At 45.3% G+C, this 576,716-nt stretch overlaps 1 long non-coding RNA gene across 1 annotated transcript; it reads right to left on the reverse strand.

Annotated features, from left to right (window-relative positions):
* Nucleotides 1–169,470: 169,470 nt before the first annotated feature.
* On the reverse strand, nucleotides 169,471–469,651 carry LOC138521357 (uncharacterized). The gene is made up of 4 exons (XR_011283024.1): nucleotides 469,446–469,651; nucleotides 469,201–469,293; nucleotides 183,938–183,987; nucleotides 169,471–169,689 (listed from the first exon to the last, which is right to left on the reverse strand). It is a non-coding gene; the product is annotated as an uncharacterized lncRNA (long non-coding RNA).
* Nucleotides 469,652–576,716: the final 107,065 nt, after the last annotated feature.

Genomic DNA, 576,716 nt, shown 5'->3' on the forward strand with positions numbered 1-576,716 from the left:
AAATCTGCAGCCACTTGTTATTTGTGGCAGCCTGAATTCCTGGGGTCATAAGTGATGGGAAAATACTTCTGTTTTAGTGTACAATCAACATTTATCTGAGATTGCTTTAAGCAGCTTGGATAATTCTTCCAACAAATAGTTTGAATTCTTTCTTCTCGACTTTGACAATTGCCTATTCTTCTTCACCTGGGGGGTTGCATGGACCGTGAAACAGATTGCAACACTTCACACTCGTATGCTATTGTCAAGTGTACCTCTGGCCCCACAAGGATAGCTGAGTGCAGGGTTGTCAATGCACAGGTGCCTCGCCAAAAGGTTGGAAGATGCAGGTATGCTTGTTGACTGTATACCCAGTAAATGTCCATCAATGCGCTGATCCTTTTGCAAGATCTGCAATGAAACATTTCTTATTGCACTTAATGTCAGTGCGTACTGGAGCAGTTCCATGTCCTCAAAAACAAAACTGGGATTCATCCCCTGATTGCACTTTTACTGGTGTTTCACATGCTTCAATCCATGTTAGTTTAGATATGTGTGCAGACCATATTTTGAAACAGTTCTTATTAATGTTGCATATGATTTCTTCTCCGAACCCTGCCAACTCCACTGTCGCACAGCTCACCACCGCCTTCTCTCATCTGTTTGATATGAACAATACTCCATTCAATTTCAACATAAGCCTGGACTTGGATTGAAGGGCACTGTGTCCTTTGCACACTTCTCTTCATCTTTGGCCATTAAATGTGTAGTTTGTGCCCCTGGAATAGACCTCGAACCTGACACAACGCTAAGTGCACCAGACACTGGGCCTCCAAGGGCAATATCTCCTCGGGTACTAATATTTTGGGTGCTCCCGAAGCGTGGGGGAAGAGGGAACAGACATAATAACTCCTGTTCTACCTCTATTTCCCCACTGAGTTCATATAACCATACCACATATTGTTAAACTCTGGGTGGTGTACATTGGACATTTTATCAAAAACTACTCCTTCGTACTGGTCATACTCCTTTTCACTCATATTTCTAAATCCCATAATAAAGTATCCTGTATCTTTATTCCCTTAACATTTAACACTGTGGTTAAATATTCATAATTTAGTGTTGTAGCATCAATAAAATTGTCATAAAATCAAATGTATAGTCATTTGAGGTAGTACTACTACAATCACACACCCCCTTTACATGGCAGACCCATATAACAGCACTAAATAAATATATGAACAACCCAAAGGCAAACCCACACATAAGTGGATACAGCATGGCACTGCAATTATGTACAGAACATGCATTTTTAATATTGTTCCATAATCTAGTCATTTGAATAAATAAAACCAAAAATGTGCTTTATTCCTAAAAAAGAGGCACTCTCTTTAACAATTCATTAAAGAGGTGTGTGCTATTGTTGCTCCCAAGGTTATCACAAACACCCCAACGGGAAAACACTTCTCTCACCAATTACTTGGCGACCAATTTGACATCAGTATGTGCACACAGATAAGCCTCAATCCGGCAGGAAAAAGGACAAACAACCACTATCAAGTAACGAAAAGAGTTACACCTCTCTCCTATATCAGCAAAATCTATGTGTAAATCACCAAACTGACCATTTAGGCATGGCAAAGTACCTTTTTAATGTCTTCAAAGTGTGACCCGTCCGATAGGTCTGGCATACTACACAGTTGGATGTGAACAGGTATAATAATTCCTGAATATTAGGCACAATCCAAGCTTCCTGAATATATGCTGCAATATGTTGTTTAGATACATGGGTGGGGTAGTGAAGCTGGTCGAACACCACCAAAGTTAATGCTTGAGGCATCACAACCTTCCCTGTGCTTATCAGTCTCCACACTAAGTCAGTTGGGGATTGTGCACACTCTCTTTTGCCATACTAACTTTTCATACATTTTTGGGGCCTGGCCTTGAATCTCAATAACTTCTCTAACAGGGAGGGTCGTGTATGGAACCCGCAACTGTTACTGCATGTTCACAAACACTAGATGCTCAGGTATGTCTGCTACTGGCAAATAAGTGGCCTGCTTCACATGAGTGTCTGCTGCTTTGTTCCTCGAGGGAGACAAAGTCCACGCCACTTGTGTGGGCAGCGCTCTTTACTACTAGTGCAGCAAGCGTATGTTGTGCAAGCGCAGCAATCAGTCTGTCTAACTAAGCTGGATGCTGTATGGGGACCTCGACAACCCTGAATGAACAATTGGCATGATGTACGCCGAGCCCGAATATATTGTTACTCGGCACCCCTGTGCTGCCTCAAGCGCTTCAATAAGGGCGAGCATGTCTGGCCTCTGCTGCAAAACAACCTCATATCCTCCATCAACCAGATGCACCACTGCTTCCCCAGTATGTCTCTGACCTGTCTCCTGGTCAATAGTTGAAGACCCGTCATTTGAAGTATACATCTCCTTCATATAGAGCATCGTCACGTGCCTTACAAATATCATCCTCTGGACCTTCATATGAAACACAGTCATGCACTTCGCCATCATCAGTAATAGGTTCAGTAAAGAAGGTAGCTGGGTTCACTGCCTTACAACAAACAATGTGAATGGAAGGGCTTGAAAGTACTACTTCATATGCAGAAGCCCTTCGTGTAGTCAGGGTGGATTTGGACCTCTCTAGTATCTCGAAAACTGCATGCTCCACGTACAATGTTAATGAACATCCCATGACAATTGTCGCAGACTTCTCAATAGCGAGGGCAGCAGCAGCCAACGCTTGTTCGCATGGGAACTGCCCTTGCAGGACAGAATCTTACATGCCACTGTAGTAGGCCAATGGCTTATGCCCCATTGTGCTGCGTTGTATCAGCACGGCAGTCATCATCTGACCATCAGAATGTCAAAACAGATAAAACGTGTGTGTATAGTCGGGAGTAGCCAATACTGGGCGGTAGAAATAACACCTTGAAGCTCCTGGAACTTAGTCATCATTTCATCAATCCAAGTAATATTATTTTTTGTCGGCTGATCTTATTTGAGGGCCTAGATCAATGGTTTAGTGTATGACGTGTAATCAAAAATCCATGCTCTACAGTAATTAAATCCAAGCCATTTCTGCATATCCTTGACTGTCACTGGCTGTGCTGTGGTACACATTGCTGCCGCTCATTCTGGAGGGACGCTTTTACCATTCACTGAAGTCAACTGTCCCAAATACAACACTTCCTGTTGACAATATTGTAATTTTGTTCGGTCCATGTTGTACCCTTTGTTAGCCAAAAATTGCAACAACGCTATGGACTCTTCCCTGCATTGGTGTTCCATGCTACATATCAAGAAGTCATCCACATATTGAATTAATGTATTAGGGACAGCGATGTTACCTAAATCTTCATGTAGTACCCTATTAAAAATACTCAGGGACACACAGTAACCTTGATGAAGCCTATTATGTTGGAATCGGCTCCCGGCAAACGTAAACGCTGTGAGATACTGCGAGTCAGAATGTAAAAACATATACATTTCTTGCGTATATTCATGAGTAGCCTATACTGGGGTGGTAGAAATAACATCTTTAAGCTCCCAGAACTTAGTAATCATTTCATCAATCCAAGTAATAGTATTTTCTGTCCCCTGAGCTTCTTTGAGGGCCTGGGGCAGTGTTTTAATGTATGACGTGTAATCAAAAATCCATGTTCTACAGTAATGACATAATCCAAGACATTTCTGCATATCCTGGACTGTAACTGGCTGTGGTTTGGCAAACATTGATGCTGCTCTTTCTGGAGTTACTCTTTTACCATTCACTGAAATCAACTGTCCCAAATACAACACCTCCTGTTGACAATATTGTAATTTTGTTCAGTCTATCTTGTACCCTTTGTCAGCCAACAATAGCAACAGCGCTATGGACTCTTAACTGTATAGGTGTTCCGTATGCTACATACCAGCAAATGGGGGTGCCCTAAATGAAAAAGTAACAATGTTTATATTGTATTGTAATGATAACCAAAGTTACATTCACAAAAGGAATCAAAATGTATGATTTCATAGTGTATTAAGGTACACATCAATACATTTTTCATACTGTGTTGTGCTCAATTTGTTGACATGGATTAAATTCATACAGCAAACAATTGAATTATCATATGGTGATAGAAATCGATTCTTCATGATATTCTGGCCCCAACGGTAGCAATACACATTTCAAATGTAATTCTGTGATATCATATTCAATAAAATGTAATCACCTGGGTGGTATTCCTTGTTCCTGTAGTAGAACAGACTAACATGCTCTGTTAATTTTCTACTCATTCGTTGTGGTGATAGTTCCACTGCTGTCTATAGTTGAAGAAGCTGTATCAGCTGTAAAAATAAGGAAAGGAATGTATGTTCCTATTCTATGAAGAGGGTATCTAATCAAAAACTACATTAAAATTCATCTGGCTTCTGGCATTTGGAATTAAAACCCAAGAGCAAGTTTGATCTGCAAGTGAACAATACAGCCATCAAAATGTTTGAAAAAAATGTTAAAAGACCTCAAAGCCATACATATTACAAAAAACAAAGGATATAACATCAGACGCCATCAAAGTAAAATAATAAGGTAACTATCAGAAGATATCCCCCTAACACTGATGCTGGCAGACAAAGGCAGAGCCATAATTATAATGGACACTGCATTTTATGAACAGCAAATCAATGAACTTCTACAAGATGAGAACACATATGTGAAGATCAACGGAGACCCCACACAAGAAGTGGCGAGCATTATAAAAGAAACTTTGGAGAAAGCAGTTGGATTAGACTGGATCTCCGAAAAAACTGAAAAACGTTTAATAAACAACGATCGAATTACACTAATCTTTTATGGTTTACCTAAAATCCATAAGGATACCAAAAAACCTCCAATCTGCCTGATCGTGGCAGGTGCAGAGAGTATTTATAACCCCCTAGCAATCTATATGGACAAGGCCTTGCAACCCATAGCACAGAGAACAGATACGTATCTGAGAGATACTACTGATTTCTTAAATTCATTGAAAAATCTGATTGGAATTCAGGAGACAGATTTATTAGTTTCCTTTGATGTCCAATCACTCTACACATCTATTCCACATCAAGATGGCCTAGAAGCTCTGGAATGGGCATTATTAAGGAGCGGAGAGTGTTCAACCAACAAACCATTCATCCTAGAGCTCAGCAAAATAATTCTGATAAACAACTATTTCAGATATAAGACGCAATTCTATTTGCAACTCTCATGCCCCTCGATGGGGTCCTCAATGGCACCTGTCTACGCAAACCTATTTATGTTCCACCTGGAAAGCACGTCTATATTGAACAATGAGAAATGGAAGAAAAACACAATCTCTTGGAAGAGATATATAGACAATGGGCCTCATTACGAGTTTGGCGGTAGCCATGCCGCTATTGGCGGCATGGCTGCCGCCGAAATCACGTCCGTGTCTGGGTCCTCGGAATGAGGACTTACCGGGCCATTCCGATTTCGGAAGGCCCGGTAATTCCTCCCTCCAAGGACCCGGACATGGTCCTTCCCCATTCCCATTCAGCCCCCATAGGGCTGAATGGGAATGGGAGAGGGAGCAAACAACGGAACATTACGAGATGGCCCGTTGTTTGCTCCCTTTTCCCCTCGTGGTACCCGCTCTGCACGTCTGGTAAAACCAGACGTGCAGAATGGGTCCAGCGAGGGGAACTCGTAATCGGGCGGTACGGGGTTGACGGCACCGGCACCTTTACCTGTGCCATTAACCCCATACCGCCCTACTCGTAATGAGGGCCAATGTCTTTGTATTATGGAAAGGGAACAGAAATACTTTGGATGAATTCTTAATTTACATTAATTCAGTCCGTGAGAGAATTACATTCACTATGAAAGTAGGCTCTCCGAAACTACATTTTTTGGATGTGGATTTGGAGATTAAAGGTCCAGACATAATAACAACCATTTACCACAAATAAACAGATGTGATCAACTCACTTCACTATCTGAGTCACCATCCACAACATCTCAAAAATAATTTGCTATACAGCCAATTTATCCGTCTCAAGAGAGTTATATCATCGGAAGATACATTAGAAGAAGAAAATGAATGACAGAGAAATACTTGCAAAGGGGCTACACAAAAGAGGTGATTGACAGGGCAAGAACAAAAACTGCTGGTGTGGAAAGGGCAGAACCTCTGTCACCCAAAACACAATCCAAAGAGACACCATTCTTATATGCACTAAGATACTCTGGACAGAGCCTCAAAGTGACCAGACTCATCAAAAAGAACTGCCGTTTGATACAACTAGATCCGCAATTGCAACAACTATTCCCCAGCCCCCCGATAATTGCTTATAAAAGAGGACGGAACCTAAAAGTTCAATTAGTGAAAGCGGAAAGACCTCCAAGAGAAACAATCAGTGTTAAGCAAGAGGAAAACAGGCACTTATCCGTGCCTAAATTATTGTAATTGCAACAATATAATGAAGGGAGGATATGTGCGACATCCCATGAAAGGAAACAAAATTAAACTTAGGGATTTCTCAACCTGCGACTCGAAATCAGTAATTTATGGACTGTGGCAATTATTATGTAGGCCAAACAATGAGCAAGGCCAAAGAGCATTGGAATGACCACAAAAGAGGGATAAGAACACACAACTTCTAATCTCCGGTGCCTTGCCATTTTAATGAAAAGAACACACCGTAGCCCAACTGAAAGTGATAATTCTGGAAGTGGTTAAAAAGGCACCCATAGGAGGCAACCATGCAAAGCGTATGGACCTAAGGGGGTGTTACTGGATTGAAATTCTGAACAGTATGACCCCAGACGGTATGAATGAGGACTTTAGTTTGATTTGTTTCCTATAGGCAGAGGTCCATACTCAATCAGTTATGAACCAAATAACCAAGAAACTCAGGGTTGATCAAACTTCAATATTACAATTGGTCTATCATTACATGACACAACAATATGTCCGTGATGTAGGTGCATTGTAACAGCAGTTTGACATCATGGGTTGCCAAGAAAAGAAACCTTTTGGCTCAATGGAATTAAACTAAGTGAGTAATCCTACCTGGTCAGATCTGAGCCATTCGTTGGGACTCCTATTATTTTGTTTACAATTTCCCTGACGCTTGCACATGTGACCGCTTCGTCTTCTTTAAAAACAGGCTGAATACGTATGAGGAGTTTCTTGCATGCTTTGAAGGATAGAGTCCGAGAACAGCATATACAGCATTCACTAGGTAAGTAGCAACCTGTTTGAGTACACCTTGCAGGTGTGATAGACTGTTATTTGAGTGTAATCACTGCCATATGCTGATGACATTTGGCATTTTTTGGGACCTGCAGAGAATGATGAAGTGCGAATGCGGGATGCATTTCTTTTGGGCTCCCGCAATGTGCTTAGTATTCTGTGGGTCACTAACTGCCCCATGTGGGTTTGCAATAGACTCTAAATGCTGACTAAGGTCGGTGTGCTGTATGCGTTTTGCTAGAGCCCGTGACGGATATATACAGGGGATTACTGGCCGCACTGTGTGGGAGTGCAATATAAATGAAATGCTGATAAATGTTGACGCGTTGCATGCGTTTTGTTATATTGAGAGGCAGATATGACTTGGGCGTGACTAATAGAGACCACATCTGCGACAGAGCATTAATATAGTACCCCAATCGGGTGTAATATCTCCAGTTATATGTGGCTTTGACAATACGTTGTTGGTTTTTCTAGTGTAACAGCTGTTAGAGATCATTGATTGACCTGTAGATTGAAGTGGATGCATATAGAAGAATTAAACGTCCACCATTTCCGAGCTTCATGTAAACACTACATGGGTGAGCATAGTAACTTTTCACTGTTATAGCATTAAGCATTAACGAGTAGATCACTGCAGTCACACTCTAGCAGAGCTATTTGCTGTCTAATTAATGGAGATTTCAACTTTCCCCTTTGTCCTTCTTTTCCTGTTTGTTTATAGTTCTGGGAAAATGGCTCAGAACTGAGTGAAGCTGTATGTGACAACGGTGACTCGGATTTTGTCCATATTAATGGACAAGCACATTCTGGCTAGACCCCTCTCTTTATTGAGGGTAAGTAGGATTTTGTCCTTTGGGTAGGGAATCGCATGAAGTAATTGACCCGCCAGGGTGACGACAAAACAGTTGGCGTAGTTTTGCACCAGCAAGAGTAACAGCAAGTTATTTGAATTTGGAACTTAGATATATATATATATTTATGTATACTCGTTATTTTCAGTTGAATGGAAGCTCTGACTTTGCAACTGGTCTGAAAGTGCACGATATGTTATATCAGCTATACATCCGTGAAGCAGAATTCTTTCTGAATGCAATATATTGTTCAATTGCACAGTAAGTTCACCTTAATAATGTTCTTGTGGTTTTTGGAAAGATGGATACTGGTCCTATGGGCGTTGTGCTGCATGATGTTGTTGGGACCTTTCCCACATCACACAAGACTGTTTGGTTTTATTTAGGTGATTTTTCTTGGTTTGGTTTCCATTAGATGTTCAATACTTTTTCACGCATTGGCGGTCAGTACAGGACTACGACTGGGCATTTAAGAATTGGATTGACCTAGATCTTCAGCCTCCTGCGTGTTTGTAATACCTCACTCTCACCTACCCATAACAGATGGGATTTGATTTCCTGTTTTCTGACATCTTGTTTACAAATATGCATAAATGTTCATGATTGCATTTCTTTCTGTTAATGTACAATTTTGGGTTATAGGTCACAAGTGTGAATTCATGGTTTTTGATAACACTTTTACCTATATTAGTGTTTGTTTTATTTGTATAATTAAAAACAGATCAAATATATGTTGTAGGACTCATGGGCCTACTGAATAAATAACTGAGCCTTTTACATTTATTTGTGTGCCGTTCTTTAGACTAATTGGAAGTCTGTTTACCGTGGCCAGGTCTCAGTGTGGACTAGGCCTTTGAATCATTAATTTAAGTGGTTCAGTTAGGGGAACCCCCTTTGTGTGTTAATTGCTATACTCATTTGTCCCCTGGATGTCTTTTGATTTTTTCCCCTTTTCCCTTTTGTGGTACAGATACATACCAACAAGTCATCCACATATCAAATTATGGTAATAGGGACAAGGATGTTACCTAAATCTTCAAGTAGCATTTTATTAAAAATTCTCAGGGACTCACAGTACCCTTGAAGGAAGCCCAGTGTGGACTCGGCTTTGAATCAATCATTTAAGTGGTTCATTTAGGGGACCCCTTTGTGTGTTAATTGCTCTACTCATTTGTCCCTTGGATGCCATTTGAGTTTTTCCCTTTTGTGGTACAGCTACATACCAAGAAGTCATCCACATATCAAAATATGGTACTAGGGGCAGCGATGTTACCTAAATCTTCATGTAGCATCCTATTAAAAATGTTCAGGGACTCAGTTTCCTTGAGGAAGCCTAGTATGTAAACACAGTGAGATGCTGCGAGTCAGGATGCAAGTGTACTGAGAAAAAAACATTTTTCAAGTCCACTACAGTGAAATAGGTGGCATCAGCAGGTATATTGCACAATATTGTAGCAGGGTTCCCGACCACTGGGAACTCTGCCCGTACAATGTCATTAAGAGGGTGTCGATTTTGAATCATCTTCCAACTAGCACCTTTTGATCTCTTCACCGGATAAATAGCTGTGTTACAGAGTGAGTTTGAGGGTACTAGGATGCCCTGATGTAAAAGGGTCATAATAGTGTCGTAAATCCCCTCCTCTGCGGCCTTCGAAAGATGATACTGCTTTACTCATGGCAACCCAGCACCGGGTTTCAGGGTGATGCATATAAACGTGACACTTTTTAAAAGTCCCCACATCGTGTGGATTGTTCGTCCACAACTTGTTGGGAACTTTAGCCAAATTTGCAGAGATAAATGAAGGAATCGTCCCTACTAGCAGTATGGGACAAACTACATGTCTGTACTGCATCATTATTTCACAAGGCACACACACTTCCAATATTCTTTCCCCCTCCTTTTCTCTGTTCTCATACAACTCCTCGCCTGAGACATTTTTCATTGGTATTGTGGGGTCAATGCACAGGACGGTGCACCATTCCACTTTGTTGGAATCACCTGCTGTCAAAATAATCCAGTGTTCTGCCACTAGAACTCCTTCTATATCCAGTTCAATGATAGTACCTGCTACTATCTCCCGAGGCTGGGTGGGCCTGAACAGAAACTCAGAGGGTAGTCGCCAGTACTTGTTTGCCACCTGTGGCACTGCACTGAGTAACATGGTGATGCCATATAAAATAAATTGGGGGCCACTGGTATTCCTCTTGCCACAGACTCAAGGCGTAATGCATGCAAGGCCAACATTACCCTAACGGCACACATACTGGGCGTGGTACACACCACACCTCTTTCTGTGAATGAGATGGTCATGTTGAGCTTACTCAAAATATCTGTTCCCAACAGATTCATTGGAGTTGCAGTGGAATATAACAAGAGGGCCCACAACTCTCTGCCCCCTATTTTGATAGGTAATTTATTTGTGAAAGGAACAGATTGAACTCTCCCATAGAAGCCCTGAGTTTCCATAACCTCACCTGATGAGGGTAATCCCCCTCACTAATACATGATTTACTTGCACCTCTATCGACAATAAAAATGAATGGTATGTTTGCTATCTCCATGCCTACCAAGGGCTGTCCTAATGCGGGTACGTCTTCGTCCCTGGAAAAACAGAAGTTTTTCCTCCAACCACAGTGGCTCCCTGATATTGGGTCACTGAACCATTCAGAACAGTGTTATTGCTTAGGATGTAGTGGCCCTGTTGCTGCCCCTGATGTACAGCATACAGCAGCACATTACTATATCCCAGGATTGGTAACTGCAGAAAAGTTGTTAGGCCATGGGCATTGGTGAACCATAAGGAGCTGCCAGGGGCATCTGTGCGTATGACTGAGGGTATGAAACTGGACCTCCCTGAGAATAAGGGTATATCTGATTTTGGGGATATACATATGTCTGTCTACTCTGCATTCTCTTTAAAAGTGGCCCATGCGTCCACATGTCCTACACTGGCATGTTCCTCCAATTCCTCGCGGTCCCATGCCCCTCAATCTCCCCAGGCACCGAAACTCCCCCTCTCTCTTTTGAAAGCCCCCCCTGGAAACCCCCCTTGATATTGAGGTTGGTACCCACATATCCACCCGTTTTCTCCTCCCCACCTGGGTGCTGTGTGCACGTCCGTCTGGATCGCCCTAAGGTCTGCCAACTCTTCTGTCTCCATTGCTTCTGCAGCCCCCTCCAGTGCAACCTTTGCTAACTTCTTTTGAAGCAGTTTCGCTTCCTCTGCTTGTGTGCACTGCACCATTTTCCTCTCCTTTTCTTTCAACCGTTTACAGTGCTGAATAATCATAGACTGAATTTCCACCCAACATTTTGCCTCAGTCCCCACTAGTTTTTTGAGTGCCTGCCGCACCTCTTTCGGGAGACCTCTTTTAACCACAAAATAGAATAATTGAGTCGCTTGATCCCATTAATCCCCTATTTCTGCTCGCCACATCTTGTGTATATGTGATACGTATTGGGCAGGATCCTCATCATCGGGCATTATTTGTTACATAATTGACTGGAGATAAGATGTATCCAGATACGCCCGCCATAATCCCACCCATACTTGGGGCCTAATGTCGTTAAAATGCACTCCATCATGACTGTCATCACCCATCTTCACACCCGGGTACCCTGCTTTAATTCATATGTTGTCAGCCTGATCTACCAGTATCCACAAAATCAGACTTTTCAAATCCCCTACAGTCAAAGTAGTCCCAGCTGTGTGCTTCTCAAATGTGTATATTCACTTGCTGTGAGGGACGGGAGTGTCTTTATAAGGTTATTTTTGTCCATGTGTCCCCACGGGATATACTGCGCTCTCCCTGGGCCCTTGTGTAACCACGGGAACTGTGCCCCTACCGTCTTCCCAACTTTCTTCTTTTTGAACACCGACCTCTTAGCTACTGCCATTCGTTCAAACCGGTTATGTGACCTCGGTCCCCACAAGCATCCTACTCATGGGAATATTACAGGTGGCTACTCTGCTCCTTACAATTTCTCTACCATATTCCACTCCTCTTACCCTTTGTGTGTATAATCGTATTCCTCCTCTAATCTTGCCATCACATAATCCACCCCATCTCGCCTCCTTCTATCTACATGTTCCTTTTCTATATGCACATCTCTGATAAATGTGTTCTCTATACGAAACAAAATGTCCACCGCCCTCCATTCATCCACCCCTATAAGCGCTCACTGTCCATCCCGTCGTTTAAATTTTAGTCACGCCAAAACATGGGGAAACTCACAGCGATCGGACCAAGAAAATACAACCTGCTAGGGAAAAAGGCCTGGTGCACTCTCTTTCGAGTTAGACAACAACTTCAATTTGTTTATAAAAGAATAAGGTGACAGGGTATTACAAATCCACTGCCAAAAAGCTCTCTGATGTCTTTCGTACAAGATTCATGTTATAAACGCACAAATCGCCACTCATGACGCACTCGATATACAGTGTTAATACCCCACCTTCATTGGCTGCCACCTGTATACTTATTATATATTGCACAACCTCCAATTTGTTCCACTGTCTTCTCGCTCCTCTCTACCACACGTGAGTAACGTCCTCATTCATCATGGAATGCTGCAAAGCAATTGGTTAACATCAACTGGTACCACCGTAACCATGTGACATGCACCTGGTTATCGACGTGAACTCAGTAGGCAACTTCGAGGTCAGCCTGGTCCTTGTGAACAAAGCAGCCCTTTTCTCATCCCAGACACATGGCGCCCACAGCATGCCTTCCCAACCATATGGGCATCAATCTTAGCTCTCCCTGGCACAAAACATAGATCATGTCATTGGGCCTCATTACACGGACGGCGGTAAGGGTTAACGGTCACCGTTAATGGCAACGGTGACCGTTAACCCTTACCGCCGTACTACGAGGTCCCTTTGCGGGTTGGAGGAATTAACGCCTGCTTCTTGCAGGCGTTAAAATCCAACCCGCTAAGGGACCTCGGAGCTAATTACGGCACCGCAAAATTGCGGTGCCGTAATTAGCGCCTTCCCCATTTCCATAGAGCCCTATGGGGCAGAAATGGGAATGGGGAAGGGCAATGGCGGAAAGGGGATTTACCGCCCCTCCAACCTTGGAATGGGGCGGTAAATCCCCTTTCCGCCAAGGCGGTGCCGGTATTTTACCGGCATGAGCCATGGCGCTAATAGCGCCATGGCTCACCGCCTACCGTGTAATGAGGCCCATTCTCTGCTCCCCCATTTATCAGCTCCCCTCCCCCAGAGTGATCCTTGCGTCTCACTAATCAATCTAGTTCACAAAGGATTAAGAGCCCATTTCCCTGCACATCTGGTAGTTGAAAAAGAGTGACCATCATTCTGGGGGGCGCAGGTGTCTTAAATCTTAGTTTGTGTTTTGGCATCCCAAGACCTCTGCCTTTACTTCTTCAGCTGCACACATTCCTACCATATTAGTTCAAAGGCCCAACTGATGTGGGGGCATATATGTGTTCTTTGCCACGCCCGGGAATCGGGAGGCAATGGTGAAGTGAGGATTAGGCCTTGTTTTTCTGTGTTTCTGTGAAAACACAGCCTGCAAGGATTCAGGCCTACTCATAGACGCAGTGTTAGTTGGTGTTTTGAGTGTCATGTATATATGTATTCTACATCCTACATAGTTCAATTGCAACACTACTGGTTAACTTCCCCCTCTATGATTTCCCACTCCCGCCAAACACACTCTCCTCCCCATACACTGCCCCATGCTCATTTACATATTTTAATATATTTTCACAATCTAAATCGTCTAGGAGGGGCGGTTGTCTATGCATGCATCCCAACAGCATCCAGACCCCAACTGAAGTGCCTAACAAGGTGCACATTGAGCCCTGAAGTCAAAAAGGTCTCTCTAAAAATGGCCTCATAGCTCCTGGCAAAGAAGACTATTATGAGGAGACACCATTTGCAGGGGTCTGTCCAGTGCTGGGAGCACCAATCTGCAACCAGGTTCCATAAAAACAGTAGGTACTATACCCGCCCTTTGATGTGATTCAGGGGAAGAAAGCGGAAGATTCTTACCACCATATCTGAGAGACTCTTGGACTTTGTACCCTGTAGCTTGTTCATATATTAAACTTATGACATGTTGTCCATCAAAAAGAAAAACATGTAGTGAACTCAGCCCTTTGCAAAACTGCAGACCGCAAAGGAGCATGCAAGAATTGCCAAACAATTTGTAAGCCAAAAAGTCCCCTCTACAAACCATAGACCTCTAGTCCAGACAGAACTTCACATTGCCACCCACCGGTTTGGGCTTGCATCTGACTCAAAGTGTACATGTGGAACATAATACATATTCTTCTCCTCTTCAAGGCCTCTAGGTTTTTTAGACACCCAATGCAACGTCTTTGCTTCTATGAAAAACAGGACTCAAGTCTTTTTTGAGGTTGAGAATGCTCAGCTCATCAATGAATATGATCCAGGAAGACCACCAGGATGGGGGATGATAGGATTCTTATAATGCTTGCCAGGTGTTGGATCTTGATTACCGGCATCCACATTACCCTTCTTAGTCCCCTTGTGCTTTATTGCACCTTGCTCCCTGGTGACCTCAGAGTTCAGTTCAAGCAGTCTATGACAAAACCCTGGAATGCCATCCTGGGCCATTTGGATAGACCAGCTGTCTCACATGTTTTAATTGATTGTGAATCCCAACCCACTAGAGCAGACAAACTGTCATGGACAGATGGTAAGATGCTTTCCTCTGGGACATAGACATAATCATGGTGTCATCTAGGCAAAAGGGGCACCAAATACACCATGGATTGCAGAAAGGATGCCACCTGCATCAACAACTTTGTGAAGCACAAAAGAGGCTGAATCTAGACTTAATGACAGAGTAGAAAACTGGGAGCCCATCCCCTTTTCTGAAAACATTGAACATATTTTTTGTACTAGGAAACCTATCACTTCAATTTCAAAACTAGTTAAACTAGTTTAGTTCTTCCATGGGAAAGCTTAGAAGACATAGCTTGCACACACACCTCAAGCATGACAGAGGGAATATGTATGCAGGGGGTTGCACACACGCTTGGCAGGCAAATGGTGAATGCACACAAAGATCTGGTTGTTGTGAAAATCATGAATAGTCTGGCAGCAGAACATACATCAGCCTGGCTATTAGCAGAAAGAGCGTCTCATCATGGGTCCGGCGGTAACCCTTCCGGTGCTACCGGTGGGTTGCCGCCGGACTCATTAAAATTTTCCGCCGCCTGACTTCCCAGTGCCACTGGGCTATTCCAAGTCCGGCGGTCGTCGTTAGTCCCTATTCCCATGAAGTCTCATAGGACTCTATGGGAATGGGCAAACGGGAGCACCGGAACCGTTAATAACGGTGCCAGTGCTCCTGTGAAAACTCTGTGGGTGGGTGCCGAAGGAGAGAAGCCTAGATCATCAGGCAGGACAAAAATGCATTTTACATGTCTTGCCATAGTGAAGATATCAACATGCCCGAATTTTATGGCGGAATACAAAAAATTACATTCAGTGGCTATAACGGAGTGTTATGTTATGTTTCTGGGATTCATACCATGCAGCGTTGCCATTTACATAGTATACAGAAGCTGTGGTGGATCTGAAGTAGTGTGATTGGTTAAGTTTGTTGGCAGACAGGGAAAATGAAAAGATAGCTTTCCTACTGTGCAGTTTGAAGTACATTGGTACTGTGTGCAGGTCTGTTTCTATGTGGTCTTTGTCAAGGGCATTGGCGTTTGTGTCCGGGTGGGAGCCTCATGTGCCTGTGATGCTAAGGCACAATGGCAGGAGCAATAGCATGTAAGTTGGTTATAGACGTGTAGATTTCTATTGTTTGAGGACAGAAGGTACCCGTTTCACCTTCCTTACTATGGTGGTTGGCAGGCTGAAAGAGATGCCTCCAACCTCACTCTAACATTGTTAGGTCCTGTGCTAGGTTGACTGCTAGGTTGACTGCTGGGACTTGTGCCCATTAGGGCAAGACTTCTCTGGGGAACCGCAATGTGGATTGTCAGTTGTTTATCTAGCGATACAATTCCTGCTTGTTTCATTCCCATGGGTTTACCCTGCAGTCTCCCACAAACCCCAAACCTCTCTCACATAGGGTACATAGCCATGGGTCAAAATGAAATTTCCTCTGACCCCAACAGTCACAACTTACCCGTTGTTGGGTCCACACCAGATCTTGGGTTTCAAAATGATGCTGCAACCCTGCTCGGGGCATTTCACAATGAAACGAGGAACAGAAAGGTGGAGTGTGGATTACTCGAAGTACACCACAAAGTTGGGTGCACACTCTAGTGGCCTAAAGGGGGTCCCATTGGCTACAGGAAGGTGAAGCGAAGCATGCTGGCAGTGAACGAAAGACTGCTTTTGTGTGGGGGAATAGGATGGACTGCAGGGTTAGAAATTGAGATAGCGGGGAGCTATTTAGCTCCTGCTTCTAGCATAGTAGAGCCTTTTAGCTTGAAACCAACAGCTACCAGGCGCTACATTTTGAACGTAGGGCCAACTGGTCCCTTTCAAACATGTAAATGTGTCATTCACTTTGAGTATTTGAGAATGTTAATAAAGAAGTATTGGAACAGATCTATTACACATTTAAATACAATGGTTCATACAACATGGATAAAAAGTTAAAGGAGCATCTCTGGTAGCACACGCAGGAGCTGGTTTTAGCTCCAGCTCATCGAATCTCAATTTCATACCCTGGGACAGTCCAATAACACTGCAATCCTGAGCTTGCAATCCTTCTGACCCTTTCCTACATAAGGATCTCTGTACAAGTTTATACAAAGCATTTTGCAACAGCTACATGAAGAAACTAGCACATAACAGGCAGGTTTTGTTAATCTAGATATTATGACTCTCCTTCCACATGTACAAAGGGGTTGTCAGGGATTAGTATATGCACAAGGTGTGAGTGATCCTCAGAGTGGGACTCATGGAGATACGAACATATCTAAACTGGAACACAAGTGGAAAACTCAGGAGTTGATAGATGATACAAGGTGAAAGAAACCTTTTAGCAAATGACAGTGCAGGATGGAAATATTACAGATTGGCCTTCTGACAAACGGCCACCTTTACTCCTACACTGCTGCACATGGTTGTTCATTTCAGTCTTATGTTATGTTGAGAAGCCTTTATAGATTTCGTATCCTGCAGGACTGTTCTGGTTGGACTATCTTCCTGATCACCCTTTTCAGACAACTGCATGTATGTTTTAACCTTGTTGTTGATCGTCAGTGCAATGTAGTCTGCATCCTCATGGTTGGAGCATTGGGGCACGTTGAGCAAACAGCAGAAAAGTTATGGTGAGACTAAAAGGTTGAGAAGAAACCCTTGACCTGAAATTAGAAAGCAGAATGAGGGCCTCATTACGACCCTGGCGGTAAGGGGTTAGCGCCAGCGTTAGCTGCGCCGACCCCTTACCGCCAATCACGAGTTCCCTTTCCGCCATGGCGGATTTTACACCTGCTTCTAGCGGGTGTAAAAAACCATGGCGGTAAGGGAACTTGATGTTAATTACGCCACCGTAATTTACGGTGGCGTAATTAACGCCTTCCCCACTCCCATTATGCCCTATGGGGCAAAAATGGGAATGGGGAAGGGTAAATGGGGATTGGGGACTTACCGCCCCGCCGACCTCGGAATGGGGCGGTAAGTCCGCCAACCACCATGGCGTAAACGTAGTTTACGCCATGGTGGTAAAGTCACGGCCCAGGCGGTAACTTACCGCCTGGGTCGTAATGAGGCCCTGAGTCATTTTTACCAAGACACAAAAAGCACAGAGCCTCGCAGTATCAATGACTGAAAGTGCACCTCAGGAACAGAGCAATATCAGCAATGCATTGTGCTTATGCAAATTATCTCAGATGTCCTGAACAGTCCTATTTTATGCAGAAAATGTTTCAACCCAATACATTAAGTGTAAAATAGCACTGGGTAGCACTGTGCTTTGACTTAGTTTCTAAGTCTGCGTTCATATTTCAAGTGGATGTTTTTTTAGGATATTGCCGCACTTGAAATGTAAAGTGACCTTCACGGCTGATCATGCATGGGGCAAGGCTGAGAGCACCTGCCAAGTGGCTGTGATTATTTCTTTATTGATTTATAAGGTACCAGCAGCAGTGTGAAGAATGTTTTTTTGGCATCCTAAGACCAACGAGGGGGCACACACAAGACAAAGGAGGATTACAAATATAAGGTTATTCAGATTGTGTCTATGTAAAGTACAGTATGTGTGTGCCCAAGCTGTGTAGTGACTTTCAAGTGGTGGCGTGCAATACTAATGTGTTTTCCACTTGGGATTCACCATTGAGTTGCCATTAGAGACTTCCTTCTATCACCAGTGCAGCTTTAGCTTTGACACACTTCCCTAACCCCTCTTGAAATGTAAGTTCAGGCAACACCTGGATAAAGACAGATCTCAAGCGCCAAGTGACTCCTCCTATGAAAGACCATGCAGGAGTACATTTAACAAAGCCAGGTCTTATACTATAACCTCGTGGTTACAGCAATAAAGTAAAAAAATGCTATTTCACAAAAGTGGCTGCGCTTTTCCAAAACAATGTCTAGACACTCATCAAATAATCAATATTGCATAAAATGTGTGCCCACATTAATGCTATTATTCAGTTGCATTTTAAAACAGAAGATCATTGGTAGGGAGGATCAAACCCGCATCTCCTGGGGAATTTTACTCCCAAGTATAATGTTTTCACCTTTGATCCCCAACAAACCCACTCCTACTCATGGCTGTGTATATATGAATGCACTTTAAGAAAAGTCTGCCACTCGTTCAGTCCTCTTAACATGGAAATGTTCCTGACTGTCATGAAAAAGTGGACATGTCTTCTATATTTTGTAACCTAAAGCCCTTCGGAAACCTCCCTCCACTTTGATGGGTGCATTCAGAGCAGGGATGTTTTTGTGGGTGGGGGAGTAGAAGACCAGCATCTGACCATGCTAAGGCCAAGCATCTACTTGCAGGAGGCTGGTTGAGTCATTGACATAGTAGCCACGTAAATACACAATTTAATAACTATGGCTCAATCTGCATCCTAGCTGTTGCATACACCGAATTGGATATTAAGAAATGAATTCAGAAGATGAGGTAAGAAGGATTGAAAATACCGTCAAGCCAGCTCTAATACAAACTAATTGTGTTATTAGATGGAGTAAAAATATGATATTTGTTAAATATTGTTTATCAACAGGAGGACACCCAGTCTTGCAAGATCCAGTTGGGGTGAGCAAAACAGGTTGTTACTGAAGACAGCTTTTATAAAGCAGTCTTAAGCCATCCTGTCTTTTCAATTGAAGTCAACCAAGACTACAACTCCTAGAATGGAGTGATGGAGAAGTAAACTCCTAGGACTGCGACATGCGACAATGATTATCCAAGCCAGCAGACTACTTTGTTTTTCTTCACAATGTGGTGGAAGATAGAGATGAGCCACCGCGAGCCACACTCTAGCCGCTTTAGCTGGGTTGATGATTAGGTAGGAGTCTGGGTGGAATAGAAGATCAGCTTCTGCACACACTATTTCAGTACAACTGTTGAAAGTAGATAGCAGAAAGTTAATTATCTAAGCAATAATTAAAGGAACATAAGCAAAGAGCAGTGGTGGTTAAACTGCAGTGAAAATTTCAAAACAACAACTGGGTGTGGTGTGCACTGAGAAAGGGTTTCCATAAATTGTCTCTCTTGGATGCCCACTCCTTCCAGACCAGAAATTAGAAATGTAAGCACAAAGTGGTCTAGCTGGCAAGACATTTGGAACTGCTCTGCATCACTGAAGTTTGCCAAAGGTAGATAACAGCCGAGTGACTATGATTATGCGTAGCCATCCAACAATTGGAGAAACACTTAAAAAAGGGCCCTGAGGCACGCTCCTACATTGGCGGCTCCAAAATGTGTCTGCAAGTGTTAGCAGGGGAAGCCAGTGAAGCCAGCCGTCAACAGACACCAACAAAAAATGTGAGTGTGGCATGGCTGGGGAGTAGCAAGTGTCACACTTAGATAGAATTGTCACCTTTAGCCTGCGTTGCATCTAGATAGGATTGTGAATGTTAGCATGTACCACACTTAGAAAGAATTGTGACCATTAGCCTGTGTCGCATCTTGATAGGATTGTGAATGTTAGCATGTGCCACACCTAGATGGAATTATGAATGTTAGCATGTACCACACTTAGAAAGATTTGTGAGCATTAGCCTGTGTCGCATCTAGATAGGATTGTGAATGTTAGCATGTCTCACACTTAGAAAGATTTATGAACATTGGCCTGAGTAGCATCTAGCTAGATCTGTGAAGGTTAGCAAGTGCCACATTGGGACGGAGTTGTGAATATTAGCATGTGCCACACTTCGGTGGAATTATAAATGTTAGCATCTGCCACACTTAGATAGAATTGTGAACACTAGGCTGCGTCGCATCTAGATAGGATTGTGAATGTTAGCATGTGCCACACGTACATGGAATTATGAATGATAGCATCTGCCACACTTAGATACAATTGTGAACATTAGCCTGTGTCACATCTAGATAGGAATGTGAATGTTAGCATGTGTCACACTTATAAAGAATTGTGAACATTAGGATGCGTCGCATCTATATAGTATTGTGAATGTTGGCCTGCGCCACAAATAGAAAGAATTGTGAACAATAGCCTACATCGCATTTAGATAGGATTGTGAATGTTAGCATGTCCCTCACTTAGAAAGATTTGTGATCATTGGCCTGAGTCACACCTAGATAGATCTGTGAAGGTTAGCATGTGCCACACTATGATGGAGTTGTGAATGTTAGTATGTTAAATGTTATATATCCCACTAACCAAAAAGCTCAAACTTTCTGCATACTTAACTCACTCAAAAACTCACACAAACATCTCTCGCACAACAAGCCGCACACACTTCACCATCCCGCAACAACACATACCAGCCCACGAGGACTGACATCGATCCGATACTCACACCAAAGCTCAGAGCATGGTGTATACCGAGTTGAAGCTGCCAACAGAACACCACTCCTCTCACTATCCTACCCCCTCTTCACCTTACTAACCCATCCCCCCTTCTCGTTTACAGTTCTGCCAGAGCTCCTGGGGACCAACTCTGTTGGTGATGGTGCGCGGTACAAATACCTTTACATTTAACACACCAAATATTGGTTGAAATCTGTAATACTGTTTATTACGATATTGGTAATCTGCACCTAATAAAAGCAAAAGATCAAGATAAAAGTGCATTGGTCATTGCAGGGTATGATTTCCACCTGATTCCTGTGTCTGGCTATTTCTCGCATCAATTTTGTAGTCTTTTGATGTCTGAAATACAGGTTAATGGTAACATTGTCTATCATCAAACATTTCTCCTGCAAGGGTTTCTCTTCTCCTGGGTATCAAAATGTGGAAAGCTATGAACTCTGGTTAATGATGATACTCATCTGCCTTAGCGAGTTTACAAAGACTACCGATGCCAACCCCAAATGTGAGCATCAGCTTCTGGATATTGTAGTTCCCTTGTAAAGACACTTTCTTTTCGATCTCCTTAAATTGTTGAAGTAAAATAAATAAATGTTAACAAAAATGTAAGGAGAGCTTCTTTGATGAGACCCTAACCCTGCACTTACAGATGTTCATGTCCATGGACTGCTGTTCCAACGTCTAGTCCACCAAAGTGAAGGCTACAACATGCACCTAACACTTATGTGCCTTCGTACAGTGCACCGGCGCGCATTGTGCTAAGGAAGTCTGCGTTTGGGCATGATGACCACTGTTAAATGACATGGATACAGGGCCTGATTATGAGATTGACGGTACCACAAAACTCATTTAGCATTACTGAATCCAGTAATTACTGGGTGCTTGGAAAAGTCTGCATGATTCCAAGTCATGTGCACCTTTCTGTTATTTCCCATTTTGGACTCTGTGGGATTCTGTAATTACGGAATGTGGTATTTTCCACATATGCTCCTGCTTTTGTGTGGTGGTAATTACCGCCACAAAAAATCAGGCAGAAATAAGGGTTTTTACAATTACCAGTTGTTTTCCACTTTTGTCAAACTCGAAATCAGGCACTTAGTGGTGAAACGATAGACAGCAATACAGGTATCTCAAGGAGATTTTGGAGCAAAAATAGTGACGATACATTTCAATGAAATGCCTACTGTTGGCAAAAAGAATTGGCAGTATTTTCAAATAAAGCATATGTTTTTACCAACGAAAAATATTTTTTTGAACTCTTTTACTGCAAAATGTAATGCACTCTCAATTTTGCCAAAAGATCATTTAAATTGATTACTGGTCTTAAAATGTATACCATTAGCGTTCGCTATATTCAGTCAAGATGTCTTTCGGTTGCAGGCAAAGCAGGGTTTTTATTAAATAAGAAACATTTTTGAAACAGCAAACATAGCAGGACAGAAGCAGTATGAAGATTTGTGTGGTTGAAATGGGAAGTGGAGAATCGTGGCACTGTAGTGGGCTCTAGTGAAGGCAGCAGTTCTTGGGGCTTTTTGGATATAGCTGAAGAATTTAAGCTGATAAAGGTGGAAGTTGACAGAAAGTTGGTGGCGGCAGGTAGAACAGAACAAAAGGTTCCTATATAGTACTTTTATTAGAATTCGATGATTTGCTGTTTTTCGTCATTCGACCAATTTCGAACTGCAAACAACTCAATCTAATCCCATAGCGGCCATTTTAAATCACATGTTAATTGCATGCAGGGGACCACTGACATTAGAACTTAAAAACTGTTGGGTCCTCTGCATGCAATTTTCATCATTTACAAAGCAGAGAGTAATTGTGAAGCGCAAATGAAGGCTAAATGACCATCACACTACACTTTTATGCTTTTTTGTAAATAATTTAAAAGCAGCCAGCACATTTTTCTTTAGAGGCAGTATTTTATAATTAATTCCAATGGAATATGACTGCTCTTTGCCAGATATGAATGAGAGACGTATTCCATTGGTATCCACTAGTTTTACGCCTTAATGAAAATCTCATGGAGGATCAAGTGACTCTAGGAAAGTTCAAGCAGGTACGGCGGCTCTGTAATAGTCCTATGCTTGTAACAATGACGCAGTTCATTTACATTTAAATGTCCTACTCCATCAGGTGTCTCAACAATTTCCCACACCCAATAAATGGCCGGTGTAAAGTTAAGCACAGGTCCGCGCACGCGCGTATACACACACACACAAACACACACATACACACTCTCCCCCACCCTCCATGTGCTTTGTACAGGAAAACATGAACAAAACCATTTAAAATCAGAGCAACATTAGAGAATGGTGCAAGAAAATAACATTGTACACGAGAGTACTTTGAGGGCAGATGAGCAACACCCTCATTATTCATCTTCCTTTGACGCCTTTTTGGAAATACAGCAGACTCTTCATCAGCTGTTCCTCCAGGCTGGTGAGCCACTATGTCTGCTTGCTTATTTTGAACCTCGGTGGACACAGTTCCTGAAGTACACTGAGTTAAAGTGTCTAGAGAGGTTTAAACTGTAGATTGGTGTGCTAAAGCTGTACATGAATAGTATGTGGTCAGCAGCAGTATCGGCACTTAGAGGTAGTCCCCTTAACCCCTAATTACAAAGCATATATTTAGACTGGTTGTGCCGGTGACTTGTGCTACACTATTTGGGTCTTGCGACGTTAAAATCTGGTCCGCGGTATTCCTCCTGCGAAAAACGGAATCTTTTCAATGGATTTACAGTTGCCTAACAAGGAACGTGAACAGACAATGCAAACAACTTTTTCGGAAGTAATACCGCAGACCACATTTGAACCCAAATAGTGTACCACATTGGTAACATGAAAAAAGGAAGTATACTGGCAAAGACTGAAAAAAGCAGAATATAGGAGAACCACTTAAGGGGACCTTTTTCAAATTACAAAATTTGCAAGTGTCAAAACATGTGTCGGTTGTTATTGAGTACAACGATAAATAGCATCAATATATTGGATCGTGTAAATCTTTGAATGACTTATGAATACACTGCTTAACTCTTAGGGTGTAGCGCAAGTCACCGGCACAACCAGTCTAAATACCTGAAGTGCACTGCTTGGTTGATTTGACCAGAATTAGTCCATGCCCAATTTGTACTAGCACAATAAAATACACCCATTGTCAGTAATACAGATTTGTGTTTTGGGATATTTGTCGGTACAACTTCTCCTGTTGGCGACCAAGATGGGTTTAATTTGGCCTCTCAGCCGTGTCGCATCCTATGTGGCACTCGTTGGAGGAACCAATCCCCTACCTCCTTGGTTACTAATATGAATAGATAATCTGCCACTTAAGAATTGCGCCACACTTGTTAGTTCAATATTTTCAAAAGAACATTTCTTTTTATTCCTTATTTGCCCTTTAAATTCTTGTTAACACCGTGTTTCGGCTACTCAAGAGCCTTTCTCAAAACAAAACAGGGCTTGATTAGGTACATGTCATATTCTATTAGCACAATTATTATGTAATGTTCAAAAAATTTTTGTATTCAAAAAGGTTCAGGCAAGAAAAAAAAAAGGAAAAGAAGAAAAGAAAGAAATAGGAAAAAGGGGGTTATGCAATATTAAGTCACATGTATTTTGAAAAATAAAATAAATAATGAATAATAAATAATTCACAAATGCAATACATCGCAATACAAATAGTTAAATCAAAATGTGCATCCAAATCATAATAAATACAAAACAATATAAGTGATAAAAGAACAGTAAAAGATAAAAAATAATAATGGATAATAAATAAAATAACAAACAGAGAAACAGAAAAAATATATTGTTTTAGAATAATTCCTCATACATAAATCCACATTTTATATTTATGGTTTCAATATTAAACACAAATTCTCATTTGTATTATTTCTATAATAATGATTCTATCATATATTATAGTCTACAGTATCGTTCCCTCTATAACAAACAGAGAAACAGAAAAAATATATTGTTTTAGAATAATTCCTCATACATAAATCCACATTTTATATTTATGGTTTCAATATTAAACACAAATTCTCATTTGTATTATTTCTATAATGATTCTATCATGTATTATAGTCTACAGTATCGTTCCCTCTAATGGGTTGCAGTAAATCTACATTCGACACACAGTGATAAATCCATATTTGAGCGCAATACATAGAACAGTAAAGATTTCTTACCCGTTAATTCCATAAGTCCCGGGTAAATCCCTATAGTAAAAATAATGCAGAAAGAAATATTTCCAATCCAATTGTTATTGGCACACAGAAATCGAATCTATTAATTCTCCAAAGGTTTTGGTTAGACTCAACCTTTCGTATGACCATGAATTCTAACCTTCCACTTGAAAGTCCATCACATCTACCTCGCCACTCCACACCTTAATTTATCAACAATTTCGGTTTGTCTTATTCGGTTTCACAGTCTCCCCGTTAGCAAAAAGCCCCCGGTCAGAATGAACTCCCATATGGGTATTTGGATCGCCCGACTGCGGGCGTGCAAAAACGTCTCTTTTCCCTTTCGTTCGGGGACCCACCCCTGATGGCTTACCTGCAGCTTAGTAACAATCCGTCTCCTCGCGTCGGCCTCGAACAGAAATGAGCCGCCGCGGGGATCCACCATGCAATGTATAGCATCACCAAAGTTACGCGAATCCTCCTTCTTCTCTTTCTAACATCGTTTTACAGAACGGCCATATTGGAAAGGTTAAGAATGCACATATCATCCATTCACTTAATCATTGTTTGTATCATGATGGTGTGTCATATTCCCCATCTCCCATTCACATATTGAAATAAATGAATATATTTCTGAACGGACATCTACCCTTTATTATAGGCCAATTTGGAAATATATATATGAAACAAATTTTTGTTAGCCCCTAGAAATTAAATTCTTGTTATTATCCAAATGGTGTTCCGACTCAGTTTGTGTCGAATGTGATTAGCCACTAACCACCCTTACATAACATTATTTCTCAATTAATCTTGATACAAATAAATGTTATTGAAAGGACTCGGCATTACAAACTACCTTTGCATATCAAATTGTTTATCATTTTTATACATTTTACATGTAAAATCAAGGTTTCAAACCATAAAGAATAACATCCATTTCAGTATCCATTTGTTTCCTTCTACCAGAAATAAAATATCATGCCCTAACAGTGTCCTTTCATTTCATGACATGTATGAGCATTATCAAATCGGAGGAAATGTCCCATCTCATTATCATGATTGAGACCAAACTCAATCGATCTAAATTTAGATATCAATCTGGCTTCCATCTGTCTTAGTTTCTCCTCTATGTTTCCACCTCTTTTCCCCATTCGTATCTTCTGCAGTCCAATAAACCTCAGAGTTTTTTTGTTTTCCATTTGATGTTGGAGCTGCCAATTTTGTGCCAGCGGTAATGTTGCATCCTGGCTTCCAATGGATGAGAAATGTTCTCTTATACGAAACCTCGTTTCCCTAATCGTGCTTCCAATATAGATCATCTTGCATGGACATATTATTGCATATATTGTATATTTTGAGCGACAATTTATATTTTCTTTGATTTTCATTTTCGTCCCTCTTGAGTCCACAAATTCCATCGTCATGTCATGTGCAAAATCACACATAGTACAGGTACCACATTTTCGGAAACCTGACGTCTTTGGGTCCAACCATGTTCTGCTAGGTTCAGGTTTTACATCTGGTAGAAGAGAAGGGCTCAAGGTCATTTTCAAAGTTTTAGCCTTACGATATGTTATTTTTGGTCTTTCTCCAATATACTCTGTTAGGTGAGGATCAAGTTGTAAAAGATGCCAATTTTTGTTTAACGTTTTCTTGAGTACTCCAATATTGGAGCTATATGTTGTAATGAAATTAATCATCCTGTGCTCAGTATTTGTCCTTCTTTCTTTAGGCATCAGAGTCTGCTCCCAGGTTACTTTAGCTACCTTTTGTTTTGCTGCTTCAATGCATTTCTTTGAATAACCTCTCTGTTCAAAACGATCCTGCAGTAGCTCACATTCTGTCTTAAAATCAATAGTGTTTGTACAGTTTCTCCGCGCTCTAATAAATTCCCCTTTCGGGACATTCCATTTTACCGGTTTGTGGTGGCAGCTACCGGCATGGAGGGTTGAATTCACCTCCGTTTCCTTGCGAAAAGTTTGTGTTACCAATCTATTGTTCTGTACAAAGATGGTCAAATCAAGAAAATTTATGTTATGGACCACTTGTCATCATAGCCTACAAATTCAATGCCCAGATCATTGTCATTTAATTTGATTTTAAATTCATTCAAATCCAAGCTTGTTCCATCCCAGATTATAAGGACATCATCAATAAACCGGACCCATAGAATCATATGTTGTTTGAATGCCTCCTCCGTGTATACTGATTTCTCCTCAAACATACCCATAAAAAGGTTAGCCAATGCTGGTGCATACTTAGTGCCCATAGCAATCCCTTTCTTCTGCTGATAATATTTGTTATCAAACAAGAAAATATTATTCTCTAATGTTACTGCCAACATCTCCTTCAACATTTGTATGTATTGGTAGTGCGATGCCGAGTCTTGTCTGAATTCAAAATCTATGGTTTGTATAGGCGCTGGATGTTCAATGATAGTATATAGTGCGCGGACATCCCAGGTTGCAAGTCGATATGATGGTTTCCAAGTTATTCTACTGATTGCCTTGATAGTATCTGTAGTATCTTTAATAAACGCCTTTAGTTTTGGTACACGTGGTCTTAATATGTTATCAATATACTCAGAAATTCTCTCCGTTAGCCATCCAATACCACTAAGTATTGGCCTACCCTCAGGAATCTTGTCAAACAGTTTATGTATTTTAGGTAAAAAATACATGGTTGGGATCACTGGAGTTTTATTTGATAATGCCGATTTTTCATCATCCGTAATCAGACCTTTCCTATGCCATTCATGTATCTGTTCCTCCACTCGAGTTATAATGTCCACTGTGGGATTGCCTGGTAGTTCCAGATAACAGTTTGGTATTGTCAAGTGATTCTGAGCCATAATGATGTAGTCCTCTCTATTCATCAATACAATATTCCCGCCTTTATCGGCCTCCTTTATAACAATTGTTTTGTCATTCTCCAAATCCTTCAATGCTTGTCTTTCCCCCTTTGTTAGGTTCTGTTTGTCCACGTTCATTCTGATTTCATCATACATATTATATAAATCACGTGATGTTGCTTTGTAGAATACTTCAGTCATATTTTCATTTGAGAGTTGCGGTGAAAATTTAGATTTAGGTTTAAGTTCCTTCTCTATAAGGCAACTCGGTCTGATTTTCAAGTCATAAAGAGTGTTGTGAATTTCACTGTCTTCTCCATCTCCCAATGTTTTTAGAATATGAATGTTCTCAATATCCTCCATGGTAAAGTCCGATTTTATCAGTTCTTGCTCAGTCCGTGTAAAGCATTACATAATAATTGTGCTAATAGAATATGACATGTACCTAATCAAGCCCTGTTTTGTTTTGAGAAAGGCTCTTGAGTAGCCGAAACACGTGTTAACAAGAATTTAAAGGACAAATAAGGAATAAAAAGAAATGTTCTTTTGAAAATATTGAACTAACAAGTGTGGCGCAATTCTTGAGTGGCAGATTATCTATTCATTGTCAGTAATAGACACACAATAGAAGCGAGTGATGGGTTCAACCAAATATGTTTATTTTGGATTAATATGGATTGACATCAACTTAATAACAATAAAAAAATGTTTTTTTCCACGGTGTTGCAACAAAGTTAAAAGTCTCTGTGATCAATAAACAGTCTTCCAATCAATGTTTGCTCCTTGCAATCCCGGATAGGTTTCAGTTGCTTGCAGTCCAGGTTGCTTGCATGTCGCTGCACTTCTCTCTTTGGCTTTCTGTATCTCATCTTATTGCCTCTTGTATTTTTTGTGAAAAGCCCTCTTCCAAGGACCTCAGGTCACTGCATTCCAAATCTTGGCAGAAATAGGAAGGAAGTTTCATGCCACCGTCCAAGCAAGCATCCCCGAACTTACAGCAGGTTGTGGGTCACTTAGACTGGTCGATAGGCTGGGTAGATATGGTCCTCCAAATCCCAGCCTTCCTTCTTGATGACTCGTAACAGTTTAGTTCTTTGTGAAGATTATTATTTCCTCTGTCGTCCTCCAAGCACGCTGGTCCTCACTCCCACTCTCTTTCAATTCCTCTGTGTTTTGCCATGTTTTCATTCCTTCTCTCCATCTCCCCTGCAATCCATCAGGTTATGGATGTACCTGGGGGTCTTCCGTACTCTGTCTAAGCCTTCCTGTGCTGTTTCTTATCTACTCCTCTACTTCCTTTGATGATCTTCTACACTCCTCTTTCTTTCACTCCATAGCTCACTCAGCCAGTCAAGTGGCACAGCAAGTAGAGCGCTTGCTTTGACATCCGTGCAGAGCCTTCTAATGCAGGTTCGAAATCCGGCAGGGCCAATCTCTGCCTTTTATCCTTCTGAGGTTGATAAATGAGCACCACACACCGTGGGTAATAATAAGAGGCGCTCAGATACCTCAGGGTTCGTAGCACTATATAAATGCAAAATTGTTATTAATTATAGCTCTCTTGTGTTCCCCCTGCACCAGCTGTCTGTGCTCTTTCTTCTTTGATCTCTACTCATAATTGTGTCCTCACCCACTCGTTTGCCTCCTTCTCAGCCGCCTCCTTCTTAGGTTTTACTTCCTCTACACCCTACACCACCCCTCCAGTTTTTCTTCACTCTCCGCATCAACCTCTTCATTCCTCCAAATTAACCTCTACCTAAATGCCCACGTACTTCTGCTCTCCTAATGCCCACTTCCATCAGAGTTCTACACCTCCTCTTCTCTCCTACCTTTTCATATCCTCCACTCTCTGGGCTTTTCAACACCAGATTCCTAGTCTTGTCTACAGTTCTTCCTGCCTCCAAACTAGTTCTGCTCTGCATCGCAACTCTCTTCACACTCCCACAGCACTCTTCTATTGTGTTCAGGTGTGGCTCTTTTTGGATTTGAATACTGGATTGGTTGCTTTATCTCCAGATGTCGAATTCCAGGCTAACTGGGGGCTCTACAACTGCTTCTGTTCCATTTTAGAGGTGGTCATGCATCTCAGATTGTCACAGTTCATGCATGCAATAAAAGATTGTACTGCTGGCTCTGCCCACTTGCAAATATTTTGCAGTAAGTGAGTGCCAATATTTTCAAAAATTACATGTTTACAAATTGCAGCAACTTATTTGTTTACTCAGAGTACTTGAATTGCTTCATGGACGACTCCGGCAGCATTTGCTTAGTTGTACTAAATCCAATGAACCTTTACACCTTGTACTGTTTCCTCAGCTGCTACATTCTTGAGGCCTACGTGAAGCACAACAAATAAGCTTTATTGCCAAAATTCTCATCGGTTTGATCAGTAGATCGAATGATTACAGGGGATACTACCCCCATGGCCCCATCCTTCTGAATCATTAGTAAGTGGTCACTCACCCGCTCTTCTTCTATTTTGAGGGTAGTGTTAGAGCCCTCTTCCACAGACACACTAACATTTCCTGTGGCAACTTCAGTTGGCACTTTAAAAAGAGAACGGGCCATTGTGGGTTGTCTGCTCATCATCTTTAGTTGTATGTTTGTTGGCATCTAGTTAAAAGAACAACCCCCCCCCCCCCCCAAAAAATATTTCATTTTCGGACATTTCACAACGTTATAGGGATTATATGTATGCCATTGTTAAGCAAAATCTAGACATTAGAAACACCTACTGTCCACTACTTAAACACCTATGATACTCCCAACATTCACGGTGGCCAATGCACTAAGCGATAGCTGAATGAACATGTTTTCAGGAGGAGGTGGTCAATACACTGCACTAAAGCTGATTATCTTATGTTATTTAGCTTTTATACTGCGCACCTCACCACTGTAGTGGTCTTAGAGCACAAAAACCTTGTCCGTGTGGGTGAACTGTGACCCCACCCAGTGTGCAAAGTAGACCATGGTCTGTGGCATGAGACGGAAATGAGGAAAAAGATAAGCAGGCATTGGCAACAATGGGAAAAGATGGAGAGCAGAAGACAAAAGGCGATGAGGAGAGGGGAAGATAACACAAGGATTGAGTGGTAGCGTTAGTTGGGATGCATGTACCGTAGTATGTGTTTAGACCAAATGGTCATGAAAAGGATCAGGAGCTGTCCACAATGAGAAAATCAATTATCTTGTCAGTTAGGAGTGCAATGTGTTGTAATTTTACTTATAAGTAAGGTTATGGATGTGTGATGGCCTTGAGTTGTGTTTAAGAGTTCCTTGATGTTGTGGGGGCTTATAGACCAGGTATTCGCATAGTGTCCCTTGTGAGGGACCCTTGAGGGACCTGGTATACTAAACCAGCTATCAGAGGTGTCAGCGCCAAGAGTTGGCTGTGTGCTAAAAAGAAAATTTGCAGAACACAAAAGGGCGAAATGACAAACAAATCTCCCTCCTCAGAAGCCATACTCTGATAGCATCCCATGGCGTAGAGAGAGAGTGCACAATTCTGTAACCGAAAGGCCTGACATTAGCCTATGCGAGGGACCATAGGAAAATATAATGAAAGGTGTTTTACTGTGCTGTGTTCTGGCTGGATACATTGGATAATTACAAGGGATAGCCTGTGCTTCCAATCGCTACGGGAGCTTGCTCACTGGTAGGCCATGTTACAATATCCTTATTAGTAAACCTTGCAATGGCCATGACATAACCATCTGTTCAGTCATAGTGTAGACCTTTACTGTGTCCCAGCTTTAGCAGAAGGAAGTTAGGCTAACCTAAGCTAGGAGGGGCCATGAAGCCTTGTCTCGCATGCAACATCTCGAAAAGGCACTTAATATCATTGGCCTGGAGAGGGGCCAGAGAGGAACATGGAATAACGTGTAACTAAGGTATTAAGGAAGGACAACTATGAAAGACTATGGAAGCTAGTTTATGAATGTAATAAAAAACGTGTGCAAACTCCTATCCAACTGAAAGAATAAGGATTACTCATATGTGAAAGTGAAGGAGCATGAACAGATGTGACTTCAAGTGAAAATGAGTTTATCCATGGCAAATCCTACCAATGTGCAGCATGGTTAAGGTGTCATGTGATAGATACGTAAACAATAGGAAACAAACTTAGAATCAGCTGTCAGTTCAAACCCTGAAATTAACTTACTACAAGCCTTAAGTTACCAATTGCAATATTTACGCTAGAAGGGTAAACTCCTCCCACCACCGATCGAGAAAGGAGTTAAGCAAACCAGGCCAGTGAGAATGAAAGGAGAAACATCCCCTCCACCATCATCCGAGTAGCGGCGAGAAACGCTATGGAAAAGCGTGCAAATCCAAATGTAGGAAGTTAACTCAAGCCAGGCACAATGACCTGAAAGAGCTAGGCTGTATGTCAAATAAATGCATGCAGTTGTCCCCCCTTGATAAGGTGGTGTAATCCAGAAAAATACACGGATAAGATATGCCTGAATGTGTGAGTATTCCTCAGATAGTAGTTTGTGAGGGTAATACAGTTGGTGTGCTTAACTGCGTCTTTCGCTTTCAATCTTTTCTCTGCCTTTCTCTTAGTCTCTCATTGTCTTTCTCTTTACTCTTGTTCTACATTTTGAGTGAACATGTGGTCAAGAGGAGGTGGCCACTACCCTGACATATAGCTGAGTGAACATCTATTCAAGAGGAGGTGGCCAATACACTGAGCTATAGCTGTGTGGACATGTGTACAAGAGGACATGGCCAATACAATGAGCTATAGCTGTATGGACATGTGGTTAAGAGGAAGTGGGTAATACACTGACAACAACATTTCAGGATTATGTAAAAGATAACAATTTCCCGAAACGAGTGGGAATCGCCTTTAAATGGTATCTGTAAGGGATTTCAATCAGGCACACACCCAAGTCTCGCCTAGTATGTAGTGGGCAAATTAAACCCTTATTTTATTTTTGTTTATAAGTTTAATATTCTGAATGATATACCACTCATATCACACCCTTCTCAAAATCCCCCCCCCAGGTCACACTGAACCAGGAATTGTAAAGGTAAGGATTTATTTATTTATTTAATATCCAATCACACATAGGTTTAATATAGATATATATGGGCCAGCAATCACCCAAAGGGTGACAATACAATTCAGAAAGATAAGCAAAGCAATTGAATTCACTTATAAGGGTGCAAAATAGAAAACACCAGGAAAAAGAACAGTTTGTTTTGCACACAGATAGCGTTTGGGTTAATGTTCCCCTGCAAAGTTTTGTTTAAATACAATTGAGCAGTCCTACACAAATGTGAGTAATCATCAGGTTTTCAGGAATGAAACACAATGTCTAGAGTTATAGGCAATCTTCCCTCCCAAACAAGAGAGAAAACCTTATTTTGGCAAATGACACTTGGCTTTTGAAATACTGAAAAAGGTCAAAAATGATTAAATGGAGAAAAATCCTAAGGAAAGCAACACTAAACAGGTTCTAACACGCATGAGCTATAATATAAACAACAACACACACTTTAGATCAGTATGGGATGGAAGTTTCAGATGTATCCCTACTAAGTTTCAGATGTATCCCTCTGTAGGTTGCTCAGTTAAAGAGTTTTAAACTTTAATCAAAACTATGAATTTCACACCAAAGTCCTTCTGGGTAACCTCCCCTTTTCAGGCAGCAGCTGTCCAGTCCTTTGAAGTTCACTGAGAAACCTCCTTCACATCCTGCCCCTCCTTGCAGAGGCCAATGCTCAGCCTGTCCTTTGTTCTTTGGTCAGCCTGCAGACGAATGTCTAATGTGGCCCCATTGTGTGCTTGCGGGCATTATGCGGGAACCATTAACAGCCATTAGCCTCCCTGTTCTCAAGGAAGTGTCCAGCAGAGATGTCAGTTTTCCCAGGCCAAGCTATCAGATCAGATATATCAGATGTATGCACCATGCACAATTGTTCAGATTTGGCACGCACAGTGTTATTTCCTCAATTTTTGACAGTTTTCTTTCCCCATTGGCAAAGGGGTGCAGTGTGGCGAAGTGGTCTGGATAAAACTATTCCACATATCTGAACCAAATTAGGTTGGAAGCAGTAAATATCTTTAATTATTTAGGCTTCAACCTGAGTGGACTCATACTAAAGCTTATTTGATTACTAGTTTGTCGCAAAAAATGAGGAGCTTAGCTTGCCAAGCCTGCGTGGTTAGCAATAAATGTGGGCGTTTTTCTGGTCTCCCGGTGCTGAGATTTTATAAAGCTAAGTTTGTTCCCATTATTACTTATGAGGCGGATATCCTACTAGAGACAGAGCCAATACTCTGGGCCAAGCTAGAAGGCCTATTTTCAAGAAGGGTATTGCACTTACCAAATGGCATTCCAATTTCTGGTATTCTTTGTGAATTGGGTCTTCTATTTTTGAGGGCGGTGTTATTATGGAAAAGCGTTGTCCCTATTCAGAAAGGTCCTGGTAGCGCAGGACAGTTCCCTTATAGACATGTTAAAATATATTTTGACCAGTAAGGAAGATATGACTTTTGATAAATGTGCACATTACCGTATTAATTTATTGGATACGCTAGAAGCAAGTCTGGAAATGTTGACGTCGAGGGCTGACACCATAAAATAGAAACTCTGGGATAATAATTGGATGCTGAGTGTTGATTCTTGTAAAAAACATTATTCTCATATGTTGCTTTAGAGGAAAAGCCCCTACACTCCCAATTATCTTTAAAAAATCCCTGATGCTCAATGGAGGGTCTATTTAATGAGGATTTGCTTTAATTTGCTACCGACAAATTAAATTCTAGGGGCATGCAGTGAACTTGAGTGTGCCCTCCGAATTTGTCATTTTTGTAATGCTTCAAATAAGACTGAAACTTTAGAGCACCATCTGGTAGAGTGAGTCTTCGGCAACCCCATTTTGGACATGCTCTGAGTATTTTAAAAATATTTCTCCTAAGGAATGGTGGTCAAAGATAATGGCCCTTATTACAAGTTTGCCGGCAGATTACAAGTGCCAGTTCAAATGGTAAATCCCCATTACAGGACTCCATGGGGGGATGTTGCAGGTATTACCATCAAATGTATTACCGTGCGGTAATACCCGCAGTTTCTTGCCGGTAGGGGTCAGATTTTGCTCCAGCCCTACTAGCAAAGTCGTACTTGGCCGGTCCAGTAGAAGTGCCAGTAAATGTTATTACTGGCACCTTTACCACGTACCGGCCAATTTATACCGAGGCCCAATGTTTGGTACCCAAGTTTCATGGAAGTTAGCAATGATGACAAAGCTGTCTTTCCAAAAAACTTAATAATGCTATTTAATGTAATTTTATTAAATATCTTTTGAATTGTAATTTTATTTACGATACTATATGAAAAATAAATTATTACTCAGATGAGGGTCTGTATGGTTAATACTTTGTATCTTGTTTTAATTCATTGATATGTTGATAACGTTTGTATTTATCTATTTTGTAATTTATGAAAGTTTCACTTGTTGAACCATAACACAATAACAAAACATAAAAATGAAAATATGCTGAGCTATAGGTGTGCTAACATGTGTTTCAGAGGAGGTGGTCAACACACTGAGCTAAAGCTGAGTGAACATGTGAGCAAGAGGAGGTGGCCCGTACACTGAGCTAAAGGTGAATGAACTTGTGTTCAAGAGAAGGTGACCAATAGACTGAGCTAAAGGTGAGTGAACTTGTGTTCGAGACGAGGTGGCCAATACACTGAGCTAAAGGTGAGTGAACTTGTGTTCGAGACAATGTGGCCAATACACTGAGCTAAAGGTGAGTTAACTTGTGTTACAGAGGAGGTGGCCAATAGACAGAGCTATAGCTGAGTGAACATGTGAGCAAGAGGAGGTGGCCCATACACTGAGCTAAAGGTGAATTATCTTGTGTTTAAGCATCGGTGGACAGAACATTGACATATAGTTGAATGAATATGTGTGCAAGCGGAGGTGGCCAATATGCTGAACTGTAGCTGAGTAAACATGTGTTTAAGAAGAAGGGGCCAATACACTGAGCTATTGCTGAGAGAACGCGTGTTTAAGAGGAGGTCCACCAACAGAAACACGGTTCTTGAGATTTAGGTTTGTCTCTCGTACTCGACATTTACAGGGTAATTCATAGATTATTTGCGCCGAAAAAAACAGGATTTGTGCACCATTCTGCCCGCAAATCCTCATTTGTTAAACAGGGATTTGCGGGCAGAATGGCGCACAAATCCCATTTTTTTTCCGGCACAAATAATCCATGAATTACCCACTTAATGTCAACCTTCCAACGCTTCCAGTTTTCCACATCACACTTTGTAATGGCGAGACAGTTGATCCTTTTCAGTATTGGAGTACAGGCGCATTAGAAACTACATATCACATCATATTTTCTTCCAAATTGCATTTTTAACTGACAAGTTTCTTTTGGCTCTGGCACCAACCAGGTCTTTATGGCTGTTAATTATTTCATCCTGAAGAATATCAAGTTCTTCATCAAAGAACATGTGTTTTGGCTTACACACATCCATGGTATGCAAACCCAGTGGCCAGTATGAGCAATAGAAAAAATAATACTTGCTAAAAATCACCATGCCCAGTCTTCAAAAGAATCACACAAAAATGTGTTAAAGAACTGTTTCAACTATTCTTTGGTATGGACTGATATAAAGTGATAAGTGAGAAATGCTAAATGTTGCATTCCTAGGAGAGACTCAGCATGGAGTGAGTTGGGTGGTATCCCGGCGGTAATTACACCAGGCCCAACGCTATAAGCATTACCACAACTCGGTGCGGCACAATTTGTGCCATTTCCAGAGTTGCGATGGGGAGGTAAATCCCCATTCTCATTGGATCCATTGGACCCAATGGGGGTTTCTTGGTGCTAGTAGCACCGGCGCAATTTGTGCCACACTAATAGAGCTGAAATTGGGCGGAAAGGGTAGATTTATACCTGCAACAAAAAGATGGAGGTAAAACTCCCTCTTTAAGCTCAACTCAAGACTGGGTGTAGCAGTAAATGCAGCGGTAATTGTGTTACCGCTGCATTTTACTGCTCCGACCAACTCAGGATGAGGCCCTATACATGTTGGGCACCGGCAAGTGCTTTTCTGAGTGTGTGTTACATAAACTTTGCACCAGTGCAAGCGCACATTTTCATGGTATTAGCACTAGGAATATAGGTTTGCATTAGCACTAGGGCAAACCCTGCCCATGAGCAAAATGCATTGAAAAATGTTTTTTCACTTGGGTAATTTTTGCCCTAGTGGTAATACCATGCAAAATTGCCCTTTCACCACAAAATGAGGTTAAAACAGATAAAAAGGGTTAAAAATAATTAGAAAGGCAAGCAATGAAAGGAAGATCACTAATGATAGCCCTAATGTCCTTATTCTGAACTGATTAAGTAAATCATTACATATTATAATACATCTATAAATCGATAGTCCAAGAGTGTTAACAATACAGATTCTTCTCGTGGTTCAATGGGTGAAATTGCAGGGCAATAGCAAATAATAACAAGTAAATAAGAAAAATACAGTAATATACAATAGGTAAATAAATCTTAAAATATTTTTATAAGGGTAATGTACATTACAACTCATCATGCTAGGACAATATTGGACCTTATTTCAAAGGATATTTTTGCAGTGTTCTCGCATATGTCGCTCTCAAAATGCATTCTTTTTCTTGTGCAGGTATGCATTGATTCAAATGTCCATCTCAAACCATACACAGTATACAAATTACAAATGATAGAAATGTCCATATTTCATGTGCATGTACAATTTTATAAAGATCTTCTCAATTCATAAGAAACGAGATAGATTAAATTAATAGTTCATTCCATTCAGTATAAATTAATTACGATGATCTATCTAATAAGCTTCACGTTGTTCTGATTCTTTTCTGATGCTCATATGCAGATTTTTTGGATCAACGACTTCCAATATTTGGAATTTCATTTGGGATATTCAATGCCTATTGTCACTGAAATGTTTAGCAACAGATGAGTTCAGATTATGAATTCTAATATTAGAACAGTGTTCATTTCATCTAGTTTTTGCTTTTCTAGATGTTTGCCCCCACAAAATACAGACCACATGGGCATTTAATGGCAGGGATTATGTTTTTTATTGTCACATGTGGTGTAATGTGTCTGAGTGATTTTTTCACCTGTGATCGGGTGTGATACTTTATCTCCTTTAATTATATTGTTAAGGTTACAACAATGAAGACAAGGATAAGTGTCAAGTATCGGCAGAGATCATCTGTGTTGGGACGCCGTAGTTATCCGGCTTCCACGAGAACTAATACTTGTGGCTCTCGTATTCGTCAACGAATGGTGGTTACGGTCCCTTTAAGATCTCGTCTGCCGGGATCTTGGAAGTTGGCATGGAGACGATGGCGTCCTCTCACGTCTGTCACTTTTCCCTCTACACGTTAAGTTTACGTATAGTGATCATGTGACGGTTATATAAGCCACGTCTGTTCGTTTTGCCGGCGCTTCTGAATCTTGTATTCTAGCGGCTTGCTTTCTCTTGTATTCCAGATTCTTGTCCCCCCTTGCCTTGTCTTCCTGCTGTTCGACCTCGGATCATCCACGGACCTGCTTTGATTACTCCTTTGTACTTTTGCTGCCAGCCCTGCTCTTCGACCTCGGATCGTCCACGGACCTGCTTTGATTACTCCTTTGTACTTTTGCTGCCAGCCCTGCTCTTCGACCTCGGATCGTCCACGGACCTGCTTTGTTTACTCCTGTGTACTTTTGCTGCCAGCCCTGCTCTTCGACCTCGGATCGTCCACGGTCCTACCCTGCTAGGATTGTCCACCTACATTGGAACTCGTAACTTTTGGTACACGGACTAGAGACTGCCTTATTGTACCTTTTAGGCGTCCTCGTGCCGTCGGGTTAGGTTTTGCTCTTTGGACAGTCATCTTGGATTTTCTCCTGCTTCTTGCTTTGCCTTCATTTCTGGATCTTGGGTTGGCCTCTACCTTCCTTCTTATTCCTTCCTTGGGAATATTCGGAGAGTCGGAGATTCTGAAGAACTACACAGGTTAGTGGTGGATTCTATTCTGATTTCTGCGTTTATTTTGCATACATCGCATCTATGTGATATTTGCTCGTAGTGCAGTTGTCTGGGGGTCTTGCCTGTACACCTTGAGAAGACATCCCGTTCCAGTATCCTGTTCCATCGGGTTCTGGATTCTTCGTTGACATTCCATCTTTCCGCCAATCAACTGTTCTGTTTGTTGATTGTACGGACTAGTTCGGTAAATTGGCGAGAAGAACTCCTCGGCTATACTACGAGGGCAAGAGCGCTACTGACAATAAGTACCTTTCCTAGTGATGTAAGTTGTCACCTTTTTCTCTGGGTCAGCACACACTAATCGATCTCATAAATTAAAATGATTACTTCTTTGGTGTGAAAATGCAAGTGGAGTCTGGAACAAACCACTTATCTTGGTATAACACCTTAAGATATGCCAACTGTTTAAGAATGCTTTTCCTAATCCTAGAAATGTGTGCACAATATTTAGATACAAAGATTATTGGGGGATGTAACCTAGTCTCATCATATATTTGAGAATCCCTTGTTTTCAATTGTACTCTTCTCTCTGCTACTCCCAATTCTGCAATGAGATATCCTGTTTCCAGACATTTCGGTGCCATTTTGGCAAATTCCTCATGACATTTATTCTCATAATTGACCATCCTCTTCACCCTTAGCAATTGACTATAGGGAAGATTCTTGATGGCCCTAGATGGATGTAAACTGAGCCGCTGTAGTGTATTATTTCTGTCAGTTGGTTTATGAAAGATATTGGTACGTTTGGTTCAATCTGTACATCTAGAAATGTACTCCTGGATTGCCAATGTTGGAGGTACATTGTATACGCTCATCTACCTCATTCAAAATTAACCAGGATGTCTTGTGGACATGTCAGATAGTGAGAACATCGTCAATTTAATAACCACAATATTTGATGTATTTATACCAGACCGGGTGACAGATGATGTGATCAGTCTCAAATTTCAGTATGAAGCTATTAGCATATGATGGGAGCAAATATGCGGGGCCATTTGGCTCCCATTGCTGTTTCTGAAATCTGTAGGTAGTATTTCTCTTTATGAACATGTGGATTAATGCATTCTTTAGTGGCACCCACAGTGTTTTCTTGCAGTAAAATCCACTCTATTGCTTCTATATCCAACAAGTGAGGAATCAGTGGCAATAGACTATGTTATGAAAGATTTCCCTGAGGTGCAATTTTCCCTCCATTTATAGAGCCCCCCCAAACCTTTTGATTTTGTTAGGGCTTACCTAACCTAACTTTTTCCAGTGGAGCACAGCCTTGAGCTTCACTCCTCTGGGCGTTGGCTCACTTGTTATGGGGAAACTGACATGTCCTCCGGGTTGTCAGTACTGGGAAACTATATATCCCTTCGTCTTTGACTTTGTTGCCATTTCTTGGAAACTGCTTATCTATGTGCCAAGTACCTGCATAGGTGCATAGGGGTCCTTTTGTTTTATGGCCCTAGCCACCCTCTAAGGATTTTTGGGTGTTTGTACAAGTGTCCCTAGGATGAACTGCTGGCAGCAGTTTACTTTTAAAGTATTTTTACTTCGTTTTTATGGACAATATCACGTTTACCTTGTGTGCCCCAAGACTGCGGCCAGTGTCGAAAATGGCTATGCCACAAAGTATTTGAGCATGCAGCCTCCAGCAAAAACCTCATCTTTTGCGTACTCCTGCATGTCACATGTGCTAGTGCTCAGGAAGAGGGTTGGGACTGTCTGCTCGCAATCCAAACTACTGGTGCCAGTATGTCTGGTAGGCCTGAATGACTGGAACCAGTGTGGGCCACGATTGGCCCATTCCTGTCGTGCATGCAAGAGAGCAGATCTTCCATTGGCTATCCCAGATTTCAGCCGAATCGAATCTTGGATAAGAGAAGGGGTTCTGCATCCATTCCAGGTCGATCACCTGAAGTTCACACCGAACTACAGAAGGAGCCAAGTATCCTGAAACAAAAGAGCAGACCCATGGAACTGCCAGAGACGTGCTGGAAGATTTGGCACCCTGACCCAGCTGTTGTCCCATCAGACCTCTGCTTTTGTATCGTACCAAGAAGGCCTGCAAGCTCACTTTGACCCTTTGGAGTATTGGAACCAACTACTCTTGGTAACTCCTGCTTACCCTCAAAAAGAGTCTCTTCGGAAGAGTTCCCGGGTGATCCAGTGAACTGACCAGCTCGAAACTGGGGTATCGTATAGAAGCACCGCCGTCCCGAGTTGAGACTTGAGACTCAAGACTTTGGAAATCGCTTACTTGTGGTGCTGGGCCCTCTATCGCCAAAAGTCATTGTCCTAGCTCTTCTGGGTTGTGATTTATTTGGTGCACCACAATGCAAGCATTTGCAGTGCCTGTGTTGCCCCCGTGCCCTGAAATGGGCTGCATTGGAACTAGCTTTCTTTCTTCTTCGAGAGCAGAGAAAAGGCTATTGTCCCACCACGGACAATCATCCCATCCCGCAGCCGCTGAGAGCCAGAGTGACCTGTAACTGCAGGGAACCTACCAGCGACCTGGACTAGACTGGCAAAGTTTAGCCCGGACAGTGTCGGTGAGTACTTGCATCACTTACCCGAGGCTCCTTGGCACATACACTTGTTTTTATACACGAGAATCCCTGAAAAGATACTCAGCTTGTCTGGGCTAGCCTGAGCTCCCCAGCTATTCCCGAACTCCGAAAGTCACACTAGCTGCAAGGGTGGACCCTCCTCAAGGATTAGGGTGAACGTGTATTTGGGGGGTGCACAGGGAGTCCTACATGTGAATTGGCAGTGTGGGTCTTCCCAGGTGTTCCCTCTACACCCTCCACGGCCTCTGCAGGCAGCCCACACCACAGGGGACTACCCTGCACCCCTGGTCATGTCCCGCAGGCAGCCCATCCACCATGGGCATGCCCCCCAGCCAAGCCACATGTCACCTTGCACTACTGATCACTAACTCATGTCCCCCAGCACCCCCACCCCTCAGCAGGCAGGGGCACCTGCCAGCAGGCCCCCACTCATGTCCCCCAGCACCCCCAGCAGTCAGGGGCACCTGCCAGCAGGCCCCCACTCATGTCCCACACATGTCCCCCAGCACCCCCAACCCCCAGCAGTCAGGGGCACCTGCCAGCAGGCCCCCACACATGTCCCCCATCAACCCCATGCCCCAGCAGTCAGGGGCACCTGCCAGCAGGCCCCTACTCATGTCCCCCAGCACCCCCACTCCCCTGCAGTCAGGGGCACCTGCCAGCAGGCCCCCAGACATGTCCCCCAGCACCCCCACCCCCCAGCAGTCCGGGGCACCTGCCAGCAGGCCCCCACTTATGTCCCACTCATGTCCACCAGCACCCCCACCCCCCAGCAGTCAGGGGCACCTGCCAGCAGGCCCCCAATCATGTCCCCCAGCACCCCCACCCTACAGCAGTCAGGGGAACCTGCCAGCAGGCCCCCACTCATGTCTCACACATGTCCCCCAGCACCCCCACCCCCCAGCAGTCAGGGGCACCTACCAGCAGGCCCCCACACATGTCCCCCTCCCTGCCCCCACGTCATGACGATCCTCAATCATGAGCCTAATGGCCAGCCACATCACACCCCACGCCACCCCAGCCCAAAGACCAAACCAAGTATTGCATCCACCCACAAAGAAATGCCCATTACATGATACAACCCGAATGGCAAGTATGTAAATGAACACATGTCCGTCACACACACACACAATGGGTGCAAGTGAATGTGAAAACCCACATCATGACATGCATGAAATCAATGAGAGAATACCACACATCAAAGTATGAAACAAAAATGTATTGAACCCAAAATGAATGTAATGAAAAGAAAACACACAATAATGTGAAGAAGAAATAAAACGCAGCATGTCCAGAAAATAATCCAAAATATGAAATCAGAGTCCAAAGAAATCCAAATGGAAATGTGTCCGAAATCTCAGTCCAACAAAGCAAATCCAAGGGAAAAAAATAAGTGAAATCCATTGCTACATGGTGAAATGAAAAAAATAAATAATAAATCCACTGTTCAACTATATACAAATCACCAATGCAGGGTCCATGAGCCCAACAAATGAAATGAAACCTACAAAAAAGTCTACCTAATAAAGAACTATATACAAAAACGTGGTGCATTGTCCAAGCACCCCAAAATAAACAAAAACATAAAGGAAACCTAACACTATCTAACTATATACAATGGCGACGGGCAAGTCCTGCGGCTCACTCTGTGCTGTCCCGGGCCAGGGCATCATCGAACTCCATGTCGATGTCCCGGGGGCGGGCCTCGGCCCTGGCCCTGAGGTCTCGCAGGGAGGCACTCATGGCCTGTTCCAACTCCCTGCGAGTTGCCTCAAGGCACTCTGCCTGCCTCAACGCCCGACGCATGGAGAACTCTGCCCTGACCATGGTGAGCCGTGGCTCTTCCGCCCGCCGCTCCGCATCTATCCGCTGTCCCAACTGCTGCCACACAGAAGACACTCCCATTCCTGGGTCCTCCTGCCCTCTGGCCGATGTCTGCCCCTCTGATGTTGATGGCCCCGAGCCATCATTGCTCCCACCTACAGCCTGCTCCTGCTGCTGCTGCTGTCCATGTGCCCTATCCGATGGTGCCTGCAGATCCTCCCATCAGCTGTTCTCCAGTTGTGGTGTCCACCCCTGCTGGACCGCCGACTCCCGACTGTGGCCGGGATGTGAGCTCCACCAAGCTGGCTGTGTTGGTCGGGCCAGGTCCACAGGGGGCCCTGGTGGAATTTGGGCCGGAAGACGGCAGGGAGAATGACTGGCACATAGTCTCCACAGAGGAGGAGAGGTCCACCAGAGTGCGTGACACATGTAGGAACCCACCGACCAGGGCCCCTCCCAACAGTGCCACATTGTGACGCTGCTGTTCGTGATGGTGTGCGTTCTCCGTCCAGGATGAACGCACGTCATCACGAATGTCACGCGTGCTCAACGCGACACCAATCAGGACGGAGCCCATACGGTCATGGGACCCCTCGTCCGCAGGTAGTGGAGAGGCAGATGACATGGCACTCTCCCCTACCTGCGGACGGGCCTGGGACGGGGCATCCCTGCTGGTGCATCGTGATACAGTCACAGAGTTAAGGATGGGGACATGCACAGGCCCCTCCGCGGTGACCTGTGCTGCCTCCTGACGCTGGCCCTGGACTGCACCACTTGCACCAGTGGTACTACCCCCACCAGGCCCCATATGCGGCTCAGTAGCGGGCTCTTCCTCCTGTGTGGAGACCACCAACCTGGATGTCTCCGTACCGTCTTCCGCCATTGCAAGCCCTTGTGGGGGCTCATCCGGCCCTTCCGCCACAGCCGTAGTGGCAGACGCTGCACCAGCCCCCTTGCTCCCGGATAGTAGCAAGTCCTGGGAGGGTGGCTGGGCCTTGCGTCGCCGCCCGGTGGAGGCATCGCCGCCGCTTGGCTCCACAGCGCCGTCTCCGCCCTCTTCTTCACTTGACGCTGCATAGAGGGAGACATAGAACACAAGCATCAGGGTACAGTACAACATTCCCCTAGACAGGAAGCAATAACACATGAGTTGCAGTGTCTAACGTCACTTCCATCTTGTCCCTCCACAACACATGGGTGAATGCACGCAACACACATGCATGAACAGGCACGGCGCCTGCAATCACACTGATCCCATGCACACACATCACCAGAGGGTCATGCATCATGCCTTGCACACCACAGACACAGTGGATAGACACAGTGCATACAACGGTGACCACACTGCATGAGTGAATGTACACATCATCACAGACATGTGTCATGAATACATGGCGTACCTAAGTCACACACACACTTCTCAGACACACACACACGTGCACCATACATGTACATGACAGCAGCACCCATCCCTCACACCCCCACCATGTGCAAGAACAGACACTGGCATGCTTTCATGTGTGCATTTGCCGTACAGCTACCCATGTTGCATTGTAACTCATGCACCAACCATGTGGTTCACACATTACTGGTCTCACATGCATGACCATGATGTCCCTGCACACACAAATCAATACATGGTCTATGTCACACATACAGGCAAGTATCAGACTACCAGCACACTGCAACATGCCCTGTCTCACACACCAATGCTTGGCCACTTACCGCTGAACTCCAGAAGGGTCTTCCTCTGGAGGATCTGCGCGTGGAGCGCTGGGCCTACACGTTCCAGGACCCTCATCTGGATGTCACTCGTGCTGACCCAGCCCCCCTCCGCGAGGCGCCGGGCCTTGTAGAGGGGCCTGGACCTCAAATCCTCCCAGTGCTCTTGACGTGCTTGATGTCGTGGGTTGCCACCCCCTCCGCGTTGATTGCAACCACTATGTCGTCCCAGATTCTCTCCCGTCCTTCCTTGTTGGCGCGTGATGTTCAGAAGAGGGCATCAAAATGCCCCAGGACATGCTCCACCAGGACACCAACTTCCTTCACACTGAAGCTGGTGGCCCTCTGCCTCTCTGGCTGGGGGTCGCCAGTGGTCTCAGATGGTGTTTGCCCCGACATGGCGACCCCCGAGGCAGGCGTGGGTGGGCAACTGGGTCCTGGGGCTGGGCTGTGGAGCGATGGTATCCCAGTCGGGAGTCTTCTGTTCCAGCAGGGGTGGACACAGCAACTGGAACCCTGCCTGATGTGCAGGCACCAAATATCAGGGCACGTGGGCAGCAGGCAGGCAGCAGCAGATAGCAGGTGGGAGCGTGCTCAGGGCTCTGGGGGGCAGTCATTCGGCCTTCTGGGCAGGAGCGTGGTCTTCCGTGTGGCCAGCTTGATACAGAGTGATTTGGCACGTGAAAATCTTACATCAGCGTGTAATTCGAGGAAAGGCCCTTCGCGCGTAAGCGTGTCAGCACACGTACGCGGTTTCATTGGACCAAAGGCCCTTAGTGCGTAAGCGCTTCTGTGATGTGACTTGCGCGGGCGTTTCCCTCGTGACGTGGGCATAGTGGTTCAGCGCGTGTGAAAAAACTGCACGTCTGCTTGTGGATGCGTGTAATCCGAGGAAAGGGCCTATGCGCGTAAGTGACGTGACGCGCGTGGCCGTTTCCATCAACACGGGTGCATGTTCATCGTACACGTCCAAAAACTGCACGTCCGAGTGTCAGCTCGTGTAATTGGAGGAAAGGGCCTTAGCGCGTATACGCGTAAGTGACGCTGTACGTGTGGGCCGCTTTAAAAGATACGTGTAGGACCCCATTCCCTTGTACGTGCTTTTCGTGGAGAGCGAGTGGGTGAGTTCTGTACTTCTTGTCGGTTCACACGCGATTATTTCACAGCGTTTCAAGTTCGTACTCTCTGTTACCTCTGACAGCGTTCTTTATTTTTTTTGGGCCTGTTTCCTCAAACAGCGTTCACTTTTTCTTTTGTCCTGTCTCCTCAGACAGCATACAGTTCTTCTTTTGGCGGGGGTGTTGCCTACGCACACACGCGTGTTTTTTTCACGTTCTTTTTCCAGGCAGACGGTGAGTCGCGCACGCATTCACCAACTGTGCTTGCTGCATGTGTCGCATACCCCTTCAGAGGTCATTGTAGGCTGCGTGTAACACGCGTACGCTTGTTTTTGTGTTTCTGGGTGCCACAGCGTAGTGCGGGTTCATTTTTCCACGCACGTGGTCTACGAGGGGTTGCGTGCACATTACTTTTTGTTTTTGGGGTGACTGCGCGTTGCATGACCCGTCATCTTCCCCCAGGGGTCACAGACAGTGCTAGAGCACTAGGGTACGAATTTCATCTAGTACCCTACTCCTTTCACCCCCAAATGCCCAGGACAATTTTTTACTGCAACTCCCATACGCACAACATCAGTGCCATGGTTGGGAGGTAAAGGTGGCCGACCTCCAAAAGGTGGGCGTGGTGGGTGCGGTAGGGGACGTGGCCAGGATTTGCAGGGTGCCCCTAGACCCCCATGTGTGGAGGACCATTCAGGGACACCCATGCCCCCCCACCCCTGTTTGAGGGAAACGTGACTGACTCCATCCCAGCTCAGCCCTTGTTGGACCAGCCCATTGTGGCACCTGAGCCGGCACAGGATGACTCCCAGGCTTACTTCAGGGTCAGCAAGTCTAAGCCACGTGTCTCGGTGCAAGTTGGTGTCACCAGGCCACGTGGATCTGGGGCAGCAATGTCATCTGCTGCCCCAAGTAGGCAGTGTGGGGAGGCAGCAGGGGCAGCTGCAGCTCTATCCACCCCAGCTCTGAGTCTCCCAGCCGGGACAGTGTCGGTCCTGGTCCATCAAACTGACGTTGCCCTTGCCAACATCACACTTCAGCCAATGCCTGCACCAAGACCTATGGTCATTGTGCCTTCGCACACTCCCAGTACCCAGTCCACCTGCGCTTCTGCCCCTACTGACCAGAGTGGCGCAAGCCACTCAGGCTCAGCTCCACCTTTGAAGAAGAGGAAGAAGGGTGCTCTGGCACTACAGGCTGAAACCCCAGACACGGCTACACAGTCCAGCATGTCAAGGAAGCCTAGCTTTAATGACCCCGAATTTGATGCACTTGTGAGCTATGTGTCGGCACATAGCCGCAAAATGTTGGTGACTGCAGGGTGCAAGATCACACCTGGTCAACGTAGGGCACACTGGCAGACCATCGTGGACCGCATAAGTGCCCTTGGATTCGTGAGGCGCACAGCTGATGATTGCTACAAGCGGTGCAATGACCTGAAACGCAGAGCAAAGAACAAGCTGGCCTCAAATCATGCCGCTACTCTGGTGACTGGCGGTGGGTCTCCACAAGAGGACAACGAACTCACTGAACATGAGTCTGTTGCTGGGACCTTCGTCACAGAGGAACAGATCCAAGGTGTGGGAGAACTACCTGATTACGACGCATTATCAGGTGAGTGCCCATGCGTGTGTGTGTAATCCATGTGTATGTTGTTTGGGTGACGGGTTCTGATTGAGTGCCAGGTAAGGGTGTGTACTCCTGAGTGTTATGGGTCACCCATTTGCTTCCTCCCATACATTCACGTGCCTTGGATTTGGGCATGACTGTATCCCTTCTGCCCACAGTTGCCAATTAGGCCCACATTAGTGCACTTTACCTTGAACTGTCATTGTTCAGATTTTGTAAGTGTTCATTCAGGCTGATTGTTTCCACTCTCCCATTTTTGCTACGCATTATTCTGCCCTATTGCAACATATGTGATATGCTTCGGTCATTGTTTACAGCCCACACTGGGCCACTATGTTTACCTGGTTATGTTAATGATTACACCATTCAGGCCAATGGAGTATTGGGCTGCAGACATTTTCTAATAGGGCCTGTTTGCATGTGGAAGATGACAGATGTTTCCTGTAATGTTAAAGTGACCAACCATTGATCAGCCCACAATGACTGTGTTATTGGACACTGGATGTGTTTCAGTGTGTGGCACATGCATATTTTGCAACACTATTCAGCATCAATCTTCGCATCATGTTGATGTGACATGGATGTGTAACAGTACTCATTCACTGACATATGGCTATAGTTTGGTAATTTACTGTGGCTATGCTACATGACATCTGTGTGGTGGCATGTGTCATGTATGTGTATTGGACATGCCACTCACAGCCTGATGTGTGATGCCAGTGCTACCAAACATGCTGCAAATGTGTTGCATTTCCATCTTGCTCTCCCCAGTGTCTGCCTTTTTGACTCCACTTCCAACTCTTTGACAGTGCATGCATGGCAGGGTTATAGGCATGTGGGACATGTGTAAATCATGTACTGGATCTCTGGCTTGTCACGGCCTATGTGTGTGCTATGGTGCTCATGCCTGTTTCCATTTGTTGTCTTTCATGTTTTTGCAGGTGATGATGCACTTGGTGCTGTTGAGGTTGAGGAGATGGTGCAGACCCAGGAGGAATCTCAGGCACGACCGGGCACCAGTGGGGGACGTGGTATGGTGGTGGGTGAAAACCCAATGTTACTGCAGACCATACTGTGCAGGGGTGTCTCTGGGTGCACCTCCCCAGACCTCTATTCAAGTGCTGAATAGGATGATGAGACTTATGTGCAGTCGCAGGTAAGTGTTTCTGGCAGGGATTCTGTTCTATCCAGCCCACCTGCACCAGGGGTAGAACCCTCTATGGGGATGTCAGTGTTGGTAGGTCCTCCTTTGGTGGTTACGGATGCAGGGTCACACTCCACAGCATCTGATCCTGTTCCAGGGCCAGCAGTTCAGAGGGGGAATGCAGTCCTGCAGCCTCAGGCAGCGCCAGCACAGCAAGGTGCAGATCGCCTTACCCCAAACAGGTGTGGTGCCCGTCGACGCGGTGGCCATGTGCCACTAGGCAATACTGTATGGGAAAACTCCATGTACGGTATGGCAACCCAACAGGCAGCATCAGTAGAAATGATGGCTCAGGCAATAGAGAGGGTGGCCACTTTCATTATCCCCCCTGAAAGGCAGATGGAGCAACAACAGCAGGCAACAGACTCCATTTTCCAATCACACAGGGAAGACATGTTGGCGTCCAACAGGGACAGACGGGCGGCACTGGAGACTCTGCACGAATCCATATCAATAGGGTCCCAGGGCCACAGGGAAGCCCTGAGGGTAGAACTACATAACCTCAGACAGACTCTGGTTGCACTTGAGGCTCCCAGTAATTTAAGGGCAGAACAGCAGCTGGAGCAGCTCACACGTTCGTTCTCAGCTCAGCTGCATGCAACACGTGAGTAGATCCGGGCAACACGCGAGACCATGCGTGCAGAAATGCAGGCAACCCGTGATGTGCTGCATGGGGATCTCCGCACTTTAATCCTCCAGAATCAGACCTTCCAGACCTGCATGCTTGCTGCCATGGAGGACCATACCAGGGCTTTGCGGGGGCTGCCTCCCATAGTGCCACCGCCTCCTGATGCAGCAGCAGAGGATGAGCAGAGCGACAGCAGTTCTCCCACAATGGCATAGCCGTGCAGGCCATGAGCCCAAGGAGGTGGGTGTTGGTGTGCACCCTGTCCTCGAACCTCCTGGGTGGCCTCCCCCATGTCCCCTGACCCCCACATGGCCATTTTTGATTTTTTTTTTACAGTGTGTTGCCTTGTGTGGCTCCCGTGGGCATCCACTGTATTCTGTCTGGGCACATGCAGGCTTGTCCTGAGTTTGGGTTAGATGCTTCGTGAGACACACACCCCTCCTACTTTCCATTTCCTTGGGCTTGCAAAGGGTGTGACCAAGTGACAGTGAATTACACAGTGACGTTGGGCTCCCCTGAGCTGTGTGGGCAGTCTGTAGTCAATACTGTGTAGACATCCCTAGTGGATATTGTTGTTGTATTGTACACTGCATGGTGTATTGATATGTGCTTGTGCATCCATGTCTTCCTCCTAATCTGCAGTTTCCTTCCTCATGTCTTCACAAGGTCGTCTACTTTGCAGATGCAGTTCAAGTTGTATGCAGTACACTGAGACATTTGCGTGGCAGCAACACTCTACAGTTGTAATGGGTCGATGTGCTGGCGTATTTAGGTTGTAAGACTACCACTACTTGAACTTAGTACTGTCATGTTTTTGCATTTTTCCATGGTGTGTTGCAGCATTGTGTTGGTGGTAAGTATTTGGTAATGTCTGCTGTTAGTTATACATTACTGGGAGCATATTGTGTGTGGGCAGTTTCCATTAGGAACAGTGTACTTTGTGACACTTGTGTCAGGTCTTGTGCATTGCTTCTTTTGCTTTCACATTGCATGACATGCCATGGTGTGTTTGGTGGTGGAGCTGGGGAGGGGTTGGGTGACATGGCGCTGTTCTCATGTTGTATTTAGCAAGGGGGTAATGAATTTAGCAGCATATATGTATGTCTTTTGATGACACAGCATTGGTGGTGTTTGGGTAGGTAGGGATGCACACAATGTAACACTTCCAGGTGACCAATCTCAGGATGGTATGGTTGTGACAGTTGAGTGTCCCTTATGTCATCATCATTGATTGTCAGCTGGTATGTGCCAGGGCTGTGTGCACTCCACAGGGGTGTGATTTTATGTGAAGTAATTAGCCACCAGCTGCGTACGGGCTGCCTCACCACGTGCCCTTTCCCCTCCCATGCGCAGCAGGCGTGCATGTGGTTGGGGATGTGGGGGCACCACCATGTCCACCGGCAGGCCCCGGCGTGTTGCAACGTTGTGCAGGACACATGCTGCCACTATGGTCCTGCACACTACTGGGGGAGCATATAACAGCTGCCCACCAGAGCGGTCAAGGGAGCGAAAGCGTGACTTTAGCATTCCGAATGTGCGCTCCACTATGCCCCGAGTTGCAATATGGGCTGTGTTGTATCTTACCTCGGGTGGCGTGGTGGGGTTCTGAATTGGCGTCATCATGTGGGTGCTCAATGGGTAGGCAACATCCCCTGGGGAGGGGGTGATGGGTATCATTAGTGGGGTTGTGGCATTACTCAGTATCTGACATGCATGCATGTGCAGTGGCATTTATACTCACCAAGCAGCCATGTATCGCCATGCCACCCAGCTTCTAGGTCCCGGTTTAGGGTTGGCATTCTGTAAATGAAACTGTCGTGGGTGGACCCTGGATAGTTGGCATATACTGAGGTGATGATTCCCTTGGCATCACATACTGCCTGCACGTTGATGGAATGCCAGTGCCTGCGGTTTCTATAGATGTGCTCAGATGCTCTGGGGGGATGTAGAGCCACATGGTTGCAATCAATGGCACCTAGCACTTTGGGGAATTGTGCCACCCCATAGAAATCCTGGACGGCAGCCTGCCTTTCTGCAGGTGTTCTGGGCAGGTATATGTGCCTGCAGACTGATGGGCGTGCAGTCATGATGGCCAACACCTGGTGTAGGCAGCGTGACTGTGTGGCCTGTGACACCCCCCCCCCACTATAGCACTTGTCCGCTGAAATGATCCAGTGGCCAAGAAGTGCAGTACATTGAGGACCTTCTCCAGGGGGCTGAGTGCTTGGGAGCATAGGGTGGGTGATGTGAGTTCATCCTCCCATTCACTCACCAGGTCGAGTATTATGTGAGGTGGAAACATGTACCTCCCATACTCCTGGTCATCTGGCATCCCAAAAAGGCTGGTGCTGGGTGTAAACATTCTGGGCCTGACTATCCTCCTCCTCCTCCTGCAGTATCCCACGACCACTGCTGCTAGGAACGGCATATTCATCTTGGCGTCTGAGCTTGTTTGTTGTTTGCGTGCACTTTTATGCTGAGCGGGTCCACGTATGCCTGCTTCCTGCTGGCGTAAGTGTTTCTGGATTAGCGCATCTTTTTTGGCGCACGCATTAGCCCCGTCCGATTCCATGAATATGTGTTGTAGACGCGCGTGTGGGCGTTCCGCACATTTGCCTCCTGTACTTCCCCCGTGACGCCCACATTTTCACACGTTGTTCCCCATTCCGCGTGTTACGCCCCCTGTTCCGCCTACTTTTGTTGTGTGCGCTGCGCTATATGCGCTTTCGCTGTGTGCTTAGCGCACGCTGTTTGGAGACGTGTGCGCCAGCATGCGCCACTCAGAATTTTAGTGCACATCGAGGGATCTACACGCGCACGGACTTCCATGAATCGCTGTGTGCGGGTTTTGCTGTGATTTTCGCACTTGCACTGCGATTCGCACGCTTTCGCACGCTTGCGCCGAAAATTTCAGCGCACATTAATTCCATGAATCGGCCTCTTTGTTGTTCCACATGATCCAGTACGGGATTCTATTATGGGCAAAATACATGTTGACGTTTGGCTAATACTCTTCTTTATTCACGAGGTAGCTCAGTGGGTTAAACACGTGCTACTAAGTTCTCTGTGGCGCTACCTGTAGTTACAGTTTTCGATCAGCATGAGCTTGTACCTATACATGTATGTAAAGGGTTTTATATAGTGGGAACCCACCCAGGAAGCAACAAAGCGCTATACAATTAAGCGGAATACAACAATAGAACGGGCTGGGAGAGGGGAAAGATTGGACTATATGTACCAAAATCAGCCTGTCATCCTTCCTAGGTCCATAAACTGATCACACCGAGGTGCCATAATGCACATTTTGTACATCACGTTGCCAGGTCACTTCTAGTGCAGGTAAATAGGTTGTAGAGTTTAATGGTCACCTTGCACATCTGTGGGCAGCATGTAATCAAAGGCTTAGATCGACCTGGCCATTCACCCTTCCAAGGGGCATGATTGGAGTACCATTAAACTGGTTACATTTAATGCCTGGTATTGCAGCCCTCAGTAGAAATAGGAATCCTGCATAAAGGACCATATAATCACTAAGTTATTATGAGTATGTGTGTTGATTGCCTCCATGTGCCATAGTATTTCTTGTAGAGCACAGCATCTGTGTGGTTTGGGTTCTTGCCTTGTTTCACTCTTTATTTGTAGCCTGGCTCCAGCACAGCTGAGACTTGTCTGGATCTCTTTCGATCAGACACCCTTTGATCTTGTTCTTTCGGCTGCAGATAATACCTTCGCAGCTCGTCCACCAGGAATCTGCAGGGTGGCCATGCCCTGTTTTATGAGCCTTTCTTGATACAACAACAACCTAGCTGTTATTACACTCTGTAATCGTGTAGTTTATTACTATAAAATGCTCTGAAATTGGTGCATTTATAGCTGGAATTCAGCGTCTCGTGCATCTGGTCTGCAGTTGGATAACCTCGGTTTCAGCTCCAGATATTTTCTTTAACACATGGAAGACATTACTTTAAATGTTAAATGTTAAATGTTAAAGGTATTTGTACTGCGCACCGTCACCAATGGAATTGGTCCCCAGGCGCTCTGGTGGATCTGCAAATGATAAGGTGGGATGGGTTAGTAAGGTGAAGAGGGGGTAGGATAGTGAGAGGAGTGGTGTTCTGTTGGCAGCTTCAGCTCGGTATACACCAGATGCTGAGCTTTAGTGCGGGTGTTGTATCGGTGTCAGTCCGCGTGTGCTGTTGCTCCGGATTATGTGTTGTTGCAGTGTTGTGAAGTGCGTGCGGCTTGTTGTGCTAGAAATGGTTGTGTGAGTTTTTTGAGTGCGAAAAGAATGCAGAGTTTGAGCTTATATTGGTTAGTGGGCTACTTGACCTTTAGCATGCTAACGTTCTATGCTATCGTTCATGCTAACACATCATGGAAAGAGAAGAGATACTGCATTACAGAAACATTGCCAAAGGCAAGTGAAATATTGCACAGTATTAGCACTATGGCAAATATTGCCATAGTACAGGCCTGATCATATACCTGATCTTCCACAGTGCAACAGTAAAGGGCAATTTAGCACGGGTGACGGGCAATTTTGCGTGTACTAAATTTCTATTTAGAGCAATCTTTAAAAAAAGTCCCATAAAAGAACAAATAACAGTAAAGTAAACAAAGTTCCTGAACACCTTGAACAATGAACACAGAATTATTTTAACAAAGTAAAAATACAAAAATACTATGACATTTATTATTACATTTATTATTATTGAGAGTATATCCTAACAATTAGAAAAAGCCTAAACAAGAGATAAAGCAAGACGTATGTTCCACATTCACATAACCACATGAGCATTCATATCACGTGCATCTTATTCATGCAACCCTCAAACAAATCAGACATGCATGAAGCAATCAATATCACCGATACCACCTAATGTATACATTAATTATACAATCATTTGATAATGTGATCTGCTCAAAGTGTGGCGCAACTTTTAATATCACAGCACAAATTTGCTAAATGATATTATGTTTGCCCTGCTGCAAAAATGAATGGCAAATGTATGGGCAGGGTTACAAACACTAGTGCTAAAAACACATTCTTTCAATGCTTTTTGATCCAGATGAAAAGAGCGGGTTAAGGGCAAACATTACCCTAGTGCATAAACACATCAAAAGAGCATATTTCTTGCACTAGTGCACATTTTGTCCTAGCAATTAATGCCATACAAAATTGCCCTTGCACTGGTTCAAAATCTTTGTAATAAGGTCGATGCAGCCCACCCTTTGGAAGTCGCTCGGTTTGGTGTGGTTGTCAGGCCAGAGGGTAGGGGTGGGTCAAAATGACAGGCAGCTAGTGTCCCATCTGGGTGAAATGTATTTTAGACCCCCAGCTTGTCACCACCATTTGAGTACTGACACTTCTCACAAGGGCTGCTTTACTGTTGATCTCTCTCCCTACAACTTTGGTGTGTAGATAGATTCAGATTTCACATCCACCTTGTAGGTGAGTGGAAGTATGCCATGAACTCAAATACTGTAATGCAGTGCTATGGTTGCATTGAGCAAGTGTACTTGGGAGGGTTCCATGTGTTAATATCCCCGCAGAAATATCGCCATACAAACATATCGCCATATTTTTGAAGCGATATTAAGGCATGGAACCTGTGGGGGACATCCCCGAAACCGCTGCATTAATTTTAAAGGAGCGGGGGACACCCCTGCTCACAAAAAACCCCAAATTATCACCCCCCCAAAATATCGCCTATGGCCATTCCAGATATTATACAGTGATATTTTTGGTGGGGATAATATGTAATGATACCCTTGGGAGGTATTCGCTTTGAGTTTGGCTGTAGTTTCAGAGGCTATGCAGGAAAAAAAGGAACAAGCACTGGCAAAGCCAGCAATTTGGGCTTTTGTCTAGCTATGGGATAGGCATTTGCCAGGTACTGATTGAATAGTGCTACCTGCACATTGGATTGCACCAGCTGGAAAATAGAGTGATTACCCTGAGTATAGATGGAAGAAGCCAGCAAATGCCTGTACCATACCGACACAAAAACCCAAAGGGCTGGCTTTGTTGATGCTTTTTTCTACCAGAGTTTCAGTGCAAGGAAGAAAGCTGGCTAAAGGCACACTTAGTGAAGACATTTGTGTTATAAAAATAGCTATTTACAGGTGCAATTAAGCCATTCACACTACACACACAAGTGTGCCAGTCTGGAAGTAATATCCCAGTAATTCTGTTTACCGGCACGTTTCCAGACCAGCAAACCGGTGTGACCTGAATTACCTCCAGCCAAGAGTTGAGGTAAATCAGGCACCCCACCACCAAAAAACAGCTGGTGTTACCATTACCAATAATACCAGTGGTGGTAATACCAGCAATCCCCCCATGGAGTTCCATGGTCATGGAATGGGGAATAACCTACCCTTACTGGCACTCAGAATCTGCCATTAATACAGAGAGACTGAGTGCCAGTAACAGTAATTCCATGTGCTGGTATCCTGCCAGATTTACTGGCGGGATACCGCCAAACCCATAATGAGGCCCAATGAAAGGCCAAAGCTTGATATTACTGCTTGATGGAGCTAGCTCAAATTGATCCCAGAAGGATGTGTTTTGGGCGGGCAGTTAGTGGGTGCAAATGAGGATAAGGATTAGCATGGCCATGGCAGTCGCAGGGTGCAGAAATAACTCAACAAAACCCAGAAGCTCTGTGTCCCTCCTCACTGCCTGTACTCCAATACAATAGTTACACTTACTAGTCTAAACTAATAATTGGGGAATTGCGTAGCCTATTGCTTGCAAAGTTCTCACCACCAGCAAAATTGAGCGCATTTTTGTTCTAGCTTAAGCCGTGCACTTTACAAGAAGAATATAGAGAATGCAGTGCAGACCAACGTGACATCTCTAACGTGCAGTGCGATTTTTGCTTTGAAACATGTGTAGCATCCAGAGCTATACTCATAGGTTTATAATGTTGTACTGGAACGTTTTTTCTCAAACTGTTTTTGCTTACGGCTACACAGATGTTTATTTACCTTGGCAGCACTTCGCAGAGGCTCCAGAAACCACGCATTTTTTGTTCCATTATGTTTGACAAATTGTTCCGGTATTCTATTAAGGGGGAAGTGGTCAAAAGTTTGTTAACTGTGTTCCATTAGTAGGGCAGCCCAACTGTCGTTAAATAAACAGCAAGGTATCACTTGAACAGTGTTTGCTGTAACATATCAGTGTAAGGTTTATTTTCATTTTTGTCTTGGCACACACAAGGATAGTGGCAAATCTACACATAAACGCGGCAACTAAGAAAATAATGTCATCATGTGCATGTATTGCTACACTTTGGATGAATACATGTGTCTTCTGCCTTCAAAGAGAGATACTGCAGACTCGGTGGATGTTGCAAGCTGACTCTTGACTTGCCTTGAAATGCCTGTCATCAATGGTGTAATTCATATGCCCCTTAGGCCCTAATGCATAGTTATTCAAACATTCCTTGGGGGGTTTGAGGGGAGGCCTATAATGAAGCACTTGAGAACACTAGAAAGGAACTTTTGTGGGTGGCCAAACAGGTTCATTTGGAGGCTCTCAATTATTATACAATGCATCTCAGATTGAGGAGCTTTGTCAAAGCACTGGTAAAGAGAGATGTGACCCAAAACCCGTGCGATAAAAATAAGCCAAAGGCCAAATAACCACTGCACCGGTTTGCAAGGGAATTCAAGGTTTATTACACGCAAAAGTCTCAAACGGTCCTTCGAACCAAACTGACATGGAGCTCTTCATGCCCCAAGAGGTTACAGGTTATATTGCAGAAAACTGAACATGTCCATATATATGTTACAAATGTCATCCCACCACGCTCATTGGCTACTACCTATCTAATATGCTAATACCCCCATAGTCCCTGGATCAATTGGCATCTTATCTAAACCCATTCCCCGATGCACGTGGTTCATATAGGATGACCGCTCATTTGGTGGGGGCAGTAGTGCTCTAAATCTTCGCCTGGCCTGTTGGCATCGCAACCCCTTGTGCCCTGTTCTCATTAATTTATCCTTCATAAGGCACACCCCTACCTTTCCTCCCCACATCTAACATTCCATTCCCATCACCTTCGAACTCTACAGCTGGATACATATTAGCATTTATCTACGCAGCACGGATATAATGCACTGTCCTATCTATAACCTCTACAACCACAACATTGATACATGTGTTACTCTTTCTGTGATGCTATATGATATATCTAATGTGTGTCACAACTAATTACAAGTGGTACATGCACCTTCTGCCACACCAAACTCAGACTACTCACACTGTGGCACTTACTAATATTTCTTTCTCTGCCTGAACATTTTTGCCTGGCTGCGATGCTATACGTGCATCCCAGCGCACTCTCTGGTGTTAATTTATTCGCAAATAGAAAAGACATATTTTAGTTTGTACTTTAATGAAGAAAAAACGGTTTGACTTTCATTTTCGGGACTTTCAGTTGTCCTAGGTATGAGTGTCAAATGTTCAAAAGCTTTTCCTGATAGCAAAATACAGTGAGGGGTCTTTACGACTGAGCAGAAGAAACATTGCAGTGTTGCACAGATATTACTACCATTTCCTCTTTTGCTCTTGTACAGTGCACTGCAGAGTGCATCGTTGCACTTCTCACAATGCAGTGGAACAATTGACACTCTTACAGAATCGGACCTACCTTATTACAGAAAATGTTGTATCTATCATTATTTTGTGAGGAATTGATAGATGAAAATGGATATATAATACAAGCATATCTGTGCGCTCTTTGCCTGTATAGTGGGTCGTGACAGCATTGTGTACTGACAGTCTTGAACTCCAGCAGATTCCTGTTTACAATTTACATGCTTATCATGGCTGTTTCATAGTCATTCCGTGCATCCATAGTGTTGGACTACAACTATGTTTCAGCAGTAAGTTATATTTATACCACAAAGAAATGTTTTGGGGGTATTTTGTGATTCATTGATTTACTATCATAATCTGTTTTTTACAAATGTGGTCCCATTATTCTTTACCCATTGTTTATATCCCCCCAGTTGCTGAATGACACATATGGGGGCTTATTGAATTGTGAATAGAAGGTACCTATTTTTGTTTTTTCACTGTACTTAATTGAATGGTGTGTAAATGAGTTTAGTACTTGTGTTGTTGCTAAACTTTAGCATGCTCTCGATTACGAATATACCTTATGTTGTTTGTAGGGATCTCCCTGATGAAGGACGGTGGTCTGAAATGCATTGGCTACCGTCTCTGCCACCTATTGGGAAGCTAAGCTAATAAATATGCTTTACATATCTAGGAAGACTGAAGAATATCTATGAGCTTTGTCTAAACTTTATTTGAATTTATTGTAGTGTTTATTACCAGTGTGGAGCCAATATGGGTTTAGATTGCCCCAGTTTTTCTTTTTTTTATGTTTAAGGATTTTTATTATATGAGAAAGATATACATGGCAATTAATAATCATTACAGATACATAAGTATATGAGACATGCATAGCTTAATCAATTTATGAGTATATGTTTGGAATAAATAAGAGCCAAGGATATTAGAATAACTGGGTAGAAAAATGTAAACTTTTTTAAATAGTGGCATGGGGGAGGACAATACAAATGACATTGAGTGACTAACAAGACAAGGATAAGACATAACATCCATGAAAGGATAGGAGGGAGGGGATAATAGAATGCATAATAATAAAGTGAGATAATGGACAATTTGATATTAATGTTAATATTAAGGGGTGTCGCTGTTGGATAAGTAGTCAAGAAATGGTTGCCATTTCAGTTGGTGTGTGCATAACAAATTGGGAGAGGACGCAATACAACTTTCTAATCTATGAATATTGCAAATCCTGTTCCACCAGATTTTATAATGGATATGGTTTAGGTTCTTCAAATTACTAGTAATGGTTTGGATTGCAACTATTAAGCATACGTCAAAAAGAAAAAGTATATGTGTGTTAGCTCGATTAGCCTGTAAAATGGAGTAGGAAGTCAAAACAGAAATCTTGACGAAATGTAAAAATTAATTCAATAGTACACCATACAAAATTCCACAAGGGTTTAACATATTGGCATTGTACAAACATATGTCTAAAAGAGCCTTGAGCATGTGAAAAGCTCAAACGCAGATCATTTGGTAAAGGTCCATATTTAAATAAGGAGGTAGGGGTAGTAAAGGCTCTGTGATGAAAGGAAAAGAGAGTTTGGGTTAAGCTTGCTGAGGAAGTAATTTTAGATATACATTTCCACTGCACTGGCCAGTATAGTTGAAGATTCAATGCCGAGCAATCATTATTATAATCAACATGAAGCTGGTCCAGATTCGATGTAAGCGATGTTGATATTAGAATTTTGTAATACGCAGAGGCTATAGTGCTAGAGTTCAGCATGTGTAGAAGTCTCTGTGCATCTGGAACATTGGAGTTATGCATGAATAGTTTGTAGAGTTCAAAAAGGGCAGCAATGATGACCAAATATTGTTTCTGAAAAGAAGCTGGCATATGGTATTTGATGGCCCAATCATTGGAAGTAATAGGAGCATTTTGCACAAAAATCTGACTGCAAAATCTTATACCCCTAGAGAGCTATTGTCTCCAAAAAAACAATTTGCCTTTAATTTTAATAAGAGGGTTGAGCCAAATGTAAGGAGAGATGAATAGGGACCTTTTAGTTAAGAATGGGAACATGTAATGTCTTAGATACAGCATAGATTGACGAATACAGGAGTAATTAATCAATTTACTATAAGGTAAATATCTGCAAGGGAGATGGGGGAGACCATGACTCTCTCCAGACAGACCAAATTAGGTAAATACAGCAATTATTCCTGGATAAACCACATCTGTGTTTGTTTAATGACCAAGGCCGTGTGATAATAAAATCTGGAAAGTTAACACCTCCTAAATAGTGGGGCTTTTTTTATTTACTTAGTGCAATTCTATACTTTTTCTTTCCCCACAGAAATTTTATTAGACAAGAGTCAATGGATTTGAAAAATGATAGGGGGAAAGAGATAGGGAGCATGTAAAGGAAGTAAAGGATAATGGGGGAGATCATCATTTTTATTGCTTCTAGGAGACCCCACCAAGAGAGAAAAAGGGATGACCATGAGGTTGTTAGTTCTTTAATTCTGGTTAGTATTTTTTCTGAGTTTTTTTTGTGAACATCATTAATGGAGGCTGAGATATGAACCCCGAGATATGTGAAACCTTTGGGGCACCATTTAATTCCAAGGGTTGATATATGATATGATCTACAATGGACATTAAGGGGAAGAATTTCAGATTTTTCTATATTAAGCTTCTAGCCAGATGCTTTGGGGAGGTCTGCAATGATGTCAAGTGCATGCTGGGAACTGTGTTCTGGATTTCTGAGAAAGAGGAGAACATCGTCTGCATAGGCTGCAGCTTTGATATGGAGATGCTTATGATATATTCCTATAATATTTTCATTTTGTCTAATGGTTTCAAGGAAGGGTTGAAGTGCTAATATGAACGAAATTAGGGAAATGGGACAGCCTTGGCATGTTCCTCTTGAAAGAGGGAGAAAGGAGGACATCTGTCCATTAAAAAAAAATCGCAGTCCTAGGCATAGAGTAGAGGATTTCTATCATAGAGAGAAAAGCGGAACTAAAACCATGTCATCTAAGGGTTTTAAATAAAAAATCCCATTCCACTCTTTCAAATGCCTTTTCCGTATCTAGAGCTATCACAGCATGGGGATCTTTGGAATTGAAAATTAAGTCTATGACATCTAAGAAGAGTCTGATATTTGAAGAGGAAACCCTACCTTTGACATATCCAAATTGATCTTGTTTTAGGAGATTAGGTAAGAAAGGAAGGAGTCTATTAGCCAAAATCTTTGCTCGATCTTGCAATTGGTGATGATTAGGGAGATGGGACGATCATTTTAGGGGAGTTCAGGGTCCTTGTTGTTAGGAAAAACAATAAGTATGGCCTCTAGATATGAGCCATGGGCCTACCCTTTTAATATAAATTGAGAATAAAGTTCACTAAATTTAGGAAGTAACAGGTTGGAAAAGTGGGCAAAAAAATCAGTAGAGAAGCCATCAGGGCCTGGAGTCTTACCTTTCTTAAGATGTTCAATAGCTAATAGTATTTCAGAGGGGGTAATAGGAGCATTAATTTCCTAAACATCTAATGGGGAGTATGAGTTCCTGGGTATTTTGTCTAGAAATGTGTCAACCTGAGCATTATTAAGAGGAGGTTCGGATGTATATAGTTTAGAGTAGAACTTGGAAAAAATATTAATAATATCTTTATCCCAGACTTTCCTGTTACCCAAATGATCCTTAAGGACAACTATCCTAGACCTTTCCCTTTTGCATTTGAGATAAGTTGCTAAAGATGTATTGGCCTTATTAGAAAGTTGATATATCTTTGATTTATATCTAAGCATATTAGCTCAAGTGTATTTTGTGATAATTGTATTATATTGGAATCTTAGTTTAAGAATATCTTTAGGAGTGGAAGGAGAATTACTATTAGCAAACTGGGTTTCCAAAGGCTTCAGCCGCTTAAGAATGGATTCAGACTACTGTTTAAGTTTGCTTCTCTTCTTAGCAACAAATGAAATTATATGGCCTCTAAGAACAGCTTTGTAGCAGTCCCAATTATTTGTAATAGATGTATCTTCATTCTTATTATCATCAAAGTAGTTATTATGAGGTTGGGCTATAAAAGGCAAGAAGGATTCGCCACTAAGTAAGTTAGCGTTGAATCTCCATCTATGTGAACTTCTGGAGTTAGCCGAGGATGCAAGTTGGATATATATTGGGGCATGATGGGAGATTGTAATGGATTGTATATGAGGAGGGAGGAGGAGGCTGGCCATATAATTGGTTATAAAAATATAATCAAGTCGTGAGAAGGAATTGTGGGGTGTAGAGTAGAAGGTTAAGTGAGAATCAGTAGGATGAGTTAAACGCCAAGTATCAGCAAGACCTAGATCGGTTATAAAATTAATAAAATGTTTGTGAGAAGAGTTGTTAATAAATCATACACTAGAATTCCTATCTAAAAAAGGATCTATGATTTGGTTGCAGTCCCCACAGACAATCAGATTTTGGGGGTCGCATTGGAGCATGTGATTTCTAAGTAACTGCCAAAAATTAGGGTCTGGGGATGTTGAGCCATAAATGTTTAGTATAGAGTATTCTTTGGAATCAATCAATAACTTGAGTAAAACCCATCTTCCCACATCGTCTGATTCATTAGATAAAACGTTACATTTAAGAGCTTTATTAATTACCGTGATAACTCCATTTATCTTCCCATTGGCAGCACTAGAGAAAACTTGACCAACCCAATGCCTCTGAAGTTTTGCTGCTTCTTCGTTAGAAAGGTGTGTTTCTTGAATGCAGGCAATAGATGGTTTGAATCTGTTAAAATGAGATAACACTTTTTGTCTCTTGATTGGATTATGTAACCCTTTAATATTCCATGAAACTATATCAAGTGGCATGAGTATGGGGAGTAAAATGATAGGTCAAATTTGAAATCTCTAAGAAAAAATAACAGTGTAAATGGGCCATTTTGTACATTAATACGGAGTATAACCATCCATCTAGTATAACTCATAAGGATTCAAAAGGATCATATATAGTGTATAACATAATTTTCATTTTCATATATGCATTCCTTAAAGACACATAAAGAAGGAAACAAAAGGGAGAGGGGAAGACAAACAGAGCCAACGAAGAGTATAAGTCGGGGGAGGAGGAGCCTCAAGGGAAGATAGCCAGTCTCGCATCCCGCTCCTAGACGAAGAGTGGTAACAGGTGATTAGCATTAGGCAAAAGAGAAAAGGATCTTGATAAGGTATTTCAGGTAGGGGCCTTTGATGTATCCATATCTTCTTTTCTTTGATTTTGAATAAACTGTCTGAAGGTGTTAGGATCTTGAAAAGAAAAGGTATGACCATTTAGAGTTACTTTGTGGATAGCTGGGTGTATAATGTGCAAGGAGATCTTTCCTTCTTGTAGCTGTGGTGTTAGAAACATCGTGGGTAATAAACATCTTTTTGCCATTCCTTGTTAGGTGTTTTTTTCATTTTGGCTTTCTCTAGGATCATACGTACATGGGTGTAGTCTAACAATGCAATATCATAGTTCTTGATGAGTTATTGGTAGCAGTGCTAGATGATTGCACCAGTATGTGAGGACCAATGCGATGTGCCCTTTGAATGCTTAACTTGATTGAGGGAGGAAGTTTGGGAAGCTTGGTCAGAAGATCATTTGTGAACAAAATAGGGTTATCACCTTCGACTCCTTCTAGTAACCCAATCATTCACAAGTTGTTTCTTCTGTTGCGATTTTCTAAATTTTCAGTATGCTTCTGTAGTGCTTTAACTGTGTTTTCAAGTCTTGAAACTCTGTCTGTCATATCCTCAGCATTACTAATCCGTTGTTCGACCTCAGATATTCTACTTTCAAAATTAGACAATTTTTCATCTATTTGCTGCAGTTTAACATTTGTAGCTTCCATGAAGGGTTTTAGCGCTTTTACTTCCGCAAGTATGGCTTGCATGGTATCGTTATATACTTCTTAATTTGGTATTGGTGATTCACTTTTAGACCTTTAATTGGAAGTAGAAATGGGTGTTTCCTTAGTTAGAACTTTCTTAGATGCCATATTGAGTTTTATCAGTATGGTGTATGACTACACACTTGGCAAGTAATTTCTATGTTTGTAAGCTTGGTCAAAAGTACAGCCCAAGGGTCTACTTCTTATCTAGTAGTTTTTAGCACCAACGTATTGAGTTTTCTAATGTGAAATGTGGAAAGGCAGTTATTGGTATTGACAAGAAAAAGATAGTACTATTCATAGAAGTTTTCTGTAGATTTTAGAGTGAACCAAAACGCTTTGCAGGCAAGTTCAAAATAATTCAGTTCACCACTTTAAAAGAGTTCCAGAAAACATTTAGTTTGCAGCTGCTGAACCTCAAGATTTACTTCACTCTGTGAGGAATATTATTATTTGGCAAACACAATTATGTGCGGTATCCACCATTGCTTTGTTCCATGTAAGGTAGTCATAGGACATTTAATTATTGGAGTTTATTATAAAAATGACAGTCAATGAGTATATAGAAATATGTGTTAAGAGAGGAGGCATTATATTTCCAGCATAAAAATAAATAAATAAATAAAAAGATGTTTGTTCCTTTTAAATGCTAAATTTTATGTTCAGAATGGTGCCGGGTCCATGTTGTCCTCCAAACAGCACCCCGCATGATTAGCAAGTGCTTCGTTCGATGCGTCCCCGAACAGCTGACAGGTATGTCAGTTTGCAAGTCACAGGACTTCCAGGCTCGCAGGCCTCGTTCTTCCATCACAGAGTTGTTCCTGCTCTTGAGCTGCAAAGGGCACAATACACCCCATGGACCACCAGGGATCTTTTAGTAAGTTTGCCAAGGCATTTGTAGCAAAAGGTAAGTCACCATTTATGAAAATAAGAGGTCAACGAAATTCCGGAGCGGGAGCAAGTGTGCTAAGCTTCCATTCAGTACGGCACCTGGCCATGCCTCCCCCCTGAGATTGCCCCAGTTTTTTTATATTCATTTGCACTAAGCGTGGTGATCCATCTCTCTCCGGAGCCTTGCATTTGACATTGCAATATTCTCAGTTGCAAAACCTGCCACAGCCCCAGGAGGGCATTTTGATGGGGTGGATATTAGGGTCTGACAAGTGAGGTCTTATTAAACTCATCACAGTTGGTGCCCAGTATGGGTGTTTTCTTTAATGTCACTATTTGCTCACCGAGATGGACTGAACAGGATGTTAAATTTAACAACATGAATATATACATTAGAAAATGGCACAAAAACAACAGCATATTTTTGCTCCAATGCCTGCTGAATGCCTTCTAACAGTCAACAGATGGTTAAACGATAGAAATGTCACAAAACCACTTTTTACTGAGCCTGTGTTACAACCCGCAGTTCTGCCTTGAGAAACTTTTTTCCGCCTACATGAGAACTCCTGTTGCTAGGGTGTGTGCTCCATTTGAAACCATTCAGATAAGAAAGAATGTAGAGTAAAGCTATCCTTCATTAGCTGTACGTAATCTAGACCATCACATTTGGTTTGGGGGTAATTTGACATATCCACTCTACTTTTATATGTATTTTGAATTTTGATTAATAAGCATTACATATATACAATTCATCTCACACTATAAAAATAGTTTAATATTAGTAGCAAGGACTTTCAAAAATAAAATTCCAATAAATACATTTCAACAATTCTCATAATCCAATTAATGCCATAGTAAATCAATATACTTTGTTGCTACTCATAGTAACTGTAAGCTATTGTATACAATTCCTATCTATTGTGTCTGTCTCACTGTACAAAATACTGTTCTCTAATTCTTTATGTTCTTACCATGAGGCCTGCATCCTCAAATGTGGCCGCTGCTCATCACTGGTGATGAATAGAGCAAGGGGCTTGCATGCATTTCAAACATTATATGACCAGGGGTTCCTATCCATGTTCTAATCTGTTCCCTGTATAATGACCTCAGGAAATTGTTTCTTGTGGGCATACTTTGGGAATCAGGGCTCAGACATCACTGACCGGTTATGTTACTTCTACTAACATCAACCAATCTGTCTGTCAATTTTGTCTAGGTCATTTTTTAAAGAAAGTATTGGTAAGAAGAGGTAATTTACTGTAGGGTAAAGGTTGAGCCATGAAAGTTCTGTTTACACATAAAAATTTGGGAGGTATTTTGTTTTTACCAATTTGTGTAAATTGCGATTTGCTTTTTAATATATTGTCATTGTTTGCCATTGTATGCTGTATTGTATGATTGAATTGCAATCCAAAGTAAACTCTGACTGACATTCAAACAACTCCAATAATCCAATTACTGCCATAAATTAATCAATATACTTCATCACTGGTCATAATAACTGTAATTTAATCTATTGTGTCTGTCTCACTGTACAAAATACTTTTCTCTATTTATGCTCTTACCATGAAGCTTGCATCGCCAAATGTGGCCACTGTTCAGTACTGGTGCAGAATAGAGCAAGGGCCTTGCATACATTTCCAACATTATATGACCAGAAAAGCAGTGTGAGACAGTTATTCCCTAGTTTTTGATAACAGGAACCGAAGAGAAGAAAATGATTAAGGCCTTCTGTTGCAGTCTGGAACAGTTGACAATGATCAGAGTTAGCAGATGTTCTATTCTACTTACAGACAAGACTAGCCAGGGGTAGTATATCAAGTCGCATCCTGAGATAAAGTGTTTTAAATAATAAGGTTCAATCATATATAGGTATGATGTGGGTCTATCACATTCTTTATGCACAAATAATTGCTTAACATGCTACTTCCATAACTGGCCTCTGTTATATTAGAGGTGGCCTATTCTGTATATGCTTGTTTGGAGACAAGCTTGGAGAATCCCATAGAAAGGCAGGGCCTACTTTAGCATACGTAAATCTTATGTACCTCAGTCATGTGGGGCCACCTGCAATGGGTAAATACATGAAGTCATAAAGCTTTTCTATATTGTACAAGAATGGCTGAGGAACATACTTGACCGAGTAGAGTAACAGTGTCAATGGTGCCACATGTTTGATTGCCTTAACCCCCAGCTCTAAGATAAACAGGATAGTAGGTGTACTGTAAGATAATAAGAATAGTCATCTTAACACACCATTTAGTATAGTTCCAGAGTTGAACTAAGGGCACACAACCTGCCTCATAACACTTCTAACCTCATTGCCTTATTTGGAAAGGGTAAGCACATTCTTTGAAAGCGGTGTTTACCAATTACCTGTGTTACTGATATGGACACCTACGTAAGTAAACATAAACGTGCTCTATCCTGGCCCCCGTGTGCATTGCAGAAAAAGGATGGTGCACATAATCCACTGTGAAATGTCCTTATTGCAATATGTCCTGAGTGTAGGTGGAAAGCCTGAATCAGCACAGCTAGGAAGAGGCGCTGGATGTGGAGAAATGGAATAGGGAGGTGGGCAAATGGACAGGAGAGCGGTTGGGAATTAGGCAGGGCAAGGGAGTGGTGAGAGTTCTGGGTATGTATGCTGGATTAGGCATACAGAGCATCAACGGTGAGGTGCAAAGGTAAGGGTAGTGATTTTCAAAAGCCATGAGGGTGGGTGGGGGACTTACAAACAAATTAGAGACAAGAGGGGATATTTACATGGAACTCTACAATCAATCACTGCTCAAAACTGATACATTTGGTACATACAATCTGTTTGGACGGTCCTTTGTCCTTTCAGACTTCCACTGTGTAACTGTTAGAGTTTTTGTAGTATATATCTATCCTCCTTATCTGTCTTCAATAAGCCACCAACAATTTCTTTGCATTTATCCAAAAATATACTTTTTACTTGTCTTAAAAACATAATCTATTTAGAACAGTCATTTTTGCTTCATTTGATTGATCAATTGTTGAAAATATATCATTAGTTTTTTTTATCTCAACTACTCATTAATATTACAAAGATCATGTAGTATTTTTCATTCTTTGAGAGAACCTAACAACATTGACAAAGATTCAAAAATCACCAATTGCGTAGGTTTCAGTGTTTCTACTCACTCATCCTCTTTGTTTTCAAACCGTTCGTCCCAACATGTTTCATTCCACATCATTCATTCTTTCCCTTTCTCTATACTGGAAACTCTTCAGGTGGATACAATTCAATACTGATCAAACAACTTCTTCCTTTTCTCTCTCGTTTTTTGTCAGGGAAGGAGTTCACATGGTTAAATTCTGCTGTATTTCTAATTATTCAACAGTCACAGGGCCTGATTCATGAACGTGCTTTATAATGGCCCAATCCCATAGGAAAACGTTCCATGAATCGGGCCCTATGTCTTCCTGAAAAGACACACATTTAGCCTGGTTTAGTTTTAGCCATGCTCATTACATCTTACTTGTCTTTTCAATTTTTTAATAATTATAAGAATGGGATATTAATTCCCTTTACTTCTTTTACAGCATGATTCTCTTAGTGCTTCGTTTCTGACATGACACTGACCTTAGTTTTAACTATTTCCACTCTATATAGAGTAATTAGTATGAAGGTCTATGTTAAGATTTATTCCTATTCACAAAACAGCAAAGCTAGAGGGATAGACCATATTCCCTTTATACTGTTTGTTAAGGTGATAGCCACAGATTGCAGTTCGTCTAATTGCTCAGCAGAAAAGCTCACCTTCTGAGTTGGTACCACGCTGCCTGCAATACTGGATTAGTAGGTTTCAGGATCTATGGCTGTACTGACCATTTACTTCTTCCAGATTGATCTACGTGCTCTAGTGAAAGTATGAGACATAAATCACATCAATTTTATAATATTTTCTCAGCCTTGCCTTTCTGTTCCAAGGAATTACTTTCACTCATGTTTTCTAGGGATCACCTTTGCAAATATTAGAGGCCAACCCCAATGTTTTCAGCTTTCCAATTTTTTATGCAAATCTTTAGCGTTGCTTCAAGCTCTTTAAATGCCCATGTTAGCACGCAATTTCTGTTAATTGATAAAAGACAAAAACATCCTTACTTTTGAGAATTCAGGCTAATCTTCCTCCCTTGTGCAATGTCTTTTACTTTAATTATGTTGCATTTACCTTCAAATAACCTACAGCTTCAGTCCACACTACTTCATGCTTTCTTCATTACGCATGTGCGTGCTTTGGCTTGATCCGCGCTTGAATGTTAGACCTCATTCTGCAAATGCACAATGTTTCCTATTTACAACATGGTCTACGGCCACCATCGACTTTCACATTTGTTTAGCTTTTTGAGCAATGTTCTAAATGAGTCAGCTGTCTCCTTACCTTGGGATTGTCTGTGTACCGCGTCCGCATGTAGTCTGTGTCACCGGTGATTTCCTTTATTTCGCAGGGATTGTCTCGAACGTCTGAACCACAGTATTTACTTTCCTCGCTTCATCCTGAGTGAATCTTAACACTTTTCTACCCAGAACAACTCCGGCTTACATTTTGCACGTTTGTGGGGACATTATCCTCATTCTAGTTTCCGTTCTAAGGGTGCCTTTCTCTAATAGGCTTCAAAGCTTAGCGTTTCTATGGTTGCTCTCACTCTGATGTATTACATTGTATCTTATCCATGACATTCCCTTTTGTGTCCGAGAAAATGATACAAATGTGAGTCTATGGATTTACATTTAATGTTTCAAAGAAAGTACATGGCCGCGGATACCTTTTATTTTATCAGCATTCCTTCCACATTTCAGTGTTTCTGTGACTAGTCTGTAAATAGACAGCCTTCTGCTTATCTCTCTCGATGCAACCTGATCAATCCTTATCGTTAGACTCTGGCTCAGCTTTCTTTTTTGGCTTTTGTTGTAATCCATTACAGTTCTTTCTGTTACTTCTCGATTCATTTTTTTAAATTGGTGTTTCATGGCAAGGAGTTCGGTTAATTGCAGGTACCAAGGACCTACACTTTCAGTCATTCGGGTGTTATTCTGCTCTTTCATTTAATCCTATTTCCATGCTTTTCGTCAGGAAGATTAGTTATTTTTCTTTTTTTAATAGTCTCTTCTGATCTATATTTACATCTTTCCCCGGTTTTAATTGGTAAATTACGGACCACGTCACATCCTCTGCTTTATGTAATATTTATGTAAAAGTGGTCCACCAGCAGCTCAGTATGGATTTTATTTTTTATGCAGCTCTTGTGCTCTTTGATACGTGTTTTTAGAAAGGCAGGGCCTACCTTAGCATACATAAGACTTATGTACCTCAGTCATGTGGTGCAACCTGCAATGGGTAAATACATGAAGTCAAAAAGCTTTTCTATAATGTAAATGAATGGCTGAGGAACAACTGAGTAGAGTAACAGTGTCGATAATGCCACATGTTTGTTTGCCTTAACCCCCAGCTCTAACATAAACGGGATAGTAGGTGTACTGTAAAATAATATGAACAGTCATCTTAACAGACCATTCCCCATCTTCATCAGTTGTGATAAATCCTCTGTACCCCAGAGCTTAGACTGAGATAGGGCAGCAGAAAGAGTCTGGATTCAGTATAGTTCCAGAGTTGAAGTAAGAGCACACAACCTGCCTCATAACACTTCTAATCTCATTGCCTTATTTGGAAAGGGTAAGGACATTCTTTGAAAGCAGTGTTTACCAAGTTCCTGTGTTACTAATATGAACACCTAAGTAAGCAAACATACACGTTCTCTATCCTGGCCCCCGTGTGCATTTTGGAAAATGGATGGTGCACATAATGCACTGTGAAATGTCCTTACTGCAACATGTCCTGAGTTTAGGTGGACAGCCTGAATCAGCACAGCTAGGAAGAGACGCTGGATGTGGAGAAATGGGATAAGGACGTGGGCAAATGGACAGGGGAGCAGTTGGGAATTAGGCAGGGCAAGGCAGTGGGGCGAGTTTTGGGTATGTGCCCTGGATTAGGGATAGAGAACATCAGTGGTGGGTGCCAAAGGTAAGGTAAGTGATTTCCAAGAACCATGAGGGTGGGTGGGGGGCAATGAGATTAACAAAGGATCAAAGAGTCCTGGTACAACTGGAGTTGAGGAATGGATACATTTAGGAAAGGCCACATAGGACCCTCTATCCTAGCTCCTGATAACAACATGTCAAACACAGTCTTTCTCCTCTTGTGGCAAACCCTACAATTGGTTTTGGACACATTGATTAAAAGCTCTGTGTGCAACCACATTGGCATCTATGAAATAAAGACTACGGTCTTACTACGGTCTTACACATCCGCAAACATAATATCCCCAGTTTGACCCCCCACCCCAAAAGTAGGGCATTGGATGCTTATCTGTTCACTTCCAAATGTTTGGAATTGGCATATAATGAGAACAGCAGGGGCCAAATACGCATTCCTGTCTAAACATGCGTACTACAGGAAAGGAGTGGAAAGTCTCTCAAACTGGGCCATATATGCTTCTTGCTGCAATCTGCCTTAGTTCAGTGATGTGGTGAGATCTAGGGTAGTTGGTTGCAGCTCTGAGTGCGTTCGTTTGGAAGATTTGAAGCTTTTTTAGGTTATGATGGTTAGTGCCGAGTTAGAGAACATTACAATAGTCTATCTTAGATAGGGATAGGGCTGTGGCTAGGGTGATGCAGTTACCTGTGGTCTGAAATGGTCTGCAGGCGTTGATTAGCTTGCACGTATATGCAGTAGTAGAGGCAGATCCAAAAGGAGACTCTTAATTGGATGCAGAATCTCAGGGGAACTTCTAGCTACTGCAGCATTGCCCACAATTGATAATGCAGAACGGTATTAATGTATGTTGTTAAGTTAACAAAATGTAAGCAGAGACCTTTTTGAATAAAAACAAAATCATGTGTATCAATAAATACATTCTGAATAATTGTGCTACTATTTCTATTCTCTGGCTAAGTCTGGCTTGCATGTCTGATACTATGCCCCTCTTCTCAGACCAGCCTTCGTGGCAGTTTAATAATACCTTCCCATAGATCTTTGCCAGACTATCTAGGAACACAACATGACAGTAGTTAAAGGGAACCATACAGCTTCCTTTCTTGAAATTGGGTATTATCTTTGTCAGACGCCAACTCATCGTAAATCCACCAGATGTATCCATACTCTTGGGCATTATCCCAGGGAAGGAATACAAATGGATGGCTTATTTCTAAATAAGCCTACAAGGGTCCTGTCCTTACCCAGAGCTTTGCACACCTTTTGTCGTTGAACAGCTATTTGAATTTCAAACTATGAAATGGCAAGTGGATCGGCAATAGCTCTAAAACCTACCTTCAGATCTTCGGGGATGACAACGAATTGAGTGGTGATACACTGTATAATGAACGGAAGTGAGGATACCAAGCATCTTCTACCATATTTATGTACAAGGGCACATATTCCTTAACTTGTCCCAAAGAGATTGTTTGCCAAAATTCTCTGGAGTTAATTTGTGAAACAGATAATTCTAATATCTTGCATTTCTATTCCAGGCCTTTGATCTTATTGAGTTTGGCTCATTAAATGCTCTCCAAAGCAGGATTTGCTATGCTCATTCACAACTTTCCTTATTTCGTGTGACTCATTAACTGTAAGGAAACCATGATATCAACAGTAAGACAACAGACACAAGTGATCACAGTTCAAGGGTGCTTATTGAACTTCAATTGGGTTGTAAAAACGGCTATCTAATCCTAAATCTAAAGATGGGAGCAAGCTTCGACCATCAAATAATAATAACGCAGTCCTAGTAGAGTCTTGTAAAAAATAAAAGGGCCTATACTAATAAACCTATTGCCAATCCTTAGTGCTAAATAGAAGTAGTTTGGGAAATAATTTTATGCAAAAGAAAGGTGTTTAAGAAATTATATGTCAGGATATTCAAGCCGTTGTCTTCCCTTTCCCACGTTTTCAGCACAGGAGAAGACGGCACACTCGAGCTTAGGACACTCTGTTGCTTCTGTGGCATGAGGATGCAGTTCAAAATCTCAACATCAGGGCCTTCTGTGACAAAGTCTGTTTGCCAGTCCAAGTTTCTTATTTCAGAGGGCCTGATGCAATACAACAAACATTAAAGTTCCTTTCTTCTTAGGATTTCATATGTACAACTTCTCGGGTGATTAACTGATTCATCCTGGGTCCACTTCTGCCGGATTCAGACCCACTTTAACTATGCAACTTCTTCCAGAGCTCTCTTGGACTTTAGGCCTTTAGGCATTCAGCTATCAGTTCAGGAGGCTTGACATTTTGGGTTTTCCTTCCCTCAATTCCAGATCAACCTTTCTGGGTTTTACACAGTTTACACACACAAGTTCCTTAGTAAATGTGTGTTCTTCACTTAAAGGTTCCCCTCGATCAGGCTCAAACCTTCCTCAGTTCACTTCCGGGGTTCCCTTCCCCTCACCTTCTTTACCTTTTATTCGACTTCCCTCCGTAGTGTTTGAGTCCCTCTCTCTGCATCAAAAATCAAATTCGACTCTGCGCAGGATTTTGCTTGACCCATCGCAGGACTACTTCGATTCACCATTTGATGTCAGAGTCAAAGGCTGTTACTCTTTCAGCATCAGCGCTTCCATAACTTTGCTGTTCACCCAGGAGGGCCCACTGGTCATCTTGTAGCACTGTATGCTGTCTTTCTCCTTCTATGCTGGGCTGGTTTACATATCCCCCTTGGCTTCTAGGCAGTAATGGTCTCTCGCCAAAGCGGCTTTCACTGTCCAGCCTCCTGGATTCAGACACCTGTTCTCTCACTCTCCTTTGCCTTTTCTGTCTGTGCCCTGGAAGTAAATCTTTCTCTCATGCACACCCTCACTCTTAGCTCCTCTGGGGTCTCCCTCAGTCAGGCACAGATTACTCTTTCCCTGCTCTCAAAATAAAGTTTTTTTTGGACTTCAAAACCCAGAGTGCATCAGTGTTCAAATGGGATTACTCCTGAGGCCAGGGTCTCAACACCTGCCACTGAAGAGCCTGGGTCTTTCAGTCTGACCCAGGGGAGGAGTTCTGGGTTGGTCAGGGTCAGGCAGCCTCAACTGCCCTTGGGTTAGCCTTCTATATATATAGGTTACCCGCCACAATACAGCCTTCCCACTCCAAGCCATCCAGGCTGGCTTATGCTCTGGCTGCTTCCTCCTGGCTCTGTGCTTCCTTCAACATCCCCAGCTCACTCAGAGTGTGCTTGGGTGTCCGACCTTTTATACTCTTTGAAAGAGTTGATTGGAGTCAGGTTGTCAAAAGAGAAATTATATCGTGCCTCCTATTGCAATAAATATATGTATATTGGCCTACGCCAAGCTGCTCGAAAGTCGCTTGCGAAAGAATCCGTGTTGTAAAGTCCTGACCTTAAATCAATGTAAGCCGCCATTTTAGGCCAATCCGCCATTTTAGGATTCGCTTTGTAAAAGTCACCCTGGGAGTTAGAATGGTGGACAATGTCATTCCAAAATTCAACATGGCCTTCTTGACCTCTGTACATAGCTAATATGTAACTTGCCTGCAGGCCACTTGTTGAGGTTGTGAACTGAGACCTTGTCCTTCGTTGACATGTGTGTAAAAGGATTACTCGTGCAATGAAACTAAACCACAAGCATGTGTTGAAACAATGTATTCAAATACTGAACGTAGAACACTTGTTTAACTACATTGTATTAATGTTTGAGCAGGCCTGCATGGAAAATCCTAGATTACGAAGTTGCTGTATAGGCTTGTTGACACATGTATTAAAGGCAAACCAGTTATATGCGGTTGTCCGAAACTTGGCACGAACCCTAGATCGGTGATGTATTAAGTGGAATATTAACCCGAAGTGGGGCTGGACATCGTGCCCACCAAGTGTATAAAAGGCGAATGCATTCTAATGTACAGCGTCTCTCACTGAACACACTGAACCACGTTGGAGTTCGTTGTGTTGTACTGAGGGCCGATAGCTATCTGATTTTGCTCTGTTTTTGTAACTGGATTCAGTATAAAATAAAGTACTTTGTATGTTCTTTTGTAACCCGTGTTAGGTGTATTTCCTTTTGGGGTATTCAGCCTCGATATTTTGATTTTGTTTTCACAGTTGGCACCCGAATATGGACCCTCAAGATTGATGCCGGACTGTTGAAGGTTGACACATGCTATCGGACCAGGATTGGACGGTGTGACAAAAAGGGGCCCCACTGAACGAGACGCGACACCTCAGCAGCGCTGCATGACCCGATCCCTTGACGATTAGCTTGTAGTCTGAGATGGCATCTTGACAAGGGTCCACTTATCGAGGTGGCCAGATTTGCCGAAATCACCATACACGAGGTAAGAGTAGTTAGGTAAGATTCTTTGAAATCCGATCGGACCTCCTTAGGTTTGTTCAGGTGAGTTGTGACCCGACTCTTAATCCAACCCTTAAAATTTGAATTTGGCGCATTGTATCTGCAGACACAATTATTGACCAGGTGACACCAATAATTTGATATGCCTGGGAAATTGTCTACCTGCTTCAGGGCATTGTTCCGCAGCGATAGACAATCTTTGGAATTTAGCCGTCCAGCACCACAGGAGGGGTCGCCGGCATGTACTATGTACTGTAAGCATGGCATTGGAAGTATAGTATTTAATGATATTTGCCACAGACAAACAAGACATGCCTCCGAACTTCAGTGGCCAATCAATGGTAGTTTTGAAATCCCTCGTATTGAGTATTTAGAGTCAATTTTATTAAAGAAAAAGGCTAGACCTGCAGCATTTGATGTTTTGCAGAATTGGAAAAAAGAAGCGTTGCAACAACTTAAAAGTAGATAAGACGAACGCCGAAAAAGCATTATTGTATGACCAAGATAAACATTCTGAATCAACTAGGAATATGGATAGGGCTTTCTCACTTGGAATTCAAAAAATATATCCGTCCAAAGACCTCCATGCTTCCGATGAATTTATAGATAAATTGTTAAATGAACGAAGGCCTGGTGCCTCTGCGCCACCTCCGTATGTTCCTCTTCCTGCTGCTTTGCCTCTTCCTCCTGTTATTCCTGCTCTACCTGCTGTTCCCGTTGTTCCTGCTGCTCCTAATGTTTCCCTTCCTCCAGCTCCTCCACCTCTTCTTATCGCACCAGTTACAGTACCTCCATTGAATTCGCCTGCTCTCTCTCTTCCAAGTGGTCCTGAGCGGCTTGTAATCGATCGGGGTGCAGGGTCAAAGGTTGTCACTCGCAATACTGTACCACCGGAGAAGAAACGTGAGTTAATTGCATGGGCTAAGCAGTGTATGGAGAAGGATGATAAAACTAGTGTTTTTGCCACACTTTGTAATATGGATAATTTTCCTCAGAAAAATGTTTTTATTGAAGGTTTAGGGATTCAGTTATGTGTGATGTGGGGAAAATTAAATAATGCAGATCTCCTGCAAGGGTTAAGGGATCTAAATACTGTAGCGTTTTCTAGAGACACTGCGGAGACGGTAAATGAGCATGTCGAGAGGTTATTTGGGTATAGAAAGGAGTTAGAAAAATTACAGAATGAGGATGACGAGGAGGAAAATATGTATGTACAGAAACAGTTCCTTCCTTGTCGTAAATCGATATCTGAGGAAGCACGAATTTGTACGAAGGACGCACTAGATGGATTTCGGATATGTCGATAACTCCAGTTGAAGTATATGACACGTATAGTGCCAGAAATGCAGAGGAAAGTGATACAGGTAAAGATAGAGTACCTACAGGATGATTGTGTAAAAAGAAAGATTAGTTGTCCCACAGAGTTATTGAGTATTTATAAGAGAGCTTTTTCACTTGACACTTCTTCGACTGCTTTAGCACTCGACTTGGCTTTGTTGCTTAGTAAGCGTTTGGAGTTGCCTACATCTCATTTGCCTATGAGAGAGGTTCCTCCGACATTTGTCCAGAAGATTGAGATTGCGGCTGATCCTGCACATAATATAGTCGCTGTGAACATTCCTGCGCATTATGTATCGCAGTTCGTTCACGTCCCGTTCTCAAGAAAGGAAGTGAATAATACTATTAGGCAATCTATTCCTGATATTAGGACAAATCCGACAGGATTCTATAAAGAAATAGAGTCCGTCTTGCAATCCTCAGTATTCACCTTGGGTGATATTGATTTGTTATTCCCTGTACTCCGGCCCGTAGACTTGTGGAAACAAGTTAGAACTATTGACGACGTACCAGGGTTGGGAGATACATGGGTGAATATAACTAGACTCGATGGAGAAAGGCCAGCTGGTGAAAGACCGCCTCAGGTGATACTAACTTTGCCTGATAGAATTAGTGCAAAATTAAAAACTATAATTCCAGAAAATAGAATTATATGGGACAAACTTACGGCCTGTGTCCAAGGAAAGTCTGAGGGTGCTACCAAGTTCTTTAATCGGTTCGAGCTGGTATTCTCGGATTTCAGTGGACAAGACCTATGCACAGAGTCTGGGAAAAGGGTGTTCGTGGACAAATTTGGGCGTCGATTGCTGCCTGACATCCAGTCACAAATTATGTCTTCTGAGAGCACTTGGCAGGCGAAATCACAATCAAAAGTACTGCACATGGCTCAGTACTACGAGAACTGTGTCAATAATGAAAAAGATAGGGTTGAAAAACGAAAAGGCGATTTGAAAACTAAAGTGCTATTGCGGCAAATTGTTAGAGGCCCCAGAGGGGGTAGTTCTCAGATTAGAGGTCAGTATGTCCCAGAGGGGAATGTGCCCTTGGGTCCTGTGAACATTAACCAGTGACCTTATTGTCGCCGAGACGGTAATTGGCGAGCACAATGCCCCGTCCTTCAACAAAGGTCAAATAATACATTTGGAAATATGGGGAGACGGTCCAGAGGTCGCCCAGGTGTAGGGGGCCCTGGTAGAGGTCAGTTTGCACAGGACCCACAGCAACCTTTCTCGCAGGATAATCAGATTTCAAGTGTGGACACCAGGAACATATTTGATCATCCTTCCGCTGGATATTTATCTGAAGAACTTACCTTTGATGACATTCTGTTTCGTTAGGATTGCCCGAAGCAGGGTTTGGAACCTACACCTATTCCCCTCAATCAGAAAGGTCCCTACGTTGAAATGGTGGTGGGAAATAGGAAACATACGTTTTTTATAGACACTGGAGCACAGAAGTGTTCCATTGATCATTCTCGGGTTCCAAACATTCCACTGTCAGGGCAAACCAATGTTTCTGTAGGGTTTTCTGGCACACCAGTTGTTTGTCCAGTTTCTTTGCCGGTACCTATTTCTTTGGGTCCCTTTACGGACCACTGTCCATTTCTGTTGACTTTGAATTGTGGAGAGAACTTGCTGGGGTTGAATCTGTTAAAAGAATTAAATGCAGTGATTTATTGTTCTTCTGATTGAGTACGCTTGATAATTTCACCACAGCAATTTTCTGTCTCGCAATTCTTAACTAGACCTTTGCCTCCAGAATTCATTAATCTACCAGAGAGCTTGTGGGCTGTTGACGACAATGATGTCGGTGTTTTACAGATTGAACCTGTCAAGATAGTTTTGAAACATGGAATTGAGCTGCCACACATTCCCCAGTATAAGATTTCAGTTGAGGGCGAGCGAGCTTTGAAATGCATTGTTTCCGATTTTGTGCATCGCGGGGTGATAGAAGAAATTTCAGGAAGTTTGTGTAATAGTCCGATTTTACCCATGTACAAGAAAGGCGATAATGCAATTCCATTCCGTTTCATAATTGATTTACGTGCCATTAATAAAGTTGTGGCTCCACAATTTCCAATTGTGCCTGATGTAACGACAATTCTAACCACGATTCCAGCTACAGCTACTTACTTTAGTGTGGTGGATCTAAAGAATGCTTTCTTTAGTATTCCTATACACAAGGATAGTAGATACTTGTTCATGTTCACCTTAGGGGGACGCTCGTTCACATTTACTCGTGCACCTCAAGGGTACACAGAGAGTCCTAGCATTTATAGTAGGGCTTTGAAAGAACAACTTGATACCCTTGAATTGCCCTCTACCTGTACATTGCTTCAGTACGTTGATGACTTGCTTTTAGCTGCTGACCCTGAGAGTGCCTGTAAGGAGGGCACTGTGTTATTGCTTATCCATCTAGCTAAGCATGGTCACAAAGCTTTGCTTAAAAAATTTCAATATTGTTGTCAGGAGGTCGCCTATTTAGGCTATCTCGGAAGAAGATTGACACCTGAAAGAATAAAACACATTTCTGGCATGTCTGTCCCAAATACACAGAAGGAAGTTAGAGCCTTGATAGGTATGACTTCTTACTGTAGGTTGTGGTTCCCAAATGTTTAACTAGTGATCAAACCAATGTTGGTTTTGACAAAGAAGGGCATTTCTTCGCCATTGCCATGGAACGTGGAACACCAGCAATCGTTTGACTTGCTTAAGACTGCATTATGCTCTGGACCAGTTTTGGGCACACCAAACTATGAAAAGGCCTTTGTGTTGTTTGTGCTTTGGCTGTATTAACGCAGGAACATGGAGCGAAGAATAGGCCGTGCGGTTACTTTTCTTCCGCCCTTGATCCTGTAGCACGGGCTTTGCCAAGATGTTTGCGAACTGTCGCTGCTGCTGCTGCGTCTGTAAAACAGAGTGAGGGAATGGTCCTAGGCCATGATCTAACCCTGATGGTGCCTCACTCTGTAGACGTTCTACTGAACCAAACTCAAATGCAACACCTCACTTCTGCACGGTTGACAAGATATGAATTGATCTTGTTTGCTCCTCACATTCAAATTAAGAGGTGTTGTGTTCTTAATCCGGCTGAACTCCTACCTTTCCCGCAAGATACTACTTGCGGCGATGAAGTGCCACATGATTGTTTGTATACGACCGAACAAGAGACAAAGGGTAGAATTGATTTGAAAGATACTCCTTTGGATAATCCGCAAGGAGAGCTGTTTTGTGATGGCTCCTGCTTCAAACTTCCGGATGGTACATCCACAGCTGCTTATGCGATCACTACATTAAGCACGGTTGTGGAAACTAAGAGAATCACACATAATTCTGCGCAAGCCGCAGAGATTATAGCATTAACCCGAGCTTGTGAACTTTCTGAAGGGCTTGCAGTAGATATATATACTGATAGTCAGTATGCCTTTGGGGTGGTTCACAACTTTGGGAGACTTTGGTCAGAGAGAGGGTTCCTAACTTCACATGGCACCAAAATCCAAAATGGCTCCCTAATAGTACAACTACTCTCAGCGCTTGCGCTCCCTACTCAGTTAGCAGTTATGAAATGTGCAGCACATCAAAAGATTACAGGTGATATAGGGAAAGGGAATGCCTTCGCTGATCAGATAGCTAGACAAACTGCTACCGATTTCCTTACAGAGATGTATGTTTCAAGGGAGACTGTAAATGCTTATGCAGTGGATGAGGGTGTTGGGTCTGTACGGGATATCCAAGCTGATGCCACGTTAGAAGAATCCAAAAGGTGGGCTGAAGGCTTGGGGAAACTTGATGAAGACGGGTGTTGGGTGGATATAGTGGAAGGGAAATGGCTACTCCCTGACGCGTATGTAATGATGATGGTCATCATGGCCCATGGTCCTACGCATGTATGTGCCCAGAAGATGACAAAAATGTTAGAGAAAGTTTGGGTAAATTACAAGATTTCGAAAATTGCCCAGCGCTACGTCCAGGATTGCATGATTTGCCTACAACACAATGTGGGAAAGGGGACAGTAACTCCAAGAGGAAGTTTTCCGCCACCCTCTGTCCCCTTCGAAGTGATCCACTTTGACTTTATTGAAATGGAACGATGTGATAATAAAAATATGTGCTCGTGGTTATCTGCACTTTTAGTAAATGGTTTGAGGCTTTCCCTGTTAAAGATGCTACAGCTATGACTACTGCAAAAATCATTTTAAGGGAATACTTCCCGCGGTTTGGGCTACCACGAGTTATCTGGTCGGACAATGGTCCACATTTTGTCGCTGCTGTAATTCTGCAGAATTGGACGGCATTACAAATTGACAAACGGTTCCATTCGGCCAGTCATGCTCAGAGCGCCGGACTAGTAGATAGACACAACGGTATCATCAAGAACAAGCTCGCTAAGACATGTGCCGGCACCAAACTAAAATGGCCTGACGCCTTTACTGATCGTGTTATTATCCATGCATACAACCCCTCAAAATAAGACTGGGCTCTCTCCTTTTGAGGTGGTAATGGGGAGACCTGCCAATATTGGGAACCTTCCTTAATGCAATTCATTGAGAAATGTTGAAAATGTATTACTTTCAGATTATTGTAGCCAGTTCACTGAAAACCTTTATTTGATTTATCACCAGGTACGAGAAGCTTTACCTGTGCGATACGAGGGCCCGGGCCACAGCATACGGCCTGGAATCTGGGTGCTCGTCAAAGCATTCGAGTGCTCCTCTTGCCTCGCGCCTCGCTGGCGTGGGCTGTTCCAATTCCTGTTGGTCACCCAGACAGCGGTGCAGGTCGCTGGGAGAAAGAACTGGATCCACGCGTACCACGTCAAGAAATGTCCTCACCCTGTGCCACACGTTACAGAAGAAACAGAACCCCTCGCTGATACTGCAACCAACGATCCCAAAGCAGTAAGTAGCACTGAGAGTGTGCCAGAGAATCTCTCTGAGCCCATGAGGCTTGGGGAAGCTGCCATTGTGTCTCCACACTCTCCAAAAGTTTTGTATCCGGAAACTGCTATTTCAAATTCGGCATCTTCACTTGCTTCCGACACGTTGCTTCCAGCAGGAAGTGATGACATATTGTTCCCTGATCAATCAGTACCGGGAAAAGTAAGGTACAATCTGCGTCCAAGAAAATAGACTTACGGCACGGTTTTGCTGTGCATCTGATAGACATACAGCACAGTTCGGCTGTGCATTTGAAGAAGAAAAGGATCATCGAGGGCTTGTTTTTGCCCAAATTTGAGAAAGGGGATTCTGTTGGCTAGGGTTGTGGAAGGACTAAGAAGTCGCTCAACCGGGAGGTCGCCAGCAACTAACATTGGGATATCCATTTGAAGACTACAATGCCTTCTACCGCTACCGCTCGTATGGGACTCGTAAATAAGGGGGTGACCAACCGGGACAATGGACAAAATGCCTGGGCCCTGAAAATGTATTGCTGTAGTTTTATAATGATATTTGGGTTTTTAATAGTCGCTGCCTTAGGTTTGTGGTACCTTGAGGAAACTCATTCTTTAGAACTTTTGTTACCTACTGAAAGTATATCTATTGTTCCTACTCCCTTTGTACATTTGCATACTCTATCCCCTAGGGACTCTCAGCATAGACAGAGGTACCACAATAACACTCTACTGCTTATCATGAATGCTACGCATGCCATTTTTAATAAGTCTAAGGGCCTCATTACACGGATGGCGGTAGGGATTTACCGGTACCGGTAAAATACCGGTACCGGTAAATCCCTACCGCCTTACTACGAGGTCCCTTTGCGGGTTGGGGGATTTAACACCTGCTTTTTGCAAAATTGCGGTGCCGTAATTAGCGCCTTCCCCATTCCCATAGAGCCCTATGGGGCAGAAATGGGAATGGGGAAGGGCAATGGCGGAAGGGGGATTTACCGCCCCTCCAACCGTGTAATGAGGCCCTAACTGTTGGGTCTGCTCACATTTACCGCAACACAGGGATAAGGGGCTAGGTTGGTATACTCATCCTTTACCTTTGACAACTGCTTGCTATGCTTCTCTTAGAGCATTGTTCTTTGGCCGATAGAATGATAGCATCTCAGGGAACTTTGATGGCACCAATTTGAATAGTTTTGAGAAACGTGTTTTAACTACCCTGGGATGCTCACTTTTCGCAAACAGGAGTAAACCAAATGTTGCTTCTATTAGGCCTTCTGATAAACTGTCTCGTCCTTTCCAATCTTTGATTTCCTTTAAAATGGCTGCAATAGGCAATAAGGATGCCATGCCTCCTTCTTACACTGTTAATCATAGCCCCGATTCATTTTCTTTTTGCATACAGAGAAATGGAACTCAGTCAATGGGAGATTTTCTAGGTTGTGCCAACGTTGCAAATTTGACTGGGGAAAACAGACCTTTGTATGTAGGCGAACCTGTCTGCTTTGTCTTCGGTAATGTAGCATTCCCATGGTTGCCCAGGGATTGGCAGGGAACCTGTTATTTAGGGATCCTGTTACATGGGGTGTTTATAGCTAATACAAGAGAAGTTTCAAAGGCTTGTCCATGGCGGGACGAGAATGGTGACACCTCAGCACAAATCTTGGGAGATGTAGCAAAATCAGTTGTGCCATTTTGGGGGCAGATAGTGAATTTGGAAGACATTAGAAAGCTAGCAAGAGTACTGGAGAGAACCATCAACCGGACATACTCTATAATATGACCTTAGAACAAAAGGCGATAAGACTAGTAGCACTTCAAAACCGAATGGCATTAGATGTCATTCTGGCTGAGCGTGGTGGAGTGTGTAAATTAGTTGGGTCAGCTTAATGTTTTTTCGTACCAGATTCCTCCCCAACTATCTTCAAGGCAATACAGAATCTGCACGTCCTTAGTTCCGAAGTGCATGTTCCAGAGGGAAACTGGGATCTAAGCGCTTGGTTCTGGGACTTCTTGCGATCTTGGGGTTGGAAGGTACTTTCGGTCTTGCTAATTATTTTGGGAATCCTGTTGTTTCTTTGTTGCTGTATTCAGTGTCTACCTGGTATATGTTCGATGCTAGGGGGATGTTGCGCACAAGAGATAGGTTCGATAGGACATAAAGTCTATGCCCCGGATAAAACTTCCAAAGAATATGTGTTGAAAGAAATTTTAGCGAATGACCTAATGGCAATAAATATTTCCGACAGTGATTCAGGGTGCATAGACGATTATGCATGGAGTTATTTGCAAGGAGATCCAAAGTAGTTTTAGCACTTGGCATAGGCCAAAAGGAGGGTTTGTCAAAAAAGAAATTATATTGTGCCTCCTATTGCAATAAATATATGTATATTGGCCTACGCCAAGATGCTCGAAAGTCGCTTGAGAAAGAATCCGTGTTGCAAGGTCCTGACCTTAAATCAATTAAGCCACCATTTTAGGCCAATCCGCCATTTTAGGATTCGTTTTGTAGAAGTCACCCTGTGAGTTAAAATGGTGGACGATGTCATTCCAAAATACAACATGGCCGTCTTGACCTCTGTACATAGCTAATATGTAACTTGCCTGCAGGCCACTTGTTGAGGTCGTGAACTGAGACCTTGTCCTTCGTTGACCTGTGTGTAAAAGGATTACTCGTGCAATGAAACTAAACCACAAGCATATGTTGAAACAATTTATTCAATACTGAACGTAGAACACTTGTTTAACTACATTGTATTAATGTTTGAGCAGGCCTGTATGGAAAATCCTAGAATACACAGTTGCTGTATAGGCTTGTTGATACATGTATTAAAGGCAAACCAGTTATATGCGGTTGTCCGAGACTTGGCACGAACCATAGATCGGTGATGTATTAAGTGGAATATTAACCCGAAGTGGGGCTGGACATCGTGCCCACCAAGTGTATAAAAAGAGAATGCATTCTAATGTACAGCGTCTCTCACTGAACACACTGAACCACGTTGGAGTTCATTGTGTTGTACTGAGGGCCGATAGCTATCTGATTTTGCTCTGTTTTTGTAACTGGATTCAGTATAAAATAAAGTACTTTGTATGTTCCTTTGTAACCCATGTTCGGTGTATTTCCTTTTGGGGTATTCAGCCTCGATATTTTGATTTTGTTTTCACAAGGTGTGAGTAGTTGTCCCTCCCTGCCTGACTCTGCCTGACCTCATTATCGGGACAACATGGAGACTGCCCATAGGAATCCATTGCCCATGGATTCCTATGGGCAATCCCCATGACTTCCATCTGCCTCCTCTTCGTCCCAGTAGTTGGACTTCTAGAATGGGAGTTGTAGGTTTTCCTGGAAATCATGGAAAAACCATGAAGGGAGTAAATATATTGTGATGGGTGAATGGATTTTCTATTGGGTTTTACTTTCTTTTCCCTGGTCATTTTCTCTGTTTCCTTACAGAGAGGTACTGGGTATGATGGGACACTGCTGACAAAATTCCATGACAACTCAGGGTATGTTGGGTAGAGGTGTATCAGAACGGGAAGAATACCATGTCTCACCCGAGAGTGTGTTTCCCAAAGACCCCAAGGACCCCCTGTCCAGGTGATCCGCCCTCGCTTGTCTGGCCCAAGGGTTGGGATCCAAGAGTGATGGCCCTTCCCTGGCCACCTGAACAAAGGATCCCTGGGAAAGGCCAGGAGAAACACCACAGGTTTCACACATATCATTCCCCTATGATACTGGCCTTCTGCACAAGGAACTCTGGTTGATGGTTCTCCTATTGCATTGAGAGAACAATTTCTTGTCCGATGACCCATCTCACTGTAAGAGTAACATTGTTTGTCTTGCAAGATCCTGTGTCTGGCCCCTTAGTGTTTCCTGCAGATGTACTTCCTTCTCCTCACAGAGGTTCCCCATGGTGATATTGGGTACAGATTTTGTAGGATTAGAAGAAAGGGGAGGCTCAGTGGTAGAAGCAGACACGATCGATGAGTTTTTAGAGACAGGAGAGCTACCAGGATGTTAACATTCCCTTTTCTCTTTCTTCGACCTCCCATTCCTCTTCTTCTCTATTTATGGGGCATGCCTCTAGGGTGTGGTTCCAATCTCCACAGTAATCATATCTCCCTATTGCAGAGGCTCCTGGTGAAACTAAGGAGGTCGTGCAATTCACATTTGTCAGGTGGGTAAAAAATATTCCGGAGGGTTGTGGTTCTCAGTGGTTCTCAGATTCTGGCCTAACTTTCTCCATATTTACCTCAGTGGTCACCTCGGATGGGGTTAAATTCTCAGGAGGTTTTAGGATTGCAGTGGGGAGGACATGATTGTGTATTCACGTTGGTTTAAGTAATGCAACAGTGTCTGTAAGGTACATGGGGATGAGGGGAGTGAAGGAAGTTCAGGTTTTTGTTTTGCTCCATGAGATCGAGCGCAGGGGGCATCTGTCTTGTTAATTAAAATGTTTGTCAAACATTGTAGTTTTCTGTAAACTCAGGGATTACCAGGTTGGGCAGTGAGTTTGTGTAATGTTTGGCTGTTGTAAAGAGAGCTGTACTTGTATTGGTGGCCGCTGCAATTTGTTTTTCAGCAGTATGCACTTTTAGGTTTGTTGATAAGAGGCCGGCAGATGCTGCGTGATGTTTTGAGGTTGAGATGTCTTGTAGGGTCTTCATTCCTCTGCATTTTATGCCAGCATTTTCGAGGGACCAGATGGTGTGTTTATTGTGCCATGTACCAGGGGTAGAGAGTTTAACCCTTATTTGATTTAGTTTTAAGGAGGCATTTGCATCAACCAACTTATTTGTATTTATTAAGAATTGATAAGACCGCATCAGTGTTGGACGTGGTGGAGTTGGTTAGATTTGCTATTTTGTGTTCTAGCACTTCCAAGGGAAAGTCTTTAAAGCAGCGACTAAAGGATATGGGAGGATTACCGTATCTCTTGCTGTCTGGGACGATATGTCTAAGAAGGATGGGAATAGCAGCATGGTCTGTCCAGTCAAGTGGGATTGAGTTAAGACATTATATCCAGGCAGTGTCCGAGAAGCTCAGGCCGAGTAGATTTTATTTTGACGTGAGTGGGGGTAAGTATGTGTTGTTTTATATCCAGGTGATCCATTAAATAGAGCACAACACCCCTGGTGATTTTAGTGACATGCGTCCATTGCAGCTTGAAGTCAACATGTAAGTCATTTGTGGAATTTGGATTAATGCTGAGGTGATGAGGTAAGTAATGCCATTGAGAAGGACCCACAGCTATGAGGTGGGTGGTAGATCAGAGGGATAGTGGTGTCCTGTTTACGTGGGAATAAACAACGGCATGAGGTGATAGAAGCCCTAAGGAGTTTATGGCTGTTTAGCCGTGCATGATAAAGTCCAGTCTTATTTCTGGAGAAATGCCATGTCACATGCTGTACCCATGAGGGTTGAAGATGTTAACAATGTGTGTAGAGGTTTGAGAAGAAGCAGTTTTCCATGATAAAACCAGCATCAAGTTTTTTGTGTGATGATGAGATTGGTGATGTTGGTAGCATTGTGGATGGCCGAGCATGCACTAATGAGCAGTGGGATGTAAGAAAGGTGGGGTGTTGGAGATGACATATTAATGAGGGAGATGTGAGTGAAATGGAGTGGATTTGTGGCAGCGTTTGTGAACCTGTGTCCACATAAGAGTGGGAATGGACTGTCGAAGTAGGAGACCTATTCATTGACATTGCAGAGGCCAGGGTTCTGGCCCTGTCCTGGCTTAAACACGCATAGACAGGTGATATCCTTGTCTATGTCCTTAGCAGAGTACGCTGGAAATGAGGATGCCTAGGGAAGGCTGGATATAAAGAAGAGCAGGTGGCACATGATCAGTCAGTGGCCCGGAAGAGAAAGAGCTGGTCATGTGATCGGGGTTAGTCCTCTGAGCTTGGTGGAGGATCACTGCAAGGGAACAAAAAAACAAGCCCTGACATATCATTGTTTGGCAGGAAAAGGTGATGGAGGCAGAGATAGGGAACCTTTTGAACAAAAGGCTTGAGGAGGCATAGCTGGTCATGTGACCATGGAGACTCCTCTGAGCCTGGTGGCAGGGCCCAGCAGGAGAAGGGAAAAATCCTTAAAGTCCTTAAGTAGTCAAAATGAGAAGAGGCTGAGCTGGTCATATCACCCTTCTAAGACTAGTGGAAGAGCACAGCAAGGGAAGGACAATGTCAAGCTCACGGTTTTGTGGCACAAGCTGGTGAAGGTGGATCTAGACATTGTTTGGCATGAACGCTGGAGGAAATGGACTGGTGGAAGAACACTGTAGGAAAGGGTAAAACCAGATGCTAAAGTAGTCAGCCCTCATCAGGAAAAGGTAGAGGAGGTGAAAATGACGTCATTCAGGACACTACACTGAGCCTGGTGAAAGAGCACCACAAGGGAAGGAAAGAAACAAGCTCTTAATCAGTCACTGTTTGGTGGGAAAAGCTAAAGGAGACTGTCATGAACCATAGGACGTGTCCCTTTTGGACTTCCTGGTCCCTGACACATCGGGGCTTGCACTCTGTAGCACTTCCAACATGGCCGTCTAACATAGAACGCTGTCCACCAGCCTCCATGTCAGATGTAGCACGTTCTATAAAGAAACCACGCCCACGCGGCCCCGCCTGTCTCAACGCTACAGCTTGCAGTGGCTAAACGTGTGCTCCGTAGTTCGCCTTTGCTGTACTCATTTGATTCCTGGTTCCTGGACCCTACCTTTCCTTCCTCTATCATTCCCTTCCTCTTTATCCTATCTTGAATCCCGGACTTAGTGTACCCGTCTCCGAGTACAGCATCCCTCATTTCCTGGATTTCCCGGACATTCTAAGCCTTCCTGGATTCGAACACTGAACGCACGCTGGAACCCGAAGACGCTCGCACAGGGCAGAATGGGGTTGGGGAGCATGGCTGCGCCGGCACCGTTAATAACGGTGCTGGCGGCATTATGAGTTCTGCTCGCGAGTGCCGCACAGCCTGCCAGGTAAGATCTGGCTGGCTGTCAGGGACACGCGAGCAGAACTTGTAATGTGGCGTCCGGTATGAATGGTGCCGGTACCTTACCGGCACCGTTCATACCATGACTGCCACTATTATAATGAGGCCCAATATCGCTGCTAGTGCTTCTAGTGAATGAAGAGTTTGTTCAATATAAATATTCACAAGCAACAATCACAAATACGTCCCAAAGCTGATTTGTAGGGACATCTCTTTTTTGTATAACTTTCTTGCCCCGGACAATTTGCAGAGACAGCGATGACCATATAGTTGAACCCCCCAGGCCCCCACTGGGCGGACTCCTTGTGCCTTTCTCCACTAGGATGCAATAAGTAGTGTAGCCTGCATGAACATTGGCTCAAGTGTCCAAGCGTCCTGAAAGCAGTTTCATTTTCTCTCGCACCCATGCATAGTTGAAGAACCCTCACCATAAATTCTGTTCTGTCTGCTGCTTCCTCTTTTGATAAAATAGGTGCCCGTGGGGCCGTTTCAATACCTCGTAGGAATCAATAGGTAATGTTCCTCTCATTTAGATATAGCAGGGCTCTAAATCTACCAGACTGGAGGCAGGTTGTTAATAGCATGCTTCTTAATAACTTTGGATACACTGGAGTGCAAGGTATTTGTTTTGATAATATTGTTATTATGTAAATTACTTCTGCATATAAATTGGCTCAGATGTATCAATCAAAAGAGATTTCCTTAGTGAACAGATTCAACTGGGGATCCAGCGTTAATTATACTGTTGTGGTTGTTGTGTGCCCCACTTATTCTTTGCAGATTGCAGCTCTTTCACAAGCTGCCTTCATTTTCTCTCGCACCCATGCACAGTTTAAGAACCCCCACAATAAATATTGTTACCTATGCTGCTTCTTTTGATAAAATAGGTTCCTGTGGTATTGTGCATTCTAGTGTTGATCACTTGGGTGTATGGGCTGTCAGCTGCTATCGGAATACTTTTTAGAATGTGGACAGGAGGAAGCTGGAGATGCTGAGCTGGACGGTTGATTGAAACTTCAGAAGGGGAGCATGGACTTGAAGGATGCATACTCTCGTTGAACCTCTACTTTTAACCTGAAACCATACATTACATTCTGTTTGTAAATTGAAAAAAGCGGGAATAAGACAATAACCCGCAATAAGTACCAGGAAAGTAGCCCGTTTGGAGTCACTGTTGAGACTGATGGAGATGTTTCCCAAACATTACCTGAAAAATAATCAGTACAGTGCACACACTAATGCTTGCCGCAGCCAGCTCTGGCCAGCATTTCCAAATATCAGGAATGAATACCTAGACATTGGCTGATGTAATGTTATATGTTTTATGTTATTATGTTATGAACTATTCAAGCATAGCTCTGAAGAAGAGCCAAGCTCGAAACACGTGTTGGCTAATTTCTTGCAAACAGTTAATGTTGTCATGTTCTACTTGCTCAATACACTACTCAGTGTTAATTCTAACGAGTGCATGAGCACTTATTGTTTGTTGGGGGTGCACTTTGAGACTTGGTGTGTGCACTGCACCTTATGTTTGTACTTACCTGGAAAAGGGACATTCAACTCCTAATGCCGAGCCTAGTTGGGCATAGACATCGGCAAGCCCAGGATGTGTTTCATGCACATATTTTCCATGGTAATTTAAGATGATATATTACCATAAGCACAAATACTAGCACCGTATTTTGCAACTGCTGTGGGTTTGGCCTTGTAAACTCTGAGCATCATTGGGACAGGCTGAGCTTTGAAAAGCTTAGCAAATCTCTTTACAGCCCCCTCCACCCACCCCCCATGGCTTGTGCCATCCTTCATGTCTGCCTTTCAGTATGAGACCATTAAAATGAGATGAAAATAAAATCCCCAAATGATCAAAAGAACCAACAATTTGCAACCAATTGCTCTCTTCTGTCCAAGAAGAATGTGCTTTGCCCTTCGTGGACTTTCCAACAGGATTGCATATTAAAACAGCTCATTTGGCTGCATTTGTTTTTAGATCCTAATGCTCCATGAATACTATATAAGCATCAATGGGTTTTTGCAAAAAGCGTGGCGTTCTTGCAAGTATAACGGCGCCAGCATACGCTAAGACAGGAAGGTTTTTGGACCAAAATGAGGGACGTCTGCTTTGACATTAATCAGTCGGACCATTAATATGCAATGAAAAAAGCAGCGAAGCGAGCACACAGCCTGTCGAACTCCTGTTTCTTTCTGGAGCAAGGGGGCACAGTGGCCGTGGGGGCCATAGCGATTGCATGCCGAGTTGTTTTTGTGGAGGGCTGAAAGGATATGGATCAAATCCGAAGAGCATTTCATTTAGCTGAGACGGCGCCTTAACTTGGGCCTACAAACTTTATCGAATGCAGTGCTCAGATCATACATGCCAAGCACATCCCCTATTTACGGACACGAATGGAGTTCAATATGATCAAATAAAGATTTAAAGCTCGCTCATTCCTTCCCAACCCTTCACGAAAGCCCAATTGGTTGTCAACAAGAATCTGTTCATTATCAACTGACTTATGTAAGCGGGCCAGTGCGGCCCTACCAAAAATCTTGAATTGAGAGACAAGGAAGAAATTGGTCTATAAGCCCCTGGTGACTCTACTGCCCTTTATTTTATTTATTTTTTTTATAAATGGGTGCCTTTAATGCTTGACCCCGGGATTGTGGAAAAGAACATTGTTGCAGCATACTATTAAAAAATTACCCCACAACTGGCACCCAAAAATCCTCAAAAGAGCAGAAAAGGTCTGAGGGAAGAGCAGCTAATATTTCAGAATAAGAGAAATGTAAACCAAACTTCTTACAAAGTGGGGGCACTGTATTTAAAGTTAAATCCTCTCTGCCATGAATTGGCAGAGTTTCGCTTCCATAAAGAGAGGAGAAATGTTTCACCCAGACGTGGTCTGGGACACTACTAATAGGTACAGTATTGCGCTGTCATTAACCAGTTCTCCTGAAGATCTCCAATTGGGCGATATTGCTGCTACTGTCAAATCCACCCAGGCCTGTTTGTCTCAAGCCGATTTTCTTTCTCTCATTACCTTTTTGTAGGCAGTATTTATACAAAATCCGGGTTCCCAGCGCACCAAACCCTCCTGGAACCCTCTGAAGCCAGCACTCACCAGACTATGGGCCTCATCACGACTTGGGCGGTAACGGTAACGCTATTAGCGCGGGCGGTATTAGCCCTACCGCCGAACTCCCCGGTGCTAATAGCGCCAGATCACGAGTTCGGCGGTAATGTAAGTCCCCATTCCCCACTGAGCCCATTCGGGAATGCCCCATTCCCCATTGGGCTCAATGGGGAATATTCGCGCTAATACCGCCGGCGGATTTCCCGCCGGCGGTAATAGCGTGAATTTTCGGCGGATTTCCCCACAGCTCAGAGCTGGTTTGAAATCCGCCGAAGCCCTGATTCGGCGGACCCTTAAATCCGGCGGTAATAGCGCTACCGCCAGATGTAAGGGTTACCGCCGAGGTCGTGATGAAGCCCTCTGATTGGTAAATCAATGGGCCACGTGACCGACAACACCAAAAGGCCCCCATCCACACTGGTAGCATCTTCCTTTGAACTCTGGACATCTCCAGGCCTTGATTTGGACCCCCAAAATGTTGACTAAGTTACTGAACATCCAGTGAAAGTCATCTTTCCTTTTAGCAGATCTGTGCTCTTTTCTTCTGGCCCCACCCTTGAAGTCCCAATTTGTTTGAACCCATTGGCTGTTCGTCTACCTACAGCCCACCCTCCCCAACCCACAATTGGCAGTTAAACAAGTCACGTTACGGAGAACATCCTTCATACATGAGCACAGGCCCAGGCGGCCTTCCTATGGATGCCTCTTGTTTGACTGGTCAGCTAGCACCCAGGCCTGTCGTCAGCCACTGCTCTCATCAGAGCTATATACAGGTAGGAAACAACATCATACTTTCCCACACCGTAAACAACTGCTCCATTTAAGACACTACCAGATTTAATACCTATATTACCTAGAGAACTGCATAAATGAGCACTATTTCATATGGTACTATATGCAAACCTCTGCCTTGCACCTGTGCTGTTCAGGCAGCACCTTAAGACACAGCATGTTACCTATCTATCATCCTCTATTAAGTCCTACATTATATATCTACCTCTACGCGCCCGCTGATATAAGTGCATTGTACTGTTATATTGTGTATCCTGCTTTTAGGTCTTCTCAAACATAAACTTATTGCACTAGTCAATATTGCGTTCTCTGTGGTGGTGCTCTCGTGCATAAGCATATGGCTCACGCTGTGGTGTATATGGTGTCTTCCTTCTGGGTGATGTCAGACGTAAGCGCATTGCACTGTTTATACTGTGTCTTACTTGTAGGTGATTTTGGGCTAATGCTCATTGCAGTGTTGCCACTGTGACTTGCTTCTAGGCACGCTAAGGCATGAGCATATCCCACTGCTCTATATATTGTGACTTGCTTATAGGTCTTCTCAGATATCATCTCCCTGTTCTATATTGTATGTTGATTTTGGGTGTTCTCAGATATAAGTTTGTTAGACTACTCTATACTGTGTCTTTCTTGTAGGTGTTGTCAGGCATAAGCACATTGCATTGTGCTGTGCTGTGGCATGTTCTAAGTATCTTCCCAGACAGAAGCACAATCTAGTGCCGAGCACATAGGTGACCAAGACAGAGTACCTTGCACTGTTAATATATTGGGTCCTCCACCATACATTAGGACACAGTATTATTCTATACCACACTCTACAACTGGGTGCCCCAGAGAAAGCACACTGAATCCTTCTGTCTTGCACTATCTCGGGAGGATAGCCCAGCGGCAACATGCTCGCCTTGGAAGCAAGATGACACGGAGCAACACAGGTTTGATCCCCAGGTCCGCGCTTAGTAACCTCTGGGTATTAAGCGCATTATAAATAAATAATCATATCTGACATATAGATTCACAGGCACCCACTGGCCCATTTTTGTCTTTCCAACTGGAAAAAAGACCTGAAGGCAGAAAGATAAGACTCGGATGATCGAGCACAGGAGCTGTTTAAAACATCATATTGATAAAGCTCCTCTAGTCAAACACTTCGAAGATAAAAGACATACTTTCTCTGATTTTGAATGGTGTATCTTAAAAAAGATTAAGGGTAGATCCCAAGACGAAATTAATAGGAAACTGATTAATCTGGAACAAAAGCTTATCTTTCTTACCAACAGTCATGTCACAGGATTGAATGAGAATATTGAGTGGCATAACATCAGATAAGCAAGTTACTTGTTTCCTTGAGGAGACTCTGGAGTTGATAGGAGTGTTGCACTATTTGTTGGTACCCATTGAGGGAGAATCTCTATTTCTATGCTGATGGATAGTTATGCAATTTGTTGCCATACAGGCCATAAACAATTTGCCTCAAGGGGTTGTTGCCTCTGTGGTTGTCTCTGTATTTAGAGAATTTCCACCGTGAGTGATGTCCTGCTGTGGTTTCCTTTTGACCTTGGACATGATCAGGGTTAGCAGGTTTCTTTTCCCGTGTCCTGGGTCAGTTAATGCCCTTTTTTTAGTACTGGTGGAGAAGGCCTACACCTTTTTTATCCCCTGTCTTGCATACTTTGCTATTATATCCGATCTGTTGGGGTCTTTTTGGGTTTGTCAGGGGTTGTTGCCCTTTAGCTTGGTGCTGTGGGAGTCACACCCCCTTTTTTCCATCGGAGGTCTTGTGGCCTTGGTTGCTTAGCAACTCAGGCATTTTTGCCTGATCCGAATGGGTGTCTCTACGTGCGTTGCACGGAGCATGGTGACGTCATTGCGAGGATTTCAGTACGGTTTGTGGCCGTGGTCTCAGTGTGGTGTTCCACTATTTTCCCGGGCGTGAGATGTAGTACTCTGCCTGATTGCAGGATATGAGCTGGCATAGATAAGGTAAGAACTAGGGGGATGCCTTTTGAGGTAACTTTAATTCTATCACTCTGTAGAATATGCCCCTACTCTTTGCTGTGCATTCACTTAGCAATTTACTCTTTCAGCGCAAGAGGAATTCTAGAAGGAAGAGGCTCTATCTATACAGGCTTCCACTGTAGTGTTTTTCGGAGTATTGAAAACCGCCTAAATAGGTAAGACCATTTTGGCTGTTTCTAATTAGAGAAGCAGATGCTTACTTGACGTCTGGGGCCAGGCATCTCACCCTCAACTTTTTGTATTTTAGGCACTGATAGTTCGTTTAGGAAATCGGAAAGAAATATGATGGATGACAATGCCACTGAGTTGTGACTGTAGCCAACTAAAGAACAGCGTTAACACACCGAGGGTGAGCCGGTTTCTGTTGTTGTGACATGCTCTAATGTGGGTGGACATTCCCTAAACTCCTTGTGTTCGGGATTAGGAGGTGAATAAAAATACTACCACTGGTAGATTTCCTCTAGGTACTCATTTATGAATTTCACTTGCTACTGTAATAGTGAAGAGCCAGTACTGACTTGGCTTATACGGTCGAAGACATATATTTCTTCCGACCCTAGATCCAGTACATGATGTAGTGTGTACTAGATACCCTATTGGTGATTAGGGTTTGGCTATGGTGATTGATTACACTGATTATGCCCGTGTTAGTGATACGTGTTTGTCTTTTTATCCTTAGAGATAGCAACCTGGTGTATATATAGGAAGAATTGACCTGGAGCACAGGATTACTTCTGCCCCTGATGAATGTCCGGTTATTTTGAAACACAAAGGACTGAAACTTATATAAGTTGGGCTGGTTCACACAATGGGGAATGAGAAAAATTGAGTTGCCATTGTTGTGTTGTGCTAATGATATTTTTGGCATATAATTCTTTACACTGTGAGGTGGCATGATTTTAAGATGTATATGACTATGTTATGTGTATATGTTTTTTAAACAAATGAGTGTATTACTTGTGCTGAAGAGAGATTATTATATTAAAAATGATATTTTTTGGTAATACTGCTTTTTGATGATTATTGAGAACACATAATGCAGCCCATATTTGTTTCGTGGTTGCTACAAGAAATTGCTGTCTGAGGATATATACTGTTTTGATGTAGTTTGTTATATGTTCCTTCCTTTTGATTAAATACATATTATTTATCCTCACTTAGTAGGAGGGAATATCACCAGAGCGTGGGGGTTACCCCTGTAGAAAAACTATCCGGCAGAACATATTGCAACAACTTCTACCACACAGTGCTGGCAAAAGGATACAGCCAACTCAAGCCAATGAACAAAAGCCATAAGGACACCCATGAAGCGCAATGTGGACACCCCATAGCAATCAGGTTCTAGCTTTGTGACAAATGTTCCCACAATTCCTTGGTAAAAGAAACAAAAATGGGCAAGAACGGGAACAAGAAACGCACATCAAATAAAAACAAGGCAAACACAGAGAAAAAGCCAAATTATCCGCAAAACCACAGAACTCCAAACACCGTTTGCTCAATGGGGAATGCCCTTTCACAAGAATGAGACTGAAAACCCTTTACATCAGACGTTGCCTCTCAAACACACATTAGCTACAAATACTCCAAACCTACATCTCCTCGGGCTCGAGCAGGAACTAATCGAGGGAAAGATCACTGGAGCATATAACAGGGCACCCACAACAAATGGGGCCCACCAACCAACTACATAATCTAATATAACACAAACACGCAGCAGAAAGTGCTATACAGGAAAATAGAAGAGCAAGAGAACATTTCCAACTCAGCACACCCTTCATAACAAGACCTCACAGACAATGACACGATACAGACTAAACATACACGCAAAGTGCTGGAACACTTTAGAAATCTCCCAACAGGCAATATCCAGATCATGGGACAATACACCATGAACCTCGTCACAGTGCACTGAACAGAGCTGAACATCCAGACGTGACCAAAAGAGAACAAGATACATTGCAACCTGATCAATGTACACTCAATGGACTGAAAGAGGCACTAACATGACATTTCTCAAAACACATAGCTATGAGCTGTCTGAAAAGTAGTTACTCATGAAAGCCTCCACGACAACTTCATATTCATACAAGCGAATTGATGAAGGAGAGGGGAAGGCATTTCTGTGTCCCACAAAAATTACCTGATCATCTCATCAGCACCATTGACACACATACAAGTATGTGAACCACTTCCCATTCAGCCACCGAGTTAAATTTACTTTTCTACTTATACACAGACCATCCACTTACAATCCCAGCTTTGAGGAAAAACAATCAGGCACTGCAGCCATCCTATTGGTGGAAAATCTAAATATCAGCCAGTTCCCTCAGTGCTTACTTAACAAACCTTCCTCTCAAACAAATAGCAAACAGAGCCACTCATCTGGTGGGACATGCACTGGACACGCTATACTGCACGAAAGGACTTATGACTACTGTCCTCCTCCTGATTCATGATCACCTCATGATCCCCTCTTGAAATCAACACCCCAAAACAACTACCCACAACACACAGAAGCCTAAAAGCCACAGCCAAATGAAACCAGAAAAATTGTAATCTTGAGAAATTAACACAATTAGGGAAAACTATCGAGCCCATTATCCTCTATGTGGACCAAAAGATGCATCAAACTTTTCAAAAGGGTTCCATAATTGGACGACAGGTTGCCTGGATACACTATCACCCCTACAACAGTTCACGTCCTCTCACTAAACAATACACTAAACAATAACATCAAGTCCCGGGAGGATAGCACAGCGGCAACGTGCGCGCCTTGGAAGCAAGACGACACGAAGCAACACAGGTTCGATCCCGGGTCTGCGCTTAGAAACACCTGGGTGTTTAAGCCGTTATAAATATGCAACTAATAGAAAAACAATTACGCAACTACAAAACAAACAATTCCTGTAACAGCGCCTCGATGCCTGTGGGCTGTGTGAGCGCTTTAGAAATATTACAAAAAAAAAGATGATTCACCTCACAACCCCAGGCAATCAAACAAGCTAACCAGAAGCTGGAGCAAGCCTGACGAAAACCCGACAACTAGGCTGACAAATTCCAAATAAAAATAACAACTTTGCAAAGCCTCTGTCTTAAAAGCCAAGAAAATGCACTACATCATAAGGATCAGAAGAGCGGCCAACTCACAAAAGAAAATGTTAAAAATCAACAACGAGATGAAAAACCCTGCCTCGTGCAATAACAAATAACAGCTGTAGAATGTCCCAGAAGCTCTGCGACGACAACTCAGAACATATCAGAAATAAAATAAATGACATCTAGGAAGCCATCAACTCAGATTCCTCGAATGTAATCATACAGAAAACCTAACGTAACCAATGAAGATTCCCCCTGCTAATAGCGCAGGGAGCTCTTGATTCTATTAAAGACAAGGAGGCGAGCATTATGCTTCATCTTCTTATTTATTTGCTCTCCAGCAGTTTCAACACAACAAATAAAATGTCCATCTATACGATGGCACAAACACATTTTTTTTTTTTTTTTTCTTTTTCAAAAACTTCATTTCCCATCAGCCTAGGCCCTGAACCCAGTGTCCTGGTCATGTGACCTAGTCCTTCCTCTTCCTGTAAACCTCCTCTTCTTTGACTGTATTCCAACCAACATTGTAAACATCTCCTGAACTGGCAACTTGATCCGGGAGGTCTTTGAACTGTAGAACTGTGAAACGAAATCTCGCCTCCAACTTGCGATCACGATCGATGCTTCCCGATCAGCTCACGTGCTTACTCAGCCGTTCTTCTGATCTTCTCCTAAGACGGGAAAACAACAGTACAAATTAGGGCGGCGGATACACACCCTATTTCTGAGGAAAAAATGCACTTGTTATTTACTCCGTACATATCTTTTATTCTTCCCTCGTGTATCTCGGGTGGGAAATTAATGCTCGCCTCCTTGTCTTTAATAGAATCAAGAGCTCCCTGCGCTATTAGCAGGGGGAATCTTCATTCTATGTCAAGACGGAGGCGAGCATTATGCTTGTTCAAAGCTTCTTACCATAGCTTCTGCCAGTGCATTAATTGGCTTAAAATAAAACGTTCTGAACGTGCTATCACTCGCCCAATCGGCTGCTTTCAAAATATCCTGCAATGTCGCTCCCTGACGGAGTGCTTTGGATGCCCCCGCTCCTCTTCCAGAGTGTGCTCCAAACGTTGCCATGTCTATCCCTGCTAGACTCATGACTTCTCTAACCCACCTTGCTATGGTGGCTGTCGCTACGCCTTTATGCGGTTTCCTGCGCGCTATCAACAATTGCGTTGTCCCCGCTGATCTCCGCTCAGCTGTTCTATTTACATATTCTCTTATGCATGCGGCTACGCACCATTTAGGATGATCTTGCATATATGGATACGTTATTGACGAGGAGTCTGTCTTTGTCCTCCTGGCCAGATGAAAAGTCACTCCGTCTGGCCCGTATATCAATCTGTCTACCTCTAAAGCTCTGACGTCTGCCACTCTCCTGCAGGAGATCATGCATAGAAGCATCGCTAATTTCTCCGACAGTCTTCCCAGTGTTAGATACCTATTACTGGGCCAGTCGGCTAATAGTCGAAGCACTACTGTAACGTCCCATAGCGATTTATACCTCGGTTGCGGAGGCTTTCTATATTTTATCCCCTTCAGGAGTCTAATTACTGCCACGTTCTCACCCACTGGTACTCCTTCAATAGGCATATGGCCTGTCGATATTGCGGATCGATATACCCCTATCGTACGGTAGGCTTTACCGTCCTGCAGGAGTTCTGCCAGGAAATTCACGATCTCTACTAGAGGGGCCGAAATGGGATGAAAACCTCTCGCCTTGCACCATCTTGACCACTTGTACCAAGCTGCATCGTAGCTCCTTCTAGTCGATGGAGCCCATGACTCTGCGATGAGGCTCGCCGCCTGAGACGAAATTCCCGGGAGATTCCAACGTCTCCTGCTATCTTGCACGCCATTAGCGGCATCGTCCCCTTCACTCTCAGAGGGTGATACGACCCAGCTGGGTCCGTGAGGAGATCTTCCTCTTGCGGCAACACTCGGGGATAGTCCGACAACAGTTCCATTAACGCCGGAAACCAGACTTGGGACTTCCATATCGGTACTACTATGATCAGGTTGGCTTCCTCCTTGCGGACTTTTGTTAGAACTCTGCTTATCATTATAAATGGGGGGAAAGCATATAGCGTTTGCCCTCTCCAATCTTGCGGAAAAGCATCTGTCCCTGCTGCTACCGGGTCCGGCCTCCAGCTGAAAAACCTGCCCATTTGAGCGTTCAGTCTGGACGCGAATAGATCTACGTGAAACGGTCCCCAGAGCTTCTCTATTCGCTGGAATGTCGCTCTGTGCAGCATCCAGTCGCTGGTGTCTGTGAGATGTCTGGAGTTCCAGTCTGCCACCACGTTCTGGGCTCCTGGTAGATATTCTGCCGTCACTGCTGTTCCCGACTCCAGACAAGAGTGCCAGAAGTCCTTGGCTATCTCTGCTAGCAATCTGGACTTCGTCCCACCTAAGTGATTTATGTATTTGACTGCTGAGATGTTGTCCATCTTCAGAAGTATACAAGAGTTCACTCTGTCCTTGGTGAAGGCTCTGATAGCAAAAGAGCCGGCCAGGAGCTCCAGGCAGTTTATGTGAAGCTTGAGCTCCTCCGAGCTCCATCTGCCTCCCGTTTGCAGTTCTCCGCATCGGGCAGCCTGCTCTGCTGGCGTCCGATTCTATTACCATGTCCGGGCGGTCGCCAAAAATGGCTCTGCCGTTCCATGCCTCCATGTTCTGGAGCCACCACTCCAGCTTCGTTCGGGCTTCTTGATCTAGCTGGACTAGCTGGTGATAGCCGAGCCCTTGCTGTAGGTGTCTTATTTTCAACCTCTGGAGCGCTCGGTAATGAAGAGGCCCTGGGAATATCGCTTGGATTGACGCCGCCAGCAGGCCCACAATTCTTGCGATTGTTTGCAGCGATGTGGTCGGTCTGGCGAGGCAGGTCCTTATCTCCCTTCGAATATCTCTGATCTTCCTGTTTGGCAGCTCCAGGGTCGCCGACCTGGTATCTATAATGAAACCTAGGAATTCTATCCTCCTGGCTGGCACAGTTTCTGATTTCTCTTGGTTCACTAAGAATCCCAAAGAGGTTAATAGATTCGCTACCCATCTGGTCTGATATCGCAGCGCTTCTTCGCTGCTTGCCATTATTAGGATATCGTCTAGGTAGATGATGATCCGAATGCCCTTCTCTCTGATTGCTGCTGCTACTGGTCTCATCATTTTCGTAAAAGCCCAGGGAGCGGACGCTAGTCCGAAAGGCATCGTGGCGAACTGCCATAATCGCCCGTCCCAGTTGAAGGCCAGGAAGGGTCGGTATTCTTGATCTACTGGGATCGTGAGATACGCGTCCTTCAGGTCTATCCTCGTGAGCCAGTCGCCCTGTCTGAGCGTGTCTCGCAGTTGGTGGGTCCCTTCCATCTTGAAGTGGTTGTAAACTACCCACTCGTTCAAGTCCTTCAGATTTATTACTGGCCTCACTTTCTCTTTCCTGTGGACCAGGAACATATTGCTTATAAATTTCGGAGCTACGCAAGGCTCGATTGCCCGTTTCTCCGCTAAACTCTGAAGTTCTGTTCGCAACAGGGCTGCTTCTGTTCGCGCTGTCACTATCAACCTGGGGGTTCTGTATTGGACTGGGGTCTGAGTGAATTGTATGTGTAGGCCTCTGACTGACTGAAGCACCCAAGCGTCGCAGGAAAGCGCGCGCCAGTTCTCCCAGTACATCGCTGTCCTCCCCCCTACTGCAGGGTAAGCGGATACTCTCACCTGTGGGAACGTATTGACCTCTTCCCTGTCCTCTGCCTCGTCTTCCTCTGGGGAAACGGCCTCTGGGTTGGAAGAAGGTGTCTGGCTTCTTATCTTCCCAATATTGCGCTCTGTTCGATTGAGGCCTTCTGGCTGACTGATAACGACCGGACGCTCGGCCTCTGTAGCGACCGGTCCCTCCAAAAACCCTTCCGGGGAAGTTCTTTCGAATGGAGGCTTGCGCCTTCTCCAATGAGGTGTAGGTCCCTACGAACCTCCCCATCTCCTTTCCGAAGGTTTCGCCGAACAGCAGTCCTTGCGCGGCCTCTCCTGCTTCGTAGGAGGACAGGTCTCCTAGCTTTTGATCTATCTTCATAAGCAGTCCCCTCCTACGCTCTGAGGATATGGCGCAGTTCGCGTTACCCAATAGGCATACGGCTCTTTGGGCCCAGTTCGCTAATACATCCGGGTCAATTTCTTCGCCTGTGTCTTTCGCTCTCTCTGCCAGGTCCATGATCTTGGCTAATGGGCCTGCTAGATCCAGGACTTTCTCCTGGCAACTCCTCCAGGAGCGGTCGATCCCTTTCCTAGGGTCTCTATTCGATTTTGCCACAAACGCTAGCATTTTAGGGTCTAATTCTGGCGCTTCTGCTACCTTCCCTGGGAGTTCCGGTCTGGGGCATTCCGCCCTCATTCTTTGCCTCACTTCCTTGTCTAAGGCATTGCGCAGCCTCTGCGTCATGTATCGTGCCACTCTCGGGGAGGGCACCCATTCCGAAGATCTCGGGTTCCTAATCTCCTCGGGTTGGAACATGTCTGAGGTTTCCACTTCTAGGTGATTCAGTTTTCTCAGTCTCTTTTTCGGAGGCGGCAGGCTCCCTTCGTCTCCGTCTTTATCTTCCTCCTCCTGCGAGGATGTCGGAGATTCTGCGAATTCCTCTTCTCGAGGGGCCTCCTCTCCTGTGTCTCCCATATTCTCTTCCCCTGGGTAGGGGGTCATGAGGCTCGGCACCTCCGACTTGGCCATAAAGGCTTCTCTGAGCCTATTGAAAGCGTCGGATGCCTCCGGGGCCTTTGGATTCGCCCCTTCAGGTTGGCCCGGGGGGTCAGAAGAGTTTGCGCTCTTCCGGGCCTTCGTACACCCCTGAGGGCTCTCTGGCGTGGCCCTGGTGGACGTGCTTGTCGATGGTACGGTGCTTCTGTCCTTTTGGCTTAGGACAGTCTCGATAGTTAGCAGGCGGTCCTGCAGGGGTCTGACTCCTAGAGCCACTGCCTCTATGAGTGAATTACCCAGCACGTCCTTGAAGCTCTGAGCCAGGTCTTCCGAGTACGTGGCTTCTTGCTCCTCCTCACTCCACTCAAAATCGGCCATGATACGTGCTGGTAGGTGCCTGATAGTACCTGAAAAAGGTGTAGGGGCACGTCCACTTCTCACTCCTTTATCTAGAGGCTGCACCTGACTGCAAAGCAGCTTCTTTACTTTTTTCAGTGTAGGCACTGAGTTCACCAATTCGCTCGAATGGGCGCTCTCCGGTAAAGATCACCGGTCTGTTCCTCGGCGAAGCCCCGCCTCCGCGGGGGAGCTGGGGAAAAGACGTATCTCCTCCGGCGTCGCCCGCGATGGGCGTTAACTCTGTTTCTCGCGCCTCCCTCACGAAGGTGGGGGTCTCGCTCCCTCACTGTCGGCGTGAGTGTGGTGTCCTAGGCCGGCCCCTGAGGTGCTGATACTGCAGCACGGGGCCAGGCTAAAAACTAATTAAAGTAAAGGATTGTCGAATCCTCCCTACGCTGCGCGACTCCTGCGCGCTGCCCTAATGATAGGTCATGACAAAAACGCTATATATCATCGCTACAACTGATAACCCAAGACAAAAAGCTGACAGAAATGCGCAGCTAAGTGAAAGGGTACTTATCTCTTTGGAGAGCAGGAAAAGAAGAGAAGGTTTACAGGAAGAGGAAGGACTAGGTCACATGACCAGGACACTGGGTTCAGGGCCTAGGCTGATGGGAAATGAAGTTTTTGAAAAAGAAAAAAAAAAAAATGTGTTTGTGCCATCGTATAGATGGACATTTTATTTGTTGTGTTGAAACTGCTGGAGAGCAAATAAATAAGAAGATGAAGCATAATGCTCGCCTCCGTCTTGACATAGAATGAAGAACTGCCATTTCAGACCCATCATCACAGATTATTTCCCAAACTCATTAAAGAGAGCAATAAAGCTAGTATACTCAATGACCCCTGCCCGCCAGACATCTTCAAAAGCTTACTCAACATGGCCTAGATTATTTTTCCCAAAATTGTTGAACTAGATTTTTTTTCCCAAAATTGTTGAACCGCTCATTGGAAACCAGAAAAATAGAAAAAAATGTTCAAAGCCACCTGCAATAAACCCATATCCACAGTACCTTACACAACCATAAACCAGGAAGGTAACATTTACAAAGACATACTCGAATATGTAGAAACAAACAGTGCAGTGGACACATCCCAAATACTATTCAGGCCAAGAGGGGAACCGAATCAGCATTTCTATTTTTCTTGGATTACCCATAACGCTGATAATACCATACATACAGCTATCAAACTACTGGGCATAGCAGCTTTCAACACCCTTAACAGCTCAGCCATAATCAAAAGAATGCAAGAATCTGACGTTCATGGCACCACTCTGCAATGTATAAAATCCTTACTGATGGGCAGTACCAAAATTACCTATCTGCTAGCTTTCATCTCCAATACCCAAACCATCAAATGTGCAGTCCGACAAGATCAAGACGACACCCAATTCATTTTCAAGATGACAATGACTTTGACTAAATAAAATCCCTTGCAAGCTGCTTTAGCAAGATAAATGTACGAGTGATCAATAATAACTTGAAACTAAACCCCCAAATGGTAATCATGGTAGCCCCCCCCTCCACAACCTTGGAGGAGATACAAATGCTTTCCTGACTTGTAGAAATGGGAGAGTGACCGGAAGTCCCGACAGTGATAACAAACCTTGGAATTATCATGAACACTTTGCTCACAATAAAACCACAAGTCCACACCACCATTAAAAAAATGCTTCTACCATCTAAGTACAGATGATTCATGCCACATCTAGCATCCCATACTGGACACTTGCAATCATCTTACTGATACTCTCAAGAATGGGCTACACAAACAGCATTCGCCTAGGAGTTCCAGACTACCTCACCAAGAAATTGCAACACATCTAAAATACTGAAGCAAGATTTCTACTAAGACTACACAGGGAGGTACATATCACTCCACTCTTGAGAAGCTGCCGCCGTCTACCGGTGAAGAAAAGGGTGCACTTTAAATCACTATGCATTGGACATAAAGCATTGCAGGGTCACAGAGTGCAATTCCTTCAATCTGAAATGTCCCCATGCCAGCCACAAAGGACCCTCCAATCTATCTGCTAAATGGTAATCAAGTCCAAGCACCATGAGAAGAGCAAATACGGAGGTTCAGCTTTCTAAACTCTCATAACAAAATTGCGGAACTCCTTCCCTAAAAGATTTAGGAGAGCAGAAAACAACCTAGTGTTTAGACAAATGCTGACATCCTGGCTTTATTATGCACCATCGTGGAGGACAACTCTCAATTGATTAAGAAGAAAAACAAATCGCAGCATGCAGCCACAAAAGCATCACAATCAGATGATATGGGGACTGCCAAACAAAGGTCAAAATGACCTTGAAGAACAAATACCTAACAGGGATTATACTTACAAAAATCAAAATCGCATCAGCTTTAATTTCTTTGGGCTAGCATGCCATACAGGTGTGGGCCAGTAAACATCACCACCAGACAATCTGGCACACACCCAACAACCAAATAAATACCCCACCAGCAACAAGGAAAAACAAACAGGAAACCCAAATTGCTTTTACGAAAAAACACTGTTGAACTAGGATAAGGCAGGTACTGGATAGAGTTCACACCTGAGTAAGAGACAAAATAAATTACATCATGCAGTGATAAAATGTCATCATTGTTTGACCTGACTCCCCCACAGTGAACATCTCACCAGAAAGAACATAAGGAATAAGCACCTGACAAGGATCGCTAACCACTTTCAACTAGCATCAAATATGATTGTCATCACCGTTGGCCAACCTCACGTTCACCCAAGAAGCATAAATGCCACCAGGAACAACACATGGAACAAATCGATGACAAGGATCAAACTGACACAAAATACAAAAAAGAATTTACTTCAAACAGTTACTCGACCAGCAGGCCATATAGGTACGACCCATCAAGCCATTCAACCAACATTACTGCAAAGCCACCCAAAACCTAAAATAAAGGTAAACAAACTCAGTCTAACTTCTCTGTAGCCAAAACCAGTGAGAAACATCTTAGCACATCAAAATAAAGTTTGCAACCTGCAAGAAAGAACACAACTCACTGACAATATCACGCTCAAGCACCCTCACTCACCACATGCTCTTCAACCATGTCAACGCAAATGGCTAGACAGAACTCTCATCTCACACTAAAAACAGTCACAACTGCACTTCTCTCAAACCGACTTGCAAACCCCACTCAACTGCCAAAACATCCTGGCATGTCAGAACCCTAAGGTCTACCATCTTGAAACAAATGCCTCTGGTGTTCAAATCTCTATCCATCAAATAAATATATCATCACAGATGCTGTTTGCTCCTGGTTCTGCACACACCAACTATGTCTTTCCTTCTGCTCTCCTAACCAATCCTCATGCACTTTGAGATCCACGTGAGCACTTGAATCACAAAGTGCATGGTATAAACCCCAATAACGAAACATAACATAACTTAACGCCAGCCTAAAAAAGGCAAAAGCTGATAATAAATTTGTAGCATCAGCAAAGTATTGAAGATTTTGAGCTGCTGAGTAGTTCATGAATATCAAGTGACCCAAGACCCACTTAGTGGAAGGCCTCTGTGCAACACACATCTACATACAAATGATCTGCCAGGCTCAATGTCACTCAGTCACCTGATGTTAATAGTCTGGGTAAAGGTGTTTTATGGAAAAATAAAAACAGTTCTACTATAGATGAAACTTCTAGAATATCAATGTACTAGCGTGCCACACAGTGTTGCCCGGGTCTGTAGCTATATATGTTAATGATGGATACTTCCCAATTTTTTGTTTACGGGGGGACAGTTACGATTGGCGACTGGATCCTTCCTCGCTTTGAAATTAAGCAGGGTCTGTCCCAGTTACTCCATAGTGGCAGACAGACCAAAGTCCTGAATGCTGTATGTTTTCTTAATAATAAATATCCCATAGCACACAGCTTCCATATTATTTGTTTTGAAACTGTGCTACTGTCAGTTCTTGAAAGTTTTGCATTGATAGACCATTTGTTTGCCTTTTGCTGAATTGCATTCTGTTATTTGTACTCTCACAGTGAATCTGGGGGGAATAATGCTACATTTGTAACACTTTTGCCTAACGTAGTTCTATAAGGATTTTATATATTTGAGTGACACTATGGGATGTGTACTTTTCAAGTAAGCTTCATAAAGCAGAGTATTTTTGAAAGCCAGCCATGGCGGTGAGGCGGGGCAAATAATGAGAGAGCAAGTAAGTCATAAGTATGCCCAATATGTGCCAAGAGAGTTTGCAATCATGCACAATGGTGCAGTTATTTTCCCCTGATTGTGCTGTTTTTCAGGGCACCAGTAAAGGTCACATATGGGTGGACAGTGTAACTTTTTTTCAGAGGGCAGACGCAACCCCTATGGTTTTATTTGAGGTTGGTAGGCTTGCTCAAGTATTTGGATACCAGGATTTTACTCAGGTTGTCATGTTCCCAGTGCAGAAGCTTACCCACAAGACCATCCCAAAATCGGCTATACTGATAGGACAGGGCCAGACCACGCTCCACACCTGTGCAGGGAGAATGGGTGGGGTTGGTAAAAATTCACTATCACCAGTATGCTCCATATGGGTATGCTGACCTTGTGTCCTAACTTTCTATTTTTGGAAAAGTCTCAAAATGGGCAATCTCCCGAAATCGCCTATACTGATAACACAGGGCCGGACCCCGCCCTCTGCAGAGCGAATGGGTGGGGTTGGTCAGATTTCACTATTGCAAGTACACCCCAGACTGATATGCCAACCTCGGCCCAAAATTTCAGCCCACCAACTGTTATGGTGCTGGAGCCAACCCCAAACATAGAAACACACTTTCACAAATTATAGGGCAGCAATAGCCACCCTGTAGTTAAGGTGAGTTGGACTCCCATAGGAACTCTTCAAAATTCTATAGTTAATAACTTTTGATTGGAGGAACGGATTTGACTGAAACTTTGAAAGTTATTAAAAACCCACAGGTCCACCCCAGACTGCAAAGTTCCATAAACAATCATTAAAAAATACAAAAGTTAAGCATATAAAACAAAATGTTTTCCAAAAATGCGGCCTACTTCCCATTCATTTTTCCATACACAAACATGCCAAATTTCTTCCAAAGCACACAGCCCAAACCGCTGGACGGATTTGGACCAGGCTCAAAGCAACTTTGCCAGGAAGCAGTGGCTCCTGATCCATGCGTGGATTGGGATTATTCGTGCAGTAGTTTTTAAAATATTTGATGGACACCGGGGTGCCCTCTTCCCATATATAGATGGAGATATTTAGGGGATTTACCCAAAACCAGTGGTTTTTAGAAGTGAAATGACCACCATCTTGTTTTTCCCTCGATGCGAGCGATGTCCGACCCTGTAGTCGAGGAAATGGGAAAATGAAACGCAAGTAAAAAGCTATTTGTTGGTCAAAAAACATACAAATGCCATCAGCTAGAGGTGGGGGGGGGGGGCTACAGCACACCAAGTGACATTTGGGAAATGGAGGGGGTCTAGGGACTGAGTTTGCAGCACAAATCTTCCTGTAGCCTCAGCAATAGCAGCCATCTGAAAGCAAACTGCGTCACAGAAACTGTGTGTGCTGTGGGGGGAAAGGTAGAGGGCAGAGGAGATGAGGAGGTCATCTGGGGAGTGGGAGGATCTGGCACAGATGATGGGGCATTTGGTGAGCAGCCTGGGGGCCGTATTGCTGATATTTGAGGCTACAAAGGAATACCAATAGGCAAGGGTATGTGTAGTTTGGTACCTGCGGTTACAGTTTTATTTTAAAGATATTTTGACAGATATAGTACAGATATTTTTACAGCTATAGTTACATTATGGGTGAACAATCACTGGCCATGGCCCTGATGGTCATCCAGGTCTCCCATCCATGCAGTAACCAGGACAGACTCTGTTTAGCTTCAAAGTGAGTAAAGGCCAGCCTCCTCAGGCCATGTTATCTGATAAATGGGCCAAAATTACAAGACCACTGAGAGGAACAGGCCGGCCCTGTCCTTTCTCTGAAGCTAGGCAGGGTCAATCCCGGTTACTGCAAGGATGGGCGACCGAGTGGGCATCTGTATTATTATAATATTTTGAACTGTGCTACTGTCAGTCCTTGAAAGTTTTGCACCCAGAGACAATTTTTTGCCTTTTGCTGAATTGCATTCTGGCATTTGTAGTCTCCCAGTCAATAATATTTTAAAAAATATATATTTTTGCAGAAACAGTGGGTTTCCCATCCCTGCAGTAACTGGAACAAACCCTGCTTAGCTTCAAAGTGAGGAATGGGTCAGCCCCCTAAGGCCACGTTGCTTAATATATGAGCCCACTTTACAAGAACACTTAGAGAATCATGGCTTAAGGGGGCTGGATCCTTCCTCGCTTTGAAACTTAGCATGGTCTGTCCCAGTTACTGCATAGATGGCAGACAGACCAAAGTCCTGAATGCCGTGTGTTTTCTTAATAATAAATGTCCCATAGCACACTGCTTCCATATTATTTCTTTTGGAACCGTGCTACTGTCAGTCCTTGAAATTTTTGCATTGATAGACCATTTTCTTGCCTTTTGCTGAATTGAATTCTGTTATTTGTAGTCTCACAGTGAAGCTGAGGGGAAAAATGCCACATTTGTACACTTTTGCCTAACGTAGTTCTATAAGGATTTATATATTTGAGTGACACTATGGTACGTGTACTTTTCAAGTAAGCTTTATAAAGCAGAGTATTGTTGAAATCCAGACATGGCGGTGAGGAGGGGAAAATGATGAGAGGGCAAGTAAGTCATAAGTATTTGCCCAAGATGTGCCAAGAGAGTTTACAATTCTGGACACTGGATTTTCAAGGCACCAGTTAAGGTCACATGTGGGTGGATAGTGTAACTTTTTTTCATAGGGCAGATGCAACCCCTATGGTTTTATTTTGATGTTGGTAGGCTTGCTCAAGTATTTAGATACTAGGACTTTACTCAGGTTGTCATGTTCCCAGTGCAGAAGCTTACCCACAAGACCATAAGCACTTGTTTCATATCGGGATTTTATTTTCCATTGAATATTTCAATTCAGATTGCTGGGTTTAAAGGGTGAGCACATTTTATACTTTGCCAGCATATTTATTGGAAGATTTCCTCTCTCAGGTAATTTTTCTGGTATTCATCACTTTTTTAAAAGGTCCAATGCTATTTTGTATTCCACACTTTCTTGTAAGGAGAAGGTCAATTGAACTACATTTGTATATTTCACTTTAAAACATATGGCCACCCTGTGTGTATTCATGGGTGCCAGCTGATTTTCACTATGGGTGAAAAGGTACCTGGGCATTTGTTATTCTTGCAGCTGATAATTTTGTTACCATTTTCGATGCTTCGAAAATGTGGTTAGTTGGGGATGTGCAATGTATCACAAGTCACCAAGAGACCAGCCATAAAACAAGGGGCTTGTAGCATGCTGCTTAACCAAAGTATGTGATCCTCTGCAAATAATGTAACCTCAATGCGCATTGAGTAAAAACATTGTGAGTTCTCAAAGCCTGCAATCTTTTATACATAATTAAAAAAATAGATATTTCCCTTCCATGCAGTAACTGGGGCCAATCCTGTAAAGCTGCAAAGAGAGGAAGGGGCCAGCCCCATCAGACCATGTTGCCTAATAAATAAGCCCACCTTACAAGACCACTTAGAGCAGCATTGCCTAAAGGGCTGGATCCTTCCTCACTTTGAAGCTGGGCATATGTTATTTTTGCAGTTGGCTTTACCACAATTGGGTATTTTCCCTATTTTTTTGTTTTAGGGGGATAGAGGGATCAATTCTCAAATGGGAAACAGTTCAAAAGTATACCTAGAAAAATAGAGAAATTGATGACCCCTCTCTCCGCTAATATCACATAGATTGGTGATGCTTTTACAAGAACATTACTATTTGTACATATCAAAACACAATTAGTTCATTTTGATAGCCATATAGGGAGAACATTTCCCACCACGAAACCACACACATGTATTAAGAAAAACTATTTTATTAAATTTTCACAATAAATGAAAAATGGTAAACTAGACAACCTGACTTCTTTTTAGTCATAGTTAACAATTACTAAAAAGTTGCAATTTGAACATTCACAAACATAGTGACAACAACAACAAATTACATTGGGGTAGATATCAAATATCATGAAAAATTCATTTGTATGGGAAGACTTCTATTATTTACAGTCTTACAGATCGTCGACATGTTTCGGCCTCAGCTTAAACGAGACACTATCTCTAGAGTCCATTTCAAAATGATTATAGGGGCCTTCTTCAGGACAAAATATTTCTTCTACTCAGTGGTTTAGTCTTGTATACCCCATTTTTTGATGATCGCCAAAGATTGCGCTATAAACAATGACATAAAAACAGAGAATTGACATAATGTGGTGGTTCGTGGTAAGTCAGAAAGCATAAAACATAACAAATCCCAGGCTTTTGCAAGATGGCTTCCGTCCAAAAAACTATAGGCATATTAATCTAAAAACCATTTTCTAGAGATAACCAAGCAGCATCAATACTGTTAACAATGAATAAGCAATTATAGTACTAAAAAGTCTTACATTAATAAATGTGTTTTGCATTATAGAAGAAATGTTTCTTCTCTGAAAAGGTGACTGTATTGAAGGACATGAAAAGCCATCACCAACATATATGGGTGCCTTGTCCAAAGAAATGTGATTCCCCGATTTACAGGGTTGGGAGTAGATGTTTTCACGCTCATATCATATGTAAGTAACAGATTTATGCTGCTTGGTTATCTCTAGAAAATGTTTTTTAGATTAATATGCCTATAGTTTGTTGGATGGAAGCCATCTTGCCAAAAGACCAAAAGACTGGGATTTGTTATGTTTTATGCTTTCTGACTTGGAAGTGTTAGTAAACTTACCATGAACCACCACATTATTTAATTTCTCTGTTTTTATGTCATTGTTTAAAGCGCAATCTTTGGCGATCATCAAAAAGTGTGTTTTGATACGTACAAATAGTAATGCTCTTGTAAAAGTATCACCAATCTATGTGATATTAGCGGAGAGAGGGGTAATCAATTTCTCAATTTTTCTATGTGTATTCTTGCAGCTGGTCATTTTATTTGCTTTTATGTGCAGTTTAAATGCAGTTTGTTGATGTTGTGCAATTTATCACAACAGTCACCAAGAGACCGACCATAAAACAAGGGGCTTGTAGCACACTGCTTAACCAGAATGTGTGATACTCGGCAAATAATTTTATTGCACAGAGCATGAACTAAAAACATTGGGAGTCCTCAACGCCTGCAATCTTTTATACATAATTAAAAAAATAGATATTTGTATGGCTACAGTGAGATCGGGGGTGAAAAATCACTAGTGACCCGTGTCTCCCATCCATTTGCAACATCGGCCTGAGGGGGCCGGCCCCTTAATTACTTTGAAGTTAAGCAGTACTCTGCATATATTCATGGGTGCCAGGTTTTGATTTTTGCTATGGGTGCAGAAAGTTCATGGACATATGTTATTCTTGCAACCTAGCTAAGTTACATGTCTTGTATATATTGTTATAGACCACACATCCCTTGTTATTTAGAAGATGATCATTCAGATTTCCTTTTTACTTTGCATTTTGGGACTTGTAGTACAGGACACTTGATGGACAAATCAAAACTACAAGTCACACAATGCACACAAAAAACAAGAACTGGTTGGGCATCTTCTGAATTACATGGAGACATGCACACACACACACACACACACACACACACACACACACACACACACACACACATACACACACACGCATACACACACACACGCACACACACGCACACACACATACCCACCCAAACACACACGGACATTAAAAACTCACACTCAACATGTCACAATGCTCCCGTACACACGGTTGCACAGGAGTGTGCACACACTAACACTCACTATCATGGAGCAAATGCACTCTGCACGCACACAATCCCTCACACACACCCTCACACCATGTACAGACACACATGTTGTGATATGTGATATCATCATTGTGGTCATAGTCTGCACAACAGGAGTGCAAAAATTACGGTGGCTTTAGCTGAATTTCAGTGGTTTTGTTGCATTAAGTTCTCACCTTAACATCATTGCAACTAAAGTTTTTTCCTTGAACATAGTGTAGAAGTGGAGTCAAGTATCCCTGCCAAAAGCTCTGCCCCAGTGCTGCCTATATGTTGGGAGCCGGAAATTGCAACATGTGCAGTACCAGTAAGGATGCCTGTACCACAGAAAATCATGGAAACAAGGTATCCATTAAGAATACCTTATGTGCATTCACAAAGATATAATGGCCTTTGGACAAAGTCCCAGAAGAAGTGTGAAAATGAGTGAAAGAGGAGACTGGTGATGTCATGCGGATCAGATGATGACGCACCTGGAAAAGATGCATGAGGCAGATAAACCTAGACATTCTATAAGCTCTGAAGAGGAGGTGGTAAAGATGAGCAACATTTTGGGCTCGAGATGAAGATGATCATGCTACAGAAACACTGAAGAATATGTGAATCAGTTTACACTTGTACAGATGCAGTAACACAAGTAGACAAAGTGATCGTAAGGCTGGCTACGTTTTGAATAGTTTTGCGGTGATGCGCCAATGTATAATACATAGGAATGTATACAACCTGGATAATCCACAGTGCACTTTAAGCAAGGCTGAAACCCCGTAATTGAAAAGAGTTTTCAGTGTGGCGCAGTTGGAAAATAACTAAAGGCGATGGTGAAATACAAGAAAGGCTTGGCTGCCCCAGCACCAGGAAGACAAGGCCACTGTGAGCCTGGGTGTCCATTCAGTAGTAACATGAACGTAAGAACGAAACAAACTTCTGTTTGAAATGAAATGGAAAAACACTGAAGGCGTCAAGAGTTCACCATTTAATAGAAATAAATGCTGCAAAAGGCTTGAAAATGCGGTTTCTCAGTCACAAGGTCAGATCAAAATAGACATTGGGTCGAGCTACACCAAAACCAAGAAGATACTCCCTTTATTTCACAGGCACAGAGAGCTTCTACAATGCCAAGTTCAAAGCCTAATTGACTGGCAGACTGCAAGAGTCATGATAGATGTGGGGCTAATTGGAAGTGGAGGCATGATCACGCCGACCTTCCATGCACCTGGTATGGTAGCCTGCGTGCTGATAGTGTGTGGAATATTCCAGAAGGGTGTACAGGTGCCAAACCAATGTTAGAGGGCCATGTATCTAAGAGCCCTATAGTTTGTATAACCAATGAAGTATTGAGTATTAGAGTGACACGAAAGTTGATTTGCACTAGGATGGGCTTAGCTGCCCACCTGACAGTAGAAACCCAATCACTTCCACTGTCAGTATGGAACATATTCTTAGATGTTCCCTGTAATCCATTACATCCCCAAGTAGGTTTTTGTAGTTTGCCAGATAGTGTGACATCACTTATAAGGAATTTTGATTATAAAAGTTGTGTTTTTTATGAGATGCGCCGAGAGAAATTGAGCAAACGTCCGCTGATATTCGTTGTAACTCCCTATTTTAGACAACAGCAAATAAAACAGCATTGAGTTTTGCCAACTTCCTGAGTCGGTTTGATTATTGATGTTTGAGTAAGTTCTGCATCCCCATTCATCTCAAAGTATTGCTACCTCATCTTAAAGGGCCCTTGGTCTTGGTAGCAGAGGATGGTTTGAGGTCCGGCGACCCAGTAGGTTTCTAAGGGTCTCTGAAATATTGGATGTCCTTCACCATTTAGCTCGAGGATCGCAAGGCTTCCTGTGGATACCAGCCACAACAAAATGTTGCAAGAAAACGAAGCAGATGGGACGGGTCCCTCTTTCACGGAATTCCCCTCCCGGTTTCAACAGGCAGCTGAGCGGACCGAAGGCTAAGGTGATAGGTTGAGGAGGAGACGATCCCGAGGGCCAGGAGCTGAAAAGTGAGTGGAGTAGATTAAGAGAGCTGGCAAAGCATAACTGTGTATTAAATGGGGAAAGTGATAATGGGGAAAGAGTAATAGAGGGTTGGAGGGTTATTTGAGGTAATGACAAAGAGCATCAAGTAGAAGTATTTAGTTGTGGATGAGGAGCGATCCATACAGATAAGCCTAGAATCCTACATCCAGGGACGTCTAGAAGGAATTTGTCTTAAAACCCGAGCGTGTGAAACTAGGCTGCGCACAAATAGACTTGTTGAGGAGACAATTCACACTCCGATCAGAGTCATTATTAGGGGTGAGGGAAGCCACAAAGAGCGTTCGAGGAAGTATATGTGGGCTGGCCAGTCTGTCTGTCTGTCTGTGTAATTGTATACATTACATGTGATAAAGAAATGATGAAATGTCAAAGAGCGACAACCCATAATGTGTGGTAAAAGGCTGAGAGTAGATTATTTATTTATTTAGTTGATAAAGGTATTGACCAAAACGGGTAAACTGAAGTAAAGGGAGACATAGAGGTTGGAGCTGCGCCGATTGGTGCACGCTCACATTGTGTTCGTTTTCAGAAAAAGTATTTTCTGTGTAAAAATATGTTAATTATTGACAGTCAATTGTGACTTGTAATGATGGAAGATGTTACTCCACTTATGCACCTGTGCAAAGCTGCCAAAACACACACCCAAGCTTAAACAATATAGTGCAGAATGGGTTAAAGACACGGCAGATAAGATGTTCATGCCACGCCGACAAGGGGGATCACTGGCAAAAGCAGTTTTGCAACACATGTCCACATACTTGCACACAGCGTACACAGGAAATTAGTTAGAAAAAAAGGTTAGCTAGTTTAGAGCTTTGGAAGATGTACCAGGAGGAAAGGAAAGACCCGCCTCTTGAAGACTGGATGCTTATCCAGTTTAAAGAGAGGGGTGACAAGAATTTTGTTCCCCCGTTCACGCCTGAAGACAGTGATGACAGTACAAAAGATGAAGGAATATATCCATTAAGAGAGCTTAAGGCAGCGGCAGCATATAGTAATCCGACTCATGAGCCGCCTGCATATAGAAGTGATGAAAGTCCAGAAAAAAACTCCAGAAAGGGATGTGATCTCTAAAATCCCACGGGACAAAGAGAGAAGTGAACAACTGGCTTTGACTCTAGATATAGAATGGGAAATAAAGAGATGGAAAGGAGAAAAAGATAAAGCTGATGAGATAATGCTCATACAGAATGAACGGATGGGTGATCAGATATTGCTCAAACTTGATGGGAAGAGCATTGAGGAAGTACGGCAAGGGGAAGATCAAAATGAGCAAGATAGAAAAGACAGGGAATGAGAGAAACGATTAAAGGAAGACAAGGCTAAAAGGAAGAGTAGACAGAAGCGAGAGCAACTGTATCAGGAAGAGCAGTTAAGAAAGGAAGATAGGGCAGAGGAACAATGAAAATATGATAACAGGCAGAGTGCAATTGAAGAACGAGACAGGCTAGAAAAGAAGAGAGAAGAAGAGGAAAAACAGAAATTGAGAGAGAAAAGAATGCAAAGACGAAGAGACGAAGAGGTGCTTAGGGAAAATGAGAGGAGAGACGCTAAGAGACAGGAGGAAGAGAGGGTTAAGAACCAAAAGGCATTTGATGAGGAGGTGGAACAAAAGAGAAGACAGAGAGTGCGTTACATTGATTGCATTGAAAAAGAGCTAATGGAACCAAATAAAGTAGTAGTATGGGAGGACATAAAGGAGTTCTTCCCATTGCAAGAACCGATGCCAGGGCCAGGGCCCTCCAGGGTAAACCTAGAGGAGGATTTTGAGATGCAAGATATAAGAGATGTAATTGACAAGGTTTATCGAGAGATGAGGACAAAAGGTGAATTAAAAAATAAAGTGAAAGATGATGGATTTGAGATTTCCCAGTCATGAGGTAAGGAAGGAAGCTTGTTTAGCTTCGAACACAGAGCTTTGTCTTTTGACGGGCTAACTCTAAACAGAGACGAGAAAGAGGGCAGCCACATGAGGTGGGGACAAGACATGTCAGACAAAGACAGGTAAACTTTACGTGGGGAAGAGGGAGCTGGTGCATGCAGTTCCGAAGGATGTTTTACAACAGATAAAGAGGTTAGATGGTCTGATCTGGACCTAGCTAAGCCAAGGATGCCAGAATTTATGGTGCAGCCAGATCGACCTCAAGGGCGATCCCATTGTGTAAGGGGGGATTCACCACCATATGTGAGTAGACTAAGGTCATTGCCAGGAATAAGGCGATCAGGAACCATTGTCCCTACTATGGATATGAAAATTATATAGATTGGACCAGCAGTAATGGGATGACACAAGCTTCTAAACTCATTCAATAGATATTACAAATTTTATTAAATGATTCAAATATATCAATACGCATACATTTGTATTTCACACCAAATGATACTAAAAAGCATTAATGCTTACTTAAAACATCATAATTCACAAAGTTTCATACCTCATATCCAAACATTCTCATCCTTCATTCATACATGCATACATAAAACCTTCACAGCTTCCTATTTCCTAGTGTAACTATTATTCAGTGTTACACTTTATATTACATTAGTCACTGATTCACACATATCTGACCCTGTCCATAATCATAGTGTCATATACAGTTGATTAAAATGTTTACAACAGTTCATAGGGCCTCATTACGAGGTAGGTGGTAAGGGTTTACCGGCACCAGTAAGGACACCGGTGCTGGTAATCCCTTACCACCCTATTCTGAGGTCCCTTAGCGGGTGCCTTCCTTAACGCCTGGTTTTACCAGGCGTTATGGAAGGGACCCATTAAGGGACTTCAGAGCTAATAATTAGCTCCATCCCCATTCCCATTGAGCCCTATAGTGGCTCGAATGGGAATGGGGAATAGTTCCCGGAATGGGGACTTACCGGGTCCTCCAAGGTTGGAATAACCCAGTAAGTCCCTATTTCGGGAACCCGGACCCGGAATGCGGTAAGGGGGTAGCCATGGTGCTAATAACACCATGGCTTCCTCCTACCTCGTAATGAGGCCTTTAGAGGCTACACGTGTTTCGGTCAATGGACAACAACACTGTCCTTTTCTTCTCAAGACCTTCTTCAGGACGTTCGGCAAAAATGTAAATGTATTGCCCCTCAAGGACTGGAATAAGCCAATCACATCCTCGTATATCAACTCCGGAGATGCAGCAAGAGATGCTGGTCTGAATCCCTTAAAAATACCTAACAACTTATTTTGGTAGGTCAATCCACATTCCAAGTGCAGGAATCAGCCACACACTCTTATGTACACCATAATCAATAACCGTTTTCCTTTGTTTTTCACCTCTGTGTCCACCCTCTAGTTCCAACTCAAGTGGGTGGTTCTTGTCTAAAAAAGTATAATTACTCCACTATATCTTGCTTATGGAGTCAGACATTTCCTGGCATTCTTCTTGCAAGATGTTAAAGCCTGCCAAAGTTCTTTTTACTGATGATCAACAAAGCACAAACATTCTACTGCGAGTTCAATCCACTATGGCTAGGCAGACGATGGAAGCCGATTGCCATTTTGGGATTTTCGTAGTTTCCCTTGTTAGAAAAAGGAGGGGCTGGACTGCAGTATATTCCATGGCCCCAAATGGACAAGGATAATCTAAGGTGCAAACTCCCGAGTGTGACTTCGGCTATTGGAAAATGGATCTATGAATTAAAAAAAATTACAGATGGAAACACTAAGGGTGTTCTAGCAGCTATTATTGGGGAATGGGCTGATGACATTTGGACAAGAGCAGGGTATGCAAGTGTTACAGCACAGAACACAGCGCATGACGATGCACTGTTCAATAATTGTAGAGCGGCAGTCTGGAAAGCGCTCAGATTACAATATCCTGATATGTCGGATATGGGCGCTATAATGGCACGGAAAATGCAGGAAGGGAAAGATCCACTTGCTTACATTCAAGATTTTCAAGAGCAACAGTCTTTGGGAACTCGAGAGCCCTGGGGAAAATCTATATCTGTATTCTATCATATTTTATGTCAGGAGTTGCCAGACCAATGACAGAGACAGCTCAATAATCTGGTGGATATGGAAGCAAAACCTTGGCCAGAAATAGAGCTGACCATCGCACATCATTGCCGATTGTTGCAAGAGAAAAATCAAAAGAGTGAGGATGCTAGGAAGCTCGAGGAAGCTAAGTTAGTGGAAACTGTCGAAGTATGCTATAATAAGGGTTAAGCTGACTAGTGGAGAAGGGGCAGGATCACAGCAAGTATCAGGTACGCCACAGGTGAATAACCAACGGCAGTTTGATCGAGGAAGGAACACATTTATACCAAGAGGTAGGGGACGCTTCTGCAGAAGAGGAGGCTTTCAAAATAATCAGGGAAACTTTCAGAGTAATCAAGAAAGTTTTCAAAATAACCAAGGCAGTAATCAAGGCATGCACTAGGGCAAGTTGTAAGATTCCCTCCTGTATGTTGGACATGTGGAATGACAGGACACATCACGTGAACATGTGTGAGTTAAGGGTATGTACAGAATGGGCAATTCTCAAGAGGGGGGAAAGCTTACCCTCCAGCATATAGCCCACAAAGCAGGGATGGGTTCACCCAAGATCCGACAGTGAATCAAACACAGGACAGGCATCGCCAGCACAGCAGGCTTTGCAACCATAGCAAGCACCATTATCTGCTGCAAGGGCAGTCACAGCATGCACCCATGCAGATACAGGAGTGCGCAAACACAGGACAGGTGTTGACTCCTAGGAAATGGGGTGTCACTGTCGCGGGTGGAAATCCTTTTACAGGTACAGGAATAAGTATGTAACCACAATAGGACAACTCACTGGGTGACTTGATGTGTTCAGTACTATTGTTGATGCCTAATCCTCAAGAGGAACCAAGGGTTGACGTCACGATAGGAGGCAAATCCTTTTCTTTTTTAGTAGACACTGGGGCAACTCGCTCATGTATACGAGAGGGAAAATATTCATTATCGGGTAATGCCATGAATGCTCAAGGGTTCTCAGGAGCTACAAGTAGAGTTCCTTTTACTGAGAAATTGCCAGTCTCTATGGGAGGATGTGATATGTCTGTTCCGTTATTGTAGTCTAAACAGATACCGGTAAATATTCTTGGTAGAGATTTGATGACAAAGCTAAATATGACAATTTCCTTCACTTATGAGGCATAGTTTGTTCAACACCAGGAATACATTATTTAAACGTGGGCACATTTATCATGGCATTTACAGGACAAATAGCTATGTGTAGAGCTCCACTAGAGCCAGAAGTCTTTCACTATGGGGTACACATTTTGTTAAAATGGCTCCCGGGTTTAGTGGGCAAGGTTATGAGAATACCTGATGAATTTTTGTTCAGGCCTCAGATTCCCATGGATGAAGAGGGGGCACATATTTTTCCCTTAGAGTTACAGGCAGCTGTAATGTGAGAGGAGTTGGCCATGCTTGAAGGGTTTGATGATGGTAGACCATGGAGAACAGTGATTGCTATTGGGGAAGGGTATAAATTGACCGACGTCAATGACGAGGATATGTTTGCAGATGACCCGTTAGATGACAAAGTAGTGTTTGAAATGAGCATTACATATTGGATCAGGACAGAGAGACGAGAGATCCCTCAGAAAATGATGATAGTGCGGCAGCGTCCCGTATTTTTTGATCAAGATATGGAAAAAGAGCCAACTTCTTTATGGACTACAGGCCCTTATGAAGTAGGCCTATTAAAAAGGGTGGGAGAAGTCAAGATTAAGCTGAAGCCAGGAGCAATTTTACCTCTAGCAAGACAGTACCCTATGTCTCCAGAAACAGATGAGGGAATTTTTAAAAGTATATCAGCCATGATGGATCATGGCATCTTAGTGACATCAGAGTCACCATGCAATGCCGCAGTGTACCCTATCAAAAAATCAAAGGAGGGTCATCACATTTAATTCAGGACATGAGGCCGATTAACCAGATTGTAGAGGCAGAGTTGTCTCTACTTCCAAATCCATCAACAATTCTATGTAGTATCCAGGTTGAGGTGTGATATTTCATGGTGATTGACTTGAAAAATGTGTTTCTCTCAATCCCGTTACATAAGGTTTCTCAAGATCTGACGTAATTTACGTTCCATCAGACTAAGCTGAAAAGTACAAGATTGCCCCAGGGGTATTGTGAGTCTCGATCGATTTTCAATAGGATCCTGCAGATGGACATAAGCAATATTGATTTGCCAATTGTCTTGTTGAAATACGTAGGTGAAATTTTAGTCTGCAGCACGTTGGAAGAGGAGTGCTGACGGGATTCAATTCAGCTAATGATTATTTTAGCAGAGAAAGGATATAAAGTGGACAAAGAGAAATTGCAGTATTGCCAGGAAGAGGTGTTGTCAGTTAATCTCACATGAAGGAAAGAAGGTTACTCCTAAAGGAACTGCAGCAATTTTGAAAACAGCAAAACCACACACAATAAAGCAAATGCAACAGTTTTTAGGACTGTGCAAATATGTTAGGGCATGGGTATTCGATTATAGTTCTTACACAAGACCATTGTTTCAAGCCCTGAAAAAGACACAAGTGAATCAGGAAAAAAATGAATGGACTGAGGAAATGGAGGAGGGGTTTGATGAACTAAAAAAGGAGATATGCACAGTGCCAGTTTTGTGAATTCCCAATTATTCTGAGGAGTTTTTGTTATTCTCGCATACAAATGAAACAGTTATGACAGCAGGACTTACACAGAGAACCACATTGGGGTACAAGCATTTGGTATATTACAGTGGGATTTTGGACCCAGCAATGAGGTGTCACTTCCCTTGCAAACAATCATTGACAGCCGCCGCGTTCACATTGAAAAGTCTGCAACCATATTAATGGGGTGCTAAATGATGTTATTTGTCAAGCATGCTTTGTATGGTGTTTTGGAGAAACCTAAAGGTACACTTACATCTCAAAGAGCTTCTGCTTATGAAGTATCATACCCAGCGATCAAAATATTAAGGTGTAAAATGGTGAACCCTGCCACGTTTGTAGCCGAACCACTGGCAGAGGACGAACAAGTGCATGATTGCTCGAACTATGAGGAATTCTATGATGACATCCTGAGAGTTAAAGAAAATGCTCTTGCTGCAGGAGAGATTCTCTTCATTGACAGTTCTTCAAGGATCGATCAAACTGATGAAGAAAGGCATTCAGGTGCCGCTGTAATAAAGTACAAGGCTAATGGGGAATTTGAAGTAATGGCCAGTGCAAGTCTACGTCTCACTTTTCAGCAAAGGCTGCAGAATTAGTGTTGCTGATTGTTGCACTTGAAAAACATGCAGACCAGGAAGTAACAGTGTCCAGTGACTCCGCCTATGTGACGTCGACCGTACACGCAGGGCTAGCATGTTGGAAAATTAGGGGCTACCTCTGAGTGGACGGCACTCTAGTGCAACACGCTGCTTTATTGGACAGGCTTATTAAGGCACTACAACTCCCAGTAGCCATTGCAATAGTTAAATGCACAGCAAACACTAAAAGAACAGACTTTGGGCCTCATTACACAGTAGGCAGTAACCATGGCGCTATTAGCGCCATGGTTGCCGCCAGTATTTTACCGTGTCTGCCTTGGTGGATGGCGGAATTACAGCCCTACTCCAAGGTGAGCGGGGGCGGTAATTCCCCATTCACCAAGGCACTTCCCCATTCCCATTTTTGCCCCCATAGGGCATAATGGGAATGGGGAAGGCGCTAAATACGGTACCGCAAAATGTGGTACCGTAATTAGCTCCAAGGTCCCTTTGCGGCACCCTACTTTAATGGCTGGTAAAACCAGCCGTTAAGGTCGGATCCCGCAAAGGGAATTTGTAGTAAGGCGGTAAGGGTTTACCGGTACCGGTGCCCTTACCGATACCGGTAAACCCTTACCGCCTAACGTGTAACAAGGCCCTTTATCTCATGCAGGAATCAAGCCGTGGACGAAGAGGAAAAAAAGGTTGCATATTCATCTGACATAATGTGTTTTGACACGGCTGATGTGAAAGAGAAAATGGTTGTGTTGATGGTTGTGAATGAAAGGTTTAATCACTTATCTAGGACGCAATTTATGGAACTTCAGGGTGAAGCCCCACAGGAAGAGAAAGATGTGTGAACATGGAAGGGGTGTTCTTTATCTACTTCCGAGGCACTATGGCGAGTAAGACCGCACTGGTAAACCGGTGATGCCTGTAGCCTTAATAAGGGCGGCATTAGAACAGCTACACTACCCTGCGCATGTCACTAGGGGGAGGCTTGCAGAAACCATTGCAGAGGACTGGTTCGTACCAAACCTGTTAAAAAATGTTGCTTTTTATGTAGTAAATTGCATAGTATGTAAAAATGTACTGCTGGGCACATGTTGCGAACAGTCAGAGGAGTAATTCCTTGACCAAATGGTCCTTTTCAGCATTTACATATTGACTATGTTGACATGCTGCAGGTTTGTAATGGATATAGGTATATGATAGTGGTGGTGTGCCCCTTCTCTATGTGGATCAAGGCCGGTCCATCCACACACTCTGACGTCACTTGTGCTGCAATGTTTTTAGTTTGAGAAGTATTTCCTAGATGGGGAATATGTGAGGTGCTGAGATCAGATAATGGCCCCCATTTTGAGAATGAGGTGTTAGAACAAATTAACTTCTTGCTTGGTATAAAGCACACATTTTCTTCTGCTTATCACCTGCAAGTGAACGGGATACGTGAGAGACTCAACGGGTTGCTTAAAGAGAGAATAACCAAACTAAAACTGACACTGAAAAGGGGTGGCTGCATAATCTGCCCCTTGCATTATATGCATTAAGAAATCACCGTAGCTCAGACCACCACCTCACACCCCATTAACTAGTTACAGAGAGGTGAATGAAAACGCCTCTAACTCCTCCATCTAGGACTGGGATTGGTGTCCAGACAACTGCACAATTGTTAGGTGATGAGCTACATATGTACTTAACATGTATTGTAAAACGGCTAGTATCTCTGTCATTTCAGATCAAGTCAAGCGGTCAGGGTGTCGGTCTCGGAACACAGATAAAGACCATAAACCAACCACAAATCAAGAATTACCTGTACCTAGACTTTTTCTTGGAGATCAAGTAATGACCAGAAACTTTACACGAAAGTGGCATGAGCCTGGTTTCTACGGCCCTTTCATAGTAGAGGACATGACTCTATCAGCAATTAAGGTCCAAGAGCGATGAGCTTGGATACACCAAGGGGACTTGAAAGTCTATGCTGGAGAGGCTGCATCCCCCCATCCCTTTCGGAAGCTGGTCAAGGTGAAGAAGTTCAGCATGCGCAGACTTGATCGATGACGAGAAAGAAGGACGCAGAGACTGTCCAGCAGAAAGATAAACAGGTACAATTGGATTGTGGCTCCCCCGGAACACTCGTTTATCTTATAAGCAAGGAGTGAAAAGCCATTTTTTCTTGAGCCATCGAAACTTTGCTGGCATTGGAATGTAGAGTGCAAAAGAAAAATAGAACATGCCAGATCTGGACTTTATTTTTGACGATTGGAAGAGGGAGCAGATCCTGGATTCACTTCTTACGGAATTTCTGTTTGGAGGAGCCTATGGTTCTGTCTGGTGCTGATATATACAGACTACTTCTTGCTGTCTTCATATTTATACTCAGAACTTACCCCACTCTTGCTGGGAGGAGCACTGACATGCATGCTTTTCTCTAGGATCCTAAGAATGACCCGGTTATTAGACGCTTATTGGCAGCAATAATGGAGCAGATAAGACTATTACCTGAGCATCTTACTGGAGGTACGTATGGTCCTGTCTAACAATGATGCCCACAAACTACTTGCTATGAGCTTTTACTATTTGCTTCAAGTTCATCCTTACCTTGTTTGCCGTGAAAGCAACACTTTTGTGTTCATGCGAGAGCCTATAAATCATCCAGCATTCAGCCAGTTACTTGTGGAAATCGTTGAACAGATTCAACAATTACTGGAGCATTTGATAAGTTTGCCTGAATACAATTATTTTTTTCCTTCCTTAAAAAGTAATCACAGGCAAACATGTTTTCCAAAGAGCATATTGTAGGTCCTAAAAGTGAACAGAGTCAACGACGAGTGGAAAGGCGTTGATGGAGGAGCATCATGTATTGGTGTATAATATATGCCTGTTCTATGTTTATCATTATTCTATATTTCTTTGGTCCTAAGAAAGAATTGGTCCATTTGGTTCTCCCACTCTAGTTACCTTGGCAGAACTAGACATTGTGAGACAGCCAAGGCCTTAAGTAATTGTCCCTACTCCAGTGGCTCATGCAGAGGTATTATTGCATTGAATTAAATGGGAAATAAACAGAAGACTCAATTGTCAAGGTAAAACTGATGAAGAGGTCCGAAGCTGCAAAGAAAGAGGCCAGATGCAGATCTGGGGAACAGTGCTTTCTCCAGATGGGTGACAAATGGCTCAAGGCTTCCCTTTGGAGGGAGGTCCGTTTTTTATTTACTTTATAGTCATTATAGGGAGAATCATTTGGCAAGAATGAAACAGAGACCTAAGAGAAGTGCAAGGGAGGAAGATCATGAATTGAATGATTATTTGGACAGTACTGCACATTTGGGTAGAAACATGTGGTAAAGAGAACCTCTGAGGAGGATTGCTATGTATGTGCACTCCTGCCGTATGCTATGGGGAAGTCTAAGGTATTCATAGCTATTGAAATAGATGTTCAGACTGCACATTGCCTCACTCACCTTGCACTCTGCCTCACAAAAGGTCAATTTCAGGGCCACACAGCATCTTTGATATGGGTAACTGTAACGCTCACCTGATTCTCGCAGAGGCGCCGTTCTTGACTGGGCGACTACCGTATCTTCAAAGGTGATGTGCAGCACCCGGTTGGCTCTTTGGGCTGGACCTCTGTGCCCTGTATGCCTGACGTGCAGAGAAGATGTCTGCAGATAGAAAATACGGGGTTAATGAACTGGGGTTATTGGGGTGTCCCTATCTCTTTCCTCTTCTCCTCTCCTGTAGACCCCCACAGGTTAACGCTCTCACCTTAGGTAAGTGAATGCCGAGCTCTCCATCTGCCTCGGGGCAGGGTGCTGTAACCAGTTTCTTCACTGGATAGGTAGCGCAGGCCTCTTGACTTCAGAGGACTGCTGTCCGTCGTTTACTGCACGAACGGTAAGTTTCGAGTAACTCAAATGTCTTTAAAGTCTTTAATAATGATGTCTCTTGTTTTGCAGGGTTCCGGCGATGGCGGATGACGGGCTGAAGTGAGTTGAAGATGGAGCCCGTGTGATGAATAGAAGCGCCTGGAAGCACGTAAGTAAGCGCTTGTTGCCAGCTTCACGATGCGCTCTAACTGTCTTTTATTTTGCAGGTACAAGTTCGGAGCGGCTGCAGGGTGCCGGGAAACCCACTGGGTTAGATGTGGAAAGGAGTAATGGCACGTGAGTATTAAAGTTCCCCAATGTCTTTAAACGCACCTTGTTTTGTCTTTCAGATGCGGGATGCATCGCCGACGGCCTCCGGAGCGTGCGAAGAGTTGGTAAGCTTTTGTCTTTCAGATGCCGGAATGCAGTGTGAAGACCTCCTGAGCGCACGAAGAGTAGGTAAGCCTTTGCCTTTCAGATGCCGGAATGCTAACCTGTTCTTTCTTGTCTTTATAGGAGTTGCTGAAGGCTGGATTCAGGATGGTAAGCCTTTTTCCTTAGGCCCAGGACCGGATGCAGAAGACACGATGAGCGTTCTGCTGCAGAGGGTGCAGAATAACGCAAAGCAAGATTCATCCACCGGGTGTGGTTTAAATAGCCTCTTGTAGTGCTTAGGTCTCCTTCCACAGCCACGCCTAAGTAAGAAAAGAGTTCCTGGTAAGAAAAGAGTTCCTGCCTTCCAGAAGAGTTCCAGTGTTCTGAATCTAGGGAGTGGCTCCAGCCCCACCCAACAGGAAAAGTAGTTCCAAACAGAAGAGGATCAGAGACTCAACTGGCAGGCAAGTAAGCAGCATGGTCTGCTGCAGGTAAGTCCACCCAAACATTATGAGCCCGGCGCTTCCAGCGCTGGGACTGGGCATATTTATGAGCCTGGTGCCACTGGCGCCAGGACTGGGTCCAAAAGGTCCCAATTGGGACTGGTTGGCACTCGGAACCTGGGTTATGGATCTGCTTCCAAGGGAGTTGGGAAAACCCTGACCTTTTGGAAGCAGAGACCATGACAGTACCCCCCCTCAAGGCCCCTCCCAAACCGGGCTTCTCCGGGGGTTTTGGCTTGTCAGGAAATGTTCGGTGAAATCTTTTGATTAGGCGAGGAGCGTGGACATATTCAGCAGGTTCCCAGGATCTCTCTTGGGGGCCGTAACCTTTCCAGTCAATTAGGTAGAATAGTTTAGATTTGGAGATCTTGGAGTCCAGAATGCTTTTGACTTCAAACTCGAGTTCTCCATCAACTAGGATAGGTTTTGGAGATTTGGTTAGTCGGGTTTGAGGTTGTACGGGTTTTAATAGAGAGACGTGGAAGACCGGATGTATCTTCATGTGCGGGGGCAAGTCCAACTTGACCGCTACTGGGTTTACTATGGTAGTGATGGAATAGGGACCAAGGTATCTTGGGTTGAATGTGCGTGGCCCTTTTAGAGATAGATATTTGGTGGATAACCAGACTTGATCCCCTACTTGGTAGTGAGGGGCTTCCTTCCGATGTTGATCTGCTCCTTTCTTGTATTGTTCTTTAGCCCTTTGAAGGTGAGAAACAGCTTCCTTAAAGGCTTGGGTGATTGTAGAATGCAGGTAGTCTACTGCTGGTGTTTCAAGATCTTGGAGGGGATCCAACTCCGAGGTTCGAGGGTGACTGCCGTACAAAAGAAAAAACGGGGTTTTCCCAGTTCCCGAATGGACAGAGTTATTGTAGGCATACTCGGCTATCCAAAGGATATCTTTCCAAGTGTTTTCAGTTTGTTGCAGCATGCAGCGTAAATACTGTTCCAGAGTTTGATTGGTCCTCTCGGTTTGTCCGTCGGTCTGAGGGTGGTGACTGGTCGATAGTCTCACATCAATTTGAGCCGACCGACAGCAACTTCGCCAAAAATGAGAAATAAATTGACTACCTCGATCCGAAATTAGAACCGAAGGAAAACCGTGCAGTCGGACGATGTTTTCGAGAAATTCTCGGACCAGAGTTGCTGCTGTTGGCAAGCCTTTGAGCGGAATGAAATGCGCCATCTTGGAGAATAAGTCCACGATTACTAGAATCGTATTGTATCCGGAGCATGGAGGTAGATCGGTGATGAAGTCCATAGAAAGCGTATGCCAAGGGTGAGGTGGGATGTCAATAGGGCGTAAGAGGCCTGCTGGTCTTTCCTTTTGACTCTTGTTTTGGGTGCATACTCCACAGGACATTATAAAGTCTCTGATATCTTTTTTCCAAGACGGCCACCAGAAGTAGCGCTTGATCTTTTCTGAGGTCTTGGCTATACCGGGATGACCTTCCATTAAAGAGTCGTGATAACAAGAGATTACTTTTTTCTGTAAATCTGTGCTGGGTAGGTATAATCGTTCTTGGAAATACAATAAATTGTCCTTTACTGCAAAGTCCTTTCCCTGCAGATGCCAATTCTGTATGTCTGCTGGAGTTACAAGTTGCCTGGCTTTATCCTTAACTTCCTCTATGGATTCTGTGGCGATTACACCCAGAATTCTTTGTTCGGGAATGATTGGTACAGGTTTAGGGTTGATCAAGTGTTCTTCCACTCCCATCCGAGAAAGGGCATCGGCTTTACCGTTCTTTGTACCAGGTCGATAGGTAATTATGAAGTCAAACTCGGCAAAGAATAATGCCCAACGGAGTTGTCTAGAGGATTGGGCTTTTGCGGTTTTCAAATATTGCAGGTTTCGGTGATCCGTAATCACAGTAACGGTGTGTCGGGCCCCCAGCAGATAATGCCGCCAAGCCTTAAAGGCAGACTTGATAGCCAGAAGTTCCTTGTCAGTAATCGTGTAATTGACTTCAGGAGGCGAGAATTTGCGGGACCAAAATGCCACGGGATGCAACTGATTGGTTACCGGGTCCTTTTGTGATAGAACTGCCCCCATGGCAAGGCTTGAAGCATCAGTTTCCACGATGTAGGGGAGTTCGGGGCGAGGGTGTTTTAAGATTGGTGCAGAGATAAATTTAGTCTTCAAATCCTGGAAAGCTTGTTCCGCCTCGGTAGACCATTCAAAACGTTTGTTTTTCTTTAACAAGGCAGTGATGGGCTGGACTATTCGAGAGAACTCGGGGATAAACCTGCGGTAAAAGTTAGCGAAGCCTAACATGCTTTGCACACCTTTTACGGAGGATGGTGATGGCCATTTGAGAACTGCATCGACCTTCTTTGAATCCATACGCACTCCGCCAGGTGATAATATGAATCCCAAGAATTCAACTTCAGTCACGTTGAAAACACATTTTTCCAACTTAGCGAAAAGTTTGTGTTGACGCAATCTTTCGAGGACCATTTTCACGTGTTTCCGATGTTCAGATTCCGATGAAGAATAAACGAGAATGTCGTCGATATAAACAACAACACACACATCTATGAGCTCTCTGAGGACATCGTTCATAAAATATTGAAAGGCGGCTGGTGCATTGCAAAGTCCGAAGGGCATGACCTGATATTCAAATAGCCCATACTTGGTGCGGAAGGCCGTCTTCCATTCATCGCCCTCTTTTACTCGTACCAAGTGGTAAGCTCCTCTAAGATCCAGCTTTGTATATATGCATGCTTTTCTGACTTGGTCCAGGAGTTCAGGGATCAAAGGTAACGGATATCTATTCTTAACGGTGATCTGGTTCAGGGAGCGATAATCGATACAAGTTCTAAGGTCTCCTTCCTTTTTTGGAACGAAGAACAAAGCTGAAGAGGCAGGGGACTTGGAAGGACGAATAAACCCATTTGCCAGGTATTGATCCAGGTATTGTCGAAGGTGAAGGTTCTCAGGCTCGGTGAGGGCATAAATTCTACTACAAGGAGGAGTAGATCCAGGTATCAGGTCTATCTGGCAGTCATAAGACCTATGAGGAGGTAGAGAGTTAGCCTGCTCCTTCCAGAAAACATCTTGGTATTCTAGGTATTCGGGAGGTAACTGGGGAGTCTCTGAAGAAATTGCTGCCAGTGCAACATCAGGTGGAGGGTGACAAGTAGAGACACATTCTGGAAACTGGACCGTTCTTGCTCGCCAATCGATCAGAGGATTGTGTTTCTCTAACCAAGGTATTCCTAGAATAATCTGGAACTGAGGGGCCTTGATCACATCGAACACGATCTTCTCATGGTGTCCATCTTGACTTACTAGCGTCACCTCTTGAGTGGTATGCGTTACTGGCCCGGAGGCTATCTCCGTACCATCCACCGTAGTAATGACGTCCTTTACAGCCTTGGGACAAAGAGTTAGATTCATCCTCAAAACCATTTCATGATCCACATAATTGCCGATGGCACCGCTGTCGACGTAAGCTTCAATTGCATGTAATCGATCCGGATTATCAGGGCTAATGAGGACCATAGGTATCACGAAATGCGAGGTCACGGAACTGGTTTTCACGCTCGGCAAGAGGACCTCTATTCTTGTCGGGCGAGGTCGTTTCCCTGCTCAGAGTTTGTAACTGTGGTAACTGCAGCTCCTACTGACTTCTTGGCAGGTTTCACCGGACAGTCTCGAAGAAATTGCCCTGAGTTTCCGCAATATAGGCATAATTGCAACTGTTTTCTCCTTTCCCGCTCCCTTTGTGTTAGAGGACCTTTCAGACCCCCTATTTGCATGGGTTCCCCGGAGTCTACTCCTTTGGATGGAGTTGGCGGTTTGGAAAATACTCGAGCATCAAACTTGGAACGATCGGCCTTCCTGTTCTGCAGTCTGTGATCTATTTGAACGACCAAGTCTATATAATCCGAACAGTCTTGTGGGGGATTCACTACTTGGGCTAAAACGTCTTTGAGCTCTCCACGTAGACCTCTATAAAACAGCGTAATCCTTTTGTCCTCAGGCCATTGAGTTTCCACTATTAGTCTATTGAAAGATGCAATATAAGCCAAAAGGTCTTGATTACCCTGTCGCAACGAAAGAAGCTCATTGTCCAAGGCCTGCCCCTGTGCATGTCTTGCGAACAGTTTTTCCATACTAAGCTGAAAGGCTTGAAAATCATGGAGAACCGGATCATCTTGATTAACTAGAGGGATCGACCAGTCTGCCGCATTGCCACTAAGGTACGAAAGTACAAAAGCTACTTTAGCTTGATCAGTTGGAAAGGCTGCTGGCCGGCATAAGAAGTGCAACCGGCACTGATTGATAAATACAGCAAACCTCTTTGGGTCACCAGAAAATCGTTCGGGCGGAGCCAGAGGTACATTCCCAGGTAGGTTGATCTGTACTGGATTCATAGAGGATGTTGAAGGAAGATTTGCCCCTGATGCGGGTAGCGGGGTCTGTCCGGCTTGTGACTGAAGCAATTGTCTAGCAAGATCATCTGTTCTCTCCTTGGAAATAATTAGTTCCCTTCTTAGAGTGTTCGTTTCCTGACGAGCTGCATGCACTTCTGCCCTTAGTTCCCCAAGTAACCGGGCTAGGTGGTCAGTATCCGAGGTTTCCATAGCGCCTGGGCGAGAGTTTTGCGGTAGGCTTTGCGTTCTGTAACGCTCACCTGATTCTCGCAGAGGCGCCGGTCTTGACTGGGCGACTACCGTATCTTCAAAGGTGATGTGCAGCACCCGGTTGGCTCTTTGGGCTGGACCTCTGTGCCCTGTATGCCTGACGTGCAGAGAAGATGTCTGCAGATAGAAAATACGGGGTTAATGAACTGGGGTTATTGGGGTGTCCCTATCTCTTTCCTCTTCTCCTCTCCTGTAGACCCCCACAGGTTAACGCTCTCACCTTAGGTAAGTGAATGCCGAGCTCTCCATCTGCCTCGGGGCAGGGTGCTGTAACCAGTTTCTTCACTGGATAGGTAGCGCAGGCCTCTTGACTTCAGAGGACTGCTGTCCGTCGTTTACTGCACGAACGGTAAGTTTCGAGTAACTCAAATGTCTTTAAAGTCTTTAATAATGATGTCTCTTGTTTTGCAGGGTTCCGGCGATGGCGGATGACGGGCTGAAGTGAGTTGAAGATGGAGCCCGTGTGATGAATAGAAGCGCCTGGAAGCACGTAAGTAAGCGCTTGTTGCCAGCTTCACGATGCGCTCTAACTGTCTTTTATTTTGCAGGTACAAGTTCGGAGCGGCTGCAGGGTGCCGGGAAACCCACTGGGTTAGATGTGGAAAGGAGTAATGGCACGTGAGTATTTAAGTTCCCCAATGTCTTTAAACGCACCTTGTTTTGTCTTTCAGATGCGGGATGCATCGCCGACGGCCTCCGGAGCGTGCGAAGAGTTGGTAAGCTTTTGTCTTTCAGATGCCGGAATGCAGTGTGAAGACCTCCGGAGCGCACGAAGAGTAGGTAAGCCTTTGCCTTTCAGATGCCGGAATGCTAACCTGTTCTTTCTTGTCTTTATAGGAGTTGCTGAAGACTGGATTCAGGATGGTAAGCCTTTTTCCTTAGGCCCAGGACCGGATGCAGAAGACACGATGAGCGTTCTGCTGCAGAGGGTGCAGAATAACGCAAAGCAAGATTCATCCACCGGGTGTGGTTTAAATAGCCTCCTGTAGTGCTTAGGTATCTCCTTCCACAGCCACGCCTAAGTAAGAAAAGAGTTCCTGGTAAGAAAAGAGTTCCTGCCTTCCAGAAGTGTTCCAGTGTTCTGAATCTAGGGAGTGGCTCCAGCCCCACCCAACAGGAAAAGTAGTTCCAAACAGAAGAGGATCAGAGACTCAACTGGCAGGCAAGTAAGCAGCATGGTCTGCTGCAGGTAAGTCCACCCAAGCATTATGAGCCCGGCGCTTCCAGCGCTGGGACTGGGCATATTTATGAGCCTGGTGCCACTGGCGCCAGGACTGGGTCCAAAAGGTCCCAATTGGGACTGGTTGGCACTCGGAACCTGGGTTATGGATCTGCTTCCAAGGGAGTTGGGAAAACCCTGACCTTTTGGAAGCAGAGACCATGACAGTAACAAAATGGTCAGCACCTGATGAAGATTACTATGTGCAAGACATAAAGACAAGAGCAAGAGCACAGACCAGTAATGTGGTAAGACACAAACAGACTGTTATGAAGGGAGGAGGAATCAAATGGGAAATCAACAGAAGAACCAATTGTCAAGGAAAAACTGATGAAGAGGTTCAAAGATGCAAAGAAAGAGGTCAGATGAAGATCTGGGGAACAGTGCTTTCTCCAGACGGATGGGAAGAAAGTGTGGTTACATGTAAAGCACATGCAACACAGGGATCACACCAAGCAGCTGTAGGAAACACAGAACAATTGTGCAAACCTTGATGGCCAAAGATTGCAAAACCTCTGACATGGGTCAAAGACAGAGGAGGTCCATTGCAGATTTGGCTAGGGCAGAACTATGCTTCAGAAACAATGGCATGAGAAAAGTTGGAGAAAATCAGCATTGCAGAAAAATCTTTGATGTAACAGGAATGAAAGACGGGACAGCAGTGATAATGGATCACTACTGGGCTTGTGGATCTAGAGCTTATATGAAGCTGCCCAGACATTGGGGAGGACTATGTTCTATAGTGATTGTTCATGTTCCAACCTTAGTGATCCTGAAGAGCGACTTGAACATTGGTGAATTTCGTAAAGCAGATACTCACCTGAGAAAGAACTCCTGAATCGGATGAAGAGGGAGAATTATTTCTCAGCCAAGACAATAGAAGTCTTTGATTGCATTCAATATGAACACAGATTGTTTAGCAGAACTTCATCAATATTCACGATAATCTTCATACCTAGAATCCAGATGGGAGAAAATTCATAATGGTTACAAATAACCAGATGGGAGCTTTTGCAGATGATCAATACCACCATAAAAGGATTCAATGCTATCAAAGAGGAGCTGAGAGGCATAATATTGATGACTCTTCAAAACAGATATGTCCTGGACATGATCACAGCTATGGATGGAGGTGTTTGTGCCAAAATTGGAGAATCATATTGCACATTCATATCTTTCAACGACAATGAGAATGGCACCTTGACAGAGGCCATAAGGTTTCTGACAAACCTACACATCAAGATGGAAGCGCAAGTAGAAGGCATTGGTGATGACAGCTGCTTTGGGTCAATCTTCTTGTGGGTTCCACAATGGATGGCGAATATTTTCAAGTTACTTGGAGCCCTGCTGGTGATTATCATGTTTGGATTCTGGGTGATCAGGATAATAATCTCACAATGCAAGAAGACTACAACGAAGGCAGTAGGAATGAAGATTGTGATTGATGTCGAATCGGGATTAGACCTTAAGGAGTTGACAAATGAACAAATCAGGGACTACGTAAAGGCCAGCATCCACACACCTGAGGGAACAAAGTTCCTGTATCCTTAGAACCACAAGAAGTATGTGGGGAGATGGATCTACTGCAGTCCAAATGGACAATGCATGCTTATGACCTGGATTGTTGAGGAGCATGTGAAATCAGCAGGAGGCCTGAAATGAGTCGTAAAGATATGGGTACCAAAGAAGAATTTTTTTAGACAAGGATGTCTTGATATGAAGAGTGATATGAGAGTGGTTGATGAATCACCCAGTGGGGTGAGTGTAGAGGTGGAGTCAAGTAACCCTGCCAAAAGATCTGCCCCCATGATGCATATATGTTGGGAGCCAGTAATTGCAACACGTACAGTACCAGTAAGGATGCCTGTGCCGCAGAAGATCATGGAAACAAGGTATCCATTAAGAAAACCTTATATGCATTCACGAAGAAGTAATGGCCTTTTGGACAAAGTCCCAGAAGAAGTGTGAAAATGAGTGAAAGAGGAGACTGGTGACGTCATGCGGAGCAGACGATGATGCACCTGGAAAGATGCACAAGGCAGATGAATATAGACGTTCTATAAGCTTTGAAGAGGAGGTGGTAAAGATGAGCAACATTTCAGGCTCGAGATGAAGATGCTCATGCCAGATTACATTTGTACAGACGCAGTAACGCAAGTAGACAAAGTGATCTTAAGGCTGGCTACATAGTGAATAGTTTTGCAGCGATGCACCAATGTGTAATACATAGGAATGTATAGAACCTGGATATTCCACGATGCACTTTAAGCAAGGCTGATACCCTGTGATTGAAAAGAGTTTTCAGTGTGGCGGAGTTGGAAAATAACTAAAGGCGATGGAGAAATACAAGAAAGGCTTGGCTGGCCCATCATCAAGTAGACAAGGCCATTGCGTGCCTGGGTGTCCATCCAGTAGTTACAAGAACGTGAGAAAAGAAACAAACTTCTGTTTGAAATGAAATGGAAAAACAATGAAGGCGTCAAGAGTTCACCATTTAATAGAATTAAATGCTGCAAAAAGCTTGAAAATGTGGTCTCCCAGTCACATGGTCAGATCAAAATAGACATTGGGTCGAGCTACATCGAAACCAAGAAGATACTCCCTTTATTTCCCAGGCACAGAGAGCTTCTACAAGGCCAAGTTCAAAGCCTAATTGACTGGCAGACTGCAAGAGTGATGATAGATGTGGGGCTAATTGGAAGGGGAGGCATGATCACGCCGACCTTCCATGCACCTGGTATGGTAGCCTGCGTGCTGATAGTGTGTGGAATATTCCAGAAGGGTGTAAAGGTACCAAACCAATGTTAGAGGGCCATGTATCAAAGAGCCCTATTGTTTGTATAACCAATGAAGTGTCGAGTACTAGAGTGACACGAAAGATGATTTGCACTAGGGCTTAGTTGCTCACCTGATACTAGAAACCCAATCAGTGCCCCCAGCAGTATGGAACGTATACTTAGATGTTCCCTCTAATACTATCACATCCCCAAATAGTTTTTTGTAGCCTGCCACATACTATGACGTCACTTATGATGAATTTTTATTATTAAAGTTGTGTTTTTTATGAGATGCTCTAAGAGAAATCGAGCGAACATCCTTTGATGTTCGTTTTAACTCCCTGTTTTAGACAATTGCAAATAAAAGAGCATCACATTTTGCCAGCTTCCTGAGTCAGTTTGATTATTGATGTTTGAGTAACTTCTGCATCCCCATTCATCTCAAAGTATTGCTACCTCGTCTTAAAGGGCCCTAGGTCTATGGGTTCAATATATAGATATGTCGACTCGGAAGTCCTGTAAGTGCAGAAGGGGAAATAGGAATAAAGTGCTCATATGCACATTTCAACCTTCACATAAAATTCAAACCAACACAAACAAGTCGATGGCAGCATGGGGGAGACATACCCCAGCAACAGTAATCCACTGGAAACCAAAGTATTCTTTCTGGAATCTACTACATGATGTATTCTGGGAAGGCTTAACCAGTTTGCCGCCATAAACAAGCACTAGTCTTCATGTGCAGACTGCTGCACTGTCTGACCTTTCTGTCCCTTAGTGGCCACTCCGTGAGGGAGTTGAGCATTTTGAAGATGGATTGACCCACTGAGGATTACCGTTAGCTGCCACAGAGTACTAAGGAATGACCCTTTACTCCCACACAGTAACATCTCACTGCCTTGCTATCTGCCATTTTCAGCCCTTCGTGCCCACTTCACAGAGGAGCTAATTTTTTTAAGGTGTCACCACCCAGTGAGGAGTCCTGTTGGCTGCCTCATGGTCCGAGGGAAGCAATATCTACTCCCACATAACAGCTCCTTGCTGCCTCCATGCTTGTCCCTTCTGGCCCTTCACATGGGAGTTAAGTATTTCAAGATGCCTCCACCTACTTAGGCTTCTCATTGGCTGCAGCAGGGTCCTAAAGTGTGCAGCTTTTCATCCACACAGCTGACTCTTATTGTCATGCTGTTTGCCCTTCCCTGCCCTTTGCCAAAATATCCTGCATCTGTTGCCGAACATGGACCTTTCACATTAGAAGGGATGCCACTAGAACACATAGGCAAATTACACCTGCAGTAAACCACATTATTAATTCTTAAGGAGACCATCTGATACATTCAGAACACTGACTATGCTCTGGGAGCTGCACCCGCACCAAATCCAGGTCTAGCCAGAGAGCAAGTGGGACTCCCTTTCCACACTCTAAAAGTCCTTCTCGGTACATGCTCAGCAAAGCAAGAGAAGATACAAAAATAACACGTCACTAAATTGAGTTCACTTGAGGCAGTATTTCTCAAGTTACCCTGCAGCGGACACATAGACCACTAGCCATAATCATGTCAGCACGGTGTAATCCACCGATTGTAAACTATCATTAGCTGGGTTTCAGTTTATTGTTGGCTATACCTAGAGTTAATGTGCACTCGATCAACCAAGGCATTAACCAATATCAGGAGGAAATAATAAACACTCAATGAAGAACTGCAGCAATGCTTTTGGGAATAGCCATAGCTGGGGAGAACTGTGTTATGGTGTACTAAAAAGAGAACATGGCAGACTAGAAGTCACTAGGACAATGGCTTTATTACCTAATGAAAAACAAAAAACAAATTTGGAGACATACTGCCAGCTATAGTTAGAAATCACACTGGTAGCTGTCTATGAGAATGAACTATGATAGAAGCAAAGGAGAATAAGCAGGATAAAGTTACTCTGGGAAATCTGATAGAGTCAGAACCGCCTTCTCAACTTAAAGGAAAGGGGGGAAAAGCGGCCTATCCAATAAAGCAGAGGACGAATATAGGGCTCACGCACCAACTGTGATAGACTAACCACCCCTGAAAGAGAGATTATCCATCCTAAACAAGAAGCATGTTGGAATAAGGGAACAAGGGGCAAAGATAAAGGAATAGATATAATCACCTATAATCTCAGAGAAGGAACACAGCTTAAGATCTCTCCTTAAGTTCCGGAAGCTCCTCAAGACCTTCCTTTTCCCCACCTCCTTCTCTCTACCCCTTCCCTGCTAGTCTCCTCCTGCCTCTATGACTGGATGCCTGTTGTCCCTTATGAGTACCGCCAGGGCCATGCCATCCTTCGTCCAGTCTCGCCTTCTCACGCCTTCCTACCAGCACTTGCCCTAGGGCTCCTTTCCCTGATTAGCCTTCAGAGGCTGTTCCTCCCCCCTCACACTATCACCCTACTTCTTGCCTCCCCAGGCACTAGCCCTCCTGGGCACCCCTTAGCCTTGCCCAGCCCCCTGGGCCCCCTTCCTCCAGCACTTTCCCCTTCTCCCTTCCACTAGCCCTCCCTTCCCTGACCTGCCCCCTCCCTCAGCACTTCTTGATATTGCACCTGCACGATCCAGATGTCACAAATACTAGTAGGACCATTATTATTGTTTTCTCCTATGTCCCCCGCCCCACACTTTTGTCTTGTGGCGCCTGGAAACATTTTCTGCTGTATAGGCGCCATACAAATGTCCAATAAATAAAACATAAATAAAATAAAGAAACACATAGGTACATATAATTCACAAACCCTTGCATGTCAGTCTTGTTTTTTCATTGCAGACATCCTTAAGACACAGAGACCCAGGCAGATCATCCACATAAATGTAACCCATCTAGACCGCAAATGGTCTAAGCAGCAGAATGCTGCGTGCACCAGAAAGAGAGAGAATATGTGAGTGCAGAGCCAGAAGAGCCATGCAGCCACAGGAAATGCCCTACACCGCCAAGAGTCAGCAGCGTGAACCACCTCCGAGCAACGGAGTAAAAGGACTCACTGAGAGACTCATAGGGCCTCATTACACGGTAGGCGGCAAGGGTTTACCGGTACCGGTAAGGGCACCGGTACCAGTAAACCCTCACCGCCTTACTACGAGGTTCTTTTGCGGGACCCAACCTTAACGGCTGGTGTAGACCAGTCGTTAAAGTTGGGACCCGCAAAGGGACCTTGGTGCTAATTACGGTACCGCAATTTCCGGTACCGTAATTAGCTCCTTCCCCATTCCCATTGAGCCCTATGGGGCAAAAATGGGAATGGGGAAGGGCCATGGAGAAAGGGGGAATTACCACCCCGCCAACCTTGGAATGGGGTGGTAATTCCCCTTTTCTCCATGGTGGTACCGGTATGGTACCGGTGGCAACCATGGTGCTAACAGCACCATGGTTTACCGCATTACGTGTAATGAGGCCCATAGAGTGGCTTAACCCCAAAATTAATTCCCCAACACTTACCAGGGAGTTGCCACAGAGTGACCACTGGGGCATTCATCGATGCAGACTGCCACTGTTTCAATACGGCACCCCTCCGCAAAGACTAGGGGCATCATTACACGGAAGGCGGTGGTCCAGGGTGCTATTAGCACCCTGGACCATGCCGGTAAAATACCGGCACCGCCTTGGCGGAAAGGGGATTTACCGCCCCATTCCAAGGTTGGAGGGGCGGTAAATCCCCTTTCCGCCATTGCCCTTCCCCATTCCCATTTCTGCCCCATAGGGCTCTATGGGACTGGGGAAGGCGCTAATTACGGCACCGCAATTTTGCGGTGCCGTAATTAGCTCCGAGGTCCCTTAGCGGGTTGGTATTTAACGCCTGCAAAAAGCTGGCGTTAAAACTCCAACCCGCTAAGGGACCCCGTAGTTCGGCGGTAAGGGTTAACGGTCACCGTTGCCATTAACGGTGACCGTTAACCCTTACCGCCGTCCGTGTAATGAGGCCCTAGGTGTGGGTTTAGCCTCCTTTTTCTAACCCTTGTAACACCTCCTGGGAGAGGAAGACAGCACTAGATTGATCCGGGAGAGATATACAATGGGAGAAGGAGGGAGGGAGGATAGAAGGCCAACGGTTAATACAGGAAGATGCTGGCTTTTTCGGGAGATGCCTGAAGAGAAGGAGGTGGTGGACCAAGAGACTAGCAGGAGGAAGGACAATGGGTTGGAGTGTGGAGTGATTTAGATTTAGAGATTTTGAGAAAATGTGAGGTATTGGTTGGTGAGAGCAAGTGGTACTGTATGGTGAGTGGATGTGAAACATGAGTGAGAGAGAGTGTTAGAGCAAGTGTAGAGAGTGAGTGGGAAGAGAGTGCGAGAGTGAAAGGACAGTGACTAAGTAGGAGGTACAGTGGAGTAGTAGCCTGGAGGAGAAGTAGGAGTATGGCAGATGCAGCATAGTGTGGAGTAGGGAGTCGAAGGAGAGAGACATTGGAGAGTCACAGGAGAAAGAAGTTGGAAGAGAGACAAGAAAAGGTGGGTGGAGTTGGATGGAGAAGAGTAGCGAGGGGAAGATATTAGCAGCAGGCAGGGAAAGGAACATCAGGGCATCAGAGAAAGGAGACTGAGTCAGGATAGAGTGTCTGCAAGGCACACCGTACAAAACTCATTAGAACTAAAAATTCAATTAGTAGGGGTCAATACACTCTAGATACTAACCTGGTGAATAAGGATGCCTGAGCTACGATGAACAATACTTCATCAAGAGGATAGAGTGAGGGATGGTTCTGGCACTCAAAAACCCTTGAACTATCTTTGGGAGTTGGAGTGTTCTTTGGGCCATCTGTGACACATGGCTGCAAGATGCCAAAACAGAGGTTCACCCCAGGATAGAATATCTTAATACCAGCGCAGGTTACGATATAAAAAGAAAGGTCTCTAGCCAAAACAATTATACAACTGAATACAGCAATCCAATAGTTCAGTTGTAAGCTGCAACACACTCAAGCACTGGTCACTCAAGAACTACTCCCAAGATGGAACCAATGGTCTACTAAGCAGGCCGCTCCTGATGTGCAGCATTTTAATTACCAAATAGAATCAAAGAAGATGTGTGATACTAAATGGAGCACCGGATCATAAGCAGAAATAGTGGTGTCAGACATACCATTGTGGATGTGTGCAGAGGTATACTATCCTGATAGTTCAATAATTCCAGTCATTGGGGAACAGTCTAAATACTCATCAAAACGTTTTCTCTAAATTTTCTTTGAAAGTCAGGACACAAAACAAAGAGCTTCATTTAGAGTTTTGCAGTAATGCTAAACCATTCAGGACCCGGTTCATGGAATATTTTGCATGGTGCATATTCCATAAATCAGGCCCACAGTATTTTCAAATACTACATTTTTAATGCACCACCAAAATCAGAGTGTACAAATTAAATTGAAACTCTCCACGACCACCCGGCTTTTTGTCAAGGAAACGTCCTCTGTAAAGAAACGATTGCTGTATTCAATGGTAACGCATGGGGAAATAGTCCAAAGTGACTCTGAAATGGGGAATAACTGATGGGCCTGGATGACTCTAAATCATGCTTTTCCTATGTATGTAGTAATGATGTTTTAGTTCAACAGTGTTTCCAAAGGAAATTCTTCCAAACTCTAAATGATGTCCAATGCATGTATGAGGCACAGCAACACAAACAGCAGAGTTGCATGATCTTCTACTGGCTTTCCAACAAGTTGCTTCACACAAGCCCACAGATTTTGGCGCCAATTCAAAGTACACAGTCAGGGAAGAAATACAATTTGAACCTGCAATGGTGAGTCCAAATTAATGTAACGCTCCAAATTGAACTCAGTAGTATGTAGCCTGCTTGGAAGGAGGCTTGGAACATCAAAGAGGTCAATCCTCTTGTTTGGTTTACACAGACTAAAGCACACAGAACTGGCTCTGTGGCTGGCAATACAGAAATGTCAAGTAGACAGCAGACTACACAATCCGTAGTCACTGCTTTGACAGGATCCTCAGCACACACTGATGCGGATATAAAGGCCTGCCTAGCAGCAAGATGTCCTAACTCCAAAAGGTTCCCCAACACTTATATGTGTAGACTAAAGTAAAAGTCACAAACATCAACACGGTTGCAGACCCTATCCGAAGGTTACCTCCAAAAATGAATATCTGATGTGCATGCATGAATGGCTTTGCCCACTTTGGGAGTTCTGCTTTTGTTGGACAGATATTGGTAGATGGAGCTCAGCTAAAATGTAAAGCGGTATATTGTTATTTATTCAATACTTTTGCAGACCACAGTGATTCATACAAGTAATCTAACAGGAACTCCAAATGCAGAGCTCCAGCCCTCCTTTTCTCCTGGTCTCTATTGCCCCTGAATGAAAAGCAATCTGCCCAATTCCAATGCTTGGACGAAGGCTCAGAGACAAAAGAAGGGACGGTAGGGATCAGGCTATTCAATGGACACAAGATGTCAGCATAGAGCTCTGCCAGATCACTATGATACAAGTTCCTTTCCCTTTTCTCCATGCGTGTTCTGCCACGTTTGTTGTTGACTTCCTTCATCCCTCAGTTATTGTGGACTTCCTTCTGTGTCGTGACATCATTGGGAGTGTTTTCATCCTGCAGACAGGAATCCTCATGCTGTAGGGTTGTGACCTTTGCCTTCTTTGGGCCTCATCCTTGGTTGGGCGGTATGCCCGCACTAATTGCGCCAGGATACCGCCCAACGTTATTAGCGTTATCGCAACTCTGTCCGGTGCATTTTACGCCGGATCCTGGGTTGCGGTGGGGAGGTAAATCACCATTCCTGTTGGGTCCATTTGACCCAATAGGGGGTTCTTGGCACTATTAGTGCCAGTGCAATTAGTGCTGCACTAATATCACCAAAAACAGGCAGAAAGGGAAGATTTTTACCTTCAGCAAAACGCTGGAGGTAAAACTCCCACTTTCCGCCCAACTCAAGATTGGGTGAAGCGGTAAATGTGGCGGTAAAAGCATTAGCAACACATTTCACCCCTCCGCCCAACTCATGATGAGGCCCTTTGACTCCAGCCTCGCCACACGGTCTACAGCAGTTTTGCTTGAACCCTGCTACCAAAGGTCAAAGTAGGTACCCTGACTGACCTAAGCTACTTACAGCTAATTACTTGTCCCTCCCAGGGACGTCATTTGGGGGTTGCCAGGGTAGCAATTCCTCCCCCTTTGCTACCCCTAGACCTGTCCTTGTGGTCCATGGACCCCTGGACAAAGAGGCAGTGCCAAGAGCAGATATCTGTGTTGTACCTGATAAAGGTGGTTGTGAATGCAGCTAAATGTGCCACAGCTTTTTCCCCCTGAATCTAAATCTCATTAGCTGGAGAAATAACAGAGATGTAAGAAAAAACATGAAGCCACCATCACTAACAGGTTATCAGTTCATTAGTGAAGAATGCCTGAATAGTCGGGTTCAGAGGAGGGGCTGTCTGTGCAGCTCATACCCAGTACTGTAGCAACAGGAAGGGTATGGCGGCTTGGTCTAGCTAGCTGGGAGTGGGTAAGAGCAGCCTGTAGTACTCATCAGTGTTTCTCGTTGTCCGCTTTGCACATCCAGTGCGCAACTGGGCCTGTGATGAGAGGGATGTACCCCAGTGGCCTCTTCCACCAGTCCTGCCTGGGCACTGTGTGACCTGACCCAGATCTGCCAGACCTGCATCCCAGGAACACTGTAGATCGATGCAAGGTGAGCTAATTAATTAAAAATGAAGTTGCACTCCGCCTTTGAAGTAAACCATCTGTTGCTCCCTCAAGCAACACATATTTTGGAAGGCTAGCTCAGAGGCAACGCACTTGCTTTGCGAACAAGAGGATGCAGTGAAACATGGTTTCGGTTCCTGTTCTAGTGCTTAGAAGCTGGAGGAGGCTGGCATTAAGCAAGATGTAAAGGTCCAAAGAAAATAATAAAATTGTCCTTTTCTAGCGGTGATGTCAAGGAGCTGCTGCTGCAGTTTCCTGCAATTACTGTGACCTGCAACACATCCTTCCTCTCTATCTCCCATCTAACAAAAACAACTGTGGGTTACTTACCAAATATGCCAAACAGAAAGGTGATGGCTTGAAGGTTTCCAATCATTCATAACCAATAGCACAGCTCTGGACAACCCTCCAGACCTCTAAGTTCCAGTTGGACTCATGTTGGTCAGTTGTTGTGTCCAGTCTGTGGCCAGACAACTTGGCAGGCGCTGGATGTCTGTGCTTTGGGGTTTAGGCCTTTTCAAGATGCACTGTCTGTTTACAGTTTAGTCTGAGAGATGTACAATAGTCCAAGTTGTTGTGTTCGACATCTGCTTACGTTCAAGGTAATTTGGTAATATGGACCTAATCACACTGATATTAACGCTACATATGGTGATGTATTCTTGTATGAAATGTGTATCATATTACAGTCATATCGTAACCATATTTTTCTTAGTTTACTGAGGAACAATGCTATGTGATGCCACTTCCTGTTTTGTCAAGGGGTGAAAGGTTGTATGCCATCACTTTCCATATTTGATTGATGACATTTTTCCTGCCCCTGTTATTTTGGTGAAATTACGTCCCTGATACCTCCCATCTCATAATCCATGCTGGTTGTGAAATGCTCATACCATCTCTCTCTTTCGTACTCTCTCTCCCCCTCTTTCTATCCCTTTTACTTTATTATTATTTTATTATTATTATTGTATTTATTGAGTGCTGACCTAACTTTGAAAAGCAACAGAGCACTTTACTGAGGTATACAACAATACAGAGTTACTCAATGGAGGGCTTTACAAAGGTAATGACAGAACAGATATCCAGAGGGGGGTAGGATACAAAGGGGCACAGAGGAGGGAAACAGCTGTACCAGGTGGCAGGGAGGAGAGGGGCAGATGGCGCCTAGCTAGTCAGGTGGTTCTGGCGAACAATGTGATGGTGTCTCTCTCTCTTCCTTTTTCTCTATAGAAATTGGTGCTTCGGAAATCTAGTATTTTCAACCTTACCATTCAGCCAAGTGAGTGATTGAGTGATTTTGTCAGTCTCAACGAACGGAGGATGGATAAGGTACAACTAATTAATACATTGTGTGAGTATGAAATGGTGAATGATCGAAGTAAGGAATTAGATGAGAGGGTGCTTGGTTCCACGATAATGTATTAAAATGGAATGTTCTGCCTTTGTTCAGTTGCAATGTAAACAAATACACATGATTACAAGGACATGCAATTGGGCTTATCTTTTCCTGGTCCATCGGCTGAGCATTGAGGTACAGGTTGGTGGTGAATCCTTGATTTCCTGATGAGTTAGGAACATTGGGAAGGTGTAAAAAGGAAGATTTTGCCTTTGTCAAGATAATGGTCAATAGAACGGCCAGAGTGGATGTGAACTAGAGAATAATCATTCTATGATGTTGCATTTATGTGCACTGTGTGTACTCCAGCAGTCAGACTCCTAACACCATGCATGGCGTATCAAACAATGTCCACAACTAATCTGCAAGTCTCTAAAAAAATAATATGTGGTGTAATGCAGAGCGCATGCATCCATGTGCAGGTACTGATAGTATAGGCACTCTGAGATGCTGGAACATCAGATGAGGGACATAGTGTTACAGTATTGTATAGTGTGCAAGTACACCCACTAGCACCTAATCCAAAATGAAATGGGAAAGCGAAAAAGGAAGATTAGGCAAAAAAAGAGGTACAAATGTGGGTTTTACATGAGGACGAGAAGTGGCATCTTGATCCAAGGAATAAAGCTGTAGGAAAGGTGATTCCATTCACAAGAGACCAGGACAAAAAAAGAGCAGCCTCTGATGTGACAACAGGGGAAGTGGATAATTTGACAAAAAGATGGAGGACTAAGGGAACAAGTTGGATGGTATGTCACAATACAAAAGCGCAAGGACATATTTGTAGTAACAACGGGGATGACAGCATAGAGTCCTTAAAAAAAAGAACTCTTTAGCAAATAGGAAGCAAATTAAGAGGAGGAAGAAGAAGAGGAATAATGTGATGGATTTCAGGGGAATTGGGAGCCTCAATTTGAATATGTTGGAAATGTTGAAGATTATCGGGGGATGGGGTGGGCAGGTTAGAATGTTATGCTGTACCCTAGAGAAGATTGGATTAGGGTATCAATAGCAGATATACTAGCAGAAGGTGTGAGAAAATGGGGAGTATGGTGGAGAAAGCAAAACTGATGGAAACAGGAGGAAAACATTTGGCTAACTTGGGGAACAAGTGAGAGAGCAAAGGCTATTATGAAGCCATGGTTCTCAACAACAGAAACAGAGGGAGGCAATGGGAGGGAAAGGCGGAGTGTGAAAGGCCACATGTGCTGTTGCCAGAGGGAGAAAGCATGACCTCCTTTAGTTTAAGGGACTTTGAGCCTCATTAAAAGTATGGCGGTGCGAAAAGAAATTGCATTTATGCAGTGATAATTTAATTACCAGTGCATTATCACCGATTTACTGCACCACCGTACTATCATTTTGGCAGTAAGGTGGTGGAAAAACCTCCAACTAAATGCTGGAGGTAAGTCAGCCACGTTACTGCCAAACATTTGCCAAATCGGTAGAATTCCTGCTAGTGGAATTCTGCCCAAATCCAAAGGACTCCATGAATGCAGACTAACACCACCATAGCACCACTTGTAATCTGGTAGAACAAGTGGCGGTAACGCTAATTCCATTTGGCAGTATTCTGTTAAGGGCATGTCGGAGTGTAAAAAGCCACATGTACTGTGCTCAGAGGGAGGAGGGGCCACCTGCCAGCATGACCTCCTTCTTGTTGGAGTTTAGTTTAAGGGACTTAAAGGGCCTCATTACCGCATTACTGCACCGTCACACTATAACTTTAGTGGTAAGGTGGAGGAAAAACCTCCAGAAAAAGGCTGGTGGTTATTCTACCACCTTACTGCCATAAAATTGTCAAATCTGCATAATTACTGCCAGCAGAATTACCACCAGTGGTATTTCTGCCGAAATCCCCATGGAGTCCATGAGTGGGGACTAACAATACCATACCACCACTTGTAATCCGGCAGACCAAGTGACGGTAATGGTACTTCCATTTGGTGGTATTTCAGCAGATTTACCACAAGACTACCACCAAACTTGTAATGAGTCCCTTTGCATTCAGCCAAGTGGATATGCCAACATTCAATGTTGAAAGCAGTTAGAAAGGAGAGCGTAGTCCTCATTCCATAGGTTGTAAAAGAAAAAAGTGCATGTGAATTAAAGGCGGGTGGCTAAGCATAAAGGCTGAATATTCAGGAGAGAATTGAAAGGGTTCGAACCAGCGAACATTCTGCAGCAGCCTTGAGAGTAAGACAACATAGGGATGCACGTGTGTGGAGATTAATGTATGCATGTTGAATCTGCAGAATTTCGAGAGAAACCACTGAGATACAGGTCACAACACATGGACACACCACTGTTTAGTCTCAGAAAGTGAACGACCAACCATGGGTGAGAGTGTACAATGCAATGAGAGGCATCTTACTCGGGCAAAGAGTTGTACATACTTGGTTTAAACCATATCGTTTTTGCAGCCAGAGTGGATACCATTATTCATAAACTGCCTCAACCCAGCCAGCCCATTGTGATGCTTGAGCTAAAACATGGCACTGATGCGCAGTGCATTCTGGGGGCACACAGAGCTATAATGGAGGCTCAGGAAGACGATTTGGAGGGTTTGGCCAAGTGGGCTCACCAGAAATGTGGGCACCTTGGAGAAAAGGCTACTACCAGGTGGGCACAAGCTCGAGGAATCAGTATTCCTTTAGAGGTAGTGAAAACAATCATTTTGCAATGTCCAGTGTGCCAACACCAACAGCACAGGCCTATCCTTCAGATTGTCCAGGGTAAGTTGTGAAGAGGAAAATGACCAGGTCAAATTTGGCAGATTGATTACATCGGTCCCCTGCCAATCAGTAAAGTCTGTCAGTATGCATGCACTATTGTGGATACATACTCTGGGTATATGTTGGTTTTACCGTGCAAACGTGCCACACAACTGAACACCATTAAGTTGTTGGATCAGATCACGTTGCACTACGGGGCGCCTTTGCAGATTCAAAGTGACAATGGGTCACACTTCAAAGGCAAATTAATTCAGGAATATTGTCAGGAAAAAAGTATTGAATGGCTCTACCACGTGCCCTATCACCCTGCAGCTTCAGGATTAATTTGAACGAATCAATGGTTTGTTGAAAGAACAGCTGTGCAAATCTGGAGATGGCCGTTTAGCAGGCTGGCGTGATCGTGTGTTTGATGCGGTGCAAGTGTTAAACAATAGGCCTGTGAATAATCATGAAACTCCTTTGATGCGGCTAATGACTCCTGCTTTACAGATTCAACCCAACTCAGTCAGAGAGACCCTATTGTACTGGGAAATTACCCCAGGTTCTTTAGCTTCTCTATCGGGCGACTCCAGAGTCAGCAGGGGTAGACTTGCATTCTCATGAGGAAATCAGATCAGACCCGAGAGGGATTGTTGTGATTGGAACAGGGATTGAGGTACAAATTCCTCCAGAGCATATGGGATGGATTTCCCCTAGATCTGGCCTAGAATTGAAGGGAGCTCAAGTGCTGGGAGGGGTCATTGATGCCGATTACCAAGGCGAGATCAAAGTCATCTTGATGAATAGTGGGGACCAATTGTTACCGATCCATAAGGCTGATCGGGTGGCCCAGTTGATTATTGTTCCTGTTAAGTTGTCCATGATTAGAAAGGGGGAGCCCCCCACAGTGTTAACTACCCGTGGGGATCATGGTTTTGGCTCTTCGGACAGTATGGTACCGGGTGCAAAGGTGTGGGTTGAAAGACCAAGTGGCCCACCAGTGCACGTAGATGTTATTGCATCAGGCAAAGACCAGGTAGTCTTAGTGATGGAGCCCGGTAGAAAGAAATGTCAGTATGTGCCCGGAGGCAAATGTTACCTAAGAGAGTGATTTTCAGCACTGATATCTCTTTTCTGGGTTTGCCTTGTAGATCCTGTGTCTGGCTGGTGGAATTGTGGGACTAAATGGTCTCCTTTTGGGAGAGTCAAACGGCATGCTGCTTCCCACGAAACATGTCGCATCTGTGCCAGCGATCCATGGGAAACTGATGATGTTGAACAATGATGTCCAAAAGCAGCCCTATGCCGATGCCGAAAAGCCAGCCAGACCGAAGAAATGGATTTGTGGAATGCGAAAATCACGTCAGGTACAAACGCAAACAACGTTGATGCCAGCTATACAACAGATGTCTTTAGGACGGCGAAAATATTCCCCCGATTATTACCCAAACAGAGAATATGTGGACATATTTGGCACAGCAAGTAATCAACATTACGCACTTTTGCTTTACTGACGTGAAACATGCAGATACTTTGCTGACTACATGTTTAGTAGCGGTACCGACGCCAGTTCCGGTTCTAAAGCACATTTTCTGCGTCACGCACAATGATTCTTTGGTTCAGGATTCCGATATCAGACAATCCTTTTCAGTCTATGAGTACTGCAGGTTTTGCCAGGAAACAGATCGCAAGTGGAGAAACTTGACAGGTATTATAACATACAATATAACTCAAGGCGATGTGTGTTACTTTATGACCTGCAATGTAAAAGAAATTGGCAAATGCCAACAGCTGAATTTAACCAAACAGAAAAATCAAACTGCGTTTGAGAAAAGGTTGTGTTCACGAGTTCCAAGCACATGTACAAGTATGAATAATACTATGTCTTGCAATCATACAGTGATAGCTGCCAGTCATATGAATCAGGTAAAACTTCCAACAGGATGGCTCTTCTCATGTGGCAACATCACATACACTTACATTCCAGCTAACATTTCCGGAGGTCCATGTGCCTTAACTCGATTAGGGCTTATGATGTTCCCCTTACACCTAGCAATGTCTCGAAGCAAAAGGTCAACTTTTGAATCTGTGGGTTTATCCACAGATTGTGATTCACATGTGCATTTGTTATCAGAGGCTGAAGTTCTAGCATTAGCCCTTTCATTAGTGGGAGTCTGGGGTTTAGCTGCTGGGGGTTACAAATCTTTAATTAAACCAGCATGTTTAGTGGTAAAAGAACTTAATCATACTTCTCAAGCATTAGAAGAGTTACTCCTTGTTAGCAAAGTTATTAGAAAAGCAACTTTGCAAAACAGGGCTGCCGTTGATTATCTCTTGCTGAAACATATTTTGGGCTGTAACGCAGTTGAAGGTATGTGTTGTTTCAATCTAAGTGACCATTCACAATCCATTGAAAGTCATATTGGAGGTTCAAGGGACCTCATTTCCCAAGTGTCTCAAGATCATACTGGGAATTGGTGGGATTGGTTATTTTCATGGATTCCTGACATTGGGGGTACACTGTGTTACACCTTTGCTTGCATTTATATTATTTTGGCTATTATAATAATTGATTGTTGTTGTATTCAATGTATTCCCAACTTGGTTCTGATGTTTTGTGGGTTTCAGAGACCGGCACCTCTACCACTGGGCTACGGAAGATAAATATCCAAGGGTGGATTGTGATGCTTGAGCTAAAACATGGCGCTGATGCGCAGGGCATTCTGGGGGCACTCAGAGCTATAATGGATATTTATTCCATGCCTCAGTGAAAACTGCACTTGCTTTGCTAAAAAACATGCTTTCAATGTTATTAATTGCTGAGCCTGGTATGCAGGCCTCACTCAGTCAAGGACACTGTGCTAGGAAAGCTGCTGGGATCCACAGGTGCCGGCTGGCACCAGATATAAAAAAAGGGTTTTGTTATGTCTTGCTCAGGGTGAGTTATGGAATTGTTTTCTGTGGTGCTTTAGAAGAGGGAAGCTTTGTTCCTTGGGGTTACTGTCGGTTGACCCGGCCGGCAACCAACGGTTACTCAGCAATGCGCAAGCGCTAATGCCAGGAGATTCGAGAAATTGCCACCCATTTTTGAGGAGGGCATATATGCGGAGCTCTGGAAAGGTCAGGGGGAAAAAACACAAAGACCTCAGTCGGAGGGGGGACGCCTTGTTCCAACCTTCCTGTGGGCTGTTGTGCTCTCTGCCTGGCTGTTACCGGGGTCTTCAAGCCGCTTCTGGCGAGATGAGGGATTCAGTTACGCCTATAGTGATGTATTTTCTCTTGAATTCTCTATCCTTTCTGTGATTTATTTCTGTTTTATCACTTATTGCTTCTTAGCTATGAATAAATAGCTGTATAAGTGCTCATTATTTTGCTAACTGCGTGTCTGGTTGGGAGTTATTGCTCCGTCTACCTGCGTTCAAAGTATTTGCTCTGCTCTGCAAAAGTACTGGTGATAAATAACTGTCCGTGCACTCTTGGTGAGCAATACACCCATAGAACCATCACATCCGCTCTACCAGTGGGGTATGTGTTGTCATCAGTAAATACAAAGTTGAGATCAGCATGTAAAAACTACTAGTTAGTTTCATATTATGTTTAAGTTGATTGCACAAGGATTCTCCCAATGGTGGGATTGATGGAACCATGCATCCCATGGAAGATGATGAGTGTCATTAGCTCTACCTTTCAGCGTTGGAACATAGGAGCACACAGCCAACATGAGAAGAGCAACACTAGGGACTAGGACTATCTACTGGTGTGTAGGCAGTGAACATGTAGAATGGAATTCCGGTCCTCTTTCCACATAAATGACCCATGCTTGGATTAGATTACCGAGCGATTGAGGAGGATCCTTGAAGGTTTAACAGATTGTATTTGCATTTATTTGGTATTTATATAGAGCTTTAAGCCAAAGCGCTTCACATAGCAAAAATATAAAATGGTACAAAAACGAACAAATGAGAATTGACATTAGGTACACAGAGTCAGCCTTGCTGGATTAGATGTGGTTTCAGTGATTTGTGAAAATGAAGAATAACAAGTGATAGAACGTAGAGAAAGAGGAAGAAGATTCCAGTGCAGGGGGCCAAGGTGCGCAAGTGTGCAAAAACGTGATTCAGCCCAGGGAGGGGGTGGAACTAATAGTCAAAACTGAGAATTGGAGCGAAGAGAGTGAGAGGGAATGCAGAATGAGACCAGTGAGGAAAGACCATATAGTGATTTAAATACCAAACAAAGAAAATAAATTAAATTTCAGCTGTGTATGAAAGGGGAGCAAGCCCAGAGTAACAAGAGCAGATGATATTGATTCACCTGGAGTCAAACGAAAGAGTACCTGAATAGCAGTATTAAAAACAGATTTTAAAGGAGCAAGTCGAGAAATAGGAAGACCAAAGAGTGCAGTGGAGCAATTGAAAAGATGTGAGAAGATTAGAGAAGATATGAGTAGTTTAGTTACATCAAAAGTTAGGAAAGAGCAAACTTTTTTGATATTAAAGTGTGCAGTCATAATGTCGACTGCAAAAGGTCGAATTACAAAAATGTCGAAAACAAATAGTCGACATTTTTTTTCTCCGAATATGTCATTTTTTATTTTACATGTTTTTTTTGTCGGCTTTCGTGCATTTAAAAAAGGGTTTTTTTTTTTTAAAAAGGGGGGTTTGGGAGGTAACCCCCCCATTTCGAACAGAAAATAAAAAAAAGGAGATTCAAATTTATTTTTTTAGACTATTTGTTTTCGAGATTTTGACTTTCGACTTTTTTACATTCGAGAGTATGACTATGAACCATTAAATAGATGATAGTGGCAGGCTCGAGAGGAAATAGAGATATGATGTGTAATTGATAAGCAGAATCAAAGTAAAGTCCCAGATAACGAGCAGTGGATACAAAGAAATGTTGTGAAGGAGGAAATGTGACAAATGGAGGAGATATAGGAGAGGGAATAGTAGTAGATGGAAAAAAGAGTACTTCTGTTTTTTGTGGTATTAAGTGAAAGATAATAAGAGGACATCCATGATTTGATGGCCATTCAACATGAAGAAAGCTGGGCATGAACTTCAGAAGAAAAGGAGAAAAAAGACAGAAAAAGTTGGGTGTTGTCAGCACAGAAATGGTGAGAAGAATAAATAACTTTAGCAAGAGGAGAAGTATAGAGGGAAAAAAGAAAAGGCCCTAAAACCAACCCTTGTGGGACACCATGAGCAAGTGGATGAGAGTCAGAGGTTATCCCGCCTCAAGAGACGAAGAACGTCTGATTGTATAGATACAATGTAAACCAGGAAAGTGCAGAAACAGAGAGGCCGAAAGAAGATAGAGAGGCTAGCGAGAGTGAGTGATCAACAGTAGCAAGAGAAATAGGATGAAAGTTAGAAACTAAAGAGGAATAAGCAGAGGGTTTCTTCAGGATAGGAATAATGGAAGCAACCGAGGGAGAAGTGGGTAAAGAGGGTAATGTTGAAGAAGAAGATGGAGAAGAGTCAATAGCAAAGCAAAGAGAAGTCACCTTAGAGGAGAAAAAAGAAGCAATATCAGAAGCAGATAGAGAAGGGTTAACTGAAGGATCTAAAGTTGGAGAAGAAAGAAGATAGCAAAGAGTGTGAAAAAGACGTTGTGGATGGGCTGACTGGGCATGAGGAATATCCTAAGAAATAAGAGCGCTTAGCAGCTAGACGACACTCATCATAGAAAATATGATATGATGAATAGGATTTAAAGTCGTTGTCATGCTTGTAGTGTAGCCATCGCCTTTCCAGCTGACGCAAAGCACGCCACCTTGACTGGAGGTGGCTGGTAAGCCAGGGTTGAGAAAGTCTACGAGATGGATTAAAAGGAGAGGCAGGATAGAGAGTGTCGAGGGATGAAGAAAGTGAGGTAAAGAGAGTAGAGGCTGCATCATCAGCAGTCAACACCGAGAAGGCTTTTGTATTTGTATTCATTGACTTAAAAATGAATCGATTCTATGTGACTTTATTAGTTGGTGTATCTCATGACTTTGTTGAAATGCTGTCCTAGTTTTATGACATACACAGCTATTGATAATCATGTTCCTTTAATTGTCTAAAATGTTTCACAATGAACGTCAGCTGTTGGAGTACATAAATAATGATATTTAATTAATGTTTGTGTAAATTGAAATATCAATGTCAATGAATAAATGAATCAATGGTTGTGCTTATACATTATCTTCGTTAAATACATATGATTGTGGTGACATAGCGAATGTGATTACTTTCGATGCTGTGTTTGTAATAGTTCCACCTGAACCTCGGCTCCCCTAATTTAAACTTCAGGCCTGTCCATGCCGGGTGCAGCTGCAGTAAGATCAAGATGATGGGCCTCATTACGACCCAGGCGGTAAGTTACCGCCTGGGTCGTACCTTTACCACCATGGCGTAAACTACGTTTACGCCATGGTGGTTGGCGGACTTACCGCCCCATTCCGAGGTTGGCGGGGCGGTAAGTCCCCAATCCCCATTTACCCTTCCCCATTCCCATTTTTGCCCCATAGGGCATAATGGGAGTGGGGAAGGCGTTAATTACGCCACCGTAAATTACGGTGGCGTAATTAACATCAAGGTCCCTTAGCGCCATGGATTTTAACACCAGGTGTTAAAACCTCCATGGCGCTAAGGGACCTCGGAATCAGGCGGTAAGGGTCGGCGCTGTTTACGCCGCCGTAAACCCCTTACTGCCTGGGTCGTAATGAGGCCCGATGTGTACTACAGGTAAAGAGTAGTTGAGTGAACACATTTCACTTGTACTCGAGCCAACCATGTATTCTGTAACAGGGAACCCTAGTCCAGCTGGAAGAGATGTCATAAGGTGGCTCAGTGGGTTGGTAGCAGCCTGCTTAACGATGGGAACCGAGAGTGCTTTGCTAATAATGTTGTGTACCCTGAGTGTATCCGGATTATTCATGTAACTTTAGCACATGGTGAGAGGGAAAGGCGAGGATGAACACAAATCCAATGGGTTTTGGAAGAAAATACATTGATCCTGATTTGGGCATAACGTATTTGTCAGTGGGGGTTTGTAGGGAGCAGGAATCATGTGAATGCCTTAAACATTATAACAGCCTGTGTTTTGGGGATTTTGTTCCATCAGAAGGACACAGAAGTTTTGTTTTGAGCACAAATGAGATGTGATTTCTGCTAGTTGGAGAAGACAACTGCAGCCAGCGATAGAAATGGTTTAAGGTAGAAGGTCCATTTTAGGGAAGCAGCCCTTCCAGACATATCCATCCATAGACAGGTTTCCTCGTGGTTTGAGGGGAGAGGATGCACTCATTTCCTTTTTGCTGTGCACACTGTTTAGGCACACTATCCTGGTACGTTCAGAGGAGATTAGAGTCCAAGATACACCCCCAGTGTATATCCTCCTGGGGGGAAACTACCGCACACTTTGGGGATTGCTGCGCTCCCCTTCCCTCACACGTTTTAAAGTAACTCAGGAAACATTTAAAACATTTCAAAGGTTTGGTGGGTGTTGTTCAAAAGATGTGTTACTTTAAAGAGGAAAACATTTAATGAATGCAGAGACATTTTCAGCCATGAAATGGATACCTGCCATCTCACAGCAGTGGGATTTTGAAATCTCTAAGTTACAGCCTGCAGTGTAGTTGACCTAATGGCACCATAGCTGTGGGTCATTGATAGTTGCCATTCCTTTGCAAACTCCAGGCAATTCATATTACCAATGTGTATGCCAGGTTTGTCCTTTCAAGGGTTAACTTGTATGGTCAGTCGGAGGAGACATAGGGAGGCACGGATATGGAACACAACACAGATCCTGGCTCTGTGTCTAAAGTATATTTCATCGTGGTTTGTTTTACAGGAAGTAACACCTTCTGTTGGCACAGGAGAAACAGGAGGAAAGTAAAATGAAAGGCGACCAACTCCCAGGCAGAAGCTATATCCAAGCAGACCTCCTGATCACACTGAGAACTTCACACACAGCCAGCTAGTGACCAAGTGCTAGGTCAGTGACCAAAGTTAGAAATAGAAACAGTACAGACATACCTGGAAAGTGGGGCGAAACAGGGTGTGCCAGCAATATGACCTCGACCTTGCAGAAAACTAGATCTGCTTCCTTCAACACTACAGTGCCTCAAAGATGAAACAAACAAGGCACTACTACAAAGAACTGGTCTGCTAGATCGTCTGCTTACCAGAGCTTGAAGGTGGACAGAAGATCTGACTATTGTAGGCAGAAAACCCAGACACTGCATAAAAGGCAGCAGCATACCCAGCAAACTAAAACACTGTCAGAAATTCAAGAACCTAACATAAATAATTATAGTACTGCACTCGTAAATCTGCAGTTTTAGCAATACGTATAAATCGACGAATCATCTAATTAAGCATTACTGCATTGTGTTTTGTTGTACTGCATTGTATTTGAATATTGTGATGGCCTTCTACGTGCACTAGCATTTGTGTGCATAAATTAAAAAATGGCAATCAGCTTTATGCATCTCATTCAAGAACCTGGACACTTGCCCTGTGAGTTGTCTCTTGCACCTACGGCAGATGTCACGACCTGTCTACATCTCGCCGATGATGCCCAGTGAGGCCGACATATTTATGGGGTTGCTTGCATTGCAGAAGGGCGTCTGGGCTTCTCATGCAGAAGGGCTGAGACCTAGCAGTCCGGCTGGACTGCCCCTTTTGGGGTAGAACCACGGCTGATTTGCATATGGGCTTTCCCATTCTGTAAAAGGTTGGCGGGCAGAACAGCAAAGGTCTGGAGGGTTGCCCAGGGATATAGCTGTGCTTATGATTGAATCAAAACCTTCCAGACATCGCCTTTTGGTTTTCTACGTCAACATCATGCTTCACCTTTAAGTGCAAGAGCTCCTAAAGGTTTTGTACTTGTTGGGATGCAGTCGTAGGGCCATTTGTATACACAGATGTATGTTCAAATGATGATTGTATTGCCTTTCCATGTTTAATGTCTTGCATATCAACTACTAGCTAGTTTGTATTTCTGTTTAATTTTTCTATTCTCTGTTCATTTTGTATTTACTTGTAACCAATAGGGGTCTGCGAAATGTAAATTGCTCCCATGAAAATGTGCAGCGACATTAGAATGCTCTGTCTACAGAGAGCAACAGGTGACTTGGCCATCTATCTGCCTTATAAAAAAAACCTTTAAGACATGGTGGGTTTATTGTCCTCCCAGTGTTGATGCCTTCTTTTCAAATTATTGTGCACAGCCAAAAATAAATTACTGAGTACACAAGTAAGGTGAGTGTGGTCGTGGAAAATAGACAATTGTGAAATGCTTGATTGACTGGTCCGAAACAGTGACAGTGCACATATGTGGCTTTCTGTGTACGTGTGGCTTCTCCTCCTAGCAGTGTGCAAACGTGTGCTGCATTAACTTGGTAACTGCTCGTGTGACAGAAAGGAGAATCGGAAAGTACAGTTGTACAAATAGTCACTTGTGATAGGTTACACCTTGGGCAGACCCATCCAACCATTTAAGGAGCTGCACACAGTGTGCTTGCATGAGGCGCCATAAACCAACTGGCTTGGATATGCTTTTGGGGTTGCATGCAATTAGAGAAGGAAAGGGGTTTGTGGGTTCCTCAAACAAGGATAAATGGGTCCCATAGCACTCATTATGACAACAGCCAAGAGTATAAACATTCAATAAAAACAAGTTTAAACGTCTTACAGATGAACATATTAATGACTACATACATCTGCTGCATTTCTTGCCCCTGGAGAGGTCTCCTTTGGGCAATGATAATTTGTTCTGGAACTTACATTGTAAACGGACAATGCTCATAAATTAAGTAGAATACATTTCAAATACTATACTAGCCTTTATTTGGAATCCCACTTGTCCTAGACATGTGCTTCCAAGGATGTGGTCAATGCGTAACAACGGGATGTGACCAGGTTCAGGAACAATGCACTGTGGCTATTTCCAGGCATCCCAGCTGCCACATGTGCCGTTACAACATCACGGAAACATCTTGCTGTGCGCCATCCTCAAATGATTAAAATATCAAAACAATGGATTTTCACACGGATGGCAACACAAACTGAAAAAGTACACAACATCACGCAAATAACAATGTGTTCTGGAAGGCCGATCATTTGAGAGCCAAGGAAGAGCTCCACAGACAACTCGATTATATTTCTTCAGAAGCTTATTGCATGATTCCATTTCCGGTTTATAGTAACAGGCAACGCTTTGTCACTCTCCTGGATGTGCTTAAAGTGCTGGATAATTTAAAAAAAAGCAAATATGAGAATTGCTAGCTAGAGTTAACCATAAATCGTTCAACATGGATGTGTGGATCCAAGCGTTTAATATTGAGTTACTTTGCAAACAGATGCCGCCTGAAATGGCTCCCGTGCGCCATATTGTCCTCTTATCCTTCTGTGGGAGCTCTGCTGGATCCTGTCTGTAGGCCACAGAGCGTATGGATGAACCATGGGAAAAAGAAGAAATGTATAGGATCCTCCCACACTCCAAATATTTTTGTTATATAAATTAAGGGGTGGTGGCCTTTGAGATACTATGGTGACAAATGAGTCTTTCCTGAAGACACGCATAGAACAAAAGATGTTCACTTCTCAAACGTATTTTGAGTTTCGGCACATACTGTTTATTGTCATTTCGCTTTTACAGGTTGGGATTATTTTGCCAGTACACCTCTTTAATGAGCAGCAGTTTTCAACTCTTTACCACCATTCACGCTCCTCATCTCAATATTTGTCTAGGATTACGTTTGACCTGTCAGATTGGGTAAAGCGTAAATTTTCCACAGCCGAGAATCTGTACACTAACATTCTTTAGCCTTGACATTGCAATGCAGCACACTGTTCAGCCACGAAGCATGACCGGTACCCAGTACATGGGAAACCAAAAGTGGAACAGGCATGGAGGGGTCAGAAATGTTTCCAGGCACAAGGTTGCCCGGCTGTTCGTAAAGTCTCAACGGAAAAGACAAAAAAAATAGGGTCAAGGGGCTCGCCCCCATGTTTAGGCACAAAAGGAAGGAGAAAACAAAATTGGGTTGCAAAAACAAAGGAAGAAACCCCCATATTCCTCTTTAATGCATGTTTCAAGCCCAAGCACGATATGTTGCTTGCTCAATCAGAGCACACTCTTTCAAAACTACTCGATGACAACCAACTGGCATTTGACTTAAAAAGACAGCCAAAACACAACCTAGATAAGATTAATTTAATTTTTCATTAAAAAAGAAATGGATGCAAGATAATTGGATTTGACTAAAACTCTCGAAAACCATATCCCTTCTAGTCTCTCTTCGATTAACATCGCACGATGCTTCAACCCTCTTTAAAAACCTCAAAATCCAAGGGAATAAAATTGTGGCACAAGACAAAGTAAGAACATTGTGAGTGATCTTTGACTCTACTTTGTCTATGTCCAAATATGCGTATCAAATAACCACTTAACATTTCCTGCTAAAACAACTGCTAACACAAGATCATTTAAGTAATTAATGTTGCTCAAGAGTCGACTATCGCAACCACGTTGCTAGAAGCACCAGATTATGTGACTAGGCACCTTCTGACAATGCAAGACCTATAACACTTTGAAATCCGACGAACGTTGCACTGACTACCTTTTATGTTCAGGGCCAAGTTTAAATCGTTGTACCTAGTGAATAAAGGAATCTCTGGGCACGCAAAACCTATCTTAAACAACAACTTAAAAAGTCTACCTCTGGTAGACCCGTGAGTTCTCAGGACAAACAACTGTCACTGTACCACAAGTAAAATACTCTTGGCCATGAGGTATTCTTTTACTATTCAAGTAGTGATTCCCCCCCCCCTCCCGACCCACCCCACACCACCCTAAGACATGCCCTTCACTGTGATCTTTTAAAATTGAAGGTATGGGTATGAGCTTGTTCAAAGTATTGCATTTCTGCTTGTCTCGATTACTGTTACTTATAAATAAAAAGTTTTATTAGGAGTAAAAGGATACAGTAATAGTTAATAATTTAAAATTAACGTTAACCCATAACCTGTAGAAAATGTCATGTTTACCTGCTTACACTGTTTAGAGCCCATCCAGTTCTGATGTAATGTAATCACCATATGTTTGGCTATGCTTGTGATTGTGTGTTTTAGTGTTAGGGATGGCTCCAGGGTAACACTAAAAAAATGTGATCTTAATAAGAGATCTGCCTGTCATATCTATAGTATGTTATTTAATTTGCTGGGACAGTTTGATCAAAGATTTCTAGTTATTAATATAATATATTGTTTGGATATTTGTTTCAGGTGTGAATCTAGTGCTGTTTTTTTTTTTATTATTCAAAGCATTGTCTAGTTAAGCCCTAATGCTCCAACAGCCAATAAGGATTGCCAATCAAAGGTCAAGTACTGTCCTGCCCCGACCTGCCCCATCCTGCCCGGCCAGCAACCGGTTTCCTCCACCCCACCCCCTACTTGGACGCAGCCAGAGTACAACTAGCTCCCTTTCTCCACTTCCCCCACTAGTTCATTGCAACTAGCACTTTGGCATTTGCTCGGCCTGCCACTTGTGTCATGCAGGGTTTGCAAATGCAACAGCCGTCCGCACATTCGGTCCCTGCTTTTTTTTTAACTAATTGTCCTTTTCTGTGTTGGACGCTTTAAACAACGATGATATCTTGATTAAGATGAAGCTTAATGTGGTATGATGGGAGGGCTTAGAAAATGTTTCAGAAAGGCAGGCTCAGAATGTTTGAATTACAGGTATGGGAAGTGGTTGGGAGGATCCAATGCCACCACTCGTAATAGAAAAAGGAAGGGGGAGTGTAGCAGAGAGAGGGACTGGAGGGCAACATTGCATACAGGAAAAGGGGAGAGAAGTAATAGGGGAGAGTGGATCCTTCATGGTGGAATGGTTGGGTACTGAGCACATTCATATGCAATAGTTGACCCTTAACCCCCGATCCCCAACCTCCATCCCCAATGACCTGTCATTAAGCTGAGTTGGGATCAATGAGATACATAGACTTAGGTGATGTTTTATAGGGGTGACATTTATAATCGATGAATGGAAATAGCTAAACACAGGTACGTAATAGGATGCCTCTTAGATTGGGAAACAGTCAAGAAGAGTTTTTGATGGCTTCTAATTAGGTAGAAAAATATGTAATGAGTCACATTCTTTAGCCCTAAATCGTCACAATGACCCAATCTCCCAGCCTGGATATATATGGAAAATGGGGGTATTTTCACAGACAGAGGTGATTTTACCACTCCTTCTCATGAGTCCTATTGTTGTCATCTTCTTCCTTACTGACTCCAGATGAGAGAGATCCAAAGGCTGATCCCAGCTACTCCCAGATTGGGGTTGGGTGAATACTGGAAGGCGTTCTATGATTTCTAAGGCAATCATACCGGCTTCTGCCCTGATATGTGCATGCTGGCAGCAGTGTTGGAGGGGATGACTATCATTGCTGGTTTGCTGGCGACTCTCTAGCCATCCCTATTGGCTACTCTCCTTCCTGTCCCTGCCAGTCCCACTTCCTGGGTTTCTTTTCTTGAATCTCACTACTATCTCCTTCCTTGTGCATATTCCTGGCCCCTCCTCGACACACCATGGTATGCTTGTACCTACTCTTGCCATCCCTGGGCCGCCAGATGTGTGCTTGGGTTTCTCCCATCACCAACTCTTTCTGCAACCTCTGTGGTTTCCCTCTCCTTCTTTACCTACCCACCTTCTAGGGGCTTGATTTTCCTAATCACTGGGGAATCTCCATCCCAACATTTGGATTATGTCTCTTCCCAATCTCTGGGGTATCTCTCTCCCCAACCTTTGGGGTACCTCTGTTCCCAAACTTTGGAATGTCTTTTTCTTTATCCTCTGGAATATCTCTGAGAGTTTGGTCACTCCTCTTGACTTTGCTACGCCTGCTGGTTTAAACAGAAACCCTGCAATATTCTCTCACTCTTCCACCTACTCTAAAAGAGGGGATGGGGATGGCCTGATGATCAAGAAAATCCATCCCTCTGTCCCCTTCGACCCTCTGACATTCTAGCACTATGTGTTGTATTCACTGCCATCCAACTCTTCCTGCCCACTGCTCTCACCATGCTTCTAATGTATCATCCACCAGACCCTTTCAACTCCTCCTTCTATGACATGGACCTCCTTCTTGACTGCAGTCCTGGCGAATCCCCAAAAGTACTCATGGGTATCTTTGACCTCTCCAAAATCTCTCACACCCAGCAATGTATGCTTAATTCTCTCGTTTTGGGTCACTCACCCACTTATCTCACTTCACAATCCACCCACTCACTCTCAAAGAAAATCTCCAGACTTTGTTATCCTGCCCTCCTCAATCCCCACATATAACCCCCCACTCCGACAACTTCATCTTCAACATCAGAAAATCTCCCAAACCACTCCCCATCCCATCCCCACCATCTTGAGAAGCAAATTCAAAATCTTGACTCCATGGCCCACTACGTAGCATTAGTCACGCCCAGCTCATTTCTCTGGCTCCTCCAGTCCTCCACTATGGAAAAGACTTTTTCAGATTTTAACATGGCTCTTTAATTTTTGTTTGATCCCCACTAGCATGCTTGTATAATCAAACCCTCTTCAACTCACTCCCAAACCTCCATCACCTCAAATTTGACTCCTCAAATTGGCATGCAGTGTCAACTATGCAGGTGGTCCAGTGACCGTACTCCCACTCTTCTTCTAACCTGTAACGATGATCCCATCCATTCATCTGAGCTCTTCATTTAGCCAAATCTACCTACTTCAAAAACCTCATTACTACTCTTCACTCTAAAAACCCCAAAACTCTCCCCTACCCTCCAAATCATGCTGGCTTCTCCTCATCTTCATGCTATTGCCACTTCCCAAACTGAAAATGCTTCTCTGCTACAATTGAAAACATTTGTGACACCCATGCTTCTTGCCTATCCCTGCCTGCAGCCACTTCTTTCTCCCAAACACCTGTCTCCACCACCTCCTTCTTAATCTCATCCCCCAATCTGTCCGAGTGAATTGTTCCTATCCATAGGCAATCCAATCCCGTCCTATGCCCCGCTGACCCACGTGCCCCTCCAATTGTCAAAGAGCTGCCATGTTTCATTTGCTGTTATATCTCATCCCTCTTCAACCTCTCGCTCTCCTGAGGAAACCTTCCTGCCTGCTTCAATTCAGCAACTGTCCTACCAATTTTAAAGACGCTCTCCGCTGACCCCAAAAATACTGCCAACTAGATGCCTCTCCCTCTCTATTCTGAAATCCGTGAACCTCTCATCTACTGAATTCACCCTCACCTATGCCTCAAACCTTGGAGTATACAAAGAAGAAATTGAGCTATTACAGCAGAAATGTGCAGACTTAAAGACTGAACAGCCTCTGTCTGTCCAACCAACCTTCAGCCCTCACTCGAGAGGAATCCCATTCCACCTTTGCAAGAAAGTGGAAATTGGGTTCACCAAACCACAAAAAGAAGGCATAATAGAAAAAGCGGATAGCCTGGCCACTTGGATGTCTCCCATAGTATTTGACAGTGAAATTCAGACAACCAAATGCGTCCCAATTGCAATCTACATGAGGCTGTCCATCCAGGCAAAAAAAGAGAAAGTGACTCCACACAAACAGTGGAGAACATCATAGCAAGATTACAAGGCACATCTATGTTCTCAAGGGTAGATTTGAAAGCAGTACAATGGCCGATAGCATTCGTTAGCAAGGTATTCCAAGATTCAAAGATTTCTGCTTGCCTGAAAACGGTCACTGTGGACACCGACACTCCTTCCAATCACTGAAATAAAGTGATTTCTAGGCATGGTAAACAGCTGTGGCAAGTTTATAATGGGCCTGGCAACGTTGGCAGAGCCCCTATGCCATTTTACAAAAAGAAAAAAACAGCACATGGGCTTGGTGTAAAAAAAGAGCAAGCAGCAGTCCAGCCAATGAAAGTGACATTAAAGGTGAACAGTGCCATGTCTTTCTCTGATCCTGCATGGGGCACTGAAATACCTGCTGATAACAGCCCTTGTTGCTTAGGGGCAGTGCTGGCTCCAAGAGATGGGAGATGAACCTACCTCCACCTTGCATATGCCAGCCGTACACTGACCTAGAAGGAACAGCAACACTCCCATATCAAAAGATATGATTTTTTATTTATATTGCGCAAATACACAAGTGTTGCAGAGCGCGACAAGGCAAGGTAGGGGAACAGGGGACAACAAAAACAGCGATCTTACTAGGCCCAGTGACATTGAGAACGTGTAAGTGCATGGGAAGAGAAGAGATTGCTGTCCTCTTGGAATACACACATTTCCATCTGTGCACCTTTGGCCACCCAGTGGCAATAAGTGTGTATAACTGGGGGGGTTGGTAACCGGCGAAAAAATTCAAACCATTCTCAAATTGTGGAATGTTATGTTGTATACAGGGAACTGTAGAGGTGTTGAGAATAATCACCCTATTCCCAACATGCAAGTATTTGAAATTATACTCACATTTTAAGAAAGCAACAGAAGATATTAGAATCAATCATAAAAACTGTTATAAACCCCTTAATTTAGGGGACATATGTTAATTTACATGTATTATCAATGAAAATCAAATAAACAACTTATCTACACAGGAAATAATCATTGTCATTGTAAAATCAAATAAACATCATATACACACAAGAAAAAATCTTTGTCATTGTATGTAATCCAGGAAAGTAGACAATATTTAGAACCAGGTTTACCCACATCTGAGACAAAACATAGGTTCTGAAATAAGAATGAAAGACAATATTAAATTTACTAGGAGATTGCTTTCTGCATGGAAATCTTTCTGAAAAACAATTGGTCCTTAGTATTTAAACCGAAGACGGAAGGTGAGCATAGCGATTTTTACTGATGCTGTAGTCTTCTAACAGAACTTAACTGGTTTGTAGTAAGACCAGCGTTAGCACAACGGATTGTAATACAATCAAACCAAACAAAAATTGTAACCAAGATTCAATGCATTTTGTTCTGTAAATGCCGTTTGGTAACTGTAAACAAAATCATTGTAGTTAGGCAAGAAGACATCTCAAATGCTTTAAAGAGTACAAAGCCTAACTCTTTTGGTTTAATTAGTAAAGCAAAGTTCTGTTGTTTGTGGTGAAATCTTGCACATTAGTGGGGTGATGGCCAATCCTTGGTCTACGTCGGGAAATAGAATTCCCTGATGTTTGACTGGTGGCACGATGAAACCTGCTGCAGTGACGTTTCGGCTTTAGAATGAACAGCCTTCTTCTGGGCCAGAAGGATTGTGATAGCCTAAAATAATGTGTAAGAAAAGAAAACAGAAATGGCCTGTTTTAGATAGATAACATGCTTGTATTTTTGCATTCACTGCAAGTAATGCTGGGTCAACAGTTAAAAGAGAGGACGCAAAAACACATATGGATGTGTATTCTGGTATGGGGGGGATTAAAATCAAACTGACCTTGGATGTGTCCGGGCTGGGAGGGGAAGGGTAGGAATCAAACTTGGACTGGAACGTAGTAGTTGAGATCCAGTAGCAGTATGTGTAACCGGCACTAGTTTGACATTCTAGATAGCGTCTGGTGTAGGCGGGAGGGGGGTCTGCTGGAAGGGCTGGAGATCTAGCACACCACCAGAAAAAGAAGAAAGGGAGAGAAGAGTAAGGATACTGTGTGGTGTATAATGTGACAAGTAGTCTAACACAATACTGTCGGTGTAATTATAAAGTGTACCTCCAGTTTTAGCCCAGCATAGGAGCGGGCTGTAGTAGGGCTGCGCCGTAGTTGAATCTGTGTGGCTGTGTGGACCGGAGTCAATCCAAGGCAAATTGAACTGGTACGTGTAACGCTCACCTGATTCCCGCAGAGGCGCCGGTCTTGACTGGGTGAATGCCGTATCTTCAAAGGTGATGTGTAACACACGGTTGGCTCTTTGGGCTGGACCTCTGTGCACTGTATGTCTGACTCGAAGAGTAAGATGTCTGCAGATAGAAAATATGGGATTAATGAACTGGGGTTATTGGGTGCCTCTCTCCTCTTCCCTTTCTCTTCTCCTGTAGAACCCCAAAGGTTAACACCCTCACCTTAGGCAAGAGAATGCCGAGCTCTCCATCTGCCTCGGGGCAGGGTGCCGTAACCAGTTTCTTCACTGGATAAGGGTGCAGGCCTCTTGACCTCAGAGGACTGCTGTCCGTTGTTAACTGCACGAACGGTAAGTTCTGGGCACTTCAAATGTCTTAAAAGTCTTTTGTAATGATATCTCTTGTTTTGCAGGGTTCCGGCGATGGCGGATGGCGGGCTGATGAGAGTTGAGGATCGAACCCGCGTGAGGAATAGAAGCGCCTGGAAGCACGTAAGTAAGCGCTTGTAGCCTGCTTCACGATGCGCACTAACTGTCCCTTTTATCTTGCAGGTACAAGTTCGGAGCTTTAGAGAAGCTGAAGGGTGCTGGAATACCCACTGGATTCGGCGTGGGAAGGAGTAATGGCACGTGAGTAATAAAGTTGCCCAATGTCTTTAAACGCACCTTCTTTTGTCTTTCAGATGCGGGATGCAGCGCCGAAGGCCTCTGGAGCGTGCGAAGAGCTGGTAAGCTTTTGTCTTTCAGATGCCGGAATGCAGTGCGAAGACCTCCGGAGCATGCGAAGAGTAGGTAAGCCTTTGTCTTTCAGATGCCGGAATGCAGCGCGAGGCGTTGGTGACAGCCGATGGACCAGGTAAGAGATGCGCTGCCACTGAAGACCGTAGTGCTAACCTGTTCTTTCTTTGTCTTTACAGGTGCTGCTGAAGACTGGATTCCAGGATGGTAAGCCTTTGTTCCCTTAGGCCCAGGATCAGAAGCAGAAGACACGATGAGCGTTCTGCTGCAGAGAATGCAGAATAACGCAAAGCAAGATTCATCCATCGGGTGTGGTTTAAATAGCCTCCTGTAGTGCTTAGGTGTCTCCTTCCACAGCCACGCCTAAGAAAAGAGTACCTGCTTTCCAGAAGAGTTCCAGTGTTCTGAACCTAGGGAGTGGCCCCTGCCCCACCCAACAGGAAAAGTAGTCCCAAACAGAAGAGGATCAGGGGTTCAACTGGCAGGTAAGTAAGCAGCATGGTCTGCTGCAGGTAAGTCCACCCAAGCATTATGAGCCCGGCGCTTCCAGCGCTGGGACTGGGCATCTTTATGAGCCTGGTGCCACTGGCGCCAGGACAGGGTCCAAAAGGTCCCAATTGGGACTGGCTGGCACTCGGAACCGGGATTATGGGTCTGCTTCCAAGGGAGTCGGGCAAGTCCTGATCTTTTGGAAGCAGAGATCATGACAGTACGATCGTTCGATAGTGACACCCAGTGGCAATAATCATTAACTGCAAACTGGTAATACCCATCATGAAAGGCACAGCCACCTGCCTCCTTCGGGGTTCAAGCTTTGGTTGCTTCAACTTCAAATGTATCTAGCCACACTACAATTCAAAGCAGGATTGGACAACCCCGCTGATTTTCTATCTCGTCACCCATGCAAACTGGAAGATACAATAGGCATAGAGGAAACGTGGGCTGAGGACTCAATGAACTTCATCATGTGGACAGCCAGTCTAATTTCCATGTCCAATGAGGACACACATGCTTCCACGCTGGAAGATACGTCAGTTCAGACGTTTCAGGACAGTGAACGTTTGACACAGACAACTGGAAAGACCTATTTGCACAGCACTGTCAAAAATGAATTGTCATTCTAGGGTGACAGACCTCTGCTAAGAGGAAGACAGGCTGCCATTTCAGCAGCTGTTGTCAACAACCTAGTGGAGGAAGCTCATATAGTTCATCAGGGAACAAAGAAAACTAAAGTAAACGTCTGAGAGCAGTTCTGGTTCTAGAGTGTAAAGGACAGTGAATGACATGGTTCAAGGCAATGAGTGTCAGGCAATGTGAGTCAGGCAATGAGCAACAAAAATGCACAGCCCCCAGCGGAGTAACCAGTGAAATGTGAGGTGCCATGCAAGGCCATCAGCATAGACTTTGGGACCGTTCTGAATGGTCAGAACTTTGTAGTAAAACATGATGAAATCTCATGATATCCTGAAGAAGAGTTTGTAACTTCTACAGCTGTGGAAATGGCCAGGCCTGTGCTCAGCAAAGGATTTGCTGCATATGAACCAACATAGCAAAGGTCAGACAATGGACCTAACACCTTTTCATAGAATACAGTCTGGAAAGTTACATAGAGCGCAAGGCATAACACATAAATGGATAACTCCATGGTTGCATTGCGCAAACAACATTTCATGCCATCGCTCAACAAGACTTTCATGGTAGCGTGTGCCTAAGGTGAACCGCTCAACGTTGCTCTCACTTAGCTCCGGCCAGCATATAGAATGACTCGCCACTACTCCACAGGAGTGTCTCGAGTGGAGGTGTTCCTAGGCAGGAGGAGTAGGGCACTCGTCACAGCACATACATTTCAAATTTTGCCAGAGGTGGACCCCCCCCAGTCAGTTCGCCGGACACAACCAGACACAACCATTGGTGAATATCCAAGAATCTAAGCAATGTAGAACGAAGAATAAAAGACTGTTCATAAGAGGCACAACAAAAGCTGTTTCAAGAGACGAGGAGGCCCATGTAGACAGGAAGATCTGGAGCAATCAGAAGACAAGAAAGGCACAATGATCAAGAGCATGAGTGTGCAGCACCTGAAGTGATGGACATACCTCAGATACATGACGTGGCGGTGGCTAGTTCTGCATTTGACCTAGTAACCCTACCAGTGGTTTCTCAAGAGGCAGACAAAGACAGGGCAAAAAAGATACATCCAAATATTCTATTCATTCAACAAAACTCTTTTACTCAAATGGTACATGCTTGTGGCCTATCAAGCGTTTACCTGGTGGATTTATGGAAGAGTGGGATTCCGCGTTCAGTGTGCCTTACCTGCATGTGTCGTTCGAGACATCCTTGAACAGTTTCCCAGTGCCTCCGGACAATGCCCTGGATTTCTACAGACAGTAGCACTACCAGATCAGCATATTTTGAAGTTTGTATATGCCTTCAAAAATGTTTTCAAAAATGCAGTTTTTAGTGAAATATGTTACTTTCAATAGCATATGTGTCTCTAATAAATACAACAAGGCACAAACACAAAAGTCCCATTACCAAATACTCAGTGCTTGCATTACAAGGGGGATTTCATGTTTTATTCTTATTAGTTCTTCCCATGTTACTTCTTTGTTTAAAGTACTCTACATTTCATTCAATTGTATTTAGGAATACACAATTCTTTTATTAAATGTTAACAATCTTCACACTTTTGACAAGCATACAAACTAAAAGCAACGAAGTAACATGATGACAAGTGAATGGAAGTGTTTGTCCAAGTAACCAACACCATCAAGTCTACTAATAGGAATGGTATGCTATACCAGTAAGATCAACAAAGGTTATTGCGATGGCCCTGAATACGTTTCCAATATTAATCACATTCATAATCTATCCAAACACTTCTCCCTTATCAATGCACTGTTATCACTTTGCCTGCCATTCCCCTTACAGTGACAGATTCAAGATCTGCCTTTGCACCCGGCTTGCAGCAATCCCACCCCTCAGACAGGTCCAGTCTCCAGACTTCAGCCACATCAAATGTTATTATGAAGGAATTGGCCGGGCCACCTGCTTTACCAAACCTGGTGTGACCCCACATGGCTGGCCTCAAAAATTCGCTGCACTCTAAAATTACAGCCTATTTTTCTAAATCTACCCTGACCGTGCCTATATGCACGACAATAGGGGCAGGGTCTTCTACCTGTCCGCCTGAAATCTCGGACGATGATTTTTTGATCTGTGTTAGGATTGTGTCTCCTCCCCCGAGTTGGCCATTTTTGGTGGGGACGCTTTACTGATTCACATGCCGGACGCCCACTTTGCTGCTGCAGTGGGGAATATTAACTCTAGCACACCTGTGACCCGGGAAGAGCCCTTTCCACGAGAACCGCGTTCATCATTACCATTATCTTCTTCCCCTCTGCTGATTGCAGAACCTCAGGAGAATTCTAATTGCTCAGCAACTTCGGCTTTGGACTTGTCATTCTTGTCTTCAGCTAAGAAACCTTGCACGCTGGTCTCCCCTTTAGGGACCACTATCATCTCAGCGCTGAACTTTGTGTTAACGTCTTTATTGAAAATGTATAGCAACATCAATACACCACCTTCAATTTAAATTATGTTAGAGCAACACTTCAAGTTTGTTAAATAATGTTTCGGTGCAGAGGCAGTAACTCAAGCTTGGCACGAGGTTGGAAATACAAATTAGTATGAAGAGGGTATCCAAAGGTATCGGATACTCCCGTCTCCTGCACATCTTGATGCTGAAAAGTCAGCTGAAATAAATGGAGAAAGTGTGAACTTTTACAAATATGTTATAATCATAATTATAATACAATATTATCTGACAGTCCATCAGTATATATATGATTGTATTTACTAGTTCCAAAACGAAAAGAGAAAGACTTCCTAATTTCACAACCTCTTTGTATTACATTGTGTTAAGAAAGTCTGTATTCCCATGGGCAGTGTTGAAAAATTACTATATCATATACATATAATATATATATCAGCAAAGACATTAGACATCTGAAGGTGCCAGATTCTTTAATATAGAATGAGGTGGTCGCTCCAGGGGATTTGCATTGGAGATGCGGTTGTGACAAGGGTTTTGTTGCAGAAGATTACGTCTAGTGTGTGACATGCAGCATGTGTTGCTATTTCACCAGTTGTTGTAGGGGCATTGTCGCTAGCTGAGTAGAGTTTGGGGCAAATTGATGTTCTCTCCTTCGAATCAGATGTTGAAGTCTTCAAGTAGGATCAAGTGATATTATGTAATGGTGGTGTTGGTGATGATGTCCACAAAGGTGTCTATGAAGGTAGGGTTGTAAGTCAGTGGCCTGCAGATAAGCAGGAATGTGTGGTTGGTTTGCTCATCTCAGGCTAGGTGTAGGAGGAGTGATTCACAGTCTGGGATGTTTAGCAGTGGTGCTGCTGTTATTTTAGGCTGATCTTTGGCGGTTGGGGATTCACCCTGGTGGTCGGGGGCAGACTCAAATGGTCTGTATTATGGTTCCTAATACCTTGTTTCGATGAGTGACTTAGCTTGGTTAAGTTCTCCTTATGGATTGGCCTTCCCTTGAGAGGCCCTGTATAGTTAACTGCTTCGCAGTGGGGACAGTTTCTCTGTGATTGTTGTCTTTCAGTCTCAGAGACTTTTGGAGCTTGGGTGCTTCCGTTTGCTGGGGTTTCATTTCTGTTTGGAGATCACAGTGGCGAGAGCGTTCGTGTGGTGGTTTGTGGTTTGATCTTCCCTTGTGAGGTTCTGTATAGTTTTCTCCCCTAGTGGGGTCCCGTTTAGTTATCTACTTCACAGTGGTTAGGACTTCTCTGTGGTGGTTGTATTTCAGTTTCAGAGTCTTGTGAAGTTTGGGAGCTTCAGGTTGCTGGTGTTTTGTAGTTGTTGTAGTAGCTGGTCCACAGTTGTGAAAGCCTCCCTGGGTTTTCCAGATGATTAGTAGCTGCAAAGGAAGAAGTGGAGCTTGTGGAGCTCTGTAAAGTCGTCTCCCCTTGTGGGTTCCCATCTAGCTATCTGCTTCACAGTGGCGAGGACTTCTCATTGGTGGTTTTACTTCAGTTCCAGAGTCTTGTGGGGCCTGTGAGCTTCAGGTTGCTGTTGGTTTGTGGCTGTTGTTGTATCTGCTCCACAGTTGCAACAGCCTCCATCTGGTTGCCAGATGCTTGGTAGCTGGACAACAATATGGCTCCTGGGGATTTATAATTGTGTCTATATCATGCTCTCAGTGGCAAAGCTTCCCTGTGTTTATTTGTGGTTTAATCTTTCCTTGTGGGGTTTTGTATGTTTTTCTCCCTTGTGAGCTTCACAGTGGCGTGGACTTCTCAGCGGTGGATGTATTCCAATTTCAGAGTCTGGTTGCGCCAGGGAGCTTCAGGTTGCTGGTGTTTCGTAGTTGTTGTATCTGGTCCATGGTTGAGAAAGCCTCCATGTGGGTGCCAGATGCTTAGTATCTGCAAAAAGAACTGGCAGCTGGGGTTTTGTAGTTATGTCTGCATCAGGCTCACAGCACCAGAGGCTTCCCTGTGGTGATTTGTCTTGTGGGATCCTGTAAAAATGTCTCCCCTTTTGGTGTCCCGTTTAGACTCAGAATTCAACCTTACCTCTATGGTGAAAGAGAGAGCCTTACCTGTGTGTCACTGCAGGTGGTTACCATTGCAGTGGTGGGAGTGTGGCAAGCTCCTGAGTGGTAGATTGCCTCAGATGATACCTGGGTTCAGCACAGGTCTAGTCTAAATTTACAGCGCAGCAAGGGTTTGGGTGAGCGTCACACTATTTAGCTTCCGAGCACAGCAGGGTTTGAGGAAGCAGCAATCACAGTGTCTGACTTCGGAAAGCAGTGAGATTTGAAGCAGGGTGCATGAGGTATAAGACAGTGACACAGTTTTATGCAATAAGGTTCTGTTCAGTAGTGAAACCTCTGAGCACTGCTGGGTTTAAGTTGGTGGCAGAGTCGCTGATGTCGGGGGGGCTCAATACCGTGACAACCTCAGGGCGCATTTAAAACAATGGCAGGCCTCCTGTGTGGCAGGTGTCAACACAGTGTCAACGTCACTGTAACGCTCACCTGATTCCCACGGAGGCGCAGGTCTGGCTTCGAGTGCTGATGCTTCTTCAATGGTGAAGCGCAGGACTCTGAAGATGGACAGGAAGGGCCCTCTACTCTGGCTTCTCCGGCTCGCAGGAATATTCCCCTGTGCGTGAAAAGGGAGTATTACCTACTGACTGAGTTATGATCAAGCCTCCCACTCTCTTCCAACCCTCCACGATACCCTGCCACGATTCCCCGTGAAGTCTCACCTTAGGGTCAGGAAGGATGAGCTCTCCATCCTGCTTCAGATGCAGGGGCGCGTTGAAACCCAGTTACTTCACTGGATTGAGGATTGATGGGAGTTCAGGTAAGCTTGACTATTCAGGTAAAGCTCTGTAAAAGTTCTCTTGCAAGTTCAAAAGTCCAAGCTTAATAATAATGTTCATTGTCTTTTTGCAGCAAACGCTAATGTTTATGTCTTTTTTCCCCTTAGGGGCCGGGGTTCGGAATGCCAGAGATATGGCACCGACCTGAAGTGAAACGTGCAGTTCCAGTTCCAGTAAATGGCAGGTTAGTTCTGGATGAGCGCTCGGGAACTGACTTTGCATACGCTCATTCAATGTCTTTGTCTTTTTTCCCCATAGGGGCCGGGGTCCGGAAAATGCTTGGAAGCGGCAAGACCCGAAATGAAATGAGGTAAGTCTTATTCCCTTCCTTCTCTCACCTCTTATTCTTGTCTTTTTCTCTAGGCTCTGGGAAGTGGCTGTGTATCCGGATGATCGCTGCTGAAGATGGAGGAACCCAGGAAAGGCGAGTGAAATGCAGCGCTGCAGTGATCGTAACAAAATGCTTTTAAAAATAATGTCTTCCCTTTCAGGATCGTCGGTGATGTCTCCGTGGTGCAGATTTAGCTGGTAAGGTCTCTTGTCTCCCTTTGCAGGTGACCCAGGATGCTGACAGGCGTGGCTGAAGTCCAGAAGCAGGAGCTGACACGGTGAGCATCCAGCTGCGAGGAGCAGAACAACGCGAAGCGTGAGTTGTTGATCGGGTGTGGTTTAAATAGCTTTGGAAGAAGTCCCAAGTGTGTATCCTTCCTCCAATCAGGTATGTATCCTTCCCCGACCACACCCGGGTGGAAAGTAGTCCCACAGGTAAAGTAGTTCCATTCAGGCCTCAAGAGGGCCTGGATGTGGCAGCATGGTCTGCATCAGGTAAGTGCACATGAAAACACTTGCACACATGTCTAGCTTTATGAGCCTGGTGCCTAAGGCGCCAGGACAGAGGTCCAACATGATCCTGGCGCCTAAGGCGCCAGGACTGCGTCCAAAGGGCCCCAGCTTGGGCTCGCTGGCACTCCGCTGGGGTAAATGATGCCTGCCTCTGGGGTCGCTGGGTCGGACCTGGCTCCTTGGAGGTAGGCATCATGACAGTCACTGGGTGGCGCAGGATTTAAAGCAGTGGCTGAAGTCAGCAGAAGTTTAACTTCTGAGTGCAGCAAGATTTAGAAAGTGGCAGGAATCCACAGAGTGGACAAAACTCTGAGTATGGCAGGATTTTAAGACAGTGGTAAGAATTAACAGTAGCAGAGCCTCGGAGTGGAAACAAGGTTTAGAGTAATCACTATGTCTCTAGGCTAGATGGCATTTTTTATTTATAAAGCGCCTATACACAGGCATGTGTTTCAAAGTGCTCAAGGAGGGTGGGAACATGGCAGAAAAACAACAGTCACTCAGAGCCTTTGATATTCTGACACAATAATAGTCTGCACAGGCAGAGTAAGTGTGAGACACTGCAAATAGACCTGACAGGGATTCTGCAGATTTTACCAGTGCAATTAAGGGGTGGAGACAAGGGAGGACAGACAGACAATCTTCGACATGGTTTGTACGGATCATGCAAGTGCACAAACAGTAAGAGGGATGGGTAAGTCCAAGTGCACCCGGCCGGTGGAGACTGGGGTAAGTGCACAGAGAGCCACTCTCTAGGGTTCATTCTCAAGTACAGTGAGTGTGGGTGGGATATAGGGCCCTGAGAAAAGTGCGAAAGAGGACTGGCGGGGTGCCAGGGACCTGTGAGACTCTGAGGTACACCAGGCAGCCAGTCAGCAAGCTGTAAAGGACAAGGAGGGAAAGCAGTTAGCAGGGTAGAGAGAGAGAGAAGGGTGAGGAAAAGAAGAAAGGACTTGAGGAGTTTCCAGAACTTAAGAAGAGCAGGCTCAAGACGGAGGGTGGCAGGGAGGCTATTCCAGAGGGAGGCACCTGCTGAGGATAAGGATCTCCCTCCAAATATCTGCTTGGAAAACCAGAACACTCGCAGAAGGTTGGAGGTAGATGAGCAGAGGGCTCGAGGGGGACCGTATTTCGGTAGGCAGCATTGCAGGTAGGTAGATCCCAAGCCCCAGAAAGCCTTGTGAATAATGCAGAGGCTCTTTAACTTGATCCTTGCAGCCACGGGGAGCCAGTGAAGGGATTTCAGCGCTGGAGATATGTGGTCCATGGGCTTGAGGCCAAGGATAATTCTTGCAGTTCTGTTCTGGATGAGTTGTAGAGGGTGCAGGGCCGAAGAAAGGGGGGTTGAGGAAGAGGCTGTTGCAGTAGTACAGCCTAGAGACAACCAGGGCTCTGGAGACAGTGAGCCACATGGGGAAGGTGAGAAAGGGTACAGTACCTCTGAGGAGGTGTAGCTGATAGTTTAGACTTTTTAGAGATGTCTGAAATGTGAGAGGAGAAGGAGAGATTGGAGTCAAAAATGACCCCAAGGTTTCTTGCCTCACATGTAAGTGAGGGGGTAGGGCCAAGGGAGGCCGGCCAGAGTGAAAGTGGGAAAGCGGGAACAGGGGTGCATGTGTAACTTATGTGTGCAGCTGGATTTAAACAGTGGTAGCCCTCCTATGTGACAGGAATCAACAGTAACTAGACCTCTCAATGCAGTAGTATTTAAAACTGTGGTGGGAATGAGCAGCAGCTAAGCCCCTGGGACGCAGCAAGGTTTAAACTAGACCTCTGAATGCAGTAGTATTTAAAACTTTGGTGGGAATCAGCAGCAGCTAAGCCTCTGGGCCGCAGCAAGGTTTAAACAGTGGCAGCTCTCCTGTGTGGTGGAAATCAGCAGTAGCTAAATCTCTTAGCACAGCAAGATTTAAGACAGTGTCAGGAAATAGCAGCTAAACCTCTGAGCATGGCAGGCTTTACACAGTGGCAGCCCTCTGTAGAGAGGTATTAGGAGGATTTAAAACAGTTGCAGGAATCAACACAATAGTAGAACCTCTGTGTGTAGAAAGATTTAACAGTGGCAAAACCTCCACTCGCAGCAAGATTTAACAGAATGGCAACTTCTGAGCAAAGTGGGATTCAACACAGTGGTTAACTAGGAAGTGCAGCAAGTTTCAACACAATGTTAGAATCAAGTGGTATTAATGTAATAGTGGCAGGGTTTCAAGGGCCCGGTCAGGGCTGAACTCCCAACTCTTACTACCTTAACAGGTTTTCAGCAGCAGGAAGCTTTATTCAGCAACCAGGCCAAACAGGTGCAAACAGACAGTGTGAGCTGCCCAAGGGAGCCGCCCTTTGCCTCTAGCCCTTAGCCGGCTGCCAGGGCATGGCTGCCCTGGGAGGTCCTCAGATGAGGAGTGCTTCTGGTTCCATGGAGAGCAGGTAAGTGGGGAGAGGGGAGGAAGGTCTGGGAAGGGATGTGAGCAAGAGGGAGTGGGGTAGAAAGGAAGTCCTTGGCCTGGGATCCCAGCAGAGGGCCTGGATGCAAGCACTCACTGAGTATTCCAATAACCATGCTGACATAGTCATGCTGGAGGATTTTAATGCCAAACAGCTCAGCCCAATGAATCTATCTCCCTCGGCATCCTGTCCTACTCAGAAACAAATACAAGACTAAGAGGTCTTCCAAAAAGACCATTAAATAGGCTCATGTGCTTGCTGTTTAGATAACACCAATCTATCCAGAGAATGTCTAACCTTAAAAGGCTAGTATTATCCATGCAGGTAGATATGGGGACTTGAAAGAATGGTTGTGACAGTGGAGAAAAAATAAGGCTTAGGCAGAGATCAATTCTGGCTATAATAGGAAGTATAAACTGTCCAAAGACAATGGAAGCCATCTTATTGCTAAGTAAATCTACCACGATAAATCCCAAAATTAATCTATAGTTCCATTGGTACAGATGCGTTTGCTGGAGATGGCAGATCAATAGTCGAAATTACAGAAATCTGGCTGTATATACCAATAAGAAGCCAGGTTTGGATTATAATAGAAGCTACCAAGGTTTTAGTAGCAGATGCCATGCCACTTCACAATCTTTGAGTCCTGAAGACCAGCCAAATGTACCTCCTTTGGATGTCAATGGTACTGATACTATCTTGTTATATTTGCAAGCAGGAAGTTATGTTTATGAACAAAGTTATTTATTGAATACACCACATTATGGTTGCCTTTCCATAATCGAGAATGATATCATTTTTGTGTCCAGATATCCAGAGCTATATAATGTTTCATTTGATTTAATAAGTGTTGCGCTAGAAGACTAGTTGCTTTTTGCAAGCCTGTATTCCTTGATCTTAGGACATATCCTACCGAGGGATCCAGCATTGATTTAAAGAACTCAAGGCAGGAGATTGAATTTTGTAGAAAGCAGCCAAATGCTTATGTGGTTCAATGCCAAGGTGGAAATCCATCAGCAAGAGAAGTAGCATTGATGTGCAATCAACCTAATAGACCACATGATTATGAGCTAAATGTGATAGATTAATGTTGTACCCCTCCCCACTTGTCTTAAGATCTGGTGCCCTGGGGAGTTAAATGCAGAATTGTTGTAGAACATCTCTTGTCTCTTGGGACATAGCTGGTCTTGCATCTAAAAACCAGGATCAAGATTGGCAAATGGTATAGAGAATAATCACATAGGCCCTCATTACGACCCTGGCGGAAAGTGACTGACCGGACCGCCACAGCGTAAATAGCGTTTCCGCCATTGCACGATGGAGCAAAGTGCGGCCCATTCCGACCCATCGGGCACGAGCACCACGCCATGGCGGAAGTGCAAAGTCCGCGATGGCGGAAATGACCCCAAAACGGCCCACACCGCCGCCGTACGGCGCCCTAGGTGCAATACCGCCACCCATCATAGCGGACACCGCAGTGAGCGCCAACCGGAAAGTACGGTGACCGTAAATATACGGAAACGGAAGTAAAAACATGGGCCCTGAACGGGAAACAACACCCCGTACACCTATAAAACCACAAAATACACACAACCACTAAAAACACCACCCTGAGACACATCCCAACCCGTCATCCACCCCAGTGAAACCAAGAAAAATGGGAAAAGTAGCGAAGAAAGCGTGCGACCGCAAGCGGCAGGTCCACTTCTCCCGTGAGGAACTCACCGTGCTTACAGAGACCCTCCAGGAGAATGCCGCCGCCGTCTTCTCCACGCAAATGACCAGGACGGCACTTGCGAACAAGAAGGCCATATGGGCCCTGGTGGCACAGCGGGTAAGTGCGGTGGGGACCGCACCCCGCAACCCACAGCAATGCAGGAAGCGGTGGGACGACCTGCGGATACGCGTCCGTAGCATACTTTCTGCCAACCGCAACATTGCCACAGCCACCGGGGGAGGGTCGGAATCACCCATCAAGTTGACCCCCTGGGAAGAAATCTGTGCCTCCACCATTGGAATGGAGAGCATGGAGGGAGTCGGAGGGATGGAGAAAGGAGTGCAGACATCCGGAGAATCAGGTAGGTGGCCCAAATAAAACCATGCCAAATCCACAATGACTCACATGTGTCCACATAGCGCAACAGCAACACATGGCCAGGAGAACGTCCACACACATTGGCCTGATAGCGCACTTTAAAACTCACAATAAATACATAAATAAGTAAAAACCCCAAAAACACCCACTACACGTGCAGCAGGCACACCCTAACTGCAGGCTGCCAAACAACTGCACCCTCACTCCACACACAAATGAAAGCACCTCCAAGGCCCCGACCCAAATCACCCTCAGGTACCACCCCAATGCATGTGATACATTGCCATTCCAATTCCCACAGACCCATTAATAACGCTCGCCCTCCTTTACTCCACCAAAGGGTCCGATCCAAACGACGAGCTCCAGGACACCCCTACCAGCACACCTGCAAAGAGGGCCAAGACCGACGGCCAAAGACCCTCCACCTCAGCTGCACGCATCAAGACACGGCAGCAGCACATATCAAGTGGCAGCACACAGGAGGGAACATCAACAGGCACCCCAGCAGCCAGCATGCCCACAACAGCACCACCACAGGTCCCCCCAATGGATGCCACAGAAGGTACTGCCTCTGGTGGCAGCAGCACCATAGGTGACACCCCATTAATGGCAGCATGCTCCGACACAGAAGACGGGGATGTCGAAGTCAGATCCATCCATGACCTGTCCCAATCCCCCTGTCTGTTCCATCCCGTACACCATGAGGATACCACGCAGGGGCACCGACAAGACGACGACTGGCCATCCCCCACAAGCCCTGTGGCAGGGCAACATGAGGCGAACAGCCCCTCTGTGACACCACCGCAAATGGCCATGGCCCAGCAGAGGCAACAGTCCCTCGACCAGTTAATCGTGCAACAGCAGCAACTGGCCACGCTCCTCAAGGACCATGCCGATGGATGTGGGGGCACCAAGGCAGACATAGAAACATCAACTGAGACACTTAGGGCACAAATGGAGAGTAGCACCGAGAGCCTGAGAGTCCAAATGGAGAGTAGCACCGAGAGCCTGAGAGTCCAAATGGAGAGTAGCACCGAGAGCCTGAGAGTCCAAATGGAGAGAAGCACCGAGAGCCTGAGGGGGGAACTGCATGCGACGTCCAAAGACGTATGTGCCGAACTTGCCGCAGTGCGCCGTGTGCTCACTGAGCTCTCACAAACCCTTAGGGACATGCATGGACGTGAGCAGGCAGAGACATCATCCGTTGCAAGTTCCGTCCAGGGCAGCCCCCAACGCAGATCTGGGAGGAACCTGCGCTCCACAGGCAGGGGTGCCCCTGATACCCGCAGAGGGGGCTTGCAATAGCGACTGCCCACTGACAATGAGCATCTTTGGACACTGGTGTTCGGGGGGGAGGTAGGAGGGTGGAGGGGGTGTGTTGGGCTCACTTGGGTGGCGGGTCGATAGGGTGTTCAACATGATATCACATATGCCATAAACAATGCACGATCAAACAATGAGATGTGTGGACAATGATCTTTGTGTACTAGGCCATCATAGGCGTACAGTCCATATTGTGCATGTACCAGACACACACAGTGCCACGAGTCCCGTGTCCATGTATCAGCCACCAGGCGTGAGTGCTAGAAGCATGCATCTATGAGATGCTGATGAATTTCACGGCCCTCCTGTGCCTCGCAGACTCCTTGAGGTGCTGCCACATCCCCACCCTCATCATGACCATCTTCAAGTGCTTGCAGTTCTGCGTCAGGGGGCATGGGCACATTTCTACGTACGCACATGTTGTGGAGCATGACACATGCCATCACCATCTTTGCAACCTTCTCATGGCGGTACAGGAGTGCCCCGCCAGACCTGCTGAGGCACCGGAAACGGGTCTTCAGTAGGCCGAATGCCTGTTCAATGACTACACGGGTACGTGAGTGGGCATGGTTGTAGTCCTCCTCATGCTGGTCCCGTGGGTTCCGGACTGGTGTGAGGAGCCATCTCTTCAGTGGATATCCGGCATCACCTGTATGTGGACGATAAACGAATTATGTGGAATGCCATTGCTACGTACGCACCCCCCAACCCCCTTCCTGCCAGGTCATTGGCGCATCACATACCCCACATCATCATGCATGAAATGAGACTCACCGAGTAGCCAGGATCTGTTCCCTGCGTGTCGCTCCATGTAGCGTGGTATTGTAGAGTTCCTCAAGACCATAGAATCATGGGTTGATCCAGGGAATCGGGCACAACAATGTGCAATGATCCTTTTGGAGTCACACACCATTTGTACATTCAGTGAATGAAATTGTTTTCGGTTGCGGTACTGGGCCTCCATGGCATGTGGGACGACCAATTCCACATGGGTGCAGTCGATGGCAACAATGCAACCCGGTATGCCGCCAAGTGCATGGAATCCCACTTTTGTGTTGGTTATTTCCTGCTCCGAGCGTGGTAGAGAGATGTAGTCGTCTGCGTGCTGCAGGAGGGCATCGAGCACTTGCAATAGTGTCCGTGAGAACAGTGGCTGAGAAATGCCATGCAACTGTCCGACTGTGTGCTGGTAGGTGCCTGTGGCCAGGAAGTGGAGTACAGACAACACCTTCAGTAGGGGTGGGATGGCGGTTGGGCTATCTATCATGCTGACAAGGTCAGCCTGTGTCATGTCCACAATGGCGGCTATGGTGTCCCGGTCCAAACGGTAGAGGGTGTGGATCTGCTCATCAGTGAGGTTGAACGGATGTGCTCGGAGGCGTGGGATTGCGGGCTGCCTGCGTGGTGGTAGTGGCTGTGCTGGCAGCCCTTGCTGGCCCTGCCTTGCCCTCCTCCTCCTCCTGCGTCTCCTCCGTGCGGCCGGTTGTAGTTGGTGTTCGTCTTCTTCTTGGAGTTGGAGTACTTGCAGTGCTATCAGGTCCCCCAGGGCCAACATCGCGAGTCCTGCCGGTAGCATTTCGGAGTGGGTGTGGTTGTGGGAGGAGACTGGGTGTGCAATTTATGTGTTTTCAGGCTGTATGGCCTCCATCTGTGGTGATTCATTCCACCTGTGCAAGCTGCTCTCCCCTTTGGGCGAGCACGTCCCGCACACAACGCTGCAATTCGAGGAATGGCATCTTGCTATTACAATCATGTATTAGTACCCGATGGCCGTGTAACATTGGTTGATATGTTCATTCGGCTATGGTCCCATTGTTTCACATGCATTCTTTGCAGTCGCGAACAGACTTGTGAAGGGTCAGTGGAACGTAGTACTCGAGTAACGGTGGACCCTCATGCATCACTGTACCGAGGTTCACCGACGGGCGGGGCCTCCCATTTGTGAGTGAAGGCAGTTGCCATTTTCACACACAGCCGCACTAGATGGATTAATTTGTCATTTCAAGCGGCCACAGATGCCTTTTCGACGTGATGTTGCAAATGAGGAATTCGAAGGGCGGCGCTTTCGGTCTTCAGCTAGCGGCGAGGAGATGCCCACAGGTCTGACTGCAAATATAACGTTCTATTGTTCAGTGTCCTTGGGACAGGGGCCATGGCGAGGATGCAATGATTGATATGAATAGTTTGGGATGCGCAATAGCGAAGTGGATGATGAGGCCGGACGTTCCCAAATACATGTTACTTCACAACACTGGAATTACGGGCTGGGGCACAGTGGATTTTGCAGGCTGCATGACGCACAGACTCAATGGAGTTCTCACATGTTATGTGAGTATGGAAACAGGCGTTATCATTACGGGATGAGGGAATGATGAATGGATGCATGGACAGATGATTTGATACAGTGTTTGCCATGTACAGGGCTTCTTGGAATCTGTCCGCCTCCCCTGCGCTATGTGATGCAGGGCTGCCATAGTGGGACCATCGTCTATCTGGCCTTGTTGAGCCCTCCCTGTCTCGACGCGCCTTCAGACACTTGTGTCCATGCACGTTACCAATCCCATCTGATGGATTCTGTTTTCACAGACGCATACACAGGTACACTCGTTTGTGATGGTGTTTTCACCTCGAAATGGATAGTTATGAGTCGCAAGTGGTTTTGGGGTGGTGATGATCCTTTGGAGTGGGCTAGCATGCATATGGCTGTGGATCTAGTGTGATCATTGAAGTGAGTTGTTCGAATGTAGTTCTGATGGCCATTCTATTCTTTTTCTTTTCTTTTGGTTGACAGGTATCTCCTCCCCTTTTGCCACTGCCATCTGTATGCCACTCCTGCAGATGGGTTTTACTCCCGACACCTGCTGCTTCGTGTTAATCAGTGGAGCAGCATTACGATCTTATGGGACGATCGCCAATGGGCCACATGCCCTTACGCAGTACTAGTGGCTCGGAGCAACATTTCGGCCTTTCAGCTGGACTAGTGCCTCCCTATTGGGACGGCCCTGCGGTTCTAGGCGCTTCCATGTTGCCTTTTCGTACGAGAATGTAGCCCCTGTGTACCATGAAGGAACAGGGCGTCACACAAGAAGTAGCTGGTCATTTTTTGCGGATGCAGCCCACAATGGTGAAATGTGTTTTGGAGTTCATGGCCTAATGGCTGTATGGGCTTGGTGAATTTGTTGTGCATTAAATTTCTATTCTGATATGGGCCGTGTAGCGTTCTTCTTTGCAAGTGATGTGGCATATTCCTATTTGGGGAGCGATGTATTGTGAGGAGATCTGCATTGGGTTCCAGCTTCGGAGTATAGTTGCGTGGTACTGTGCTGGGCGCGTTTGCCTACGAAGCCCAGTGAGGTCAGGGGTGAGGGCTGCCAATATGACTGTTTGAATGATGTCATGCTCAGGGGCGGGGGATTAGGTTTTGTGTAACAGATGCCGGTCAGCCAGGTGGATTGGTGGAATGATGTGATTATCGGAATATTGCTGGTCACAGGTGCCTGTGTTTGCGTGCGTTTCTTGGTGAGAGACTGAGGTCATGTCCATTGGTATAGCTTCTGTATTCGTGCCATCTGTGCCCTGCAGCTCCCATTGGCCCCTCTTGTGATTCTTTTGTTCGTTGGCATGCATGGGTGACTTGTACATTTCACTGGTTGCATTGTGACTTCGTTGCACCTACGGGGAGTTGTACTATGTGGCCAGGGAGCGGTGTACAGGCACTCAGTGGGGCCGTTTACGGTTGATTCGCGATGCCGTACTTCTCACCATGGCGGAATGGTACTTTCCGCCGTGCTTGATGGCGTTAAGTACATGTCCGCTAGGGTCGGAATTCGCGTACCCTTGCGCCATGGTGCTAATTACGGTTTGGCATGGCGCGCGCGCGCGTACTTGGTGCAGTTAGCGTTGGCGTTCACTACGGTGTCGCTAATGGCATCGTACTTTACGGTGACGGGTCATAGTCGCACCGAGCGCTATTCGATGGCGGTATTGCATTTCCGCCATCGTTTTTCGATTTCCGCCAGGGTCGTAATGAGGGCCATAATGTATTAACAAGACACCCGGGCAACTGTACCAGTTTTAAAATCTGGATATCAAAATGTCTTTATACCAACTAATAAGGGCCCCAAAGTTAGTCCACGTGGAGGGGTAGTCTTACATTCTGGGTGCATATCAAGCTGTGGCTCTCAATGTCAAATATTGAAACAACCAAATCTGATATAATAATGGCAAGACACCCTGCTGAACACTTTACTCACGCAGATACACGCTTTTATATCCCTGAGTGAGCGAAATGTTCTGGCGGGTGTCATGTGAATTATTGAGAGAGACTGTATGGGTGTGTGAATGCACATGTTTATGTGTATATGAATGTATGGGCTCGGCTTGGACAGGTAATTGGTGCAGAGCAATACCAAAGTAAAAAAACATGTTCTTTCTGGCTGCATGCAGGGCACACTTTCAGTAAGAACATTTTTCTGACTATGTCATTGTATTTTTTACTGGACATTTATGATAAAGTAAGCATATTTTGGTGTAGCCAGTCCAGCTATGATTTCCTATTGCGGCATGACACTTTTTATTAGACGTCAGCATTGTACGTGTTATTGCGTGAATAGAGTGGCTTACATTGTTGAAGCCAATTTAAACTTTTTTTATTTTTTATTTTAGCATGGGATTTTTAATGCCACACCAACCAGAGTAGGTTCTTCCAAGGGGATTCTGGCATTATGCACAAAGCAATACTGGCATTATGCGCAAGGCAAATATATGAGAACACTGGCATATATTGGTGCAGCATGCATGGAAATGTATCAGCACAGCCATCATGAAAATGTTTGTATACAGGCATATATTGTGGGGGAAAACATCATGAAAATGCATTGTGAAATACCTCCATGCACTGTTGGTGACTTGCTTCTATTGGATTTTCCCATGAGTTACCTACAAAACAAATTGATAGTTGAGTTGTTGGGTTGCTGTAAAATGCAACATTTTAACCCATTATTCAACAAAATGTCTCAGTGAGAGAACCCGCCCGAACCCATTCGAACCCCCCTTTGGTTGGTTCAGGCTCGCCCCTGCAGATTTGTGGGAAATATTGACACCCCTCCAATCAAAATTTTCACCAGCCGCCACTGTTCAGCTAAAAAATGCATTGTACTCAATATTGATCGTTTTCTTCTTTTTATTTTACTGTGATTTCATGGTTTTATGACAACTCATTCAGTGCTTTTGTATTTAATTGATATTGTACAATTTTGATGGGCCTTGTCAGAAATAAACTTATATTGATTATTGAGTTTGAGCAGGGTTGTTGTGAAGTGACACACATGTTGTATGTGACTTCACCAAAGCAGTTCAATATGGTCTTCATGCCCTGGTGGGGGTGGGGGGTTGAGATTGGACATGGGCGATAACTGCCCTCCAGCTTGAGTAATGGTAGGCCAAGCAAAGAGGGGGGCTTCAGCGAGGGCTGTGGGCCATTACCAGCCATGTCCGCCCCACTGCCGGGTGTGAAAGCCATTTGCACCCTGGGGTTCATCCAGGGTGCAAATGGCTTTATTTTCTTTCTCTGTCGGAAAAAAATGAATCCAAGATAGCCACCACCATAGGGAATAGCTACTAGGTCCCTTTTCCATTTCTATTCCAGGGACCAGAGCGGGAGGTGCGGTGGACCAGAGCATAAATCTCTGGTCGGGCAGGTAAGTGGGGAGGGAGGGGGGAGGAAGGGTTTTGGATTTTTTTGGGGGGTGGGGGTATAGGTAGGCAACAGGGAGAGGCTCTCTGTGTCCTCCCCACATTACAAACAAAGAAAGATGCTACCAGCGGAAGGGCCTTGGGTGGTTGGAAAGGCGGGTGGGGAATGGAATGTGTATTCTTGCCCGCTGTTCCAGACACATGATTGGCTGAGAACACTTGATGAATGAAGCATACACCAACACTGCAGATTGAGAAGCCGTACATACCAGCAAGCTATTTGAGAACCCCACCTTTATTCAGCCTCCCACAAAGCGCTGTGGCCTTGGGCTAACCAGCTCCACCTGCAGAAACATGGAAAATGCCCCACAGCAGTGTCTGAGGGTAAAATAATGTGTTAAGTTTTACTCATGGGGTCATTACGAGTTGGGGGTATTCTGGCCGTAAATCCGCTGGAATACCACCCAACGGAATTACTGTTACCGCCACTTGGTCCAGCGATATTACCACCAGATTACACGTGGCGGTGTAAGTCCCAAAAATGGGCAGAAAGCTCATAGCTTGAGGTGAATCCTCCAACTTTCCGCCTAATTTATAGTAGGGCAGTGCGGTAATGCAGCGTTATATGTTAATACCGCTGCATTTAACCTGCACCGCCCCTTGGAGTTACTTGCAATCGCGACAGCTGACATCCATTTGATGTCATTTGGCATACACCTAATACCAAAGTGATAATATCTGATATTTAGAAAAGAACACAACACAATTCATGCCGCACATAAATCACAATACAAATGTAGAAGAGCCTTGTTTAGATCTACACTTGCTGCAGCCCATTTGATAGCTGTAGACCCAGAAGCCGAATTGCCACAAAGAAGCTTTCTTTGCTATCACCGGATCCAAATCCTCCTTTGATCTGTTAATCCCACATGCGGAAGGTTAGGAGATAAGCAAGCGTAACCAAATGGCTGCATGCGCCTCTTGACAGCATCTTAATAAGCAGATTTATGGCTTTTAAGCCTCTTCTTGTTGAATCGTTTTTAAAAAGTACATTAGATATTTTACAAGGCGTACAAAGCACCATGGCTTGTCAACACGACTGAATGTCGTACGTCTGGATGCTTCATATTTTGCTGCTGTGTCTGAGATGTCCAGGCATCCCTCTTCCCCGCCCCCCACGACTTCCCGCCGGGCCTTTGATGCGCGATGTAGGAGAAGGCCCCTTTTGTCTCCACTCGCCTCAGGGCGGGTCTCGCTCACCAGGAAAGTCAGAGGTTCCAGGCTTGTTAAATGTCACTGCAATGGTTGTCTTGACTCATTGAAATAGCAGCCTTCCCTTCGTCTTTATGGGGCCGTGAATCACACAACTACGAGGGAGGGAAGCAAAGCCTGACCGGTGGAGCCTAGCAGTCTACTGCTTAAGGAGATTAGTTCATTTCCAGCCCCCCAAGGCTCTACGGCCATACCCCTCTCCATACCCCCCACCCTCAATGCAGAACGTGAAAGATGGCAAATAACTGGAGCAATTGGTAATTAGCCATGCACATGTTTTCGGGCATGCTCTGCAATTAGTACATGTTTTCCTCCAAAGCAGATGGTTCAATACACGGACATGAAAAATGACTTGTGTAAATATTAATGAAGAGCTTGGATTAGAAGAATCTGCAAATATTTGTGGGCTGGAATCACGTTGTGTCTTTGCATCCTTTGAAAGACTTCTAAGAAGGTCTGTTCATAAATAATTAAGAGAAGGAACGCATTTAGCTCAGAGGGGTAGAAAAATGGGCCAGTTCTCCTACACAGAGCACGAATTTGCCTAATAAAAATACCGCGCAAACACATGTTTAAGTTTCTATTTCTAAGGAATGTAGTCCCAGACTGTTTAACTGCTAATTCTACCGAGCTGGATATTTCCATTATGTAGAGAAGATCATACATCATTTGGACCTAAAATGGTATGTTTTGTTGTGAAAATTCTTGAAATAATGTGTAAAGTTAAGGGGATCCTGAGACATGTGTAAATGTTCTTTTTTTTTTACCAAAGCTTTATTAGCTCATGAGTTTCACAAGTACAATCACATAACATTTGCATAGATCTCTGTAGATAAGGTCTGTAGCGTCAAACATTTCCAACAATAACAACTTCAAACCCCCCTCCCTGACCCAATCGTAAATGTTCTTTTAATACAATGCTTACATCACTAAGATGATATTTGCTGCTTTTATTTGCTATCCAATATAGCTTGAGAAAGTGCTTTAGAAAAAGCCCTGTGAGGCTTGTATCCTGGCGGTCCAACCAAAGTCAAAGGCAGCCCCGCCACCATCCATGCTGAAAGTAATATGGACCCCCTTTGGCGTCAAACTGACTATCATCAAAAGTATGTTGACGAACTTCCAGAGTCATATTCTCCGCTGGTGGAAGAGACATTGCCCTTCTTCCGCAGTCAACTTGACTGCTGTTGGAAGTGACAATGCGACATCCTGCCCACGTGCCATGGGTCATTTTCTTCCTACAAGTGCACAAGGGGCCACAGTCAGAAGGCATCAAAACTGCATAAAATACAGGCAGTAAACAATCAGGTAGGTTGTCCCCACACATTTGAGGTATAGACAGATGTTATGTGCCAGGCCCCTGTACCCCACTGACACCGAATTGGAAGTGCTGGTGGACAAGATGATGTCAGTGTCTACTGTGTGCAGAGGCGTATCCACCCAATGGAAATGAGAACAGAGAGATGTGGACAAAACTAGTAGATGCTGTTCACACTTTGCCCACTGCGCAATTCACAAAAGATGATGTTCACAAGAGGTGGATGTGCAAGAAGGTAGCACAAGATCAACAAGCCAAAGACTGCACGGGTGTGGGTACCCCAAAAGTGATAACCTAGAGCACATGGGATCAGAGGCTACCCCTCCAAATTGAACTTGAAATTGTCACCAGTCTGGAAGAGGGACATGACACAGATGAGTGAGACACCCATACATGTCTACAACATGTACATCAAAACAAAATTAAATGTGCACGTAAACAAGTGCCAAATATGTGCATCCAGGGGACGCACCCCAAATGCATCACTGCATTCACTCACTCTGGTCAACCAGTCACCCACAAACAACGCCACTTCTCCCTGTCAACCACAGTGGAATCCATCCGATGAGCAGGAGCTCATCTCACGAGGCCCCGACACTGCAGGAGCAGCGGGCCTGGCCAGGAAACCATCCGGGATCAGCTGCTGCTACCCGGTAAGCGCTGCCACATTGTGCTCATCTTTTTTGGTCATCCAAGTTCGAATTTGCAAAATTGCTGCTTAAATGCACACAAGTGCTCCGAGTTGCGCCATTAAGGACCCAGGCAACCTGCACCTGCCCCGCACCCGCAAGAGCACGCTTTGCCCCGTATCCTGCACTGAGGTACACGAGGTACCCCCTTCCAAGATGGCCGCCGCATTTAGGCTTGGTTCTCTCTGTGCCCTACCAGGCACACAGCAGTAGCCTTTGCCTCGCCTGATTGGCTACAGCGACCATAACCCCTGCCATTGGGCGCCGGCAGGCAAAGCCGGCCCTCTCCTTCCAAGGGCCACGGGAACAAGGCTGGAGCCTGTTCTCTGCCTGTTTACTGCCGACTCTGCCGTCTGCCAGACCCCCTGGACCACCACATTCACCTGTTAAGGTAACACTGCGCCTGCAATATCAACGCTCCGCTGAGCCCATAACCCATCTGCCCCTCACATATCACATTGGAACATTATCTCCTTCTGACATGTGTTGTGCATCATCATCTTGCCCCTAACCTAAAGACACACTACTCTCCCAACCCATTGGCAGCGTCTACACATGACCTCGGTCCCGGCGCCCTGATGCACCCCACTCAATGTACGAACTCAATACATGTCGGACCTGTACTGTAACTTCAGGGGTAATCTCGAACCTAGGCGCCCTAATGCACCCTTTCTCAGTACATGTGTGCCCCCATTGTGATCTCGTACCTAGGTGCTTTGATGTTCTACAGTCAATGTGTGATCTTAGTGCATGTTAGGTGTGTTGTGCCTTATGGTCACTTCCAGACCACACTTGATCTTGCGTTGCGCCTTATGGTCACCTCTAGACCACATTTGATTTTGTGTTGCGCCCTATGGTCACCTCTAGACCACATCTGCATTGTGTTGTGCCCTATGGTCACCTCCAGACCACATTTGCATTGTGTTGTGCCCCATTGTCGCCTCCAGACCACATTTGCATTGTGTTGTGCCCTATGGTAAACTCCCGACCACATTTGCATTGTGTTGTGCTCTATGGTAAACTCCCGACCACATTTGCATTGTGTTATGCCCTATGGTCGCCTCCAGACCACACTCGCATTGTGTTGTGCCTTATGGTCACCTCTAGACCATATTTGATTTTGTGTTGCGCCCTATGGTCGCCTCCAGACCACACTCGCATTGTGTTGTGCCCTATGGTCACCTCTAGACCACATCTGCATTGCGTTGTGCCCTATGGTCACTTCCAGACCACACTTGATCTTGTGTTGCGCCTTATGGTCACCTCCAGACCACATTTGATTTTGTGTTGCGCCCTATGGTCACCTCCAGACCACATTTGCATTGTGTTGTGCCCCATGGTCACCTCCAGACCACATTTGCACTGTGTTGTGCCCCATTGTCGCCTCCAGACCACATTTGCACTGTGTTGTGCCCTATGGTAAACTCCCGACCACATTTGCATTGTGTTGTGCCCTATGGTCGCTTCCAGACCACATCTGATTTTGTGTTGTGCCCCATGGTCGCTTCCTGTCCACACTTGAATTGTATTGTGCCTACCTTATGTCACCAATGCCCCCTACGCACCATTCCTCTGCACGTCACCCTAGCCTTAGCATGCTACTCTGCCTTACCGCGATTATGTTCCCCTTTTGTGTCATGCAAAGTTACATACCCTGCACTGGCAATAGTTACATAGCCTACAACAATGGTCTAGTCAGACCTGCCTGCCCAAGACATTACCCTATCACCTGCCCCACACCATTCCTGCCTACCACACCGGCCTTCCTCCCGGTATCACAATCCGCCTATCCCACCCTTAGCCATGCACATTCTTCTGATGCCCTAGCTATTATGCACTCAGCTGTCTCCAAGTGGAACCCCAATGACACGAGAGTATCATGCCCCACCCTCGACCACAGCACCTCCATAACTGCTAACCCAACTGTTTCTCGAACCATTACCCTCATCCCTACCGATCGGAACATTAGACTTGGTGCCAGAACCCACCACAGATCCAGCAAATGCCCAGCCAAAACACCTAATAAGACTAACACTCATACTGTAACACCCATCAACTCCACCCCTCCTATTCCTAAAGGAGCTCTTCTAAATGTTAGATCATTAGTCGCCCACTCCATAGAAGTCGCAGACATTATTCTAACCAGCAACCTGGACTTCCTTGCTGTAACCGAAACTTGGTTGCATGATGCTGCAGGACCATCTCTCACCCTAGCCATACCTGATAACTACACCATCCTCAGAGCAGATAGACCTAACGCTCGAGGAGGTGGTGTAGCTATTATTTTTAAGTCCTCGCTTGATATCAGACTAGCCTCCTCTCCTCCACTTAAATCATGTGAGCATCTCACAGTCAAATTACAAACGTCCCCTAAAAGCACTATCACACTGCATTTAATTTACAGACCCCCGGGCCCACCTGGCTCATTTGAGGAAGACATCACCTCACTAATTGCCGAAAGCTCCAAACCATCAGCACAAATGATTATACTTGGAGACTTCAACCTTGGGTTTAATGACCCTCTCGACACCCCAGCCATTGCCCTGGCCACGGCATTAGAGGAGTATGGCCTCCAACAACTCTGCTCCAAACCCACCCACTCGAAGGGCAGAATCCTTGACTGGATTACCACCCTTAACTGCAATATTACCTTGAAAGATCCCACACAGCTCATTTGGACCCACCACTACTTCCTCCCATTTGACATTAATACCAGCAACTTAGCGCATAAAAGACCTATTATTGCACCTGCCTGTTCAACTAGGAAAAAGAGCAACATCACAGCGGAAGGAAGCCTTAATACCCTTGGTGATCCCTACTCTGAACGCATTACCAGCCACAACTGACTTGAACCAATTGGTCAACGTCTACAACGATTCCATGGCCAAAGCCATCGACATCATTGCCCCACTGAAATTGCACAAAGGGAAACCTAAAGCGCACCTGAATACATGGTACACCCCGGAGCTTAAAACTCTCTGTAAACAAAAAAGTAAACTCGAAGCACTATGGAAATCAGTGCCGTCAGTAAATAACAGAACTAATCTCACCAATATCTCCACTCTCTACAAAAATGAGATCACACGCGCTAAGAAAGAATCTCTCAACTCCAGGATTTCCCAGGCAAGCTCCAGCACAAAGGAGCTCTTTAACATACTAAAGGAATTAGAAAACCCCACTCCTCCCACTGACTTTTGCACTAAGGATACACCTTGGTGCACAGGGATCCAGAATGCCCTTGCTAACAAAATTTCAGGGCTCCAAACTAAAATTGACAACAAACGACAACAACTCACTCCTGGTCCTACTTCCAGTCCCACCCCTCTTCCACCTACCGCCATTAGCTCAGGCTTTACCTTCAAAAAGGTATTCATACCGGAGGTACAGAAAATTATAGCATCCTTGAAACCCTCGAACTGCAAGGGGGATAGTTGCCCCGCACAGATCATAAAAGATGCAGCTAGGGATCTCTCCCCCTTCATTACTAAATTAATAAACCTTCTTTCTCCAATAACTTGGTCCCCAGTAATCTGAAACAATCCTGGGTCCTACCACTACTAAAAAAAAACACTCTCGACCCTGACATACCCACGAATTATAGACCCATTACCTCCTTCCCATTCTTACTAAAAATTCTTGATAGAGTGGCCTATTTACAAATCCAGGATTACCTCGAGACAAATCATTTACTAGGAACTCGCCAATCTGGCTTTCGGCCACAACACGGGACAGAAACGGCCCTTGTTGATCTCAAATGCCAGATAGACGAACTCAAAGATAAAGGTAAGGCTGCCATCCTTCTTCTCCTCGACCTCTCCACTGCCTTTGACCTGGTCGACCACAAAATCCTGTGCAACCATTTGTCATCGGCAGCACACTTCTCTCACTTTGCGATCACATGGATCCAATCCTTCCTGGACAATAGGACCATGCGGGTCTTCTCACCCCTAGCAGCGGCTGACCCTATCCCCATTACCTGCGGTGTCCCACAAGGATCCTGTGTCTCACCTACTTTGTACAATATATTTACAAAGTCCCTATTTGACAAGCTGGACAATCTGGGTGTCACCTACACGAACTACGCAGATGACACCCAGATACTCCTCACTCTATCCGGTAATTACAACGTGGACGCCAAATGGATCAATGAAGTCTTCTCCATCATTCAGGCATGGATGGCCACACATGGCCTCTGCCTGAATGATGATAAGACCGAACTGCTACTTGTCGGCTCACCCAACACCATCCGTAAACTCTGTCCCGGTTACACCAGCTTTACCATTGATGGTAACACCATACCCATCGGCAAAAGTGTAAAAACCCTCGGTTTCTATTTAGATACGAATACCAACCTAGCCAAACAAATTAATATGACTGCCTCAGCCACTGCCTACACTGGTAAATTAATTAGGGCCTGCAGACCATTGATCTCCCCCAACAACTGCCTCACTTTAGCCAGAGCACTCATTCAATCCAAACTGGACTACTGTAATAGCCTCTATGTAGGTGCCAATAAAACAGTAATCAATAAATTGCAAATCTTTCAAAATAACGCACTCCGTGCAGCCCTAAATCTTCCCAGAAGGGAACATATCTCCGCTACAAGAATGGCATGCAAATGGCTCTCCATCCAACAAAAAATGGACTTAAAAACCATATGCCTTACATACAAAGCTCTTAACCACCTAGCCCCGCCCTATCTCACTAACAGATTTACATTAAGACAGAACACTAGAACCACTAGATCGTCTAACACACTACAACTGACGGTGCCCAAATACTCCCTCAAAAGAGCTGGTGGATCCAGCTTCCCAGCTCTGGCCTCACAACTTTGGAACACCATTCCACTGGATATCAAATCCACACCTACCTTCCAACCCTTCAGAACTAAGGTCATCACCTGGTTACTCAACAAATAACCAACCATGTATGTATGCATTTCCAATGTTCAAATGTTTCTTATTGTGTTTGCCTATTATTATCTATGCACTAACTGCCTTCTTGTCAACCTTTATATGCCAGATTACTGTTGTGCTATTGTTCCCTACTGTTGCCTGTAACCAGATGCTCAAAGCGCACATATACCCCTGGGTCAAGAGCGCTATACAAATAAATAAACAAACAAACAAAACACCTGTGAAACTGTCCCATAGTCACAGACTATCCCAGAGAAACGATATCCACAATGCAACCGAGGACTTTGCGTCCATGTAACACAAATAGGAAGCATGTCATGATCCCAGTCGTGGAACTCCATATCTTTCTGCAAAACTCAAAGCATGCAAAAGTGGCACAGCGTGATAACAAATGCCCACTTGTCCAAATGCAAAATTCACTTATGTGTGAATAGATACCCGCAGGCTGCACATCTAAGCAATCCACCAGCCCGGATGCTGCAGAAATACCCACTGAAAAGAGTCATTGAGCAGTAGAAACAGCATGCTTCATAAGGAACAGCCCTGCTAGATGTTCTGCAGGCAACACCCATGAAAAGAGTCATGGAGCAGTAGAAACAGCATGCTTCATAAGGAGCAGCCCTGCTAGATGTTCTGCAAGCAACACCCATGATACACAAACTGGCACAGGCCTAGAGGCAGAAGTAAAGTATGCTCCTCCCATCCACACCACAGGCAATTTCCAGCACATTTGTGAAGTCAGTAGTCTCAATTACAGGATTGTGTGAATAGAGAACCTCATCTGGACCCCCTCCAGAACGGATTCCCACCGGGTTTCAGAACTGAGACTGCACTGATGGCAGTATGGGATGACCCTTCTTGAAGTGGCAGATCAGGGAGAGTTATCCCTATTAGTCATGTCGGATCTCTCCACGGCATTTGATACAGTGGATCACTATATTCTGCTTGGACACCTTGGGGAGATCAGAAACATCTCTGACCAGGCACTTAGTTGATTCTAGTCCTTTTTGTCAGACCAGGAACAACGGGTCAGACTGGGCGGGTTTCTTTCAAACTCCCTCGCATAGAATTATGGAGTCCCATAGGGATCATTATGCTGCCCCCTTCTCTTCAATTTATTTCTTAGGTCATTGATGGACATATTGAGGAATCACAAAGCGAAATTACTTTCTTATGCAGATGATACCCAAGTGTTCCTCAAAATAGGGAAGGTGGAGGAAATATTTCAGATAGTCGAACGATGCCTGGAAGAAGTTAAAGGGTGGATGTCCTCCGGTGTGCAGTCATTTTTTCTGAAACATAATGTCGAAAGACAATAATGTCGAAAAAGAAATATTGAAAAAAAAAAAGCCGAATTCTTTTTTTTTAAATTATATGTTTATTTTGGGGTCCGGGAATAAAAAAAAGGGGGTAAAATAAAAAGAAAAATAGAAAAAAAGGGGGGTTGGGTGGGAACCCCCCCATTTCTAATAAAAAAAACGTACTGAAAAAGAAATTCGACTTTTTTTTTCGACATTTTTTTTCTCGAAAAAATGACTTTTGACATTTTTGTTTTCGAAAAAATGACTATGAACCTATGTCCTCCAATTGGCTCATCCTGAATACTGGACAAACAGAGGCAGCATTGTTTAGCCCAAAATACCTCTTGGAGGCCAGTAGGGGCCCAGGGTTGCATTGCTTTTTAGGATCATACCTATCATGTGCCCTAAAAATGAAATAAATTGGGATGTATTTGGCAGGAGGATGTGGGGAGCAAAGCTCAGGTAGGTGCTAAGGTGCAGACAGTTTTCAGCACGTTGCGCCTCCTGAGACAGGCTCTCCTGTTTAACACGGCCAAGGACAATGCAGTCGTGGTGAGCGCCCTGGTGCACTTGCACTTGGATTATTGTAATGGGTTTGCTGGCTGGCATCCGATCCACACAAATCCAGAGACTGCAAAAAGCCAAAAATGGCAGACTGATTTTTCGAATAACTAAATCTTCCCCGATTGGAACGCTCTATACACTGGGTTGTGGTGAAGGATCGTATTGATTTTAAAATACTTTGTCTGGTTGTTAAATGAGCGAATATGCTTTCTACCGGCTATCTTTCAGAGAACAATACCACAGTACCATCCAACTCGTCAGTTGCAGTCTTGCAATAAACTGTTGTCGCAAATCCCCCCAATAAATTGTGTATTTAGAGGTGATCATAGGTTTTCAATATATGGCTCAAAGATATGGAATAAGCTTCCATTGGAAATGTGTGCTATTAAAACCTTCAGTTCTTTCTTCAAAGTTTTAAAGACCCATCTGCTCAAGTAACTGTGGTAGGATGGGGTCAATGTAGGAGCTCCTCCAGGATTAATGTTTGGAATCTGGTAGAAATGTATTTTTTTGCATTGTTGGCTTGAGTGTTATTTAAATTCAATCTGCACCCAGATAGGATTTGGTTTGCTAGGTGCACTATATAAATGACTCAAAATCAAGTAGTGCACGAGGAAGCGCAGCCAGATGCAGAGCTTAACATTCATAGATGCGCAGGACATAGACTTTGCAAGTCATCAGGTGGCTATGCCTGTCAATGATGACCAGCCCTACCCTTGGCCCAAAACACCACAGTTCATGCAAAACTCCAGCATATATCACCGGTGCTGGATGATGGTAGCCTTCAGGAACACTCAGCCATGTTGGTGGAGGGCCAAGGTGAGCTCATCACAGAGGCATTAAGACAAGCAGATCCAGATAAACACCAACTCCAAATAAAAGAACGGATCCTCATCCAAAGTCAGCAGGACAAGCAGCTCCTGACCCACCTCAGTGAATTTCTACATCATTGGGCGGGGGGGGGGGGGAAATCTGAGCAAAAACTCAGCCACTCCCATGAGGCTGTATGAGCTGCCAAGCCAGGACTACAGGTAGAAAGAGGTTGCACTGGCAGAATGATGCCCTCACTTCCCTTATTAGAGTGCTCCTTTATTAGAGTCCTCTGCAGTTGACAGCCTGCAGTGGGAGATGCGCCAAGACATGGGGCTCTGTATTAAAGAAAGAATGGGGTTGAGGATTGTCGCACGTGTGCTGGACTACATCGACCATTTAGTCCAACAGGCTCTATTAGAGCAGTAGCAGTGGCAAGTGTCTTCCCCGCATTACATGTGTCAAACATGAGAAACCTCCCTGCCATGGGACCAGAACCGATTCACTCTTACACTAGCAGAGATTGCATCAGAGGTCCCAAAACAGCCAGACAGAGAAGCAGAAAAAAGTGCAGCATTGCAATGGCATAGTGCCATTGCTTGCAATGTTTGTAGTTAAGTACACTGGGAATGCCTGCGTGTTATTTAACATGCAAAGGATTGGGCACTCTAAAAGCACCAGTTGTCCTTTTAGCAGGAACACAGATAGTGCAGCATGTGATGCAGTGCCATTGCTTGCAATGTTTGTAGTTAAGTACACTGGGAATGCCTGCGTGTTATTTAACATGCAAAGGATTGGGCACTCTAAAAGCACCAGTTGGTCTTTTAGCAGGAACACAGATGGTGCAGCATGTGATGCAGTGCCATTCCTTGCAATGTTTGTAGTTAAGTACACTGGGAATGCCTGTGTGTTATGTAACATTGAAAGGATTGGGCACTCTAAAAGCACCAGTTGGTCTTTTAGCAGGAACACAGATGGTGCTGCATGTGATGTAACCTGCTTATGACTGGACACTCAGAAGGCTCTGGTGCTGTACTGGACATAACATGCATAGGAATGGACGCTCTGAAGCCCTTTTGGGCTATTGACATTGCACAGGTGGTGCAGAATGTGCAATAACATACATACGATTGGACACTTTGCAGTCCCTTTTGTGCTGTGGGTATGGCACATGTGGAGTTTGCCCTCTGCCACGCTCTGTGCAGGAAGAATGTATGGAGGTTAGCATGCACCTTGAAGAGGCACCTTTTCATTCTTGTCACTATTGCCTTGTATTGGGGTGCAGTGCAATTTTTCTTAGCAATGTCACATGTTTATTTTCCCGAAAATGTGTGGGTGGAAGGTTTTGAATAAATCAGACCCACTGGCACGGCTCTGTGCAACCTTCCACACCACCATTTTCAAGCCTGTCTCTGCCATTGTAGAAGATGGCCAGCCATATGCAAATCAATCAGGTACTTCCGCCAATGGGAGCAGCCCAGCCCAAACTCCTAGTACATGCACCTTCTGCGCGAAAACACAAGCAAACCCAGACATGTGTCAGCCTTGTTCTGCCTCATCAGTGACGTGGAGCTCTGTTCCCTGTGGCACAGCAAGCAAGGGACCCATGTCTGGACATACCCTTGCTCACACAGACAAACTATAGCCAAAAAAGGGATGGGTCGAAAGTTTTCAATAAATATGAACCACTGGCACTACACTGGGCAACCTTCCACACTACTGTTTTTTAGCCCATCTGCGCCATTGCAAGGGGGTCCAGCCATATGCAAATCCTTTAAGGTACTGGTGCCAATGGGAGCAGCCAAACCTGAACTACTAGACCATGCCCCCACCCCTGCACGAAAACACAGAGTCGTTGTTAGGTCTGGAAAAACCTGAGGCTATGCTAATGTCAGGACTGTCAAGACTGAGGGCTAGCTCGCCTTTTGGTTGTAGCTCCTGAACTTCTATCCGGGTCTACAACCAAAAGACCCAGGGCTATATGATATGATATGATATGATATGGCATTTATAACGCGCTTATACACTAGTGTTTCATGGCGCGACGAGGCAAGGGAAGGGGAACAGAGGGAAGACAGAGACAACAATATTACTAGGCCAGGTGACATTGAGATCACGCAAGTGCAGGGGAGGGGGAAAGGAAAAGTGCGGGGGGAAAGGGGAGGGGGCAGTGCAGTATATAGGATCAAAAGTAATAAAAAAAATAGAATAAATAAAAACAATAGGTAAAAGTGCGGCCAGCTTGTGCAGGGGTAAGTGGACTGTTAGGATACAGAAACAGCCCCCAAGTGCAAGGGTTTCTCGGGAGGCAGTGCAGGTGTGCAGCTGGTGGGGGAGGGGACCTGGGCCTGAGATCAGAGGGTAGCCAGGTGACCAGTGCAGTTCAGTCAGGAATTCAGCAGGGGAGAGGAGGAGAGAAAGCAGAAGCAAAGAGGAAGGACTTGAGGTGCTTCCGGAACCAGAGATGGTTCTCCTCAAGTTTCAGGGAGGCAGGGATACTGTTCCAGAGGGAGGCCCCAGTTGAATAAAGAGATCTGCTACCAACTCGTTGCTTGGAGAAGCAACTGACCCTGAGGGTGTTGGATGCAGAGAAGGAAGATATATAGGAAGAGAGAGCTGAAGGTATTGAGGCCCCACGCCCCAGAAGGCCTTGTGGACAATGCAGAGGGTTTTGGACTTAAACCTCGCTGCCACTGGGAGCCAGTGCAGAGATTTCAGTCCTGGACAGATACGATCCCTGGGCTTGAGGCCAAGGACAAATCTTGCAGTCCTGTTTTGGATAAGTTTCAGAGGGTGGAGAGTAGAGGCAGGCAGATTTAGAAAGAGGCTGTTGCAGTAGTCCAGCCTAGAGAGCACCAGAGCTCTAGAGACAGTGAGCTTCTGGGGGAAGGAGAGGAAAGGGAGAATACCTCTGAGGAGGTGCAGCTGGTAGTGTGACTTCTTGGAGACGTCAGAGATGTGAGGGGAGAAGGAGAGTGTGGAGTCGAAGATGACCCTGAGGTTTTTAGCCTCACAGATGGGAGAAGGAAGAGGGCCAAGAGAGCCCGGCCAGAGAGTGATAGGAAAGGAGGGAGCAGGTGTGCCGATGAGGATAATCTCAGTCTTACTGGCATTAAGGCAGAGATCATTGGCGGCACACCACCCCTAGCTAGCGGACAGGCAGTCAGAGATGAGAGAAGGAGACGGGGTGGTGGAAGGGAGCCTGAAAATGAGCTGAGTGTGGTGCGCATAGCACTGAAAGTTGGGGCAGAGAGCGTCAATGCGGTGGGCAAGAAGTGGCAGGTATTGGTTGAACAGGGTTAGAGGCTAGACCCCTGGGTAACACCACAGGTAGAGACAGAGATAGAGGAGAGGAAGGACCCATGTTGGACCTGGAAGGGTCGATCGGAGAGGAAAGAGGTCAGCCAAGCCAGGTCCTGATCGGTGATACCAAGGTTATCACGGAGAAAGTTGAGTAGGATGGCATTGTTGACTGTGTCAAAAGCAGAGGAGAGATCAAGTAAGATGATGACACCGGGGGATTGGAGTCAAGGTTTGAGAGCAGGTCTTCATGGATGTCCAGGAGAGCAGTTTCCGTGCTTCTGGCAGCTCTGAAGCCAGACTAATGGTCATGGAGACAACCAACCAATCAGTGTGAACATTAAGCTGGGAAATGGCTCAGGAAAGGAGTGGTGGAGATTGGGTGATAGCAGAGCAGGAGGGGTCGGCTGAGGGCTTCTTAAGAAGAGAGTGCACAAGGGAGTGCTTCAGGGGGGAAGGGAAGACTCCAGTGGCAAAGGAGTGGTTGTAGAAGTCGGCCAAAGCAGGAGCCAGGGTGTCAATGTGGTCCTTGATGGATTTAGAGGTACAGGGGAGAGCCTGTTTTGATGGGACTTTCATAGATCGGACTTGTCTAGTAACCTTATCTGGAGAGAACAGTGGAAAGGCAGAGAAGGAGGGAGTAGGGGTTGCCACAGAAGGGCCAGAGGAATAGCGGTGTGTAGATGGAGGAGGAGGAGAATAAGAGAGAGAGGCCATGATGTCCTGAGTTTTAGAGATGAAATGAGAAGCCAGGACTGTGCAGAGGACATGGGAGGGGACAGGAGAGGTAGAGACTGAAGCAGGATTTGCTAGCTCCTTGCAGATTTTAAAGAGTTCGGCCAACTTTTTGGATGCCGCAGAGACGCAGACTTGGATGAGGGCTCCCTTCTTGGTACGGACAGAGAGCCGGTATAGCCGCCTTAGCCCCCCGTAGCAAGGCTTCTGTGAAAACACAAGCAACCCCAGAAATGTTTCTGCCTTGTTAGGCCTCATCAGTGAGGTGCAGCTTGGCTCCCTATGGCGCAGTGATCAAGTGATCCATGTCTGGGCATACACTCTCTCACCCAGGGAGACAATCTATAACCAAAAAAGGGATGGGTGGAAGGTTTAGAATACATCTGAACCACAGGCACTGCTCTCGGCAACCTTCCACACCACCATTGTGTAGCCTGTCTGCGTCATTGCAAAAAGAGTCCAGCCATATGCAAATCAGTCAGGTTCTGTCATCAATGAGAGCAGTCCAGCCCAAAATGCTAGGCCAGGCCGTCTCCGCATGGAAATATAAGCAACCCCAGCCATGCTTCTGCCTTGATGGGCCTCATCATAGATGTGACTGAGCAGCTCAGGCAGGTCGACCCCTTTGGGGTTGGGACGAAGCCTGATTTGCATATGGTCTTTCCCTATTCTGTAATGTCTTGGCAGGTGAAGAACTATGGCCTGGAGGGTTGCCCAGAGCAATTGCCAGAGGTTGACGCGTAATTCTAAACCTTCCAGCCATCATCTCTTTGTTTTCACATGTTTATTTTCCCACATACACACATATTGACCATCATTTGGAAGATTAGCTCAGCATGGCCATTGCCCCCTTACCATTTTCAAATGTGTGTTTTGGATTGTGTGATCTGGAAGTTGACCACCCGATGAACATGCCCCTGATTGATGACATGTTTGGGCCTGCAGTCAACTTTAAAGGTATTCACATTATCTGTGCCTATCTCATGTGTGAGGGGTCCTGTGATTGTGTGAGAGATCTGTTCTCTGCTGTGACCTCTGTGCTAGCTTCATCTGGTGGTGATGGCACACCGGTTTGCAGGGGAGTGTTATGTAAGACATAGAACATATGGATTATACTTCACATTTTGCTTGGTGCGTACAAGAGTGTGAATCCAGTATGGTGCAGGCAGCGCCAATGGTTCTTTCACATTCTGAATGCACTTCCAATCACATTGCATGTCTTTATGTGTGCCCAGTTTTACCTATGGTCAGCTTATGTTTGTGGACGGCACGTATGAGTCAGAAGCATCGGTCTGCTGGCGAAGCTGGATCACCTATGGATGTAAAGGGACACATATGTGGAGTCATCAGTAGTGATGTTTCACGTGTTTATCAGTATAATATGCTATCCTGTTCTGACAGCTATCAAGCAGCCATGTCCTCCTGTTGCTCAAATGTTGTATCAAGCGTGGAATACTGCTGTTCTGTAATCCTTTTTGGTTTTTAAACGTTTTCACGTGCCTTACAGAATATGAGGACCACATGTGGTCTATCAATCACACCGAAGAAAATTAGGTACGCATGCAACACTATAAAACTCTGAACGGAGGAGTGCTGGTCTTGGAAGAAAGGCTACAGAGAGCAACAGAAGTTCGAATCCCGGATCTGCGTTTAGAAACTGAACTCCTACGGTATTAGGCGTTATAAATACATTTCAAGGCATTGTGGGTGTTGGCCTCAGTTGGGAAGCTTATTTAAGTGTCAACATGGGAGATGATGGAACCCATCACTTGTGTGAGTACCCTACTGAATGCTGGTTGGGTGATGCCAGCAACATGACTCATTGTGGTCAGGAATACCCACTTGCACAGAAATGCAGAACACTCAGCTCATTCAGTATTGGTGGGGATGCAGTAATGGTGATCTGATTGCATTGGTTGACTTATTGATGGTGTCCTGGTTGTGGTGTTATTAAGTATTATCTGCTCTGCAGTCATCCCCTGTAGACATGCTCTTGGTGTAGATGCATTGTCTGCATATTTGGCGGGTCCTGGCCTGCAGCAGGAGAAATACATTATCCACCCTTATATGTACACATGCACGTGCAGTGCCTACACCAGCATGACACCCTGCAACCTCGTTTTGTCTTGATGTACACCCGTCGCGCAGGTCAACATGGATGGTCAGTGTGTCATGTGAAGGGCCTTCCCTATGGTTCCATATACTACTGACCCATATGTTGCGCATAACCTGGCCTAAATTCTGACACACCGGGCCCCTTTAGCTTTCACCCACACACGTCACATGTGGCGGTGTAGGCTCATCTTGGTCAGCTCTATCGTCAGATGTTCCTTCCACATCTGGTGCAGCCAATCCCACATGTAGTCTTGGTTGTTGAGGTCTGTGTGTGCACATGTGTATGGCCCCTTCTACTGTCATTTTGGATTAGTTGAATGTTGAGTGCCATCGCATGGCAGTTGGTTTATTTGTATACTGTTTCCACCGGATCCCTTGTGGCAGTGATTTCCAGTGGTTTATCCAATGTTTTCATGGCATATTTGCCGCTCCTTTTTCAGCGAATGCTGGTCTGCCCATGGAATACTTTTCTACCCGTGTTCTGCCAGTTGTCTGCTGGTGTAGTAGAGTTCAGAAGGGTGATACGTGTGTTTACCATTGGTGTACAATCTGCTTTTGTTTGGAAAGACCATGGCAGAATGAAATCTGATGCATTTCTGATGTATCTCGGCAGATTTGTGGCATTAATGCTTTTTATAAAACACTCCTAATTGGCTTCCCTGTGTGGCCTACCTGTGTAGCAGATGAACAGATCAAACATTTCGGCCTCATCACAAGTTTGGTGTTACCTTGGTGGTAATTTGAAGGAGATACTACCAAACAGAATTACTGTTACAACCAATTTGTCCGGCGGTATTACCACCGTATTACAAGGGGCAGTTTGACATACTTTGCAAATGGCAGTTACATTTGTCATAAAAAGAGTGAGTAAAGGCGGTTTGCCTGGTTTTACTTTTTTATTTAACACTCCCTTTTGCAAACGTATACAACTGTATACAGGGGACCCAACAGCACATAAGTATTAATATTGGCCATGCCCGTGCCCTACAAGCAATTTACACTTTTAATAAAATGATCTCCATTTACTTTACAAAAGTAACCTACCACTCTTAGACCTCATTATAAGTTGGGCGGTGTGGTCAAAATGGGGCAGTAATGCCTTTACCACTGCATTACTGCACCACCAAACTACGAGTTTGGTGGTGAGGTGGATGCTGGAGGGTGGTATTACCACCAGCAGTAATACTGCCAAAATCCCCCATGGAGGCCTATGGTCTCCATCAATTTATTTTATTTTATTTTATTTTATTCATTTGTTACATGCCCAGACCCACGGGTATCACGGCGTAGTTTCAAGACAGTTTAGGCAGTGGTCATACATAGTTACAAGGTACAGGCATTATTAACAGGAGACAAGAAAGTACATTACAGTAACAGACAAGATTTACAATTTCCACTGGAATATTAACACATGAGGGGCGGCGCAGCTCACTATGTTAGTATTGGTTGAATAACCATGTTTTTAACCATTTCTTATACCCAGGGAAAGAAGATTCTTTTTCGATATCGATGGGGAGGGTGTTCCAATGTTTGGGAGCTAAAACAATGAAACTGCTACCCCCCGCTGTAGTGGTGTTGTACCGTGGGGATGCAAGTAGGAGGTTGTCATTGGATCTTAGTGATCTAGAGGATTCTTTTAGCTGTAATGTGTTGTTGAGGTATATTGGGGCTTTTTTTGCAATACATTTATGCGCAAAGCAGAGTGTTTTAAAGATAATTCTGGCTTTGATGGGGAGCCAGTGGGCATCCCTCCTTGTCTAAGAGATATGGACAAATTTTTTTTTATCCCTAGTGCTGCCCTTAGAACTTTATTTTGCAGTAATTGTAGTTTGGTAATGTTGGAGCTAGAGGTCCTAGTAGTAACACATTGCAATAATCCAACTTAGATAATACTAGGGCCCTGGCCAGGGTAAGGCAGTTGGTTGGGGCCAGGAATTGTCGGCTTAGAGCAATAATTTTGTAAGTGGAGGCCATGGAAGAAGCGAGCGTGTTGATATGTTTAGTCATGGTGAGACTGGCGTCGAGGTAGATGCCTAATGTTTTCACTTGCTTCAGCGCTGGAATGAGGGTACCATCAATATTGATGGAAGAGTAGTCTGGATTGAGAGACGCTATTTTAGCTGGGGATCCTACGACAAGAACTTCTGTCTTCTCATCGTTGAGACAGAGACTATTTAGTGCCATCCAGTTTTGGATGAGGACATATATTTTGTTAATGGTCACAGTGTCCTGATTATAGTTACCTGTGAGTGGTATGAGGATCTGGGTGTCATCTGCAAAATTGGTGTAGATGACACCCATGTCGTCTAATCCTGAGAAGAGGAGTTTAGTATAGGTGTTGTACAGTGTGGGAGAGAGGCATGATCCTTGGGGAACTCCGATGGGAACTGGGATGGGGTCAGCGGGTTCTTTACCTATGGAAACTCTGAAAGTACGGTTGGCTAGGAATGATTTTACCCATGCAGTGGCATTGCTGGAAAAATTGAAGTCCATAGCAAGTGAGGAGCATAGTTTATCATGGTCTACGAGGACACATTTTATGGAGAGGTCTAGCAGCAGGAGAGTGCAGAGTTTCCCTGAATCTCTGATAGCATCCATCTGGATTTTGAGGTCCAGGAGTGCTGTTTCTATGCTATGGTTGGGCCTGAAACCTGATTATCTGGTACCGAGGAGCTGGTGCTGTTCCAAATGTGCTTGGATTTGATTATAAGCTAATTTGTCAATGATTTTAAGAAGGAATGGGACCATGGTTATAGGTCGATAGTTTGTTGGTATGGTGGGGTCCACAGTTGTTTTTTTTTAGAAGTGGGGTGACCCAGGCTTCTTTGATACTGACTGGTACTGTATTGGAATTAAAAGAGGCGTTGACAAAGTTGGTGATAGTAGGGGTCAGGGTGGAGGCACATGCTTTCACTAGTTTGGCTGGGATGGAGTCTCCTTTGCAATTAGAGGCTTTTAATTTAGAGATAGTGTCGAACACAAGTTCTTGGGTGACAGGGGTGAAATGGAATAGGGAGTTTGAGTTATCGTTGATGGTGGGGAGGGGATTGTGGATAGAAGTATTTTTGTCAGCTAATAACAGTCTTTTAGTAATTATTTTATTCTGGAGCAAAGCAATTTTGGAGGCAAGCACATCTTGTATGATGGTACATCATTCGTTGCTGGAGTTGGTGGATGTTGCAGTTGGTATGGGGTTTTCTAATTCTCTAAGGATAGAGAAGAGTTCTTTGGAATCTGATGCTGCATTACTGATACAAATGTTGTAGGAGTTGGCTTTGAGGGAGATGATGGCTGTTTCATGGATGTTATTGGCATCCTAAAAGGCTTTGGCCGAGTCAGGGGTGGGGTGCTTACTATGGGCATGTTCCAGAGAGCGTTTAGACCTTCTTAGGGTGACTAGTTCTACATTGAACCAGAAATTAGTTTTTTTGTTGGCACGTCGCGTTTTGGTTGTGATAGGGGCTACTTTGTCAATAGTAAGGGAGAGGCATTTGTGGTAGTATTCGGCAATGGCAATGGGATCATTACTGATGACTGAGAGAGATTCTAGTGTTTTGTTCAGGGTGGGGTCAAAGTTCTCTACAGTGAACTTCCAGGGGTTTCTACTTTCAAAGGTATCCATTACTTTGGCCTTAGGAGGGCAGGGGTCATCACTCAAAAGAGTGAATTCTACGCAGAAGTGGTCTGTCCAGCTAAGTGGAGTAATTGGGCCTATAATGAGTTTGGTATTGAGAGTGAGGATCCAATCCAGGGTTCTGCCCTTGATGTGTGTGGGGGAATTAACAAGTTGGCTGAAGTTCATATCTTTGAGTGCTTGGTAAACGGCTGTCGCTTTCAGATCTTAGTCATCATTGAATCCTAGATTCAGGTCCCCAAGGATAATGCATTTTGTATTAGGTTTTAGGATGGGCGCAAGTAGTAATGGGATGTCTATTTCTGGGTGACTATATGAGCTGGGGGTTCTTTAAATTACCACTAAGTTAACAGTGGTATTTTCATTAATGGCGAGATTGGCAAGCAGTAATTCATATCCTGCAATTGTTTCCATGGAGCTTGATCTAATTTTTAAGTTGTTTTTAGCTATGATGGCAATACCGCCTCCTGTGGAATTGGTTCTGTCGGTTCTGAGGAAGGAGTAGTCCGGTGGGATAGCCAGAGATAACAGCGGCCCTGAAGCTTGGTGCAGCCAGGATTCTATGATTACTAGTAGCTCCAGGTTTAGATCAATAATTAGGTCATGTATTTTGATAGCGTGGGCTCCTAAAGATTGGGCGTTAATGGGGGCATTTTTGAGACTAATGGGCAGCTTGGGTTCCACTATAGGAGCAAGCTTAATCCTCTGAGAGGGGGGAGCATTAGAAGTTCTTCTGGTGTTTGCAGAAGTAGGTGGATTGTGCTTTTTGTTTTTCCATTGAACCGAGGGTTTAGATGGTTTGGAGGCTGCGAAGGTGGGTGTAGTGCTGTGGCGGATTACCTTGGTGCATGCTCTTAAGTGAGGCATTCTATCAATCTCTTTGATGGGGTAAGTTTTGACACTGACTGAGTGTTTAGGGCTTGACGGAGGGTCGTTCGTGAGAGCTGATGGAGAAGGCTCTCCACCAAGTATTGTATTGTGGGCGATGAGACTGAAAGTGTGGTTTGGATGAAAATGGTGAAGTGAGTGGGAGGAATGGAATCGGACATGGAATGGGATAATGTCTAGGGCAGGCTAGTTTTGCGAGTCCATTAGTAAGAGTAACAAAATAATTACTTGTACAGGGTATATCATCACGAACGAGGCAGAATGGGAACATGATGAGAAGTATGCGGCCTAGCATAGCTATTTTAAGTATGGTGAGGCATGGAGGGACTAAGTACTAAGCTCAGTGCCTAAGAGTCAGAGCGTGGGATGGGCAGATTGCGGTGTGATATAAGGTGTCCGATGGGCTGAGCACGACACAATATAGAGGCAAAAAGGCTGAATGCAATATGCTACAATAAACAGGATCTAGCCCTAGAAATTAAGTGCAATGTGTGATAAACAGACTGGCATATGAAGTAGCATAGGTCCATTTGGTAACAATGCAGGCTAAAATCGAGAACATAGATAGTAATGCAGGCTCAATACAAGGTATTGGCAGTGAGGGTGTTAAGAATGATAGGAGGGTTAACATTAAAAATACAGAAAGCATTAATTTATAGGGGAATTTCACAACATTTGGCTAGTAAGACACTAATACGTATGAGCAAGTAAGTGTAACATGCCAATCATGGAAGTTTCGAAAGAGGGCGGGAGTTCCACACACCGTAGTACAGAGTCAAGCAAGCCTGGGCAGTAATATGCTTGTGCACTAGGGGAGGATGCAGCACAGTGCCAACTATAATGGTCCCCACATTGTGATATAAACGTAGGGTCTCATCTGTTGGGAGAGGGACACTTGGTTGTATGTACTTACGGAGAGCCGTGTCCGTGAGATCCGACAAGGACAGACGCAGAGAGGCCCTTTTCCACGGCCCTTCGCCTGAAGGCCGGCTTCCGCCTCCCGGTTCGGGTGGAGGCCGGGTATAGCAGGGTGCAGCCGATCAGATGCTGCAGGGCGCCAAATTTGAATGAAGCTTCCTGGAGAGAGTGCGAATGCCTATTGCGGCCATTACGCACCCTGCAAGTAATGGCACCTTGTGGAACGGATGTCGGGTTGTAGAATGTGCGGTGTGTTTGAGCAGTAAGATGCTCCGTTTGCACTATACAGTGCTTTTCCTCATTGTAATAACAACTGCAGAAATACAATGGTTCCGAGCTTCCAAGTCAGGTTGAAGCTCGTTATCTCACCTGATTGAGACGGCGGGTGATACTTCTCCGTCGAGGTGAAGGTGGTGGCAGAGGGGTTAGGGAGAGACGACTCCTGCCCTCTCCTCCCAGGCTGCTGGGCTGTGTCTGATGAATAGGGCGCAGGCAGGCGCTTTTCCGCGGCCTTTCGCCTGAAGGCCGGCTTCCGCCTCCCGGTTCGGGTGGAGGGCGAGTATATCAGGGTGCAGCCAATCAGATGCTGCAGGGTGCCAAATGTGAACGAAGCTTCCTGGAGAGAGTGCGAATGCCTATCGCAGCCATTACGCACGTTGCAAGTAATGGTACCTTGTGGAATGGATGTCGGGCTGCAGAATGTGTGGCGTGTTTGAGCAGTAAGACGCTCCATTTGCACTATACAGTGCTTTTCCTGCTCATAATAACAATTGCAGAAATAAAATGGTCTGAGCTTCGGATGAAGCTCGTTATCTCACCCGATTGAGACGGCGGGTGATGCTTCTCTGTCGAGGTGAAGGTGGTGGCAGAGGGGTTAGGGAGAGACGGCTCCTGCCCTCTCCTCTCAGGCTGCTGGGCTGTGTCTGATGAATAGGGCGCAGACATGCCCTTTTCTGTGGCCTTTCGCCTGAAGGCCGGCTTCCGCCTCCCGGTTCAGGTGGAGGGCGGGTATAGCAGTGTGCAGCCAATCAGATGCTGCAAGGCGCCAAATTCGAACAAAGCTTCCTGAAGAGAGTGCAAATGCCTATCTCTGCCATTACGCACATTGCAAGTAATGGCACCTTGTGGAACGGATATCGGATTGCAGAATGTGTGGCGTGTTTGAGCGGTAAGACGCTCCGTTTGCACTATACAGTGCTTTTCCTGCTCGTAATGACAATTGCAGAAATAAAATGCTTCCGAGCTTCCATGTCAGGGTGAAGCTTGTTATCTCACCCGATTGAGAAGGCGGGTGATACTTCTCCATTGAGGTGAAGGTGGTGGCGGAGGGGTTAGGGAGAGACGGCTCCTGCCCTCTCCTCCCAGGCTACTGGGCTGTGTCAATGGGGACTAACACCAGCAAACTGCCACTTGTAATACAGTGATAATTATTCATGTTATCTGAACTCTTAATATCATGCCTGAGCCGACACTTGTTTCGACCAAATCTCTTTAGCAATGCCATTGAATGTTTCATAACATGGAATGTGTGAATGACACAAACAAAATTGGTGTCACTAAGAAAGTTGAAAACTTTATAAAACAAAACAAGATTAAAAAAAGGAGTGCTCCACAAGAACTATGTAAACCATCCAATAGCAAGATAAATGTAGATGTAGACACCTACCAGAACATCCAAATGGTCATGTGGCAATGCAGATGGTGGGTGAGAGGGGGTAGAAAGAAAAGAATACCAATAAATAAGTGATTCCTTTGTGAACTATAGCATGAGTTGGCACAGATTTGCGTTGGAAATGATCTTAACCATTCTATATCGTTGTCAAGATGTATGAGTCCTTATTCCAAACGATGCATTCTATGTTCTCAGAATGAATCCTCTTATCCCTTGCGAGAAGTCTAAGGACAATATAGAGTATGAGAAGTGATTTGTATGATAGGCTACTTAAACAACGAGATGTTAATGTGCCCAATGGCACTCACCTGGACATGCAGGTAACTTCAATCGAGAGTATGCTTGCTCTTCTGTTCTGTTGGGTAATATATATAAAATATAAAAACAATTGCATAGATATGCTATGTTAGAACTGTGTTACTCGAGTTACATTACTCTCTGGGTGCTCTTGTGCAATTGTCCCAGTGCTTTGGTGATAAAAGGAAGTGTGTTAACAACTATAGGATATTGACCTGTGATAGTGAAGTTAAAAATTCCATCCATACGCACCATCCAGAGTATCAACTGTATGTTTTTGGGTGACATAGGGCATAGTCACACCAGTTACCTTCCACGCGGCACTCCTGGAACAACTGAACTAGCTATCGGACAAGACAAGGGAAGGTCATTGACCAGTGCAGAATCGTAAGTGTCCATATGCGCATCTTTTTCTGTTGAGATATGTGTAGTACGAGCACGGTGATGCCCGTCTGGGTGGTTGTGTCTCATAGAACCAAATTCAAAAACAAGCGTTCAATAGTGCCAGGGTGCCATTGTGAGCCCGGGCATGTTAGAAGGCAAGTAATAAAAAAGAAAGGACCAAGGAAACCATCTCCAGCCCCGTTTGTGCCCCTGTGGATCCAACCGCTGCTAATTAATTTCTATTCTCATAATACAAATACTCGGTCCTCAAATGCCCACATTTTTAAAATAATGATACAATTAAAAAACGTAATATTCTGCAGCACTACTCCTCCACATTAATCAGCTTGGCGAATAATAATGTATTTATATGAATACAGAGATTTAACGAAAGCTAATTCACCTCTACTTTGTACCGACATACAGCACAAATACATTTGTGGAAAAAGTAGATTTATCCAAGTTTACATGTGAACTTAGATCAAAGGCATTCTTCGCAGAACTAGAAAGTGAGAACTCATTACAACTAATCAGTAACATAAAATGTAAACCAAAAAGTAAATATGCATCACCTGTCTTTAATACAATTGACATCATCCACAAGAAAGTATTAGAGGACTATCTTTCAAAAAGCTATCTTACAAAAAAACTTTAGCATGTGACTTTTAGTAGAGGTGAATTAGCTTTGGTTAAATCTTTGCATTGAGATCAAGAAATTATTCACCCAGCTGATAAAGATGAAGGATTAGTGCTACAGAACACAAAAGATTATGCAATGGATTGCTCTAGAGAACTATCGGACATGAACACCTATTTCTTATTAGACAAAGATCATACAAGAGAAATTCAAGAGGCTCTTAATCATATTCGAGAAAAAGCTGAAGAGAAGGCTTTGATAAATAAGAAAACAAGAGCATCTCTGTACACCATATACTCTAAGGTACCAACGTTTTATCTATTACCTATTATTCACAAAGACATGCAAAAACCTCCAAGGAGACAATTAGTCTTAGCCATTGAGGGTATTTTGCAACCGCTGGGCAAATACATAGACCACATTTTGCAACCATAAATAAGGAATACATCAATTTACATTAAAGATCACATGCAATTTTTGAAAAGTGAGAAAGAATTGCACTGAATTATGATGACATTCTATTCATTATTGATGTAAAAATCCTATATAACACAATACCACATCGTTTTGGTTTAGATCCGGTTGAATGGCAATTGTTACAGGAAGATGAAATTGGGGCGTCAAAGGAATTTAAGATGTTACTATTGACATTTATTTCTGAAAACACATACTTTAGATACTAACATTTTTTTCTACAAATTTCTGGCTCTTCAAGAGGGGCAATTATAGCTCTCTAGAATGCAGAGGGGCAATTATAGCTCTCTAGAATGCAGATTGTTTTATGTTAAAGGTTAAACAGATCACATCATTGCACATCCTATCTGGCATAAATACATAACCTTTTTGAAAGCTATATAGACAATGTTTTCGGTGTGTGGACAGGTTCCCAAAAAACATTTCAGAACCTTTTTTGTCTACCTTTTTTAGAAAGATGACCACATGCAGTTTACTATGGTAGTCGGTTTCTCTGACATACAGATTTTGGATGTAAATATCTCTCCTGAGGGTGGCAAATTTACTACTAATATTTTCAGAAACCAACAGATAAGAACAATTTATGACGGAGGTTAGGTTTTCATTTACCTGCCACAATAAGAAGTTTATCTTACAGTTAGTTACTAAGTTTAAAACAAATAGCAATGAACACAAAAGTCACAAACAACTAGAGTAAGTTATTAACACATTCAATGGGGATGTACAACTAAGAGTTGCAAACAGCTATGAACAGAGTTGCCTTACAGACCAGAAATACATTATTCAATCATGCAGAATCGTGAGAAACACCATACATATATTGTGTGTCAAAATTCTCAATTCAAAGTAGAAAGATGAAAAGGTTTACAATGAAACAAGCATAGTAACATAAATCATCTGTTTAAGGAGTAGCCCTTATGTGCATATCAGATGAGAAGTGAAGTGAGAGATTTACTAGTGAAATATGATGTCACAAAGAACATTAACGTAAGAGCAATTACACAAGTTGGAACTTTTCTTTGTCTGAATTGCATCAACTGCAATTATGTAACATAGGGAAGCACAGTGTTTCACCCTAGGAATGATAAAAAATAAATTATGAAACATGATGCCACTTGTGACTACAAGAATGTTGTGTATTCCATCAGATGTCTGTGTGTCATTTGCTATGTCAGACAAACAAGCAGAAAGGCGAACACAAGATGGTACAAACATCGCTAGAATGTGAGCACTGCCAATAGTAGATCACCTGTTGCAAGATGTTATAATGAGAAAACACATAATGTTGTCCAAATGAAATTTCAGATCTTTGATGTTGTCAAAACAGGTTCACAGTTTGCCAATGTTGAATGTATCTTAAATCAGAAGGAAACACTTAGGAACAATATGTTGGATTCCATTATTCTCAGGAGGAATGAAGGAGGAACAAGATTGTACATGTGTTTTGTAACATGTTGATATCATGTAGAGAACAGGTCATGATACTTCATTTGCAGTATGTATTGTCTGAATATGACTCAATATTCCAAACCCTCATTATTCTGACCTCCGTTAGATTGTAACCGCCATGACTCTTGGCGTTAAATCTCAATTGTTCATTCGATGGATAGACAACCCCATATGATATAGTCTAGGAGTATTGTATCGTATGCTACCTCCGGGACAAACCCAATGGCCAGCTTTAAATGAAAAATGTATCTATGTCAAACTTAGAAACCAAAAACTGTTCTTTCTACAAAACCGTGTAACAGTTATTTAGCTGACAATATGGGAACCTGTCAGCAGTCCTCGTCTACCTTGTTTATTACTACCCCTAGGGCCTCTCCATATCAAAGTGACTCATCTCAGTAAAGATCCACTCTATCTTAGTCATGGATCTCATTCTTCCCTATCCTGCTGCATGGCCATCTTGGAGTGTTTACTCATCAAAGTTGAGCTAAAGGTAATCACAGAGAATCTCCCTTTTCTTTATACTTGCCTTTGCACAGGATGGTCTGTTAGTATTAACAGAGCATTTCTTATATGTTAATAGACTGCTGCTTAAATGTTTCCTGTATTCTGCTTATAAGGGCTTTAGGAAGGCAGAGAGGAGGGTGGAGGCTCACCTTGGCGATGTCACTCAGCAGCCTCATTCAGTCCCAAAGCATCACTTTTGGTAGGGAAAAGTAGCTCTTGTTCGCTCCTAAATAATGTATTGTCCTTATCCTGCTTATTATTACCTGATATTTTTTGAACCACGATCCATTGAAATTCTTCCCACCCATGCTGTTTCTCAAGAAAATGTTTAACCAGGTGGGCCTGTTTAATTCTCTTCTTTATGCAGCTTCTATGCTCAAAGATTCAAGTCTTTGGTTCTCATTCTGAGTTTGGAGCCATGGCATATTCGAGTAATAGCGCCATGGCTACCCCCATGCTGCATACCGGGTCCGGGTTCCCTGAATTTGGAATTACCGGGCCATTCCAACCTTGGAGGACCCGGTATTTCCCCATTCAGGGAACCCATCCCCATTCCCATTCGAGCCCCCATAGGGCTCAATGGGAATGGGGGCCATGCTAACAACTGGCCCGTTGATAACGGGCCAGTTGTTAGCATGCTGGTCCTTTAGCGGCTCCCACTAAGGGTGCCTGGTAAAACCAGCCACCCTTAGCGGGACCCGCTAAAGGACCTCGTAATGCAGTGGTAAGGGGTTAACGGCACCGGCACCCTTACCGGCGCCGTTAACCCCTTAACGCCCACCTCGGAATGAGGCCCTTTATCTTTCGATTGGTTTTTTATCTAGACCAATGTCGATTTCCTTGGATTCAGTAGTCAGTTTACATACCCCACAGTTCCCTCATGCGCAATGGCGCAGCACAGGAATTAACCCCTTGCATTATGGAGTGTGGACTGTCTATTATTTTCTTTCCTCAGTCTGCTCCTTCTCATATTTTCCCAATTGTAGTGCTTTTCATATAAGCAAAGATCTGCCTTTCTACTCTTCCTTCTATTTTATGGAAAATTTTCCAAGATTTAGACATCACATTCTGCATTTTCAAGCTCAAATCGGTAAAGATCATGACACACAGTAATTGATTATCCTTATTGGGTCTTGGCTGATTCTCAAGGAGGGCTTCTCCATGGTTGTTATAGTCCCTGCTGACTGCGTTTTTCATCCACTTTTCAGGTATCCTCTATTCTTTAATCAAGCAGAAAGCACAGCTGCTTCAGTTTCACAAGAGTCCTTCGTGCTGCTGCTTACTTTCAGCCTTAAAAACTGCCCAAATGGCAAATTATCAAAGAGATGTTTAACATGGTGCTGGTTTAGTGAAGGAGTGGATTTCTGTTTGTAGACTTATGAAAAGGCTTCACAAGTAATTTCCCTTCATGGTGGTAAATATTAATATCCAAGAACATAATCACCCTATTGCTCCTGTTATGTGTGAACTAGAAAATGTGTATTTTGTATGTTAAGCCACTCAACAAGGGCTGCAGAAGCTTCTTCTGAGCCTTCCCAAATAACTAGTACATTGTCAATGTATCAGGTCCATATATTAATCTGATCGCTTAATGGGTTGCTATCTGAATAAATGTTGGCCTTTTCTAAGCTTTCCACATACAGTTTGCCAGGCTTGGGGCCATGGTGGCCCTCATAGCCGTTCCCTCAACTTGGTGGTATATTTGCCCCATGAATTCGAAATAATTCTGAGTTCGGGTCAGCTCGGTACACCACATCAAAAACAAATTCAAAACCCGGTCAGAATATGTCCGATTACAAAGTACCTCTTCTACCACCTCCTTGGTTGCGCTCTGGGGTATATTTGTATATAAAGACACAATGGGGGTCATTACAAGTTTGGAGGTAGCCATGCCGCTATTAGCGGCATGGCTACCCCCTTACCGGGTACCAGGTCTGGGTTCCTCGAATGGGGAATTACCAGGCTATTCCGACCTGGGAGAACCCGTAATTCCTCCTTCGAGGAACCCTTCCCCATTCCCATTCGAGCTCCCACAGGGCTCAATGGGAATGGGGAGGGTGCTAACAACGGGCCCGTTAAAAACGGGCCCGTTGTTAGCACCCTGGTCTGCTCGCAGGGCCCGCTAAGGGCGCCTGGTAAAACCAGGCATCCTTAGCGGGTTCCCGCAAGCAGACTTGTAAAGAGGCGGTAAGGGGTTGACGGCTCTGGCACCTTTACTGGCACCGTTAACCCTTTACCGCCTCACTTATAATGACCCCCAATATCTAAACCAATCATTAGATGTTTACTAGGATCGAATTCAAGATTTTCATATCTTTTAATGGTTTCTCTAGTGTCTTTAATGTAGGTCTGCATAATCTTGACAAAGCCTTTCAAATAATGGTCGACAAATTGTGAAAGAGGCTCCAAGAGAGAATCTACTCCCAGACTATGGGGTGACCAGGGGGTCTTTGTAGATTCTTATGGATCTTCGGAGGGCAATAGAAAATATGCATTGTAGGTTCTTCACTGACAAGAAAAAATTCCTCTTACTTACTAATTCACTGTCTCTCTTTGGCTCTCTCTTTGGCTTTGGTAGCCTTATTCCTATTTAAATCTTTAACGGGATCTGGGGGGTCAGTGGCAATCCTGGTCACCTAGTTGTGTTAGGCATTCTGCTATCTCTTCTGTTTTATTCTGGATTGTGATCCCTCCTCCCTTGTCAGCTTTCTTGATGATTATTTCCTATTTCCGTGACAGGGATGCTAAAGTTTCTCTATCTCCCTTATTCAAATTTCATAACCCTTTCTTTGATTTCTGTTCTAGCTTAGTACCTCCGCCAGAACTTTTTTCTCAAAAACTGTGATTCTGGAGAATGGGTATGGAAAGGATGCATCAATGTAGAGGGCTTTCTAAGATATGTGGCATTATTTAACTGTAGGGATTCTGTGGTTTCAAAATATTCTTTAATATGTATTTTCTCAGGAATTCTTGGAATTAACTCCAGAATTCAAAGGGATCATGTTGTTTAGTTAACACAAATCCCAACCCTTTATTTAACACTGTTTCCTCCACCGCAGTCAGACTTTAATCAGAAATATTCACTACAAGAGTACTCCCAGGCCCTTCTGTTTTGGCCTTGTTGTAAAACAGATTGGTGTGCTAGCTTTAGAACAACAAATGTACAGTGGAGTTACATTGCCAATAGATGTGGAAGGGATTGGCTAATTTAAATAATTGATACGGCTATAGAGACATTGCAGAAAATAGAGCTAGACTTAAAAAAAATGGAGGAAGACATAAAGAAAATCGTGTCCCTGGACAGTTATAAGAAAAGAGTGGAAGAAATAGAACAAGAAATTAGAGAATTTAAGCAGACAACTACCATGGAGAAAATCAAGAGGTTGCATAAATATCTCTCCAATTATAATCATGAGACATATTTTCCTTATATGCAGGAAGGATATCAAAATTATTCTCTACAACAAGCTCAGGGGTTAAATAAAACCTGTAGGGTGGGGTTTCGTGACACCACATAAAACACTAGTGAGGATAGTAGGGAGGTGGAGGAGACAGGGGAGGTCCCCTCGACTTCTAGACAATCCAACATGAGAGCTAGAGGATCCTCAAATACACGAAGAGGGAGAGGCAATAGGAATAGAGGAAAACAAGGCCAAATCAGAGGCGACTGGGAGTATGAGCGGAGTCAACCGAGGGGTGCGTTTTTCTTGTAGTGAATATATCTGATTACAGCCTGACTACTTGAAATATTCATTACCCACCCACTAAGCTCTCCTATTATAACCATCCTCAATTTTCATTGCTTATCTCTTTTTTAACGCTCTTTCTATTATGTTTGTAAAACATCGAGATATCCCAACGCAATGTTGGAAAAGGCCTTGGGGGAAAATGATTTCTCAAGCATACACCAACTCCAAACCTTCATTAATACACCTCCCTAGCACGCCACACATTCACACTACCTCAAACATAGCTTATGAACTCCATTATACCATTTTCAGCACCGCTTTAGGTAGCATTAAGATTTTATTTCGGCTCGCATTGAGGAATGAATCATGATCATTAGATGGAAGATTTTCAAAACTACAAAGCCTCTACTACAGCAATGCATCATGGGAAACATCTCCATGTTCACCAAAAGAGTCAAAAATTATCTCTGAACAAACACTACCAATATACCTCAAACCTAAACAATTAAGACCCTTGGTCCCTTCTTAATTCTCCCCTTTGACCCAAAAACTCAAAGTTAGCTCTCTATTTCTTTCTAACATTGCATATATTTTAACATTTGAGTGTCACATCAAGATGTTTACAGCACAGAGGTCACTCAGAGGTTTTCTCAAGCCACCACAAAACTTGTGCCTCTGTGATACTTAATGTAAATAGAATAGCAACCCAAACCCCTTGCATTAAAAATAATCCAAGATTCAAAAAAATCACTGCACCATTTTGCAAAGGAAAACATGGTTTATTACATATAAAAAGGTCTCACACGTTCTGTGGAACCGAACTGACATGGAGCTCGTCCCGCCCCAAGATGTCACAGGTTATATAATGGAAAACTACAATCAGCATACATAGGTTACAATGTTATCCCACCACCTTAATTGGCAATGACCTACAGAACATGCTAATGCCGCCATAAAGTCACTGGACCAATTGCCCACTGTGAAGGCATCAGGAAGCAAGGCAAAGACAAGAGATTAAAAAATGAACCAAAAATGGTTTATTAACGAAAATTTCAGGATGGTTGAAGACCTAACTTTCCAAATACTAAGGAGAGATTTTCCTACCTAAAGAAACTAAAGAAAGTCTGAGTCAGGAGGATCAACTTAAAAATATGTTTGTTTCCAAAAACCATACTTGCCTTCATAACTAAAGATAAACATGGTGCAGGGATGTCAGTAACAAAAGAAATAGTGTTCCAAACAAAGTTCTGAGGTTCTTCCAGCTATTTTCATACTTTCAGCTCCCTGTCAGGACTCACACTTCGAGGGCTGATTCAAAGATTTCACAAACCGTCAGTCAGCGCCCCTTCTCCGTCACTAGGAGGCTTGCATTCCGCCAGCATGCTGCCCTGTTCCTACAACACTAGCAGTTACCATGGCATTGTATGTCAACACCAAAGGCTGGTTGTTATGGACGCATTCCGCGTCACGTCACTTCACATCACATTCAGACGCGCACTACCGCAAACAAAGCCAGCTCATCAGTACGCTGCAGCGCTTCTGATTAAGCTTTGGTTGCATTTCGTTTCGGCATCATTCCCTGGATATTTGTTTTCCCATGTACTGACCCTGCCTGTCCCTGGATTGCCTCGTCTTGCCCTCGGTTACCTGCTTGCTGCTACTGTGATTCCTGTGTACTGAACCCTGCCTGTCCCTGGATTGCCTCGCCTTGCCCTCAGTTACCTGCTTGCTGCTATTTCGACTATAGTGTTCTGAACTTTCTTACCCTTGGACTGCTTTGTGTTTCCTCCTGGAATTGCCTTGTGACTTTGTCCCCGGATTGCCTCCCGCTACGGACCTCAGTTCGCTATTGGATTTCTCCTACTTCATATATTGGCTGCCAAGCTTTCATCGGGAACTCCCTTCGATACTGGTGCAGACTAGGACTAGAGACGCTTACCAGTGTGCTGCACATTAGGCGTCCTTGTGCCGGCGGGATAGGGTTCCATCTTTTCTACAGCAGCCCGGAACTAGAGACACTTACCTGTTGGCTGCAATAGGCGTCCTCGTGCCGGCGGGATAGGTTTGACCATCTGACTCTCTATTCTTGCTGTGGGATTATGCATATTGGTTCTCAGATGCCTCCAGAACAACTCTGATTCACCTTTCCCAGAAATTCTGGTAAGAAATCTTAGTTTTCTCAGTGGGGTTCTAATATGTTTTGATCACAGTACCCTCTTCAGATAACTCTTGGATTGTTCCTATGTTTCCTTAGACTTCTCTGGGGGTTCTCAGGACACCACGATTGTCATCCTTTCCCATTTTTACAAAACACCTTAGGAAGCAAAGGTTTACATCAGGTGGGCTATCTTCTAGTGTTTTGCTAAGAAGTCATAGTTGTATTCTGTCTGTTGTTAATATTGTCCTTCTTCTTCTACAGCTGGTGTTCCGTGGGGAGGTGTCCTAACTTCCGACTACTGGATCCCTCCGATTGTCTATTAGCACAACAGATGGTTACAGTTGTAGGAAGAATTCATCGTCAACTAATTTCCTGATACAAGGTTGGGCTAGTACTATACAGAGCACGGTTGATTCATGACACTCCCCTTCCCCAAGTTCAAGACAGTTCCACAAAGTCTCTGGGTTCCCTTCCCCAAGTTCAAGACAACATAATTTTAAAAAGAGTGTCGAGGTTCCCTTCATCAAGACAGCACTAAAGTTCATAAAATCTCAGGTTTCCCTTCCCTAAGACTTCAGCTTGCCAACTTGTACTTAGTCTCAATGTCTCAAAATTTAAAAAAAACAGTCCCAAGCCTACTGTACACTCCTTTTGGTCTTGTGACAGTTCATTCAGATTGCTTTCCTCTGCTTCACTTCAGCAACCTCTTTTGCCATTCACAAATAGGGTACCCCGGGCCAGGTGCAGTTGACGGACCACAAGGTCCACCCATTGCAGGTCACACAACCAGGAACCGTAGACTTTCTAGTCCACACAGGTTCTTCTGTATCTGTACCTGTGTGATGATTCACACTCGCTTGGCTTTACCTTGCCAGCCTCTTGGCATTACCACAATGTGCTCTTTTCTTTGCCAGTCTCTTGACCTTGCCACAATGTGTTTTCTCATACAGTTCACTTTGTGGTGCCCTTGTTCCTTCACCACATTGATTTCATACTTTCCAGCAATATTCAATGCTTGCTTGCCACTGTATGTCATACCATTCATGCTTTGCTTTCCATATACGGTACGTGTATTTGACACAAGCTTATCATCTGTTCATATCTTTGCCAAAGGCCTTCATTTAGTTCGATATTCAATGATTTGGATCTTTTACTTTGCTGCTCACGCTTTATCTTGTCCTTATTGTTCCTTACAACCTGTTGCCTTGGACTTATTGCATCTTGCACATACTTTTTCATTCATTCAACATCTATTTTGGCTTCCCAACAGCCCCCAGGAGTGCCCCAGTACGAGTGCTCCTCCCTTTTCCCTCACCGGTCCCTGGTGTCTCCTCTGGGCAGCTGTTCTCTCTCTTTCTGGTCTGCTGAAACATATTCCTCTGACTGCGAGCCCCGCTCACACTTTCTCTTCTTTCTGTGTGTTGCCAGCAGCTGAGCTTTCTCCATGTGGACGCTGCCAGTGACTCGCAGCTTGCAGATCTCTTCTGTGTCTGCAGCTCTGGCTGCTGACATCCAACCAATGAGACTCCCACCTCTGTGACCCACTTGCGGCCCACCTGGACCTTGGTTCCACATCTTTTTGGGGTTGCCTGCAGGCATCCTGGCTGTGCTGCAAGACCTACCTTGGCTGCCTCCTGGTATGCAGGATTCTCCCTTCAAGCCTGCAACAATCAGCCCGGGTTCTCGCCTGCTGGTCGCCCTCTTGTTGGTCTCCCCACCTTTTATACACCTGCAACCACTTGACAGGTTGTAGGTGTGAGTCCACAGTTTCAATTGCCTGGCCATAATTTGTGGAGCAATCAGGAGATGCCTGACCCTTGTAACAGTCTGCAGGCCTCTTCCTCTTCTCAGTGCTACAGTGGCAAAATTACTTACTAGTGTTCACTAATATCCTAGTCGCCTCTTCCTCGTCCCAGTACTATAATGGTTTGAATGAGGGGCGATAGTTTGCAACAGCTTATAAAGGTAGGGATAGGGTGAGGTTAATTTTCATAAGGAAAAGGAGGATACCATGTCTCGCCTGCAGATATTCTCTCCCCAAACCCCATGCACCCTCCATCCAGGTGATCCTCTGTTGCATCTCCACCCCCAGGGTCAGGATCCAAAAGTGATGGTCTTTCCCTGGTCACACCACCCCTTATCTAAAGTCACTACCCTTTTCATGTGGCTTCCTACACCCTCACAGTTAAATCCAGGTATGGGATTGTCACCCCTCCGATTCAGACACGTTCAAAGTAAACTGGAGAGACCAATTCTGCTTCGATATGACAATAAGCCTTATTATTAACCAGAAAACCACAGCGGATACAAGCTGCACCCCCGACCTTGTATTGAGTTTATTGGCATCACCTCTGCTCCTCTATCCCAAATGATGGAAAGTTCCAGACAATCCTCCTCCCTTATCCCCTCCAGATCCCAAGTGCCCAGTAATGAAGTGACCAGTGAACCACTCTTGAATCTGAATTTCATGGATTTATTTGCTTTAGTTATGCACTTACTTGTAATGGGATGATTGCTTCTTGGGTCAGGGCAGTCGTGCTCTAAATCTTTGCCTGGCCTATAGGCATCATAAACCCTTATGCCCCATTCCCACTGCATTCAAGCCCTGCATCTGGATACAATTAGCTGTTGTATGTGCACCGTGGGTACATCTGACCTCGGCTTCTCTCCTGGAGGATAGAGATGGGATTTGTCTTGGGACTACGCTAAACAGAGCCGCAGCTCCACATTAAGGCATGCGTTCATTGTGTACCAGGCCTTCGAATCCAATATTACGACACATGCTGACCTTGTTCCTTGACCTTGTTCCTGCCACATTACCTTTCTAACTCCATCTTCTATCTGCTTCAGCTCTTTCCTCGCACTTCACTAAGAAACATAACTTTGTCTACAACTCCTAAACACAAAGCCACTGCCCTATTTATAACCTCTGCAACTGCAACATTGATATATTTGTTGCTCCTTCTGTGTTGCTATATGTAGGCATCTAATATGTGCCAGAACTAACAAGTGATACAGGCGCCTTCTGCCGTGCAAAACTCGCCCTGAGCCCAATGTGGTATGTGCTAATAGGTTTTTCTCAGCCTAAACTGTTTTGCCTGGCTGGGATGCTGTAAGCGCATCAAAACATTAATCTATTCCACAAACCAAACACATTATTTTAATTTTATTTAGAAATCAATTCCTATGATTTTCAAAACATGAGAGTACTTTTGAAATGTTATTAAAATATCATCATTCACTCATTCATTTCACAAGCCCAAAACATTGTTTCAATTATATACATAATGCAATTTATCTTATTTTTTTTCTAAATGAGGATTTCTTTTTAAATGTATTCAAAATGTATGTTACCCTCCCACTAAGCTCTCCCTTTATAACCATTTTTCAATTGTTATTCTATATCTGTTTTTTAATGATTTTTCTAGTACGTTCATTAAACATTGAGATGTTTCATCGTAATGTTTGAAAGTTGCTAAAAAAAACGATTCCGGGGGCATCCTCAACCTATGGACTTTCACTAATCTATCTCCCTAGCACGACCCACATCCACGCTACCTTTAAACATACCTCAGGTCCCCCTATATGCCATTTTAAGCACGTTGTTAGAAAAAAAAAACATTGAGATGGTTTTTCTCTTGCTTTGAAGAAAAACACAGAGATTTTGAAGGGTGGATAATCAAAACAAAAAAAAACTACATTTCAGCAATGCATCGCGAAACATATAGCTATTTGTATGTTCTAAGGGCACCTCACACTCTTCACTGACTTTTAAAGAAACTACTAGATGAATTTTCAGCTGACCCACAGAGGAATGCACTTCTGTGTTGTGGCGCTTTAGAAACATGCCTGACAAAAATACATCCAGCGACTTGGCTGGGGGATGTCTGAAAATTGTTAATTGTCCTAATGGAAAACCAATTCAAAAGGTAAAAACACGTACATTTTTTAACTCTTCTGTTAACAGTTTAATGGATTTGCACTAATCTTTCCAGTTTTTTGGGCTCTGGATAAACAGTTTTCTTAGACAGTTGCACTATGATGCATCAAATAAGTCAAAGGTTATTAGCGATCGAATTTTGGCAAATCCAGCGGCTCATAGGTTTCACGTTAACTATAATATATATTAGATGTGGGGGAACCAGGGATTTCATGGGTAGGGCCCAGCCTGGGGGTCAGGCCTGTGGCGTTGCCCCTTTAAGGGTACGCACGCGATGGAGTGACGTCAACTCCGTCGCGTGCCAGTTTAAATAAACGGGGCGGCTCCTGGTGACGTCAGTTCACCGGGGAGCCCACACCGACAACATCTCCGTCTCTGTGTCTCATTACCACAGGGGGTGGGGGGCTCACGGAGGCGGCCCATCGGAGACCGCTAACAGTGGCGACGAGACCGGGATCGCTTCCTGGGACACGCGGGGGAGTTCCGCCGCAGCGCAGATGATCGTATGTGAGCGCGCGACGAACTCCGACCGCAGAGAAGGAAGCGACGCACGCGGCCGGCGGCCATTTTGATGAACAGGCCTCGGAGACTCACGGCTTCATAACGAAGCGTCGGTGAGCCATCCGGGCTTAATTTTTGGAAATTTCAGCGGCGGATGGTCGCTGAACACAGCACATGTCAATTTCGTGAGGAAATTTTGACAATTTTCACGATTATTGTCGAGCAGAGGCAGGGAGACTCCATGGGGAGCCTGCTGTTGCAATAGGAGTCTGTCTCTTCCTCTACTCAATTTTTGGACACATCATTGTCTGCATGCTGGCTGGAGTGACACCTTCACGAAGATCACGGCTGGTGGTGAGTTGCGGCCCCTTTCTTGCCAATCTTGTGGGGTGCCTGTGCGCTTTCCACCATGAACCAGGATGCTGCTGCTGCTGCTGCTCCTGCTGTTGTGGGTCCGGCACCGCCTGTGCTTCCACCTGCCCCTCCGCCGAAACCACCGGGGTCCCTACAGCCAATGCCTGAGTTTGATATCTCGGGTGCTCCATCGGGCCTGGGACAGAGGTGGAAGATGTGGATGGATAGGCTGGAGATGTACTTCAGGGCCACAATGGAAACAACGGACGACGGCAAGCTGGCCACCCTCCTGTACTCTGCTGGTCCGGCGGTGCATGAGGTATTTATGTCCCTGCAGCCGGTGGACGGATCGTTTGCTGCGGCAAAGGAGGCACTCCATAATCATTTTCTGCCAATGGCCAATGCGGACTATGAACGTTTTCTTATGGGAACGGCTCGCCAAAAAGATGATGAGACTCTGGATGTATTCTTTGGGCGGCTGCGGCGTCTGGCAGCACCGTGTGCCTGGAATGACCCCGAGGTCATGATTAGGAACCAACTCATTCAGGGGTGCAGCTCTGGGAAACTGAGACGCCAGATCCTGCGAGAGCCGGGCATCACCCTCCCTCGCATCCTAGAACTGGGGAGGTGCCACGAGGTCTCTGAACTGCGGGCAACCAGGATGGAAGCGGGTATTCGCCCAGCCAAGGTGGAAGAGATCTGTGCGGTCGGAAGAGGCCGCGGGTTAAGGCGCCCCATGAACAATCAGAGCCAGCGCGCGCAGGGGTCGAATGTCTCCTGCCCGAAGTGTGGCTATGATCTCCCGCACCCCGCGGAGTGCCCGGCAACGGGAGTCAAGTGTGGCAGATGCGGAGGCCCTGACCATTTCGCCAGAATGTGTAAGTCTGCCGCCCCCAAAATTGTGCCGAGGGGACCAGTTCGAGCCGGCTTCTTCCGGCCCCAGAGGGCCTCCAACGTTGCCCAGGTGGACCAAGGTGACGAAGGAGCCCCTCAGGAGGAGGAGGAGGAGGACGAGGATGAGGAGAACGTGTTTTTCGTGTCCAGTGTGAGCGTACTCAAGTCCCGCTCCAAAAGACAACCCAGGTGTAACGTGTTGGTTAATGGAGACTCTGTGCCGATGCTAGTGGACACTGGCGCATCTGTAAATGTAATGGCCCGCCAGCATTACAAGACCATGCTGGCCCCGCCTGCGCTGGCTGCGCCGAGGGCACGCATATTCACCTTCGGCGGGGACCGGCCTTTGCCTCTAGACGGTGTATTCGTGGCCCGTGTGCAGTATGGGGACTCACACATACGGGCTCGATTCTACGTTACACCGGTGAGCGACAACACCCTGCTCTGCTGTGCCGCGGCGGAGGCACTGGGTATTGTCACGTTCGCATACGCAGTATACTTAGAGGACATCCAGGTCCTCCTGGCCAAACATGGATCCCTGTTTGAGGGCATTGGACAGCTGGTGGGTGAGCCGGTCCGGCTCCATATCGATGAATCCATACAACCAGTGGCGCTGAAGCACCGATGGGTCCCTTTCCATCTCAGGGATCTGGTGGATCGTGAACTTGACAACCTCGTGGGGTTGGACATAATCGAAAAGGTTGAAGGACCCACCCCCTGGGTGTCCCCCATTGTCATCGCCCGCAAGCCCAAGCAACCCGATGCTGTGAGAATTTGTGTGGACATGCGGCTGCCTAATAAGGCCATAAAGAGGGAGCAACACCGTGGACATGCGGCTGCCTAATAAGGCCATAAAGAGGGAGCGACACCTCACCCCCACCATCGATGACATTATTGCAGAGCTGCAGGGTGCAAGGTTTTTCTCTAAGCTCGACCTGAGATCGGGCTATCATCAGGTGGTCTTGCACCCCGAGTCCAGGTACATTACTACCTTTACCACACATCGGGGTCTCTATCGATATAAAAGACTAATCTTTGGGGTGTCCTCGGCAGCGGAGGTCTTTCAAAACATAATAAGAGGTGCACTGGCGGATCTGGAGGGCGTCCTTAATATCAGCGATGATATCCTAGTGTACGCCAAATCGGAAACGGAGCATCTGTCACGCCTGTCCAAGACTTTTGAACGGCTACGTCTGCTGGGCCTCACTTTACACAAGGACAAGTGCGAATTTCTGAAGACGGAGATCGAATTCTTTGGGTTCGTATTCAAGGCGGATGGGGTGTCACCAGATCCCCGCAAAGTGAGAGACATCAAGGAGGCGCGCCCGCCCGAAAATGTCGCGGAGGTGAGGAGTTTTCTGGGGATGGTTACTTACTGCGGCCGTTTCATCAGAAATCTCGCATCCCGCTCTGAGCCCCTGAGGTCGCTCACCAAGAAGGACACCACCTGGCAGTGGGGCCCTCTGGAACAGGCGGCATTTGACGATATTCGAGGGGCGTTAGCGGCGCATGACACCATGGCATTCTTTGACCCGAGCCTGCAGACGGAGATCGTGGTGGACGCCAGCCCATATGGGCTAGGGGCAGTGCTCACGCAAGTGGGAAAAGACCAGGAGGTCCGGCCAATAGCATACGCCAGCAAGGCCCTGTCTGACACTGAGCAACGTTACTCTCAAATCGAGAGGGAGGCCCTGGCAGTGCTGTGGGGCTGTCGGCACTTCCGCCTCTACATTCTGGGGCGTCCCGTGACCGTGGTCACTGACCACAAGCCGCTGTTGCCGATCATGGCGGGCTCGTCATCTCGCCCGCCAGTGAGAATTGAGCGTTGGATGCTCGCCCTGCTGGAGTATGGGGTGTCATTGACCTATCGTCCCGGTGCCAACAATGCGGCGGACTACCTATCTTGACACCCCAGGAACGACTCGCAGGTGTCGGCGTCGGCGGAGGAAGCCGACGAACACGTCTGCCTGGTCATAGAGACTGCGACACCCAACTCCATGCAGGTGGAGGAACTTGAGGCGGCTTCGAAAGGCGACGAGTGTTTCTCCATCCTGAAGGAGGCCATGCAGAAGGGTGCCTGGAAGACAGTGCTGGAGGCGGTGGAGCGAAGAACATGTGAGGCCAGGGTCACTCTCGAGCAGTTGTGGAGAGTGAGAGAGGAACTAACATTCTCCGAGTCGGGGCTACTGCTAAGAGGGGAAAGGATCGTAGTGCCCCAGGCCAAAGTGGCACAGGTCATCGCGCTGGCGCACCAAGGTCATCAAGGGGCCCCCAAAACCAAAGCTCGCCTCCGTCAGAAGGTGTGGTTTCCTGAGTTGGAGCGGAAGGTGGAGGCGTTCATGGCCTCTTGTGTGTGGTGTCAGGCGGCGGCCCCGGCCCAGAAGGAACCGTCCATTGAAGCAATGCCCCGCGGGACTCGACCATGGGAAGTGGTGCACGCCGACTCTGGGTCTACATCCAGAGGCACGCATTTTCTAGTGGTGGTAGACGAGTGGTCGAGGTACCCGGAAGTTGAGTTTATAGACTCAGTGGCGTTTGAGAACGTGGTGGTGGCGCTGGAGAAGATCTTTGCCACTCATGGCCTCCCCTCTGTGCTGTGCTCGGACAACGGAGCCCCATTCCAGGGGGAGAGTTTCGCAGAGCTCATGAAAGAGTATGGAATTCAACACCGGCGGGTCACCCCGCTGTGGCCCCGCGCCAACGGGGAGGCCGAGCGAATGATGCGCACCCTCAACAAGGTGTTCCGCATTGCCCATGGAAAAGGGGAGTGTTTGCAGAGGGCTCTGTACGTATTCCTACGAGGGTACCGCACCACCCCTCATTCGTCTACGGGGGTGGCTCCGGCAGAAGCACTATTCCAGCGGTGCCCGAGAGATGTCATACCGGAGGTGGGGGACAGAGACCCCGCCGTCATCGACAATGAGCAGGTGGAAGAGGACAGACAGGTCAGGACACAGATGGAGAACATCCGGAGGGGGCTCAGACCCCCACACATCGCGCTGGGGGATGAGGTGCTGGTAAGAAATCGTCACCCTCATGGAAAACTGTCTCTCACGTATGAACCCGCCCCCCTGGACGTGGTAGCTGTCAAGGGGTCAATGGTGACTGCATCGGATGGAACTTCATCGGTAACCAGGAATGCGTCGTTCTTCAGGAAGATTGGTGACCCCAGAGTGGACAACCCGGACAACCGAGAAAGTGAAGGCGCTCTGGATGAAGGTGGGGGAGAACGCGCCGTAGTGGAATCGCCGGCTCGAGGCGGACCCAGTCCAGGAACACCAGCCAGGGACGGTGGCAGGAGGTACCCCCTGAGATCAGGGCGTGGGAAACCTGCCCGTCTCAGTGACTATGTTACGGACTGAGCTGGGAGGCTGACCGGGGACTAATGGTCAGGCCATGACAGGTACACATGGGGGATCCGGGGTGGCTGTCAATAAATGGGGGTTTTTGTTGAAACTTATAGAGTGATATGTGTCATAGATGTGTGCTAGTTAAGTACTCCTATTTCCAATTTGTTGTTATGGAAAAGGAGGAGTGTGGCGTTGCCCCTTTAAGGGTACGCACGCGACGGAGTGACGTCAACTCCGTCGCGTGCCAGTTTAAATAAACGGGGCGGCTCCTGGTGACGTCAGTTCACCGGGGAGCCCACACCGACAACATCTCCGTCTCTGTGTCTCATTACCACAGGGGGTGGGGGGCTCACGGAGGCGGCCCATCGGAGACCGCTAACAAGGCCTAGCTCTAGGAGCCCAGCACAGGCCGAGCCTATGACATTTCTGACTCCCCAGAAAAAAACAAATAAATGCGTCCCTGGAAAGCCACCATCAGGGCCGCAGTCATTTTTTTTGCGTTTTGCACATTTCTTTCCATATTGGCTATCTCGCGGGTAAAATGGAAAGAAATGCAGAAAAATGAAAAAAATAAAGGCGGCGTTGGTGCCTTGTCGGCACCGAGACGCCATGAGGGAGATTTTTTTTCCTTCATATTTGGGTATTATTTTCCATTTGGCCCGCAATGGCAAGAAATGGCAAAATATGAAAAAATAAATAAAGTGTCCCTGGTGTCCTCTCGGCACCCGAGCCGGCATCAGGGACAGAGTTTTTTTTCTTCACATTTGGGCATTTCTTTCCATTTTACCCACGTAGCGCTGGCAAAATGTAGAGGCAATGCCCAAAAGGGAAGATAGCGTGGGGAGTTGGGCCTACCTTAATCCATAGTTGCTGGCCTGCTGCACGCATGTCTCCCGCAACGAGGGACTCCTTGTTCTGCCCACAGCCAATTGTGTTGTCTGGGGGCAGGACAGGAAGTCATGGAATGGAGGGTGGTGCGTGGGTGGGTCTGCAGCATGCAGCATGCAGCATAGGCTACCGTGCTTTTATTTTTTTCATCACTGATCGTGTACACAGTCACACCCACTGGATACTGGGCAGCCATGGGGAGCCTGTGGCGTCTGGGGGTACCGGCCCAAGACGAGGGTTGGGCTGGAGCTCCTATTTGAGGCCAGGCCAGCCATGGTCTCGCCAGGCTCGGCCACCTCTACTATATATATATTATGCTATACTATTCTATACTATATACTACAATTGTCGCCCTAATAAATATATACTTTATTAATTATAACATATTATTTAATTTATATACATTTTATTTATAGAATTGATTGAAAAATATAAATCAAAATAAGAAAATAATATAGGAAATAGAAATGTAACACACATGATATATTATTATTATTTATGTATATAATGAATGGGGCATAATATATGCATATTCTTCCTTTTACAGTGCCTCTTCCGTGACCCAGTATGTATATGTATATATATATATATATATATATATATATATATATATATATATATATATATATATATATATATATTACATGTTGTAGGAGAACACTGATAATATCACACATTGCATCACTGATGACATCACTGGTGACAACACATTACATTGTATGTAACAGATAACATCAATAATGGCATTGGACAGAACATGATGAATAAGTTATCTCATAAAGCGTTTGATTTTCTTAATAACAATTTATGCCATGGGCTTGGCCATGACGAAGGCTGTGGCCACTGGCCATCACCAAACACAATAGCTAGTGGTCAGTTAGTGTTGCAAAATACTAATGTGCATGGTTAAAAGCCATGCTTAGTGGCCCATTACTGTTTTAAAATATACAGCGGGCAACACTGAAAGCTGTATTCATGAGCCATAGCTAAAAGCCATAGCTAGCGCCCATAAATATGTTGGAATATACAGTAATACAGTCAACACAGCCAAAGGCCATGGCCATTGGCTAGTATTGTGTTGAAGACCAGGTCTAGTGGCTGATTAGTGTATATAATATACAGTAGACACAGCTGAAAGCTGTAGCCACTGCTGAAAGCAAAAGTCAGTATACAGTGGGCACGGCTGAAGGACATAGATATGGGCTGTTTATTGTTGTATAATACACAGTGGGAACGTCCAAAGTCCATCACTAATGGCATGTTAGTATTTTCAAATATACAGTGGACATGGCCAGAAGATGTACAAACTGCTCATGGTCAAAAGCCATGGCTAGTGGCCCATTTATATGTTAGAATACCTAGTGGGCACAGCCAAAGATTGTGGCCATTGGCCAGTATTGTGCTAAAGCCCATGGCTAGTGGCTGATTAGTGTATATAATATACAGTAGACACAGCTGAAAGCTGTAGCCACTGCTGAAAGCAAAAGTCAATGGTTGGTGGCCTTTTAGTTTTTTTAAATATACAGTGCACATTGGTGAAGACCAGTGTCCATGACGGAAGGCCTTGATTAGTACTCATTATTGTGTTAAAATATACTTGCCATGCACACTGACCATGACTGAAGGCCATCCTTAAGGCTGGTTACTATTGTAATGTAATTAGTAATGTCATCAGTAATGTGATCTGTGATGTCATCATTGTGGTCATAGGCTATGCAACAGGGGGCACGAAGTTAAGGTGGCTCGCTGAATTTCAGGTTTATTTTGCATTAAGTTCTCACCTTAATGTCCAAGCCACTAAGATGGATATCCTCCTCGTCGGCACACCTGCACCCTCCTTTCCTGTCACTCTCTGGCCGGCCTCCCTTGGCCCTATTCCTGCTCCCACCTGTGAGGCTAAGAACCTCAGGATCACCTTCGACTCCACACTCTCATTTTCTCCTCACATCTCTGACGTCTCTAAGAAGTAAAACTGCCAACTGCCCCTCTTCAGAGGTATTCTTCCTTTCCTCTCCTCTCCTTCCCCCAGAAGCTCACTGTCTCTAGAGCTCTGGTTCTCTCTAGGCTGGACTACTGCAACATCCTCTTTCCTAAATCGGCCTGCTTCTACTCTCCGCCCTCTGCAACTCATCCAAAACAGTACTGCAAAAGTTGTCCTTGGCCTCAAGCCCAGGGATCGTATCTCCCCAGCACTGAAATCTCTGCATTGGCTCCCAGTGGCTGCACGGATTAAGTTCAAGACCCTCTACATTGTCCACAATGCCTTCTGGGGCCTGCGCCCTCAATACCTCCAACTCACTCTTTGTAAATACCTTGCTACTCAAGCTCTTCGTTCCGCCACCTCCAACTCCCTCAGGGTCAGTTGCTTCACCTAGGAATAAGTTGGCGGTAGATCTCTTTCTTCGGATGGGGCCTCCCTCTGGAACAGCCTCCCTGCCTCTCTGAAACTCGAGGAGAACCATCTCCGGTTCCGGAAGCACCTCAAGACCTTCCTCATTGCTTCTGCCTTCTGTCTTCCTCTCTCCTGCTGATTTCCTGTCTGATACTGCACTGGTCGCCTGGCTACCCTCTGATTTCGGGCTCAGGCCCCTACCCGCCCAGTTGCACACTGCCCTGCCTCCTGGGAACCCTTGCACTTCGGTCTGTATGTTTAACCCTACAATCCCCCCAACTGCACTTCTGGACACCTGCTGTCTGCACTTACCCTTGCACCTGCCACCTAGTTCAATAGACCTACTCCTTAGAAGAAAGTGTGCAAGACAAAACAGAATTGGACTCCTAAAAAAAGTAATGAACACCAGAAATATAACATGAGTGAGGAAATGAGGAAATGTTCCAATAAATATGCTGGCAAAGTATAAAAGGTACTCACCTTTTAAACCCAGCAATCTGCTGTAAAAATATTCCTAGGAAAACAAAATCGCAATACGAAACAAGTGCTTGTGGTCTTGTGAGTAAGCGTCTGCACTGGGAACATGACAACCTGAGTAACATTCTGATAGCCAAATATTTGAGCAAGCTTGCCAACCTCAAATAACCCAAGGGGTTGCTTCTGTCCTCTGAAAAAAGTTACGCTGCCCACCGGCATGTGTCCTTTACTTGTGCCCTGAAAAGCAGCCACCATCAGGGGAAAATGAATGCACCAGTGTCCAGGATTGCAAACTCTCTTGTCACATCGTGGGCAAAAACTCATGACTTACTTGCCCTCTCATCATTTCCTATCCTCACCCCCATGTCTGGCTTTCAACAATACTCTGCTTTATAACTTGGAAAGTGCACATACCATAGTGTCAAGGCAAAAAGTGTACAAATGTGGCATTATTCCCCCCATCTTGAATCTGAGACTACTGAAGAATGCAATTCAGCAAAAATAAAAATAAATGGTCTCTGATTGCAAAACTTTCAAGTAGTGACAGTAGCACGGTTTACAAAAATAATGAGGATGCTGTGTGTTATGAGATATTTAAAATTAAGAAAACACATGGCATGTGGACTGTGGACTGTCTCCCATCAATGCAGTAACCAGGACCGGCCCAGTTTAGTTTCAAAGTGAGGAAGGATCGAGCCCCCTTAGGCCATGTTTCTCTAAGTGGTCTTGTAAGGTGGGCTTGTTTATTAGGCAACATGGCCTTAGAGGGCTCACCTTTGAAGTTAAGCAGGGTTTGTCCCATTTACTGCAGGGTTGGGAAACTCACTGCTGTTGTAAAAATATCTTTTCTTTTATTATTATTGACTGGGAGACTACAAATACCCAAATGCAATCCAGCATAAGGCCGAAAATGGTCTCTTAGTGCAAAACTTTCGAGGAGTGACAGTAGCACAATTTAAAAAAAAGAAATACAAATAATTTGGATGCCCAGTCAGTCACCCATCCATGCAGTAACCGGGATGACCCTGCTTAGCTTCAAAGCGGGACTGACCCTGCTTAACTTCAACGCAAGGAAAGGGCCTGCCCATTTCTCTAAGTGGTCTTGTAAGTTCAGTTCATTTATTGGGCAGCATTGCTTGAGGAGGCTGGTCTCTTCTTCACTTTGAAGCTAAGCAGGTTCTGCCCTGGTTACTGCATGGTTGGGAGACATGGATGGCAAATGTGTCCCTAGCCATGGCCAGTGATTTTTCACCCCCAATGTCACTGTAGCTGTAAGAATACATTTTAAAAAAAAGAGAACTGTAACCATGGGTACTGAACTACACTTACCCGTGGCTATCCGTAGTACTTTATAGCCTCCAACATACCCACGAATATAAAAGAAATGGCTGAAAGAAAATGCTTTCCTGCCCCCCCAAGGCCCTCACCAAGTGCCCCCTTCATCTGTGCCAGTTCCCCACCCACTCCCCTGATGGCCTCGTCACCTCCCCTGCCCTTTCCCTTTCCCCCCACAACGAATGTTGTTTCTGTGACGTAGTTTCCTTTGAGACATCAGCTATTTGAGGCTACAGAAAGGTTTGTATTGTAAACTCAGTCCCTAGACTCCCACATTTCACTTGTTGCCCTCTATCCACCATGCCCACCTCTAGTATGATGGCATTTGCATATTTTTTTACCTACAAAAAGCTTTTTTTCCTACGTTTCATTTTCCCATATCCTCGTCTATAAACTCAAATATCTTTCGCATTGAGAGAAACACAAGATGGTGGCTTTTTCATTTCTGAAAACCATGCTCCTGCAATGCACCATGGAAGATATAACTATACATTTTTGAGAAAGCGCGCCACCATCACCGTCAAATACTTAAATAAGTACTGAACGGAATAACCGCAAGCAATGCATGGATCGCTTGTCAACGTTTCGTGCCCAAGTTGTTTCAGACATGATCCAAATCCGTCCAGCAGTTTGGGCTGTGCGCTTTGGCAAAAATATACCTTGTTTGTCCATGGGAAAATGAATGGGAAGTAGGCTGCAACTTTGGAAAAATATTTTTTTTCTCTTTTTAATAACTTTCAAATTTTTTAACGTATCTTTGCCAAACTTTGCAGTCTGGGGAGTATGTAATCACTTTCGGAATAAATACGTTACTCAAATCAAAAGTTATTAACAATAGAATTTTGAGGAGCTCCAATGGGAGTCCGACACACTTTGACTATAGGGTGGCTGTTGCAGATAAAAATAGCTGCAGTACCTTGTGTTTCTCAGCCCTCCGGCTGCTTGTTCACATATAAAATTCAGGGAAAAATCTTTAGTTGCAGGGATGTTGAGGTGAAAATCTAATGCAACAAAACCCCTGAAATTCAAGCAAAGCCATCTTTACTTTGTGCACCCTGTTGTGCAGCATATGACCCCAATGATCATATCACCAAAAAAATGTCTTCAACTCTACTTACTCAACTGAAATATTTGATGAATTGTTAGTTTTACTTCTAATCTGTTTTAAATTTTTACGATAGTAATAAATAAATCATCATTAATACTCATTATTTCATTGTACATTTTCTAATAAACATCAGTATTATTTACAGAAATGACTACTAATAAATCAATTTCCTATACGTGATTTTCCTCAGTAAAATAATATGTACACACAAATTAGTTTCTGTCTGTGTTTGCAGGAATCTCATTGGTTCCCACACCCTGTGAGGATGTTAATGTTGAAATAAAACCACATTATATGGGCTACCTCAACCAGTATCAACCTGGGACACAAAAGATATAGGCCCAAGCAAAGTGGGTATCATAGCTACAGTTCTTGCTGATGTTTCTGGATCAATGTAGCCCACAGGATGTGGAATTATTGGTATTAGCACCCTAAGGCAATCTCTGAAAATGCTCATACCTCTCTGCAGCACTACTATGTTTGCAACAGTGACTGGAGACAGTCAGGATTGCCATGGAAATGGAATGTAGGACTTTCATAGTACCTCCTCTTCTATTTGTATGGCAATGTACTTGGAAACTGTGCACCCCGGATTTAACTGTTCTTAAGGTAAGGGATGTGAGATTGAGATTGGAGAATGGTGTGGAGGGCCTTTCTTCAAGGGCAAGAGCGAGCAAAGGCAGGAAAACACACTGCAGAGTTAGGGCGGGAGCACTAAGCCCTTAGGCTAATTCAAACCTGGGCTTGCATCAGCAAATTTCATATGGGTTTGCAGAAATTTCATTGCTTTGTGCACCTGTGAAAGGTATTAATGTACATTAACATTGCAACATGTTTTCCCAAACATAATGTTTCACTTTAGCAACAAAACATGTTATTTACACAAACATGTACAATAACAACATTATAGTTGTGAGTAATTATACACAAAACCAAAGTTTAATGTCGGTACAAAATTACTTTTGTTTTAAAGTAATGAAAATTTGCTGAGTAGTTTATGCAACCTTAGCAAGGAAACCGAGACATACGGCCTAACTGTGTCATTAGTCTTACAAATAAAAATAGCCATGCCAACATTGTACAAATATTTTGAGTGTAAACCTTTTATTGAATACTTCTACTATTATGTAAAATAGGCTGACAGAAGAAACCCTTAATTAAACACATGCATATTTAGTAGAAACTATATTGATTATATCTTAATTATCATTTGAACGCTTCATGTAAAATCAGTGTGCCTCCTTTTTTGGCAACCTATACACATAAGAAGTTAATGACACAATGCGACATTATACACTTCTAATTTCACACTACTGTTTTAAACTCTTTTCTACTTTACCAGCTTACATTAGATAGGGGTTTCAAACTTACATTCTTAGGCTTGTAAACCAAGTGGCAAACTGCAGTTTTAAGTACCTCAGAAGCTCTTCTGACTGGTGATTACCCCCTTAAGTTCCAAGGAAGAATATACTAATCCTTTTTGGATAGACCTGCAAAATAGCTTGGCGCTTAAGGGGTCAAACCACACAGTTTTCCTCAAGCTGATGCAGCCCAAGAAGCTGTGTAAAACAGACATCTTTTCATCCAATATGAACTACCGATTAGGTTGGTTGTTCAGCTGGAAAGAAGACATGGAGACAGAAACCACATACATGTTTCTGCAGCACTAGGAACCCAAGGTAGAGTATATCTACCCCTTTTATGATTAGCAGTTACTTAGTTAGACGCATAGTGATTAGCTCTAAATTGTCATTAAAATACTTCTTCTGAAATCTGTGTCCTTTTTCTGGCCACCTACACACATAAGAAGTTAATGACAATATTTTATGAGTTATGCTTCAAATTTGAAATTTACATATGTTTTCATTACTTTATTTTGGACAAACTCCTGAGTTTAACCACTGTGACGAATCCCGGGATGTCGTCATTGCTTCTATGGGGGAGACCCCTTCACATGAGGCCAGGGAGGTGAGATTGCTACCCGATAGTCCCCCTGCGGGTGGAACTCAGCGGGTGGATCTCATGGGGAGGGAAACCCCCTATGGGACGAAGGACACCTTGGGAGATATGCAGAATTATTCCCATACACCCCAACCTCCTTCACCTTGTTACCCTGCACAAGACATAACCCTACAGCCTTCTATGTATATGTTTACCAATTTATAGAACGCTTAAGACCGTAGGCATCAAAGTGCGAACATGGACACAGCAGACAACAATAAGGTCACAGGACAGGCAAGAAAAGGGTGTTGTATGAAAGGAGAGGGATATATTAAGTAAAGAGCAATGTCTTCAGCCTTTTATGAACACAGAAAGACTCTGTTCCATGCAGAGATTGGCTGGGAGTAACGTCCATGCTCTAGCTGCGCGCACATGGAACGAGCGACTCCCACCTCTTGTTCCTTTAACTCTGGGAAAGATCAGTCTGGGAATTCCTGCAGATCTATTTGAACATGAGGATTGTTGCAGCTTTAAGCACTCTTTCAGGTAGCGCGAGCCAGAGCGAAAATAAAACTTGTGTACTAAAGTGTTCAATTTGAATGTGATTCTGGCTGAAATAGGGAGCCAGTGAACACTCTTTCTGTAGCATGAAACATGTTCTCTTTTAGGGACATTCCTTACGATACGAACAGCATCATTTTGTAGAAACTGAAGTTTTTGCAAATTCCTTTTGCTGATACCACAGAGAAGAGCATTGCAGTTATCTAATCTAGGCACGATGACTACCCTTACAGGAAATTCGCAATTTTTAGGGGAGACGTAAGGCCTTACTATCCTCAACAGCCGCAGGTGATATTGAAACTTTTTAACAACACTGTCTACCTGAGCGCCAGCTCCCAATGATGCCTCGAAGAAGACATCAAGAGTTTTCACCTTTTCTTGCACTTTAATCTAATTTTCCTCGATGCAAAAGCAGTAGAAATGAGGATCTAACATTTCTCGGGTATGGGGAGATCCAAAGATTGGAAACTCTGTCTTTGAGCTATTCAAACATAGCCAGTGGTAGTCATCCAATTTGTAATCACGCTGTAAACATTCTGTACCTTATCTAGATCAAGCACATTGTTGCCTGTTAGTTCTATTAGGAGCTGAGTGTCGTTGGCTTAGTTTGCAAACGCAATCCCTGAATCTTCCAGTAGTTTGCATAAAAAATGAATATATACATTAGACAAGGAGGGGGACAAACAGGTACCCTTTGGTACACCACACGTGATCCTGGATTGAAGGGATGATGCTTTGTCCATGACTACACCGACATACGGTCACCTAACAATTATCTAAACCATGTGATGGCATTATTAGAGAATGAAAAATTGACTTTCAAGTCTGATATAAGTCTATTGTGATCTACAAGGTCAAAAGCTGAGAACAGGTCTAGAAGCACAAGAAGACCGGATTTGCCTCGTTCCACCATGCATTTGTGATTGCAGATCGACCAATGCACTTTCCATGCCATGATTGGCATGAAATCTGTATTGCCTGGAATGTAGAGTGTTGGATGCTTCAAGGTATTTTTGAAATTGACCAGTGGTTACTTTGTCTAGGGTTTTTAACAAAAAGGGAACATTAGGGATTGATCAAAGGTTCCCAATATTAGACGGGTCCGCACCAATCTTCTTTATCAGTGGTGTGACTACCACCTGTTTAATAGAGTCTGGTACTATGCAGTGGGAAAAAGATGCATTAACGAAACAAGTGAAAAATGGTACAAAGATACTGAGATCATACGAAACAAACTTGAGGGAGATAGTATCATTGGGGCATGATGTAGGATGCATCTTATTTAATACCATCTCCATTTCCTCAACAGAAATAGGTTTCAAATTAAACATACCACCTGTTTCAGGAACTGATTCTGAAGCTGGAACCGAGGTAGAATATACAACATCAGGATGAGGGTTATCAACAATTTTATCCCTTGCCACATTCATTTTTATCAAAATATGACTCTTGAATAATCATTGTTTGTACGACAGATCAAATTAGGTTGCATGTGGGGTTTTTCCAGATATTTGAAAATATGTCAGCAGAGTAGACAAGGACACTACCCCATTAAATACTGGGAGGAGGAAGAGCAGCAACCACCTAGTGAGGAGTGAAGACCTCACTACTAGGACAAGGATGAACAACAACAACAACATAGAGAGGAATACGGACCTCACTACTGTGACGAGGAAGAGCAACAACAACATAGTGAGGAATACATACCCCACTACTGGGATGTGGCAGAGGCATGGCTCCATATGGCAGCCTCTGCAGGACCAAGAAGCATGAACTAGGTGCCATAAAATGGCTAATACTGTTTGTCAAATAAAAAGGGAAGAGGGACTGCCTAAAGAGAGAGAGGCTCTCCCAGGAGGAAGCGGAAGATTTGAATGCTGACCACTGTGCGGGAGACAGGATGCAGAGAGTACCGAGAACGGGACGCTTACCCACTGGTGAAGGCATCCCTAGAGGCTCCGTCGCAGATGAACGATGGCGAATGCAGAAGCCTGAACTCCCATCCAGTCACGAAGCAGGGGACATGCAAAGAAGCTGAGATGCTCAGCTCACATGCCCGGAGTCAGCACGGAGCTTCCGTTAGCCATGGAATCAGCAAAGAGAATCCATGGAAGCCCCAAGCACCCTCAAGCAATGGAGAAAAAATGTAAACTCTCCAGAGAGACCGGGGAGACCGGGACAGTTGTCCGGAAAGGCTAGAAGAAGGTAGGATCACAAATGCAAGTCTGGGACCCGCAATAATTTTCCAAATCACGGTCTCCTGGGGAAGGTCCGGGCCCGGGTTCCCTGTAGGGGGAATAACCGGGCCCTCCAAACTTGGAATGGCCCGGTAATTCCCCATTCAGGGAACCCGGACCCGGTTTTGGTGACAGCTATGCCCTTATTAAGGGCAATGCTAGCACCAAAGCCGTAATAAGGCCCATTGTTTTCCACTGGTTTTATGTTGCAATCTTCTAAATATCAGCCCAGTAGGAATTTAACATTTTAAAATCTTCATATTGCATGTTTATTTTGAAAATGAATATATAACACATTAAAATGTAGGTCCTACTTACATTAAGTAAACATTCTTTAAACCCTTTGGCAATCTAGCTGTGTGTGATACTATAGAGTCATTGCACACAAGCCAATCTACTTCTGTATACACCCCATTGTGAACCGTCCACAGTGAATGGATGCATCATCATGAAAAACTGATTGCATGCATTTTAAAGGTTTTCTTACAAATGGATACCTGACTATGTACACAGTTTAAAATTGGAATGTTCATTTTCCAACCATCCATGATACATCTTTTAAACATTACCAAAAGGTGCTTATTATAAACTAGATTGTGCAGTGTTGATTGAAAATTACAACCACAGTCACTGCATCTCATATCTTGGTAAGTATTTGTAATCAGATTAGTGAAAATTCACACATCTGATCTGGTACTGGAAGATATAAAAACACTGTGGACACTCATGGTTCCACTCATAAGACATTTCTATACACGCATCTACGCTAACTGTCTTCTGCACTAACAGCCCAAAAATACCCATTAGAATCTCTTGAGTATATTCTTGAGAATTGTCTGAAAAATGTCTCTTCCACTTTCTGCGGCTACTACATTTTGGATTGACCTTGCTGAATGTATATAATGTGGTCTTTCATCTATCAACACTTTAAGAATGGAAAGTTCAGCCGATAGTTTTTTGTCTATTGTTGAAGCTATTTCTTGCATCAGTGGTGTCATTTGAAACAACATGCACAAAGCTGCATTTGCATAGCATTCAACACCGGTTTCACAACTAAATCTACAGTGGGAATATGTCATATCTATTTCACTTTCCAACACTGATAGATTTCCTTCTTTTACAGACTGAAGGGGAGCAACTTTCTTTGAATGTACCTTCACCTGCTGCTTATTTTTTCTTGCTGTAAGGTTTGCACAAGTAGGTTATAGGCCAAGGTAAGGAGCATACACGTAACCTATTATACTCTTCAATAAAGGAAATGCTGTCGCTTTTGAGTCATCCAAGTTTATTAGAAATAAACCTTCAATTTATTTTACTTGTGACAGTGCTACATAGGACATTCCTTCTTTAAACACGGTGTGACCTTTGTCAGTGCTGCTTGTAAAGTCCACCCTTGTGATATATGCACATGAATTGCATGGGCAGCACACAAAATCAGAAATCAAATCAGGTTCATGTACACAATCAAACTTCCCCAAAATGTGTTCTATGTTGTCACTATGAGGAAAAGTGACAAATGCAAACACTCTTCCCATTGCTGTTTTCACCAGACAAATTTAAACATTCAAGTTTCTCTTTAACATTACTCATACATTGATACCGAGTTTTAACACTGACTCTAGACATGCTGTTTTCAAAATAGACTTCTCCAATTGAATTAATCCATTGAATTAGTCATGCTTTTGCATTATTGTCTAATTCTAGAGGCATAAACTGGCCATCTAATACATTGCATGATTTTATCTCTATAATTTCATTCTTCTCAGAGAACCGCATTATAGAGCATGAACTTGTCACACTCTGTGAGAGGAAACATCGAAGCAACACAAGGAATATTATTTTCTTGAAGATTAAACATGATATCAGGTCCAGTGCAACCTGCATTAAACATGTTGGAAATGAGTCTACCTTTTAAAGCTGTTTTCATGTTGCCTCAGGGATACCTAAATGAATGTTTATTTTTAGCATTTCTGCAAGGTTCTAGATCTACAGTCTGCCTCATATTAATGGTACATTCCTTGAATTCAAAACAATTCCAAAGGTTGACTATTGATTTTTGACTATCCTTAGATTGAAGAATCTTGAACACTGGTTGAACATTTAGAAGAGTGGGCTGTAACAAATGTCCAAATATAATGAGTTGTTTACCACCAAACAAAACATCATTGTCAGTCCTCAAGACCTCTTGCATTCACAAGTGAATAAAAGCTAGCATCAAGACACCATGCTCACTTCATCCACAATCAAGGCATTTACTTTTTTTTAAACTCTCCCTACTTCTTGTGCTTCATTTAATGCAAGTTTTCGATATTCAAGTTTATTATCTGGCTCCACTGGTAGTATCAACAATTGATGTAAAGTAAAGCCACCTATGTTAAAGGCTGCTAATCCTGTGGGAGCAGTTACAATACATGACAGAGAGCAATCAGTAACAAACTGTATCATTGCTCTCAACGCATGTATTAGAAAAGATGTTCCTGTTCTAGCTTGTCCACTAACATACATCAATGGCGGTTTGTACTGGGTACAGGAACATTCATGCTTATTGTGTTTTAAACCATGTAATAACCTGTCTTTGATTTTATCATAAATTTCCTTCGGCTCTTCATATAGACTACTCACTAATGTATCATGCAACTTTATTTAGTTGCATTGTGCTCTCGACTTCTTCCATGGCATGTTCAACATCAGTTTGAATAATTGGCAATTTGGGGTTCCCATTGGGAGACCTGTCAGCCTTTTTATAATTTTATTTTGGGCAACCTCTAACTTCTCACAGTTATAACTCCCCCAAATTTCACTGCCATACAGTAGCATATTCCACACCTTAGACTTATAGACCTCTATCGGCTTACCCAGCATGCACCCACCAGATTTACGGTAGATTCTAACTAGCCCATTTAACCTGGTCTGGCCTTTAAACATACCAAGTCCAAATGCTTTCCCCACTTCCCATTACTGTCAAAGGTCAGCCCCAGATAGCAAAATGAGTCCACAACCTCAATTTTCTCACCATTGAGATACCATGAATAGTCTACCTTCTTCCTGCTATTACTAAAAACTACAATCTTTCTTTTATCCCTATTCTGGTTTAACTTGTTAGCCTTAAAATACTCGGCGGCATAGTCAAGACCAGCTTGTAGCTCCACGGGGGTCAGATCAATCAGAGCTGTGTCTCATCAGCAAATAACAGTGTCTCGAATAGCCTGCCTCCCAAACAGGGCAGATTGGAAAGTAGAACTAGCTGCTGTAGGGTTAAAGTCAGCTAAAAATAGGAGGAACAGCAACGGAGCCAGGGAGCAACCCTGTTTAACTCCTTGGTTTGTAGGGAATTCCTCTGTTAGCCTACCCTCGTTTTATAACCTTACGCGGCAATAGTATCTTCGTAACTGCATAGAATCAACTGCAGTAGGTTTAGAGGTCTATTCAGGTCCCTAAGTTTCTGCCATAGAATTCCCTTGTTAATTTTGTCAAACGCCTTCTCAAGGTCCAACAAAGCCACATGCAGCCTACACCCTATTTATTGAACAATACTTTTCAAATAGGATATGTAAAACCAACCAAACACTGCAAGACTCTCCTCTTTATACATGTATTAAAGATCTTACTGAGGATATCCAGAAGCGAGATTGGGCATTAACAGTGGGGGTTGTTAGTAGATGTGCCCTTCTTAAAAATTGGGACAATTATAGCTTTATTCCAATCTTAGACCAGCAATACACTGCAGGATCTCCCCCTATGTAAATACTATAGGCTCCTCCACATCGCCCAGGTCACACTGCAGGAGAACACACTCCCCTCATACTTCCCATAATACGTTAGTGTAGTGGGACACCCACTACCTTAGGGTTCACAATGGCATTACAAAGTTTTCCTAAAATAGTGGCCCACCAAACAGGACTCCACTTCAAGAGGTCTGACTGAAGACTGTCAGAACCTGCCACCTTCCCCAATCTGAGACCAGCAATACACTCCAGGATCTCCCCCTGTGTAAATACTATAGGCTGCTCCACATCGCCCAGGTCACACTGCAGGAGAACACACTCCCCTCATACTTCCCATAATACGTTAGTGTAGTGGGACACCCACTTGTCACCTGAGATGCAGCAAGGATCATCCTTTTATGGAGTGTTAAACCCTCTGCTAACTAAGCTCCAAAGGATCTTGTAGTTATTATTTAAAACCACTTGCTCTAACCTTTCCCACTGTTTCACTGTGTGTTCCCTCCTCTTAAGGTTGAACAGCTTTCTATAGTCAGATTTAAGAGCATATAATTGACCAGAGTTCATGTCTCCATGTTTCGTTGCCCCATTATTCTTCCATTTCAGAGCCCTACAATCTTCATCGAACCAAACTGCACCCCCACAGTTGGACATCTCAGGCTGATTCCTACTCAGGAGCAGTTTCCTACATTCGCCACCTAGTAGCTCTAGTAATTCATCCAATTGGGCGTCATAGAACTCTAGCAACTTGTCTACAACCCCAGGTACCGTCTTAGTCATCTCCCAGTGATCCTGACTTAAACGCAGTAGGCACTGGCATGCGCTCCTACCATTTTCCTCCCCCAAAGCAAGGGCCTGTCCAGAAAACTGAATAGCCATAACCAGAGGGAAGATGTCACTGTCCAGGCAGGCTGCCACCTCAAATCTGATAATACTTGCAAAGGAATAGCCATCTACCAAACAGTAGTCTATAACAGACCCATGTTTGCCCCAACTACAGGTACACGCTGGGGGCGATCGCCTTTGCATCTCCCATTTAACTAAACCACGTGGTATTCCTTCATAAAAGCATGTAACTGATTACACCGGGTATCTTCTCTTTTGTTCAACTGACGTCTGGCCAGTATCCCATGCTCTAACTTCAGTTGGCATCAGTCAACCCTGTCGCTCGCTGGTAATCCCAGTTTGGCATAGAAATTGCCCACAATAAGAACATTACATGGGATTTCATGCTCCAGAAGTCCCCCAAACACCTTTCTCCAACAAACATTCCCTGATTGACAGTTTTTTGGTGGTATGTACACATTCACCACTAGCAGGTCCATTATACCTGGCCTGGTTTTCAACAGAACAACCACCCTTTCAGCTGGCCAGGGTGTGCACATCCTAATGTAGGTAAGCACCACCTGCTTCTCCTCCCTCTACCTGCACCTTTTTCCTCTAGTGCTAAACTAACATAATTTATGAGTATCAGAGCAGCCTTAACACACGTTTCTTGTAGGCAGATTATATCATAACCAGAGATAAAAGTGACCCATTCCTCATGGATAATTTAGCAGTTTAACCCAGCCACATTCCAGGAAATCAGCTTAAAGTCATTGCTCTAGGGTTAACAGCACAGGTCAATGCTGTTAACCCTAGAGGCAAGTCTGCCTACCCCCTGTATGGTGGAAATTGGCTGGGGCACAGCCGTACACAATGTCCTTAGCTTTCCTAGAGATCATCATAACAGGACTTGTGTTAGTCGGGAGCCCCATGTCAAACTGTGGGTTTGAGGGAGGTGCAGCATTCACTACTATCTGATTTAGCTCAGTGTTCCTCCCAAAATCCCTGACCTCCCCATCTCCCTCTCCATCTCTGTTCCAGACCACCCCTGGTAAAATGGCCTCATGCCAGATGTTGTGTCGATGGCATATTTTGGCAGAGGAGTCCAGAAACATCTCAAATCCCCATGTCGACCAGCAAATCTCTGCACTGGATCACGCAAGCTCCAATGCCTGTCAACCTGGATGCCTCCCCACTTTCTTACGCAGTGTCTTGCCCCTGTGTGGGCTCACCTGTCCCTCCCACTGCTGAGGAGTCCTCCACTACCTTCACCCTCTTGCACCTACCCTCAGCAGCTGTGGCCATTGACTCAGATGCGGCACCAGTATCCTCGCTCCCAGAAGATGACAGTGCCTGGGAGGATGACTGGGCCTTGCGTTTACGCCCGGTGGAGGCATCCCTGCTACCGGGCTCCACAGCGCCTTCTCCGCCCTTTTCTTCCATCGTTGCTGTGGATAGGGAAACATAGAACACATACATCAGGGTACTGGACATATGTGTTTTTGTCACAATGCAAAAGTACATCATTCCCACTGTCAAAGGTCACCACCATCATCACCCGCCACTACACACAGGGAAGTGTCATTCACACACATGCACAATCATGTCCGTCATTCATACCAGACACATCCTTGGACAAGGCATATCCAAATTGTGTATGCACCTCACACGCATCATGGCACATACACATCTCACGCACACACATCACCTGAAAGTCATGAAGCAGGCCATGGATCCATCATGTCAGAGAGCACCTGAGGTCAAATTGGCAGCATGAGGCAATCATACATGCAAAAGCAAAGGGTCACAGACATCCTGGAATGTTTGCCATTCACACACTTACTTCTCATACAAATGCACATGTACACCATGCATGTCCATGATGTTGCCGAATGCACACATGTGTCACACCTCTGACATGAAACAGTCCACACAAAGAGATGCAAACATGTGCACGTTGTGACATACATGCGCGCATCATGCATTTCCACACAGACAGCATTGATGTCGCACATGCATCAATGAACTCACATGAAGCAGTGCCTGGGGCATGCACAAGGACCTCTGTACAGTAGGCATGCCAAACATAAGGGTAGGGTGCACACACCAACCACACGTCTACATGCACATGCACTATGGTGGACAAGAACACATGGACACTTACCAGTCGACTCCGGACGCAGCTCCAACTCCAAGATCGGGGCGTGCAGCGCTGGGTTGAAGCACTCCAGGACTCTCTTTTCGTCGGTGGTCAACCAGCCCCGGCGCCCCACACGGTCAGCCCCAAGCTTGTTGAGAGTCGACTTGAAGTCCTCCCAGCGCTTATGGACATGTTGGTAGTCGCGTGGTGCCATCCCATCTGTGTTGAGGGCACCCACGATGTCCGCCCAGATCTTCCTCCATCCTTCTTTGTCGACTTGCGATGGTCAAGGGAAGAGGGCATCATAATGCCATAGGACTTGCTCCACCAGGATGCCAGCTTCTGTGGAAGGGAAGCTGACAGCCCTCTGCCTCTCTGCCGGGGGGTTGCCAATTGCCTCAGATGGTGTTGTGTCAGACATGGCAACCCCCGAGGCAGGTGTGGGTGGGCAAGGTATTCCTGGGGCTGGGCTGTGGAGCGGTTGCATGGCAGTCGGGTGTCTTCAGGATCAGCAGAGGTGGTCACAATGACAGGATAACTGGCAATGGTGCCAGAACAGGCACCAAGATGCAGGGCACATGGGCAGCAGGAACACAGAGTGGGCTTTCACAATATAAAGAAAGGTAGGAGAATGGAATGTCAACAGCTACTCCTTTTATCAAGAACTAGATATCATTCAGTATTATGTAAACTTTATTAGTGATTTCATAATAAAATTTCTCATAAGTATGAGAGACACAGTACATAAAAAATACATATTCAGAGACTCTAAAAATTACACAAATGGTCCATGACAAAACAGTTTCAAAACGCAGTTATTCTAAAAATAGAAACGTGTGTTAATACAACCTTCTAAATTCAAACCTTGTGCTATGAATCCCTATATGTTTTTTAAGGTTTCTGATCCTCTTTGGATCTCTAAATGGTTATGCACAATCTAATTTTCCTACTAGATTGTCAACTCGACATGTTTCTGTGCTCTATAACAAATGGTGGGACTTTCTTCAGGAGTAGTCATAATCATAAATAGAGTGGTAAAGCAATTGGTCTGTAATCTTCTCTGGATGAAGAATCTTTTGTATAAAATTGTAGTAGCTGAAAATCCTAGTGTAGTTGCTCCCTTGGTAGGACGAAAAAAGTCCACATTAGTTGGGCGTATTTCCTTCCAGGGGGTTAGAATTCCTCCTCTGGTTCCTTAATGTGAAGGTAGTTCAGGAGTGGGTTTTCGGTATTAAGCGGACCGGTGTTACATGGGCGCATTAGGTGCTCAAGGCTCCAGTCTTGGTGTGGAAGCAAGTCAAATATTGCAACTTGTTGTTGAGGCTTGACTCGCGTTAGTAAGGAGTCGCGTGTGTGTTCTTCCGGGACAGAGATTCTCCTGGTCCTTGGAAAGCGAGGTGTAGATCCTTGCTCTTAATAGGGGCAATTAATCTGCAATGACACGCGACTCCTTACTAACCGCCCAGGCTCAGGGTCAGCCAGCCCGGACAGTAGTTGTCCCGGCCCAGGTCCAAGAGTGACTCTGGGGCAGACGTCCTTGCCCGTAGGGGCAAGAAACATGCATCAATTGCTACTGGCACCAGTGCCCTGGTACGGATACCTGCAAGCCAGCCTACCCTCATTCCATCAATGGCTGATGCCATGTCCCAGTCCACCAGTGCTCCAGCCCCTACTGACCAGAGTGGCACAAGCGACTCTGGGTCTGCACATCCTTGCAAGAGGCAAAACCGTGCAGCTGTGGGACAGGCTCCAACCCAAGGCACGGCACAGGAGACCCACACATTTAGGAAGAGGAGCTCTGTGATGAGGAGCTGGACATCCTCGTGGACTATGTGTTGGGACACAAACGTGACATGCTTGTGCAGTCTTGGTGCTGATATATGCCTGCTCAGCGCATGGCCCACTGGCAGACCGTCACAGATCATATAAATACCATGGGCCATGAGAGGCGCACACCGCAGGAGGTGATCAAGTGTTGGAATGACCTCCGATGCAGAGCCAAGGATAAGCTGGGTGCAGCCTACTCCTCTACTCTGGTGACTGGAGGTAGGTCACAGCCAGAGTACGAGGGATTCACTCAACAAGATTGTCAGTTATCTCATTGATGTGGAGCAGATCCAAAGCGTGGGAGACATGCCGATCTATGAATATTTTATGGTGAGTGTTGATGCATGTGTGTCCGGGACATGTGTATATTGCTTGGATGAAGTGTAATGATTGTTTTGCAGTTTTTTCAACATTTTCATCACTCAGATGGGTTGACCATGTCATGGTGGACTGGTATGTGCCTGTTGCCATACAGGCTGCATGCGGACAATGTGCTGCCCACCGGGTCGATTCTCATCCCCACCCCTAATCACTTATTCCATGTCACTCCCTCTACTGCCTCTTTTGGCCCTCTTCCTGCTGAAAACTGTCATGGCACATTGCCTGTGCTTCTCATCCTATGCACACTCTCATACTCTCATTGCATCTCTTGATGTCTGTGAGACGTCACCCTGCCAGCTGTCCTTCCCTAGAGGTATTCTACCTTACGGCTCATTCCCTCAAAAGCTCACTGTCTCCGGGAGACTGGTGAATCCTATGCTGGACTACTGCAACTGACTATACAGAGATGTATGTGCTTCTGCTCTCTTCCCGTTTCAGCTCACACAGGAATGGGTTGGGTATCTGGTCCCTTGGTTTACGGGCCAGGTATCATACTAGGACTGTGATGATGCAATTGCCTCCCAGCCAACACCCACACTTGGGGGTATTTTCTAGCTCCCTACAACCCACTGACAGCACTTGACACCTGAATCATGCACTTGCCCTTACACTGCCATCGTCCCACAACTTTGCCTTTCCGGGAAATGTCATTTAATTGTAAGTTGAGCACATTTCCATGTACTGCAATGGCCCCATACTGTTCCATGCTCAGGTCTCACCTTCTACATGGCTATTCTCTTGGATTCTGTCAATGTGAACTGAACTCATGGAATCAGTGTGCCTGCCTTCACTCAGTTCCACCACCGTAGCATTGAATATTGGTATTTGCAGTTAATGTAATTTCACATGCATTGTACATGGATCAGGGGCAGTGGTCATCACATTACATGTCATGTAGTTTGACGGTTCAGGCATGGCCATGCTCATGTCATCTGTGTGTGTGCAGAAGTGATGCTGGTGACTCAACTATGTCTGTCTGGAGCTTGTGTGTGAATCAGGTGCTATGCACCATGCACTACATGTGATGTTGTGCCCTTAACGCGCATCTATGTCTGATTTCATGATCCCCTTGCCTTCCAATTAGACTGCGTACGTGGCAGAGTTTGTGTACTCACTGACATGGCAGTTTGATATGTTGCATGACTGCATTATGATACCTATTTGTGTGAGCTGGGCTTTCTAACAGTGTCTTCATGTATTTGGCTGTCCTTCTGCAGGTGATGAGCCACTGGTTGCAGGCGAGGAGGTGGAAGAGGTGCAGGAGAGTGTGCCGCAACCAGGCACCAGTGGAGGACCTGGTGTGGTGGGCCATGGGAACACACTGGTGCTTCAATCCATCCTGGGAATTGCTCACTCTGACTCTGCCTCTGACGAAGCCGATGGCTCTGGTGATGAGTCAGACAATTAATTGTTGGAACTGTCGCAGGTGAGTGATTCAACTGTGGGTGCTGGCCTATCACAAGCATCTGTGGTGAGGGAAGAACCGTCACACGGCCAGTCAGCGTTGGCACATCGGTCTGTGGTGGTTACGGCTGCAAGGCCACACTCCACAGTATTGGCTTCTTTTCCTCGCACAGCTGTTCAAGGGAGGGATACAGTCCTGCAGCCACAGACTGTGCCAGCACATCAAGGACCAGGTTTCCTTGGTCCGAGCAGGCATAGTTCACGCCAACGTGGTGGCCGTGTGCCAATAGGCCATGATGTGTGGGAGCAGTCCATGTATTCTGTTGCACAACAGCAGGGGGTGCTCATAAGATGTTGGCTCAGGGCATGGATAGCATGGCCAATTCCATTCTCCCCCGAGAAAGGCAGGTGCAGCTCCGGCAGCAGGCAGTGAGGTCCACATGCTGCTCACACATGCTCCAGATGCAGGCCAGCAACAGGTGCAGATGGGCAGAAATGTGGTCCCTGCGCACACCCATGGGTGCAGAGGGTCAGGCCCACAGGACTGCTCTGAGGGCAGAGGCTAGTTCACTGCAGCATACACTGACTGCACTAGAGGCAGCACGCAGTAGACGCTCAGAAGTGCTCATGCAACAGTTGACACACACCATATCAGAGGAACTACGAGCAACCCATGAGGTATTGCAGGCAGAACTTCATGCATCCCGGGAGGTGTTGCAAGCTGAACCTCATGCATCCCGTGAGGTGTTGCATGCAGACATCAGTCCCATCATGTTGCAGATGCACACCTCACAGTCATGCATGGCTGCTGCCATGGAGGACCAGGCTAGGGCTACACGTGGTCAGCCTACTATACCAGTAACACCTTCTATTGCTACACCAGAGGATGCCGAAAGCAGCGACAGCTCTCCCATTCCATGATGGCCGTGCGGACCATGAGACCCATGGAGTTTTTTCTTTTTTCTTCAGCATCAATACATGTGGGTGTTGAGGTGCACCCTGCCCCTCTACCCTCCTGGGTTCCCCCCGCCCCGGTCCACCATGGGCATTTTTGATTTTTCTTTGTTTTTTGTCTATTGTGCATTTATCTAACAGTGTGTTGCTTTGTGTGGCATCCAAGGGCATCCACTGTAGGTTCCGGCTGGACCCTTACAGGCTAGACTTGTATTTGTACCCTCCTTGTTTGTACCTTAGGGTACTGACAGATATGCGACTACTGCTTCCCCTTTCCATGGGCTTGCAAGGATTGCAGTGTGTGAAAATACCTTACACAGTGGCATTGAGGTTCTGTTTCATCTGTGGGCAGTCTCAGGTCCAACCTGTGTATACACCCCTAGTGGTATTCATGATTGTTTGTGCAGTGCATGTTTGGCATCCCTTTTCATTTTGACATCCAGATAGGCCCTTTGTTCATGTTCCATCTGCATGTATTTGCTTGCCCATCTCCATTGTTGTTGCCCTTCCAGCTGTATGAGCTTCCATCCAACCTTTATGGCAGGACGTCACTACTGATGGAAGGGTGCCATGGGCTAGTTAGGGCACATTGATTCACTTATGGTATTCTGATTGGTGACTGTCAGACATAATCACTGTTGTGTCCTGTGTTTCTGTTATGTCATACTGGCCAATTGATATTCCTGTGTACATTATTGTTTTGATGAGTGTAACTTGGTTCTTTGGGTGATGGGACGGTTTGTCGTTGACCACTTTGTGACAGTGATGTTATGCGTTGGGTATATATGTGTCACTATTTACATTGTATGCAATGGCATGGTGTGGCAAACAGGTGTCATGGAGCTTGGGGGGCTTTAGGTGACATATCGTCATTTGGATGTGTATTTCTGCATGGGGTGGTGGCATACTGCACCTTCCATGTGTGCCTTCTGGGCACACAAGATTGTTTTTGTTTTAGTTGTAAGGGAGGCACACAATGTAGCACTTCCAGGGACAGTTCCTCAGGGTAGAAAGGTTGTGACAGATGATTGTCCCTTTGTCATCATCGATTGTCACCTGGTATGTGCCAGGTCTGTGTGCACTCTGCAGGGGTTGGATTTTATGTGAAAAATTGTGCCATAAGCTGGGTACGGGCAGCCTCACCACATGGCCTTTCACCTCCCATGAGCAGTGGGCGTGCATGTGGCTGGGGATGTGGGGGCACCACCATGTCCACCGGTATGCCCTGCCGTGTTGCAACATTGTGCAGGACACATGCTGCCACAATGATGCTGCACACTACTGGTGTTGCATATAGTAGCTCGCCACCAGAGTGGTCAAGGGAGCGGAAGCGTGACTTGAGCACTCTGAATGTGCGCTCCACTATGGCCCGGGTTGCAATATGGGCTGCGTTGTATTTTACCTGGGTTGGTGTGGCGGGGTTCTGTATTGGCATCATCATATAGGTGCTCAGTGGGTAGGCACTGTCCCCTGTGGAGGTGAGATGGCTTGTCAGTGTTGTGGTTTGGTCTGTGTGAGACATGCATACATTTGCAGGGACATTTGTACTCACCAATGAGCCATGTGTTGCCATGTCTCCCAGCTTCCAGGGCCCGGTGTAGGGGTGACATTCTGAATATGAAACTATCGTGGCTGGACCCTGGATAGTTAACATATACAGAGGTAATGATTCCCTTGGTATCACATACAACTTGTACATTGATGGAATGCCAGTGCTTGCGGTTCCGATAGATGTGCTTAGTGGCCCTAGGTGGACGTACAGCCACATGGGTGCAATCGAAGCACTTTAGGGATATATGTTGGAGAAATCGGTTCCATTTCCTTTCATTTATTTATTAAAAATAATATTCAACACTGTTGAAAATGTATACATGCATTTATTTGTTTTACTTGAAATGGTGCTGAAATACATATTTGTGAATGCATTCCATGTTGCCATTGTTCATTCCATGTACATGCCATGGTTTGGTAACATACATACAGTTTTCGTTTTGAGTTTGCCAGGTGGGAGATTTTGTGTAACTTTGTTAGTGGGAGAAGTGGCGTTGAAAATGACCGAATGAATGACAAAAATAACACTAGATGGTAATGGGTCACATTGGCAAGTATGCGTGTGCTGGTAATATATTGAACTTTGACACAGGATCTGGCACTGAAACACGCTGTGGAATGTTTGAAATGTGTTTTTCTTTTCTTTCCTAAGAAATGGTTGCAAATGTGTGTTTTGAAACTGTTGTGGAAATGCTCATTAAAAGAAAACTTTGCAAACACAGAATTGTAAGTAATTGCCTGTTGATGTCAGGAGGTGGGACACATGAGAATATGATTATTGAGTAGATTAATGCAGTTTAAGTAGTAGGAATCCTCTTTATATGCATTTGTGAAAGAGTTGGAAATGTAATTTAAACAATATATGCATACCTGTATTTTGTGTTTATAGATGCAGATGTGGCTGAATCTGCAAATAGAAATCTTGGAGATTTTTACAGTAGGTTTTGATGCAGGTGCTTGGGAGTAACAGGAGACCTGTACTCTGAGTGTTCAACAGTACATCTGAAGTGTTGAGCTGAGATGACAGACTTAGATGCAGCGTTGTTGGATGTGATTGGTCAATGGGTGTGTGACTGCTTGAAAGTAGCCAATGAGGGAGTGCTACAAAGATAAAGTGGAAAGGGAAGAAGGCTGTCCTGTGATGCAGTGTTCGTGGAAACCGCGGTAGTCCGTGGACAGGATGTTCCACGTCTGGGTCTTTTAAGGATACCTGGCATGGAGGTCTTCTGGTTCTGCTTTATAGGAAGAGAGGGTGACAGTTCATTTAATTGCTGTGTCTAGGGAAGATGACTGTGGTTGTACAGATGAGAAGGATTACTGTGTGGATGGTCAGAGATTCTTTCATGGTGAATATGAAAAGGTACAAAGAAATGTGTGGCATTTCTGCTAACCTTGGATTGAAGGGAGTGGAGGCTTTTTGGTGTGGTGTGCCTGGCAGAATATGTCTCTTTTCCAATGTCCACTATCCAGGTGTGATTGTGGTGCATTGTGGAGGACATAGTTTGTGGTATATCAGTGCAATAAGTTTGCAGATTGCAGTGAAAGAATTGCTGAAGGCACTAATGGAACTGTTTCCATATGGAAAGGTAATCTTTTCACATATTCCTCCTAGGGCACTTTGGAGATGCCCCAATGTCTTTTGTCCTCAACAAGATGGAGGAAGGTGTTTTGTGAACAAAGGGGTATGTTCATTTTTTTATGGTGTTGGGATGACATCCTTCTCAAATGAGAACATTCTGGTGGATGGTAGACATACTTTGTTCAGTGATGACATCACTTTTACTGAAAGTGGCAATGCAATCTTTCTTGATAAAATTCAAATGCACTCAGAAAGTTCTTGTGAAAATGATGTACAGTGCATGTGAATAGGTGTAGGAAAACAAATCTGAAAAGCCACCCAAAAAATTCAAAATACCCCGAAAAAAGGTTTGTTTCAGAGCGACTACTAAAGAGTAAATAACTAACATTGTGTTTAATTTCTCTTCCCACCCCCTTGAACTGGACGATATGTCTGTGGACACTGTGTGCCACATCCAGGTCTTTTGAGGATGCTAGGCATGGAAATAGGAGTGTGCAGCCCAGGGGACTAGCCAATAAGGTTTCCTGGGTGTGGTATTGTAACGCTCACCTGACTCCCGCGGAGGCGCTGGCCTGGTTCGTGCTGCTGTGACCTCTTCTAAGGTGATGCGCAGGGTTCGGAAGACGGACTGGACCGGGCCCCAAATCTAGCTTGTCTGGCTCGCAGAAGTATCCTTCTGTAGGCGAAAATAGGGGATTAACTGTCTGCGGGGTAATGCAATCAGCCTCCCACTTTCCCCTTTCACCCTCCTCGAAACCCTTCTGTGATTCCTCGTAGCGTCTCACCTTAGGGTCTGGAAGGACGAGCTCTCCATCCTGCTTCTGATGCAGGGGCGCGTTGGTATCCAGTTACTTCACTGGATTTTGGGATTGGTGAGAACCAAACCTGCTTGGCTTCCAGGTAAATTTTTTGATAAGAGGTTCCCCTTGTGTCCATGCATTAATGTACTAATGCTATTGTCTTTTTCCCCACAGGGGCCAGGGTACGGAATGCAGGGGGACAGGCACCGACCTGAGATGAGAGGTGAAATCCTTGTAGAAATCAGGTAATTTTTAATGAGCGTTTTTTGGTAATGTCTTTTCATTCGCTCATTAACGCTGATGTCTCTTTTTCCCCTTAGGGGCCGGTGTCCGGAAATGCCAGGATGCGGCGCGGACCCGAAATGAAGAGGGATTGAATCAACAGGTAAGTCTTAACATGGAGATTTAGCTGACCTTATTCCCTTCTCTCTCTCACCTTTTGTTCTGGTCTTTTTCTCCCTAGGCGCTGGGGCGTGACTGCGAATCTGGATGATCGCGGCTGAACATGGAGGCGCCCTGTAAAGGTGAGTGGAATGCGGCGCTGCAGCGATCGACACGATGAGCTTTTAAATAAAAGTCTTCCTTTTCAGGATTGTCGGCGAGATGTCTCCGGGATGCGGATTTAGCAGGTAAGGACTTTTTCTTCTTCTGTTCTCTTCTTCTCTTCCTTTGCAGGTGATCCAGGATGCTGGCAGGCGTGGCAGAAGTCAGGATGCAGGAGCAGACACGGTGAGCGTCCAGCTGCTAGATGCAGAACAACGCGAAGCACGTGTGGCTGTTCGGGTGGGGTTTTAGTAGCCTTGGAAGAAGTTCCAGGTATGTATCCTTCCTCCAATCAGGTATGTATCCTTCCCTGACCACGCCCGGATGGTAAATTAGTCCCACAGGTAAACTAGTTCCTTTCAGGCCTCAAGGAGGCCGGGATCCTGCAGCATGGTCTGCATCAGGTAAGTGCACGCAAGCACTTCCATAATGAGCCTGGCGCCTATGGCGCCAGGACTGATGTCTTTTATGAGCCTGGCGCCATAGGCGCCAGGACACTGTCCAAAGGGCCCCTATATGGGTTTGCTGGGTCCTTCCTTGGGGACTGGATGTCCGCTTTCGGGGACGCAGGGCTTGAACCGGCTCCCCGGGCGCGGGCATAATGACAGGTATGCAAGCAGAGAGTTTGGCAGAAGGTGTGTTTGCTGAGAGGAGTGCAGATGGCTATGGCTATGGAAGTGTCTTTCAGTAGGCAGAGTGTGTGTATTTTGGGGGACTAGTGGATCCATTCGTTGAAGGTGTATACAGAGCAGTGTGGAGTGGCTGAAAATCTTGGATTTCATGATGTTCATGTGCAATGGTAGGGAGTGCGCAGCATAAAGTTGGTGTACTTGCTCCCATTTTGTGTCAATTTGGTCACACTGTAACATCCGGACATTATCATTATTCACTATGGAGGGAACAGTTTAGGGTATGTAACTGGAATTTCACTGCAGTTTGCAATGAAGGAGACATTTGGCAAAATGAAGGAAATGTTCCTGAGCTTTTGACTCATTTTTTTCTCGCATTGCCCATAGACATATATGGATGCGCTCCAGAGCATTTGGTCCGCAAATGGAGTAATAGCGGTGCAATCTCAACCAGGCTATGTGTGCATTTTTGGGAGATGGAAGCATGACATCTTTCCATAATGAACATATTAAATTAGACACTGCCAATATTTTCTGCGGAGATGGAGTACATCTGACTGATGCCAGTAATCAGCTTTTTCTGCAAAATATTCAAAATGCTTTGAAGCACGGTGAAAACGAAATGCCTACTGTTTTGCAAGTTGAAAGTAAAGGTTTAGTTCAGTAGAATGTTGCTTAGTTTACTTTAAAACTTGAGAAAAACTTGTTCTACACACTGTTCATGAGGGGAGGAAGGGATTGGGTTACATGTCCTTTCCTCAAAAAATGTACATCAAGGGCCAGTTTCATCAAATTTATTTTAGTGAAAAATGTTTCATTGAATTTACATATACAAAATGTAAAGAGTGTATACATCGAAAGCATTTTACCGAAAAGAGTTTCGGTATATAAACACTTTTCATATTTTTAATGTAAAATCGATGAAACATGCATCACATTACAGGGAGCTGTCCAGAACTGAATTCAATTGCAAAAGTAACAATCTAGTTTGGCACTGGACAGCTCCCTCTAACTTGTGTCAGCGAGTCAACTGTAGACTTGTATTTTATTTTTTAATAGGGGGGTCCCCCACAAAGCCCCAAATAAAATAAAAGTCTCCAGTTCTGACATTACTCGCTAATACCACACAATGCAGAGGGAGCTGTCCAGTGCTGAAATAGATTCCATACAGTTACAATGTACTTGGTAATGGTATGGTAATGTTTATTTATATAACGCCTATACACAGGCAAGTGTTTCAAAGTGCTCAAGGAGGGAAGGAACACGGGGTAAAACAACAGTCGCTCATAGCCCTTCAATTTCTGAGACGATAGGGGTCTGCACAGGCAGATTAAGTGAATATTATACATTTAATAGTTTAGATACAGCAAATAGGCCTGCCGGTGATTCTGCATTTTTTTTCAAGTGCACCTTAAGGGTTGAAGACAAGGGAGAACAGACAGAACGCTCTTCAGGCAAGGCTGTAGACAGATCATGCAAGTGCAGGAGGGCAAGGGAGGGGCAGGGGACCAATTGCGCCCAGTCAGTAGAGACTGGTGAAGTGCAGAGAGAGAAGCTCTCAAGGTTTTATTACAAGTGCAGTGGGGCTTAGGGCCTTGCGGCAAGTGCAGAAAAACTGGTAGGGGTGCATGGGACCTGTGAGTCTCTAAAGGTACACAAGGCAGCCAGTCAATAAGATGTGTGGAAGGAGGGAGAGAAGGAAGAGCAGTGAGCTAGGTTAGCAGGGTAGGGTGAGAGAGAAGGAAGAGGAGAAGAGGACGGCCTTGAAGAGTTTCCAGAACTTGAGAATTTCAGACTCAAAACAGAGGGTGGCAGGGAGGCTGTTCCAGAGGGGGGTAACTGCTGGGGAAAGGGATCTCCCTCCAAATCTCTGCTTAGAGAACCGGCTCACTCGCAGAAGGTTGGAGGTAGAAGAGCAGAGGTCTCGAGAGGGACAGTATTTAGGAAGGCAACGTTGAAGGTAAGTAGGTCCCATGCCCCAGAAAGCCTTGTGTACAATGCAGAGGGTCTTGAATTTGATCCTTGCAGCCATGGGGAGACAGTGAAGGGATTTATGTGCCAGAGAGATGCAGTCCCTAGACTTGAGGCCAAGGATAAGTCTTGCGGTTTTGTCTGGATGAGTTGCAGAGGGCGCAGGGCAGAAGAGGGGAGGTTGAGGAAGAGGCTGTTGTTCCAGCCCAGCCTGGAGAAAACTAGGGCTCTGGAGACAGTGAGCCACTGAGGGAAAGTGAGAAAAGGCAGAGTGCCTCTAAGGAGGTGTAGTTCATAGACATTTTTGAAATGTCAGAAATGTGAGAGGAGAAGGAGAGAGTGGGGTTGAAGAAGACCCCAAGGTTTTTGGCCTCACAGGTGGGGGTAGGTGCAGGGCCAAGGGAGGCCGGCCAGAGTGAGAGGGGGGAAAGTGGGAGCAGGTGTCCCAATGCGAACAATCTCAGTTTTACTGGCATTGAGACAAAGGTCATTTGCAGCACACCATGACTGTATAGTGGACAGACAGTCAGGTATGCGTGAGGAGGAGGAGATGGCTGAGGGTAGCCTAAAGGATAGCTGCGTATCACTGGATAACACTGGAAATTAGAGGTGAAAGTGGCAATCACATGTGCCAGGGCAGCCATGTAGACGTTGAAGAACCATGGGGGATAGGTTAGAACCCTGGGGCACCCCGCCGGTTGAGAGGGTGATAGTTGAGAGAAAGGTACCAAGTTCGACCTCGGATGGGCGGTCAGAAAGAAAAGAGGTTAATCAAGCTAGAGCTTGATCTGTAATTCCCAAGGTGTCTCAAAGCCGTGAGATCAGGATGTATCGGTTAACCATGTCAAACGCAGAGGAGAGATCAAGGAGAATGAGGACAGCGGGCGTGTTAGTGTCAAGATTTGACACTGAAGTCAAGATTTCAGCACTGGACAGCTCTCTGTAACTTGTGTAGTGGTGGCGAGTCATTTCCAGAACTGGAGTCATTTATTGTTTTTGTTTTATTGGGGGGTCCCCCCCAAAATCCTGTGTTCAAAATGTAACCCTTTCCCCCACCCAAAAATACATATATCTATTTTCCAGAAAGAAAAATGTTAATTGAAAGATCTTTTGGAAAAAAAAATCTTTCAGTGAACATGTTTCGGTGAAAAGGCTTTTGATGGTCAATATTTAGATGAAAAGACTGTATGCAAAGGTATTGAGGTTCCATCACAGCGTCTTTGATTTAAGGAATTTGATGGGGATTATTGGTTTGGATAGGGTGAATTGGCACAGGTACAAGTCGGGCAGTGGTATCGGATATTTTCTTTGACATGATTTTTAACAAACGTCATCAACTGTACAAAATTATTATTTAGGTCATCCATTTTTGCAGATAAGTTTCTTAGTTCATTTTCTGCATTTGGAGTTAGGGGCTGTCTGTGGCCATCTTCTGAGTCATTTAATAATAATTCAGGACCTCTTTCTTCATGTGTACTATGTACTGTTAAAAAGAAAACCATGATTTAGTGACATGTCAAAAAATGACTTCACTTTTTCTGGTTTAAGAAATACATTCTCTACCATTAGAGTTGTTTCTTCACTCATTTCATTGTGGGGGAATTGTTCCTTCAACCACTCCAGGGTGCTTGTCATTTTCTGTTGAAAGAAAACAATACTGCTATTTCTTGGTTTATAGTCATTGTAACAAAAAGAATCCATCGAAAAATAAATCTTTTACACTTAAAAGTACATATCCATCGAAACATGTCCATCGAATATAGGAATGGACAAGTTTTGATGGATATGTACTTTTAAATGTAAAAGATAGCATTTTGATGCATTTATTTTTCACTTTAAAACATTACAGGGAGCTGTCCAGCGCTGAAATCTTGAAAGTATTTCGGCACTGGCCAGCTTCATGTAACGTTTTAGTGATTATTATTTATTGGGGGGGTTGCCCCCCAAAGACCCCAAACCCCAAGAGCACCCCCCTAAACCTAACCCTAACCCTAATCGAAATGCAACAAAATGTATTCAATGAAAGTGCATTTAGATGGAAATGGCTTTCAATGAATACATTTCGTAGGATTTCAATTCAATGAATGGAAATTTGATGGATAGACTAGATACCCTATTTCTTACATTATTGTAATGGTAAAGAAAGAAATATAGTCCACTTACTATTATTCTTAGGGTTTCTTCTGGAATAACTGCCAGCTGCTTCTCGGTGTGTAAGGAAGGTTCCACTGAGGTGCTATTGTTATGTGTAGAGTTAGCCTTTGTGCTTGGTGCATTCCATTATGTTGTGCAATACTTCTGGTTGCTCAAGCACAGAATTTCAATACATATTCATTTTTGAATGTGGTACATATATCTCTTAAAGTTTCATGCACATGTTTTATTCTGTTGTAGGATACACCAATGTATGGTAACCCCTGATCTTTTGGGCATTGTGAATACTGTCTGCAGTCCCCGGACAGTTACACAGTCCATGGACTCTGTGGCTAACATGTTGGGGGCAGGGGTTCACTATGATGCAAGGGACATGTAGAAAAATTAAGGGTATCCTGGTAAAAACCCATGAAATTCAGTGAAAAAACTTTGTTAAAGGGATGTTATGGTTAGGATGCACTAATAAAAACCTATCAAATTCAGTGAATAAACTTTGTGAGGAAGATCAATAGAAGCGGGAAGGCAATGCGATGTTCTAATATTTGGAGATGATTAGCAGGTGCCAGGAGATTCAAAAGAGATGAACCCGAACCCAGCTAGAGACTCAACCCTCCCAGAGTTGATCTTCCTTACTCCATCCCTCTTCCTCATCTCAGTACTGTCAAGCAGAGGGAAATACAACTAAGATTGGTGATTGGTTACAATTGGAGATTCTATATTTGCATTACAATATACTATACAAGAAGGTTGAAAAGGCAAATGAGTGTCACCAAGAATGTTGACTGAAGGGTTGTCTTTTTCTGTCCCTCTGGAGTTTGTCCGTCCCTACGTGGTCCTCCCGCAGAAAGCCAGTCCCAGGGCTGTTGTCAGATAGCTTCTGCCCTTCCCAGGCCACTTAAGAGAGGTTTCCTTCCAGGGAATCAGTGACAAAGTTGTCAGATTCATCTCAATAGATAGATGTACAAACCTGTTTACTAGGTGTTATGAAAATAGTCAATGGTCACATTTACATTTACAATTCTCCTTACTTTAATAACATTACATGAACACACTCTTTTCTAAATGACAAGTTTTATAATAAAATAATCAGAAACAAACGAAAGTACATGCTCATGTGCACCGTGATAATATATGATCTAAAAATCCGAAGTTTGGTTAACATTTCTTTTGGAAATAAATTCTGACTTTTATCCAATATAACAGATGACCTTCCAAAGTAAATAAATGCTTACACACTATTCTTCTTTGTAATAATGTCTGTATGTACTTACAATTGTATACCGGGCATTACATTTAAAGAAACAAGGGCAGAAAACATTGAACTGTGTAAGTATGAAATATGCACATATATGTTGTGTTAAAAAACAGAGTTGTCATATTTCAAAATGTAATTAATCAAACCAGTGACATCAGTGATGTTGTGCATGATGTAATTAGTGACACCATCAGGGATGTCATGTATGATGTAATTAGTCCCGTCGCAAGTGATGTTATCAGCAAAGTCATCTGTGATGTCATCATTGTGGTCATACACTGCCTAACAACACATGGCATCCAGTTACGGTGGACTTGCTCGAAATGTGATTGCTGAATTTCAGGGTCTTTGTTGCATTAAATCTGATCACTTTAACTCTCTCTTAACCAAGGTTTTTATCACTGAATTTCAAAGGTTTCGTTTGCTATGTATTTTTCACATTTAATCGGATCAGCTTAACTCTCTCCTAACTAAAAGATTTTTCACTGAATTTTAAGGGTTTCATTATACTATAGGTTATTTGGGCCCACTAGCCATGGCCCCACTGTACATGTTGAACTTATAGGTTTCTTTGTGGCCCACTAGCCATGACCTTCAGCTGTGGCCATTGTACATGTTGCACCAGTAGGTTTCTTTGGGTCCCACTAGTCATGGCCTTTGGCCGTGGACACTGTACATTTTACACCAATAGGTTTCATTGGGCCCCACTAGCCATGTCTGTTGGTCTCTGTACATGTTGCTCCAATAGGTTTCTTTGGGGCCCGATAGCCATGAACTTCGGCACAAAGACCCATTACCCCCTGCCTACGAGATGTGATCACTCTCTCCCCATTCCCACTGGATTGTCCCGATATTTCCCTGATAATGGCAGCAGTCTAAACAAACAGCATCATTGAACTACCCATGCCCATGGGATTGTTCCCAAATGTTCCAATTTGGGGAGACCCTTGACAAACATTTTGTTTAGAAAATGTCACCCAAATCCATTCATCACGTCAAATGTTATTAGCTTCTCACAGCCTCTCTGCTGCAAAGTACAAGACAGATATAAAGGTTTTTAGGAGCGTGGGGAACACCATTCTCTGTTGAATATTTTAAAAACTACTGGATGGGTTTACCTCGAACCAGTGAAGAAAATTAAGTCAACACTTTTTGCCCAAATTGTTTCTTATGTGGTCCAAATCGGCCACGCTTTTTTCACGATATGGCTGTTGAAAGCCTATAGTTTGTGCCTATGGTAAATTCAACGGGAGTCGGCGGAAAACTGTGTTTTCATGTTTTCTTAATAACATTTACATTTTTTATGTCCAGTTGGGGGGCCCCTAACAATCTTTTTGTTTAGAAAATGTCATCTACATCCATCAAGGAAGTCTTAAGTTATTAGCCTCTCTTGATCTCTCTAATACAAAGTACCAAGGCTGATAAAAAGGTTTTAAGGAGTAGGAGGCATCCCCTTCTCAGTCGAATATTTGAGAAATTACTGGATGGATTTACCCCAAACTAGTCAAGGAAATTACATCACTTGCTATGTGCCAAAGTTTTTTCTTATTTGGTCCAAGTCTGCGAAGCGATTGTCATGCTAAGGCTGTTAAAAAATTACACTTTTTCTCTACGGGAAAAATAATGGGCTGAAAACTGTGGTGTGTTGTTTTCTTTATACCTTTCTAATTTTATAACAAGTTGTTCCCAAAGTTTGCAGTTTGTGGGGGTGCTTAACAAATGTTATATTTTGAAACTTTCTTCCAAACCCATCTAGCAAGTCAAACGTTATTGGAAAATAGCATTTTGGGGGAAAATGGCTGCTTTTTTCATTTTTGAAAATCCTCTTAGCCTCTCTGTTGCAACACACTATGGGAAATGTGTTTGGGAGCAGGGAGCATCCCCTTCCCTGTTGAATATTTTTAAAACTCCTGGATAGGATACCCCAAGCCAGTCCCGGAAATCGAGATGACGCTTCATGTCCAAGTTGTTTCTCATTTGGTGAGAAAAGTTGGATTTTTTCTCTATGGCAAAATGAATGGGAGTAGGCTGAAATACATTTTCCATTTCTTAACTAATCTTTCCGAAAAATTCCAGTCTGTGGGAGGGGTCATTATAAACATTTTGTTTGGAAAATATCAGCCAAATCTGCCCTGCAAGTCAAACGTTATCAGCAATAGATTTTTTCACAGTTCCTATGGATCAAGTCAATTACTTTAACTATAAGGCAGCGACCGCTGCCCTATAATATGTACATAGATATATTTCTATATGTCTAAATCAATATGTAGCTGTAGTTATATATAGATATTTAATCTGTTGTATTATTCATAATTAGTATTTATACATTTAGGCATATTTATAATCTTCCTCATTCTAGTCCCTCTTCTACTTGTAGTGCCTCTTCATCCTCACAGTCCTTTCTCCCCTTCCTCATCACAGTCCATATTCCTTGTCAAAATCACTGCTACATTATAGATACATTTCCTCTTCTTTGTCCCATCTGTCTTCCACCTAACATAACCTCTATCTTGTCATGGTACCTCCTACTCTTCATAGTTACAATTCCTCTGCCTCATGCCATCCTTTTTCCATCAAACAGTCCCTCTTCCTCTTTACAGTCTCTCCCGCTATAGTCCCTCCTGCTTTCTTGTCACAATCCCTCTTCCTCATCACAGTACCTCTTCCTCATCACAGCAAGCAAAAGTCCCTCTTCTCTTCCTTCTCACAGTCCCTCTTCCTCATTGTTGTCCCTCTTTTTCATCCCAGTGCCTCTTCATATCACAGTCCCTCATCCTCATCACATTCCTTTTCCTCTTCCTGAACCAGTCTCTCTTACTCATCTCAGTATATCTTTATGGTCCTAGCCCCTCTTCCTCATCACAGTTCATTTACCACGTCAGTGTTATAATCCCTCTTCTCCATCATAGTCCATCTTCCTCATCCCGGTTCCTCTATGTCTTTCCAGTCACTCGTCCCTGACCAAGTCCTTCTTCTTCTTCACAGTACCTCTTACATGTCCTTGTCACAGTCCCTCTTCTTTTTCATCATGGTCCTTCTTCCTCTTCCAGGCTGTAGTCCTGCTTCCTCCTACTCATCAATGTCCCTATTCATCATTGCAATCCCTCTTTGCCCCAATCCTTCTTCCTAATCGTAGTCCCTCTTTCTTGCCACAATGTGTCTTCCTTCTTCTCATTGAAATATCCATCTTCCTGGTCCCAGTCCCTCTCAATTTTCACAATTCCTCTTCCTCATCATAATGTCTCCTTCTCATCATAGTCCTTCTTCCTCTAATTCATCACAGTACCTCTTCCTTTTCCTCGTTGCAATCCCTATTCTTCCTCTCATTTTCCCTTCCTTGTCTCAGTTCCCCTTCCTCATCACAGTCCCTCTTCCAATGTCGGAGTCCCTCTTACTCTAGGTTATAACAGTGTATCTTCCTTACCGCAGTCCCTTTCCCTCTTCCTCTTTAGCATCTGAGTGTCTCTTCATCATCACAGTTCCTCTGCCTACACAAATTCCCTCTACCTCATTGCAGTCTCTCTGCCTTGTCACAGTTTCTCTTCCTCTTCCTTGTCACAGTCCATTTTCTTTGTCTTAGCACCTCTTTCCTGTTGCAGTTCTTCTTCCTTGTCACCATCCCTCTTCCTTTTCGTTTTCATAGTTCTCCTCATCACTTTCCCTCTTCATCATTACAATCCCTCTTTGCCCCAAACCCTCTTCCTCATCATAGTCCATCTTGCATGCCACATTGTGTCTTCCTCCTTCTCATTGCAATCCATCTTCCCGGTCCCAGTCCCTCTCACCTTTCACAGTCCCACTTTCTTCTCACAATTCCTCTTCCTCATCACAATGTCTCCTTCTCATCATAGTCCCTCTTCCTTTACTTCATCACAGTACCTCTTCCTTTTCCTAGTTACAGTCCCTATTCCTCCTCACATTTTCCCTTCCTTGTCACAGTTCCCTTTCCTCATCACAGTCCCTCTTCCTTGTCAGAGTCCCTCTTACTCTTGGTTGCAACAGTGTATCTTCCTCATCACAGTCCCTTCCCCTCTTCCTCTTTAGCATGGAAATGTCGCCTCATCATCACAGTTCCTCTGCCTCCTCACATTCCCTCTACCTCATTGGAGTCTCTCTGCCTTGTCACAGTTTATCTTCCTCTTCCTTGTTGAGGTCCCTTTTCTTTGTCTTAGCACCTCTTTCCAGCTGCAGTTCCTCTTCCTTGTCACAATCCCTCTTTCCTTCCTCCTTGCAGTCCTTTTTCCTTGTTGCAGTCTGCCTTCCTTAACGCAGTTCCTCCTCTTATTCCTTATCACAGTTGCTTTTCCTCTTCCTTTTCACAGTTCTTCTTGCCTGTCACAGTCTCTCTTCCTTGTCATAGTGTCACCTCCTGTTCCTTGTTGCAGCCTCCCACCCATGTCCCGGTAATCTTTTCTCATTACAGACTCTCTTCCACATCACTGTCCCTCTTCCTCTCCCCATTGCAGTGCCTCTTTCTTAGCCCTAGTCCTTCTTCCTTATCACCAACCTTCTTACTCTTACTTTTCACAGTCCATCTTCTTCTTCCTACTCCTCGTCAAATTCCCTCTTCCTCCTCATCATCACAGTACATCTTTCTCATCACAGTCCATCTTTCTCATCTCTGTCCCTCTTCCTCGCCCCATTGCAGTGCCTCTTTCGTGTCACAGTGCATCTTCCTTGCTGCAGGTTTTCTTCCTTGTCACCACCCTTCTTTTTCTTCCTTTTCACAGTCCATCTTCTTCTTGCTCTTCCTCGTTGCAGTGGGTCTTCCTCCTCATCGTCACAGTACATTTTCCTCCCCACAACCCCTCTACCACACAGGAGTGCCTCTTCCACAACAAAGTACCTCACCTTCTTCCTCATCCCAGTCCCTCATCCTCTTCCTCATCCCAGTTCCTCTTGATATTCCTTGATTGTAGGCAAAGTGGGGCATGGGTATAGCCTTCAGTCATGTTCCAGGTGAAATGGCCACTAGCCAACCACTGCCACAGACACCCAATGGGGAGAAAATAAAATGGCGAGTATCTTATGAAAATATAATCATGACATCAATCATATAATTGGAAAAAAATACCATTACAGTTGTTGGAAAAACATAGTAATCTTGAAATTCAATGCAAAAGATTAAGTTGACAAAAATCAGCAGGTGTTGGAAGCTTTCCCACCTGAACTCTGACATCAATAATTACATCTCATATGGGTTTACTTATGTTATTATCAATGACATGATTGGAAACCACAGCTCACTGATGGTATCACAAATGACACCATGGATGCTGTCACATATGACATCACTTTTGGCATTCACAATGACATTAATATTACAGTGGATATTACATGAAAGTAAGAGAGAGGAAACATTTAAAAAGTGTATTGCTGCATCTAAAATAGAATGGGGGTCATTATGACCCTGGCGGTAGGTGTTCTGGGAAATACTGGCTGCCGCCAGAGTGTTGAATTTTCTGGTGCCCGGACCCGGTAATTGGCCATTCCCGCATGTGGGAAAATATTACTCCCTATTCCCATTTGAGTCCCATTAGACTCAATGGGAATGGGGAGGCCGCATGCACCGAAGCCATTCATGAATGGTACCGGTGCATCCGTCAAGTTCTGCGCACGGGTGCCATTCCACCAAGGCACCCACTCACAGAACTCGTAGTTTGCCGGTCCAGAAACAACGGTACCGGCAATCTTACCGGTACGATTGTTTCGGGACTGGCAAACTTATAATGAGGCCCAATGTATGTAGAAAAGTCCAACGTTGGCGTTCAAAGATACTCTCAATTTACAACCATGGTATTTTTACATACCCTCGTCAGGCGTATTGAATGAGTATTGGCAATGAACAGATACAATAGTCCCTTGCTCAGTATGTCCTTAAAACTGTATCCTTTGCATGACACCCACTCTAAAAGGTTGGATTCTCAAAGTTGTAATTGCAGCTTACAGGCTATGTGCTCTGAAATGATGCCATTAAAAATAATACATTACAGTATTTCAGAGCATGGTGAGAACTAAGTGAACATTGTGAGTAACGTAACTTTGACTATTTGAAGTAGTCCAGAAAAGGCTATTGATTGGATGAGAAGAATCTGTTTCCCAAACTGCTTACTTTTTCACATCACAACAAACTAACAGCCAGTAAAATCGAGCAAAATGTAGGCTCAAATCATGTGAATGGCAAAGGTTATGGCTGGTGGCCTGTAAAGGTCAGTTATGAGGAAATGCATTCATATATTTTGAGGACACAGGGTTATAAGTTCAAGTAAAAATAAAGAATTGTTCTGAATTTAAGTCGTTTTTCTCTTATCCCATACTTGTCTTGATATTGAGGAAAAGCAAGTGCCAAGAGATAGCTCAAATAGAAACATGCACACATTTGTGTCTTGTGGAACGCTACCCAAAAGTGATCTGTTTAGATAGAATGATTAAAAAGCAATAGGAATACACAGAAGGTCTGATATTTCTATAATCTCCTGTATAAGGAATAGAGAGTAAATGTTTGAAAGTGGATACCTTTGTTGACTTATAACAGGGAAATTCATATAGGCAGGTAACATTTTGTTTTATTGAAGTAGTTATTTTGGATACCTACAACATTGTAGTGGTCTGCAGAGTAAAGCCGGATATCCAGTTAATTGAAACTATCTTCATCTACCTCACTGTCTGTTCTTGGCCCAGAACTGTGGAATGGCATTCTATACATGGGAGCATTTGATCGGCGTGTCACATCTGCATGGGCAGATGGGGAGCAGGTGAAAGTGGATCTAGGTCACCTGGCCTAACCACCACACACCTGGTACCTTCCTGCCTGCCGCTCTTTTTCACCACGTAGGAAGCCCCGCCCACCTGGTGACTTCCTGCTTGCTGCTCTTTTTCCCCACTCAGCAAGCCCCGCCCACCTGGTGCCTTCCTGCTTGCCACTTTTTTTCCCTACTTAAGGAGCCCTCCAGCCTCTTTTCTTTTGCAGATGGGGAGCAGGTGCAAGTGGATCTAGGTCACCTGGCCTAAGCACCACCCACCTTCTTAGCCCTGCCTCTTCCTTCCTGCTCTTAACTCTTAGATCAAGGGCGTCTCTCGCCCAGACGTCCAAAGTGAAGGGCAGACGAAGAAAAAAGCAATTGCTGTTTGGACCAGGAGGATCCAGGGCCGACCCCTTGCTCAGACAGCAGGTAAGCATGCACCAACATGTGTTACTCCCTCTGTCCCCAGAGGCCATCCCCACCCCCTCTGCCCCCCCTGATGTTCCCTTGTGCCCCGACTATTCTCGCACACAGGTGTTGCTGGTTTTGCTTGATTCTTCTACCCTGCTCTCCCCTTACCCCCCTCAAGCCTACTTCTGCAGGAGTCTGTCCTGATAAATTCTGGTTTCACCATCACCGTCTTGTGGCCAATGCAGGATTTGACTTTTATGGACTTCATTCATTCATGGTGCGTCGCCCTTTCTCAACTCTCATACTGGACTTCCTTTGCATCTTGTACTCATGGTGGCCCTGAGTCATGCTGTTCCCATCTTCACCTTGTATCCTGGCTTGCAACATTATGTGTTACTACTGACTTCTGAATTGTATTCACTCTCCCCTATTGCTTCTCCACTCTTTTGACTGCTAACTCTCTGTTCTCTCATCCTTTCCCTTCTCCCTTTTCCTATCTCCTCCCCTTACTTTCTTCTATGCACTTACTCTATCAGAATTGTCCCTGGACCTAGTATGATAGCAACGTCGTCTGTCTCCTCCCTCCTCCCCTTACTGGTTTTGTCCTCCCCATCCCTCCCCCTCCAGCACTATCTGAAATGTCATCATGCCTAGTATGCTACCTTTCTGCAACCCTCGCCCTCACCTCTTGTTTTTCTCCGGCTCTACCAGAAATGTTGTCAGGCCTAGTAAGGTAGTAGACTGTCTGTTTCCATTTCCTTCCCACTCTCCCCCTCACTTCCTTATCTATGTTTTAGCTCTTGCACTACCTGAAATGTCGTCAGGCCGAGTACAATAGTTAATTTCACATCCTTACTGTTCATGGCCTGTAGGAATGTCATTGTATTTTCCCTTGTTCCTTCCCTTGCCTTGAAGCGCTTTGAAACCCATTGTGTGTAGGCACTATATGAATAAACTATCATATCATATCATATGAGCCAATTTCCAAATATAAAAATACTTAACATTATGCAGACCAAAATTAAAGGTAGTGCTGTGAAAATCAACTCATTCTTCCCAACTTGCTTTCCCAGAAAGACAATTCTCTTCTTTGCTATGTATGTATACGATCACTCAACCCTGTGTTCTTTGTTGTCAGCTCTAGATAATTGTCGTCATACACTCTTGCATTGACTTCCACCCACTGCACTTGAACCCGGTGTCCCTGCATTGTTCCTCGCACACTACATAAAGCTAGGTGAACTAAACAACTTGCTATCTCTGGTGGCATCGCTTGAGTGAAGAATAACCTAGGTATGGCTGCTGCATAAGTAATCCATGACCAAACAAAATAAGGGTCACTCGATTTTTCTCTCCCCACTTCTTGCATGTGGAGAAACCACATGTTTTTATCTGTGTGGTAATGCACATCATTAGATTTATCTAGGATAACAGATGCATTAGAAATATCCCTCCTAACTCTAGGCATACAAACATTAACATCTGCTCGTGCATATTAAATGTTAGTAACATTGTAAGGCCCCCGCTTTACAAGGAGAGTAACATTTAAAATATAGCATGGAAATACACAAATTACAAAAGGATAAAACAAAATAAGGCATATACATTCTCAGTCTGTTTTTGTTCTTTTGAAATTGCTTTAAAATGTTGGTGTTCAGCCGTCCAAATGGACATATTGAAGTCAGAAGTGTCATAGGAACCCTACTCCCCTTAATAATCCCCTTCTTCTTCCTCCTGCTGTTGGAGGAGGGTGATGGAACTCCTGTCCTTCTATACATCGCTGAGTTTGATGGCTGTGGGAGTTGCATGGATCATTGTGTAAGGTCCAATGAATTTAGGGTCTTTCCACTTGCGCACAATGTTCAGAACAAAAACACGATCTCCAGTAAACAACTGTAGTTGCTGACACTGTGATGACTCTTCTGGTGCCAGCGATGACTTGTCTACCGCTGGGCCATGACCGTAACGATGGGGCCCAACCTAGTGAGATATAAATCTGACAGATTTTGTTAGTTCCCTAAGGGACACCTGGAATTCTTCCGCAGGAATGTGTGCATTAGATGCTGTGCATGCAGGTGTGAGAGAAGTGTGCATCCTCCTGCCTGTGATTATTTCATGCGGGGTAAGATGATGATCAGACCCTGACTAATTGCGCAGAGGGAATACGGCAAGGGATAAACAGTCCAACCAATTCTTGTGCAATGTATCACACAGTTTTGAATATTTTTGCTTCAATAGATTGTTCATGAGCTCCGCTATCCTGTTGGCTTGTAGGTGAAAATAGAGCACAATTTCTGTTTTATACCTAATAGAAAACAGATTTCTTTGATCATCTCATTGAAAAAGTGTGTCACATTATTTGATCAAATGGCATCACATATTCCACATTTGGCTGCTGATTTAGCATCAGGATGGACACAGGGACCTGCTTCAAGCCATTGGGAGAATGAGCAAACCTCAGCAATTGGGTAATGTAAGTTACTGCACCTGTTAACCATATCAACATAGTTAATCTGCAGGTGTCTAAATGGCCCTGAGGGGCGGGGCAATGTTGCGTTAAGTATCCTAAGAGTGCAACCATCAGTGTACCTTTGGCAGGTTATATAATTTGATATGATATCACTAATGAGCTCTTGGAAGTTTGGAATAAACCATTCATACTGCAAATTTGCGGCAATGTATTCCTTGGATGTGTGTGAGGGAAAGTGCAATTGCTTGAGGGCGATGGTGAGCTCGTAATGTTGTGGCATGGCAACAACGGCACCATTGTTGCCTTACCCCAACAGTCGTAATGAGCCCCATTGTGTCATTGGGGTTTTATACATATGCAGCATCTTTTTTCTGCTAAGTCTGCTTCGCAGTTGCCATACGCAATTGGGTGTGTATCATTTGTATGTTACTACCGCACCTGCTCAGGGACTGCTAATGCATCTATCGACCCGGAGAGTAGTGCGGCATGCTGCACGGTCATACCATTGGATTTTTTGAACCCTCGCCATTTAGACATGCCTGAGTGTACTGTGGATGTGACGTAAGCTGAATCTGAATACATGGTAGTGGAGCCCCCTTGTGATACTTCTAATTCTGTTATCAGTGCTACCGTTCTGATGCTTGTTCTGTTCTGATGCTTGTGCATAGTAGTCCGAGGACAGTGGCACCTTTGCAAACACATGGTACTACCCTGATTCAAGGCTCACTACGGCTACTCCTATGCGCCTTATTACACTGCTCTGATCAATTTTTGATGAACCATCAATGAAGAGCACCTTCCCTGCTTCAAGTTTGTCTTCCCTTAACTCATGCAGTGTCATTAGTAGTATCCTCATATGTAGTGCAATCATGTACTATGTCCTTTGCATATACTGGATCTGCGATAATGTTGCTGGATTAACAGTATGGCACCTGGCAAAGAGAATGGAGGAGCCTGACAAAATCACTTCTTATCCTGATGCACATTGGGAGGCTAGAGTGGATTCTAATTTTCTGGGATTGCGAAAAGTGCATGTTCCACGTACAGGGTTACAGGCAATCCATGGTGATTGTTGATGATTTCTGTATGGCAAATGCAGCGGCTGCCAGGGTAGTATCCTTGCATGACCGGGTCTAAGAGGCCACTGTAATAAGACAGAGACTTATGTCCCAGTGACATCTTCTGTGTGAGGACAGCTTGTTTTTTTATAATATGGTGTGGCTAGAACTGGGGGAGGGGTCCTGCTAATGTATTTTTTTTATTGGGTTAGAAATAATGCATTTTTTAGGTCTATTACTTTGATATAGTTAGCTTTAGTAGGGATACTTGCACAGGATGGTGGTGGGGTTTGGAACCACTGGAACTCTGCTTCTATATTATTGTTCAATGGGCGTAAATCCTGCACCATCCTCCAAGTTGACCCTTTTCACAGGATAAATAGCTGTGTTACATGGGTATTCTGATGGCTATAATGCCCTCCTCTGCTTCCCTAGACATGGGGTATTGTTTTATTCAGGGAAAAACTACTCCTAGCTTCAGTTTGATGCAAACCACCCTATAGTTTTGAGCAGGCCAACATTTTGGGTGCCACTGGTCCACAACCGACTGTGCACCCTGTCTAGATCTTCCTTATGACGATAATGTGTTTGCCAGAAGCAGGGTTTGTGGTACTCCTCTGTTTTCCACTTCTACCTGGCAGGTGAGGAGAGTTTGAATATCATCTCCCCTTCATCCTCGGTGTCTTCGAACAATCGTTCGTCTGACATATTCCTCAATCGCTGTGTTGGGTCAATGCATAAAACCGTGTGCCATTCAAGATCTTCCTCGTCCAAACTGGACAGGATTACAATGTCTGCTTTGGTGATTACTGATACCAAATATATTTTGATAATGGTGTCTGGTGCCCATTCCGGCTTGATAGCTGGTCAAAATAGAAACTCTGTAGGTACACACCAAATGTTGTCATTAATCCCTGCCACCCAACCTAACATGACTGTAACCCCATAGTGGAGCATATCTAGATGGAGTGGTATACCACGCAGGGTGCTGTCGCCACAGAGTGCTTGTATTATTGTGACAGCCCTAGCATGGTACATGCCTGGGGTAGAACATGCTATAGCCTCCTCTGAGAACAAAATGGTCATGTTTAACGTGCCCATGATGTCACTACCCAGGAGATTAAGTGGGGTGTCCTGTGAATACAATAAAGGGTCTGATAAATGTGTGTGTGCCTAAGGTGACAGGTAAGTATTCAGTAAAAAGAACTGATTTGACAGCCCCAGAAGACCCCTGCATGTCCATTATTTTGTCCAAAATGGGCAATGTGCCCTCCTTAATACAGGATTTGGTAGCTCCAGTGTTGACCAAAAAAGAGAATGTTCGATTCCTTATCTTCACTCCTACTCGGGGTTCTTGTTTCAGGTCAGTAGTTACTGATGGTACTGGGCATGCCAGTGCTCCCTGTGCGCTGTCTTATTGAAGGTAAATGTTCAATCCTATGAGCGGAAAAGGATTTCACCTAATACGCTGCGTCCCATGTAGTGGGGCAAGGAGTTCATAACCCACGGTTGAGCAGGGGGGTGAGTAAAATGTAGTACCTTTGACCACATTGTTTATTATTTTACTCGACCCCCTTGTACCTAGCTTTACTCCATATCTCATTTGCCTGCTCCCCTAGCAGGGAGGCGAACAAGCTCTTTATATCCCCAGCGGTAGGGTGATGCATGTTGTATGCTTCTCAAGGATGTAAATCCACTTGCCAGCTCCTGCAGTAAGTAAGGGAAAGGCATGCATTAAGTTGGCCCGATCCATGTGGGACCAAGGCACATAATGAGGTCACCCTGTCCCTTCTGCAACAATGGGAACTGGGTTGCCTGCTGTTTAAGCTTGGAGGCCCTCACTCGTTTCTTACTTTTGGATGGGATCATTCAGACAGGCCGCGATCGACATCTGTGGCTCCAGGGCGATGGCCCCTGCAAGGCCTCTGACTCCCACTCATTGCTGTCCTCCTCACTTCTACCTGCACTTAATAAATCCCTGTTTTTCATATCCACCCTCACCCATGAATTTCAATTCCTCACTTGCGCCCCATTGTGTGTTCTTGCCGGAAGTGGTCTGTGTTGGCAAGATCTGGGGATAGTTGACAACTTTACCATCGATCTTAAAGAGGATCCGTCCCATTTCCATTCATCAATACCTGTGGGTGCGCTCTGCTCCTCCCCTTGTTCCTGCTGTCTGTTCTGGCCCTGCAAGGATCATTTGAGCTCCTGCTGCTTTTTGCAATGTCTCCTCCAACTGCTTGCAAGCCTTGCTCTCAATGGCAAAAAACATTGGATCGTTGGTGGTGTTCTCTGGATTCCCCAATGTCCCTTTCCCCATCTACCATTGGGGGAGAAGAAAACTGGGGATTGGTGTATCCTATGGCAGACTGTAAATGATAGGACCCATATAGGGATGGTGGGGTGGTAGATGTTTTGCTCACCTGGGTCGACACCTCTGCACCATTATCAAAAGCACCCTCTTCCTCCACAAACATTTTCTATGAATCAAGTATGCTCTGCCTATTTTCCAACACTTCCATTTATAGGTTTTCAATAATTACCTGTGCATATGTTCTAATAAAGTCTTGTTGTGTGTGCCCTTTTCAGGCCATGGTTTAAACAATTTGCCTACAGTTCACCAAACCAATTGCTTATGATACTTCAAAATCTTGTGTTTATATTTTGGAAGCACTTTTCACACATGCTCCAATGCCCTATCCATACCGTCACAATGCTCCAACCGAGCTCAAAAGAGAGTCTGCTAACACAGTCTGAGTGGTTGCTCCCTTAACAAAAACATCAGACGTTCCTATTTTCAAAAATTACAACCCTAAAAGCAAATCTGCTTAGTCAAACAACTACTAACAAACCTTTAACAAACACACCATCCTAAACACAATTGCTAACCTTATATCACTGCTAAGACCTTCCTCTATGCAGCTGCCAACAATACTAACCAACAAACACATTTTATATATTCAATTGCTATCAATACCTAACAACAAAACACTTTATTTACACAATGGTCAATAATACCTGCAATAGAACACATTTATTTACCCAATGATATAGATCCTTCCTCTGTACCCTTACCTCGAGACGAGGGCATTCAAACCTCCTAACATCCCAACAATGCCGTGCCCTGCAAACTGCCTGCACAGCCAGACACTGCGCCCCCAATTTTGAGATCAGGCAGACATTTAGGGAAACACAACATTTGCTCACCTTTCCCCTTTTATGTGCACACTAAACTGCTCTCTGAAGGTAGGCGCGGAGCACCGGAACATACAGTGGGGGAACCCGGCACCCTCGGGAGGCGATGGAGATCACATCAGGGTCACCACTTTTTTAGACCCTCAAGAAAATCCAAACCATGATGAGAGGGTCCGAATTGTAGAAAACACAACTTTAATACAAATGCAATTGACAGCTGGCAGGTCAGCGGGTCTCGTTAGACCACAAAACTGAAAGCTCTCGACATGCCTACATTAGACAGTAGTATTTAAAGCATATTTAAAGACAAAATACACAAAATCAGTATAAGTTGGTGTACATTCCAAACATTAGATACAATAACATTCTAACCATCCTATTGGCGCCTACATTTACAAATCCTAAGTCAGCATACATTTCCCTATTCTAATTGGTTAGTACATTGCCCTATTCTAACTGGTTGGTACAATAACATGTTACATGTTGATGTGCACCCCCCTCACAGATGACCTAATCATGCAAAGTCTGTGCGAAAAGCGGATGGTAGCGAAATATTGAGGTGGTGCTTGTGGAGCAAAAACATAACTAACAGTAGTAGTGAAGGCAGCATCAGGTACAAACACATGTTGAGTTGAGGAACTGGATAGTTGGGGAACGTGTCAAGCCTGGGTTGTCAGCCTATGTCCCAGTGGGGGCAAATCTGCAAGAGACAGATATGTATTCCTTAATAGATCCTGGACAGCCTGCCTCCCAGTAGACACCCACAAAGCAAGTCACTTTCCAAGTGGGGTGGTCCAAGGCCTGCAGGGGCTTCCAAAATGCCTCTCTACAATGATACCATATCCCTGGGAGGAGCAGTAATGAGATCACTGGTCCTAAGAGGTCCAGAGATACAGCCATACCATGAAAAACTGACGTCCATGATTAACAAAACTAAGAGGAACACAGGGACTGTGAGTTACACCGGGCAGAGAACCAGGTAACCTTCAAAGACATGTGTTGTATGAAGAAAGACTTGCTTTGCTTTCATATTTAACATCCTACTTCCATTAGAGAAAATAAACCCATTTGGAAGAAGCCTGTCAAGCACGGTTTGTCTGTCTAAATCATTCTAACCTCTGTTATCGTCTTGTTTCCAAGTCGAGCACGCTGCCACTGAGCTATGCTCCTGGGACTACTTCCTCTGGTATGTACCCTCATCTTGTGCACCCTAGGGCAGTGCTTCACTGAGCTTACGTTGTATGTGCATTTTGTACCATGAAATGTGTAGATTTTCCAGCATTTTCTTCCTAATTATAATTGCAAGTACAAGTGTTCCTATCAGGCAGCGCAGGCGGCTGCCTGAGTCACCAGCCTCTAGGGGGCGTCAGTCTGACTCTTCCAATGGTGCACCATTTAATATTATTGGAATATACTACTGTATATAAAAACAAAGTGCTAAACGAAATCATCAGACTCAGTAATTAAAAGGGCACTGCATGATGCCAGCCTGCTGTCAGCACTGCTAGCCTGCGAGCAAAGCCCAGGCTAGTAGTTCACCCAGATGCTTGATTTTATGATACTAATAAAAGCAACATTTGTTTCTTAAGATCACCGGCCAGGCCTGGCCCGACTGCACATGCCTCCTCCTCAGCGCATGCGCTGTAGTCTAGAGGGGAAGTGATTGATTGGGCCGGGGCAGCACCTTCATTCGGCAACATCGGGTCACCATCGGGATCAGGAGGAGCAAGGGTCCAGGCCCAGGCAGGAGCAGCAGGTTCTGCCAAGCCACCAGCTGTTAGATTTAGGCGAGCATACATTTACACGGCTGACAGGCCAATACAGCAGAATGCAATGAATCATTGAGCCGAGATCTCAAGCTGCTACTTCTTTATTCATGGGGCGTGAACTGTCGCCCTGGCGGAAACCCCGCCCATACCAACACGTGGGTTGCAGCCCACAGCATAACAATAGAAAGGAGACAGGGTCTATTTCCGAACGAAACCAATAGAAATAGGACATTACACCAGCCTCCACCACGTGCAACTGAACTGGGCCTGCTTGTGGTCTGCTGCGGAAGATTGATCGCTGGACGGTGAGTGAATGCCACCTGACATGCTGCAGTGCTGGCTGTCTGCCGGCACGTACACCGCACAGCAGCACACTGAGTGCATAGCTCTCAACCATTTGTGCTGCAAAGGTGGGTGAAATCACCCAATTTTGTTTTTGGCGGGTGAGACACCCATTGTAATGAATGGGCGTGCAGGAGGCTTGGCGGGTGAGTCAGCCCTTTACGAGGCCGGTGACACCCGCCAAAAGCGTGTGAGTTGAGAGCTATGCTGAGTGACCATCAACACCAACCCACACGGATTGAAGGTGGGCAGGGTTCTCTCTATGCCCCTGTCTACACAGTTGATGACCCAACCATACTTCATCCCACTCTCCTCCTGACAAATTCTTCCTGGGCCCCTGCCCTGCCGTTCGTCCTCACCCTTCCCAGCCTGGCCCCTCTTGTTTTAGTTACAAAACATATAGTTTTACCAGCGAGTCGCTGCTGTAACTCAACCAGTGGCAGCACATAGACTCAGCTAGCGCTCTAAGGACTGTGTACAATCTATCTCTAGGCACTGTAATGGTATTATGCCGACAGCAGGCGGGGACGGCAATGTAGAACAAAACAGGTGGATTTTAATGTCTTCCTAATCCTAATCTCGGCGGTGGTTACTGGCTGGACAAGGTTTTTACAATTCTAGATGACCGGTGATGCGGAGATGTGCTCAGCGCACAGCCCACACCATCCTTCCCCGTCGGTCACTCTTTCTGCCTCCAGGAAGGCAGCTCATTGCTTTCTTTCTGCCTCCAGGAAGGCGGCCCATTGCTTCGCTCCTTTTCAGCGCAGTTATGGCCCTTGTGTAGAGATATCACGAGAGCCCCACTCTCGCGAGATCTCGCGGCCGCACCAAGACCGCCCCCGCGCGCCCCGCGCGCATTACGGGAGCGGCAGAGGGCGCATCAGGACGCGTCCGGACTGCTCCTCCGAGATTTGGGCTTGGGGCCTGCACTACAAGGCACCACAGCCCCCAGCCCTGCAGCTGTTAACAGGCACGTTGCCTGGTTGTATTGGCACGTTTATGTGCATATGTTTGCAGCAGATGTCGCCCAGTTAATAAAGGACATCAAGCTAACCGACAGCCTCCTGTCATCTTTATAAGAATTTACTACATAAATTGGCGACGAGGATCACCACCACAACCCACGTGAGAACATGCAAGGAGCGACGCCACCACCGCCCTTCCTGCAAACTCCAGGTAAACCTGCCATCCCGTGGCCGCAATGGCAACCCTTATTCACGACGTATGTGGAGGCACTGGGAGGGGCAGGATTTTCAGCGGCACGGCGCAGGGCTATGTTACTTAACGCCCTGGGAGTGGAAGGGCAGAGGGTGTTTGAGAGTCTCACCCCGATTCCGGTGGCGGGTGACAACGATGATGTCTTTAAGGAGGCAGTAAGGAGAATCGTAAAGAGATTTGCCAGCAAAGAAAACACGGTGTTGCACAGAATACGTTTTTACAGCCGCAAACAAGAAATCTCAGAACCCGTTGACGATTACGTCACCAAGCTGCGGGAACTGGCGGCGCTGTGCAGTTTTGGCAACAATACTGAGAGCTTCATCTGTGATATGTTGGTAGTCCACACAAACAGCAGGAAAGTTCAAGATAAATTCATAGTGGAGAAAGAGTTACAGCTAGAGAAAGCGATTGAAATTGCCAGAGCAGTCGAGGAAACAACGGGAAGACGAAGAGAACTCACAGGAGCTCAGAGTTCCACCGAAATTCAAGCGGTTGCATTTCACTCGAGAAAGGAAAGACAGGCACCAGACCCGAGAGAGGGGAGAGGGGGCAAGAAAGAACCCCTGAAATGCCACAGGTGCACCAGCACGAAACACCTGGCGTTCGACAGGGAGTGCCCAGCCAGAGATAAAGAGTGCTCCATCTGCAAACGCATTGGCCATTTTTCGATTGTGTGTCGATGGAGGAACAAGAAAGTTACCAGCATAAACACAGATCGCAACATCGAGAGAGAATCGTCCTCAGAAGAGGAGGGGAGACCCACCATCATTATGGTAAACAGCACAAGGGCGAGAAGAGAAAAGCCCCATTGTATAATCAAAATCGACGGCCTAGAAACAAAAGTCATAGCGGACTCCGGGTCGGACCTCACCATCATACCCCTAAGAACCTACAAAGAAATGGTGGGAAAAGAAAAGGTCCAAGTTCTCAATACACGACACAAACCCACAGTTTTCGGTGGGGCGTCAGTCGAACTACTGGGATATATCAATGGAAAAGTGGAGTTTAAGGGAAGAGAAACCACCACCAGAGTCTACTTCAGTCATGAAGGCCCAGCAGTGCTGGAATGGGACGACCAAGACAAGCTGAATATCAAACTGGACCCCAGCACAGAAGACCAGGTACTGTCTGTCGGTGCGAGGAGCGGGCCCATTGACAAGAGTGACTATCCAAAACTTTTCTCGGAGGAGCCGGGACACATCAAGGGCTTTGTCCATAAAATAATGCTCAAGAAGAGTGCCGTCCCAGTCAAGCATTGAGTGAGGCCAGTACCAGCAACTGCAAGAGACACGCTCAGGAATCAATTGGACAAAATGAGAGTGGAGGGAGTCATTGAAGAAATTGAAGCGTTGGAATGGCTGAGCCCGGTCGTACTCATAAAGAAGCCCAACTCACAAGAGCTGAGAGTGTGCATTGACCTTCGCAGTTTAAACTTAAAAGTCATCACTGACAACTACCCACTACCGAGCATAAACAAACTCATTCTGTTGATGAAAGAAGCCAGAATATACTCAAAATTGGATATGAGAAACGCATACCACCAAATACAATTGCACGAAGAGTCGAAACCTCTCACAGCATTCATCACACCGTTTGGCACCTATCAGTTCACCAAGATGCCATTCGGCTTATCGTCAGCGGCATCAGCTTTCCAACGCATGATGGACGTCCTGCTACGGAAGGTCAGAAATGTTGCCTATTTTCAGGATGACATCCTCGTGTACGCAGGGGATGAACAGACACACGATGCCACACTGAGAACTGTCCTGACCAAGCTGCAAGAAGCAGGTGTGAGACTACGCCATGAAAAATGCGTATTCAAAGCGAAAGAAGTCGAGTACTTGGGGTACAAAATCTCAGAAAAAGGGATTAGTCCCAAACAAAACTTGATGCATGCCATAATTAAAGCACGGGAACCCACCAGCAAAGATGAAGTAAGATCATTTCTTGGACTGGCGGAGTATTACGCCAAATTTATCCCCAAGTTCTCAGAAACCTCGGCACCACTCCGTGACCTCCTCAAAAAAGGTTCGGAATTCTTGTGGCAAGAACCCCAAAAGAAGGCGGTCGAAAGTATAAAACGGCACATCATGGAAGCGCCGTGTTTACAGCCATTTAACCCAGAGTGGGAGACAGTCATCACCACGGATGCCAGTGCGTATGGACTAGGAGCCGTTCTAACGCAGAAGAAAGGAGACACGGAACATGTGGTAGCCTTTGCCTCGAAGGCTTTGTCCTCGGCGGAACAGAACTACTCCACCATAGAAAAGGAAATGTTGGCATGTTCATGGGCGGTAGAACATTTCAGAACATATGTGTGGGGCACGAAATTCAAATTGGTGACAGACCATAAAATTGCAGCAAAACTGCAAGAGTACACGTTTGAAGTGCAGCACATCTCAGGATGGAAGAACTCGCAGGCAGACTGCATGTCGAGACTGCCAGAGGGCAAAGACAAGGCCACCACCTTTCTACAAAGGGAGTGCATCGTGGCATCCATCACTGATATAAAAGCACCTGATTACCTGGAACTCAGTGAAAAACACTGGTTGGAAGAAGACGGAAAAGACCCGACCATGGCAAAAATCCGAGACTGGATCAAGGAAGGGTGGCCCGATGAAAAAGCAATGCCAGAAGGCATGAGACCCTATTGGAAGGTGGCCGAGGAGATATCTGAAACGGACGGAATAATAATGAAAACGGACCAGATAATCCCACCCGTAGGCATGAGGAGAACCATTCTCTGCAGAGCCCATGCGGGTCACCTGGGAAACACGATGACCCGTCGCAGAGTCAGAGAGGCCTACTGGTGGCCTTCCATGGACCAAGAGATTCGCACCATGATAGAGCGGTGTCCTGAGTGCCTCAATAGCGACAAAAGATTAAAAGTCAGACAGGCACCTCTAATTCCCACAGAAGTACCAGAAGCGGTGTGGTCAAAAGTGGGCATAGACTTTATAGGACCCCTGGAGGCGATGGCGCCAGAACATCGGTACGGCATAGTGCTGGTAGATTACCTATCCACGTGGGTCGAGGCGGAGTTCGTCCCGAACATCACCACCGCGACAGTAATCGAAGTCCTCACTGAAATTTTTCAAAGGGAAGGCCTCTCCAAGGAGGTAGTGACGGACAATGGGGTACAACTTATATCAAGGGACATGGAACAATTCCTGAGAAAGCACCATATAGTCCAAAAGATAGCGGCTTTGTATCATCCCCAAGCCAATGGGCTTGTAGAGAGGGCCAACAGGTTCATTAAAGGGGCCATCCAACTAGTCACAGCCTCTGGAATGGACCCACTGAAAACAACCAAGGAGGCCATAACGACCCACAGGCTCACTCCCAACGGGATCACGCAAATATCCCCGTTTCGAATGTTGAGAGGGAGGAGTGCAGCCTCCACGCTCATACCCCCATGGCTGTCCAAAGTAAGAGAGGATGAAGCAGTTGACATGTCAGAGGTGGTGTGGAGAATTGAAAACAGCAAGGCACGCATGAAAACATGGAGTGACCGAAGAAGAAGAACCAAGCAAGCATCAGACATGGGAAGGGGAGATTGGGTCAAAATAAGACTACCAAAAAAAGATTAAATCACAGGCTCGCGGTTCAGCAGACCCAACAAAGTGAGTCACAGGGGAACCAACCATGTTCGCACCGAAGATGGGCGCACGTGGAACCTGGAAAGAGTAGCCCTTTATCAGAAGAGACAAGAAAGAGCAAGGACCCCGGAGAGATCACATGCGGAAGGAGGATTAGACTATGAGCGAAGGGAAGAACGCGAGCCAGAGAGGGACGACAGAGAGAGGGAAGAAACAGAGATGGAACCGGAAACACCTAGGTCTGAACCAGAACAGGAGCAGACGGAAGTCCGCACCGGAGAAGGTGGCCGACCCAGTAGAGAGCACAGAAAACCGGTGAGATACAAAGACTATGTCTTGCAATGAACTTCCTTTGCATTACCCAGGGGAGGTGTGTAGAGATATCGCGAGAGCCCCACTCTCGCGAGATCTCGCGGCCGCAACAAGACCGCCCCCGCGCGCGCCGCACGCATTACGGGAGCGGCAGAGGGCACATCAGGACGCGTCCGGACGGCTCCTCCGAGATTTGGGCTTGGGGCCTGCACTACCAGGCACCACAGCTCCCAGCTCTGCAGCTGTTAACAGGCACGTTGCCTGGTTGTATTGGCACGTTTATGTGCATATGTTTGCAGCAGATGTCGCCCAGTTAATAAAGGACATCAAGCTAACCGACAGCCTCCTGTCATCTTTATACGAATTTACTACACCTTGCCTTTTCTTGCTGCCAACTTGCAGCAGCACAATCCAGGACATTATATTTTTCTTTTCAGCTTGTGTTTGCTTTTCTTTTTGACACTTGTGCAAGCACGAAGCATGGAAGCTCTTTATGTTGTAAAATGGCATCGCATCTCGTGGGGACTAATGGAGGAACGCAAGCAAAGCTAACAACCTTTGAGTGAAAATGGGAATGTTATTTACTCTTTCGTTTTTAAACTAGAGCTGTCTTTAGACGCTTAAACAACATTGGTTTCGAACCGAACATTTCACTTTGCAACATTCATTCACTTAATGAACAATGCAAAAGACATGAGGGGAAACTGCCGACTGCTCTGGTTGGAAGAGCAGGTGTGCACTGCGCTCAGGCCATTTGTAAGCTCTGTTGATGTGCCGTGCCAAACGTAAGCTCCTTCAGCAGCATTATTCCTGAGTATAATAATGCTGCACAGTTCTTGAACTCACTTTTAAGAAAATGTGACCTGATAAATGACTTTTGTATCTTCATGAATAGTTCTTTGACTAGTACCTGTGCACGCATTGCAGCACATCACCACGTAGCACTCTCGAGGAATGCTTTTAGAGGTCTCAATGTGGGGTGTTATTGAGCGCCCTCGTTTCTGAAGAGTAACAGTGGAGGTGAAAGTCCCAGAGTGCGGGTTAGATCGCATTCACAGGGGACATGTCCCTGCCTAGGACAACTCCAAAAATGTAAAGTCTCTGACCGGCCACTATCCGAAAAATATTGCATCTGAAAGGCTGCTGCTGCAGGTAACACGTGTCTTTTACATTTATTGTTGGACTGCAAAGTGGCAGGAGTCAGGGCGGCAGAGCAGCACTATATCTAATAAAAATACGTTTGGAAATCAGGCCTGAGAGAGAGCTGAGCTCTAAGAAGGGAGTACCCGTTAACCCAATCAAGGCCAAGCTAGGTTCTACTCAGTGTGTCATCCTTTTGAGGTAGGTAGATGGATAACTCATCAGGTGTGTAGTGTTATTGTAGATAAGGGTATGCCCGCCCAGCCAAATGGAATGAAGGTTGAGGGGCATGAGCTTTAGAAGCTAGGGCTGGACTGTACCTGGAATCCGCAAAAGCAGTGCTCCAGATGTTAGGCTTTTAAGATCAGTGTGATAGAGAGCAGCGAACCGTGGCTTCGGAGGCCGCTGTAGTTTAGATGGGTGGTGAATGCAGGCTGAAGGATTGCACTCCTATTGAAGGCCGCTGTGCTGAATAGAGCGATCACCATTCTGTGGTATGGATGCCTCTATTCAATAGTGGGGTCTAGTGACTCCCCCTTGTACGAGACAAGGGTGTTTGCTGGGAAGTTTTGCAAATACAGTAATGATAATGATTTGTTGTTTATATTATAGAGCTTTTCATCAAAACGATTTACATAGAACATATTTACATACAGTTTAACCCAATCGAAGCTGGTACTCAGTACTCTAAAAAGCTGAGGAGGCCTTGCACGGATTACAACCTGCGACTCACACATGTCGTAGCATTGAGCGCTCAACTCACTGAGCTATCTTACTGGTAGGCTGATTAGGGTTGCTTATTTATGTAGTTGTTTTAGCTTCAGAACGGCTACTAGTCTTGTGCTTTGGGGTTTGAAGGAAAGCGACCTACGGATTGTTTACTGATTGTGGCCCTGGTGACAAGGCTTTGCAACCATTTCAGCTGAAAGGGGACTTCACAACTTGGGGAGCCCCGTGACTCTATCGATAAATCCCAAGGTATTTCTTACGTGGTGGTTTAGGACGTTATGGTAGCATCTCTTGTCTTTAAATGCGAACCTGGCGGTTTGTCCTATAGCAGTGGACAGAGAAATGTAGCCACACTGAAATGTACAGTGTCCTCTACTGCGTTTCCACTGCTCTTCGCGCTAATCATTGAGGACTGGGTGCAGGTGGGATGCTGCATGAAGCATCTCTCGGCCGGTTAAAGGCCGGTTGCTCAGAAAATAATTCATGAGGGTAATATCCAGGTCAGGAAGGTTGTTTCACTTTAGAATTTTATATTTTAGTAAATTGGTCTAGAACCATATAAGAATTCAGTATGTTAGAGGTTACATTAATACAATGAAAGGCTTAAAGGTGATGATTCAATACATGCAGTGAAAGACTTTGATCAATACTGAAGAATGAGTGTAAAATTAATGTATTTTCTTATAACGAGGAACGTTCAGTAAAAACAAGAATTGTGCAGGTTTTGTTCACCTATGCAAATATTTCACAGCTTTACATCAATGCATAGAAAGACATGCTACGCTTAAGTGGATTTTGGAAGAATGACAGGGATAAACTACTTTCATCATGCCAAGACAGCAGTGCCTTCCACAAAACAGTATGCTAACATTCACAAATGTCTTGTGTCTATATAGAGAAAGCTTGCATGTTTAATCATGAAACGGTATGAAGATAATTTCCATAGCAAAAATATGTTTATCTGGGAGCAGGTTAGACTTTCTACTCATTTAAATAATCATCTAGCTGACTAGTGAAAGAAGACATTTTGTATGTAATTGGGCAGAATCAGAATATTTAATTCCAAACATTGTAAAATGTTGCGAGCCATGGAATCAAGGACTCTAAAATTCGGCCTTGTATGCTTAAAGAGAATGCAAATGTATGACGGACGCGTTGGTGTCATAAGCTGCTGCAATCCTCTTCAGTAGAGATGGGTGCAGTGTTTAGTAGAAGGAGAATACCATGGGCCAGCAGACACTAAATACTTCAAAAAAGCATCTTCTAGTTCAGGGGTCTGCAACCTACGGCTCTGCTGACGTTCTGGACTACGGCTCCCATGATGCCTCAGTATTGACAATGCTGTATAGGTTTAATGGAAGTTGTGGGTCCAAAGGTTGCAGACCCCTGTTCTAGATCATCAAGAATCTTCACTTACTGTCAAGAAACGTAAGCCATTGTTGCTTATTACCAAAAGTATTTCATTTAAAAATAGTTATGTCTAAAAGAGTACTTTGTACTGAATCCATAACATATTTTTTCACATCTTTAAAGAGATATTGTTCTCATTGCATTAAATGCAGCACTAACTGTGGCTGGCTCATACACAGATTACTCCTTTATAATAAAATAAATATCATCCCAAAAATGTAATAGAATTGAATAACGGCCAGAGCAGGGCGGAAATTGCTGCATACAAACGCCGGGCCAACATTAGAAACAGTGTCTATTAAACCTGCAATTGATTTTTATAAAGGTAAGATTGTGCCTAAACTTAGATATGGTTTAGAATTGCAGGCTGATGCCATTATCAAGTGGTTGGACACTATTCAAGCTGTACTGTGGGGCGGATCTTAAACATCTCAAATATGATACCATTATCTGCCATCAGATTTGAGTTGGGTTTGCTCTCTCTTGGTGCACGTGTGCGTTGGAGACTTTTAGCTCTGTTTCGTAAATTGATTAGTCCTATTTGGACTAATTTTATGAAGTTCTGGGCTCTTATATGGACACTATGGTACCCATGGGCAAATAGTGATGTGATTGCGAGTATTGCTAGGAATTGCAAAAGGAACTTGTGTGACCTCTCAATGAACAGGTCTACTTTAGTGGTAAATCCAGACAATCAACCTCATTCTAACTTTGCCGGTATCTGGTGGTAGAGCTGCCAGGATACCGGCAAATGTAGATGCAATTTCTAGCACTCGGTCTGTCATCATTGCCGCCGGAATCGGAGTCCTGGAGTGACGGTGTAAATCCCATTCAGAGTGAGGAGGAATTAATGCACTTAAAAACCATTTTAGATGCTGTCTGGGACGATAGAGACATAGCAATTGCAGAAATTCAGACGGCCAGGAAGGCTGGCAGTGAAAAGGCCAAGGAATTGCAAGCATTAGAAGATGACATTTTTAGACTTGTGGATGAGAATGATAAGAGCTGATCATTACAAATTGCAGGTCACGGAAATGCAGGGAGAAGTTGTTCATTTGAGAAGATAGAATTCTGCTCTTTACAGTCAGACCCAGGACCTCCAGGCCCAGTACAGGGCGGTAAGAAGGGAATTCAGTTAAAAGGGGAGTACTTTCACTGAGACTGGATGCTGTCACAATTTGGGTGACGAACTAGCTGTTATTCACCCAGCAAGAACTGGCAGCTCTCCAATGCGGGAGGTTGAGTCTGCCATCCCTGCCATCCATACACAAAGCAATACACACCGCAGTACACTGGGCAGTACACCTCATAGAGTACTGAAGGTGATGAAATCCATTAAGTTAAGGCTTTAATGAAGCGGTCCAAAAAGGGTCAGATACATGTATCTAGGACCACCTTGAGGTTGTAACTGAAATGTTTCAAATGCGTGGAATTCCTAAGGCACAATATGGCATATATTTCCATGTTACACTTGATTCTGCATGTGCCAGTGTTATTCGTGGCCTAAATAAATAGCAAATTTGTCTTGGAAGGATTTTGCGAAACAGATTAGATGACAATTCTCGACATATCATTTCATTCTCGACATATCATTTCAAAATCGCGCGCCTCACCACACAATCCCAGGCTGCACAACAGAGAAAATGCGCGCCCTCTCTCGAAATCCCAGGCCGCATCCCAGAGAAAATGTGTGCCCCCCGCGCAAGCCCAGGCCATACCCCAGTGAAATCGCACGCCTCACCTCACAAACCCAGGACGCACCACAGAGAAAACACGTGCCCTTCCTCGCAAGCCTAGGTTGCACCCCAGTGAAATTGTGCGCCTCACCCCGCAATCCCAGGCCACACCTCAGAGAAAATGCGTGCCCTCCCTTGCAAGCCCCGGCTGTACCCTAGCGTTAAGGGGGGCCCCCCTTGTAAGTGTAGGCTACTCCCCTTACAAAAATGTTAGTCCCCCCTACACCCTTTGGCACCCATCCTGTCCACATACCCCCTACTGCACAGCAACCACTGTAGTCCAGTCACCGCCCCCTAGCCCCCGCACCTGTGACAACCCCCACAGGCAGCCCCCTCTAGACTGGGCACCCCCCCACAGGCCTCCCTGTCCAGACTGGACACCACCCACAGGCAGCCCCTTCCAGACTGGACACCCCCCACAGGCAGCCCCCCAGACTGGACCCCCCACAGGTAGCCCCCTCCAGACTGACCCTCCCAGCCCTGCTCCAGACTTGACACCCCCACAGGCAGAACCCTCCAAACTGGACATCACCTCCCAGACCCCCTCCAGACTGGACACCACCCACAGGCAGACACCTCCAGACTGGATACCCCCCAAAAGGCAGCCCCCTCCAGACTGGATACCGCCCCCAAACCCCTCCAGACTGGACACCGCCCACAGGCAGCCCCCTCCAGACTGCCCACCCCCACAGGCAGAGCCCTCCAGACTGGACACCACCCACAGGCAGCCCCCTCCAGACTGGACACCCCCCACAGGCAGCCCCCAGACTGGACCCCCCACAGGCAGCCCCCTCACCCCGCTCCACTCTTGACAACCCCCCACAGGCAGAGCCCTCCAGACTGGACATCACCTCCCAGCCCCCCTCCAGACTGGACACCACCCACAGGCAGCCTCCTCCAGACTGGACACCCCCCACAGGCAGCTCCCAGACTGAACCCCCCACAGACAGCCCCCTCGCCCCGCTCCACACTTGACACCCCCACAGGCAGAGGCCTCCAGACTGGACACCACCCACAAGCAGCCTCCTCCAGACTGCACCCCCCCACCCCACAGGCAGTGCCCTCCAGACTGGACACAACCCACAGGCAGCCCCCTCCAGAATGGACACCACCCCCAGGCCCCCTCACCTATGACAACCATCAGAGGCAGCCCCCTCTAAACATGACACCACCCATAGGCAGCCCCCTCCAGACTGCACACCCCCCACAGGCAGCCCCCTCCAGACTGCCCCCCCAAACCCCTTCTCCAGACTGGACAATACCCACAGTCAGCCCCCTCCAGACTGGACACCACCTCCCAGCCCCCCTCCAGAATGGACAACACCCCTAGCCCCCTCACCTGTGACAACCCCGCAGACAACCCCCTCCAGACTGGACATCCCCCACAGGCAGCCCCCTCCAGAATGGACACACGCGCAGGGAGCCCCCTCCAGACTGGACACCCCCACAGGCAGCCCCCTCCAGACTGGATACCACCCTCAGCACCCTGACAGTCTCACACAATACCAGTGTAATGCATGTCTGCAGCTCACCTGAACTTCCGTGGTCTGACAGCACCATGACGTGCAACACCAACATGTAGTCTGCAAATCCAACCAACTGGAATCACCGGGGGTCCATCCATGAGTGGAGAATCTGCTCACACACCCTTCCAGGCCTTAATCATCCCCCACCATACACATGTGACAAGTAAATGCAAAAACATGTGCATGTTGCCCATGCCACATTGCCAAGGCATCAAAGCACAGTGACAGAATGTGTGCCCACGATAGAAGCTAACCTACCAAAAGTTGCTGCAATATCCACAAACAATGGCCAGGCGTGTCACAGCCTGAGCATGAGTGACCTGGGTGGCAAAATACCTGTCATGGAACAATCACATGATGCATGGGTGATGGTAGGGCAGTCAGAGATAGCATGACTCACAGAGACTGGAGAATAGTGCTGCCACTCTCGAAGAGCAAACATGGCCCACTACTGCATTCCAGTGGTAGAGGTCGAGCAACACATGAGAGAATGCATCGTGTGACTGCACATGCTGGTGAATGTGTCTGCAAGATATGGGTTTTACACAGCAATGGCAAACTAATGTGCTATGCACGTGACCATAGAACACCCCCACAGTGAGCCCATCTCCCTCCACCCCAATCACACAGATGCCAAACACACAGCGATGCTGCACAGATTAATGCCAATGAAAAAATACAGTGCCAACCCAGTTGTCTGATGGAACCACCCCCACATGTCAGGCACATGTGCATCCTGCCTTCCACAACCATACCAGCGACAACAACACCCAAGCATACAAGCCACAAGACACATGGCTTGCAATGGACTGATGCACTGGCTGAAAATAGAACTATCAAAGAGGCGACACACAAATAAACTGCACAAAGTGTGGAATGTAACAAACAGAGCAATATATTTGAAGGAAATATGTACAAAAATAAACTTGGAATGAAGCGCAAAGTAGTCCATGGTAAATATGTAATAAAATTAATATCTTATGCCTAAACAACTGTATACAATACAAACGGGGAAGGAATGTATTCAAAGTCTGGGGAAAATAAAAAATGAAAGAAAGGAAACCTACACTTAAAGAACTATATACACAGGCAGTGCCACATCCTCACATCTCATGCAGTCCTCCGCTCTTGCCTGGAGGGCTTGCAGGGTCTCCAGCATTTGTGTCTCTATCACCTCAGCCTGCCTGCAAGTGGCCTCCAGGATAACAGCCCGCCTCCTTGCCCGACATATCGCAATATCAGCCCTGGCCAACACAACACTCGCTTTCAGAGCCTGCTTCCTCTCTGCCCCTATCTGCTGTCCATATCTTTGGAACACAGAAGACATCCTGTCCTTCAGGTCCACGTGTGCCTCCCCCCTCACACCAGACACCTGCCCCCTTTGGATGTACTGCCCTGAAAAAGAAAGCCTCATCCTTGTTGCCACCTGCTGCCACAGTGCCCGGTGCCTGCTATGTGTGTACACACTCCGAGCTGATGACACTGCCCAGGGGCGTATGGCACATGCACTGCTTATGGGTGCCTGCTGTCCCTCCATTGCCAGTGACCCTGTTGGTGCCTGCACGGTGACCACCTCGGCTGATTTGCCTTGGACTCCCAACTCGAGCAGGGAAGTTGGCTCCACCAGACTTGGCAATGTGGGTGAGAGTGGTGCACAGGGTGCCCTGGTAGTATCGGGGCTGAGAGGGACCCTTGAGGACCACTGGCGCACAGAGGAGGAAGACAAGGAGGAGGTCATAGCAGGAAACATCCCATGGAGCACAACACGGAACAGGCATGTTGCAAGCCCGCCGATGAGGCGGGATACCTCACTGTGATGATGTGCAAGCAGACTACGTGTAGCCTGCACATCATCATGAATGAGGGCTGTTCGACTCACCAACCCGGCCTGCCTGGGTATCACATAGTCCCAGATGGCAACACCAGATGGTAATGAGGTGTCGGTTTGGGTGGACACATCAGCCAACACCGGGTGGTGGTCTGGATGGCGACATCCCTGGAGGTGCATGCTGCTGCATCTGATGGCCCAGAGACTAGATTTTGCAGAAGTACCTCCACGATGGCCTGAAAAACCTCATGCACCTGGGACAGGACTGCAGTAGGCATGCCCACCTCAACACCCCAACCTGACCCTATGGGCTGGGCTGCCAGGGCCCTGCTGTGGGTCCTGGATTTCATGTCCTCCCAGTGCTTGTGCACGGTCTTGAAGGTGCGGGATGCCACCCCCTCTCCATTGATGGCATCCGTTATCCCGTCCCAGATCTGCTGACATCATTCCTTGCCACGTTGCATCACAGGGTTGAAGAGGGCATAATAATGCTCCAGGACCTTCTCCACCAGGATGTCAACTTCCCTGGTGGTGAAGTTGACAGCCCTCTGCCTGGCTGCCATGGGGTTGCTGCTCTGGTCTAAAGATGATGGTGCTGACATGGTAACCCCAAAGGCAGGTGTGGGTGGGCAAGGTGATCCTGGAGCTGGGCTGTGGAGCAGTGGTGGTGGTATGGCATGGTGGGAGTCCGATGAAGCAGCTGAGGTGGTCACAGGGCCAATGACAGGAGCATTGGCAATGTTTGGACAGCAGGCACTCCAAACACAGTGCAGGTGGGCAGCAGGCACACACACTGGACAGGCAACAGCAGATGGCTAAGTACAAGGCAGCACTGGGCCTTAGGGGGCAGGTAAAAAAGCACTGAGGCAGGAGCGTGGGTCTTCCATGTATATCTCGGATGGTAGCCAGAAACAAGTGACGGGACTTTGCGCGTTAAAAATGATAGGTGAAATCCGAGGAAAGGCTCTCAGCACGTAACTTACATGACACGCACTGCCCACTGTCGTTGAGCACTCCATATTCGGGAATACATAAGTATGTGTAGAAGCAACTCTGAACGTGCATGCGAAGGGGAGGAGATGGACGAGTGGAGTACTGTGCATTTTGCGGTGCCACGCAATCCGTTCACTTCATGGACCGTACAAACTTCTTATTTTGGTGTGAGATTTGCTCACGTGGATATGTGCGTCTACTTTTGTATTTTTCAAGGCTAATGGTAAGTCACGTATGCAATTTCCCAACTCTGGGTGCCCCTGTGTATTGCGTACCTCTATTCTTACGTTTAGGGTAGCTTCCCAGGGTTTGCGTACATATTCTTTGTGTTGCTGGGTGCCACTGCGTATGGCGTACCTCTTTTTTCTTTTTACTAAAGCTATCCTGGTCTCGCGTATGCATTTTATTCATTTTTTGGGGTGCCTCAGCATTACGCATTGCGTATTTTTGACGCCTGGGGTACTTTTGATACTTATGGGAGCACAGAAGTACGTCTTCCATAACATACACTGCACCCTCACTCTAATTGCCCAAGACAATTGATTGGTGTGCCTTCCATTTTTCACTTACACCTGGAACATGAGTGGAAAGGCCGCAAGAGGCAAAGGGGGCTGAGATGGCCGGAGTCAGGGACCTCCTGCGGAAGCAGCTGTCCCAGCCCCAAAGGTCCAGGAACCTCCTGCGGAAGCTGCTGTCCCAGCCCGAAGGGCCCAGGGACGTGCAGCTGAAGCAGCTGTCCCAGCCCAGAAGGGTAAGGGAAGCACAGCTGAAGCAGCTGTCTCAGTCCAGAAGGGTAAGGGACATGCAGCTGAAGCAGATGGTCCAGCACAGAATGGTAAGGGACGTTCAGCTGAAGCAGCTGTTCCAGACCAGAAGGGTAAGGGATGTTCAGCTGAAGCTGCTGTCCCAGCCCAAAAGGGTAAGGGACATGCAGTGGAAGCAGCTGCCCCAGTCCGAGGGGGTAATACCATGCCCCAGGCCACTAGTGGTCTGGCATCTGGGGCCCAGAGTGGTCCTGGCCACACGGGGTCAACACCAACACCACGTGGCAAGAAGGCAAAGCCTGCACAGCAGGAGCAGGCTCAACCCCATGGCATGGTACAGGACGCTGGCATGTTGAAGAAGAGTAACTTCCATGATGAAGAACTCCAGATCCTCATGGATTACATGACCATGCACCACCATGACATGTACCAGCAACTGGGGAGCACACATACACCTGCTCATAGTATGGTGCATTGACGGCATGTCAGGGATGAGATCAACGCCTTAAGGTTTGAGAAGCACACTGCTGCTCAGGTAATGAAGCGCTGGAATGACCTCACACGTTGCACCAAGTCCAAGCTGGGTGCCAACCTCGCCTCTGCTCTAGACTCTGGAGGAGGGTCACCAGAGGAGTAGGAGCTTACCGAGCATAAAGAGGATAGGGACCAATTCATTCTAATGGAGTTGGTGCAAGGCGTGGGAGGCCTGGACAATTTTGAGGACACGTCCGGTGAGTGGCCAAGATTGTTCATCCCGAGTACGTGTAGTGAAGCATCACCAAGATGTATGATTGTGGTGCTCATCTGGCTGCATTTGAATGACTGCTCCGGGGGAACCATGTCCTGGTGTACTGACTCCTTGTCATGATGCCTACCTCCAAGGAGCCAGGTCCGACCCAGCAACCCCAGAGGCAGGCATCATTTCCCCCAGGGGAGTGCCAGCGGGCCCAAGCTGGGGCCCTTTGGACGCAGTCCTGGCGCCTTAGGCGCCAGGCTCATGTTGGACCTCTGTCCTGGCGCCTTAGGCGCCAGGCTCATTAAGCTAGACATGTGTTCAAGTGTTTTAATGTGCACTTACCTGATGCAGACCATGCTGCCACATCCAGGCCCTCTTTAAGGGCCTGAATGGAACTACTTTACCTGTGGGAAGGATACATACCTGATCGGAGGAAGGATACACACTTGGAACTTCTTCCAAAGCTATTTAAACCACACCCGATCAGCAACTCACACTTCGCGTTGTTCTGCTCCTCGCAGCTGGACGCTCACCGTGTCAGCTCCTGCATCTGGACTTCAGCCACGCCTGTCAGCATCCTGGGTCACCTGCAAAGGGAGACAAGAGACCTTACCAGCTAAATCTGCACCACGGAGACATCACACCGACGATCCTGAAAATTAAGACATCATTTTTAAAAGCATTTTGTTACGATCGCTGCAGTGCTGCATTTCACTCACCTTTCCTGGGTGCCTCCATCTTCAGCAGCGATCATCCGGATACACAGCCACTTCCCAGAGCCTAGTGAAAAAGACAAGAATAAGAGGTGAGAGAAGGAAGGGAATAAGACTTACCTGTTGGGTCATTCCCATTTCATTTCGGGTCTTGCCGCTTCCAGGCATTTTCCGGACCCCGGCCCCTATGGGGAAAAAAGACAAAGACATTGAATGAGCGTATGCAAAGGCAGTTCCCGAGCGCTCATCCAGAACTAACCTGCCATTTACTGGAACTGGAACTGCACGTTTCACTTCGGGTCGGCGCCATATCTCCGGCATTCCGAACCCCGGCCCCTAAGGGGAAAAAGACATAAGCATTAGCGCTTGCTGCAATAAGACAATGAACATTATTATTAAGCATGGACTTTTGAACTTGCAACAGAACTTTTACAGAGCCTTACCTGAATAGTCAAGCTTACCTGAACTCCCATTAATCCTCAATCCAGTGAAGTAACTGGGTTTCAACGCGCCCCTGCATCTGAAGCAGGATGGAGAGCTCATCCTTCCTGACCTTAAGGTGAGACTTCATGGGGAATCGTGGAAGGGTATCGTGGAGGGTTGAAAGAGAGTGGGAGGCTTGAGCATAACTCAGTCAGTAGGTAATACTCCCTTTTCATGCACAGGGGAATATTCCTGCGAGCCGGAGAAGCCAGAGTAGAGGGCCCTTCCTGTCCATCTTCAGAGTCCTGCGCTTCACCATTGAAGAAGCATCAGCACTCGAAGCCAGACCTGCGCCTCTGTGGGAATCAGGTGAGCGTTACAGAACAAGAAGCCTACCCACAATTTCCCACCCAGGCGCTATGAAGACTTCCGAGACTGACCAGCTGGCCCAGCTTTTGGGGGAATTACGGGCAGAGGTGCACTCAGCCCGCCAGGAGACTAACGCTCTCAAAAGAGAACTGATCTTATCCAAGGAAAGAACAGATGACCTAGCCAAAAGGTTATTACAGGCCCAGGCAGGGCACACTCCTTTACCTAATTCCGGAGACATTTCCACATCAATGGGTTTGAGTAACCCGGTACAAATTAATCTACCTGGACACATGCCTTTGGCCCCGCCTGAACGTTTTGCGGGGGATCCCAAGAAATATGCCGTCTTTATGAACCAATGTCGTTTACACTTTCTATGCAGACCCGGAGCCTTCCCTAACGACCAGACCAAGGTAGCCTTTATACTATCTTACCTCAGTGGCAGTGCTGCCGATTGGTCTATTCCATTGGTAAATCAGGATGATCCCAATCTCCAGAATTTTCAGGGCTTCCAGGCCAGCATGTAAAGATTGTTCGCTCGACACTCCCAAGGACAGGCCCTTGATAACGAACTGCTATCCTTACGACAAGGTAATCAGGATCTTCTGTCCTACATTGCCACCTTTAACAGACTGGTTGTGGAAACTGGATGGCCAGAAAGCAAAAGGATCACATTGTTTCATCGAGGCCTGCACGGAGAGCTTAAGGATGTTCTAGCTCAGATCGTAAACCCACCCCAGGTCTGCGCAGACTACATTGACTTGGTGGTTCAACTTGATCACAGGCTTCAAAATAGAAAAGCAGATCGGTTCAAGTATGAAAACCGAATACCGATCAAAACCCACGCTAACTCCAAGAGTACCGACGTATCTGAACCTATGCAAATCGGTGGTGTTAAAGGACCATTAACGCAGAAAGAACGAGAGAGAAGGCGGCAAATGCAACTTTGTCTGTATTGCGGGACTTCCGGTCACTTTCTTCGAAATTGTCCAGTTAAACCACTTAAGAAGGTGGTTGGAGCTACTGATAACGAATTAGTGACACCTGATTCGGGAAACGACCTAGCCCGACAAGCGTAGGGGTCCGCTTGGCAAGCTTGAAAACTAACTCTTTGACCTCGCATTTTGTCATGCCAATGGTGCTCGTTGACCCAAAACAGCCTCAGCAGTTGCATGCTATAAAAGCATACATCGACAGTGGAGCTATTGGAAATTACATAGACCGTGAATTGGCTTCCAGGATTAAGCTTCCTCTCCGCCCGAAAGTAACCCAAGATGTCATTACTACAGTAGATGGAACCGAAATAGCCTCAGGGCCTGTAACGCATTCCACTGTTGAAGTGACACTGGTGGGTCAGGATGGACATCGGGAAGCAATCGTGTTTGATGTGATCATGGCCCCACAATTTCAAGTAATTCTTGGAATTCCTTGGTTAGAAACACATAATCCCAGAATTGACTGGCGAGCAAAGAAGATAAGTTTTCCTGATTGTGAACCAACTTGTTATCCAAGAAATCCAGCTATAGGTCTAGCCTCAGCAACTTCCACCCCTGTACAGCTACCGTCAGAATACCAAGAATTCCAAGACGTTTTTCAGAAAGAACAGGCTAACACGTTACCTCCCCATCGGTCTTATGATTGCCAAATCGATCTGGTACCCAATGCTCAACTACCTTGTAGTAGGATTTATGCTCTTACGGAACCTGAGAACCTGCATTTGCGTCAGTATTTAGATCAGTACCTAGCCAATGGTTTTATTCGCCCGTCCAAGTCTCCTGTCTCTTCAGCTCTGTTCTTCGTGCCGAAAAAAGAAGGCGACCTTAGAACGTGTATAGACTATCGCGCCCTAAATCAAATAACGATTAAGAATCGTTATCCTCTGCCCTTGATCCCTGAGCTTATCGACCAGGTGAAAGACGCTTGTGTGTACACCAAGTTAGATCTCCGAGGAGCTTATCACCTGGTGCGCATAAAAGAAGGCGACGAATGGAAGACTGCATTCCGCACCAAATTTGGGCTCTTCGAATATCAGGTGATGCCCTTCGGTTTGTGCAATGCACCTGCCGCCTTTCAGTACTTTATGAATGATGTTCTTCGGGAACTTATCGATGTCTGTGTCATTGTTTACATTGACGACATCCTGGTGTACTCTTCTTCAGAATCTGATCACAGAAAACATGTTAGGGCAGTTCTTGAGAAACTGCGCCAGCACAGACTATTTGCAAAACTCGAAAAATGCGTTTTTCATACCACAGAAGTTGAGTTTCTCGGATTCATCCTGACACCTCAAGGAGTCCGAATGGACTCGCGAAAGGTGGACGCCATCCTCAAATGGCCATCTCCAAGCTCGGTGAAGGGAGTTCAGAGCATGCTCGGCTTTGCCAATTTCTATCGAAGATTCATCCCGGAATTTTCCCGAACAGTCCAACCCATCACCGCTCTCCTAAAGAAAAACAAACGCTTCGAATGGACTCTTGAGGCCGAACAAGCTTTCCAGGACCTGAAAACATAATTCACCTCTGCACCTGTATTGAAGCACCCGCACCCAGATCTCCCGTACATAGTGGAAACCGATGCATCCAGTTCGGCCATGGGAGCTGTCCTGTCGCAAAGAGACCCAAAAACTAACCAACTACACCCAGTGGCCTTTTGGTCCAGAAAATGTTCTCCTACTGAAATCAACTACGCAATTACCGATAAAGAGTTACTGGCCATCAAATCTGCTTTCAAGGCTTGGCGTCACTACCTTCTCGGGGCAAGACATACCATCACCATAATTACGGACCACAGAAACTTACAGTATTTAAAGACGGCCAAAGCTCAATCTTCACGACAACTCCGATGGGCTCTATTCTTTGCAGAATTTGATTTTGTAATTACCTATCGCCCTGGCTGCAAGAATGGAAAAGCGGACGCCTTATCCCGGATTGGCATGGAAGAACCTAATTCGAGCTTAGAACCTGTGCCCATCATACCTGAGCAAAGAATCTTAGGCTTAACTTCATTGCAAACTATTGAGGATATCCAAACGCAAGTAAAACAACCTCTAGACTCTTCAACCTTACTGGAATGGAGTCAAAAGGGTCCTCATTACACTGTTAAGGATGACTTACCCTACTTCCAGGAGCGGTTGTTTCTGCCAAGTAAAGAATTGCAAGAACTTGTTATTGCCCATCATCATGAATCTTTAATGGAAGGACACCCTGGTATCGCTAAAACGGAGGAAAAAATCAAACGCCACTTCTGGTGGCCTTCTTGGAGAAAAGACATAAAGTCTTTTGTACTGTCTTGTGGAATTTGCGCCCAAAACAAGGCTCAAAAGAAAAGACCAGCCGGCCTACTTCAACCCTTGGATATTCCACCGGCACCATGGCACACCCTGTCAATGGTCTTTATAACAGACCTGCCTCCTTGTGCTGGTTACAACACAATCCTTGTAATTGTGGACCTATTCTCCAAAATGGCCCACTTTATCCCTTTAAAGGGTTTGCCTTCAGCTTCCACCTTGGCCAAGGAATTCCTGGAGAATATAGTTTGCATACATGGTTTCCCTTCCATATTAGTCTCGGATCGTGGAAGTCAATTTATCTCACATTTTTGGAAGAAGTGTTGCCAACTAGCACAAATAGATGTGCGGTTATCCACCAGCCACCACCCCCAGACCGACGGACAAACCGAGAGAACCAATCAGACTCTCGAGCAATATCTTCGGTGGATGTTACACCAATCCGAGTTAAATTGGAAAGACATCCTTTGGATCGCAGAATATGCATACAACAATTCAGTGCATTCAGAACCGGACAAACCCCCTTTTATACTTTGTATGGTCACCATCCTCGGACCTCTGACCTAGATCCACCTCTGACCCTGGAAATGCCCGCAGTAAACCATCTGCATTCCACAATAACCCGAGCCTTCAAAGAAGCTGCAACTCATTTACAGCAAGCCAAGAAAAAGTATAAAGAAAACGCTGATTTGCACCGAAGTAAAACTCCTCCTTACCAAGTAGGAGACCAAGTATGGCTAGCAACTAAACATTTACCCCTCAAGGGCCCGCGAACCTTCAATCCCAGATTCATAGGACCTTATCCCATCAAAGCTATAATCAACCCAGTGGCCTTTAAACTGGATCTACCGCCCAACATGCGTATTCATCCAGTTTTTCATGCATCACTTTTGAAGCCAGTACAACCAGGAACCCGATTGTCCAAGCCTCCAGATCCAGTTCAAATTGAAGGGGAATTAGAATTCGAAGTTAAAGACATTTTAGACTCCAATGTGGTAAAGTCGAAACTCTTCTATCTTGTTGACTGGAAGGGATATGGACCTCAGGAGAGATCGTGGGAGCCTAGTAACCATGTCCACGCACCTCGATTAGTACAAAGGTTTCACCGGAGATTTCCGAACAAGCCCAAACCCCCGAAAGGAAGAACCTTGGGAGGGGCCTTGAGGGGGGGTACTGTCATGATGCCTACCTCCAAGGAGCCAGGTCCGACCCAGCAACCCCAGAGGCAGGCATCATTTCCCCCAGGGGAGTGCCAGCGGGCCCAAGCTGGGGCCCTTTGGACGCAGTCCTGGCGCCTTAGGCGCCAGGCTCATGTTGGACCTCTGTCCTGGCGCCTTAGGCGCCAGGCTCATAAAGCTCGACATGTGTTCAAGTGTTTTAATGTGCACTTACCTGATGCAGACCATGCTGCCACATCCAGGCCCTCTTGAGGCATGAATGGAACTACTTTACCTGTGGGACTACTTTCCACCCGGGTGTGGTCGGGGAAGGATACATACCTGATCGGAGGAAGGATACACACTTGGAACTTCTTCCAAAGCTATTTAAACCACACCCGATCAGCAACTCACGCTTCGCGTTGTTCTGCTCCTCGCAGCTGGACGCTCACCGTGTCAGCTCCTGCATCTGGACTTCAACCACGCCTGTCAGCATCCTGGGTCACCTGCAAAGGGAGACAAGAGACCTTACCAGCTAAATCTGCACCACAGAGACATCACACCGACGATCCTGAAAAGGAAGACATCATTTTTAAAAGCATTTCGTTACGATCGCTGCAGCGCTGCATTTCACTCACCTTTCCTGGGTGCCTCCATCTTCAGCAGCGATCATCCGGATACACAGCCACTTCCCAGAGCCTAGAGAAAAAGACATGAATAAGAGGTGAGAGAAGGAAGGGAATAAGACTTACCTGTTGGGTCATTCCCATTTCATTTCGGGTCTTGCCGCTTCCAGGCATTTTCCTGACCCCGGCCCCTATGGGGAAAAAAGACAAAGACATTGAATGAGCGTATGCAAAGACAGTTCCCGAGCGCTCATCCAGAACTAACCTGCCATTTACTGGAACTGGAACTGCACGTTTCACTTCGGGTCGGCGCCATATCTCCGGCATTCCGAACCCCGGCCCCTAAGGGGAAAAAAGACATAAGCATTAGCGCTTGCTGCAATAAGACAATGAACATTATTATTAAGCTTGGACTTTTGAACTTGCAACAGAACTTTTACAGAGCCTTACCTGAATAGTCAAGCTTACCTGAACTCCCATCAATCCTCAATCCAGTGAAGTAACTGGGTTTCAACGCGCCCCTGCATCTGAAGCATAATGGAGAGCTCATCCTTCCTGACCCTTAGGTGAGACTTCACGGGGAATCGTGGAGTGGTATCGTGGAGGGTTGAAACAGAGTGGGAGGCTTGAGCATAACTCAGTCAGTAGGTAATACTCCCTTTTCACGCACAGGGGAATATTCCTGCGAGCCGGAGAAGCCAGAGTAGAGGGCCCTTCCTGTCAATCTTCAGAGTCCTGCGCTTCACCATTGAAGAAGCATCAGCACTCGAACCCAGACCTGCGCCTCCGTGGGAATCAGGTGAGCGTTACACTCCTGTCCAGTGTACACACGAGTGGATACAATCCATGTGTTGTACATCAGTTGAACATGACTGTGTGCCAGTAGTCATCCTCCACTAGCCTACCCACCCAACATCTGCAACATGATACCACAACATGCCCTCATGTTAGTTGCATCTTTGATGTCAGTGACTCTGCTCTGCTAGACATATGCTTGTGTCTGAAAAACGAGTTACACTTCATGCCCTGCGGGGTATCGATTATCTATTCACACATGTACATAGGGCTTCCATGCAACATAGAACATCCAAGATTACAACCAACACCCCTTACGGTGTGCCTGAGTGAGTGTGCATGTGTCTAAACTGTTCACATACCTGCTGCCACTATAGCAATGACTCCTGAGTCAAATTGTTGTGAGTCCTGTTCCCTGTTACCCTCCCACACCCAGCATACACTCCATGGGTCCATGCCCCTGTCCCTCTTGTGGGCCACTGTACCTTGTTCCTATCTCACACTCAATTTCCTTACTCTCTCCACTTCACATACCTTGGCTAGGTGGTACTCATACATCAACTGGGACTGTTTCCTTTTCCCCACATTTACGTCATGTCCCCATTGTGTACATTCCCTGTGCCAGGTCAACACTGGAGTGGCATGTGATGAATGCGGACATGGATGTGGATATGTGTGTTTGCCTGTTGACATGTCATGTAATTGCACGCCACAGAGCCACATGATCATGCCCATTTCACTGGTATTAGTCAACAGTTTGCTATGCCATGTGCCATAGTGTGCTTGCTAACAACATTGTTTGTTGGCAATGTGTCCCTTGGCAGCATGGCCCCGAGCAGGGAATTTTTTTGCCAGTCTGCATATGCCATGATCAGATAGCTTCTTGTACATAGTCTGTGGATGCTATTTCTCTTATGGTGACATGCCCTGCATTCTGTTGCATGACAGCAATGTGATACACATGTTTACTGTAGACACGTTTCACATGACTCCACATGTCTTTTTCTGTCCATGTACAGGTCAGGAGGCAACAGATGCAGAGGAGGTAGAAGAGGAGGAAGAAGAGTCTGTGGCGCTTCAGACCACCAGAGGAGCACACGGCGGGGCAGGCCGTGAGAATCCACTGGTGCTACAGATCATTCTGAGCCTTGCTGCAGGCAATTCTGACTCTTTGGACTCCAGTAGCTATGATGCTGAACCGGATGTGCGGTCATCAATTCTGGCAGATGTGAGTGCACCAATGGGCGGAGCAGTTGGGGCCTGTGAGTTTGCAGGGGGTCTGTGCCTTCACAAGGTTAGTCAGTGTTGTCATGCCTGTCTGTGGTGGTTACGACTGAAAGGGCACACTCCCATGTATTGGTTTCTGGTCCTGGGGCAGATGTCCAAGCGAGGGTTGCAGTCCTGCAGCTGGAGTCAGTCGAATCACAGCAAGATCCATGCTCCCACAGGTCCGGCAGGCATGGGCTCGAACACATGGGGATGTGTGCAGCCGACACAGACACAGTGGGAGCAGCAGGTGTTGCATTCCGTACACCGACAGGGTGCTTCCTGCCTATGAGAGTTTGACTGAGGGCAAGCATAGGGTGGCCAGTTCCATGATCCCCCCAGCAACACAGGTGGAGCAACAACTGCAGGCCATGCGGTCCACATGCTGCTCCCACAGGCTGCGCATGGAGGCCAACATCAGGGTCGACAGGCAGATCTGAGGTCTCTGCAGGAATCCCTGCTTGCAGAGGGTTGGGTACACAGGGAAGCCCTGCAGCGTGAGTTGTTGGACCACAAAGCTGCAATCTGTGAGGAAGCGGCATCCACCAGAAGACTGTTCCAACAGGAGATGCTATCATTGAGGTAGACTGTCGTGGAGGAACTCCGTGCAACCCGTGAGGTTGTGCATGGTGACCTCCAAGCCCTCAGTCTGCTGGTGCATTAATCATTGTCACGCATGGCCGCTGCCACTGAGGAGCAGGCCAGGGCAATGCATGGTGAGCCTCCAGCACCACTTCCACCTTCTGATTCAATGCAGGATGGTGGTGCCAGCAGAGACATGCCTCCCGGTCCGCCATAGCCGTGCCATCCATGAGCAAATGGAGGGGATTTCATCATTTATTTTCTAACTTCCACCCATGTGGAAGTTGACATGCCCCCTGCCCCTACCTCGTCCTCGGTGGACCCCCACCCGGTGCATGATGGCCATTTTTTTTATATACCTTAATTGACCCCAAGCCCGAATGTTGGCATTTCATTTTTGAGTTGCCCTTTCCAGGTTTTATTTTTATTATTTTACTTAATTTTTCCTTGAGTTGTGATTTTAACCTTTTAAGGGCATGGCGTTTGCAGTGGTTGACATGCAGGCATGTATAGTGAGGTCAGCTTGCATGGTTGCATGGTGGTGCACAGGATGGCATGTGCAGGTAACTATGGGTTCAGTGCTCCCTCGCACATGTGTGCTGTGTGAATGGTACTTCACTATGCCTGTTGTAATGTCTTCTTCCATGTTGTTTCAGTAATCTGTGATCTGGCGGTGACTGCTGTCCCGGAGGAGACACCCTGCACCCTTTGACGTCCATGCTCCCCATGCCCTCCACCAGGCACTGTCCCTCCTGTACCTAATTTGGAGACACCGTTCCAGGTCAAGGTGATGCAGGATTTGCACCATGCCTGCACATTCAGCGACACAGTGCCAGGCATTAGCACTGTCTTGCATGTTCAGCATGCGTCATTGGTCACCATGTTTGCTGCATGGGTAACTTAACCTATATGTGCTTTGCATGCTAACATTCCGGTATGTTTATTTAAGTGGTTCTCATGCCACTGTGTTACCTACCTTGGTCAATTCATCTATGGCAGCACATACACATATAGTGCATGTAATTGGCAATATCCAATACAGGCTATGGACTGCTTAATGTGGCATTTGCTTGGTCTTCCCTCTCAGTGTCACTTTCTCGCCCTCTCTCTGTTGTGATATGCTACTCTCATGGGCAGATCACAATCCATGTCCTGCCACCCTCTTGCTCCCTGTGGTGCTTCTGCAGTGGGTGCTCGCTGCACATTTTACAGGTACGTTAGTTAGTCAGATCCGCCAGAGGGCCAGGGGAGCACTACAGTGGGGATAGTGCACGTTATCAATATCATTTAACTCTACACATGGGATGTTTTTGATGCCAAATAAGTAATTTAATTAAGTGGTTGACATGGTGGTAGTGGAGTCATCACTCTTCAATGTGTTTCTTTTGAAAGCACACAAATTTGCACTTCCAAGGGCATTTTCTCAGGATGGTTTTGTGGGCAAAGTGGATTGGCCCATTGTCATCATTGAACGGCACCTGGGATTTGGCAGGATTGTGTGCACTCCACAGGGGAAGGAGTTTATGTGAAATAAGATTGCACAAGTTGGGTATGTGCAGCCTCTGCGCGTACCCTTTGCCCAGCCATACGCAACCGGTGTGCCTGTGGGTGTGGATGGGGTGCCACCACCATGTCCACCAGGACGCCATGCAGTGTTACAAATTATGCAGGACACATGCTGCCACAATGATCTTGCAGACTACTGGTGGTGCATATAGCAACACACCACAAGAGTTTTCAAGGGAGCAGAAACATGACTTGAGCAATCCAAATGTGTGCTCCACTATGCCCCGAGTTGTAAAATGGGCAGCGTTGTACCTTGCCTGGGGAGGTGTGTTGGGTTTGCGTGTGGGCGTCATCATGTATGTGCTTGGATGGTTTGCACTGTCCATTGTAGAGGTGAGAATGGTTGTCATTGTCATTTGTTGCCAGTATCTATTGGTAAGAGTGCAACATGCATGCATGTGCATGTCCATGCATAATCACCAATGAGCCATGTGTTGCCATGCTTCCCAGCTTCCAGGGCCCGGTGTTGCAGGGACATCCTGAAGAAGTAACTATCATGGGTGCTGCCAAGATAGTTGGCATACACTTCAGTAATCATGTCCTTGACTTCACAAACAACCCGAACATTGATGGAGTGCCAGTGTTTCCGGTTGAGGTAGATGTGCTCTGTTGCTCGAGGTGGACATAGAGCAACATGTGTGAAATCAATGGCACCTAGCACTTTTGGGAAGTGCGCCACCCCATACAAATCCTGGACCACTGCTTGCCTTTCTGCCGGTGTTCTGGGCATATAGATATGCCGGCGGACAGGACATGCAGTTATGATAGCCAACACATGGTGTAAGGAGCGTGACTGCGTGGCCTGGGAGATGCCACCGACTATAGCGCTGGTAAGCTGGAATGAGCAAATGGCCAATAAATGCAGAACAGTAAGCACCTTTTGCAAGGGACGTTGTGCTTGGGAGCACATGGTGAGTGATGTGAGGTCATCTTCCCACTCTATGACCAGGCCTAGGATGATATGGGGGAACATATACCTGCCATAGACCTGGTCATCAGGAATCACCAAAAGACTGGTCCTTTGGTGCAAGAACCAAGCCCTGGTCATCCTCCTCCTTCCTCCTGTGGTGACCCAGGATGACTGCTTCAACAATTGTACATTCTTCATGGGTGTATCCATGCATTTGTTGATTGTGCATGCTTTTTATACATGTGTTAGTGTGCGTGTTGATGTTTACACCTGCTATCGCGTGGCATAGGTGTTTCTGGATTTGCGCATGTTTTTTTGCGCACCGGCGTTCCCTGTTCAATTCCATTAATATGGTTGTTTAGCGTGGGTATGGGTGGTGCGATTGTTTGACGGTGGAATGTCCCTCATAACACCTACATTTTGCTTTTTAGGTGGCTGCGCTGGCCCGGCCACCCCTTCCCTGGAGTCTCACGCAAGGCGTTCGTCAGCTTGCAGTGACATGTTGGACCGGTGCGGATTCCTTGCAAGTTCCGGGTAACCCGAGCACATTGTGTTCAATGAATCGGGTTGTAAGGGTAAGGAACCTAGGCAAAAGCCCAAAGAAGTTACACCCACGATTCTAAAGGAGAAATCTGGAAAGATTCCATTAGAGACAGCTCGGCCTCAAATAAAAAATGACACTCCATGCAATTGGAGAGTCGAGACCTCCCAAACACTCCTGTGTTTCAGTTTATAGATTCCAGTGACATAAATACATACGTTAGTCCTGGGTAACTTGGTAAGTCACTCAAGGCGAAATTTCACTATGATATGCCAGGGCAAAATAACACCCAGAATCAGATGTATAGTTGGCCATTTCAAGGTTTTGACCCCGAGCAGATTTGACCCTCCCACCATTGTATATGTAAATGAAGCGAGACCAAGATATGTAGATAGGTTAATTGAGATTGGAAGTCAACAGAGAGAACAATTGCCACCACATGAAAGACTGAATGTGAACTAAACACCTCACCAACATAGTCAATCCCCACCTCAGGTGGACCATGGTCAAAGGATGTTCACCCCACGCTCCCCACCTCCTATGTCATAGGAATTCAGGGGAAACACAAACAAAAATCAATTTCCAGAAAGGTACCAGAACAGGCGTTGCACAGAGGTATGGGTTTAGGGACATGGACAGTTTCCAATGCTTAGCAGCCCAGGTTAAATTGTTGTCTGATCACAATGGGAAATTGTGTGCAGTACAAAAACAACAGCCAAATGAAAGTGCAGAATGTGACAGGAGTGATCTTGCATAGGGTGACAACAAGTGACTAGTTAGTCATTTTTGCCGTGATGATAATACAGATGGCCATGAATTACCTTTCAATGAAAACACTGAGTTGCTTAGCAATTTAAACCAAGAAAACAAACAAATGAACGTGAGGTAGGAAATATTAACACACCCAAGAAGGGAGTGTGGTTTAACTTAGATTTCAACCAGACAGTTCAGGTGTTTGAACATGAGGAACAGGAAAAAAGAAATGAACATGAAAAACCAAAAGACCAGCGAGTTAGAAGTCAAATTAAAAAATAATGTGCAATATTGAAATGATGAAACATGCAATATTGAAATGATGAAACACACACCGTCAAACAAATGATGGTTTGTGACAAAGTGGGTCATTGCAGGGTTAATGGTACACTGAATGTCTCAGCAATGGGAAATGAAAAGAAAGAAGGATGTGACCTATTCTTTTCTGATAATCAAAATACTGTTCATATTTACATAGGAGTTAAAATGCCCCACGAGACGGGTGCAGGTCAGTCACTTGAAGAATATTTTGAACCACAGAACGTTCAGGAGTCAAAAATGTCAGGTACCGTTAAAAATGTAGGTAAGTGTCACACACCAGAAACTGCCATGTTGCCACATGACACTTGTGAAAATTTAGATTCACTAGGTTCCAGAATGGAGGAAAATGGAAAGGACCCAGGCAATGAGGAAAACGCAGTAGAGGAAAGGGAGATGAACACTGCTGGTCCTGAGACAGGGGGGCTGTCAGTTGTAATGCAAACGGATTCTGAGTCCAACAAGATAAACAAAGAGATACAAAGAGATATGTGGGCTAAAAGGGGGTAGAAATCAGGCATGCTTAAAGAAAGTAAGCCGTGAAATCAGCAACAATTCACATTTCCTACATATACTAGAAGAATGCGAGGACAGATATTATTATGCCCCTATTACTATTGAAAAGAGGTGCAATGCATTGGCAATGATTGACACAGGTGCCCAGGCAACCGTGATATCCCAGAAATTAATGCAAAGCATAAGTGGAGGGAAATCTCCACAGGACATGCTCATGTTAAGACAGAGTGAAGGGCCTGTGCATAATTTCAATGGGGAAGAAATGCCACTAGTGGGTGTCACTGAAGATGACATCAGGATAGGGAGACATAGAATGAGACAGGAAGTAGTGGGCACACCCATAGATGAGATACCATTCCTTATAAGAACAAATTGCCTTAGGAGATTGTCACCTTTTATTAATGGGGTGAATGGGGTACTGTGGTCCTTGGCCAAAAGAAACCTGAAACTTGAAAAAGTAATAAGCCAGAACAACAGTAAAGAATTTCACACCATTACTAGATCAGAAAGTTTGGTGAAGTGCATCTTCAAAATTGCTGTGTGCCTAGTGTCACTGTCATTCTCATGTGTCAGAGTCAAATGCAAGGAGAAAAAGAACGGCAATCTGTAGATATTTTTCTGGACCCCAAGAAAAATTGGCAGACACAGATTGATGAAAACACATTGTGTTTTTATATAAATGAGGAAAATTACAAACCAAACGCTGCTGCAGAATCAAATCAGGAAAAATATATTTCAACAATTGCAGAGATACACATCGAAGAAGGGCAGGACTGGATCCCAGTGCATGTGAATGGACATCCAGAAATGATTGAGGTAGTGTTGGCCCCAGAACAGGAAAAGAGTTTCATTAATGAAAGTGTGTTTAAAAAAATACTTGACAGAGAGAGCATACCAAGTTTGAAAATAAAAAAAAATCAACAACTCTTTGGGCTGGATGACCCTGAGTTTGGGCAAATAATTGTGGGAAGGTGCATGTTGAAAATCACAATTGGTCCCAAAAGCATTCATCACAATGTTTGCTTTGTAAGTGGAAGCAAAAATAAATTCTATTTGGGAAATGACATCATGCACAAAATGTGCATGGTTTTAGATTTGTTGAATCAAAATGGTTGGTCTAGGTTGGGTGGAGAGGCACCTGAATTTATTGTGCCCAAATGATGCCATTTGCTGTTGAGCGTCAGGTAAAGAAGGATACCACTATTCCTGCTTCACCAGACATTTTGCAATAGCATTAAAGTACAGAAAAGGACAACACATGGAAGGGTCTGATGCATTTGTGTGCCTCAATGAATCCATGAGACGGCAAGTGCTAGAATGTAAATATACGCCATTGGTAGAGATTGGTGATGGTCCCATTTGAATACTGGAGATTAACAATGGATGCCAGAACGTTCATTTGGAAGAAAATATTGTATTAAGGATAGCAATAAAGGAATCCCACTACACTGCTGGTTTAAATAACTCAATGATCGAGAATATCCCTGAAAGCTATGTAACTTCACAGTGTGAATCACCTGAGTCATTGGGCCTCATTACCACAGTGGTGGTACAGTGATAACGGCGCAGGTAGTGCTGCCGGCGCCGTTATCACTGTACAGCCACATTAAGAGTTCTGCTTGCGGGTGCCTCTCTGCACGCCTGGTCAGACCAGGTGTGCAGAGTGGCATCTGCGAGCAGAACAGGATGGTAGCAACGGTACCGTTATGAACGGTACCGCTGCTACCATCCTCCCCATTCCCATTGAGCCCTATGGGGGCTCAAATGGGAATGGGGATGTACCGGCTCTGGGTTCAGCGAAAGTGGAATTACCGGGCCCTCCGAGGTCGTAATGCCCGGCCCAGTAATTCCCCTTTCGCGGGACCCGGAGCCGGACCCGAATCTGGGGGTAGCCGTGCCCTTATCAAGGGCATGGCTACCTCCAAACTTGTAATGAGGCCCATTGTATTCTAAACCATCGGGGATTTTCAGGATACAGTCGGTTTACATCTGTGAATCAAAAGATGTGATATGCTGTCATTAGGACAATTGCATCCTATTGCAAGTGAGTGAATCAGAAAGAGAATAGCAGAGAGGTGAAATTCAGCAAATTGAGATGGAGGTTGATGTGCCAAGATAATTGTTAGGCAGAATTCTCAGAAATGTGCTAATTCCCTTCTACCTTAGACACACCCAGCTCTTTTTCTGGACTTTAGGACTTTTTATCTGTCATTTAATTTTAATGTGATTTATTCTCTGTGTTTCTTTTGCCTTTGGAGTCTGACAAACTCCATAGGATTCATCTTTACATTGTGTCACACAGCACCGTCAGTGCAGTGGCACAGGGAAGTCTCTTAGATTTCTCAAAAGTTTAAATACCTTCTCTTAATGAAACTACTGTTTCCAAGAGCAGTAAAGTGAAATTGACTTTACTTACATTTTGTAACTTTCTAGATCCAGCACACACTATCTTACCATAGGGTGCTGGAGGGGTAACTTAGTATCCCCTTTGTCTAGTTTCTCATGTAACATTTGTATGTTACCCTTTCTACAATTAATGGCTGGTGGCAATGGTTTACTTTTTACTACCATTGTGTGTTTTTACTGCGGGCTGCTTTCGCAGCTGCAGTAAGGCACCCATGGGTGCCCCTTTTGTCAAAATGGCCCAGGTCTTATTTTTTCACCATTTATTGTTGGAAAGGTCCTTCTTAAGATTTCTCTTTGTTCATTTTGTCTTTTGCGGGATGCACAAGTGAAGCCTGCCTCTCGCTCCAGTATGTCTGGCCAAGGAGGAATTGAGGGAGATGCCCAAAACTCCCTGTGCCTAATCCCCTTAGTTACAGGAATGCACCCAAAGGTGATTGGCCGGATGGCTGTCTGGAAAGGACAGCCACTCTGCGGTGTGATTAACAGCTAGGCTGGAATGAATGGGAGAAAACTGCATAAAAGGTGAGGCTTTTTGGCTTGGAAGGCAGAGTCGCCCACTTGACGAAGGAATCTGAAGAAGAACTTGGAAGAGACACCTGCTGCAACTTCTGGACCGTTGGTTTGCCGGTGAAGCCCTGCTGCTGTGCTGAAGCTCCGAATTTGCCTCGACTAGAGAAGCCCTGCAAGGACGACTTCTCCCTTTGAGTTGGTGGGACCAATCAACTCCAAAGTAAGCCCGTCTGGACATCCTCTGGAAGCTGGTTGTATTTCTACTGCTGCTGCTGCAGGAACCGATGTTCCATGGAGAGGAACACCAGATTGTGTGCGTTGCTTTTAAGTCAGATCCGAGTGCTAGGAAGATCCTCCGGACTTCCCTGATGCACGACTGACCAAGCCTGAGCCACTTCAACAGAGTGCTGGACCCCAGAAGCAAGTAAAGTCTGAAGTGGTGTCCGAGAACAGCGGTGTTGCTATTTGCTGTCAGATGCGAGGATCTGAAACACTGAAGGACCGCTTAATTGAAGTTTGCCCATTGCTGCCGCTGAATTTCCCATTGCAGAGCAGGAGTCCCCAGACGTCCTCCCTCTTGTCCCCACGACTGAGGCACAGGAACAACAGGATCTGCAGAGCTGTATAGGATGCTGCATCTGATGGCCCAGAGACTAAATTTTGCACAAGTACCTCCATGGTGACCTGAACACCCTCATGCCCCCGGGACAGGACTGCAGTAGGCACGCCCACCTCAACACCCCCACCTGACCCCATGGGCTGGGCTGCAAGGGCCTTCCTTTGGGTCCTGGATTTCACGTCCTCCGAGTGCTTGTGCACGGTCTTGAAGGTGCGGGAGGCCACCCCCTCTCTTTTCCATCGATGGCATCCGTTATCCCGTCCCAGATCTGCTGACATCAATCCTTGCCACGTTGCATCACAGGGTTGAAGAGGGCATCATAATGCTCCAGGACCTTCTCCACCAGGATGTCAACTTCCCTGGTGGTGGAGTTGGCAGCCCTCTGCCCGGCTGCCATGGGGTTGCTGCTCTGGTCTAAAGATGATGGTGCAGACATGGTAACCCCAGAGGCAGGTGTGGGTGGGCAAGGTGGTCCTGGAGCTGGGCTGTGGAGCAGTGGTGGTAGATATGGCATGGTGGGAGTCCGATGAAGCAGCTGTAGTGGTCACAGGGCCAATGACAGGAGCATTGGCAATGTTTGGACAGCAGGCACTCCAAACGCAATGCAGGTGCCCACCTGCATTGCGTTTGGAGTGCCTGCTGTCCAAACATTGCAGGCACACACACTGGACAGGCAGCAGCAGATGGCTAAGGAGGAGGCAGCACTGGGCCTTGGGGGGCAGGCACACACACTGGACAGGCAGCAGCAGATGGCTAAGGAGGAGGCAGCACTGGGCCTTAGGGGGCAGGTAAAAAGGCACTGAGGCAGGAGCGTGGGTCTTCCATGTATATCTCGGATGGTAGCCAGAAACAGAGTGATGGGACTTTGCGTGTTAAAAATGAGCGTGGATACATGAAATCCGAGGAAAGGTCCTCAGCACGTAACTTACATGACACGCACTGCCCACTGGCATTGAGCACACCATATTCGGGAATACATAAGTATGTGTAGAAGCAACTCTGAACGTGCATGCGAAGGGGAGGAGATGGACGAGTGGAGTACTGCGCATTTTGCAGTGTCACGCAATCCGTTCACTTCATGGACCGTACAAACTTCTTATTTTGGTGGGCGATTTTCCAACACGGATATGTACGCCTACTTTTGTATTTTTCAAGGCTAATGGTGAGTCGCGTATGTATTTTCCCAACTGTGGGTGCCCCTGTGTATCGCGTACCTCTATTCTTACCTTTAGGGTAGCTTCCCAGGGTTCACGTACATATTCTTTGTGTTGCTGGGTGCCACTGTGTATGGCGTACCTCTTTTTTCTTTTTACGGAAGCTATCCTGGTCTCGCGTATGCATTTTATTCATTTTTTGGGGTGTCTCTGCATTACGCATTACATATTTTTGATGCCTGGGGTACTTTTGATACTTATGGGACCACAGAAGTACGTCTTCCATAACATACACTGCCCCCTCACTATAATTGCCCAGGACAATTGCTTGTTGTGCCTTCCATTTTTCACTTACACCTGGAACATGAGTGGAAAGGCCCCAAGAGGGAAAGGGGGCAGAGGTGGCTGGAGTCAGGGACCTCATGCGGAAGCAGCTGTCCCAGCCCCAAAGGTCCAGGAACCTCCTGCGGAAGCTGCTGTCCCAGCCCCAAGGGCCCAGGGACGTGCAGCTGAAGCAGCTGTCCAGCTCAGAAGGGTAAGGGAAGTGCAGCTGAAGCAGCTGTCTCAGCCCAGAAGGGTAAGGGACATGCAGCTGAAGCAGCTGGTCCAGACCAGAAGGGTAAGGGACGTTCAGCTGAAGCAGCTGTCCCATCCCAAAAGGGTAAGGGATGTGCAGTGGAAGCTGTGGCCCAGTCCAAGGGGGTAATACCATGCCCCAGGCCACTAGTGGTCTGGCATCTGGAGCCCAGAGTGGTCCCGGCCACACAGGGTCAACACCAACACCACGTGGTAAGAAGGCAAAGCCTGCACAGAAGGAGCAGGCTCAACCCCATGGCATGGTACAGGACACTGGCATGTTGAAGAAGAGTAACTTCCATGATGAAGAACTCCAGATCCTCATGGACTATGTAACCATGCACCACCATGACATGTGCCAGCAACCGGGGAGCAAACATACACCTGCTCATCATATGGTGCTTTGGTGGCATGTCAAGGATGAGATCAACGCCTTAAGGTTTGAGACGTGCACTGCTGCTCAGGTAATGAAGCGCTGGAATGACCTCACCCGTTGCACCAGGTCCAAGCTGGGTGCCAACCTTGCCTCTGCTCTAGCAAATGGAGGAGGCTCACCAGAGGAGTAGGGGCTTACTGAGCATAAAGAGGATATGAGCCAATTCATTCTAATGGAGCAGGTGCATGGCGTGGGAGGCCTGGACAATTTCAAAGACACGTCCGGTGAGTGGCCAGGATTGTTCATCCCAGTACGTGTAGTGAAGCATCACCAAGATGTATGATTGTGGTGCGCATCTGGCTGCATTTGAATGACGTGGTGTACTTACTCCTGTCCAGTGTACACACGAGTGGATACAATCCATGTGTTGTACATCAGTTGAACATGACTTTGTGACAGTAGTCTTCCCCCACTAGCCTACCCACCCAACATCTGCAACATGATACCACAACATGCCGTCATGTTAGTTGTATCCTTGATGTCAGTGACTCTGCTCTGCTAGACATATGCTTGTGTCTGAAAAATGCAGTACACTTCATGCCCTGCAGGGTGTAGATTCTCTATTCACACATGTACGTAGGTGCTTCCATGCAACATAGAACATCCAAGATTACAACCAACACCCCTTACGGTGTGCCATGAGTGAGTGTGCATGTGTCTAAACTGTGCACATACCTGCTGCCACTACAGCAATGACTCCTGAGTCAAATTGTTCTGAGTCCTGTTCCCTGTTATCCTCCCACAACCAGCACACACTCCATGGGTCCATGTTCCTGTCCCTCTTGTGGGTCACTGTACCTTGTTCCTATCTCCCACTCAATTTCCTTACTCTCTCCACTTCACATACCTTGGCTAGGTGGTACTCATACATCAACTGGGACTGTTTCCTTTTTCCCACACTTACGTCATGTCCCCGTTGTGTACATTCCGTGTGCCAGGTCAACACTGGAGTGGCATGTGATGAATGCGGACATGGATGTGGATATGTGTGTTTGCCTGTTGACATGTCATGTAATTGCACGCCACATGACCATGCCCATGTCACTGGTATTAGTCAACAGTTTGCTATGCCATGTTATTGTTATTGTTATTGTTATTTTGCATTTATATAGCGCCTTATATACCATTGGTATGGTCTGAAGGCGCTGGTAGGTTGAACGCCCTCGGGAACCGAAGTTCAGGTCAGTATAGAGAGTAGAGGGAGTCCAAAAGTGCGTGTGCGCACTAGGTATGTGTGCAGCTGGTGCGGAAATCGAGTGGTAGCTGCTTCTTAGTTGTAGGTGTGGTGGTTGAGAGGTCAGGAGTATGTGTTTGCTCTGGTCGGTTTTACCCAGAACGAGTGTGGCTGCGTTAGGCCTGAGGAGAACGCCTGGCTGGGGGGTGTGAATCCAGCAATGATTACTTAGAGTGATGTGGAGTAAGAGGGAGATGTGGATATGAGAACAGTTATACCGAATGGTGTCATAGTTTCTCTGTGTTCTAGATGAGTGGTGGTGTAAGAGGGAGAGTAAGCGTGGGGTGTGGTAATGATGTATGTTTTCAAGTGTTTCCTTCATTCCAAAGCATATTAAGCATCGTCAGTTGTACATATTCGTCCGTTCCTCATATGCGTCCGCTCCACACATTCGTTCAGTCATTATCATCGTCTAGTTCACACCCTCGTACACTTCTAAACGCTGCTGGGAACAGTTCTGAATTCAACTTTCACAGAGAGGCTATTGGGTGCAACTTTCAGGTGTAACTGGGTATACTTCTAAAATGCTATTGGGTACACTTCTAAATGCAGGTGGGAACGGTTTTACAATCAGCTTTCAGATAGGCTATTGGGTGCAGCTTCTAAATGCAATTGGGTGTATTTCTAAAATGCTGTTGGATACACTTCTAATTGCAAGAGGGTACAATTCTAATTCAACTTTCTCTGAGGAGGTGCGGGGTACAGTTCTAGTTGCGAGGGGGAACAGTTCTTAATTCAACTTTCACAGAGAGGCTATTGGGTGCAGCTTCTGAATGCAATTGGGTACACTTCTAAATGCCGTTGGGTACATTTCTACATGTAAGAGGGAACAGTTCTAAATCAACTTTCTCACAGAGGCTAACCAGCGCAACTTCCAACTCTAATTGGATACACTTCCAGGAGCAGGTGGGAGCGGTTCTAATGCGGGTAACGGATTTAAATTCAACTTTCGCAGAAAGGCTATTGGGCGCAGCTTCTAAATGCAATTGGGTACAATTCTAATGCAGGTGAGGACAAATCTAAATTCGACTTTCTCAGAGAGGCTATTGGGTGCAGCTTCTAAATGCAATTGGGTAGACTTCTAAATGCCGTTGGGTACACTTCTACATGCAAGAGGGAACAATTCTAATTCAACTTTCTCAGAGAGGCTATCCGGCGCAACTTCCAACTGCAATTGGGTACACTTCTAAATGGAGGTGGGAGCAGTTCTAATGTGGGTGGTAACAGATCTAAATTCAACTTTCACAGAGGCTATCGGGCGCAGCCTCTAAATGCGACTGAGTACACTTCTAAATGCAGGTGGGAAAAATTTTAAATTCAACTTTCACAGAGAGGCTAATTGGGGACAGCTTCTAAATGCAAATTCTAGTGTATCTTTCTCAGAGGGCTATCCGGCGTACTTCTAAATGCTAACATTCACAATTCCATCTAAGAGTGGACATGCTAACATTCACAATTCCATCTAAGAGTGGACATGCTAATATTCACAATTCCATCTAAGAGTGGACATGCTAACATTCACAATTCCATCTAAGAGTGGACATGCTAACATTCACAATTCCATCTAAGAGTGGACATGCTAACATTCACAATTCCATCTAAGAGTGGACATGCTAACATTCACAATTCCATCTAAGAACATGCTAACATTCACAATTCCATCTAAGAACATGCTAACATTCACAATTCCATCTAAGAACATGCTAACATTCACAATTCCATCTAAGAACATGCTAACATTCACAATTCCATCAAAGAGTGGACATGCTAACATTCACAATTCCATCTAAGAGTGGACATGCTAGTATTATGGCACTCTATGTTATTGGTAGGTGTTACGAAGTTCGTTGGTCGTGTAGAGTATGAACAACCCCTCTGTCCCCAAGAAACACCCTGACCGATTTTGTTATATGGTCAGTGTGAATATTAAGGCCACAGGTGGAAGTCCGGAAAGCCAGGACGCGGGAACAGCCGGAAGAACCCCTTGAACGCTGCAAAGCAAGATACAGTGGTTAAGCAATGAAACAGGGCCCGAATACCTTCATGTACATAAACCCCAAAGCTACCAGAATACCTGTGAGTACTTGGGTCAAGGCGTGGGTCTCCTAGCTTAGGCTGGAAACGTGCTGTAGGGTAGAACAGGCAACCACCTATTGTAGGACCGAGGTCCTAGCCAATGAAGAGCTTAAGCAAGAGGAATCCGTGGAGCAGGCGTGAGTCGGTAACAGGCAAATCCAAAAGTACTTGAAGGGTTAAGCAAGAGGAGTCCGTGGAGCAGGCGTGAGTCGGTAATAGGCAAATCCAAAAGTACTTGAAGGGTTTAAGCAAGAGGAGTCCGTGGAGCAGGCGTGAGTCGGTAACAGGCAAATCCAAAAGTAGTTGAAGGGTTAAGCAAGAGGAGTCCGTGGAGCAAGCCGAGGTCAGAATCAGAGCAGGTCCTTGAACAAAGAGAGAAGTCACGTGATCCGAAACTAAACAGCTGTGAAGCAACGCCTTCGGTTCACCGACTCCTTTTATCCTCGGAAGGGACGCACGTATAGTCACGTGTGCCGTGACCTGAAAGCGTTGCAATGCTGCTAGGCAACCGAAGTCACGTGATCCGTGAAGCGTCGGGAAGCGCCGGTCTCCGCAAAGGACGTAAGTTCCTGAAGTGACGGAGTTTCCAGTTGATCTGCCACCGCCGTGAAGGGCGATAAACACCCGCTCCCCCATATATGCCATGCCGTGCCCTGATGTGTGCGACGTGAGTGGGGGGCACGGTGCACGAGTGTTGGGGAGTGCGGGAATGGGTAGGCAAGGAGGGGCGAGTGGGGAGGTGTGTCCGTGGTCTAGGAAGCGGCGTGACAGTAGGTAAGATAGAGTGGCGGGGGTTTTCTGGAGTAGAGTGATTGCTCTACTCCCCACCCATGCCACACTCACGGTTTTTGTTGGTGTTTGTTGGCTTCCTTGGCGTCCCCTGCGGACACCTGCTGACACATCCTGGAGCCGCCTCTGTAGGAGCCGCCCTTCGCCAGAGGGGCTGACGGGCAGAGGGCTGCCCTGGGAAAGTCGGGATAAAGGGGAGGTGGTCGAATCAGGGCAAGGGGAGGACAAAGGGGGCGGGACTGAGGGAGGAAAGCTGCCGTGCAGAAGGGAGGCAGCAAGGGCCTCCTGGCCCCAAAATGGTGGCATGGGGGGGCAGTGGCACAGAAATTCCTATGTGGGGGGCATCTGGGGTCGGTTTGCCCTGCGCAGCACTCACCTGCTTCCCGATGGTAAAGGAAGCAGGGAGGCTGCCGCGGGTCGCTAGACCCGAGCCCACGGGCCCAGTTAGCCAATGGGGAACGGGGGGGCGGGATGGAAGGCGGGAGCAGGGATCCAGGAAGGAGCGGGGAGAGGGGACGCAAAGAGGGTATAGGGGTCTGGGGGCACAGAAATTCCTTTGTGGGGGCATCTGGGGTCGGCTTGCCCTGCTCAGCACTCACCTGCTTCCCGATGGTAAAGGAAGCAGGGAGGCTGCCGCGGGTCGCTAGACCCGAGCCCACGGGCCCAGTTAGCCAATGGGGAACGGGGGGCGGGATGGAAGGCGGGAGCAGGGATCCAGGAAGGAGCGGGGAGAGGGGACGCAAAGAGGGTACAGGGGCCTGGGGGCACAGAAATTCCTTTGTGGGGGCATCTGGGGTCGGCTTGCCCTGCGCAGCACTCACCTGCTTCCCGATGGTAAAGGAAGCAGGGAGGCTGCCGCGGGTCGCTAGACCCGAGCCCACGGGCCCAGTTAGCCAATGGGGAACGGGGGCGGGATGGAAGGCGGGAGCAGGGATCCAGGAAGGAGCGGGGAGAGGGGACGCAAAGAGGGTACAGGGGCCTGGGGGCACAGAAATTCCTTTGTGGGGGCATCTGGGGTCGGCTTGCCCTGCGCAGCACTCACCTGCTTCCCGATGGTAAAGGAAGCAGGGAGGCTGCCGCGGGTCGCTAGACCCGAGCCCACGGGCCCAGTTAGCCAATGGGGAACGGGGGGCGGGATGGAAGGCGGGAGCAGGGATCCAGGAAGGAGCGGGGAGAGGGGACGCAAAGAGGGTACAGGGGCCTGGGGCACAGAAATTCCTTTGTGGGGGCATCTGGGGTCGGCTTGCCTTGCGCAGCACTCACCTGCTTCCCGATGTGCCATAGTGTGCTTGCTAACAACCCTGTTTGTTGGAAATGTGTCCTTTGGCAGCATGGCCCCGAGCAGGGAATGTTGTTGCCAGTCTGCATATGCCATGATCAGATAGCTTCTTGTACATAGTGTGTGGATGCTATTTCTCTTATGGTGACATGCTCTGCATTCTGTTGCATGACAGCAATGTGATACACATGTTTACTGTAGACACGTTTCACATGACTCCAAATGTCTTTTTCTGTCCATGTACAGGTGAGGAGGCTCCAGATGCAGAGGAGGAAGAAGAGGAGGAAGAAGAGTCTGTGGCGCTTCAGACCACCAGTGGAGGACATGGCGTGGCAAGCCGTGAGAATCCACTGGTGCTACAGACCACTCTGAGCCTTGCTGCAGACAATTCTGACTCTTTGGTCTCCAGTAGCTATGATGCTGAACCAGATGTGCGGTCATCAATGCTGGCAGATGTGAGTCCACCAATGGGTGGAGCAGTTGGGGCCTGTGAGTTTGCAGGGGGTCCGTGCCTTCACAAGGTTAGTCAGTGTTGTCATGCCTGTCTGTGGTGGCTACGGCTGCAAGGCCACACTCCCATGTATTGGTTTCTGGTCCTGGGGCAGATGTCCAAGGGAGGGTTGCAGTCCTGCAGCTGGAGACAGTGGAATCACAGCAAGATCCATGCTCCCACGGGTCAGGCAGGCATGGGCCCGAACACATGGGGATGTGTGCAGCCGGGGCAGACACAGTGGGGGCAGCAGGTGTTGCATTCCACACACCGACAGGGTGCTTGCTGCCTATGAGAGTTTGGCTGAGGGCAAGCATAGGGTGGCCAGTTCCATGATCCCCCCCAGAAACACAGGTGGAGCAACAACTGCAGGGCATGCCGTCCACATGATGCTCCCTTAGGCTGTGCATAGAGGCCAAAATCTGGGTCGACAGGCAGATCTGAGGTTTCTGCAGGAATCCCTGCTTGCAGAGGGTCAGGTACACAGGGAAGCCCTGCAGCGTGAGTTGTTGGACCACAAAGCTGCAATCTGTGAGGAAGTGTCCAACAGAAGACTGTTCCAACAGTAGATGCTATCATTGAGGTAGGCTGTCGTGGAGGAACTCCGTGCAACCGGTGAGGTTGTGCATGGTGACCTCCAAGCCCTCAGTCTGCTGGTGCATTCATCAGTGTCACGCATGGCCGCTGCCACTGTGGAGAAGGCCAGGGAAATGCATGGTGAGCCTCCAGCACCACTTCCACCTTCTGATTCAATGCAGGATGGTGGTGCCAGCAGAGACATGACTCCCGGTCCGCCATAGCCGTGCCATCCATGAGCACATGGAGGGGATTTCAGCATTTATTTTCAACCTTCCACCCATGTGGAAGTTGACATGCGCCCTGCCCCTATCCCGTCCTCAGTGGACCCCCACTCGGTGCATGATGGACATTTTTTTTTTTATACCTTAATTGACCCCAGGCCCGGATGTTGCCATTTCATTTGTGAGTTGCCCTTTCTAGGTTTAATTTTTATTATTTCACCTAATTTTCTCCTTGAGTTGTGATGTTAACCTTTTAAAGGCATGGTGTTTGCAGTGGTGGACATGCAGGCATGCGTAGTGAGATCAACTTGCATGGTTGCATGGTGGTGCACAGGATGGCATGTGCAGGTAACTATGGGTTCAGTGTTCCCTCGCACATGGGTGCTGTGTGAATGGTACTTCACTATGCCTGTTGTAATGTCTTTTTCCATGTTGTTTCAGTAATCCGTGATCTGGCGGTGACTGCTGTCCCGGGGAAACACCCTGCACCCTTTGACGTTCATGATCCCCATGCCCTCTACCATGCACTGTCCCTCTTGTACCTAATTTGGAGACACAGTTCCAGGTCAAGGTGATGTAGGATTCACGCCATGCTGGCACATTCAGCAAGTAGGCATTAGCACTGTCTTGCATGTTGAACATGCGTCATTGGTCACCATGTTTGCTGTATGTGTAACTTAACCTATAAGTGCTTTGCATGCTAACATGCTGGTATGTTTATTTAAGTGGTACTCATGCCACTGTGTTACCTACCTTGGTCAATTCATCTATGGCCGCACATACACTAGTATAGTGCATGTAATTGGCAATCTCCAATACAGGCAATGTACTGCTTAATGTGGCATTTGCTTGGTCTTCCCTCTCAGTATCACTTTCTCTCCCTCTCTCTGTTTTGATGTGCTACACTCATGCCCTCCTTCTCTCTGTGGTGCTTCTGCAGTGGGTGTTTGCGGCATATTTGACAGGTACGTTAGTTAGTCAGATTCGTCAGAGTGCCAGGGGAGCACTACAGTGGGGCTAGTGCACGGCATCAATATCCTTTAACTTTAGACATGGGATGTTTTTGATGCCAAAGAAGTGATTTAATTAAGTGGTTGGCATGGCGGTAGTGGTGTCATCACTCTTCAATGTGCTTCTTTTGGAAACACTAAAAGAAATGTCTTTTAAGTTCTAAGGGAAGCATACAAATTTGCACTTCCAAGGGCACTTTCTCAAGATGGTTTTGTGGGCAAAGTGGATGGGCCCATTGTCATCATTGAATGGCACCTGGGATTTGGCAGGAGTGTGTGCACTCCGCAGGGGAAGGAGTTTATGTAAAATAAGATTGCACAAGTTGGGTATGTGCAGCCTGTCTGCATACCCTTTGCCCAGCCATACGCAAGCGGTGTGCCTGTGGGTGTTAATGGGGTGCCACCACCATGTCCACCAGGACGCCATGCTGTGTTGCAACATTGTGCAGGACACATGCTGCACAATGATCCTGCAAACTACTGGTGGTGCATATAGCAACACACCACAAGAGTGTTCAAGGGAGTGGAAACATGACTTGAGCACTCCAAATGTGCGATCCACTGTGCCCAGAGTTGTAATATGGGTAGTGTTGTACCTTGCCTGGGCAGGTGTGTTGGGTTTGCGTGTGGGCGTCATCATGTATGTGCTCAGATGGTTTGCACTATCCCTTGTAGAGGTGAGAATGTTTGTCATTGTCATTTGTTGCCAATATCTATTGGTATGAGTACAACATGCATGCATGTGCATGTCCATTCATACTTACCAATGAGCCATGTGTTGCCATGCTTCCCAGCTTCCAGGGCCCGATGTAGCAGGGACATCCTGAAGAAGTAACTATCATGGGTGCTGCCAAGATAGTTCGCATACACTTCAGTAATCATATTCTTGGCATCACACACAACCTGAACATTGATGGAGTGCCAATGTTTCCGGTTGAGGTAGATGTGCTCTGTTGCTCGAGGTGGACATAGAGCAACATGTGTGAAATCAACGGCACCTAGCACTTTTGGGAAGTCTGCCACCCCATACAAATCCTGGACCACTGCTTGCCTTTCTACCAGTGTTCTGGGCATATAGATATGCCGGCGGACAGAAGGACATGCAGTTATGATAGCCAACACATGGTGTAAGCAGCGTGACTGCGTGGCCTGGGAGATTCCACCGACTATGGCGGTGGTACGCTGGAATGAGCAAATGGCCAAAAAATGCAGAACAGTAAGCACCTTTTGCAAGGGGCGTTGTGCTTGGGAGCACATGTTGAGTGATGTGAGGTAATCTTCCCACTCTGTGACCCGGCCTAGGATGATATGGGGGGGCATATACCTGCCATAGACCTGGTCACCAGGAATCCCAAAAAGACTGGTCCTTAGGTGGAAGATCCGGGCCCTGGCCATCCTCCTCCTCCTATGGTGTCCCAGGATGACTGCTGCAACAAATGGTGCATTCATCATGGATGTATCCGTGCATTTGTTGATTGCGCGTGCTTTTTATACATTTGTTAGTGTGCGTGTTGACGTTTACACCTGCTATTGCGTGGCATAGGTGTTTCTGGATTTGTGCATGGTTTTTTGTGCACCGGCGTTCCCTGTTTAATTCCATGAATATGGTTGTTTTGCGTGGGTATGAGTGGTGCGATTGCTTGACGGTGGAATGTCCCTTATAACGCCCACATTTTCGCTTTTTAGGTGGCTGCACTGGCCCGGCCGGCCCTTCCCCTCAAGTCTTGCGCAAGGCATTCGTCAGCTTGCAGTGACGTGTTGGACCGGTGCGGATTTCTTGCAAGTTCCGGGTAAGCCCAGCGCATTGTGTTCAATGAATTGGGTCCTAAGGGTAAGGAATCTAGGCAAAAGCCCAAAGAAGCTACATCCACTATTCTAAAGGAGAAATCTGGAAAGATGCCATTAGAGACAGCTCAGACTCAAATAAAAAATGACACTCCATGCAATCGGAGGGTCGACCCCCCCAAACACTCCTGTGTTCCAATTTATACATTCCAGTGACATAAATACATACGTTAGTGCTTGGTAACTTGGTAAGTCACTCAAGACGGAATTTCAATATGATATGCCAGGGCAAATAGCACCCAGAATCAGATGTATAGTTGGCCATTTCAGGCTATGACCCTGAGCAGATTTGACCCTGCCACCATTGTATATGTAAATGAAGCGAGACCAAGATATGTAGATAGGTTAATTGAGAATGGAAGTCAACAGAGAAAACAATTGCCACCACATGAAAGACAGAATGTGAACTAAACACATCACCAACATAGTCAATCCGCACCTCAGGTTGACCATGGTCAAAGGATGTTCACCCCACGCTCCCCACCTCCTGTGTCACAGGAATTCAGGGGAAACACAAACAGAAATCAATCTCCAGAAAGGTACCAGAACAGGCCTGATCAGGCTGAATTAAATCACTTCCAGCCTAGTGCACAGAGGTATGGGTTTAGAGACATGGACAGTTTCCAATGCTTAGTGGCCCAGGTTAAAATGTTGTCTGAGCAAATGGGGAAATTGTGTGCAGTAGAAAAACAACAGCCAAATGAAAATGCAGAATGTCACAGAGGTATCTTGCATAGGGTGACAACAAGTGTCTAGTTAGTCATTTTTGCCATGATGATAATATAGATGACCATGAATTACCTTTGAATGAAAACACTGAGTTGCTTAGCAATTTAAAACCAAGAAAACAAACAAATGAACGTGAGCTAGGCAACATTAACGCACCCAAGAAGGGAGTGTGGTTTAACTTAGATTTCAACCAGACCGTTCAGGGGTGTGAACACGAGGAACAGGAAAAAAAGATATGAACATGAAAAACCAAAGGTCCAGCGAGTTAGAAGTCAAATAAAAAAAGAAGATGCAATATTAAAATGATGAAACACACACCGTCAAACAAATGATGGTTTGTGACAAAGTGGATCATTGCAGGGTTAATGGTACAGTGAATGCCTCAGCAATGGGAAATGAAAAGAAAGAAGGACGTGACCTATTCTTTTCTGATAATCAAAATACTGTTCATATGTACATAGAAATTAAAATGCCCCACGAGACGGGTGCAGGTCAGTCACTTGAAGAATATTCTGAGCCACAGAATGTTCAGGAGGCAAAAATGACAGGTACCGTTCAAAATGTAGTTAAGTGTCGCACACCAGAAACTGCCATGTTGCCACATGACACTTGTGAAAATTTAGATTCACTAGGTTCCAGAATGGAGGAAAATGGAAAGGACCCAGGCAATGAGGAAAAAGCAGTAGAGGAAAGGGAGATGAACACTCCTGGTCCTGAGACAGGGGGGCTGTCAGTGGCTGTAATGCAAACGGGTTCTGAGTCCAACAAGATAAACAAATAGATACAAAGAGATATGGGGGCAAAAAGGGGGTAGAAATCAGGCATGCTTAAAGAAAGTAAGCCCTGAAATTAGTAACAATTCATATTTCCTATGTATACTAGAAGAATGCGAGGACAGATATTATGCCCCTATTGCTATTGAAAAGAGGTGCAATGCATTGGCAATGATTGACACAGGTTCCCAGGCAACCGTGATATCCCAGAAATTAATGCAAAGCATAAATGGGGGGAAATCTCCACAGGACATGCTCATGTTAAGACAGAGTGAAGGGCCTGTGCATAATTTCAATGGGGAAGAAATGCCACTAGTGGGTGTCACTGAAGATGACATCAGGATAGGGAGACATGGAATGAGACAGGAAGTAGTGGGCACACCCATAGATGAGATACCATTCCTTATAAGAACAAATTGCCTTAGGAGACTGTCACCTTTTATTAATGGGGTGAATGGGCTACTGTGGTCTTTGGCCCCAAAAAAAAACCTGAAACCTGAAAATATAATTAACCAGAACAACAGTAAAGAATTTCACACCATTGCTAGATCAGAAAGTGTGGTGGAAGTGCATCTTTAAAATGGCTGTGTGCCTAGTGTCACTGTCATTCTCATGTGTCAGAGTCAAAAGCAAGGAGAAAAAGAATGGCATTCTGTAGAGATTTTTCTGGACCCCAAGAAAAATTGGCAGACACAGATTGAAGAAAACACATTGGGCCTCATCACGAGTCTGGCAGTATCCCTTAAATGCAGCAGTAGCGCTATTACCGCCACATTTAAGGGTCCGCCAGATCATGGCTTTGGCGGATTTCCCCCCAGCTCTTAGCTGGGGGGAAATCTGCAGCAAAATTGCCGATTTTCAGCACGATTACCGCCGGCAGTAATTGCGCAAGTTTTCCCCATTGGGCCCAAAGGGGAATGAGGAATTCCCGAATGGGCCCAATGGGGAATGGGCAATAACCCTTCCGCCAAACCCGTGATCCGGCGCTAATAGCGCCGGGGGGTTTGGCGGTAGGGCTATGAGGCCCATTGTGTTTTTATATAAATGAGGAAAATTACAAACCAAACGCTGCTGCAGAGTCAAATCAGGAAAAATATATTTCAACAATTGCAGAGATACACATATGGCAGGACTGAATGGCAGGACTGGATCCCAGTGCATGTGAATGGACATCCAGAAATGATTGAGGCAGTGTTGGCCCTAGAACAGGAAAAGAGTTTCATTAATGAAAGTGTATGTAAACAAATACTTGACAGAGAGAGAATACCAAGTTTTAAAATAAAAAAAATCAACAACTCTTTGGGCTGGATGACCCTGAGTTTGGGCAAAGAATTGTGGGAAAGTGCATGTTGAAAATCACAATTGGTCCCAAAAGCATTCATCACAATGTTTGCATTGTAAGTGGAAGCAAAAATAAATTCTATTTGGGAAATGACATCATGCACAAAATGTGCATGGTTTTAGATTTGTTGAATCGAAATGTTTGGTCTAGGATGGATGGAGAGCCACCTGAATTTGAAAAGAAAATACAGCTTATTATTGTGCCCAAATGGTGCCATTTGCTGTTGAGCGTCAGGTAAAGAAGGATACCACTATTCCTGCTTCACCAGACATTTTGCAATAGCATTAAAGTACAGAAAAGGGCAACACATGGAAGGGTCTGATGCATTTGTGTGCCTCAATGAATCCATGAGACAGCAAGGGCTAGAATGTAAATATACGCCATTGGTAGAGATTGGTGATGGTCTCATTCGAATACTAGTGATTAACAATGGATGCCAGAACATTCATTTGGAAGAAAATATTGTATTAAGGATAGCAATACAGGAATCCCACTACACTGCTGGTTTAAATAACTCAGTGATCGACAATATCCCTGAAAGCTATGTAAATTCACAGTGTGAATTACCTGAGTGATTGTACCTCATTACACAGTGGCGGTACAGTGATAACGGCGCTGGTAGTGCTGCCGGCGCCTGGCCACATTACGAGTTCTGCTCGCGGGTGCCTCTCTGCACGCCTGGTCAGACCAGGTGTGCAGAATGGCATCTGCGAGAAGAACAGGATGGTAGCAACGGTACCGTTATGAACGGTACCGCTGCTACCATCCTCCCCGTTCACATTGAGCCCTATGGGGGCTCAAATGAGAATGGGGACGTACCGGCTCTGGGTCCCGTGAAAGGGGAATTACTGGGCCCGCCAAGGTCGCAATGGCCCCGGTAATTCCCCTTTCGCAGGACCCGGAGCCGGACCCAGAGCCGGACCCGAGTCTGGGGGTAGCCATGCCCTTATTAAGGGCATGGCTATCTCCAAACCTGTAATGAGGCCCATTGTATTCTAAACCAAAGGGGATTTTCAGGATACAGTCTATTTACCCCTGTGAACCAAAAGATGTGATATGGTGTCATCAGGATAATTGCATCCTATTGCAAGTGGGTGAATCTGAAAGAGAATAGCAGAGAGGTGAAATGCAGCAAATTGAGATGGAGGTTGATGTGCCAAGATAATTGTTTGGCAGAATTCTCAGAAATGTGCTAATTCCCTTCTACCTTAGAGACACCCAGCTCCTTTTCTGGACTTGAGGACTTTTTATCTCTCATTTAATTTTAATGTGATTTATTCTCTGTGTTTCTTTTGCCTTTGGAGTCTGACAAACTCCATAGGTATCATCTTTTCATTGTGTCACACAGCACCTTCAGTGCAGTGGCACAGGGAAGTCTCTTAGATTTCCCAAAGGTTTAAATACTTTCTCTTGGTGGAACTACGGTTTCCAAGACCAGTAAAGTGAAATTGACTTTACTTACATTTTGTAACTTTCTAGACCCAGCACACACTATTTTACCATAGGGTGCTGGAGGGGTAACTTAGTATCCCCTTTGTCTAGTTTCTCATGTAACATTTGTATGTTACCCTTTCTACAAGTAATGGCTGGTGGCAATGGTTTACTTTTTACTACCATTGTGTGTTTTTACTGCGGGTTGCATTCGCAGCTGCAGTAAGGCACCCATGGGTGCCCCTTTTGTCAAAGTGGCCCTGGTCTCCTTTTTTCACCATTTTTTGTTGGAAAGGTCCTTCTTGAGATTTACCCTGCGTGCCAAACTGCCCAACCAGGTTTGGTCTCTTTGTTTATTTTGTCTTTTGCTTGATGTACGAGTGAAGCCCGCCTCTGGCTCCAGTATGTCTGGCAGGGGCAGGAATTGAGGGAGATTACCAAAACTCCCTGTGCTTAATCCCCTTGGTTACAGGAATGTACCCAAAGGTGATTGGCCGGATGGCTGTCCGGCAAGGACAGCCCCTCTGTGGTGTGATTGACAGCTAGACTGGAATGAATGGGAGAAAACTGAATAAAAGTCGAGGCTTTTCTGCTTGGAAGTCAGAGTCACCCACTCGACAAAGGGATCTGATGAAGAACTTGGAAGAGACGCCTGATGCAACTCCTGGACCGTTGGTTTGCCCGGTGAATCCCTGCTGCTGTGCTGAAGCTCCTAATTCGCTTCGACTAGAGAAGCCCAGCAAGGACAACTTCTCCCTTTGTGTTGGTGGGACCAATCATCCAAAGTAAGCCCGTCTGGACATCCTCTCGAAGCTCATTGTATTTCTACTGCTGCTGCTGCAGGAACCGAAGTTCCACGGAGAGGAACAACAGATTGTATGCGTTGCTTTTAAGTCAGAACCGAGCGCTAGGAAGATCTTCCGGACTTCCTTGATGCAGGACTGACCAAGCCTGAGCCACTTCAACAGAGTGCTGGAGCCCAGAAGCAAGGAAAGTCTGAAGTGGTATCCGAGAACAGCGGTGTTGCTATTTGCTGTCAGACGCGAGGATCTGAAACACTGAAGGACCGCTGTATTGAAGTTTGCCCATTGCTGCCGCTGAACCTCCCGTTGCAGAGCAGGAGTCCCCAGATGCCCTCCCTCTTGTCCCCACGACTAAGGCACAGGAACAACAGGATCTGCAGAGCTGCATAGGTACAGAAGCCAGCTGCAACCATTTATTCTAACCAGAGATACTGTAAAGTCTAACAGAACTTACCTTTTGTTGTGTAGCCTTACTTGCTCTCAGTTGTGACCTGTCTTTGTTACCTTACAGAGTTGCTAAAGCTTTGCTCTTCACAAGCCTCCCAGCTTGTGACCCTTCAATTGTTCTATTTTCCTACAAACATTTCTAAAGACTTTGTGCACAACTTTTTACCTACCTGCAAAGAAGATCATCGGCTCCCCTTGGCATTGTGTAATTAACATTGGCTGTCCTGGCGCCCTGAGTGACTCTTCTTACCTCTGGCTCTGTGCTTTATCTTTTCCACAGGAAATGGTTTATTTACTGAACATTGGAAGGTTTCAAAAGTACTTACCTGTTTATGAATTTGTTTTAACCTTCATTTTATTCCTCTATTCTATCTTTTCCACCAAACAGAGTATTGCTCTAAATGTACCAGTGATAAATCAATGTCCACAGTGTCCTAGCTATTTAAGTCACCTGAGGGTGTAGGAAGTGTCTGTGTACCCTCCTCCAAGGGTATTATTTGTTTTAGCGAAACTAAGAGTGTGTTTTGAAGTGTATTTTAATTGTTACATATATTGCTCCCTTTTGAAGAAGGCTTAAACAACTGACTGAAATAAATTAATAATTGTTTTTTTTTATCAAGAAACCTTGAGTATAAGTGTTTATTGGAATGACTGTACTATGAAACTCTGTGTCACAATATTTCTGCTCACATTGACCTCTCTTGAGATAAGCCTGGCCGTTCAGCCACACTACCAACCTTTGTAGTTCAGATTTATACCAAAGGTTGGGTCTCTATTGCCAGGAGGTCAGGGTTATTGTAGTGCACCCAAAGGGTACTGCATACAATCTTGCCTAACACTAGTGGCAGCAGTGGGATCTATTATAGAGTTGTTACATAGAGTGTTTGCTTTACTTTTGTTCAACTAAAAACCCTCACAAGGCTAAGCTCTACTAGATATAGCAATTGTAATATGCCTAGTATGGATAACTTCAAGCAGGAAGCCCTGCTCATTCTAACAGTAGAACAACTGAAAGAAATGTGTAAAGTCAGGAATCTCCCTGTTAAAGGAAAGAAAAATGAATTAATTGCAAGGTTGTTAGATTACCAAAGGTTGGATAGTAGGCCTGTAACTCCTACTACTCTAGAAAATGTGGAAATTGCTATTGAGGATGATAATTCAGAGTCTCACTCTAATGTCTTAGAAGAGTCTGAAGAGGGAGAGGAGTCCCAGGATAGGAACCCCTCTATGCCTCAGCCTGCTCTTTTGCTTCAACCTTTGTCCACTGGGACCGTAGAAGGTCCATAACTGAGCCCAGCATGTGTGTCTCCTGAAAGAATGAGGCTTCAATTGGAGTTTTAAAGAATGCAGGCTCAAGCTGAAGACAAACATCAGGACATCAAACTCAGGGAACTAGAAATTCAAAATGTTCTTCAAATTAAAAGAATTTTTCTTGAAAACGTTTCTATCCCAGAGTCTTCTAGGTCTTCCAGTCCAAAGAGGCCTTGCCTGCCCAAAGAAGCAGTGAGTATGTATAATGCAAAACCGGATATTCTGGATTGGTTGAGTGCTTTTGAATACAATCATGTGATGCAGTGTCTCACAGGGAATCAGTTGGGGGAACTTGAAAGATTGGAGTATGAGAATGTGAAGTTAGCTTTAATAGCTAGATTTGGGAAAACCCCTTCCCAGTACCTTAAGAGGTTTAGGACCCTCAAAAAGACTGATGGTACCCCTTGGGCTACCTGGGTGTGTGAATGTTTGAAACACTTAGATGGATGGGTTAAGGGTTACAAAGTACCTTTGAAGGAATGATAAATCTGTTTTTGTTGAAATCTATTTTTGATGCCTGCTCTCCTGAGCTGAGACAGCATTTGGCTGACTCAAAAGAGATTGATCCCAAGAAGCTAGCAAAGGCAGCTGATTTGTGGGTTGCCAACAGGGCTACTCACAAGGATTCTGGGGCCACTCACAAAAAGGATGAAGGGAAGCAGCACAAGAATGGTGGCAAAGAGAACTCTAAATCCAACCACCCAAAAGAGGGCCACAAACATAAGAAGGGTAAACCATAATGGAAACCAGGTCAGTCTTGTGAAACCTCTGGTGCTAAACCAGAGGGAGGTCAGTAGAAGCCTCCATTTCAGAAATTAATTGGTAAATATAATACTTGTGGGTCAACTGACCATGTGAAAGGGGATCCCAGATGCAAGTGTAAACCTTCAGGGGTCCACCTCACACAACCTTTGACTGAAATACTGAAGCAAGGGGTACCTGGGAAATGAGGAAAGGACAAAGTGAGACAGTAGAAAAGTTAAAGGGCTGTTTGATGAAAGCCCCATGTTAAGGTTAACCAATAAAGAACCAGGATTTATTCATTGAGAAAGGTTTCACAGATCAATGTATGCCAGCGGTCATGTACCAAAAACACGATGTAAATAAAAAAACCTTTGCATATGCCAGTATGGCATTGTGACAGTTAGAAACTAAATTTAGCAAATGCGAAAAGAACTTTTGACCACTGTCTGGGCATTACAACATTTCTGCCCTATTATTCAAGGGGAACGGGTCATTGTTGAAACAAATCACCAACCTTTACAATGTTCACAAAGTCAAAGGATCAGATCAGGGAATTTGGCTCAGTCATCGAATCAGATCATGAACATCGGCATTGCAGGGATTCCAAGTGGAATTGAGATATGGACAGAATAAAAAGAGCGCAGTTGCCGAGGGACTGGCAGGCGTACATGATTGTGCAACTGTCTTTACAACTGAAAACACAGAGCTAGAAACAAATTTAACTGATTTTCAACAATCCCCACACAAGACATTCAATGAGGAAATGTTCGGGGATCTCCCAACTGTGTATGTAGATGGATGTTTATACCACATGGGAGATGATTCTGAAAAGGAATTAGTGGCAGGAATAGGAAATGTGTGGGTCAAGTGTAATGGCATTCCAGCGGTAAGCTTGAGATTGGGCCCCAAAAGCAGTCAAGTTGCAGAACTGGCTGCCATTTATAAAGCAATATCCACAGCAGTAGAAAATAAATTCAAAGAAATAATTTTGGTCACTGATTCTGACTATGCCCGAAATAGTTTTGTGGCATATTTACCCGGTTGGAAATTGAGATGCATGATCACATATAACAAGAAACTTTTCAAACATGGAAAAATGATCCAAGCCATAAACAAATTTATTTCAAAAAATGACATGACAATTCATGGGAGGAAGATAAGAGACCACCTGAAAACACCAGGGGAAGACAAGGGAAGGGAATGACAGGGCAGATCAGGTAGCCAAGATTAGGGCTGTGATGGGGGAGTTGTTTCCTATTGAGCAGCTACTTGGTGAAATCTAGGGGAATGCAATAACATGCTCCAAAACTCAGAGAACAGTTGATCAGTCGGTGGCACAGTTGAGTTTTGATACCCCTGATCAGGACTTGGTCAAGGCACAAAAAGAAGACACTATTTTGGGCCTATTATATAATCGTTTGCTTGATGCAGAGGAAAATCCTCCAACTGAGAAGGACTGTAGAGGCAAAGAAAAATGGAGGGTGTTGCTAAAGATCAAAAAGAGAGTTCGGTTGCAGGATGGACTGATGATTTGGCAATCTGTGTAAGGTCAAATTCAATAGGTGATACCATTGTCATTCTGAGGAATGATGCTGCATCATGCCCATGATCCCATAACTGCAGGTCACAGAGGTTCCCAGAAAACATGGCAAATCCTAAAAGAATATGCCTATTGGCCACGTATGTCCCAAGATGTAGAGCTATATACAAGAGGATGCTTGGTATGTGCACAGTTTCAACCTACTTCCCCAACACACAGGGAGCCATTAATGAAAAGGGGTTTTACACTTCCATGGTCTGATTTGTAAATCAATCTTGTAGGTCCCGTACAAAGGTCAGCACGTCAAACAGGTATTTTTGTTGATGGTCACTTGTTTAATGTCCCAGTAGCTGGAATGCATTCAGGCCCCTGCCTGCAGTGCTCAAACGGCAGCCACTTTGTTAGTCAACCATATTTTATCTAGGTTTGGTTTACCCCAAAGGATAGAATCAGACCATGGGAGTCATTTTACCAGTGCATTGATGAAAAATATGTGGCAAATCTTGGGTGTAAAAAGGAAACTGCACATTTCATATCAGTTTTCTTCTACTGGAAATGTGTAATATTGCAATAGAGCAATTACTGATAATTTAAAGAAATCTGTAGCTGAGGCAGGATCCAGTTGGGATTTGAGATTCCCCCTGATGCTAATGGCTATTAGGTCAACAACGTCCAGATCTACAAACCTCAGTCCGCATGAGATTCAACAGGCGGGAAGAAGGTTTCACCAAAACATTTGCCCACTGGACCTATGAGCAGATTCTGGTAAATGCAGCCACAATTTGCAAATTCATGGATGAGCTGAGAGAGCACTTGCAACATGCATTTGTGTTTGCACAGCAGAATATGGAAAGAGCCGCTGACAGTGCAAAATCATATTATGACAAGAAGACATCTGTGAGGTAGTATTACATAGGTGATCAGGTGTATAAATTCAATTTTGGCAAAGGTAAACATAAAAATGTGAAATTTGCCACATCCTGGTTCGGCCCATAAAAGATTGTTGACAAAGTTTTACCGTTGTATACAGATTTGTCATAAATGAGGGAGATCTGGCTGTAGAACAATTTGTCCATGTTAACCAAATGAAGCCAGTTCACCGAAAACATGAGGTGAAAAGAGTGGAGCAAACTGGGGAAACTAGTAGGGAGTGAAATGTGTAGTTGTTATTCTGAGGTCAAAGTGAAATGGCATTTGCTCTGGAGGGATTTGCGGTACCAGGTAAGTAGGTGTCAATATAACTATTACGACTTAAGTGGGAAGAAGGGGGAGAAAACAGGTGAGTATGTGCATGACAACATGCACATGTAAAAGAAAAACATGCAGATGCAAGATGCAAGGTGTAGAAAAACAAAGGGTAAAAGAAGCATGAGACTTCCAGGATGATAAATGCTATTCATGTGGTCATTCCAGGCTAAAAGATATAGGTTGCCTGTGATATTGCTTATGTGTTTAACCCATTTTTATTGCCAGTCAATTATCAAAGAAAATGTAATAAGGTTATAGTTTCCATGCTTAACCAATGGGTTTATTCCGAGCTAGCTATGAAAGAAAATGTTATTGTTATGCAATTCTATGCTTAACAAACATGTATTTTCCAGGTTGTTATAAAAGAGTCATAGTTTTACAAATATTGTATATTTTATGTTGTTTAATCCATTGTTATTTCAGGAAAAATTCCAAAAGAAAGGGAATGAATGAGTTTGGTGTACTTGATTTTTCTCTTTTGATATAGACATTAACTTGATTGCCCCTCCAGTGATTCTGGAGCTGGCTACTGGATGAGCCGGAGCCCACCAGGGACCCAGGGACCAAAACTCCTGGACCGAAGAAGGGGGAAAAGAGGAGCGACTGGTGAGCCTGAAGGAAAACCCACATGCAGTGGAGTTGGTTCCGCTTCAAGGAGATCTGTGGCAGGGACATGGGCAATCTTTATGCCTTGTGATGGCTGTACCACCACCAATCTCAGGGAGATTTTACAGACAACATACTTATCTTTATGTATCCCAATTGAGAGCTTTCGCCAGGGCTGTTTTCCCGCTTTATTGCATTGACAGTCTTCAAAACTTTAACGTTGGTTTTTGAAGTAAGCTGTTTTTAACACAGAGATTGATTTCAATGTATTCATTTCTAGATTTGAACTACTATAGCCATCCAGTTGCTGAACTAGGAGCAGTTACGAATAACATGGAAATATCAGAAGTTTTAAATATTTTTTTGATTTTTCTTTTCTGCGAAAGGACTTGATATATTGGTGTTTTAATAATCTATTTTGTGAACTTTTTTTAAAAAAGGAGCCAGAATTATGGTTTAAAAGAAGAAAGAGAAAAGATCAAAGGGGCTATTTAAAAAAACAAAAAAACACTTTACAAAAACCTAAAACCCCCCTGAGAAACCTCTAAAAACCTAAAATAAAATCCAAAAAATCATTGCACACCACATGCTATCTGATGACATAATGCTGTGCTTGTTAAGGATACATTTTGAAAACAATACCTGTTGATTTTGAGTTAAATAAATGGAGATCCTTACTTTTTCACAAATGCTCCAAACATCACACAATTCAATAAAATGAGGTAGCTGGGGTTTTGGTTTTATTTTGCTTGTTTTTGCAGAGACTCTTAGGTCAGGTCACAACGGAAAACAAAAGGGGGAGTTACAGACTCTGAATATCAACCGGGGCAGAATTTTTTCTGAAACTCAGACTCTTGCAAAAGAGGTATGATAGCGTGTGAGACTCTGGTGTTAGTCCAGTGTGAGTCAGTGCTGTGAATTCATACAAAACAAGACAGAAAGGGTTTTGGATTCAGCATTGCATAGTAGCAGGTACCATAGCACAATGCACCATGCCATTGCATGGACTGAGTTGCAATAAATTGTAGGAATAACAATTACTAACCACTAACACCCTAATCTACTAATGCTCAACACATTACTAATATGAAAGACAGATCAGTCCATAGCTCATTGGTGCAAATCATTTGTGCGAATCATTGGTGCAACTGGCCTTCTTCATGAGGCTGCAAGCACAGGCTGCAACGTTGCATGGAAAATACACATACAACAGATGTTATTGCAATGGGGATTCGGGTGTGGAATTTGCTGTTTGAAATAGTTCATTGTTTAAAGCTTCCAGCTTCTAGTGCAGGACGGAAAATGTTTCAATTATACCATCCACTCGTTGAGCTGAATTCTGTGCAAAGGGGTAAGGAGCCAAACATGTGGTGGCAATGTGGTGCCTGTTTGATGGGATGATATCATGGTCAGGGGCAGGTAGATTTTACACAATGTGCAGTAGAATATACGTGAAGTGGGCAGGTAGGAGAGATGCTTTAAAAAAAGACACAAAGGAAGAAGAGGAGTTGGTTGGCTGTTTGCTGGTTCTTCCTGCCAAAAGGGAGAGAAGTAAGATTGCAGAGAGAAGGGGTTTTCTGTCTGCGTACAAGACCAGAGATGAAACAGGCCTTTCCTGCAGAAGCTGAGAAGGAGGGTGAATCCGAGTCCAGCAGCCAAGGGCACACAGAGCCTGTTCTTCAATGGTTTTGCAAACTATTCATACATTTTTAGGTGAGCATCCAGTACTAAGTGAGGGGCGTGTGTATGGAACTGCCAAAAAAGTATACTGATTATTCAAAAAAAGGGTCAAATAAGCATCAGGGAAGCTATTTCATGTTCCACTTTTTCCTGTGCTAAGTTAGCTGTCTGTGAAAGGAAATAAGCCGCTAAGAGCAGTGGCTTTCTCAAGGTTAGATATACAAATGTGTGTGTTCTGCCTAGTTTAGAACAGTGGGTGAGCAGCAGTATTGTCACTGGGCAGACACAGGGAAGTTTTCGCCGGGTGTGTGAGAAGCAGAAAGTGTTCTAAATTGCATCATTTTGACAGTTTATGAAACCGGCATGTGTCAATAAATGAGTGTACATTCCTTTGCTTTTAGCTCACCTACAATGCTCAATGTTCAATGATGGCATATCATGTTTCCCTGTGCGTATTTTGTTCTGGTCATGAAGACAATTTATAAATCATTTTATGAATAACAATGGCTGTGCATGGCTATTCTCTGTCTGACTCATTATTAATGTAAAGTGTAAAGAGCTGTGTTTGGTAAACCACATGTTATAATTACATACTTTTTCATTCAGTATAATCATACTGAACCACAAATGCAATACAAATAAGGTAGAGAAACTGTGTCTCTAGTGAAATTCTCAGTCCTGTTGTTGCCCCAGCAAGTGATCCCAAAGTGAATTTAGCCCCATGTTTGTGGCAAGCTAGAAACCCAAAATACCGTACAAGTGTAACATTATATTTAGCAATTGAATGTGTTGGATACAGAATGCTGTGAGATTTGCTATGCGTGTGCATATGTGGTTGCTGGCATTGACTGAACACAGCTTTGGATTAATACAACACAAAGGAGAGTGCAGCACTAAAGGGTGAAACAGGCAATGTGTAAAAAGACCTGACTATAGCTGGTGGCTCTGCAATATTTCTGGTATGGATGGAAGTAAATAAGTTTAATTTAATTAATTTGCAAAGCACAATTGATTTCCATCTCTGTCTCCAGGACACAAATAAGCCCAAATAGGAAGACAGATATGATTATCTCTGCGTGTTTAATTATGAGAGCTTATTTAGCCCTGGACATTTGAGTAGATCATATATGAAATTTCCAGTCTATTAGCCGTCTATGAACACATTTTATTAAATAGAATAATGCCAACAATATAATTAAAAACAAATAAAAAGTGATCCAGGAAGTGATGCAAACAATTCAATAGATATACAGTACATGTGTTCTATGTAATGTCTGTAATTTCCCATCGGATATGCCCATACCAGAGAGGGACGAAAAAAGAGCTTAAAAACCAAAAGTACATATTACTACATTATTTACCGCACAAACCAATATATTTTGAGCATACGCTGCTCATGAAAACATGTGCATTGTAGGGCTATGCCATGACAAGGAAGAGCTATTACAATGTGGTTTAGAGTTCTAATACTTTTCCTTACAACAAATTATTTTACCAAATATCCAATATGGCTTTCATGCCCCGGCGGGGGTTGGACATGGCCGGTAACTGCCCACCAGCCTGAGCAAAGTGAGGTCCTCAGCTTGGGCTGTGGTGCACTACTGGCTATGTCGACCCCACTGCCAAGGCGTGAAAACCAATTGCACCCTGGGGTTCATTTGGGGCTCAAATGACTTTCTTTTTTTCCCCTCTGGAGATACATGCTGCTTGTGCAGCCAATCTCCTGAGGGGGTAAAAATTGAAAAAATGAAAAAAATATCCCCACCACGCCATAGGGAATTAGGAATTAATCTCTGATAGTAGCCATTTATATGGCTGCGGCTAGAGCGGGAGCTCAAAGCTCTGGTCCCGCTGGTAAGTGTGGAGGGGCAGGTGTGAAGCGGAGGGAGAGTGGTGGAGAGGCGTTGGGGTATAGGGAGGCAAGCGGGAGAGGATGTTTTGCATTACGTCTTCCTTTTCCGAAAGGGGAAAAGAAAATTCCAAAAAGCTGCATGGCTCAGAGGAAGAACTGAAGAACTGTGAGAAAAGCTAAAACAAGGACACAAAGAGAAGGGTGTTAACTTCAAGGTGGAAAAATGTATGTTGGAACTCAACAATCACTACACAGCCAAGACAGAGTTTGCATTGTTTCGAGTTCGACAAAAGTCCTTTGAGCAAGGTGGTAAGTCTGGAGTACTGCTATCCTACCCACTTAAAAAGTGACAGACTATAAAAATTGCACAAGTATAGAAGACAAAAATGACAAAGTGAAACAAAATCAGAAAAATACATTAATGCTACAATCAAGTATTTTATGAAGCTCAATGCAAACACCAAGAACAAAGCTAAGAGGAAATTGAACTATTTTGGAACTGCTCAACACACCGAAATAGACTGAGGCTGATTTCACCAGATGGGCAAATCTATGTGGATTAATTAGGTGTTGTAACTGAGGAAATGAAAAGTACAAAGTTACTGAGTGATTTCTACAAGGTATTCAAGGACACACTCACACTACTGCTGCAGATGCTGTATTAAGAAAACTTGAGTCATGTCTTTGACAAAGTCACAAAAGAACTCAAAGTGTGTATAGTATCATTTCCATGAGTAATGGTAAGCGGCCAGCTCTCTCAACATGTCAGCATGAGAAAAGTTATGAACCCAAGTTGCCCACTCTTGCCCCTTCATTTTACATTTACATTGAGCTGCTTATTATTGTTTATGCAATCCAGACGTCATGGTTTATGCTCTAATAAGATATCTCTAATGTACTGATGATTACTGAATAAAACCTGTTAAAAAAGGCAGCGTATGATTATTGTGGCGAGTCAGTAGAAGGGCACTGATTCATTACCGACATGGTGTATATTATTCATTAAGGAAAAGGATAAAGCCTAACATTTGCTATCTCTATGCGTGGGTTGTCCCTGCCTATGTTATAAACTAAGGTGCTTATCAGTCAGTCGTGAATGTTCGACAAGGAATAGGTCTGTTGTCCAAAACTACCCTTTTCTGACCCTACCACTATGAAAACTAACTCATCTGGAGAATTACTCCCTGCTCTTAAGGGTACTTCTAGAACCAGTCTTTCAATACAGGATTTGAAAGTAATCTATTGAGAAAGACTCCACTCTTCTCAGGGTACTTCTAGTACCCTTTTTCAATTTATGATTTGGGAATAGTCTCTTGTAACTTTTTCCATTAAACTGTTCAATTCCTCAACTGGGTTATTTAGCTTTCCCTTCCCTTGATTCATCCCTCTTGGAATTCTCTTATTAGTTCTCCTTTCTGGTCTGTGATTCTCAGCGTACCCTTTTGAAACTTACTTAATATGTGTTTCAATTGCCTATTTTCTGTAGGTTCATTTTCATATATTGTGTCCTATCTCAGTTTATTTTGGTTTTGTATAGGATGTCAAGCTATCTTCCCCCTTCTCCCAGGGTATTCTTATACATTCTTCTCTTCTCAGAATATTTAGTTGTTCAAAAGTTATTTCTATAAAGTGATCACTCTTATACTTCATTTGTTTTACATTTGACTGCAAGGAATACAATAAGCAGTGTCACATAGCAATTTGCAATGCAAATCTATGGCTTTGCTAATTAAATTGACACTTAAGTAGAAAAGATTGCTATTTAAGTTACCCGGTTCAATGAAAGCAAAGTGCACCCTCCATTTCTCTCTTGCTCTCAGTGTTCTCTTCACCCTATTTTCTCTGTCCAATGCAAGTTTAAAGGGGCTAATGGAGAGAGAATGCAACAGTAATAATCTCCTTGACTCTTTAGAGCCAAAGGGCTGTGTGGCAGTGCAAGGCAAGAATTTGTTTTTTCTTTTTCAAATAATTGAAAACCAGAAGTAATCAGGGTGATACTTTTAGTACACTAACTGTATCCTATCTGGCAAAGACCAGTTTGTGTTCATGCAATTACATTTCTACACATTTAAGTTGTCACATACTACATAATTACAGTATTACTACTGTAAAATGCAACATTGTCTACATGCTTTATAGTACCATTTAAATTAGTATATTTAAATCTCACAGTGCAAACTATACTTCATCTTGTTGGGGAAGATGCCTCACATTGATAAGTGAAGCCCATTGAACATGTACATGATTATGCAACCAAATGCTTTTGAAGGCAGTCCTAGTTCTATGACCTGCTGGTTATATGCATCTGTGCAATTGGTGCTCAACCCATGAGCTGATCCCAGACACCTTGACATTCTATCTTTTCATTATTTTGCTTTATACCAGCTTACCTGAAAGTGAGATGGCAGCAAACTACAATCTTCCACCTAGTTTGCACAGTTCTCTGACTGCTACGCCATCCACTCTGCTTAGTCTCTTACTTTCTTTCCTCTTACGTAATGGATGCACAAAGCTTGATAGAGGTTTTTGTGAAGTAGTAATCAATAGTTCCATCCTGTCTGTACATCTACAAATCTACTGCCATACCATACTCTGCAGTTACCCTACAGGGCTCTCGATGGTCTGATTATGATTGCATTATATAATAGCATCTGCAAGAGAGAGCAGGCCTCACTTTTATCAGAGCCTTTTTACCATATCTATTTATTTGTTTCCATTCATGCAGCTAACGTTTTACATTTTACAGACAGTCATCCAGACCTCGCAAAGCCTACTCGCCCACTTGTATAGTCGAGCAGATTTAATGAAGGGCGAGTACCATTTGCCGGGGATGTTTGAAACTTTTATGTAACATTTACTTTGCAGTAAATGTTAAACATTTCACCGTACATGACTGGCAGCAGTGTCCCAAACTTAAAGTGGGTTTGTGGTGACATGCAGCCTTTTACAAAAGCACATTTAGATTTTTTGTTATCCGTTTCCATGTGTCGAGTACATTTCTTTTCGGTCTAGTAGGTAAACTAAGTTACTCGACCTGCAGGTCTAGTGGAATTTTAAAGTATTTGCAAGTTCTGACACATCTCACTAAAGTCTTACTTCAGCTGTACAGAAAAATGTTGTATTGATGCTCATTTCATGTCTTGGGTACAAATAATTTCTGGTGACATTACAACTATTAGTATATCATTATAATTATAATTGTTTTTTATGACAGTGCTAATCTAATGGGTTTTTTTGCTCACCAAGAACATTTTAATAAGCAAACTCTGCTAATTAATTTTTAAAAACGAATTTATGCCTTGCTCTGCTCCAGATTTCATACTGGGATGAGTTGGCTGGGTGATATAATGATTCCCTTGGGTCCAGCTGGTCTACCGTTCCTCCCGTTACCTTCCTTGCAGTAAGAGAATGTCTGTGGGAGCCTTCTTCCTTGCAGCCCATTGTTCGGTTCATAAACCGCCGTTGTCTCTCCTGCTCCGGAATCTACTTGTATTCTCCAGGCCATGCTGTACTTCTGTGGCTAACCACACCGGCTGTGGGCTGCTAATGCTGGCGGTATCAGCAATGTTGTTTGGATGTTCTCCAAAATCCATGCTGGCGCAACTGCTGCAGCATTTGTATGGTGGAGAGGAAGGAAGGTGGCAGAATTGCAAGTTGTGTTCCTCCCCTCCTTTCCGCCACACAAATTATTGAAAATGTGGCTTAGTGGAGGGTGTTAGAACCATACTCAAGGCTTTTATGCCTTCCATTCACATTACACATAATAAAAGATGAGCTCCTCAGACATTGGACAAGCCTACACTTTGCAAGTTCGAATGCAGGCAGGACCGACTCAGTCCTTTCTCCTTCAGAGATTTTTACAAAATGTGATATTATTGTTTAAACCACAAACACAACTCCATCCTCTTTCCAGATACACCACTGATTTGCTTCCTAGTGAGGCTTGTGCTTTATAAATCCCATACATACATATGTTCACAGGTATCAAACTATGGGCAAGATGACAGAATAATCTTACTGGTTAATTTACACACGGAATAAATGAGTCGAAGTATTATCCTTTTCATAGTTTTGGTCGTTCTGTTGACATGTGTGTGCTTGAGCATTTAGTGTACTCTGGAGTCAACGTTCTCATTGACAGAAGAGATGATAAAGGTGGGGGTGATTGTTCCCTTCTCCCCGTCCTGCAGTACTGGAATTGCAGCGTCTCTTGCTGCACTAAAAACAACAAAAAGCACATCACCCTGTTCCCATTTCCGGTCACTGTAACAGAAATTAAATGACTTAATAAGGTAAGAGGAGGAAATGAATGCGGAGTGCACCAAGCTACTAGTCTAAAATACAGCATAAATGAAGAGAAAACCAAAGAAATCAAGAAAGCGTCTGGGAATAGAACCCCTTAAAGGACACAAATTCAAATATACAAATTAAAGTAAACAAAGCACGTAAATACAATTTATAAGGTAATATTACATCATGGTCTGACCTTGCTGAACACACACACATGGGAAAAGCTGGCTGTCAGTGGCATAAGGCACATCCTAGCAGCCCCTGCAGCACAGGGGTAAGCACTGAAGGATGAATATTGGAGTGGCCTATGGCTAGTGGGAATCAGACCACATTTGCAGCCCCCTCTCTTAAATGTGTGCTACGGTACACCACTGCTCACTGTTACAAGCTGTTGATCGGATTTGTAATTTGTGCTACTGGACTATTACAATCTATAGAAGAGCGGGGTACCCCTAGACAACAGGAACTGGAGCATTAATACATTAAGCTACACAAGAAATATTCCGGTTGGCAATCATACTTGATAATACATAGTTCAACAATTTAAATTACAATGAATGTGGTGTTATACCCGTCCCACGGGCATCACCAGGGGTAACAGCCGGGGGCCCAACTAAACTGCCCTCAATTCGCTCAGGCAGTTAACGTGGACCCTGTGCCATTACCCCCTGGTGATGTCCGTGGAACGGGTACATAAGGCCATTATCCTGTCCCAGGGGCTGGAACAAGGCTAATTTACAGTATTTTCTCTCTGTGAATGGGGTGCCTCATGGCATCCTGTTCACGGAACAAAAATACTGTTCCAAGATGGCTGCCATGGAAAGGGAAGGCGGGGCTCTGTAGGAAGCCCCTCTTCCCTTTCCATAACGGCCGACGGGAGCAGAGGGGAAGGCGCGAATGCAGCGGTGAGTGCCGCCACAGCTGAAATAAGGTAAGGTGGGCGGAGGGGGAATAAAAAATAAATTCACGGGGGCCGAAGGTGGGGGATGATGGCATAGGGGTAGCCGGTCATCTGGCGGCATGAAACGCAGGATTTCAGTGGCAGATCAAGCCTGGGTTCCTAGCAACCTTATTGGCTAGCTCCCCGTGCTAACAAGCACGATGAATGAGAGCAACATCAGCCACATCAAAATACATTCAGATGGTTCTTAATCAAAATCGATTTAATAAAAAGTATGTAAATTCAAATAAATTAGAAAGAACAATGTTACAAGCAATTGTGCAAACAAATGGTTGAGCAAGGTGCACATGCCAGAAGTGAATGTTAACGTGAATAAATTCCCAGATCACAGAAAATCATAAAATGAATGTTTATAGTTACATATTTATTTACAAGAGCTTTGACAGAACACACAATCAACATGCAAGAAAAATATTTATCTGATATACCAAAAAATAAATACAGAAAAGTCTCATGTGTTTTAATCCACTGGATAGAAGACGGGAGAGTCTGCCATAGACAGCTGGGAAATATAGTAGTAAGGCCCAGTGCTGAACCGTGGCTAGCACCAGAAGGGGAAACTCCTCTGAAGTCGAATTGAGAGGAGATAATTGGGCTAAACTCTGGCAATGGGATTAAAGGGCATGGTCGACGTTATGGACGTTTCAGTAGCAGCTTATTATTTCTTCCCCAGGACCTGGATTTTAATGGTGAGGACCCTGTGTAAGCAAAGAGTAGACTTGTTTTTAAAGGTAAGCTTGCGAAGCAACTTTTGGGTTGATATCACCTTGTGACCCCCGCGACCTAATTACTTGCAAATTTTCAAGCTGTCGCATTGGTGTGCCATTAGAGCGGAGACTTAGAGTTCCTTAACTCTGCTTGTATAATGAAAGACCAAGTTACTAAGGCAACGCCTTATTACTGCGCCAGAAAAAGATCTTGGAAACCAAAGAGTTTTGTACTGTGGAAGTTTTTATTGTTAAATTTTGTGTGTCGCCCTATAGATTACACGTGTTTCGGCGTACCGCCTTTCTCAAATCAGGGCATGTCTGAGTTTATAAAATCATATGCGATAATAGCAATTGCATAATCACCAAGCACCATCACCCATTTTGGCAAACAGATTAAAACGTTCAAAATACATTGAAAATAAACACAAAAGGTGTGATTGAAATAAGCATATCATGGAAATAACATTTTTACGTATGTATATTCCAATTTTAGGTTTTAAGTTCACAGAGAAAAAGGGGTGGGGAATGGAGGAGGATAAAAAGGTAAGTAGAAATCAAACAGGGAGAAAGGTAAGTAACTCTCAATGAATTAATTTTTATTTTTAGCTATTTTTACCGTGAAAAAGAAAGCTTTCTTACCCGAATATTGCTTATTTCTAAGGTCAGATGAAACTGCCATAACTGGGATCAATCCAAACTGAGGGGTAAGGGGGAAGGAAGACAAAGGTAATTGTATTTAGGTTTTTTAGTAATACCGTAATCAAGTCATGTCTAGCGTTGCATCTAAAGCGCATGGTTTAGACTGTAATTAAAGTCTGTCATTTGGCCGCAATGCTTGGCAGACTTGCAGAGGCATTATTGGAACTTTGCAAGTAAATCCGTTGTTTGACAAATTTTTGACAAATTTTTAATGCAGCCGTGCAATTATTATCGTATTCTTATAGCAAATGACGGATTTATAAGGCATGTGGGTGCTTAATTAAACTCATGTTTTCTCTGTCATTGAAAGCCGTAGTTAAAAGATCTACCGTGACATAACTAAAACACGTTTGAAGCGTGTTTTTCAAAACGTGCTTGTTGTGCTACAATTCGAGTAGACACTTCCACCATCACCCTGGTGTGCATTCATGTGCTTTAATAGTCGCATCGTGTTGTGGTTGGTCCTGTGAGCGGGTGGGCTTTAAGGACCCCAGGGCTTACCTCCAAATTAACGTTCTCGCGTCCCGCGTCTACGGCAAAATATGGTTGTTGCCTCTGTATGTTGCTATGCAATAAGGGAATGAATGACACCTAAAGTCCTTTGTCTATGTCAGTAGTGAAGGAAAGATACTCAGGTTACTCGAGCAGCCATATTGGAAGCTACGACGTATGTATCTACCTGAAGAAATGATATTTGTGATTACACTGTCGGGATAGCAGGCAGTGTGGTCCTTGTAAATGTTTTGTTGTGTGTGGCAGTCACATATTACTGATAGAGAGTTGAACGCCCGCACTTAAGCACAACAAGTAACTCGGGCTGTGTTTAAAATTAATTGGCATCTCCATAAAGAATCAAGCGGCTTATTAAGTCCTCTTTGAATTGAAAAACCAGAGCGGAACGGTTGCCTGATGAGGGCCTATATCTATTAAGCAAACGGATTAGCATGCTTAGTGCTCCAGTGTTTTTCTTGTAATTTTAAGTGATGCATTGTGGGAGTCGTAGTTAGCATCAGTAATGCTACGTACTGAGAAATGTTCGAGTTTACTTGAAAATCTCATGTTAGTCCCCTGATAAGGTTCTAGTGGTCTCATTATGTTAGAAAAATGCTCATAACAATTACTGCTAGCATTATACATGTATAAGGCGTAAAATGATCATAATGCATAATCAAACATAATCAAGAGACAAGAGACTGTATACATTTAGTAATTGCTATACAATCTTCAGTTCCTGATTACAGGAAGTACGACATCTCATTGTCAGTGTTTAGACCTGTTTCGACACTTCTGTACCTGCAAATATATCTGGCCTCTTCACGGCGAAAAAGCAGTTCCTGATAACTGCCCCTGGGTCCCAGAGTTACTTTTTTCAAACCTATGAACCTGATGTCTTTTTTGTCTTGCAGTTGGTGTGTTTTGTGCCAATGTTCAGCCAACGGTAAGTTCTTGTCTTGGCTACCAATTGTTGAGAGGTGCTCCCTAATCCTTGTCCGCAGTTCTCTAATTGTGCTGCCGATGTATGTTAGTTTGCAAGTGCATATAATAGCATAAACCTCATATTTGGTGCGGCAATTGATCTGTTCTTTTATTTTGGTTAGAATACCGTTGTTGTCTCTGTATACATCTGTGCTAGTTATTGCATACCTACACATACTGCAAGTTCCACATTATCTGAACCCTGGTTTGGGGTCATCTAGCCAGGTTGGGCTTTCTCTTTAATCTTCTCTGGTAATAAGGACAGTCTCAGGCTTGTGCTAAGTGTTCTTGCTCTTCTATAGATAATTGAAGGATAATCATGTAGAAAGATCCCCACGTGCGGATCGAGTTTAAGCAAATGCCAGCTTTTTTTAAGGATTTTTTTGATCTCATGGTTATTGGCACAGTAGGTCGTAATAAATTGAACCTTGTTGTCTTCACTGTGTTTACTCTTTTTGATCAAGGTCTGGCTCCTTGGTATTAATTCTGCCTTTTCCTTGACAATTTTTATGCTTGTTGATGAGTAACCTCTGGCTTTGAATTGGTTGGTTAAGAGGTGGCATTCCTCCTTAAAGTGTAAAGAATTAGCACAATTCCGTCTCGCTCTTATGAATTCTCTTTTGGGGATGTTTCTGATTACTGGTTCATGGTGACAGCTGGTGGCAAACAGTGTTGAATTCACTTCTGCATCCTTACGATAAGTTCTCGTTATAAGTCGGTTGTCCTTAGTTGAAATTGTTGTCTCGAAAATTGATCTCTGATTGACTACTTGTTCCTGTGAATTGAATACCCCAGTTGTTGTCATTAGTCTGCGTTCTGAAGTCTTCCAATTCTTGTAGTGTACCCTTCCAGATGAAAAAAACATTGTCAATATATTGTGTCCATTTGATGACATTGTTTTTATAGGCATCTGTTGTGTAGATCAAGAGGTCCTCAAACATGCCCATGATCAGGTTGGCCAATGCAGGGGCATATTTTACGCCCATGGCCACGCCTCTGATTTGTTTGTAAAATTGGTTTTCAAAGATAAAGATGATGTTGTCTAATATGGCCATGAGCATTTCTTTGATCATGCACACGAATGGAAAATAGGATGCTGACTCATTCTTGAATGTATAAGTTATTGTGTCCAGTGCCAGGCTGTGCCCAATTGAGGTATATAGCGCTCTAACATCCCAAGTCGCTAAATAGTAGGTTGAGTGCCATTCAATTTCTTCTAACATTATTATTGCAGATGTAGTGTCCTTCAAATAGGCTTGAGTTGCTTGTGCTCTTGGTCATAATATGTTGTCAAGATATTCTGCTAAAGGCTCTGTTACCCAGCCTTTTCCACTGAGAATGGGTCTCCCCTCTGGGACATTGATAAAGGGCTTGTGGACCTTCGGCAGGAAGTAAATGGTTGGAATTGTTGGTTTAGGGACAAATAGGAAGCTTCTTTCTTCATCTGAAATGAGCCCTTGACGGTGCCACCCTTGAATTAGGTTGTTCAGATCGGTAATGATATCCTTCTTAGGGTTAGATGGCAATATTACATAACAGTTCGGTGTCTCCAGGTGTTGTTGTGCCATTGTGATGTAATCTTGTCTATTCATTACAATGATGTTCCCACCCTTATCCGCTTCCTTAATGACTATTTCTTTGTTGGTTCTTAGAAGTTGAAGTGCTTCTTTTTCTTGTATTGTGAGGTTTTCTTATTTGCCTTTTTTGGTTCTGCCCTTTCTATTCTGAACTTTGTACAAATCCCTTGTCACTGATTTATAGAATGCATCTATCATGTTATCCGGAGCAAGGCAAACAAGAAAACCTCACAATACAATCTGAAAAAAGGAACTTGTTGTACACCCCAACCGCGTGATTTCATCACGCTGGGAGGAGGAGCAGTCTTGTGCTCAGTCAGGATGGGGAAGAAATCAAGAAACCTCTCAGCCAAGCACAATGGATTATCTGGAGCTAAGACGGTATCTTTGGGCGTCTGAGTACTAAGGAAGGGAAGTACTTTGTTTTCGCCTGTGTCATTTTGAAAAGGTTCTTAAGTATTATACTGTCATTGGGAATTTACCTTCCTGGAAGGAGGGATAGTATATTTGCAGAATGACACATTGCTATGTTGATCATTGAGAAGAATGTAGTACCTCTTGCTAGTGGTCTAAAGTGAGTAGCAGCATTAGATAACAAAGTACATTTGGTTTAAAGCTGATAAGGATTCAATATAATATGCCTTTAGTTTAACTTGATTAAAGAATTTTAGCACATGGCTTCAACAAGGACTTTCTGCAATTGAGCTTTAATTTTACCAGTGCAATTCTGGTCTAATATGGGTTATGCAATTACAACCATGTACATGCTGTGAGTAATTTCTGGTTATAATATTGTGTTCAGCTCTTGAATTTTAGTGCGTTGATAAAAATGCAAGTTGTGAAGTTGAGTATGGACTTGAGGGAGTGTTCTAGAATAGCATGTTTGAGGTCTTTCAGGTTAGAGCTGTGATCAGCTAAGGACTTGTAACTAAACATTTGATAGGATGAAAATTGTTTCATATGCTTGAGAGCTTATTCAGCATCTGGGCAGAATGTTGATAGTGCTAAAATAACCCATTTGGGGAATTTCAGTTTAGGGCTTCAAGCCAGCCATGGACTCTTAGCAAAATGTTTTAAGGATGTTGGCTGCTGCATCTGCTACATGGGTGTATATTTAACATACTGTGGAGCTGAGAGTTCTGGAAAGTGTTGTTTCTTGGAATTCCATATGTGTTCTAATATTGACATGTTTTGGGAAAGTGTGGGGGTATGTCTGCACCAGGAATCTGGGTGTGGTATGGTGGTTAGACACCACTTGTGGTGTGGACCCACGAAGAGATGTGTTGCGGTATCTGCAGAGCAGCACCGCTCATTAAAAAGGTGTGTGTGTGTGTGTAGTTGATTTCCCTCAGTAGCAAGGAGAGGGGTTGATGTTGAGTTTACTAAACCCTAGCAGAGAAAGGGGTGTGTCCTCTTCATTGTTTAGAGTTACACATCTTGTAAAAAAGGTGCAGAGTGAGAGGTGTGCAGTATGGGTTTTGATGTCTAGTCATACATGTTGTCGTTCTCTAAAGGAGTGTTGCTTGGTGAAAGGTGCATTCTCGCTTTGTTTGAGGTTAAAGACATATGGCTTCCACTTGTCTTTGTTTTCCCGCAGAGAAGTTTGTGCACTCAGCGTGCGGCTGATATCGGTCATGGTAAATGAGTGATGTGTGAGTGCGACTGATGTTTGCCTTTTGTGAAGAAGGGAGATGTGTTGTGATGTGCTTTGTTGTGATGCGGTGAGATCTATAAGGAAGTGGGATGTGTTTTATAGTGCTTGGGATGGATGTAGAATCCTGGTGATGTAAGAGAGAACGTTGGGTGTGACTGAGAGAATGTTACTGTGTGAGTGAGATAATGTGTGCAGCTAAGGTTCTAGAGACAGGCAGCTGGAGAGCTCCTGCCGGGGTGATGGGAGCCAGTGGTTATCTCTGTAACAACTTAATGTAACTGACTGAAGATGTGATAACGAAACTGTGCTGGAACCTACCTGTGTGACTGAGGATCCTACTTCATTTCACATGCCTTAACGGTATGTGAGTTACAAATCGTTCATAGTGTTGGCCGGTAAATAACAGCACAGGCAACCTACAAGAGACCGAATAAGCATGCCATAGTTATAGCTGGACACTGACTAACCAGAGACTCTTATTAGTCTCTCATTGATTGCCTGATTGATTGCTGTTTTCCCCTTGACATCTATTTGTATAATGGCTGTATCACTGCGCTTCGGATAAAGAAATACTTTGTGCTTCATTAAGAATTTGGTGATGTGGTAAATAAAGTGGCGGTAATGGAACCTTAACTGCGCCACCAAATCAGAGTTTCAAAATTGAAACTCACAAAAAATGGGTATCAGGTAATAATGTCCCCAACAAAAATATCGGCGTAAATATGGCCGTTTGGTTCGCCATAGGCAATATTTTTATTGGGGATATTATGTGGGATGCAGGGGTTGCGGGGATGTCCCCCGCAGGGTCCATTGTGAATTTCGCTGCAAAAATATGGCGATATTTTTGCGTCGAAATGATCACATGGAACCAAAAAATGCATGCGGTAATACCGCGTACAGTAAAATGCCATTTCCAATTGGAGTGTAAAATAGGGACTAACTGCAGGGTCTGCATCACTCTGAAACATTCGGACCCAGTGACGGTAAAAAGTCATACCGCCAAACACTTAATGAGGACCATTGTGTCGGTGCTACAGCAAAATTAAATCTCAGCATGCGTTATGTAATAGGCCTGCTTTTGTAGGTTGCCCATGCTCTTTTGAAGGCGAAGCTTTCTTTGAGATCTCTTCTTTCCATGGCTTAAGACTTTGCAAATAAACATGTTCAAACCAGCTCCAGATATTTCCTTTCCAATGTGTTTGCACCTCACAATAGTTTTTGCATTTCCCTGTATATTGTTTTTGCTTTTGTCCAACCAAGCCTGTTGAGGTATAGCTTGCACGGTGTGACCTAGTAGGGCAAAATCCCCCCTCCCCGAAACAAAAGAACGAAGAACTGATTGGCTTGGCACAGTGCACAACAGTGTAGCAGAAGGCTGGCTGTGTGTGGACAAATATATCTAAGTTTCTTCTGGTGCGTGACTCTGGAGGAGGGTTTGAAGCATTGTGTCATGGGATATGGTGCACGCCACCTGTTCACGGCTATGTGCAAGAGTAAGACATCCGTTTCAGGGTGGCACATCTAATCCGCCTCTCCCCCCAGGCGGAAAACACTCACAGAAAATACTCTCCTTTTCTTGGAATCAACGCTAGCAATGACTGACATGGCTGTCTTCCAAACATCTACATACAAAAAATATATTACGGCAGGGTTTAAAAGGGCACAACTTTGTACAACAACTGCTGCTTCTGATGGACCCTCATAAAAGGTCCCCTGCATTAGAAGTTACATAGACAGATGGACAGCCTGCCTGGGCTCTGCTTTTAACACACAATGATGTCAGGGGACAAATCGAGGCTAGACCTGAGTAGGTGTACAGTGGACTATGTCCTCCGGGGCCTGTGGAGGGAGATCGGGAGTACCGAGCCACAAGCAAGGTCTTGTGCTGGGCTTTACTTACCTTTTGTTTTTATCATCGTTTGATCTCATACACACATCTGCATCTCAAAGCCTCACAAATCCTCAGTTGTGAGCAGTTTAGTAATTCCTGATTTTAACCTAAAATCACTTTGCATTCTGGTAGTGGTAGTTCCACATATATAAAGGGAAAAAAACATTGCAAGTTCATTACATCAATTGAAAACTTCATGAGCTTAAACCCAAGGCCTGCAGAACACCACTGGAGGTCCCTGCATTCTTTTGTAAATTGGTGTGAATGATCAGAAGGTGACGTTAAATGGAAAATGTTGGCAGTAGTTTGCCAACATTACTATGTTCCATGGAATTCCGCATGTACTCCAATGGATTTGCTTTCCATGAAGTTTACTTTTGTCTGACAGAAGACACATATTTTTTGTATTGCCAATCAATCGCATTGATCCAAAGGGGCATGGTACAGTCCCATTTACTAAAAGTGGCTGGCATTGTGTGGTAATTAGGATGACAAGTACCACTGTAGTCTTCGGTATGCTCATACACCTTTATTACCGTTGCTCATAGACTCTGTGCGAGATACATCGGCATCCCATCCAGCCAGTATCAATCTCTCTCTGTACCAGCTCCACACAAACCTCCTACATCACTACTCGCTATCAACATTCCAACCACTCTACCCCACGAGTACAAGTACACATCACAACACTTATCCCTCCCCATAAGAACCGCAAGAACCGTAAGAAGAGCAACAACAAATTGATACCTCAAGAACCAAAATTTATAACACCCCTTCCCCTGTTATGCGATCCTGAGACACCCCATAGGAAACAACAGAACGAAAGAGGAAACCTACAACCAAAATGGAAAAATACCTCCATCAACCACCGCACCTGCCGACAATGTGTGGCCACCACGCATTCGACCGGTAAGCCCACCACTCCTACCAAGCAAATAAACGACACATAACAGCAACAGAGCTACCCCACCAAAAGGCAACCCAACGAGAACCATACCAATAACAATACCAATCAGCACTCCATCTACCCACGCAAAAATTAACAGAAACCGCCCCATGTGAGGCCCAATAGCAGGTACCAAGAAAACCCCTACTCAAACTCTGTACCAAATACCCACTAACTATCTCCCACAACAACAAACACAGAACTAACCGGGCACCAACCAATGAGAACGAAAAACAATAAAACGAACATCCACCGGTCCCGAGCTGCCCCTCATAACTGGGCCTGCCACGCCCACTATCCAGTCAAACAACAACTTTAACTAACTTCCTAAACCGACAGTGCACCAACATCCTTCCACCCCGAGCTGCCCCACGGGACCTCAAGCCTGCCACGCCCAAGCACGAACCAACCCTAACCAGGGCAACAAAAAGCACTGTGAAAACAAAATCAAAATATCGAGGCTGAGTACCCCAAAAGGAAATACACCTAACACGGGTTACAAAGGAACATACAAAGTACTTTATTTTATACTGAATTCAGTTACGAAGAACAAAGCAAAATCAGATAGCTATCGGCCCTCAGTGCAACACAGCGAACTCCAGCGTGGTTCAGTGAGAGACGCTGTACATTAGAATGCATTGATCTTTGATACTTTTCACGAGCACGATGTCCAACCCAACTTCGGGTTAATAATCCGCTAATACTTCACCGATCTAGGGTTCATGCCGAGTCTCGCATATCCACATGTAACTGGTTTGCTTTTAATACATATATCAACAAACCTATATGGCAACTGTGTATTCTGGGATTTTCCATGCAGGTCTTCTCAAACATTAATACAATATAGTTAAACAAGTATTCTACGTTCAGTATTTGAATACATTGTTCTTAACATATGCTCGTACGGCAACTGTGTATTCTGGGATTTTCCATGCAGGTCTTCTCAAACATTAATACAATGTAGTTAAACAAGTGTTCTACGTTCAGTATTTGAATACATTGTTCTTAACATATGCTCGTGGATTAGTTTCATTGCACGAGTAATCCATTACACACAGGTCAACGAAGGACAAGGTCTCAGTTCACGACCTCAACAAGTGGCCTGCAGGCAAGTTACATATTAGCTACATACAGAGGTCAAGACGGCCATGTTGTATTTCGGAATGACATCGTCCACCATTTTAACTCACAGGGTGACTTTGCAAAGCGAACCAAAAATGGCAGATTGACCTAAAATGGTGGCTTACATTGATTTAAGGTCAGGAACTTGCAACACAGTCTTTTTTGCAAGCGACTTACAAGCAACTTGGTGTAGGCCAATATAAATATATTCATTGCAATAGGAGGCATGATATAATTTCTCTTTTGACAAACCCTCCTTTTGGCCTATGCCAAGTGCTAAACTACTTCTGATCTCCTTGCAAATAACTCCAGGCATCAGCGTCCATGCACCCTGAATCGCTGTCGGAAATATCTATTGCCATTAGATCATTCGCTAAAATTTCTTTCAACACATATTCTTTGGAAGTTTTATCTGGGGCATACACTTCATGTCCTATCGTACCTATCGCTTGTGCGCAACACCCCCTAGCATCGAACATATACTAGGTAGACACTGAATACAGCAACAAAGAAACAACAGAATTCCCAAAATAATCAGCAAGATCGAAAGTACCTTCCAACCCCAAGATCGCAAGAAGTCCCAGAACCAAGCGCTAAGATCCCAGTTTCCCTCGGGAACATGCACTTCTGAACTAAGGACGTGCAGATTCTGTATTGCCTTTAAGATGGTTGGGGAGGAATCTGGTACGAAAACACAGCAAGCGGACACCACTAATTTACACACTCCACCACTTTCAGCCAGAATGACATATAATGCCATCCGGTTCTGAAGCGCTACTAGTCTGATCGCTTTCTGTTCTAATGTCATATTATAGAGTATGTCCGTGGTCCGGTTGATGGTTCTCTCCAGTACTCTCGCTAGTCTTCTGATATCTTTCGGAATTTGCTATCTGCCCCCAAAATGGCACAACTGATTTTGCTATATCTCCCAAGATTTGTGCTGGAGTGTCACCATTCTCGTCCCACCGTGGACGAGCCTTTGAAACTTCTATTGTACTAGCTATAAACACGCCAGGTAACAGGATCCCTAAATAACAGGTTCCCTGCCAATCCCTGGGCAACCTTACCGCAGACAAAGTAGACAGGTTCGCCTACATACAAAGGTCTGTTTTCCCCAGTCAAATTGGCACAACCTAGAAAATCTCACATTGACTGCGTACCATTCCTCTGTATGCAAAAAGAAACTGAATCGGGGCTATGGTTGACAGTATAAGAAGGAGGCATGGCATCCTTATTGCCTACTGGAGTCATCTTAAAGGAAATCAAAGATTGGAAAGGACGGGATAGTCTATCAGAAGGCCTAATAGAAGCAACGTTAGGTTTACTCCTATTTGCGAAAAGCGAGCATCCCAGGGGAGTCAAAACACGTTTCTCAAAACTATTCAAATTAGTGCTGTCAAAGTTCCCTGAGATGCTATCATTCCAACGGCCTAAGAACAGTGCTCTAAGAGAAGTATAACAAGCAGTTGTCAAAGGTAAAGGATGAATATACCAACCTAGCCCCTTATCCCAGTGTTGCAGTAAATGAGAGCAGACCCAACAGTTAGACTTATTAAAAATGGCATGCGTAGCATTCATGATAAGCAGCAGAGTATTATTGTGGTACCTTTGTCTATGCTGAGAGTCCCTAGGGGACAGAGTATGCAAATGGGAGTAGGAACAGTAGGTATATTTTCAGTAGGCAACAAGGATTCTAAAGGATGCGTTTCACGAGGTACCACAATCCTAAGACAGTGACTATATTATAAAACCAAATATCATTATAAAAACACAGCAATACGTTTTCGGGGCCCAGGTGCAATGTCCATTGTCCCGGTTGGTCACCCCATCATTTACAAGTCCCATACGAGCGGTAGCGGTGGCAGGCATTGTAGTCTTCAAACGGAAACACCAATGTTCGTTGCTGGCGACCTCCCAGCCGAGCGACTTCTTAGTCCTTCCACAACCCTAGCCAACACAATCCCCTTTCTCAAATTTGGCAAAAAACAAGCCCTCGATGATCCTTTCCTTCTCCGAATGCACAGCCGAACCATGCCATAAGTCTATCAGATGCACAGCAAAACTGTGCCGTAAGTCTATTTCTTGGACGCAGATTGTACCTTGCTTTTCCCGGTACTGATTGATCCGGAAACAATGTGTCGTCACTTCCCGTTGGAAGCAACGTATCAGAGACAAGTGAAGATGCCGAATTTGAAACAGCAGTTTCCGGATGCAAAACATTTGGAGAGTGTGGAGACAAAATGGCTGTTTCCCCAAGCCTCACAGGCTCAGAAAGATTCTCCGACACACTCTTGGCGCTATTTACTGCTTTGGATCGTTGGTTGCAGCGTTAGCAAGGGGTTCGTTATCTGTATCGTGTGGCACTGGGTGAGGAAGTTTCTTGACGTGCAACGCGTGGATCCAATTCTTCCTTCCAGAAACCCGCACTGATGTTTGGGTGACCAACAGGACTTGGAGCGGGCCCCGCCAGCGAGGTGCGAGGCAGGAAGAGCGCTCAAATGCCTTGATGAGCACCCAACTTCCAGGCTGCATGCTGTGGCCCGGGCCCTCGTATCGCACAGGTAAAGCCTCTCATACCTGGTGATAAATCAAATACAGGTTTTTAGTCAACTGGCTGCAATAATCTGAAAGTAATACATTTTCAACATTTCTTAACGAGCTACATAGCCGGTCAAGTGGCACAGTGAGTAGAGCGCTCGCTTTGACATTCGTGCAGAGCCTGATAACGCAGATTCAAATCCTGGCAGGGCCAAACTCAGCCTTTCATCCTTCCGAGGTTGATAAATGAGCACCACACACTGTGGGTAATAATAAGCAGCGCTCAGATACCTGAGGGTTCGTAGCGCTATATAAATGCCAAATTATTATTATTATTATTACATTTAGGAAGGTTCCAGATATTGGCTTGTCTCCCCATTACCACCTCAAATGGAGAGAGCCCACTCTTAGTTTGAGGGGTTGTACGCATGGATAACAACACGATCGGTAAGGCGTTCGGCCATTTTATCTTGGTGCCGGCACACGTCTTAGCGAGCTTGTTCTTGATGATACCGTTGTGTCTTTCTACTAGTCGGGCGCTCTGAGCATGTCTGGCTGAATGGAACCGTTTGTCAATCTGTAATGCCACACATATCTGCAGAATTACAGCAGCGACAAAATGTGCACCATTGTCCGACCAGATGACTCTTAGCAGCCTGAACCATGGGAAATATTCCCTTAACATGGTTTTCGCAGTAGTCATGGCTGTAGCATCTTTTTCAACGGGGAAAGCCTCAACCCATTTACTAAAAGCACAGATGGCCACCAGCACATACTTTTTATTGTTACATCGTTCCATTTCAATAAAGTCAAAGTGGATAACTTCAAAGGGGACAGAGGGTGGCCCGAAAATTCCCCTTGGAGTTGCTGTCCACTTTCCCACATTGTGTTGTAGGCAAATCATACAATCCTGGACATAGCGCTGGGCAATTTTTGAGATTTTGTAATTTGCCCAAAATTTCTCTAACATCTTTGTCATTTTCTGGGCACATACATGCGTAGGACCATGGGCCACGATGACCATCATCATTATATACCGTCAGGGAGTAACCATTTTCCTTCAACTATGTCCACCCAACACCCGTCATCATCAAGTTTCCCCAAGCCTTCAGCCCACCTTTTGGATTCTTCTAACGTGGCATCAGCTTGGATATCCCGTACAGACCCAACACCCTCATCCATTGCATAAGCATTTACAGCCTCCTTTGAAACATACATCTCCATAAGGGGATCGGTAGCAGTTTGTCTAGCTATCTGATCAGCGACTGCATTCCCTTTTCCTATGTCATCTGTAATCTTTCGATGTGCTGCACATTTTATAACAGCTAACTGAGTAGGGAGCGCAAGCGCTGAGAGTAGTTGTACTATTAGTGAGCCATGTTGGATTTTAGTGCCATGTGAAGTTAAGAACCCTCTCTCTGACCGCAGTCTCCCAAAGTTGTGAACCACCCCAAAGGCATACTGACTATCAGTATATATGTTTACTGCAAGCCCTTTGGAAAGTTTGCAAGCTTGGGTCAATGCTATAATCTCTGCGGCCTGCGCAGAGTTATGCGTGATTCTCTTGGTTTCCACAACCGTGCTTAATGTGGTGATTGCATAAGCAGCTGTGGATGTACCATCCAGAAGTTTGAAGCAGGAGCCATCACAAAACAGCTCTCCTTGCGGATTATCCAAAGGAATGTCTTTCCAATCAATTCTACCCTTTGTCTCTTGCTCGGTAGTATACAGACAGTCATGTGACTCTTCATCGCTACAAGTAGTATCTTGCGGCAAAGGTAGGAGTTCAGCCGGATTAAGAACACAACACCTCTTAATTTTAATGTGAGGAGCAAACAAGATCAATTCATAACTCGTCAACCGTGCAGAACTGAGGTGTTGTGTTTGGGTTCAGTTCAGTAGAACATCTACAGAGTGAGGCACCATCAGAGTTAGATCATGGCCTAGGACCATTCCTTCACTCGGTTTTACAGACACAGCAGCAGCAGCGACAGCTCGCAAACATCTTGGCAAAGCACATGCTACAGGATCAAGGGTGGAAGAAAAGTAACCGCACGGCCTATTCCTCCCTCCATGTTCCTGCGTTAATACAGCCAAAGCACATCCATCACATTCATGCACAAACAACACAAAGGCCTTTTCATAGTTTGGTGTGCCCAAAACTGGTGCAGAGCATAATGCAGTCTTGAGTAAGTCAAACGATTGCTGGTGTTCCGTGTTCCACGGCAATGGCGAAGAAATGCCCTTCTTTGTCAAAGCCAACATCGGTTTGATCACTAGTGGATAATTTGGGATCCACAACCTACAGTAAGAAGCCATACCTATCAAGGTTCTAACTTCCCTCTGTGTATTTGGGACAGGCATGCCAGAAATGTGTTTTATTCTTTCAGGTGTCAATCTTCTTCCCTCCTTTGACAGGAGATAGCCTAAATAGGCGACCTCCTGGCAACAATATTGAAACTTTTTAAGCAAAGCTTTGTGACCATGCTTAGCTAGATGAAAAAGAAATAACGCAGTGCCCTCCTTACAGGCGCTCTCAGAGTCAGCAGCTAAAAGCAAGTCATCAACATACTGAAGCAATGTACAAGTAGAGGGCAATTCAAGGGTATCAAGCTGTTCTTTCAAAGCCCTACTATAGATGCTAGGACTCTCTGTGTACCCTTGAGGTGCATAAGTAAATGTGTACGAGCATCCCCCTAAGATGAACGCGAACAAGTATCTACTATCCTTGTGGAAAGGAATACTAAAGAAAGCATTCTTTAGATCCACAACACTAAAGTAAGTAGCTGGAATCATGGTTAATATTGTCGTCACATCAGGCACAATTGGAAATTGTGGAGCGATGACTTTATTAATAGCACGCAAATCAATTATGAAACGGAATGGAATTGCATTGTCGCCTTTCTTGTACACGGGTAAAATCGGACTATTGTACAAACTTCCTAAAATTTCCTCAATCACCCCGCGATGCACAAAATCAGAAACAATGCATTTCAAAGCTCGCTCGCCCTCAACTGAAATCTTATACTGGGGATTGCGTGGCAGCTCAATTCCATGTTTCAAAACTATCTTAACAGGCTCAATCTGTAAAACACCGACATCATTGTCGTCAACAACCCATAAGCTCTCTGGTACATTAATGAATTCTGGCGGCAAAGGTCTAGTCAAGAATTGCGAGACAGAGTATTGCTGCGGTGAAATCGTCAGGCGCACTCCATCAGAAGAACAATAAATCACTGCATTTAACTCTTTTAACAGATTCAACCCCAGAAAATTCTCTCCACAATTCGAAGTTAACAGAAACGGACAGTGGTCCATAAAGGGACCCAAAGAAATGGGTACCGGCGAAGAAACTGGACAAACAACTGGCGTGCCAGAAGGCCCTACATAAACATTAATTTGCACTGACAATGGAATGTTTGGAACCCGCGAATGATCAATAGAACACTTCTGTGCTCCAGTATCTATCAAAAACTGATGTTTCCTATTTCCCACCACCATTTCAATGTAGGGACCTTTCTGATTGACGGGAATAGGTGTAGGTTCCAAACCCTGCTTCGGGCAATCCTAATGAAACAGAATGTCATCAAAGGGAAGCTCTTCAGATAAATATACAGCAGAAGGATGATCAAATATGTTCCTAGTATCCACACTCAGAGTCTGATTATCCTGTGAAAAAGGTTGCTGAGGATCCTGTGTAAACTGACCTCTACCAGGGCCCCCTACACCCGGGCGACCTCTGGAGCGTCTACCCATATTCCCAAATATAGAGGGCAATTCAAGGGTATCAAGCTGTGTTATTCGACCTTTGTCGAAGGACGGGGCATTGTGCACGCCAATGACCCTCTTGACGACAATAGGCGCACTGGTTAATGTTCACAGGACCCAAGGGCACATTCCCTTGCGGGACATACTGACCTCTAATCTGCGAACTAGCCCCTCTGGGGCCTCTAACAATTTGCTGTAATAGCACTTTAGTCTTTAAATCACCTTTTCATTTTTCAACTCTATCTTTTTCATTATTGACACGATTCTCGTAGTACTGAGCCATATGCAGTACTTCTGATCGGGACTTCGCCTGCCAAGCGCTCTCATAAGAATTAATTTGTGACTGGATGTCAGGCAGCAATCCACGCACAAATTTGTCCACAAATAATCTTTTCCCAGACTCTGTGCCTAGGTCTTGTCTGCTGAAATCCGAGAATACCTGTTTGAACCGATTAAAGAACTCGGTAGCACCCTCAGACTTTCCTTGGACACAGCCGTAAATTTGTCCCAAATAATTCTTTTCTCTGGAATTATAGTTTTCAATTTCGCAATAATTCTATCAGGCAAAGTCAATATCACCTGAGGCGGTCTTTCACCAGCTGGCCTTTCTCCATCGAGTCTAGTTATTTTCACCCATGTATCTCCCAACCCTGGCACGTCGTCTATAGTTCTAACTTGTTTCCACAAATCTACGGGCAGGAGTACAGGAAATAATAAATCAATATCACCTAAGGTGAATACTGAGGACTGCAAGGCGGACTATATTTCTTTATAGAATCCTGTTGGATTTTTCCTAATATCAGGAATAGATTGTCTAATAGTATTCACTTCCTGTCTTGAGAACGGGACATGAACAAACTGTGACACATAATGTGCAGGAATGTTCACAGCGACTATATTTCATGCAGCATCGGCCGCAACCTCAACCTTCGGGACAAATGTTGGAGGAACCTCTCTCATAGGCAACTGAGAAGTAGGCGACTCTGAACGCTAACTAAGCAACAGAACTAAGTCGAGCGCTAAAGCAGTCGAAGAAGTGTCAGGTGAAAAAGCTCTCTTATAAATACTCAATAACTCTGTGGGACAACTAATCTTTCTTTTTACACAATCATCCTGCAGGTACTCTATCATTACCTGTGTCGCTTTCCTCTGCATTTCTGGCGTATACTGACTATATGTGTCATATACCTCAACTGGAGTTATCGAAGTTATGTCTGAAATCCATCTAATCGCGTCTTTCGTACAAATTCGTGATTCCTCAGTTATCGATTTACGACAAGGAAGGAACCGTTTCTGTACATACATACTTTCCCACTCGTCATCCTCATTCTGTAACCTTTCCAACTCCTTTCTATACCCGAATAACCTCTCGACATGCTCATTTACTTTCTCCACAGTGTCTCTAGAAAACGCTAAAGTATTTAGATCCCTTAACCCTTGCGGGAGATCTGCATTATTTAATTTACCCCACATTACACATAAATGAATCCCTAAACCTTCAATAAAAACATTTTTCTCAGGAATATTGTCCATATTACAAAGTGTGGCAAAAACATTAGCTTGATCATCCCTCTCCATACAATGCTTAGCCCATGCAATCAAATCACGTTTCTTCTCTGGTGGTACAGTATTGCGAGTGACAACCTTTGACCCCACACCCTGATTGGCTAAAAGCGGCACAGAACCACTTGGACGAGAGGGGGCAGGCAAATTCAATGGAGGTACTGTCACAGGTCCGATATGAAGAGGTGGAGGAGCTGGAGGAAGAGGAACTTTAGGAGGAGCAGGAACAACGGGAACAACAGCAGGTAGAACAGGAATAGCAGGAGGAAGAGGCAAAGCAGCGGGAAGAGGAACATACGGAGGTGGCGCAGAGGCACCAGGCCTTCGTTCATTTAACAATTTGTCTATGAATTCGTCGGACGCATGAAGGTCTTTGGAAGGATAGATTTTCTGAAATCCAAGTGAGAAAGCCCTATCCATATTCCTAGTCGACTCAGAATGTTTATCTTGGTCATACAATAATGCTTTTTCGGCATTCGTCTTATGACGGCGCGCATGTTTTTCTCTACTTTTAAGTTGCTGTAACGCTTCTTTTTTCCAATTCTGCAACACTTTGAATGCTGCAGGTCTAGCCTTTTTCTTTAATAGAATTTACTCTAAATACTCAATACGAGGGATTTCAAAACTACCATTGATTGGCCACTGAAGTTCGGAGACATGTCTGGTTTGTTTGTGCCAAATATCATTAAATACTGTACTTCCAATGCCATGCTTACAGTACATAGTACATGCCGGCGACCCCTCCTGTGGTGCGGGACGGCTACATTCCAAAGATTGTCTATCGCTGCCGAACAACGCCCTGAAGCAGGTAGACAATTTCCCAGGCATATCAAATTATTGGTGTTACCCCACACCCTGATCGGCTAAAAGCGGCACAGAACCACTTGGACGAGAGGGGGCAGGCAAATTCAATGGAGGTACTGTCACAGGTCCGATATGAAGAGGTGGAGGAGCTGGAGGAAGAGGAACTTTAGGAGGAGCAGGAACAACGGGAACAACAGCAGGTAGAGCAGGAATAGCAGGAGGAAGAGGCAAAGCAGCGGGAAGAGGCACATACGGAGGTGGCGCAGAGGCACCAGGCCTTCGTTCATTTAACAATTTGTCTATGAATTCGTCGGACGCATGAAGGTCTTTGGAAGGATAGATTTTCTGAAATCCAAGTGAGAAAGCCCTATCCATATTCCTAGTCGACTCAGAATGTTTATCTTGGTCATACAATAATGCTTTTTCGGCATTCGTTTTATGACGGCGCGCATGTTTCTCTCTACTTTTAAGTTACTGTAACGCTTCTTTTTTCCAATTCTGCAAAACTTTGAATGCTGCAGGTCTAGCCTTTTTCTTTAATAGAATTTACTCTAAATACTCAATACGAGGGATTTCAAAACTACCATTGATTGGCCACTGAAGTTCGGAGACATGTCTGGTTTGTATGTGCCAAATATCATTAAATACTATACTTCCAATGCCATGCTTACAGTACATAGTACATGCCGGCGACCCCTCCTGTGGTGCGGGACGGCTACATTCCAAAGATTGTCTATCGCTGCCGAACAACGCCCTGAAGCAGGTAGACAATTTCCCAGGCATATCAAATTATTGGTGTTACCCCACACCCTGATCGGCTAAAAGCGGCACAGAACCACTTGGACGAGAGGGGGCAGGCAAATTCAATGGAGGTACTGTCACAGGTCCGATATGAAGAGGTGGAGGAGCTGGAGGAAGAGGAACTTTAGGAGGAGCAGGAACAACGGGAACAACAGCAGGTAGAGCAGGAATAGCAGGAGGAAGAGGCAAAGCAGCGGGAAGAGGCACATACGGAGGTGGCGCAGAGGCACCAGGCCTTCGTTCATTTAACAATTTGTCTATGAATTCGTCGGACGCATGAAGGTCTTGGGAAGGATAGATTTTCTGAAATCCAAGTGAGAAAGCCCTATCCATATTCCTAGTCGACTCAGAATGTTTATCTTGGTCATACAATAATGCTTTTTCGGCATTCGTCTTATGACGGCGCGCATGTTTCTCTCTACTTTTAAGTTGCTGTAACGCTTCTTTTTTCCAATTCTGCAAAACTTTGAATGCTGCAGGTCTAGCCTTTTTCTTTAATAGAATTTACTCTAAATACTCAATACGAGGGATTTCAAAACTACCATTGATTGGCCACTGAAGTTCGGAGACATGTCTGGTTTCTATGTGCCAAATATCATTAAATACTATACTTCCAATGCCATGCTTACAGTACATAGTACATGCCGGCGACCCCTCCTGTGGTGCGGGATGGCTACATTCCAAAGTTTGTCTATCGCTGCCGAACAACGCCCTGAAGCAGGTAGACAATTTCCCAGGCATATCAAATTATTGGTGTTACCTGGTCAATAATTGTGTCTGCAGATACAATGCGCCAAATTCAAATGATCAGGGTTGAATTAAGAGTCGGGTCACAACTCACCTGAACAAACCTAAGGAGGTCCGATCGGATTTCAAAGAATCTTACCTAACTAATCTTACCTCGTGTGTGGTGATTTCGGCAAATCTGCCCGCCTCGATAAGTGGACCCTCGTCAAGATGCCGTCACGGACCACAAGCTAATCGTCCAGGGATCGGGTCATGCAGCGCTGCTGAGGTGTCGCGTCTCGTTCAGTGGGGCCCCATTTTGTCACACCGTCCGATCCCAGTCCGATAGCCTGCGTCAACCTTCGACAATCCGGCATCAATCTTGAGGGTCCCTATTCGGGCGCCAACTGTGAAAACAAAATCAAAATATCGAGGCTGAGTACCCCAAAAGGAAATACACCGAACACGGGTTACAAAGGAACATACAAAGTACTTTATTTTATACTGAATTCAGTTACGAAGAACAAAGCAAAATCAGATAGTTATCGGCCCTCAGTGCAACACAGCGAACTCCAGGGTGGTTCAGTGTGTTCAGTGAGAGACGCTGTACATTAGAATGCATTGATCTTTTATACTTTTTGCGAGCACGGTGTCCAACCCTACTTCGGGTTAATATTCCACTAATACATCACCGATCTAGGGTTCATGCTGAGTCTCGCATATCCACATGTAACTGGTTTGCTTTTAATACATATATCAACAAGCCTATACGGCAACTGTGTATTCTGGGATTTTCCATGCAGGCCTTCTCAAACATTAATACAATGTAGTTAAACAAGTGTTCTACGTTCAGTATTTGAATACATTGTTCTTAACATATGCTCGTGGATTCGTTTCATTGCACGAGTAATCCATTACACACAGGTGAACGAAGGACAAGGTCTCAGTTCACGACCTCAACAAGTGGCCTGCAGGTAAGTTACATATTAGCTACATACAGAGGTCAAGACGGCCATGTTGTATTTCGGAATGACATCGTCCACCATTTTAACTCACAGGGTGACTTTACAAAGCGAACCAAAAATGGCGAATTGACCTAAAATGGCAGCTTACATTGATTTAAGGTCAGGACCTTGCAACACAGACTTTTCCACAAGCGACTTACAAGCAACTTGGCGTAGGCCAATATACATATATTTATTGCAATAGGAGGCACGATATAATTTCTCTTTTGACAGCACAACAACCCGATATGATGATCAGTGAAACCATGCCATGGAAACAAAAAGGCCCAAAAGCTCCTAATATGAAACCAACCAAATCCGGAACTCCCAGCATGACAAACGAACCAATACCTTTATGCTAACCCACTGCAAACACGCTCCACTCAATACATCCCCAGCAAGACCCCTAGTCGCAGCTGCCAGCCACCACTAACGACATGTGACCCCTAGTAACAGCCACCACAACTACACGTGAGCCATAGTCCCTGCCACTACTAACCACGTGTGACCCCTAGTCACAGCCACCACTAAGCACGTGTGACCCCTAGTCACAGCCTAAATACCATCGCCCCAGATACAACAACAGGAGCCCACCGGAACCCTGGTGCACATCTGGGCAAAACAAGCCACTCACGTAGAATAGCACACTCAAACTGCACCCAAACTGCACCCGCAGACACTCCAAATAACCATGCCCCGAAACTCTCAAACCAGGACACATGGACTTGTAAACACTGAACTGCAAGCACATCGAAACCAACGTCATACTGTCCCGAACCAATGAGGAATCTTCCACCCTCATGTCCGCCAAAAAGGCAACCATTAATAGATGAGGAATCTCCCACCTTCATGTCCATCCGCAGGGGCAATGATCACCCAATGAGGAATCTCCCACCCTCATGTCCGTCCAACAAGGGCTATTTTATAAATACCATATGGAAACGAGGGTCACACCCACCCTCAAGTCCGTGCCCAAAATAAATCACAAAACATTTTCAACCACCTGTAAGGAAAAACACAGTTACCATATATTAACATAAATATTTAGGTACAATGTTGAAAACAGTTGTCATTACACACTCACACACACGCGCCACAACATGAACATTTGCACACACACATACCAGAGGTCCCGACACACGACATACCAGAAGGCCACAACAAACAGCAACACTGCATACACACTGGCCTCACCCGACACTACAAAGGTCAGTCCTCCGACAGGACCAGATCGTTCATCCTGATGTAAAAATCCCAAAGTTCAGGATAGAACTCCTTCAGGGCACTCAACAGATCACCGCAGCGCTGGCAGAACATCTTATCCCAGCTGATTTCTTCCCCGCAGACTGCACATGATCGCAGACATGGCCTCTTCCCATATGTCTGCAAGGTCTGCGAGGGGCACTCTGGCATCTTCCTCTCTCAGAGTTTCCTGCTATCTGATCCGCAGGAACAGGACTCACACTGACGCTTTGATGCTTGTGCACCACTTCTAGGTGCGTCCCAAGTACAATCCGAAACGGAACCAAACGCCAGTGCCCTCACTCGGCCTTCCGCATTGCGTTCCACGCAGCACACCACACTGCATTCCAATATCGCTTCCTGCAACTCCCCCTCCACGGCTGCCAACCTCATCATTGGAGTCATCAGCTCTGGAGGGGCAGCAGGCTGGTTACAGAGCCAACTGTCAGCGCATTCTTCCTGCAAATGCTGCCGTTCAACGCCCCATGGCGGAAAGCGCAGCAGGTACACAGTCCGTACTTCAAGTCCACACTCAGTCACTGGTTACAGCACCAGTGTTGTCGGCCGACAGCCCCCAGACCAGTTCACTCCTTGCCGCACAGCACACCCTCGCTGTGCTATAACACCAACACCATGAGCCGAACAGTTATCCGTGCTCGAGGCACAATGCTTTCTCAATCGTTGCTCCAAACACACCAAACCCACTTCCGACACTGGCCCCAAGAGGGAATCTGACCTGCTTCAGTGTCCACTAATTCGAGGCACCCCTTACTGAGGTGTGTGTACGTCCTCTGCCAGTTCCTCACACGGGGCAGGGTCCTCGGCACTACCCCTTGCTCGTCCGCTCCTGACGCCGGCCCCAGGCTCAATCAGGCCCGCTACAGCGCCCCTCTTGCTCGCAACCGAGAACACCAGCTCACCCGTCCGGGGGTCACAGTGGTGTCCCACTGGTGCTCGGGCACGGCAACTTCAACTAAGGCGCCTGCACTTGCACCTAGCACTGCCAGATGGGATAGTACTCTGGGAGGGCGATGTCCTCACACGTTCCGCCTCCCCCTCCACAGCGGCAATCCCATCCTTGTCGCCAGTGTGGTAATTAGGATGACAGGTAACACTGTAGTATTCGGTATGCTCATACACTTTTATTACCGTTGCTCATAGACTCTGTGTGAGATACATCGGCGTCCCATCCAGCCAGTATTCATCTCTCTCTCTCTAACAGCTCCTCGCGAACCTCCTACATCACTGCACGCTCTCAACATTCACGCTCTCAACATTCCAACCACTCTACCCCACGAGGACAAGTACACAAGTACATCACAACACATTGCCTTTCTGTGACCTCACATCCCTTGACATCACTTCTTGTTGTCTTGCACATTGCATAAGGTAATCATTATCCTGCTTATTTTTTTGAGTTATCCCCTGAATAACTCATTTTCAGTAGGGATGCTTGTAATAATAATAATAATAATAATAATAATAATAATAATAATAATAATAATGTATTATAATAATAAAATACTACTTCTAATAATACAATGTCCCAATAAAACTGAACATACAATGGGCCTCATTACGACCCTGGCGGAAAGTGACTGACCGGACCGCAACAGCGTAAATAGCGTTTCCGCCATTGCACGAAGGAGCAAAGTGCGGCTAATCACGACCCATCGGGCACGAGCATTACGCCATGGCGGAATCCGAAAGGCTGCGATGGCGGAAATGACCCCAAAACGGCCCTTACCGCCGCCGTACGCTGCACCAGGTGCAATACCGCCACCCATCTTAGCGGTCACCGTAATGAGCGGTCACCGTAACGAGCGTGCACCGCAAATTACGGCCACCGTAAATATACGGAAACGGAAGTAAAAGCATGTGGCCGGAACGGGAAACAGCACGCCGCACAACTATAAAAACCGAATCCCAACACAACCATTAAAAATCCGACCCTGACACACATCCCAACCCGTTAGCAACCCCACTTAAAAAAATAAATATGGGAAAGGTAGCCAAGAAAGCGTGTGACCGCAAGCGGCAGGTACACTTCTCCCGAGAGGAACTGACCGTGCTCACCGAGACCCTCCAGGAAAATGCCGCCGTCGTCTTCTCCAGTCAAATGACCAGGACGGCCCTTGCCAACAAGAAGGCCATATGGGCCCTGGTGGCACAGCGCGTAAGTGCGGTGGGGACAACACCCCGCACGCCACAGCAATGTCGCAAGCGGTGGGACGACCTGCGGATCCGCGTACGCAGCATACTTTCTGCGAACAGGAACATCGCCACAGCTACCGGGGGGGGTTCAGAGTCGCCCATCAAGTTGACCCCCTGGGAGGATATCTGCGCCTCCACCATAGGAATGGAGAGCATAGAGGGAGTCGGAGGGATGGAGAAAGGAGTGCCGACATCCGGAGAATCAGGTAGGTTGGCCAAGAGAAACAATGCGAAATCCACAAACCACGAACATGTGCAGTACCATGTGACCCCATAGTGCAATACATACTTTGCCCTGACAGCGCCCTCTAAAAGTCAGAATGAATAAACAAATCAATCAAGATGCCATAAACAACCCCTACATGTGCAGCATGCACCCCTTAACTGCAGGCAGCCAAATGAATGCATCCTCAATCCACACGAAAATGAGACCACCTCCAAGGGCCAGTCCCAAATCAGCCTCATGTACCACCCCAATGCATTTGATACGTTGCCATTCCAAATCCGACAGACCCATAACTAACGCTCGCCCCTCTTTACTCCACCACAGGGTCCGATACCAACGACGAGCTGCAGGACACCCCTACCAGCACGCCTGCAAAGAGGGCCAGGACCAACGTCCCAAGAGCCTCCACCTCAGCTGCAAGGATCAAGACACGGCAGCAGCAGGAATCAAGTGGCAGCACACTGGAGGGGACTGCAACAGGCACCCCAGCAGCCAGCAAGTCCACAACCCCAGCACCACAGGTCCCCCCAAAGAACGTATCTGATGGCACTGCCTCTGGTGGTAGCAGCACCATAGGTGACACAGCTGTCATGCCAGCATGCTCCGACACGGAAAACAGTGCTGGCGACGTAGATACCATCCATGACCTTTCCCAATCCCCCTGCATGTCCCATCCCCTACACCATGACGAAACCACGCAGGGGCACCCTGAAGACGACGACTGGCCAACCCCCACAAGTCCTGTGCCAAGGCAACATGTGTTGAGCAGCCCCCCTGTCACACCACCGCAAATGTCCATGGCCCAGCAGAGGCAACAGTCCCTCGACCTGCTGATCGAGCAACAGCAGGAAGTGTCCACGCTACTCAAGGACCATGCAAATGAATGCGGGGGTTCCAGGGCAGCCATGGAAACATCCACCGAGACACTCAGGGCACAAATAGAGAAAAGTAGTGAGAGCCTCAGGGGAGAAATGGAGAGAAGCACCGAGAGCCTGAGAGCACAAATGGAGAAAAGCACCGAGAGCCTGAGAGCACAAATGGAGAAAAGCACCGAGAGCCTGAGAGCACAAATGGAGAAAAGCACCGAGAGCCTGAGGGGGGAACTGCATGCGACGTCCAAAGACGTTTGTGCTGAACTTGCTGCTGTGCGCCGTGTGCTCTCGGAGCTCTCACAAACCCTCAGAGACATGCATGGACGCGAGCAGGCAGAGACATCATCCGTGGCAAGTTCCGTCCATTGCAGCCCCCAACGCAGATCTGGCAGGAACCTGCGCTCCACGGGCAGGGGTGCCCCTGATACCCGTAGAGGGGGCTTGCAATAGCGTCCAACCACGGACAGCATGCATATTTGGACACTGGTGTTGGGGGGGGAGGTAGTAGGGTGGAGGGGGTGTGTTGGGCTTCACTGGGTGGCGGGTCCATAGGGTGTATAAATCAAATCACATTAACAATACAGCATCTCATAATCATCCAATGACATGTGTGGACATTGATATTTGCGTACGAGGCCTTCATAGGCGTACAGTCCACAATGTGCCTGTACTACACACACACAGTGCCACAGGTCCCCTTTCCGTGTAATGGGCACCATGCGTGGTTGCTAGAAGCATGCATCTATGATGCTCTGTCGGATTGCACGTGCATCCTGTGCCTCATGGACTCCTTGAGGTGCCTCCACATCCCCACCCTCATCATCATCATCATCTTCAGGTGCATGCAGTACAGCGTCAGGGGGCATGGGCACATTCCTACGTATGCACATGTTGTGCAGCATGACACATGCCATGACCATCTTAGAAACCTTCTCATGGCTGTACATGAGTGCCCCGCCAGACCTGCTGAGGCTGCGGAAACGAGCCTTCAGTAGGCCGAATGCCTGTTCAATGACCACACGGGTACGTGAGTGGGCATGGTTGTAGTCCTCCTCATGCTCGTTCTGTGGGTTCCGGATTGGTGTAAGGAGCCATCTCTTCAGTGGATACCCGGCATCACCTGTATGAGACGAATGAAGGGTGTCAGTGGAATGATAGTGCTAAGTAGCCCCCCCCCCCCTCCTGCAAGGTCATTGACGCATCAAATGGGCCACGATGTCATGCATGGAATGAGACTCACCGAGTAGCCAGGATCTGTGCCCTGCGTGTCGCTCCATGTAGCGTGGTATTCTTGTGTTCCTCAGGACCATAGAATCATGGGTAGATCCTGGAAATCTGGCACAACAATGCGTAAATATCTTGTTGGAGTCACACACCATTTGCACATTGATTGAATGAAATTGTTTCCGGTTGCGGTACTGGACCTCCATGGCATGTGGGACAACCAATTCAACATGGGTGCAGTCGATGGCACCAATGCAACCCGGGATGCCGCCAAGTGCATGGAATCCCACTTTTGCGTTGGTAATCTCCTGGTACGTGCGTGGTAGTGTGATGTGGTCGTCGGCGTGCTTCAGGAGGGCATCGTGCACTTGGAAGAGTGTCCGTGAGAACAGTGGCTGTGAAATGCCATGCAACTGTCCCACTGTGTGCTGGTAGGTGCCTGTGGCCAGGAAGTGGAGTGCAGACACCACCTTCAGTAGGGGTGGGATGGCGGTTGGGCTATCTATCATGCTCACGAGGTCAGCATGTGTCATGTCCACAATGGCGATTATGGTGTCCCGGTCCAAACGGTAGAGGGTGTGGATCTGCTCAGCAGTGAGGTTGAACGGATCGGCTCGGAGGCGTGGGATTGCGGGCCGCCTGCGTGGTGGTAGTGGCAGTGCTTGTGGGGCTTGCTGACCCTGCCTTGCCCTCCTCCTCCTCCTTCTCCTCCGTCTCCCCTGTGCGCCCGGTTGTTGTACCTGTTGTTGTTCGTCGTCTTCTTGTAGTTGTAGCACTTGCAGTGCTATCTGGTCCCCCAGGCCCAACATCGCTAGTCCTGCCGGTAGCATTTTGGAGTGGGAGTGGTTGTGGGAGGGGTTTGGGTCTGCTATATATGTGCTGTCGGCCTGTATGGCCTCCACCTGTGCTGATTGAATGATTCTGTGGCAGATGCTATCCCTTCTGGCCGAGCACGTCCCGCACGTAAGGCTGCATTTGGCCGCATGGCATCTTGGGATTGGAATCATGTATCAAATCCCGATGGCAGTGTGATGTACTTTGACTGATTTTCATGCTATGCTCCCATTGTTACACATGCTATGATTGCAGCCGCTTACATACCTGTGAAGAGTCAGTGGTATGTAGGGCTCGATCGATGGCCGACCCTCATGCAGCACAGTAACGTACTTCACCGACGGGCGTGGCGTCCCATTTGTGATTGCAGCCAGTTAGCATTATGACACACAGCCGCACTACATTGATGTAATTGTGAATGCAAGCGTTCACAGAAGCCTTTTCGACGTAATGTTGCAAGTGAGGAATTCGAAGGCCAGCATTTTTGGTTTTGAAGTAGCGGCGAGGATACGCCCACAGGTCTGGCTGGAAATGTAACGTTCTATTGTAGAATGTCCTTGGGACATGGCCCATAACGAGCAGGCAATGAATGATATGAATTGAATGGGATGCGCAATAGCGTAGTGGACGATAAGGCAGGACGTTCCCAAATCCATCTTGCTTCACAACACTACAGATCCGGCCAGGGGCACAGTGGTTTTTGCGGACTGCATTACGCACAGACGCGATGGAAGTTTCACATATAATGTGAGTGAATATTCATGCGTTTTCATTGCGGGATGAGGGAATGATGAATGGATGCATGGACTGATGATTCCGTTTAGGGTCTGCCATGTACATGGGTTTTTTGAATCACTCCCCTTCCCCTGCGCTATGTGATGCAAGGCTGCCATAGTGGGACATACGTCTATCTGCCCTTGTCGGATCCTCCCTGTCTCGACGCGCCTTCATACACTTGTGTCTAGGCACGTTACTAATCCCATGTCATGGGTTCTATCTTGACGGACGCATGCACAGTAACCGACGTTGCCAATGGTGTATTTAGCTCGATTGATTTCGTTATGATTCGATACTGATTTAGGGGTGTGTATATTCCTTTGGAGTGGGCTAGCATGCATATGGGTGTGGATTTGGTGTGTTGAATGAAGATTGTAATGCATCATGAGTCCCGTAATGCAATCGGTTAATTTGTGTTTCTTTTGGGTGACAGGTATCTCCTGCCCTATTGCAGATGCCATCTCTACGCCACTCCTCCAGATGGTTTTTACTCTCGACTCCTGCAGCTTCGGGTGAATCAGTGGAGCACCATTTCGATCTTATGGGACGATCGCCAATGGGCCACATGCCCTTACGCTGTACTGGTGGCTAGGTGCAACATTTCGGCCTTTCAGCTCGACTAGTGCCTGCCTCATGGGACGGACCTGCGGTTCTTGCCGCTTCCATGTTGCCTTTTGGAACGTTGATGTAGGCCCTGTGTGCCATGATGGTACAGGGCGTCACACAAGTGGAAGCTGGTCAATTATTGCAGATGCAGCCCTCGGTGATGATGGTTGTTTTGGTGTTATTTTGCAAATTGCTGTGGGGCCTTTGTCATTTGGATGTGCATTTAAATTGTATTCCGATATTTGTCGTGTTGCGTTGTTCTTTGCAGGTGATGTGGCGATTTTCGCTTTGTGGCGGTATGTATTGCGAGATGATCTGCATTGTGTTCCGCCTTCTGAGTTGAGTTGTGTGGTACAGTACTGGCCGCGTTTGCCTACGTAGCACAGTATGGTCACGGATAGGGGCTGCCATTGTGACTGTTTACATGATGTGCTGTTCAGGGGCGGGGGATTGGCTTTTGTCCGACTGGTGCCTGTCAGCCAGGTCGATTGGTGGAATGATGGGATGTTCAGAATGTGGCTGGTCACAGGTGACTGTGTTTGCGTGCGTTTGTTGGAGGGGGACTGGGGTCATGTCCATTGGAATAGCTTCTGTATTGATGCCATCTGTGCCCTGCAGCTCCCATCGGCCCCTCTTGGGATGAGCCTGGCTGCTCAGTCACTCTGCCAACTTGTGTGGTACATGCTTCTGCTGATGGTTGGTTTGTTTACTGGCAAGAGTACAGGGCTGGTGCAATCCCCCTCAGGATGCTGTTTTGGATGTTGCCTTGCGCTGGTGGCAAGCGATGGGGGACTACTGTTGTTTTGTGTCATGTGTTCTTGATTTTCATTTTGATGTATTGTACCTTCACATGCCTGTGCTGCGTCAGTACGGCTATGGTGACATGCCGTACATGGATGCCCACTCACGGGGCGCTTTGAGCCCCTGCATGCTTTTCTACGTTGGCATGCATGGGTGAATTGTAGATTTCACTGGTTGCATAGTGTGGGTACATTGCGCCTGCCAGGAGTTGTGCAATGTGGCCAGGGAGTGGAGTACAGGCACTCAGTGGGCCATTTACGGTTGGTTCACGATGCCGTATTTCTCGCCATGGCGGAATGGTACTTTACGACGTGCTTGATGGCGTTCAGTACATGTCCGCTAGGGTCAGAATTCGCGTACCGTTGCGCCATGGCGGTGATTCCGGTTTTGCAAGGCGCGCGTGCGCGTACTTGGTGCAGTTAGCGTTGCCGTTCACTGCGGTGTCGCTAATGGCATCGTACTTTACGGTGACGGGTCATGATCGCAACGAGCGGTGTTCGATGGCGGTATTGCATTTCCGCCATCATTTTTCCATTTCCGCAAGGGTCGTAATGAGGCCCAATATCTGTTACATCACTCTCTGTCCTATTTGCAAACAAAATGGATTTGAAGTGTCAAATGGCTAGCTATATCATAAGCAGTGTGTGGCTCAATCATGGACCTTTTATTGCTGATAGCGTTGCTTTCATTACACAGAGGTCATGCAGAGTCCTGAGTTATGCGCTCCTCTGTGATTTTCTCTTCTCTCAGGAAAAAAGCCAGTGCCCCATGTGAGTTTTACTACTACTAGGAAGGAAATTACAGTGTTCCCTTGTGATTTTCAGGCCCTCTGGAAAAAAATCAAGTGCCACCCTTTACTCTAATTCCTAAAAATCTATCTAGAGCCTTAGTCGCATTTTATTATACTTTAACCATCTCAAATTATAATCCTAATCTAATCTTTTTCTAAAACAATTCCCTTGCCTACACTTGTATGAATATTCACTGAACCGTGCTGCCATTTCCAGCATCCATTTCAGCCCTTGCAATTTTCCATTCTGCAACACACTTAATCATCAAAATCAAAAAATGTGACCATATCCTTCTGGTCCTAAAACTGACAAATTGGCTACACATTCGGGCCATATTACTATTCAAGACAGCATTCATCACATATGAGGCTGGAGACCCCAGTTTCCACCTTGCAACTAAACTCTCCAACAGCCGCATCATCTTCCACAAGGAGAAAACGGGACGCATGCATTCTCATGCAATGGCAAGGACAACTTTAACAATATACCAGTTACAATTACGAGATCTACGACACACATTAGAAAGCACTAACGATCTTTCTCCGAGACAACACCTATATCTAGCTCCCACCACAAGTGGAGCATTCCAATACAGTTCGGATGCTCCTAACCCTATACTAGGAAGTACACCTCTTTCCAACCCTTCTTTTATTATTGGACAGTGCTGCATTGCTCTCCAGTTAGGTTTCTGCTATATAAACTACATACATGAATGCATGCACCTTCCTCGGACTGATTCTGAACCTCAAAGCGTGTGCTTTTGTTTGAACATATATAAGTATTTGAATATGAATCAGCAGACTTCTTTAATGTAGAGAAAGGGGTACATAATATATGAGAGGGAGATGAGTGGGGTGGGATATCAGAAGTCAAGAAAATTGCATTTTTGGTGCCTTTCTATACGTGGAAGGACAAACGTTCCCGATCCTCACTCGAGCCCCATTTGCAGTCCCTAAAACCCCTATGACATCACAAATGGCATCACCAGTGGCATTACCCATGACATCACAGCGTACATCATGTAATGCTACCCCTCACAGTAGTGGTAAGTCTCTAGGGCAATTTCAAGACATATTAAAAAATCATAAAGGGTCATTACGAGATTGGTGGTAGTCATGGCGCTATTTGCGCCATGACTGCCACCAATAACGGGTCCGGCACTGGTTTTGTGCAATGGGGACTTACCGGTCTAGTCTGACTTTGGTGCGACCGGTAAGTCCCCATTGCACAAACCATTTCCCATTCCCATTGAGCCCCTATAGGGCTCAATGGGAATGGGGAGGGCGCTAATAACGGGCTCGCAAATGGCAAGCCTGTCATTTGCGCCATGGTCCCTTAACGGGTCCTGTCCAGAACTGCTGGTCAGACCAGCTGTTCCTGGTGGGACCCGCTAAGGGACCTCGGAATAGGGCGGTAAGGGATTACCGGCACCGGTCTCCTTACCGGTGCCCTGTATCCTTTACCGCCCTACTCGTAATGACCGCCATAGTATTTATATATATATTACAGGGCCTGCAGTAGCGGCCCTGTAGTTATGGTTAAGTTGTTCATCCCACAGGAAGAGCACCTGTTGGGCAGCTTATAACTTCGCCCCCATAGACGAATCCTCACTAAAAGTATATGGAAAATGTATATGGCCCCTTCGGAATGATTCTGCAAAGCTTGATGCGGTTTCGTCAAGGGGTGGCAAAGTTTTGGGGGGGGCCCAAATGTGTGGGAATCCTCATAGACGCAATGGGAAATCATTTGCTCACTCCTACAGCCCAAACCGCTGGACGGATGTTTGCCAAATTTGTGCCAGGAGTGGTGGCTTAGTCCCAAAAGTGTGCTTTTGCAAATTTGGTGTAAATCCATTGAGTAGTTTTTTTTTAAAACGGCCAAAAGTTAGGGTACAAAAAAATGAGTGATATCTGGGTGTGGTCTGCTGACACTTCCCTATTTGGGTCCGCAGACACCCCCTGGACCAATCAGGGTCTGGCATGATGTTTGCGGACATCGGGCACGCCTGCTGATTGGATAGTGAAAAGCGTGAGGTGCGCCATATTTTTTTAAACGGTCGCCATGTTGGATCCCACGGATTGCACAGTGGGAAAAAAGTCTAGAACATACATTTGGGATTATTTGGTGGTCGAAAGAGGGGGTGGAGGGTGATGGAGGGTGGAATAAAGATGATATGAAGCTGTTTATTTGTAGGTGAAAAAGTGGGTGCGGTTGCCTCCCAGTCTGCGGACACTGCAGTAGTCCACAGACAGCGCTAAGAACGAACAATTTGGAAAACACATTTGGGGTTATTTGATGGCTGAAAGAGGGGGTGGAAAGGGTAGGGGAGTGACATGAAGATAATATGGAGCTGTTGTTCTAGGCGAAACAGGGGTGTGCAGGTGCCGCCAAGTCCGCTTTCATCGCTTACTGTCCAATTATATGGATGGTGGTGGGATCTGGGTGAGTTTAGTTATTTGAAGGTGTATTGTATGTACTTGTTATATGGTTGAAATCTATTGTGGTGGTTGTGACAAGCGGACAGATTCTTGGGGGCATGGCCATGCAACTGGGCTGCTTTTACTCCACCACCTCACTGTGTACTTGCAGAGTACCACAGGGTTTTTTCCTACCAATGTGGCAATTACATATCTATTTCCTCCCTTTGGCTCACATGATGTGTTTCTTCTTTTCTCCTTTCCAGTGTCATGTTAATGACACACAGATTTCCTTAAACTTTCCTGAACTCATTTGTTCTTTTCCTTTCTTATCCCTGAATGTCTCACTGCCATTGAGGCATTGTGTGTGGCTAACAATGTCTGTTTCAATAGTGTATATGGTATTTATGATTGTAGTACAATTGAGGATAGTGCTCCTTGATGTCTCACCCACCTTTCACATGGTGAACCATTGTATCCTTATATAAAGATTACATGATACCTTTAGCATCATGGACCAGGCACTGGACTGGATCCTCTGTTTTCCTGACTAACCGCCCTTCCCAGCTGCAACGGGAATGTTTGACTCCACCTCCTCACTGTGTACCTGCAGAGTACCCCAGGGTTCTGTGGTATCATTGTGACAATCACATATCTATTTCCTCTCTCTGGCTCACCTGATGTCTTTCCTCTTTTCTCATTTCCAGTGGTATGTTAATGACACACAGCTTTCGTTAAAGTTCCCTGTACTAATTTGTTGTCCTTGTTTTTTATCTCTGATTGTCTGACCGCCATTGAGGCATTGTCTGTGGCTAACAATATATGCCTGAATGCCAGTGAACTGGAGATCTTTCTTGTTATGACACCTGTAACCTGTTTTTCTCCCACCCTGTAGCTGCTGTCTACTCTTACCATTCTGTGAGGCCAGAAACCTTGGAGTTCTCTTCAAATCTTCTCTCTCTTTTACTCCTTACATTTTGGAGCTTGTACAGAAAGCCTATGGTTTGAGCTTGACCTCCTTACAAGCATTGCACATTTCCTTACCTTCCTTTAGAAGCTCAATGTCTGTAGAGCCTTGGTACTGTGTAGGCTGGACTACTGCAACAGCCTCTTCCTTACCCTCCCCATTTGTTGACTAATCCCCCTTTGGCTAATCTAGAGTAGGGCTGCAAGACTTATCCTTGACCTGAAGCTCAGGGATGGTATGCTGCAGCCCGTAAATGTGTACATTGGGTCTTGCTATTTGCAAGGACTATAGTATTTCCAACCTGGTTTCCCTAAATACTGCACTGCAACAGCGCTCTACTGCTGATGGTATTAAACATAAACAAAATAATACACAAAGAAACTTTCCATCATTAGATGAAGAAACAATCCTAATAAAGTACTAGCAATTCCCTTCTAATCATAAAGCAGTTTAAACATGGAGTGTCCAATGTAAATGATGTCAATCGTAGACACATCCAAATTGCTGATGAGTTTTTGAATAGAAAAAGTCCTTTATCAAGGCAGTTAAACTGCTGATCTCACAAATTCAAAAACATTTGAAAATTGGAAATATATAAACCCGTTGGTGAAAAATCAGGCATTCAATTCCATATAAAAAATTCAGTTAAAATACGCCACTGTTACTATAGTGAAGGCTGGCACATGTCCAAATAGACAGAATAAAGTAAACACCAGACTAGGGAATGAGACCAGGAGAGTCATTTCAAGGAAACCAACATTTATATAAGTAAATAAATGCAAACAAAGAACTCTGCTGCCCGAGAGCGCTCTGCTGACAGATACATGGGCAGCAAATTATAAGGGCACCAAGCATCATAGATGAGGTCATACATAGGAGATAGTCTAACAAATATTATTGGCTAGGCACATATACTACTCCCAGCTCCATAGGGGATGCCTAGGTTCCATTGGTCGGTTTCTCTCCATCAGTCACAGTACACATGGTCAGCTGGGCTCATCCTTGCAGGGTGAAGGTCAGACAAGGTTCGCAGAGATGATGTAGAGCTGGCTAACTAGCTAAATAACAAAACTTGGCATGCACGAAATAATGATTGGCATAAATTGTCACATCACAAAAGGGGCTGTTGGTGTGAAATAGGTACATTCCGACCTGTGTTTTTATGGGAGCATGGGTTAGGGGTCGTTCCTTCAGATGCCTTATCAGAAGGGGCGATCTCTGATTACTGGTCTTTTAAGGCCTCATGATTTCAAACACATTGGAGATAGTTGTTAGTGTTACCAGAATATATGACCACTCTAGATTGGGTATACGGTGGGTGATTTGAAGGTGGTACGGGGGACAGGTCTAGTAACCAGATGCATTCAACAGGAATAGGGGGCATGGGTTCAGTGGACCGCGGCCTGGCAGGGAGGAGGTGGAGAGGGCCTGAGTCAGTCAGCAGGGATGGATGGGGCACTGGGCTAGAGGAGCAGGCCTTGGTCTCACATTCTAGAATGAACACATTTTGTCAGGGCTTGATACTTGCTAATTGCAACAATGAATGGCTGCGTTCCGTGAGAACAAGAGTCGCGCTGAGCTGACAGAGGGTGGAGATGGCGGGACAGACACAACTCGTTCATTAGGGATGTGCACTTGTGAAACATGGTTGCAGAGAATGCATGTATGTTTCCACATGTATGGAATCTGGAAGATTTCATTCATAGGGATGTTTTTTTTCTAGTACTTGTAGTAAGGACATCAGGAATTCTTGTGGATCTTCCTGTGTGTCTATGGTGAATTTAATAATTCCTTTCCATTGGTCCAATTCTTTCCAGGATTATTTGTGGCATTTCTATGAAGGGTGAGCATTTGCAAACTGGTCTGAGCTGTTTAGTTAAATGTTGTCAACAATTGGTGGCAATTGAAAGAGAAGATTGATTGCTATATTTGCACAGCAATTTGCTCCACAAGTTTTCCAGAATTTAAATGGACCAGAGAGTTTTGCCTCTGTATCCTTTGATGGGCCTGCAGTTGGTTTTGGATGAGAAAGATTTTTCTCTGTATCTTTTGATGGACCAACAGTTGGTTTTGGACCAGAGAGTTTTTTGTTCATATCACTTGAAGGACCTGCAGTTCTTTGATTTTGGGTGGGATTGCAGGGTGATCTGCTATAGCTTCTGTTTTTATTAGTTCTCTTTTTAAAGGTTTTCTTTTTTGAGATACATGGTACATATCTAGATGGGGTGTACAGTGCACATAGCCTGTTATATTCTAGTAGGATGCAAGGAATGTCAGTGTTGACTTTGTTTGCATCAAAGTTAAGTAGGAATAGACAATCTAGTGTATGGAGATGTGAAAGTGCTACATAACTCTTACCTCTTGGAAGCCTATACTGCCAATGTCGATCAGTGTGTGGTCTAGAGTTACACCATGCGACTTATGAATAGTGACAGCATATGCAAGAGACAGAAGGAGTGTTCTCTGCATGCATACATGTGTTTACAAAGAAGGAAACATGCTGTTGTGTGGCCTATTCTTTTAACCTCTTCAAGTTTGTCAAAGTGGATGTTGACAAACCGAATGTTTTTGTTGTGTTGATATGTTTGGAAGCACCACCTGTACCAATTGCTCCATTGACTACACCTTGTTCTACGTTAAGGTTACGTTTTAGAATTAGTCTGCAGTTTAGACACAGGGCTTATCATTTTTTTCGAATCCAGCTGTGTTGGAGCTGTTGCTTGTTGAAACATAGGGAGTGTCATGCCATGCACTTCTAGTTTTTCTGTGGAGCTGATATGCAATATGGGTTGCATTTGTTTCATCAACATTGTATCATTGAATTGGGTACAGTTTGCAAGCCTTGGCATTAAGCACATGCATTTTAGATTTTTCCGAGTTAATTGTTCCATGACATCAGAGGCAAATGTCTTTAGTCCACACAGCTCATGGGATACTCTGCTTTTGAAGATGGATTTTGTATCTTTAGTAAGCAGACCAGTTCTAATGCTTTATAAAATGTTAGCATATGTTAGATCTGCAGACTGACGCATGTTTTGAGTTAGTTCTCTGTAGCGAAAATGCTGCATTGATTTACATTCTCAATGCTGCTGAGTGTGTTACAGTATTCTTTGTGTCCTAATGTTTTGAATATAGGTTGACATTTTACTGGTGTTAACTGTGGAAGGCCTCTGAAAACAATAGTGTGTTTCCGTCCAGACAGTTGTTCGTAAGTCGGGTTTTAAGACTTCATCATTCTGAGATAAATTAAAGTCAGCATGAGATTGGAAACCATGCTTACTTCATCAACCAGGAGGACTTTTATTTGTTGTAGAATTCTGCGTACTTCAGTAGCAGCTTCTGCTGACAATTTGTAGTATTTTAATTTGTTTTGGCGTTCGAATGGGAGAAGTAATCAGTGTAAAGTTACACCTCCTATGTTTTAGGCAGCTAGACGTGTGGGGGCTGTTATAACAGCTAAAGGATATTATTTGTTAACTCTTGTAGAAGGTTTTGCCAAAACCAGCTTCACCACTTACATACAAGAGCAGATGTTTTTAATTTTTATAGCTTCAAGTTTTAGTTTCATGTTTTAGTCCATGTTCAATTTCTGCAGTGACTTCTAGGTAAATGGTGAGTTGTTCATCATTTAACTGTGATTTGCACACTGATACATCTTCAGATTGTTTAGATTGATACATGGTGTTTTCTAATTCAGTCATGGCTATTTCTGCTTCCTTTTGAATGAGTGGTTCTCCAAGTGGTTCTTGGCTCCATGTGAGAGAAGATTGACTGCCTTCAGGAGTGTCTTTATCTAGTAGATTTTCAATTTCTTCATCGTGTTGGCGTTCATTATCTAACATTTGTTTTTATTGAAATGGACATTTGTTATACTGCTTTAATTTGCCTTGAATGCAGCTACAAATGTGTCATGGTAACAATTCTTCTTTTCGTCCAAGGTTTGAATAGTTGAAGTAGGTCCATGTGATAAAGTTTTCTATGTTTTGGAGATTTAAATGATAACTTTACATGATTAATTAGGCCGGGCTTAGTATGTTTTACTATGCTCCCCTCACAAGTTGAGACAGAATATTTGCCAGTTCACTCATCTGGCATAATGTCGGAGTAGTTTAGGCTATATCATACAAGCACATGTTTTCCAAAGCAGTACTTCTATTTGGATAGTAAGTGTCAATTAAATAGTTTTTTTAGATGTCGTGGCTGTTTGGATTGTTTGTGGCTATTGATTCTATCTCTTGGTAGGATTTTAGTATCCCTTTTCCCTATGAGGCTGGACCAAGGTTTAGCCAGACAGTGTTTTCAGATTTGGCATATAAGGCTGTGCCTGTTAAACAATCTGCAGCTTCGTAGGACTTGCATTCTCTATGTGACAGCATTTTGATGTCAACGCTGTACAAATATTGTGACAGGATTTTGTCAGATGAAATGTCATCCAAAAGATCTTTCAGCTCTGTCTTCTTAGTTTTGATAAAACAAAAAACAACAATGGCCGAGGCTATTTATGTCACACCCAAGACATATAGTTATTCAAAACAGTACTTTAGAGTTTTCTATTTATTCTGAAAACATCCATTTTTTATTTTGTACCAAAAGTAACACACATTTTTCTTTAAAAAAGACAACTCATCTATACACGTTCAATGGCCTTAACAAGGGCCGTCATACAATGTTTTAAACAATCAATAAACATATCAGTTACAGACACAAATAGAACAGTTGTTTACAATTAAGATCTATGAGCCCCATAGATCCTTTCTATCACTGTAGTTTTTTTAGACCCTGGCAATTTCTAGGGCCATTTCAAAATGTATTTTTTTCTTTGTATTGGACCTGTCCTATCTTTTACAGTGTTGGTGGCTGCTGTATCTAAGGTCTGATGCTTTTTTCTTAGTTTTGGTGAGAAAGGCTGTCTATATTTGCATTCCAGAAGAGGGCAATGATCACATTGTAATCATTGATGTACTTGGATGCCTCATCTCTTTTAATGTTGTATGTATTAGTAGGGGATTTCCCTTTTACACTGTGCCTAACAGAAGACATCAAGCTATTTACTTGTCCTTTGGTGGAAACTGGTCTAGGGATGCCAAAGCAACATTTGGTCTGAGTTGTGACAAATCACTTATACAATTATATAGATAATGCATTCAAGCCAGGATGTTTACCTGTCATTACTAATCATATAGCGAGTTTACATTCCTTCTCTGTGATAAGCTTCGAAAAATGTTTAATCTATTATATCCACTGTAATAATAGTTGTAATTATTACCAAAGTAAATGGACAGGAGTTGTCAGCCATGAAAGCATGATGGACTGAACTGCTTGGGCTTAATTTGAAAGCTGTGTCCTGCCAGCTGACCACAGCCGACTTGGGCAAAACTGAACTTGCTGCGCTACCTTGCTGAAATATAGATCATTCCACACATGCATCAATTTTGTTGATTGATGAAAGTCTGATTCTGACTGTGTATATATTTGTTCTAAAGGGATTTGAGTTGGTTTTACTGCGATGTGTCTCTCTATCTATTGAATCTTCAAAACCATGACCAAACTATTCAGAAAAGCCCTGAGGGCATCCCAAATTGTCCCTCTTCCTAAATTGCTAACCAATTTAAAAGATATGTTCAGAAATTCTCAATTACTATTATCATTAAAACCCTAATTTGGGCATTATCCAACAGAATGAGTGTTACTCTCCAAATCATACCTTTGACAGAGCTTGGGCCCTATGGGTATTTTTCAGAAATCGCAAAGGCATGATCAGAAATTGTTATGTGACCGATGTCAGATCCCTATAATTTAGAGATCAGTCCTCTTCAAAATAAAAATAAGTCAATGCGGGATTCATTTCCATTGACTGGTGAAAATAAAAAAATATAGCATTCAAGAATGTGCAATGGTTCTGCAGGCTCTATTGCATATGTTAATAACAACAAACTCTTATTGTACAATTGTCTTAAACTCATTTGTCTAAGAGTTTGTGGTCAAACTTTACCCTTGTCATCACCTACAAAACCATTTCTACCATTTGAAGAGCTGCTCTCCAACCTTGACTCTAACATTCCCTCTGTCCTTATCCTACTTCATCTCTCCTCCGCCTTCGATACGGTCAACCACACCATCCTGCTCAACCGTCTCCGTGACAACCTGGGTATCACTGATCAGGGTCTGGCTTGGCTTACCTCCTTTTTCTCTGATCGGCCCTCCCAGGTACAACTTGGGTCCTTCCTCTCCTCTATCTCCCTCTCTACCTGTGGTGTTCCCCAGGGTTCTAACCTCTCGCCCTGGCTGTTCAACCAATTCTTGGCAACTCTTGCCTACTGCATTTCCATCTTTTACTCTAACTTCCAGTGCTACGTTGACGACACCCAACGCATTTTCAGGCTTCCCTCTGCCACCTCCTCTCCCTCCCTCATCTCTGACTGTCTAATCGCCATTCAAAATTTGTGTGCTGCCAATGATCTCTGTTTAAATGCTAATAAAACTGAGATCCTCCTCATTGGCACACCCTCTCCATCCTTTCCCCTCACTCTCTGGCCTGCCTCCCTTGGCCCTCCTCCTGCACCTACCTGCGAAGCAAAGAACCTCAGGGTCATCTTTGACTCCACGCTATACCTCGCCTCACACATCTCTGAAATCTCTAAAACAATCTAACTTCTTACTACACCTCCTCAGAGGTACCTTTCCCTTCCTCTCCTTCCCTCAGAAGCTCACTGTCTCCCAAGCTCTGATTCTCTCTAGGCTGGACTACTGTAACAGCCTCTTTCTAAATCTACCCGTCTCCACTCTCTGCCCTTTACAACTAATCCAGAACAGGACTGGGAGACTTCAATCCCTGGGATTGTATCTCTCCAGCTCTGAAATCCCTCCATTGGCTCCCAGTGCATGCAAGGATTAAATTTAAAACCCTTTGCATTGTCCACAAGGCTTTCTGGGGCCTGGGTCCAAAATACCTTCAACTATCCCTCCGTAAATACCTCCCCTCTCGAGCCCTTCGCTCCTCTACCTCTAACTCCCTCAGGGTCAGCCGTTTTTCAAAGAAACGAGCTGGGGGTAGATCTCTCTCTTCGGCCGGGGCCTCCCTTTGGAACTGCCTCCCTGCCACCCTGAAACTTGAGGTGAACCATCTACGGTTCCGGAAGCTGCTCAAGACCTTCCTCTTCGCCTCTGCATTTGCCACTCTCTTCCCCTGTTGATCTGCTTTCTCTCTCGGCATGCCTCACCTGCCAACTGAGCCCTTTGTGCTCAGTTACCTGCCCACCCGGACACCCTCTTGCACTGTCTGCCGGCCATCCCTGCACTGGGGCCTATAGCTGTACCCATAAAGTTCCCCCCCACTCCTCTTCTGCACTTATCATCAGATTTACCCTATCTGACTTGCCCTGCACTTTACCCTTCACTGGCTGCATTACCACTGCTCTTGATCACCTTTATTTATTAATTTATTTATCCACTAACTTATAATTTATCTTGTTTCTCCTATGCTCTGCACTTTCCATTTCCCCCCTTCCCTTGCACTTTCCCCCTTTCCCTTCCCAATGCACTTGCGCTTTCTCAATGTCACTGGGCCTAGTAAGATTGTTTGTTTTTGTTTTCTCCCCTGCTCCCCCTCCCTTTGCCTGGTCGCGCTCTGAAACACCTGTGTATGAGCGTGATATAAATAAAATATCATATCATATCATATTTAATGCACAATGTAGAATGGGCTATTCCTCTGATTAGCATGTATTGCCAAGATGTTGCTTAGCTGTTCATCTGTCTGACTTTATTTCACCAGGCCATTCCATCCTTATGGATCTTTTACAGAATCCTGAATTTGGTACCTCAGGATTTTATTAAATGAAAGAGACACAGCCCCTAGATTTGTTAAGAAGGGATTTCCTGTTGAATTGACCTGCAGCAAATGCTTATCTTTATTCATCTACCACACATGATTCTAGCACTAGCACAGCATCATCTATCCCTCCTTCTTGATCAGTGAAAAACACCTTCTTCTGCTTGAAAAACAGCTGCAATGTGTATTTGCCATCAAAGACCATGCATAGTACATTATTTAAGGTAGTTCTAGTTAACTTATGACACCAACTCAGTGAAGATACTTGAATGAACAACATGGATTTCAAGGTTATTAATACAACCATCAAAACCACCACAGAGAAGCAAAAATACAAGATACAATAGAAGAGCAACATCAGGGAAAAATTTGTATCGACATATATTATAGGGCAGCAGTTGACTTTTCCCATAATTCAATTGCTAATAACATTTGCCTCTCTTGGTGGGTGTGGATGGACTTTTGGAAATAATATGCCTGACACAACCCCTCTAAACAGGGGGAAATTGCTTAAATGGCACAAAAGTTATTAAGAAAACAAAAAAGCTGTTTTTCAGCTTACTTCCATTCATTTTCACGTGGAGAAAAAGGTGCTACCATTGAACATACATAGTGGGAAAAACGATGGACGGGTTTGCACCAAGTAAGAAACACTTAGGCATAAAGCAGTGTAGATGTGCCTGTTGTTGGTTTGGGGTCAAGTAGTGTACTATGAAATCATTAGACAGAGAAAGGGGTGCCCCAGTTCCAAAAAAAATGTATGTATCTGCTCGGGTGCATTGCATCAGTGAGGCTTTTCAGAAATGGAAAGCCACCATGTTTGTGTCATCAATGTGAGTGATGCCCATGATAATAACTAAGAAAGCTGTAAAAAGTACTTAACATGATGTTTGGAAGGAAGAGTAGAGTGATTTCGTATAATAGTGGCAGTCAGGAAGGGGAATAAGGACCACATGAGCAGTGGGAGACTTGGAGGTGGGCTTTGGAGGCAGTTTATGGAGGCTGATGGCCATGGCCAGTGGGATCTGGTTATATACTAAGTCGTGCTGTGTGATCCACAGCCAAAGATCAGGGCCACTAACCATGGCTGAAGGCCACGGCCAGTGGACCTTAGTTTATTATAATAATTGGCGCTAAAAGGAAAGTGGACACTGCTTGTCCACTGGAGAAGATGTAGCATTAAAAAACCCTTGAAATTCCGAGAATAAAATATAGTTAATACTTAGTTAATATAAACCGATTTATCACAACAAAAGCAATGAAATTCAGTGGGTGTGGGATGTGACGACCATCTTAATGTGGAGTCCCACCCCATTTACTAAACCCAGAAGCACATACATGACATAACAACAGGGATTTAAAATATGATAACAAATTATCTGATGGGCGATATCTGAGCGGGAACTGCTAGTTAAGATGGTCATACTTTCTACCACTAGCTTGAATTTAATCAGATCATCTTAACTTTGTAGTAACTAAAGTGTTTTCACTGATATGTAAATATCAAACATGGTAATACTGCAAAAGATATCAATTCACGTGTCAGTGTTAAGATTACATACAGAAATATATTTAAAGTGCATCTGAAAGCAATGCGTAAAGCGAAGAAACATTGAAAACAACCCCCCTTCTCCAGCCCTAATTTGACACACCACCTCCCTTTACTAAAAGAAAAGGAAATGTATAAGACGTGATTAGATGGTAGGAATTTGGTATAAGAAGATGTTAATAATACATTTGATTACTGATAAGGCATCTGGATGTGACATGGTTGCTCAGACAAAGCTGCCTAGATGGTGGGAAATCGGCGTACATAAAACTAAACTAATGAATTACGGGCCCCCTCCCCCACTGGAGGGGCCGCAGGGTGGGCGGGACGGAAGGTGCCGATGGGAGGGGCGGCAGCCGGCAGCCACAGGAAACTGGCTGAGGGTGTGGTGACACGTCCTCGTCCAGGACAATGGGGAGAAACCACAGGGCCTCCGTCAATGGTGCTAAATGGCGCTGTTAAAAGGGGTCAGGCAAGGAGTGGGGGAGCAGCAGCTCACCTACCTTGCCAGCGTGACCCTGCCGGATGCCTCATGGACCTCTCCCGAAACCTCTGCTGCACCAATCGACTCCAACCCGTGAGACGTGATGCACTCCTCTGCCAAGTTGCTTGTGCCTGGACAACCGCCTCCCTTAGCAAATATTGGCAGAGTTTAAGGAATCTGTGTATGCGCACTTACATGGCTTGGGAAGATAGCTCAGGAGCAACCTGTTCGTCTTGGAAGCAAGATGACACGGAGCACCACAGGTTCGATCCTCGGGTCCGCGCTTTGAAACCTCTGGGTATTAATCGCGTTATAAATAACCTATCATATCATGCCAAGAAGGTAACCCTGACGCAGCTTCAGCGCTTGGTAGCCCAGCTCAACTTTGCCCTGAGGATTATACTGATGGGTTTCCCATTCTACCACAGTATAGCAGGTGCAATGGCAGGGATTACAGAAAAGCATCACCACACTCGACTGTCCACCTCAGTGAAAGTGGATCTGAGGGTACAGCATAACTTTCTGTCAAATTTTAATGGGATACAGGTATGGCCAATAATAGCAGAGCCCAACCGGGAGATTCGGTTGCACACAGACACAGTGGGTAGCATGGGCTTTGGAGCAATCTGGGGCAACAGGTGATGCAGGATGAGGTGGCCCGGGGATTGGGGTGCCAGTAGTCTGACAAGGAACATCACATTTTTAGAGTTGTTCCTGATCATTGTGACACTGACGATCTGGGGGAAGGACTGAGTGGAAAGCATGTGATATTTTGGTCAGACAGCATGTCAGTGGTAATGGTGATTAACAATCAAAGGGCATCCTGCCCCATGCTACTTAGGTTGTTGAAGCATATGGTGCTGGTTTGCTTGATGAGGGGAGTGCATTTTCAGTCAAACCACTTACTGGGGGTTCGCAATAATGCTGCTGATGCATTATCTCGTTTTAAGATGCAGGAATTTTGAGAATGGTTGCCACAGGCAGAGGTAGAGGTGACGCCCTGCCCTGAAAAGCTCTGGAATTTTGGTGCCCCACGCTAGCTCCACTGATTGCAGGATCACTGACTAGGAAAACCAAGACAGCCTATGAGAAAGTATTCCAGGATTATTGGGAGTTTTTTCAGGATAACAGGGGGAGAGAGCTGTTCCATAGGGATTCAGTAATGGCTTTCATGGGCCAGTTATACAAAAATGGGGCATCAGAAGGGACGGCAAAGGGGAAGATGGCAGCAACCTGGTTCATAGCTAGATTGCATGGGGTGGCAAGCCCCACTTATGACTTTGCTGTGAAGAAGGCATTAGCAGGCTGGAAGAGCTGGGAGGGGAGACAAGTGAACTCCACGCGTCCGTTAGACCCATCAAAACTGGAAAAGATGGTGGTCGCACTAGGAATCTTATGCAAGGATCAGTACAAGGCCACATTATTCAGTGCGGCTTTCATCATAACATTTCTTTGGGCTTTCAGGCTAGGGGCGATGGTAGAAATAGCCAAGACAGACACATTGAGTGGGCTGGCCATCTCCGACATCACTTTTAAAGGGCATGGCAGGGTGAGGATTTTTATCCGAAAGTCAAAGACAGATCAGGATGGAAAAGGGGCATGGGTAGAGATAGCAAGGAACAGGTACAAAACCATTTGTCCGTAGACAGCACTATGGGACTTCATCTCAATCAGAGGAGACGGGGGAACCTCTGTTCAGACATCAGGATGGCTCATACACCTCCAAATTTAAATTCAGGGCAATTATTCAGAGGTGCATTGTTGTGACAGGTCTGGGAGAGCTGGGATTTGACCCGCACTCATTCCGCCTAGGGGCAGCCATAACCGCGTCTTGCCAGGGAATGCGAGAAGAGGATATCATGAATTTAGAGAGATGGAGGTCCAATGCTCACAAGGGCTATGTGCGTCATCACTTGGTCTGCTAGCAGGCAGAAGGGAACTAAAATTGAAAGAAAGGAGCAGGGAAGTGATGACCTGGGGGGATGAGAGGGGATGCGGGAAGGGTCAGGCCCGCTGGAGGTGGGAGATTGGATTTCAGGTGGCAAGAAGGTGAAACTGCTGTGAATAACGTGTCTTGCTCTTCCGTTACTCATAGAGGATGGCACCAGCGCAGGTGGTGTGGGTGATTGGGCACTCGTTTGTAAGATGAATGGAGAGAAGAGTTATGACGGAGAACCCCCTCGAGAGGAGAGGGTTAGCAGGGACAGTAATATACTGGATATGCAAGGGCAGCATGAGAATAGGGCAGGAGCACAGCAGCCTGCAGCAATACAGGGCGAAACAGCACTTGGCCGAGCCGGATCTGGTGATCCTGAACATTGGTGGTAATCACCTGGTGCAAGTGGGGCGAAAAGAGCTAAGGGTGACGCTGGACTCGTTGTTCGGTTGGATGGGCAACTACTGACCGAGGGCGGTTATTGTCTGGTCACAGATAATTCTGAGGGCAGAGTGGAGGGTGAAAGGTCCGGCAAGACCACTCAACATATTGGCAAGAAAATTGAGCAAGGAGCTGGCGTGGCTGGCCGGAGACCGGCAGAGAGTGGTGGCCAACAGTTTGGTAGGAGGAACAGACAATTTTCACTGAGATGAAGTACATTTATCGGACCAAGGAACTGAATTATTGTTTAAAAACCTTTTGGCAATGATGAACACCACACAAGCAAGGTCCTCTGGCAGTCATTGGAGGATCATGAGGTCTGTGAGTTGCCCCTCCTGGAGGGACCCTGAGGCCGGTTAGGTATAGTGGCGAGGGCATGATCTGCCTCTCACTGGGATGGCATTTGGCCCGGCAGGAGGGTCCAATGGAAAGGTGGCTGAGAAAGGGGGTGGGGTCAGATGGTGGAAAAGTTCGGTAAAGGGAAGGCTGCCTCCTGGGATCACCACCAAACATAGCGAATGGCACAGAGGTCTCTGATGGCATAGGGGTGACCTCACTGCTGTGCAAACGTCAAGAGGGGGTGGAATGGAACGTTCCTGTCACAAGGAAAACAACAAATTATGGATATGATTTATGAGTTGTGTTAGAAATAATGATGAAGATTTAGGGTTGTGTTTATGATTGTAATGTAGTGATGATGTTTTTATGAACGTTACAGGATTAAACATGGCCATATATAAATTCCAAAACAAACTGTTTGGTGTCTTCTGTCTTTCCTGCTCATCAATGCCTCCCTGTTGAGCCCAAGAAAGGCGGGTCCCCTCCCCCAGTGGAGGGGCCGCAGGGTGGGTGGGATGGCAGGCGCTAACAGGGCTGGATGTGGGGTGGCTGCTGGCAGCCACGGTAAACAGGCTGAGGGTGTAGTGACACACTCTCAGCCAGGACAATGGGTACAACCACAGGGGCTCCAGCAGTGGTGCCAAATGGTGCTTTTAATAGGGGTCCGGCAAGGAGTGGGAAAGCAGCAGCTCCCTACCTTGCGAGCATGAACCTGCCGGATGCCTTCTGGACCTCGCCTGAAACCTCTGCTGCAGCGATCAATGGCAACCCCTGAGAGGTGATGCTCTCCTCTGCCAAGTTGCCATCCCATCTTCGGTTTTTGACAGGAGTGAGAGAGTAGCAGGCGTAGGAGTACCATGTGGTCTGTGAGTTGCCCCTCCCGGGAGGACCCTGAGGCCGGTTAGGTACAGTGGCGAGGGCATGGTCTGCCTCTCACTGCGATGGCTTTGGCCCGGCAGGAGGGTCCAATAGGAAGGTGGCTGAGAAAGGGGGGGGGCCAGGAGGTGGAAGAGGTCGTCAAGGGAAAGCTGCCTCCTGGGATTATCCCCCAAACATAGAGTATGGCGGGTAGGTCCGCGACGGCATAGGGGAGACCTCACCACTGTACAAATGCCAAGAGGAGGCAGAATGGAAGGTGCTACCAGGAACTGCCTGTCACAAGGAAAACTAAAAATTGTGGATATGATTAATGAGTTGTGTTAGAAATTATGATGGAGAATTAGGGTCGTGCTTATGATTGTAATGTAGTGATGATGTTTTTAAGAATGTTAAAGGATTAAACATGGCCATATATAAATTCCAAAGCAAACTGTTTGTTGTCTTCTGTCCTGCCTGGTCGGCAATGCTTCCCTGCTGAGCCCACTATAAATAAATTCATTTTTACTTGCTGCACGCTGGCAAAGAGAAGGAGAGATAATAAGGTTGCCAATGGAAATTGGCACATATAAAAGGAACAATAGTTATTTTAAGGCATGATTTATTAGAGAAAATCAGTTGGCACCATATCATGGACTGAAAATTAAGAAAACATCCTGCTGGTTCGATGCTATCCGCCAGGCAGCCAGTAAGTCATGACAAGTATAAAAATGTACGAGACAGGCCCAATTTATTCCCATTCCTGAACAGGCATAAAGCAGGATTATGGCATTAAAATAAAGCAATGAAGACACAATGGGCCTCATTACAAATCAGGCGGTCCGGAAATAACGGTTGCGGTAAACCCGCCGCCACCGTTGTTTCCGGACCGCCTGATCCCGACTCCTGCAGGCGGGAGGTGATGTTCCCGCCAGGTTTGACCTGGCAGGTTTAACACTGCCCGCCTGCAGGCCGACGAGGAAACACCGGCAGCATTACGAGATGCTGCCGGTGTTTCCATGATCCCCATTCCCATTGAGTCCCATAGAACTCAATGGGAATGGGGATTAACACCATTCCGGGTCCGTGATTCCCGGGAAACTGGGGTTGTAATGCCCCAGTAATTCCGGGAATCACGGAGGCGGAATGGTAATGAGAGTCCGGCGGTAACCAGGTGGTTTTACCGCCTCGGTTACCGCCGGACTCGTAATGAGGCCCAATGTAATTATAGCAGAAGATAATATATGCACAAAGGAAACACTTTGAGGGCCTAATTTATTTTAAATGCGGCAGGCATTAAATGGAGCATAATGCTTTTACACCTCCATTTAACCCTCTAACCCATTTTGCAACAGTGTCAATATGGAGGAGAGGCAGAGAGCAGAGATAAGATGTCCGTCGTGCATTTCTCCTGCGTGCTGTCAGTGCGTTTCATTTTAAACCTGCATGAGATTTTCATACAGGTGTAAAACAAATGAATTTCTATGGACTCCTCCCTGGTTTTGCAGCTTCTCAAAAGCAGGTTTATTTTCATCCATTATGCACCATATTTACAAATCTTGTCCTTATATCACAGAAGGGCCTTACATGGGTGCTGTAGGGTCATGTACCCTGCACCTTTACCACAATACATTGCTTTTTTTGACAACTCATGCCTTGTTATGCACATTGTAAAATTTTGAAATAACAATTGTTTTTGTAATGTCACAAGCCTCTATGGCTCTCATCGAACTTTCCAGGCGTGTTCCACGCACTGCCCTTCTTCAACTCTCTGACCTCAGGCACACCCACCAATCTCACACATGCGCCTTCGCACACCACCACAGAACATCTTACGCCATCAATTTTGAATTGCCAACACTGAATTCTGCACCTCCTCATGCTCTCCTAGTCCTATGCACACACCTCCCTGGTGACGTCACCTTTTTACTAACTATGGGAAAATCGAAATCACTATTAGCACTCACAATAACATTGTCTCATAACACAGATATTTTCAAAGACCCATCCCACATATACCCATGGCCGTCATCCTGACTCCTAATAGGGAATACCAATATCTCATGTGTTCAATTTGTACCTAGAGCGTTGCCTTGTAGATAAAAGGCCTCTGAAGACTCAACCAGAAGAACAGCTTCTGCAATTTAAGATAGCCATTTGCTAAGCACTATATACAGGGATACCATCATCCATGACCCAAGCTAAAATGCCCAATCCACAGGAAATCTGATATTTGCTTAACTTCCATCATCCGTACCCATAAATCGATCGTCTAGGCTCACCGCCTGAACCTTTTACCTCAAAGGTCAAATGTTCCCTAACCACGAACAAATGACATCTACTTCCACTCCTTTCCGTACTATACTACACAATATTCGACAATACTACAACAATACTCATCAGCACCCCACACCCAACATTTCTGTACCACCTCCATCAATTGCCACGTGGCTGAGTCAATACTTACACTCCGTGATCCACTGACGCTGCTCGGCCACCGGCTCTCCCCAAAACTGCCACACCAACCTTCTGCTCTGCTGGGCTGCTCACAGACCGCAGGCGGGATATTTCCAAGACAGCGCCTGACAGCCTCTGCACGGGTGCACTTCCTGTGTGGTCTCACGCTCCATGGGGCTCCCTAAAGCCCTCCAGGCACTGTGACGGAAGAGGAGGCTCTATGCCGAACGGGCGTAGTGAATCATCTCTCTGCCACCACTTGTTGGCTAGGTATGCCAGAGAGGTCTGAGGGTTCACACTACGCAGTCACTGTTCAGAGCACTGAGGGCCCAGCAAACCCTCCCCCGACATACAAACAGAGGACTAAGCCAAGGGCAAGTTAGGACTGTCATTTATTTTCCATAACAGACAAGGCCCATAGAGGAAAAACAGAATTCTCCAGAAATTACAGCTCCTGAGCCCATGTCAGGGGCTTTTGTTAAGGTCTGACATTACAAAACAGGGCTCTTCTCCAAAAACCTAAGAGCATGCATGGTTGGGTAGTTGGGGTGGTATTACCTATAGCTGGCATATATAGAGGTTATCTGACTGGCCCTTGCATGTCAGGTGGGTTCGCCTGAACCTTCCCCAGAAACTATCACATTGTTGCAGGGTCGCAGGATTAACATTGGCCTTTGCCCTTTGTTATCCACCCCTGGATTTGTGTTCCCATATTAACTGCAGATGATCTCCCGAGGCCTGGGAGCCAGCTCCGTTCTCAGCACTCCTTGTTCCTTCTCAAGGTGATGAGAAAGACTATGTGTCCCCATTGTTGCCATCAGTATTACCACTTTGCTTTACAGAGTGCCTGCATGGTTGCAACATTGTAAAACAACACATATATCACTTTGTGTCTGTTTCGCTGGGAATGGCTTCTGTTCCCACCAGAAGTAAATGGCCATTGTTCGGCTCGGCTGCACCACGTGGGTGAAGACCACAAAATGTTGCTTTCTGGTCTGCGATTAGTCAGGATTTATTCTCTTATTTGCAGGTGGCTCCTTGTTTCTGAGGCTTAGGAATGTTCTGTTTGTCTCTGACCTTGGCTGCGCGCCTTGGCCTGGTGATTCGTGCAGCCTACTTCTGCTTTGCTTCATCTCTCGTTTTGAGGCCTGTGGCTTCATGTACTTCTACTATAGTTGTGCTATAGTTTCTATATGTCTATATTGTACTATTCATCTTATAGGTTAGTAGCATTTTGGTTCTTCCAGATTCCTTTTACAATCCAGTAGTTCCATATGGTTAGTTGCAATAAGCAGCTACCAGCTTGCTCTGCATATCTTGCTTTTCTCGCATTTCTGCGTTTCTGCATTTGGCTAATGAAAAATAATAAAGGCTTTCAACAGTATGTATATGTATCTGTCCTCTATCTACAGAACTGTATAAGCATCTTCTTCGTGTGTGCATGTGTGTGTTTGATGGCTAGCTTTGCTATGTCGTGGTGACTCTAATGACGTCAGCACCATCAGATAATTGTCATTAGTCAATTATGTCCATTGAGGCACCTGTATCCATGATCAGTGTTGGGGCACCTGTATCCATGATGACATTAGCTGGATCAGGTTTGAATGGCTGTCTGAGAGAATATCTGTTTGCATATGTGTTTGTCACTGGTCCTCCTGGGGGCTGTCCGAACAGTTATTGCCATTTTGCATCTCTGGCTCTTTGGGCTGTCATGCTTACAGGGGTCAAGAGGGGCATTCCAGGGACCCTCTCTTCAAGGTATATTTCTTACCTGTGCCTGTTTTACCTTTATGGTTGGTTCCACTCTCGGCTTGTAGAAGTGTGAGAGCTGAGTAGGTGCTTTAGTCTCTACTCAGCCTTGCACTCCTGCAAGGCAGAAGTCAATTTGTCACATAACTTTGACAGGTTTCTTTGATGACTTCATTTGTATAGTTCTATATCCTACTGATGTCCAGGTTATTCCTCTGGGCCTTAGGACCACCCCCACCAGCAATGTACATCTTGGGTTGAACACGAGTTCAGCTTGTGATCAAACTAACTGAGGAATCAACAGAAATCTAACATTGGCAGAGACACAACAGAATACCAATCTGGCCATACAGATTTAAATAGTAAGGTATTGCCTGTATGATGTTTTAACAGATAACTTAATACATTCATAATAGACTTCTACTGGCATTTATAAGTGCACCAAGACACCTGTGTGACACATATTCTTAAAAGGAGAGCCCACTTGATTTTAAATGCTGTTGGAAAAAGGAAAACATAGCATTTTGCTAATGGAATTACAAGTGAATACACTGGCCAGTGTAATTTTATCAAAGTTGAAATGTAATGATATCACTGGGACCTCTTCATAAGCTTGACAATATTTTCCAAATGACATATAACGTGGGGCCAGTCCATTGTTCCAGTGCAACATGTAGTTTAAAGGAATGTTCCGGCTGTGTAACAAAATCTGCGTCATGTGTGGGGTGCTCTCTCTCAGGGGAGCAGGTGACTACCTGCATTCCCTCAGATGCACTCATTTCAGAGTAATTAAAGAAGTAATTTGCAGCAATTGAAGAAAAATACACACATGAAGTTGCAAGGCGCCATTCCGGCACCTCTCCCTTTAGATTAATTCATTCACCAGTTCTGTTTTATTCTCTCCTACACAACAAAATCCCTAACTGCCTTTCAATGACTGACTTTAAAAGGCCCAGAGTACAGATGATCTTAGATAAGAGCACTGAACGTATGCTGCATTAGACCTCTCTGTGTTAACTTCAGTTGAAACAGAAACAAAACATAAAATGACCAGAAATAATAGAGTGGGGGTTGCTAGGCTGATGCACCAGACAGCTCTACTACTCTCCACAAGCTGCCCAGTTTGGAGTCACAAACTATCCTCCATGTCCTTGAACCCCACTCAAAAGTATTCTGAAAAGCTCCCCTTTACATCCTTCACTGGACGTTCGGCACACATGTCTTTCAAATGTGGTACAGTAGCATCCTACCCCTAAAACAGCTTAAACATAATTGCAAGGACTCAGAAGTCTCTTTAGAACATTAAACTCATTAATTAGCTCAGCTGGACAAACAGTGTATTGAATTGCCAGTCTTGTGTATAGCGATTTGTGTCTAACTTTTATGAATTCCACAATTTGAAATAAACTTGAACTGAATTGAACTCATTAGTTAAGCTACCGCCACTGTTTCCTTAACTGAGCACTGCCACAACACCTTCCTTGCCTGAGCATCTTAAATACGAGTGACCTAAAATACAAATACTGAATAAAGCAACATTGTGTGGTGGAGTGTAGATTTGAAAGAGGCAGCAGCACTATTATGGCACTTCCAGCTATTAGCTGTGCACACTTTAAGAATGATGCATGCTTCTCACAGAACATGCCAAATTAAGGATTCACCATCAGTTTACTTGGACTGTATGGGAAAGACCTAAAAACACAAAGTTACCAATGCCAATCTGGGGGTGTAGCCACACTCTGAAGAGGAAGAAGATTGCCTAAGTGAGCATTGCAAATAGCCTGGGGGAGTTCACACCTTGATTTCTCACAGTCCACAGATGACAGCCCCAATAACTTTCAACATATAAGAACATAAAAATCAAGGGCCCCCGCGTCGTCTTCCTACAGGAAGATCATCAAAGTGTGAAACATGACCCTCTGCCAGGGCTTTAAGTGGGGTGGGGCTAGCCATGACAGAGCCCAGCCGTCTCAGAAAAATGGTTCTGAGGATGAGCCCCACTGGGAATCCCTAATGTCCCCTGGCATCCCCAGCTGATCAGGCCGCTACAGGTCAAGGCTGTTTTTCTAAAGCCTGAAGTGCTCCCTCGTGTGCGAGACCTTCAGGCTTTAGGAAAAAAAGCCTTTTCTCCATAATGACGGCACTGGTACCAGTCAGGCATCCCTTTAATAAGGAGATGCCCGGGGTTCTGTGCCACCATTAAGGAGGAAAAGGCAAGGCCGCTGGAAGCTGAGGCCTTTTTTTATAAAGCTTGAAGCTCTCGCTCGTTCGAGGCGGCGTCTGAGTTTAGGAAAAAAGGCCTCAGCTTCTAGCGACCTCGCTTTTTCATCCTTAATGGTAGCATTGGCCCCGGCCAGGCATGGCTTTAACTAAGAGGTGCAGCAATCACCTGAGGGTGGTCGCTGTAACTCTTAGTTTCAGGAATGCCTGCCAAGGGTTAGAGCCGCCATTTAGTTTGAAATAGCTCTGTCTCTCGCTAGGCATCTCTTTATATAAGAGATGCAGAGATCATCACCCTCTCCCCAGGAGGAGAGAGGGTGATGATCCCTGCAAAGGAATGCCTAGTAGGGGTTGGCGCCACCATTAAGGAGAGAAAGGGGTGGTGTTGACCCCCAATAGTCATCCCTTTAGTTAAGAGATGCAGGGATCAGCAACCTCTCCCCAGGGGGAGAGAGGGAGATGATCGCTGAAAAAGGGTGCCTGCAACCCATTAGGGCACTAAGCTGGAGCTCGATAAGCGAGCAAGGCCTAACAGGCTGCAGGTGACCCCTGTCTTTAGGCCACACTTTCTTGATGAGCCCAGGCTCGTTTTTCCATGCCACTTAAAGCAATGCCCTACGCTCATGCCCATACATGAGCTTGTCCCGCCTTCCCAGCCCTCCTCCAGCCTTTCCCCTGGCCGTTATTGGCCAAGAACACTGTGTATGCAGAGGGCCTATCCCTCAGTACAGGCACTCCCTGTGCCATTTTCCAGCTGGCTAACAGGTAAGCGGTGTGTGTGGTCCTCCTGCACCCCCCAATACCATCTTTGGCCCGCCTAGTGCTGCGGGAACCTCACAGGCTCGAGAGTCATTTCTCCACTGCTTGTCCCTCCTTCCCAGTCCTCCTCCAGCCCTCCCCCTGGCTGCTCTTGGCCAAGAACACTGTGTATGCAGAGGGTCGATCCCTCGGTAAATGCGCTCCCTGTGCCATTTTCCAGCTGGCAAAGAGGTGAGCGGCGTGTGTGTGGTCCTCCTGCACCCCCCAATAACATCTTTGGCCCACCTAGTGCTGCGGGACCCTCGCGGGCTCGATAGCCACTTCCCCACTGCTTGTCCCGCCTTCCCAGCCCTCCTCCAGCCCTCCCACTGGCCGCTATTGGCCAAAAACACTGTGTATGCAGAGGACCTATCCCTCAGTACACACGCTCCCTGTGTCATTTTCCAGCTGGCAAACAGGCGAGCGGCGTGTGTGTGGGCCTCCTACATCGCCCCAATACCATCTTTGGTCCGCCTAGTACTGGGGGACCCTCGCAGGCTCGAGAGCCACTTCCCCACTGCTTGTGCCGCCTTCCCAGCCCTCCTCCAGACCTCCCACTGGCCGCTATTAGCCAAGAATACTGTGTATGCAGACGGCCTATTCCTCGGTACAGACGCTTCCTGTGCCATTTTCCAGCTAGCAAACAGGTAAGCGGCATGTGTGAGGTCCTCCTGCACCCCCAAATACCATCTTTGGCCCACCTAGTGCTGCGGGTCCCTCGTAGGCTCGAGAGCCTCTTCCCCTCTGCTTGTCCCGCCTTCCCAGCCCTCCTCCAGCCCTCCCCCTGGCCGCTATTGGCCAAGAACACTGTGTATGCAGAGGGTCTATCCCTCGGTACTCGTGCTCCCTGTGCCATTTTCCATCTGGCAAACAGGTGAGCGGCATGTGTGCGGTCCTCCTGCACCCCCCTCAATACCATCTTTAGCCCGTCTAGTGCTGCGGGACCCTTTCAGGCATGAGAACTGCTTCCCCACTGCTTGTCCCGCCTTCTAATCCCGCCTCCAGCCCCTCCCCTTGCCGCTATTGGCCAAGAACACTGTGTATGCAGAGGGACTATCCCTCGGTACACACGCTCCCTGAGCGCGTGTACCGAGAGAGTACACCGAGGGAGCGTGCCGCTCACCTCAAAGAGGTGAGCGGCAGGTGTGTGGTCCTCCTGCACCCCCAATACCATCTTTGGCCCACCTAGTGCTGCGGCACCCTCGCAGGTTCGAGAGCTGCTTCCCCACTGCTTGTCCTGCCTTCCCAGCCCTCCCGCTGGCCGCTATTGGTCAATTCCAACTTTATCCTGGACCAGACCTCGGCAGTCCTCTGTCCGCAGCCCCTTCGGCTAAGGGCACTGAGGCAAAGGGCAGCTCCTCCAATGGCGACTCCAAGCAGTGTCAGCAGGTGTCAGCAGGGGAAGCCAGTGAAGCCAGCGACCAGCCTTCAGCCACCAAAGTAAGTGTGGTTTGGGTGGGGAGTAGAGCAATTACTCTACTCCAGAAAGCCCTGCAACTCTACCTTACCTTCCCAGAACAGACAGTCAGACGAACACCACTCATGCCACTAATACTTTACTTTACTGTACTTTATAACATTAATATAGCGCAGCCATGGACCCAAGGGTATGAGGGCGCTACAAGACAACAAAAACACATCACGAAAAAGCAGCTAGAAAGACATGGTCAGATAACCAGATAAAACGACTAAAAGTATCAGTGAAAGATTAAAATCAGATTATTTAAAAAGGTGAGTCTTCAACCTTTTCTTAAAAATCTCAAGTGACTCAATGCTTCTCATCTCCAGAGGAAGAGAGTTCCAAACATTGGGCCCAATGGCGAAGAAAGCTGAGTTGGCCACCTTTACCGTTCGGCATTTCGGAACAGATAACAGATGTTGATTATTTAATTTTAGAGTTCTAACATTAGTTCTCATAGGGAGAAGCTGTTGTAGGTAGTCGGGCATATTGCCCTGTCTTCATTTTTGAATTATGGTTAGAGTCCTGAACAGAATTCTAGACTCAACTGGGAGACAATGGAGAGCACGTCTCGCAGACGTAACATGATCTCTGCGTGTGAGTTTCATAACAACTCTGATCGCCTCATTTTGGCACACTTGCAGTTTATTACGATCAGTCTTGTCCATGCCTATTAGAAGACTTGAGCAATAATCAATTTTGGACACTATTATCGATCTTGCGATAGTCTTTGCATTTTCTTGTGATATGAGGGGTCTTAGGTGAGCTAGTAATTTTATATAGTAGGCACATGAAGAGACCAAGCTACTAACATGTTGCTTCATAGACAATCGCTGGTCAAAAGTGACACCAAGTGTTTCACTTTTTTAGTGGGATGATAGTTTGTTCTCCCAGCTGAAAACTGTCATAGCTTGAACCAAGTTTATTCAGTATGTGAGAGGATCCAATAACCAGAAGCTCAGTTTTAGATTTGTTCAGAGCCAACTTGTTATGGACCATCCAAATTTCAATGATGGTGAAAAAGATTTTAATGGCCAATTCATCCTGGCTATGTGAGCCAGATAATGGAATGCCACATTGAGTGTTGTCTGCGTAGGTGGTGAATATTACATTCTCATGGTCTAACATAGCAAATAAGGGGGCCGTGAAAATGTTGCAAAAACAATGCCTCCCTGAGGCACCCCACAAGAGATCATAATGGGTTTGGACTCAGCCGTGCCAGAGAACACATTACTGTCATGGTTATTAAGAAATGAAGAAACCTACTTGGCTGCAAGAGGCGAGAAGTTTGTGACTTCATACAACCTGATGGACATTATATCATGGTCCACCAGGTCGAATGCCGCGGAGAGATCAATCAACACGAGTAGCAAGGCTTCATTTTGGTCCATACGGGACAGTAACTTAGATTTGAGTTCCGGGAGGGCAGTCTCCATTCCAAAAAAAGCCCGAAACCCAGACTGTTGATCATTTAGAATGGGATACTTCTTTAGATGGTCTGAGATCTGTATGCAGGCCACACGATCAAGAATCTTAAGTAGAAAAGCAGTATTAGTGCTAGGCCTATAGTTATTTGGCAGATCTAATGAGAGACCGGGTTTCTTTAAAATGGGCACCACCCAGGCTTTCTTAAGCTCTTGTGGTACAATGCCAGAAGTTATAGATGTATTAATGAATTTGCAAATTGAAGTGATTAGGGTAGTGGAGCAGGTTTTAATCGGCATAGTGGTGTAAATGTCATTCTTGCATTTAGTGGGCTTAAGTTGTTTGATAATGATTTCCAGTTCTTATTCCGTAATAGATGAGAAATTGATAATTGGAATAAGCAGGGATCTTTGGAAAGTCTACTCTAACGACTTATGCTCAATACATTTTAAATTATTGCTTTTTTTAGTAATGTTTTCTTTAATAGTCTGAAATTTATTATGCATAGCTTGTTGCATTGCATTACACCAAGTGGTGTTATCTGTAATAGAGCTCTACTTAGATACATTTGTGACCACCAGCCTGAGTTTATGCATGACAGGGTTGTATATGCTGCCTTGTGTTGCATATAAACATATTTGTGAATGTTAGCATGTGCCACACTTAGAATTGTGAACATTAGCCTGTGTCGCATCTAGACAGGACTGTGAATGTTAGCATGTCCCACACTTAGATAGAATTGTGAACATTAGCCTGAGTAGCAGCTAGATAGGATTGTGAATGTCAGCATGTGCCACACTTAGATGGAATTCGAATGTTCTCATGTTGCACACTTAAAATTGTGAACATTGGCCTGCATCGCATCTAGATAAGATTGTGAATGTAAGCATCTGCCACACTTAGATGGAATTTGAATGTTAGCATGTGCAACACTCAGGTGGAATTATGAAGGCTAGCAAGCGCCACACTTAGATAGAACTGAACTTCAGGCTGTGTCGCATCTAGACAGGATTGTGAATGTTAGCATGTGCCACACTTGGATAGAGTTGTGAACGTTGGCTTGCGCCGCATCTGGATGGGATTGTGAAGGTTAGCAAGTGCCACAGTTAGATAGAACTGAACTTCATGCTGCGACGCATCTAGACAGGATTGTGAATGTTGGCTTGTGCCACACTTAGATAGAGTTGTAAATGTTGGCCTGTGCCGCATCTGGATGGGATTCTGAAGGTTAGCAAGTTGCACAGTTAGATGGAATTATGAAGGCTAGCAAGCGCCACACTTGGATAGAACTGTGAACTTCAGGTTGGGTCGCATCTAGACAGGATTGTGAATGTTAGCATGTGCCACACATAGATAGTGTTGTGAATGTTAGCATGTGCCACACTTATATAGGATAATGAAGATTACAAAGTGCAATACTTAAATGGAATTGGGAATGTTAGCATGTCCCACACTTAGATAGAATTGTGAACATTAGCCTGCGCCGCATCTGGATGGGATTGTGTAGGTTAGAAAGTGCCACACTTAGACAGAATTGTGAATGTTAGCATGTTAAACGTCACATAACCCACTAACCAAAAAAGCTCAACATTTCTGCATACTTATCTCACTCAAAAAACTCACACAACCATCTCTCGCACAACAACCCGCACACACTTCACCACACTGCAACAACACATAATCTGCACCAACAGCACATGAGGACTGACATCAATCCGATACTCGCACCAAAGCTCAGCACCAGGTGTATACAGAATTGAAGCTGCCAACAGGACACCACTCCTCTCACTATCCTTCTCCCTCTTCACCTTACTAACCCATCCCACCTTCTCGTTTACAGATCCGCCAGAACACCTGGAGACCAACTCCATTGGTGACGGTGCGCGGTACAAATACCTTTAACATTTAACATTTAACATACATGAGTCCTGGCCCAAATGCTAACATTTTGAAGGCGTTTTGAGATGTCCACTCATTTAAGATGAACTGGGCTTTCAATTCCCAGGGTGCTCTTCACGCAGAATGATCAATGAGCAAGTAAAACTTGCAAAGTTTCACAGAACAAACACTGCTTTTACCCACTGGCCGGACGCAGCCTGCACTACAGAACTCAGTCCAGACACGATATGCCACTACAGGCCGTTCTCCATTTTAGAGTAAGATGAGCAGTACAAGCAAGAGATATGTGTTTTAGGTCTCAGGTCCTCACATGCAGTGTGCATGCTTCATCAGTAATTTTTGCCCGAATGAAGGTGAAACTATTGTCAAAAACCACACCTAGTTGTGCACCTTTAAAACCAGCATGAATATTTTGTTGTTGGATGAAAAATGACATGCAATGAAAATGTATTGGAGATCACTTGCATTTTGTTCTGGTCCAGACCTACATGAACCCTACTGAGTGGTGAATTGTACTCCCCGCTAAAGGTATTTCCTTCAGATAAAGGTTCTCTGCTCACGTGCATTTGTGTAAGCCTAAATGCATATCCATTGTTACCCACAAGTATCCTCATTGTTTCTGATAATGTGTTGAAATTCTGATCTAGCTTAACCTTCAATTCCATTACCTTCCCTCCTCCACCCATCCCGCACCTCTGGCTCTACCAGAAATGACATGAGGCCCACTATTCTATGACAAGACAGGAGGCTCATATTATGCATTACAATCTTTACTCTGAAACCACAGCAGCAAAGAACAATTTTTACAAACAAAAAAGTTGTAAAGGACAGAACTAAATAGAGTTCAATGTCAATGTAAGGGAGCTCCCCAATCCATCATGGAGGACAGGTCATGCCCTGCAGGAGATCAATGAGCAGGGACCCTTCCTTATATAAATCCATTACTCTAATGCCAACTCCTCTTTCTTTGCTGCTGACACCACAGCTAAGTCACTCCTTATAGTTGTGCTTTGCATGCTAGGGTGTCGTGTTGTATATTGTATTAATATTAACATAATATGTTTATATTGTGGGGTTTCGTGGTTATGCAGTATTTATCTACTGTTTTACACTTATAATGTTACTTTTATGGTTTGCGCCACTTTATTCTGCCATGTGTCTCTGGCGCTCAAGCAGCGCAGGTGTCCTTTCAGGGATTTGTTGCTTGTAGAGCAGCGCTGAGCAGCCTGCTCTCTTCATTGCCTCCTGTGGGTAACTGGGCTCCAGTCCGCGTGTGCGGCTGGATTTGTTAAATGGGCTGAGCCGCCCTTTCGCTACGCGGGTGGCTGTGTGTTGACGGTTGGCCCGCCCACTCCTTTTCCAGTGTTCTCCTTTCCCAGCGTTCCCTGTCATGTCAATACTGAGTGTATTTACGGCGACACGCATGGCTCCCCTTTCATTTTCTTTTTAATTTCTTTATGAGCGTACTTAGAAAGCCAGTGTCTGTGGTGCAGCCAGTAAGCATTGTGACTTGTTCCTGAAAGGTTGGCAGCTCGAGCCAATCCTCCTACATCAAAATATTGAAAATGTTTGGAATTAAAAATTACAATTTTAAAAGATGCGCACGGCCCTCTTTTTGTGGGTAAAGCTCTTTCAGTGAGCATTTCTACAGCGTGCAGCTGTATCCTCCTTCTAAGTTGAAATGCCTCTGTTTTTCTTTATTTATATATATATATATGGATGTATTGTGTCAGCTTTAACGTGGCCCTTAATTGTTGGGAAATATAAGGAAGGCTTCTGTTTCTGCACACAAGTGAGATGGCTCAATAAGAAGGCTGCAGGTTTACCATGCAGAGGGACCTGGGTTCACTTCCCCCCTTTTCCAGTGGTCAGATATAGGTATATCTGTGTATATGTGTTTATATATATATTTCCAACTTTGACTTTTTATTTTGTTTCTAAATTGGTTTTATTAGCTTATATTTGACACTAGTTCGCCTACTGAAGAGCCTTCTACGCTGCCAATCTGCTGTTTTATTTATTTATTTACTTATTTAATTATTTATTGAAGCGCTGTACAGGGCATAGGTGATTTACCTTCACTGTAGGTGCCATAACCTGTTTGGTTTCAGGTTCTGCCTGAGTTCTAATGTGAGGTTAACCCTTTGTGTACTGTTGGTTACCACACCCTGTTGGGGTGAGCAGTTTGAGGTACACTTGCTCAGTGTATTCCTCCCTTAAACTTGGCAGTTTTTGTTTAGGTGCTGCTTGTGGCAGATGTCATTATCTTTCCTGTAAGGGTGCCGTCACCTGCTCGGTGGCAGGCTTTGCCTGTGTTCTTCTGTGAGGTGACCCCTGGTATACTGCTAGTTCCACACCCTGCTAGGGTGAGCAGTTTGAGGTACACTTGCTCAGTGGATTCCTCGCTTAAAGTTGGCAGCTTTGTTTGTGTGCTGCATATGGCATTGGTGATTACCTTAACTGTTTGTGTGCCATAACCTGCTCGGTTTCAGGTTCTGCCTGAGTTCTAATGTGAGGTTACCCCCTCGTGTACTGCTGGTTATCACGCCCTGTTCGGGCGAGCAGTTGGTGGTACACTTGCTCAGTGTATTCCTTCCTTAAAGTCGGCAGCTTTGTTTTGTATTACTGGCTGCATGTGGCAGTGTCATTATCTTCCCTATAGGTGTGCTGTTACCTGCTCAGTGGCAGGCTTTGCCTGTGTTCTTCTGCGAGGTGAACCCCTTGTATACTGCTGGTTCCACACCCTGCTAGGGTGAGCAGTTGAGTGTGCACTTACTCAGTGTACTCTTTTGCTAAACAATATGTTTAGGTGATGCCTGGAACACCTTTGCGTTTTCAGAATTGTCAGTAGCCCGGATAGCTCAGTAGGTATCAGCTTCTATAAGGGCCGGGTTCGGACCCCTGTGAGGGCGTAACCCCTCTTCGTTGGATATTTTATATTATTTTATAGTATTTTATTTATTTATTAAGTACTTTAAAGAAAAGAGTGCGTGGAGGTAGTTGTAAACAGACCCATGTGGGGGGTTGTTTCTTCCTCTCTAGCCATCACTCTGGTGTTAACCTTCTTCTTTTATTTAAAATTCTGTCGCCCTTTACATTAGTTAGTTTCAGGACAACTCAGTCCTTTCCTTGGGTTTTGCTTTCCCTGATAACAATTGCTCCACCCAATAGCCGTGCTGATTAAGCTGCAGTATTTTTCTCTCAACATGAGGAAGAAAAAGATGAGGCGTTATGCCCCTACTGAGGTCTGCAGGGCTTGATGCTCTCTTTAGTGGGTGGCGTGTTTCCCTTACTATTTGTCCTATTATGACATTCATTATACTATGTGGACTATTGGTGGAGACAAGGTCAGCTCGGGGGTAGCTGTTCAGTTTTGTTGCAAGGCAAGTTGGGCAACCATGTTCTAATTAGATGGAGTGTTTGGAAACACTTGTTGGTATCAGAGGGAAGAGTTGCCAAATAATAACTTTCTGACGCCGGCCCCATGGTTTTCCTCCCAAGGCTTGTCTGTTTTCAGCTATCTGTCTAGCAGTGTGTTACAATTTCTCCTCTGCTCGAGGAGTACAAGCAGGCTTCTGTACCCTCAAGAGAGTTGTTTAGCCTCTCTCTTTATGTATATATATATATATTTTTTTTTTTTCTACAGTGCTGCGAATAGAGTGCTGGCTTTCAGATCTGTACTGAGCCTACTGATGCAGGTTCCTAATTTGGGAGGGTCTAAATCAGTCTTTCATCCTGCTGAGATCGATAAGTGAACACCTCACATCACGCACCGTTGGTAGTAGTGATGAGCAACACTTGTATACCTGAGGGTCCGTAGCACTATATAAGTGCTATTTTGCTATGGGCAAGGTGCTTAATTTTTCCTTGCCCTGATCCCCATAGTGACCAGTCAGCCATACATGCATACCAAGACTCAGACCTCAGTGTTTGAAGGGACAGTGGTCCCAGTATTCTTTCACAACCTTTCATTTACTGGGCATGATAATTATCCCAAAGTCCCTTAACCCTCATTCCCCTTCCCGCCATCCTTGGGGGAGATTGCATCATACTATTACACCTCTTGGAGTAACACCTGATGGTTTCCGTTTTTCCTTTTACAGGAGTTCTGGCTCATGAACAGTGCAGACTCGCATTGATCATTTCCCTCCAGTCAGTTTACTTTCCTTTGTGCTACTTCCTGGTATTTCGCTACGTTAAGAGGAGCCCCCCCCTTCCACTGGTTGGTTAGAAGTGTAAGAGTGTATTTATTTTAAGGGTGTAAAGCGGGGCTTTAGTGTGGTCCTCGGGGTAGCCTTCTTCTGGGTTGCAAGGTTTTTCCTTAGGTAAGTGGGGGAGGATTTCTCCTCCTTTGGGAAGGCGCAATATCCCTTGGTGGGATAGAGGGATCTGGGAGTGCTACTCATCTTCCATCCAAGTTATTACGGCCCTCTATCACAAGGCGTTCCAACGTCTCTACGTTATCTATCTCAGAAGGTGTCTGTCAGTGCGATCTCCAGAGGGCTGGGATATACATTTAGTTATTGACTTGTTTCTCCTAGTCTCCTGCATGGCAGGTAGACCTTTTGGTTTTTCACAGGAGATTGGTTTGCAATAAGGTGCCAGCACAGGGTGCTGGGGGCTTCAAGGTTCTTCAGATTGGCTAGGGTGGAGGTTAGTCTTCTTCTGGTGAGCAACTTAATTTTAACTGTTTAGTGATCAGTTCTTTGCAGTTTAGAGTCTTTGCTAAGACTATGGAATTTAGTGGTCCCCCTTCGGTTAGTTTATGATCCTCTAGGGGATTTTTTCAACCATGTAGGAGGGAACAAGTTCCAAACACCTGGCACATGTACAAAGGGTTTCAGATATCACTATGATGGTAGCGATTGGATGTAACATACATTTTTTCTCCTTACCAAGTATGGTCTCTTAAGGGTCAGGTTTTTGTAAATATCTTCCTTTTGTCAGGTTAGCAGAGTCCTTCTTCAAGAGCTCGGGAGATCTGTTGGTCTCCGTCATGGAGGTTTGGAAGGTTTAACTTTTCAGGTGGGGCCACTCTCTTCCATTCTGTTTCTACCTCCATAAGACATACCTTTCTTAGTATACACATATGTTTGTGGACAATTGTGTGTTAAGTCTATTGCTTCAGCTCCACTCAGGATAGGCCGTCCTATTACAAATTTATAAAATGACCTTTTACTCCCATTTTACCTTTTATAAAGATTTGTCTTTCCCACTTGGTTCCCTAGTGTAGTTATGTGACATGCCCTGTTTCTAATACGATATCTTCCTTTAACGCATGGGATGGAACCTACAAAGCTTTCACCCCCTAGAGGGTATTCATTCTTTATCTCCTTGAGAGCTAAGTGTTTATCTTCTTTTGTTTGCTACCTAGGTTCCCAAAGATGGTATGAATTTAAGTGTTTTAAATGTTTGATTGGACAACAGGGAGTTTATTACTCCAATGGGTTTTTTCCTAACCTATTAGTATAGGGAAACTTTGTTCTGTGTTTTTCCCCTCTCTTTTAACCAGTTGTTTTTGGTGGCCTGTAAGGAACGCTGGAATTGGCACATCTTCCAGTTGTTTTTCTTGCAGTGTATTGGGCTATGCCTTATAAGACAGTTATTCGGCCAGCATAGCCTTGGGCAATACTCTTGCGGTCACCTGATTGATCAAATGAAAACATTTTAAAACATTCTTCTCTTATTATTTTTATTATATTGTCACTATTGTATTGATCATGTTGTTCTAATGGGATGCAAAGGCTTCAAACTTGCATAATATGAGCCTTCTGTATTGTCAGAGAATGGCTAATCCCCCACACTAATGTGAGATGGGGGTTTAGATTCTATTAAAGACAAGGCGAGTATTATCCCACCCACCCGCCCTTGATATGACATGGCAGTTATGACACGCATATACACAGGTGTTTCAATAGAGAACATTCTTGGTTTGTTGTTCTTCCCATCCACCCACCCTTCTTGCTTGTTGTTCTTACAGTTACGAGTTGAGGTTCTGATCAGGAGTGTGGATCACAGTTACAAGACGTGGATTGCGTGGTATGAGAGCTTCGCTGGATTTGTCGTCATCGTTTATCATCTGATTTGTGCAGTGGACGTCTGGTTCAAGACAGCTACAGAAAGAGGAGTTGGGATTAGAGTAATGGACTTATATAAGTAAGGGTCCCTGCTCATTGGTCTCCTGCAGGGCATGACCTGTCCTCCATGATGGATTGGGGAGCTCCCTTACATTGACATTGAACTCTATTTAGTTCTGTCCTTTACAACTTTTTTGTTTGTAAACGTTTTTTCTTTGCTGCTGTGGTTTCAGAGTAAAGATTGTAATGCATAATACTCTTTAATAGAATCTAACCCCCCATCTCACGTTAGTGTGGGGGATTAGCCATTATAGTCACTTGTCTGTTGTCATCTCCTACCCCCCTTGCTACCCTCCTTACCTTTGTCCTAGCTCTTGCACTAGGCCTAGTTTCACATTCTTAATGTCTCATGGCCTTGTTAGAATGTTGTATTTTCATTGTTTTCCCCTTGCTCCCTCCCTTGCCTTGAAGAGCTTTGAAACACATGTGTATACAGGCGCTATACAAATAAACAATCAATCAATCCGGGGCTGGTGAATGGGACACCGGTGGAAGGCGAGTACACACTCAAGGTTCAGGTGTGCAAAGGGTAGATACCGACAAACACCTTGAAACGACCCTCGACCTCTATGGTGCATCCGCACATGTTCACACGGAAGCATCCGGTTCTTGTTTCTTTGCGACATGCAAATCTGTACCCACCGTCACATTGCACAGCTTGAGAAATGATTGGCTCTTCTCTGCAACATCAAACGCGCTGGCCAGACTCTCTGGGTCCAGGCACAGATCTCTCATTCCAGGAGAACACACTATCGCTCAGCCTGTAGGAGGCTGAATTTGTAAATAACTTTTAGTCTGGAAGACGAATGAGGCATAATAAAATATTCAAAAAAGAAGCCTTGCGCGTGTGGGATATTATCCCGCACAGTGTGGGAGCAGAATAATGACATGGCGTAGCAAAAATAAACCCGGCAACAGCGAGGGGCGTCGGAGACGGTGGCAGTTCAATGCCCACGGCAAGATTCCCAGTCCTTCAAATACCTTTGCTCTGGATGTGTATTTTCTTGAAAAGTTAACTCACTCAAAGTCTATGCATATTAAACCTTTTCCGGATGTGTTGCTCTGAGCATAAAGGATCTGTAACAGTCTGTGCTACCTGGCGTAACCTTGGGCAACGATGAAACGGCGTCACTGTACTGCGCATAATGACGCCGTAGAGTCAGGGTCATCGCAAAGACTTACAGATGTTATGTTTTCGGGTCAAAATGACCTTGACAATTAAGTGCACTTCTTAGTGAGGCGCCCTAGTCAGCCCCCACGCCAGGGGAGTTGCTAGGTCTGGAAAAGACCCGGGGCTACGGTAATTACTGGACTGTTGGGACTCGGGGCTAGCTAGTCTTTTGGCTGTAGCTCCTGAGATTCTATCCGGGGCTACAACCAAAAGACCAGGGGCTATAATAGCCCCTTTAGCCCCCCCCCCTAGCAACGCCTCTGCCCCACGCCATGCCTTTCTATATCACTGGACCGGATACACTTCCGGGGTGCACAGAAAACCTACTTTGCCCTTTCTGCCTGTGTATTCTTCCATTCACACCCAAGCTGTAAACAGCAGTGTGATGCCGAGGAAACGCCGGGCACACCTGCTCAGGAAGATATCAGAGTCACGGTACTGTGCATCTGTTTACTGATGAGAAGCCCCAGCGTGCTGCTGTCACTGTGCCCTATTTGACCACCAACATCGCACCACAAAATCCCCCTTCCCTACAATTCACTTTCCATGGTTTAGGGTGACCAGATTTAAAAAGTAACATAGCAACTAACATAAAGGTAGGGCTAATTCTTGAAAGTGGCTATTAAAGGCACTACACGTCAGTAGCGTTTGGAGAAGAAGGGGGTTTAAGTGTTACTGTTCAAAGAAACAAATATTATATTTCATTTATTACAAACTAACACTATCTTAAGTTGTAAAATGCAGTATTTCTTCTGTGCGAGATTGCGCATTCTAGCCTGCCAGGTATGATAACCTACTACAAAAAACAGGCACCACTGCAGTTTCCAATGGGAACACATAATCCTGAGAAAGGGGGACAGAGCACCAAATACCAGTACAGTCCCGGCAAAACCGGGACGTCTGGTCACCCTACCATGGAGCCCCTAAAGGAAGAGCTTAATGGCTAGGATATAAGCTGTGGTGAAGCAGGCAGGAGACAGAAGAACGGGCATTAGTAAGTGCCAACACACCACCTCTTTTTTTATGCATGTTATGTTATGTTATTAATCTCTTATAGATTGCAACATGCCGGTAGGCTTCAGTGCACCAAAAGAAAAGAGGTCTCCAGAGAACAAGGTAAGAGGTTGGCAGAAGGGAGCGAGAGGGCCAGGAACAGGATCTAGTCATTGGCATACCAGCTGGCCACGAAGAAACATTCAAAACCCTGAAAAAAATGAAATCTAACCTTCCCTGTGATTGGACGTTACCTACACCCCTTCTTAGATCCACCCACCCGTTCCCATCCACCAGCAGCAAAGCAGTTGCTAGAACTTCCTTTACCTTAGCTCTTCCCGAAAACAACGTTACTCCCTTGTGCACATGCCCGGGCAACTTGATCTTCACCTCCCTACCTGGAACCATTGGCCCATACCTAACACAGTCTTTGGGAAAATGTCTGATGTTAACTTCCTCTAATACAGGTGCTACCCTCCACCCCTGACAAAGCATTGTGTTTGTTTTCATCATAAGCATCGCCTCGAAAGGGGGCACTTTTGTAATGGAGTGCGGATCCAAATGATAATAAAATATACGCTTCACAACAACTCTCAAACAGTCTCCTCAAATGCAAACAACAGTCCTGATGACATCCAACAGTGCACGATTAAAACACTGCACCCATCAATTTCCCATAGGCCGATATAATTATGTTTTGGCATTGGCAATACCGTTTCCCTGCCATGAATTCACTCATTTCTCCCGAGATAAACTGTGTTCTATTGTCTGTGAGATTTTTATTGAAAAACTTCACAACAAAACACAAATTGTAGGAATTTGTTTATAGCCCTGTCATTGATCTCATGCACCGCACACACATTTCTGGCCACCTGAAAGAGCGATCCACCAACATCACAGGGGTATAGCATTGACAGCCCCCTTGACACTGAGTGGTACTAGCAAATGAAGTGCAATTTCCTCCAAAGGGAATTTTGGAAACTTGGGCAGCACTCTTGTACTGGTTCTTGGGACCAGCACCGTCTCACAATTGCTGCACTCAGCACATTCAAATATTGCGGATTCAGTAATTCCGTCCATTGGCGGAGACCAGTAATCCTTCCTGATGAGGGCAGTGATCATGGACAGCAGTAAGTTCTCCTCATGCCCTACTGATAAGATGATGTCATGAATTCCCTCCGGAGCCACCAGCCTGTCTCCCCTCTGTGACCTACTTCCATCACAAGCAAGTTCATCGTTGACTGCCTGCACTCTTTCACACGTTCCTTCACCATGTGGTTGTGACAACAATGTTCTTCATACTCTCTTACCTTGATTTATACATCATCCACAACACAACACTTGCTCCACTCATCCCGCTTTATGCTTTTGGTTATCATAAAAACCTCCCTGACATCAGCACGTTCATCCTCATCCTCCACTGAATGAGAATCCCCTTCTATGGGTATATGGGAAAACCAATTTGCCACTACATTCAACCACTCCTGGACATGTTTGGATGTTAATTCCAGACCTTGGAGGCTGGTGATCCCCCTCACAATGCGTCTGGAAACACCATCCAGGCCCTTATTGTAAAACGGTATCCCCAATGGTGTTTGGTCACTTTACACAGTTAATCTCCTTCCCCAGACATACACTTTAAACCTGTTCACAGCCCCTAGGCAGGTCAGAGATTCTCTTCATATCGAAAAGTGCCTTAGTTCTGGGCCTTTGGAAGCCCCGGATGCATACGCTACTGTTCTTTTACATTGACCATCCTGCTACATCAAAACACTGCCTCAACCATTCCAAGGATCATCTGTATAAATCACTGTGACTAGCCCTTCTTTAAAGCTGACCGGCAGAGGAACTTTGACTATCCTTCTTTTACTTGTTGATCTTCCCTGAAACACTCTTCAGACTCAGCAAATTGTCAATTTTGTTGCGTCTACCTTCTCAGCACCTCTGTCTTGTTAGCCATTCTGTGCACAGGTTTGCGGTACAATTCAACTAATCCCACAACCGAGGACGCCTCACTCTTGTCTGATGGTTGGGTCATTGGTCATATGTCCCTTGGACTTAACGCCTTCTGCAGATAATTCATGGCCAAATAGTTTGTTTAACCTTTCTGGTTATTGTATTTTCCAGACTTATGGTCGGTCCAGCATCCCGGATGGTTGTCAAAGTCTTCCAAAGTCTCATGCCATGTTCCTCCACACGGCTCACTTAAATGAGGATGTCATCCTAGTAAAACATGACCCTATTCAACTTAGATTAGTGTAAGCCTGATTTTTGAAACATGCTCAAAGAAGTCAAGCCATGCATTTGCATCTTAACAGTCCTATCCGTGTAATTAAAGCCTTCAAGATCATGGAACTGCAGTGGAGCCTCAGCGATAAGTGGACCTTACAACGGCAAGAGGGAACACTTTGACCTTGAATACTGTCGTGACTCACTGCGCACGGTTTGGCATTAGGAGCTGTTCAGTAATTACATTCCTGTTCAGACGTAGAGGTCAATTCACACCCTAATGCAAATGTTGCTCTTGTGTGCAGCTACAACGTTTCTACCCCACTATGAGGTGTAAGTGGGGTTTAACGTCTCTAACTCTGAGTAAACCTCCATTCTTAATGTGAGAGGAACATTTGTCACTTTGTCATGACCTGTATATAATTGCTTTTCAGTCTTTTCATGTTTTAAACTCCTCTCCAGCAACCCATCTTTTCCTCAACGTCCTAGGGAACTGGCTCTTTATCTCATGAGAAGGCAGCACAACCCCTCCACAGTCTTCCATGACCGAAATGTGCTCTTCATTATTGGAATCCAGTATGATTCTTCTGAAATGAACGCAAAACGTCCCAAACGTGAGAGTAAATAAAAACTAAGGAAGCCCATAAAACATGAGGCTGAAACCACACTGAAGTCCAGAGTCCCAGACAACATGCATAACGTGCAAGCCTTAGATGAAGTCAACAAGGGAATAGACTCATTTCCGAGACCCCTCTTAGACATAAAATAAACAGTAGCCAGCAATGCGCACACGCATGACTATTTAGTTTCTGTGAGAGGATGGCAAAGACGAATAACATGTACTTAACCAGACACACACGCACACACAAGTGAGCAAGCATTAATATAAGCTCCTGTTAGAAACACTAAAAGTTAGCAAACATTAAATACGACATGAACATATCTAACATCCATTAGGTGTGTAAGTAGGCCGGCGGGAGTGCAGCAGAGTGTTTGTGGTGACCAGAGGAGCAGCAGCTACAGTGTTTTTTCAACTTTCATTGGTGGTAGGAGGAGTTCTCTGCTCAAAGACTCTCCACTAACGTGGAGCGTAGTGAAGTGCAGCAGTGTGTTTGTGGTGACCAGAGGAGCTGCAGCTACAGTGTTTTTTCCACTTTCATTGGTGGTAGGAGGAATTCTCTGCTCAAAGACACTCCACTAACGCGGAGCGTAGCGGAGTGCAGCAGAGTGTTTGTGGTGACCAGAGGAGCTGCAGCTACAGTGTTTTTTCCACTTTCATTGGTGGTATGAGGAGTTCTCTGCTCAAAGACTCTCCACTAACGTGGAGCGTAGTGTAGTGCAGCAGTGTGTTTGTGGTGACCAGAGGAGATGTAGCTACAGTGTTTTCTCCACTTTCATTGGTGGTAGGAGGAGTTCTCTACTCAAAGACTCTCCACTAACGGGGAGCCTATCAGAGGGAAGCAGAGTTTTTGTGGTGTTCGTGGGGTGAGGTAAACATGCCTACAAGGTAAGCTAAAATGGATCCTTTGAACATTGACTTGGCTGCCCCCCCTTGCCATGCTTTGTGTTATCCCAGCATAATGATGTGTCTCGAACCTTAGCAAGGAAAAAAATGCCAAGAACTGTATCCATTCCAGCACAGTCTGCAGCACTGACGCTGTAATTCCACAGCTGACCAACGTAGCCTATGTTTTGGATTCCAGCCTTGTAATGCATTATCACTTATAAGCACTCACCCACACGACTCTGTGGGCCACGAGGACTTAGCAAAACACAACTCAATTACAACCCTAGCACCCACCTGCGGAGCCCCTCTCGCGGCTGGTCCTGGGCTGGTGGGGACCTCTGTTGAGTCCGTGTAGGGAGTGGAAGCTCCTTTGCTGGGTCTGGTGCTTGGCACTGTGGGGCTGGTGGCATGTTGTGGAGCATTTGTCCCCGCTGTGTCCATGTTGATGGAGGGGCTTGGGTCTGGCGTGGTGGTGGGCGCGGGGCCTTCGGGGACTCTTTCCGGGCATGGGCGCACCCCTTGTCGCTCCCCGGGCCTGCTGACTAGCGCTGGCTCTGCCGAGGGGCGCTCCGGGCCAGCGTCCTCTTCCCCTTCTCTGCCTGGCAAGCGTGCAGTGGGCGGAGCTTGTCTGCCAACCCGCCCCCTCGGAGCGGTGCCTCTGCTGGCCGAGCTGGCGTCTCGGGCACTGGTCTGTGCACATGGAGAAGTGGGCTCCCTTGCAATACCGACTGACTCCTGCTCTGACGCCTTTGAGCAGGAGTCAGTCTTCAACAAAAAATATAGATTCTGTTTTGGTGACGAGTGGGAGAGAAAAAAAGCACCCAAATGTGACTGTTTACAGTCCCTAAATTCCAATATTCAGCTAACAGATGACAGTAGGATGCCACCTAATCATTCCTTTAATCAAACTGCCATAACACACAGAGGCCAAAACAAACTGTTCTTAAATGACAACCTACACACAGCCCCATGAAACTGCTGCTAAAACAAAAAATGACATATCTACCTGTACTAATCCTACAATCGAGCTGAGCGAGCCGGTGCTTGCGCAGGCTTCAAATTCTGCGGACTCGCGAAGGAATTAATTGGCAGTTGCAGACCAACTACTGAGAGATCTGAGGCACCTGAACGAAAAAGTACAAAATGGGGGATCACTTGAAAGTCTTAATTTAACGAAGAGTGATACTTATGCTCAGCGCAATAACTCAAGCCCCTTTAATAACATCTATGACATTAACATCATGAGTCAAACCCTAAAGGAACAAATTGGATTTACATGTGGTGCAACAAAACAACGATGCTTGGACCTGAGCGGGCAAAGAGACTAAGTTGGTAATTCATGGATTAATTGCGCCGAAAAAAACGGGATGTGTGCGCCATTCTGCCCCCAAATCCCCATTTGTTAAACAGGGATTTGCGGGCAGAATGGCGCCCAAATCCCGTTTTTTTCGGCGCAAATATTCCATGAATTACCCCCATAATATCTTTGCAGAAAAGAGTACAGACAAATGATTCAATTATCCTTGATAGAGAAGATCCAATAAAATTTCGTGAGATCACCAACATGAACAACAGTGGAAACGAACAAGATTCCTCTTCTGAGGACAATTCCACCGATTCCTCAATCACTGAAAGAGCTTTTCCGAAAGTTAGAAGACTAACTAATGTGAAACCGTATCAACCTCATCCACCAAAGCATGTATCTCGCTCAACATATTCTCTAGCTGAGACGATTAGCTTGGAAATGATACCTAAAATATCATCGGCCATAACAATAGCAACGGCCCTGTTCATTAAAATGTATGAACAATTTAACAATAATTATCGTGACCAAAACACACTAATTGCTCTAATTAACTCAAAAACAGTCAACATTGAATTTGAAATGCGAGAAATGAAAACCCAGATGCACAATGATCTCCAAGCCTTAGAAAAAGCGAACGACTTATTAAAGGATCAACTGTGATGCTCAGCTGATGATAAGAAACTGCTAGCAGAGGTGGCAAGAGAAGCCCTCTCAAAACTCACCTCGACAATATCTCAAAAGCAACAGGGTCTCAGCCCACTGATAATTATTTTATCAATAGGATTATTGGAAGAAAACGCCCTTGTGCATGTCTGAAAGAAAGAGATGATCTATGGCCATCCAACGTGGACAATGACCGGAGTACACTCCCAATGACCCCGGCAAACGTAATTGCCTCTTCCTTGCAACCACAATCGACTGGATCAAGAGGGATCAATTCTGAGCTGTTATACTGCAATAAATCTGGTACTTTAACGCAAATAGCTGCTATGGAACCAGTTGAGATTGAGGGCGATGACAGGATAAATTCACAAGAAAAAATGGTCACTGTAACAACAGACAGCAATCGAATTGACCTTGCACCCAAGGAAAGCATGGATGCCATCAACACTTCAGAGAATACGACTTGTGAGGAATCTGCCTCAACTTCTGCCAAGATCATCGTGAACTTGGAAGCCACAGGAGATGTGATAGTGATCGAAAACAGCCCAATATCCGATCCCACATTTGAAAAAAAAAAAACAAGCATCACAAGAAAACTAAAAACATAACATGTCCAAAAAGACAAAATGGGAATGGAACACGGAAATTCCTAAAGAACCTGAAATCGCTACACCTAGTTGTGCACACAGCTGGAACTACAAGCGGTTTACCCACTGTAAGCAGCATTGAGCCTGTAACCATTACCAAAACTGCTTGGAGCAAAGAGTCAAACACAATTCAAGAAATTGATGATGAAAGACGTGAAGAGCTGTTGAACCTATCAACTTATGAGATAAGTGATGAGGAACAAGCTGCTCAAGATGAAGGGCTGGACCTTGAGAGCGAACCTCAAGTGTCCACCCCTGGTCCATCTATTGAGAATATAGTGCAACCTCCTATTCAAACACCACCAAGACCAACAAAAAAACAATCACAAAGATTGGTTGAAATTGAGGCTTCCCCGAAACCCAAAGAAACGCATTAATCATCAAAAACTGCTTCAAAGCCTATAGTCTACTTTAAGTTCAGCACTTTGGAAGAAAAAAGAAAAGCCCTAGAAGCAAAAGCTATGATGACGCAACCCTCATCTTTTGATGAGGTATCAACAAACACTGGAAACAATAGAGTTGACTCCGAAACTGAAAAAATCATGAAAATTCTGCTGCAAAAGCATTCTAACAATTTTAGGAAGACTCAGAAAACATCTGACAGGAGCTGGAAAGAAGAGCCGCGAACAGTAGCTCATTATAAAAAACTCCAAGAGAAAACTCTATCTTCAAATTACAGCATAATATTGGAGAGAACTTATGACTCTGATGATGGACTAATCCTAAACAGAGCCAATGTGATAGGCCAGTTCCATCACATTGCACGACTGAAAGACGTCGCCTCCAAAGATATAAAAACAGTGGAATTTTTAAATGAAACTCAAACTGATCCAGTCTTATTGCATATTCACGATGGTGCCATCAAAGATTTGATACCTGAAGGTGAAGCTGCTCTCATCGAACTAGGCTTCAAAGTTGTCGAATTGGCCATGGAGAACGTGGCTAAGCCAGAACTCCATTAACCGGCAGGACACAACACAGACAACAGTGGTTGTGTAGGAAGAGACACCAAAGAGTTACTACAAAAAAAAAAGCGCCTAACAAACTCTGTCGCTCAAAATTTCCAATCAGTGAAGTCCACCAAAGACAATGAACTAACAGCTGAACCACCATTGGTCCCAAGAAGACTTTTAAAAATCACAATCCCCTGTGACTATAACTATGAGAACAACATCACAAAAGAAGTGTCACAGAACATGATAAATCCGACAGAAGAACATTGGAACTGGATAGCTGGTGCATTAAATTCAAACAAAAACAGTTAATGCCCAAGTCTCGGGAGGATAGCTCAGCGGCAACGTGCTCACCTTGGAAGCAAGATGACACTGAGCGACACAGGTTCGATCCCCGGGTCTGTGCTTAGAAACCTCTGGGTATTCATATCATATCATATCAAGGACTGTCGGTGAAGAGCTTATAAAAATCGGCTCGTGGAATACAAGAGGCCACTTCAATTTTTTCACGATCAACTAAACGACCTTACTGAACTAGACATTTTATGTCTACAGGAGACATGGCTGACAACCACACCAATCACCGCTGACTACGAAATAGCCATGAACCCAGCAATCAAACCAAAAAAAGGCTGCCTTATGTCTGGGTTGTTAACCTCAGCTAAAAAACAAGCTGGACTACGAATACTAAAGTCTACTAGTAAATCATCGTACATTCAAGTAACAGAGATAGACATGGACGCCTGCCAAACTGGATCCTCTCAATGATTCCTAATAATACATCTATTGGCAGCATAAAGCCACCGGGACGTGGGCTTTTATTGATGAGCTATGTGAAATCATAGATGAAGCGATGTCAACTAGTGATGCTCCACAAATTATCATATGTGGTGACTGGAATCTGGACTTCCTGAACATGAACAAAAGTACAAATGACAACAAAGAAGTGACAAAGGGAACTCGAAGAAACAACCTCGAGTTGTTGTCTGACCACTGGCTACAAGAAATGAGCATGAGACAAATGAGAATGCTAAATGGGAATACACCCGGTGATATTCCCGCACAGCCTACATGGATACGCAACAAACAACAGTCCATCCTAGATTACGTCTTTGCCTCAAACTACATTGCTGACAAAATATTGGGCCTCATTACACGGTAGGCGGAGAACCATGACGCTATTAGCTATTAGCACCATGGTTCATGCCGGTAAAATACCGGCACCGCCTTGGTGGAAAGGGGAATTACCGCCCCATTCCAAGGTTGGCGGGGCAGTAATTCCCCCTTCCACCATTGCCCTTCCCCATTCCCATTTTTGCCCCAAAGGGCATAATGGGAATGGGGAAGGCGCTAATAACGGCACGGCAAATTGTGGTACTGTAATTAGCTCCCTGGGTCCCTTTGCGGGTTGATTTTTAACGCCTGCAAAAAGCAGGCGTTAAATTCCCCAACCCGCAAAGGGACCTCGTAGTAAGGCGGTAAGGATTTACCGGTACCGGTAAACCCTTACCGCCTACCGTGTAATGAGGCACATTGTCACTGAAAATAGTTAACATGACTCAGAGCGATCATAATTTAGTAACCTTCGCAATGAGAAATTCCGCTGAATTAAATCACAATGACCTTTATTATCATGATGTGGAAGTCGAACCGGGACGGAGCAGATTAAGATTAAACACCGAGAAAATAGCCAACATTAAAGATGTAATCAAAGGAAAGCGTGATATGAACTACATTCCTCTGTTGGATCAATACAAAGAAGTCAGGGCATTTAGTCAAAAACATCAATTTAAGCCAACAGACAGCTACGATTATGAAATTGTATCCAAGAAGCGAGAGTTACGCAGAAATATGCATGTGCAAAAAGTCCGTCAAAGCATTACGAACAAAGAGGAAATCAAAAAATTAAAAAGAAATTATAACAACTGGATACATTCGCACAAGGCAAATATGTCCCAAAATGACGCAGAACTCATGCAATCTAGCATGATGCATAAAACCTCAAAAGAATTTGGGGCCCTAATAAACAATACAGAAGCTCGACAACTTGCCCTAACAAGTGTCATGGTGAATGAAGAACAATGGATACAGCACTACACGACTCTCTTTAAACAACAGGACATCTGTGCCCAAATAACTTTTGATGAAGATAGACCATGGAACCTTGCAATAACCAGGGATGATATCATTCAGAACATCAAAAGATTAAACTCCTCAAGGGCTCCTGGCCCGGACGGCCTGACGAATTATACATTAAAACAAAATCCCGAGGAGTGGGCCGTCGTGTGACATTCTATTCAAGATCATTTTAAGAGAAAAGAGAATTCCAGCATTCTGGAAGTGCGCGTTCATAGTTCCTATTTTCAAAAAAGGAATTCGTAGAGATCCAAGGAACTATAGACCGATCGCTCTACTGGATGTAATCGGCAACATTTTTGCTACCCAGCTGCAAATCCAACTGACAGCATGGATCAAGACATCTGGGAATTATGACATTAGACAAACCGGCTTTATAAAGGGTGTTGGTTGCAACCTGAACCTACTGATAATTAACATACTAAAAATGGAGGCCATCAACAAAGAAAACCCATATATTTAGCATTCATGGACCTAGCCCATGCTTTTGATGCAGTAAACCGGGATCTGCTATGGAAAAAGCTAAAGGAGAAAAACTGTCCCGAGGGTCTTATCCGGGCTATAAGAGAACCCTATCTGGACACAAACATAAAAATCCGGCTAGACCAAATTGGCACTCTGTCTAAGCCAATAACCACAGAATGTGGTGTTAAACATGGTTGCCCTCTAGGAGCGGTTCTGTTCAACTTCTTTACATCTGACTTTGAAAAAGCCCTCAGCTATACCACATCGTTTCCACCTAGTTTGAATTGAATCCCAGTCAACTGGATCTTATACGCTGACGATATTGTTCTCTTAAACTTAACCTGAATAGGCCTACAACGAAAACTGCAGGCCCTACGAGAATACATCATCGAAAATGGTCTCGAAATTAACATCGCAAAGACAGAGATCCTGGAATTAAAAAATGTATGCAGCCAAAAAAGAACCAACGAGAAGTTTCAATGGAAAATTGGCAGCGAGAACCTAAGGAGAGTCAGTCAAGCAAGATCATTTTTATTTTTTTTATTTTTTTATTTTTAAAATGTTTTGTTTTACTTTCAAACCTTTCATCTTATTATTTTCTTTCTTTCTCACGTTGGACCATAGTTTTGTCTTTATTTCCTTTATCCTATTTGTGCCTGATTCATTATATTGTTCCAGAATGATATTAGTGCAAAGATTAGTTGTCTTTCGTTTCCTGCTATCATCATTGCCCATCGGTCTTCTGGAGAGTGTGCCTTCGTCAACTTCATAAACCATTCTCTAGATAACTTTTTTCGTCGAGAGCAGGACAAATCATGATTATGTGGTGTAGGGTCTCTGTGATTTTTGTGTTTTGGCAGAATCTGCAGTACATTTTTGTTTTGGGGATTTGTCTTCTTGCAGCCATTATTTCTCTGGTTGGGAGGATGTTTAGATGCAATCTCAAGAATGTGTCTCTTATTTGTGAGGAAGGAAATCTTGCCAAATATGCTGGTAACTGGTTGATTCTTCTGGAGTCAAGGGCGCAGTGCATATGTTGTTTGTACTTTGCTTTGTCTTGTAAGGTCATCAACCAATCGTTCTCCTTTACTTTAGTTTTGGCTTTTTGGGGTCTTTCCAGCAACATTTCCAATGAAATATCTTGTTCTTTTCTTTTGGCATCTATCGCTATTTTCCATATTGCTAGTGTGTCTTCTGTGATGTTATTTTTATCAGATCTGAGTAGTTCGAGTGGTGGGGCATAGCTTGGACTCGTGATTTTTCTGTACAGGTCAAGTTGCTTCCATAGTGCGATGGATTCGAGTGATTGTAGAGCGAGTTTAGCTCTTATACATACTGCAGGGAGAGATATTGGTAGATTTAAAACTTTTCTCCAAAATGTTGCTTCTAGTTGTGTCCAAATGGCTTTGTCAATGTTTATCATCGCTTCTGCTCCATAAGTTAGTACTGCTGTTACTTTTTGTTTATAGAAGGTGACTATTGGAGTAAAGGAGAATTTTCCGTATTTTCTATGCAGTATTCTAGCTTGTCTCGCTAATGAGGATGTCTTCTCCAAACCCCTTGATATTTTATTGTTTTTACTTGCTCGACTCTGTCTTTGCCTATACAGAAATAGAGCGTTTTTCTTGTTTTGCTTGTTTCTTTCTTCAATGTCATGATTTTCGTTTTTTTGTGTATTGATTTCTTGCTGGTTTTTCCTCATATATTCTTCTAATTTATCTAGTGCTATCTGCAGACCGCTGGGTGTTTTTGCGAGCAGCACTATATCGTCGGCATATATGATGCATGGTATTGCCGTGTTGTGTATTTTTGGTGGATTGCTTTGTGGAGTATAGATGTCTTCCTCAAGGTCGGCCATGTAGAGATAATGTGGCAGCCAGTGAGCATCCTTGTTTCAGCCCGTTCCATGTTCTTATTTGTTCTGTTAGTGTACCATCTTGTGAAAGTCTAACTCTTATGTTGGTGTTTTCGTACAAGAGTTTGATGGGTACTATGATATTGTCCAGACATTTCCATGAGTTGAGCACTCTCCACAATGCGTCTCTGTTTACTGAGTCGAATGCCAATCTCAAGTCTACAAAGGCCGCATATATTTGTGTATTTGTTCTTCTTGCTTCGTGTTTCAGTATGTTTAAAATTAGGAGATTGATGTTAGTACCAATATTTTTCACGAAACCTGTTTGTCTGGTAGCATATTTTTTTTCTTTTGTTGTCCATCTATTCAAGTTTTCTAGTAGCAATTTGGCAAAAATGTTCCCTAATGGGTCAAGCAATGCTAACGGGCGGTAATTTTGTGGATCTTTCGTATTACTGTGTTTGTATATGGGTATTATCGTTGCTTGCCTCCATGTTTTAGGTATTGTTTTGGTGTTTTGTATCATTTCAAAAATGCTGTCATATATTGCTCCCCAAGTTTCTGGGTTTTGTTTTAAGATCGTATTGGACAGTCCATCAGGACCAGGGGCCCTTGATGTATTTAGGGATTTAATGGCCTTTTGTATGTCTTCATACTCCCATTCCCATTGCCATGTTGTCGGGTTACATCTCTTCTCATCGTTTTTGTTTGCGTATATTTCTGTGAAGTGTGCTGTCCAGCTTGCTTCGGGTGCATCGCTAATCATTGAATTTTGTGTTTCGGTTTGGCCATGTAATAGTGCCCATAGTTTTCTTGTGTTGTTTTTGTTGATGGTTTGCAGCATTTTCTCTGCATCATCTTGCATTATTATGGCTCTATTGTTCTTTATCCAGTTTCTATATTGCTGTTTCACCGCTGTTACTTGTTTTTTTTTCTCGTGTGTGTTTTGTTTCAGTATCTTTTTTATTTTGGTTCTCATTTCGTTTTTTTTTCCTTTTATTTTCTCGTTGAAAGCATGAGTATGCTTTTTATTTCTGTTTCCTGCATCATTTGAATTTTTCTGGGTCTTGTAAGGGAGCAGTAGCCATTCATAGTTGATCTTTTCTTTGTCTGCTAGGCTTGATTTGTTCATTATTTTGGGAAGTTCCTTTATCGTTTTTTGTCGTAGTCTTAATCTGTTTCTTCCGTTGTTTATCTGCATATCTATTTGTTCCATTCTTCCATTGGGTGTTTTCCTTGTGCTCCAAGTTCTTATCATTATAAAGTGGTCGCTATTGTTGTTTTGTATGTTTTGTGTTTCACTCAAATTATCGTATAGTCCCTTGGTTAGGTATATGTAGTCAATTGTGGCTGTGGATTTGCCTCTTGCCCAAGTTTCCATCCTTTTTCCTGTTGTTCTGTCTATCGTGTCTGACCTGCTCAGATTCCTGTCTATCGTTTCTTTGTTCCAGTTCTTTACCTTTGTTGGCAGATGATTTTTGTCTATTTCTTTCCCATCTTTGTTAAATAAGTGTATATTTAAATCTCTGCATATTATGCATTCGGTAGTTTGATGTTTCTCTTTGGCATTGTCTAGGGCCGTGAATACTGCATCTATGAATGTCTCATCAGATATGCTCGCTGGGTTCCAGTAGAGATTAATTATACACCACTTTTCTTCTCTCGTGTGTATGCTGTTTGATGTTTCTTTGCTCATTTCTTCTATTTTGCATTTTAGTATTGTTACTTGTATCCATGAGTTGATGTTTTCAAATTCCACTAGATCAAGTTTCTTCCTATTTTTGATTAACGTTATAAGGCCAGATGAAGGCCGTCCCTTGTTCTTCTGTATTGCTGGGGCCATTAATACTGTGTACCCATCACATACTGGTTGTTCTATGATCCAGGTTTCTTGGAGACAGATTATATCAGCTGATGTTAAGTTCAGGTTTTTGCTCTGAAATAGATGACTGTATCCCCTGGTGTTCCAGGAGCAGAGTGTGGCAGTATTCAAGTTGCAGTTTTTTGGTTGTTATCTTCTTTGTTTGTTTCTTTCTTCAGGTTCCCGTTCTTCGTTGTCTTGTTGTCTCCATATTCCATATTTGCGGTACAACTCATGCCGATTCTGATATTCTTTGTTGTCATTTTCTTTCCCCCTTCTCAGGTCTCTTGTGTTCTCTTGGTTAGGTGTTAGATTCTGGTGGTTTGTCTGTTCTTCAAATGTATTATCGTTTGCATCAGTCTCATATTCTGGCTAGTGCCCATGGATATTTTTTCCAAAATCGCTATTTTCCATTTCTTCTATCAAATTTATTTCAAAGCCTAATTGCTTGAATATTGCTTTGTTCTCTATCATTTCGTTTGTAGTTTTTTCTGTTGTAAATGTGATCTTCACTTGTTTGGTTGTTGTTTCGTTACATAATTCCACGATATATATGTCTTTCGTTGATATCTCTATCAGGCTTGGTATCGCATGGATTAGTCTCAGTACGTTTGTACGGTTCATGATGAGGTTGTCGTTTTTGGGCATTGTTCTTTTTAATTCTATTTTCCTTTCTTTTTTCTTTGTTTTCTTACTATTGGGGTTGATGAATGTGGGCAGTTTTATCTCGTTATTCTTGTGGCTTTTCTTTATATCCGCCTTATCGTTGTTCATTTCATCCATCGATATAGATTCGAGTTCTTCAATTGCCTCCGGGAGTCATTCGTCGTCCTCTTCCCATTCACCATTGGATATTTCATCTAAGCTGATTTCATGATTTGAGCTGTATTCGTCTTCATATTCATCCACAGTAATCAAGGAGGCCTCTGTGATTTGGTTTTTGGGCTTCTTCAGATTGATCGTTCATATCTTCTGTGTATGTTGATAAGTTGATTAGTTCTTCTATTTCTGTATCTTTATTTTGACAATCTGTTGGACACTCTATGTCTATTATTATCGAGTTTTCTTGGTTTTTCCGTTCTGTCATTTTTTTGTTGTCTTGTTGCTTGTTGCTCTCCTTTTGCTTGTCAAACTTAGGATTTGTCAAATTTCATAGAAAGGCACAAGATCCTTTTTGAGTCTTTTTCTTCGTGTTTGTTCGTTTTATGTTGATGTCTTTATTCTCAGCAATTTTGTTTCCTTTGGAGAAAATTTTGTAGTTTTCTGTGTTTTTTGGATTAGGTGTTATATTACTTTCTTTGTTTGGTTCATTTGTGTCTTCTGGCACGTTTTTGTTTGGACTGTTTATTTTTTCTGGTGAGTTTATGTCTTCGCTCAGATCGATTAGTTTTGCTTCGCTGTTGATTGTCGGCGTTTTTTCTTTTAGTGTCTCTGCATTTTTTCCGGTGTTGTTCTTGTCAGTTTTCTCCCGCCGTTGCGTTTCTTCGGTGGATCTTGTTTTATCGAGCGTAGCTGTTTTGGATGGTGTTTCTTTATTGGTTTTTGTCATCATTGTGATTAATGCGTGTGTCAAGTCCTTTTTCTCTGCTCGGTCGCTGCGTGCAATGTCAGATAATCTTGTTTGCCATATATCGCTGATTTGTGCTTCCCTTTCTATTCTTTCGATTATCTTGTTCATGCGTTGTTCCAGGTAGCTCTGTTTGGAGTGGATTAATGCAGTCAATGTTGATTGGTCTTTTATTGTATCGGTTAGGGCTTCTTGTAGCTTCAAGTATGGTATCAAGGATTGTGTTGTGGTTGTTATGAGCATGTTCTGCAAATCCAGCATTGATGTCGGTATGGACGCTACCTCTTGTTCTTCGTGTATATTGCAATTGCATTTTTTATGTGATGTTTCTTGGTTCATGGTTGGACTCCCTGTGGGTATTATTTGTTGGAATTTTGTTTGTTGTGGTGGATTCTCATTCTGTGTATTATTTTGTTCAATTGTTGTTTTTTCCGTTCCAGTGCATGCGTTTTCCCGCTTATAGCTTATTTCTTGTTTTGTTACTGGTGGGGGTAGTCTCCCAAATATCTCCCTCCTTTTTCGTGGTCCATCATCAGGTTTTCGATTTCTGTTATGTCAAGTGAAAGTCTAGCGGCTTTTTGGTTTGTTTGTTCATTTCTCCTTGTTTCTATTTGTTGTGAATGTCTTCGGCTATCGTATAAGGCTCGCCACTTCTTTTGTGCTTTCAAAGCTTTTTCTTGTTGTCTGTGAGTACTTGTTTTTGTTTCCTCATTAGGCTTGTTTCGTTTCCGGTTGGGTGGGTTCTTTTCCTCTTTCTTTTTGCTCTTTATTTACTCCTTTTTGTGTGTTTTCCATCAAAACCATCTTTCTATGTTTGTGCAAATCTTCTTCCAAGATTTTCGGGTTCGTTGTGTTGATGTCAGCAATATCACCTGTTGTTCCTTGTTGGTTAGTGGCATTTGTTATCGTTTGGTCGCTTACTTTGCTTGTGGTGGACCCATTAGGCTCAGTTGTCTGCTGTGTAGGGGCTTTTGTGTCCTCGTCTTCTTTCTCTATCAATTCAGCTGTTTGTTCAGGCGTATGATGTTTGTCTTTTTTATCCATTTGTTTCGTTGTCTATCCCTGTATTTTCCCCTTTGTCATTCTCATCTATGGCTGGCTCATTCGGTTGGTTCTCGCTACATTTCTTGGGAGCATGTTGTTCATCAGGGTTTCCCATGATTTTCTTCCTCAACGTCATGCGTGAGGGGGAACTCTCTATGTTCTTGTTTTTCTTAGTTGTGCGTGGCATCGGTTATTTCTCCATTGTCTTAGATGTCTTAGGTGATCGCTTTCTGTATCTCCAGCAACTGGATGGATCAAAGGCTACTTGCCCGCATTCTCCACCCTCTGTGTATTTTTATCGGTTGTATGTCTGTGAACTTGCGCCGCGCCAAAGCCGCCAAACAGCCTAACAGCACCAGCCCTTCTACCACCAGGGGTGGTTCGGCAGTCTCTAAGTAGTGGTGTTGAGTCACGTGAGCAGTCACGTGATCGCCGGTAACTCCGCCTCCTCCAGGAAGCGACCGGCTCGCGGATGCGAGATTCTGCCGACTCGCTCTTTGCAGAAGTTCAAGTTCGAGTGTGAATGGATGCGCCAGGTAAGTGTATTCAGGATTCCGTGTCACCACAACGAAAAATGCTCCTCCTCAGCAGAGCACAGAGCACACGCGGTCTGTTTCTTTTCCAGATCCAGGGCCAGCGGCCCGCAAGCAGCAAACAGTGAAACAGTGTTTGCAGCCAAATCGGTTTCAGGCAGCAGCAGCACGAGAGTGTTCCTTTCCTCACAAAGAGATTTCAGTATGCCTGAATCACTTCAATGCCACGCGTTACACAGGGAGTTTGGGTTGTAGATTGTGCTTACGATTAAGAAAATGACCTCTCAGCACCACGTAGCAGCAGCTTCTCAGTGAGAAAAATAAATAAATAAATAAATTTAAAAAAAACAGTCTCTCTCCTGGTAGCAGGAGACGGACTGAACTTCGCTGCGAAATCTTGGCTAGGAAGTTGGCCGTAACGGGCAGGGTGTAGAAGACTCAGCACGTCCCACGCGCCAAAGCCACCAAACAGCTAAACAGATTTGCAGAGCCCTTCTGCCACAGGGCTTTCGCCGCAAGGGTGCACCAGGTGTCCTAATGAGCTCAGCTGCTACACACGTGACATGCGAGTCACTGGAAGAAAAAAAAAAAAGTTTGTGTGCTTTTTAAAAGTAAAGGCGTCCTTTTCACCTTTTACTTTTTTTTTGAAGTTCTGACGTTCCTGCCGGCTGCAGGGTGGAGCAAAGGAGACTGCTTCTTACTCCCCACTTACTCTCCATTCGCTCGCCAAACAATCCAATAAGTGAAGCACAGTAGAATGAATAAATAGGTCACACTGCCGCCACAGCTAAACAGATTTACACAGCCCTTCTGCCACAGGGCTTTCAAGCAAGATATCTTGGTGTGATGATAAGTGCACACATAAACAATGATCTCATGACAAAAGTAATCCACTCTAAATGCAAAAATTTTACCACCCATGTTGTAATGATCAACAACAAATATGGGAAATTCAGTATTAAACCGGTATTGGAATTTTACAAAAGCAAGGTGGTCCCGTCTTTAATTCATGGAGCAGAGACTTTGTTTGGATGCTTGTACAAGGTATGGGATTCGTGTGAATACACATTCTGGAAAAAGGTACTATACCTACCAAATGATATGATATGATATGATATATTATGGCATTTATAACGCGCCTATACACAAGTGTTTAAAGGCGCGACGAGGCAAGGGGGGAACAAGGGAGGACAGACAACGATCCTACTAGGCCAGGTGCCATTCAGATCGCGCAAGTGCATGGAAAGGGGGGAAAGGAAAAGTGCGCAGGGGGGAGGGAGAGGGGAAAGTGCAGTACATGGGAAGTGGAATAAATAAGACACATAAAACAGCCAGCTAGTGGCAAGTGCAAGGAAGTGCAGACGTACATGCTGGTGGGGAGACTGAAGGGATACAGAAAATGGTCCCCAAGTGCAGGGGTTGCCAGGGAGGCTGTGCAGGTTGGTAATTGAAGGAGCCTGGGCCAGAGACCAGAAAGGGTGGCCAGGTAACCAGTGCAATTTCAGTCAGGAATTCAGCAAGGGAGGGGAGGAGAGAAAGCAGAAGCAAAGAGGAAGGTTTTGAGGTGTTTCCGGAACCGGAGATGGTTCTCCTCGAGTTTCAGGGAGGCGGGAAGGCTGTTCCAGAGAGAGGCCCTTGCCGAAGAGAGTGATCTGCCACCAACTCGTTGCTTGGAGAAGCGACTGACTCTAAGGGAGTTGGAGGCAGATGAGCGAAGAGCTTGAGAAGGAAGATATTTAGGAAGAGAGAGTTGAAGGTATTGCGGCCCCAGACCCCAGAAGGCCTTGTTTACAATGCAGAGGGTTTTGAACTTAATCCTCGCAGTCACTGGCAGCCAGTGCAGAGATTTCAGTCCTGGAGAGATACGATCCCTGGGCTTGAGGCCAAGGACAAGTCTCGCAGTCCTGTTCTGGATAAGTTGCAGAGGGCGGAGAGTGGAGGCAGACAGATTTAGATAGAGGCTGTTACAGTAGTCCAGCTTGGAGAGAACCAGGACTCTGGAGACAGTGAGCTTCTGGGGGAAGGAGAGGAAAGGAAGTATACTTCTAAGGTGGAGCAGCTGGTAGTGCGACTTCTTAGAGATGTCAGAGATGTGAGGGGAGAAGGTGAGTGCAGAGTCGAAGATGACCCTGAGGTTTTGGGCCTTGGAGGTTGGAATTGGAGGAAGGCCAAGAGAGGCCAGCCAGAGTGCTGCAGGGAAGGAGGGAGTGGGTGTGCCGATGAGCAGAATCTCAGTCTTACTGGCATTAAGGCAGAGGTCGTTGATGGCACACCATTCCTGGATGGCAGACAGACAGTCAGAGATGAGGGAAGGAGAGGAGGAGGTCGAGGGTAGCCTGAAAATGAGCTGGGTATCATCCGCATAGCACTGAAAGTTGGGACAGAGAGCAGCGATGCGGTGGGCAAGGAGTGCCAGGTATTGGTTGAACAGCCAGGGGGAGAGGTTAGATCCCTGGGGGACACCATGTGAAAAGAGGAAAATAATATGAGGCCGGGGAACCCAGAGGAAACACACCAAACACCGGTTACAAAGGAACATACAAAGTACTTTATTTTAAGGTCAAGCAATGACAAAGTCAAATGACAGGTCAGATAGCTATCGGCCCTCAGTGCAACACAACGAACTTCAACAGGGTTTGATGTATTCAGTGAGAGACTGTACATTGGGACATTCAGGCTTTTATACATTTCTCCAGCCTGCTGTCCAACCCCTTCACGGGTTAACCATTCCATGAATGTATAACAGGTCTAGGGTCTCTGCCAGGTCAACTCTAATTTATTCATTAGTATGCGCATAGATCAGTTCCTTTGATACAGGTAATCCATTTACATGCAGGTCAACAGAAGGACAAGGTCTCAGTTCACGACCCTAACAAGTGGCTTACAGGCAAGTTATACATTAGCTGTACGGAGGTCATGCCGGCCAGGATCTGTTCGGAATGGCATCGTCCACCATTTTGATGTACAGGGTGACTTTTACACAGCAAGAGGACCTAAAATGGCGGTTTGATTCAAGATGGCAGCTTACATCGATTTCTAAGGTCAAGACCTTGCCATAGAGAGTTATTCGCGTACAGTTTTATGCGACTTGGCATAGGCCAATATACATATAATCGTTTACAATAGGAGGCATAATTTAATATCCAGTTTGACAACCACAGGTAGAGAAAAAGATGTCGGAGAGGATGGGCCCAAGTTGGACCTGGGAGGGTCGGTCGGAGAGGAAAGAAGTCAGCCATGCCAGAGCCTGACCAGTGATACCCAGGTTATCACAGAGACGGTTGAGCAGGATGGCATGGTTGACAGTGTCAAAGGCAGAAGAGAGATCAAGCAAGATAAGAATACAAGGGGTGTTAGAGTCGAGGTTAGTGAGCAGGTCTTCATGGATGTTCAGGAGAGCAGTTTCCATGCTTCTGGCAGCTCTGAAGCCAGACTGATGGTCATGAAGACAACCAACAGATTCAGTGTGGAGATTGAGCTGGGAGATGGCCAGTTTCTCCAGGAGCTTGCCCAGGAAGGGAGTGATGGAGATTGGGCGATAGATAGCTGGGCAGGAGGGGGCGGCAGAGGGTTTCTTGAGAAGAGGATGCACAAGGGAGTGCTTCAGGGGGGAAGGGAAGACTCCAGTGGTGAAGTAGTGATTGCAGAAATCCACCAGGGCAGGAGCCAGGGAGTCGATGTGATCCTTGATAGTTTTGGAGGAACAGGGGTGAACCTGTTTCGACAAGACTTTCATAGATCAGACTTGTCTAGAAACCTCATCTGGAGAGAAAAGGGGAAAGGCCGAGAAGGAGGGAGGAGGGGTGGCTGCAGAAGGCCCAGAGGAAGAGCAGGGAATAGTGGGAGGGTGGGTGAGAGGAGGAGAGTGAGGACAGGATATCCTGAGTTTTTTAAATGAAGTGAGAAGCCAGTGCAGTGCAGAGGGCCTGGGAAGGGACAGGAGAGGTAGAGACTGCGGCAGGATTGGCCAGTTCCTTGCAGATTTTAAAGAGTTCGGCCGAGTTCTTGGTGAGCACGGAGAGCCGGTATTGCCTTTGCAGCAAGCGGCAGGCCAGTTTGTCGGAGGATGAACTTGAAGCACGCCATTTCCTCTCGGCAACCCTACACTTGCATTTTGGGTGACGAGGTCTGAGTCATACCAGGAGTTACACTTGTCTTTGGGCTTTAGGCGGATTCTCATGGCAGGGGCAAGGATATCAAGAGTATCAGATATAGAAGAGTGGAGCACGGATAGGGCTGTGTCAGGGTGAGAGTCAGCCGGGGGGGAAAGGGGGATGAGAAGGTGGCAGCGAAAGCCTCAGCTAACACACGCTTCATAGGTCGGGTGAACGAGAAGGTGGGTGGCAGTGACGGAGGTGGCTTGGCCTGCGGGGTAGGGCGGGGTAGGGAGGGTGAGGTGGGAGGATAGGACAAAGTGGTCACTCCAGGAGAGAGGAGAGGAGAGAGGGACAGGGAGGGGAAGGTCGGAAGAGATCAGAACATCGAGAGTGTGCCCTGCAGAATGAGTCGGGCCAGAGGGGAGAATGGTGAAGGAGAGAGAGTCGCAGAGGTCGCGAAAGAGTTCAGATGGGGGACAGGAGGCATCCAGGTGGATGTTGAAGTCTCCAAGAAGGAGGAGTTGAGTGGTTGAGGCCAGGAGTGAGGAGGAGAGGTCCTCCCACTCAGAGAGGAAGGAAGAAATCTGACCAGGTGACCGATAGATAGTAGCCACAGTAAGGGAATGGCTAGGTGAGAGAGAGAGCCTGCAGACGAGGCATTCAAAAGAGGAGTAGGCCTGCATAGGAACCCCGATGGCTTGTATTAGATTCGAGATGGGTCTAACATCCATAACTGCAAAAGTCCTGTGGTATTCATTGTCACTGTACAGGAAAGTGTACGGTATGGAGAACATTCCGCAATTTCAGTTACTGAATAAAACCTTCGATAAAAGTGATCAATCGATACAAGGAACTTGGGTGAATAGTTGTAATGACCTAATTGAAATGTTAGACACATCAAAAGACACACTCTGGTGGAACCCCGACAAGGTGAAAAGAAAGCTTTGGCAATGGGACTGGTTACACACAATAGATCAAAGAAATCTCCATAAGTGCATGAAGCTGGTACCACCCAAAGCAAAAGCATATAACACCTTGCCTAAATATTTGACCAAGTTACTGGACAGATCCTCACGGGACCTTTTCCTAAGATTCAAATTGAATCAACTTGAAACAAAGGAAACCCTAAAACAAAGGAAAACAAGTGCTGTGAATGACACTATTTGTAGACTCTGTCAAAACACAGATGAAAATCTGAAACATCTAGTGCTTTACTGTCCTGCCCTCCGAGATATGAGACTAAATCTGTTTGGATCTGAAATTGAAAATAAATCTTCCTGAAAAATATACTGGGAAAATTACAGACCGAGAACTCGACCCCCAGATAATTCATCATGAGCAGACATGATTCTCGGGTGCATTTAGTCTCATATAGAATATCTCAATAGCATAATCAAGAACTGGTGAAGGCACTCGAACGTAGACAACCGAAAGAGTGGACATTAATTAGCAAAGTCGCTAAAAGCAGAAAATTGGACATTCCTCTTGCAGTGTTCCTTGTGTTTTCTTTTCTTATGTTCCTTCCTTCTCTCTTTTTTAAAAAATGTGTAATAAACTGTATAAAAAATAATTTACAAAAAAAAGTAAGTAGGTCTCAAAATAAAGGTAGCTTAGTAGGCCATTTAGGTTTAGTAGGCCAGAGAAATACAAGGATTATTCCACACAGTAAAACACATCCAGTTTCAGGTCACACTAGAGCGACACACACGCATGGGCAGCAGCTTCGGACAGTGTGTAAAGTGTAAGTGACTCCAATCAAGCAATCCCACTAAGTCAGTGCCTTGTCTGGGATGCCCAAGGGAAGCCCTTATTTATATATTTTTATGGCAAGTTATAATCTGGATGATGAACCCTTGTCTAACACCCCTCTCTCAGAATCCCCTCGACCCCGCTGAGCCAAGAAGTAGGTTTGTTTTGCAAATTTAAAAGGTTTATTTGAAAAGTAAACAATATATATATATATCACACTTTTATAATAAATTAATGTTTGATAGCACCCTTGGGAAGATGATAGTAATCAACAATGGATAATGTTACAGTGGTACACTCTTTTTGATGGCTTAGAAGTGATATAGAGAGGATAAAGTAGCTGAGAATGCTTTTATGGCTTCAAGGATTTTGGTATTGTTGGTTCTGGGATAGAATGATGGGCGGCGACAGGTCAAACCCCACAGCTACCCAGTCTGTTGATTCGGTTTTAGGTTCCCCTGGTTCCGGTTCTGGGCCGCCCCTGCCTTTTGGGAGGCAGTCACCAGGATGGGTTTGAACCAGGGGTTTTTGGTTTTGTTGGTTCTGGGATAGAATGATGGGCGGCGACAGCTCAATCCCCACATCTACCCAGTCTGGATTGGAATCTCTTGGGACCCATTTTTCCTTGGGAGGAGTTTTCCCATCTCTGAAGGAGAAGATCCTTTTCCCAGCGTCCTCTGAGGATCCCTCTCCCTCAAATTGGAAGACATGTACCTCCTCCACAAAATGGGTCTGTTTGGGTCCTTTGTTTCTCCTACCTTCTCTTTGCTCTTTGGGTGGCAGACTTTCAGGGGTAGGAGATTTTGTTTCCGGTTCCTGGTTTTCCAGGGGCTGTTTACAAGTTGGGAAGGAAGCTTCCTCCCAGGCTTTACACCCCCTTCCCCTTATGCCTCCTCCCTGGGAACCGGTGGGTTATTGGGGTGCTGCCCCTGTCATTGTTCTGGAGCACGAGGCCCAGAGTTTGGGGCATTCTGCGGTGGCATGCTCATCTGAGGGTTCTGTTGAGCCCTCAGTATGTGACCCAGATCCCAGGCCATATTTTGGACCTGGCGCTCAAGTTGTGAAACCCGCTCAGGCTGATACGGGGCTCTATTTTCTCCCCTGGGCTGATCTCGGGAAGGGTAGCTATCCCTTCTCTGGTAATACCCCGGATTGGGAAGATTTGGGTACCCCTCCACCCTTGGCCTCCCCTCTCCTGGATTTGGTGGTCTGGGCTCAGAGAATTGGGGAAAGAAGGATGGATGAGTTTGGTGCTGGAATCCTTGTGGATACCTGGGGAAAAAGTTCGGCCCAGGGTTTGGTGAATTTCTGCCCTCCTGTGGGAAGTTTGGAGGGAAGTTCTCTGGGTTAGGTGCTTGACTGGATCCCCCCCCCTTGGGCTGGGGGAGTCCACACATAACCCAGGATGGGTCGGTTTCCCTTGTAGCGGGGACTTACATAATCAGGGTAGCGAGGGACCCCATTTGTGGGACTACCTCCTCGACTCCCTGTCTGTGACTGGCCCGAGGGCATTCTGGGGTGTGAATTATTTGGTGCAGGCAGGTTTTTAGGCCCCCCATCTCCAAATCTAAAACAAGGGCAACCTTTACCTCTGCCACCTTGGCAGCAGCAGGGGTGCTGTTGGTTTTGGGGTTTTTCTGCGCATTACTTTTATTTTCTATGGGCTTCTGCACCTCATAGATCTGGGTAGCCTGTTCAATGACCCAGTCTAGTGACCTCTTCTCGTGAAAATCTCTCACTACCTGGGTCATGATGTATTTGGGCAAGGCATGGAAAAAAGTATTGACAAATTCTCTGCTGTACATGCGCACCCTTCTGGTGGTCTGCGCAAAGACACGCTTCAATTCTTGCACAAATTCTTGTGGGGCCTGATCCTCCCCACATTGCAAATTGTAGGCTGCCTTGTGAGCCTCTTGGGTATTTCTATGCACAGAAAAATGTTTCAAGATGGCCGCCCTATATGTGGACCATCTTGAATGGTTTTGGTCCTCCAGCCCCGCAAAGAAACTGGAGTATTCAGGGGAGAATGTCCATTTGACGTACTGGATGCAGCTACTGCTGTCCTTCAAATGGAAAGTCTCCATCATTTGCTCATAGAGCTCCAAGTGTTCCCAAACAGAATACTTGGCGTTCTTATGATAAGGCGTGATGACACTTCTGATAGCCTTAATCTGTTTTAAGGGGTCCTTAAGCAAGGCCCTTTTCACCTTATTGGCCTTTTTGGTTCGGGTAACCCAGGTCTATTCATCCTCTGATTCCGAAGCGCTGCTCCCAGAGGTGCCCGTCTGATCTTCCAGGTTTTCCCGGATTCTGCGAGCCTGGGAATAGCTGGCAGAATGTGGGGACCTGGTCTCCTGTGTCCTGTGACGCTCAGAGGAGTCTTCAGATCCCTCCTTGTTACCAGGATTTGATGGGTACCCCCCCCACTGGCCTAACTGGGCAGGGGTTTTCAGGATGCCCTTAGTGGGCCTACTCTCCTAGGGTTCCCCACTAAATTGCACTGTGCTTGGGTGCCCATACCCGGATGCCCGCCCCTCCATTCCCGAGTGGTACTGGCCTATGAGCCCCATACTTTTGGCTGGATAGTAATCTGCCATTCCTGTGGCCCTGTGCTCATGCGCGCCAGGGGACATGGGGGTGGCAGAGTCCAGGGACTGGGAGAGATGAAGGCCTCTGGTACCAGGGCTCCTGAGGTTATGCTCAGGCATTTCCCTTTCCCAGCGAACCTCATCTCTATCAGCCCCTGCTCCCTGTTGCAATGCAAGAGCCTGCACTTTCAGTTCCTCAGTTAAGGCCTTACTAGACTCTATCAGTCTCTCCTGTATGGCTACCTGTTGCTGGAGCCTATCATTGTGCTTACAGAGAGCCTCATTTTCTCTCTTTGCCTCCTGATTGGTCCTGGAGTATTGGGCCAGTCTCTGCTGCAGGAGGGTTACCTCCTGAGTCCCATCCCTACTGGCCTGCTCCTTTCTTGCCAGAGTCTCCTCCACCTTCCTGGTGTGCTCTAGCAAGTCGTGATGCTCTTTTTGGAGGTCACCCAGCCCCTGGAGGGCCAGGTGATTTTCTTCAGTTTTTTCTTTTAATTGGCAGACTTCCTGGCCTAAGGTGTCCCTTTCCTGACTAAGAGCCTGCACCTGTGCCGCCAGGTCGTCCCTCTGCCTTTGAAAGGCACCTGCTTTCTGGCGCTCTTCCTGAAATTCTGTCTGGGTGTCCAGGTCTTTCAGAATCAGTTTATTGCTCTCCTCTTTTTCTCTATCCAATTAGCTTTGCAGGGTGGCTACCTGCTTCATGCATGCCCTGTTGAAATCTATCTGTTGGTCCAGCTTTTTCTGTTTCTGCAGTAAGGAGTCCAAACTGTCTTGGTGCTCCTTCTGCAAAGCCAGAATTCTGGTATCCTGGTCAGCCTTTTCCTGTTGCAGGATATCCATATCCTCCTTCATTTTAATGATGTATTGTCTACTCTCGTTTTCTGACTCCTGGCTTCTGTGCAGCCTCTGCTCAGAAGAGTCCAGGTCAAATTGGGCCTTCTCCAATGCCAACAGCCGCCTATTTGCCATATCTTGGCCTTCAGCACATTTGTCCTGCCAGGCTCCCATATGTAAATATAAATATGCTGCTACCCTGGCAATCTTGTTGTGCTCATCCTTGGCCTTAGGGGCCATATATAGTTCACTCAGGGCCACATGTAAGGGACCCTGATCTCTCCACATATCTGACCCAGTTGTAGTGACCTGTTGTGTGATCGCCTGCAACCATATATTTTGGTCCTGTTCAGATCATTCACCTCTCACAAACAGTTTATGTAAGAGGTGCTCCCTAGCTATCTTCATATCTACCAGGGTTGTCATTCTGGAATTTGAGTTCCTTCCTGACTTACAGAAGTTTGTATTTTATTTTGCAAAACAGACCGTTTCCTTAGAGCGTTCCTTTGAAGAGTGCTTTCACAGTGTAAACAGTGTGGTGATCTAACCGGATGTGTGTATCCGGTCAGTTGACACACTGTATTAAGCTGCACACGTGGTAAATCTAATCCGGAATATCCCGGCTCCGAGCCCCCACTTTGTAAGTGACTCCAATCAAGCAATCCCACTAAGTCAGTGCCTTGTCTGGAATGCCCAAGGGAAGCCCTTATTTATATATTTTTATGGCAAGTTATAATCTGGATGATGAACCCTTGGATTACACCCCTCTCTCAGAATCCCCCCGACCCCGCTGAGCCAAGTAGGTTTGTTTTGCAAATTTAAAAGATTTATTTGAAAAGTAAACAATATATATATATATCACACTTTTATAATAAATTAATGCTTGATAGCACCCTTGGGAAGATGATAGTGATCAACAATGGGTAATGTTACAGTGGTACACTCTTTTTGATGGCTTAGAAGTGATATAGAGAGGATAAAGTAGCTGAGAATGCTTTTATGGCTTCAAGGACAATGCAATGATGAATGAAAATGCAGTACAGAAAATAAACTTGATATGGCTTCAACAAAAAGACAATGTAATCACTTTTCCTTGACAATTCACCCCCCCCCCCTTTTTGCAATATAAGGAGATGGAAAGCAGAGCACACAGTTCTCAGGAATGCAATCAAAAACAATACGAAATTCAGTTCCCCCCCAGCAAGCTTAGAGGAAAACAGGTAGAAGTTTGAAACACAGGCCCAAAATGCTTTGAATGTGATGACAATGAAGTGAGAAATGTGCTGAAATGCTTTTAATTCCCTCTAGAGGTTCAGGGTGGGTGATATCTAGTTTATGTTAGTTCAGGCTCACTTTACCAAGGCTCTATGAGTAACTAGCAGGTTAAAACGAATTTTAGCAAAGGAAAGCAAGGAGCTGCTGATTTTTACACGTAGCTGAAATTGTGCGAAATGTCAAATCGCGGCAAATTTAATCGCGTGCGTCGAGCGTAATTACGGAGGCCCTATATGGAGTTAGTCGGTTCTAGGTTCGTTGGAAAGCCTAGAATCTTAGCTTTAAGATAAAAGTTAAATTCCGCTCCTAGCACAAACGGTTCCGGAGATACAGACAATTTTGTGAAGGTTGTTTTTCGGATTTGAAATTTAAAAGTTCAAAATGACAAGTGACAGTTTTCAGCTTTAAAAAAGACAGAATGACACGATTCTAGGAGGCAGTTCTAATAGGCTAAAATAGTTTGGATTAGGGTATTTTAAACTAAGAGATTGGTTTTGCACAGTGAGTACTCACACTTTATTTTCGAAATAAGCCGTCAGGGTCGAGTCAGGTTGTACGGGACTTCCGGCGGGTGGTTCTGAACTCCCGGCTATCTGGGTCAGCTGTGCTCTCTGGGTCTGTCAAGCACTGGTTCTGCTCACAACACTGCACAGTTCTGGTCTCTCTGGATCTCTGGTCTCTTTGGATCTCTGGTCTCTCTGGATCTCTGGTCTCTGGAGGCTGATGGATTTGAAGTCTGGAGTCTCCCGGCAAAGCTTCCCGCAAGAAAGTGGAAAGTGAATGTCCTGCCTGTCTTTCAGTGGTCCTTTTTATGTCTTTAGAAAGTGGGTGTGTGCGTTGGTCATAACTAAACCTGCCCCTCTCACTTATCATTGGCCAATTCCTCCTCTCTCCCTTGATTGGGGGAAAGAATTGGAGTGTCAGAGTGATGCTGTAGGTTTTATGGTCCGAGGTTCCTTCCCCTGTCAATTTGCCCACAAATCTATATTTGATTCAAATACATATTTCCCAGATACACAAGTGGTTGACATTACATGTACATATTACAGATGAATTAAGACACGTCTCTGTTCAAGCCCCAGGTTCCTGCGAGCTGGGATTCAGAAATGACCACATTTTGCGCTTTTTGGTCGGTTTACCAATATCGGACATTTACCAAAAATTACACAAATGTGCGCAAGGAGTATGGACATTAATTGATGAAGTGTCAGATTTTTAACATGCAGACATTTGGAGTAAGAACCTTATTTCTGCTAATACTCCCTAGAACATACCACAGGGTCCCAACACCTCTTAAAATGTGCACCGAAAAATCACAAGAATAATGGTATTAATTATATAATTTTGACAGGTCCGTACTATGAATTATCCATCTTTTTAAAATTATGCTCTGGCCCAGATGGGTGTGGTTTAGGTTCCAAAGCACATGGGGGAAGCTTCTATCTGTCCCCGCCTCCAGCTCAGGTGGCTCCCAGAGGCACTGCCCCTCCCAGTTTCTCCCAAGAGGAAGCCATTTTATGACCCCCCCAATATAACATTTGCCTGAGTCCAGGAAAGGGCTTTGTTCAACTTCCTGCAGTCCCCAGGTGCCCCTCCCCTAACCCAATCAGAGAGGCGTCATCTCCTTTTGTCAGGGGCAGCAGGATGCACCTAGGCCTGGGAAGAGTGGCTGAGCCGGTTTCTCCTGTCAGGGGTAGTTGTCAGGCAGAATTCAGCTAAATGTCACTTTAGTTCCCAGTTTTCTACATTCAAATCCAACTTACATGCAGCTATTTTTTATATATACATTAAATAATCACTTGCTTCAAGTCATTTCAGAATATAGTTTTACATTGTATCCACCTCTTAGCAAGTCTTTCCTTGGCCTGGTTTGGGTTCATCTGTTCAGTTTTACACAAAAGTCTGGTGGTTTTAAAACGCCGGCTTTCTGATAGTGGTGAGCACCGGTATTGCATCCATTTTTGACATTAAGAAAATGAATTCCCCACAGTTCTGGGTTGCTTTTGGTAATCAGCATTGCCATTCCCAATGGTTTCAGGCTAACTGTGTGTGTAGCCCAATGGTGGTTTTAGGCAGTGCCCTCCTGTGCACACAACATAGGCAAAAATGGGTGGCAGCCTATTCTTCATTTTTTCCCTGTGTACTCTCTGGGGAGTTCTGGCCATCATGATGTTTTCAATGCCAGTAACGCACAGTTTTATGGTAGGGCTTGGATGCATGGGTAAAAACATCCCACAAAAGTCACCCTGCAATTGGTCAGAACAGAGAGGCAAAGCTCATTCCTAGGCTCCGGATGAGGAGCAGTGACTTAATTAGGTGTTACAACTTTGCGAAGAGTAAATAAGGAAGGGTGTAAGAGATTCACAGGGGGTGGGCTAGGAGCAGAAGGACAGCAGGTTCCCAAGCATGGAGTAAATGAAACACGTACCAGGTAATATTTCTATTCAGTGCTTTAGAAACTAGCAAGACGGAGGTCACTGCTGCAGAGAATGTGAAAGGGAGCAGAAGAGTGCACGAGGCAAGTTGACCAGAGAGAAGACATATACTGCCCCCTGTAGGAAAACATCCACCAAGGAGTGGAAGTGCATATACAGAACAATGCTAGCACCTCAACTAAGGAACAGACCGGTAATCAGGACCAACAGAAGCTATGAGGTCCTTGTACATGATAGAGATTATATTAAAGATTACATATTGATTCCTGACAACCCCTGAATTATAGGTTTTCATAACTAATAGGCTCATTCCCCTTCACGCATATACAAATACATTATTTAGAAGTGCACATGGTCCCAGAGCAAGTGAATTTACATGCATCTTGAAACATTGGGCCTCATTACGAGCATGGAGGTAATGAAAAAAGGAAGGCGGAATGGTAATACCGGGTTCGAGTACCGGTCTGGGCCATTACGAGCCTTCAAACCTGGCATTACCGCCACCGCCTGTACCGTGCCCCTACTTACCGGCATGCGTGCGTCCACACGCCCTTGACAGCATCAATACCGATGCCGCTAACAGGAGGACATCACAAGTAAGGCGGGCATGCACTTACTGCATCCCGAAGGCGGTAAATAGGGTCTGGATGATGGTGCTACTAAAGGCATCGCGGAACACCCGTAAATAGCAACCTGCTGTGTACTCAACTGCCACAGGTACACACAATCTCCACAGGTGGAGGCAATGGAGCCTGTCCCAGCACAAAAGGAGCACACCCACACACCACACCCCTTCCAACAACAAAAGGATCTCACTTGCTGTTGCAATCCTTGTTCTGGAGGACATGCCTGTACTGCTAGACCAGCAACAAGAACTACAACTACAACTACAACTACAACAACAACAACAGGTAGCACAGAGGAGACACAGGAGGAGACACAGGAGGAGAAGGAGGGTGAGACAGGTCCAGCAAGTCCCACCAGTGCAGCCAGTGGTACCACATAGGCAGCCACCAATCCCTCACATCAGAGACAGTCCATTTAACCTAACCCCTGTTCAGATCCACACCTTGTACCAGTTGGACTGGGACACCATCACCACCATAGTGGACATGATACACAACAACATCATCAGCCTGATATAAATCCGCACTGCCATCCCCCATCTACTGAAGGTAGTGTCTGTGCTCCACTTCCTGGCCACAGGCACCTACCAGCACACAGTGGGCCAGCTGCATGGCATATCACAACCACTCTTTTCATGCATGCTGACCCAAGTGCTGGATGCCCTCCTGAAGCATGGAGGCAACCACATATCCCTACCCACGGACTGGCCAGGAGCTCGCTGACACTAAACTCGGCTTCCATGCACTGGCAGGCATGCACAATTGCGTCGGTGCCCTCGACTGCACCCTTGTAGAATTGGTGGTCCCTCATGCCATTGAGGTGGTGTACCGCAATCGGAAGCAATACCACTCCATCAATGTGCAGATGGTATGTGACTCCAGCAAGATGATCACACATGTCCGATATCCCGGATCCACACATGATGCCATGGTGCTGCGGAACTCCATGCTACCCCGCTACATGGAGCGACATGCTGGACGACGTGCCTGGCTGCTTGGTAAGTTAGCTGACAGGCCCATGGCAGTGCAGTGGGGGGGTGAGACCGGGGGGGGGACGCATACTCCACCTGGGTGAGATTGGGGGGCGCATACTCTTCCTGGGTGAGATTGCGGGGGCGCATACTCCACCTGGGTGAGATTGGGGGGGATGCATACTCCGCCTGGTTGAGATTGGGGGGGATGCATACTCCACCTGGGTGCGATTGGAGGGATGCATACTCCACCTGGGTGAGATTGGGGGCGACGCATTCTCCAGCTGGGTGAGATTGCGTGATGAGTGGACAATGCACATACAGCGAAACACTGTAACCCTGAACATCCCAACCTGAACATGACACATCAATGTCATGCATAAGACCAATGCTGCACAGCAATGACAAAATGCCAGACGTACAAGCAGGTCACCATGGGAATGTCAAGCAATGGATGACAGAACATGATCACATCTGTGGCAATGCCGCTATTGGGAATACATACAGAGTACCACACATCACCAACATGGGTATTTAAACATTGTTCTGCATCCACAGCACATCTGCATCAGCATGCAAGTGAATGCCCTGCATCATCTGGACAACGCAATCCACACCAGAAGACCATATTGCTGTACACATTGCGTCAAATGAACATGCATGCATGAATCCAGGGGCATGTGCATGTGAACACCGAATAGCTGCAGCCATGGAAGTGATTACTAAGGTGTCAGGTCTGATATCGACTAACACATACCTCATTGGGCCCCCATGCAGGTGATGGTGGCTATCCCTTGAAGCTGTGGCTACTTACCCCTGTATGGAACCCGCAGAACAGGCACAAAGAGGAGTGCAATCGGGTTCATACCCGTACCTGTGTTGTGATTGAGCAGACCTTTGGCCTGTTGAAGGCACGGTTCCGCTGTCTCAGCAGGTCTGGTGGAACACTACTTTATGGGCTTGAGAAGGTGGAAAACATCACCATGGTCTGTGCCATGATGCACAACATGTGCATCCGGAGAAACGTACCAATGCCACCTGACAGTGATCTGCATGCACTGGGTGAGGAGGAGGATGATGATGATGGAGAAGGAGCAGCACTCCTGCCACTTCGCGATGCACAGGATGGCCCTGCTGTGCGCCAATCACTGATTGACAATTTCTTCTGAACCACAGGGATGCTGATGGGTCTGTGTTAGTACTACACTGGGCACTGGGATCGTGTGGATATGGACACAGGGTGTATGGGGAGTTGGGCACTGTGCGCTGTCATGAATTGAATAAACACACACGAAATGAACAATGACCAGTCATGATATGATTTTTTACACAACGGGTGTATTGGAAAATTAACAATATAGTGCTAGAACCCTCCACCTCACACACACCCTCCCTCCTGCCCCCAACCCCCAAAACCCCAATTTTCACGACGGGTCAGTTCCCCCTCTGCCACATACTGGCAGACCAGCTCAATCAGACTGTCCTGCCGGGCCTCGACCCTCGTGAGGCGGCCTGGCCTCCATGTCTGTGGGGCTGTGAAGGTGGAAGGTGCAGTGGCTGGGTGGCCCAATGCTGGACTCTGATGTGGTGGACAGAGGTGGACTGGCCAGTAATATGGCATGTTCTAGCATGGGGCATACTGGTGTGCCCTGGGTGGAGTGCAGGGGGGTGGGCTGTGGACTGGGTGTATGCGGACATACTACATGGATGTTGTTGTCCATGTCAGGGAATTCCTCAGCGTGGCCCTCCTAGTCACTGAGGGGAGCAATGGCTGCTACCTCCCCTGTGGAACTGGTGGCAGCGGACTGTGTTCCATCACCCTCTGTCTCTGCAAGTGTTGCCGACTCTGTAGTGGCAGTGTCGTCGGCTGGTGTAGTATCCTCCTCTGCTGGCCTGGGCTGTGCTGCTGCCCTGGGTTGCACTCTGGGCGTTGGTGCTGCCCTGGAGGTGGAAGGCCAAGTGCCCTCTTGTCTGGCCCTGGATCCCTTTGTGGATGTCGAGGCCCTTGGGACAGGGTCCTGGCCTTCACTTTCTGTGCTTGTGGGGGAACAAGAGATGCGGGCATCAGTGATACTGTTTCATACAAGATGCATGATTTGGTGCTGTTCAGTATTTCATGTTTTATGCATTGCATTCTAGTAGGTGTGACACACAGGGTACTTTCAATGGGGGTGCATATTGGCATACTCCATGGGCTCTCCATTCTGTACTGATGTGTACTAGGTGGCATACAGTTGTATTGCGGTTTGCGTGATGTGTGACATGTGATTGATCCCTGTGTGTTGGGTGTCTGTTGGTAATGGGATGTGCACGCAGCATACATTTCATTGTGCCAGGGTTTGGGCCACCCTCTGGACATGGATCTGCATATGTGTGTATGATGGCCCATGCATTGGCTTGGTTCACTTTCACATCTGTTGTGCTACGTCAGGCTTTGGTTCTCTGGGGTTTGTGGGGACACTCACCTCCATCACCCGATGATGGCACACCTGTCTCCATTTCTCCAATGCCCTCGATCGATTCCATGTTGATCATGTGCTGCATGTCTCCTCCCATCACATCAATTTGGTGGGTGAGTGGTCCCCACCGCCTGTAGCCATGGCCTCCCTGCGGTTTGCTGATAGTATGTTTCGCACCCGGAGACGTAGATCGTCCCATCGTTTTTTACAGTCTTTCACCATGCAGGGGTTGGTGCCAACCGCGGTCACCTTCCGTGCCACCTCCTCCCATCTTTGTTTTTTTTGTAGTTGGGTTTTCCGTTTCAAATTATTGGCAAACACCTCATCCGCATGGCCTGCCAGCGTATCCGCCAGCATGTTGAGCTCCTCGATGGAGAAGCGCTTCTTGCGCAAGAGGGGGGGTGGACTTCTGAGTGCCTTTGACATGATGGGTTGATTGGGCCTGCTCTACACTCTGTAGCACTGCTGTCTTAAGAGGATTGCAATGGATTGTGTTTTTTAAAATGCTGTCGGCGCATTTCCAGTTCCGGTGAGGTGACGTTACTTCCGGGTCCAGTATTACGAACCCGCTATTTGCATGATGGTATTGCCGGGCCCGTTATTAAAGGGATGCTCCTGGACGGAGGCGGTATTGGCGGGTCCTGTGATGGCGCTATCTGGGGTTTGGGGGGCCTTTAGCAGCATGGCGGTGCAGCCATTACCGGCATGGGGGTTCACGCGTGCTCGCACTCTCGTAATCAGCCTCTATTAGCGGCATTGAGGCTGCACGGACGCGCTAATACCACCATGCCGGTAATGACTGGGGTTTTTCTGCAATTCTCATCATGAGACCCATTGTCTAAGAAACAACTCCACGTCTATACTTCTCACTATATAAACCACCATTTACTGATGTAATCTTAAATAATTTGTGAATTGTTCTCAGCTGTGGTTGCTTCTAATAAACCTTTAGTTTTTCTTACTTCTGTGGACTTTATTGGCTCATTGGATTATTTTTTTAATACTGGTTTTTGGGCCTTACCCTACAATTCCATTGGTCGTCCCAGCTCAAGAGAACTCCCTCTTTCTTGGTGACCTGTGCTTAACTGTCTGTTTTCCACCGTTTGAATTGAAAGTTGGGCTTGAACCTGCAGAGCACATCAATGGGTGCTTATCCATAGCCATTGGCCCGTATGTCGGATTCTGTAATAATACAACTATGAATGGAATTCTTCCAAATGTCTTAATTCATGAGATATCATTTGGTCCACCGTTTACTGATAGGTCTGTTTGCTTCCTATTGAGGGGAATACTTGCAAAAAATATTTTCTTGTGCCCCCACTGGACTTCACTGACTGGCTGCAACTCCTCACCATCTGTTTAATCCACCTCTAGATAAGGCTGTAACATCTTGATGCATGCGCTTATTTCACACTAAATTCAGACTACTCCAAGGATACCATTCCGTACATGGGTGGAGTGTCCAAAGTTACACAAATGGAAACAGTGTCTGCTGCCATCTCCAGTGAAATCATCTATAAAATTCCTGTATTAAGAAACTCTTCCGTGCATTTAAGAGGGGTTTGTAACTCGATTGGCTCCTTATTGGGTGATGCGTCTACATTTGTTTAAGGCATTTGCTTCTGCATTGTCTTATTGTAACTTCTTGATGCCTGTCTCCATAAACTCAGCCTTCTGGGCTATTTCTGCAGTCTCATCGAGGGAGGGGTTGGATTTTCTCCACATCTCTGCCCTGATAGTGTGATTACTGCTTATGAACATCGCTTGATGGGGGCGTGGCTTGGAGCCGATGGTGAGCGGTAGCTGATCTGCCGAGCTCCGGCCGAGACGCTGTTTCCTGATCCTTTTCCCCGGCTCACGCGCGGCCCCAGCCCTTACTGAGGGATGTGCGGTAACTATTCGGCCCGCCGAGTTGGACCCCCAGACGCGGCTGCGGCCCCAAAACGGCTCTTCCCCCTCTCGCCCTACTCGGATCCAAGATGGCGCCTCGCACTGCATAGCGGAGCCTACGAGGGGTACCCCTCCTCCAGCGGACTTCCAGGCCTGACGGGGTGAAGCGGAAGCACGAGAAAGTGAAACGACTCCCCCTGGTGCCGCCCGTCTGACAGAGGACTGGCCCGGCTCGGGTCACTCTACCGATTCAGCTCCACAAGAAAAGGCGCGCGGCTTCCCGCCCACCCTTACACCTCTGAAACTCGCCTCTGTGGCCGCACGACCAGACACGGGGGCGGAACACAGCTCACGACCAGGGGTTCGGCTGGACAGGGGGCAGGGGGCCCCACTAGCAACACCGCAAGTGATCTATTCTTCGAGGCCTACGACATCCGTAACCATCACCTCAAGATGGCCGCCAAGAGTAAGTCCAGAGCCGCCACCATGGACTCCTTTGTTTCCGCTAAGGTGAAGACCCCCGCTCTGGCCGGGGCCGGCTCCTCTGAAGCCGCCCGGACGAGCGAGGGGGTGGCCGCCGATAACCACTCGCAGATACTTGATGCCATAGCCTCATTAAAAACGCACATTGACTCTAAGATCGATGAATTCAAGGTTGAAATTCAACTGATCCGCCAAGACGCTCGCAACTTGGCGTAGAGGGTTGCGACCGTCGAAAAGTCGACGGAGGAAACATCCTCAACCACCACAGCCTTGAATTCAGAAGTTGCCCTCCTGAAGAGGAAAGTTGCGTTCCTGGAGGAAAAGGCGGAGGAGGCCGAAGGTCGGGCCAGACGGAGAAACATCAGGATCCTGGGTGTCCCGGAGGGGAACGAGGGGGCAAATACCACATCCTTCGTCGAAACCCTTCTGCTGCAAGAAAAAGGGGCCGGCAAACTGACCCAGGGATTCTCAGTCGAGAGGGCCCATAGATCCCTCCAGAGGCGCCCTCCCCCTGGATCGCACCCCAGACCTATAATCGCCAAGATACTGAACTTTCAGGACCGAGAAACTATCTTACGGCGATCCAGGGAGGGGGGCCCCATCGAGAGAGGGGACTCCAAAATCTCTATCTATCCGGACTACACGCAGAAGGTTCAGAGAGAGCGGAATTCATTTGTCCCGATAAAAGCTAGGCTCCGACAACTGAACCTAAAATACAGATTGCTATATCCATCACGCCTCAGGGTTGTCTACAAAGAGCGGCTGGTATTCCTTGATAACCCAGAGGCAGCCAACATGTGGCTAGAGGACAATAATCTGGCGGATGGCAAGGACAATTCACGGAATGAGGCCTAACCCCCCCTGATCTCACGAGCGACCCCCAATAACAGTGAGAATCATTGTACATGACGCTGGAACTCAGAAGGTAATCCAACTTCAGTTTTTTACTTGGAAACGGCCTCGCTCGGCTCCGCCGCCAGGCCCTCGCCCCACCCCCAGCGTAGAATTCACCCGGTCTAGGCACCCGCCTGACCCAGCTCGCGCCCGACTCCCGGATGGGCTCCGACGGCTCGAGAGCGCCTGAGCACCACGACAATGTTGTAGTCGCTGGGCGCACCAGTTTTAGTTTTGTTATTAGTTTTATTAGTTGTACAGTCTTCATGCTTCTTTTGCCAACAAAGACCGAGATGGGTCCGGGTCGCGACCCCGACGACTGGAACTTAGTGTCGTTCCCCCCGCAGTCCACCTACGGAGGACTAAAGCTGGGCCGGACTCCGGTGACCGAGTCCCGCATTAAATCCAAAACTCGGACCCGATGGCGGCACACTTCACTGTGATGACATGGAACGTGAGGGGTATGGGCTCATACCTCAGACGCAATCGTATACAATCCTATCTTAAGAGGAAGAAAGTATCGTTTGCACTCCTTCAAGAGACTCACCTCACGACGGAGGCCATGTCCAAGATTGCAGACCGATGGGCTGGGACTGTGAGAGGGTCCCCCTATTCCAAATATGCCAGAGGGGTGCTAATATGGATAAGCCCGGATGTGCCCTTCCAGATGGAGGGGAGTGAACAAGACAAAGAAGGTAGATACGTAATGATCTGGGGCACAATGGAACAGACCCCAATCTGCTTGGTCAACTCCTATTTCCCACACCACGGAATACCGGCGTACCTCACCACAATGATTACAAAGCTGATTCGACACCGGGACCGCACCTTCATATGGGGAGGGGACTTCAATTGTGTTGCTGACGCAACCGCCAACAGATCGCTGCCCCCCCACACCCGACCAACCTTGCTTCCCGTGCCTTGAGGGAAACTCTGGAGCAGCTCAATCTAGTGGACATCTGGAGGGAACATCATCCGGCTGATAGGATTTACTCCCACTACTCAGCCCCTCACGGAGTCCATACAAGAATTGACTATCTGTTCATCAACAAGGAGCTCGCCCCACATGCTGCAGCTACAGAGTACTTGGGGCGAACAATCTCCGACCACTCCCCACTGACTATGCTATGGCAGTTGAGGGGCCCCAGACCCCCCATCCCCATGTGGAGGATACCGACTGCAGCACTTGAAGATCTTGAGTTCAGGGAAGACCTTGCCGAAAAATTGGAAGATTACCTGGAAATCAATATGGGGTCGGTATCCTCCTGGGGCACACTATGGGAAGCTATGAAGGTGGTGACCAGAGGTGAAATTATATCGAGAGCCGGTGGTACTCGCAGACAATTGCAGAGAACGCTTGAAGCACGAGAAGCTGAGATCTCCCGACTAGAGTCTGCTCACGACAACTCCACGGAGGCCGAGAACAAATTGAAGGAAGCCCGCGCGGAATGTCGACAAGCATGGGAAAGACTAGAGAAATTTGATTTCGCCACACACACCACCCGATCCCACAAAGAATCGGATAAACCAGGGAGATTACTGGCCTGGCTCTGCAAACGGGAACACCCCAAACATCTCCCAGTGGAAATACGGGATGCCGATGGGACATCCCACACGACCCAGCTGGGGATCAATGAAGCCTTTGCCAAATTTTACACCGAATTGTATGCTCACAAGACGCAAATTCCTACTGAAGACATTATAGACACACTCGAGGAGATAGAACTTCCACGCATCTCACTCGAGCAGAGAGAGAAACTGGAGATGGAGATCACTCTTGAGGACGTACAGGGGGCGATCAGGTCCCTCTCTAACAACAAGGCCCCTGGCAGCGACGGCCTCCCACCTGAGTTTTACAAGGCGTATGAGTCCATCCTCACCCCAGTTCTCCACGAGGTCTACCAGGAAGCATACATGAATGGGATTCTCCCCAACACCATGAAAGAAACCATAATCGTCCCTATGCTTAAGCCGCACGAATCGCCCACCGATTGTGAGTCTTACCGCCCTCTGGCCATGCTAAACTACGATGCCAAGATCCTCACATCCATATTGGCTCACAAGCTGGCCAGAGTGGTGGGATCCATTGTCCATGAAGACCAGAACGGATTTGTGCCTGTGCGTAACACCACTGCTAACCTCAGGAGGCTACAGCATGTAATGGCTGAAACATACGAGAGGGACGAGGATCTGGCGGTGTTGTCGCTCGATGCTATTAAGGCCTTCGATTCCATATACTGGGAATGGATCAGGGAGGTCCTGAGAAGATTTGGCTTCGGAGGGGGCTTCATCAGGTGGATCGAGGTCCTCTATAATTCCCCAATGGCGAGAGTGAAAACGGGAAGAATGGTATCAGCAGCCTGGGAAATACAAAGGGGAACGAGACAGGGGTGTCCGCTATCGCCCATGCTGTACATACTGGGCCTGGAACCTATTGCATTGTATATCAGGCAGCAGCTTTTCGACGCTGGTATCAAGGTGGGCACTAAACACCACATAATATCTCTATACGCAGACGACGTCCTCCTTTACCTAAGCACTCCCGAGCTTAACGCACCGATAGCACTGGAGGTACTAGATAATTACGCGAAGTACTCGGGGATCCGATTCAGCAGAAGAAAATCCTCTGCCTTTCCCCTGGCGGGCCTACGCAACATTCCAGAAAGCAAACTTCCAGTGATAGGAATAGGTTGGCAACTGGTCAAGTTCCGTTACCTGGGGATCAATGTAAGCCATAACTCGCTACTCACGCACGAACACAACACTGAGGCCGCCATCATGAGTCTTCGACGCTCCATAAAATTCTGGTCCAAGCTCCCATTGGCCATGGTGGGCAGGGCAGCGTTAGTCAAGATGATCGTACTCCCCCGATTTCTATATTTCTTTGTGAACATTTGTCATAACGTTCGACCGCCCTTCTTCAAGAAGTTGGAGGCTATCATCAGGGACTTCCTTTGGGGCCCCCACAGGCACAAACTGTCACTATCTGTTCTCTTCCTATCACACAAAGAGGGTGGAAGAAAGCTGCCAGATCTCCAGTTATACTACCTGGCCGCCCAGCTGAGTCACATAACGAAATGGCTCTCGGACGAATCTTCGGCTGAGACGGAACTACTGAGGCAATCCTCGAACAATGTGATCCCCAAGGAGACCCTGTGGCATCCTACACGGCAATCCCTGGTCATCTTACAACTGATTGACCTGGGAAGGAAGATATGGGCCAGGTCCTGTTACATTAGGAAAGTACAACACTCATATTCCCCGGATAACCCCATTTTAGCAGATGCCTGCCGAACGGATGCAGACCTCTCTACGGCAAGGAGGTGGGAAGAAGCCGGCATATACACATGGGGCGACATGTACGAGGAAGGGGAATTCAGGGACTTTGAATCTCTTGAGGCCGCTGAGGGAATACCCCCGGGCCAGTTCCTCTGGTACCACCGCCTTAAACAGACTGCCAAGAAACAGTGGACAGGCTGGCCGGAGGAACCCTCCCCCTGACCCTCTACTTCAGGAAATGCACGACCTCTCGGATGGCTGGAGACCAGTCTCCAGACTCTACAGCAGTCTATGCGACAAACATAACCCTAAAGGCAAAGAACTGAGAGCGAAATGGGAGGCGGATCTCGGGACCACGATCACGGATAAAGAATGGGAGAGAGCGCTAATATTTCCCAAAAAAGTGTCCAGGAATACCAGATTCGGTCAGATCCAACTGAACGTCCTGTACAGGACATACATGACCCCTCACAGGGTCGCCTCCTTCAATATGACATCCTCCCCTGCTTGCCCATGGTGTGGGAATGATAAAGCGGACATGATCCACATGTTCTGGACTTGCACTAAGGCGATGACACTATGGTCCAAAGCCAAACAGACTTGCATGGACGCCGGAATGACGAGGTACAAATGGACCCCCGGCGAGTGCCTCCTGGGGATTTACCCCAGACCTAGCAAGTCCAAGCATGCTGTCAGACTAATGGACATCTCATGCATCCTGGCCAAGAGAACAATTGCAATGGCCTGGAAGACGCCGTCGGGTCCCAGGCATGAACGATGGCTCAAGGAACTCGAGAGATGGACAGTTGCAGAAACCAGGGCCTGGCAAGAGGGAATCACGTTAAGCGGCGAAGCCGAATGCGGCACCCTGGAATCATGGAAGGCCCTCCTCAGAGACATACGCTTCAGCGCCGACTACAAACCCCCCTGAAATCTCGCAGTATCACACTGACACTATCCCCTGAAGCCAGCACTGGAGGGACAGCCTTCATATGCGACCCCCCCTGCATCCTGAAATTCCGGGTCGCAGGCCCTAACCCATCCATCCACTGTGAGTTTGCTGTAACATGAAGACTGTTGTTGATTTGTTTGTTCCCTCCCCCTCCCCTGCCCCCCTTGCACCGTCCCCTCCTTTGTTTGAACCACTGTTTGATTTCTTGTTGTATTGCACGTTTTTTTTCCACTAAAATCAATAAAATACGTTTAAAAAAAAATGAACATCGCTTGATATCATACCTGCTCATTATAGCTTGCGCCAAACTCTCACTTTACAGCTAGACCCCAAAGAGCTGTCACGAATTCCTTTATCATTGCTGCTGTTCCCATAAGCCATGTAATGTTTATCTACTTTTTAAATGTTTTTTTTTTTATTGAAAGAAAAGAAATAGATGTCTTCCCTTCTGTGGGTTCCAGTGGCCTGTTTAAATCTCTTTGATCCTCATGCCCTAGGCTAGTGGTCTGCAAACTGTGCAGCTGACCCGTCTGGGGTGACAGAAGGGTGACGAGGCGGGGCACAAGGGTCCTCCATTTTAATAGAACATATCTGCAGAAATGACGACTAGGGGGGTCCAGCAGCAATATTTTTGCTCAAGGGGAGCTCAGCATAAACATGTTTGAATACCACTGCCCTAGGCAGTAGAACTGTTAAGTGTCCATTCAATCAGTACTACAGGTTGGGCTGCATACAGGTATGAAATACTGGAGAACATCTCCCTTCCGGTCATTCGATGTGACTGCAGGGTTCAAGAGGTATATTGAGGGCCCAGGAATAATGATGTTATCTATTTACTGAATGCCACAGTGCTCTGAATTGATAAACTGTGTGACCTTTAGTCGGTGAACTGTGGGTTGGTGATTACCAGGTTTACACAAGGGACTGTACCTGGCCCTTTTTCAGTCTGAAGTTTCCCCCAAAAGTGTGGTTTCTAAATATCCTTGGCTCCAATTAAGAGAGAAACGCTTGCAGGTTTTCTCTTTTTTGTTTTGGCCTGAGTTTGTTTTCTCTTTTTAGTTTGGCCTACTATCAGTCGCTTGCGACACCTGTAAACCAAAATGATTGGATTCGAGCATAGATAGGGAGAAATGGCATAGGAGGAGGGACACAAAGCTTGTAGGTGGTGTTTCTTTTTTTGCTCAACCATTGACTGCCTATGGCCATGCTAAACCCTATAGCCACTCCCACTCCGCTGCTACCCCTCCCCGACCAAAACATTGCAAGACGAAACTTGCAAGATGAAACTTAAAGCTGTCTTCTGACAGTTAATGACTTAATTGGACTATACACCAACAACTGATGTAATTAAAATGCCTTAACCTGGGTATGCCTTCAGCCACTCAATTTATAATCACTATGCATGTCCTTCATTGAAGTCCTGTTAACAAGCATGGACAAAGCCAACCGTTTTGTTTGTGTATAACTATTAGGCATTTGCTAAAACACTGCTATTAGATGCCCAGGTACCCATACCATTTTGCACCTGCTACAATCAATGGTAAGTTAATACCTCTATGGCAGTGCCTGGCAAGTACCTTTCCCATGCCTACACAAAAGCCAAACTGTTGGCATTGCCAATGCTTGTTTTTGTGTTGCAGTGCAGTGTGGATTGTGTTTTAACTGAGGAGCCCTGCCACTTTAGAGTCATATGGCTGCATGTCATTTCAATAGAAGAGGACATGCTCTCACAGTTGCTAGATGTACAATGCAGCAGCACCCGATCCAAGTGCCTGTGAGTTGTGTCATGTGGAGTATTGTAAATGTGCTCTTTTAAAAGCGGCTCCTGCAATATTTAGCAAGACCTTTGGCACTGGATCCTCAAAGACGAGGGATGGGAGGGGTTAGTGGGGAAAGAGGGAGCTAAACATCTATTATTTGCGTTTAGCCGGCTGCATGTTGCTCAAAGCCTCCCCACTCCCTGGTTAGGCTTCGTAGCCATTTCTCTGGATCTTTTCTGCTCCACAGTGGCTTGGATGGAGTAGGGGTGTGTGGTGCGGTGAAGTGGCAAAGGGAGTGGTGTAGTGTGCATCTGGAGAATGTTTGAGCAGGGATGTCAGTCTCTGCAAAGCATGTGCATTAGCTCAGATGCATTATAGGGGTTAAGTTGCACAAGATATTTGAAGGTGATGCAACAGACTCAGTGCAATGTTGCTTAAAGCAATGATGGGTAGGAGGATGTGGTTTGTAATTGAGATCTCCCGACAAATATGGGATATCATATTTTTTTATTTTTTATTTTACTGTGCATTTTTTAAGGCGCTTATACATCAAGAAATTGTGCTTCAAAGCGCTCACAGGGCAAATGGGAGGGAACAAGTGAACAAAACAAGGGAATAAAATAACAATGATGAGCAAAAGACAGAGGTGATCCTACTAGGCCTCGTGAACATTTGGGAACGTGCAAGTGCAGAGAGAGAGATATGATATGATATGGAATTTATAACACGCCTATGCACAAGTGTTTCAATGTATTTCGGTCAGGGAGATAAAGGCTAATTTCTAATCTGAAACTCAAAACGAGGCATCCGCCAAACCAAAAAGGCCAAGATTCAACAGGCACCAATGATTAGATCGACTTGTTTGAGGACTATGGCTTAATTTGTGCCCAGCCAATTGGATTTATTTTGAGAGCCTGCCAAGCTTGGAGGAAACAGTAGAGTCCATTCCAGTGGTTCCCCAAAATAGCACATGAGGGATAGCTGCTAGAAGGGTCTGAAGGGATATAGCCCTGGGTCTTTTGGTTGTAGGCCCCGATAAAAGCTCAGGGGCTACAACCAAAAGACTAGCCCCAGCAGAGAGGAGCAGTTTGAAGGCACACATGCTGTAAATATGATTTCTTAAGTGAAAATGTAATTCAGGAGCACAGAGCCGCTGGTAATGTTCTGTGGCAGTTTGTCTCACTCTCCCCTAGGTATTGTTTATTATCCCGGTGACACGCCAAAACCTCAGGCTCCCTGCGCTGTTTCCTGCTTTCGCACTGGAATACATTTTCATAAAAATCTAGGACGCAAGCTGGCCTGGTCCAAGTGCTTTTAATGCGACTGTGCATCTGTTTGTGCATTAATGCACCCCTCCACCGAGCCTTCAGAATAAATTGGGTGGAAAGTGTGCAGGGTTTTGCCAGCCCGTTTACTGCCTGGAAGTGCCACTGGGAGCTGCAGTAGCCTACTTGCCATGCCTTCTTCTGGACAAAAGCTCACCCCAGCACCCACTGGGCGGAGCACGCAGTGGAAAAGGCGCAGGTGTCTAGCACCATGCAGGGTGTTTGTTGCCTGCAGATGGAGGGGCAAGAGCAAGGCATCCCCCATAGTCTGCGGAGCACCTGAAGGACCAATGGGCATTGCCTAAGTGGGAAGGAACACCACAAACGCCAGAGCAGGTGAGAAGTTGTGACCTGCGGAGCTCGCACTACAAATCAACTTCGGTGTTTGTGGGGGAGGGTCGTCAAATTAGGGGAGTGACAAAGAGGAAGCTGCTCGCTCAAAGATTTTGAACCCTGTTGAAAGCAAGTGGACCACCTTAAACGAGGGTCTACGTGAGGTGAGAAGGAAGGTCTGGGGACAGGAAACGGGGTAGGAAGAAGAGGGGTGACTAGAGCCTGGGACAGAGAAGTGTAGAGGTAATAAAGGCAATTTATATGTCACCGTGGTGCTGTCTGTTTTTGTTGAGCTTTCCGCCCTTAAGGTTCCCTGAGCGTTGCGTTGTCCCTCCACAGCATGGATCCCCAAAGGTAAAGCCAAAACACACCCCAGAATAGGTGAGGCTTGCGGGGCTAGGGGCAAAATCATTGTAGTTATTTTCTTGCAATAGCCATGTGCATATATGTTTTGGAATTTGGGCCTTGGGCTCTGGGTGAATAATAATATCAGGCCCTTAAAATGACCTCCAAAAGTTTTGAAAACCTAATGAGATTCACTCAATCGCCCATCAAACATCTGGCCAACCCGCTCGGCCATCTTGTCATTATGCGCCACTCTCTGCCAAATGGAGAATTCTAACCATTAGGAACAAAGTGCTCACTACCTCCACTGCCCAACATCAGATGCAAAAAAGAATAGGTCACCCTTATTAGCGAAATGCACCAGTTCCTTGGTAACATCAACATCCCTGTATGCCTGGACCGATGAGGGGGGAGGGGCAAAGTTACTGAGCTGGCTACCAATGCCGACAAGCAGGACCAAGGTTCCCGCAATAGGGACTAGGATGCTACCTGTGGACCTGTGCGTCGGGATACTGAAGATCTGGCTAAGACTGTGGCCAGCCAAATAATGCCTGTGGGTCAGTATTGCAAAATGTCCCTGGCCATGGAGAGACCCTGTTTACCCGCAGCCTCAGAAAGCCTAAAACCCCAGGTTAACAGCATCCCAGCAGCCACAATGACCACCCTGACTACCCCGACCACCACTCTAGCCACTACACCACCCACCAGATTGATCCCCAGCGAGTCCCCACTTGTCGAAATTGACAGCACTGGCACTATAGGATACCCTGGAGTTTGTTGCAAATGGTCTGGCAGGACAAACTACATCAATGATAAACAGCAAGCACAAAACCAGACCGATCACAATGTAAAACAAATAATCCCAGGGAAGGGTGGGCATGCAGGTTTTTATTTGCAAGATGACCAACAGGTGCCATAGGAATTCCCCAATGCTTGTTGAACAATTAGGGCTCAATGGTGGCCCCCGTTCTGGTTTTGACCTATTCCAATGTGCCTGCTTGTCCGAATTCCCACTCCACTTTGGATCAGTGTTAATAGCCAATGCAGACCAGGATGGGGTGAAGGACCTACAGGCCCATGCCTGCAAATGCAATCTTGGTTTGTCTGAACAGGCTTTAATTATATAACTTCGATGGCTGGAAAATGGATCTATGAATTAGACAAAATGACAGGGGGAAATACATTGGCCATAGTGTACATAAAAGATCTATTGGCAGTTATTCTTGGCGAGAGAGCTGACGACATTTGGAGTCAAGCGGGATATGCAATTGTGACAGCACAAAACACAGCGCATGATGGAACGCCATTTAATAATTTGGCGGATGTTTGAAGGGTTCTCAGGGTGCAGTATGATGATACATCAGATGTGGGGGCAATCATGACACGTAAACTGAAGGAAGATGAAGACCCTATTACTTATATTCAGGATATTGAAGAGAGAGGGCAGCTTGAGACGTGTGAACAATTGTAAAAAACAGTGGCACTATTCCATCATATTTTGTGTCATATTCTCCAGATGCATTTTGTTGCCAGATGCAGTACAGAGACAAATGAAAAAACAAGTAGGAATGGAAGAGTAGCCATGGGCTGAGATACAGTTGATTATTGTGCATCATTGCCGATTATTACAAGAGAAGAATAGAAAGAAAGAGGAAAACAGAAATGTTGAGGAAGCCAATTTAGTTCAGAAAAAAATCTCAAAATTTGCTATAGAAGGGGCAATATTGACATGTGGAGAAGGAGTAGGAATGCAGGAAATAAAGGGTGCATCGCAGGTTTATAATGTACACCCAGTGGATGAAAGTGGGTTTGGGTTTGGCCACGAGGAAGAGGTGGAGGATTTAGTGGAAGTGGAGATGGATTTCAGAACACCGAAGGTGGATTTCAAAATGCCCAGGGTGGACCTCAGAATACTCAGGGTGGATATAATGGTGGGTTTGCCAGAGGGCCACCACCAGTGTGTTGGAATTGTCAGATAACAGGGCATATTGCGTGTGTATGTAGAGGCCGAGAAAGCATTCAACAGAACAGAACACAATTCAAGAGGGGGGACAGGTCATCCACCACCATACAGTACACAAACACAAGTGGGCTATGCCAAGGATCACACACCCTATCAGACACAGGCACCACAAGCACAGCTGGCATAGCAGCAGGGGTCAGTGCAAATGCACCCACCGCAAGGGCAATCGCAAAAAGTACCTATGCAGACACAACTCAATGCGAACACAGGGCAAATACTAACACCTTGGATAGGGGGTGTCATTGTGGTAGGAGGAAATCCTTTTATGGGGACAGAGATGAATTTGTACCTGCAATAGGACAGCTCACAGGGTGACTTGATGTGTTCAGTACTATCAGTAACACCAGACCCCTAAGAGGAACCAAGGGTCGATGTGATGATAGGAGGCAAATCTTTTCCTTTTCTTGTAGACACTGGAGCGACTCGCTCTTGTAAACGGGAGGGAAAATACCCAATGTCAGGTATTGCCATGAATGCTCAAGGGTTCTCTGGAGCTACAAATTTAGTTCCTTTTACTGATAAATTACCTGTTTCTATAGGGGAATGTGACATGTATGTCCCCTTGGTAACATTTTGGGTAGAGATTTGACGATGAAATTTAACAGGGCGATTTCATTCACTGATCAAGGAATAGGGTGCTCCATTCCAGGAATACACTATTTAAACATACGAGAATTTATATTTGCGTTTACAGGACAAATAGCTCTAGGAGGAGTCCCGGTAGATACGGAAGTCTCATATATGGAGTGACATTTTATTGACATGGCTACCTGGATTAGTAGGGAAAATGATGAGGATACCTGATGAATTTTTATTTAGACCACAACTACCTATGGATGAGGAAGAAGGACAGACTATTCCTATAGAATTGGAAGCACCTATAGTACCAGGGGAAATATCAATGCTTGAAGGAGTAGATGACGAAGACAGAGCATGGAGAACAGTGATAGCTCCTAGGGAGGGATACAGATTGACTTATATAACGGATGAAGATATGTTTAGAGATGAACATATAGATGATGATGTAGTGTTTTTATATGCATTACATATTGGATAAAGATTGATTGAGAAAGGGAAATCACACAGCGAATGGCACAAATGCAGCAAAGACCTGTGTTTTTTCAGGAAGACATAGAAAAGACAAGTGTCATTTGAATTACGGGCCCATATGACGTTGGACTATTGAAAGGAATAGGGGAGGTTAAAATAAAACTCAAGGCAGGAACAATTCTACCCCATGCAAAACAGTACCCTATGTCTCGAGAAGCTGATGAAGGCGTATTTGAGACTATTTCAGCGTCGATGAAACAGGGAATCCTAGTGGTATCGGAGTCCCCGTGCAATACTGTGGTGTATATGATTAAAAAATATAAAGGAGGGTCATGGAGATTTACCCAGGACTTGCGCCCTCTTAATCAAATTGTAGAAGCAGAGTTTCCATTAGTTCCTAATCCATTCGACAATATTGTATATCATCCCGGTTGAAGCTAAGTAATTCACAGAGATCGATTTGAAAAATTCATTTTTCTGGATCCCGTTGCACAAGACTAAGAAGACTTTACTTCGTTTACAGTCAGACAAAAGAGACTAAAACATATTCGATTGCCTCAATGGTACTCTGAGCCCCTGTCGATTTTTAATAGGTACCTACAGATGGATTTAGGCAACATTGAACTCAAGAGTGCGGTAATTCAGTACATAGATTACATATTAATCTGTAGTGAAACAGGATGAATGTAGGCAAGACTCTGTTTAGTTAATGACTATATTGGCAGACAAGGGATACAAGGGAGACAAGGAGAAATTACAGTATTGCAAGGAAGAGGTGTTGAACATAGGTCAGTTAATTTCACATGAAGGAAAGAAAGTGACACCTGAGAGGGCTGAGGCTATTATGAAAACACAGAGAGAATTTGATGAGGGCCTTTTTGGTTGACACCTTGGGAGAGAGTACCATGCAACCTGATGCAAGTTGGTTTAGTGAGTTTTTTAGACATTTCTAAAATGTTTATGATTGTGATGATTGGGTATTTAGATCAAGACGTCGAATCGGAGTAAGCTACAACGGAGACATCGAGACGCTCCACTCCGTTTGATCAAACGTGGTACTGGTTGGGTGAGCTTACCACTTTCAATGCGCCGTTTAATAGAGAGATGAGAAAGCCTTGAGAAAAAATTGTTTTATTGTTGTTTTTAGGTTTTTCTTTGATTCAAAATTGTGAAGTTTTAGCCTTTGCGGATGACACGTGTTTCGGCAAGTCTAAATTGTCCTTTTCAAATCCAGGCTAAATAAACATGAGAAATAAACAGGAAAAGAAAACCTAATAAGTGAAAACAGACCATTACTAGGTCAACAAAAACATTCAGAATAGTCCATTGATAAAACATCACTGAAAATAAATCAGGTAATATGTGCCTAAAAATAAGTGTAAGTTGTACTAACAACCAATGCTTAATTAGTCCATACTGTAAACTTAGACACATGAAGATGCAGGAAAAGAAGATGGGGAAGAGCTTGAGGGGGAAGTGCAGGAACATTATTTGTGCAAGTTGCAAGTTAGGAAATTAGAAAGTTATGAGCGGATATGAGCACAGGCCAAAAGAAAAAAGGCCAAAAGGAAAGTAGTCCATTGGTGTGAGATTTGACACATAGGACGTGATCTTACCCTTAGTCATTTTGTTCAATAGCAGCATAATGCCGAAGAAAAGATGTACGTCATGGGTTCAATCCCACCTGCATTGAAAAATATCAAAAAGCCCCTTTTTTATTAGCATATCTAGGTTCACAGGAGCAAGGGTATAACAAAACTACATTAGGACTAGTGAAATGAATGGTATCCAAGAACATCCGATGCCTGTGAAGCTTGGCGAGTGAATTTATTGAGCGTTAGCATGAAACAAAATTTCGGCAAAACGTCATATAGGTATTTAGGAAAAGACTTCTCCGAAGTGGAGTCAAAAAAGTACTGTGAGTTGTTGCCATTACAGTTAGGTACATGAAAGATGCACTGAAACAGACATTGGTCAGTCTGGGTGATTCAAAACAAAAGCAGTTAAACACTATGAGAACACGTGCGCATATTAGGCCGACACGTGTGGCAAGAGATAGCGCGATGCAGGAAAAATGGACCCCCCTGTTATGGGTGGGCTGCAATTGAGGTCTTACATCATAGAAATTTGTCCTCCGTACGCCGGGCGATTCGCGTACACTGTAATGGCCCGTGTGATTCATTATAAAGTCCTTAGTTTGTTTTGCAGACAGTGGCCATATTTTGGGAAGTTTAGGACGTGTGTCCAATGGTTTAGATGAGGAATACCCATTCTATGACAAATAGTGAGAAAATATTCCTTGCCACGTGAGCTCGATTTTAATTTTAAAAAATTAGATGATCTGATAATTCTAGTGGTTTGGCACTTAGATAATGCAACATGGGGTCCAAGTCAGAAAAGGTTCCGCTCTCTAAAAAATGATTTGAGAGTAGTATTACCTCATCAGGTGCATTGTGGTTAAGGCATCGGATGTTCTCGGATGCCATTCATTTCACTAGTCCTAATCTAGTTTTGTTATACCCTTCCTCCTGTGAACCCAGATATGCTACTAAAAAGGGGCTTTTTCAATATTTTTCAATGCAGGTGGGATTGAACCCATGACGTACTTCTTTTCTTCTCCATTATGCTGCTATTGAAAAAATGACTAAGGGTAAGATCACGTCCTATGTGTCAAATCTCACACCAATGGGCTACTTTCCTTTTGGCCTTTTTTCTTTTGGCCTGTGCTTATATCCGCTCATAACTTTCTAATTTCCTAACTTGCAACTTGCACAAATCATTTTCCTGCACTTCCCCCTCAAGCTCTTCCGCATCTTCTTTTCCTGCATCTTCATGTGTCTAAGTTTACAGTATTCACTAATTAAGCATTGGTTGTTAGTACAACTTACACTTATTTTTAGGCAAATATTACCTGATTTATTTTCAGTGATGTTTTATCAATGGACTATTCTGAATGTTTTTGTTAACCTAGTAATGGTCTGTTTTCACTTATTGGGTTTTCTTTTCCTGTTTATTTCTCATGTTTATTTAGCCTGGATTTGAAAAGGGCAATTTAGACTTGCCGAAACACCTGTCATCCCCAAAGGCCAAAACTTCACAATTTTGAATCAAAGAAAAACCTAAAAGCAACAATAAAACAATTTTTTCTCAAGACTTTTTCATCTCTCTATTAAACGGCACATTGAAAGTGGTAAGCTCACCCAACCAGTACCTATTATGAAAACACCAAAACAAATACAGTGCAGCAAATACTGCAATTTCTGGGCTTATGCAATTATTGCAGGGCCTGGGTGTTCGACTACAGCACATATATACGAAACCACTTAAGAAAGCACAAGTTAAGGAGAAGATAGAATGGACTAAAGAAATGGAAGAAGGATTTGAGGAATTAAAAAGAGCAATTTGTACAGCTCCAGTTTTGGGAATCCCCAATTATAGTGAAGAATTTCTTTTTTTTTTTGCATACTAATAGGTCAGTAATGAGAGCAGTACTCATACAAAGAATGAAACTGGGGTATAAACCTTTGGCGTATTATAGTGGGATTTTAGATCCAGACATGAGAGGACATTTTCCATGCAAACAATCTTTGTCTGCTGCCGCATCTGCGATTGAGAAGTCCACAAGTATTACCATGGGCTGTGCAATGACGCTATATGTGGAGCACTCTTATTTGTCATTTCAAGAAACCCAAAGGTACATTGACATCACAAAGTGCATCTGCTTATGAGGTGATGATTTATAATACAGCGATTAAAATTGTAAGATGCAAAATAGTGAATCCAGCCACGTTTGTAGTTGAACCTATAGAAAAAGATGATCATGTACACTATTGTGCTAAATATGTTGAATTTTATGATGACATGCCCTGTGTGAAAGAAAATGCTTAGCAGGAGGGGAGATTCTCGTTATTGATGGTTCTTCAAAAATTGACCAAACTAGCGGGGATAGGCATTCATGATCTGCAGTTGTAAGACACAGATTAAATGGTGAATTTGAGGTAGTGGCGAGTGCAAGAATCCCATCCCATTTTTCACCACAGCAAGTAGAATTGATAGTGCTTATTGTTGCACTCGAGAAACACAAAGGTCATGAAGTTATGTTATGTTATTGTTATGTTATTTTGCACTTATATAGCGCCTTATATACCATTGGTATGGTCTGAAGGCGCTGGTAGGTTGAACGCCCTTGGGAACCGAAGTTCATATCAGTAGAGAGAGTCGAGAGAGTCAAAAAGGTGCGTGTGAGCACCGGGTATGTGTACAGCTCGTGCAGTATCGGTGTGATAGCTGTTTTCTAGCGGTAGGTGTGGTGGTTGAGAGGTCAGGGGTATGTGTTCGTTCTGGCAGGATTTATCCAGATCGGATGTGGCTGCGTTAGGCCTGAGGAGAACGCCTCGCTGGGGGTGCGTAACCAGCAGTGATTACTTAGAGTGATGTGGGGTGAGCGGCAAATGTTGATATGAGAACAGTTATACCGAATGGTGTCATAGTATCTCTGTGTTCTATTTGAGTGGTGATGTAAGGAGAGAGTAAGCGTGTTGGTGAGATATGATGGGTTACATGGGGTACACTTCTATATTCAACTTTCCACGGGGGGCTCTTGGGTGTACTTCTTAATTCACAGAGAGGCTACAGGGCACACTTCTAGATTCAGCGGGTTGTTGGGCACATTTCTAGAATCACAGAGAGGCTATTGGGCACACATCTAAATTCAACTTTCTAAATGTAGTTCTAAATTAAACTTTCCACAGACAGGCTATTGGGCACACTTTAATGCAATTCTATATTCAACTTATCACAGAGTGGGTACACTTCTAAATTCACTTTCATAGAGAGGATATTCGGTATGCTTCTAAATTCACTTTCACAGAGAGGCTGTTGGGTACACTTCTAAGTGCTGCTTCTAAATGCACTTTCAATGCAACTTTCTAGATGTACTTCTAAATGCTACTTTCCACATAGAGGCTATTGGGCACACTTCTAAATGCAGCTTCTAAATGTAATTCTAAATTAACTTTCACAGAGAGGCTGTTGGGTACACTTCTAATTCCCTTTTCACAGAGAGGCAGTTGGGTATACTTCTAAATTTACTATTGACAGTTCTTATCACAGAGTGGGTACACTTCTAAATTCGCTTTCACAGAGAGGATATTCGGTATGCTTCTAAATTCACTTTCACAGAGAGGCTGTTGGGTACACTTCTAAATGCTGCTTCTAAATGCACTTTCAATGCAACTTTCTAGATGTACTTCTAAATGCTACTTTCCACATAGAGGCTATTGGGCACACTTCTAAATGCAGCTTCTAAATGTAATTCTAAGTTAACTTTCACAGAGAGGCTGTTGGGTACACTTCTAATTCCCTTTTCACAGAGAGGCAGTTGGGTATACTTCTAAATTTACTATTGATAGTTCTATCTAAGTGTGGGCATGCTAACTTTCAAAATTCCATCTAAGGGTGGATATGCTTATATTCACAATTCCATCCAAGGGTGGACATGCCTATATCCACAACTCCATCTAAGGGTGGACATGCCAATACTCACAACTCCATCCAAGGGTGGACATGCCAATACTCACAACTCCATCTGAGAGTGGACATGCTAACTTTCACAATTCCATCTAGCTGGCTTTCACAGTTCTAACCAAGTGTGGGCATGCGAATATTCACAGTTCCAACCAAGTGTGGGCAAGCGAATATTCACAGTTCCAGCCAAGTGTGGGCATGCGAATACTCACAATTCCATCCAAGAGTGGACATGCTAACTTTCACAATTCCATCTAAGAGTGGGCATGCTAGCTTTCGCAGTTCCAACCAAGTGTGGGCATGCGGACATTTACAGTTCCAACCAAGTGTGGGCATGCGAATATTCACAATTCCATCCAAGAGTGGACATGCTAACTTTCACAATTCCATCTGAGAGTGGACATGCTAACTTTCAAAGTTTTAACTAAGTGTGGGCATGATAATATTCAGAATTCCATTTAAGAGTGGACATGCTAACTTTCACAGTTCTAACCAAGTGTGGGCATGCGAATATTCACAGTTCTAACCAAGTGTGGGCATGCGAATATTCACAATTCAATCTAAGAGTGGACATGCTAACTTTCACAATTCCATCTAAGAGTGGACATGCTAACTTTCACAATTCCATCTAAGAGTGGACATGCTAACTTTCACAATTCCATCTAAGAGTGGCCATGCTAACTTTCAAAGTTTTAACTAAGTGTGGGCATGATAATATTCAGAATTCCATTTAAGAGTGGACATGCTAACTTTCACAATTCCATCTAAGAGTGGCCATGCTAACTTTCAAAGTTTTAACTAAGTGTGGGCATGATAATATTCAGAATTCCATTTAAGAGTGGACATGCTAACTTTCACAGTTCTAACCAAGTGTGGGCACGCGAATATTCACAGTTCTAACCAAGTGTGGGCATGCGAATATTCACAATTCAATCTAAGAGTGGACATGCTAACTTTCACAATTCCATCTAAGAGTGGACATGCTAATTTTCACAATTCCATCTAAGAGTGGACATGCTAATTTTCACAATTCCATCTAAGAGTGGACATGCTAACTTTCACAGTTCTAACCAAGTGTGGGCATGCGAATATTCACAATTCCATCTAAGAGTGGACATGCTAACTTTCACAATTTCATCTAAGAGTGGACATGCTAACTTTCACAATTCCATCTAAGAGTGGACATGCTAACTTTCACAGTTCTAACCAAGTGTGGGCATGCGAATATTCACAATTCCATCTAAGAGTGGACATGCTAACTTTCACAATTCCATCTAAGAGTGGACATGCTAACTTTCACAGTTCTATCCAAGTGTGGGCATGCGAATATTCACAATTCCATCTAAGAGTGGACATGCTAACTTTCACAATTCCATCTAAGAGTGGACATGTTAACTTTCACAGTTCTAACCAAGTGTGGGCATGCGAATATTCACAATTCCATCTAAGAGTGGACATGCTAACTTTCACAGTTCTAACCAAGTGTGGGCATGCGAAATTCACAATTCCATCTAAGAGTGGACATGCTAACTTTCACAGTTCTAACCAAGTGTGGGCATGCGAAATTCACAATTCCATCTAAGAGTGGACATGCTAACTTTCACAATTCCATCTAAGAGTGGACATGCTAACTTTCACAGTTCTAACCAAGTGTGGGCATGCGAATATTCACAATTCCATCTAAGAGTGGACATGCTAACTTTCACAGTTCTAACCAAGTGTGGGCATGTGAAATTCACAATTCCATCTAAGAGTGGACATGCTAACTTTCACAGTTCTAACCAAGTGTGGGCATGCGAAATTCACAATTCCATCTAAGAGTGGACATGCTAACTTTCACAGTTCCATCCAAGAGTGGACATGCAAACATTATGGCAGTCTATGTTATTTGGATGTAAGATAGAGTGGCATGGGGTTTTAGGAGCGGAGTGATTGCTCCACTCCCCACCCACACCACACTCACGGTTTTTTGGTGGTGTCTGTTAGTTGCTGGCTTCATTGGCTTCCCCTGCGGACACCTGCAGACACATCTTGGAGCCGCCTCTGTTGGAGCCGCCCTTGGCCTTGGGGCCCTTAGCCGCTGGGGGCTGCCGGGCAGAGGGCTGCCCTGGGAGGACCTTTGATGAAGGGCTCACGGCCCAATCAGAGCGGGGGTGGGCGGGTTGGGGGGCGGGAGGGGAGCGGGGAACAGGAAGAGGGTGCGGGGTGGGAGAGGGACGCTCCAAGGGCCTGGGGGCCTAGTTGGCTCTATGAATGGAGGCATGCCCGGAGGGCTTCCTTACCTCGCGACGGCCGCCTGCACAGAAAATGCAGGGGCCGCCGCGAGGAGGGTCGCTAGACCCTTCCAGCTCGGGCTCACGGCCCAATCAGAGCGGGGGTGGGCGGGTTGGGGGGCGGGAGGGGAGCGGGGAACAGGAAGAGGGTGCGGGGTGGGAGAGGGACGCTCCAAGGGCCTGGGGGCCTAGTTGGCTCTATGAATGGAGGCATGCCCGGAGGGCTTCCTTACCTCGCGACGGCCGCCTGCACAGAAAATGCAGGGGCCGCCGCGAGGAGGGTCGCTAGACCCTTCCAGCTCGGGCTCACGGCCCAATCAGAGCGGGGGTGGGCGGGTTGGGGGGCGGGAGGGGAGCGGGGAACAGGAAGAGGGTGCGGGGTGGGAGAGGGACGCTCCAAGGGCCTGGGGGCCTAGTTGGCTCTATGAATGGAGGCATGCCCGGAGGGCTTCCTTACCTCGCGACGGCCGCCTGCACAGAAAATGCAGGGGCCGCCGCGAGGAGGGTCGCTAGACCCTTCCAGCTCGGGCTCACAGCCCAATCAGAGCGGGGGTGGGCGGGTTGGGGGGCGGGAGGGGAGCGGGGAACAGGAAGAGGGTGCGGGGTGGGAGAGGGACGCTCCAAGGGCCTGGGGGCCTAGTTGGCTCTATGAATGGAGGCATGCCCGGAGGGCTTCCTTACCTCTCGACGGCCGCCTGCACAGAAAATGCAGGGGCCGCCGCGAGGAGGGTCGCTAGACCCTTCCAGCTCGGGCTCACGGCCCAATCAGAGCGGGGGTGGGCGGGTTGGGGGGCGGGAGGGGAGCGGGGAACAGGAAGAGGGTGCGGGGTGGGAGAGGGACGCTCCAAGGGCCTGGGGGCCTAGTTGGCTCTATGAATGGAGGCATGCCCAGACTCTGCATATGTGATGTGAACCATGCACGCATGGCTGTCACGGAAAAACAGAGGGTACCTTCGCGCAGGCGGAACTCCAGTGCAACATGCGTCTTTGTTGGACAGGCTCATTAAGGCACTAGAACTCCCAGTGGCCATAGCAGTCGTAAAATGCGCAGTGCGCACTAAACAAACAGACTTTATTTCTCGCTGAAATGAAGCCGCAGACTTAGAAGCCAAAAGGGGTGTGTCTTTTTCAGAAATGTTAAGTTTTGAAACTGAAAATGTTAATGAAGTATTGAATAGAAGCATGTTGGTATGAGAGGGGTTTAGTATGCTTTCAATTCTGCAACTAATAGAGATACAGGGTAGAGCCCGGGAAGAAGAGCAGGAGCTATGGAGACATAGGGGGTGTTCATTATCCCCCAGTTCTTTATCCCCCACAGAATCACTATGGAGACAGTAAAGCACTGGAAAGCCAGTGATGCCAGCGGCATTACTAAAGGTTGCACTTGAGTACTTGCATTACACTGCGCATATAACCCAAGAAAGTTTTGCTGCCACTATTGCAGAGGACTGGTTTGTTCCCAATGTATTGGAATACGTTGCACATGTGATTGTGAATTGCATTGTGTGTCAGATGTTTACAGCTGGGCATACACTAAAAACAATCAGAGGAGTAATACCCTGTCCAAATTGCCCGTTTCAGCATTTACATATTAGCTACATCGTCATGCTGCAGACATGTAATGGATATCGGTATCTATTAGTGGTGGTGGTTCCCTTTTATCGATGGATCAAAGCAGGTCCTTGTACACATCCTAATGCCGCCTGCGCAGCAAAGTTCTTAGTGCGCAAAGCCTTTTCAAGATGGAGTGTGTGCGAAGTATTAAGGTCAGACAATGGGCCACACTTTGTCAATGAGCTATTTGAACAAATAGGGCTTTTACGGAGCATAAAGCATACTTTTTCTTGTGCTTATCACTCACAAGCAAACGGAATATGTGAGAGGCTCATTGGCCTCCTTAAGGAAAGAATAGGAAAGATCTGATTAACTTTGAAAAATGGGGTGGCTGTATTGCCTACCCCTGGCCTTTTATGCTCTTCAAAATCAGTCAGGTTCAGATCATCATCTTATGCCCCATGAATTAGTAACAGGGCACCGCATGAGGACACCCCTTATGCCCCATCTAGAGTCAGGAGTGATGCCAGAGTGTAGCGCAGACTCTAGGTGATGAGATGCACAACTGTTTGACATTATTATGACTACCAGTTTTTCTTTCATTTCAGATCAAGTCAAGCATCAGAGGGAGGGGTTGAGGAACATGGAAGAGGATGGCCCAGTAACCAATCCAAACAAATTGTTACCACCACCAAAGTTATATGTTGGAGATCAAGTGCTTATTAAAAATTATACATGTAGATGGCATGAGCCAAGGTTTAATGTACCTTATCAAGTAGAGGAATCTTCCCAACTACAGTTAGGGTGGCTGGATGAAGAGCTTGGTTACATTTGGGTGACGTAAAGATCTACAAAGGCAAGACCCTCCCTCTAGTACCCTCGGACTGGGAAGCAAGACAAGAAGAAGGATTGCAGCGTGTGTAGTCTCGATCGATGACCAAGAAAGAAGGACGATACTGCAGTGTCATTTAAAACATCACTTTTGTACTGGAATTCATTGAACACTCCTTAATTATTTAGCAGGAAGTGCATGAACTTGCAGAGAATTCCAGAGATTAAATGTACTTTTTAGAGATTCTTTGAAAAAATCGAGTCATATTGATGCTATGCCCAAGTGCCAATTCATTATTAGAAATTGGAAGAGAGCTCAATACCCAGATTTATTTTTGGGAACATATCTATTTTAAGAATAATACATGACACCAGCTGATAGTGGCACACATAGGTTTGTAGTTGCATTTTTTGTGTTTATACTCCAGACATACCCTACCCTTGTTAGGAGAGATGTTAGTATTCTCAGCACACTTATGAGAACAGCCAACTCATAAGAAGGTGTTTAATTACAATAATTGAGCTGATTGTGCGACTATGAATGTGATTTGAGCTCCTATATTAAAAATTATTCAGGTTGAAGAAAATGCAGTTGCAGGGTGACTAATAATTAAACGGGAAATGGCATGGCACACAAAATGTTTTTCTAGACTCTAATGTATGATATTCATATGCATGTGCTTTCTCTTTTTCTTTCTGTATCTTACATTTCAAAGTCTTTATCATGGTGATGGTTCAATTGAAACACAATATTGAAAAATAGAGTACATGCACACAATGGGGGTCATTACGAGTTTGGAGGTGGCCATGGTGCTATTAGCGCCATGGCTGCCTCCAAACTCGTGTCCGGGTTCCTTGAATGGGGACTTACCGGGTCATTCCAACCTTGGAGGACCAGGTAAGTCCCCATTCAAAATACCCATCCCCATTCCCATTCGAGCCCCTATAAAGGGCTTGAATGGGAACGGCCCATTATTAGCTCCCTGGTCCTTAAGCCACTCCCGCTAAGGGACCTCGTAATGCGGTGGTAAGGGGTTAACGGCACCGGCATCCTTACCAACGCTGTTAATCCCTTACCGCTGCACTCATAATGACCCCCCCATGTGTTTAATCCTTCTTTAGAGTCCATACAATTTTTAGACATTTGGAGCTCAGAAGGCTCACTAGTAGTAAATTTAGGTAAAGGGTGCGGGGGAGAAAAGGAAGTCTCTTTTATCAAAAGTCAGAGAAAGATAGCTAAAAAAATTGAGAACTCACAGAGCATGAGTCCTCCTGTCCCCTGCACACCTAGAGATACTGGTAAATATCACCAGTCAAGATTAGAATAATTCTATTAGTTAAATGAAAATTAGTGGTAGCTAATAAGGCTTGTGTAACCTAATTGTTATAATCATTTGACAAAACGTACTTAAATAATTTTAAAGAAAACATGGTTGTATTAGCTTCATACAAATCTTTTGTGCTTATAAAATAGTATTGGGTGCACAATATTTAAGTGCAGAATTCAAGATTCAGAAGTTCAACACTTCTGCACAATTACAAATTTAGAGTTTCAAAACTTTTTTCAAAAAACTATAAAGGAGGAAAATTATAAACATTAATCAACATACACAATTTTTGATTAACATAAAACAGAGAGCTCAACGCGTTTCGAGAGATGAACTCTCTTCTTCAGGAGCAATATATCTTAAGTCTCTTAATCAGAGAAGGAACTTTGAATTCATTTGTACAGTAGTGTCCATTCATCATCTTAATGCTAACATTTAGCCTCTCAGGTTACATTTATTCGCCTTGTGAAGCAATGGTTACCCAGTTGTCAAAAGCAGAATCCTGCAATGAATATAGATAACGTCGTATTAATTTAAAAAGGAGGTGGGAGATTAACTAATACTCATACTTTTGTAAAATATATTCCAACTGTTTACCTGTAGCACGTTTTGGGCAATGCACGAAGTGGATGACACAGTGCTTCAAAATGGTGACGCAGTCTGTAGGAGTCTTGATATGCAGACAAGATCCTGTAATATAGGGAAATGGCTTTAAACATCTGCTGGTGCTGTTTACTCATTAACAAAAATCAATCTAGGATGCACTCTGTGTAGTCAGTTTCCACAGGCATCCCTTCTCTACAGGGATTAAACTCACAGTACTCTTGCATAATATTGCTCACCTCGAGTGCTTATGATGCTCTCATCAACCTGTGTCCGGGTAATGGAGATTTCGTCACTCGTGATGTGATCAAGAGGACACCCTCTCAGTGTCTATTTAGACAATGTGGCAATTTGTTTGATGCGGGTGCAGTCCTCCATTCGTGTCTTGAGAGCACATGAAGCCGACATAGCAGCCGCGGCCGTGTGAGTTAGGAGGCTGGTTGCTAGGAAACGCCCGTCTAGTGAACGGCACTTTGACTATAGGAACGTCTGCACGTTCGTTGAAGGGTTTTCTGGGAAATGCAGTGCAGAGTAGCCTTTACTCTTGTGTGATGTTAATGAAATGAGTATCCTTTACAACTATCACACAGACATGCCTGTGTGATGCGAAAAGTGTGTAAGAATTCACTCATGATGGTGGGTGAATCCGAAAATACTGTAGCCAAATTGCAATACTGACATACTAGTAGATTCTAATTGCAAGCCGCGTTATCGCAACATGTTTGGTCATTCAGTTCTGACTGATGGGAATTAGTTCATGGTAGCCAATTATTAAATACGTGTTACAATGGTAGCCATCATTCCACAATTTAGGTTACGTCAATTTTTACATTTTCATAAAATGACATGTGACCATAAATGGTTTGCAGCTCATTTGTGTTATTTAGATGAGAGCATAAGTGGCTGTGACAAGATAAAGGAAGTTGAGAGAAAGAGGAAAAGGTAGAAAATGTTTCTACTATAAGAGAGTAGTCTCACCTCTTATCGGCTCTGTGCCTAAATTGTGACCAATTTGGGAAAATCATAATTCGGAATCAGGGTGTGGTTTATGCAATTCCTATTAAGCAAGTGATGCCCATTATGTGTTGAGAATGGTCTCATTGCAGATTGTGTATCGTCCTATGACCATCAAAAGGTCATATCTTGGGTAAGTGGTGGTCTGTGGTTTTTTACAAGAACATATTTAATGAGAATTCTTCATTCATACCTCTTGGTTCAAGGGATTCTAGTTTGTGAATCCAAAACATTTCTCTACGAGATAGAATTTGTTGCAGATTACCCCCTCTCACTGGTCTGGTTAGCAATTCCAGAATGATGAGTCTTAATTGTGAGATTGTGTGGCGTTTTTTCAAAAAATGTCTGGACACCGGGAATTTTTCATTTTTTGTTCGGATGTTTCATTTATGTTCTGAGATCCTATCCTGACTCTCCTCATGGTTTGCCCTACATAGTACTGTCCACATGGGCAGCTTAAGGCATAAATTTCCCATTTGCTATCACACGTTGCATAATCACGAAGTGCAATTTTTGTCCCGTTTATGGATGTCTGATAAGATTTCCCTTCTGAACATTGTTACAATGGCAGCAGTTTAAGCATGGGAATGTTCCTTTTTTGGGTTTTGAGAGAAAGAGTTTTTGATTTTTTCTATTTTTTCGGATTTCACTAGTGCATCTCTCAAGTGACCTTGTCACCCTCAAACGCAAGTGCAGGGTGGCTGAGCGGAAATGGCATGCTTCGGGTACATCCTCTGACAAACTGGCCTGCCGCCTGCTCCAAAGGCAATACTGTCTCTCTGTCCACACCAAGAAGAGAGCTTGCATCCAAGCGGCATCTAACAACTCGGCTGAACTCTTTAAAATCTACAAGAACTGGTCAATCCTGCTGCAGTCTCCATCTCTCCTGTCCCTTCCCAGGCCCTCTGCAGGGCTCTGACTTCTCATTTCATCTCTAAAACTCAGGACATCCTGTCCTATCTCTCTTCCTCTCCCCCCTCTACTCCCTGCTCTTCATCTGGCCCTTCTTCAGCCACCTCTACTCCCTCCTTCTCTGTCTTTCCCCTGTTCTCCCCAGGCGAGGTTTCTAGACAAGTCCGATCTATGAAAGTCTCATCAAAACAGGTTCATACCTGTTCCTCCAAAACCATCAAGGACCACATTGACTCCCTGGCTCCTGCTCTGTCCGATTTATGCAACCACTCCTTCGCCACTGGAGTCTTCCCATCCCCCCTGAAAGACTTTCTTTTGCACCCTCTTCTTAAGAAACCCTCTGCTGACCTGTCCTGCCCGGCTAACTATCGCTCAATCTCCATCACTCCTTTCCTGGGCAAACTCCTGGGAAAGCTGGCCATCTACCAGCTTTATCTTCACACTGAATCTGTTGGTTGTCTTCGTGACCATCAGTCTGGCTTCAGAGCCACCCGAAGCATGGAAACTGTTCTCCTGAACATCAGTGAAGACCTGCTCGCCAACCTTGATTCCAACACCCCCTGTGTCCTCATCTTACTTGATCTCTCTTCTGCCTTTGACACGGTCAAATGTGCCATCATGCTCAACCGTCTCTTTGATAACCTGGGTGCCACCGTTCAGGCTCTGGCATGGCTGACTTCTTTCCTCTCTGAACGACCCTCCCAGGTCCAACTTGGGGCCTTCCTCTCCTCTATCTCTGCCTGTGGCATCCCTGAGGGGTCTAACCTCTCTCCCCGGCTGTTTTACCAATACCTGGCACTTCTGGCCCACCGCATTGCCGCTCTCTGCCCCAACTTCCAGTGCTATGCGAATGATACTCATCTCATTTTCAGGCTACCTTCAGCCACCTCTTCTCCTTCTCTCATCTCTGACTGTCTGTCCTCTATCCAAGAATGGTGTGCCGCCAATGATCTCTGCCTTAATGCCAGTAAGACTGAGATTCTCCTCATTGGCACACCTGCTCCCTCCTTTCCTGTCGCTCTCTGGCCAGCCTCTCTTGGCCCTCTTCCTGCTCCCTGCTGCGAGGCTAACAACCTCTCGGTCATCTTCGACTCCACTCTCTCCTTCTCGCCTCACATCTCTGATGTCTCTAAGAAGTCACACTATCAGATGCACCTCCTCAGAGGTATTTTTCCTTTCCTCTCCTTCCCCCAGAAGCTCACTGGCTCCAGAGCTCTGGTTCTCTCTAGGCTTGACTATTTCAACAGCCTCTTTCTAAATCTGCCTGCATCTACACTCCGCCCTCTGCAACTCATCCAGAACAGAACTGCGAGACTTGTTCTTGGCCTCAAGCCCAGGGATCGTATCTATCCAGGACTGAAATCTCTGCACTGGCTCCCAGTGGCTGCAAGGATTAAGTTCAAAACCCTCTGCATTGTTCACAGGGCCATCTGGGGTCGGGGGCCTCAATACCTTCAACTCTCTCTTCCTAATTATCTTCCTTCTCGAGCTCTTCGCTCATCGGCCTCCAATTCTCTTATGGTCAGTAGCTTCTCCAAGCAATGAGTCGGTGGTAGATCTCTTTCTTCGGCTGGGGCCTCCCTCTGGAACAGCTTCCCCGCCTCCCTGAAACTTGAGGAGAACCATCTCCGATTCCGGAAGCACCTCAAAACCTTTCTCTTTGCTTCTGCTTTCTCTCCCCCTCTCCCCTGCTGAACTCCTGGCTGAAACTGCACTGGTTACCTGGCCACCCTCTGATCTCGGGCCCAGGTCCCCTGCTCCGCCAGGTGCACACCTGCACTGCCTCCCTGGCAACCCCCGCACATGGGGACTGTTTTCTGTATCCCTACAGTCCCCCTCCAGCACTGACATCTGATGTCTGCACTTACCCTGGCACTTGCCACCAAATGGCTGTACTGTTCTTATTGTTTACTTATGTATTCTATGTATCCCATGTACTGCACTGTGCCCACTCCCCTCCCACCCGGCATTTTCTCCATCCCCCTTCCCCTGCACTTGCGTGATCTGAATGACACCTGGCCTATTAGGATCGTTGTCTGTCCTCCCTCTGTTCCTCATCCCTTGCCGCATTGCGCCTTGAAACACTTGTGTATAGGCGCGTTATAAATGCCATATCATATCATTTCATATCATATAAAAGGATTTAACGCCATAAAGGAAGAATTGAGGGCCATAAGGTTCATGACCCTCCAGAACAGGCATGTCCTTGACATGATTACAGGAATGGAAGGAGGTGGTTGCGCCAAGGTCGGGACTTCTTGCTGTACTTTCTCACCATCTCATGACTGTGAGAACAGGACTTTGACGGATGCTATACCCATGTTGACAGAATTGCACACGAAAATAGAGGAGGAGGCAGAGGCTATTGGTGATGATGATTGGTTCTCATACCTGTTTTCCTGGATTCCTCACTGGATGTCGAGTACATTCTATTTTCTTGGAGCAATATTGGTGATGATAATGATCAGATTCTGTGCTATAAGGATAATAATTGGACAACGGCAGAAAACAGCAAAGAAAGCAGTGGGAATGAAGATCATGATTGATGTGAGGATGAAACAGAAACCAATGTACAGACTGAATCTACCATTAGAGACAGCATAAAAGCAAGCATTGTGGCACCTGAGGAAACAAAGTTCCTGTATCCAAAAGATCCTAAGAATTATGTGGGATGTTGAGTGTGCTATAACTCAAGTGGAGAATGCAATTTCATGACCTGGGGAGTGGACAAACCTATTAAAAATGCAGGCACCCTGAGGGGGTGATGAATATTTGGATACCAAAGAAACCTTTCTTCAAGACAAGTTTCAAAGAAGCAGGAAAACTTGAGGAGGTGGTTGAGGACTCGACCAAAGGGAGGAATGTAGAGGATCAGACGTACATATTAGCAGGTGATGATACCCCCCTACATTCCCTGTATTATAAAACTGGCATTCCTCCTGTGGGTATTTTTTGCCTTCTGGAATGTTTCTACTATATTGTGCCTTCTTAAGAGCATAAACATTCTAACACAAGAATTGAGTGTTATTGTTTGAGCCTAATACATGTATTGTGTGTAAGTTACATATTGTGCGTTATTGTTTGCGCCCAATACACACATTGTGTATAAGTTACAAACAACATGTGTATTAAGCTCAAACAATAACACTAAATTCTTGAGTACCAATCTTAATACTGACATTTAGGGGGTCATTCCGAGGTTGGAGGTAAGGGAAAAATGATGCCGACAAAGGATTACCGGCATTGCTTACCGCTACGGGCTATTCTGACCAGCCAGACCGCTATTTACGGCACCGTAAAGTATGATGCCGTAAATAGCGGTCAGGGCGCGCGTACGCGACACACCATGCCGCCATTAGCGGCATGCCGTAAACCGGAGAAGATCACAAGTGATGCGGACATGCAAATAACGGCCTCCTGAAGGTCGAAAAAGTGCATTCCGCATGGTGTAAATACCGGCATCGCCGACCAGGCGTTAAGAGCCCTGAGCATTGTTTCCAAGAGCCACAGGTGCACACAATCAGCACAGGTGGAGGCAATGGAGTCAGGGCCAGTACAAAAGGAGCACACCCACACACCACACGCCCTCCCACACCAACATGATACCAATAGTAGTAGCATAACTGGAGCTTAAGGCACTGCTTGCAATGCCTCAACAACAACAACAGCAACAACAACAGCCGCCACCACAGAGGAGACACAGGAGGAGAAGGAGGGTGAGACAGGCCGAGCTTGCCCCACCAGTGCAGCCACTGTTACCACGCTGGCAGCCCCCAATCCCTCGCATCAGAGCCACCCTCTTCAACCTAACACCTGAGCAGATCCACACCCTGTACCGGCTTGACCGTGACACCATCACCACCATAGTGGACCTGATACACAACGACGTAGTGAGCCTCATAGAAATACGCACCGCCATCCCCCCTCTACTGTAGGTAGTGTCTGTGCTCCACTTCCTTGCCACAGGCACCTACCAGCACACAGTGGGGCACATGCATGGCATATCACAACCCTTATTTTCCCGGATACTGAACCAAGTGCTGGATGCCCTCCTCAAGCACACAAGGGACTACATATCCCTACCATGGACTCCCCAGGAGATATTCGATACAAAAGTTGCCTTCCATGCACTGGAATGCATGCCAAATTGTGTAGGTGCCCTCGACTGCACCCACGCGGAGTTGGTGGTCCTGCATGCCATGGAGGTGGTGTATTGCAACCGCAAGCAATACCACTCCATCAATGTGCAGATGGTATGCAACGCCAGCAAGATCATCACACATTGCTGTGCCCGATATCCAGGATCAACTCATGACTCTTTGGTACTGCGGAACTCCACGCTACCATGCTACATGGAGCGACATGCTGGACGATGTGCCTGGCTGCTTGGTGAGTTGCCTGACTGGGCCATGGCAGTGCATCGGGGTTGTCAGGTGGGTGGCTGCATACTACAATCGTGTGTGAATGGGGGGATGCATACTCCACCTGGGTGGGTATGGGGGGATGCATATTCCAACCGTGTGTGAATGGGGGGATGCATACTCCACCTGGGTGGGAATGGGGGGGGTGCATACTCCACCTGGGTGGGAATGGGGGAGGGATGCATACTCCACCTGGGTGGGAATGGGGGATGCATACTCCACCAGGGTGGGAATGGGGGGATGCATACTCCACCTGGGTGGGAATGGGGGGGTGCATACTCCACCTGGGTGGGAATGGGGGGGATGCATACTCCACCTGGGTGGGAATGGGGGGGATGCATACTCCACCTGGGTGGGAATGGGGGGATGCATACTCCACCTGGGTGGGAATGGGGGGATGCATACTCCACCTGGGTGGGAATGTTGACGTCAGTGCATGATGTGCACATCACCGAACACTGGGCCCCAAAGCAACTGAAATGGTACATGACAACCAAATCCCATAGTGATGAAGTAAGGCCGACACCTATCATCACATTACTAACAGGTAACCAGCCCGCATCCCACAACACATGCACCACTCATCAGTGGCCTCACACACAGTAAGGTCATCCTGCACTATGCACTGCATATGCACCATGTTGCTGTCTCCAGCATATCACCACACAGGACAGTCATCCCTGGCCGTGCATTGAACTGAGTCAACCAGGGATACCACAGTGTGTCACTGGTTTGGCACAGCCATAGGAATGCTGCATGTCACCATGGAACTGATCAGTGCAGAATGCCCAATATAGAACTGACTACAGCCAACACTCTCTACTTCCAAATTCCACAGAACACTACTCATCACTGATTTTACACCAGCACTGCTGTATGCATATACGATGCACGCGCAACAAGATGTCAGTGCACACCATGACCCATCTTGAAGATGCAGCCCACACCATCAGTCCATTTCACAGAACACATAGCGGGGCCAGAAATGGGGTCAATGTATCCAGGGACATGTGCGTGTGGGCACAAATTACCTGCTTCCATGTGAGACTAGTACAGTTGTCCTACATGAATGTGCGAACACTTACCTTCATTCCACTCTTATGCAGGTGATGGTGGCTATCCCTTGAAGCCGTGGCTCATGACCCCTGTCTGAAACCCACAGAACAGGCACGAGGAGGACTACAATCGTTGCCATACCCGTACACGTGTGGTGTTAGAGCAGACCCTTGGCCTGTTGAAGGCACGATTTTGCTGCCTCAGCCAGTCGGGTGGGGCACTCCTTTACAGCCATAAGAAGGTGGCCAAGATCACCATGGCATGTGTAATGATGCACAATATGTGCATTCGTCGGAATGTGCCTCTGCCCACTGACATGGAACTGCTACCACCTGATGATGATGAAGGGGAGGAGGAAGATGTGGCAGGACATCAACACGGTGCCGATGCACAGGAGGGACGTGCCGTGCGGCAGTCATTGATTGCGCAATATTTCTGACACACAAGTCAGCAGAGGGTGACATAATGTTAGGACATAGGGCACTGGGTGTGGGGATACATGTACACTATGCACTGTGCAAGACTAAATGACAAATGCGCAAGGATGAATGTCCACTCTGGTTATTTTTTTGTAACACAACAGGTGTATTAGAAGTGAAAATATCAATGTGAAATACAAACCCTCCACCACCTTCCCTCCCTCCCTCTCCCCCCACAACTCCCCCACACACCCTCAGCCCCCTTCCCCTCCCCCCACAACTCCCCCACACACCCTCATCCCCTCCCCCTCCCACCACAACAGCCCCACACTAGTCCCATAGGGTCCTCGTAGCCCACATGTGGCTGCCAGTATAGTCACTCTGCGCTCCCGGAGCCAGGGCGAGGCATGTCCCGTCAGCACTGCGTACAGAGCGACCGACGGAGCAGGCTGGTCTGGGTGGAGTTGCTTGTGGACGGTGTGTCCTCATGCTGAGGCTGTTGGCCAGGATGAGCAGCCTCCAAAGCATCGGCTATGCGGCCGAGCACCTCGCAGAGGTGGTTAGTGTTTTCCGTTATGGACTGGTCCAGTGCCCTCAAATCAGCATGCCACTCCTCCCTGGCCTGGCGATTGTCCTACACAAATTCCAATATCAGGGCAGAGAGCTGGTCAGCCCGCTGTGCACCGGCGGATGAAGCGGTGGCCCTGCTGGGGATCGGGCTGACATGTCCTGCCGGCGCTTCCTCAACGGAACTGTACACGGGACTGCCATGTCTCTGTGTCTGTCCTTGGCCAGACTGCTCCAGTGTGTCATTCTCACCAGAGTCACTGAAGGATACCTGGGGGTTTGAGAAATCTTCAGGGGTGTGCACGACATCCACAGTGTTGTCCTCAGTTGTTCCCCAGATGTCATTGGGGCTGTCCTCAACTTCGAAGGGGGCCTTGGCTGCCACCTCCCCAGCCACACTGGACTCTTCGGACCGTGGCGATGGGCAGGTGTCTGCAGGCAGTGCAGAGAGGGGTGGGGGTGGTGCACCCTCCACAGGCCTTGCTGGTGCTGGTGGTGTACGTCCCAGTGGTGTCTTTGTCGCTGGGACACGGCGGCCCCTGCCTTGGCCCCTGAATGTGCTGGGACGGTTGCTGTCCTGCTCCTCACTGTCATGCTCACTGCCTATGGGGTGGAAGAGAGGGACGGCATCAGTGATGTTTGGATAGCCAGCATGCATACATGGCTACGATAGCACATTCAGACAATTGTGGGTAATCAGCATTTGTGTAGGGAACGGCACGTCATTCCATACATGGGTGGTAAATGCATGCATGTGTCGTGTCACTCATGTTGGCCAGGTACTGTTCTGTCTAACATGCACACTATTTACATCAACTAACCTGTGTGCCTCATGGAATTAGCAACTTTGTGTGGTATGTGTCATGTACGTTACGGCCTTGTACCTGGCAATGGCTTGGGTCTCACTTGCTTCGGCATGATTTACAGGGGCGGGTGTGTGGCCGACCATGGCGTGACTCTTTGGCCAGACGTTAGCAGTGACTTTCATCACATTTGCCTTAGCAGTATTTACTTTGGACACTCACCTCCATCAGTGGATGACGTGGCGGCACACTCCATTTCTCTGACCCCTTCAATGGATTCGGCCCCTATCATGCCCGCACATGTCTCCTCCCACGGCATGAGCTTTATTGCCGAACTTGGTCATCCTCCGGTGTCCAAGGCCTGGTTTCAGTTCGCAGAAAGGATGCTCTGCGTCCTCAGCCGCAGGTCATCCAACCTTTTGCGGCAATCCTTTACGGTGTGGGGGGTGTTGCGCACTGCACTCACCTTCTGGCATACTAGTGCCCAGATTTCTTTTTCTTTTTCTGCACCGCCTCCCTCCGCATGTTGCTGCTAAAAACATTCCCAGCATGTAGGTAGGTATCTAGCATTTGCAGCTCATCTGGGCTGAACCGCTCCTTTCGGAGGCGGGCAGCTCCCTTCTTTGGTGCTTTGGGCATTCCTGGGTGGTTGTAGGAACTTTCCAGTCGGTCACCAGTGTCCAGGGGTCCTGTGTGGTGAGGATGGCAATGGATTGTGTTTTTAAAGATGGACGCTGTCTCTTTCCCGTTCATATGCGATGACGCTATTTCCGGTTCCGCAATTTAACGGTGACTGTAAATAACGGTGACCGCTATTTATGGTCACCACTAATGCCGCTTTGGTCTATGGTGGTAGTGTTGTCTATGGTGCGATTCATGCCGGTAGGGGGTTTTTCAGCCCCTTTTGCGGCATTGCGCTAGGTCTCTTACAGGCATGGCGCAAAGCTTGTGCCCGCAAATTCGTAATAGTGCACTTTTAGTGGGCTACTGCAAGCTCGGACACGCTTTTTGCGCCATGCCGGTAAGGGACGGTACTTACCTCCAAACTCGGAATGAGGACCTTACTGTTTCCAATTACAATCTTGAATATCTAATGTACACTTCTTGCTGAGCAAATATTTCTTAGCCATGGCGCAGTGCCTTACCTATCTAACAAACAAAGTACACATTTATCTTGATTGACTAGGGGAATGTCAATTACAGTTAGGTCACTGCAGACGGCTAACATACACCAAAGCAACCACCCTAGATAACGAAGGGAGGTGCAGAGACCTACCACTTTCCTCAAACCCTGTAACAAATTTTTAAAGGAACACACATGCTTGGCAATTAGAATGAGCTGGATGACCCTGCAGCATCAGTTCCATCCCTCTCACGCGGGTTGGGTTTGCAATGCTGCAGGGTCCACTTTTCTTTCCCCCCCCTTCATCCCCTCCAGTCCCCAGGAAGTAGGGGACACCCCCACTACCTGCAAGGCAATCACTACCAAACATGGGGAGCAGGGGACGCCCCCGCAACCCTGGGTCCCCATGTTCGGTATTGATTGCCAAATTTGTTCTAATTAAATCGGTCAAATGGCCGTATTTGACCAGATATACAATGCGATCAATTAAATTTGAACACATTTGGCAATACCTGTAAGACTGCCCGGTGTAGCAGGAGAAAGCCTGCTGATAAGGTCGTGTCTCCAGAGAGCCAGAGGAATTGCCAGACAGAGCTATAGGAGTGTTTTTCCTGTACTCCATGGGGCCAGAGTGGTGCTTGTTCCCCTGAGTAAAGCAGAAAGCCCTGGGGGGTAAGAGGGGACAGCGGAAAGACACTGACTTCAGGTGGGAAAGCCACTGAAGGAAGGAGAAGCGAAGTCCATGACCAGTGAGTTTCTGAATGAGAAAGTAACCTGGCACCAACTGAGAAAGGCTGTATACTTTGTAATGTGTGACTGCGATTGAAAGAGCAAGTGTTCCCGAAGGCCGTCGGGACACTGCTGAGATGTGGACAACGATAAAGAAAGTAGGTGGTCAGTGCAGGTAGTGGGAGGAGGGTGAAGTTGAGGGTGCTACTTTTAGTTACGGTACAGGGCATGGGCCGCAATTTTCCCGGTGTGCTGCTTTGAGTTAGGAGGGGATGATATGTATTTTCACTGGGGTTCTGTTTAGACTCAGAGGGTATGGGCCGCCGTTTTGCCGAAGTGCTGCTTTCTGTTATGGGGGATGATGCATAGTTTCACTGGAGTGCTGCGTTGACTCCTGGGGTATAGGCTGCAATTTTGCCAGGGTGTTGCTTTGAATTAGGGGGGACGATGCACAGTTTCACTGGGGTGCTGCTTTGAGTTAGGGGGTACAGGCTGCAGTTTTGCTGGGGTGTTGCTTTGAGTTGGGGGGGTGATGCACAGTTTCACTGAGCGCTGCTTTAAGTTAGGGGGTACGGGCCCAAGTTTTGCCAGTATATTACTTTTAGTTGGGGGGCAAAGTGCAGTTGTGACAGGGTGCTGCTTTGAGCTAGGGAGGGTGAGGTACAGTTTTTCCAGGTGCTGCCTTAAGTTAGGAATACAGGCTGCAGTTTCGCAGGGCTGTTGCTTTGAGTTAGGGGGGACAATGCTCAATTTTGCCCCGGGTGCTGCTCTGAGTTAGGGGGTATGGGCCGTTGTTTCATCAGGCTGTTGCTTCGAGTTAGATGGGACAATGCACAGTTTTGCCGGGGTGCTGCTTTGAGTTAAGTGGTATGGCCTTAAGATTTGCTGGGGTGTTGCTTCGAGTTAGGAGGAACGATGTGCGGTTTCGCCAGGGTGCTGCTTTGAGTTTGGGGGTATGAGATGCAGTTTCTCCTACTCGTACGCCAATGACACCCAGATCCTGATCCGTCTGGATCTTGATCAGGCTGAGGTGTCGTTGTCGAGGTGATGGTGGTGGGTTAGCCCCTAATCCTACACCATGGGTGTCCTCCTTCTGGCCCTCTTCCCTGCAACCTCTTCCGATCTTGGTAAAGAAAGTAAAAAACGTGGGTGTTGTTCTATCGGCATCAATTTCTATGGACCAACAAGTCACTGCTGTATGCCAGGCTTGTCACCTCCAGCTGAAAATACTGAGAAAGGTACGGCCTCTGATTCCTGCCCCACTGCACCCACCGCTCGTCGCAGCCATGGTCTTATCACGGATTGACTATCGCAACTCTTTGTATTTAGCCCAACCTAAGGGCGTGATTAAACAGTTGCAGCAGCTGCAAAATCTGGCCGCACGGGTAGCCACTGGTATCCCCTTTGGAGCCCACATCTCTACTGTGCTTCGGACTCTCCATTGGCTCCCGGTGGCTCAGCGGGTAGAGTTTAAGGCTTTATGTATAGTCCATCGTGCCCTCCACAATCAGGGGGTGGAATCTCTCCAAGCCAAGTTCACTCACTACGACCCCAGCCGTAACCTCCGCTCAGCTACTGCCGAACAACTTGTTGTGCCTAGATACAAAAGGTGCCTAATTGGCAGTCAGGCTTTTTCCATCGCTGCGGCAGCTCTGTGGAATAATCTCCCATGTGCCATTAAGAAAACATCTAACTATTTAGTATTTAGAAAGATAGTCAAAACCTATCTATTCTGATCTGCCGTGGCTCAGTTTTCACCTTCTCCAGCAGCGCCATGATACCTTCTTATGACCGCGCACTTTACAAGAAGAGATAACTTAACACAACCAGGGTGTTGCCTTGAGTTAGCCGTGACTATGCACAGTTTTGCTGGGGTGCTGCTTTGAGTTAGGGGTAGGGTGGCCAGATTTAAAAAGTAAAAAAATGGGACAGGGCAACTAACATAAAAGTAGGACTAACTCTTGACAGTGGCTGTCAAGGCACTACACTTCAGCAGTGTTTGGAGGAGAAGGAGGTATAAGTGTTGGAATAAACACATATTATAATTGATTTTTCCCAAACTACCACTCTTAATTCATAAAATGCAGCATTTCTTCTGTGTGACATTGTGTATTTCTGCCTGCCACCTATGAAGACCCACTACCAAAAACCAGGACAACTGCGTTTTCCAACAGAAAAATTGTCTTGAGAAAGGGGGATAGAACACCCAATTCCAAGACAGTCCAGGCAAAACCGGGACATCTGGTCAGTCTAGTTAGGCGGTAGGAGCTGCAGTTTTGCCAGGGTGCTGGATGGTGGTGTAATAGTATTAGGTTGCTTACTTGTTGGTATTCTTTGATATATATTACACAGCCCACGGTATTGGCCATGTAGTTATGGTTAAGTTGCTAATCCCATAGGAAGAGCACTTTTTGGGTGGCTTATAACTTTGCTCTCCCTGGACAAATCCTCACTAAACTTTGCAAAAAATGTATATAGCCCACTCAGAATTTTATTGCAAATTTTGGTGAGGTTTGGTCCAGGGGTGGGGGCAAAGTTATAGGGGGGTCTCAAAATGTCTTTTTTTCCCATAGACTTAATGGGAAAAAAATGTGCTCACGCCTACAGCTGAAACTGCTGGACGGATTTCCACCAAATGTATGGCAGGAGCGGGGGCTTAGTCCCGAAAGCGTGCTTTTGTTAATTTGGTGTAAATCCATCCAGTAGTTTTTTTTCAAATGACCAAAACGTAAGGCAAAAAAATGTGTGTTATCTATGTGCGCTCCGTGGACACACTCCCCTGTTCTCTCCGCGGACAGGACACCGATTGGCTACTCGACTTGCGTCATGTCCCTGGACATCCAATGTGTCCGCTGATTGGCAGGAGTGAGGTGTGAGGTGCGTCACATTGTTTTGATGCGCCCGCCATCTCGGATCACAATGTGGCAGCGAACAGTGGCAAAATGCAATTCTGGCGAGTGTGCTGGTTTGCAGGATTGCTTGGGGAGGGTTGGGGAGTAAGAGATGGGTCAAATACTATATTTTTTTAGGTGGTAGGTGCGCCTGTTGTGTTCGCCATGTCCGCGGTCTTTGGGGCTGTCCGTGGACATAATAAATGCATTACTAGCTGTTTTACTTAAGTATGATGTTGGTTTTGGGTTGTTAGTAGAGAACTGATTGTAACTAATATCCCCTATAAGCAGTCCACATACCACAGTCAAAATGTTTGGTAGCATAGGTGTGTTATACTGCGGTAGTTGTGGCCAGGGCCTAGAGTCTTGGGTGCATGGCCGAAGCCACAAGGCTCTCAGCCCTGGCCACAACTACCGCAGCATAACACATCAATAGAATCAAACACCCATCAAATATCTACAACCCAAAAGTTTGTGTACTGTTTCATTTGTAGAGTTTGTATGTGAAGTTTTGGCTAGGCTATGCAGTTAAGATTGTAGAGTTTGTAACAAGGACTGCATCATAAGATACCCTTGGAAGTAAACATTTTGGATTGTGGTGTATGGTTAGATGTTTGCTTGAATGGGTGTGTTATGCAGCGGTGTTTGTGAGTCCATTTATTTTATACTTACTGGTTGAGTTTTTTGTGCTTGAATGAAGTTTTTTCATGACATGGGTAACTGGACCAGACATACTTTTTCGATCTCTGTGATAAAAGAGATGATCATATGTTAGAGTAGGTAGTTCATAATGAGTTATTGCATTGCATAATAGACATGTCTGTATTTTTTTGACCCTCATATTTAGTACTTTACAAGTACTATAGTTCAAACTAGTGTACTGCGTAATTTGCTAAATTTCTGTGTTTGTTTTCTAAATCATTGGGTCTAAGGGAAAAAAAATCCATGCTGGATTTAAAAAAAAAACCTTCTATGTTGTGGTACAATATATTTCTTTCATTGTTTTACTGTTTATTCCTTGTTTCTTGCTAATCTTCTATCTGTTGGCTTGTTGCAGAGTTTTGGGGCAATTAGATACCTACTGGCATATTCTAATTGTTTATTTCAACTTTTATGCTATTCATCTATCTGTTGGGTTGTTGCAGATTTTTTGGGGCAGTTAGATACCTGTTGGTGTATTCTAACTGTATATTTCTTGTTTGATTTTAGTGGTATTTATTTATCTGTTTGCTTGTTGCAGAATCTTGGGGCAGTTAGATACCTGTTGGCGTATTCTAACTGTGTATTTCTTGTTACATTTTAGTGGTACGTATTTATCTGTTTGCTTGTTGCAGAATCTTGGGGCAGTTAGATACATCTTGGTGTATTCTAACTTTTCACAGTTTTGAAGTTGAAGTTTTGCTTATGTTTATACACAGATAACGTATTAAAATTTGGTTTTAAGAATATTAAGTAAGCGTTTACAAAATTTGCTGGTAATCTCTGCTTTAGAGTAATAGCACTATCATTACATTCGAACCATCCACAATTCTTTTTTATGTATGCAGTGTAGTGACCTGCATTGGTTGTGGCTCCTGTGTGGTAGATTATACATACTGTTGTGAAGGTTTTCTTACCAAGTGATACTTGACCATGTGTGAATCCAGTCAGTTTACAGTTGTTTTTGGTACCATCTGCATTGTAACGTAAAAGCATTACTGTTACGTATTTACTATTTGTTTGTATTTGCAAGGTGGCGTTATTATCTGAATTGCAGGTAGTACATAATCTGCCATGGGTTGCATTTTGTACAAGTTGCAGAAATTTAATGGATTCACAGTTAGGTATGGATACATACACAAAGCGTTCATTAGGGACTTGTTCCTGTGCCACATGGCTGCAGAGAGTGTATGTATGTTTCCACATGAATGAAATCTGGAAGATTTCATTTATAGGTATGTTTTTATTTTCCAGTTCTTGTAGTAAGTACATTAGAAATTCGTGTGTATCTTCTTGTGAGTTTATAAAGAATTTGACCATTCCAGCACAGTAGACCAATTCTTGTCTTATTCCATGAACACTGTAAGTGTTGTCAGGATTGTTGGTTGCATTTCTATGAAGGACTAACATTTGCAAACACAATTGGTCTGTGCTGTGTAAGTAAATGTTCTCAATAATTGGTGGCAATTGGAATAGATTATATATTGCTACATTTGCATAGCAATTTACAGCAGTTGTATTTGAAAATTTGAATGGACCTGACAGTTCTGTGTCGAAGTCATTTGTTCAGAGTGTGTGTTGCTTCTTTGAAGAAGTAGTTGAGTTACTTTGACCAGTAGATTCTTCTTTGGTTGTGGTACTTGATGAAGTATTAGTTTCTTTTTTTTATCCTTTGGAGTAATTGCAGTGAGATCCCATATCATTTCAGTTTGAAGTAGTTTTCTTTTACAATGTTTTGATTTTTGTGGAACAGGATAGGTTTTTAGATGGTGGTGTAGAGAGAACGCAGTCTATTGTATTCTAGAATGCAAGGAAAATCTGCATTTACTTTACGTGCATCAAAGTTGATTAGAAATAGCCCATCAAGTGTACGTAAGCGTGACAGTGCTACATAGCTCATGCCTTCTTTAAAGACTCTGCTACCAACATCTATCAATGCTTTATCTAGGGTAAGACCTTGTGATTTGTGAATGGTAACTGTGTATACTAGAGTTAGTGAAAATTGTTCTCTGTGTACATACATGTCTTTGAAAAGAAGGAAGCGGGCTGCTAAGCGTCCTATCCTTTTAACTTCTGATAGTTTGTCAAAGAGAATATTGACAAATTGAATGTTGTTGTCACGTGGGTATGTTTGAAAGCCAACAACTGTACCAAGAGCTCCATTAACTAGTCCTTGCTCCACGTCAAGGTTACGTTTAAGCATTACTCTACAGTTTAAAGATAATTTTAATATTTTCTACAAACCAGCTATGTTGGAGATAGAGTTTTCTAAGGTATTTAGTCTTGTTGTTGCTTGTTGACACATGGGTAGTATCATACCATGTACGTCCAGTTTATCTGTGGAGCAAATTTCCATTATTGGTTGCATTTCTTTTTTCAACATTGTTTCAAAGAATTTTGAACAGCTTACAAGAGTTGGCATCAAGGACATACAATTGACATTTTTGTGTCCCAATTGTTCCATGACATCAGTAGCACATAAGTTATGGCCATAGAGTGCATGGATGTGCCTGGTTTTTAATGTTGATTGTGCTTCTTGAGAAAGTACACCAACTCTAATACTTTTTAAAATGTTGGCGTATGTGAGGTCTGCAGACTGGTACATGTTTTCTGTTAATTCTCTTTCTGGAAATGTTGCCAAAGGTTGACATTTGCTATGGTGCCAAGAGTTTTATGGCATAGTTTGTGCCCTAAGGTTTTAAAAATAGTTTCACCTTTCACTGGTGTCAATTGAAGAAGATCTCCGATAACAATAATGTGTTCTCCTCCAAAGAGCTCTTCGTAGTCTATTTTGAAGACCTCTTGTAATCTGAGGTGAATCAAAGCCAACATGAGGTTGGAGACCCTGCTCACCTTATCTATTAGCAGCATTTTCATTTGTTTGAAAACTCTGTGTAGTTCCATTGCAGCTTCTGTGGAAAGTTTGTAATTGTCTAATTTGTTTCGGTGTTCTACTGGAAGGAGTAGTAATCAGTGGAAAGTGACACCGCCTATGCTGTAGGCTGCTAAACCTATGGGGGCAGTTACAACAGCTGACAGTTTGTTGTTTGTCAATTGTTGGAGGAACTTGATCATGATTTGATTAAGAATGTTTTGCCTGAACCAGCTTGACCACTCACCTATAGCAGTATAGGTTTGTAGTCTTGGCAGGTACAGTTTTTTTTTCATGTTTCACACCATGTTCAATTTGTGTTGTTATTTCTTGGAAAATGCTACGCTGCTCATTGTTCAGTTGTGATTTCAGTACAGTGAAGTCTTCTGTAGCTTGTTCATACTGACACATGGTGTTTTCTGCTTTTGTCATGGCTAATTCTGCCTCATTTGCTATTAGTGGCTGTCCAAGTGGTTCTTGGCTTCCTGTTACAGAAGGTTGACTACTGTCGGGAGTGTCCACTTGTAGTTGGGCTTGGAGTTCATCTACGTGTTGCTGTTCATTGTGCGACATTGTTTGGTACTGTGTAAAGTTTACATCTGTTATAGGGCTTTCATTTGTTTTGAAAGCGTCTTCATAGGAGTCATATGTATCCAGTAACTCTTCTTCTTTTCTCCATGGTTTAAAAAGTTGTAGCAGGGAAATATAATACAGTTCTTTATGTTGAGGAGTTTTCAATGACAATTTGATGTGATTAATTAAGCTGCATTTGGTAAGTTTTACTAAGCTACCTTCACAATTTACAACTTTGTATCTACCTTTCTTTTCATCTGGTTTAATATTATTTTTGTATGTGAAATTTGGGCTATGTTATAGAGACACATGGTTTCAAAAGTGGTACTCCTGTTTGGGTAGTATGTGTCTAGTAAATTGGTTTTCAAAAAGTCTTGGCTGTTGGGATCATTTTTGGCTATTGTTTCTATGCCCTCTTATGATTTGAGAACTCTTTCTAGATTTAGCAGGACCAAGACTTAGCCATACTATATTGTCAGATTTTCCATACAAGGAAAACGGTCTGCAGCTTCATTGCAGCCACATTCTCTATGAGAGAGCATTGCCTACGCTGTACAATTTCTGTGATAGTGTTTTGTCAGATGATATGTCATCCCAGAGGTCCTGAAGCTCTGTTTACTCTGCTTTGGTTAAGTAGGCTGTGACATATCGTGCAACTGCAGTGGAATTGTCTGCAATGTACTGCACATCTATGTTTGCATTCCATAGGAGGGCAATGATTGCATTGTAATCATTGATGTATTTTGATTCTTCTGATCTTTTTATGTAATATATGTTCTTAGGTGATTTACCTTTGACACTATGTCTGACTGTGAAACTGGTCTAGGGAAACCAAAGCAGCATTTGGTGTAGTATTTCCCTTTTTTTAAATATTTGCAACGACAATATTTCCCACATTTGTGTCTTTGAAATTGTAAAATTTGTGCATGAAGGTCACTATGAGTTGTTTGTGAAGGGATTTCACAAATGACATATTTTTGGATGAACTGCAAAACGTGGCATCACTGACCTGACCAAATTTAGGAGCATCTTTAATCCATAATAGCATGTGGATGTGTGGTACTCCTCTGGCTGGGTATTGTTTTCTCCAAAAGAAGTGTTGAACTTCTCTGAGGGGAGGAACAGTCTTAATACAAAATAGGTGCAGCATAGCAATGAACCAAAGATGGAAATATCTTGATACATTTACAGAATCTAGAGAGCAGAGTTCTCCTGGGTTTTTTATAACTATGTTTGTTTTGAATTTGTGTGCTATGTGTAAGAAATCGTGTAACTCTTCCCAAGCATATTCTGCCCAACTTAATGTAACAGACCAAGTGGGTGGCCCAAGGTTTCCTATCATACAGCGTACATATCCATGATGTTGGAACCAGTATTCTTTTGTACCACACATTTTTGCTAAAAGATTTGTAATACTTGACTGTAAAACATCAACTTTTTGTTGCACTTTTTGTAATAATTGTGTAGCTGACATATTTTGAAAATGGATACCTGATTTTAATGTATGTGCAACTCTGTAGCATAGAGTTGTTAGTTCACTTTCAAAGAGAAGGTGGAATATGTATTCCACATTTTGTCTGAATCCAGGGTCGTCCGAAAACATTCGTAAAGAGCAATATTCTGATGTTGTTATCTGTGTGGGTCTATCATTGTACCTTCCTCCTTTTGCAGTAGGAAAGAGTAGAGGAAAGGGCCGTGCTTCTATACTTTTTTCCCATATGCTGATTGGAGATCCTTTGGCTTGTCGCATTTGGTACATTTCCACTGCATCATCTATAGTGTGTTTGGAGTGTAAAGGATGCATTTTATAATGGTCTAAAATGTTGGATTCTGTAGCAGGATTTAGAATTTGAAATTGACCAGTTTCTGTTGACTCTTCAATTATTTCAATGGTTTCTCTCAGGTTTGCTTCAATATTAATTTCTTTGTAGTATTCATTGTTGTTTTTTAGATATTGCAGGGCTTGTCTATGTAAGTCCACAAGTTGTTGCCAAATGTTTTTGTCTTTTGTAGGTACGCCATTTACTAAGACAATTAAAGATTGATCTATTGGCCGTTGCACTCCTAGAGTGTGTATGTTTTCTTTGAGATCTAATGGTAAATAAACTACTTTGCCACAAATGCCTTTTGCTAATTCAGAGGTAGGTAATTTTGCTGTTTTTGGTTGAAGGCGTATTATTGCTTGAAATGGGTGCACTGTTTGAATTATGATGCTCTCATATAAATTTAGTTGTTGCAGGGGTTTTGGTAGTGGGAATAATTCCAATTTATTTTTGATAGCACGTGCAGGTGTTTGGTTGTTGTCAAGTTTTGCAGTGCAGTAATTGGTAGAGAGCTAATTGGAACCATTTGGAATCTTCATTGTCTTCTATTTTGTACATTATGTTTACAGTTTTTGTGCTACTTTTATAAAAAGTCCTGCAGCAACACACACACACACATGGTTTGGTTCTTCAGCTGAGGTACTTTTAAACTTTAGTATTTCTTTTTTGTATGTGTTTAATAGAAGGTTGCTATTGGTACAGTATTTGCTACTTTGTTGTAAAGCTAATGCATTTTGTAAGCGGATTTCACTTCAAAAATATTTTCTCTGGATATGCTCTATTTCTTCGAGTAGTTGTTTAGCTGTACCATATAGACGATTGTTATTTAAATTGGCTAGTGCTAAAGCAGGACCTTTAGCATAGTACAGTTTATGGACCAGAATTCTTATAGTTGAATGATGGGTTGATATCATTTTGATATGATGAAAGGTGTTTTTGCAAATAGGTCCTGAAATGCAGTCTAATGAAGGTACTTGTAGTCCTGTGTATTTGCACACTGGACATGAATCCATATTTTGTAGTTGTTTCATTTTGAATTTGTCTTTGCTTTTTACATACTGATTGAGGAACTGGCATAAAGATTTGAAAGATATTTTGGCAATGTTACACATTGATGTGCACGGCCATTTGTAGACTGGACGTTTTGGTTCAGTAGAAAGGAGAGGTGATACTGAGTTTTCTGGGGGTATTTTTGTGAGCAGAGTTTCTTGTTCCATAATGGTGTTATTAAGTTTTTCATACCCTTGTCCACTGCTATGTATGGCAATTGGGTTTGTTTGCTTTTGTTTATCGTGCTCGTGGTGTGACTCCATTCACCTCCAAAGATGTTTAGAAGCTATCTTTGTTGATATTCCATTTATTGAGAAGTCTTTTTTGTAGTTTAGTAGATCGTTTTGTTAGTGGTTTCATTCTGCTTAAAACTAAAATAAATAACTTCCTTTTGGGAAGGATTGCACTGTCTATGAGAGCTTCTAGGATTAATTTTCTACGGTAGGTTTTAAGGGTTGTTCATGATTTCTCTCCTGTTTTTATAAGGTTCTGAAGGAATCTGTGGCAGAAAATGTTTTGTAAAATATTTTTTTTTGGTATGGTTACTTGCCACTACATCAAGATTCATAGGTGCAATGTTGGCAGTAGTGGTAGCTGAAGTCTTGTTAATCACTTTCTGTTTTGTTTTACATTTTGATAGAGGAGGCAAAGTTTCTGTACTGGAAGCTTGTTTTGTTTCGCTTAATGACTGTATTAGCTGTTTTGTTTGAACTTTTTGTACACAATCTGCTAGAGATGGATGCTTATTTTTGACACTTTTATTTTGATTTGCTCTACTTCTGCATTGCTTTCTACGGAGTTGCTTTTTGGTAGGCATTCTTTGGGGTCTGTTGGAGAAAAAAGAAAGTGTGGGTTGGGCTGTTGTGCAGTGTATGCGTGCTTTGGCTTTGTGCATGAATGTCTGAGTATGATGGTAAGGATGATTGTGGAGGTGTGTGATTGTGCAATGGGCAGCTACATCAAGTTGGAAGGCTGTTCTTGTATATGTGTGTTACTACACTGGGCTTCAGATGACAATATAAAGTATGCAACTGATAAAGAGAAGCACTAATACTACATCTGATGGTAAAGGGTTAATACACTTGTTTGTTCTACTATACTAAAATGCTAGTGTGTTTGAGTAACAGTTAGAACATCATGTTAGTATTGTACTTACTTTTTGTATGGAAAGAGTAGGTTTCTTCTAAGTCCTTGTTTGAACTTCAGACACTGCTGCTTTTCAGGAGAGTGGTCTTCACTGCAATTGTAAAAGAAAGAAATGTGTGTGTTTATAGCACTTTTGTTAATGTAGACATTGGGCCTCATTACGACCCTGGCGGTAATCGCCCGTCATTACCGCCATGGCGTAATGAGCGTTTACGCCGTGGGACGATGGCGTAAAGAGCGCCACATCACGACCCATCGCGCACGAGCATTACGCCATGGCGGTAATGCAATTAACGCCATGGCGGAAAAGGCCCCTACCGGCATCGCTAAGCGAGCAAGGAGCCCTTCCGCCAGCGTAAGTAGCGGCCACCGTAATTTACGGCCACCGTAATTTACGGCCACCGTAATTAGCGGCGGCCGTAAAAGGCCAAACCGGAAATAGCGTCATCGCGCCGGAACGGGAAGCAGCCCGTCGGCCATCTTTAAAAACACAATCCATCGCCATCCTACCAAACAACACCAGACCCAACCCTGACACCTGTCCCAACCAAACACCCACCCATCCAAGTTCCCGAAAATGCCAAAATCCGTGAAAAAGGCATGTGACCGCCAGCGCCAGGAGCGATTCAGCCGGGAGGAACTCTGCATGCTAGCGGAGACCCTGCAGGACAACGCAGGTGTTGTATTCTCCCCTGAAATGACCAGGACAGCAATCGGGAAGAAGAAGGCCATCTGGGCCCTGGTGGCTGAGCGCGTCAGCGCGGTGGGGACCGTACCCCGCACCCCACAGCAGTGCCGGAAGCGCTGGGATGACCTGCGCATACGGGTCAGAGCCGTCATCTCGGCAAACCGCAACCTTGCCCAGGGAACCGGTGGAGGGTCGGAATCCCCCCTGAAACTCCAACCGTGGGAGGAGATCTGTGCTACCACCATCGGCATGGAATCCATCGAAGGCGTTGGAGGGATGGAAAGGGGAGCCCCGACATCAGGCGATGAAGGTAGGTGCCTCATACAAGACATGCCATAGTCACAGCAGTCCAATCATGTGTAGCACAAGGTTGCCCTAGAGTGTAAATGCAACACAAATCAATACTGCCCATAGCCACATGCGAGCACCACCCTGCATACACTGCTGGCACCCGCATACCTGCATCCACATACCACACCAAAAGGAGACAACCTGCATGGCACTGCCTGAAATCTGCCTCATCCACTGGCCAAAATAATGTCAACCATTGTCATTCAGAAGTCCGTAGACCCATCAATAACGCCCTCCCACCTTTGCTCCACCACAGGCACAGAATCACACCCAGAGGACCAGGACACCCCTGCGCCGAAGAGAGCGAAGTCCAACGACAACCTCCCTGCACCCTCAACCTCAGCTGCAGTGAGGCAGACCCCACGACAAGCAGGTCCCACTGCAGGCATACCGGAGGTCCCACCGGCAAGCACCCCTGTTGGCAGCAGGCCAGCAGCAGCTGCTCCACCTCCACCGACATTGCCTGCCACAGAAGGCAGGGGGTCAGCGGCCAGCAGCAACATCGGGGAGACAGCTGCAACAGCTGCATGTTCTGACTCGGACATGGAGCAGGAGGTCAGAAGCCCCACTGACCAACTACATTCCCCCCGTTTCTCAGACGCCAGCCCCCATGAGGGCGACACACAGGGGCACACTGAGGCAGAGGAGTGGCCTTCCACCCCATGCCCTGTCCACACTCCACAGGAGGGGACCAGCCCCTCAATCACTCCACCTGCACTGGCCATGGGCCAGCACGGCCAGCCGTCCCTCGAGGACATCACTCAGCGGCAGCATCAACTGTCCGCAATGCTGGATGAGCATGCCGCAGAATGTGTGGGGGCTAGGTTCAGCATTGAACAGGCCACGGAGACACTAAGGGTGGAAGTGGCGCAGAGCACTGCCACCCTGAGGGATGCCATGCAGGCCATGTCCAGGGACATCTGTGCCGAACTAGCGGGCTTGCGTCGTGCGGTCACTGACCTCACCCACACAGTACAGGAGCTGCATGCACAGGGGCAGCCAGGGACATCCTCCACTGCCAGTTCTGCGCAGAGCAGCCCCGTGCGCCGTTCTGGACGCAACCTGCGCTCCACAGCCAGGGGTGCCCCGGGTGCCGGGAGAGGGGGCTTGTGACGGCCTGTGGACACGGTCACAGGCATCTGTTGACAGCTACATGGGGTGTGTTGGTGTGTGCAGGGGGGAGGTGGGAGGTGGGAGGGGGTGTGTTGGGGTGTGCAGGGGGGAGGTGGGAGGTGGGAGGGGGTGTGTTGGTGTGTGCAGGGGGGAGGTGGGAGGTGGGAGGGGGTGTGTTGGGGTGTGCAGGGGGGAGGTGGGAGGGGGTGTGTTGGGGTGTGCAGGGGGGAGGTGGGAGGTGGGAGGGGGTGTGTTGGGGTGTGCAGGGGGGAGGTGGGAGGGGGTGTGACACGACAGTTCATAGTTCCAATACACTTTTTTCTTTCAAAAAAAGAAATGTGTGGACATTTTCATTGCGTATGTGTGCTTTATTGGTGTACAGTCCACAGTGTGCATGTCCCAGAGACACACAGTGCCCCAAGTGCAGTCTCCATGCGATAAACACCAGCCGTGTGTGCTAGAAGCAGTGGTCGATGATACTTTGGCGCGTGGCACGCCCCTCCTGTGCATCGCCTCCTCCATGTGGTGGCGCCCCATCTGCACCCTCCTCATCCTCATCGTCAGGTGGTTGCAGTTCTGCGTCAGGGGGCAGGGGCACATTCCATCTGACGCACATATTGTGCAGCATGACACATGCCATGACGATCTTTGCCACCTTCTCATGGCCATACAGGAGTGCCCCACCAGACCTGCTGAGGCTTCGGAACCGTGCCTTCAGGAGGCCGAATGTCTGCTCTATGACCACACGAGTACGTGTATGTGCACGGTTGAAGTCCTTCTCGTGCTGGTTCTGCGGGTTCCGGACTGGCGTGAGGAGCCACCTCTTCAGGGGATAGGCTGCATCACCTGTATGTAGGCGAGAATGCATGTGTCAGTCATGTTGTCTGATCAGGAACATGATGTTCCACCATGGCTGGCATGGAACTGTTACCTTGGCTCACTTCTACATGCACTAATTGATTCACACTATGCAACCAGTATATGCTCATTGCTGCCATGGCCTGTTTTGCATGCCATCACCCTATGTATGCAGAGGGGTTTTGTGCATTGTGAGTGCCCTTCCTCTGTATCCGTTCTCTGTGTTACTCACAGCCAGGTGGAGTATGCATCTTCCCCCCCCCCCTTTCTGCCAGGTGGAGTATGCATCTTCCCCCCCCCCTTTCTGCCAGGTGGAGTATGCATCTTCCCCCCCCCCTTTCTGCCAGGTGGAGTATGCATCTTCCCCCCCCCCTTTCTGCCAGGTGGAGTATGCATCTTCCCCCCCCCTTTCTGCCAGGTGGAGTATGCATCTTCCCCCCCCTTTCTGCCAGGTGGAGTATGCATCTTCCCCCCCCCCTTTCTGCCAGGTGGAGTATGCACTGGTACGTCATTCCCATGCCCACTTCCATGACATTGCACTCACCGAGTAGCCAGGATCTTGGGCCTGCATGTCGCTCCATGTAGCGTGGTATTGTGGAGTTCCTCAGGACCATTGAATCATGGGTTGATCCGGGGAATCGGGCACAACAATGTGTGATGATCTTGTTGGAGTCACAGACCATTTGCACGTTGATAGAGTGGAACTGTTTCCGGTTGCGGTACGGTACCTCCATGGCACGTGGAACCACCAATTCCACATGGGTGCAGTCGATGGCACCAATGCAACCGGGTATGCTGGCTAGTGCATGGAAACCCACTTTGGTGTTTGCAATCTCCTGGGCAGTCCGTGGTAATGATATGTGGTCGTCTGTGTGCTTGAGGAGGGCATCGAGCACTTGGATGAGTGTTCGTGAGAATAATGGTTGTGAAATGCCATGCAGGTGCCCCACTGTGTGCTGGTAGGTGCCTGTGGCCAGGAAGTGGAGTACAGCCACTACCTTCAGTAGGGGGGGGATGGCGGTTGGACTTTCTATCATGCTGACGATGTCGTCGTGTGTCATGTCTACGATGGCGGTGATGGTGTCCCGGTCCAAACGGTACAGGGTGTGGATCTGCTCAGCAGTGAGGTTGTTTGGATTGGCTCTGATGCGTGGGATTGGGGGCTGCCTGCGTGGTGGCACTGGCTGTGCTGGTGGGGCTTGCTGGGCCTGCCTTGCCCTCCTTCTCCTCCTGCGTCTCCTCTGTGCTTCCTGTTGTTGTTGTTGTTGCTGTTGTAGTAGCACATGCATTGCTATCAGGTCCTCCAGCCCCAACATTGCTAGTCGTATTGCCATCATTGTGGAGTGTGACTGGGTGTGGGTAGGGGTGGGGTGTGCTCTTTTTGTACTCCCCTGAGTCTGTATTGCCTTCACCTGTGCTGTTTCTGTGCACCTGTGGCAGCTGCATTCACTTGAATTGGCCCTTTACGGTTGGTTCGCGATGGCGTTATTTGCACCATGGCGGTAAGGTACTTAGCGGCCTCGGTGATGGCGTTAGGTGCATGTCCGCTTGGGTCGGCATTTGCGTACCTTTCCGCCATGGCGCTAAGTACGGTGTGGGCGGTCGCGTGCGCGCACCCTTAGCGCAGTTAGCGGCAGCGTTAACTACGATGCCGCTATTGGCATCGTAGTTTACGGTCAGGAGTCATGATCGGACCTGGCGGAAAACGATGGCGGTAACCATTTACCGCCATCGTTTTTCACTTACCGCCAGGGTCGTAATGAGGCCCATTGTTTTTTTGTTTTTCTAGTAGTAGTGTTTTCTTACAACTGAGCATAGTATTCACATGCACTTCCCTTTGCCTATGTGCATCCTGTATATTTTATTTAGAATCTGTTATTTGAATATGTTTTACAAATGAGTGTAATAGTAAACGTATAGAGCACACTTTTTTAATGTTATGTTATTTGATGTTAAGAGATAGCAGATATTGTACAGAAAAGTATGCAATGTATGATGTAATATGATATGGCATTTATAACGCGCCTATACACAAGTGTTTCAAGGCGCGACGAGGCAAGGGGGGAAACAAAGGGAGGACAGACAGCGATCCTACTAGGCCAAGTGCCATTCAGATTGCGCAAGTGCATGGGAAGGGAGGAAAAGGAAAAGTGCACGGGGGAAGGGAGAGGGGAAAGTGCAGTACATGGGAAAAAGTGGAATAAATAAGAAAAATAAATAAACGGCCAGCTGGTGGCAAGTGCAAGGAAGTGCAGACAAAAGTGCTGGTAGGGGGACTGTAAGGATACAGAACAACGGTCCCCAGGTGCAGGGGTTGCCAGGGAGGCAGTGCAAGTGGGCAATTGATGGGGCCTGGGCCAGAGATCAGAAGGGTGGCCAGGTAACATGAGCAGTTTCAGTCAGGAAATCAGCAGGGAAGAGGGGGAGAGAAAGCAGAGGCAAAGAGGAAGGTTTTGAGGTGCTTCCGGAACCGGAGATGGTTCTCCACGAGTTTCAGGGAGGCAGGAAGGCTGTTCCAGAGAGAGGCTCCAGCCGAAGAGAGTAATCTGCCACCAACTCCTTGCTTGGAGAAGCGACTGACACTGAGGGAGTTGGAGGCGGATGAGCGACGAGCTCGAGAAGGAAGATATTTAGGAAGAGAGAGTTGAAGGTATTGCAGCCCAGACCCCAGAAGTCCTTGCGTATAATGCAGAGGGTTTTGAACTTAATCCTCGCAGCCACTGGGAGCCAGTGCAGAGATTTCAGTCCTGGAGAGATACGATCCCTGGGCTTGAGGCCAGGGACAAGTCTCGCTGTCCTGTTCTGGATAAGTTGCAGAGGGCGGAGAGTAGAGGCAGGCAGATTTAGATAGAGGCTCTTATAATAGTCCAGCCTAGCGAGGACCAGGGCTCTGGAGACAATGAGCTTCTGGGGGAAGGAGAGGAAAAGAAGAATACCTCTAACGTGGTGCAGCTGGTAGTGTGACTTCTTAGAGACGTCAGAGATGTGAGGGGAGAAGGAGAGACCAGAGTCGAAGATGATCCCGAGCTTTTTAGCCTTGCAGGTGGGAGTAGGAAGAGGGCCAAGAGAGGCCAGCCAGAGAGCTGCAGGGAAGAAGGGTGTGGGTTTGCCGATGAGTAGAATCTCAGTGTTACTGGCATTAAGGCAGAGGTCGTTGGCGGCACACCACTCCTGGATGGCAGACAGACAGTCAGAGATGAGGGAAGGAGAGGAGGAAGCCGAGGGTAGCCTAAAAATGAGGTGGGTATCATCCGCATAGCACTGAAAGTTGGGACAGAGAGCGGCAACGCAGTGGGCAAGGAGTGCCAGGTATTGGTTGAACAGCCAGGGAGAGAGGTTAGATCCCTGGGGGACACCACAGGTAGAGAAAAGGATGTCAGAGATGAGGGAAGGAGAGGATGAGGGCGAGGGTAGCCTGTAAATGAGCTGGGTATCTTCCGCATAGCACTGAAAGTTGTATGCATTTGTGAAGGTGTGGGAAATAAAGCAGAAGGATTTTATATAGAGGCAGTGGTGTTGTTTGAGCTACCGGTGCCGGTAATCCCTTAGCGCCATCCGTGTAATGAGGCCCATTGTCTGTGTGTGTGCTTGAATGAAGATGCATGTACTCATCCTGGCTGCGTGTAATTTTATAACACACTGGACAGCCCTTTTCATAATTATACTGTTATTTATCCCATCTTTTAATATGAAATAACATTTTTTTTAAATAGCTGTGTGTAAACAGAAATTTGGAGAGCCGAAAGGTTTGCAATTGACACTTCATCATAGCTGATAGGAGAAATGACAGTAAGTTCATTTTACAGTTTATACAAGGTAAGTGGCAGTTACTCTGTTTATATTTTTATTTTACATTTTTAAAGTGCTCACACAGCCCGCGGGCATCGAGGTGCTGTTACAGGAATTGTTTGTTTTTTAGTTGCGTAATTATTTTTTCTTAGTTGCATATTTATAACACGCTTAAACACCCAGAGATTTCTAAGAGCGGACCCGGGGATCGAACCCGTGTTGCTGCGTGTCATCTTGCTACCAAGGTGCGCATGTTGCACTGAGCTATCCTCCCAGGACGTATTGTATTCCTTGAAGAGCTGTACATGTACTGTGTAGAAAATATTCATACCTGTAGTCTGTGTTCATGCATGTGTATGTGCATGAATCTGCAAGTAGAAATCTTGGGGAGTTTTATAGTAGTTGTTGCTGTAGGTCCTTTGCAGTCACAGCCCAATTGTACTGCGAGTGATCAATAGTACATCTAAAGTGCTGATCTGTGATGATAGAGTTAGATGTAGAGTTCTTGGATGTGATTGGTGGATGATTGTGTGACTGCTTAACAGTAGCCAATGAGGAAATGGTGCAGAGAGTGAAGTGGAAAGGGTAGAAGGGATGCCCCAGTGTTACGCGCTCTGTGGTCACTGCGTCTGTCCGCAGACAGGGCGTTCCACATCTGGGGTTTCTCAGCAAATCCAGCATGGAAAAGGGATTGTAGGGATAAGCCGATCAGATGTTGAGGTTGTGGTTTTTGTTGAAAGACGCTGTGTGTAGTGAAGATGGCAGAGGTGGAGAAAGCCAGGGTGTTGGTGGTTGGAGATATGTTTGTGCATGGTTTGGAGCAGTATGCTAAATGCAGGAATGTGGCAAACAATTTTGATGTTAAAGGAGTGGAGGTGGTGTGGAACACTTTGCCTGGTTTCAATGTGCAGGGAATTGTACAGGTTTGTGGAGATATGGGCAGGATGAACAGTCCACATGTAGTTGTTCTGCACTGTGGTGCTTTGCATTTGGGGTATGTCAGTGCCCCTACTTTGTTGGCAGATTTGGAACACTTGGGGTTCAGGCAGTAATGAGAATACTTCCAAATACCAAGGTTATTTTTTCTGGTTTAGTACCTAGGGCAATATGGGAGAATAGTTTTGTGTATTGTCCTCAGCAAAATATTGCTAGGTGTGCAATCAACCGAGGAATGTTTGCTTTCATGCTTAGAGCTGGTATGTTCTTTTGTAATAATGAGAACATTGATTCCAGTAATGTTGTTTATTTTAAAGAAGATGGCATTTCTTTATCTTTTATGGGAAATGCCATGTTGTTTTGGAATAAGGGTTGCTTTGGAGACGCTAATGCAATGTTTTTTGAAGGAAAATAAGAAAAAAACGAAAATAAAAAGGTGTTTCTGAAGCATTTGCAAAAAAAAATAACAGGCTCTTTTTAGAGCCAACCTCAAAGGGGAAATGGGCCAATGGGGCACACTATTTAAATTTTCATTCCCTACGTTCAGATTTTTCGATCGGACAACGCGTATTACATAAGGGGATTTTGGGGTTGAGAGGCATGCAAATGAGACTGAGCAGAGCAAGAGATTGGTCAATAAGGTTTACTGGGTGTGATGTGTAAGGAGAGAGTTTGTCAGAAAGTCTTTTTCCTGAGAGGAAAGCAGATAGCTATGGCTGTGTGTTTCAGAAAGCAGATTGTTTGGATTTTGGGAGTTTCATATCTAAATTGGTTGGAGGTGCATGCAGATCGCTGTTGAGTGGCTGCACATCTTATATTCTCTCATGTGTAAGGGCACTGGCATGGAGTGCATGGAATAAAGTGGCTGGATTTGGTACCTCTCTGTGCTTCTTTGGTGACACCGCGTCATCCTTACATTATTATTATTCATTGTGGATGGAACAGTTTCGGACATGTGTCTGGAATCTCTGTTCAATTTGCAATGAAAGAAAGACTTGGGAAAGTCATGGACATGTATCCAAACTCCAGAGTAATTTTTTTCCGTATTGCGCAGAGACAAATGTGGTTGTGTTCTTTTTCATTTGGTCCACAAATGGAGAAAGCAAGGTGCAATGTTAACAAGGCTGTTTGTGCCTTTTTGAGAGATGTTGGTATGTCCTCTTTTCAGAATGAAAACATTATTTTTTGTAGCACACACATTTTTTGCAGAGATCGAGTACATCTTACTTATGCTGGCAATCAGATTTTTCTGCGAAATATACAAAATGCATTGCAACCTTTTTTGGAATTACAGAAATCCATTTCGTAGTAGGTGTTGACAATTAGAAGTTTTTGAAACACAAATAAACACCACAAAAAGGCTCTTTTGAGAGCCACCACTTCCTCCCATAGAAAAGTGCAATGGTTCTGATAGGGCAGCACCCCCAAAAAATAAATATCCGCGGACTGTCCGCAGACTTCAAAAAAATGCACAGGGCCCTGCACTATTTATTTGTCACTTCTATTTTTAAACTGTGAAAGGTGGCTCTGAAAAGAGCCTTTTTTTTGGTTTTTGTTGTTTTATATATTTTTTTGTTTTTTAAACACGACACACAAGGAAAGGAGGGGAAAGGAGGGTAAGGAAGGGACACCAGACATGGGGATAAGAAAGGGCAGGTGGAGAGAGGAAGATGTAGGCTGGGCCTTATTGAGGTAGGTCGCATACCTTCTCATGTTCCTTGACCGCAGTCTCGAAAGCACTCCGAAGGTTCTCCCTCCTGCAGAGTACTGCGTTGCAGTACATGCACAATATTGTGACCTTCGAAAGATAAGGGTCAACAGCATCATGGATGGCCTGTGAGGCAGCTGGAGTGATGCACTGTCCCACAGGAGTGTCTTTCGTGGTGACAGGAGCGGAAATGGAGGATGCTGCAGAGGAACTCAACCTACTATGTTTATCGCAAGGTACAACCTTACGAATAGCCCCATCGTGGAACGACTTTAGGTGTCACTTCATTGTTGTAGTACCATAGCTATACGAACCAGGCTTGCCACGACTCAGCACCATGCAGCACTGAGTGCAGATCACCTTGTTCACATCAGCTTTTGCCTTTCCATCAACGGTGGTAAATAACCACCACACCCAAGACTCACGATGAGTGCTAGTAGTAGGGACTTCCACTACCTCATCCTCTTCATCGTCTTCATCCCTCTCCTTTGCATCCTCATGCCTGTTCCCCTCTGCAGGCCCTTGGGGATGTGGTGCTGGTGGATGGGGTGGGGGTGCTGATGCCGAGGTAGTGGCAGCAGAAGCAATTTGGGATGCCATCTGGAAGGGTAATAACCAGGAACCAGGAACGGCAAACTGCACAATTGTCCGGTTGTAAATCTTGGAAATCCAAAAGCAGAATGAGAATCAGCTCTGGTGTGTGGCCTTTTATATGGGTGCAGGTGCGCGCTTCGCAGACACCTGCGCTGGTTGCAGACACATCGAACAGCAAGAAAGGGCTCAAAAAGTTCCAAAAAGTATTTAGATCGACGGGGACATTGTCTGGGACGTGTGCAATGGTGAACTTTTACTGTAAAATACCTTGGATTGCTCAAAAAAGCACCTTTTAAATGTTGGGGGGCCCAGACAGTGTCAGCAAATAAGGACACAGACTCAGCGTGGGTGCAGTCACATGATGACGTTGCGTACATGTTCACGAATGGGACGGCTGTCCACAGGACACCAAATGCGCATGGGACGGTTGTGCGCATGGGTGTGGGTGTTCTACAGACAGTGTTCGGGTCCCCGAACTAATTAAAAGTGAGACACACGTGCAGCGGACAGTTGCGGACAGGCGTGATGTGCACAGGATCCAAGTGTGTGATGTGCATGTGCACGGGTGTTCTATGAACAGTGTTGAAGTCCCTTAATAAAATAAATGTGCATCAAAACTTTGCGGACAGGCGGATGGGATATGTGTTCTATGGATTTATTCATTCTGTTTGCGGACATTACGAACGGGGGGTGTTCTTAGGACACCCCCATTTTGGGTGATTGCGGACAGGTGGACATCTTGTGCCTCATTACGAGTTTGGAGGTAGCCATGGTGTTATTAGCGCCATGGCTGCCTCCAAAATCGTGTCCGGGTCCGTGGTTTGTGAGTGAGGAATTACTGGGTCATTCCAACCTTGGAGGACCCGGTAATTCCTCATTCACAAAACCATTCCCCATTCCCATTCGAGCCCCCATAGGGCTCAATGGGAATGGGGATGGAGCTAATAACGGTCCTGTGAATAACGGGCCCGTTATTAGCTCCTTGGTCCCCTCGCGGGACCCGGAAAGGACATCTGGTTTTACCAGACGTCTGTTCCGGGTCCCGCGAGGGAAGCTCGTTATAGGGCGGAATGGGTTTACCGGCACCGGCATCATTACCGGTGCCGGTAAACCCATTCCGCAAGGGTCGTAATGAGGCCCCTTGTGTGTTCTAAGGACACCTCCATTTTAATTACAAACAGTACGAACAGGTATATTGTCCTTAGGACACCCCCATTTGGGTTAATTGCGGACAAGCGGACATCTTGTGTGTTCTAAGGACACCGCCATTTTAATTTCGAACACTACAAACAGGTACATTGTCCTTAGGACACCCCCATTTGGGTTAATTGTGGACAAGCAGACATCTTGTGTGTTCTAAGGACACCTCCATTTTAATTACGGACAGTACGGACAGGTATAGTGTTGTTAGGACATCCTCATTTTGGTTAATTGTGGACATAACGAACACCCGTGCTGTCCGTGGACACCCTAACTGCCTTTAAAAAAAGAATAAGTCACAGGCATATACTAAGAACACACTTAAATGTTATTATTGTTTAACAGTATAAAAATTATGAAAGAGAGGGGGAAGCAGAAATTGAAACAAATACAGGGGAATTAGGGGTTTGAACATGATGTATGGGAGGGGAGGAAGGGATGGAAGTCTCATCATAATGTTTTTCTTGCTGGGGAGGGTTTGGGGATAGTTGGCTGGGACATGGAGAGGGGGAACAGGTACATGTGGGACAGTGATATTTAATGTTTTCTTTAATGTGGTCCTCAATAAACTGTTTTAGAATATTGAAATTTTTCATTAACATATCCATTTTTAGTTGCATTCATTTCAGAAGATTTTCTAATGTCTCTCTTGGTATATTATACTTATTGTCTGTATGGTCTGTTAAAAAAATATGTTAACTACACATAAAGTGATGGTTATTAATTGTCTTATATAGAGAAATGTTGTGTCTACCATTAGTATCACTGTCTTCACTCATTTCATCTGGTGGGAAATTTTCTTCCAGCCATTCCAAAGTACTGGACATTTCTGTGTAGAAAAAAATAAAAATAGTTTTAGTGTACGTAATACAGAAGAATTTTAAATATATGAAATAAATGTAGCGTACTTACTAGTTTCTTACAATTTTTTGGTGTTACTGCTGTGTAGATATGCTCTTGCTTTTTTCTGCACAGTTTCTGTGAGGTAATTATGTTGGAGGCATATTTATTTTGTTTTCGTATATTCCATTATATTGGAAACGCTATTTCAGTGGATGGTTGGTGTCTTACATATACAGTTTCCACTTCTTATATATTATTAAATGTAATGTATTTATATGGTGCTTTTTGAACATGTTTGGTGTTTTTATTGTATGATACAATAATGTAAGATACCCCCTGAGTTTTTGGATAGTGTTGATGGAGACCGCGTGCGTCCGCGGACATGCCCACGGTCCGCAGACATCAAAATCACTAGCGGGGCGGGGGGTTCAGTATTTTCTATGTTCTATGTATGTAAGCTAAGGGAGTCTTAGTAAACATTTATAACATTTACATTATCTATATCTATATTCAGTGAAAAAAACTTTGTTAAAGGGACATTATGGTTAAGTTGCACTACTAAAAATCTATGAAATTCAGTGAAAAAACTTTATGAAAGGGACGTTATGGTTAAGTTGCACTACTAAAAACCATATAAATATAGACTCAATCAGATTATGCTCTTGATAAAACACATGCTCATTCTGAGATATACAATTCAAAATACACAGACTCATTCAATTATTTCAGATCCATTCACTCAGCGTTCTTTTGATTGTTGTTAGGAAAGATTTCCCTTAGGTGAAATTTTCCCTCCATTTATGGACCCCCCAAACGTTTTGCTTTTGTTTGGCTAACCTAACCTGACTTTTTCCCATCGAGCACAGCCTTCAGCGCGCTCCTCTGGGCTTTTGCTCATCTGTTATGGGGAAACTGACATATCCTTGAGACTGTCAGTATTGGGAAACTATCTTTCCCTTAGTCTTTGACTATGTTGCCATTTCTTGGAAACTTATCTATGTGCCAAATACCACACATAGGGGTCCTTTTGTTTTATGGCCCTAGACTCCCTCTAAGTATTTTTGGTGGTTGTATAATTGTGCCTAGAACTGGTGGCAGCAGTTTACTTTTATAATATTTGTACTTCTTTTTAATAAACCACATTGCGTTTATAGCGTTTACCGCGTTTGGCTAAAGACTGTGGGCAGTGCCGAAAATGGCCATGCCACAAAGTGCACAAAGTCTTTTGTTCTGTCCTTTGGCCTTTTTGGCCCTTTGCGTTCCCCCATGTCGAGCAGACTCAGGCTTTCCTTATTTGGGCATGCAGCCTCCCACAAAAAACACAACTTTCATGGGTTCCTGCATGACACATGTGCTAGTGCCTAGGAAGAGGATTGGGACTGGTTGGTCCCAATCCACACTACTGGTGCCAGTATGTCTGGTATGCCTTAATGACTGGAAACCACCGTGGACATTGATTGTTCCACACCTGGCGTGCATGCAAGAGAGCGGATCTTTCATTGTTTATCCTAGATTTGAGTGCAAAACAAATCTTGGATAAGAGAAGGGCTCTGCGTCCATTCCAGGTCGATCAACTGAAGTTCTCTCCAAACTGCAGAAGGAACCAAGTATCTTGAAATATCAAAGCAGACCTGTGGAACCGCCAGAGACGTGCTCGAAGGTTTGACACCCTGAGCCCGCTGTTGTCCTGTCGGACCCCTTCTTTTGTATCAATCACAGAAGGCCTGCCAGGGCACTTCGACCCTTTGGAGTAGTGGGAACAACTACCCTTGACACCTCCTGATTGCCCTCCAAAAGAGCTCATCGGAAGGGTTCCTGGGCCATCCAGCGAACTGAGCAGCTCGAACCCGGGGTATTGCATAGGAGCACCACTGTCCCGAGTTGACACTCGAGACTTGGGGAATCGCTAGCTTGTGGTCCTTTGCCCACTCCTGCCAAATGGTAGTCCTAGCTACTCTGGGTTGCAATTTAAGAGACTGCGGCATGCTGCAAGCATTTTCGGTCCCTGTACTGGACGGCTGTGGTGACGTTCATTATGGGAGCCTGGCCTGCCTGCCCCCCTGTGCCCTGAGATGTGCTGCACTAGCACTGTCATCTTTTCTTCATCATTAGCTGAGAAAAGGCTACTGTCCCACCACGGATGATTATCCCTTCCCACAGCCGCTGAGAGCCTGGAGCGACGTGCAACTGCAAAGGTTGAATCTACAAGCGACCTGCCCTAGACTGGGAAAGTTTGGCCCGGACTGTGTCGAGGGTCGGTGAGTACTTGCATCACTTACCGGTGGCCCCCTGGCACAGCCGTTGTTCTTTACACATGAGACTCCCTAAAAAGATACACACCTTTGCTGGGCCAGCCTGCACTCCCTAGCTATTCCAGAAACTCGAAAGTCGCTCTGCCTGCAAGGGTAGACCCTCCTTGAATAGTTGGACACTGTTCTTCATCACCTCAAGCCCCTTCCTGAACGGCTACAGCTCCCTGAAGAGGACCTGCTTTCTCTCATTATGCAGGACCGCGTGTTTTGAACGCACTACTGTACTTTTGAGCACAAGGCTCCCCACTTCTTAGGGCTGGACTGATTAAGTTAGGGATCGATTCTGAAGAACTGCCTAATGCTATATGTGTGTTAACTGATCCTTCTGTTCCAGGTTGTGGCTTTGTTTTCCGCTTTACCGCATTGAATAAAATATAACTGTATATATGTTAAATAGTGATGGGCGTGTTTGGTAACTGTTTTATATTACTGTGGATTATTTGTGTTTAATGATAAGGCCTATAATAAATGTATATGTATTTTTGATTTACACTTGTCTAAGCGTATTCTGTGGAGTTTTACTGTGTGTGCTCATTGTGGGCTTCGGATCACTCTCACCCCTCCTGAGACTTAGTCCTGACCACTTGCCAAGCTACCGTGATTGGTCTGGCTTGTCCGGAAGGTTCCCCTGTTCCACTAAACTAGGGTGGCCTCCAAAACCTCTGCCCACTAGGTCAGAGTTTAGAAATCCATCCACAGTCACTCAGATCTCTACTCCAGAACATATAATGAGGCTAGGAAATGCATCTGTCTTACTGAAATAAGCGCTAGTTCTTGCAGAAAGTTTGAATGCAATAAAGCTTAGAGGAAAGGACTCAGGTTGTCAAAGTCTTTTGCCCGTAGTGGATCAAATAAATCTAGTGGCTTTTAAGCTATGTCCACCCCTTTAGTAGCACCACTACATTGAGGGCCTGATCTACAAATGTGGTATGCCGTAACATACAAAGATTTGTCAGAGAGTTTCACAGTTCACAATACCTTGCCCAACCTTTTGAGTGCAGACAAGCAATACCACAATGAAAGACACGCTAGATTGTTTACACTGAATTAAGGGGGGATCAGTATGTCTCTCTGTCTGATTACAGACCCACGATGCCAACAGGAGCCACCCTGAACATGATAATATTTGTCTCAATTGCTTGCAGGGCTGCGGCATTGTCAGTCAAGAACAGGTCCTATGTGTGGTTGTGACAGGGGTGTTGTCTGAACCATAACAGTGTTCATCATATTTGCTTAGGAGAGTGGGAGCAGAGGTCAAACACAATACCTGTTCAATTGTGGGCACCACCACTGTGATAGAAAGAGTGCCAGTACTGTACTATTGGCATGCTATGGGGTTTTCTGAGGAGTCATGGCACGCTCCCATTAAAAATGACAGCCCTCTCCATAGAACATGTAGTGGTCTTGCTAAGAAGTTCTCTCTTGTTTTTTTAAAAGAATCGGGCCCCATCTTTAAACGGACATGTCAATAAAAGTGTTGTAATCCTGCTGAGAATGTCAAATATGTTCTGATTAAGTATAGCAGCCGTGCCGATAAGTGCTCATATTTTCCCTTTGGATTAATCTCGGCTCCAATGAAAAGTGCCTATGCAGATCTCTGCAGCATCAATGAGGCAACATTGATCGATATATGAAAACAAGAAGGAAATAGACTGCAGTCTCCATTAGAGTATATGATCATCGCTGAGAAGTGGGGAAAGTAACATGAACAGCATTGCAACCATGGTGAGGAGTGGAAGGCTAAATCCAAGTAACATGGACAGCATTGCAACCCTGGTGAGGAGTGGAAGGCTAAATCCAAGTAACATGGAAAGCATTGCAACCCTGGTGAGGAGTGGAAGGCTAAATCCAAGTAACATGGACAGCATTGCAACCCTGGTGAGGAGTGGAAGGCTAAATCCAAGTAACATGGACAGCATTGCAACCCTGGTGAGGAGTGGAAGGCTAAATCCAAGTAACATGGAAAGCATTGCAACCCTGGTGAGGAGTGGAAGGCTAAATCCAAGTAACATGGAAAGCATTGCAACCCTGGTGAGGAGTGGAAGGCTAAATCCAAGTAACATGGACAGCATTGCAACCCTGGTGAGGAGTGGAAGGCCAAATCCAAGTAACATGGAAAGCATTTCAACCCTGGTGAGGAGTGGAAGGCTAAATCCAAGTAACATGGACAGCATTGCAACCCTGGTGAGGAGTGGAAGGCTAAATCCAAGTAACATGGAAAGCATTGCAACCCTGGTGAGGAGTGGAAGGCTAAATCCAAGTAACATGGACAGCATTGCAACCCTGGTGAGGAGTGGAAGGCTAAATCCAAGTAACATGGACAGCATTGCAACCCTGGTGAGGAGTGGAAGGCTAAATCCAAGTAACATGGACAGCATTGCAACCCTGGTGAGGAGTGGAAGGCTAAATCCAAGTAACATGGACAGCATTGCAACCCTGGTGAGGAGTGGAAGGCTAAATCCAAGTAACATGGAAAGCATTGCAACCCAACCCTGGTGAGGAGTGGAAGGCTAAATCCAAGTAACATGGACAGCATTGCAACCCTGGTGAGGAGTGGAAGGCTAAATCCAAGTAACATGGACAGCATTGCAACCCTGGTGAGGAGTGGAAGGCTAAATCCAAGTAACATGGACAGCATTGCAACCCTGGTGAGGAGTGGAAGGCCAAATCCAAGTAACATGGACAGCATTGCAACCCTGGTGAGGAGTGGAAGGCTAAATCCAAGTAACATGGAAAGCATTGCAACCCTGGTGAGGAGTGGAAGGCTAAATCCAAGTAACATGGAAAGCATTGCAACCCTGGTGAGGAGTGGAAGGCTAAATCCAAGTAACATGGACAGCATTGCAACCCTGGTGAGGAGTGGAAGGCTAAATCCAAGTAACATGGACAGCATTGCAACCCTGGTGAGGAGTGGAAGGCTAAATCCAAGTAACATGGACAGCATTGCAACCCTGGTGAGGAGTGGAAGGCTAAATCCAAGTAACATGGACAGCATTGCAACCCTGGTGAGGAGTGGAAGGCTAAATCCAAGTAACATGGACAGCATTGCAACCCTGGTGAGGAGTGGAAGGCTAAATCCAAGTAACATGGACAGCATTGCAACCCAACCCTGGTGAGGAGTGGAAGGCTAAATCCAAGTAACATGGACAGCATTGCAACCCAACCCTGGTGAGGAGTGGAAGGCTAAATTCACTGAGCTAGGATTGGGACGCTTGTGAACTTCAAGTTAAACATCTATCCCTGAGCAGACATGTTACCCCACCTCCTTATTTGACTACAGTTAGTTGCTGGGATCTTCAGATTAAGTGAAAGTCCCTGCAGCAATATGTATACAAGATGAGCTATGGTCCCCAACAGGATGGCACGCGTCACTGCAACAGTGCCAGTCACAGGTAAGGAGGACATTGAAGCCCACATGTGTCCTTAGGCATCGCCACACATGGAAATATGAGATTTTTAGACAGGCTGACAGCTGAATCTGAAAAGCCTGTGGGACTTTGGAAGTGTCAGCCACTTATGAAACATGGCAGAGGCCATGGAAGAGACCAAATAGACACCGTTATTGCCTGAAGTCTCCCACAGCAGTGCACAGGTCCCACACTGCTCGGTAGTGTTCATTGTACCAGCACAGGAGGGTCGGAAAAGGAGTTCGGACTCCATGCCTTCCGGCCGTCGGGTACACAGTGACCTTGTCGAGAAGTGCTGCTACCATCACATACTGCCCACTAAAGTGTTTTTCACCAGCTCAGGAGAGTTGAGGGACAGATCAGACGACATGCATGACCAGTCACTCCTTGACCTCTTTGCTGAGAGGGTCCAGTGCATATAAAGTGCCACACTCTGAATGCTTTACAAGAACCCCTTCCTGTTCAGCACACAGATGTTCACTGAAACAGGGCATAACTTTCTACTTTCATCTGGTCGCCATTATGAGTGTACCCAGTTTTGAGCTTCAAAGTACCCTTACTGTGCCCTCAGCAAAACAAATCCAGATATGAAAGATGAAAGGACTGGCATTAGATTGCCGAAAGATTTTGCTCCTTGGACTGCGCTTAATGAGTCCCTGTATCTCGCCCTCCTTGAGCGCACTACACATGTTGCAGGGAAGTGAAAGGACAAGCGAAAGGTCAGCACCATTTGCCATTCTGTTGCTCCGTCCAAGAGCGCAGGGTCTGCTGCAGCACCCCCAGCACCCTTAGTAAAGTGCCACGAGTGACGCGTGAGGAGTTTCTTAAGGCAGAGAGTCATAGGAGACAGGAAGTGCCTGCAGTCCATATTCAAGTGGGAGACAGGTTGCACTGCTCGACACAATGAAAGGCGTTGCGAGAAGGCAGGGTTGCAAAGATGTTCGGGATGGTAGTGGGGTTGGGGGATAAATCCGCATGAAACAACGATCATGCGACTGTTTACGAAATTCTTTTGGTGTGATATGATTTTTTTTTACATTTTTTTATTAATTTAGTTGAAATTAATCAACCTTTCAATGTCATTACTTCATTAACACATAGCAAAACATGACAAATTCAAATACATATTCCAATTCATAATCCAATTCATAATCATGTACATATTCGTATTCATATTTATATTCAGGCTGTACATACATATACACATTGTTAAAACAGTGAAAGAAGAAACAACAAAAAAATAGGAAGTTCGCAATCTCGTACCATTGCATACCATGCTCTAGACTCGATATTTCCATGCACCTGATACTAAGTACAGCCAACAGTGACGTCCAGCAACATCGTTAAAGTTACTGGCACAGCTCCGAGGGCCCTACTACTTTGTTAAACGTTTAAAAAATCATCACATTCTGTTGCAATTAGCACCACAGTCTGGTACCAATTCAGACTTTCCAAGAAATTCACTGTGGCCAATTGAATCGGCAGTTGCAAGCAATTCAAAATTGTAGACCAACGCATCTTCTCCTCAAGACTTCCCAAATATTTACAATGTTTCGCAAAGTGGGTTTGTCTACTGTCTCTCAAACCTGGGCACTGAGTTATCAGATGTTCTAAAATCTGATACCCCTTTTATGGAGCAAAAGCGACAGATATTATCACTAGGTATCATCAGACGCCGTTTTGTCAGGACCTCTTTTGTGTGCCATAGACTGAACCGTAAACGTATGATTGCGAATTTGGAAGTCGGCGTTGGTACTCTCTGTAAATAAGAAGGTAAGGTGCGCAATTTTTTGGGTGAAAATTTACTAGCGTCACCTGCTTCTTATCGCATACATGTATCGCAAGTATTGATCCAATCGGCTCAATATATCTTCTCTTTGACCTTATCAGGATTTGACACCAACAGTTCAATGATTATATCAGCAGAACCCAAGGTTAAACAGAGCTTGTTTACCCAGGTTGTCATGAACCGATCTTTTGTTCCAAACATATAAGCAGATAGTGATTGCAATGTAACATCGGCATTGGTCGATATCAGACACTTTCTGAAGAGGGAGCATAGTCGCCAGTTATAGAGAGAGCAGAGGGAAACTAAGCCCAGTTCGTACCTAATCCAGGCATGAGGCACACAACCTGGTAAATGGAGAATTTGTCTCCAAAATGTGGCTTCCGATAGGTCAAATTGAAAATGGGTGGCAATAGGGAGGGTCTCCAGCCCATATAATAAGGCTGGGATCGCCTTCTGGTTCCTATATGACTGTGCTGGTTTAATGGAAAATTTTCCAAATTTAAACATAATTCATTTTGTTTGTGCTATAGCTGTGTCAAGTTTCCTCTCCACCCACTCCAACTGGGTTTTTACATTGTTTGCGCCCTCAAAACACATTCCCAGGTACGTATATTGGGCCACTTTTTGCAATTCTACCTGGTTAATTGACCACTGAAAACGTATGTAACCCGCCCTTGTTGGCACATACACAACAATCTGCGTCTTCTCTGTATTAAATCTAAGTTCATTTTGATGGATATACACCTGAAAGGCTGTCAGAAGATTTTGTAGGCCCATCTGAGTTTTGGAAATTAGCACCAGGTCATCTCCGTACATCGATGCCTTAATGGTATCCATGCCCAATTTTGGTGAGTCTGAGATGATGTTACTAAATACATTTTTAAGGTCATGTATAACATAACTAAAGACAGATGAAGCCATCAGGTACCCCTGTTTGAGTCCCCGAGCTGTTTTGATTGGCGCAGAGAACACCCCATCTAGCAAGAGCCTGACATGGATAGATGTATCGGAGTGCAGCGCATGGATAATTTCAACTAGTGTAGTTGGACACTGGTCTCTTGCTAATTTTTTCAATAGTAGTACTCAGGAAATTAAATCAAACGCAGAGTGTAGGTCTACGAACGCAAAGTATGTTGGTTGTTTCATGGCCTGACACTGTGCCTTAATTGCATTCAAACATAACAAATTAATGTGTGTGCCCAGCCCCGGTACAAAACCTGTTTGGCACGGATCATGCCAATGGTTTGCCCGAGTCCAGCCATTGAAATCAAGCAATACCAGTTTTGCAAAGCTCTTACCAGGGACGTCCAACAGGGCGATGGGCCGGTAATTTTGGGGCAAAGATCGATCTCCCTTTTTAAAAATGGGAATGATCACTGATGTTTTCCCCGACCCTGGCACCCTGCACGTTTTCATTGTCAATTGAAAAATCTGATCTAGTATGATTGCCCATTCGCGAACATTTGATTTAAGTGTAACATTAGTGATGCCATCCGGTCATGCAGCTTTAGATGTACTTGCTTGTCGTATGAGCACTTCAATACTTGCTGGTGAGAACTCCAAAGACCAACCAGCTGCTTGTGGATGGGCCACTTGCGTTTCTACAAAACCAGGGTCAGCATACAGGTCAAAAAAATACTCAACCCATTTATCTTCTTGAACGGCCACAAGTTGCGCTTCAGCCTGTGAATTGCCGGCTTGGTTATTAAGTAACATCCACATATGCACAGAATTTTTGTTCGCCATTGCGGTTGCCATGTGTTCACTGTCGTGTTGAAACATAATGTATTTTCTTGATTTAACCCAGTTTTTATACAAGCATTTAGCATGGTTTAGATCTTTTTGACATGATGTATTACCTGCTGCTAAAATAGACTTTCTTTTTTTGCGATAAACAGCACAAGCAGTTTGTATATCATGGTCAAAAACATGATTGTGCTTCGTCCGAGCTTTTGAAGGCCTGGCAATAGTATTGATAAATGGCAACAGTAGGTCTGTGTAATGTACTGGTGTGGCTGCCCTTGCATTATTCTCCAGGGAATATGTATAAGCTGTTACTTTTGCATCAGACCATTTTAATCCATTCTTTGAAGAATTAATGGCCAGTAATTGGTTTTTACAGAGTCTTCTGTCCTGAACACAGCCTCCTACAATAGACAGTGATAGTAATTTGTGATCACTGTTTAATGATTCGTAGAAGTTCAGGCTCTCCACCTGTTGAAAGAGTAGATTGTCTACATATATGTAATCAATCGTACTCGTGCTGACATTTCGAAACCATGTGGTGTGGGCAGGAATGTCACCGCTTACTGCTCCATTTACCATATGGAATTGTCGTTCTTCCATAAATGACATCCATTTTCGCACCACTTTTGTCCGACGGTTCGGATTCCAACAATCCAAATTTAGGTCTCCTAGGATGATCGTGTGTGTTATGTTGGGGACAGTGTTAATTAAGTGCAAAATTCTGTTTAGAGCAGTGTAAAAAGCCTCATCTGGCATTGCCACCGGGTTGCGATATAAATGTACTAAAGCTATAGTCCATGCTCCAACAGTAATCTTTACTAGTAGGATATAGGCACTTTCTGACGCCCACCCGATAATAGTCAAGCCCATTTTCAAGTTCACTGCGACCACCAATCCTGAGGAAGGTCTCCCTCCTGTTGGTAGTGCTGGGAACAGGACAATGTCAAAGCCATCCCACACTGGAGTTGTGGTCGTTCAAGTTTCTTGCAGGGCAATGATATGAAATGCCACCGGAAACTTTTGTAGCAAAGATTGAAGATGGGAATGACCTCTTGAGTTCCAGCTTGCAATGTTTCAAACTGTTAATGAGGCCAACGGTTATTGCTGCACTCCAAGGGGGAACAACCACTCTCTCCGCTCGATGTTATGTGTGCTTTGATAAATGTTGGCCTTAGGGTCTACCCTTTCTAATTGAGTAGTTGCACGTTCTGGATCTTCTGTGAGTAAAAAACCCATATCGAACATCTCACTTTTTCCTGCCATATTAAATTGGCCACAACTCCAGACGGTATCCATAATCTGATTACCAAATTAGTGGTTTGAGAAATTAATTCAATTTGTTCAATATCATTTGAGGTCACATCTTGAAGTGCTCTCACGTCACTAAAGATGTTTAACACACTTTTCCGATTCAGCACGTAGGAGGGAAAATTCCGTTCTCTACATTTCATAATGAAGGAGTGTGAGTTCCCCCGTTGTTGCTGTGTTGATTTGGGAGCTGAAGGCAAAGATGCAGCAGGGGTGATGTTATGTACACCCAGAGTCTGCATATTTGGTGTCTTCAAGTTATGCGACCCCACCTGCAAAAGGGTAATAACAAAGGATACTTAATCGCTCCCTTCTCCCCTTGTTTATGCTGACCATCAAGAGCTACTTGTGAAGGCAGTGCAGAAGGCACTATGGAGCGTTCCGATAGGTAAGCGTCCATCATTTGCTTGATAGACGCAACCATTGACTGTGACTGGGTGTTGCTAGAAATTGCACTCAGAGCTTCTTGCCTAGTCACCACATTGTTGAGCAGAGTAACAGAAGAAGTACCCCGTTCTCCAGCTGTAGCCTGCATCAGTGAGTCAACAAGTTTATTCACTGGTGAGTGCACCGGCGGACAACCAGAAGGAGCAATTACCCCCCCCCCCCGTTTCATTGATAATCATGTTATGTGGCAATTGCCCCTGTCTTGCAGTCACTTGTGAATTTACACTATTTGTAGAATCACTGAGATTTACTGTGCGAGGGGCGGGAGGCGGAATGGTACCACCGATGGCCTGGAAGAATGCATTCAGGGTCTATTTAGGCCCTCTGATGCTAAGGATATTTTTTGTTTTCTTTGAAATGGCCCTCGGTTCCTTTAGCTTGGTTCACGGGCAGTTTTTTTTTTTTTTGTTGAAGTTTCTTAGATGGATTTTGTCTCATTATAGTCAAATGTGCCCCTGTGCCACCTTCATTAACCAATTGTACATCTTCCAACGAGAGATCAATATATGAAGATTCTTTAACCATTTGTGGAGTCTCAGCCGTTAAGGGACCTTCCATAGGACGAATGATCTCTGCTATGACTGGCAAAACCGGCACATGTACCACATCCGGCGGAGCCCTATCGAGGCCAGCCATAGGATCTACTGAGTGACCGCCCAGCCCTGCACACCGCGTGGGTCGATCATCCTCAATCACACTCACACATCTTAGGTTAAGGTCAGTCAAAAGTTTATGGTTCACATTCAGACCGCATGCTAGTTTTTCTCGCAGGGTAGCTTGTTTTGCTAACTTGACATCTAGGGTTTCAAACAGTCTAAAGAGATTCTTTACTGAATTGTTGATCACTACTAGAGCCAGTTCCATCATTGCAGATTTGGATGAGCTAGTGATTTTATTTGCCCTTTCACTAGTCAACGAGATGTTCCTGCGCGCCCTTGGAGTGGGCTGCACAAATGAAGGTGAGGATGCCCGTGATAGAGAAAGGGAGGAAGAAGTTAATTCTACCGCACCCTTGCAAGCTTCAATCTCTTCCATAATTGAGATGGGAGACTCGCATTGGCTAGCGTGGATCGAAATAGCAGAACAGTCATCCGCATCAGATGGAAAAGGGATAGGCGACAGTACAAAGGGCACGTAATTAACATTTTTAGTGCAGTTTGGTTTAACTGAGTCTAGAATCGTTTGATCAGACAGAGGGCCGCTCTTGATAGAGACAGCTTCTTTTTGCACAATGTTATGGGAGGAGAATTGTGGAGATGTCCCCTTAACAGAGTGTGGCGTGGCTTGAGGACCACACCTTAGGGCTTTCACAGACATGGTCGCCGGACTATCCCCAGCCCCTCTTTAGGCTACCCCCCTAGTGCTGCAAGGGGTAAGCATGATTGCAGTGTGAGCGGAATGCAGCGTTTTCGCTGTCTCCACTATACTCCCATACTTTCAATACTCAAAGGCATATTTAATTTCAACAAATACATTTTAAATCCCGTGCTCATGTAAGTATAAAACACAGCTGGCCACGGCAAGTAACTACCCACACACTTCCCAACCTTCAAGGCTAGTCACCCCAACACGACCAAAACCACAAATTAGCAAACGAATCAGCAATCGGGCTACAATTGAAAGTCTAACTCCGCTCACTGCACCCTTGCGGTGAAGCGGCAAAGCGGTACTTATACCGGTACTTGCCCGAGAGCATGTGCGCTGTGTACGGGCGTGCACATTAAATAGGCATATTCAGAGTGGAAGCAGGAGCCAATCCTTGGTGGCCCAAGGAGGGACAGGCACAGTCTGTTAATCACTTGAACAGAGTAGCCAAGCAGATAGGCAAATCTAATAATGTCCGAAGCAGAGAGTTACAGCGGTAAAGTCGTAATTATACCGGTACTTGCCCAGGTGAATTTTAATGAATATTCATGTAGCATGTATGTGGTATGACCTCATATTGCGTTGGCTTGCACATAAGAACGTGTGTTATGTTTTATTGTGAAAGCTATACAGGAACAGATTGTGGTGACCACTACTACTGTATAGATCCAGTGCTGCCCTCCCCCAATAAGAAGCTTCTCCTCAGAGTTATGGTGTTGTTTTGATCAATCCCCATAATTCCTACTGTTGGGCTTCATGGCCCCATGATGGAGAACATGGTAGAATAGTGTGCTTATCTCGTGACGTAGACCTCTACACTAGTGCACTTTACTAGTGAAATGCGGCCTTTTTTGAACCACCATGCATTATTAAATGCCGCATGTTCAGCTCAGTTGCACTTGTGTCCGGCATGCATGCGTGCATGCCTTCATTTAGCCTTGTCATACACAAGGCTTATTTTTTCATTAAAGGAAACAGCTGGAAATGTAAAAACAGACTCGACACTCCTTGTCAACACCGTAAACAGGCACTGTTTTCACTCCCCTTGTTCTTTGCAGGTGCCATGCTTAGATTGTGAACACTGCGTTATTAATAAATGCATAACGACTAATTGCAAAATTAGCCATTTCGCCCTCGAATAACAAAACGATGGTGGCATCGCTGCAAAGGCTCTCATTCCGATGCTCAAAACATCTTAATGGATTTCAAAGCGTACATCAGGGCATTATTTCTGAATCTGTTTGAAATGGTTGCGTGTGTTCCCTTTCCGTCTTCTGAATATTTTTCCTCTGTGTTGCCGCATCAAAGAGGTTTTTTTCGCCTGCTGGTGATTGTTTTTGGTTTTGAAGACACTTAAGGAGGAAGTGATACCAGTGTGGACACATAATCAGCTAGTAGCCTCATTGTATTCCGTGCCTTTGAACTCCAGACACGCGCAGAGATGTTCAAGCCCCGTTTCCTTGCGCTAGATACTTCTGAAAAGATCAAAATGGTCTGTGCTGGTTTCCAGTGGGTACAGCAACACTTCCAACTTGGATTGTCCGGAGGGGGTTTCCGGATCGTTCGTGATAGCCTGCAGCCCACCATGCTTCATTCTTGTGGAGCGATACTCACCTTCCCATCTCAGGGTGAGCGAGACACTTTAAGGAGCTGCTCCCTTCTTAGTGCTGCTTAGAGAAATGGCAACACACTGTGATGCATATAGCACAATTTACCAGTGCAGACAGCAGGTGGCGCTATTCTGTCTTTGGCAGTGATTTCAGCAATAGCGTCCATCTTGGGCTGTCGCTAAACACATTGGCCCCTTACCACAATTAGTGAATGCTGCTCCTCACCTCACTAGGCAGGCTAGTCAATTACATCCACACGTGTTGCACTTCACCTGTCACCTGTGGAAAGAAAAGATAACGTTTGAGCTTGAGCAGTTGTGTCCCACACTGAATGATTTTCAGATTGATATCTGACAAGGCCAATTGCCATTAGCTGTGATGGATCAGGTAAGACAGGCTAGGATAAGATGTAGGCAGCTCTCTGCTACAAAATAGAGAATGTGCCAACAAGGAACACGGCTTTGGGGAGGTGAGATCCTTACAGGGAGCAGTGGGTATTTATTACGACAAAAGGGGGGGGGGGCTCACCACTTGCTTATTATCCGCAAATGAGCGCAGTTCTGCAGGATGCAGTCGAGCACCATGTCTCTGCCATACGTTGGGAAGCTTAACTCTTTGTTTTGCAGAGGATAAATACCCACATTTTACTTTATACTGAAACTGAGACACAACTTGCAGGTTCTGACACCTTTTATTGGACTAACTGAAAATACTGTGCAAAGATGGAAACACAGGATTAGCTTTTGAAATCCCATATAACTGCAGATCATCCAGTGTTGTATACCTCACCCAACACAAAAAGGACTTGCAAGGGAACTATTTTGGTGAGACATGTAAAGATCTCTGTGAAAGGATGAACCTACATAGGTACACCATCTCAAACCACAAAGCAGATATACCAGTGGGTCTGTATTTTACACAGCATGGGCAATCGTTGCAGGATCAATCAGTGATGGTTTGAAAAGGTGGCCTTTCAAGTATCACACACAGAAGGACGTGGGAGCTCAAGTACAGCGGTCTGAGCATTGATATAGGTTTTATGACACACTATGTCCCCCCTACCCATGCACTTGCGCGATCTGTATGACACCTGGCCTAGTAGGATTGTTATCTGTCTTCCCCTGTTCCCCCTCCCTTGCCTCGTCGACCCTTGAAACACTTGTGTATAGGCGCGTTATAAATGCCATATCATATCATCATTTGTGCCCAGGTCCAGCAATACAATCACATCAACAAAGTCAAAAGTCACCCCTCCATTGCCATGTCTCAGCAGCAGCTGTCAGACACTATTGTTCAGGACCCCTTATGCATGAGGGGCAGGGAACAGCAACAATAGGAATCTTTAGGGTCTAAGCTGAAATGGGTGGCACCCATTACCAAGAATGAGACATGCTGAGATAACAGCGGCGCTGCACTGTTAAAAAATGGGTAACGTATTTTGCATTTGCCACACTGTGTGTGAACGCAGAAACCATTGTGAAGCTTGAGGTAGAGTGAGTTAACATATGAGACTACACTAGTTAAACTTTGAAAGGATATTTTGCCAGGTGGAAAATGCAATACTGACCCTGTTTTCTAATCTTGTGTTTTCAAACCACATGCTCCGAATTCATCTTTTAAAATAACATCAGTCATTTAGGAAACCTGCAGGGTGCGCCTTAAGACTGTCTGGGCCTAATTTAACAGTTACATGTCAAAAGGATTTGTTTTTTTTCTCTTTTTTGTTAAATGCAACTTTCAGAATGTATACTATTTTTACAACCCTGTTATGTGTTCCCTGCTCTCAGGAGTTATTTAAATTTGTTTATAAGCTTTATTTATTTTCATTTTCATTCTTCTTGAAGTGCATAACATACTCTTCCACAGATGTTCACTATTTCCCCTGGTTCGTAGAACAGACGCCTTAATTAGTATATTGTGCATTCTGTTAACATGTCTCCTGGCAACTCAAACTATAACAACCAAACCAGTCGCCCGAGTTCCAAGAAACCTTAGGCTTTACCTTTCTGCCCCCCCCCCCTTCGCTAAGATTATTTGAACCTTCACTTCTCAACCGTTAGTCATGAGCTGGAGAAATGTCACAAAAGTCCCGGCTTACAATGGTATTGTTCTCTCTTTTTCACGTGTTGCTGAAATGGGAGCCACACTTGTAGAAACTTCTGAAAGCTTCCATTAGCTTTAGCAGTAATTTATTCAATTGCCAGCCCCCCGCATATCTTCACACACCATTGTGCCGCTATCGAGCCCCCTTCCGATTGCCAGAACTGGCTCCATTCATCAAGTGAGTCAGTAAAGTAGCTCCAGCCCGCCTCATCTCATAGACCCCTTCCACCACATTTCCCAGTACTAACACCAGCGGTTCCAGATGCAACTAGGGGCCCATTATATATCTTTAATATGTGCCACATATGGCCTCAGTTAGTGTGGAAATGGCAGTCTTCACGTGTGGAGCCCTGACAGCCTTCACGTCTGTTTTACATATATGTCACTTGTTGTTTACTGTGGACTTTCTATATTTTTCATTTTACCAATGTATTGTGTGACTTTTTATTTTCCCAAATGTATTTTTCATCTTGCACTGTATGTGAATGGACAGTATGCCACTGTATATTGTGGGGGTTGTGGAACGCCAGCCATGCTCCTGTCCAGCAAAGGGACTCCATTCCCTCCCTAGCCCAGCCTTCTCCCCTGAAAACTAAACCTATATCCAGCCCAGGAAACAGCTGCCATCTTTTACATCCAGTGTTTTCTGCAGCCTGGGGTTGGCTCTTTCATAACCCCCCCCCCGTAACAGCATCCGTTGTCCATGCCTATGTTTACCCACATGGTCAACACCCTGAGATTTCTCTCTCCCTTCCTGTCACAAAGCCTCCTTGGACCCTGGGAACAGCTGTGTTAATCATGGGTGGTGGGTGTAGGTGGGCTCTGGAGGGGGGAAGCGACAGCCGTGGAGAGAGGATTTATCCCTGCAAACGTTTGCCCACCTGGCTTACACCCTGGGAGTTCTGCCCCCCCCTTCCTTTCACCAAGCCTCCTTGGGCCCTGGGAACAGGCAGAAGCCAGTTCTACCTGTTGTGCCCATCATGGGGGTGGGTGTGGGCTGTGCTTGCCCACTTGGCTTCCACCCTGAGATTTCCCTCCCCCTTCCTGTCACCAAGCCTCTTTCTGTCATGGGAACAGCCAGAAACTAGTTCCACCTGTTGTGTTCATCATGAGGGTGGGTGTGGGTGGGCCATGGAGGGGTAGCAACAGCCTTATAAGTGTGTGGAGAGAGGACCAGGGGCTTTCTTTCTGGGTTACCTGCAGTGGTGTGCTGAATGTGTGGGTGTGAGCAGAGAAGCTGAGGAGGCCCTTTGACAGGTACCCTTTTAACCTGTCTGCCCTTCACCCTCTTTCCCTTTCCCTCGTCTTGTTCCTCTTTCTCCCCCAACCTGCTCCATTTTCCACTGGTCAGCCTCCCGACCATCTCTGCCTCTGATCTTCTCTATCTCAATTTGTCTTTCTCTTTCTCTCTTTCTCTCTATCTCTCTCACTCTCTCTCCTCTCTCGCTCTGTCACTCTTCATCTCTCTCTCTTTCCCTCATTTTTTTCTCCCGTCCTCTCTCTCTTTCCACTTCTTTCTCTCTCTCTGTTTCCCTCTCTGTTTCTCTCCCCCTTTCTCTTTCTGTCTCTGATTCTCTCTCTCTCATTTGCCCCTGCTCTTCTTTCTCTCTTTCTATTTCTCTCTCTTCCCTCTTCCTCTCTCTTTCTTTGTTTCTCTCCATTTCCTATTCCTCTCTCTCTTTCCCTTTCTTGCTCTCCCTCTCTTTCTCTCTCTCCAGTCTCGTCCTCCCCCCTTTTTTCTCTCTCCCTTTCTCTTTCTTCCCCTCTCAATCGTACTTCATTCTCTCTTTCTCTTTCTTTCTCTCTCCTTCTCTACTTCTCTTCCCCCATCTTTGTCTCTGTCTCTTTCTCTTTCTCTCTCTTTCTTTCATCCCCCTTCTCTCAGCCCTCACCCTCTCTACCAGCCCCTTCTCTGCCCTCTCCCACTACCTCCACACCTGCTATTTTTCTTCCTCAACTCCCACTCTCTCACTCTCATTGCTCCCCAGCTGCCCATTCTTACTTCTCTCTCTCCTCCAGTCTCTCTTTTGCCCTTTCTCCTCCTTCCCAGCAGCTTCTCCACTCGGCTTTCCTATCTCCAACCTTCCTTTCTTCCCTTGGTGTCCCTTCTCCCCCCTGCATCCAAGGGTACTTCACAGGCCCCCAGGTCCTATGAAGGTGGGGGTGCCTAGACTGGTGCCTGCCATTGATGCTCCGCCTCATGCCTGCAGCAGTGTGCCTAAAGTACTGTGCCCACAATACCTTTGCTTCTCTGCCAGTAATAAAGCTGTTCCTGATTTCAGACCTGAACAAAGACGTTGGTGCAGTCATTTGTTGTTCACACTTTTTGTAGTAGCCTGTTATTTCCATAGGGGAGACCCAGACCTCCTGCATACACGCTCCCTCAATGGGCCTGTTAATCCCTGGCCCAAAACTATAGCTCTGCCTGGGGTTTCACATGGCCTTCCCCATTTTGCCCTCCCTCTCTAGGCCACAGTTTTCTGGTGCTGTGACTCAGATCTAGAACCTGGTCTAGATCCCTGATTAAGTAAAGAGCACCCCAACATCTGAACCTTCTCTAACTGAACTCAACCCTGTTCTGCGGCCTGCGCTCCTTTCTTCTGCCCATGTTCTGCCTTCAGCAACAGCCATTTCTATCCACGTGGATTGTAACTTTCCACTTTTTGTCGGAATCTACAGAGCAGAATCTGCCAGAGACTTCCAATCCCAGAGAAGAGGTGTACCTGCCCTCCAAGCTGCCTGCTGTAGTGGTGCCTTGCTGCCTGTCTGCCGGATCAAGTAGTAAGGAAAGGACCAGTCATGCACACTGGCATTGCCTGCTTGTAGCTAGTGGGGAGTGTTCCTAGTATCTGAAGGAGCATGGTAACACTGAGGGTAGGTCAGTGTACCCATTCAGTCAAACCAGGTCCCACTCCCACAATGGTTAGGCACTAGTGCATTGCCACTGTTCGAGGAGGATTTGCACAACCACACAACATTACACAATTGTATTGCCAAATTGAAGGGTGTACCTTTCCAGATAATCTACTCAACTATGCATAGCCTCCAGATCGCAACCCCATATTGTATCCACTGTTTGCTATTGACCCCAGATGTTCCTGAGGAGAGGGGTAACCTACTCTGTAACAAACGTACCTTCTAGGCCCATACTGGATCATAGGTAGCTCTGGCTCATTGATAAACGTTTGGACTGGTCCACCTGGAACCTTGTTTTAGAGCACGCTACCTGTGTCTTAATTCAGTTTAATAGTACAAGGGCCACCTAGTCTGTACCAAACTCATCTCCTAGACATTCACTAGGAGTGAACAAGAGTAGTAGAGGGCCCAACCTCACTCACTTACCCAGTTTGATTGTATCCTTATCCTGGTCATGAGAGCTGTGCATTTCTTTAGGAGCAGAATAGTGGGCCTCTAGAGATTGTCTTTGCCTAGAACTCTTTTGTGCTAGTTTCCAGGTCTGGCGGAATGAAAGGCAACCGCAAGCACAACTCAGAGTTTGCTGGACTGGTAACAACGGCACCGGCAAGCATACCGGTACCGTTGTTACCGGACCGGCAACCTCGTAATGAGGCCCACTGTCTACTTCTTTCTTCTCAGGCAGATTTTGAAGTTCCATTTCTATGATCCAGTTATCCTTGGTCATAATGGTGGCCAACTGGTCTGCGGAGACAAGTGTCCTCAGCAACTGGCACATGTCAGCCAGAGAAGGGTCAAAGGTGGATATCACATCCCTCAGGAACACCAAATTCCTGAGGTCTCTTCCTAATATTGGGGAACTGTCCCTTTAGGCTGAGTATCTCCGCTGGGGACCAGGGCTGCTGGACCGTGGCTAATGTGAATGCCTGGTGGGCAGCAACAGACCTCATGGGTGCTACCACCCCCTCTCCTGCTCTTCTGAAGAGGATGAAGAGTCTGTGTCAGAATCCCTGGCCTTGTCAAACAGGTAATTAACAACATTTGTCTCCCTTACTTTGGGGCTGGACAGGGCGTGGGCCAGGAAATCCTTGGCTAACCCTGGATCCCCTACCCTCTTGGAGTACTGCTCTATAGCAGTGTTTTCCACCCCATACTTTTGACAGTTGGTCTGGTCCTCCTAGTCTCTACGCAAGGGGAAAGGGGGCTGACATATGCGCCTCCAACCACTGATGGGCTTGCGCCTGTTTAGAGGTTGGCACTAGGTGTAACGCAGGGGATGGGGAAGCAAGGACCTGGTCAGTAGACCTGGTAGCCATGGCCTGGGTATTCAGACCAGGAGCCTTAGGAGTGGAGGAGACTATAGGGGGCGCAGGTGCAACAGGGTCAGACAGTACAGAGGCTGACGCAGCAGGGGAATACACAGAAGGGGCAGAGATTGGGAAGGGAGCAGAATAGCTGTGTGGGGGAGTTAGCACAGACAAATCTAAGACATCCTCTGGGGAAGAAGGATTTACTGGGGGTAACACTTGAAACAGGCAGGGGTCACACCTATAACTAGGGTCATTTCTCATCTTCTTCTCTAGATTATGCTGTTCTAGCTTTTCCTCTAGAGTCACTTGTATTTTCAGCAACTTCTTCCTGGCCACAGACAGACTTTATTGGGACTACAATGTGTAGGCCTCTCACTACTTAACTGCTGAGCTCCCTTTCTGCATTTTAAGAACCTCACACACCACAGCTAGGTCATCAAAGGACCCTTCTAGGGGCTAGACCAGTAGGTTCTGGTCCTTGGTCTGTTTCTGCCATACTGGCATTCATTTGACAATATGCATGCCATTTACTGTGACAATGAGGGCCACAGGGAAATCAGCAGAAAGGCTCACTCCCTGGCCTGTCCTGCTGGAATGAAAGGCGCCCGCAAGCACAGCAAGCCTGGAGCACTGGCACTGTTATGGGGGGCCAGAATACTGCAGTAATGGCCCATTCACTGGTGCCGGATGTTATTGCCGGCATGGAGGTAGCCTACCTCCAACCTCGTAATGATGCCCAGTGACTCCAGCTAATCCTGCGCTGTCCCGAAAGGAAATTGCAAAAGCCATAGCAGAACTCTACCCTGCAGTCACTGATTTTGAAAGGATCAAATCATGTAAGCAGCATAACAATGAGGATATGGCTGAGTATCTTGAAAGGGTAAAGCAGGTCTTTAAGCAATACTTTGAGATGGATGTCCTTTTAAGACAGCTTGGCCTGATCATCGCCCAGTTTGTAGAGGGTCTACTGACAAAGGCCAGCACAGACATCAAGCGGAAGTGCGTGTGGGGTGGGACAGCATGTCCTATTCCAGCATCTTGGCCCAAGCCAGGCACTAGTGCAGCCAGCATTGGAAGGAGCAGGAGGACACTAAGGATAGAATCATTCAGCTGCAGGCTGATGTGGCCACTGCTGCTGCTATGCCTGCATCCCCAGACCCAGATGAGACTGCCCTCCAGATGGTGCACACGCCCTACAAGGGCCAGTATGGTGCTTATTGAGGGCAGCATGGATTTAGCAGGGGAGTTAGAGGGACATGGGGAATCATTCACCTCTTCCAGATGCCCCCTCAGAACCCTCAGCACATGCCTCAACCTGTCCCCAGCCAGTATCCACTGCAGCCCAGAACCCATCCCAGTTAGGTCCCCTCGTTCATCAGAACTAGTGCAACTATTGTAAGGAATGGGGCCCTGGAAGTACAACTGTCCTCAGCGGATTCAGCATTAGCAGAATAAGGCCACATCTCTGTCTGCTCAGGACTAATCACAACTACCTGCACCATACCTGCCTGGTCCCTTTCAGCTACCCAGTCAGCCTAGACCCCCAAGTCATAATGCTGGTACTGGCCCAGCACCCCAACTGGGACAATCCCTGACCAGATCCCAGACCAATGACTCTCATCCCCCAGTCAGCAGTCAGAGCAGCCAGGTTGACTCTTCTGGCACCGTCTTGCAACCCAGGTACAGGCAGCCAGGTCAGAGTTCCTTCCAGTTAACTCAAGCTTGATGGGTACAGGACCCAGACAAAGTACCCCCGGTACCTCAACCACTCCCCCTAACCATCCCCTTCTCATCCAGTGGCCCGTACATGACAGAACAGGTAGGTAACAAGTGAAACAAGATGCTGGTGGACATGGGAGCCACCTTCAGCACACTGAGGATGGGGAAGTTCCCGGAAGCCTCTGTGTCTGGCCGGATTGTCACAGCTGTAGAAGTAGAGGGCATCCCTGTCACCTTGCCCAATAGGGTTAGTCTGGGTCCACTGACTAGCACACAGGCCATGTTGAGCACAAATCTGCTCGGGATGGATTTTCTGGGAAAAGTGCAGTGATCTTTTGAAAAAAGGGTCGAGGCACCCTCTACGCCTCAGACAATCCTGATGAGTTCTTCACAGACGTTTGAAAAAACAAAGCCCAAACTGAGGAATTCAGAAATCTCTGCCCTCCTTCGCTGATATGGTTTTGATGTAGGTGGATGAGCAGAACCTGGCTGCAGTGCCGGACACCCTGTGGGCCCGTGATAGCACAGAGGTGGGGCTGATCAAATTCGCTCCACCCATGTGTGTTCAGGTGATCCCTGGTTCCTTTCTGCCCTGGATTACTGGTACCCTGTAGGCCAGAAACTGAAAAAGCACTGGTTCTTGTCAATAATGCCTTGTTAAGACAGGACATGCTAGCTGTGGCACAGTCGCCTGCTAATACCACCATCATGGTACTGCAGAACCCCAATTCTAACACCTATCACCGGGTTCAGGACCTCAGACCCATCAACCTTATAGTGGAACCCCTGACAGCTGTCATCCCAAATCCTGCCACACGCAGCTGCCATCACTGTGACTGCTTCCCATTTCAGTGTCATCGATCTTTGCAGTGCCTTCCTCAGTGTCTCTCTGCATACAGACTCCTGGTATCTTTTATCCTTTTCCCTTAAGGAGTGAACAGATAATTTTGAAAGAATGCAATGGGCTATATATATGCCCCTACAGTGTTCTCCCAAATTCTCCACCAGGGCCTCTTGCAGATAGTGCTTCCCGGCTCCAGCAAGCTTTTGATCTAAGTGGATAATCTGCTGTTCTGTGGAACTGTGCACATGGTTCATCTGCTCATTGAGCTGGCTAGTAGGGGCCACAAAACAGAGGTGAACTTTCTGGGACATATCATCATCAAGGGCTGCAGGTTCCTACAGGATCTAGGAGAAGTCGGATACTGCCCGAAGTGGATATGTGATTATGCCATCTTAGTCAGACCACTGCAGCAGGCCATCCTGTCAGATCAGCTAGACCCGTGCCTTGGGCCCCTGAGCAAAGGGGAAGCTTTTGAATCAGTAAAAGTAGCCCTATGCTGTGGACCTGCATTGGGCTTGCCTGACTTCAAAAACCACTTCGTCCTCTACTGTCATGAGAGGAAAGGAATAGCTTCAGGGGTACTGCTTCAAGATCATCGTGGTGTACTGCATTCTCTAACCTACTGCAGCACTCCGCTTGACCCTGTCGCTGCTGCCCTACCCCCATGTCTGCTTGCTGTTGTTCTGTGTCCCTGGTTCTGAAGACTAATAATATTGTCCTGGACAGTGAACTTCGCATTAGGGTACCCCACTCAGTGCATGCTCTCTTGACGCATAGCAGGAACAAACATCTTTCTCCAGCCTGCAAACTGAGATATGAAGAGGCACTTTTTGACAATAAAAGCATCTCTGTAGAGAGGGATCCTGATTTCAACATTGCCTCCATAGTGCCAGCATGTGATGAGTACTTTGAAGAACATGACTGCCTCCAGGTAGTCCATCAGCAGGTTACTGTCTGCCCTGAACTGTCTGACACTCCAATCCCTGGGGCCCATACACTATTTGTGGATCCGCCCAATGGACAATGTCTGATGGGTTCTCATATCCGGTTACGCCATTGTGTCCTGGAATGAAGTGAACAACACCTTCACTGTCCTAGAAGCAGAGCACATCTCCCCCCCTTGTTCTGCTCAAGTCGCAGAGTTTATAGCCCCACTACAGCCTGCACACTGATATCAGAGAAACAGGTCAAAATATTGACTGACGGTTGGTATGCACTAGGCATGTGCCTTGACTTTGGCATGATCTGAGGAGAAAGGAGATATCTCACTTCAGCTGGGACCCCCATCAGGAATGCTTCCCATGTTGCTGCTCTTTTATATGCTTTACAGTGCATGATCTAGATCAGACCAGAACATCCTGAAAAGTAACAGGCAACAACTTGGAAGATCCGACAGCTAAACAGGCTGCCCAAAGGACCCCTTAGAGGACACAAGTAATGGCTCTCATTCTCTCCAATTTACCAGTACAAGATCCTATAGCGGAACTGATAACATTGCTACACACATTGTAGAATGCCCTAGGGACACAAGAGCCAGAAGAAATTAAAAGGCTAAAGTGCACCCAGGATGAATCAGGTGTCTTGCGGTGTCCGTAAAGGAAACCAATTGTTCCAACGTTTGCCAAGGAATACCTGATTTGCCTGGCACACACCACTGCACACGCGCGTAGCGATACCATCACTAGCTATATAAGGAGTACTTGGTTCAACCCAGGGGTGGGAAGGAAATCAAAACACTTTGTCCATCAGTGTCACATCTGCCAGCTTCATAACTTTGGTGAGTCAGTGAAGCTTGCCCCTGGCGCCACCCACCAGCCCCCTGTTGGGCCCTGGTATCAGATCCAAATGAATGTCATAACACTGCCACTTGTGGGTAAGTACCGGTATGCTCTGGTCCTTGTTGACATGTTTAGTGGATATGTGGAGGCCTTCCCATGCATACATGATGACGCTATCACAGTAGCCCGAAGATTACTTAGGGACATATGTCCAATGTGGGCAGTGGCCTCTGTGCTTTCTAGTTACAGAGGCCCACATTTTGCCAACCAGGTGATGTCTTATATGTGTGAGGGCATGGGGATTGACCAGAAGCAGCATGTACAATACAGACCACATAGCTCGGGGGAAACAGAAAGGAAGAATGGGGAGCTCAAGAACAAGCTGGCAAAAGTGTGCACACAGACAGGACTAAGTTGGCAAGACACGTTGACCCATGCCCTCATGTACTTGAGATGTATACCCAGTCACTTTGCTGAACTCTCTCCCATTGATTTCTTGATGGCAAGACCAATTCCCATGCTGGCTGCAGCTCCTCCATCTGTGAACAGGTTGCCTTGAACACTGACTGATGATTCAGTTGTGGCATATTTCAAACATCTTACTTCAGTAGTGAGACAGATCTACCATCAGGTCAGTGAGGCCCAACCTGTGCCAGCCTAGCAAAAAATAATTTTAGTGCAGGAGGGAGACTTAGTGATGCTCGAGGACTTTGTGAAATAGTCTGCAACCCAGTTGGAAGGGACCATTTATCCTTATGACCATGTACATAGCTCTGGACAAGCAAGGTGTAAAGTACTGGGTTCACCAACCCATGCCAAGAATGTGAGGCACCCTCCTGCTCCAGAAGTACACCCCCCGGTGCTGCCTTCTATAAAGCTGAGTATTGTCCTCCACCTCACCCAGCCCTGTTGGGTCAGGGACATGACTCAGTGGAGCCCCATTATAACATGAGGCCCAGGAAATAGCCCGTACCCTGTGCTACAAAGGACGCCGCACCCCAGAGAATGGATTATTTTTTATTCCCAAAAAGATGTGATATTTTTGATATATTTGAACTTTGATGTTTTTGGAACTGTGATATTTTTAGACTGATCTTTTGAACTGTGATTTTTGTTGCACTTTGATATTTTGCATAACTCAGAATTTCAAATTTTACATTTTATATTTTGGATTTTAATGTTGAAGGATAATTTTGGCATTTTTGAATTTTGATATTTTTGAATGTTGATATTTTTGACTTTTGATTCTTGAATTTTGGGTTTCAATGTTTAGTTATTGAATGTTGGTTCTGAATTTTTAATTCATATATTTTATTTCTGAATTTAGATTTTTTAAATCAGATTTTATGAATTTTGTTGTTCTTTTGAAGTTTGATATCTCTTTGAAAGCGGATATTTTTGAAGTTCAATATTTTAGAATTTTGTCATGTATGAATTGCAGTATGTGTAATATGATATGTTTGGAGTTCAATTTGTGTGTTTGGTGTGATAGTTCTGCTTTGAATGTCTCCTAGTCTCTGATTGTGACTGTCTTACAGCTGTAGTGTACAGAGCTCACTTTGCTTCAACCCTTTAACTGCTATGGGTCCCCCCCCCAGTGCCAAGGCCTTTTTTGGTGATTTCGGTATGTCGCCATTCCATGCCTTGTAACTTTTTTGTTACATGAGATATCTCTGCCAAATTTGGCCCCTTTTTTTACCACATGTATGCGGTCGTAACGCCACCCAAGAATCCTAGGTAGGGAGGTGAGAGAAAATAACGAAAAAGGGCAAAAATGTGGGTTTTTTTCCAAAAAGCCAATAAAATGATGCACAAAGAAGCCTGTGTTTTTTTCCTTGTAAGAGCTAGGAACAAATGGTTTGCTGTGCTGAATTCCCCAATTTCCTGGCTTTCATGAACAACTTGAGTGGAAATGAAAACAAAATATGTTGATGTAGTTGTCAACCTTTTTGTGAGAGGTAGGCGATTTTGGCCATTTTTGCCAATAGGACATGCGTGAACGGAATAGAAGAAAAAGGGTAGGAAAGCTGAATTGGAGGGCAGAAAGGCATACATTTCTGAAAAGTAGACGAAATTCCAAGTTTAGGAAGGGTTGATTTGCGCAGGTAAGGCAACAACTAGGTAGGGGAAAAATCCATAGTTTGGGGAAAAAGCAGGAAAATGATTAAGAATAAAGGTATGTGGTGGACATGTTTGGCCTGGTACGGCAATGGCTTCTATGAATTTTGAGAAAAACAATGCTCCGCTACATTTCCCCAACTGTTGCAGTTAGGAAATCACACATTCTTTGTAGTGTTTCACAAAACAAGCAATACCACAAGCCAAAAGCTGAGCCATGGTACACAGGAGTTTTATGCGTACAACCTGAACAGAAGTACTTAGCATGTGTAAATAAGGAAAACCAATGTGGTGAGGAACGGCAAGCATACATTTTTTGAAAGAGCACAGGCAGACCTTTTCAAGGGTAGGTGACTTGTGCAGGTTACAAAAGTGTATTGTGCCTAAAACAGCGACTACATTTACGGCACATTTGGGAAATGAAAGGGGTGTGTGACAAAGGGCACCAGCAAATGGGTGGAAATGTTATGAAAACCACGCAAACACAACAAATGTCATACCTTCCCACAGGTGTCCTGACGAAAAAGGTACTTCACATGTGTGGGTGCAGTTACCTGGGCGCCAAGGGCAAAGCCGAAAACGCAGCTAACCCCAAGTCTTTTCAGACAGCAGAATTTGTGGAATTCTGCTCAAGCTCACACCATACAGACCTATAACGACAGTCCCTTTCCTTCTCAAAATACTAGACTGAGTGGCACACAGCCAAATCCAACTATACCTGGAAACAAACTCCATCCTAGATAACAGACAGTTAGGATTCCGTAAAGGCCACGGAACAGAGACTGCTCTTCTGGACCTAAAAAAACAAATAACGAAGATACTGGGCACAGGTAAACCTGCCCTCCTCCTTCACCTCTCAGCGGCGTTCAACCTAGTGGACCACAAAGCTCTCACTGCACACCTCTCTCACTCAGCACATTTCTCAGACCAAGCCACTTCATGGATAACATCCTTTTTACAAGGCAGGGCCATGAAAGTCTTCTCTAACACAGCCAATGCAACACCATCCATAATACACTGCGGTGTCCCACAAGGATCTTGTACAGCACCTATGCTGTATAACCTCTTTACAAAACCTCTTTTCGATAAACTGGATGCACTTGGGATCGCATACACCAACTATGCAGACGATACCCAAGTGTTCCTTCCCCTAACAGGCTCACATCACACAGACGCCTTAGCTCTAAAACATATATACGCCACCATTCAAGCCTGGATGGCCACTAATGGCCTATGTATTAACGGGGATAACACTGAGATCCTGATTCTCGGCCAAAGGTCCACACTTGCCAAGCTACATAGTCTCTATGTCAATTTTAACATTGACAACTGCACCATCCCAGTCCTATCTTCTGTGAAAATGCTACGGGTCTACATGATTGCAACTCTGTCTATGAATAAACAGGTTAGTGCCATTGTCTCCACATCTGCATTAAGCGCCAAATTCATCAACGCCTTCAAACCATTCCTAACCAAAGAAAACTGTCTATCAATAGCAAGAGCTACCATAGGCGCAAAACTTGACTATGGTAACGCTCTCCTAGCTGGCACCTCTGAAAAAAACCTAAACAGACTTCAGGTCACTAAAAATAACGCACTGAGAGCAGCCTAAGCATCTCAAAAAGGGAGCACATCTCACAAATAAGACAATCCGTTCACTGGCTCCCGGTCAAAGAACGTATCCCTTTCAAGATTCTTACTACAACCCACAAATGCATCCACTGCACTGCACCTTCCTATCTTTCAGACACTCTCCACAGACCTGCTTCATCCAGACCCACCAGACTATTCTATACCAACCAACTTACTGTACCACGTATCAACAAGACTACAGCGGGAGGACAAGGATTCCCCTACATAGCACCTAGACTCTGGAACAATCTCCCCCACGCTCTAAGAGCAGAAAGCTCACTCATAGCCTTTAGAAAAAAACTCAAAACTTCTCTCTTTAACTAAACCACCACCACCTACAGCCAAACATTTACACAATGCTAATGTTTTCTCAATCCTGCATGTTTTTGTCTCCATGTTGTAACTAAGTCCCTCTATTGCTGTAACCAGCACCACAATGCCTCAGGGCTGCTTCTGTGTGCTCAACAAATATGAATAAATAAATAAATATGGGCCTTGGGTGTCCACGCCACCAAGGAAAACAGGGAACCCCACGCATTTCCGAAAAGAGGACACCCGTGGGAATTCTCAAAGGTCTGAGTTGCACAAATTGGCACAGAATTTATTACCCAGAGACCCCAGAAAAGTCTGAGTCACAAGCTTTCTTTGCACAGAACAATCAGTCTGCTCTTGGTCAGCCCAAATTTTGATACAACTCAAAGGTTGTTCAGCTCAGCTGTAGTTGAGAGCACAGTCCACCATTTTAGGACACAAAGCAAGAGTTAAAATCAAAATGGCGGATGATTCTTAAAATGGCAGCAAAGTTGATCAGAAATCGGAGCATTTCAAACACTATTTTCTGTGCAACGCGAATGGGCTTAAGCCAATATTCATGACAAGGCGGTATAATACAAATACAGTTTAACAAACCCTCCTTTTGGCCTAAGCCAAGAGCATTACTCAAACATTCACTTTATATGAACCGGGGACTCACTTGCCACACCTGAAAAGGAAATGAAGACACTCCTGAAAAAACAAAGAAATGCAGCCTCCCTGAAGATTGATGGAGTCATTAAAATGTGAATTTGAAGGAGAAGTTAATGCAGGAAAACTTGATTGGCAACAGAGCGCGCGTCTTGTCACTAATTCTTAAACATTGTTCCAGGAATTCAGGGCTCAAAAGGCAGCAGCAGCAGGGCCATCATGCCTTACAATGGAGACCCACAACCATGGCATTCCCCCTCCCCCCATCAAGGGGAAGATTTGTGCTATGGAGGGAGTTGTTTCCAGCCACCTGCAAGAAAATTTAAGTGCGAAAAATACAAGTACCAGAATCCTTAGAGTCAATTAACTTGCCACACCTGAAAAGGAAACTAAGACAAGCCTGAAAAAGCAAAGAAACACAGCCTCCCTGAAGATCGATGGAGTCATGAAAATGTGCGTTTGGAGGAGAAGTTAATGCAGGAAAACTTGACTGGCAACAGAGTGCGCGCTTTGTCCCTAATTCTTAAACATTGTTCCAGGAGTCCCGGGCTCAAAAGGTAGCAGCAGCAGGGCCATCATGCCTAACAATGGAGAGCCACAAAGTTTTTTCCCTTACCCCATCAAGGGGAAGATTTGTGCTATGGAGGGAGTTGTTTCCATCCACCTGCAAGAAAAATTAAGTGCGAAAAATACAAGTACCAGAATCCTTACAGTCAATTAACTTGCCACACCTGAAAAGGAAATGAAGACACGCCTGAAAAAGCAAAGAAACACAGCCTCCCTGAAGATTGATGGAGTCATGAAAAGGTGCATTTGGAGGAGAAGTTAATGCAGGAAAACTTGACTGGCAACAGAGCGCGCGCCTTGTCACTAATTCTTAACGATTGTTCCAGCAGTCCCGGGCTCAAAAGGCAGCAGCAGCAGGGCCATCATGCCTTACAATGGAGAACCACAGCCTTTGTTTTCTCTCCCTCCCCCCATCAAGGGGAAGATTTGTGCTATGGAGGGAGTTGTTTCCAGCCACCTGCAAGAAAAATTAAGTGTGAAAAATACAAGTACCAGAATCCTTAGGGTGAGTTAACTTGCCACACCTGAAAAGGAAATGAGGACATGCCTGAAAAAGCAAATAAACACAGCCTCCCTGAAGATTGATGAAGTCATGAAAATGTGCGTTTGGAGGAGAAGTTATTGCAGGAAAACTTGACTGGCAACAGAGCGCGCGCCTTGTCACTAATTCTTACACATTGTTCCAGGAATCCCGGGCTCAAAAGGCAGCAGCAGCAGGGCCATCATGCCTTACAATGGAGAACCACAACCTTTGTTTTCTCCCCTCCCCCCATCAGGGGGAAGATTTGTGCTATGGAGGGAGTTGTTTCCAGCCACCTGCAAGAAAAATTAAGTGCGAAAAATACAAGTACCAGAATCCTTAGAGTCAATTAACTTGCCACACCTGAAAAGGAAGTGAAGACACGCCTGGAAAGGAAACAAACACAGAATCCCTGAAGATTGATGGAGTCATGAAAACGTGCGTTTGGAGGAGAAGTTAATGCAGGAAAACTTGACTGCCAACAGAGCGCGCGCCTTATCACTAATTCCTAAACATTGTTCCAGGAGTCCCAGGCTCAAAAGGCAGCAGCAGCAGGGCCATCATGCCTTACAATGGAGAACCACAACCATGGCTTTCCCCCTCCCCCCATCAAGGGGAAGATTTGTGCTATGGAGGGAGTTGTTTCCAGTCACCTGCAAGAAAAATTAAGTGTGAAAAATACAGGTACCAGAATGCTTAGAGTCAATTAACTTGCCACACCTGAAAAGGAAATGAAGACACGCCTGAAAAAGCAAAGAAACACAGCCTCCCTGAAGATTGATGGAGTCATGAAAACGTGTGTTTGGAGGAGAAGTTAATGCAAGAAAAATTGACTGGCAACAGAGCGTGCGCCTTGTCACTAATTCTTAAACATTGTTCCAGGGGTCCCGGGCTCAAAAGGCAGCAGCAGCAGGGCCATCATGCCTTACAATGGAGAGCCACAACCATGGCTTTCCCCCTCCCCCCATCAAGTGGAAGATTTGTGCTATGGAGGGAGTTGTTTCCAGCCACCTGCAAGAAAAATTAAGTGCGAAAAATACAAGTACCAGAATCCTTAGAGTCAATTAACTTGCCACACCTGAAAAGGAAATGAAGACACGCTTGAAAAAGCAAAGAAACACAGCCTCCCTGAAGATTGATGAGTCATGAAAACGTGCGTTTGGAGGAGAAGTTAATGCAAGAAAACTTGACTGGCAACAGAGCGCATGCCTTGTCACTAATTCTTAAACATCTTTCCCAACATTATGCTGTAAGCATACCATGCAATTTTGGACAAGTCGCTTAGCAACTTTCGAGATATTTACAGTAACCCAGACAGGCTCTAATAGTTTACAAATCTTTTTAGCACATATGTGAGTTGGACCGTGAGCCATCGTAACCATAGCAGTGACATAAGCATCGGGCAGCATCCATTTTTGTTTTCCATCTACCCAACAACCTTCCTCATCTAAACTTGCTGAACCCTCAGCCCACTGTTTAAGTTCGTCTGGAGTGTCATCAGCCTGAATTTATTTTATGCAACCAATTCCTATGTCTATCACACAAGTGTTAGTGACCCCTTTCGTTATATATATACATTTTGGAATGCAAATTGGTGGCAGTCTGTTTGGCTATCCTGTCAGCAAAAGCGTTTCCTTTCCCCACATCATCTGTTACTTTCTGATGTGCTGTGCACTTCATTATTGCTAACTGAGTAAGAAGCGCAAGTGCTGAAAGTAGCCGAACTATCAAAGTGCCATGTTGTGTCTTAGTTCCATGCGAGGCCAAGAAACCTCTCTCTGCCCATAATCGACCGAAGTTGTGAACCACCCCAAAGGCATACTAACTGTCTGTAAATATATTCACACTGAGCCCTTCGGAAAGTTCACAAACTCGAGTCAATGTAATAATCTCTGTGGGCTGCGCAGAGTTATGCGGAATTCTTTTGGTCTCCACAACAGTGCTCAATGCAATGATTGCGTAAGCAGCAGTGGATGTACCATTCGGGAGTTTGAAGCAGGAGTCATCGCAAAACAGCTTGCCTTGTGGGTCTTTTAATGGTGTATCACTTAGATCAATTCTGCCCTTAGTCTCTTGTTCTGTGGTATAGAGGCAGTCATGTGACATTTTTTAACTCCAATCAGTTTCTTGCGGAAGAGGCAATAGTTTGGCCGGATTTAATGAGCAACATCTCTTCATTTGGAAATGCGGTGCAAATAGAATCAGCTCGTACCTTGTAAGTCGTGCTGATGTGAGATGTTGCATCTGCGTTCTGTTTAATAGAACGTCTACAGAGTGAGGTACTATCACAGTTAAGGAGTGACCCAGAACCATACCCTCACTTTGTTTTACAGATGCATCAGCAGCAACAGCTCTCAAACATCTCGGCAAAGCGCATGCAACAGGGTCAAGCGTGGAGGAAAAATAACCACACAGTCTGTTCTTTCCTCCATGTTCCTGCGTTAACACAGCCAAAGCGCATCCATCGCATTCATGCACATACAACACAAAGGCCTTGACGTAATTTGGTGTGCCCAAAACTGGTGCTGAACACAACGCAGCCTTGAGCAGATCAAAAGCTTTCTGGCAATCCATGTTCCACGGTAAAGGCAAAGAAATGCCCTTCTTTGTCAATGCCAACATTGGTTTCATCATTTATGAAAAGTTAGGGATCCACTGTCTACAGTATGAAACCATGCCTATCAAGGCTCTGACCTCTTTCTGTGTATTTGGGACAGATATGCTAGAGATGCTTTGTATCCGTTCAGGTGTCAGTCTTCTCCCCTCCTTTGACAAGACATAGCCTAAATAGGCGACCTCCTGTCGACAATATTGAAACTTTTTTAATGAAGCCTTTTGCCCATGTTCTGCTAGATTGATAAGCAGCAACACGGTGCCCTCCTTGCAAGCAACTTCGGAATCTACATCTAAAGGGAGATCATCAACATACTGCAACAATATACAGGTGGAGGGCAACTCAAGTGTATCAAGCTGTTCCTTCAAAGCTATACTATAAATGCTTGGACTCTCAGTGTAACCTTGTCAAGAATTGTGAAACAGAAGTTCGTTGAGGTGAAATCATCAAATGCACTCCATCCAGAGAACCGTAAATCACAGCATTCAATTCTTTCAACAGATTCAACCCCAACACATTTTTGCCACAATTCATTGTCAAAAGAAATGGATATGAATCGGTGAATGTCCCCAGTGAAATTGGTACCGGCTGAGAGACCGGACTAACCACTGGCATACCAGAGAACCCTACAGAAATGTTGTTCTGCCCTGACAGTGGAATATCTGGAACCTGTGAATGATCAACCAAACACTTCTGAGCTTCTGTATCTATCAAAAACAGATGCTTCCTATTCCCCACCTTCAGCTCAACTTAGGGCCCTTTCTGATCGACAGGAATAGGTACTGGTTCCAGACTCTGCTTCGGGCTGTCCTAACAGAACAGTACACCATCCAATGTATGATCCTCAGAAAAATAAACAGTCGAAAGATTATCAAAAATATTCCCATTGTTAGCACTATGCTGCTGACTATCTTGTGAAAATGACTTTTGATTGTGAGCGTACTGACTTCTACCAGGACCCCCTATCCCAGGACGGCCTCTGGATCGTCTACCCATGGCACCATATGTGTTATTTGATCGCTGCTGAAGGATCGGGCATTCTGCTCACCAATGACCTTCTTGGCTGCAATAAACTCATTGGTTCATGTGTACAGGACCAATTTGCGCATTACTCTGTGGTGCAAACTGACCTCTAAACTGTGTATTCCCACCTCTGGTTCCTCTTACTATTTGTTGCAACAATACTTTTGTCTTCAAGTCTCCCTTCTTCTTTTCTATCTTCTCTTTTTCAGTATTAACCCTATTCTCATAATACTGAGCCATGTGCAATACTTCAGACTGAGATTTAGCTTGCCAGGCACTTTCGGAAGTCATAATTTGTGATTGGATATTAGGCAAACAATCCACGCACAAATTTGTCTACAAACAGCCTTTTTCCTGACTCAGTACTTAAGTCCTGACCGCTAAAATCCGAAAACACTTGTTCTAACTGATTAAAAAAATTCAGTAGCACCCTCAGATTTCCCATGGATACAAGCTGTAAACTTGTCCCAAACTATTCTTCTCTCTGGAACCAAAGTTTTCAATTTAGTTACTATTCTGTCTGGCAGTGTAAATATCACCTGTGGCAGTTTCTCACCAGCCTTCCTTTCTCCATCTATCCATACTAAGTTAACCTTTGTGTCACCCAGGCAGGGAATAACAAGTCTATATCACCCAGCGTGAAAACTGATGACTGCAAGACAGGTTCAATTTCTTCATTAAATCCTGTTGGGTTTTTCCCAATATCTGGAATAGTCTGTCTAATGGTGTTTACTTCCTGTCCAGAAAATGGGACATGAAAAAACTGTGAGACATAATGAGCTTCAATGGTACTGGCTGCTAGCTGGAATTTCTACTTTAGGAGCAAATGTCGGAGGAACCTCCCTCATTGGCAATTGAGAAGTAGGCAATTCTGAATGTTCATTAAGCAACAAAGCTAAATCAAGTGACAAAGTAGCCAAAGCAGTATCGGGCGAAAATGCTCTCTTATAAATGACCATCAAATCTGCGGGACAGCAAACATTTTTCTTCGTAAAGTCATCCTGTAGGTACTCTACCATTACCTGTAACACTTTCCTTTGCATAGCAGTAGCATACTGACTAAACGTGTCATACACTTCAATGGGAGAAATTGAAACATCCGAAATCCATCTAAGCGCGTCTCTTGTGCAAATACGCGTCTCTTCACTCATTGGTTTACATAAAGGCAGGCATTTTTTCTGCACATATGAGGCTTCCACTTTATTACCATCTATTTCATCATTCTGTAACCAATCTAACTCCCTCTTAAACTCAAATACCCTCTCAACATGCTCATGTACTTTCTCCGCAGTGTCCCTTGAGCAAGCTAGGACATTCGAATCCCTCAACCCCTGTGGGACATTCATGTCCGTCAAATCACTCCAAATATCAGCCAAATGCGTTCCCATCCCCTCTATCAAAATATTCTATTTTTTATTTTTATTTTTTAATTTTTTTTATTTTATTTAAACAGATTGTGTGGTTTCCTTATTTGAAACCTTTAACCTGAGCATGTCCGTTCTTTCATCATGATTCTTTGTTTGGTATACAGTATCTTAGTAGCAGTGCTTGGTAGCATCTTATTAGTCCTGGGTTATGTTGTTGATCTCCTCTGGTTTCTTAAGGATTAAATCACTAATTTTATGAGTGCTAATGTCGTTTTCATTTTTTCTCCTTCTACAAGAGTCCTCCACCACTCATCGACATTCCTTGTGGTGTAGCTTATAAGGATGTCCCCCAAGCACTGCTCTCGCTCTTTCCTTAAACCGGTACACTGTAGTATGAGGTGTTTCAGAGATTCTATCTCTCCTTTTTTTTGCACATTCTGCAGCTTTCCCTGATGTCCAGCCTTTTTCTTCTTTGTAATATTTCTCCTGTTGGTAAAATGTTCAATCTGAATCTCAGGAAAAGGTCTCGGAAGTACCAATTGGGGAATAAAGTCAGATAGCTCGGGATCTGATTCAGTTTTCGTGGCTGGGCCCAGAAGTCTTCGTAACCTTTATATTTACAGTTATCTTCTTGGGTTTCGATCCAATCTGCCATGTATAGTTTCTTTTTAGTTTTGTTTGGGTTAATCCATAAGTCATCCTCTGACTCGCTGAGGTTCACTAGGATCCCTCGACATGACTTTTGCCAGTCTGTTAGGATTACATCAGATTGATCTTTTAGGGCTTTTTTCAACACCCCAAATCCACCCGTAGTGTTTTCCTCAAGACATTTCCGATAGAAACTTGGTGTCTTCCATACCACTATTGTTTTGAGTGATGTCAGAGCCAGCTCTCTTTTTATCTGCTGTATTGGGGCTGATTTAGGCAGCTGTAAAGCTTTCCTCCAAAACAGACCCTCCAGGATTGACCATGTTTGAGCTTGTAAGGGGATTGGTGATTCTACCCCATATGTTAGTATTGGCACCACTTTCATCCTATAAAAGGCTATTAGAGGTGATAAGGTAAATCTGCGGTATCTTTTACGCAGAATTCTCCCTTGGGCAGCTAGATTGGTTGCTTTTCTTTTTAGCCCAGCTATTCTTGGCGTATTGTTCTTCGTGTTGTCTATACAGACTCCTAAGTACGTGAATGCTTCGACTTCCAGGATTTTTTTGTTTCTCAGAGACCATCCTAGTTTTTTCCCTCTGGCTTTATTACCTCCTGGGCCTAACTTCAGAATTCTTGATTTTTCTGGGTTTATAACCAGGTCATTTGAGTCCACATACGACTGTAATGATGTAAGCTGTCTTTGCAAGCCGATTTGGGTTTGGTCCATCAGGACGATATCGTCTGCGTAAAGCAGTCTCCCAATCGGCGTTCCTGCTATTTTTGGTGGAATGCAGCGGGTGGACTCAAATGAATCTTCCAGATCTGACGTGAACAGGTTGTACAGTTCCGGTGCCAGCGGGCATCCTTGCTTTAAGCCCATTTTTATCTGAATTTCGTCTGTTAGTGTACCCGCTGTATCCAGTCTGACTCTGATGCTTGTGTCCGTGTACAAGTCCTTGATGTTCTCCACCAGTGACTGAGGACATTCCCAGTTTTCCATTTTCTTCCATAGTTTGGCTCTTTTTATGGTGTCGAAAGCTTTCGACAAGTCTACAAACGCGATGTAGATTCCTTGGTTTTTGTTCCTTTGAGTTCTGGCTTTCAATAAGTTAATCAGGAAAATGTTGAGTGCTGTGCCTCTCCCCTTCACAAAACCCGATTGCCAAGGATCACGACGTCCACTTTGCTGTACCCAGTGGTTTAATGCTTTCAATAGTGTGGACGCAAAGACCTTCCCCACCACGTCCAGTAATGCAATCGGTCTGTAGTTGTCTGCTGATGTTCTGAGACCCTTTTTGAAAATAGGTACCACTACTGCCTTTCGCCAGGAATCCGGGATTTTTTCTGTTGTTAATATGTAGTTGAATAGAAATTGAAGGAATTTGGCCCATTCACCTATGTTGCTTTTCAGTATTACATTCGTGAGCCCGTCGGGCCCTGGGGCTCTCGAGTCTTTCAATTTTTTCAGGATGTTTTCTATTTCCTCAATACTGATATCTATTACTGCCTCATTTTTGTTTGTCATTGATTTCCGCTTTGGGTCGATGTAAATTTCCCCTTGCAGCTGTGTATAATACTTAACCCATGATGAAGCACTTATATTCTATTTGGGAATACTTTCTTGGTCAGAAATCTCAGTTAAGACAGTTGATTTTTCACCTTCTTCTATATATTTCTTAGCCCATGCATACAATTCTCTTTTTCTAGCTTTAGATACTGTACTACGAGTCACTATTCTTGAATTAGCACTCGCCCCTTCAATCGCTACAAGTGGAGCAGAACCACTTGGAAAAGAAATTTCAGACAAATCTTGCACAATAGGTATTGGAGACACTACCACTGGTGGTAAAGACGGAATTAAGGGAATGGCAACTGTGGGTAAGAGCGAGGATGCAGAAGGGAAAGCAACAACAGGAAGAGGAGCAAAAGCTGGAGGAAAAGAAACAACAAGGGAGGAGGTGCAACAGGGGAAGAGGTAAAACAACAGGGAGAGTCACATAAGGAGGTGGTGCAGTGGCAACAGTCCTATGTTCATTCAATAGCTTATTGATCAGCTCGTCTGAGGTATGAAAATCCTGAGATGGATATATTTTCTGTACTCCAAGTTGAAAAACCCTATCCATACATCTAACTGATTCTGACTGTTTCTGTTGATCATACAGTAATGCTTTTTCAGTGTTAGATATATGTTGACGTGCATGTTTCTCTTTACTCTTAAGTCGCTGCATAGCTTCCTTTCTCCAATCCTTTATTACATCAAATGCTGCAGGCCTAGCCTTTCTCTTTAACAATATAGACTGTAAGTACTCAATACAGGCAATTTCTATACTACCATGAACTGGCCATTGAAATACAGAAGCATATCTTGCTTGTCTGTGCCAAATATCGGTAAATACAATACTATTGAGGCCATACTTACAGTACATTAAAGAAGCTTGTGAGCCAACAGGTGGCACCGGATGACCTTGTCGCAAAGATTGTCTGTCTCTGCGGAATAAACCCCTGAAACAGGCAGACAATTTCCCAGGCATGTCAGATTACTGAAACCTGGAGCACAGACGAATGTCTGACAAGTGTTTGAACTTTCATTGTCCTGTCGCATTCAAAGTTTTTCAAGCTGGCAATTCGCACCTACGTCTACTGGATTTATGGTGTATCTCCCTTCCTTTGGGAAATTTCATGGCTGGCAACTGGAATGACGGGTTTTTCTGAGAGTTTGCAAATCCATCCCATGTGTTTTAAACTGTTTAATTTCTTACTTTGGGTCTTGATTTAAACAAACCTGTGACAGAAGATAGCCTATGTGTGTATTATCACCACTAACATGATCCCTTTATATTGCTAAGTAAACAGGCTTTCATTAACAATTGAATTTCAAACAGGCCATTTTTTTCTCTTCAGTCAGCAAAGCCTGTTTTTCCACATGTGTTAAAAACTGCTAGCATTTCTTTCTTTAATTCAATTTGCAGCTCCTCAGATTACCCACAATGTCTTTGCAGCTGTAGTCATTTTCCTTGCAGCAGGAGTCTTGTCTAAAGTATAGATACATTTGCACTTGACCTGGCTCAAAGAGTTAAAAGTCTCTTTGAACTGCTGCACCGGGATACATTTTGGCAAGAAATTAATGCATATTCCTGTGCAAGTGTAAAAAAAAGTTGCTTGTTGATTTCTTTCGAATCTACTTTGACAGGACTTGTCATTCAGGAATTATGCCCGGTTTTTCTGAGGCACAATGAATTATCCTGGGCCTGGCAGGACCGTTTCCATCACAGTGGTTTCAGAATGCACAGATGGAAATAGCATAACACAGCATTTTGAAAGGGTGAAAAAGGTTTCATTTTGAAAGAGAATTGTTGGCTTTTGCAGCAAATAAGTGCTGCCTTTCCACTTGATTCCATATATATGTCTCAGAATACACTGGCACACTTTGTCAGTGGGTCCCCTTGTTCCATTTTGCCTGACGTGTGCTAGGCAGGCTGGTGCAGCCATTTTTTTTTGGTGCTGCAAAAAATGCAGTTTTGAGGCCCTGATGCGCACAGGAGCGAGCACTGCCAGTTGCAGTTTCTTGCACAAAAGCAGCTTAGTGATGTAGTGCAATGCCGTTGAGTGTGTCAATATATCACCCCCCGCCTTCTTCTTGGCTTCCAAGTCGATTGGGAGTCAGGAAAGTGAGATTTCTCCATGAGCCACAGCAGGATCCGGCAGGTATGAGTTCCTCTTCCATCAGAGAATGGTGTGTCCTGCTCCTCTTGTTGTCTCTGGTCAGAACGTGGAATGACACTCCTTGCTTTCCCTGGGATCTTGCTTTCATGGTGTGGAGTGACACTCCCGGATCTCCTTTGGTTTCTCTCTTCCAGGCTGCCGGGGCGGTCCTCCTTGGTTGTTAGATAGGCACAACCAGTATGAATCTATGACAGAGAACACAAACCGGTTATGACAATTTCCCAGTAACTTCCCACCAATTGGGTTGACAGCAGTGGGATACACAGGCATTTTATAATAACAATTGATAATGAAGAAAATACTCCCTGTTACATAATCATATCTATACATACTATCGGCTCCCTTCTGGTTCTTCTTTTCCTCATTCTCATGTTTCCGTTGTCTCCTCTGTTTGATTCTCTCTGGGCTCCTCAATTTGTTGCAAAGTGTGCCTAGGGTGACAGTTCTTTAGTTGATTAATATGGACCCATTTCTCTTCTGTCAATTCGCCTATGGGGATGCAGATCCTGTAGGTGACAGTTGAGATTTTGTCTACAATTTCAAAGGGTCCTGGCCAGCTCGGCAAAAATGTTCACTCTTTGGTCTGTTTCCTTTGGAAATTGTACAAGTAGACCCTGTCTCCTACTTGGTATTCCTTTTTGGTTGTTTTTAGATCATACTGAGTCTTCATCCCCTCTGCAGGTCTTTCTAGATTCCGCTGAGCATTCGCAAAATCATGTTGAAGGTGTTTTCTTAGGTTCTCAACATACTCATGAGTTGTGGGGGCATTAATCAGTGTCTGCACCTGTGTTCTATAGAGCAGATGCTGAGGTAGCACCATCCTTCGTCCAGTCATCAGCTCAAATGGAGACATCTTAGTTGCAGAAGAAGGTGTAGATATGATGGCCATCAGGACAAGCGGTAATTGGATGTCCCAACTTGTCCCAGAATCTGCCACAAACATTTTTTAAATGCTCACAATGGTTTTATTGTACCTCTCAACTCTACCACTAGAGGACCGCCGGTATGCAATGTGAAGTATCCTTTTTACCCCAAGTATCTCCCACATCTTTGTCATCACCTCGCTGGTGAAGTGACTACCTCGGTCTGACTCAATTCTTTGGGGTAAGCCAAAACGCGAGAAGATGTGATTGATCATCAGGGCAGCTGCTGTTTCTGCCTTGCAATTTGGGGCCGGGAGACATTCCACCCATTTGGTAAACAAGCATGTTACGGTTAACATGTACTTGCTCCCCCTAGAGGAGCGAATTGTGGGCCCTATGAAATCTATTTGTAAATCTGACCACGGCAGTGTCATCACCCTCTTCTGGAGGGGAGCTCGGTGAGTGAGTGAAGTCGGCTGTAATTGTGCACACACAAGACACCCCCTCAAATATTGGTCAAGGTCCTGCCCCATGTGTGGCCAGTATGCAACCTCTTGCAAGATTTCTAAAGTAGTGTGAAACCCCCGATGACCGGCTGTGGCTGCATCATGGGCGTGACTTAGCATTAGGCTTCGGAATGAGGTAGAGACCACCCACTGGTCAAAGCCAGATATGGATCTCCTTACCAACAACCGTCTTGGATTCAGAACATTTTTGGACATTTCATCAACACCCTGAGTTCCTCTTTCCCAATGTAATCGGTATCCATCAGGGAAAAGTTCTCAGGGTCCTCAGTGTGTTGATAAGATTTACCAATAATCGGATCCCCTTTTTGTGCCATGGTTAAATCAGCATCTGGGGTCTCTTTACTCCATTGGGCAGTTGAGAGTTCATTGTGAGCATTTGTCTGGGACCTAGTGATAGCACTGTCCTGGATTTCCCCCAAGAGGGACTTAATCTTGAGGAGCTCCCCCTGGATGGCTCCGGTTTTGGCCAGCTGATCAGCTAGGTCATTTCCAGTTTTGTCTGGCCCCTCTATTCTGGAATGACCCTTGATCTTCTTTGAATAGATGGCCATCCCACTAGAGGTGACCAGATTATGAATATTTCGGATGAGTTTGCCATGTTTGAGCGGTTTATTATTAGCACATAGCATGCCTCTGGTTTTCCAGTTAACCAGGTGCTCCACGAACCTGTTCCAGACATAATCTGAATCTGTGATTATGAAAAGTTTGTGGAGTTGGTGTTGGACAGCAGTGAGGATGGCTTGATGAACTGCCATCACCTCTGCCACCTGACTACTACAGGGACCGATTTTGTACCCAGCGGAGGGTTGCAGGGCATCATTCACCCAAGCATTCCCAACTCCAGCCACCAGTTCCTTTTACCCGTTGTTGTCAACATGGTAGGAGCACCCATCCACACAAACTGTGGGCATTCCCTCGCACTTGTCTTCTTCATAGACTGTGTGTGGGGAGTTCAGGTATGCCTCCATGTTGTCCTGGATTTTAAAACGTTCGTCCTTAAGACAGTTTTCTCTGGCACAATCATGCAAGTCAGCCAGACCTTGCGCGAGGGGACTCTTCTTGTTTTGGCCATATCTGACCTCCAGGAAAGTCTTGCATTGACAGAATCCAGGAAGTAATTCTGGAATTACTCACATTTCCACCACAGATTCTGTCATTTGGAGATTTGCAAAGGCTGGTGTGGAGTCTCCACTATGATGTGTTCCCCCTGGATGAACGGGCGGTGATTTTTCAATGCCCACACCGTTACCAGGAGTGCCTTCTCACAATCATTGAATTTTTCCTACACAGAGGATAATGTCTTGCTTGCATAGGAGATGACTTTATTGACCTTGTCGTGCTTTTGATACAATACTGCTGTCAAGCATGTATTCAAGAACCCTGTCTCCAAGACGAACTCCTTGTTTTTGACAGGGTAAGCTAGACAAGGCACTTGTGAGAGGCTTCTTTTGAGTTGGTTTACTGCCTCGGCTTCTTCTGGACCCACTCCCACTTGACCCCTCTTCAACAGATGGGTCAGGGGTCTTGTGATCTCTGCATAATGCTCAATGAACTTCCTACTGTAATTAGTCAGTCCAAGGATGCTTCTTAGCTCACGCAGAGTGGTGGGGTCTTTCAGTTTTAGGAGTGCTTCAATTTTCTTCTCCTGGGGACAGAGACCCTCAGGAGTTATCTCATGCCCCAAGAAGTTGACAGGGGACCTGCACCACTGTGCCTTTTGGAAGGAGAGTTTTGCTCTGGCAACCCTCAACTGTGCCAGAACATAACAGATTTCCGCTATGTGTCCCTCCACAGTTGAGCTTTTTATCAAGACATCGTCCACATAGGCCAGGCTACCCCTTTCACCCAAGTCAGGCATGGCCTTATGTGGGAAGATGTTGAATTTGTTGCCAGAGTTGATGTATCCAAAGGGATTCCAGGTTCAGGTGTATTGCTGCCCCCGAAGGTAGAGGCCAGCTTGTTTGGTCTTCCCTACTGACAGGCACGATCCAGTTCCCATTGGTCAGGTCAATAGCAGTGTATACCTTTGACCCCTGGATCTGGGCCAGCCCTGGTCAATGTAGGGGAGAGGCCATCGGGACACATGGACCCATTTGTTTAGCTCCCTAAGGTCAGCACAGAGTCTCCACTGGCCGTTCAGTTTTAAAATCCCCAGCACCGGATTGTTAAAGGTGCTGTGGACTGGACGAATTATCCTACGGGACTCAAGGTTTTTAATTATTTCTGTGAGGGACTCCATGGATGCGAGAGGCAAGTGGTATTGCTTCACAAACACTAGAATCATTCCAGTGTCTGTGGGAATCATTGTTGTGTGGATTTTGGTGCGACCACAGTCATACGAGTCTGCCGCAAAGAGTTCTTGAAAATCTTAGATGACTTGTTTCAACATTTGCTTTTGCTCCGGAGTCTCACAGGCATCAGCTAGGTTGACTCGCGCTTCAACCATTTGCCTGAAGACTTCCAGTTTTGCTATCTCCGCGGCCTCCTCCAGCTGGGTGGAGAGGTCCTTGGTGAGAGTATTGACCTGGACAGAGGGTTTCAGGTAGGCAAGGCTGTCAGTGGGGACCTGGAAGATCACCTTATCCTGCCTGATATCACAAGTCACCACTCCTGCCTTGTAAGGGCAGGAACAGTGCACCAGGAAATTCCCCCTTGCTGGGTGAAGATCCTGTCTGGTGGTAAGTCATTGTCACTATCACTGTCAAAACAGTCATTGGGGATTGGTCCTACCAGTTAATTACCTAGATCCATGGAAAAATGTTGTTCATCAACCGCCATTCCAATAATGGTGCCTGCGCCCAGAGTGATGCTCCTAAGGTCGCCCTGCCTCCTCACCTAAGACTCATTGAGTCCCACCTAGACTTTCGTAAGGCTATCAAAACCAGACTCTTTGTGTGACTTAAATCTGTATCCTCCACTTCCTATATGCCTGCCAATTTGTAACTAGGAGCCTCTGGCACCTGTTTGTAATCTTAAATATGTGTATCCTCTGTAACTAAGAGCCTCTGGCACCCGCATGTAATCTTAAATCTGTGTATCCTCTGTAACAGCGCCTCGATGCCTCTTGGGCTGCAAGTGCGCTTAACAAATGCAAATAACTAAATAAATAAATAAATAAGGTCGCTGTTACCCATCAATATTGGAATGGTGTTGTGTTCTACATTGACTAATGGTGTTGGGTTTAACCCCAACCCTTGCTGTTGGAGATGGGCGTTGAGGTGAACATAGGCGTCAGGATTTTGCATTTTCTGTCCTCTATTAACTTTTGATTCAAGTGGGAATAGTCGTGTCCGTCCTGGGATGTTGACATCCTCTCCAATCTGAACTTCAACTGCATACGGCAGCAAATTGGGCTGACCAAAATGCTTTTTCTGAATCATCAAAGCCTATAGGATTACCCCCTAATCGGGACCAGGCTTTGTAGTTTATCAGGTCCAAATTAATGGCCAAACGATTGAGAATGTCACTGCCTAAATAGAATGCAGCAGCAACATCTCGTACGACCCAACAATTATGTACTAGGCTTTTGTTGCCTATAGAAAATTTGAGCATACACCTGCTAGGCAGGAGATGTTTGGAATTGGGAGTTTTCAGGTCCATTTCCCATTTATCGATCCATTTAAATGTGGGAATGGCTGGATCTTTTGGGAGTCTTCGGAACATGGCTTCGCTGATGAAGCTCTTACCGTTGGTCACGCACACTCGGGCGAGAACAGATTCCTTCCCCTCATTTAACTGAATAGGGATGAATAGCTGTTCTCTAATTTTCTGAATGTCAGCTAAACTTTGAGCTGGTTTCTCATCACTCTTGACTATGGAATTGGGATTTTCAGATTGTAAATTGGTATAACATTTCACAGTATTTCCTTCCAGTGTGGAATGCCACTTGAAACTGGAAGGAAGGTTGATTTTCAGAAATGGAGAGGAGTTCTCATCACCCATTTGTTGTCCTACAGCAATTACTGTCACGTCAGGTATTTGGTTTTTCTGAAAATGGAACTCAATATGATCAGGTTTTTGTTCAACCATGTGGCATGTGCCATTTAAACTAACATGCTTGACACTATGTTTTAATTTTATTGGCCTGTTAGTCTGGGTCCAGAGGACCTTGTTCACACAGTCTATTAGGGGGGACAACCTACGCAGGATGTCATTTCCCCGTAGACAGGGTGTGCCCTCTGGAGTCACTATTATGACCGGGAGTTTCACCTTGTGTCACGCAATTCTTTATTTCGAGCTCTGTAGTCCCCTTGACAGGAATTTCCTTCCCGTTGAAGTTCTGGAGTTGTCCAGGAAGAGGGGTCAGAGGGATCTGGGATCACTCCCCCCTTCCTGAATTCAGCTGATCAAAGGCCCTCTTTGACAGAAAAGTGGCTTGGGATCCAGTGTCCACCAATGCCGAAAAAAGGAACATTACCCTTGCACTTGGACTGGGGCATAGAATCTACCCTCCTTCTCCTCCAATTTGGCAAAGGTAATGAGCATTCTGGGAAAGTTTGGTGGTCAATTTCCTTATTTTTGATCATGATTCTGTGTTGGAGTTTGGGGATCTGAAAGGAAACTTTGACATTGGGATGTGTGGGGGGTTTTGGGCTCCATTTTTCTGATTCTGGGCCGCCCCTCCCACCCACCCTTTAGGCAATCACCAGAATTGGTTTGGACAGTCTGGTTTCCTTGATGCTCATTCTGGGGTTCAATGATGGGCGATTCTGACTCAGTCTCCACATGCACCCAGTCTTCATATGGATCTCCTGGGACCCATTTTTCTTTGGGAGGAGTTCCCCCGTCCCTGAAGGAGAAGATCTTTTTCCCAGAATCCTCTAAGGATTCTTCCCCTTCAAATTGGCGGACACTGGCTTCCTCCACAAAATGGGCCTTTTTGGATTCTTTATTTCTCCTACCCACCCTCTGTTCCCTGGGTTGCAGAATTTCGGGGGCAGGAGCTTTTTGTTCCGGTTCCTGGGTGTCATGGGGCTTTTCACGGGTGAGGAAGGAAGCTTCTTCTAGGGTTGTACATCTCCCTTCCCCCCGTGCCTTCTCCTCTGAAACCAGTGAGTTGTCGGAATGCTCTCCCCGTCATTGTTCTGGAGTACCAGACCCTCGGTTGGTGGGGTTCTGAGCCGCCATGTTCATCTGAGGGTTCTGTTGAGCCCTCAACATGCGACCCAGATCCTGGGATAGGTTGTGGACCTGGCGCTCCAGTTGTGACACCCGTTCCGGCTGGTACAGGGGTCTCTGGTCAACCCTATGTGAATCACGGGAAGGGTAACTATCCCCTCTCCCATAGTTCCCTGGGTATTGAGAATTTTGGTAACCCTCCACCCTTGGTCTCCCCTCTCCCGGATTGGGCTGTCTGGGCTCCTGAAAGCGGGGAAAGAAAGGTTGTGGTTTTGTGGGTACCGGGGAAAGAAACTCAACCCAGCATTTGGGGGATTACTGCCCTCCTGGGGAAAGTTATGAGGGAAGATTCCTGGGGCAGTACCTACCTGGTTGGATCCCCCCCCTTGGGCTGCGAGTGTCCCGACATACCCCAGGATTGGTCTGTTACCCTTGTATCGGGGCTGATGTTATCAGGGAAGTTAGGGGTCCCATTTGTGGGATTAGCTCCCCGACTACCACCTGTCTGGGATTGGCCCAAGAGCTTGCTGGGTCTTTGATTGGGTTGATTTGGTACAGGTATATTTTTAGGCCCCCCATCCCCAGATCTAAAATGGGGGCAACCTTCACCACCGCCACCTTAGCAGCAGCAGGGGTGTTGGCTGGTTTGGGGTTTTTGTTTGGATTCTTGTTATCTGCAGGTTTTTGGGCATCATAAATAGAGGTCGCCTGCTCTATGACCCAGTCCAGCGACCTTTTCTCTTGGAAGCCCCTCAACAGCTGCGTCATAATATACTTGGGGAGGGCATGAAAGATGGTGGTTACAAATTCCCTGCTATCTGTGCGCACCCTCTTAGTTGTCTGTGCAAAGGCACGTTTGAGCTCCTGTAAAAACTCTCATGGGGCCTGATCTTCCCCGCACTGCAGATTGTAGGCCGCTTTGCGAGTCTCCTGGGGGTTCTTGTGGACAGAGAAGTGTTTCAAGATGGCCACCGTATAGGTGAACCATCTTGAATGGTTCTGGTCCTCCAGTCCCGCAAAGAAACTGGAGTATTCAGGGGAGAATGTCCACTTTACATACTCGATACAGTTTTGGTTGTCTTTCATGTGAAAAGTGTCCATCATCTGCTCATATAGCTCCAGGTGTTCCCAAACAGAATATTTTGCATTTCTATGGTAGGGGGTTATGACACTCCTAAGAGCCTTGATTTGCCTAATGGGGTCTTTGGTCATAACTCGCTTCAGTTTGTTTGCCTTCTTTGGCTTAGTCACCCAAGTCCACTCACTCTCAGACTCAGAGGCGCTACTAGTTGAGGTCCCCTCATGATCATCTAGGCTCTCCCGGATTCTGTGACCTTGAGAGGAGCTCACAGAATGGGGGGGCCTAGTTTCTCCACTCCTGTGGGGCCCAGGAGAGTAGTCTTCTGACTCTTCCTTATTCCCAGGGTTGGCAGAGTATTCCCCCCACTGCCCTAGTTGGGTAGAGGTCTTCAGGATACTCTTTTTGGGCCTCGTCTCCTAGGGTTTTTTATGAAATTGGACCAACTGGTCCCTTGGAAAATAATATTTCGGTGGATCTAATTCCTTGACCCTCCCCTCATAAGAGACTTCCTGGTCTTAGACATCAGCCTGAATGTTTGGGTATCTATACAGGGATGCCTGGCATCTCTTTCAAGGCCATGGGCATCATGAACTTGTTTGTCAATTATTTCTTCGAGTGCATCGCCGGGGAAGCCTCCCGCCTGGCCCACTACAACAAGCACAGGATCATCACCTCCAGGGAGAGCCAGACCGCAGTATGACTCCTGCTGCCTGGTGAGCTGGCCAAGCATGCCGTGTTCGAGGGCACCAAGGCCGTCATCAAGTACACCAGTGCCAAGTGAGAGGGCAGCCCCAGCCCTCTGCGGCACAGCTCCCGGCACACAAAAAAAAAACCACAGCTAAAATAGTTCAGCAGGTTGAGCACTTGATACTGCGATCTGAGTGTGATTGGCAGGTCGCAGTTTCAAATCCCAGCAAGGCTAACTCAGACTTTCATCCTTCCGAGGTCGATAAATGAGTACCAATTTCGGTTGGGTGATATTGTATGTAAATATGTGCTCTGTAAAGCGCTTTGGATTAAGGCGCTATATAAATAACACATCATTATCATTATTATTATCAATTTCTGTGGGGCGCTGACCTGTCAGTTCAATCATGCTGGGTCTATTGAATTCTGCCCGCCTCATGGTTTCTGGCTCATGTGAACCGGTAGAGATGAAGCTGGCAGTGTTCACAGTATTAAATGGGTTGGAGTCCCTTAGCATAGAGGTCCTTATACTATGATCCGGGGTTACTCTGTCCCTCTCTACCTGTTCGGGGTCCCTCCAGTTAAGATTTAAACTAGCATCCTCTTGCTCTAACCTTGCTAGTTTCTCCTTTTCAGACCCTTTTTTCTTGGTAATAAGCAAATATCTGAGTCTTTTGTTCATCTATCAAGGCATTTACTGGCCTCTATGACCTGCTCTTGCGCTGCCACTTGTTGGTGGAGCCCATCATTCTTTTCACCGAGTGCCTCATTGTCTTTCTGTGCTTCCTGTATGGTCTGGGAATACTGGGACAATTTCTGCTGCAGGAGACTCACCTCCTGAGTTTTAGCATCTTTGGTCTCAGTGTTCTCTTCCGGAGCACCCTCTACCCGTCGGGCATGCCCCAGTAGGTTCCCATACTCTGTTTTCAGTTCATTGAGCTCCTGGAGGGCTAACTCTCTTCCCTCTAACTCGGTTTTTAACTTGCTTATTTCCTGGCCTAGGGTGTCTTTCTCTTGATTTAGGATGCCCCTCTTTCAGCCAGGTCATCCCTTTGTTTTTTGATGATATGGAATTTCTGGCGCTCTTCATCAAATTCTGTTTGAGAGTGGAGGTCTCTCAGGATTAATTTATGATTTTCCTCTTCCAATTTCTTTATCTGATCTTGTATAGTAACTATCTGCTCTGCGCAGACCCTATTATATTTTATCTGTTGATTTAGCTTCTGGTAACTTTCTTGCAGAGAGTCAACCTTTTCCCTACACTCCTCTTTCAATGCCTCTACTTGGGTCTCTTGATCTGCATTATCATGCTGTTGGCGAGCCAAATCCTCTTTTAATTTTATGATGTAGTTTGCAGATTATACCTCCAACTCTTGGCTCTTTTGTAATGTTTGTTTCGCAAAGGTTAAATCAATCTGGATTTTATTTAACAGTTCAGATTGATTCTGCGCTAAAATTACATTTTCCTCCCGCCTTTCCCGCATCACCCCCGTGTGGAGATACAGGTAGGCTGTGATTCTGGCAATTTTGCTTTGCTCTTCTTTAATTGTTGGGGTCATATATAGCTCACTCAGAGCTTGGTGTAATAGGTGTAAAGACCGAAGGGGGGTGTCTGTACTTCTGCTCTCTATATGGTAGAGGAGAGGCACAGAGGGCCCAAGCCAAGATTCTCTATTGTGGTAGCAATGGATGAGCAATCAAGGCCTAGCTTCTCAGGAGTTGATGCAGGCTGGTTCTTAAGTACAGTGTAGTCCCCAAGCACCCACAAAGGAATGTCCGCACACTGTATTAGTTAAAACACAGTCTTTATATAATTAATATTCAAGGTTATGTACAATATCACGATAACTCACTTTGTACTCAGTTATCTATAATGTCAAATATACAGTTCTACGTGGTACCACAATTACTATTAGATCTCTTTAAAGTGCATCAACTGTACGGTTAAATGGCACACAAATCAGTTCATAACAGAAACCAACAATATATATAAGAGGAAAGCAGTTGGTTAGAACAAGTGGTAGAATACTGGCCCCGATACCTAGACACAGTTCTGTGTGGAGATCCCCCAACCTGGGAAACCTGTAGGATAAAGATATATCACAAGCCCAGTCCATATATTGTTCACAAGAGACTTTCCAATAGTTCTGCAACACCAAAGTACCTGGCGTTGTAGCGTTCCTCGTCGGGAATCAACGGCCCTTCTTGAGGCCCTCCCTTTAAGGCAGGAGTTACGGGTCGTCGAGGGTCTGACGGAGAACAGGATGAACTACGACGGTGAAGTGGCAGCTTCTTTCCTAGCGGTGCTCGTTGACGGGGAAGCGTAAACGTCCTGCAATAAAGAGGCGGTCGGGGCACCTCGGTGTCGATAGTTCAGGACCACAAAGAGTTTTAAGAACTGTGGCCCAGCAAGGGTGTCAAGTCAGCGGCGTCTCTGTGGTCTTTGGGTGGCGGGAAACCCACCGGCGGATGCTCCTCCGCGCATCGATGGCCTGGCATTCGCCGGCGGGATAAGGCGTGTGGCGGTGCAGACAAGCGCATCCGTGAATCGAAAGTTCGTAGGCAACGGGATCAAGGCCGCTCCGGTCGGCGATATCGGTTGTCGACAGTGGCAGACAACAGTGCGGACGCTTCTCTTTGTGATTCTGTGGCAGTCCCCGTCTCCGGTTGGCAGCCTGTTGTAGGTCTGTCTACTAGGGAGCTTTGGCAAAGATGAGCTGGTGCACGATGGTCCCTTGTAGCTTAGGAAGAGGGCGCCTTACCAGGCCCTCTCTGGGTCAGTCCTTGGAGATGCAGCAGCTTTCAGATTGATGAAGAAGGGCAACAACAATTCTTCTCTTCCAGCAGGGCTTCAAGGTGAAGCTTCAGTTTCACTCCAGTAACTCTTCGTAGTTTGGACTTCAGCTTCTGAACACGAATTCTAGCAGTGAGAGGCCCCCAGATATACTAGTTGATCTCCCATTCATTCTGCTGGGTAACACTCAGGCAACCAATCGGTCAGAAGGGCATTCATGCAGGCAGGAAGATAATCAGGTGCATAGTGCATTCAGGCCATTCACTTCTCTCCAGACACTCACAACAAGTTATGTGTATTGGGACAAGTACCCAGCCAATCAACACTCCACACTGCATTCATACCATTTTCGGGCTGGGCTGTCTCAGTCATTGTGTCAAACACCAGAAACCAGACATCTACAACAAGAAGTGCATATTGGCCACACACTCCATTCACCCAGGTCCCACCCACAGGGTGTACCCACAACATACAGTCACTGGGAAGGCTCCAGCCAGTCTGGTCTGGACTTCACAACAACACCATATATGGAACTTCCACCCAACAGCGAGTCAGGGGGAAGGGACAGAGTTAGGGCTTCCCAGGTCTTTGGGAAAACAAGGTAACAAGCAATAGAACGCAAGAGGCCACAGGGGCCATCTTCTTTCCTATCAGGAATCAACTGATTCCAATGCCAGGGCCTGGGTATCCCAAAATGGAGGATACTCAGAGCACCTGTCAAATTCAGCATGGAGCTGCCACCAGCCCATACCCTGATCTGTGGGCCACACACAGGTGCCCAAAAACATACACTAGGGGCACAGGGTTGTACCCCACCCATGGGTGCCTTAAGGGTATCCCATGGGTCTGCACACCAAACCAAAAGAGAGATCTGCACCACCAGGAGTCCCACATGAACTCCTGCACAGAAAACATGACAGAACACACAATAAAAAGCACAAGGATACGGAGGCCCTGTCCCTCCGATGCATTTCCAGCATCACAGTCGCCCCCCCCCCAGACTGAGGTTAGGGTGCCTAATCTCCCACGAGATAGACACCCTCATCCAGATGGTCAACATACCTTCTGGAAAGGCCATCTGCATTATCGTGACTCTTCCCTGGTCTATGCTCTATGGTGAAGTCTAGCCCTTGCAGGCTAATGGACCACCTGAGCAGTTTCGGGTTCTCACCCTTCATCTGCATAAGCCACTTCTGTTTGGACCTTGAAGGTAGACCGTGTAAGGTAGGGCCTAAAACGCCTAAGGCTCCAAACTATGCTAAACATATTCCTTTTCAACAGTAGCCCACCTAAGTTCTCTACCCTTGAGTTGCCTACTGATGAATATGATAGGATGTTCCCTCCCTTTGTCATCTAACTGGGACAAGACAGCTCCAATTCCAGTGTCGCAGGTGTCAGTTTGAACGATAAAGGGCTTGCTGTAATCAGGCGCACACAATACAGGTGCCCTACACAGACTTTCTTTCAAGCCATCAAAGGCCCTCTGACAGTCCTCAGTCCAATTAGCCTTCCTAGGCTGTTTGGGTGAAGTCAGAGCTGTCAGGGGTGCAGCTATGGTCCCATAGTCCGCCATGAAATTGCGATAGTACCCAGTGAGGCCCAAAAAGGCTCTCACCTGGGTTTGAGTAGTGGGAGTCTCACAGTCATGTACATCCTGTACTTTACTGGGGAGAGGTTGGATTTGACCTCCTCTACCTCATGACCAAGATATGTGACTTTCCCCTTAGCTATCTGGCATTTGGTGGCCTTGATAGTGAGGTTAGCCCTTCTCAAGGCCTGCAACACCTTATCCAGATGTGTCAAATGCTCTTTCCAGGTGGAACTGTAGACGGCAATGTCATCTAAGTAGGCCACACAAAAGTCCTCCAGACCACTGATCGCATGATTGACCAATCTCTGGAAGGTGGCAGGGGCATTCTTCAACCCAAAAGGCATGACCCTAAACTGTTAGAGTGCCTCAGGTGTCGAGAATGCCATCTTTTCCTTGGCATGGTCCGTCAGAGCTATTTGCCAATAGCATGAGGTAAGGTCAAAGGTGCTCACAAATTTGGCAGCACCTATGGTGTCCATGAGCTCATCAGCCCTGGGTAATGGGTGCGCATCGGTTTTGGTGATGGCATTGACTTCTTGGAAGTCCACACAGAACCTCCAATCCTTCATACCTGCCTGGGAACTTGCCTTGGGGACTAGGACCACTGGACTCGACCAGGGACTGGTTGAGGGTTCAATAACACCCAGATCCAACATCTTGGTGACCTAAGCCTGGATGTGGTTCTTAACTGTATCTGACATACGGTAGCACCTGCTTTTGACAGGCACGCTGTCAACAGTTTCAATTTCGTGCCTACACCACAGTGTAAAGCCTGGAGTCAGTGAAAACAGAGAGGCATACTGCCGGAGCAAAGCCCTGCAGGCCCTCTGCTGCTCTGTCGTCAGATCGGGAGAGAGATGCACTCCCTCCACCGAGCCATCCTGAGGGTTGCTATGCAGCAAATCAGGAAGGGGCTCACTCTCATCCTCTTCTTGCTCTGAAGCTAGCAAGAGACATGAGACTTCTCCTCGCCTGTGGAAAGGCTTGAGCCTGTTAACATGGAATACCTGAGGGTCTACCCCCGGGGCTCCCATGTCAACCAGATAATTGACCTTGTCCATCTTGGAGATGATCCTGAAAGGTCCAGTCCACTTGTCTGCCAAATCTCTAGGCTTGGTAGGCTCCATCACAAGGATTTCCTGTCCCAGAGTCCAATCCACTGGCGAGGCTTTAAGGTCATGCCAGTATTTATTAAATTCCTGGCTGGTCTTGAGATTCGCTGTCGCCTGACCCATCATCTGTGTCATCCTCCATCTGAGGCCTAACACATAGTCCCCCACTTGCTTGGCGGTACCTGAAAGGGTGGCCTCCAAACCTTCTCTGATCAAGGCAAGGGGCCCCCTCTGCGAATGTCCAAAGAGTAACTCAAAGGGGCTGAAACCAACACCCTCTTTTTTTAAAAATCTTTCTTTATTGTTTCAAAACAGCAAGTACTCTGATGCGTAAACAAGTCCCCAAGCTCCCCCCTCATGCCCCAACTTAAGACTCCCAACTTAGTCATCACAATACAAATCCCATTCAGTGTCCATCCTTATAATACCACAATAGGCCATGTCAATGCCCGAAGACATCGGTCATACGCACAAGTCCCTCCAACTTTGGAGCTCACGTATTCTTCCTCCGGCTAGCTACCAGGAATGGAACCAGGGGATTGTACTGCTTGTGTCCTGTCCCTTTGGTATTGTCTATACGGGGGCCAATAATCAAACGGCTGACTGATACTCGGAAGTGTTGAGGGAAACATGGATTCTCTTCGTTCACACATGTCCATACAGTCGAGCCACTTAGCAAAGGTGGTGGGAAACACCTTCCCCCATGCTCTAGCCACATGGTATCTAGTGATCACAGGTGCCATGCCCAGTAGTTTTTTTTCAGTGCCATCTTCAAACAATGCTAGGAGCCACATTTCAGGTAAAGATGTTTGTACCGATGGCAACATTAACGACATAGCCTCTTCAATTTTCCTCCCAAAAAACCTAATATGGATTCTGCACCACACCTTCTATATGCCGATGGTCGGTTCAGGAAGCATCTACTGAGAGTGAACGGGTTGTAGTAAGCTTGATGGATATACCTATAGTGGATCAACCTATAGCGACAGTTCAGCGAGATATGTCGCGTTTGTGTGCAAATTTGCTTCCACGGCTCCGCACTCAACGTTTTCCCCAAGGAGGCCTCCCAAGAGGCCCTGTATGAGCGCTCTTGCAAAACTTTCCCATCTCTCACCAACTTATAAATAGTGGATACCACCTTCGCGGGAGATGTGGGGGGAACTATATAGCACAGGGCCGATAGAGGAAGTGGGGCCTGTGGGAATCACGGCCAATTAACCCTTAGTATACTCTGCAGCCTATAGTATTGAAGGAGGGTCACCGCATCTGTACCACCCCTGGACTCAAGTTCGTCCCACTGTATAAACCACCCATCCTGCACTAAAAGAGTTAGTATTCCTAGCGCCTGGAACCGGACCTTGAAGGAACTCTCAAAAGTAAGCGGGATTTCTATTAGGTTATACACTGGCAATTCTGACACAAAAAACGGCCCAGTTTGTAGTAGCTGATTGACTCTTTCCCAGGCTCTACATGTTATCTGCACCGGCTGGATCTCACCCTTTGGTACTGCATCCATGTTGCCCCACAACATACTGAGTAAAGCAGAGGGATAAGAGAGCGCCTTGGCTAGCTTAGCGTGAGGGGATGCAGGGTTTGGAGGATTCCATCCTGATATGTATTGGACCTGAGCAGCTAGATAATAAATATACATGTAAGGGAATTCCAGGCTTCCATCCGCGTATGGTCTAGTAAGAGTATCATACGCAATCCTAGGTTGTTTTCCTGCCCACACCAACCTCATCATTAATTTCCTAATATGAACCCAATAACTGGCAGGGGGCCATATCGGAACGTTATTATATACATAAAGAATCTTAGGAAGTACCACCATTTTGGCCAAAGAATTTCGGGCAGCCTGGGATAATGGGAGCCGTATCCATGCCTCCACTTTCTGTTCCAAGCCCTCTAACGTTTGTAGGTAGTTATCTTTGGGCTTGTATTTGTATTGAAAAATAATTAAAGTATGTAATTTCTATATCTTTTGACCTCCTTTGTCTTCTATTACTGATGAGCATGGTGCTTACTGAGGACATGTACTAACTTTCTCTGACTCTCCAAGAAAGCGGTAGTTTTTGAGTCACAAGCTTTTTCGTTGTTGCCAAGGGTTCCACCCTTAATGTGAGGGTTTGCTTGTGATTCCAATTTCTCCCTCAACCTCCTAGTGTTTTGTTGTAGTTATCTTTGTACAACTTATTCCTGATCGTAGATACCATAATACCAAGGTAAAGGAAGCCTTCTGGACACCACCGGAATTCCTCACCCACATCCGCCCTCTGCACCACCAGGGTGAAGGGAAGCAACTGTGATTTCTCCCAGTTAACCCTAAGCCCAGATAGTTCCCCAAACCTAACCACCTCCTACACTAGCGGGGGCAAGTTCTGGCGCTGGTGCTTGACATAAAGGAGAACATCATCCGCGTATAAGGATATGATGGACAGGTGTGTGCGAGCATAAATACCCCGCTGCGCATGCAGCTCCCGAACGTGGCGCGCCATGGGTTCCATTGCCAAAGCAAACAGAACCTGGGGAGAAAGGGCATCCCTGCCTTGTGCCACGCGAAGGGTAAATCTGCGCTGAGACTAGTCCATTGGTGTATACCGCCGCTCTGGGCACCGGGTAAAGGACCTTAACCCATTTAATATACGTCAGTCCCATACCAGACCGCCGAAGGATTTCAAACAAAAATGACCATTCGATCGAATCAAACGCCTTTTCAGCGCCTAAGGCCGCCGCCACCATTGGCACGTTTGGGTTAACATAATGCATAAGGGTAACCAGGCGCCGTAGGTTGGTTTGAGTAGAGCGTCCAGGTATAAATCCCACCTAATCCGGTAGCACCAAGGCAGATATGTGGGGAAGTAAACGTTTTACAAGAAACTTGGCCAGAATTTTATTATTTGTGTTTATAAGCGAGAGTGGCCTATAAAACGAAAGACACGAGGGGTCCTTCCTGGGCTTCAACAGCACAGTAATCAGGGCAGACCTGGTGGATTCAGGGAGAGTGCCATTGGCCATAGCGCTATCGTACATTGCCAGGGGATGGGGGGTGACCAGGTCAATGTAAGCCTTATAGAATTCGGCAGTGATACCATCTACCCCCGGGGCCTTCCCATTAGGGAGCGACTTTATAGCCTCCTGAACCTCCTCCTCTGCAATAGGCTCATTGAGAGCACTGCCCAGATCTGGATCTAGCCAGCATAGGGCCACCTCGTCCAAATACTGCATCAGAGTGTCGTGCCCGGGAGTGGGATGTGACGTGTATAGCTGATCATAGTATGGTCGGAACCTCTTATTTATCCCCTCTAGATCCCATACACGATTCCCATCATGTCTCTCTATTCCAGTTATACTAGTGGAGGATCGCTCTTTGTGAATATCCCAATCCAGCATCTTACTAGGTCTATCCCCCTCACCATATATTGCTGCTTGTATTGGATCCCCCAGATACCTGTCCTCACCAATCTCCAACTCCTGCAATTTCTCCCTAAGCAACTTCAGTTTGTTGCGCAGTTCAGGGGTATCCTGGGCACTCTGCTTCTCCCCCTCCCTAATGGCACCCTCATACTTTCTCATGGACCTTCTAATGGCTTTCAACACACTGCCTTCCCTGGACATACAGCAACCTCGTATATAGACTTTAAACGCTTCCCACACCGTGCCCGGGTCTGGAACCGATCCTTTGTTGGACTGGAAAAAAGTCTCTATATCCCTTTCTATCTCAGGCCGAAATGCCCCGTCCTCAAGCACGGCCACTTTTAAGCACCAACGTAATAGACTAGGAGAGCGTGACATGAAATTGAACCTGATCACTACTGGAGAGTGGTCAGACAGGGTCCGGTGAAGGATACGTGCGTCGGTGGACGCCCTTAATATGGAGCCAGAGGTCATTACGTAATTGATTCTAGACGAGCTCCCATGCACTCCCAAATAGAATGTGAACTCCTTCTCCGAGGGGTGCAAAGTGCGCCACGCATCATGCAAGTCATGAGTCGCTGCAATGTTACCCCTTGCTCTAGCCGCCTGTGGCAGACACTGCTGTGCCAACATGGCCCTATCCATATCTAACTTGAGCGCCAAATTAAAGTCCCCAGCCCATGTTATTTCATACCCGGGAAATGTATAAAGATGGCTGGCACATTCGTGGAAAAATTCGGGAGAATCCACTTTTGGTGCATAATATTCACCACCAAGAGCCTTGTTCCCAGTACCTCCCCCGCCAGTATTAAGCACCTGCCCTCTTCATCTTGTATCTGGTTGTGAAGCCTGTACTGGAGTGACCTGTGTACATACGTGGCAACTACCCTGGAGAGAGAAGAATAGGACGAGGAGTACCTATGAGAGCCCCATCCCACCAACCCAGGAGGGCTATGCCTTTAGCCAGATGAGTCTCCTGAAGACACACTATATTCACCCCGTGGTTCCTACAGTAATTGTCAATCAACCTTGACTTCTTTTGATTAGTAAGGCCCCGAACATTCCAGGACATTGTCACCACATTCACTCCAGGATTACCACCCGCTGAACTCTGAGCCATTCAACCGCTATATGGGGAGGATACCAATTCTTCCCCTGCTGGGTACAATCAATCTGGGATCACTGTCTCTCCCACCAACTACTCTCCTCCAGATCATAATGTACATCATGAACCAATTTGGAGTCTTCCCACCCACCCGAACCCAAAGAACTGAATCAATCGACAGGCACTTAAGGGAACGCACTGCAACCACCTCTGAACTGGGTAGGTAGCACAATCTCCTTACCCCTTCCAGCGAACGCATACCTACAATTCTCAACACACAACTAGTACCACATTGGAGCCGACCCATCCGAGCTGACCAGGCAATGAAACCAATGTGGTACCCCCCCTCCCCATACCACCCACGCCAGAAACAAGAACATACCGGCACCCAGTACCCTCTCCCCGCCTCCCCCAACTGAAATCAACTTGCACCGCAGTGTCTGCAGCAACTTGGGCTCTGAAGGCAGCCCAAGTGCTCCTTACGGCAACGACCAATAGGATCATATCTCCCTCCCGCACACCATTCCCCAATTCTCAAAACGTTATTGTTCCTCCTGCATGCAGTTTGGTCCCATATCGAGGGTTCACCAGTGGGATCAAGGCAGGTGCTGCGTGGATCCCCCCCGGCTCTGGCAAGTTTCTAGCGTGTTGCTCCGCTGCCTCCGGTGTAGTGAAGAATATTGCTGAGCCATTATGCTGCACACGTAGCTTGGCCGGGTACATCATCGAGTACTTTATCCCCTTGCGCCTCAGGATACTTTTGGCCATCTGGAACGTTTTCTTTTGATCCTGGACCACCGGACTGAAATCTGGGAACAGGCGTATAGTAGAGCCTTCCCAGCGCAGCTCCCCCTTCTCTCTGGCCAATCGCAATATGGTATCCCTGTCGCGATAGCAAAAGATTCTAGCAATGATGGGGTGTTCAGGGGTGCCCGGTGGAGGTCTTGCTGCCAGGGAGCGGTGAGCGCATTCTACCATAGACATCCTGGACAGCGAGGGGTTGCCAAGTACGTCCAGCAGCAGCTGCTCCACAAACTGTTCCATGTTGTCCGTGCTCGCGGACTCCGGCACACCAAGAATTCTGATATTGTTTCTCCTTGAGCGCCCCTCCAAATCCTCATTTTTGGCTGCAATTTTTTTCATGAGCTGCTGCAAACTAGATACCTCAAGCTGGAAGGTAGCAACGCTGTCCGCTGTAGATCCGATCCTCTGCTCTGCTTCTTCCATGCGGCTGCATAGCTTCTCAATTTGCACAGCTGAAATGTCCACTTTGCATGTAAGTGCATCTATCTTGACACCGAGCGTGTCCGTGCTCCCTTTGAGTGCCAACAATGTCTGGTTTAGAGCGGCCATATCGATTTGTTCAGGGGTGGACGACTGCGGAGTGGTGGCCGGAACCTGGACCTGATCAGTGCAGGCAAACTGCTGCATTCTCTCATGCTTCTCCTGGTTGCCCATGCGACCTATGCAGGAGGTTTCCAGGCTACGATCTCCCTTCCACCAATCGCAATGCCAATGCCAGCCACAAATCTGCCACACCACTGGGATTACTGCCACACTCTTTTCACATGGTTTTCATGTACCTAGACATGAAGTTGGATCCTCTGTCAGAGACAACCTCCTTAGGGAATCCAACACGGGTGAAAATGCCCAGGAGAGCCCTGGCAACTACCTTGGCAGTAACAGTCCGAAGGGGTATAGCCTCAGGGTACCTGGTGGCATGATCAACCAAGATCAGGATGAACCGATGTCCACCTGAAATGGGAGGGTCAAGGGGACTGACAATGTCGATGCCCATCCTCTCAAACTCTGTGCCAATCACTGGCAATGGCTGCAGTGGGGCAATGACACTGTCTCCAGTCTTGCCAGACAACTGACAAGTGGGGCAGGTCCTGCAGTGGGACTCCACGTCTACTCCCATCCGAGGCCAGTAGAAATGGGCAGAGAGCCTCTGCTTAGTCTTCTTGGTACCAAGATGAACAGCTAAGAGCACCTCATGCGCCAACTGCAGCAGGAAGGGCCTGTAAACCTGGGGTACCACCAACCTCTTGAGGGCACAAGGTTCAGGATTAGTGGGCTCACTAACAAGGAGCTCACCCTCCCAATAGATTTGGAATGTCCTAGGCACTTTTCCTTGTGCCTGGGACAGGGGCTGTTTCCTCAGACCCTCGAGAGAGTGGCACTCTCTCTGTGCCTTACAGACGTCCGCCCGGGAGGGTCCCCCTTCAGCCAACAGGCATTGAAGGTTAGGGTGGTCCTCTGGGTTGAGAACCTATCCCACAGGAGAGTCTTCTGTCTCTTCTCCCTCAGGAGTTGAGTTTGGGTTTTCCACTGGACCCAACCCGTCCTGAGCATGGATCCCAATGGTTGCTGTAGGAACAGCAAGAAGAGAAGAAGCCCCCTTCACAGAGGTGGCCTTCTTGTTCTTCCTTCTTCTTGCGTTAGGCTTCGCCTTTGGCTCGGGTACCGTACTCACAGCCAGTCCCTGTGTCACCTGTGACCTAGTGACTTCAGCAGCAGTCAGGGGGAGACCATCCAAGATCAACCCCAACTCTACTAGATCATTTCCTAACAGAATGTTAGCAGGGACATTGTCCTGAACCAGGACAGGAAGATTTGCTGTCTTGTCTCCAATCATGAGTGTGACTAAGGCTACAGGTGATAATTTGGGAGGCCCACCAGCTAACCTGGTGGTTCTCAGAGGAGCACCTACATAGTCCTCCGGCTTGAGCAGGGTCCTGTCCACCACTGTCATACTTGCCCCAGTGTCTCTCGAGCCAGTAGAAGGCTGGTCATTCAAGAGGACACTTCTCAAAATCCACGGGTGTTCTGTGAGATAGTCGCCAGTACTTCTGCATACTGGTCCCAGGCCCCAAGGGACACTAGGGAGATCTCTACAGGAGCACCAAATGTGATTCCTGTAGAGGAGGGGAGGACAGTGGCCTCCACCTCAGACATGTGGTAAGGGTAGCTCAGGCTGACAGCCTGTACTCCAAGTGCCTTACCTTTACACTTGGAGTCACCCTTCTTGTGATCCAGAGCCCCACAGTCCCAACAAGTGCCAAGAATGAGGGGTGCGGTACTGGAACCACTGGGAGCCTGCTTTGCAGCAGGTGGACCACTACTCTTATTCCCACCCACAGATGACTTATCCCCACTAGATTTAGGGGTTTTAAGAGAGGAAGGTTTTGGTTTACCCGACTGTGATTGCTTTTGGGCCTCCTAAGCTTTCTGAGGGGTCCCCTTTTCTTTGTCCTTGTCCTTCCCAATAGAGTCCTTAGGGGACACCCGATGGGAGACCCACTTGCCAGCTAGCCTGGCCAGCTTAAAGGGATCCAAAATGTTCTGGCCGCAACATACTGACGCAGCTCTGGTGAACAGGTTTCAGAAAAATGCTCAAAAAACAACAGGTGGGACAATTCAACAAACATTTTCACTTTGTAACCATCAATCCGCCCCTTCATGTTCATGTGTGCAGCATTCACCCAGTCAACCCAAGACACATTCTCTCTTTTCTTAAAATCCCTGAACCTTTTAAGGTACTGGGTAGGTGTCTTGCCAAACTTGGCAGTTAAAGCAGACTTCATGCACTCATACTGACCCCTTTCTTCCACACTCAGTTTCAGAATACAGTCATATCCGGTCTGAGGCACTCTGTTTAACAAACACTTAGCCCAATCTCTTTTATCAACATCATGAATTGCACAAGCCATTTCAAACAGTTCAATCCATTGGACGATATCTGAACCCTCCATAAACACACCAACGAAATCTTTCATAAACTTGGTGGCTGGGGACCTGCCACTCTCAACTGGTTTAGCTGAAGTCTCCAATCTAGCTTTCTCTAGCTGGATTCTTTGGTGCTCAGTGTCCCTATCATTGAGTATCACTTGCTGTGCCAACTCCTCTTTGTTCAACTCAGCTTCTGATGCCAACATGTTCCTGTTGTAGCTCCAATTTTAAACGTTCAATCTTCAGGGCTTCCCCTCGAAGAGCAGTGCTGGGGTTTGGAACAGAGGCAGCAGGAATAGTGGCATTCCCAGAATCAGATTCAGCAAAAACCCAAGGGGCAGAGTCCTCATTGGTTGCATCCCCCATTCAAGAGTTTCACCATCAGTATGGTAGTCCAACAGGGCAGCTATCAAATCAGCCCTAGACTTATCCACAAAGTCTAACTCCCTGGCTTCACAAGCACTCTGGAGAGCCTCTAAGCTCATCCTAGTCAATTTGCCATTTGCAATAGACTCCATTGCTTGTAATGTAGTTATCTTGTACACAACTAAACCTCAATTTAACAAACTGCAGATATTTTGTAAGTGGCACGGTTATACACTGATTCTTAAATCATAAGCATCCCACCGCTGCCACCAGTGTAAAGACTGGAGGGGAGGTCTGTACTTCTACTCTCTATATGGTAGAGGAGAGGCACAGAGGACCCCATCCAAGATTCTCTATTACGATAGCAATGGACAAGCAATCAAGGCCTAGCTTCTCAGGAGGTGATACAGGCTGGTTCTTAAGTACAGTGTAGTCCCCAAGCCCCCAAAAAGGAATGTCCACACACTGTATTAGTTAGACACAGTCTTTATATAATTAAGTTCAAGATTATGTACACTATCACAATAACTCACTTTGTGCTCACAAAATCTACAATGGCAAATATATACAGTTCTAAAGTGGTACAACAATTATTATCAGATCTCATTAATGTGCATCAGCTATACTCTAGTCAAATATCACATAGATCACTTAATAAAGGCAACCAACAATAGACATAGGAGGAAAGCAGTTGGTTAGAACAATTGGCAGAATACTGGCCCCGTTACCTAGACACAGTTCTGTGTGGAGATCCCCCCACCTGGGAAACCTGTAAGGTAAAGATATATCACAAACCCAGTCCATATATTGTTCTAGAAGTCTTATTTCCTTCTAAGATAGTTCTACAACCCCAATGTACCTGGAATAGCAGAGTTCGTCGTCACGTCGTCGACGGATCCTTCTTGAGCGGCTCCCTTTAAGGCAGGAGCCACGGATCGTCTATATCCCACGAGGAAAACGGGTTGAACGACGAGGGTAGGTGGCAGCTTCGTTCCTAGCAGTGCTCGTCGACGATGGACCGTTGGCGTCCTGCAAGGAAGAGGCATGGGGGGCACCTCGGTGACGATAGTTCAGGACCGCAAAGAGATTGTGAAGAACTGTGGCCCAGCAAGGGCGTCGAGTCATCCAGCGTCTCTACGGTCTTCAGGTGGTGGGAAACCCACTGGCGGATGCTCCTCGGCGCGTCGGCATCCTCAACTTTCTCTGGCAGGACAAAGCGGTCGACGGTGCAGGCAAGAGCATCCTTGGATCAAATGTCACTTAGGCAAGGGAGCACGGCGGCTCCGGTCGGCAACGGCGTTCGTCGACAGTGATGGATAACAGTGTCCGGGCGCTTCTCCTTGTGATTCCGTGGCGGTCCCCGTCTCCGGTCGGCAGCCTGTTGTAGGTCTGTCTACCAGGGATCTTTGGCAAAGATCAGCTGTTGCACGATGGTCCCTCGTAGCTCGGGAAGATGGCGCCTAACCAGGTCCTCTCTGGGTCAGTCCTTGGAGACAAAGCAGCTTTCAGATCGACGAAGTAGAGCAGCAGCAAGACTGCTCTTCCAGCAGGGCTTCAAGGTTAAGCTTCAGTTTCAACTCCAGTTTCTCTTCAGCTTCTGAACTTCAGCTTCTAAACACAAATTCTAGCAGATATACTAGTTGGTCTCCCATTCATTCTGCTGGGTCATACTCAGGCAACCAATTGGTCAGAAGGGCATTCATGCAGGCAGGCAGCCAATCAGGTGCATAGTGCATTCAGGCCATTCACTTCTCTCCAGACACTCACAACAAGTTATGTGTATTGGGACAAGTACCCGCCATTCTACACTCCACACTGCATTCATACCAGTTCCGGGCAGGGCTGTCTCAGTCATTGTGACAAACACCAGAAACCAGACATCCACAACAAGAAGTGCATATTGGTCACAGACTGCATTCACCCAGGTCCCACCCAAAGGGCATACCCACAACATACAGTCACTGTGAAGGCTCCAGCCAGTCTGGCCTGGGCTTCACAACAACACCATATACGGAACTTCCACACAACAGCCAGTCAGGGGGAAGGGACAGAGTCAGGGCTTCCCAGGACTTTGGGAAAACAAAGTAACAGGCAATAGAAAGCAAGAGGCCACAGGGGCCATCTCGTTTCCTATCAGGAATCAACTGATTCCAATGGCAGGGCCTGGGTATCCCAAAATGGAGGGTACTCAGAGCACCTGTCAAATTCAGCATGGAGCTGCCACCAGCCCATACCATGCTCTGTGGGCAACACACAGGTGCCCAAAAACATACACTAGGGTCACAGGGTTGTACCCGCACCCATGGGTTCCATAAAGGTATCACATGGGTCTGTACACCAAACCAAAATAGAGAGCTGCACCACCAGGAGTCCCACATGAACTCCTGTGCGGAAAACATGACAGAACACACAATAAAAACAGTAAAGGACAAGGATACGGAGGCCCTGTCCCTCCGATGCATTTCCAGCATAACAATCATTCCACTGGCTTCCTGTCAGTAGTCAAGTGAATTTAAACATTCTATGCATCGTCTATCGCGCTATCCATGAGGCTGGGACTGAATTCTCCAATTCAGACTTTCACTCTATCAACTGAAGAGAACTCTTCTGTCATCTAATCAGTTCTTGGTGGTTGTCCCCTACTTCAAGTGAGTGCGGTCGTGAGGCAGAGCTTTTTCTGTACTCGCTCCATCACTGTGGAATGCCCTCCCCTCCTTAAGCTTAAAACTCTGCTTTTTTAATACCTGTTGCAACCTTGTCCTCTCTGTTCAGCGCATTGATGCCGCCAGGTCTTTGCTGCGCTTTACAAATATATTTACAATACAATACACTCTGCAACATCTGATAAGGAAGTCTTTGAGACTTTGAAAGCCAATTCTCTGTTCCATCCCTGCATAATAGTTTCAGTAAGTGCATCATGTGTGATTTTAAAACTGGACTAACATGATGACAAACTTTTCTTTGCAGTACATGGGTCAGAAAGTGTGCATGTCTGTGTGAGCATATGTGAGGGAATCCATTCCTGTATGTATGTGAGGATGCACTTATGGGTATGTGTGTGCATGTGATTGCCTGCGTGTGTGTGTATCTGTGGCTGTGAGTGAATGTTGTGGTGAAAGTACTAAGACACATGACACCAATAACTGACAGATGAGGAATGTACATGGGTATTTGATGGCACAAAGACATATTGGTGGGGAATGTGTGGAGCGATTACTCATATTATGATAATCAAACAAATGGGGTGAGAACCTGGATACATCATGCCAGCAGGTGGCATGCATACACAGTACAAGTGCATTACCTGGTATCACAGTTGCCACAGAAACCACTCTGAGTCTCGAGGACGGTCCAAGGGTTAGTGTTTCAATTTTATGTGGGCCCTAGGGCCGTCCGTCTCTCTCTCTCTCTCTTGCCTTTTGTGGGATTTCTTCCATAACCCAGGTACCCGTAACTCCGTTTAGTACTAGTAAATGGTACCGTTACTGTCTAATATCTGTTTGTGCTAATGGTTGCTCCTTAAAAGCAGGCTATTTAACACCCTTGGATACTTCCTGGCTAATTTAAGCAGTGGTTAGTGCTCTTATGCAAGTTTTGATAGTGTCTTGCGCATTTGCTCTGTAGTTTTCAGACTACTTTGGTCATGCCCACTCACCTCTTCTCCTCTACACATACTACAACTCCCCTCCACTTACTCCTCTGTCCCTCAGATGTTTCACTCCTCCTGTCATCGCCTCCACCACTCTCACTACTACTCTCCTCTCCTCCCACTGCCACTCTCCTCCTTCCACTAAAACTCTCCTCCTCCAACTTCACTACACACCTTTCTTTCACCCAGTACCATTCAATTCACATTCACTCCTTACACTAGTTTCAAATAATCTGCCAAAAAAACATACACATTTACGCTGCAGAATCACTTTCACTCCTAAACCAATACCTCACCTGCTCCAACACACTCCCCCAAATTCACTGATCCTTCCTTCCTCCTACTGGTCCCTGGTCCACCTCCACTGCTGACATCAACCAAATAAAACACCCTTCCTGCTTCCTGTCTCCTGCTTACACTTCCCTCCCTCTGTCCTGATTGTACACTTTCCCTTGCCAATCCTGACCTGTCTTCCCCTTCCAGGCTCTGTATGTGCATTTGGAAATCTTCAAAAAGGTGCTAAACCCTGCCTAATATCTCTGCATGGGCTCACCGTGTAATGGTCAAAGCGGGATGTGATATTCAAAGTCAAAGTTTGTGTTTTGTGGACTGTTCCCATGGAGCCTCCCTGGACGTTTCTTTGAGGGAGGTTGATCCCTTCTCTCCTGTTTATCCCTGATGGTCAAGGGACCTCTTGCTCCATAAGTGAGCTTGCCATCTCTATATGTTGGCTTCAATAGTTCCTTGAGGTTGTAGTATCGTGATGCAACTCCTTTGTCGCTTGATCATGATGAGCCAATTACTCTGGTGCTCCTTGGTGGCTTCTCGGGGGTATCACACAGCTCCTCTATTGGCCACACACTGCCACGGCGTCAGATGTTGGATATCTCTCTTGGGAGGGTGTACTGCAGTCCCCAGGACTCTGTGGGGCTGAGGCTTCTCGGTTCAGCTTTTCTCCTCATTTGTCTTTTTGGGTTATTTTGTTTGGTGTGTTGGTCGCTGTTGTGGTGTCTCTTGTTGGACCTCTGTTGTTTTTCTGCATCACGCTGGTGGTCTCTGCAAAGGAAAGGAGACACTTGTGAGTATTTGAGATCAGAGGCATGGCTGGAGACATGGAGTCTGCACAAGTACATACTGGCACACATGGGAGGGAGGCCAGAATTGGGTTTGGATTGCTTTGTGGCAGCTATTCCTGTCCCTCTATTTAGAATGCCAGGGCACACACCTTGTCACATACCTCCACCCTTTCTTTTGAGTCCCCTGCTGCTGGTTGCCTGAGTCTCGCCACCCATTATGATAGTTTCTTGAGTTCTCAACCATCTTCAGGCACTGGTCAAAGAGGAGAAAATCTGAGCCAATTAAGACTTTGCACCCTGAGCCCATGCATGACTATCATGGGCATCTGGATCTCTTGGTCAAACACCTGTAAGGTAAAAGTGGCCTGTGTGTAGAGATTGGCATCTCCATTGACACAGATAATTGGAATTTACCTCCAGGGCCCAATCTAGCAGTCTAGGAGTGCATTTGCTGGGTGGCCCTTGATTTCCACTGGAAGATTACACTTTTGATCAGTCACTTCCATGATACATACTACCGAGGCCCCTGTTTCTGGCTCTCCCTTCTCTTATGGAAACAGGTCAACAAGATATTTGGGAGCTGCTTCTTCTTCCATCCAGTGAACCAGATATTCTGCTTCCTGCTATAATTGCTGTCTGCCAAGGTGGAGACCAATCTCCATGGGTTCCTCCTTGGGTCTTTCTGGGCAGAATCTGTCTAAGTGTCCCTTTTTCACACAGGAATAACCTCTAATAACCTCTGGTAGAGGCTGCGGTTCTGCTTTCCGCAAGTACACTGGGGTTGTTGGTCAGGGGCTAGGTTCCATAGGTGTTGGGATTGGGACACAGCCTTTTAAAAGCCTTTTTAAAGGACTCTTGTCTCTTTCGTGGCCTTGGCCAGGTGGGTTTTCTTGGCACTCCACTGCATTCTCGAGCATACATGATTCTGGTGAGAATTTGCAGTCTGGTTGGCCTCCTCCAATGTGGGCTTGTGTAACTGCTAGATGAATTTCTGTAGATACAGGGAAGGGAATCTATGAATTGCTCCAACACCAGCATTTCTTATACTTCTTTAAATGTTTTATCCATCAACCACTTATTAGTGGGTCCCTTACAAGATATGAGAGTTACCTGGGCGTTACCATTTGGCGAAGTTGCAAGGACAAAGGCAGAGCCAATTGTGTTCTTGATCCTGTCCTAGTCTTTCAAAAATACCCCTCTTCAGGTCTCAATAGGGGATGCTGCCATCTGAATGTAGGGCCTGGAATGCTTGTTGGGCCTCTACGGTCAGACGGGGTAATGTACTTGTTCCAACAGTAGCAATGCCACCTGCTGTTCTGAGCTACCATCTCAAAATTCATAAAGAAAGCAGACAAATCTTCTCCAGCACCCACATTTTACAGCTAGTCGGGGATACCACTGGCTGCTCTCGTCCGCCATCACATCTTACAAAACATCCAGTGTTTCCTGGTGTTGATGGCTGATGTTCAGTGGACCCTCTACCAAGGCACATAGTAGGTCTTCCAACTTCTTTGAATCAGTGCCACGAGGATCTGGTGTTCCCACCACAACAGGAGGGAGAATGATTATATCATCTTCCTAGTCTGAGCTAGTGGGCTCCCTCCACTGTCGGAAAATACTATCACCGGGAAGATCAGGTAGTCTACTTCCACTAGTTTGGGCACTTCTCCCTTAGCTAGTCTCCTTCCAGTCTTCCAGATTTTGTTCTACCAAGCTTGTGCTGGATCCCTCCATCAGGATGGGATTTCCTTCTAATGGTAAGAAAAACACAGGTTTGGCAGAAAAAGTCACAAAACCACAGCGCTTGTATGAATAGATATTAAGAGTGCACATAGGCTGCAGGTGCCTGAGAAGTGTGGGAGTACTGCCAAGTACAACCCACTGTTGTGGAAACAATTAGAGCACAGGCAATTTCAGCACAGCAGGAAAAGCCAAAGTGATGTAAAAGGGGCTGCTTCCTTTCACATCACTTTGACTTTTCATGCTGTGCTGAAATTAACGCAATTGCGAAGCGTGAGAGAGTTTTCTGGCACTGTCCTTCATTCAATTTATTTTAGGTCCCATCTCCCATTTACAGCCTCGGATGAAGAGTCGGTTTAGACTCGAAACACATGTCAGGCTAGTTTGCAAATAAATCCATCGGATTTATAACCACATCTCTCTTCAATTACTTGCAACACATGCCTATATTGCACTCTTGGGTGCAGTGCGACTGAGAATTGCCTGTGCTCTAATTGTTTCCTCCTAATGGGTTGATCTGTATTGGTTCTTTAGCTCTCAGTGTGCCACTCATGGTGTCTCCACTTTCTCAGCTACTAGGTCTAGACTGAGGAATTCTAACTCCACTCCTATCTCCCAGTCCGTTTGGTCCCAAGGCTCCGTACTGGCAGTCACCCAGGAAATCCCAGGTTTCAGATGTCGCGTCCATGTTTTCCAGGCAAAGGCTGACCTCTGTGCTGGGGTCTACTGGATCCCACTCTGACACCAAGTATTGCAGATGGCACAGACAACACTCTGGGTCTCGAGGAGGGTTCAAGTGTTTTTATTTCAATTTTTAGTTGTCCGTAGGTCCATTCCTCTCTCCCTCTCTCTTGCCACCCATGTGATTTCCTCCCTTAATTAGACCTTTGTAACCCCAGTTAGTGCTACCTAGCAATAACCCCTAATGTCTAATATCTGCCTCCTGCTAATAGTTGCTAATATCTGTCTTCTACTAATAATGGCTACCTAAAGTCAGGCTCTGCAACTGCCTCAGCTTTCCCGACTCTAACTAGGGGTTAATGTTCTAATGGTAGTTTGAATAATGCCTTGCACTTGCTCTGTGGTATTCAGACTACTTCAGTCGTGCCCACTCACCTCTTCTCCTCTTCTCCTCTACTCTTACTATCACTCTCCCCCACCTACTCCTCCCACCAGTCCTCTGTCCCTCCGAATTTTAAATCCTCCTGTCCTCGCCTCCAACATTTGATGTAATCACTCCTCCCACTTCACTTCACGACTCCTCTCTATTTTATTACTAGACTCCCCACTCTCACTACTACAACTCTCCTTTACTCCCACTTCAACTCTCCTCCTCTGACTACAACTCTCCTTTACTCCCACCTCAACTCTCCTCCTCTGACTACTACTCTCCTCCTCCCACTACTTCCCTTCTCCCACAGCTACTCTTCTCCTGCTGACCTTTCACCCAGTACCATTCAATTCACATTGACTCTTTACACCAGTTTCTATTCATCTGCCACATAAACACACATACTCACACTGCAGAACCACTTTCACTCCTAACTTAATATCCCATGTTGTGCTCTAACACTCTCCTCCACAAGTTGCCACTCCTTCTGGTCTCTTTGCCCACTCACACCTCCACAGCTGACCTCACCCTGAAAAAATACCCTTCCTGCTTCCTGTCCCCTTTCTTAAATGTCCCTACTACTGTCTTGAGTAGACAGCTTTCCTGGCAAATCTTAACCTGTCTTCCCGTCCCGGGATGTGTTTGTGCATGGCTAAGTGTTCAAAAGGGTGCTAAGCCCTGCCCACTTTCTCAGCATGGGCTTGCTGCGTAATGGCCAAAGAGGTCCCAGTTCATGCTTCAGGATCCATTGTCCTAGGGTCTCCCGGTAAGTTTGCAGCGGGACCTTGGTTCCTTATACCCTTTTTGTCCTTGGTGGTCTAGGGGTCCTCCTTGTCTGTACGAGCGCTACCAGTTCGATCTTGTGGATTCACAAGTCCCTTGGAATTGTTGCGTTGGGACAAGGCTCCTCTCCCCCTCAGTCGTGATGCGCCAGTGCAATCTTCGGTGCCACTGCCTCGGTGCATCCCAGTGGCGCTGCACAGCTCCTTCAGTAGATATGAATTGCTGTGTCTTTGGCTAATAGCTCTCTCGTTTTGGAGGAAGTACTGCTGTGCTTTGGACGCTGAAGGGCTGAAACATCTCGATGTGGCTTTTCTCCTCTGTTATCTTTGCAAGTTCTTCTGTTTAGCATTTGTGTGGCTGCTCTGGTTCCTCTATTTGGGCCACTGTTGTTGTTTTCCTGCATCACGCTGGTGGTCTCTGCAAAAGAAACACTGGTGAGTATTTGAGATTTGAGGCAAGGCTGGAGATAAGGGGCCGCACACATACATACTGCCAAGGCCAAGGTACTGGTCATACTGGGCGTAAGATTCACATTTTCTTTTTCAAGGTCGGATACCTGGACATATGATGACAATGCTTGCCCTATGGAGGGAGTATTTGACCATATCTTATCAATGCATGGCAGGCATAAGTTGTGACTATCCAGAGGTACCACTGCATGCATAATGGCAACAGGTTAATGTCTCAACCGCCTTTACCCATACACCCAAATACACACGTGTCACTACAAATGGATGTGTGTGTTAGTGCATGTTTGTCTCAATATCAATGTATGTGTGTTTGTGCTCATGTGCCTCTGTGTACGGATGTATTTTTATTTGTGTTCATGTGAGATTGTGGGTGCCTTAAGGTTTGTGTTAATTAAGTTCATGTGTGTACATGTGTAAATTCATATTTCTGTGTGGGTGTGCAATAGCATCTGTGATTACCTATGTGGCACAGACACATATGGGAATATATTGCATATCAGGGGACTCCTTTGACATATGTTTTGAATACATGGTCATGTGAAGGCAATACCTGGAAAATAGAGGGAGAACTGTTGCATATTAAGCTCGAAAGATGTATGAATACCTGATATATTAATAATAATAATAACAGGCTTGAACACAAGTGTTTCTAGGTGCGACAAGACAAGGGAGGGAAGACAGAGGGAGGACCTAACAAATGATTTTACTAGGCCTTGTGTCATTCAGATCATGCGATAATGCAAAGTGCAAGGGGGAGGGAGAGGGGAACTTCCAGGGAGAGGGAAGGGGAAGTGCAATCAGGGCACCAGTGCTCTGAGTAAGTGCAGCCAGGGCAGCGCGGCTCTGGGTAAGTGCAAGGAGGCAGGGGACTGTAGGGTTACAGTTACAGTCCCTAAGTGCACGGTAGGGCCGGAGGCAGTGCAGGTGCTACTGGTCATGCAGGAGCCTGGTACCCAGTGAGTCTCTGAGGGTAGCCAGGTAACCAGTCAGTGCAGCAGATACGTAGGTCAGCAGGATAGAGAGAGAGAGAAAGCAGAGGCGAAGAGGAGAAACTTGAGCTGATTCCGGAACTTCAAGTGGTCCAGCCCAAGTTTGAGAGGGGCAGGGAGGCCATTCCAGAGGGAAGCCCCTACGGAGGTGAGTGATCTACCCCCACTTTCTGCCTAGATAAGCATCTGATGGTCAGAGATTTTGAGGTGAATGAGCGAACGGCTCGAGAAGGAAGGTGTTTTGAAGAGAGAGTTCGATGTAGTGCAGGTCCCAGCCCTAGAAAGCCTTGTGGATGATGCAGAGGGTCTTGAACTTGATACTTGCAGCCACGGGGAGCCAGTTGAGAGATTTCAGGGCTGAAGAGATATGGTGCCTGGGCTTGAGGTGAAGGACAAGCCTTGCAGTCCTGTTCTGGATTATTTGCAGAGGGTCAGAGAGTAGAGGAACGCAGATTAAGAAAGAGGCTGTTGTAGTAATCCCGCCTCGAGGGATCCAGGGCTCTGGAGACAGTGAGCTTCTGGGGGAAAGTGAGAAAAGGAACAAAACCTCTGATAAGGTGCATCTGGTAGTGGGCCTTCTTGGCAAGGTCTGCGATGTGAGGAGCGAAGGGGAGTGTGGTGTCGAAGGCGACAACAAGGTTTTTTGCCTCAAAGTAAGGCGAAGGAAGAGGGGCCAAGGAGGGCGGCCAGAGTGAGAGAGTGAAAGCAGGAGCAAGGGTCCCAGTGAGAAGGGTCTCAGTCTTACTGGCATTAAGACAGAGATCGTTAGAGGTGCACCAATCCTGAATCGCAGATAGACAGTCAGGAATGCGCGAGAGAGGAGAGAAGGCTGAGGGGAGCCTCAAAGAGAGCTGAGTGTCATCCGTATAACACTGAAAGTTAGAGAAGGCAGAGATAAGGTGGGATAAAGGGGACAAGTAGACATTGATGAACCAGGGTGAGAGGGTAGAGCCCTGGGCAACAACACATGTGGAGAGAAAGAGGTGGTGGAGAGAAAGAACCCAAGTTTGACCTGGGAGGGTGTCAAGATCCATGCCCCTGTCCCCCTCAGGTATAACAGCCCCTGGCAGCAGTGGGGCTAAAGCCCTTCACACTGGCCCCAAGGGCCTTAAAACTCCATCAGAAACATGCATGGAGTCAGTCCTGGTGCCTTTGGTGCCAGGCTCATTATCAGGAATAAAGCAATACCAGTTTTTGTCCTTAATCCAACATGGAGGCCTATTACGCAGCTCAGTTCTTTAGAACCAAGCCATGCCGTCTAGTGTTTTGGGTGTGGCTGGTCGCTGCAACCTGCA

Source organism: Ambystoma mexicanum, chromosome 1q (genome assembly GCF_040938575.1).
Source record: "Ambystoma mexicanum isolate Mex_15411 chromosome 1q, UKY_AmexF1_1, whole genome shotgun sequence".
In the NCBI taxonomy this organism is placed as follows: domain Eukaryota; kingdom Metazoa; phylum Chordata; class Amphibia; order Caudata; family Ambystomatidae; genus Ambystoma; species Ambystoma mexicanum.